Consider the following 425,650-nt stretch of genomic DNA (forward strand, 5'->3'; position numbering starts at 1 on the left):
ACAGGTTTGAAAATTTATTGTGAAAACAAAAAGAATAAAAAGAAAGCACATATATCCAGCATCTCAAGGTTGTAAAGGCTCTTAAAGTTCTAAGCAACTTCTTCAAAGTAATTGAGAATAGACTGGAGTGTGAATTGGAAAGTCTCAATGGCCTGCTTTACCCACAGAAACTGCTGATCTGCGTGACTGCATGTTATGTTGTAAAAGTCATCCACTAATACCACTGATAAAGGAAATGGATCATTAACTTAAAATTAAACGTGATTATAAAGGAAATTTGATAATCACGTAAGGCCTGATTGCCAAGCAAACAAAATGAACCGGAAAGATACACTTAGAGCATTTTTTCACACTTACAACATTTTTTCAGGAAATATACTTGCCCAATTATCCTTATTATTTCCATATGCCCAATTTGTAAGGGAAAAAATTCTCTTTTTTCCTGAATCCAAGCATTGAAAATCAATGTAAAACATCTCCGGATATTAAATACTTTCTTTATACTAACATGTGATGAGTACTATTGTATTCTGTATTAGAAAACTTGACCTTTTTTGGTACATGATGTCTATGTCATGGAAATGTTAGGTAAGTTTTCACACAGAAAACTGATTTAGAAATACATCAGAGGCATAGAGTGCACTGCAACTTCAGCATTATTTGTTGGCCAGGTTAATTACAAAGGGAGGGAGGTGAGACTATGGCTTACTGATGCAAATATGCCATTGTATTCAATGATACAGAATTTCTTTCAAATCAAAGACATGGAGAGCCCATCCTTTAGCCTAGCAGCTGGAGTAATAATGTGCTACAATTGATAGTTACACTGCCAGTTAATTGCAGAGATACGACTTGAACTGCTTCCCCAAGTCACCCAAATAAAATGCCCAGAGGATTAGTGTTTTATCTTCTAGGGATCAACAGATTTCATTCTCTCTGCAAAAAGGTAACTAATGACATCTGCATTCATTTTGAAAACAAATGTTTATCTCTTAGCAAAGGTAGGAGGTAGAATCTATTTTAAGATAACTTTAAGATGGGAGTCCAAGGGGACTTCCCTGGGGGCACAGTGGTTGAGAGTCCGCCTGCCGATGCAGGGGACACGGTTTCGAGACCTGGTCCGGGAAGATCCCACATGCCGCGGAGCAACTAAGCCCGTGCGCCACAACTACTGAGCCTGTGCTCTAGAGCCTGCGAGCCACAGCTACTGAGCTCACGTGCCACAACTACTGAAGCCCGTGCGCCTAGAGCCTGTGCTCCACAACAAGAGAAGCCACCGCAAGAAAAAGCCCGTGCACCACAACAAAGAGTAGCCCCCGCTCGCCACAACTAGAGAAAGCCCGCGCGCGGCAACGAAGACCCAACGCAACCAAAATAAATAAATAAATAAATTTATTAAAAACAAAAAAAAAAAAGATGGGAGTCCAATATTACCCATATGTGTCCCCGCTGAATGACTGTTATAAATCACAGGATTAAATAAATTATTTTGGACCAACTTTAACCAATCTAAATAGGTCCATTTAGATTATAAATTTCTCAAGGGCAGGGACCATATCTTACACTTCTTGGTGTCTCTCTCCCTAACAGTGTGCCCTACGGATTCAATAAATGCTATCAGTGATCATGCTTGCAACAGTGATGATGTTGATGATAACTTCTTGCAATGAAAATAAAGGAACATACTAAATCTATCAAGCCAGCAGAATTTTTGGACAATAATCAAGTTCTTTACAATTATTTGATATTGCCTGAGTAAGATTCTATTGTTTGAAGAGTTTAACAAAGGTTATAAAATTTAATTAACTCAGAGAGAGTGAAGAATACTTGAGAAGATTTTATTTTCCCTTCATAATTGCAATCGATATGATAAAATTGTCCTCAAGCAGTCATTCCTGTCACATTAGCATATATAGTTACTTTGAAGTCCCAGATGATGTATTCTCCCGTTGTTTCATCTTTCTTGACTGTTAAGGTTAATAGAAAAGGCCCACGTTCATTAGAATAAAATTGTACTAAAAATATAATCTGACCCAATTAGTAAAAGAAGCTCTTGTCTGGGATAAGTGGTAATTCCAGTTGTAGGCAGCAGAGGTAGTTGTTTTCACAGAAAACATGAGATACTCATATTTGAGTTTCTCTTCTAATCATAATTTCAAATGTTAAAATCTTATAAATTATTGATCTTAAGTATTATAATTCCTTCTCTCTCTCCTTTGCCCTTTCTTTAGAAAGTATGTTTTGCTCTAGGTCAACACTATCACTTGTTTTTTGTTTCTTGTTTTTTGTTTACTCCGTGTTTAACTCTAATTGGGTCCTCAATTACTCTGACAAGCATAAATATCCCAGGGTGGACACTATTATAATTATATCACTATTATAAAATGACTGTTTCCTGTTGCTCCTGTAAGAAGATTTTAAATTAAATTTAACAAATATTTATTAAATAATCATGATGTACAATGTACCGTGGCATGTGGCATGGGAAAAATAAAGATGAACACGTGTCTACTCTAGGACAAGAGGTTTAAAGCAAGAGTCTAGGGATAATGAACACAAGACATTCACCTCTGGAAACCATTTAATTCCAGATACTCTCATGTGACGACCTTAGGGCCTTTGTGTCCTGAGATGAGACTCTAGTGTCAACATTCAAAAGGACAAGACCAAATCCACATTGACCTATTTGGTCCCTTCTTTCTCCCTAACTAATGTTGCTGGTAGAGCAGTTAGCGCCATTTACTGCATGATTAGTGGGATGCTGGGTGAGTTATTTAACTACTCTCACCTTCAATATGTCCCAACAGTCAAATGAGGATAATCACACCAACTATAGTGGATTATAGTGGTGACCAAATGAGATGTGGAATGTGAAAGTATCTGTACAGTGCCTGGCACCTAGAGGTGCTCAATAAATATTAGTTCTTTTTCTTGTTCTGAGTGTCTCCCAGCAACACACCTACCCAACTGGAATATCTAGACATTCTGGACCACAAGGAAGTGTGGTGAAGATAAATGATAATACTAAGCTGATGCCAGTGATAATTCTAGCTGCTACTATTAAGAAGCTGACTTCAAAACTAATGTGCCGAAAAATTTTTTCTATTTAATTTGTGTCTGTTCCACCTGCTCCCCTTACTCCTCGACCCCAGCTGCCACTCTCAGGATCCCAACAGCTCAAGGCTCATTTCCCACTGAGTATCTTACTTTTATAAAGTTCACTTGTTAAAAAAAAGTTGAAGCTATAAACATAGCAAAGCACACCAATGTTGATGAAGGAATAATTTAGATGGTACCTTGAGAGCAAAAACGGGAATAATACTAATAGCAATTTAACATATTTCATTTTTTTAACATATTCATTTTTAACATATTTCATTTTTTTCCTGATATGTGGGAAATTGGGCAAAATTCCTAAGAGAGAACAAGTAAATTTGATCATTTTAAGTACAGTAAAAATCATTTTAAGTACAGTAATAAGAGACTCATAACATTTTGGAATATGTTTACCAAAAACAAAGAGTCAAGAGACGGTGATAATGCCCTATTATACTAGGTTGTATTTGTTTTTATCATACTCAGGACGAACTGTAGCATTTTTACTATACTCAGTAGATACGAGTGTGTGCTATCTACATATGTTTGAAACCCTAGTCAAATCAGTAAGAAAAGCCCATTGTTTTTACCCTCTTTAGACAGAGGGAACAAATAAATAATTCAACCCCAAACTGGTGTCTGTTACACTGATCATGCATTCACTTAAAAATAAAAATAGAAAAATCCCTGATATATACAACATGAAAGCTATATTGGGGCTGTATTAGGGAAAACCTTTGCTTTGTCTTGATTAAAGTAAAGGAATTGTACAAAAATTGAAGCCGCAAATGCTAACATAACATTTTGGAATATGTTTACCAAAAACATACTTTCCTGCAGTATTTTTATTCAGTGAATTTTTTGCCTAACAAGATAATATTTCACAGTGAAAATGTGTGACCTCATTTTATTTTTTCTACCAAATTCAAGGGAATACAACTAAACCTAATAATTACCAGAGTTCAGCAATACTAAAATAGCGAAACAGCTGCAGTGGTATTGATTCATTATTCATGAAAATGTAATTTTGATGATAATTTTTTTTTTTTTTTTTCTGTACGCAGGCCTCTCCCATTGCGGAGCACAGGCTCCGGACATGCGGCCATGGCTCACGGGCCCAGCCGCTCCACGGCATGTGGGATCCTCCCAGACCGGGGCACAAACCCATGTCCCCTGCATCAGCAGGCGGACTCTCAACCACTGCGCCACCAGGGAAGCCCTGATGATAATTTAACATTATTTAGTAAAGGGCTCAATTTCTTATCCAAAAATTATTATTTCCAATTAAAAAGTCTTACTCCAAATAATTTTATGTTTTTTATGTAGTAGCAAAAAATTACTTGCTGGATGCAAAAATGGAATAACTCTGAGCCCAGAAAGTCATAACATTTCAATATAATCTAATGAGTAGAGTGAATCAGTAATGCAGAATCATTGTCAACTGTTTCTGCTCCTCTCCCTGGCACCACAGTGAAGCACAGGGATTGGGATAGTGAGCATTTCAGGCAAAAGGCAAAGTAAGTTAAATTTTTATTGCTACATTTACTCCTTGGCTTTAAACAAACCAAAAGAGAAGTACCCTCAAAAAAGTAATTTACTAAATCGTGGTATCAATCAAATCATGAAAAATCAAATGGCAATATTTGGCTTTCCTTTTTGTGTTGCTAAGACATTACACAGGTCTGACTGACAAGCAATATTTTGCCCTCTTGACGAGGCTGAGGATAGGGGCAGAGAGGCTGAGGCTATCTTCTTATTTTGTATGTAAGATGCCTTTGCTGCATTTCCTCTTGCTTTAATTGCCCTCAGGATGATTCACTTTGGTTCCAAACTCCCAGTCCACAGGCTAATCAATTTGGTGAGGCTCCAGTAAACTTGCTAGGCAGCTTGGGCAAATGACCACCAAAAATTCTATGATTCTTTGGGGAAGTCATCAAAGAATCAAAAAGTTGGTCATCAGGGTAAAACACACACACACACACACACATACACACACACACACTGCAACAGTGGTTTTAAAATATAGCATAACCTTTTTTTTTCAATTGAAATCTTTTTTTAAAATTTATTTTATTGAAGTGTAGTTGATTTACAATGTTGTGTTAATTTCTACTGTGCAGCAAAATGATTCAGTTATACATACATATACATTCTTTTTCATATTCTTTTCCATTATGGTCTATCATAGGATATTGAATATAGTTCCCTGTGCTATACAGTAGCACCTTGTTGTTTGTCCATTCTGTAGATACCAGTTTGCATCTGCTAATCCCCAACTCCCAGCCCATCCTCCCCCACCTCCCCACCCCCTCCAGCTGAAATCTTGAAATTGAATTCTCTTCATAGAGCATCTAAAGAATCAGAGAAAATAATAAATCTAGATGCATTTTAAAAATCATTTAAAATGTATTAATTTTCTGCTATATAATAGTTACTGTGCTGGACCCTATGAATATAAACAATAGTACCAACAGATAAATATTTACTGAGTGTTCCAAACACTATTCTAAGTTCTTTGCATGCATCAATCATTTAATCTTTACAACAACTCATATAAGTATGAATAAGGCATGGTTCCTTCTCTTAGATTTGGGCAAGAAAGCCCCAAATTTCCCTCTGGTTGTACCACTCTCTGCAGGACAAGGGGATGTGCCCATCTAGACCTGTCACCTCCCTTCTTAACCACTTTAATTACCCAAGGTCTTGACAATGGCCAACTAAATGGCCCAAAGACTACTTCAAGGACTGTGTGACACTTTCCCTATTGTCCACCCTCCAGAGAGTGGACCATGCCACCCTATTGCACTGATAAGCCCTTTGATTGGCTTTGAGAATTCATCACTCTCTTCTCTTTGACATACTTTCTTCACACAGCTTTTGGCTCACCATTCACCCTGGTTTTTCACCTAACTCACTTACCTGTTTTGTCTCCTTTAGCTATTTCTTCCTCATACCCCCAACATCTGAAAGTACCCCAGGACCCAGTCTTCAGTCCTGTTTTGTCTTTACGGTCTATTACTAAATGATATCATTCTGTCTCATGGTTTTAAATAACATGTATGTATTGACAACTCTCCAATTTATATTTCTAGCTCTGACCTTTCCCCTGAAATCCACCCTTGTATATATAACTGCTTACTTGATATTTCCACTTAATTTTCCTTTCTTTTTTTTTAATTTTTGGCTGCACAGCGTGGCATGTGGGCTCCTAGTTCCCCGACCTGGGATCGAACCCACGCACCCTGCATTGGAAGGTGGAGTCTTAGTCACTGGACCTCCGGTGAAGTCCCTCCACTTAGTTTTCTAATAGGCATCATAAACTTATGTCTGAACGTGCACAAAACTAAACTTTTCTTTACCTACCACCTCCATCTACTTTCCCACAGCCTTCCCCATTTCAGCGAGTGGCAACTTTATTCTTTCAGTTGCTCAGGCCAAAAAACTTGGTCATTCTTATCTCCTCTCTTTCATTTCATATCCAATTCATTGGCAAATCCTGTAGGTTTTATGTATAAAATGTGTCAAGAATGTGATCACACCTCCTCCGTTTATAGCTATCACTCAAATACACTTCACTAACCACTTTCATCTGGGTTATTCATCTGGATCAGGGATCAGCAAACACTGTCTGTAAAAGGCCACAGATGAATATTTTAGGCTTTGCAGGCCATATTATGGTGCCTGTTGCAACTGTTCAACTCTGCTGTTGTAGGCTGAAAGCAGCTGCAAACAATACTTAAATGAATAGGTTGCCTGTGTTCCAATAAATTTTTTTTATAAAAACAGGCAGCGGGTGGGCCCGTTTGGCCCATAGACTGTAGTTTGCTGACTTCTGATTTGAATTACTGCATAGTTCACTAACTGGCCTCCCTGTTTCCACCCTTCCTAAAATCAAGATATAGATGAAGGTGATAGCCTTGGATAGAAAGAAGGAAGAAGGGAAAGATGAGTAAAAATATAGATGACTGTGAATGTGAACAGAAAAATATATTCTCAGCTGAGTAGAACAAGGTTCAGCTGCTGATCTTGAAGGGACTAGAGTTGGCTGAAATTATGATTACAGTGACCTCATCTCCTGCAATATTCCTCCCTACCCCATCCTACAAAGACATTCAATCTGTGCTCCAGGCTCTCACACTGAATTCTTCTTTTATGTAGGCTTTTGAGAAGGCTCTTTCCTCCCTCTGGAATGTCCTTCTCTCTACGCTTTGCCTGAGTTCTGTCTATTGCCTACTCATCTACCCAAAATCAGCTTAGATAGCACCGATTTCAAGAAGGTTTCTCTGACTATCTTCTTGCCTTGTTTGGATTCAGAAACTCTCCATAGCTCCTGGTACGGGGGGTTCTCGATCTCTGTTCATCCTGAAAGCCCTCGTGTGATTTGTAAGTCTACAGAAGGAACAAAGCCGTAAAACCTTCTCCTCTGGAAATGGATAGAGCTTTCCTGAGGGAGAGGCGAGTGGTGTTAGAATGAGAGGCTTAGTGAGGAGGTTGTGTAAAGCAGAGATCAGCGTAGCCAGTCAGGAGGAGAAAGAGTGAAACCTATTGGGAGAGCTCCATGTAAAGATCGAAGAAGTCCAAAAAGATTGTATTAGTCAGGGTCCCAACAGGATCTTTCCTGTCGTACTCTCAAATTAAGATAAAATAATTCAAGGAGGATTTATTCACAGAAGGAGGCTAGGGGTGAGGGGAACCATAAATACAGTGTGGGAAACCCGGGTCTAGCAGCAAAAGAATCTGTATTACCTCTTGGGACGAGAGGAGGGAGAGGTAACTGGAGCCTAGAAAAAGAGAAATGCGTGTGAACTCGAGACAAACAGTGACAACCAGTCAAGCCGATAGTTGGCCCAAGACAAATTCCTAGAGAGGGAGGCAGGGGTATAAATACTGTGATGGATCTCACTTTCCTCTATTCCTCCCTTCTCCTGCTGGGCTCCTCATTGGCCAAACCCACCAGGAAGCCAGAGGGCACATGACTCCAATGATACAGCCCATACAGATGACCTTCCTCAGGCAGAGAGGAGAGTGAGGGTGGAAAATGGCTCTAGAGGGACAAATGGAAGAGATCCCATACAAAGACCTATGCTAGAAAGGTCAAACTTATGCTGGGAAGACCTCACATTGTGACTGTCCCATATGTTAGCAGATTAGCAGAGGCAGCCCTTTCAGAGAAGAAGAAAAAGAGGACATAATTAAAAGTGGGCTTACAAATAAATAAATATCCTGAAGAAGGATAAATAATAGAATTGCTGTATGGTATCGAGACCTGAGTTGAGATTTGATGCTTTATTCTAAGTGAGGGAGAAACGCTTAGGGGTCCTGTTGCAGGTTGAGTTTTTTGGCAAGCACACTCCAAAATGGAGTTTCACGTGCAGACGTTTATTAGGAAGTGCCTTTTTGATCCATCCCCTATGGAAGGGAAGGGAAGGAAACATGATTAGGCAGAGGGAGAAGTCAGGCTACATTGCAGAACTAATGACAGACTCAGCCAACACCACCAAGGGTTTTGGAGCAAAAACAACCTGTAAAGTTGTCCTGCCAGATGAATGGATAAAGAAGATGTGGTGTATATATATATATACAGCCGTAAAAAAGAATAAAATAATGCCATTTGCAGAAACATGGGTGGACCTAGAGATTATCATACTAAGTCAGAGAATGACAGCATATGACATCACCTACGTGTGGAATCTAAAATATGATACAAATGGACTTATTTACAAAACAGAAACAGATGCACAGACATAGCAAACAAACTTATGGCTTCCAAAGGGGAAAGTGGGGGAGGGATAAATTAAGAGTTTGGGATTAGCAGATACAAACTACTATATATAAAATAGAAAAAAAACAAGGTCCTACTGTATAGCACAGGGAACTATATTCAATATCTTGTGATAATCTATAGTGGAAAATCTGAAAAAGACTATACATATATATATGTGTGTGTGTGTATATTTACATAACTGAATCACTTTGCTGTACACCTAACACAACATTGTAAATCAACTATACTTCAATAAAAAATTAAAAAAATTTTATTTTAACTGAGAAAAACAAAAGGTGTCCTGCATTGGGCTAAAATGGTAGTATGTCTACTCCCTCCTTCATCAGTCATTGGATGTAGGCTTCCCTGGGAAGGGTATGACCTTGGGCATGGTAGCTCACTGCAGCTGAGGCAATCCCTCAAAGGGCTGATTGCTCAAGGCTATTTGCTGATTGCACTGCCATCAGCTTGGGGCAACCAGTCGTTCCTTGAAGGGGAATCCACCTGGCCCATCTCAAGGTCTCCCTCAAATCTCTTAGCCTGGGACACAATTTATGTGTGGTAAGAGGCCCTATAGATATGAGCAGAAGTCTGTAACGAGTCTGTGTATGTAGACAAACAAGAGTTCCCTTAGAAGAACCACTTCAAAGTGAAGGGCTCAAAAGCAGAACTCAGGGAACAGTTAAAGGAACTAGATATGTTTAGTCTGCAGGAGATAAGTCATTGGGTGATGTAATAACTGTATATCTTCAAATATTTTAAAAGGCTTCCAGGTAGAGAAAGGATTAAGCTTTCTCTGCATGGCTACAGTAGAGAATCAGGACTAGTGAGTGGAAGAGATCTGATAGATACAGTTTTCTAGTCATCATAGCAGGACTGGCTTGTCTTGACCAAGAGTGAATACCCTGACACTTGAAGTATGGGGTCATGGGCTAGGGTTAGGGGGGCTGGGGAGACAGGGGGCAGTAATCATATGAGGATGATTTTAAGCATTGGAAGGACAGTTAGACCATATAATGTTTGAGTCTACTCTAGTTTGGGGAATCTAAGAGTAATTCTTACTTTAATAAAAATAACAACAATAGTCATCACAATCTCAGGAGAGGACATTAAATCTGGCTTATGATAAGTTAAATCCAATGAAAATACAAAAAATTTTGTCATTGCTTTAACATTCACTTTTTATTCTGCCCTCTTTCATTTTCAGAAATGAATTCATATGAAGCAAATCTATAAAGGAGAGTGGCAGAGGTGAAAATACCATGGAAAAGGCAAGTCGTTTGACTAGTAAACTCATTGAATTGAGACGAGTGTGAAAACTCATTTCAATCTGAATTTATCACACATCTCAGTTTCCCCTCTCTTTCAAACTTCCTAATAGAAAAAGTTGAATTCACATTACTGGCAACTCTGCTATTTGCCTTCAATCCCATCAAAAAAATAAATAAATTGGAAATCCCACCTTTTCCACATTTATTTTAACCTAGGATGTTGTGATCCCTCAAGATTTCTTTTATGGTTTCTCAAAAGACCAAGTCTTACAAATCTCACTCTTAAACCCATGGGGAGTATGTCTATTTCTACTTTATTTGGGCAGATGAATTGAGAGGGAATGGGGTTTGATTTAACACCTGTTAGATTCCATAGACACGTATCAGAGGTGTTGCAGAAAAATTAAATACTGCAATAAAATTCTATTTTATTTCATGTTTGAAGATAATGTTACCATTATATTACTTGTATATTAATGAAACTGAAAAAATGACTTTATAATCTCATCAGCTTTTATCAGTGATATATTTTTCTTTCTCCAATACAACATCTTGCAAACTCTGTAGGGGCTGAAAAAAATCTTTTTTTTTGGCTGCGTTGGGTCTTCGTTGCTATGCGTGGGCTTTCTCTAGTTGCAGCGAGTGGGGGCTACCCTTCCTTGTGGTGCACAAGCTTCTCATTGCGGTGGCTTCTCTTGTTGCGGAGCACGGTGTCTAGGCGTGCAGGCTTCAGTAGTTGTGGCTTGCGGGCTCAGTAGTTGCAGCGCACGGGCTTAGCTGCTCTGCTGCATGTGGGATCTTCCTGGACCATGGGCTCAAACCCATGTCCCCTGCATTGGCAGGAAGATTTTTAACCACTGCACTACCAGGGAAGCCCAAAAATCTTTTTTTTTAATCACTAAATCTCTAACAAATCACAGGTAAAATGACAATGATTCAGTGAACCCCTCTTTTGTGCCAGATGTTTTATAAACATTTTCAGTCATTAACTGCTTTTTATTTACAGATGAGAAATCTGATGCTTAGGGAGTTTTAGTTTTACTTTCCAAGGTCACATAACTAATAAGCTGTAGGGCCTGGATTCAAAGTCTGGCTTCTGTTACCCCATCCAGCACTCCTACCAACTATGTTACACTCCCTGCAAAGCTTGTGACAGGAGCTGTTTTTGCTTACCAAATATCCATTCTCTCCCTCTTTCTTGTTGTAACAGAACTCGGATCTTTAGCTAAGCACATTGCCCAGCTGAGGCTGTTTTCCAGCCTCCCCTGCAGGTAAGGATGAGCATATGACTAGAAAGTATACAAAACATATATTATGTAAATGGAGTGTTTTATGGAACTTCTCCCTTCCACCCCGCCCCCGCTTCATGACATGTAAATGTGACGTCTGGAGCTTTAGCAGCAATCTTGGCCCATCGGATCACCTTGAGGATGGATGCCAGGGCTGGAGGTTGAGGAGCATATCCTAATGTTCCCTCAGGACATCATGGAGATGCCATGCTAACTCTAGTCTGCCCATGCCTGGACTTCTTTTACATGAGCAAGAAATAAATTCCCATCGCCTCAAAGCCAGATGAATTTACTCCTAACTGCTAGACATAGTACATCACGCTCAGTATCTTTTTATGGAATTGAATTTGATTCTTCCTACCTGACACGCTTTTGAGGCTCTTCTCTAATCTTCTTCCTTTAAAATTTAGCTTCAATTTCAAGGTATCTCTAAAGCCTTCCCTAACCACCATTTTCTCTATGGTGAATTTCAAATAATTAGCTCCTTTTTTTTTTTTTTTTGCGGTACGCGGGCCTCTCACTGTTGTGGTCTCTCCCGTTGCGGAGCACAGGCTCCGGACGCGCAGGCTCCGCGGCCACGGCTCACGGGCCCAGCCGCTCCGCGGCATGTGGGATCTTCCCGGACCGGGGCACGAACCCACGGCTCCCGCATCGGCAGGCGGACTCTAAACCACTGCGCCACCAGGGAAGCCCGCTCCTTTTTAAAAGCTTTTAATTATGGAAAATTTCAAGCATATAGAAACGTAGGATAATATAATGAAGGAATTTTTTACAAAGGGTGTTTCCCTGCTAGTTCTAATAGTTGATTTAGCTTCACGAGCTGGGTTCCCACTCTCACTCTTCCTTGTGCCTCTTTACACAGCTTGGGGGGCAGATTAAGAGGAGGCCTCTTCTAGACATTTAAAAAGAGCCAATTGTAAAATACTTTGGAAATATGCTATTGTTTTATATATATATATATATATATATATACATATACCAGATAGTTTCTACTATCCAGTTTAATGGTACTAAAAAGTGTTAGATTAGGTAAGACATTATGAGAATTGGCCCTAGTAATCCAAACTGGGTGTGAACCAACCAAGTCTAAAGTATAAGAGTGATATGTTGGAAAATGCACACTTTGGTGAATAAATTGGCTTGATATCGTCAAGAGACCACAGGAATTAAAGTCAGAGGACTGTTTCAAGTCCTAATGTGGCCACGTCACTTTCCTGGGCCTTCATCTCCTCACCAATAAGATGAGAGAGTTGGATTTAGCCATGCTTTATTTCATGATTCTCATTTGAATTTCTGCAATGGGCATTGCCAAGCAGAGAAAATCTTCAGTGATTCCAACTCCACTGATTCAATATTTGTAGACTAGGGCAAGTCACTCGATCTCATTTGTAAGATGGAAACTTCAACCTAGTTGGTTTTACATTCTGTGGTTCTACCTAGTTTTATGTATATTGATGTTATTTTATGATTAAAGTCAAGAGAATGTAATTGGCATTGCCAAACGACAGTGTTGGGATCTTCTACATGAGACACTTAATACTGCTGTAGATAATGCTTTGTGAGGTGTTTTCTTCCCTTCTTGCTCTCAGAGCCTTTTCAAACTTCACCCACTGCCCTTGCATTAGTCTAAAACTAAATTAGCCATCAGGACTGAGTGACACGGGGAAAATTAGTAAAATGTTTCTTAGATGCCACTTACAGCACAGACGCTGAGTTTGATGCCGGGAAAACAATGATCAATATGGTTGACCCAGCCTTGTTTCCACGGGGCTAGGAGTTCTGAAGTTGACCCCAGGTTTCCCCTCAATGTCAGGCTAAAATCACATGTTTTTAACAGGATGACAAGCCTGTGGAATTCATGGAGAAAACTCAGACTATAATGTAACTAATACGAAGTATAGTAGGTACTACTTTAAAAAAAAATCTTTCTATGTAGTTTATTAGGTCAAAGGTTCTTAAGTTTTTGCATGCAATAAGCATGGATTTTTTTTGCAATAAGCTAGGATTGCAGAATCCTAGGCCCAAGATCTAGAGAGTCTGACTCAGTTGGTCTAAACGGTCTTTGTTCTTAGCAAGTACTCCCAGACATTCTAATGTTGATGCCTCATATTCCAAAACTTTATTAGAAACTGCTATTAAATCTTTCGTGCCACATTTTTTTTCTTATGGGCTTAGCCTTTGGTTAAATATTGCTGAACTGGATAATGCATAAACTATATAACTGTAAAATATTACCTAGTTGCTTCCTTAAAATAGTGCCCCATTAATGTAGGGTACTTCCAGATCGGTCACTTGGAGATTCCCCAAATGATGACTCTCATCACTGCATGTTCTACAAAAAATTTTTTTAAAGTTTATTTGAGTGGATAATACATTCTCCTGGTTTAAAACTCAAAACAATGTTAAAAGATATAGATTAGAAGTAATGCAGTCACTCCTTGCCCTTTGTCCCTTAATTCTCTCAGGTTTTTGTGCATCCTTTCAAGGTTCCTTTATGTTTGTCTTATACCAAAGCTAAGCTAGAGCACAAACTCTCTGCACCTTGCTTTTTTCAAGTTAACACATCTTAAAAATCTTCCCTTCATAGCGCATAGAGATTGTTCTCTTGTTTTTAAATCTGCACAGCATTCCACTGCGTGGGTGTGACCGGTTTATTTAACCAGTCCTCTATTGATGAATACATTGGTTGCTCTAACTGTTTTTGCTGTTACAAATAATGCTGCAAGAAGTAACATTTCTAGTACTTTTTATTTATTTTTTTTTTTTTTGCGGTACGCGGGCCTCTCACTGTTGTGGCCTCTCCCGTTGCGGAGCACAGGCTCCGGACGCGCAGGCACAGCGGCCACAGCTCACGGGCCCAGGCGCTCCGTGGCATGTGGGATCTTCCCGGACCGGGGCACGAACCCGCGTCCCCTGCATCTGCAGGCGGACTCTCAACCACTGCGCCACCAGGGAAGCCCAAGAAGTAACATTTAGTTAAACGTAGAGTTGACATATGATCTAGCAATGTCACTCCTAGGCATATACCCAATAGAATACATTCACACGAAAACTTTTTACACAAATGTTCATATCAACATTATTCATAATAGTCAAAAAGTGGAAACAACACAAATGTCATAACTGAAGAATGGATAAAGAAAATGTGGTATATCCATACAATGGGTTATTATTTAGCCATAAAAATAATACTACAACGTGGATGAATCTTGGAAACATTATGCTAAGTAAAAGAAGCCAGACATAAAAGGCCACATATTGTATGATTCCATTTCTATGAAATATACGGAGCTGGCAAATCCATAAAGACAGAAAATAAGTTAGTGGGGACTTCCCTGGTGGTGCAGTGGTTAAGAATCCGCCTGCCAATGCAGGGGACACGGGTTTGATCCCTGGTCCAGGAAAATCTCAACTGCCACAGAGCAGCTAAGCCCGTGCGCCACAACTACTGAGTCTGTGCTCTAGAGCCCGCATACCATGACTACTGAAGCCCGCTCGCCTAGAGCCTGTGCTTCACAACAAGAGAAGCCACCGCAATAAGAAGCCCGCACAACGCAAGGGAGAGTAGCCCCAGCTCACCGCAACTAGAGAAAGCCCGCGCGCAGCAACTGGTTACAGGTTGGGGGAATGGGAAGTGACTGCTAATGGGTACAGGGATATTTTAAGAGTGATGACAGTGTTCTGGAATTAGACAGTGGTGTTGATTGTATAAACTTGTGACTATACTAGAAATCACTGAATTATACGTTTTAAAATAGTGAATTTTAGGACATGTGAATTGTACTCCTTTTCTTTTGGCTGCGTTGGGTCTTCGTTGCTGTGCGCGGGCTTTCTCTAGTTGCGGCGAGCGGGGGCTACTCTTTGCTGTGGTGCGCAGCCTTCTCATTGCGGTGGCTTCTCTTGTTGGGGAGCACGAGCTCTAGGCGCACAGGCTTCAGTAGTTGCGGTGCACGGGCTCAGTAGTTGTGGCACACTGGCTTAGTTGCTCCGCGGCATGTGGGATCTTCACGGACCAGGACTCAAAACCATGTGCCCCGCATTGGCAGGCAGATTCTTAACCACTGTGCCACAGGAAAGTACCTGCATTTCAATTTAAAAAATAACTTTTGTACGTATCATTTCATATAAGTGTAGTTATTTTTGTAGGATAAAATCCAAGAAGTGGAATTGGTGGGTCAAAGGTCATATGCACTTTTAATTTGTGATTTTCATAGATTTTGCTGAATTTTTCTCCAGGTGTGTATATGCCAGTTTTTTCTCCCATCAACATGTACAGGAGGGCTTGTTTCCCCATAGCCTTGCCAATGGAATGTGTTGTCAAAGTTTTAGAGTTTTATCACTCTGATAGATTTTTGAAATGGTATCTTGGTGCAGTTTTAGTTTGCCGCTCTCCAATTATAAGTGAAGTTGAGCTGCTGTTGGAGGTGTTTTTTTTGCTATTTCCTACAAAACAAATTAAATTCATTGAAAATGCTTGCTTGTACTGCTGTGTTTTGCTACGTAGGAATCTGTAATTTCTATGGCAGGAAGGAGTGTGCTCTGTTTCCAACCCTCTCAATCAACCCCAATTTAAGTTCTACCCTACAGTTCAGTATACAATTATTCAAATTAATGATGACTCTCTGGCAACAAATTGAACCTCTACAGAAAATGGACCAACTGCCATAAAAGGAAAATAAAAGCTGAAATTTTAACGTTGGAATCTGTATTATTGAAAACCAAACAAAAGGTTGCAGCCTTGCCAAACTACTGATTACACAAAAATTTGAGTCCTGACATCTGATTTTTTCCAATGTTAAATAAATGAATTGTAGCTCTTCTAGCTAGAAAAATAGACATATAAACACTGTTCATTCTTTAAATACGTTTATTTGCATAGTTCCTTCCATCACTGAAGATTGTCTTCTGCTCTATAATAACTTGCATTACAAAATGTGCCCATTTTCTGGGTGGAAAAACAGCTTTTGATGAGAATTCCCATGTTGAGACCAATGGCAAGTCTGCTTGCCAATAAAGTATACCTATTTCAATTTTCAGTAGTAATACTTTAGAATCTATTACAATTTCAAAATGTATTTCAATGTAATCTCAAATATTATTCATTAAATTCATTTCTAAGCAGATATGTAATTTAAAAGTTGTGTTTCATACCCAATGTTCCTCTTGGTAGCATTTTTCCCTACCGAGATCTGACGTCCTAAGTCTCTGAGTCTTGGGAAGTTCGTTCAAGATTGAAGAGAATGAAAGCCAGAGCTGGAATAACAGTGAGAGCTGACATTTATGGAACACTTCTTGTGTGCCAAACTTAAAGTTCTAGGAACCTTAAGTATGTTAACTCATTTAAATTTCACAGCAGCCTAAGAGGTATGGATTTTAATTATTCCCCTTCTTACAGGTGGAGAAACCAAAGCACCTGGGGGTTAAGCACCTTGCTAAAGCTCACCCAGCTGGTGACTGTTACGAGTCCAACCTATTGGCTTGGCCAAAAAGTTCGTTCGGATACTTCGTGGTTGTAACAGAAAAACTTGAATGAACTTTTTGGCCAACCTAATAGAACGTCTGATTCTATTGCCCCTGCTCTAACCTCTATACTATTTTAAACCTCCGGGGCAACCTGGTCCAACATCCATTTTAGAAGCAAAACTGTCTGAGGCCCAGAGAGGTGAAATGCCTTGCCCTTGAACTCTAACCCCCTGTTCTTGGTACAATACACATAAGAGAGAGTGGGACAATAATTTCTCTGTCAAATCTTACATGGATTATAAATTAACTCAGTCTGGCTGAGTTCAGAAAAATGACAATATAATTAGTTTAGGAAGCCATATATCTAAGTTTGGCAAATTTAGTAAATAAAAATACAGACATGGGATTAAAATTGAATTTCAGATCATTAATGGACAACTTTTTTATATCCCATGCAATATTTGTGACATATTTATACTAAAAGATTATTCACTGTTTAGCTGAAATTCAAATTTAATGGGGCATCCTGTATTTTATCTAGCACCTTACACATATTAAAAGGTAAAGTGCTAATTGTGTGTTTTGAGGGGGGAGGTGGTATTACTTTCCAGGAGCTTTTACTTCTTACCTTATCAAATTCTATATCATTTGATTTATTTACAGTAACTGAGATTCTCAGAACCTTTCCCCAAACCCCCAGCAGACCTCAGCTTATGCCCAGGGCTAAACCAGTCTTAGCCAAGGGTAATAGGATGACTATGACTCGCTGGATTTACTCCAGATCAGGAAATACTTAAGAAAATATATTGGGGTTATGTTAATAATAATAAATATTATTAAAGCTAACAATTTTTATATACCAGACACTTTTGTAAGAGCTCTAGATAAGTTAATTTACTTAATTCTCAAAATGAACCTGGGAGGTAGGTATTATTATTACATCCAGTTTACAGGTGAGAAAACTTGAATAACAGTGAGATTAAGTAATTTTCCCCAAATAATTTATAATCTATTAGGTGCTGTACTGTCAAATATGGTAGCCATGAGCCACATGTGTTTATTTAAACTTAAAATTAATTAAAATTTAAAATTAATTAAAATTTAATAATTAAATAAATTAAATTATTTTAAATTAAATAAATTAAATTATTTTTAATAATTAAATAAATTAAATTATTTTAAATTAAATAATTATTTAATAATTCAATAATAATAATTATATTAAATTATATAAATAATAAATAATTATTTAATAATTATTAATTATTTTTATTTTATTATATTATTATAATATATATATATTATTTATTTTTTATATATATTATATATAATATATATAATATATAATATAATATATATAATATATATAATATATATAATATATATTATATATATATAATATATAATATAATATATATATAATTATATTATATATTATATATATATTATATATAATATATTATTATATTATATATTATATATATTATATATAATATATAATATAATAATATATATATTATTTATTATTATTATTTATTAAATATATATTATTTATTATATTATTATAATTATTAATTTAATAATTATTAATTAATAATAAATAATTATTTTAAATTAAATTATTTTAATAATTAAATAAATTAAATTATTTTAAATTAAATATTATTAAATAATTTAATAATTTAATAATAATTAAATTATTAAATTATTTTAAATTAAATATTTTAAATTAAATAAAATTTAATTTAAAATAAAACTTAAAATTAATTAAAATTTAAAAAATTCGGCTCCACAATTGCATTAGCCATATTACATTAGTGTATAAATGCCATACGTCTCGTGGCTGCCATATTCAATGGTTCGATCATGATGAAAGGGACCACCTTCATGGGCACGCACGGGGCCCCAAGCTTCCAAGAGCCCATGTTTGGTTTAATGCTTTGCTGTTGCTGTCTTGAAATTCTTAATAATTTTAAAACAAAGGGCCCAACATTTTCATTTTGCACTAGGACTGGCAAATTATGGAGCAAGTCCTCATGGCAGAAAATTGCACTGGATAACACTGCTGTGCATCAAAGTAAAGAAGACGGACTATAATTAGAAAGACCTTACTGAAGAAGGAAGATTTGAACCATTCTGTGTTGCCAATAGCTAGTTTCTGCAGCTTGGAGTAAAAACACTTTTTCCATCCTCCCCTCTCCCCAAAGGGCCAACCAGATGAAAATCCTCACACAGGATTTGTACGCACATGCAATATAGCTGCGTCCTGAGCCCCCCTTGGAATTTCCTCTTGAGCTGACCAGCTGTACCCATCCCACTCCACCCCATGTCTGTCCTGGATCTAACCCTAGAGAAAATTTCCCAAAAGTCACTCCTAAAAAGAAAATCTAAATTCAGGATCAATGAACAAGTCTTCAAGTGAAATAATTCTCATGCGAACACAAATATCATTTGAATCCAATTTTCCCATTGCCTGAATACTCCCAAATAAAGAGGCAAGGTGAGAAGCAGGGCCATACCTAGATTCATAGCTGCCCCATAAACTGCAACAACCTAAACATGCCGACTTATCTTGCCTACAACACCCAACCTTAAAAGTTCATCTTCCCGCACCAGAAAGTTTTCACATGATAAGAGAGGTGAAAATGTTCTATATTTCCCGCTATGCTAACATGCAAATGCTATAACTGTTTTTCCACTGAACAGCATACTGAAACTTACCCCATTACGGTGACAAGAGCTTTTAGAGAAGCATGGAGTAACAGAGAGAGCATAGCATCAAATAAAGATCCTTCTGAGGTTGTTTCTTTGAGGTTTTGCAGTTAGGGAACTATCATTTGTCAAAGAGAACATAGGGATTTCCAGATATAAATTATTGGTGAATTTATCTCAAAGGGTATTGAGAAATGAATAATGAAACCAGCAAAAGCCATGCCCCTGGGAGGAAAACTTCAGGAAAATAATTAACACGATTATAATGCAAACCAAGTAGTAATTGGCTCCTTTGGTTAAACTAATTAAGTGAGCAAAAAATACTTTTAGAAAATAAAACTTCAGATGTTTAATAGTAAACCATTTTTACTTAGATTAGCTCTGAGAACATGTAAGTGCAACTTAGAGGATAGTTCTCTGTATAAGGAAGAAGTAAAAGCAGCAATAAATGTAAAAAGCACATTGAAAGCTGCGCGCAATTCACAAATCCATGCTTTGCGTTAAGTATGCCAGAGGGTGCTCATGTCTAATGTCATATTTGAGTCTTCATTAGATTGTTATTCCTTTTGAGCTTCTGTGACTGACTATTACACAGCCTTTGGCTGGAGTTAGCCCAGAATATTTTCCCACCCAAATTGTTGAAACTTGTGCTGTTAATCATTACTCAACACAAAGATTAAAAGAAGTGCCTTATATTGGAATTATTTTGTACTTTCACAACTAAATTTTCCTGGATGGAGACCTTATATCCATCCATCTATCCATTCATTCATTTGCTCTTTCATCAAATACCTAGATGCCCATCTGTTCTTTGCCAGGTGCCAACCTAGGACCTAGGGTTACAAAAGCAAATAGGATAAGGTCCCTGTCTGTCTTCAAGTGGTTTACAGTCTGGTTGGAGACACATTTGTAAACAAATTGGTGTCATTAGTTATTATGGCTTCTGGGTTAGAAGTACCTCCGGATTTGGTGGGATATGAGGGAAGAGTGGAGAATGAGGGAATGGGCGAGCATGGGGTAGAAAGTCTATTGAGGAGGAAATGCTGGAGCTTTGGCCTTTTGTCCCCCTTTTTTCATTCTGTTCCCTCTTCCTATGATACCCTTCCTTCATTTCTTCATCCGGCTAACCTTTGCTCAAAACTTTAAAAAATAGTGTATACATTTTCTTAACCAGTTATACATGAATGTATTTCAGTTTATTAAAATGTTGAAATACAAAAGTATGTAAACAGTAGAAGTCTTTCTTCATCTTGTTCCCCATTATTCTTCTACTTAGAGGTAGCACTTCTTTTCTTTTCACATCTTTATTGGAGTATAATTGCTTTACAATGGTGTGTTAGTTTCTGCTTTATAACAAAGTGAATCAGTTATACATATGTTCCCGTATCTCTTCCCTCTTGTGTCTCCCTCCCTCCCACCCTCCCTATCCCACCCCTCCAGGCAGTCACAAAGCACCGAGCTGATCTCCCTGAGAGGTAGCACTTTTAACACATTGTATATATGTTTCCAGAACTTTTTCTGTACATGTACGTATATTCATATATTTGCATTTACTTATATACATGTATGAACATATATGCATATATAATTATATACAAATGATAAAAATAAATATTGCTTTTCAATTTGTTTTTCATTTAATAATTGTCATGGGTATTGTTTCATTACAGTGCTTCTATATCAAAGTCCAGAAGTTGGAATTATTATATTTATTTAGCCAATCCCCTATGGGTAGAAATTTAGAATTTCCTCCAAAATTTTCACTATTATATATAATGAAATGAGCACCCACAAACATTCTTCTGCACATGTGTGTTTCTGTAGACCATACACCTAACAGTGGAATAAATAGTTTAAAATCATGATAAATGTGGTCACATTGTCTTTCAAAACACATGTAGCAATATGTATACCCATCAACTTGGTAGAAGACTGCCTCTTTCCTCACACCTTTACCAGTTGAGAGCATTGTAAATCTTTTCTGAAGACTTTTTTTAGAGTAGTTTTAGCAAAACTGTGAGGAAAGTACAAAGATTTTCCCATATACACCCTACCCCCACACATGCGTAGCCTCCCGCATTACCAATATCCCCACTAGAGTGGTATCAATACATTTGCTACAATTAATAAACCTACACTGACACATCATCATCACCCAAAGTCCGTAGTTTACATTTGAGTTCACTCTTGGTGTTTTACATTCTATCGGTTTAGACAAATGCATAACATATATCTATCGTTTTAGTATTATATAGAGTACTTTCACTGCCCTAAACATCCTCTTTTCTCTGTCAAACCATCTTCCACCTGCCCCCAATCCCTGGCAACCACAGATCTTTCTACTGTCTCCAAAGTTTTTCCTTTTCCAGAATGTCAAACAGTTGACTTAGTTGGAATCATACAGTATGCAGCCTTTTCAAATTGGCTTCTTTCGCTTAGTGATATGCACTTAAGGTTCCTTCATGTCTTTTGATGGCTTGATAGCTCATTTCTTTTTAGTACTGAATAATTTTCTATTGTCTAGATGTACACAATTTATTTATTCATTCACCTACTGAAAAACGTCTTGATGACTTCCAAGTTTTGACAAGTATGAACAAAGCTGCTGTCAACATCTGTGTGCAGGGTTTTGTGTTGACGTAAGTTTTCAGCTCCTTTGGGTAAATGCCAAGAAGAGCGATTGCAGGATCATATAGTAAGTATATGTTTAATTTTGTAAGAAACTGCCCAACTGTCTTCCAAAGTGGCTGTACAATTTTGCATTCCCACCAACAGTAAATGAGAGTTCCTGTTGCTCCACAGTCTTGTCAGCATTTGGTGTTGTCAGTGTTCCAGATGTTGGTCATTCTAATAGATCTGTAGTGGTACTTTATTGTTGTTTTAATTTGCAATTCCCTAGTTACATATGATGTACATCATCTTTTTGTATGTTTATTTGCCATCTGTATATCTTCTTTGAGGGAGTGTCTGTTAAGATCTTTGGCTCAATTTTTAATGGGACTGTTTGTTTTCTTATTGTTGAGTTTTAAGTGCTCTTTGTGGTTTGAGTATGACTTGCATATATATAGATTTTTAGGCATTTATCCTGCTTGGTGTTGTCTGAGGTTCTCAGATCTGTGATTTGGTGTCTGATATTAATTTGGGGGAAATTCTCAAGTCTATTTTTTCTAATATTTCTTCTGTTTCTTTTCTTCTTCTGGTATTCCCATTATGTGTATGTTACATCTTTTGGCCCACAGTCCTTAGATATTCTGTTTTTTCAGTCTCTTTTCTATTTTCTTTTCAATTTTGGAGGTTTCTGTCAAGATATTCTCAAACTCAGAGATTCTTTCCTCAGCCATGTACAGTCTACTAATAAACTCATCAAAGGCAGCCTTCATTTCTGTTGCAGTGTTTTTCACCTCTAGCATTTCTGTTTGGTTCTTTCTTAGGATTTTCATCTCTCTGCTTACTTTGCTAATCTGTTCTTGCATGTTAAGGGCATGGGCCCTTAACATATTAATCATAGTTTTTCTAAATCCCTGGTCTAATAATCCCAACATCCCTGCCCCATGTCTGGCTTTGATGCTTGCTCTATGTCTTCAAATTGTGTTTTTTGCCTTTTGATATGCCTTGAATTTTTTTCTTGATAACAGGACATGATGTATATGGTATAAGGAACTTCTGTAAACAGGCTTTAGTAAATGTGGTAGTGAAGTGTGGGGAAGGGGAAGCGTCTGTAGTCCTAGGATTAGGTCTCAGTCTTTTATTGAGCGTATTATCTCTGGACTGTGAACTTCACAAGTGTTTCTCAGTTTTTTTCTCCCCTTTTAAATGGAACAAGTGGGCTGGAGTTGGCTATATCCCTTCTTCCAGGTCAATTAGGCTCTGATAATACCCCATCAGGTTAGGCTCTAGTTAATTTGTTTCTCCTGAGGGCAGCCCTTGTTAAGAACACAGTGCTCTGGCATTACAAATTGGTTCAGTTTCCCCTCCTTCTGCCAAAAGCATGAGGGATTTTCCTCTGATAGTCACTGTAAGAACCTGGTCGAGCTCTTGGAGGCAAAAGTATGGAGGCTCCCTAATGACTGGGTCATCCTGGAGTATTTAACTGTCAGACTTGTCCTCCTTGAGTCTCCAGCAAGTCATCAATTACCATTCAGGTTTTCCTACCTGGGCACTGGTTCCCTTGGCAATTTCTGCTTGTGAGTCTCTGCTCCAGCAAGCCACCACTCACCGTATTCTCCTGTCTCTCCAGTCTTGGGGGCAGTGGTTTTCTCTGTGTCCTCCTCTTTTACAGATCCAAGGAGAACTGTTCATTTTTCAGTCTGTTCAGTTTTTTACTTATTGTTAGGATGGAGTGGCAACTTCCAAGTTCCTTACATACAGAACTGGAAACCAGAAATAGAATGTTTAAAATCTTTTAATATTTTGATTGTCAGATAAGGGAAAACTTATTTTTTAAAGTTTTCACTTCCCTGACTTCTGGTGAGATTAAGCATATTTTATATATGTCTTTGAATCTAATCTTAAAAGATAAATCAGTGTTCAGCAGAGGGCAAACTGTGAGCAAAGGCATAGATCTATTAATTGCACAGTATCAGGGTGTTTTAGGGGGGCTGAAATTGCTTCACATGGGGATGAGAGTACGACTTCAAGAAAAATGAGGCTTAGAGAAGTAGACAGTTGTCAGATGACAGAGGCCTACAGTGCCAGTTGTTTGGACTTCAGCCTGTTCCACAATGGAGGGCTGTTGAAAGGCTGTAAACAGGGCTGCAAAAGGCCATAGCTTTCAGCTGTGAGAAGAGAGGAATGAAGTGAAAGCACAGAGATTGAAAAGAGGAGAGCAAACTTGAGAGAATTGCAGTGGTTCATGGAGAGAGAGCAGTGGTGCATAGTCTGGAGGTGGAGGAGAGGATGGGCAGACCAGTGGTACTGGGTCTGGAGAGGGGTGAGGAGGACAAGCCATGGTACCATCTGCCCATCATCTGTGAGGACGAGGAAGAAGGAGACCAGCATGAAAGTCAGTTTTGCATCAAGAGTATTGATGTGAGTGGTTTTCCAGGAACCTGCTCTAGCGAAAAAAAAAAAAAAAAAGGAAAAGTTGCAGGGTGGTTCCGTTTAAACCAGTGCAGTGAAATTTCAGTAAGGTTTTCTACAGAGATGAATATTTAAAAGAAAATCAGAAAAAAATGTACTTACTTAAGAGAGAAAGAAGATATTGGTTGAAAAGAGCCAGGAATAAATGAGTCTGAAAGGAAAAATAATGAAAACTAAGAAAAGAAAAATATTTTTTAAACAGATGGAGGAAAGAAAAAGTAAAAGGAGGGTCGATGAGGACATGAATGAAAAACTGACGGGTTTTAATTTTTACATACAGAACTTATTTTTTATATTTCCTTTTATATACATTAACATTATATTTCCTTTTATATACATTAACATTATGCTTTGAAAATAATATATTGAAAATAGAGAGCATTAATTCATGGAAGAGAGTAGATTCGGGACCACATGTTTGATACAAATCTCAAAGTGAGACTGCAAGCAACCTCCACCTCCCCCACGTCGTTGAGTTGTCTTGAGGACCAGAATTTCACCAGGCAACGCCCTCTTAACCTCCTGATGTTATTTAACCTAGAAAAGAAATCATTATCTCTACTTTATAGAATAGATTCCTGAGGCATGAAAAAGGTTACATGTTACTAGTTAGATATTTGATTCTGTTAGTTATTTACTATTAGTCATTTATTTGATTGCTGAGGTAATTTTCACAAGAGTTCTGAAATCCCCTGACATTCCAATTCTCTTTCTCCTACACTTAGTTTGCCCTCCTCAGAGTCTCTTTCTTAGACACAGCAATTATTGCTGCTATTTCTTTACATCTGTACATGCCAGTCTTTAGATGAATAATGATTTGTTTTGGAATCAGTGACACGTTTTAAATGTATGTCTGTAAAAATCATCTTTGCTTGAAGGGTTCTGTGTTAAAATATAATGCTTTGCTATTATCATCTTCATAAAACTGCCATGGAATAAGTAAACAAGTATTAACAGGGAAGGAATGTATAATGGCAATGTTGGGTATTCCTGTCATTTTAATTGTATAATTTAATTTTTGGAAATTTAGAAAATATAGAGAAACACTGCTATGGCCTGAATGTTAGTTTCCTCCTCCAAAATTCATATATAGAAATTCTGATCCTTGAGGTAAGGTGTTAGGAGGGGGGGCCTTTGGGTGATGCTTAGACCATGATAGTGGAGACTTCAAGAATAGGATTAGTGTCCTGTGCAACTAGAGATTATCATACTAAATGAAGTAAGTCAGAAAGAGAAAGACAAATACCATATGATAGCACTTATATGTGGAATCTAAAATACAACACAAATGAAGCTATCTGCAAAAAAGACGTACAGACATAAAGAACAGATTTGTGGTTGTCAAGGAGGAGGGGATTGGGGGAGGGATGGAGTGGGAGGTTGGGATTAGCAGATGTAAGCTATTATATATGGAATGGATAAACAACAAAGTCCTACTGTATAGCACAGAGAACTATATTCAGTATCCTATGCTAAACCATAATGGAAAAGAATATTAAAAGAAAGAATGTATATATATATATATATATATATATATATATATATATATATAACTGAACCACTTTGCTGTACAGCAGAATTTAACACAACATTGTAAATCAACTATACTTCAATTAAAAAAAAAAGAATAGGATTAGTGTTCTTATAAAAGAGGCACCAGAGAGATCCCTAGCCTCTTTCACCAAGTGAGGACACAGCCAGAAGCTGCTGGCTATGAATCAGAAAAAGCGTTCTTATCAGAAGGTGGCCATGCTGGTACCTTGATCTTGGACTTCTAGCCTCCAGAACTATAAGAAGTAAATGTCTGCTGTTTATAAGCTACCAAGTCTATGGTATTTTGTTATAGCAGCCCAAATGGACTAAGACAAGCCCAGAGAAAAAATAATCATCCTCCATATTCCCACCTTCCAGAGCTAAACACTATTATCATATTGGCATTTTTTCTCACATTTTAAAAGAAATATGAGTCTATTTTCATACTTATTATAGGAATTCACATAACAGAATTGCACAAAGTTAAAAGTTCAAAAATCACTCCAAAGTTACCACGCAGAAATAACCATTATTACTTTTAGAAGAATATTACTGTATACATCTTTCTAAACACATACACAAATAGAAACAATATTTTTGTAAACTTGGGATCACACTATTCATATTAAACATATTAAAGTTAATCTTACTTGAATTTAATGAAAGAAAAGAGAAGTTGAAGGAATTGTTGAACTTCAAATAGATATTTCTCTACCACAAGATATATTATTTTCTAAAGGATTCTAAATATTTTAAAATGTTAAAAGGCTAGAGTCACTGTGCTTAAAAAAACAACAACAACCCATTTCAATTGGATGGATCATCAAGGACCCTCTGCTTTAAATGATGAGAACATTAGTATCCTCAGATTCCTATCCTCCTCCAGTTCAAGACATTTACCTTCTGTCGTATAATCATAATTCTCACAATTTTGAGCAGGCACAGCAAATGTACTGAAAAATCCTCTGTGTACGCCTCTGCCATTCTCGAGCAGCTGCCCCTGAAAACCCTATCCCCCCACTGTCAGCTCCCAATCAAGACCTTCCACCGAGACCACGTGTCAGCTGCTGTAGATGTTCTTCCCCTCCCCAATCTCTCTAACAGGCCCAGAAGAAAGGTAAGTGGAAAAATGCCTAGAAAATGAACAGCTCCAGAATTTTAATTAGCTTGTGGGGAGAGGGAAAGAAACTGTGGACACTCATGCATTAATAAGTTTAATCCTCTCTGACTTAAAAAAATTTTTTTATTGATGTACAGTTGATTTACAATGCTGTGTTGGTTTCTGCTGTACAGCAAAGTGATTCAGTTATACATATGTACACAATTCTTTTTCATATTCTTTTCCATTATGGTTTATCACAGGATATTGAATATAGTTCCCTGTGCTATACAGTAGGACCTTGTTATTTATCCATCCAATATATAACAGTTTGCATCTGCTAATCCCAAACTCCCAATCCTTCCCTCCCCCAGCCCCTCTCCCGCTTGGCAACCACAAGTCTGTCTTCTACGTCCGTGAGTCTGTTTCTGTTTTGTAGATAGGTTCATTTGTGTCTCTATGACTTTTTATAACACTCGAATTCTCTGGAATGACAGATGTGAACAGTTGAACTAAGGTGATACAACTGGCTTATGAGAACTTCCTGAGGAAGTGAGAGTGGGAGGTCCAGGGAGAATAGGGTCAAAAGGCAAGGAGTGAGGGGAAGGGTACTCTGTCTCCGGTGTTAGCAAGCCTGGCAGAGGGGCCGCACCCTTATCTCAGAGGAGAGCCACCAGTCTCAGCTCCAGAAAGCTCAACACTTAGAGCTAAACATCTGGCTTGACAGCAGGGAACATTCAATTAACGGTAGTTCAGAGGAATTGCTGTGTTTGCAGCTGCTTCTTCTTGATAAAATAACTGTTGTTTCAAATAAGGAATTATTATGTAGAATCAGAATCGAATGAAAAGTGGTGTCTTATCACAGCTTGATTTAGTGGTATATAAATAGGTTTTGGAAAAGGAAGGTATAACATTAAAAAGTGAGATCATTATAAATGGTAGATAAGCACTTTTCATAAAAAGCAAAAGGGAACAATGCCAGAGAAATGTGACATGTGACTGAAGAGGCACAGATCACATGTCAAATCGATGACTACACACATTTTCTAACGCTTTTTCACAGAAAACACATGCCCTTAAGACTGGTATTTGGTAATCTGTTTTGCCCAAAATGAAAGCTCTGCTGTTACTGGAAGGCACAGGAAAGCTGGTAGGAACAGCTATGTGTATGATTTTAAAATATTTCGAAGGCCTTGTGTCAAGTGTCAAGCTGTAACTTGCCTGCAATTAAGTATTACTTGAAGAAAATTAATAAATGAATGATGCTTTTTTTTTTTTTGTCCGTTTCTACAAACAGCAATTGAGAGAATGCAGAATGACTTAGGTCCTAGGGTAAGAAGGGAGCCTGGGAGAAAGGAAGAGTAGTTAAGTGAAAGAAACAGAGGTTGGGAAAGAGATTTCAGAACATGCTGCATGCCCTGAGTTTCTTTTCCGATTATTCGTGGCCATGATAAGGTCCGTAAATGGGGTATACATTGAAAATTCATAGGTCCTATGTTAAAAGAGCAGAACAGGGAAGGACTTGATAAGTATGGGATAGCAAGAATCTCAGAACCTGGGGAGCCCAGTCGTAGAGTCTGGGTGAACTGTAAACTGTTTCCAGGTACTGATGTGGCTCTGCTGGCTGGGAGCACAGAACTCTCCTTAGGGTTCCTTTATCTGGGCATCGTTGGACCCAGAGAATTCCTCACCATGTGTCTTCACCTTGATGCATCCCAAAGAGGATCTGAAAGAAGTCACCAGAAGGTCTTGCTCACTTAATTGTATCTTTTGTTTATGCTTTTCACATTTCATTTTGATTTTTTTGCTTGTTTGTTTGCTTTTATTGAAGTATAGTTGCTGTACAATATTATATGTTACAGGTGTACAATATTGTGATTCACAATTTTTAAAGGTTATACTCCATTTGTAGTTATTATATAATAAAATATTGGCTATATTCCCCATGTTGTACAATCTAACCTTATAGCTTATTTTATACCTTACAGTTTGCACCTCTTAACCTCGTACCCCTACATTGCCTCTCCCTGCTCATTTTGTTTGTTTATTTATTTATTTGGTTGCATTGGGTCTTGGTTGCGGCAGGCAGCCTCCTTAGTTGCGGCTTGCCAGCTCCTTAGTTGCAGCTCTCCAGCTCCTTAGTTGTGGCATGTGAACTCTTAGTTGTGGCATGAATGTGGGATCTAGTTCCCTGACCAGGGATTGAACCTGGGCCCCCTGCATTGGGAATGCGGAGTCTTTTTTTTAATATATAAATTTATTTTATTTATTTATTTTTGCCTGCATTGGGTCTTCGTTGCTGCACGCAGGCTTTCTCAAGTTGCGGCAAGCAGGGTCTACTCACTGCGGTGCGCGTGCTTCTCATTGCGGTGGCTTCTCTTGTTGCGGAGCACGGGCTCTAGGCACACGGGCTTCAATAGTTGTAGCACGAGGGCTCTAGAGCGCAGGCTCAGTGGTTGTGGCACACAGGCTTACTTGCTCTGCAGCATGTGGGATCTTCCCAGACCAGGGCTCGAACCCATGTCCCCTGCATTGGCAGGCGGATTCCTAACCACTGCACCACCAGGGAGGTTCCTCATTTTGATTTTTGATAAAATTTGTGACAAAACAAGTCACAGTCCATCCATTTCCTTTTTGTCATTCTATTCCCAAACCCAACCTTCTCAGACTTGGCCCTGAGACACCTAAAACCCCTTTCATATTTTTAGCTTCTGATCAGTGTAGATTCAAAATAATATACACTCCTTATTTCATTCGTTAATAATCCTATTTTGCCTCATTCTTTCCATATTGTTTTGGGTTTCTTGAGATTGCTTTTTTCTCCTCAGTGCCAGTTAATGGAATCCCAGGTGTGGCCTTTAAAAACTGGAGGCACTTGTGACTGCTCCCTCTTTCTGCAGCTGAAGAGAAAAGCAGATAGTATTTTGCATCATAAAACCACCCTTGCAGAAGTTATTTCCATCAAAAGAATCTTCTCTTTCTTAAAGGTCCAGACAGTAAATATTTGAGGTTTCCAGGCCATGTGGTCATTATTGCTACTCCTCAATTCTGCTAATGAAAAGCAGCCAAATGAATGGGTGTGGCTATGTTCCAATAAAACTTTATCTACAAAAACAGGAAGTTGGACTGGGCAGTAGTTTTCTGACTCCTTTAGCTGCCAACTCCTGTTAAACATCTGGGCTCAAGATTGTTGCTATGGCCTGTGAAAGCAATCCTTAATCCTTAAAAGTTTATAAACTGGTTTTCTTATTAAGAATGTGTTGCCTAGTAATAAGTACTTAAATTGACATCCTTGGTTTCCAGAAGACATAAATACTTGTGAATTTTCTTTGTTGAACAGAGGATTTGGGGGCTTCTCTTTTTTCTCTCATGCACGAAGGTAAAACAAAATGACTGTATCACAACACAGGTTAGGTTCTCTAGAAGCAAATAGTGAGGCAGAGCTTTGGAAGCAAGTTGTTTTATTAGGAGCACTACTTGTGAAGAGCAGGGAAGTTACACAGGACTGGGCAGAGAGAGAAGCAGAACTACTATACTGGTCCAAAAACTTCATCCGCCCTGGTTTGGAACTCTGGGAGACTAGGACCCCAAATGGTGAAGACTTTATATCCCTACCTCACTCAGTCACCAGATGCACGCTGCCCCAAGAAGAGGGAGGCTTCTGGCAAAGCAGCTCTCTGGAAAAAGCTCGGAGCTAGAGGCTGCCTGCTGGCTATACTCCCCACTGCTAGGCATAAAGTCCTTTCTTGAAGGGGGGTCTGGACAGAGGCTCTTCATATCTGCCATAGTCAGACATTTTTATTTAAACAAAAAGTCTGAGGGTGTGCCTCATATAAGTTAAGACCAGTAACACAGCTGTAAGAGTAAGTACAGCTGTAGAACTATTTAGCATGTTAATTTCATCCTTATTATTCTGTTTCCATGTTTATATGTAGCAATATCTCTTAGGGGAGGGAAAAAAGACTATGGGACACCGATATCATGAAGAAGAAATAACTGGGCATCTTTTTTTTTCTCCTTTATTTCTGTACTTACCTTCCCTATCTAGTGATCTATCATCTTCTGTTCTGCCTTCTTCCATTCTACCGCTTACCTTCTGCTTTCTCCATCCTTCATTTATTGATACTAACTTAATTTCTATACAAGGCTGTAGAATAGCTTCATATATATGTAATACCTAGGGCTTGTGACGGAGGAAAATTTTACAACCTGCGTTCAATTTTATTTCCTTGATTTTGACCACTATGTATAATGCTGCTATGAACATTCAGGTACAAGTTTTTGCATGCATCTATGTTTTCAATAATCATGCTTATATACCTATGAGTGAGATTGCTGGCTTTTATAGTAACTCCATGTTTGGTCCTTTGAGAAACTGCAAAATTTTTTCTAAAGAGGCTGCACCATTTTACATTCCCACCAGCAATGTATGAAGTTTCCAATTTCTCCACATCCTCATCAATACTGATTATTGCTCATCTTTTTAATTATACATAGCCATCCTAGTGGGTCTGAAGTGGTATAACATTGTGGTTTTGATTTGCATTTCCCTAATGACTAATCATGAGCATCATTTCATGCCATTTTATTTTTCTTTTTTAAATTAATTAATTAATTAATTTTTGGCTGTGTTGGGTCTTCATTGCTGTGCACGAGCTTTCTTTAGTTGTGGAGAGCAGGGGCTACTCTTCGTTGCGGTGCATGGGCTTCTCATTGCGGTGGCTTCTCTTGTTGCGGAGCATGGGCGCTAGGTGCACAGGCTTCAGTAGTTGTGGCACACGGGCTCAGTAGTTGTGGCTCGTGGGCTCTAGAGTGCAGGCTCACTAGTTGTGGTGCGCGGGCTTAATTGCTCTGCGGCATGTGGGATCTTCCCGGACCAGGGATCGAACCCATGACTCGCATTGGCAGGCAGATTCTTAACCACTGTGCCACCAGGGAAGTCCCCATGCTTTTTTCTTACAGTCTCTCTTACTATATTGTTTTTTGAGTTACTTTCTTAGTGGTTGCCTAGGAAATTACAATCAGTATATTAACTTGCAACAATTAAGTTTAGATCAATAGCAACTTAATTTTAGTAGTATACAAAACTTTGCCTCAATATAGCTCCTTTGTGCTATTATTGTTATATACATATACATTACCTGTTTATGTATTATAAGCCTATGAACGTGATTTTATAATTATTGCTTTGTGCAACTGTCTTTTAAATCAGGAGACAAAAAAGCTATAAATAAAATAATTCATACAATCTTTTATATTCACCTAGGTAGTAAACTTTATTGGTGCTCTTTATTTTTTGGGTGAATTTGAATTACCATCCAATGTCCTTGCAGTTCAGCATGGACTCCCTGTAGTTTCTCTTGTAGGGCAAGTTTGCTAATGAGAAATCTGCTGTTCTGCATTTTTTTAATTGGCAATGTCTGAATTTCTCTTTATTTTTTAATTGCTCCTTGGATATGTAATTCTTGGTTGACAGTCTTTTTTCTTCAGCAGTTTGAATATATTATTCTACTACATTCTGGCCTCCATAGTTTCTGATGAGAAGTCAGCTGTAAATTTTACTGAGTACCCTTTGTACTTGTGAGTCACTTTTCTCTTGCTGCTTTCAGGAGTCTCTCGTCTTTGTCTTTTGACAGTTTGCCTATGATATATCTAGGTTTGGATCTCTTTGAATTTATCCTACTTGGAATCCATTGCACATTTTGGAGGTGTGGATTAATGTCTTTTATCAAATCTGGTTCATTTTTGGCTATTATTTTGTTCTCTCTGCCTCTTTCTTTCCTCTCCTTCTGAGATTTTCCTTATACATATGTTGGTATGCTTTATGAAGTCCTGAAGGTCTCTTAGGATTTGTTCATTTTTCTTTTTCTTTTCTTACAAAAGTGTAATCTACTTACAATGTTATATTAGTTTCAGGTGTACAACATAGTGATTCAATATTTTTACATATTATGAAATGATCACCGCAATAAGTCTAGTTACCATCTGTTACCATACAAAGTTATTACAATATTATTGACTATATTTGCTGTGCTGTATATTACATCCCTGTGATTTATTTTATCTGTTCATTTTTCTTCATTCTTTTTTCTTTCTATTCCTCAGACTAGATAATCTCAGTTGACTGATTCATTCTTATGCCAGCTCAAATCTGTGGCTGAACCCACTGAGCATAATTAATAAATAATTTTATTAAAAAATATGAATATATATGTACCATACATATAGTGAATACTCACTTTTTGTTACATTGCCATGCAATACTTACCAAAAAATATCATATTTTAGGCCAAAAGAAAATATTGCAAGGGGTATAATTTGTATTGGCTAAATCCTCAGATCACAAAATGCAGTAAATTCTAACCATTTTGAAATTTAGAAACACCCTCTTAAATAACTATTGGGTTCAAAAGATAAAATTAAAATGGAAATTACAGATCATTTGTATTTGTCTTTATCTAAATTATTTCACTAAATATAATACCTTCTCCATCCTTCCATATTGTTGCAAAAGGGAGAATTCCATTTTTTTTATGGCTGAGTAATATTACATCATATATATTCATATATATATATCACATCTTCTTTATTTATCCATTCATCTGTTGATGGACACATAGATTGCTTCCATATCTTAACTATTGTAAATAATGCAGCTATAAACATTGGGGCGAACGTATGTTTTTGAAGTTCTGTTTTCATTTTCTTCAGATATATACCCAGTAATGGAATTGCTGAATCATATGGTAGTTCTATTTTTAGCTTTTTGAGGCACCTCCACATGTTTTAAATAGTGACTGTGCCAATTAAAATTCCCACCAACAGTGTACTAGGGTTCCGCTTTCTCTACATACTTGCTAACATTTGTTATTTGTAGACTTTTTGATGATAGGTGTCACCTGTTCTGACAGGTGTGAGGTGATAGTTCATTATGGTTTTGATGTGCATTTCTCTGATGATTAGTGATGTTGAGTATCTTTTCATGTGCCTGTTGGCCATCTGTGTAGTATATTTTCTTTGGAAAAATGTCTATTCAGGTCTCCTGCCCATTTTTTACTTGGGTTGTTTGTTTTTCTGATATTGAGTTATATGAGCCATTTATATATTTTGTATATTAACCTTTTGTCAGTCATATCATTTGCAAATATCTTCTCCCATTCAGTAGATTGTATTTTTGTTTTGTCAATGGCTTCTTTTGCTGTGCAAAAACTTTTAATTAAGTCCCATTTGTTTATTTTTGCTTTTGTCTCTTTTGCCTTAGGAGAGAGATAAAAAATAATATTGCTACAATTTATGTCAAAGAGTGTTCTGCCTATGTTCTTATCTAAGAGTTTTATGGTTTCAGATCTTACCTTTAGGTCTTTAATGCATTTTGAGTTTATTTTTGTATATGGTGTGAGAAAATGTTTAATTTCATTTTTTTACATGTAGTTTTCAGTTTTCCCAGCACCCCTTATTGAAGAGATTGTCCTTTCTCCATTGTATATTCTTGTCTCCTTTCTTGCATAGATTAATTGACCATAATTATGTGAGTTTATTTCTGGGCTGTCTATTCTTTTCCATTGATCTATGTGTCTGTTTTTGGGCCAGTACCATGCCGTTTTGATTACTGTAGCTTTGTAGTATAGTCTGAAGTCAGGGAGTGTGATACCTCCACCTTTGTTCTTTTTTCTCAAGATTGCTTTGGCAATTCAGGGCCTTTTGTGGTTCCATACAAATTTTAGGATTATTTGTTCTAGTGCTGTGGAAAATATCATGGGTATTTTGATAGGGATTGCATTAAATCTGTAGATTGCTATGGGTAGTATGGACATTTAAACAATATTAATTCTTCCAGTGCATGTACATGGGATATCTAGGAAACTACAGATAATTTGGACATTAATGATAATGACGATAACATACTTAAAACACATCAGAGTGGTTCCTGTATTTAAAGGCCAATTTGTAGATATAAATGCTTTTATCATTTAAAAGTTTTTTAAGATAAATAACTAGACATTCATCTCAAGAATCCAGGAAAATAATTGTAAAATAAATGTAAAAAATAGAATTAATAAAAGATACAGACATGAATGAATTAGAAAGAAGAAAAACAATCTATAAACTCCCTTTTAAAAAGTCATATGTTATGTTTTTGTTCTTCAAGATAGTTCTTTATGAAGACTAGTAAAATAGACATATTTTGGTCAAAGTCACTGTTTTGTAGATAAACTAGGCCATATCTAGGACTTTACATAGGCTACACTACTATAATTGCTCTTCTAACATAATAATGCTTAATATTCAATAGTTTCTATTTCATAACATTTCTGTTTCATTCACACAAATATTGTTGGAATAAGCCATATAATATCAATATGCCTGTATTTTCAGTCATCTCTAGGGTGGAGGTATGTTTATAAGCATTTCTATAGCAGAATCAATTAAATATTAATAGTATACTGTTGGAAAAGAAGTACTAATTGAAATAGAAAAACATATACATGTTCTTCACTCTAACTGGGGTTTCTGGACTTTGGACTCTGTACCACTAACTGAGCTTCTGGACAACTAAACCACAAGAGAATTCAACCAGCCAAGACTCAGCCAGATTATAATCACACCCCAGTGTAAATGGTGCCTTGGGAAAATTGTTGAAACTGGAAAACCATTTGGGATAGTGGTGAGCAGTTTCTACATTCTTGAACTCTGGAATTTGTCCTTGAATCTGGAACCTCTCTCTTCCTTGTTCTGGTTGTGGCTGCTTTGGCGAACTTTTAAAATAGTTTTGCTGTAGACAAGTACCTGGCCATTGTTCTTATGGATACACTGAACCAAATGCAGATATTTCTGATTTAAATATTAATTTTTGTTTAGCAGTAAAAATTGCATTATATCTTTCTAGGATGAGGCCATTTCAGATGTAGGGGGAAAAAATCTTTCTACTAATTCAAAGAGAATTGTTTTTGATAGATGAGTACATTTTTATTCAGTTATTTCCTCACAGGAAATCATGGGACTAGGACCACACCGGAGGGGATGCATGGGTCTAATTTCCTCCTTTCTGCATACTGAAAGAAAGACTATGAAATGAAACTGCACTGGATTTTTTAATAATTTTTTTTTCATACAGCAGGTTCTTATTAGTTATCCATTTTATACATATTAGTGTATATATGTCAATCCCAATCTCCCAATTCATCATACCACCCCCCCTGCCACTTTCCCCGCTTGGTGTCCATACATTTGTTCTCTACATCTGTGTCTCTATTTCTGTCCCAAACGGCTCTGGATTACTGCAGCCTATCATGTACTGAATAATTAACGTCTCACATGAGGTACCATTTATAACTGAATGAGTCAGAGTTTGGGACGTGTACTTTGAACTACTGTACTTGTTTACTTTGTATAGGTTAAGGGGTCCAAAGGATCTGAGGTGAGGGTGGGGATATCTCTCCTGAAGAAAATGGTGGACCCATTGTTAGTTTCCTGGAGAAAGAATAAAAATAGTCGTGGATTAAGGAAGGGAGGACTTCATCCTCTCTCCTGGTTGGAGGCAGTGGGATGTAACTCTGGTTAAGGAGGACATGATAGAGATAAATGACTGTGGAAGATAAGATGGTGTTGGCTACTTGTTTCATGCTACAGGCTAAAAGGGAAATGGCTCAAGTGGATCCTCAGTGCAGAGCAATGGCTGATTGACTCTAGTACTAATATCTAAATTTCTATTTTACATGTTTTCTTTTGTATGTTCTAAGTCTCCTTTAATATTTTTCAGCCTTCACTAAAATTTCAAATGCTATGGTCCAGTGTTATTCATGTTGTGGGGCATTAGGAATAAGTCTGTGTTCACTGCTGAAACGGAGTGGTGGAGGAATGTGAGTTTTCCCCCATTCTGCCCTCTCCTCTGAAGTCAGCTTGGTGGTAGTCAGAAAACTGAATGGACCTCTTGACTGAGTAGAGAGTATTTGTCATACACCAGGCAATAGCTGAGTGCAAGTGGCCACTACATTACCAATGTGAGACATCTTCCCTGCTAATATTCCAAAAGGAGGAAGTTGGTCAGCGTTGGGAGATATTCTGATATTGTACACATGAGACTATCTAGCCAGTAGATATTTTAGTTACAGTACGTCCATCACATAGAAAAAGTCATTCATGCCAGTTAGGATATCTTGGCAATTAAGCTGTACCAGTTTGTGGTATTCAATAACTACCACAGAAAATTCAATGAAGAACTAAATTACTCATGGTTAATAATAAAATAATGAGTTTATTACCTTCTCAAAAATGTCTAATGTTGAGAAAGAATATGACAAGAACAGAAAATTGATTTTATACCAAAAGAAAACCAGATTTAAAGTGAATGCAGCCCATAGGATTTTTTCCCTATAATCTCTTTGACTAGAATAAAGGAACATGTTGACCAAGACATGTGGACAAATGTCTATATGTTACAGAAAGATGTTATTTGGCATCTCTTTGTTTGTGGGCCAAAGGTATAAATTCTTCCTGTTTCCTAGGAAAATTCTAGAACACTCAAGATTGTTAATAACCCAGTGTTTTCTGTGCTTTTTTTTTTTTCTTGTCAGGATTCCTATTATGCTGTTCTAAACACATGCTGAGGGGATTATTTGCTTACTACAATAGCACTGTGGGAAAGTTAGGTTGATTTACAAAGTATTATAGTTCTTCAAAAGCACAAACACTAAGAAAATCTAATTGGATATGGGCAGGAAAGAAATGGGCACATACTAAAATCTATATATTATTTTGTTTTCAGCATCAGTTTTGTCACAAAAATGTTGCACTTCAGTTACTCTGTGTATATATAAAATATATATATATAAAATATATATAAAATATATATAAAATATCTGCAAATTTTGACAATTACAGATTTTATTTTGATTGGTAGAATATTGTACTTGTTTGGACACAATTATGCATCACAGCAAAACATATGTGCGGAACTTATGTTGTACAGCTATTTTAATGAGCTAGAACAGGGGTTGGCAAACCCAAGGGCCAGTTCAGTCACATCCATTTGTTTACATATTATCTTCATGCCTGGAGTTATTCAAACTGCAAAGTTTGAAGGCACAGCCCCTAAGGACCGCTCTCACTTCTGATGCCAACTGAAAGTTCGAGAGGTTCCTAAAACCACCCTCAGGTTTGATAATTCATTAGAAGGCTTCATAGAACTCACTTAACGGCATGGTAAGTCCCTAAGCATTTTTGTACCTGTTGATCAAAAATTAATTAAAATTAAATTAAAATTTAAAATTAATTAATTTAAAATTTAAAATTTAAAATTAATTTAAATTTATTTAAATTTAAATTTAAAATTAAATTAAAATTTAAAATTAATTTAAAATTAAATTAAAATTAAAAATTTAAAATATAGTTAATGCCAGTATCAGTGTTTCGTTCTAAGACATTCACAGGCAAATGATACTGGTAACAAAAAGGATGATACATAGGGAGTCTCCTTGCTAAGGCTGGATTTAAACCTCTGAGCATTGTTTGTTTTGTTTTGCACCGAGTAGGGTGATTAAATTTTGGGAAAGAGCAGGTAGTAGGGACTTACCATGCTGTTAATAAATGTTTATCGAGGGCCTCCTTTCGGCAAAAGTTATTATACTCATGATTCTGGTTTATTACAGGAAATGACACATTGAAATCAGCCAAAGGAAGAGGCACATAGGCCACAGTTTGGGAGAGCTCCAAACACAAAGCTTTTGTTGTCCTCTCCCATGGAGTAATGACCCACTAACCTCCCAGCACTGATGTTTGTCAATATGCCGGGAGTATTACCAGGGAAGATCAGCTGAGCTTTTGTGTCCAGAGTTTTAATGGAGTTTTATTCCACAGGCATAATTGACTGATTTCTTGCTTATGTGGTTGAACTCAGACAACTGATACCATGTGACTCAAATCATGTGGTTCGTCTCTCTGGTATGGCCAGCTTGCATCCTAAACAAAGACAATCCTATTAGTTATGACATAGATCACCTTCCAGAAGCATTTTTGTACCTGTTGATCAAAAATTAATTAATTAAGGGCTTCCCTGGTGGCGCAGTGGTTGAGAGTCTGCCTGCCGATGCAGGGGACACGGGTTTGTGCCCCGGTCCAGGAAGATCCCACATGCCGTGGAGCGGTTGGGCCCGTGAGCCATGGCCGCTGAGCCTGCGCGTCCGGAGCCTGTGCTCCGCAGCGGGAGAGGCCACAACAGTGAGAGGTGCGCGTACCGCAAAAAAAAAAAAAAAAAAAAAAAAAATTAATTAATTAAAATTTTAAAATATAGTTAACGCCAGTATCAGTGTTTCGTTCTAAGACATTCACAGGCAAATGATACTGGTAACAAAAAGGATGATACATAGGGAGTCTCCTTGCTAAGGCTGGATTTAAACCTCTGAACATTGTTTTGTTTTGTTTTGCACCGTGTAGGGTGATTAAATTTTGGAAAAGCGCAGGTAGTAGGGACTTACCATGCCGTTAATAAATGTTTATCGAGGGCCTCCTTTCGGCAAGGTAACTGCCAGGCATACAATTCTCCAACTTTTACATATTTGTTCCAGACAATGCTGGAGAAAAAGGTGATTTTCTAACTAAGGCACAGAATTATTTGATTCAAAACTATTTATTCTAGATCTGTAAAGTCATTTGTTTTCAGATCTAAGCCCTGCGAAGATTTGGTGGTGTTTTTTTTTACACAATCATCTAAGTTAAAACTAAGCCATATTCTTTCTCCTGTGCAAGTTGTTAACATAATGGATGGTCATTGAATAAACAGAAGGCAAAGTAGGAAAAGAAAACAAATAGTCCATTGTCTCATCTATCTTCTAATTTTAGGTTTTAAAAATGAAGTTGTGGGCTTCCCTGGTGGCGCAGTGGTTGGGAGTCCACCTGCCGATGCAGGGAACGTGGGTTCGAGCCCCGGTTTGGGAGGATCCCACATGCCGCAGAGCGGCTGGGCCCGTGAGCCATGGCCGCTGGGCATGCGCGTCCGGAGCCTGTGTTCCACAGCGGGAGAGGCCACGGCAGTGAGAGGCCCGTGTACCACAAAAAAAAAAGAAAAAAAAATTGAAGTCATATCTCTACTCTTTATATTCAATATATATTATCTTTCCTCCATTCATCATTATACTTGTTTTTTCAAGTTATTACACATTTTTAAAAAACATCATTTTGATGGTTATATAATAATTCTTGCATGGATTTAGCATTGTTGATTTTACCATTTGACTTTAGTTTTCTATATTTTTCTCAAATAATGTTTTTATTTCTTTGTTTGGTGGGATAATGCACCAGAATGCCACTTCAAACATTTTTTTTCAAATCTATGCACACCATAGGGTAATCCAGAACCTTTCTTCTAATAGATATCAATTGCTTATATAATAAAACACATGTATTCACATATGAATTAAATTTAATAATCAAGTCAAATAAGCTTTCTTATTTATAATTTTCTTCACCTTGACAAATACTAAGAAATATTTAATGCTATGTCTCATTTGTATGTTTAATCAAATCAAGTTTTCAGAAGATTTCCACATAAAGAAGGAACAAAAATCAATGTTGTCTAGTAAGGAGTGATTGTCTTGGGCAGTGTGGATTGGCCTGAGATGGGCAGTCACCAGGTTAGAGGGTAAGAGGATGTTCTTCATGATTCTGCCACCCAGAAGGCAGGAAGTGGGGTTTTAATCTCAGCTCTGCCTCCTAGCTGGTGGCCTGGATGCCTCCACCCTTCCTCTTGATGTACTACTTTTCTCTGTAGGTCATTCCATCATGACCTCCCTCTTCTTCTGCTTAGAAGTACATGACGTTGCACGCCTGTTGCTCAGCCTAACCCTTTCTCTCCGTTCTCCCAATATTGGCAAGGTTCTTGGTTCTGAAGTGAGGTTATTTGTTTCCTCACGTGACACAGAGCTATCTGTTCTCAGTGTCTTGCTGTGCTTCTAGTGATAATAGTTCTTTATTTAGCTTCCTCTCTATTACAGCTTTTCTCTCCCTAGGAGTTTGGCATGAGTTTCCGAGGGCTGGGTGGGAAGGCAATCAAGTGCTGCTTCTCATGCTGCATCCAGATTTGTCCTCCTTCTCAGACCTCATCCCTGTCTACTTAACAAGCCTGGTTCTCTCATTCCCTCCTCTGGGGTAGAATTCTTTCCCCACCAAGTACATTGCCTGTCAGAGGATAAAGGAAGAGTTTCTGCTCCCCAGTGGTTTCAGGGCCTCAGGCCTAGAGGTTGGCTGTCAGCATCTCCCACTGTTCTTCCCATGATGCTCCTCGGTCCTCTTAAAGTTGTGCTCTGGTGAGCCTGTCTACAGGCTACCCTGACATGTTTAGACCTGTCTGAGTTCTCAACTTCTCAACTTGAGCTAATGTTCTGGGACCCTCATTCCACTATTTAGAAATTATTGGACTTGATTATTCTTTTGTTAACACTAATTTTAAAATCTCACATCACTAAATCTCCACTGAGTTTATTTTTCAAATTCATTTGTGTACCAAACTACAATTTAATCAGGAAACTGGTCTAATACCCTTGTGAAAATGTGATTAATTTTTTTGGAACCTTGACTGACAAAGTAGATGTTTTCTGCTTTTATTTTATGTTCACTCTTCTTCCCGTGCCTTTTATGGTGAAAAGTGGGTGACAAAGCAGGCAAAAGGAAGGGAAATAATTTTTTTAAATTTTTATATAGAAATTTCATTGTTCTTAAAAAATCTTTTTAGAAACTTTTCCTACAGCTTTTATGTACTATGATAAAATGTAGCCTTTTTGGCAAAGCTTCAGAAGGTATGGTAAAAACTACTATTAAAAAAGCAAGTAATAAAAAGAGGTTAGAAAAGCTGTTAGGTGAGTGCAAATCTCATGTGAAAGAAACTACTTTCTTAGCTCCATCCATCCATCCATCCATCCATGCAGTCATTTAGTTTTCACATTATGCCAGATGCTGTGCTGTGTATCAAGGATATGAAAATGATCAAGATATGGTGTGTGCCCCAGAGAGATATATAATCTAAAGGGGGACAGAGATGTGTCAAGAGGTATTATAGACATTGTTGATGCCCCAGGTCACATTCCTTTGGCCACCTCTAACTTGAGCTGTGGTAGACAGTGCCATGTATGTTGAAGTCTTCTTTTTTGTTTTTAATTAATTAATTAATTTTTGGCTTAGTCGGGTCTTAGTTGTGGCATGTGGGATGTTTCGTTGCAGCACACAGGTTTCTCTCTAGTTGTGGCGCATGGGTTCCAGAGAGCGTGGGCCCTGTAATTGCGGCACGTAGGCTCTCTAGTTATGGCACATGGGCTCAGTTGCCCTGCGGCATGTGGGATCTTAGTTCCCCAACCAGGGATCGAACCTGCGTCCCCTGCATTTGAAGGCAGATACTTAACCACTGGGCCACCAGCGATGTCCCCATGAAGGCTTCTCACTACTAGTGTCCACTGAGTTTCTCAGCTTTACTGCCTCAGGGACCTCCCTGAAGCTACTCTCTGCCTGTGTGTGTGTGTGTGTGTGTGTGTGTGTCTGTGTGTGTGTCTGTGTGTGTGTGTTGGGATTGAGTCCTAATTACCCACGGTTGTAAACTGCTTAATAATTCCTCCTTTATTGGTTTTCCCTTTTTATCTGTCTCATCCTTCCCTCTTCCTCACTCTGGCTTCCTGGGAACACCACCCAAATAGACTATGCGTACTCAAGCTCCTCGTCACTTTCACCCCAGATCCTGCTTTTGGTCAAACCCAATTCTTGTATTATTAATACAAGGTAATAATATCTGTAGATGATGAAGGTATAAACAGAGTTCTCTTGTTCTACAGAGGATGGAGCAACTAATTCTCTCGGTAGGAGTTGCCAGGAAAGACTATTTGCAGGTGCCAAAGAAAGGGAGAAATTCGAAATTGATAGTTGAAAGATAAAGCTCTCCAATTTCTTTAACTATAGCTCAATATGAGATATATACTTCTGGGATGATATAATAGAGGCTACTTTGCATATCTCCTGTTATTTGCGTGACTTACACATGCCTGAGACTTTCTAGGCTTTCTGGAGGAGTGAATGATAAGGTGGAGCTAATGCCCAGTTCTCAGACTAAGTAGCTTTTAGAACTAAGAAAAGGAACAGTTCTATGCTTTGACCTTAGAAAGCAACCCTGGACCAGGGAGGATGCTTCGAGGTAGGAGAATGTCAAGATATCCAGGCTTGGTCCAGGGATAATGGTGGTGGTCAGGGATGAAAGGACAGTTTGCTTGCAACACTGTGTGGTGGCTTTCTGTTGTCTTGTTACCAAGCTCCCAGGAGAATGTGTGTCAGGTTCCATGAGAGAAGGGCTGTAAAAATTTAAAGAGAAGGTCAAATGGAAAAGTTGTGATTCATCAAATCATTGTAAAAAACCCCTAAAATTATGAGAACCTCCCTGGGGAAGGCCCATCCCCCAGGAAAACCCAGTGCTTTGCCTGAGACCTCTGGAGAGTATGAGGTCTGAGCAGGTCCATACTGGTGTTGATGGGAGGAACATTGTATTCCCTCGGCTCTAGAGCCTCTAACCATGCCAAGAGGCAGGCAGAACCATCGAAGTTCCTGAGGCCACAAATGGCGGGAAGCCAACTGTGGCAGCTGCCCCACATGAACTGGGCAGATGAAGGCAGTTATGCAGTGGGGATTGGGTGAGAGCTCTGGTTCTCAGACTCAGAGACTATGAATATGGTTATCCACAACCCAGTCACCATTTCTCCCTGGTCATCTGGTAGCTGGACACTGGCCAAGCATGAGTTACCATGTCATATGCTTAATGAACCAACAAGACTATGCTACTTCTTTAAAAAAAACCAACATGGCCTTCTCCATTTGGGCAATATAATAAAGCCTAATGTAGAATGCAAGGACAAACAACACAAACCCCCAGCTTTAGGCCTCTATTTCTCAACATAATTCTTAAAATAATAAAAAAAAAGGGAAGTTGCAGAACAGTTGTATAATAAGGTCCAACATACATAAAAGACGTGTGTAAGAGTGTAAAGGCGTTGAAAGGGGACTGGAAGGGAGCTGCCTGTTTGTTGACAGTGGTTACCTGCAGGGAGGCACTGGGAGCTGGGCGTGGGAGGGAATGGTAAAGGGGACTTTATGTTCTGTTCTGGATTATCTGAATCCTTTACATATGATTTATGTAACCAAATAAAAAGCACACAGTTAAAAAAAATTACTTTCAGATTCACTCACTTCTCTGAATTTCCATTTTCTCATTTGTAAAATGGAAATAATAATACTTACCTCCCAAAGGTATGTTGCATATGAGAAAATGTCTGTTGAGCCTCCAGCATCTCAGTGCCTGACATATACCAGGCATTCAAGAAATTTTAGCTGTCTCTACCCTCTCTTCTCATGAGGTAAGGAAGAGAATAGCCATTTTAAATAAATCTGATTTCTTTCTTAAAATTCTCAACATTAAAGTAAAGGGAGAACCTGAAAGCAATCTTTCTTTCCTTAAAGGCCTAATCATCAGACTTGGGGTATTTCTTTCAGGAGATCAGAAAATGGGCCACACCACCGTGAACGTACCCGATCTCTTCTGATCTTGGAAGCTAAGCACGGTCGGGCCTGGTTAGTACTTGGATGGGAGAAAGTGGGTTAGATTGCTCTGATTATTTCCTCACTTATAAGAGTCCCCCTGAAAATTTATGCCTAATTTTGCAATGTAAGCATTATAAACTGTCCTTACTTTGAAGACTTTTATGAAATTGCATAGACATTAGGTCATATCAAGTATGGTTATATAATTGATGGTTCATGAAAAAAACAAAATCAGTTTTCTGAAAATGTACCTAGATAAAAATGAGTAGTCTTCTTTCTGTCTGTTCACACAAGAACAAATAGTATATCCAAAAAAGTCACAGAACTGTAATGCTTCTTTTACTATTTTACTACATTTATATGTTACTGTATATATTACTACATATTACTAATATTGCTATATTTATATATTTTACTATTACTATATAATTTACCACATATTATAGTATACATTATATACCGTACAATTTACTATATAATTTATATATTTCACTATAATACTGTTTTGCTTTTTTTTTTTGCGGTTCGCGGGCCTCTCACTGTTGTGGCCTCTCCCGTTGCGGAGCACAGGCTCTGGACGCACAGGCTCAGCGGCCATGGCTCATGGGCCCAGCCGCTCCGCGGCATGTGGGATCTTCCCGGACCGGGGCATGACCCGTGTGCCCTGCATCGGCAGGCGGACTCCCAACCACTGCGCCACCAGGGAAGCCCAGTGAAACTTTTGAGGTAAGAAATATAACTAACTTGACATTTTCTCAATACTCACCGGCTGTCAGTATAGAAAACATGGAATTCAGATTATAGCCCTTGCCCAAAGGATTCACAAATTAAATTTGTCAGACTGAGGGAGAAGCAGCATGATGGTGGGGTGAAGCATTCCCTAAGGAGAAAAAGGAACAGAGTTAGGGAGGGGTGGGTCACTGGCACAGATTAACAGAATGTTCTAGCTGTTTAAAGGACCCGAGATACCATTTAGCCATGTTCTGGGCCTTTTAGGAAGTTTCTTGGGAACAGAGCCTCCCTTACAGCTTGTTCACTGCTTTACCCCCAACACCTAAAACAATGTTCACCACTTTGTAGGTGCTCAGTAAATACTTGTTGACTGACTAGTACGGAAACTCAGGTCAGAGAGGTGAACTGATATGATCAAGGTCACTCAGCTGGTTTATGGTAGAGCTGGATCTAGCAAGTAGTTTTGACTCTTCATTCTTTGCTCTATCAAACTTAGGAGGCAGCTCCTAAAAAATGAACTACTCCAACGAATGAAGCCTCCTGTATGCTTTCTCTCTACCTTGCACATAGCATTTCTTCTTCCTATATGAAATATTACCAACCAAATATATCAATTTAATGTCTGAAATGTGAGTTGGGAGACTCGAGTTCTGTTCCTAGTTCCTCCGTTCACTTCCTTTGTAACTGAGGCAAATGACTTAACCTGTTCAAACTCAGTTTCTTTTTTGGCTGTGAGAGGGGCTAAAGGTTCTTTCAATTCTCCTATCCTGTGATTCTAAATTTCATGAAAGGTTCTAATAAGCTCACCTGTGGACTGTATGTCTGAATATCCTTATATCAGTGTCCTTGAAGTGTGGTCATTGCATCACCTCTATCAGAATCACCTGGGGTCCTTTAACTATGCTGATTTGGTAATTGTTAAAAAGAATAAATTAGACACGTGGTTGTTGATTTGGAGGGATTTCCATTAAGCTATGCTTCCTAACACTTTCCACCTTTATAGTAATGGTACACATAAAAAGTGATAATATTTATGTGGTGTACTGGGGTAAGAAACTTTAGACTGTCTCTGCCAATTCCCCTCTCACTGAGAAACTGTGCCACTGAGTGAGAAAAACAAGTTGCAAAAAAAGAAAAATGATCCTCTTTTTGCAAGACAATACCAAAATTCTGTATGACTATGTATAAGCATGTCTGCATGCATATGTATTATATGTTTGTATATGATTATGTGAGTTACGTTATGTGCTTGTAGATATACAGTATTATAAGAATATTGAAAGGAACATACTGGGTTGTTAACATATGGGAGAGGAAGGAGGACAAAAAATAAAAAAAAATTTTAAAAAGGTGAAAACACTAGTGTGTATGCTATGAACCCATTTATGCATTTATGTAAAGGAATATATTCATATATAAAGACATTTAAAATAGAATAAAAAATGCAGATCCATGGCCCCTACTGTAAAGCCAAATCTCAGGGACAGGAGATATGGAGAGGTGCATCATTAACAAATATTCCAAGTGGGGGCTTCCATGGTGGCACAGTGGTTGAGAATCTGCCTGCTAATGCAGAGGACACGGGTTCGAGCCCTGGTCTGGGAGGATCCCACATGCCACGGAGCAGCTAGGCCCGTGAGCCACAACTACTGAGCCTGCGCGTCTGGAGCCTGTGCTCCGCAACAAGAGAGGCTGCGATAGTAAGAGGCCTGCGCACCGCGATGAAGAGTGGCCCCCACTTGCCACAACTAGAGAAAGCCCTCGCACAGAAACGAAGACCCAACACAGCAAAAATAAATTAATTAATTCATAAACTCCTACCCACAACCTCTTCTTTAAAAAAAAATAAATTCCAAGTGATTCTGTAACAATGAAATCTGTAAATCTTTGCATTAAGTGCTAATATCATTAGCTGTAAACACAGCTTCCTTGGAAATTTCCATCCTGCAATGCAGGCTCAGCTGATCTTCATTGTCTTGGAACATAGTAGATGCATAATAAATAGCTGCTGATTATTTGAGTCATTTGGAGGACAGGTGGAGGGAGTGAGGGCCAAAGTGGTGGGAGAAGTCGATCAGCTGGGCAAGGTCAAGCTCAGGAGCCATGAGGTAAAACACAAAAGAACAATGGACTGGGCTCCCTTGGCATTTTCAAACATTCAACAGGATTTGTTAGGCACTATATACATGCACGGCACTTTTCTCTATCTCATTTCATTTAATTCTAAAATAACCCTTTACAAACTCAGAGAGGTGACGTGGGTAGCACAAGTAGTATCAGAATTGGGATTTGAACCCCACGCATATTTTGAGCACTCAGCTATAAACTAGACTCCTGACAGCTGCTGAGGATAGGAGGGCAAGCACAATAGACGGTTTGCTCTTTTTCATGTCCACAATCTTGCAGCTCGGCCACGATCATTCCAGTCTGTTGTCGATTATTAGTTGACAGTCCTAGTCGGCTGCCTAGAAGCAGCTTCTTTGTCATATATCCCAACCTGGATCCCGCCAAAGAGAGATTACAGCAGATGTGCTTTTTCGTCTATCGTCAATAGCTAGTGTTTTCACAGTGGGGAGAAACTATTTCCCAGATGATTTTGAATAGTGCAAGAAGACCAAGAAGACTAACTCTAGTTCCTTCCAATTCTTGGGCACCTATCAAGGGAAAATAATTCTGGCTTTTTATAGCTTTATCTGCTAAGTGTTTTGCTGTTAGAGCAAAAGGAAGGTGAGAGGTGGGGAAATAGATGCCCCCTCATTAAGTTCAAGGGTGGGGCAACGAATGGTACAAATAAATTCCACACACATACTCATTTTTTGGTAATCTCTGGTGTTGGGTAGTGGATAGGAAAAAATCAGAAGTGTATATTTTGCGCCTGAATGCTTGAAAGAAAACAAAAACGGCATCTTTTTGTCACCCACTAACATTAACTTAAGGGTCTTGATCTTTGGACCTGTGCCACCCCGCGATCATTTCTGGAGAAGTAGCCATTTTGCAGATTCTGGAGAACGGTACCAAGGGCCGGACCCTGGTACTGAATCTCTCTTTCCCAAACGTCTGCGGAGCCGGTCCGGATCGGTAGCACCACGGCTGGTCTCCGTGATTTAGCAACAACATAGAGTCGGAAAAAACCGGAAGACGGGAGGCAGGGATTTCCAGGTGGAATCAGGGGTGTGCGAAATTCATTAGTGAGGACAAGGCCCCACCGGGCATTATCTGTGGTTACAGGTGCGGAGCTTCTCTAGGTCTCCGCGCCTCTGAGCCCAGTTAAGCTGCCACTCCTTCCCCAGGTGTGCAGCCAGCGTCCCAAGCAGCCTTCCCAACCTGGGGAAGTGGTCTCAGTGTACGTCTTTCTTGCCAACAAAGTGCCACCTCTCCCGTAACTCATGCTTGGCCACACGGCGCCGATTTTAAATCGATAACACAACCAAGTCCAGCCGGACGCTCCGCTCATCCAAATGCGCTTAACACAGAACACCTCCGCGCTTCTTCCACTGTTCCCAGCTTCCTCCGCCCCTAGTTCCTCCTCGGTCGTACTTAAAGCCCGGAGTGCTGGAGTGCGGCTCGGAGGAACGGGATGGCGAACTAGGAGCGGCGCCGGCGTCCGGCAGCCCGTCGCACCGGGCATGCTCAGTGGCACGGCCGGCTGGGTGGCCTCGCGAGCTGCACCCGGATCTGCTCGGCGGCGGCGGCGGCTGCGGCGGCGACGTGAGCGCGCAGGGGGGCGGCGGCCTCGCCTCCTCTCTGTCTCTCTCTGCGCCTGGGTCGGGTGGGTGACGCCGAGCGCGAGATGTCGGATTTTGATAGTAACCCGTTTGCAGACCCGGATCTCAACAACCCTTTCAAGGTGAGCGTCGTCCCCAGCATCTCCCGCCACCGTGACGCGTCGTTGTTTGTTTAAACCGACAAGTTCCTTCGCGCCCGCCACTCGGCCCCCTTCAGCCCCTTAAGACAGGGGCTCGGGGCCGCCGCACCCCTCGGCGGGGTCGCGCTCCGGCCCACGCGTCACTCGTTTTGGGGTCGGAGTGGAACCTACCGAGCTCCCCATACGGCCGGCCCTCCCCGTGTCCCCGACTGGAGAGGGTCGTGCCCTGGCTCGGGAGTGAGGGTTCCCGGGGCTTCGGGGTTCCCGGCCCGCCTCTCGGGAGCGGGGAGAGTGAGAGCCTAGAGCAGGTGGAGTTGTCACCTGTCAGGTAAGTGTGGCTGGCCGGGCAGGGGCGGGGGCCGGGACGCGGCGGAGGGGGGCTCACCCTTGGGAGGGGTTGTCATGGGGACCCGAGGCGGCGCTGAGAGGAGCTGCGTGGGTGATGGCAGAGATGTGGAGGAGAGGTGAGGGCACCGAGTACGCTGCAATTAAAAATAAAAGGTTTTTGTTTTTAATTTTTAAACTTGCGTTGCGCCTAGGTGCCACCAGCGGCGCTGCCACCCCTCCTCCCCACCATTTGCCTGAGGTTGAGGGTACTGATAACAAAGCGTAAGTTAAATATAAATAAACACACCTGGAAACAATAGTGCACGTGGACGATCATCTTCCTTCCTAACCGCTCTTAGTAAGGTAAACGACGGGATATTTTCCAAGCTCCTTGTGCGTCAGCTGTTCTCTGGGCTGTATGAGGATACCATTTCCCACATGAGCTGCTTTCTTTCTTGGAGTATACCTTCTGGATCCCAGCTTCGAGAGGGCTTGGCATAGAAACCGGCAAAGGAAGACGACTAAGGTGTTCATTATCTGCGCCTAAGTTAATGCAACGTCTATATAAATACCTTAAAAAGTACCACTCCAGGTTTCTTAATGAGTGCTGTTGTTTAGCACGTGTAATTTGTTTCTGTTGCTCGAAGTTGGTTAATTTCTCCTGGTTAGGTACAATAGTAACTTTAATTTGTGGTCCTACAAGGGTCACTTCTGGCTTGTTGAATTTACATCTCTTCTTTTACTCCTGGTTTTGTCTCTTATTAAGAATTCTAGAAAAGGAAAAACATCCCTCTTCTGATCGTTTGCCTGTTAATTTCATGGAGGATTATCTTAAGTAAATAATTCTGATTATTATTGACAGCTTGACTCACTGTAGAAATGTAGAATAGACTCAGTCAGCTATTCCTTTGCCTCTAATAGCACTTAAGAAAATTCTCTACACCTGGCCTGAAACTTTTAGGTTTTAAAGATGATATGGTTATACTTTGAGTAGAATTTTTTCCCCCCAGAAGTTTAGTATTCCATCATCCCATGTTGTGGAAAATCGGATTATTCTTAAATCATAAACATTCTAAAGAGACGTCTCATCACTTGCCAAACGGGTATTATTTTAGAATATTTTGAGGTTATAACATTAAGAACCTGTTAGCTCTTCCTAATTCAAATAATTCATTGGTGCTGTTTATTCAGCATCTGACAGTTTGGCTGTTTTCTGTCATTCCATTTCCTGGCTTAATTTACGTAGCTAGTTCTCTTGTTAGGGCGAGACATTGTCGGCTTCTTAGCCCAGACTGCTTTTTTGTGACAAGTAATGTTGCCATGACACTTTCCTCTTCTGCTGTACAGAAGGTTGCTGTAATAATTCTAAACCCAAAAGTAGCTTTAAATATTCATTGTGGCATAAAATTATAAACTTTTTTGTTCTTTATAAGTGGGTGCATTCAGAGGACAGTGATTATTTAGGTTCATAAAATGCCTCAAAGGATGGATAATTTAGGCCTAAAGACTTGGTTGTACACGTTTCTGTTTATGATCTTTCCCTATTTTCAGTGACTGTCAGAGCATTGTGTATCTGACCTTTGATTTTTCTACTTAAATTCAGCTGCCCTTCCTCCTCTCAAAGTAAAGCTTTACATTTATAGCATATTCTTTCTTCTTTCTACTGTTGGTTTCCTTCTATGTAAATGTGATTCTTGAAATAGCATTTCTGGTCCTCTCTACTTACATATAAAAAGTTCTCAGGTGCATCTTTGTGTTACCTTATCGTCATCTTTCTTCTCAAATCTGTTCTTATTTTCAATATTTGAAATATTTCAGTATTCAAAAATAAAGTTTGTATTTTCAAAATATATATTTCACATTTGGCAACCATCCTAATTTCTACTTAATTAAAAACTATTCGATTTCCGTTGCTAACTTGCCCATTGTCTTACATCGAGGCGTAGGTAGTGCAGAATTGGCATTGGAATTTAGGTCACCTGATTCCTAGTCAGTTGCTGATGGCACTATATATTCTCTGTTTGCATTTCTTTCACCAAAATTCTTGTCTTGTGGTTGGAGCTTGGACTTGAGGCTCTCATGTAGTATTTAAAAGTTTTGGCTCAAGAGTTAAAACAAACAAACAAAAAACCCAAAACTGCATTTAATCTTGGCTTTGTCACTGACCAGCTGTGAAACCTTGGAAAGTTACTTAGCCTCTCTATACCTTTAGTTTACTATTATGTAGAATAGAATAATATCAATAGTACCTTCTCCATAGGATTGTTAATAGGATTAGGTGAACATACATTTAGTGTGTTATCAGTGCTCAATGCATGGTGCCTTTAATTAGATAATAATAGGTAGTATTAATAGGAATTCAAGGAACTGTATTTAATTATAGTTGATGATATTATTCTTAGCTTATTAATTTGGTGAAGTTCATGTTACCTTTGAATCTTCTAGAGTGCTAATAGTAGCTGTTTGGAGGGTCATAGTTGAGGAATCAAGGCTAAAAATAATTAAGTGGTTTGCCCTAGGTCACCCTACTAAGAGTAGACCCAGGTTGTCTGAATCCTAGTGCTTTGTCACTTCACATGCTTCCTCCCTAATAAAAGAACTCTATATTAAAATTGAGCAACTGTCCATTTTATTTTGGCCTCAAACATTAATTCTCTATTGAAATAATCTACTTAAATTGGAGTACAATTCAGTGTTCTTATTTATCTTTTTAGTTGCAGTAATATCAGTGGTATCTTTAGTTGCAGTAATATCAGTGGTATCCTAACAGTTTAGTTGAAGTTGAAAATTGAAAACTTTGTCTTAAAAAGAGACCCATGGGCTTCCCTGGTGGTACAGTGGTTACGAATCCACCTGCCAATGCAGGGGACACGGGTTCAAGCCCTGGTCTGGGAAGATCCCGCATGCCGCGGAGCAACTAAGCCTGTGCACCACAACTACTGAGACTGTGCCCTAGAGCCCGCAAGCCACAACTACTGAAGCCCGCAGGCCTAGAGTCCATGCTCTGCAACAAGAGAAGCCACCGCAATGAGTGGCCCCCGCTCGCTGCAACTAGAGAAAGCCCGCACGCAGCGACAAAGACCCAACGCAGCCAAAAAAAAAAAAAAAGAGACCCATAATTCAAGGATGTTACCCATTTTGTTTTCATTTACAATAAAGTGGATGCCACTCTTCCCTTAGCCATTTAAAATTTTAAGACTGGAGATTGGATAGCAACAGGAAAGGATTTTTTCTTTATCTTTCAGCATTAATCTGGAACATAGCAGTAGTAATTTATGGTCTGTGGTATTTTATGTTCATGTGAACTGCATGAGTTCCCACTGTCTTTTCCTCAGGTTGATATTTTTAAAAAGAGTCCATTGAGCTGCTGATTATATTTTATCAAATTAAGATGCATCATTATTTTATTTACCTCTGTTTCAGTTACCTATTGCTGTGTAACAAATACATGCAAAATCCGCAGATATGGAGGCCGACTGCATTACACCAGTTTATATAAAGGACTTGAGCATCTGAGGATTTTGGTATCCAAGGGGGCTCCTGGAACCAATACCTTGCTTATAGCAAGGGACGATTGACTGTAATCCCAAAATGTAGTGGCTTGAAACAAAAATTACTTGCTCAGTATTTTGTTATTTGAGCTACATTTAGCTGGACAGTTTGTTTTTAAATGTTATTGTCTAGAGTCACTCATGTGGCTTCAGTCATCCAGCAGCTTGACTAGAGTGGGATGGTTTAAGATGTCCTCGCTCAACTACCTGCCAGTTACCTGGGGCTGTCAGTGGGGGCAGCGATTGGTGCTCTTTCATGTGGTCTTTCCTAGGAATAGCCTGGGCTTTTTACGTGGTGGTAGTAGTGTTCCAAGAAGATGAGTGAAAGCCACAAGGCTTCTTGAGTCAGTTCGCTTCCACTACATTCTTTTAGTCGAAACAAGCCACAAAACCAGCCCAGCTTCAGAAAAGGAGTGGGAGGATTAGACTTCACATCTTGATGAAAGGAACTCTGTCCCTCTTGATATAGACCTAGGAACTGAAAAGATAAACCCAGTGTAAAATGGTGAGACAGGTACAGGATAACCTCAATAGAACTCCCATCAAATGGAGGAGTGGGAGGCATGTAGCAGTCGCTGGTACAAACAGCAGGTCTGAAATCCAGCCAGGCTCATTAGTCAGGGTCCCCTACTTTGGGGGCAATGAGAGTTCTTTGATTAGGGCCCAGTTCTACTACCTTGGAAGTCTTTTTCTAATCTTATTTTCTTCTGCTTTTGGCTCTACCCTCTGAGAAGTCCTTCTCTTCTGTAAATTACTCCAGTTTGTAACTGGAGTAGTATTTTCAGTCTGCTTCCTTCCCATTGAAAATTGGGAGCCCAGAAACCTCTTTTCAATTTGAAATATCTCTGTTTCTTTTAGTCCAGGCTGGTACAACTCTCTTAACAATTTGTTAATCTTATATAGATTCAAACTATCGCTTAAAACACATCTGTAATTCTCTTTGAGACGGTCTTCTTTATTTAGGGTATAGTGTCAGGGTGCTATGGATCGACGCTCTTTTTTTTTTTTTTTTTGCGGTACGCGGGCCTCTTACTGCTGTGGCCTCTCCCGTTGCGGAGCACAGGCTCCGGACGCGCAGGCTCAGCGGCCATGGCTCACGGGCCCAGCCGCTCCGCGGCATGTGGGATCTTCCCGGACCGGGGCACGAACCCGTGTCCCCTGCATCGGCAGGCAGACTCTCAACCACTGCGCCACCAGGGAAGCCCTGGATCAACGCTCTTAAGATATGTGAAAACCTTTTGTCTAGATTGAGTATCTCCTACGGCAGTGTAAGCTCCCAGGCAGGTACAATGGGAGGCTGCTAGTGTGGGTGGGGTACCTCTCACAAATGCTGAAAGACAAAACTAGTATTTGAGCATGTTTTATTTTGGTCCTTGGCTTTTACAATAATTGTAAAAGAAATGATGGTGAGTGTGAAAATTTTGAATGTAAACTGTTCTTTTGCTGATGTTGCCCCCCACCCCGTCCCCGCAACCAGAAAGGTTTTTTGGAGTGCAGTTAATATTTACTAGTGTCGAATGCAGATCCAGGAAACTTACTGGATATTTTCTTAATATGAATCACAGTGTTATGTAGTTCCTGAAAATATATATTGGATTAATGAAGTTAGTGACCAGTTCTTAAAAATGAATCTACAATATTCTGTTCTTGTCCATCCAGTGAATATTGTCTTCAGTTCCCAGTGCGTATTTGAAGACTGGTTTGAACAAGATAGGTTGTTCCCAAGAAGAAGACAGAATGACCATGGGTCTGGAATCAAGTCCTAGGAAAATTAAGTTTACTCAATGGGTTTAGTCTACAGAAGGCTAAAGCGAAGTTTGAGATATACAGATGCTTGAAGGGTTCTTAGTTGGTTGAATGAATAAATGTGTTCTTGCTTCAGGAAAAAAAGGCCAATTGGCAGAGTTTATATGAAAATAGATTTTGTCCTAACATAAAGATTTAAAAAAATCTATTAGAATAGCCTGATAATGCTCTTTTGGTATGGAGTTCCCCAGCACTTGAAGGAATTCAAACAGAATTTCAATGACCTATCACAGATGCTAAGGCAAGAGATTTGTGTCTCAAGTTCTTTTTCTACTTTAAAACTCTCTAATTGTTACATTTTTGTACCCTTATGGACCGTTTTGTGAATGCGTAAATTCTCTCATGTTTTAATCTACTGGATATTGGAATTGAGTCTGATCATCTCAAGAGAAGAGGGTTTATGTTCTAGGATGCTATGCTCTGAGCCCCAGCATCTACTGAGGGAGCAGCCTGAAGTGATTACTTACACATAGGTGATCATGTCCTTTACTGTGTGATACTTGCCATGCTGGTCTTAGCTGACTGATCTTATCAAGCAGAAGCCAATCTTTGAGCTGATCAGGAGCAGATAAGATCGCTTGGTCCAAAAACTTTGCCCCAACGAGAACAGTGATAGTTAACTGAGCTATCTTTCTCAGGAGCTATCTTTCTCTGTGAGAGCACAGAGAAAAAGTCAGGTAGTTGTAGCGGGAATAACCACGGAAAGACATGAGGAAAGAGCCAAATTATCTATCATGCAAATCATGAAGCACTAGAGTAGGAATCGTCTGACCAGGGCTTCTGGTCATTTTATAGAATTCCAGTCCCTTATTCGAGCTGCTCTTGCACTACAAGAGATATTGCCATGTTTTGAAGAATTCCAGCCTCTGTGAAACCTGGCATCCTTCTTTCTGTGTGCAGAGTCTGTTTCTTTCAACCAGAATTGCCTAAAGGTAAATGCAAAGCAATATCTTCTTGCCCAAATAGTGATAGAATCAAACCTGTAGGGACTTCCCTGGTGGCGCAGTGGTTAAGAATCTGCCTGCCAATGCTGGGGATATGGGTTCGATCTGTGGTCGGGGAAGATCCCACATGCCGTGAAGCAACTACGTCCATGCACCACAACTACTGAGCCTGCGCTCTAGAGCCCACGAGCCACAACTGCTGAAGCCCGCGCACCTAGAGCCCGTGCTCCACAACAAGAGAAGCCACCGCACTGAGAAGCCTGTGCAACAAAGAGAAAGCTGCGCGCAGCAATGAAGACCCAATGCAGTCAAAAAAAAAAAAGAATCAGACCTGTATTTAGGGACTTCCCTGGTTGTGCAGTGGTTAAGAATCCACCTGCCAATGCAGGGGACATGAGTTTGAGCCCTGGTCTGGGAAGATCCCACATACCACAGTGCAACTAAGTCTGGGCACCACAACTCCTGACCCTGTGCTCTAGAGCCTGCGAGCCACAACTACTGAGTCCATGTGCTACAACTACTGAAGTCTGCGTGCCTAGAGCCTGTGCTCCACATCAAAGACAAGCTGCCATGAGAAGCCTGTGCACCACAACGAAGAGTAGCCCTGCTCACAGCAACTAGAGAAGGCCTGCGTGCAGCAACGAAGACCCAACGCAGCCAAAAATAAATAAATTTATGAAAAAAGAAAAAGACCTGTATTTAGACCGAATGCAGATAAAAATGATAGAAGAGGTCTACGTGATATAATTAAAGTTGTACTTAGTTTTTGGTGGTAATGAAAGTGCAAACGCTATGGGATGTTTTTAAGTCACAAGAAGGAAATTTCCCAACTTTTAATAGGTATGGGCATAAAAGACGGTGTGGAGGTTGGTTGGATTTGACTTTGTACCAAGTGTCTTCCCTGTGCAAGAAATGCCACAAGAAATCCTTGTAAGTGTGTATGCAGATAGCAATCTCAATAATCTCCTCCCTGGCGTTTGGCATGGGGTGCTTATAAGAATTAGTAATGCCAGTTCATCAGTTGATGGACATTTGGGTTGTTTCCACCTTTTGACTATTATGAATAATGGTGCTATAAACATCTGTATACAAGTTTTTGTTTGAACACTTGTTTTCATTTCTGTTGGGTATATACCTAGGAGTAACATCTCTGGGTCTTCTGGTAACAATGTCGAATCATTTGAGGAACTGCCAGACAGTTTTCCAAAGTGGCTGCACCATTTTATATTCCCGCCAGCAGTGTATGAGGGTTCCGCATTCTCTACATCCTAGTCAACATTTGTTGTTACCTGTTAATAATTGTAGCCATCCTAGTGAGTGTGAAGTATCTAATTTTGGTTTTGATTTGCATTCCCCTGATGACTGTATGATGTCGAACATATTTTATGTGCTTATTGGCCATTTGTATGTCATCTTTGGAGAAATGTCTATTCAGATCCTTTGCCCATTTTAAAATTCGGTTATTTGTCTTTTTAGTATTGAGTTATAAATGATTTTTTAAAATATATTTTGGATATAAGTCCTTTATCCAGATATACGATTTACAAATATTTGCTCCCATTTTGTCGATTACTTTTTTACTTTCTTGTTGATGTCCTTTGAAGCACAAAAGTTCTAAATTCTGATTAAGGTCAAATTATCTATATTTAGTGGCTTTTGTTTTGATATTATATCCAAGAATCCTTTGCCAAACCTGAGGTAATGAACATTTATCCCTGTGTTTTCTTCCAAGAGCTTTATAGTTTTAGCTCTTAATTTTAGCTTTATGATTCATTTTGAGTTAATTTTTGTATAGGGTGTGAAGTAAGGTCGAACTTCATTCTTTTGAATGTGGATATCCAGTTGTTCCAACACCATTCGTTGAACAGACTGTTCTTTCTCCTTTGAATGGTCTTGGCACCCTCGTTGAAAAATCTCTATTCTTAATCTGTGTTCTTGCAAAAGAAATGAAATATTTTAGTTTAAAAAGCCCTTCATATTTCATGCAAAATGGCTCCCAAATACCTGCTGAAGTCCCTAGAGTATATATGTTAGCTCTCCCAGCTTCCCAAATTGCCAGAGCTAGTGTTGCAACTCCTTCTAATCTCTGCTTGTTTCAAAACTTAAAAAAAAAAAAGTGTAATAGTGGGTTTTATACTTGTTTTTAGAATGTAATTCCAAATACATCAATATTACCAACTTGATACTTTTCCTTTTCTTTAAAAGAGACACTTCTATTTATTTTACAGAGTACAGATGAATTAGTGAATTTTTTTTTGCATGTCAGCAGAACTGTTGGAACCTCTTAAAAGAATAAAGCAAATAAGTGTATATTATAAAGTGTAGTGCATTTTGAGTATTGGTGAGATCAGACTAGGAAGAAAGGATTTGTGATAGGTATGCATTATAATTCTAAATTGATTGTTAATAGAAGAAAAATCAGACATTTGAATGCAAGTGATTTAGTATATGTAGCTAGTAAAGATTTTTTCTTATCAAACACAACCAAAACAATGCACATCATAGAAAAAACAATATGTACACAACAAATACTGGATGTTTCCACTTTGTTCAAGAGAAATAATCAAAGGCAGAGTTGTATATATGCTACTGGCAGTCATTTTATCTGTGGGAACCCTCCAATGGTGGTTAGAATTCTCATATAGTGATGAGGAATATATGTGGAAGGTGGTAGGTGATAGGAAAAAAGCATCAAGAATATGGGCCAGTCACGGCAGGGGCTGGTGTACTAGTGTAATTTTACTACCATTTAGCAATTTTCCCGAAGCTGTTGATGCTTCTTGTGGTTGATTTAGCCAGTCTTGTGGTTTTATTTATGGCCTAGCATACCTAATTTTTGGCATCTCAAATAGTCATAAATTTTAGTGAATTGCTTACAAGTAAGTGGCATATTATAAAAATGTAAATTAATGTATTCCCTAAGCTTCAAAGAAGTGTTACATGCTTTTTCTACTTGATTAAAAAAAATTTTATGGAAATGTTTATATTTGAATCTCAGGGGGAACTTAACCACCATTTAGAGTTGAGTCCATAAGAAAATATTCCGTGAGCTATATATATTGCAGACAAACATTTCTGTGTTCTTAGCCTGGTGCTGGGGGCTTAGAGGAAGAAGTTAATGAAGTTTACAGAGGTGGCCCAGGGGAGTTGGTAAAAGGGTGGCTTTGGAACCAGGCAGCCTAGATTTGCTTGTTCGCCTCCTAGCTAGGTGACCTTAGGCAAATTGCTTAATTTTTCTGCCTTCAGTATTTATTTTTTTATTTTTTTACATTTCTTATAGTTCCAGAAGTTTAGCTTTTGGATTAAGACAAAGATGGGAAGCTCTTAATATAACAGATAAAGGAAATAAATTATGGTGCAAGATTATCTTTGGTTGCAACATGTGATTATTTATTCTTCTCGTTTATTTTATCCCTAAATTGCCTATGTTTCCTAAGGCAGACTCTAATTTTTATTAACTTTTAAACTTTTGGTATTAACAAATAGCAACAAAAACAAAACATAGAAATTACTGGTTGTCTTACAAAGTGTGGGGATTTTAGAAGCTATTATATATCACAACTTGAACTGAGGGTAATAATAATGAGAGCTCATTTTATTTTTATGACAAATCACCTTGTGATGTAAACTTTGTTTAAATGTTGGAAAGTTGTACACTTGGTTGTTTAATGTTGATGGTTTTTGAAAAGGATATCTAGTGTTCTTTTTATTATATTTGAGTCTAATATTTTTTAAAGTTGTGATTATGATTGCTTTTTGACATCATGGGAAGCTAGCAGGAGATGAATCCCTGGTGTCACAGTTGGAACTCTGAACATTTTCTCCCCATGGATATATTGTTGTAGATTTGGATTTGGTGGTATGATTTTAATTACTGGTCTGAAGAGCTTAACCACTAAGTTAACAAGAGTAGGTCATTTAGCCAGAAATCATTTCATAAGAAAATGTTTTGGGGCTTCCCTGGTGGCTCAGTGGTTAAGAATCTGCCGTCAGTGCAGGGGACACAGGTTCGGGCCTTGGTCCGGGAAGATCCCACATGCCGTGGAGCAACTAAGCCCGTGTGCCACAACTACTGAGCCTGTGCTCCGGAGCCCACAAGCCACAACTACTGAAGCCCACGCCTAGAGCTCATGCAACAAGAGAAGCCACTGCAGTGAGAAGCCTGCACACTGTGATGAAGAGTAGCCCCCGCTCTCTGCAACTAGAGAAAGCCCGTGCACAGCAATGAAGACACAACACAGCCAAAAATAAATAAATAAATAAATAGATAAATGTTCTGTAAAACATATGTTTAATCTGAGATGGAAAAACTACATTTAAAAGTTGACTGCCGCAGCTCATGCAGCTCAATATCAAAAAAAAAAACAAACAACTCAGTCCAAAAATGGGCAGAAGACTTAAATAGACATTTCTCCAAAATGTATTGTATTGCCAACAAACACATGAAAGGATGCTCAACATCACTAATCGTTAGAGAAATGCAAATGAAAACTACAATGAGGTTATCACCTCACACCAGTCAGAATGGCTATCATCAAAAAATCTACAAACAATAAATGCTGGAGAGGTTGTGGGGAAAAGGGAGCCGTATTGCACTGCTGGTGGGAATGTAAATTGATACAACCACTATGGAGAACAGTATGGAGGTTCCTTAAAAAACTACAAATAGAACTACCATATGACCCAGCAATCTCACTACTGGGCATATACCCTGAGAAAACCATAATTCAAAAAGAGTCACGTACTACAGTGTTCATTGCAGCTCTATTTACAGTAGCCAGGAGATGGAAGCAAGCTAAGTGTCCATCGACAGATGAATGGATAAAGAAGATGTGGCACATATATACAATGGAATATTACTCAGCTATAAAAAGAAATGAAATTGAGTTATTTGTAGTGAGGTGGATGGACCTGGAGTCTGTCATACAGAGTGAAGTAAGTCAGAAAGAGAAAAATACTGTATGCTAACGCATATATATGGAATGTAAAAAAAAAAAGGTTCTGAAGAACCTAGGGGCAGGACAGGAATAAAGATGCAGATGTAGAGAATGGACGGGGAAGGGGAAGGGTAAGCTGGGACGAAGTGAGAGAGTGGTATGGACATATATACACTACCAAATGTAAAGTAGCTAGCTAGTGGGAAGCCCCACATAGCACAGGGAGATCAGCTCGGTGGTGCTTTGTGTCCACCTAGAGGGGTGGGATAGGGAGGGTGGGAGGGAGACACAAGAGGGAGGAGATATGGGGACATACGTATATGTATAGCTGATTCACTTTGTTATACAGCAGAAACTAACACACCATTGTAAAGCAAATATACTCCAATAAAGATGTTAAAAAAAAAAGTTGACTGCCTATAATATGACCAAAATACTAAGACTTTTAAAAATTTTTTCACAGGTCTTTGCTTGCCACATTTAGCGGTAATTGTTTTGCTATTTCAGTATTTAATATGAATGACAGAAAACTCATTAATCTTGGTGGAGAACCACTATGTATGATAAACTTTTTGTTGCAGAAATCTCTTGAGAGTTTATTGGAAATAAGGGATGTCCTCCCATCCTTAGGATATTAGTTCAGTGGCTCATTCATTAGTGGTCATTTGAGCTTGGCAGTCAGTTGAACAGACATATGACCAATATTTTCCTGTTCTTTGTGATCAGCCTTTTTTTTTTTATGTCTGTGCATTAGTATTGGGGCGCCTAGCTCTTTTAGCTACCCAATTTCTCAAATTTCAGAAGAAATTTTCATGATTCCATATAACAGAATGCTAAACTAAAGTATCCAGTTTGTAAGTATTCAAACTCTGGTGTCATTGTAGTCCCCGTTTGCCAATCCCCCTACCCCATCCCTTTTTACTTTCCTAATGAGCATTTCTCTATTTAATGAGGGCAGTGAGCGATTTGGTACTTAGATTTTGAAGACATGGATTTATAGCTGGTTGGCAACATTTCTTCCAAGAAATGTTACATCTGATTATTTTTTTTGATTATCTTTTTAAAACACAACTTTGAGATATAATTCATATTACCATACAGTTCACCAATTTAACGGGTACAATTTAGTGATTTTTAGTATTTTCACAGTTGTGCAGTCATTACTACTATCAATTTTTGAACATTTTCATCACCCCAAAAAGAAACCCCATACCCTTTAGCAGCCATTCCACATTTCCCTCCCAACTTCTCCAGCACTAGGCAGCCACTAATATTCTTTCTGGACATTTCATACAAATGGAATCATACAGTATGTAGTCTTTATGACTGGTAGCTTTCATATAGCATCGTGTGTTTAAGGTTCATCCATATTATAGCATGTATCAGGACTTCATTTTATTGTCAAATTATAATTCCATTGCATGGGTATACTACATTTTATTTGTACATTTGTCAGTTAATATAAATTTGGGTTGTTTCTAACTTTTGGCTGTTAGGAATCATGCTGCTATGAATATTTGTACAAGTTTTTTACAAGTGGACGTATGGATGTATACCTAGGAGTGGAATTGCTAGGTCATTTGGTAATTGCCAAAGTATTTTCCAAAATGGCTGTACCATTTTACATTCTTACCAGGAGAGTGTAAGGATTCTAGTTTTTTGACATCCTTGCCAATACTATCTTTTTTATTATAGCTATTCTAGTAGTGTGAAGTGGTATCTCATCATGGTTTTGATTTGCATTTCCCTGATAGCTAGTGATGCTGAGTGTCTTTTCATGTGCTTAGTGGCCATTTGGACATTTTCTTTAGAGAAATGTCTATTCAGATCCTTTGCCCATTTAAAAATTGTTGTCTTTTTATTACTGAGGTAAAGTTTTTTTATATATATTCTAGATACAGGTTACTTATCAAATATATGTGAAAATTTTCTCCAATTTTGTAGGTTGTCTTTTTATTTTCTTGATGGTGTACTTTATAGCAGGAAAGTTTTAAATTTTGCTGAAGTCCAATTATCGGTTTTTTTCTTCTGTTGCTTGTGCTTTTGGTGTTATATCTAAGAAGACATTGTCTAACCCAAGGTCATGAAGATTTACTCCTGTGTTTTCTTCTAAGAGTTTTATAATTTTAGTGCATATATTTTGGGCTTTGATTCATTCTGAGTTAATTTTTGTATATGGTCAGAGATGTCAGTTCTCTAAAGTTACTTAACTTTTAAAACCTTTCTTAAGGATTTATTATAGATGTAGGACACTTTGCTACTATCTTAATGTTCAGTTCTTTACCCTGTTGGTTTAAGAAGTCATTTGTTCAGGTTTCTAGCCACTGCTCTATCTTTAGACATATTGTCTTTTTTTGTCTGGCTTTCATGTAATTCACGTAGCTCAAAAATGGTGCCACATAATAAATATGCAGTTTGGAATTGTAGGACCCCTTTACTTTAGTGATATCTCATGGCATTTGCTAATTCTTTTGCCAGTGGACTATTTTCTGTTATTTTGGTTAGATGGTTAATGTGGATCCAGTGGCATAATTTGAAAAACAGGCCAAGCATATTCTCAGTCTTTATCACCATTATATTTAAACTGTAGTATTTGCCGGTTTGATAAGGTCTTTATAGTTACTTAAAGTTTTTGTGTAATTGCTGTATTAGGGATTAAACAGTTTCAAATTCAGTTGTCTTTAAGAGGTTATTATCATTGAAAATGGAACAAGAGTACATTATTTATTTAGCCAAAAATTTATGGAGTACTGAAAGTGAATCAGACACTGTGATAGTCACTAGGAATACAGAGATGAAGAAGTCCCTGATGTTAAGGATCCACACTTGAGTTGGGAGACATAATGTGTGATTAAGTGCTTTGAAGGAGAAAGAATTGGTCGGTATTGTAGCCTCAGTTCCCCTGAATGCAGAGTCTGAGGCAGAAAGCTTAGGTGTTGTTATAGTTTGCCTCCCTCATCTTATAGATGGGAAAATTCAGACACAGAAGTTAATAGTTCCAAGTTTAGTCAGGAATTACAGATCTTGGATGAAAACTATTCCATGAATGGCTTTAATAAGGATAGAGGATTTCTTAAAGCAACTGCTCAGAGTGCTGTTGGCAATATAAAATAGAACATATATATACACAATATAATATAGAATAGAAAGCACCAGATCTCTTAATTTCGTTTTCACTGTGGGCTAAGAAACTAGAGTTTCTTGCTTTCTATATTATTTAAGTCCCTTCCATAGATCATTAATTATCTGGATGAAATTTTCACCGTATTATATTATGTTCAGAAATTATGTTTTGTTTCCAAAGAATTCTTCCTTGAGAATGTAGAGGGGCTAGATAGGGAAATAATTTTTTTTTGGCACTTAATGCTGGTGTTAACATGGACAAAAATTGCAATTTAAGGTGTGGTTTGTTAACTTTTAAGTTGCACTTATGAGGTAAATCTGCTTGGGTGTGTTTGCTTCAGTTGTTTCTAATTTACTAAGGAGAGATCTGGTCCATGAAAAATTAGTTTTGAGTCTCTCAGGTTTGAGTTAAGATTGTCATGACTTGCAGTGACAATGAATATTAATTTTTCAACATCGTGATTTATTGAATAATTCCTAGTGATTATTAAGCACTCTTTATAATGAGTTATAGAAGTTTTGCTAAATGTTGTTTTAGAGTCTTGCGGAGATTTTTAATGGCTTCTTGTAGTAGTTCCCCCTCCCCCCTTGAAATTCTCAGTGTGTTTTAAATTCATATGATTACAATAGCTTTGAGAAGTATAGAGTAGGAAAAAAATTTTACTCTCTGAAGGTAGTACCTCTCATAGTCCCTAGTTTGGGACTTTTCTCGTTTAATCAAGTTGCCTAGTCTAGTGTGTAATATTGATTGGATTAAGCAGAGCTATTGAGTATTTTGATTAAGTTTTGTGGAACAATGCAGTGTTTAATTCAGCCTTTTTCTTTTGAAGACATATTGTTTGAAACATAAATTTGTATTCTTTATCAGATTTTCTTCTAAAAACTTGGTCTTTGGAGTCAGATTTGAAATTGAATCTTGACCATGTCACTTGTTAACTATATGACTTTGGGCAAATTACTTAAATATCTCTGAGCTAGTATTCTCAGCAGTGAAAGAAAGGATATAGAATCTAAGTCATAGGGGTGATCTGAGGATTACATAAGATAATTAAAAAATCTAGTATTGTGCTAAACTAGATGAATTCTTTCTCTCTCCTTCAGTCTGTCTTGGCTTTAGCTGTCTTCAATTTCCCATAGGTTTCCTTGATAGAATTGTAAATATTCATTTTTTTTCTGAATTTTAAAAAATATTTAAATTATTGTCTTCTGGTATCGTGAAAAAGTGTGAGGAAAGTGAAAAAGTATGGTGAAAGTCTGCTACCGTGTTGTATAAGAACGTTGGCTTGGAAAACTTCTGATCAGGTCTCTTGTCATCTTTTGTATTTTGAAAAACTTCGAGGAAATTTAGCTTTAAGTCTGAGTTTTCCTTTTTGTAACATACTGAATTTGCCCAAATGGATGCAAGTGAAATTATTAGCCATTCTTGAATAAATTATAATGACTAGATCAGCACTGTAGAATGCAAATATTTGTGCCACATGTAATTTAAAATTTTGCAGTAGCCATATGGAAAAAAATCAGGTGAAATTAATTTTAATAATATAGTTAACCCTGTATATACAAAATATCTTTCAACACATAATCAACATAACAGTTATTGATATTTTACATTGTTTTGTGCTTTGAAGTCAAAAACATGGTATGTTTTATACTTCCAGCACATTTCAATTTGGACTAGATATATTTCAAGAGCTACATGTGGCTAGTGGCCACTACGTTATATAGCAAAGGTCTACGTGGGTAAAATATAATATTACAGCGGTAGTGGGCTTTAGCTGTGTTTGATAAAAATGTCAGTGGTTATCACTGGTTTAAAGCTTGTCTTCGTGCCTTAGCAGTCATTTATGTGGATGGTAAGAATTTACCCATCTTTGCAATCTCTATCCCAATAAATGATTTTACCAGTTATTCATCGTCCATTCCCAAAGATTCGTAAATTTTCATAGGCCCAAAATATGCTCTTCGATTATTGAGAGCATAAACCAAACTTAATATATGTTCTCTTCACATTCATCAAATCTGTAGGTGTGACATGAGATTGTATTTTGAGAAGCTCATCCTGGATCACTGTGAAGAATACGTTGGGGAAGGGGTCAGAAGATTGGGGGGAACAGTAAGAAGGCCATTGCAGTTTACATATGAGAAATACTGGCAACTAATGGGAGGGAGTGTGGGTTGGGAGTTGGAGAAGTGGAAAGAAAGAAGGGGGCTGATAGTAGCTTGAGAGTGATTGAAGGAATGCTTTTGGTTTTCTTTGCTTGTGTGCATTTTAAAGATGATTGAGACTTGAAATGTAGATGTGAGGCATCCTGTTGAGAGGAAGCAGATGAACATGTGAGAGAAAAGGGTAACTGATAGGGTGATTCTGAGAAAAGATGGGAAAGAGATGAAACTTGTATATAAAGAGAAGTTTGTTGTTGTTGTTGTTTTTAAAATAGGTTTTGTCAAGTTGGCTTAAACTTTAGAACTGTGGGGAATATCTATCACTACGAAAAATAAAGGATAAATTAGAGTTGTACTCTCCTCTCTCTCTTTTAAATTGGAAGGGAGAGAAGGTGAAATTAGAGTTAAATGAAGAAGTGATAGAGAACAGACTTGTGGTTGCAAAGGGGGAGGGGGTTGGGAGAGGGATGGAGTGGGAGGTTGGGATTAGCAGATGTAAGCTATTATATATGGAATGGATAAAAAACAAGGTCCTACTGTATAGCACAGAGAACTATATTCAGTATCCTATGCTAAATCATAATGGAAAAGAATATTAAAAAAAGAATATATATATGTGTAACTAGATCACTTTGTACAGAAATTGACACATTGTAAATCAACTATACTTGAGTAAAAAAAAGTGATTGAGCAGCAGTTTTGGATCAGTAAGTATGTTTGCGATCAGTGTGTATACTAGGCATCAGAAAATATTTATACTTATTAAAATCTTTCTCACCCAGAAGATTTTATTTAAATGTAGTTAATGGCAATAAAATGTTTTTCCATAAAGTTTTAATGGAATACAAAATGGCAAAGAACATTGGTTCCACCTGTTCTGGTTTTAAGGCATGGAGATGCACTCAGGTTACCTCAGGTGATGGAGGTCTGTTTGTTTTGGATTCTTGGGGAGGGAAGGAAGCCCAACACAGTGGATCTCTGCAGTTGTGATGAAACAGTTTCTGAGAGCTAACAAGGTGTTTACTCAATCCATAGCCCCTGCCCTTTACCTCCCTCCTGCCAAGCAGTGGAAACCACTTTCAGGTGAAATCAATATTTATAAAACATAAAAATTGAGCTTCACTGATTCAAGTGAAGGTTAGGGGGCTGATCTCTGCCAGCATTTTTCCCCTCTTCTGCCCCTCTGACACTTCCTCCTCCTTTTCCCTTCTTCCTGAGGCCCTTCTAAGGATCTATAGGAACATGTGAAAACTCCTCTAACACCAGTCATTCCTCATCAACTAGAAGAGCAGTAACTCCCTTGGCCCTCTTTTTGCTTTGGTGACTCACTGGCAACTCTAGTAAATGCCATTCCCCTCAGGTGCTGAACCTACTGCCGCTTTTCTGGTCACGTTCTTATGACTTAGCTTCTATTTGTCTTTTTTTATACCATGAACTAGTGTCATCTGCTGCTGCTGCTACTGATTATAGTACAATCTTTATGTCTCTTATTCACATAGGCTCTAATTGGATTGATTAGTTATTATCCAATATAGAGTCACTTCTGTTGGGGTCTGCTAGGCTCCCTCATGTCCAGTTCTAAAAATGGCTGCCGTTGGCACAGAGGCCCATTCTTCATCCTTTCACATGTAGCTAAGCTATTGGGGTCACATGACACAAGGCTAGGTGGAGAACTCTGCTTGCTTTCCTCAGAAGGTGGCTGTGGTTGTTTTTTGGCCTATTCATTACATAGGATGCTCTGTACATTCTTGATACCTCAATCAAAAATGGACAGCTTTTTCTGTTTGATCTTATTTTGTTGGTAATAATGATAACAGCCTTAGCTATCACACAAGTGTTTTCCATGTGCAGGAACTGTATTAAGCATTTTACATGTAGTAGCTCATGAGCTATGTGATGCATTTTACTGATGAAAAAACGGAGTCACGTTGAAATATGAAGTGCCTGTTCAATGTTTACAGCTTTTCATTAGTGGGATGGGGAGGGTTGAATACAGGCAGTCACCTTTCCAAACAATAAAAGACTTGTAGTCTATAGCATAACATTTCAGAGCTGCAACTGACCAGGGCAGTCATCTATCATATTTCTCCTATTTTACATATGAGACAATTGAGAGTTTAGGTGACTTGCTTAAGGTTGCAGAGGCTAGTCATTTCCAGCGAACCCAGAGTTTCTAATTCCTAGACCTAGTCCTCTTTTCTGCTTTAGAACGAGTACCTAAGACACAAAGTTTTGAATGTTAATTTTGAAACCCAAACCTATTAAGTGTTAGCAGATACAGTAAGTGGATACATAATGTACAGTTGTACACAGTCATCCATGTAGGCTTGGTTTTTAGCCTACTGTTTAGCTTGAGGGTGATATATATATATATATACAGAGAAGAGACTGGAGTTATTCACAAGAAATATTTATTGAGGAAACCATTATTATTATTATTTTTGGCTGAGCCAGGTGGCATGCAGGATCTTAGTTCCCTGCAGAAACTATTATTGAATGAATGTCCTCATGTCTAGCAGAAGGTGAAAGTACTTTCTTGCCAGGTTGGAATCTTCCTGTGGTTATATGTGGCAGTGATTGAGAAAGTCCCACATATAAAGCATGATGGAGGAAATCAATTGAAATACAGTGAAGGTGCACAACCCTGGAGGGTTTGGTAAAGAAACTTGGATTAAAGATAGAAAAGAGCTAATTATGCTAGATGTAAAATATTTGCTTATTCTCTTCTTTGAAAAAACATTTATTTCTTTAATGCATCTTGATTTTTAATGAAACATGACCATGGAGTTAAGTTGCTTACTAAAGGGTTAGCAGAATAGCCCCGGCTTGACTAAATGACATAACTTTATGGATAGTCAGGTCCAAAAAGGATATTTAAACTCTAAAGAATGTCTTGATTCTTGAAAGTTAGTAAAATACAGAAGTCTAGTACATTCCTCTAAGTCAATAAAATAAGACCAGGTCAGAATGCTTTCCTTGGTAGAAATGCAAATTCTCAGCCACCATCCTGCACATCAAGGTATGTTCAGAGTGGGCCTCAGCAGTCTGGGTTTTAACAAGCCCTCCAGGTGATTCCAGTGCTTGTGAAGTTTGAGAACCACTGTCATAGAAGCAACCAACTTAACAGTCACAACAATTTCATTTTGATTGTGTTGGAGAGGAAGTGAGATTTTCCTGCTAAAGTTTTAGAATCAATAAGCAGCGAGCTCAACCAGTGTCTTCTCTGGATAAAGTTATGATTGTGGTAAACTGTTTTTTGTATATCTGATGGAAAGAGTATATATAGGCATTAGAAGTCCTGGCTTCGTAGTTTATCTCAGATATATGCTACTTAACCTTGAGGAAGTTTCTTTTTTAAGGCCATAGCTTCTTTTTCTGAAAAATGGGACAATACCATCCACCAGGGAGGATCATAGAAAGGGTTGGAAATAATGTAAATAAGTGCTCAATACTTAATAGGCATTGAAAGATCATTCATTATTACTTAAATCATCAGCTTTGTTAGTTTTCTCCCAGTTTAGAGACTATAGCTCCCTCAACACTGTTTACATTTATTAAAAACTAATTTGAAATGTTAATTATGTGATAATTCAGAGATATCAGTTCTTTATCTTCCTAAATCATTCTTTTTTCTTTTTAGTGAGTGAGTTTTTTTTTTTTTTAATTAATTTATTTATTTTTGGCTGTGTTGGGTCTTCGTTTCTGTGCGAGGGCTTTCTCTCGTTGCGGCGAGCGGGGGCCACTCTTCATCGCGGTGCGCGGGCCTCTCACTGTCGCGGCCTCTCTTGTTGTGGAGCACAGGCTCCATACGCGCAGGCTCAGTAGTTGTGGCTCACGGGCCCAGTTGCTCCACGGCGTGTGGGATCTTCCCAGACGAGGGATCGAACCCGTGTCCCCTGTATTGGCAGGCAGATTCTCAACCACTGCGCCACCAGGGAAGCCCCCTAAATCATTCTTGGCTAGATCATTCTTGGCATATAGTCTACTGCTTGGTCACCTAATACTATGTTAGGGGAAATTCCAGACTGACTAGAATTGAACTCAGTTTACTTGAGACAGTGATTTTGGCAAACTGCCAGTTAACTTTCAGCCTGGATTAAACTTTTCTAGAATCTAAAAGGAAACAAGATCATTTAAATTATTGTAGTCACAAGTAGAAAATTGGAAGAATGATTTCATTTTAGGCCTCTTTAGAACTAAGTTGTACCTTATGTAGGATTAGAGAAAAAAAGAATTTAATGTGAATTTGAATTTTAGGACACTTGATAATTGGATATATGTATTTGTAGTATGAAAGTTGGAACTCATTGTACTTAAGTAGCATTGAGAGAATGACACTGATTGCATGAATGTTGGCTAAGCAGGATCCATCTTTCCGACCCTACATTTTGCCTCCCCCCTTTTTTCTTTTTGAATTAATTTTCTTCTGTAATTGTGGAAAACATTTTCATGGTTCCAAAGGAAAAACTGTAAAAGATGGTACATTCAGAGAAGTCTAGCTTCCAAGTTTATGCTGTCTGCTCACTGTTCTCTTCCTCTCCCTATAGGCAATCATTTTTGTTTGTTTTTGGTTTATTCTTTTTAAAAAATAAAGACACATTCATTTTTATCTTCCTTTGTGGATAAAAGGCAACATTATATTTACACTATTCTGCACTTTACTTTTTCACTATTCCATAGCATGTAGATCTTACACCACTTTACAACTGCATAATACTCAGCTGCATAGGACTTTGTCATATAGATGTATTGTAGTTTATTCTGCCATCTTCTATTGATAGACATTTAGTTTGCTTCCATCCTTTGCTATTACAAATAGTATTTTGCAGTATATCTTTGGAATAAATTCCTAGAAATGAGATTGCGGGTCATAGTTTAAAAGCAGATGTAGTTTTGCTAGCACTTGCCAACTTTCCCTCCATAGAGGTTGTAACAGTTTCTGTTCCTATCAGGAATGTGTGAGAATCCTTATTTCCTTACAGCTTTGTCAACAGAGTATGTCAGACTTTTGGATTTTTGCTAATCTGATACGTGAGAAATGATTACATCAGCATCCAATTGACTCTTGAACAACACAGGTTTGAACTTTGTGGGTCAAAGTTCAAACACAGGTTTGAACTTTGTGGATTTTTTTAATAGTAAATTTTATAGCACTACACAATCTGTGCTTGATTGAATCTATGAATGCGGAACCATGGATGTGGAGTATAGGGAGGGCCAACTATAACTTATACAAGGAGTTTTGACTGAGCCGAGGGTTGGTACCTCTAACCCCTGTGTTGTTGAGGGGTCAGCCGTAGTTTTAATTAGTGTTTCTCTTCTTATGAGTGAGAGTAAACATTAATTAAACATCTTTTCACTTAAACTTTTTGAATTAACTTCATATTTATGTTAATTTTTAAGGAAGTATTTCTTGGTTATTACTGCTGCTACTGTTGCAAATAATTATTCTGGATTCCCCCCCCCCCAGAGGTCGTAATAATAATCACTCAAGAAACAGTGTTACCTCTCATGTATGATTAAATAAAAAGGACCTATTTACATATTTCTTGTATTCAGAGATGTCACAGTCTAATTTGGGAAAAAAGACTTGCGTGAAGATCATCATGGTTCAGTGAAATAAATGCTGATGGAGATAAATACCAAGTTCTGTGGGAGCATTGAGATTGGGATGGAGTGACTTGGATATCAGGAAGGTATCAGGAAGATTATTGGTTAGCATATGAGGTAGTCTTTGGGTTGAGTCTTTAAGGAAGAGGAGGAGATTGCTAGGCTGAACCTGCCTGGAAGAGTATTACTGCCAGAGGAAGCAATGCCAAGGAAGAATATGGTGTCTGAGCATTCACAGGTTGCCTGGTTTTGTGGTGGGTTGTGGTGGGCTGGGCGTTGTGACGTGACTGCAGCTGGACCATCTGGATTTGCTAGGTCTCCACTTCTTGACCCTGAGCCCACTTCTAAATTTAAGCACAACAATGCCATCTTGATTAAAAATTTGATTAAAATATTCATGTTTCTATTTTCTTTATTTTCCCCCTGATGCATACATTCCCTCTTGATAATCTTCCTACTCATTTTTGAATAAACTGGGGAGGGTAACCCTGAGAGGAGGTAGAGTGATTTTTTTGCCCCCTTCCCATTTTATTGTTGAGCAGGCCTAAAGACTTTTTCATCTCTGCTGTACTTTTAATTTATACTTACCAATTGCTTATTGCCAAGTTTGAGGCTCTTTATATAGTAGCTTGTTGTTTTTTAATATTAACTAATTAATTTTTGGCCGTGTTGGGTCTTTGTTGCTGCACGTGGGCTTTCACTAGTGGGAACCGGTGTTACTCTTCGTTGCGGTGCGCAGCCTTCTCATTGTGGTGGCTTCTTTTGTTGTGGAGCACGGACTCTAGGCACGTGGGCTTCAGTAGTTGTGGCCTGCAGGCTCAGTATTTGTGGCGCACAGGCTTAGTTACTCTATGGCATGTGGGATCTTCCCGGACCAGGGCTCGAACCCATGTCCCCTGCATTGGCAGGCAGATTCTTAACCACTGCGCCACCAGGGAAGCCCAGTAGCTTGTTTTGTTTGGTTAAAGGAAAGGACTGGCAGGGTGTGAGGGTGGTTATAAGAGAGTTGATAAGGCTGGAAAGGTAGGCAGGGGCTAGTTGGAAACTTTGTATCTCATTTTGAGGAATGTATATTTTATAGTTGAGTCTCTAAAAATCTGAAATGGATAATGGGCAGAGGAGAGGGATTGGAGAAGGGGAGTGGCAAGATTAGCTTTACATTTTTGAAAGGTAACTTTGATGACTGTGTTGAGGAAGATGGAGTGGACAATGTACAGTGTAGACAAGGGAGCAATGGTCCCCAGACCAGCAGCATCACCTGGGAACTTGTTAGAAGTACAGATTCTCAGGTCCCACCCCGGACCTACTGAATCAGAAACTCTGGGAGTGGGGTGCAGCAATCTCTGTTTTATTTGATTCTGGTGAATGTGAAAGTTTGAGACTAGGGATATGAAGGCTGATGAGGCTGTATATTATGGTTTGCAAATGGCTTTCACATTAATTATGTAGTTGATTTTGTTGAGATGGTCATTATATTTGTGTCTTACTTTCACAGTCAAGAGAAATAGAATAACTAGGATTTTGTGATTTAGTTACTTATATGAAAGCCTAGTACTAAGATTTGAAAAGCTGGGATAATGTGGTAATATATTATACTTGGAAGAGGGAAACAGTCTAGGATCATGTGGAACAATAAATACAGTCATGGGGAAGTACTGTAGTAGAATAAAACAAATAAGAGGTGCTTAATCTTGAATGCTCTAGATGTTGCCTGTACATGACATTGATTTGTATCGTGGTACTTAAATCTGCAGTGGGGAAAACTGAAGATATTATTTTTTTAAAAAAGGGGAATGTGAACTCTTTGTGGAACCCAGAGGAAAGGATGGGTTTACTCAAGATTTGCTGAGATGCCCTGTGCAATCGGTTCCACACAGCTGTTATGAGGTGGTCTATTTTCATTCTTTAAATAATAGCTAGCAGCTGATTTGCATTTAACCCAGTTTTCATTTGTTTTTCTTTGAGAGTGTGAGGGCTGTGGGTTTAAATTTCAACTTTCTGGAAGTGGGACTGAGTAAATCTGATAATCTTCTTTATTTTCCTCTGTTAGCTTTGCTTGGTGACCAAAAGGACAGATAAAGCAAATGCTTTGTAAATATCATAATTGTATCTTAAAGGATAAGTAATCTTTTTTTTCTCCTTTGAATTTTATTCCAGGACCCATCAGTTACACAAGTGACAAGAAATGTCCCACCAGGACTTGATGAATACAATCCATTTTCGGATTCTAGAACAGTAAGACTATTCTTAATTGGACTACTTTAAAATATTAAAATGGAAATTAAGTAGGATTTATATTTCAATTATGGTTTCTTTTTAGTTGATTGGTTAAACTTATATAAAATAAGCTGTTAGTGTTTTATTTAGAATTTAGCAAGTTTATTAAAACAGGAAGGAATATTCCTAGTAATTGAAAATTACCATGATAGTTCTACAAATTAAATTGCTAATAACCCCTCTAATATGTTAAAATTACTACAGTTCTTTAAACAGGAGAGGTTTTTTGATATACATGTTAGTTTCATGGTAATACAGGGTGATGTTTTCTTACAAAGAGAGATGTTCGTCTGGAACTGTACCATGAATATTCGTATGATTGTCATTTGAATTAGGTGATTCTGAATAGGACTAGCTTTCTACTCTGGTAGACTAGAACCTGTGGAACCTGGCCTAGGAGCATATTCTTCTCAAAATGTAGTCTTGGTTTATAAAATGAAGGAGTATGGAAAAAACCCTTAAAGAACAGGGTTCTCTACCCTGAATGCATATTAGAAGGACCTGGAGAACTTTATTACTGTATCTGTTAGGGCTCTAATCTCTCATAGGGCACTTGCGTTTTTTGTTTTTGCTTTAGCACTTCTGATGATTTTATTGTGAGCCAGTTTTGAGGACTACTGAAGGTAGGTTCTGTTGAGAATTCTCCCTCAAAATTTCTCTGGCAAATAACGTCGTCTCCTGTATTTGAGTTTTTAGCTCAAATATCACACTCACGAGGCCCCTAATTTTAAACACTGTTGGCTCTTGAACTGTTAGTCATCCTCTTAAAGATATTAAAGTTCTTCAGTTACGTGCTTGGATTTACATGTCATTATAAGGATCCTTACTTGATCAGCTCTTCCTGATGCATGTTTTTCATAGTCTAGAAAATAATTCTAGAAGATCGTGTAGGCTTTTGCTTGGAAATTTCTTCAAAATGTATTAACTTTTTAGTTTTAAGAAGAGCTTTGTACAAAGTAAAAGCACTAAAATAAGAGTGAACTTTAAAATTTCACTTTATTTCAAAGCCCTCATTTATTTTAACAGCCTCTGTTTATGTGTAGCAGCTGCAACCCAGGCTGGGATCATCAAGTGTTCTTTTGAGCATGTCAGTTTCAGATTGAACCCTGTGAAATGGCCAATAAGTTGACCAGTTTTGACATGTAAAGATGGCAGTGTCGTATGGCTCAACCTTATAGTGAACTGTGAAAATGTATGAGATTGCAACTTGGTAGGAGTTGAAAGGGAGAAAAAGAAAAGCCCGGTATATTTTATTCCACTATGTGTAGTTTGATAATTTCTGAGGGGGTGGAGATGGGAACAAGACTGTTAAACTTGTTGGTAAGGAATAAAGGGAGGTTTTTATATAATTTTTTGGAAGATTTTACTAGCAAAAAATGTTTAACCTTTTTACAGTAGCAGCTTTAGATTATTCTTTTTAGAAGTAGTAATGTTCTTCAACAAGTTGTCTACTCTGTGCCATGTGCTTTACCTGTATTATCTTATCGAATTCTTACAACAGCGTTCAAAATGGATATTTTTTGTTTCCTTTTACTGATAAAGAATCTTAGACACAAGTCATCCAGCTAGTAAGTGGCAGAACTGGTTTATGTAACTCACCTTTTTTCTGTAAAGCTTTTGCCTTTTCCATTTTGTTAGTGCTGTCTTTAGAGACAGATGCCTAAGAAATAGAAGATAATGTGCCGGTCTATGGAAAATTTCTCACGTAATTGGGATTTTAAAAAATTACACGAATTAGATATATCCAGGAAGGATAAAACAAAAATGTAAATTATGGTTCTAAATGTTGAGACTTTACAGTCAAGGAAAGGTTTTCTGAAAGAGAGTAGGTAGGCAATAATGAAAAGCCAGCTACAACGAAACACTTCTCTTAGATTTGATGAGTAAGATAGTGTCAGAACCAGGAAAAATATTGTTACAAGAGCACTTAGGCATTTTCCACTGAACTTTTTACATGATGGAAAATACAGATGCAATAATTTAAAAATTCAAAATTCTTTTGTTTCATATATGTATGATTTTAGAAATTTGTCCCACCACTCCCCCCTCACCCCGGCTGGGTTTTGCAGCTGTGACTATTTTCTAAGAGCAGACGTACTTGGATAATTGATGTAAGTGATATGTCAGAACTCAGTCCAGATACTATTTTAGTTGATGGTTGTTATCCATATTTTTCTTAGAAAAGTATTTGTGAAAATGAAGCTTCTAGATTGTTGCGGAAGGGTGTGGTGAGCTACTTGAGGTCAAGTAGGAAGATCCTTCAGCAGAACGAGCATATAACCTTAAGATTTTAGAAAGTTCCTGTCTTTTTAAGTTTTTTATTAGGTTTCCTTTTATATTTAGTTTTCTGTTTGAATGGAAACTTTAAGGAAAGTAACAATTAAATATTTAAATAATTTTAATAATTTACATATTAATTCATTCTGTATTATAAATTCAGAGAAAGAAATCCTCATAAAACACCACGTAGTTTAGACAGTCTGTTGGCAGTATACTGGAAGGCTATTCAGTCGAAATGTGGTGGTCTGAATTGAGATGTGCTATAAAACGGAGGGTAGTCTTTGGTTATGAAATAATTTTTTTCTGTTTGAACTCAAAATGCATTTTACCACTGGAATTATGTTGAGCTTGGTGGGTAGCTTCCCTGGCCTGCCCTCTAAGGCTTAATGCATAAATTACTAGAAGAATTAGCTCATCCTTGAGAACTGTTATGTATTTAGGGGGAATGTTTTCCTTTTAAATTAGGCAACAGTTTAAAATGCCTACTGCAGCTTGATTCTCACTAGTTTCAGCCACTGGTGATGGCATTCACGGCTTCAGACAGGATGTCTTCTGGCGGGTGTTGAAGTACAAATCAGTTTTTTGCACTATGTGTGTGGGGGGTAGTGTGGTGCTGTTGATAAAATCCTTAGTGATGTTTCTCAGGGCCTAGTTTACTGTCATATTTTTTTTCTTCAGGAATAGGTTGCTTGGTTCCTTTTCTGTTCTGCTAGTTGTTGACATATATGATTTCTGTCATATAAAGCAGCAAGATCTGCAGAAGAACCAAGAGAAGAAAATTCCAAGTACTGGCATGCTCAAGTGGTCATTTCTGACCATAAAGGACATAGATAAATGATTTATGTAAGAAAGAACTGCCTCTGACTAAGTTAATTCAGGACATGGAATAGACTTAGAGTCATAAGACCTGGATTCTAATCTAGGCCTTGCCACTAATTAGTTGGTACCTTTAGACAAGCCAGCCATCTAACGTCTCTGGGCATCTTTTTTTTTTTTTTTTCTCTTCAATGTGTAACAGTGGAGGCAGAGAGGAAGATGTTGAGATAAATAATTTCTCATGTCAGCTTTTGTTTTGAAAATGGATAAAACTTTAACTCCAGGCACTGACTGGATAGTACATAGTAGCTTGCCTATTTTTAATACCACAAAAGCAATTTCTGTACTGTAATATCTGTCTTTCTTTTCCCTTGGCACGCATTTCTTTTTTTTCTTTCTCCTTTGCTTCTTGTCTTTCTTGGAGCTCATTATCTTTCCCTTCCGAAACCAGTCTTCTTTGTTTCTTGTCTTATTTTAATGATAACTATTGCCTTCTGTTCTTCTAGTGTCATTGGCTGGAAGTACCTGAGTCGTCTTTGGCTCAAACAGCTTCTTTCCCTACATCTAATCAGTAGCCACGTCCTGTCATTTATACCTCCAGGAGATATTACCTGTCTGTCCTTTTCATTCCTACTAAACTGTCCTAATTCAGGTACTCATGTGAGATAATACAATGACCTGTCTACTTACCTGTCTCCAGTTTCTCTTCTTCAAATCAGTTTTTTGCACTATGACTAGAATTATTTTTTTAAGGCAAAGTTCAGATTAGGTCTTTTCTCCTTAGGAACGTGTGCATTGATTATGCATTGTCTACATAGTAGTGTGCCATGTGGGGCCTCCATGATTTGATTTAAGACTATCTTTTTTTATTTTTAATTTTTTATAGACTATTTTTTAGAGCAGTTTGAGGTTTACAGAAAAATTGAGCAGAAAGTAGAGAGTCTCCATAGACTTCTTCCCCAGAGTATCTGTTTAATCTTATCCTCTAAGGTGCCATTTGCTCCAGCTAAAGTCATCTACTTTCTAACCCACAACCCCATTGAGACCACCTCCCTTAGGGCATTTATTGGTCATTGAATGGAGTAAAGAGACACTGTGTGTGGTCATAATGCCTGGCTTCCCTCCTTTAACGGGCCAAGATGAACCTCTCATACTAGGTATATTCATTTTCTATTGCTGTGTAACAAATTACTAAAAATTTAGCAGCTTGAAAAAGCACACATTTATTATTTTATCATTTCTGTAGGTCAGGGGTTTGGGCACAGCTTACCTGGGTCATTTGTTCAGGGTTTCACAAGGTTGTGATCAAGCTGTGATCTGGGCTGTATTCTCATCCAGAGGCTTGACTGGGGAAGAATCTGTTTCCAAGCTCATTCAGGTTGTTGCCAGAATTAATACCCTTGTGATTGTATGACTGGGGGCCCCAGCTTTTGGCCAGCTTTCCGCTGGAGGCCACCTTCAGGTCATCAATGCTGTCTACAGTCCCTAGAGGCTGCATGGTTTCTTGCCACACAGGCTTCAACATCATTATTTCAGAGAGTCTGCAGGGAGTCTCTCACACTTTGCTACTAAGATGGAGTCCCTATATTACATAATGTAATCAAGGGAATGATAGCCCATCACTGTTACCGAATTCTGTCGATTAGAAGCATGTCACAGGTCCTGCATACACTCAAGGAGAGGGTATTATATTAAGACGTGAACACCAGGAGGGTAGAATCATTGAGGTTCACCTTAGGGTTTGTATGCCATGCTGGGAATAAGATGGCACATTGGGGTTAGGACTGTATAACTTCAAATCTCTTCATGCCCGTTTAAAAGCATCAAAGTGGAGCCTGCAGAACACTTAGCCCTCCCTACCCTCAACACTTGACTGCCCTAAGTTTATCAGAACTAATCTCATTATGCCTTTGACTCCTGTTTATGTCATTCTCTACGAGAAGCCCCAGACTCCTCCTCATCTCCTGGATTTTAATCCTCATGATGCACTGCACGTTTCTTAGTCTGAACCCTTCTATTTCCTTAATTCCTGAAACTTGTGCTTTCTGGAAGTCAGAGTCCAACTTCATCAAAATCCCCTCTATCTTTATCTTTTTCTCTGAATGTTTTATCCTTTGCTCTGTGGAAACTGGCCTTTCTGTGAGGACACTGCTTCCCCTGTAACCTTCTCCAAAACTAGCTGCTTTTTCTCTCACAGTTCTCAGACAACTGGGCATAAAATTGGGGTAGGTATTGTCTTTGTTTCTAGCTGCTTCTAGATGGTTTTCCTCCTTCCTGTCTAAAAGAAATCCCATGTCATCATTTGAATCTCATGTCATCAGATTATAATTGGGTCCCAGGTCTCATTGTGGCTGTCACCTACTGATCTCTGAATTACTACACCCTATTTCTCTTTGTTTTCATTTCTTAATTTTAGTTCTTGGTTCACTATTACTCTTTCCAACACTATTCCTGTTTTCTAATTTTTAAAAACATCTTTTCCCTACTCTATTATCCCCATCCACCATTATGTATTTCTTTTTTTTGGCCGCACTGTACGGCTTGCTGGATCTCAGTTCCCTGACCAGGGATTGAAGCTGGGCCATGGCAGTGAAAGGCCGGAATCCTAACCACTAGCTCACCAGGGAACTCCTCCTGAATGTCATAATTTTTTTTTTTTTTTTTGGCCACACCACGCAGCATGCGGAATCCTAGTTCTCCGACCAGAGGTTGAACCCATGTCCCCTGCAGTGGAAGCATGGAGTTTTAACCACTGGACTGCCAAGGAAGTCCCCACTGTCCTATTTTGAATTCTTAGTGGTGATCTTTCCAACATCCTGCCTGTCAGTGCCTTAACCTCATCTCTTCCATTGATTTTTGCATTCCATGTTATCTCAAGTCACTCACTTCCGCTTCTTGTATCTTTTCGGTTACTCTTCTAGTTCCTCAATTTCAACACATCTTTCAGTTCCACCAGGACCTCTGGTTTGTTGATCCTACTACGTCGCTGCCCTTTATCTACATCTTACTCTCTTCTCTCAGCCTAAATTCCACATCCAGTTGTCATAATCACTCTCCATGTACTCTCAACTCCCTTGCCTTCCCCTCTCCCCCTTACTTTGACATAAGTCTTTTGGCTAGAAGCCAATCCCTGGTTAAAGACAACTCTGTATACTCTCTGCCCTTACCTTGCAGCTAAATATGGAGAAACACATGTAAACATACTGAATGGCCTCATTTTTAGTTCATAACCAGCTCTAAGTTGTACTGAATGTCCTAGTTATTTAATTGTCCACTCTCTTCTTCTCTCTCCTCACCTTTCTTTTTTCTCTCCTCATCTTTAAAATCTGTCCTCCTATCCTCATTCTCAGTTGATGACCTTACTTCTTATTTCACTGAGAGAATTGAAGCAACCAGTAGAGAACATCCACAGACTTCCACTGTCACGTCTACCTACCTACCAGCGTTTATACCCATGTGTTCTGTTTTCCTGCCTTTTACTTATAGATGAACTGTCTGTGCTTCTATCTAAAGCCATTCCCTCTATTTGTGCAGTAGATTCCATGTACTTTCACTTAAGAGCTTTGCTGAGTTGCTCCTCTCCAACATCACTAGTTTTATCACTTTCTACTGGATCATTCACATCATCATAAAAACATGTTTTCTTCTATGTTAGGAAAAAAAAATCACAAAAATTTATTATTCATTTAACAGCTTTATTAGATAATTAATATACCACACACCCATTTAAAGTGTACAATTAAATGTTTTTAGTGTAGTAATAGAGTTGTACAACCATTACCACATTCTAATTTTAGAATATTTTTGTATCTTCTACCCCTGAAAGAAACCCTGCATCCTTTATCAGTTACTTCACATTCCCCCCTCCCTCTCCAGCCATAGGCAAGTATATTTACTTTCTGTCTCTACAGATTTGCCTATTCTGGACATTTCATATAAATGGAATCGTAAAGTGTGTGGTCTTGTGCAACTGGTCCTTTTACTTAGCATAATGTTTTCAAGGTTCAACTATGTTGAGGCATATATCAGTACTTCATTCCTTTTTATGGCTTTTTATACCACATTTTATTTATGCATTCATCAGTTGATGGGCAGTTACACGGTTTCCAACTTTTGGCTGCTCTGAACCTTTGTGTACTAGTTTTTGTGTGGACATGTGTTTTCATTTCTCTTGGATATATACATAGGAGTGGAATGGTAGGGTCATATGGTAATAATATGTTTAACTTTTTGAGGAACTACCAGGCTGTTTAACAAAGTGGCTGCAGCAGTGTAGAAGGGTTCCAATATCTTCACATCCTTGCCAAATTTGTTATTGTCTGACTTTTTGCTTACAGCCGTCTTAGCGGATGTGCAGTGATCTGTCCTTGTTGGTTTTGGTTTGCATTTCCCTGATGGTTAATGATGTTGAACATTTTTTTTTTTCATGTGCTTATTGGCCATTCGTATGTTATCTTTGGAGAAGTGTCCAGATTCTTGGCTCATTTTAAAATTGGATTTTCTTTTTATATTGAATACGTGATATTAGATACAGGTCGCTTGTGAAATAAGTGATTTGCAGATACAGTTGACCCTTGGACAACGCAGGTTTGAACTATGGGAGTCCACATACATGTGAATTCCTTTCACTAAATACATAGTACAGTACTGCACAATCAGTGGTTAATTGAATCCCCGATGCAGAACCTCGGATATGTAGGGCTGGCTCTAAAGTTATACGTGGATTTCCAGCTGTGTGGAGGATCAGTGCCTTACCCTTGCATTGTTCAAGTATTTTCTCCGATTCTGTAGGGTGTCTTTTCACTTTCCTGATAGAGTTCTTTGACACACAGAAGTTTTAAATTTTGGTGTCACATTTGTCTGTTTTTTCTTTGGTTGCTTCTGTTTTTGGTGTCAGATGTAAGAAGCCATTGCCTAACTGAAGGTCATAAAGATTTACTCCGAAGTTTTCTTCTAAGAGTTGTATAGTTTCAGTGCTTACATTTAGGTTTATGATCCATTTTGAATTAATTTTCATGAATGGTATGAGATAGGTTTCCAGCTTCTTTCTTTTGCATGTATATATCCACTTGTTCTAGCACCATCTTTTGAAAAGACTCTTCTTCTGCGTTGGATTATTTTGGCACTCTTGATGAAAATCAATTGATGGTTAATGTAAGGGGGTATTTTGGGACTCTAAATTCCACTCTGTTGCTCTGTGTCTATCCCTATGCCAGTCTCACACTGTCCTGATGACTGTAACTTTGTAACAAAACTTTATGTTAACCTTGTTTCCCTTTCGAGTCTAATTCTCACATCTCTGTCATTGAAAAACTTTCTCTGCTCCCAGTTGCTGCAGAACTCCTCTGAAGAGCTTTCTACTTCTCTTTCCCCTCAGCCCTTTCTCCTAAAAGATATTTCAGTAAGTCTTTTGCTCCCAACACTCCACCAAAACACACTCTTCAAGGTAGCCAATGACTTCCACGTTGCTAAATCCAGTGGTAAAACTGCAGTCTTACTCCATCTGTCAGCACTGACAGTTGATCACTATCTCATTCTTAGAAAACTTTTTTCATGTGGCTTTCAGAGCACTTAAGTTTTTCCTTCTCCGTCTCCTTTGCTGATTTCTCTCCTTTCCCTGCCCCTTCAGCCCCAGTATTGGAGTGTGCCAGGAGTTAGGCTTTGCTTCTCTTCTCTATCCATGGCCACTCAAATGGTTATTTCATCCAGTCTTACAGCTTTAAATATCATCTACGTGCTGATGACTCCCAAATTTACATCTCCAGCACAGAACTCTGCTCTCAACACCACGCTCATGTATTCAGCTGCCTGCTAGATATGTCTACCTTGGATGTCTTAGAAACTGCAAATTCAGCTTGTCCAGTACTGAACTGAGCCCCCTCCTTAGAAACCTGCCCGTTTTCAATCTTTCTTATTTCTATCCTGTTAGTTGTTTAGGCCAAAACCTTGGTGGTATTTCATTATTTCCATTTCCTTACACATCACATTTCTGTCAGGGAATCCTGTTGGCTCTCCCTTACAGATACGTGCAGATCTGATGCCTTATCTCCATAGCCACCACTTGGCTTGAGCTGCCATCATCCCTTGCCTGGATTACTACAGTGGTGGTTTCTTACTACTCTCTCTCTTTCCACCTTTAATCTATTTTCAGCTCAGTAGCCAGAGTGATACCTTGAAAAAAAAAGTTGATCATTTCAGTCTCCTGCTTAGAACTCTTCACTAGCTTTTGATTTTTTTCCACAGTAAAACCAAGAGTCCTTAAAATAGCATATAATCTGGTCTCTAATATCTCTCACTCTTATCTCCTCACTCTTTCTTTGTGTATTCTTTCCCAGCGCCCTGGTCTTCCTTAGGCCAGGCATTCTCCTGACTTTGTATTGGCTATTCCTTCTGCCTTAAATGGTCTTCCCCCAGATAGCTGCAAAGCTGACTTCTTCACTTCCATAAAGTTTTTGCTGAAATATTTGCTTTCTTAACCACCTTTGTAAAATTATCCCTACTCAGCTTATACTCACGACCTGTTTACCATTTTGTTCCATAAAATTTACTGCCTTCTAAGATACTCTATAATGTATTTATTATATGTATTGTTTATCTTCCATTGCTAGATTGTAAGCTCCGTGAGAGTAGGGATGTTTGCCTGTTGTGTTCATTAATGTCTCCCAAGTGTCTGTAATTGTTTGTGGCACATTGCAGTTGATCAATGAATGTTTTTGAATGTATGAATAAATATGTCTGGCTGCATCTCTCTTCCTTCATGTGCCTTTCTCTATTTGCGAACGCCCATTCTTGTATAGCCCTTCTTTCCTCCTATTACTTACCTCCTCCCCCAGTTACTCTAATCTTTAAAAGCCTTGTTTTGAAATGGTCATCTATTCAGATAAAATTATTTCTACTTGTCCTGATTCTGACATTAGTATGTTTAATTTTCACCACCCTTAATAACAAGGGAATCTGTGTTAGGCAGAGCCAAAATCAGTTCTGTCTGCTCTGTCAGAGACTGATAAGGTCAGTGGAAGCTGCAAAAAGTTTAAGGTTTCTTTTGGCAGTCTCTCGATTAGGTGAAAGAATAGACAGTGGTTTATAGAAACTGTAAACTTTGTTACCTCAGAGGGGAGTTCTCAAATTTCAGGGTGTATAAGAATCACCCTGGAGAGCTTACTTAAAATGTGACCATCTTGAAAATGCAAACCCCTTCTCTTCAACCCCTGAGTTTTTGAATCAGTATGTCCACAGTGGGGCGTAGAGTTTGCATTTTCAGTAAGCACCAGGGCTTTCTGATGCAGGAGATCTAGGAACACGTTAATTGCTTTAGACCTGGGTATACTTAGAAACATTATGGGTTCACAGATGGAAGAGAAAGAGCCGGAAAAAGCAAGGAGAAATTTTCTTGAATAGGTGTTTCGAGTATGGAAGAAAACCAGGAAGGAGAACATATTTGTTGTATACACGAGAAAGACAACTTGTGGACCTCTCATTCCTCGAAGGGCTATTATATGCTCATTTATTTAATAATGAAACACCTTTGGAACTTCCAATGCAGAGAGCTCACTATATAACAGAATAGTCTCTCCGTAGTTGTATTTCTTTGATTGTTATGATGTTCTTAATTCTATTGAGTGAAAATATATCTTACTCTAATTTTTAATCTGTTGATCCTGGTTGAGTTCTCCAAAGCCACACAGATAGGCAAACGTAGTAATGTAATTTGTGTTAAAATATAAATAATTATAACCATGTAAAGTATAACTTTTACAGAGATTTAAGAAATGTAGTCTATTCCTAACTTGTGAAATTTCATCCGCCATGGGAGAAGGACGTACAGCCTTGCTCTGGCCAGAGCTCTGCCCCCGAGGTCACTCTCCTATTCTCCTGGCTTCTCTAAAGTTTTTTCTCTGTCTCCATCTTTGCACCTTCTGTACTTTTCTCAATACTTTAAGTTTTTCCCAGGGGCTTCCATAGCAGTGACAGACACAGTTTCAGGATTGTCAGGAGAAGAGCCTATCTTACTCTAGTACATCTAGGTGCACTAGAGTACTCTCTTTTTTCTACAGATAGGTTGACTTTCCTTCTGTGTCTGCAGTTTTGATGAGTGTAAAATGAAGATGATATACTCAGGAGTGTCCAGTGAGGCAGAAAGATACCACTTCTTACATCTCAAATATTTCTTCTGGTACTAAAGTAGAAGTTCCTTTAGTGAGGGTCTGTTGGTAGTAACTCTTTGAATATTTATAAATATTTATTATTTCACCTTAGTTCTCAAAAGCTAATTTCACTGGATTTAGAGGTCGGCATTGACAGTTTCTCTCATCAGTTTGGCACATTCTACCTGGGATCCCATTGTTGCTGTAGAGAAAATAGCTCTCAGTCTTACTGGCATTCCTTTGTATAGGTATTGTGTCTTTCTTTTTTTTTCCTTCTTTTTCTTCCAGTTTTATTGAGATATAATTGACATACGCCACTGTATAAATTTAAGGTGTGCAGTATAATTTGACTTACGGGAATTCCCTGGTGGTCCAGTGGTTAGGACACTGCACTTCCAATGTAGGGGGCACAGGTTCAATCCCTGGTCAGGGAACTCAGATCCGCGTGCGGTGTGGCCAAAAAAAAAAAAAAAAAAAAATTGACTTACATCATGCATTGATTAGCACATCAAGTTTAGTGAATATTCATCTCATATAGATACAAAATGAAAGAAATAGAAAAAACTTTTTCCTTGTGATGAGAACTCTTAGGATTTACTCTCAACAACTTTCATATATAGCATGACAGCAGTGTTAATTACATTCATCATGTTGTGCATAACAGCCCTAGTGCTTATTTATCTTACAACTGGGAGTTTGTACCTTTCGACTACTTTGATCCAATTCCCTGTCCCCCACCCCCTGCCTCTGGTAACCACAAACCTGATCTCTTTTTCTGTGTGTTTGTTTTTGAAGTATAATTGACCTACAACACTATTTTAGTTCCTGTTATGCAACATAGTGATTCAGTATTAAATGGTCACCACAGTAAGTCTAGTTACCATCTGTCACCACGTAAAGATATTACATAGTTATTGATTATATTCCCCACTCTGTACATTTCATACCCTGACTCATATATTTTGTAGCTGGAAGTTTGGACCTCTTTAATCTCCCTGACCTTTTTCTGTTGTCCCCCCTCCCCCCTCCCCTCTGGCAACTTGCTGTTCTCTGTATTCATGAGTCTGTTTCTATTTTATTATGTTTGTTCATTTGTTTTGTTCTTTAGATTCCACATATAAATGAACTCATACTGTATTCGTCTTCCTCTGTCTGACTCACTTCACTTAGCATGCCAGCCTCTAGGTCCATCCATGTCACAAATGGCTAGATTTCATTCTTTTTTTATGGCTGAGAAATATTTGATTCTATATATGTACTGCATCTTCTCTATCCATTCGTCTGCTGATGGTTCTGGGCCTTCTGGTGGTCTGGGCTGTGTCCCATGGCAGCTGGCCTACTGGTGGGCAGGGCCAGGTCCTGGCACTAATAAGCTAGAGAGAAGATTCCAGAATGGTGCTTGCCAGCACCAGTGTCCTCGTGACAGAAGGAACTCCCCAAAACGGCTGCCACCAGCATCTATTGATATGTCCCCAGAGTGAGACCCAGCTGGCTCCTCCCTCTCTGGGAGGCTCTTCAAGAAGTAAGGGGGTCGACCCAGGCTCCTTTCAATTACTGCTTTTGCCCTGGCTCTCAGAGCAGGTGACATTTCGTGTGAGCCCTTTGAGAGAGGGGTCTCTGTTTCCTACCGTGCTCTGCCTCTCCTGAAAGCAAGCCCTGTTGGCCTTCAAAGCCAGATGTTCTAGGGGGCTCATCCTCCCTGTGCAGGACTCCCAGGATGGGGAGCCTGAGGTGGGACTTGGACACCTCACTCCTTGCGGAGAACCTCTGCATTGTGATTTTCCTCCCGTTTGTGGGTTGCCTGCACAGGGGTGTGGGTCTTGACTATACTGCGACTCCGCCCCTGCTCCATGTCTTGCTGTGCCTCCTTCTTTATACCTCTAGCTGCAGAAGATCTTCTTTGCTGGTCTTCAGGTCGTTTCATCAATAGCTGCTCTGTAAATAGTTGTAATTTTGGTGAAGCTCGTAGGAGGAGGTGAGCTGAAGGTCTTCCTCCTCTCCCATCTTGGTCACACCCCCTTTCTCTTGACAGTTTTAAGATCTCTCATACTTAGGATTTGCTCTTTCACTATAGTGTGCCTAGGTGTTAACTTTTAAAACATCTGGTTTGGGTTTTGGAGTTTGGAGTCTGAGAATCAGTGTCCTCACGTTCCCTCTGAACACTGACTCTCCCTCATTCTCTCTGTTTGCTTCCTGTGGAGCTCTCAATTGTACCTTCTCACTCTATTCTCATTTCTCTTAAGGTCTCGTATTTTCCTTTTTTTCATCTTTCTGCTACATTCTGTGCAGTTTCTTTCTTTTTCTCCTTTTTTTTGTTTTTTACATCTTTATTGGATTATAACTGCCCCACAATGTCACGCTACTCTCTGCTGTACAACAGTGAATCAGCCACATGTATACATATATCCCCTCCTTCCTGAACCTCCCTCCCGCTCTCCCCATCCCACCTCTCTAGGGGCTCACAAAGCACTGAGCTGAGCTCCCTGTGCTATGCAGCAGCTTCCCACTAGCTATCTGTTTTACACATGGTAGCGTATATATGTCACTGCTACTCTCTCACTTCTTCCCAGCCTCCCCTCCCCGCCCCGTGTCCTCAGGTACGTTCTCTACAACCTGTGTGGTTTCTTTAGACACACTTCTGTTTCCCTAATTATCTCTTCATCTTTGTGTAGTCTGCTGTTTCACACTTGTCTATTAAATTTATAATTCTAATTATTATAGTTTTCATTTCTGTAAGTTCCATTTGTATCATTTTAAAAGATATTTGGTCAATTCTTATAGTCTCTTGTTGCCTAGTCATGCGTTTATTATCTTCTTTTATTTCTTTATTAAGCATATCTATTTTATATTTTGCATCTGATAATTCCAGTATCTCTGATCTTACTTTGTAGTTTGTATATCTGTGGATCCTTGCTCATGGTGGCTTGCTTCCTTCTGTGTTTAAGTCATGAGCCAATGTTACTTGGAACTTGAGCTGTGAAAATTCTTTGAAGCCTGGTTTTTTTTGTTTTTTAATTTTTATTTATTATTTTTGGCTGTGTTGGGTCTTTGTTGCTGTGCGGAGGCTTTCTCTAGTTGCGGCGAGCGGGGGCTACTCTTCGTTGCGGTGCGCGGGCTTCTCATTGTGGTGGCTTCTCGTTGCAGAACACGGGCTCTAGGTGCACGAGCTTTAGTAGTTATGGCACATGGGCTCAGTAGCTGTGGCTCGCAGGCTCTAGAGCACAGGCTCAGTAGTTGTGGTGCACGGGCTTAGCTGCTCCACAGCATGTGGGATCTTCCTGGACCAGGGCTTGAACCCGTGTCCCCTGCATTGGCAGGCGGATTCTTAACCCCTGCGCCACCAGGGAAGCCCTGAAGCCTGGTTTTGAAGTGTGTTCCTCTACTTTTGCCAGGTACTTGAGGTCACTACCAACCTGGGATATCTGGAAATGAAAATTTCAACTTGGAATATTTTATCTGTATTGGTAGTGTAAAACCTGGTCCCAAGTCTGCAAGGTGGTAGGTTTATGATTAGGAGTTCTCAGGGAAGATTTCTTTCTTTCTTTTTTTTTTTTTTTCTCCTTCCCTATCCAGAGTCAAGGGCAAGACAGGCAAGTATTCATACTATTTCTTTCTGTGAAGCTGCTTTTCTGCTTATCCACTGAGAATGTTGCTTTTTAGGAAGTCCTGGCTTTATGCGGTGATCACAGATTGATTTTACCTTATACGGGCTCCCAAGCTTTGTCTCCAGCTTATTGAATCCTGGTGATTTTGTTAGTGGTATGGCATCACGGCTCTTCTTCGGATTCGTGGTTTTTCCTACTTTCTGCCCTCTCAGGATTTCCTATCAGCTTAGTCATGTATTTACAATATTATTTAAATAAATTTGATTCAGCATTTTCAGGTACTGCGTATCAGGGGTGTCACTACAGATGTGTGGTCTGCTGTGTTGCCATAAATGGAAGTGTTTAGTGGATTGTTTTAATTTTCTTTTTGTTCATATGTGCAGAAGTGAAAAGTTGGAAAAGAATTTGGAGCCATCATTAGAATAGGTCTTTAATCATTATGACAAGAGCTATACTTGGCTTGAGGTGGCTAATCATGCGTGTTGTGGCTGATGAAAATACTGGGTTCCAGAGCTGGACAGAGATTTCGCTTGCACTGGCAAATTTGAAGAAATTGTCAGCTATCAGCTTAATATCAGTGGTATTAGAGATTTGTGCTTCTCCAGTAATTCTCATGATTGCTATACCACAAGCAACTATTACCTCGAATATATCAAATACTAGCTCTAAACTAGCCTTCATTCTTATCTGGTAATTCTTCATACTTAATACTTCATTTGTTACTTAAAGCAGTAAAGAATTTATAGTATGGTTTCAACTGGGTGAATTCTTGAGTCATTTCTGTGTGCTTTTCCTGAAGTGTGCTGCCCAACTAACTTTGCCAGGCGTTTTACTCGGTCATTGTTTTGTTGTTGCCACTTATTTAAATCAAGAGAGTGATACTTTCGGGCCATGATTTTCTAGTTGGAGAATAGTTAGGATTGATCAGCTTCAGTTTTTCTGCCTATTAATATGAAATATTGGAGTGGGAGAACAGGCAATTGGAATAGAGAATTTACAGTTCTTTCGGTGATAAAAATTATAGTGGAGATAAAAATACAAGAAAAAGCTTTACATCCCACTATTCAGCAACAATCACTGTTAACATATTGATACATTTTAAAATAAAAAATTGGGATTATACTGTATATACAATTTTGTTTAATAACATAATTTTTTTATGTATTTTATTTTTGGCTGCATGGGGTCTTGGTTGTGGCATGCTGGATCTTTTGTTGTGGTACGCAGCTTCTCTCTAGTTGTGGCACGCGGGCTCAGTAGTTGTACTCAGTAGTTGCAGCATGCGGGCTCTCTAGTTGTGGTGCACGGGCTCCGGAGTGCATGGGCTCTGTAGCTGTGGCATGTGGGCTCTCTAGGTGTGACTCGCATGCTCAGTAGCGGCACGCGGGCTTAGTTGCCCCACGGCATGTGGGATCTTAGTTCCCCGACCAGGGATCAAACCCACGTCCCCTGCATTGGAAGGCGGATTCTTAATCACTGGACCACCAGGGAAGTCCCATAACTTATAACTGATACAAGCTTTCCCCATTTCATATTCTTTCAAAACTTTTAAATAGCTGCATAATATATTCTCCTATGGGTGGATCATAATTTAATTTGTCTATATTTTATCTACCGTTGGACATTTGGGGGTATTTCTAACTTTTTTTTTGCTTTTACAAATAATGCTGTAGGGAGTACTTTGGCATACACACATTTGTGCAAACCTTGGATTATTTCTGTATATTTTTTAAGAGTAGCTATTTATGGGGCTTCCCTGGTGGCGCAGTGGTTAACAATCCGCCTGCCAATGTAGGGGACACGGGTTCAAGCCCTGGTCCGGGAAGATCCCACATGCTGCAGAGCAACTAAGCCCGTGTGCCACAACTACTGAGGCTGCGCTCTAGAGCCCGCGAGCCACAACTACTGAGCCCGTGTGCCACAACTACTGAAGCCCGCGTGTCTAGAGCCCGTGCTCCACAACAAGAGGAGCCAATGCAGTGAGAAGCCTGTGCACTGCAACGAAGAGTAGCCCCCGCTTGCTGCAACTAGAGAAAGCCCGCACGCAGCAATGCAGACCCAATGCAGCCAAAAAAATATATATATATATATTTATAAAAAAAGAAAAGAGTAGCTATTTATGGGTCATAGGGTATAAATACTTAAATGCCTCTTAAACATGATGTCAAATTGTGCTCCAGGATTATTATATGAACTAGTTTATATTCCCATTATCAGTGTGTGAGAAATGCCCATTTTACCACATCTTTCCCAAAATGTGGTAGTAGTCTTATGGTAATAATCATTTAAAAAATAAATTAGGTGAAAGTTGAATTTCTTTGATTACTGGTGAGGTTGACATTTTGAATATATTTTTTGTTTTTATAAATTTTTAAATTAATTTTATTTTTGGCTGCGTTGGGTCTTCGTTGCTGTGCATGGGCTTTCTTCTAGTTGCAGTGAGCGGGGGCTACTCTTCGTTGTGGTGCGCGGGCTTCTCATTGAGGTGGCTTCTCTTGTTGCGGAGCACGGGCTCTAGGCACACAGGCTTCAGTAGTTGTGGCATGCGGGCTCAGTAGTTGTGGTTCACAGGCTCTAGAGTGCTCAGTAGTTGTGGCACACGGGCTTAGTTGCTCCGCGGCATGTGGGATCTTCCTGGACCAGGGTTCAAACCCGTGTCCCCTGCATTGGCAGGCGGATTCTTAACCACTGCCCCACCAGGGAAGTCCAGTCATTTATATTCTATGTACTGTATTATTTCTAATATCTTTATAGTTTCCTTGTTTTTTTCTTTTTGCATTGAACTTTAATCCATTTGGAATTTATTCCAAATAAATTGTTAAGATATGGGATCTGATTTTTTTTTCTCCCAAACATTTAAATAATTGTCCCAGCACCATTTATTGATATCTTTTCTTTTCCCACTGATTTGAAAAACTGTCTTGATCATATGCTTTAATTTTTATATACATCATCATTGTGTATATACAGTGATGAGTGATATGAGTGATATGTCACTGTTTTTTTATATTTCTTGATTACTAGTGAGGTTGAACCATTAGTTCCTATGTTTATTGGCCATTCCTGTTTTCTCTTCTTTGTTTTGCCTGTTCAGATATTTTGCCCATTTTCCTATTAGTAGTTTGTATTTTTATGGATTTGTAACAGTTCTTCCTGTATTCTGAGTAGCAATACTTTTTGTTAAAGCTATTATAACCAATTTTTCCTAGTCTGTTATTTGACTTTTCACTTTGACAGATTCAACTATACTGAAATTTAATAACAATCTTAACTTTATGGTTTATGTGCTTTGCTAACCTTAATTTTACAAATACTTATTGATCATTTACTGTGTTCCAGGCACCGTTTTAGGTACTTGGGATACATCATAGATAGGATACACAAAGATTTCTATAGCTTATATTTGAGAAGCTCTTATGTACCCTGAGTTCACGAAAATATTCATGTATATTTTTTTCCTAAAAGTGCTTAAAGTTTGCTTTTTCACTTTTAAGTCATTCATCCACCTGGAATTTATTTTTGTATGTAATGTCAAGTAGGAAATCTAGTTTAATGGTTCCATCTGGTTAACCAGTTATCTCAGAACCATTTATTGACTAATACATTATTTCTCCACTGTTTTGTGGTGGACCTCTGTTGGGTATCAAGTTTTGGGGGGTTTGTTTCTGTTTCCCTACTGTTTATTGGTATATTTCTTATCTTTGGCATCTGTACCACACTGTTTATTACTATATTAAGTCTTGATATTATAGGTTTGCCTACCTTACTCTTCTTGAGAATTGTTTGACCTATTCTTAGCTCTTGGCATTTCCATATGAATTTTAGAATCAGCTGTACTCCATTTCTATCTTTGGTTGTGTCTGGCTTCCTTTTCAGGGCTGCTGTTTGCTGTGTCAGAATAAAATCAAGCTGCATTGGTGGTGTCTTCTGACTTTAATAGTTCTTCTGATCTTTGAACTTCCCTTTGCAGCTGCTTGCTTGTATGTTTTCTCTCTCTTTTTTTTTCTTTTCTTTTCCTTTCCCTTTCTTCTTGTCCTATTTTTCTTATGGCCATTTTAAAGAATGCTTAAAATTATTTTCTAACTGAAAAAAATAGTATAATGGGGAGAGAAGGGAATTAATAGAGAAGTGTATAAAGCAAAAGGTGCAAATCCCTTTGATAGTTTGCTAAGACATCCCAGAGATTTTTCTGGACATATACAAATGTGTGTTCATAAAAGAAAAAAATTTGGTCATATGCATGCTGTTCTGTAGTTGGCTTTATTTCATTTAGTATTTAAAAGGGCATCCTCCTGTAGAACTAACTAATTCCTTTTGATGACTGCATTGTATATATATATATAGTAATTTAACCAATTCCCCTTTGATGGATTTGTAGATATCTACCTACTTTTTGAACTTGCAGCTACTTTCACGTACTGTTGATCGTCACTGGCAAAGTGGAGGTTGTGCAGTTTATTTTCCATCTCCCTAATGTCTCCCCTCTTATTCTTTTCAAGGAGTATTAGTGGGGTTCTGCCAGGACCTCTCCTATTTACTTTTTAAGGGCACTGGCACATAGCTTTGTTAGGTGGGAAGAGTTGACAGCCTAGTTGACAGTTAACCTTGGTGTAAATTCTTCAGTTTGGTGCTATCTGTATTTTACTAAAAAAACATACTTGAAGGTTTTTTGTTTTCGTTTTGTTTTGTCTTGAATGCATAGTGTTCTGGAGGAGAGTGCTAACAGTGTCGTGTCAGAGGTAGCAGCCACATTGAAGAGTTAAGAAGTGAGTGAGCTTGAGAAAATGGAGATGAAGAGCTTCACTAGCTCTTTACTGCACACTGGATTATGAGAATTCAGGGGAGGAAGTGAGGCAGTTCTTGCCACTTTGGTTTTTATTAGTGTTACACTTTTTGAAAGAAGTTGAAGTTGGAAATCTATGTTATGTAATTTGTCCTTTTCTTAATCTTCCTAGCCTCCACCGGGCAATGTGAAAATGCCTAATGTACCCAGTACACAACCAGCAATAATGAAACCAACAGAGGAACATCCGGCTTATACACAGATTGCAAAGGTTAGTTCATGTTACATGTGTAAATGCATATTGGAAATTACAATATCAATAACATTTGCTTTCAGAGCAGAATAATTCTTTGTATAGTGCATTCCTTATTGTTTAATTTTTAACTCACTTTTGAGTCTGGTTTAGCTTGCTTCTCAATCCTGTAATACTCATACCTCTTTTTCAGCTTATAGCATTTGCTTTACTCCATTATTAGCAGTTATTGAATTCATTCATCATCTTGGTGTATAATTTATGTAGAGAAATTTTTATTGCTTTTCTCACGTTTTAATGCACAATTCCATTAAAGTAACAATGATATATCAATAGATATTATTGGAAGAGAGTTATGAAGGCTAAGCAAAGCACAGTGGTAGGAAGTAGGAGGTGGCAAAAATACCAAGAAAAAAGGAGATGAATAGGATGCCTGGTATTACGTAAAGTCAGATGGAGTTATAAACCAGAATTTCTTAACCATATCCTCCTTTCACTTCATTATCTTATAAAATATAAGATATTATATAATATTCCTGCATTGGGAACCTTATGTACCATTTAACCCAATTCATAAGAGCCAATTCAGTTGCCCTTTTCTCCATCTGTCTGTTTTCCTCAGCTGTTCTCTTTGTCTCAGTCCCTCACTCTCGTTTAGGCACAGAGTTCACCTTAATTTCATTTTCCCAATTACCTTACGATTTTTTTTAACATCTTTATTGGAGTATAATTGCTTTACAATGGTGTGTTAGTTTCTGCTGTATAACAAAGTGAATCAGCTATACATATACATATATCCCCATATCTCCTCCCTCTTGCGTCTCCCTCCCACCCTCCTTATCCCACCCCTCTAAGTGGTCACGAAGCACCGAGCTGATCTCCCTGTGCTATGCGGCTCCTTCCCACTAGCTATCTATTTTACATTTGGTAATGTATATATAAGTCCATGCAACTCTCACTTCATCTCAGCTTACCCTTACCCCTCCCTGTGTCCTCAAGTCCTACCTTAGAATTTTAACTGCTTTTACTGACAGAATTTTTTCTTGTCCTAATGGGCCCAACATTTCTACCGTGGGTTTTCATAACCAAAAGGCCAAAATGGGCGAAATATTTCCATAATATTTTCTGAAACTGTAATCTTTAGTGAATTCCTATATTGTGGAAAGAGCATTTGAATTAGGTTTCTAGCATAGTAGAGAAGTAGGAGTATAGTAGAAGCAGAAGTAGAAATGTTGCTGTATTTTATACTTCTGACAATGTATTCCCTTATTTTTTGTTTAGGAGCATGCCTTGGCCCAAGCTGAACTTCTTAAACGCCAGGAAGAACTAGAAAGAAAAGCAGCAGAATTAGATCGTCGAGAACGAGAAATGCAAAATCTCAGTCAACATGGTAATATCCAAAGAAATTTCAAATAAAAATAACTTTAAAATTCTTTAAAATTTTAAGCTTTTGCACTAGCTCTAGATCATTTGGTTTGTGGATATAAAGCTCTGCCCTGTTATTCTAGCAAGGAGGTCAGACATGGCAGATTTTCTACCTGATGCTCTGTGGCTCTCTGATCTTGGCTGATTTACATAGTGTTTTGATTAGAACAGTGTTAGCCTCTGAATGCAAATATGATGATTTCGGTTTATTGTAAGGTCAGGAGTCTTTGATTCTGCTCTTGGGCCTTTACCTCGGTCTGTTAAAGCTTTATGAGCACATGGTAGTGTGCCCTATGTTTGACTGCATTTAACTCTTAACTTCTGGTTTATTCAGACCAGTTTCAAATTAATCTGCCCCTGTCCTCACAAGTATATCCGTATATGTCAAACCAAGTTTAAAAAAAAAAAAAAAAAGCTTCTGTGGTGAGGTGACTCTAGGAAGCCTGGGGTATTCTGATGATGCCAAAGAAATAAGTAAGTGGTGAATTTTGATTATGTCCTATGAAATTCATTCAGGCTGTGACTACCAAAGGTCACTTCAAGGGAGTAGCTTAGGGAAAGCTAGCAAGTGTCTGGGTAAGAAGCGATGAGAGAACTAGACAAGTCATTGTGAGTATGTCTGGATAGTGATGGAGTGACAATGTTAGGACAGTGATAACATTCAGTGATACTGAACTATTTCTTCCTTAACCTAGAATGTGTAAGTCTAGGGCCTCAGGAGGACACATTTATCCTGGGCCATTTTCTTGCTTCCAACATCAGAGACAGCATCTGTGAAAGGAGAAACTAGAGGTTTAATTGAGATCAATATTTCTGAAATACATGTAACGAAAATCTGTCCTGTTCCCTTAGCTTTGACTAATACAAATTACTTCTATGAGAGATGTTTTAGTAAATGAAGTAGTTATGAAGTGTGGTAAATTAAGAGACTTGCCGTATGTTATACACTTAAGTACTTTTCATCTGTTAGCTCATTTCATCCTCAGTACAATTCTGTGAAGGGTGCTGAGTTCTTCTCACTTTACAGATGTAGAAACAAAGTCTTCAGCAGGTTGGATAAGTTGCCCAAGCCCTCCTAGCCAGTAAGTGTCTAGGAGCTTCTATTGATAGTTTCAGAGCCTTTGTTCTTTACTACTATTCTCTGCTTCTCGAGTAGTATGAGACTTGTATGAGAAATGAAAGAACAACATGTAGTTTGAAAAGAATGATAAAACAGTGGAGACATGTTGGGAAGAATCAGAAATAGAGGATGCTTTTTTCCCACTATGAAGAATTTCCTGGTCTATGAAAAAGTATGTAAAATCTAATCTTTGTAAGTGTGGGATATAATATCTAAAATGAGAAAATGGCCTTTAGGCGCTATTTTTACTCTCTGTTTTCAATGTTTTGACTTCTTTAATTTTAGTTTTTTATTTCCCCACACCACTTCCCAAGCCTTATTTTCAGTCTAGTTTCTTTAAATAGACACATTTTCTCTCCTTACACATGGAATTTGTTTTTCCCCTAGGTTTTTGAAGGTGCTATAATTCCTCAGCTTCTTTCTCATGACTGTTTTGTATTTTCACATAGTTTTATGCTTTTCTTACATGTGTCTTTTGGACATTATTTTTTTCAGACTTGGAGATTTCCAAATTTGATTCTTTGGTACTGGTTATCTTATGTTTCTTTATGGAGTTAACAGTAGAAAACTTCGAAAGATTCAGAAGCTGGTCTTCCCTCTCCACATGCGTTAGGAGTTATATTTAAAAATTGAAGACGTGGAGGAGGAAATCTGTAGGGACTTAAAAACTTCATGGCCTTCATGTGAGAGCCAGAGTCTTGGGACTTTGAAATAAATCTCTTTTTAGGGCAGAGTCACAGGATATGTCCCTGTGCTCTTTTTTCTTTTCTTGTTTCAACTTACATAAGTGGTATGACACTGGAAAATTATTTTACCATGTAATGAGTTCTAAATTGATATTTTGGGAAAAGTTTTAAAAATAAAAAGCTTGGTTTTCAGAGTTGTAGGAATGTAGAGATACAGTGTTATATTTTTGAAACACCTATTAAAAGAATAGATAATATTCTTCTTTATTATGAAACAAATAATTACATGCAAAAACAATAGCACATATTTGTCCTTATATAAATAACTTTGTTTTTTTATTTGCAGGCAGAAAAAACAATTGGCCACCTCTTCCTGACAATTTTCCTGTGGGACCTTGTTTCTATCAGGATTTTTCTGTAGACATTCCTGTGGAATTCCAAAAGACAGTAAAGATTATGTACTACTTATGGATGTGTGAGTATAGAACAAATTATATATTTATTTGAAAAAGTTTATATTTTATTCTCAAAATCTACATTTTTAAAACTCATATAAGGGTAGTATCATAAGTTGGTCTTTTCCTATAGATATTTTAATTTTGAGTGAATCATGTTGTATTTAGGTATGTCAAAATTGTATACTATGTGACAGTCTAAGTTCTTAGCTGAGGAAGACCTATATATTGAGAACTGGCATTCTTTTGAAGAAAGGACTTCCCTATCATACAGTAGAATTTTCAATGATCCTTTCTCCCTACAAAATGTTATCGAGGCAATATTTGCTTTGAAAAAATTACTCATATGATTTTTATGCAAATGAAGGCTATTAAAGCATTATGACTTTTTAAAAGGGGCATAAAATATTGAAATATTATAAACTATTTTTCTTAGAGCTTTGAGCACAATTTACTTTTCATTTTCAAGTGGTGAGGAATACTTTTATTATTGGAAGTGCCTAATTAATATAGGATGTTTCATTAAATAGAACGTTAGGACATACATTTTAGGCTGTGATGTTCACATTGCTTTGAATATAATTATGACACATGGAATATTCAAACTAAATGTCAACCTTTTACCAGTTTTTTGTATGTACACAGAATTCCCACTTATTCTGTTGCATTTTTATTCCAAACAGCAGTCTCAGCCCCATTTAACATCATTGTGTCAGTAGGAGAGGTAGCTGTCATGACTTCTCATCTGCACAGTTGCTGGGTTAATGGACACATTGTGGAGTAAACTCTCATTGGAGGAAATTTGTATGTTCTTACTGTATGATTAGGGAGCCTCCCTCCACCAAATATATGAGATCATTTTCCTCAAAATCTTTTAGGAGTATTCTTCACATTTGTGAAACTGCTTTGGAATATGAGAAATGATTCCTTATGGATAGTACATTTTTAACTCTTAGTTTCTTTTGAGTTATGTTGTTAATCTGATTTCTTTGGTTAATCCTGAGTGTCAGTAGTATTACATATTTTTATTTTTAAAGGTTTTGATTTCATATATGTCCATATTAAACAACTCTTATTTAATCAATAAATCATAAAATATATGTAGATTATAAAATAATTATTTTCTTAATGAGCAGAAATTGGCCTCACATTTTAAGTATAAGTTCTTTGACTTTAGTGAAAAAACACTTTAAATGGGGGAGATGGGTGTTGGAAGAAAATTCTATAAGGAATTTAGTAAATAGAGATTGAATGGGGAAGATGATTAATTTTAACTGAATGGTTAACTGCTTTACCAATGCTGATTGTTTCAAAATAGGTCTGTTTTGTCTTAGAAATATATAACTTTCTGAGGTTCTTAGAAATAATATAGTTGGCTATAGTTTTTCCTAGCCCTATTCAGTTTGCAGATCTGTTAACTATTCAAAGAGGGCTCAAGATTCCATCCAGTTAAGGTTCCAATTTGAAGAAGCATTACCTGGAACAAAGTAGGATCTAGTGCTAGTTCAGCACTATCTCTAAATTTCATAGAATATAGGTTGTTTTAATAAATTATTTTCAAGAAGTGTCATCTTGTTACTGATTTTGGAGTTGACTGATGCTTTCACATTGTACTAATAATTATAACAAGAGATAACATTTATGGAGGATTTATCAATACTTTGTGCCAGGCACAGAACTAATCACTTTATATACATTATGTTATTAACTCTTAACCATGTTATGAAGCAGCTACTATATTATCTAGTATTATAGATTGGGAAACTAAAGCTTAGAGAATTTGAGGTAACTTGTCCAAGATTACACAGCAAGTAAGGTTGGGGTTGGATAGCTTGACTCTAGATCCCAGCGTCTAGATTTCCATGTTATACCACCTACAAAGTACCAAAATAAAGAAGTAATTTACATTTTAAACCCAAATATGATGAAGTTATGGTTTCAAAGTTACCTTACTTGAAGCAAATAATTTTCACTCTAAAGGAACTGAAGCAATTAGAAATACCGCTATGAAATGAATCTCAACCTCTTTGAGTATACTCTTGAATTTAAAGAGAAAGAAAAATATCCAGCTACATTAAAGACCACTTAGTGAGGAAGATAATATATTGTCCTAAATTTGTTTATTTTAGGTATCTATATTGTAATGCAGAACTTAGCAAGAAGAGTAATAGTTGCAAATTTAGATTCTAGTGACAGTTGCGAATTTAGGTCCACTAATACCAGATTTGAGTGCTTAATAAAGCAAATTGAAATTTTATAAGAAGGAGGGTCATTCAACTTGGAAATCATGTAAATGAAATGGCCTAAAATTTTCTTTAGTGTTTTACCTACACTTGGAATCCACCAAGTGGATTGGAATTGGATTGAAATTAGCAACATAGAATCATGCATTTCACATTACCTTGCCTTTCTATGTGTTTTTTGATCTCTATGTAAGTGTACTGATTGTTTAGTAAGTAGGCCTAGATGCTTCCTCTTCATTGGGGTACAAACAAATGACCTATTATTGATCATGGTTGTTGGTTACTATGAAAACACATATAGAAAAAATTTTAATAGATTACACAAAATTTAATTGATATTTTTATCTATACTTGGAAGAATTTTTGTGAACTTTAAAATACTCATACCGATATAGTCTGTCTTTTTTTTCTTAAACAGATTAGGAGATAAACCTTGAAAAGTTATTTCTTTGGAGGTTGAAATTTGAGTTAGAATGTTCTGAACATTTAAAACTTTTTTAGGCAATTGGATGCCATTTAATATTACAGAATAATATCTCACAATCTCTTGAATTCTGTTTTTAAGCCCTTAACAGAACTACTTTTATTTCGAGGTGAAGGATTTTGAGTAAATTTATTAGTAAGCTAGCTTTCATGAGTTAGAAATCCTAATGGGAATAAGTAAGTCTTTCCTGTGTAGTAGAATGGGGTGGAATTTTAAAGCTGGAAGAGCCTCCTGCATTTCTCCTGCTGAAAAATTGAAATGCACAGAGGTTGATTAGCTCGATATTATATCACTATAACCCAGGTGTTTCCATTCCTCCTCTGGAGCTCTTTCTCCTTCTGTGGAGTTTGTGTGTTTATCTGGTTGTTAGATGAGAGCAAATTTAGAGGCATCCTAGAATGTGTTTATACCTTGTTTCATTAAGTATTAATTTTATTTGATTAATAATTTAAAGAGATTTTAAAGTTTTTTTTAATGTATGTTGATTTTTAAAATTTACATTCACTTGGTTTTCCCTTTGTTATTTTTAATTAAAGTAGTGGCTTGTATATTTTTATTGTATTGGTAGTTTACATTAAACAGTATTTTAACTTTTGAAATAATTTCTTTCTTGTAATAAATTCAGCCTGTGAATAAATTAAAAAAATTCTTTAAAAAGTTATTAATTATAATGGGTAAATGTTGTTCTTTAGGATCATGGTGTCCTTAGATGTTACTCAGATTTTTGGGTTTTGGTCTGTCAGGGAAAGTAATTACTAACAGTACAGGAAGAATTTGCCAAGATCTATTTGTGTTAACGAAAAGAAAGATCTGCCACAGCAGGTAAAGTGCATCATAGTAAACTTCTTTTTTTTTTTTTTAAATTAGTGTAATCCCCTACCAGAACATTGTTTTTAATCCCAGGACCTTAAAAAGTGGACAGCTTTATGAAGATGAGTTAGTAATCCTTATAGATTGACTGTATAGTCACTGGAAGTTTCTGCTGTGTTAGTATTTTTAGTCCAATGATTCGAATTAATTTTATTGCTTAAAAATGTTACAGTGAGATTGCGCAGGGCACGTTTCTATTTTCTCTTCTCTTGTGTAGTTCACACTGCGAGGAGCCTGCAGCCCCATTCTGTAAAAATTATAGTTCTGAGTGTAGGATCTTTTTCCTCTCAAGTCCCGGTTCTTTTCCTGGCAGCCACTATTTTTCTGCTTGGGCCTTGAGTCAAGAGACACATCACATGTCATCACATGTTTCCTTCCCAGGGGAGAACCCCTTAAGGTTGTGCATCTCTGGTTTAGCTGTGTAATTGCCCATTAGGAGAGGGCCAAAAGAATTTTTGCCAAACAGTGCATGTATTAGGACTCTTCTACCTGTGAATACTCTGTTTTCAAATCAGACATGTAAGAAATAGCAACAATGTTTTGAAAAATACTAAATGGAAACATGGGGTAGAATACACTTGCTCTTAGGAAGTATTTTTTCATTTATAATTTTTGTTGAATGAACACATAAATTGAATGTAAACATTTCTTTTCTATTTTGTTTTTTGATTCCACAGTCCATGCTGTAACACTGTTTCTAAATATCTTCGGATGCTTGGCTTGGTTTTGTGTTGATCCTCCAAGAGGGGTTGATTTTGGATTGAGTATCCTGTGGTTCTTGCTTTTTACTCCTTGTTCATTTGTCTGTTGGTACAGACCACTTTACGGAGCTTTCAGGTAAAATGTGTGTACTTTAAAATATGCTCTTTAAAACCTGTGAAGTAAATAATTTGTAGTACACCTTAAAGGGAAAAGTGACATTTTCATTTTTCATATTTTTTATTATTGTATAATATACCTTCAGAAAAGTCCGTATATAACATCTCTGTGTATTAAGTCCGTATATAACATGCTCTTGTATTCATTTGACTTTGTAACAAATAATATCCCATTCTTTTCTCCCACTTGAGAAAAAGATCAAACATGAAAATGAATGAGGGAAAAATGAGAACAATCTTAGGTCTTAATATTTGTAAAAGATTCTATTCCATATGATACATTTGACCTTAAAGAAAATTTTACTTTTTATTCTCCCCTTCAGAAAAAATCAGGAGTGGTGATTACAGCCTAATTTTTAAATGAACCTAGGTAGCCTAGGTAGGGTGAATATACATGTGATATTTAAAGTGAGTCACTTTTCACCTGGCAAGTTGGTAATTATTTTCTGTGGAAATTCATTTTTGGTTTTTCAAAATGCAGTAACGTTTTAAAACTGTTTAGACTATAAGATTAACTATACTACTTTGCATGGTATATTTTAATCAACGGTTAGGATTAACATTTCTTAAATGCGTGTTCTGTGGGGTATTACTAGGTGTTGTAGAAAAAAAAGTTCATTAGCTTAAGTTTGGGAACAGTGGGATAATAAAATTAAATAAGTTTCTTCATTTCAGAATTTCTTAGACTTCTTTAAGAGCCTCATGTGCTTTGTGATATGACCATGGAACCATTATTTGTGCGTGTGTGTTGAGTACCTTGTTGGACTCTTGCTTTAGGAAATAAACATTGGGAGATGATGATTTAGATGATAGCCCTAGATGAGTCCATGTATTCAATTGTTTATCAACTTATTTTTATTTGAGTAAACTCATTTATGAATAATAAACCTCTTTCAGCTCTCATGTATGAGGAGCAGCATTACTAGGAAATAGGCATGTATTGTGCAGATGATATATTAGGGAAATTAGAGGGCCACATTCAGTTGTTTAACTTTTTTTCACTATTTGAACAAAAAATTTCTTTGATTATTCAGAATGTGTATCACCACCCCCATCCCCCAAAGCCCTGCCAAATGAAATTAGAAACGCAGATAGGTAAACAGAAAACGAAAAAGAAGGAGAAGGGGGAAGATTAGGGAATTTGGAGAAAAAAGATGTCATTCAACAGAAAACTAAATTGGTTAGAAATGGAATGAAGGGAAGAAAATAGATGGGAGGAGGGAAAGGGAGGAAAATCTTTGGATCTAATGGAACATGAGAGGTTGGTTATCAAGGAATGGGGAGGGGCACCCCTATAGATGTAGGTTGGAGAAGAATAAAAGGGACCTATTTACTCCTTGCGTGAACAGGAGGAGAGTTACTGCTGCTCTTTTCCTTGTTATCTAAGTCTGGCTCACAAGTTTTTTAGTTTTTTGACATGTGGCCTCTGCTTGCCTACTTCCATCGTGTTACCAGTGTATCTGTAATGATGCTTGTGGGTGGGAATGGGGATGTCTTTGGGACTTTGAAAATGACCTGAAACTAGAGACTTTGAATTTTAAGCCTTCTGTGACAAATGTAGCCAGAACAAACTATAAAAAGCCAGTTTTCTGCCATTTATCACTTGAAGTCACTTGGTTCCTTTTATTCCCTTTCTTTGCCAGTGGAAATAAAAATGCTTTGTGGAACATTTTTACTTCTGGCATTATTAACCCCTGGGCTAAATCCTTAGCTGCATCTCAACCCTTTAGAGTATATGTATCACAAATATGTTAATTATCTGGGCTTTACTGTTTGGAGCAGAACTGAGAGGAATAGTTTTTTTAGGGGAAAGTTGAAAGTATTTTAAATCATTAATTAATATACCTTCTCAGTGTATAACTTTGGCATTTTCTTCACCCAGATTGCCAGTGGTTTCTGGGTCTGTTAAGTCTCTTCTGAAGTATCTGGTAAAGTTTTTTAAACATCTACTGATGACAGATTTCTCCCTTAAATATGGAAATCTTAAACCAGATACATTGGATATGATTATTTCTATTAAATACAGGGTTTTAAATAGACTTTACGTATTCACGTAAGTGCTTTATTTGAGATCAATTTTGACAGGGATTACTGCCTTCTGAGAAGGGGCAGAGTCACAGGATGTGCAAGTGTTTCATATTCTGTTTCAAGACTGATGATTAAGAAATGAAACACAAGCATCTGAACATATTACGTCAGTAGAAAATGGGTAACTAAAATCTTTTAGGCCAGATGCACATATTTCTTAAACCAAGTTGTTATTGAAAGCATTTAGTTTTTATTAATCAGACTCTGGAGTGAAGCTAAAGTGCTTTTTAAAAGTTTTTCAAGTTTTATTCTTCTCTGGCTAATGATGTATTTGCCTCTATTGCCATATTTAAATACCTACTGTGAACTTGATTTCTTCAGGTTTCCCTAGAAGTGAAGAAAAGAATGGTAAGCAATAAGAAAAACATGGCAGGGATTGATTTTAGAATAAACCAGTCATTGCAAACATACAAGTCAGAGGGACATTAGGTCTGAGAATGTGATCAGATTTTTTTTTAGTTGTCTGGTGAATTTTTCCCCCCCCTTGTAGATAGGTGGTAATTCCAAGTTTCTAGAGTAGCTGTTAGCTTTGTCGTGGGGTGCTGAAAATAACTAGAGGGCATATTAGGAAGTCTTTATTCTAGAATGATCAGTTCTTTGTATTTTGTCCCTTAGTCAGTTGAAGTTGCATTTGTAATTGCCATATATAGTTTATCTCCTTCTTTGCCTCCCTGTTGACTCATAATCTAAAAGTAAATCCTTTTTAAAGGTTAATAGTTAACTTTGTTATCAAGAATTTGTTGTAGTTTGCTTAATAACATGATGGCTGAGTAAACCTTTGTATATTAACTCTTAAGCTGGGAAGAAAAATATAATTGTTTTAACTGAATTATAAAATACCTTTAGATGGAGTTAAAGTATTTGCTAATAGCTTTAGAGCCTACTGAAAAAATTTAAAGCTACATTTAAGTGATTATAATCAATAATCTCATATACTAAATCATACTGATGATTACATTTAATGATTTTAAAATGTGATAAAGATTGATTCTCTTTAGGAATAATCATTTTAAAATTAGTTACCATGCATGAGAAGTTGGTTTTCCAGTGTCATCTGAGTTTCTGTTTCAGTATTTCATTTGCAAGTTTGTTATTGAGTTCACTTGATGCTCTTAGGGAGATGTTAAGATAAATAACTAATGATTGTAAGGCAGTTAGAAAATAAGTACTAAGGTTTAAATTAATCATTCACTGAATACATACAGTATATATTAGGCTGGAGATACAAAGAAGACATGGTACTTGCCCTGTAGAAATATATAATATATAAATGAGTTTAAAAGTAGGTATTACTGAAACTTTGGCTAGTAGAATTTATACATTAAAACAGAGTAGTATTCAAACACCCCCAAAATTTGAAATACAGAGTAATTTAATACTGGTATCATACCTGTGACATATCTCTAAATAGAAGATCAGTTATTTTCAAGTGAGTCTTCTTGGATTATCTTTTTGAGGATTTAAGTTTTTAATAAACATTCTTCTCTGGAATCAGGAAAAAAAAAACCCAAGACCTTGTTTTTACTGGAACCATTGAAATATCAGAATGTCCATGAAAAAGATGAGTTTTAAACTGTATAAAATACTGTTCTATATGAATATGACTTCTCTTAGTGTTACTGAACCAAACTTGGGTCCACTCACCTGTGTGCAGTAAAGCCAATCTACTGCCACTGGGTTGTGGTGAAGGAAAGTGCAGCATTTATTGTAAAGGTACCACACAAGGAGAACGGGTGGCTCATGCTCAAAAACCCCTGAACTCCCTGAAGTGTTTCAGCAAAACATTTTGAAAGGCAAGGTGAGGGAAGGGTGTCCCGGGGTATGTGATCAGCTCACACACAATTCTCTGACTGGTTGTTGGTGACGTAACAGGGGTTAACGTTATCAATCCTTAGGCACCAGTAGGTCTGGGGGCTACATGCTCATGCTTTTCAAGTAGTTAATTTCTTCTATTTGGTGGTAGTTTTAGCATCTATAAAACAACCCCAGAAGTGTGCATCAGATATTATTATCTAGGTACTTCAGAGAGGAGCTACAGTGGAGGATATGAGGGAATGAATGGTCTGTCCCTGGAAGGCCCCATAGGGTCCTGCTCAGTTACATTAGTTTTCAACCAAGAAGCTCCTTTTACTGATATATGCAAAGGACTTTGACCTCCCTGAATTAATCCCATTGCCTGAATCTGAAGGAGAATTTTATAGAGAAGTTACAAGTGCATGTGCTTTTCAAAATTAAGTTTATTAGGTATCAGAATTAAACTCAGAGTTGTCATTTTGTAATTTACATATTTTTTAAAAGACTAACTTTATTCTTAATTTTATGCTTCCACAAATCACCAGGCATTATGTAAATACTTTAAAATATTAGGTAATTATTAATGAAGCAGTGTTTTGTTGAAAAAGTATGATTATTGGAAACAGACTGAGAAAGGGTTAGAATTCTGGCTTCCCCACTTAAAAGCTGTGTGCTGTTATGAAAATGCAGTAAAACCTCTCAGTGCCTCAGGTTTTTGAGTGTAAATTGGGCATAACATTTGCAGAGTTGATAAGATTAGAGATAGTATGTACAAAATATTTGTCTTTAAAGATGGTCAACAAATGGTAGCTGGAATGTTTTATATTTTTATTTTTGTTAGGTTTTATCATTTACTTTTGATGATCCATAAAAGCATTACTTGTTATAAGTTATTTTTTGCTGCTTTTAGTTCCTTGTCCTTTGGTACCCCAGTCTAACATGGAGGAAATCATAATGTACACTAAAGTGTATGTAGGTTCTTTGTGTTGCTTGATAAAAATAAACTTTAAAAAATGTTGTGTGGAGCAGAAGCAAGAAGAACTACAATCCTGCAGCCTGTGGAACAAAAACCACATTCACAGAAAGATAGACAAGATGAAAAGGCAGAGGGCTATGTACCAGATGAAGGAACAAGATAAAACCCCAGACAAACAACTAAATGAAGCGGAGATAGGGAACCTTCCAGAAAAAGAATTCAGAATAATGATAGTGAAGATGATCCAGGACCTCGGAAAAAGAATGGAGGCAAAGATTGAGCAGATGCAAGAAATGTTCAACAAAGACCTAGAAGAATTAAGGAACAAACAAACAGAGATGAACAATAGAGTAACTGTAAATGAAAACTACACTAGAAGGAATCAAGAGCGGAATAATTGAGGCAGAAGAACGGATAAGTGACCTGGAAGACAGGATGGTGGAAGTCACTGCTGTGGAACAGAATAAAGAAAAAAGAATGAAAAGAAATGAAGACAGCCTAAGAGACCTCTGGGACAACATTAAACACCAACAACATTTGCATTATAGGGGTCCCAGAAGGAGAAAAGAGAGAGAAAGGACCTGAGAAAATATTTGAAGAGATTATAGTCGAAAACTTCCCTAACATGGGAAAGGAAATAGCCACCCAAGTCCAGGAAGCACAGAGAGTCCCATACAGGATAAACTCAAGGAGAAACACTCCAAGACACATAGAAATCAAATTGGCAAAAGTTAAAAACAAAGAAAAATTATTGAAAGCAGCAAGGGAAAAATGACAAATAACATACAAGGGAACTCTCATAAGGCTAAGAGCTGATTTCTCAGCAGAAGCTCTACAAGCCAGAAGAGAGTGGCGTGACATATTTAAAGTGATGAAAGGGAAGAACCTACACCAAGATCACTCTGCCCGGCAACAGTCTCATTCAGATTCGATGGAGAAATCAAAAGCTTTACAGACAAGCAAAAGCTAAGAGAATTCAGCACCACCAAACTAGCTCTACAACAAATGCTAAAGGAACTTCTCTAAGTGGGAAACACAAGAGAAGAAAAGGACCTCCAAAAACAAACGCAAAACAATTAAGAAAATGGTAACAGGAACATACATATCGATAACTACCTTAAACATGAATGGATTAAATGCTCCAACCAAAAGACACAGGCTTGCTGAATAGATACAAAACCAAGACCCATGTATATGCTGTCTACAGGAGACCCACTTCAGACCTAGGGACACATACAGACTGAAAGTGAGGGGATGGAAAAAGATATTCCATGCAAATGGAAATCAAAAGAAAGCTGGAGTAGCAATACTCATATCAAATAAAATAGACTTTAAAATAAAAAATGTTACAAGAGACAAGGAAGGACACTACATAATGATCAAGGGATCAATCCAAGAAGAAGATATAACAATTGTAAATATATATGCACCCAGCATAGGAGCACCTCAATACATAAGGCAACTGCCAACAGCTATAAAAGAGGAAATCGACAGTAACACAATAATAGTGGGGGACTTTAACACCTCACTTACACCAATGGACAGGTCATCCAAACATAAAATTAATAAGGAAACACAAGCTTTAAATGACACAATAGACCAGATAGATTTACTTGATATTTATAGGACATTCCATCCAAAAACAGCAGATTACACTTTCTTCTCAAGTGTGCACAGAACATTCTCCAGGATAGATCAAATCTTGGGTAACAAATCAAGCCTCAGTAAATTTAAGAAAACTGAAGTCATATCAAGCATCTTTTCTGACCACAATGCTATAATATTAGAAATCAATTACAGGGAAAAAACACGTAAAAAACACCAACATATGGAGGCTAAACAATATGTTACTAAATAACCAAGAGATCACTGAAGAAATCAAAGGGGAAATCAAAAAATACCTAGAGACAAATGACAGTGAAAACACGATGATCCAAAACCTATGGGATGCAGCAAAGGCAGTTCTAAGAGGGAAGTTTATAGCTATACAAGCCTACATCAAGAAACAAGAAAAATCTCAAACCATCTAACTTTACACCTAAAGGAACTAGAGAAAGAAGAACAAACAAAACCCAAAGTTAGCAGAAGGAAAGAGATCATAAAGATTAGAGCAGAAATAAATGAAATAGAAACAAAGAAAACAATAGCAAAGATCAATAAAACTAAAAGCTGGTTCTTTGAGAAGATAAACAAAATTGATAAACCATTAGCCAGACTCATCAAGAAAAAGAGGGAGAGGACTCAAATCAATAAAATTAGAAATGAAAAAGGAAAGTTACAACAGACACTGCAGAAATACAAGCATCCTAAGAGACTACTACAAGCAAATCTATGCCAATAAAATGGACAACCTGGAAGAAGTGGACAAATTCTTAGAAAGGTATAACCTTCCAAGACTGAACCAGGAAGAAAAAGAAAATATGAACAGACCAGTCACAAGTAATGAAATTGAAACTGTGATTAAAAATCTTCGAACAAACAAAAGTCCAGGACCAGATGGTTTCACAGGTGAATTCTTTCAAACGTTTAGAATAAAGAGCTGACACCCATCCTTCTGAAACTCTTCCAAAAAATTGCAGAGGAAGGAACACTCCCAAACTCATTCTATGAGACCACCATCACCTTTATACCAAAAGCAGACAAAGATACTACAAAAATAGAAAATTACCAATATCACTGATGAATATAGATGCAAAAATCCTCAACAAAATACTAGCAAACAGAATCCAACAACACATTAAAAGGATCATACACCGTGATGAAGTGGGATTTATCCCAGGGATGCAAGGATTCTTCAGTATACACAAATCAATCAATGTGATACACCATATTAACAAATTGAGGAAGAAAGACCATATGATCATCTCAATAGATACAGAAAAAGCTTTTGACAAAATTCAACACCAGTTTATGATAAAGAAACTCTCCTGAAAGTAGGCATAGAGGGAACCTACCTCAACATAATGAAGGCCATATACGACAAACCCACAGCAAACATTATTCTCAGTGGTGAAATACTAAAAGCATTTCCTCTAAGGTCAGGAACAAGACAAGGATGTCCACTCTCACCACTATTATTCAACATAGTTTTGGAAGTCCTAGCCATGGCAATCAGAGAAGAAAAACAAATAAAAGGAATACAAATTGGAAAAGAAGTAAAACTGTCACTGTTTGCAGATGACATGATACTATACATAGAGAATCCTAAAGATGCCACCAGCAAGCTACTAGAGCTAATCAATGAATTTGGTAAAGTTGCAGGATACAAAATTAATGCACAGAAATCTCTTGCATTCCTATACACTAATGATGAAAAATCTGAAAGAGAAATTATGGAAACACTCCCATTTACCATTGCAACAAAAAGAATAAAATACCTAGGAATAAACCTACCTAGGGAGACAAAAGAACTGTAGGCAGAAAACTATAAGACGCTGATGAAAGAAATTAAAGATGATGCTAACAGATGGAGAAATATACCATGTTCTTGGATTGGAAGAATCAATATTGTGCAAATGACTATACTACCCAAAGCAATCTACAGATTCAGCGCAATCCCTACCAAATTACCAAAGGCATTTTTTACGGAAGTAGAACAAAAAATCTTAAAATTTGTATGGAGACACAAAAGACCCCGAATAGCCAAAGCAGTCTTGAGGGAAAAAAACGGAGCTGGAGGGATCAGACTCCCTGACTTCAGACTATACTACAAAGCTACAGTAATCAAGATAATATGGTACTGGCACAAAAACAGAAACATAGATCAATGGAACAAGATAGAAAGCCCAGAGATAAAGCCACACACCTGTGGTCAACTAATCTATGACAAAGGAGGTAAGGATATACAATGGAGAAAAGACAGTCTCTTCAATAAGTGGTGCTGGGAAAACTGAGCAACTACGTGTAAAAGAATGAAATTAGAACACTCCCTAACATCATACACAAAAATAAACTCAAAATGGATTAGAGACCTAAATGTAAGACCGGACACTATAAAACTCTTAGAGGAAAACATAGGAAGAAAAACCCTTTGACATAAATCACAGCAAGATCTTTTTTGATCCACCTCCTAGAGTAATGGAAATAAAAACAAAAATAAACAAATGGGACCTAATGAAACTTCAAAGCTTTTGCACAGCAAAGGAGACCATAAACAAGACAAAAAGACAACCCTCAGAATGGGAGAAAATATTTGCAAATGAATCAACAGACAAAGGATTAATCTCCAAAATATATCAACAGCTCATGCAGCTCAATATGAAAAAAACAAACCAATCCAAAAATGGGCAGAAGAGCTAAATAGACATTTCTCCAAAGAAGACATAAAGATGGCCAAGAAGCACATGAAAAGCTGCTCAACATCACTAATTATTAGAGAAATGCAAATCAAAACTACAATGAGGTATCACCTCACACCAGTTAAAATGGGCATCATCAGAGAATCTATGAACAAAAAATGCTGGAGAGGGTGTGGAGAAAAGGGAACCCTCTTGCACTGTTGCTGGGAATGTAAATTGATACAGCTATTATGGAGAGCAGTATGGAGGTTCCATAAAAAACTAAAAATAGAATTACCATATGACCCAGCAATCCCACTACTGGTTTTCTCTATACCTAGAGAAAACCATAATTCAGAATGACACATGCACCCCAATGTTCACTGCAGCAGTATTTACAATAGCCGGGTCATGGAAGCAGCCTAAATGCCCATCAACAGATGAATGGATAAAGAAGGTGTGGTACATATATACAATGGAATATTACTCAGCCATGAAAAGGAACGAAATTGGGTCATTTGTTGAGACGTGGGTGGATCTAGAGAGTGTCATACAGAGTGAAGTAAGTCAGAAAGAGAAAAACAAATATCATATATTAATGCATATATGTGGAATGTATAAAAATGGTACAGATGATCTGGTTTGCAGGGCAGAAATTGAGATACAGATGTAGAGAACAAACGTATGGACACCAAAGGGGGAAAGTGGCGGGGGTGGTGGTGGTGGTGGTGTGATGAATTGGGTGATTGGGATTGACATGTATACACTGACATGTATACACTCTAAGAACCTGCTGTGTATTAAAAAAAAAGTTGACTGAAATGATATTTGTATTTCTGTACATGGTTATGTGCCTGTGATCAATGGGAAGAATATACAAAAATACAGCTAATAAAGAGAGTTGTAAAAAAAAAAAAAGTGTGATAATCTAGTCTTTTAAGTGGAGTTTTTGTGTATTTATGTTTGATGTAATTACATTAAAATTATATGTAATTTGGTTACATTTTTGTTTATCTTTAATGATGTACATGGATTTATATCTAATATTTATAGCTACTACTTACCATATAAAACATATCTGTTAAATACCTTTTTCTTTCTTTACCTTTTAGATTAATAAAGTATTATTCTATTTTTCATCTATTCTTTTATCATTGTCTCTTATTATAGGTCTACAGACAATGAATTCCCTCAAATTTTGTTTGAAAACATTTTCATTTCACCTTCATTTTTTAGCTTTACTGAGGTATAACTGAAAAAATTGTAATATATATAAGGTATACAACATGGTGCTTTGATATTCATACACATTGTGAGAGCCTTACCACAATTGAGTTAACACATCCATCACCTCACATACTTACCTTTTCTTTCCTTACAATGTACTCTTCTAGCAAATTTCAGTGATAGAATACAGTATTATCAACTATAGTCACTAGGTTCTACATTAGATTCTTAGACCTTATTCATCTTAAAAGTTTGTATCCTTTTACCAACTTCTCCCCATTTACTCCAGTCCCTGGTAATCACCATTGTACTCTGTGTTTCTATGAGTTCTACTTTGTTTTAAAAAAATTCTGCATATAAGTGATACCATGAACTATTTATCTTTCTCTGTCTGGCTTACTTCACTTAGTTTAGTAAGGTTCATTCATGTTGTTGGAAATGGCAGGATTTCCTTCTTTTTTAAGGCTGAATAATATTCCGTTTTATTTATATACATACTATATATGTATACACACACACACTACACTTCCTTTATCCATTCTTGCATCAGTGGACATTTAGGTTGTTTCCATACCTTGGCTGTTATGGACAATGCTGCAATGAAAATGGGATTACAAATATCTCTTCCAGATAACGATTTCATTTCCTTCAGATAAATACCCAGAAGTGGAATTGCTGGATCATATGGTAGTTCTATTTTTAACTTTTTGAAGAATCTCCATACCCTTTTCCACAGTGGCTGCACCAGTTTACATTTCCATGAAGTGCTCAGGCGTTCCCTTTTCTCGTCTTCCTCACCAACACTTCTTATTTCTTGTCTTTTTGATAGTAGCCATTCTAACAGACATGAGGTGATATCTCATTGTGGTTTTGATTTGCTTTTATGTGATGATTAGCGATGTTAAGCATCTTTTTGTGTATCTGTTGGCCATCTGTGTGTCTTCGTTTGAAAAATATCTATTCAGATTTTCTGCCCACTTTTTAATTGGATTGTTAGGGGGTTTTTTGGTATTGAGTTGTATGAGATTTTTAATATATTTTGGATATTAACCCCTTATTATTATATGATTTGCAAATATTTTCTCCCATTTGGTAGATTTCATTTTGTTGACGATTTCTTGTGCTGTACAGAACTTTTTTTTTTTAAGATTTTTTTTACAGGTCAGGTCTTTTATTTACTTATTTTTGGCTGCGTTGTTGCGCGTGGGCTCTCTAGTTGAGGTGAGCGGGGGCTACTCTTCGTTTGCAGTGTGTGAGCTTCTCATTGCGGTGGCTTCTCTTGTTGAGTAGCATGGGCTCTAGGTGCACGGGCTTCAGTAGTTGTGGCATGTGGGCTCAGTAGTTGTAGCTCGCAGGCTCTAGAGTGCAAGCTCAGTAGGTGTGGTGCACGGGCTTAGTTGCTCCATGGTATGTGGGATCTTCCTGGACCAGGGATCGAACCTGTGTTCCCTGTATTGGTAGGCAGATTCTTAACCACTGCCTCACCAGGGAAGTCCTGAGAAGCTTTTTTATTTGATGTAGTTCTACTTGTTGATTTTTGCTTCTGGTGTCAAGTCCAAAAAATCATTGCCAAGACTGACGTTGCGGAGCTTACCACCTATGTTTTCTTCTAGGAGTTTTATTGTTTCAGGTCTTATGGTCATGTTTTTAATCCATTTTGAGTTAATTTTTGTGTATGGTTTAAAATAGTGGTCCAGTTTCATTCTTTTGTATGTGGCTGTCCAGTTTTCCCAGCACCATTTATGGAAGAGACTGTCCTTTCCCCCATTTGATATTCTTGGCTCCTTTGTAGAATGTTAGTTAACCATATATGTGTGGGTTTATTTCTGGGCTCTCTGTTCTGTTCCATTGATCTATGTGTGTGTCTTTGTGCCGTTACCATACTGTTTTGATTACTATAGCTTTGAAATATAGTTTGAAGTCAGGGAGCATGATTCCTCCAGCTTTGTTCTCCTTTCTCAAAGTTGCTTTGGCTACTCAGGATCTATTTAAGTTTCATACAAGTTTTATAATTGTTTGTTCTATTTCTGTGGATCTGAAAAATGCTATTGATATTTTGTTAGGAATTGCATTGAGTCTGTAGATTGCCTTGGGTAGTATGGTCATTTTACAATACTAATTCTTCTAATCCGTGAGTGTGGAATATCTTTCCATTTATTTATGTCTTCAGTTTGTTTCATCAGTGTCTTATAGTTTTCACTGTGTAGGTCTTTTACCTCCTTGGCTAAATTTTTTCCTAGGCATTTTATTATTTTTTTTTTGGTGCAATTGTAAATGAGATTTTTTTCTTAATTTCTCTTTCTATTCATTTTTTGTGTATAGAAACACAACAGATATTTGTATATTGATTTTGTGCCCTCTAACTTTACTGAATTTGTTTATTGGTCCTAACAGTCTTTTGGTGGAGACTTTAGGATTTTCTATGTAAATATCATGTCATCTGTAAATAGTGACTATTTCACTTTTGCCTTTCTGATTTGGATTTTTTTTTTCCTTGCCTAATTGCTCTGGGTAGGACTTGCAATACTATGTAGAATAAAAGTGGTGAGAGAGGGCATCCCTGTCTTATTCATGATCTTAGAGGAAAAGCTTTTAGCTTCTCACCATTGAGTATGATGTTAGCTGTGGGCTTGTCATATATGACCTTTATTATGTTGAGGTATGTTCCCTGTATATCCTCTTTGTTAAGAGTTTTTATCATAAATCGATGTTGAATTTTTGCAAATGCTTTTTATGCATCTGTTGAGATCATATGATACTCATCCTTCATTTATTTTGTTAATGTGGTGTATCATATTGATTGATTTGTGGATGTGGAACCATCCCTGCATCCGTAGAATAAATCTCACTTAATTGTGTTTTATGATCCATTTCATGTGTTGTTGAATTTGGCTTGCTAACATTTTATTGAAGGTTTTTGCCTCTATGTTCATTAGGAACAATGGCTTGTAATTTTCTTTTTTTGTAGTGTACTTGTCTGGTTTTGGCATCAGGGTAATGCTGGCCTTGTAAAATGAGTTTAGAAGTGTTCCCTCTTCTGTGTTTTTTGAAAGAGTTTAAGAAAGATTGTTATTAATTCTTCTTTAAATGTTCGGTAGAATTCACCAATGAAGCCATGTGGTCTTGGACTTTTGTTTTTGGGAGGTTTTGGTTACCGATTCAATCTCCTTACTAGTAATCGATCTGTTTAGATTTTCTGTTTCCTCATGATTCAGACTTGGCAGGTTGTATGTTTCTAGGAATTTATCCCAGTATAAACTCATGTATTAAATTCTTAATTTCAGTAGTTTCTTTCACTTTTGCCATGTGTACTTGAACATTTTTTAAAGGTTTTATTCTCTTATGAAATTTTGTTAATGTCTTTGTGTGCATACTTCAGTATCTAGAATACTCTGTGAATTTGTTTTGTATTGTCCATATTTTACTCTTGGTATTTAATCATATGGTGCATCTCTTGGTATACTTAACAAGATTTGATTGAATCTGGATATGGTGAATAAAGAATTGTGGAGGATTCTGATGATGTTCAGTTGTTTCAGAGCAAGTTCACCTTTGCCATGCTTGTCAGCTAGAGTATAACTCAGGGGCTAAGCTGAGTTAAGGCTGAGTTGCAGTTTTGTTTAATTTCTGTCTATGTTTGGTTCTGCCCTAGTCATAGAGGTTAACCCTCTAGGTTTTTAATTGAGAACCTGATATGTTCACTTGGGCTCCTCCCTCAGCAAATCCTGGACTCACACAGTATAGTCCTGTGATCCCTAGAGGGGAGAAGGGAGGGAGGACAGCATCCTTTTAGAGGGTCCATGACATGAAAACTATTTCATAATAACATTAAGATGTTGTTCTCTTAAGTATACAGTGGAGTTTTCCAGAGGCTTACATGACTTGCAAAGAGTTTGAATGTAGAAACAGAAAAGAGAATGCAGCTATCTTCTATTAAACCAGACATTAAAGATGTTTGCAAAAATATAAACTAATGCTACTCTTTTTGCTGTTTTTTTTTCAGTTTTCATGAAAATGTTATTTTATTGTAAGCAATTTATTATCTAAAAAATTAGTTGAATGCTTTAAATATTTCTCAATTTTAGTTTCTCATTTTGTAAAGCAAGAGCTACAACCCACATAAGCAAATGTTCTTTGAGATGCTCAAAAATAAAGAGGTCCTGAGACCAAAAGTTTCAGAATTGCTGTTCTAATCCTTTTCCCATTAGGGGACACTGCAGAAAAGTCTCCTCTGCTTTCAGAGGCTCTGCTTATCTCTTTAGCTTCTGTATTTGGTACATGCCTTGAGAGAAAAGTTGGCTGCATGTTTGGGCCAGCTTTATGCTTCTCACTTCTCATTTCTCATCAGTATTTTGTTACAGTGCATCCTTAGTTTTGTGTCGCGAGTCCTGTGAATCTGCCAAATCTCAGTTGGTTTGTCTGTTCCCTGGAAGCAGCGCTCTCTGCAGGCAGAATCTGAATTTTCAACTTATTATCTTGCATTCAGGAAAAATGAATTGAGGCCGTAGAAAGTCAGCTTACATTTCTGCAGTTCTCTTCCACTCCAGAATCATGATCTCTCTATTCCTGGACGCTTCAGCAGATTTTTTTTTTCCCCCATTTTATCCTCCTGTTCTAGTTGCTCTTGGCAGGGATGTGTTTGACACCAGCTTTTCTGTCATATTAAGAACTGTAAAAATAAAATTAATTTATTTGGTGCTTAGCATTTCCATCTCTGCTTACATTGCTAATCTGTTCTTGCATACTGTCTAGTTTATCCATTAGAACCTGTAGCATATTAATCATAGTTGTACATTCCTGATCTGGTCATTCCAACATCCTAGTCATATTTGACTGTGGTTCTGACGCTTGCTCTATCTCTTCAAACTGTTTTTTGCATTTTAGTATGTCTTGTAATTTTTACTTGATGGCTGGACTTGATGTACTAGGTAAAAGGAACTGCTGTAAATAGACCTTTAGTAATGTGATGGTAAGGTGTGGGGGAGGGGAAGCATTCTGTAGGCCTGTGATTAGGTCTCAGTCTTTCAGTTAGCTTGAGCCTCTGGACTGTGAACTGCACCAGTGCTTCTCAGTCCTTCCTTCTCCTCACGAGGGACAGGCTGGCCTACAGTGGGCTGGAGTTCGGTATTTCTGTTTCCTCACGTAGGTTAGGCTGTAATAAAACCGCAGCAGGTTGGGCTCTGGTTAATTAGTTTCTCCTGAGGGCAGTCCTTGTTAAGAACAGAGTGCTCTAGAGTATTTGCAGATGGTTCCGCTTCCCCACCTCCTCCCGGAAGCATGAGGGGATTTTTTTCTCTAAAGAATTCACTCTGAGAACCAGATTGAGCTGTTGTTGGTAAAATTCACAAATGTGTGGGATTCCCCATATGACTAGGTCTCCCTGGAGTTTTTAACTCTTCAGAGTCCTCCACTCTGAGCCTCTTGTCAATTACGGTTCAGAATTCCTCCCCTGGCAATGGTTGCTGCAGAGGTTTCTGCTTATGGGTTTTTGCTCTAATAACTTTTGATTCTCTGTATTCATCTATCTGTCTCCCAGTTTGGGGGTTGCAGTTTGCCCTCTGGCTTCACTTCTCTTTCAGACCTAAGAAGAGTTGTTGACTTTTCAGTTTGTTCAGCTTTTTACTTGTAGTTAGGATGGTTTGCTACTTCTAAGCTTCTTCCAGGTATACTTTTTCTTTTTTAAGATTTATTATTTATTTATTTTATTTTTGGCTGCGTTGGGTCTCTTAGTTGCGGCATGCAGGATCTTTCATTGTGGTGCGCAGGCTCATCATTGCATTGCGCAGGCTTCTCTCTAGTTGTGGTGTGCGGGCTCCAGAGCGCATGGGCTCTGTAGTTTGTGGCATGCAGGCTCTCTAGCTGAGGCGTGCAAGCTCAGTAGTTGTGGCGCGCGGGCTTAGTTTTCCCGTGGCATTGTGGGATCTTAGTTCCCTGACCAGGGATCGAACCTGCATCCCCTGCATTATAAGGTGTATTCTTTACCACTGGACCACCAGGGAAGTCCCTCAGGTATACTTTTTAAAAGTAAGCTATCTCTGGGCAGTAGACAGTATATTTTTGGTCCTGTTTCTTTAGAACATACTTAGTATCTGTTGGGATATTGCACCTTTTATGTTGGAATATTTTGCTAATTGAAATTAAAAATAATTGAACTATTTTAACATCTTGAAAAGTGTTATAATAGTGCATGAACGAGAAAGTCAATCAAATTTTTTCTGTAAAAAGATACTTTATATTTGATTTTAAGTGTAAAAACATCCAAAGCTCAGGAATTGATATTAGTTCATTTTTATGTTGTTTAAATAGTCTTTCAAGTTAATGTACGTTAAAATACTGCCTTTTGTAATTAACTTGACTCTTTTTCATCCTGTTTGTATAACCAGAAAAAGAGAATTTTTCTTTTTTGATTCCAAAGTGAAGTCTCATATTAAATTTATCTTAAGGAAGGGTAATATTCTTTCTATACCTGCAAGAGGAACCTACTGCTTAGTTTCTTACATGTGTATGTAAATATATAGTGCTTTAGAGTCTACAAGTCTTGTTCAGTACTTTATATTGTTTAATGTTTAGAATCTTCCTAGTGGATCATTAGTTGCTGAGATTTTCACCTAGACCTTCAGACTGGAAATTTAGGGCTCCTGTTTTCCTTTCTACTTTATTATGTTTACATTATTATTTAATTTTCAGAGAATCTAGGTAACTCAGTGATCTCTGTTCAGTGGGGTAATTAATCTTAGAATACAGTTGAACCTTGAACAAATGGGTTTGAACTGCTTGGGTCCACTTATACGTGGATTTTATTCAATAAATACTACTACAGTACTACATGGTCCATAGTTGGTTGAATATGTGGATGTGGAACCTTGGATACAGAGGGCTGACTGTAAAGTTCTATACAGATTTTCGACTGGGGTGGGGGTGGGGTCCGTACCTAACCCGTTGTTCAAAGGTCGGCTATATTTACTGGCAATGTTTATTTCTTGAATGGTTCTTTAACCACAGTAGTTAAGAGCTTACTATTCATTACAAAGTTCTGTACCAGCTGGGTGTTGAGAGTGAGGAGAAGGAAAATGGTCTGTTAATTTTTATGTGGCTTATTTTATAGTAGTTTTTCTAGTGTGATGACAGGACCCTTGATAGTCTCCTTTCAGAGAGCTTAAGGTTCTCCCTTTTCTAACTGTATATCTGTGTAAAGCTGATTTTCTTAATTTTCAACCATAATAATATAGAATAGATTGAGGGTAGAAGCTGATATGAAAATCCATAGAGAATGTAGCAGTGCTGGGGATTTAAAAACTCTGAAACTGACACCTCCTTCGGTGTACACTTGAAAGAATGTGTATTCTGCTTTGGTTGGATGAAATGTTCTGTTAATATCAGTGTGGTCAAAATGGTTGATAGTGTTGTTCAGGTCTTCTGTATTCATACTGATTTTTGTCTGCTTGTTTTGTCAGTTCCTGAGAATTGACAAAATGTTGAAATTTCCAACTTTAATTATGGATTTTTCTCTTCTTTTAGTTTTATCTTCATGGACAGTCTTGTTAAGTAGACATATATTTATGATATGTTTTCTTTGTGCTTTGAATTCTTTATCATTATGTAGTTTCCCTCATTATCCCTGGTATAATAATCCTTTTTTGTCATCTATTTTATCTAATATTATGACAACTATTCCGGCTTTCTTTTAATTTATGTTTGCATATTATATCTTTTTCTGTTCTTTTACCTTTAACCTACTAATGTTTTTATATTTATAGTGACTTTTTTTGGTAGGCAGTCTTTATTTGGGTCTTGCTTTTGCATCCAAGTTGGCAGTCTATTTATATTAATTGTGTGTTTATGCCATTTACATTTATTGATCTGATTAGATTAGAATCTGTCTTTTTACAAACTATTTTCTATTAGTTCCAACTGTTGTTTCTTTTTTATTCCTTTTTGTCTTCTTCTGGATCAATTGAGTATTTGTAAATAATTTTATGTTCTCCTATGTCTTCATTATTTCTACCTCTTATCAAAATCTTTTTTAGTGATGCCTGAGTTTTTATAGTATACATTTTTAATTAGTCTTGGTCTATGTCCAAATTATAATATTCCTATTCATGTGTACTGTAAGGACCTCCCAAAAGATTACTCCCATTTTCTTCCCCAATTCTTTGTGCTATTTTTGTTAGGTATTTTATTTTTACATACACTAGAAATACACAATGCATTGCAATTACTTTTGCTTCAGACAGTTGTCTCTTATAAAAATTAAAAATAGAGAGAAATGAATTTTATAATGGACTTCATTAAGCCATTTCAGCACTTTTCATTTTCTTGTTTAGACCCATGTTTCTGTCTCATATCATCATTGTTTTGCCAAAAGAATTTTGTTAAATATTTCTTTTAGTACAAGTCTGCTGGTAACCAGTCCTTTAGTTTTTCATTTTTATTTATTTATTTTTTATTATTTTTTTTTGCCATACGCAGGACTCTCACTGTTGTGGCCACTCCCGTTGCGGAGCACAGGCTCCGGATGCGCAGGCTCAGTGGCCATGGCTCATGGGCCCAGCCGTTCTGCGGCATGTGGGATCTTCCCGGACCGGGGCACGAACCCGTGTCCCCTGCATCGGCAGGCGGACTCTAAACCACTGTGCCACCAGGGAAGCCCTAGTTTTTCATTTTTGAAAGATATTTTTACTGGGTATAAAATTCTGAGTTCAGTTTTTTTTTTTTTCTTTCCGTATTTTAAACACATCACTTTGATGTATTCTGGCTTGCAGAGCTTTTGATGAGAGATGTCTGTTATAATTCTTGTTCTGTTTTTAAAGTTTTTTTTCTCTTTCTGCCTTCAAGATTTTTTCCTTATTTCTGATTTTGGGCATTTTGATTATGATGTGCATGTTTGTGTGTTCATTTGTGTGTGTTTTGGTGTGTATCTTTAGTGTTCTCTAACTTTCTTGGATTTGTCATTTGGAGTATTTAGTTAATTTTGGAAAATTCTCAGTCATTATCTGTTCAGGTAATTCTTCTGCCACTTCTTTTTTTTTTCCTGGAATTCCTGTTATATGTGTGTCAGACTGCTTGATATTGTCCTTCAGCTCTTAGATGCTCTGTTCTTGTTTTGTCCATTCTTTTTTAATCCTTGCATTTCAGTTTGTATAGTTTCTATCTTCAAGTTCACCCTCAGCTGTATTGAGTGTATTGATGAGCTTGTCCAAGGTATTCTTCGTGTCTATTACCATGGTTTTCATTTCTACCATAGTCATTTGGTTATTTTCTATAGCTTACTTATATGCTGAGAGTCCTCTTCATTCATGATATCTACCTTTTTGACTGGAGTCTTGAACATATTAATCATAGTTATTTTAAATTTCTTATTTAAAATAAGAGTGCTAGATACCTCAAAACTCAAGCTGTATTATTGCTCAGTATTCTTTGTTGACAGAAGTGTCTTAGAGGCATATTTGTAGGAAAAAAATATATGTTCTTAAGTTTTCTCTTTGATAAGAGCCTTGTGTAATATGATGAAAACAGTTTAATTGTGACCTAGAGTCTAACCAATGTTGACTTCTATTTTGCTTTAAATTAATTAGTTTTGCTGTTCAAAGGTAATTTGAAAATGGTTGGCTATTGGCTGAGTTTAGCTGTTTAATGCTTTCTAAATTGAATGGCAATTCAACTTTGAGATTTTAGTTGTCACTCAAGAAAATCTTTGACTAATCAAGTAAAAGTTTTAGTAAATTTTGGTCCTTATTTTCTTATTAGCTGTAAAATACTATTCTATTGTATCCTTCCTGACTTTTTCTAAAAGGAAGTATTTTAAAGAACCTAAATTATTACAAATGAAAAAAATTATAATCTTCTCATATAAGAAAGACTGAGCATTTGGGATTAATTTAATGTAGATAGTGGTATTCTATTGATTGATGATTAGCTTTCTTGGACAAGATGGAATTAAAATAATATCCTAGAGATAGTTTTATCACATGGTTAAAAACATCAGGATACACAGACAGGTCTCAGCATTTCTGTTACTAGCTCTGTTTTTGGATCATTTAACCTCTCTAAATCTGTTTATTCATCAGTAAAATGGAGTCAATATTAGTGTCTACGTCATGGGGGTAATGTAAGCATTAAATGGGTAATGCATGTGTTTGCCATGGTTCCTGGCATGTAATGTTGAACAAATGTTAGCTGATATTGCAAAATAGGGAGTCAGTTAAGTATAGAAGATCCAAAGCTTGAACCCAGGTTGTGGACTAGGTTTAAAATTGTCCAAGTTTAAAATTTCATTACATACAAACTTTTTATTATGCCCCCTGCTTTTAGCAGAACACAGATGGAAAGAAGACAAAGTCTAGGGTCCCTTCCATCCCAGTTCTATGCATTTTAGTTTAGGCTAGTGAGTGTTCTTAATAGATTTTATATCACAGACTCCACTGTGAATCTGAAATTTGTGACTCCTCTTCCTAAAAAGATACAGACATGCAAAATATTATGCACAATTTGGGTGGGTTTGTGGTGCTGCCTTTTAAAGCCTACTTATGGAACCCTGTTCTTGGAGAAAGAATTGATTTTGGCACAAAAGCATTAGGGGGAGAATGAGGTTGGTTTAGATAGCCTTACATCTCAAAGTGACTAAGACAAGGAAAGCAGCTGTATTTCTTAGGTTCCTTTTTATTCTATTGCCTTTACATCATCTTCATCATCAGGAATTTCATGTATTACTTGATTCTGGTAGTAATGAAGTTACCAACCATGTCCCAGAAATTTTCAAGATTTTATCAGAAGCTAAATGTCACTTCTGTAAGCAGAATATTACTTCTGTGAGCAAAATTGTTTGCAGTGCAGTACTGTACTGGTGTAAGAGAGGTACCAACAAGTAACATTTATTGATTGTTTCCTATGTGCCTGTACATCCCCTGCTAAGCACTTTACATGTATTATTTCATCCATATAAAGGTAGATTCCACTGTTGTTCTTATTTTGCAAATAGAAAATCTCAGATTTAGGCCTAAATTTTCTTTGAAGTTACACAACTTTAACTGGAAGAGTCTGGATTCAAACTCAAATCTTTCTCTAAAGCTACATGCTGTTAACTACTATGCTGAGTTACCAAAGGTAAAATGTTTAGTACTTTAGTTAAGTTGTACCCATTTATTGTGGTTAAATGTAAAATTTCTGTTCTCCCTTTTAAAATAATGAAATACTTTGTCTTCCCTGATTCCTCAAACTGTAGTTGTGATTAATCTCTGTTATTGATATGTAATGTGAAGTAAAAGATTTATGTGATCTTAATACAGTTTTTCTGAGATTTTTAATAATAATTTAGGGAAGGACATTTTTATGAAAGGTGTACTATAACTTGTCAGTATGTCATTTGAAGACAATTAAACCAAAAACAACTGGCTTATTTGAGATTAAGTTTTCCAATAGGCTTTGATCTGGAAGAGCCAGGATGGCAAGCAATAGGAAGCTTTTATTATTTAGTTATCTATTTTGATGAAGAAATTGGTTACATAGTTGGATCTATTATGAATAAATATTCAAAATATCACAAGTACTTCACTGTAAACTGAGGCGGATTACAAGTTAAAACTACTTAGCTTAAATCAATTGATAGTGTTTTTCTAACTGTAGTTCTACTCTTTCTTCTTTGGGTTAAAATGGCTCTGTACAAGCTGGGTTGTTTCAACAGTCAGCTTCGTAACCTCTTTCTGTATACAAGACCCATCGCCTTTGCTTTGGGATGCCAATAGACATTGTCTACACCCGCAGTGATGTTTTTTCTTCTGGGCCTTTTCTGATTCTGGCTCTGGTACAGCCCTCCACTTGAGGGGTGGGGAGTGGTTATCTGGCCCTGTAAGAGCTTCGCAGCCTTACCTGGCTCTTAAAGCAACTCAAATGAACTTGAAATTCATGTGATGATTGTATTGTTTAAGTTTACACTTTACAGAGTTTTCTACTATTTAGTATACGGGAAGTTAGTTATACTTAATGTGCTTTCTAGCACTACGACTACCTCAGTTTTTTGCATATGTCTTTAATAAATTTTAGGCTTTCGGCAGGGAATTGCAACCCGGTATTGTAAAATCGTTTTCACAGGGGAGTCAGATTCACTTTTTTATATTGTTTTGATGTGAAGAACTATATTTTCGGTGACTGCTTGTATAAAGTAACCTTTTAAAAATTTGGATTTGATTTTACATTTGTAATAATTTGGACAGATTAGATAGAGGAAGATTTGTGCACTCTTGTAAGAGTCCAGATAGTTGAGTAAGTGCTGGCACATGGAGTTTAAATCTCAGAGAAAGTTGAAATATTTTTAAAATAATCATTTATATTAGCATGGTAAATGTACACAAAATGAATTTTACTGTCTCCCTGTCCAGAAACAGGAAAGTTGGTTGATAAAATGAGGCAAACACAGTCTATCGAGAAAGATATTTAGCCTCCTTCAATAGTAAAAGTAGAAAAAATGAGTTTTAAGGACTCCGAGGTTTCCATTTCATCAACTTAGTATGCTAGCTGTGCTTTTATAGGTACTAACTGTACCTATAAAAGAGGAAGGCGAACCAATTTTTACATTCCTCCATTTGTATTTGAGAGCAATGTTTTAGAGGTAGTTCCTTTTTAGTAGGACAGCTTAAGTTTTAAAACATATTCTGTACCTTGTAATAGATTTCTTAGAGGTTGTTATTAGGCAGTTTCAGCTTCTAGACTATATCTATGAGCTTGGAACTAAGTAGAAAGATCCCTCTTCGGTAACTGAAATAGCTGTTATGAAGCCTTTAGAATTAGTCTATTTATGAAGCCCTTATTCAGAGAATATATTACATATATAATTTTAACCATTCTGATATTCTGGTTTCTTGGTACATAGATAATAAAGCAAGATAATAATCAACAAGAAAAAAGAAAATATCTATGAGCCATGCTCACATAAACAAATGATAGATAAATGAAGTGGAAGGGACAAATCTTCTCTAATGAAGACTTCCAAAAATGTGTTTTGGGGTTGGAATAGTCACTGGGATGAACAGGAATGGAGTAAACTTAGGACATTTGAAAATCTTGCCAAACAAATCAAATTCAACAGTACGTTTAAAGATACTGTGTCATGATCAAGTGGGTGCAGCTTATTCTTGGAATTCAAGGTTGGTTTAATATTAGAAAATTAGTTATTGTAATTCACCATATTACAAACTAAAATAGAAAAACCATATGATCATCTTAATTGATGCAGAAAAAGCATCTGACAAAATCTAACAACAATCACTTTCATGATAAAAACACTCAATAAACTTGGAATAAAAGGTAACTTTCTCAACTTGATGAAGGGTATCTATGAAAAACTGTAACAGCTAACATCATACTTAATGAAAGACTGAAAGGGGTTTCTGCTTAAGATCAAGGACAAGATAAGGATGTTCATTCTCACCACTTACATTCAAATTGAAATGGAAGTTCTAGCCAGTATAAACAGGTTGGAAAACCAAGTAAGAGGCATCAAATTAGAAAGGAAAAAGTAAAACTGTCTTTATTCACAGATTACATAATCATCTATGCAGAAAATGTAAATGGAGAGATATACCTTGTTAATGGATTGGAAGACTCAACATTATGATGATGTGAATTCTCTCAAAATGGGTCTATAGATGCGATGCAATCCCAATAAAAATCCCTGCATGTTGTTTTATAGAAATGAACAAGGTGATTCTAAAATGTGTATAGAAATGTAATAGTCTAGAATAGCCAAAACAACTTCGGAAAAGGACAACAAAGTTGGAAGATTAACACTACAAATTTGAAGACTTATTAGAAAACCCAGGTAATCGTATTGACATAAACGTTGACATATAGAACAATGAGACAGAATAGAGTGTCCAGAAATAAATGCACCCATATATAGATTACTGATTTTTTAGAAAGGTACAAAGGTAATGCAGTATAGAAGGGACAGTCTTTTTAAGAAATTATGCTGGAATAATTGCGTATCTGTATGCAAAAAAGAACTTTAATCCATACCTCGTACTATATTTTAAACATTAAAAAAGGGACATAGACTTAAATGTAAAACCAAAAAAATATAAAACTTCTGGAGAAAGACAGGAAAAAAAACGGTGTCCTTGTCTTTGGCACAGATTTCTTAGATACAGCAATAAAATCAAGATCCATAAAAGAACAAATTGATAAGTTTTGTCTTTTTATGAACTCCAATTTTTCTTCTTTAAAAGACACTCTTGGGATTTCCCTGGTGGTGCAGTGGTTAAGAATCTGCCTGCCAATGAAGGGGACACGGGTTTGAGCCCTGGTCTGGGAAGATCCCACATGCTGCGGAGCAACTAAGCCCCACGCACCACAACTATTGAGCCTGCGCTCTAGAGCCTGCGTGCCACAACCACTGAAGCCCATGCGCCTAGAGTCCACGCTCCACAACGAGAGAAGCCACTGCAATGAGAAGCCCGTGCACTGCAACGAAGAGTAGCCCCCACTCTCTGCAACTAGAGAAAGCCTGCACGCAGCAATGAAGACCCAACACAGCCAAAAATAAAATCAATTCATTAAAAAAAAATGTTAAACGTATATCTGTGTGTTCTAGCCCTTCCACTTCTAGGTAGTTACCCAGGAGAAAAAGAAATATATGTTCATATGTAGACATATGCATGAATGTCCATGGCAGCTTTATTTATAGAAGTAAAAAACTAGAAACAATCTAACTGATCATCAACAGGTGAATGAATAAACAAACTGTGGTGGTACTATACAATGGAATACTACTCAGCAATGAAAAAGAATGGACTTTTGTTACATGCAGCAACATGAGTGAATCTGAAAATGTGCTGAATGAAAGAAGGCAGACAAGAAGAAAGTGTAGACTGTATGATCCCATTTAAATCTCTGAAATACGAAACTATAGTGACTGAAAGCAGTGGGTGGGGAGGGAGGGATTAACCAGGAACACAAGGAAAAATTTGGAATATGTTCACTATTTTGACTAGAGAAGGTTCATAGTTATATACTTATGTCAAACCTTACCGAATTGTATATTTTAAATACTTGCAGTTTATTGTATGTTAATTATAATTCAGTGACGCTATTTGATAAAAAATGAAAACGAAATAATTTTTCTTTTGCCAAGATGTTTTGTGGTGCAGTTGGAAATTGAAAGGACAAAGTGAGGCTGGAATAATAATAACAACATCGTCTAGTATTTGGATAAACGGTTCACATACATTATTATGTTATTATTTTAATTTCAAGTCTCAGGTAGTTGCCACTGGTTTTTAAAAATATTTTTTAATGTTTGAATGTCAGTCTACAAGTGAATGTAAAGGCATTGAGAACAATGACATTTTCCCCTTTCTTTTTCTCCCTACTCTCTTTCTTTTTAAAAACAGGAGTGACAGTTCATTCAGATTCTTTGTATTCTTTTTCGTCTATATTTGTCAGTTTGCTGTACATGTACTCCAGGCTGCAGGATTTCATAATTGGGGTAACTGGTAAGTCATTTACTTTAATTACTCTAGTTATAATCTGTTCATCTAGTATCTTAATATAATTTTTGGATTCCTAAAAATATTTGACATAGAAAAACCAGATTAGCAAAAGTATACAAATAATAAAAAATGCAATTTAAAAGTTTCCTAAGGAATAACCTTTGAAGGAATTTAAGAGAAGGCTACCTGTTATGTGTAAAGCGCTATTTTAGGTATGCACACATATATTTTCATACACACACAAATGCATGTGTGCCCACATACACACATGTCTTTGAAAAGTGGAGTCACTGCATGCACATATATGGATATATCTTTAAACAAATAGAATCGTTCTTAGTCTGGCAAAATGCTCACTCAGTGGGGGACCCTCAGAAACAGACTATTTGGACACAGGTTAGAAGGTCATAGATTTATATCTCTCTTCAGACACTCTGGAGCAAACACTTGCTTGAGTGAAGTGGTGCATAGAAGAGTACCTATGTATAAAATCATCCCTCCCTCTCTTCTTTCTCTTACAACCATTGCGTACAGTTGAATTTTTATAAGCTAAAAGCATGTGCGAGGCAACTTTGCTGCGCTACGTACATAAACTGAAACGATCATGTAACTAGAGTGTATTTGAAGACTTACATTTAGTATGCCACTACTGAATTAGAGTAGTCACTGAAAGTCAGACAACTGTTGATAGCTTTGCAGATCTAACGGGCATATATACATGCAGAGAATTTATTTGGGTATTTTAAATCAGTTCTAGGAAAGAGTAGCATTCATTATGATTTTAAAAAGTGTTTACTCTTTAGCATTTGAGAGAAAGGAAATGTTTTAAATGTTTAATTTAAAAAATACACTGCTTATGTTAACAGCATTTTTGTATTCTAATGAAACCTAAATAATTTCTTTTGCTTTTTTTTTTTTAAATAAATTTATTTATTTTTGGCTGCATTGGGTCTTCATTGCTGTGCACAGGCTTTCTCTAGTTGCGGTGAGCGGGGTCTGCTCTTCATTCCGGTGCATGGGCTTCTCATTGCGGTGGCTTCTCTTGTTCTGGAGCATGGGCTCTAGGCACGTGGGCTTCAGTAGTTGTAGCCTGTGGGCTCAGTAGTTGTGGCTTGCAGGCTCTAGAGCGCAGGCTCAGTATTTGTGGCGCACAGGCTTAGTTGCTCCACGGCATGTGGGATCTTCCCAGACCAGGGCTCTAACCCGTGTCCCCTGCATTGGCAGGTGAATTCTGAACCACTGCGCCACCAGGGAAGCCCTTCTTTTGCTTTTTAGAACAGACTTAGAAAAAAGTGTTAAAATTGAGCACAGCAGCCTGTGAGGTGACTAAATAGCACAGGAATCTGCTAGTGAGGGTGCATACAAGGTGACCTGTTGTAAGATAGACTTCAGGTACTTTAGCAGACTTTAAAAAATTAGACTCTTTATTTTGAGATAATTGTAGAGTCACAGACAGCTATAAGAAATAATTCAGGGAGATCCCAAGTATCCTTTATCCAGTTTTCCCCAGTGGTAACATACTGTAAAGCTATGGTATAATACCAAAATCAGGATCTTGACACTGATTCAGTGAAGACAGGACATTCCCATCACCAAAGGATCCTTTATGCTGCCCGTTATAGCCACACTCACTTCCCTCCTTAACCCCAGCAATCACTAATCTGCTTGTCATTTCAAGAATGTTATATAAATGGAATCATGCAGTTTGTACCCTTTAGCTTTTTTCACCAAGCATAATGCTCTGGAGGTTTATCCAGGTTGTTGTGTCTCAGTCGTTCCTCCCTTTTTATTCCTGAGCAGCATCCATGGTGTGGATGGACCACAGTTTGTTTAACCATCCACCAGTCCGAGGGACCTTGGATTGTTCCTGGTTTGGGGCTATTCTGCTGAAAACGTTCGTGAACAAGTTTTTATGTGAACATAAGTTTTCATTTCTCTGTGATAAATACCCAAGAGAAGAGTGTAATTGTTGGTTCATATGGAAGTTGCATGTTTAGTGTTGTAAAATTTCTATTTATTTATTTATTTTTAGATGATTTATTTATTTATTTTTGGCTGCATACCACAACTTGTGGGATCTTAGTTCCTTGACCAGGGATTGAACCCGGGCCCTTGGCAATGAGAGCCAAGGGAGTCCTAACCACTGGACCTGCTACGGAATTCCCTGTTCAGTGTTTTTAAAAAACTGACAGTATTTTCCAGAATGGCTGTAACATTTTACAGTCCCAACTACAACATATGGGTGATTCAGCCTCCACATCCTCACCAGCCTCTGGTGTTGTCACTACTTTTTTTTTTTAAGCTGTTCTGATAGGTGTGTAATGATATCTCACTGTGGTTTTAATATTTATTTCCTTAATGACTCATGATGTTTTATCTTTTCATGTGCTTATTTGTCATCTATATGTCCTCTTGGTGAAATGTCTCTTCATGTCTTTGCCCATTTTCTTTTTTTTTTTGGTTGCGCTGGTCTTCATTGCTGCGTGTGGGCTTTTCTCTGTTGCAGCGAGTGGGGGCTACTCTTCGTTGCAGTGTGCGGGCTTCTCATTGTAGTGGTGCTTTCTCTTGTTGTGGAGCACGGGCTCTAGGTGCGTGGGCTTCAGTAGTTGCAGCACGCAGGCTCAGTAGTTGCGACACGTGGGCCCCAGAGTGCATGGGCTTCAGTAGTTGTGGTGCGCGGGCTCTAGAGTGCGTGGGCTTCAGTAGTTGTGGCATGTAGGTTCAGTCGTTGTGGTTCAGGGCTTAGTTGCCCTGTGGCATGTGGACTCTTCCTGGACCAGGGATCGAACCCGTGTCCCTTGCATTGGCAGGTGGATTCTTAACCACTGACCACCAGTGAAGTCCTTTGCCCATTTTCTAATTGAAACTTTTTAATTTTAAGAATTTATTTTTACTGTTGAGCTTTGAAGTTTCTTTATATATTTTGGATACTAGCCCTTTGTTGAATATGTGGTTCTCAAATATTTTTTTACATAATTAAAATGAACTTTAAAAAATAATAATGAAATCATAGGCTTAAAAAATGTAAAATCTCATGGTACACATTTAAGGCTCTGGATTTTGGTGTTTAGGTTTGAATTCAGACTGTGCTGTTTTTATTAGCTGTGTGACCTTGGGCAAGTTACTGAATAATCTTGGTGACTCAGTTTCTTATCTGTAAAATAGGGATTAAAAATAGCATATATCGTAGTGGGTTGTTGTGAGAATTAAATGAGTTAATACATGTAAAGAACTTGGATGTTGCCTGGATTGTAAGTGCTGAAAATGTGTTAGTTATTATGCTGTTTTTAAAAATTGTGCATTAACTTATTTGCCTAATTTTAGTTTTCTTCTTTTAATTTCATAGTGGTTGGATTTCATCCCTTACTGGTCTCAACAAAAGTATTCCTGTTGGAATCATGATGATAATCATAGCAGCACTTTTCACAGCATCAGCAGTCATCTCACTAGTTATGTTTAAAAAGGTAAGTGAAATTTTATGTCTGTAAATTTTTTTAGTGAACCTGATAATTCAGTTCTCATTTTCCCATTTTGCTCTTTATTTAGTGTAACCTCAGGCCGTTTGGTTGTTGTTCTTATGCAAGTTTGCTCTCTGAGGATTACTTTTTACAATTAAAAGTTATGCATAGATAAATTTTAGAAAATTGCATCACATTTAATGTTTCCTGTAGATAGAGAATATTTTTAAATTCTGTTAACAGAGGGCTTCTTTTATCAATTGAAGAGTCAATCTCATTTTTAAAATTTGTATCTTTTTATATATTCTGATTTCTTTTTTTGAATATGAAACATAGGAGACCGATTAATAAATAGAAGTAAACCTCTTGTGTGGTATGTGCATTTTATTTGTATTTTATCTAAGAGTATAAAGTGAGCTGGTAACAGACTCAGGCTGGATTATGGACTGAATTTTGTTTTTAGTAACTGCCCAATTATCTTAGCTATACAGTTGGCAATCTATATCCACATGTTCCACATCCTCTAATTTGAGCAACTGTGGATTGAAAATATTAGGGAAAAAAAAATTCCAGGAAGTTCCAAAAAGCAAAACTTGAATTTGCCACACAATGGCAACTATTTACATAGTATTTACATTGTTTTTACAACCATTTATATAACGTTTACATTATATTAGGTTTTATAAGTAATCTATAGATGATTTCAAGTATACCTATGGGACAGATGTGGGGAGGATGTGCGTAGGTTACTTGCAAATACTACGCCACTTTGTATAAGGGACTTGAACACCCTCAGATTGTGGTACCCATGGGCGTGGGGATGAGGGTATCATGGAACCAGTACCCACAGATACTGAGGGATGACTGCGCCTCCTCCTGTCAAATTCCCATGGCTGTTTTCACTGCCTTAAAGAAAATCGTTCCATAGGGTAGGAGAAAGGTCAGGTTTTTTTATGTATAAAGTTTTATCGTGCCTTGGGTATGTATTTTTGATATTCTACACGTGTTCCAACATAATATAGAGACCCTGTGAATTACACCTATGTTTTAAAATAGTACTTTTTGGTGGGTCTCACATTAAGGAAAATAAGTCCTTAAAACATTTTTTCTTTGTTTTTTTTTTACTCTGTGGCAACTTGGGAATATGTACAAGGATTGCACAGAAATAACTGTACCTTATATTTAAGAAAACTGCATTCTTGAAATACTTTGCTTGTACATTTGTCTTTAATCCTTCTCAAAACTCTGAAACCTAGGCTATATTCTTTCTGTCCGTATTTTGCTACTCATTTTCCCTCTTAAAAGCTTTTACTTCTTTTTAGAAATACACATACATAACTATTGAAACTCCGCTTTCTAAAGTTACTAGATCCTATACCAGCCTTTTTTTTCCGTTTTCCTCCTCCTTGGACGCTGAAGCCTTCTATTCTACAGGTGGCCCCTCTTCCTCAGCCTTTATGGTTATGTTCTGATTCTCCTGCCTCTGAGGCTAGTCTTTCTTCTTCATTTCTTTGTTCAGCTCATAACTAAAGGTCTTCTTAAATGCAGTCAGGTCTCTGCTCTTTGTGCTTGCTCTACAGTATATTTTCCTTTGGGAATTTCAACCTCCCTCATTGTTTCAGTTTCTTCCTTACCTCCGTGAACTAGAATGTTGGAGTTGAAAGACAATGCTTTACACAAACATGTAGTTGCATCTTCAGGTGACTGTTTATATCTCCAGTTGATTGGTATCATCATCTCACAGTAATGCATAAACTCATTCTTTTCTCAGAACCAGCACTCCTTCCAGAAGTTCTGATTCATATTCAAGAAACATTTATTAACACCACATATTGTATGATTCCACTTATATGAAATGTCCAAAATAGGTAAATCTATAGAGACAGAAAGTAGATTCGTGGTTGCCTATAACCAGGGGTGGGGTGACTACAAATGGTTATAGAATTTCTTTTTTGGGGTGATGGTGAAAAAGGTCTATGAATATACTAAAAACCATTGAATTGTATACTTTACAAGGGTAAATTGTATAGTGTACAACATTTATCTCAATGAAGCTGTGTTTTAAAAAGGAAATTTATTAAGTAGCTATTATACATGAGTGGTTGTAAGTACTTTTTCATGTGATTCCATTTAAAACTTATGTCATTACTTTGTCAGTGCTTCCATTACTTTTTTTTTTTAACATCTTTATTGGGGTATAATTGCTTTACAATGGTGTGTTAGTTTCTGCTTTATAACAAAGTGAATCAGTTATACATATACATATGTTCCCATATGTCTTCCCTCTTGCGTCTCCCTCCCTCCCTATCCCACCCCTCCAGGCTGTCACAAAACACCGAGCCAATATCCCTGTGCCATGCGGCTGCTTCCCACTAGCTATCTACCTTACGTTTTTTAGTGTGTATACTCACTTTCCTAGACACTTTCTTAGTGTCTGTTCCATCTTTCTCTTCCTTTCCATTTCCAACCTCAGCTAACCCAGAGATTTTCTTACAGGTCGCTCATACCCCATTCCCACTTCCTTCAGTTCACTTTATGTATAGTTACTATTTTAATCTAAAAAAAAAATCCCAAATAAACCCAGCACTCTGAAGATTTTTGAAGTGGACTTCAGGTTGGGGAATGGGATTGTGGTGGTAGTGGTAGTAGGGCTGGTGGTGACCTTTCACAACTCCCGGATTCAGACTTTATACTCCATTCAAAGTTACTGCTTGGTTTCTTTAAATACATCACGTACATTGCTTTGTCTCAGTTTTTGTTCATGGTATGCTTCTTGACCTCTGGGTTGCTTTATCTTCTCTACCAGTTGAAGACTTACAAGTGCTCTTTCAAGACCTGGTTCCAGTCTCATATTCTTCATCTGTGAAATAAGGAATTTAGATGAGATGATTTTATGAAGTACAATAAATGGAGATAATATAAGCTAAAATATAGTTTGAGCCAGCTTTCATATTTGTAACGGCAAGGATTTCTTTTAATTTGATAGAAATTGAGATCCAATGAAGACACCTGATTTTTCTTTTTATTTTCTTTTCCCTACTTGCTCAAAACTTGCTGTTTTTTCTTCCAACTTCATTGAGATATAATTGACACACAGCACTATATAAGTTTAAGGTGTACAGCATAATGATTTGACTTACGTCATGAAATGATTTTTAATAAGTATAGCAAACATTCATCATCTCATAGATACAAAATAAAAATTTTAAAAATGTTTTTCCTTGTGATGAGAACTCTTAGGATTTACTCTCTTAACAATTTTCATATATAATGTACAGCACTGCTAATTATATTTATCATGTTGTGCATTACATCTCTATTACTTATTTATCTTGTAACTGGAAGTTTGTACCTTTTTAACTATCTTTATCCAATTCCCCTTCTCCCACCCGCCACCTCTCATAACTACAAATCTGATCTCTTCTTCTATGAGTTTGTTTGTTTTTGAAGTATAATTGACCTACAACACTGTGTTAGTTTCTGGTACACAACATAGTGATCTGATATTTCTGTATGTTTCAAAATGATCATCACAGCAAGTCTAGTTACCATCTGTCATCATATAATGGTATTCTGTTATTGACTATATTCCCCACACTGTACACTTTAAAAGAAAAAAGTCCTTTGGGGCTATGTAGCCATAGTTTATAACCGCTAGGAGTCAGGCTTTCCATAAGCAGTTAATGCCCTCTAAAAGTTATCTGTGCACACTGTTTTGGCTCTAGAATAGTTGCTTTTTATGAGGCTATTCTGCGTCTCCAGTACCAGCTAAATGGTGCTCTGTGGTATATATTTATTTCAATGGCAATGAATACAATTTTGAGAATTTTGTGGACATTCTGAAGTCCTGCATAATTTGGAGTTAGCTAATCATTGGTGTCTAAAGTGCCCAGTATGGGCACTATGGATTCTTTGTTTTCCCCATAGTGTCATCTTATAATCCAAATTTAAAATAATTGAAATGCAAGAATATCTGTCTCTTGTACCTATTCATAGATAAGGGAATAGTTTAATCCTTACCTTTCACAGATAGATTTTTAAAATTTTCTTTTAGATTATTCCCAAACAATATTTTTTTTCCAGGCCCATCTTTTTATAGTAAGCTATTAGAAAGAATTAAATAATAGTTTTGGGCTAAGGGAGAGGTATTATAAATGGGTCAAATAATAAATGAATGAGTCATAGGAGATTATATATCAGGGGAATACAAAATTTCCCCCATCCTTTAATTGATATAAGAGCTAGAATAACTTAGTATGCTAGAGATAAATAGATAATACATCATTTGTATTTCCTTTGGGACCTAGTTTTGAATGGTTATTTTTCTATGAAATTTAACAAATTGTTAACAGACTTTGTCCACATTCATAAAATAATTGTTAGTAGTGATTTTTTTGCACTTCAGAAGAATTTTTAAAAAAAGTTATTTCACTTTAAAAAACAAGTTTTTAAAGTACTTAAAAATCTTTGTCTATACCAAAATATCTGCTTTGCAAATAATCTTTTATTTTGTGTGAGAGTATAGAATTGGGGAATATGATCCACAATAATGAAAAGTCTCATTTATTAGTTAAATTGGTGTTTTACAGTAAATGCTTTGTGAAGCTATCCTACTGTATATAAAGTGATAGTCCTTAGATTAAAAGTGAATTTCACTTTCTTTGAAAGCATTGTAGTCGTTCACTACGCTCCCCTCCCCTTTTATTTCTGATTTATTTTGGATCTAGGATAGAATGCTGATAATTTTACTGTAATATCTTTCTGTACTATCGCAGACAGGCATGCTGCTTCTCTCTCTTCCTCTCTCTGAAGCATCCAACACTAAGGCCTTTTCTGATTAGGTATCAATGTCAGATGATTCACATTGCCTATTAAAATGCTAGTCCAGGGCTTCCCTGGTGGCGTAGTGGTTGAGAGTGTGCCTGCCGATGCAGGGGACGGGTTCGTGCCCCGGTCCGGGAAGATCCCACATGCCGCGGAGCGGCTGGGCCCGTGAGCCATGGCCGCTGAGCCTGCGCGTCTGGAGCCTGTGCTCCGCGACGGTAGAGGCCACAACAGTGAGAGGCCCGCGTACTGCAAGAAAAATAAAAATAAAATAAAATGCTAGTCCACATGCTGCTTATTTTCATCCAGGGGACACAGAGTAGGTACAGTAATACTTTTGAATCCCTAGAAAAATTGGCACTCTGAGCAGGTTGTTTATATCTGTCATCAGTTGGTATCCTTAGTATGTTCACTTTTTTTTTTGATTGCCCAAATCTTAATTTTGTTATCCTTTTCTATAAGTACTAGGCTAGTTACTTATTAGATCCCAAACCTCAGTTAATATAACTAAATTATTGTGAATTATCTTTACCTAGGCATTTTCAAATTCGGTGGATCTGCTAGTTTATGATGCTGTACATATGATATTTTCATCCAAATAATCTTTATATGCATATTTTAATGGCTTTATTACTGAGATGTAACTCACATATCATGCAGTTTACCCATTTAAGTTGTATAATTCAATGCTTTTTGGTATATTACATTATTAATTTTTAAAAATTGTGCCTCTACATAAAACATAAAATTTGCTATTTTAATAATTTTTAAGTGTACGATTTAGTAGCGTTAATTACATTCACAGTGTTGTGTAACCACTACCACTATTTCCATTTTTCATCACCCCAACAGGAATTCTGTGGTCATTAAGCAGTAACTCTTCAATTCCCCCTACCACCAGCCCTTCATTACCTCTAGTCTATTTTCTGGCTCAATGAATTTGCCTATTCTAGGTATTTCATATAATTGGAATCAAACAATATTTTCCTTTTGTGTCTGGCTCATTTCACTTAACATAAAGGTTTATCCATGTTGTAGCATGTGTCAGAATTTCATTCTTTTTATGACTGAATAATATTCCACTCTGTGTATATACTACATTGTGTTTATTAGTTTGTTGATGGACACTTGGATTGTTTCCACCTTTTTTCTACTGTGAATAGTAGTGCTACTATGAATATTGGTGTACAAGTATTGCTTTGTCTCTGCTTTCAGTTCTTATGTGTATGTACCTAGGAGTGGAATTGCTTGGTGGTCATATGGTAATTTTACGTTTAGCTTTTTGAGGAGTCATCAAACTGTTTTCTTCAGTGACTGTACTGTTTTACATTCCTGCAAGCAATGTGCAAGGGTTCCAGTTTTTCTACATTCTCGCCAACATTAATTTTCCATTTTCTGATTATAGCCATCCTAGTAGGTGTCAAACAGTATGTTCACTTTTAAAACAATTAACCTCTGAGGTAATTGCAAACTAATAAGCATTTTACTTTGTAACACAGGTATAGTCTGGTAGAGTAGTACTGAACTTATTTGGTAACTATTTTAAAATAATGAGGATGATTTGGGGCCATTTGTTTAATCCATAGGAGATATGGAAACAAATAATTGTTCAGTGACTTCTACCACAAGTTACTATGTGTTCTGGGGGTATAACTATGAGTGGAAATTGCCACTTCCCCTCAAGGAACTTAAAAAGCATGTAGGATATAAGACATGTGAATAAATCCTGCAAAAGAAGAGTCACAATATACATCCCTAAAAGTCTTGGAAGTGCTGACAAAAGGGAGCCACAGCTAGTTCAGGCAGAAGGAGGACAGCAATATTTAAGATAGACCTCAAAGGATGAGTGGAATTTCAATAGTGTGAATCTAGAGTAGTAGTTAAAGAGGTTACAGAAAGGGTATCTGACCCAGATCTATGGGCAGGAGGGTTCATAGAGAGTTTCTAAGAAATGTTTAATTGAAAAAATTAGGCTTAGAGGTCCAGAAGTTTTTTCAGAAATTCAAAATGAGAATGAAACAATTTTCAAAAACTCATTTTTTCCCAGCTTTAAAAAATGTTGATATCATTTTGGTATGACAGGGATCTTAAAAGCATGATTTTTTTTCCTTCCAGTTTTATTGAGATATAATTGACATACAGCACCATATAAGTTTAAGGTGTACAGCATAATGGTTTGACTTACATACATCATGAAATGATTATCACAATAAGTTTAGTGAACATCCATCATCTCATATAGATACGAAATGAAAGAAATACAAAAATATTTTTCCAGGTTTCCCTGGTGGCGCAGTGGTTGAGAGTCCGCCTGCCGATGCAGGGGACACGGGTTCGTGCCCCGGTCCAGGAAGATCCCACATGCCGTGGAGTGGCTGGGCCCGTGAGCCATGGCCGCTGAGCCTGTGCGTCCGGAGCCTGTGCTCCGCAACGGGAGAGGCCACAGCAGTGAGAGGCCCGCGTACCGCAAAACAAACAAACAAACAAACAAACACACAAAAAAATTTTTCCTTGTGATGAGAAGTCTTAGGATTTACTCTCTTAAGAACTTTTGTATATAACATACTGCAGTGTTACTTATATTCATCATGTTGTACATTGCATCCCTAGTACTTATTTGTCTTATAACTGGAAGTTTGTGCCTACTTTGATCCAGTTCCCCCTTCCTCCACCCTCTGTTTCTCATAACCACAAATCTGATCTCCTTGTCTATGAATTTGTTTCTTTTTGAAGTATAATTGATCTCTAACACTGTTAGTTCCTGTTATACAACATAGTGATTTGCTATTTCTGTACATTTCAAAATGATCACCACAATAAGTCTAGTTACCAACTGTCACCATACAAAGATATTACATAATTATTGACTATATTCCGCACACTGTACATGTCATACCTATGACTCATTTATTTTGCAGCTAAGAATTTCTAATCGTAATCTCCTCAGCTATTACTCTCCTCCCCCCCACCCCTTCCCCTCTAGCAACCACCTGTTTGTTCTTTGTGTCTATGATTTTGTTCCTGTTTAGCTATGTTTGTTCAATCGTTTTGTTTTTTAGATTCCACATGTGAGTGGAATCATACAGTATTTCACTTAGAGTAATACCCTTTAGGTCCATCCACGTTGTCACAAATGGCAAGATATTCTTTCTCTCTTTCTTTTCTTTTTTTTTTTTTTGCGGTACGCGGGCCTCTCACCGTTGTGGCCTCTCCCGTCGCGGAGCACAGGCTCCGGACACACAGGCCCAGTGGCCGTGGCCCACAGGCCCAGCCACTCCGTGGCACGTGGGATCCTCCCGGACCTGGGCACGAACCCATGTCCCCTGCATCGGCAGGCGGACTCTCAACCACTGCGCCATCAGGGAAGCCCAAGATATCATTCTTTTTTATAGCTGAGTAGAATTCCGTTGTGTGTGCATATGTGTGTGTGAGTGTGTGGCTGTGTGTATGCCACATCTTCTTTCTCCATCTATTGATGTGCACTTAGGTTGCTTCCATATCTTGGCTATTGTAAATAATACTGCAATGAATATATATCTTTTCATATTAGTGTTTTCATTTTCTTCAGATAAATACGTAGGAGTGGGTTTGCTGGCTCTTCTGGCAGTTCTCTTTTTAATTTTTTGAGGCATCTCCATACTGTCTTTGATAGTGGCTGCTTCAATTTATATTCCCACAAACAGTGCACAAGCGTTTCCTTTTCTCCACATCCTTGCCAACACTTGTAATTTGTTGTCTTTTTGATAATAGCCATTCTGATAGGTGTGAGGTGACATCTCATTGTGGTTTTGAATTACATTTCCCTGATGATGAGTAATGCTGAGCATGTATTCATGTGCTTTTTGCCCATTTGTTTTCTTTGGAAAATGTCTGTTTAGGTCTTCTGCCCATTTTTAAATGAGGTTGTTTGTTTTTTTGATGTTGAGTTGTATGGGTTCTTTATATATTTTGGATATTAACTCCTTGTCAGGTAATATTGTTTGGAATATCTTCTCCCATACAATAGGCTGCCTTTTTGTTTTGTTGATGGTTTCCTTCACTGTGCAAAAGCTTTTTAGTTTGATGTAGTCCCATTTGTTCATTTTTGCTTTTGTTTCCCCTGCCTGAGGAGACATATCCAAAAAATATTGCTAAGACTGATGTCAAAGAGTGTACTGCCTATGTTTTCTTTCAGGAGTTTTGTGGTTTCCAGTCTTACATTTAGGTATTCATTTTGCATTTATTTTTGTTTATGGTGTTAGAGAATATTCTAATGTCATTCTTTTACTAGTAGGCGTCCAGTTTTCCCAGCATCACTTATTGAAGAGACTGTCTTTTCTCCATTCTATATTCTTGTCTCCTTTGTCATAGATTAATTGACCATAAGTACACAGGTTTATTTCTGGACTCTGTTCTGTTGATCTATGTGTCTGTTTTGGTGTTAGTACCATAGTGTTTTGATTACTGTAGCTTTGTATTATAGTCTGAAGTTGGGGACTGTGATTCTTCCAGTTCTGTTCTTCTTTCTCAAAATTGTTTTGGCTATTTGGGATCTTTAGTGTTTTCATACAAATTTTTAAATTTCTAGTTCTGTGAAAAATGCTATTGGTATTTTGATAGGGATTGGATTGAATATTAAGATTGCCTTGGGTAGTATGGTCATTTTAGCAATATTAATTGTTCCAATACATGAACACAGTATATGTTTCTATCTGTTTGTGTCGTCTTCAGTTTCTTTCATCAGCGTCTTATAGTTTTCCAAGTACAGACGTTTTACCTCCTTAGGTAGGTTTATTCCTACATATTTTATTCTTTTTGATGTAGTTGTAAATGGGACTGTTTCCTTAATTTCTCTTTCTGATAGTTCATTGTAAGTGTATAGAAATGCAATAGATTTTTGTATATTAATTTTGTATCCTGCAACTTCACTGAATTCATTGATGAGTTCTAGTAGTTTTTTGGTGGCATCTTTATGATTTTCTGTGCATAGCATCATGTCATCTGCAAACAGTGACAGTTTTACTTGTTTCTAATTTGGATTCCTTTTATTTCTTTTTCTTGTCTGATTGCTATGTGTATTGCTTCCAGTACTATGTTGACTAAAAGTAGAGAGGCTGGGCATCTTTGTCTTGTTCCTGTTCTTAGAAGAAATGCTTTCAGCTTTTCAACACTGAGTGTGATGTTAACTGTGGGCTTGTGATTTGTGGCCTTTGTTACTTTGAGGTATGTTCCCTATGTACCCACTTTGTAGAGTTTTTATTATAAATGGATGTTGAATTTTATCAAAAGCTTTTCCTGCATCTATTGAGATGATCATATTATTTTTATTCTAAAATTTGTTAATGTGGTCACGTTGATTCATTTGCAGATATTGAACCATACTTACACCCCTGGGATAACTCCTCCGTTATGATTGTGTATGATTCTTTTAATGTATTGTTGGATTTGGTTTGCTAATATTTCATTGAGGTTTTTTGCATCTATGTTCATCAGTAATATTGGCCTGTAATTTTCTTTTTTTGTGATATCTTTGTCTGGTTTTGGTATCAGGGTGATGCTGGCCTCATAGAATGGGTTCAGAAACATTTTTTCTCTGCAGTTTTTTGGAATAGCTGAGAGGGATTGGTGTTAACTCTTCTTTAAATGTTGGTAGAATTCACCTGTGCAGCCATCTGGTCCTGGACTTTTGTTTGCTGTGAGATTTTTTTAAATTACTGATTTAATTTAATTCTTGGTAGTTGGTCTGTTCCTAATTTCTATTTCTTCCTGATTTAGTCTTTGGAGATTGTACATATCTAGGAACTTATTTGTTTCTTCTGGGTTGTCCATTTTATTGGCATATAATTGTTCATAGTAATCTATTATGATCCATTATATATCTGTGGTGTCAGTTATCAGTTCTTTTTCATTTCTGATTTTACTGATTTGGACGCTCTCTCTTTTTTTCTTGATGAGTCTGGCTAATGGCTTATCAATTTTGTTTACCTTTTCAAAGAACCAACTCTTAGTTTCATTGAACTTTTCTAATTTTTAGTCTCTATTTCATTTATATCTACTCTGTTGTTTATGATTTCTGTTAACTTTGGGTCTTGTTTGTTCTTTTTCCAGTTACTTTAGTTGTAAGGTTAGGTTGTTTATTTGAGATTTTTCATTTCCTGAGGTTGACTTGTATCACTATAAACTTCACTCTTAGAAACTGCTTTTGCTGCTTCCCATGGATTTTGGATCATTGTGTTTTTGTTTTCCTTTTTCTCCAAGTATTTTTAAAATTTCCTCTTTGATTTCTTCAGTGGCCCATTGTTTGTTTAGTAAGCATATTGTTTAGTCTCCATGTGTTTGTGTTTCTTACATTTTTTTTCTTGTAGTTGATGTCTAGTCTTACAGCATTGTGGTCAGAAAAGATGCTTGATATGATTCCAGTTCTCTTAGGTTTACTGTGACTTGTTTTGTGGCCTGCCATGTGATCTATCATGGAGAATGTTCCTAGTGCACTTGGAAAGAACATGATTCTGCTACTTTTGGATGAAATGCTCTCTATTTATCTATTAACTTTGTTTGGTCTGTTGTGTCATTTAAGGCCAATGTTACCTTATTGATTTTCTGTCTGAATAATCTGTCCATTGATGTAAGTAGGGTGTTAAAGTTTGCTAGTATTATTGAGTTTCTGTCAGTTTCTCCTTTTATGTGTGTTAGTATAGTAATTCCCCTACATACAAACGAGTTCCATTCCAAGAGCGTGTTTGTAAGTCCAGTTTGTTCGTAAGCGCAACAAAGTTAGCTTAGGTACCCAACTGACACAATCAGCTATATAGTACTGTACTGTAATAGGTTTATAATACTTTTCACACAAATAATACATAAAAAAGCAAATGCAAAAAATAAAGAAAACTTTTTTTTTTTTTTTTTTTTTTGCGGTACGCGGGCCTCTCACTGTTGTGGCCTCTCCCGTTGTGGAGCACAGACTCCGAACGTGCAGGCTCAGTGGGCATGGCTCACGGGCCTAGCTGCTCCGCGGCATGTGGGATCTTCCCGGACCGGGGCACGAACCTGTGTCCCCTGCATCGGCAGGTGGACTGTCAACCACTGCACCACCAGGAAAGCCCAAGAAAACATTTTTAATCTTACAGTACAGTACCTTGGAAAGTACAGCAGTACAGTACAATAGCTGGCATACAGAGGTTGGCATTAAGTGAACAGGCAAGAAGAGTTACTGACTAGAGGAGGGAGAAGGGGTGGGAGATGGTAGAGCTAAAGGATCGTCAGCAATAGGAAATGGAGGGTAAGCTGCAGTTTCACTCACGCCTGACATTGATGGAACGAATCTTTGAAAGTTCACAACTTGAAGGTTCGTATGTAGGGGACTTACTGTATGTAGTCTGTATATTTAGGTGCTCCTATGTTGGGTGCATATATATTTACAACTGTTATACCTTTTTCTGGATTGATCCCTTGATCATTATTTAATGGCCTTCTTTGTCTCTTGTTACTGTTTGTCTTAACGTCTATTTGTCTGGTATAGGTATTGCTACTCCAGCTTTCTTTTCTGTTTGCATGGAATACCTTTTTCCATCCCCTCACTTTCAGTCCGTGTGTGTTACTTCAGGTCTAAAGTGAGTCTCTTGTAGAGTGCATATATATGAATATTGTTTCTGTATTCATTTAGCCACTCTGTGTCTTTTAATTGGAGCATTTAGTCCATTTATATTTAAAGTAATGACTGTTAGGTTATGTATTTATTGGCATTTTGTTAATTGTTTTTTGGGTTATTTTTTGTAGTTCTTTTTTCTTTCTTTTTCTCTCTCCCTTGTGATTTGATGACTATCTTTAGTGTTATGTTTGGATTCCTTTCTTTTGTGTGTGTATCAATTATAGACTTCTGGTTTGTTGTTACCATAAGGTTTATATATAGCAGTCTGTGTGTGTGTGTGTGTGTGTGTGTGTGTGTGTATGATTATTTTAAGTTGCTGATCTCTTAAGTTTGAACACATTTTTAACAACCCTGCATTTTTACTCCACCCTGCCACATTTACAGTTTTTGACATCATATTTTACATCTTATTTTGAGTATCCCTTAGCTACTTATTGTGGATATAGATAATTTTTCTACCTTTTATTATTATTATTTTTAAAATATTTATTTATTTGGTTGCACCAGGTCTTAGTTGCGGCAGGCAGGCTCCCTAGTTGCAGCTTGCGGGCTGCCTAGTTGCGGCTCACTGGCTCCTTTTAGTTGTGGCATGTGGGCTCCTTAGTTCAGTAGGCAGGCTCCCCAGTTGCAGCTTGCCAGCTCCTTAGTTGTGGCTCACTGGCTCCTTAGTTGTGGCATGCATGTGGGATCTAGTTCCTCAACTAGGGATTGAACCCAGGCCCCCTGCCTTGGGAGCACAGAGTCCCAACTACTGCACCACCAGGGAAGTCCAAATTTTTCTACTTCTGTCTTTTAAGCTTTCTACTAGCTTTATAAGTGGTTAATTTACTACCTTTACTGTTTGTTTGCCTTTGCCAATGAGATTTTTCCTTTTGTAATTTTCATATTTCTAATAGTAGCCTTTTCTGCTTTGAGAAGTCTCTTTAACATTTCTTATAAATCTGGTTTTGTGGTGCTGAACTCTTAGCTTTTGCATGTCTGTAAAACTTTTGATCTTTCCTTCAAACTGGAAGGAAAGCTTTGCTGAGTAGTCTTCTTGGTTGTAGGTTTTTTTTCCATTCATCACTTTAAATATATTGTGCCACTCCCTCTGGCCTGCAGAGTTTCTCCTGAAAAGTCAGGTAATAGCCTTGTGGGAGTTTCCTTGTATGTAACTTGTTTCTTTTCCCTTGCTGCTTTTAATATTCTCTCTTTAACTTTTGCTATTTTAATTACAGTGTGTCTTAATGTGGTCCTCTTTGGGTTGATCCTGTTTGGAGCTTTCTGTACTTCCTTGACCTGGATGTCTATTTCCTTTCCCAGGTTAGGGAAGTTTTCAGCTATTATGTCTTCAAATATGTTCTCTGTCCCTTTTTCTCTCTTCTGAGACCTCTATAAAGTGAGTGTTAGTACACTTGATGTTGTTTTGGAGGTCTCTTAAACTGTCCTTATTTTTAAAAATTCTTTTTTCTGTTCAGCTTGAGTGATTCCACTGCTCTCTCTTCCTATTCTCTGATTTGTTCCTCTGTATCATCTAGCCTACTGTTGATTCCTTCTAGTGTGGTTTTAATTTCAGTTATTGTATTCTTCAACTCTGTTTGATTCTTCTTTGTATTTTCTAACTCTTCATTAATCTTCTATGTTCATCCATTTCTTCTCCTGAGTTCTTTAAGCATCCTTATGATCGTTACCTTAAATTCTTTATTGTGTCGATTGCCTACTTCCACTTCACTTAGTTCTTCCTTTGGGGTTTTATCTTGTTCCTTTGTTTGGAACATATTCCTCTGTCACCTCATTTTGGTTAATTCACTGTTTTCATTTTTCTGTATTTGGTAGGCTTGTTATATTTCCTGATCTTGGAGAAGTGGCCTTATGTAGGAAATGTCCTGTGTGTCCCAGCAGTGCACTTCCCTCTGGTCACCAGAGCTATATGCTCTGGGATTGCCCCATAGGTAGGTTGCATGGGCCCTTTCGTTCTGGTATGCTGACTACTGTGGGCAATCTGGTAGGCATGGCTAGCCCCCGGTCTGGTTGGTTGCTATGCCCTGCCTTGTGTAGAGGCTGCCGGCCACTGATGGGCCAGGCCGTGTCACGAGGTGGCTGGTTACAGTGCCCCAGGGGGTCCCAGGGCTAGTTCTGGCCCACTGCTGGGTGGAGCTGGGTCTTAAGTTGGCTGGTTTGTATGCTAGGTGTCCCAGATCCCATGTTGGCCTGCTGGTGGGTGGGGCCAGTTCCTGACATAACTGTCTGCCATGTCCATGGTGTCTTGAAGCTGGTGTTGGCTTTCTTTTGGGTGTGATTGGGGCCCAAGGGGTCCCAGGGCTGGTGACTGCCCACTGGTGCATGAGGCTGAGTCATGGGGCTGGTGCTGGCCCACTGGTGAATATAGGCAGGTCCTACAGTCTCTGGTTGCAGAACCAGGGCATCCTGAAGCTAGGGTCAGCCTGTTTGTGGATGGGGATGGGACATAGGGGGCTCCTAGGGCTAGTGCTGGCTCACTGGTGGGTGGACCCAGGTTCTGGGGTCTCTGGCTGCATGGCCCTGGAGATCTGGGGATTGATATTGGCCAGTGGTTTGTGGGGCTGGGTCTTGGGTTAGCTGGGGGCTCTGGGGATCCTGAGGCTGCTGGTCTGCTGGTGGGTCAGGCCGTGTCCACCTGTTAGTAGCTTTGCCTGAGGTGTCCCAGTTCTGGTGCTGACAGGTTGGTGGGTGGGACCAGGCCCGGCCCTGGTAAGAAGGAGGATTCCCAAATGGCACTTTCTATCACCAGTGCCCTTGTGCTGGCCTGAGCTCCCCAGATTGGCTGCCACCAGCATCTGTGTCCCCAAGGTGAGTTCCAGCTGCCTCCTGGGTCTGCAGGAGGCTGTTCAAGCGGGTCTGACCCAGGCTCCTTTCAAATGACTGCTTCTGCCCTGTGTCTCAGGGCAGGCGGCATTTCATGCATGCCCTTTCAAAGCGAAGTCTCTGTTTCCTACAGCCCTCTGGCGCTCCTGGAAGCAAGCCTTGCTGGTCTTCAAAGCCAGACAGTTCTGGGGGCTCACCTTCCCAGTGGAGGAGCCCATGTGGGGCTTGAACACCTCACTTCTCAGGGAGAATCTCTGTGATTCTAATTATCCTTCCGTTTGTGGATCGCCCACCCCAGGAGTTTAGGCCTTGACAGTCCCGCATCTCTGCCCCTACTACCTGTCTTATTGTGCTTCCTTCTGTATAACTTTAGTTTTAGTAGATCTTTTCTGCTAGTCTTCAGGTCTTTCTCATCAATAGTTGCTCTGTAAATAGCTGTAAGTTTGGGTGCCTGTGGGAGGAGGTGAGCTCAGGGTCTTCCTACTCTGCCATCCAAAACCATAATTTCTTGATATGATGTTCTGGAAGCATTAATGGAAACAATACATTTGGATTATTTTGTTTAAATAAAGTACCATGGTTTTTAATTTCCATAATATTTTGTGTGTCATTCAACCACATTGTACACTAAGGTATTTTTGAAGATACATTAAGGAAGCAGGATTCTTTTCTGGAGTTGTGTCTTGGCTGTGACACTTTTGCAGATATTTTAAAGTTAATTTTAATTTTTATTAGTCTAACACATTTACATAATTCTCATTTGATCCTCAGGAAAACTCTGAGAGACAAACAGGACAAGAAATATTCTTGTTGTATGAGAAGTAAACTTGAGGTTTTGAGTGGTGTCCAGCCCTGCAGAAAGTAGTGGAATCACTAGGTACCAAATCTAGTGTCCTTTCTGTGGTACTCCTAGGACTAAATATGTAGGTTAGTGCAATTCTCATAAGTAGAAGAGATAGCAAGTGTTTAGTTTTTGCTTTTTAATTACACTGTTTTACCTTAAAACTATCTCCCTGATTTCTTAAGGAGTGTGTTATCAATAGATATCAGTAGATATCACTGAAACATAACAGGGAAATGGTAAGCTTTTTGAGATGTTGATCCTTGTAAGTAGCCCGTCATCTTGCTGGGACACTGAAATGAAGAATCACCCCTTTCACGTGGATATCGTGGATCTAACGCAGTATTTGAGCATTGTGCACTGAATACATATGCAGTCTTTTCCCTCTAGGTGGCTCTCTGGGTTTATATAGATATAGACTATTGAGAAATGTATTATTCCTACCTTTATTTTACCTCTCTGCTCTGTGGGGCTATGAATTACATTTTAAGTAATTAAACCATGAAGTTCATGAATACATAACATCAGCCACTCAATTTAATACAAATTTGAAAGAAGGAATAAATTAGAACAGATGTTTGTTAATTGCATGCCCATAAATTGGGGTGGGGGGAAGGGGGAGAGACAGACAAGTTAACCTGTAATTACTTTGCACTGTGGCTAGGTCTGGTAAGTAAAGAAGGTTTATTAGATTTCTATAATACACTTAATTTGTAGGATCTAATCATATGTACTTATTGTGAGATAAATTTCTTAAACATAGGTGTAGTAATTTATCTGTATCTTTAATTTTTTATTTTAAAAACTTGGTTTGGAAAGGGAATAAAAATATACTTATGGTAGTGCTGTGGTACTAAAAGAATTTTAAAGTTCACCAGTATATGTACTTGTCAATGCTCTCTTTTTCTCCCTGACCCTTTTTTTCTCTCTCTTTTTTTTAATTTGCACTTTATTTATTTTTTATTTTTGGCTGTGTTGGGTCTTCATTGCTGTGTGTGGGCTTTCTCTAGTTGTGGTAAGCGGGGACTATTAGTTGCAGTGCTTGGGCATCTCATTGTGGTGTCTTCTCTTTGTTGTGGAGCACAGGCTCTAGGCGCATGGGCTTTAGTAGTTGTGGCACACGGGCTCAGTAGTTGTGGTTCGCAGGCTCTAGAGCGCAGCAGGCGCAGTAGTTGCGGCGCATGGGCTTAGCTGCTCCATGGCATGTGGAATCTTCCTGGACCAGGGCTTGAACCCATGTCCCCTGCATTGGCAGGCAGATTCTTAACCACTGCGCCACCAGGGAAGTCCCTCTCCCTGACCCTTTTTAGAAAAAAAAAAAAATTATTTGGTTGCACTGGGTCTTAGTTGCGGCACGCAAGATCTTTAGTTGTGGCATGTGGGATCTTTTAGTTGCAGCATGCAGGATCTTTTAGTTGCAGCATGTGGGATCTTTAGTTGTGGCATGCGGGATCTAATTCCCTGACCAGGGATTGAACCCCGGACCCCTGAATTGGGAGCGTGGAGTCTTAACCATTGGACCACCAGGGAAGTCCCTCTCCCTGACCCTTTAATACTTTGATCCATAGTAATATGGCATTTGCTTTCGCTACTGTGTATCAGAAGAACTTGGGACTTTGACCCCTTATTTTCCCCGACAGCTCTTCATTCCTTAACTGCTTTCTTCCCTTGGCATCTGTGAAAAGGTCCCTGGTTTTACTCATTCCTCTCTTAATCATTTCTTGTTGTTATGGGTACCTCTTAAATATTGGTGTCTAAACAGGCTTCGGTACTTGATTTTCTTCTCTTTCTACTTTATGTGTTATCTCTCCGTGGACAGTTTCGTTACGTCAGAGTTGTAGCTACCGTTATGTGCCATTGGTTTCCAAGTCCATGTCTCTCGCCCATTCCTCTCTACCTCCAAACCAAATTTTCACCTGTCTGCTGGGGCAGGCTTAGACTAGGTATTCAATAAACATTTGTGCAACGGATGAATGTTTAGAACTTAGTGTCTACTCTCCCCCCAAACCAACGTATCCTCTGTATTCTGTCTTTGTGAAACAACTTCCCAGTATCTAAACTTGACTTGAAAGTACCTGACTCCTACTTTTCCTCACTCCACACTTAACTCCACAATTAACCAGTTCCTATGTATTTAGGTTTGGGAAAAGGGCTGACTTGGGTGTACTGCCCCCATCCTCCAAACCTGCTTTGATGACATTCTAGTCAGGCTTCTAATTTAGACCTATCACAATGCAGTGTAATTACAAGTTCACTTTTCTGTCTCATCTTTCCTCCTCATCTTTCCTCCTCATCTTTCATACCCCCAAGTTTGTAGGTATGTAATAAATAAATATCAATATTTGTCCTAGTGTGCCTTGTTATTTCCTTTCTCAAATTTGTATTAGATGGAGTGGCTGATGTTATGGATTGATGTGCTTCATAGTTTATGCATCTTCGAGAGAGATGCTAACAGAAGGAGTATTTTTGAACCCTGCTCGTAAAAATCTAAGATTTGCGTGATGAATCAGTATGGACAGATAGCGCTCAGAAGTGTTTCTTCTTAAATCCTTTAGGACTTGACCATACACAAAAACTTAAATAGTATTCAGAGTGAATTATCTTTAAGGACACCCATATTGCTCGCTACATTAAATGATAAAACGATACCATTTGATACAATAGGGGCAGGGGTGTATATGTAGCCAACGTAGAAATAGGTAAGGTATTATTTTTTTGGAATTGTCTAGGGTAGTAAATTAATGTATTTAAGTCAGAATGTCTCCTGTTGTGTTTAAACCATTCTTTTGTAAGGCTGTAATGTCTTAATTAGGTACAGTGGAAAACATAGCTTTTTGCATTTGGTTAAGAAGTCGCTTTTTATATTATTTTTGGTTTGGCATAGGCATAATTCTCTCTTCTGCATTGGAGATAAAAGGGAAAAATCTATTTTAAGAAAATATTTACATACAAGGTTGTGTGCCACTGTGGCGGCTGATGTTCTTGACCTTAGGAATCCTGCCTAGAATCTAGTCTTTTTATCTCTGAGTCATATTGGGATTAATTGAAGAGCTATTGATAATGAACGCATAGATTACCACTCATCTTCTCCCACTTTTCTGTGCCTCCGTAGGTACATGGACTGTATCGCACAACAGGTGCTAGTTTTGAGAAGGCCCAACAAGAGTTTGCAACAGGTGTGATGTCCAACAAAACTGTCCAGACTGCAGCTGCAAATGCAGCTTCAACCGCAGCAACTAGTGCAGCTCAGAATGCTTTCAAGGGTAACCAAATTTAGAGTCTTCAAACAATACATTGTTACCTTCTGACTATACTTTTTTCTCCAGTTACTGTATTCTATAAATATTTTTTTTGTTCAAAACACAGTACACACAGCACGTATATTTCCTAATCACTTGTGCATGGGCTAAAACCAGAAAAACTTCCTTGTCTTATTATTTACCTGATAGTTTCTTAATATTTCAGTGCCCCTTGCAAAAAAAAAAAAAAATTACATGTGAAATAAATATTCTCCATATTTTTTGGGGGATGAACGTTCAGCGAATTATTTCAGTGGTGACACGCTGAAATTAACATGGCACTTATGATTAAAAATGCACTTAGTACTTGCTGCAGTCATTCTTTCAGGAGTCAAACATAAGGATTACACATTGGAGCAGTAAAGCAATGCTTCATTCCTTTTCCTTATTTATATTGAAAGAAATAGGACATCAGAGACTTAGGGATTTTTAAATCGGCTTGCTTTTTAGCAGTTTCAGTCACCAGTGAAGAGCCTGTGTACACTTCATGGTAGATAATGTAAATTTTATCTTTTTATTTTCTTAGAGTAGTTGATATTTTGATAACCAAGCTCTGCTCTTGCATGGTCACCATGTTTCTTAAAAGAATTAGTATTTTGGGTTATGCACTGCTTATGGTTGCAGGTTTGGGGAGTTGTTTATAGAATCATAGAAATGATTTTCTGTAATACTTTCTTCTACATAAAAATTCACTGGGGTGCAATACGAGGATATAATATAATATGCAGTGCATTATCCAAAAGAAAAGGTAGATAAGTGATGGAATAGAATGTAGTGATGATAATACCTTTTTGTTTTTAATTTTCAGTATTCATATCATAGTAAAATATTACTGTATGGAAACTTTGGTATATTCTTGTGGCTACTCTTTTTAATTGAACTGAGATTGTGTCTGGCAGCTCTTTTCTGGGGTATGTGTGTGTCATTTTTAACAGAGGTATTAAAATCTAGGCTAACTCCATGTCCAAAAAGAACATAACAGTATTTGAGAAGTTTTTCTTTTAGCCTCTCATGTCTAGTTGGCATTAAAAGTAAAAAGACCCTGGCACTTCACATATACTTGAATCCCTAACGCACCTCAGTCTTTGAATTTTTGAGACAGACTGAATACATTAAAATTTGTAGCAACAGAAAAAATAAAACATTTAACTTGCATCAAGCAAGAAAATACAGATACAGTTGAATGCATTAATTATGGATAGAATCATGTTAAAATTATTACTATGCAGCACAGAACTTCATTCTTATAGTATACTTGGGTTGAAACTTTGAGTCATTTTTAATAACTGATTAAATGACTTAAAGACATTTGTAAAGTCACGATACTGTTGTTTTGGAAGTCATTAGCTAACCTAAAAGATTGCAGAATAATAAGTATTCAACTTGATTGTGAAAAGTAAGGGTACTCTATTAGATTATATTATTTGAGACTAAAAAATTGGCTGGGTGTAAATGGTTAAATCACTTTTATTCTTCCCCCCAAATCTGGAGTTAAAATGAGTTTCATGCTGGGGGTGGGATGGTGAGTTCTCACTATTTATGAAAGAAGCTTTGTGTGATACTAGATACAACACGGATCCATCCAGATGGTGTTTACATTTGATTTACTTGGGACTTTGTTGAAGTAATATACTTGGAAGATATTTCTTTTATTCTGATGAAAGTAGGATTCAGAGTATGAATTTAAAGCTGTTTTTATGAATATTTCTGATCAGTGATAATCTCTACTTACTTTCTCAACCAAATAAGCCAGTTCAAGATCTTTAGAGTCTATAATCTTACTGAAAATCTGTCTCATCAGTATGCTTTGTTGAGTGTGGATTTTACAAACATTCAAAACATTAACCACAAAATACAGCAAAAGTAGGTATGTCTGTCATTAATTCATCTCTCAAGTTCCTTTTGTTTTTCTTTAAACTGCAAAATGAAAACTTTATCATAGAGACTTTTGAAAAATACTGAGATACTTTCCTTCAAGAATTAGGAATGTTTCTCTCTATTCTGTAGAAATCCTCTATTGCTAAATAGCAAAGAATAATTACAACCAACTGAACCTTTTTTTGTTTCGATGGGGGAAATGTTGTTTTAAATTCCAGTTATTTGGGTTAATACAAACTGATAAGAGAAAAATGTTTTTTTAAAAACATAAACGTGCATTAAAATGATGGCGCTGCTTAACAGTTTAATAAGGTAGAGGGGTTTTTAATTCTTATAATCTCTATTCTCTTAACAATAATTATTAGTAAATAGTCACATTTGCACTCAGTAGAAGATTGGCACTTGTTAGTGTTTTATATTTAATATTAGCATTACCCAGTATCGCAATCATGAAATGGTCTTCACATTGTAAGGATCCATGTCACTTTTCAGTTGGAAATATTAAGTTTTGGCTATTTTATTTCAAACTAAAGTTTGAACACTGGAAAATCATTGCTCAGTGGTTTTTAATTTGGGACTTGGATTATTTATCTAGGGATGTTTGTATATTTTGTCAACGAGTAATATTGCGCTGCCATTACGGTGACTGTCATGGTTCTGTATAAATGCCCTCCATCTGTCCCTCTAATGTTGCATGTTTTCAGTGGTTTGGAAGTTTTGTATATTTATTGTATTAACACAGAATGTCATAAAATAAAATGCTGTTTACTGGATGTTTGTATAGTTTTAAATACTGTATTAGCACTTCAGAGGCAGAAATTATGCTGAGGGCCTAAGGTATATAGAAATAACCACATTTAATTTTTAAAAAGTAATTTGTGTATAATTCTATCACGTGCTACTAAACAAAATAAGTAATATAAAAGACTTAGTTAAAAACTCAGCAACATAAAATGACAATTTTTCTGTTGCTTTCACCTTTGTAGGTAGTAGAACATGAGGTTCACTCATTAAATATTTTGACCACTTTAAGGTCAAAATACACAGACTGTCTAGCAGTTAGTGAGATTCAAAATAGAAAACCTGTTTTGTGGCCCAGATTTTTTCCTTGTAGGTTAACATGGATGCCTCTGTACTTGTATTGTATTGATTTGATTGAACTTGTGTTCTGTTTTCTAGCCTCACTACCTGTTGTTGTTTTATGTTCTGATGAAAGTACAAATTTGTGTATTGTTGGATTTTTCACTTGGCTATCTAAAGAGGATATAAAAATATAGTCTAAACTAATGTTCATGGTGAATCTTATTTGAGAAATACATGTTAAATTAAAATAGGAACAGCATTTTCAGTTTTCTGGGTGTTACCTAAAAGTGAGTTTGGATTTTCATTGGATACAGTCCTTCTATAAATCATGCTGAGATAATGTATGGTTTGCATTTTAGAGGGGGTTTATGTTTAATTAAGTTTCTTAGTTTCTGTAAATCATTTGTAGTACTATAATGCTTATACAGTTATTACTTTATCTTTTTCTGAAAACACTGACATTAGCATCTAATTTTATATCTTTATTGGTAAAAATCTACGTTTAGACTGTTTATATACAGAATTTGTTACATTTTTTGGTGCAACTTTCCCTTATTAGAATGACAGTGGCCATCACACACCATTTCACTGTATCTCCTACCATTTTATCCTTAAGGTAAATGTTTAGTGGAATTTGTTGATTCCATGTGGTTAAGAACTTTAGAGGGGAAATGAAAGCGGTTAATGTAAAAATAATTGAGGATGGTTAAAATGTACACTTCGATAGATTTTCAAGTACCATAGTATAAATTTATTTAGAGTAGAATAATATGTTTTAAAACACTAGAGTTGTTTTTAATACTTGTTTATTAAACTAAAAGATTGTATCTCAATGGTTAAATATTATGGAAAGTGAAGTATTTCTACTAGAATTTTAGGGTACATTATACAAAACAGCATGCTTTCTGTAAGGATGGGTGTTTTTAAACCTTATTTTAAGGTTTTATCACAGTCTACAGAAAGATAGGAAGGAATCTGTAGAAAATTTCTAAGCCAGCCAGGCATTGCCACTAATCTATCCTAGATATACAGATATCTTTAATTTGAAGATTCCAGGAAAATAGGGAAAGGCTCCCCTCTAGTGTTCTTACCCTTCCTGTAGGTTTCATATTTACAATTTAACTTTGTGGTTTTGGTAAGACAAAGCCTTCAACTTGGAGAATTTTCATTGGCACTGTTCATGTTTTCAAATGGCAAGGGACATGGGAGCCGGTATATAACAATGCAGCAAGTGTTAAATTTTAAGTTTATCCAAATCTTGATTTATTTTTCATCTTATAACTTTCTGGGCTTGGCATGGCTGATGGTGTAGTTAAAGTCCTTCTGCCACTAAAACCCATTTTATCTTTTCTCTACTGGGGACAGAAAGTCGTTAATCCTCTTGTGCCTAGTAGTGTTTCATATACTTGTATAAGATTACTCTGAATATTATCCTGTCTACATTTAAACAGTTGAATCTGTAGAATCATAGCCTGTAAATTTTATTTTTTAACTCTTGTTTTTAGCACTTAGCTGTAATCCTAGAGTTCCTCCAGAACTCTTTAAAAATTTTGTGGGCCAGTGATTCTCAAGATAAATCATGGTTGTGTGTAGTTGTTACTATTGGCAATTTATAGTATTCTTCAGGTGCTTGGGGGTGAGGAAAAGAGATGCCCCGAATACCTTTTTTATCTGGCAGTGACAGTGGTTCCTACAATATTATAGTCTCCTATACAGAAACTGAGCCCACTGGGCATACATATCCCTCCGAGTAATTTTTTTTTCCAGTAGGAAAAATATATATCTGTTGTAGAAATATTGAAGAGTATGGAAAATGATAAATCAGAAAATAAAGACAGTATGTAATTTTATCATCTAGAGATACCACTGCTAATGTTTATTGTATTTTTTCCATTTTTTTCTGTACATACATTTTATACAGTTAAGGGATATAAACAATGTGAACTTTTATCCTGTTTTTCCCTCACTTAGCATTATATCATAGTGACCTGATAGTTTAACTTTTAAAATTAACTTATTTAGTTTATAAAATTACATTTCACATAAATTATAAAAAATATCTACAGCAAAAGGAGGTAAAGTTGCTTATAATTTTACACCCATAAATAACTACTGTTAAGATTTGGTTCATATATTTCTATTAATTTCCTAGGAAGACAATTTTTTTCTAATATTAAGAAATAAGATTTCCTTCTACATCCTTGTAATAGATCCTCTGGGGATGGCTTATCCAGCTCTCACAAGCCCCATTTCTTTGGGCCCCTGAAGACCACGTTGGTACTGGATGTCACCTAGCTACAATGGAGTCACGCGTGGCTCATTAAATTTTTACTCTGAATGTAGATTTGTCTGGAATTACACTGTTCCAGAATTGGGACATGTGGATAGCCATATTCTGCCAAGACTTCAGAAGAGTTACTAGAAAGCTGATCTGTAATGAAAGTGAAGAATGAAGCAGACATGCAAAAACAAGTAGGATGAAGGACATAGAAAAGATCTTAACAGCTTTCTATTTCCTGTATGAGGCCTGACACTTCACCCATATTTCATTATTTGGATATTACATTCTCCAGGTAAAATTCTTACTCTTTTCTCTTTGAGCTATCTTGAGTTGGTTTCCTATTACTTTTTACTAGAGAATTTTAACTAACACAATGGTTTGTAATCTTTTTTTCAATGATGATATAAATATGTGGAATTTTTCACATTGATGAATTATTTCTGTAACATTAGTAGCTGTACAGCTACCTTTATATACATGTATCATATACTATTTTTCAAAGTCCTGTTATTCCTTTAGGTTCTGAATTTCAGTTTTTTATTATAAATAATATAATTAAATTAATATAATTAATAATTAATATAATATAATCAAGGGATATATTGTTGCTAAATTTGGGGCCCAAGCTTGTGTTCTTTCCTTGGACAAGTTGTTGGGTCAAAGCGTAAGTGTATATTTTAAGATCGTTAATGTGCATTGCCAGATGGCTCTCCAGAAAATTGTACCAATTTGTGCCTCCATTTGCAGGAGCAGGACCTCTTTATTTACACTCTACCAGGATTGGATGCTCCTTTTCTAAAAAGGCTTTGCCATCAACAAGTTTGACAAATAATCAGGAGGTTTTCTGAGCACTCTGGTTTCCCAGAGATGATGGGATCACCTGACACTACATTTTTATTTTTTAGTTTGGCTAAATAGGAGCGACCATGTATCTTGTATCCACAGAGAAATCTTCCACTTCCTGAAAGCACTAAGCTAAAGATGATTAGTACAGGATGGAAAAAATTGGTGCCCTCAGGTAGCCAATCCATTGAGCCTCTCTAGGAAAAAACTAGACTGTGTTTTTTTTGTTTTTTGTTTTGGCTGTGCTGGGTCATTGTTGTGGCACATGGGCTTCTCTAGTTGTGGCATGTGAGCTCTCTAGTTGTGGCACGCAGGCTCAGTAGTTGCAGTGTGCGAGCTTAGTTGCCCCACAGCATGTGGGATCTTAGTTCCCTGACCAGGGATCGAACCCACATCCCCTGCATTTGAAGGCAGTTTCTTAACAACTGGACTGCCAGAGAAGTCCCAAAACTAGATTGGTTTTAACAACAGGTTATGTTATTTTTCACAATTTTTAGAACAACTCTTTAATTTTTAAGATCAACTCCAAGTGGTATCAGTCTGGACAGAAGATTCTTTTAATTTTCTTCTAATAATAACATACTTATTGGGGACTTACTGTATATCAGAGGCTATACTAAATGCTTCACATACATCACTTACCTAATCCTCACGCCAAACCTATGGTGGTATTTCTATTCTTGGCCCCATTTTTATAGAGGAATCGGAAATTATCCCAGTCACTTAGTGAGTGGTGGTGCTGGGCTAGGGAGAGGCAGCTGGACCAGTGTCCCATGACTCTTGCCAAGCATGGGGTTGCTTCTGCCACGTGGTGCCACCTTGCTCCAATTCTCTATTTCTTTTTCATCCTTCCACATTTCCAGTAATTCATATCCATCCTTTAGGGACAGTGGACCCTAGAAAAATATACAGTAATCAAGAAAAAAATTACGACGTTTATTTTTGAAAACTCCAGACCAAGGCCTAGCTCCACACGTGTGGGTAAGTACCTACTGCCTGCTCTTCACAGCAGTGCTAACTTACTAAATGGTCTTTGGCATTTGTGTGTGTGTTTGGAGAAACTTTAGTTGAAAACAAATCCTTATTTAATTATTAGATTGGCTATGAAGAAAATAGGCCTCTTATGTAATCATAATAGCTGCTTATCCTGGATGAGAGATTATTAATTTATTTTATAATTTATTTTTTTATTTAAGTATAGTTGATTTACAATGTGTTTATTTCTGCTGTGCAGCAGTGACTCAGTTATACACACATACACATTTTTTTTTTTGCGGTACGCGGGCCTCTCACTGTCGTGGCCTCTCCCGTTGCGGAGCACAGGCTCCGGACACGTAGGCTCAGCGGCCATGGCTCACGGGCCCAGCCGCTCCGCGGCATGTGGGATCTTCCCGGACTGGGGCACGAACCCATGTCCCCTGCATCGGCAGGCGGACTCTCAACCACTGCACCACCAGGGAAGCCCTCCATTCTTTTTTATCTTCTTTTCCATTATGGTTTATCCCAGGATATTAAATATAGTTCCCTGTGCTGTACAGTAGGACCTCGTTGTTAAGAGATTATTTATAATAAGAAAACAAAACTGTCATTTTTTTTACCACTGTCATATACTTGATGAATTTTTAGTTTCTGTTTTCAGGATTGAGCAAATTGGTACGTATGTTGTCATCTTGAAAAGTATGAAAAATTACCAGGTTTTTCTCTGAAAGGGAGCAGTGTTTTCATCTTACGGTGCGGTCTTTTTGGAGTTGAACTTGGAGGTTATTCTAAGAGTTTACTATGCAGAGATGCTGGTGTCCCCTGCGGGTTTGTGTTAATATTGCCTTCTCACCCGGTACATTCTTGGTAGAAAGAAACTACAGCTGTTTGAGAATGTAGACTTTGGTGTCAAACCTGTATTTGAGCTTTGGCTTACTAGCTTTTTAATGTGGGGCAGATTACTTCACCTCAGTTAAGTTGCTTGGGTGATAGTTAATGTATCTGTAAAATGAGGATAATACTCATTTCTACTCATAGGGTTTTGATGAATAAATGAATTAAAAGAAGTGCTTAGCCCAGTACCTGCCCATGAAAAGTGCATAATGGTTAAAAATTCTTATTTTCTGTCCATGTGTATTGAAGACTCCCAGATCTGTATCTCCAAGCTGGTCTTCTCTCCATGGTGTATTTCTAGCTGCACACAGGACTTCGCCGCTGGCAGCCTGAGCTGAAGCTTAACACCTTCACTGTCTCTGTCCCCGATGGATTCCTGACGTAGGTGATGGCACCACTTTCTGCTTAGTGCCCAAACCACATGCCTGGGAGTCTCCCTAGACTCTTTCCCCTCCTCCCCCCACTGCTTCCAGTCAGTCCCCAAGCTGCCCCTTCTTTCTCCCTAACTCACTTCATCTCATTGTCTTCACTATCTCCTGCCTTAATTCAGGCTTCCTTCTCTTGAGAATAAATTTTAGTGGTTTCTCCCAAACACAGGCACTTGGTGGACTGCTTGCATAGGTATTAGGTTTTTCAGGATATTTGGCTATAAAAAGCCATAAGAGCTACTAAGAGCTACAAGTTATTTGATTGATTTTTCTTTTCCGTGTGGTTTTACTACTTCCTCTTATTCATTTATGCTTTTATTTACATCCTGTGTATCTAAGCAAAATGAGCTGTTCATGTCTTAAAGAGTTATCTTGCAGAGCTCTCCAGGGTGAGGAGGAAGCTGTAAGGAAGAAGATAGCAGGGGCAGCAGTGGATGGCCCCAGCCAAGTGACTAAGCAACCAGATGGGGCCCTGAAATCAAGACAGTTATTGGTTCTTGCTGCTTTGGAGAGTAGGCTGAAAGTTTGCTTTGATGCTCTTATCCTTTAGTGCTTGAGAGTCTAAAAAGGTACTGAATTATTGGAAGCTACCGAAATAACCCATTTAAAGGAAATGCCCAGAATAGTCAAGACTCTTACTATGTTAGGCAAAGACTTTAATGTGAGCTAGGAGTACGTTGAATGCAGTTTGTTCCAGGAAGATCAGTCATGGAAAGTTGATCCGGTAGCAAAATTGCTAATGATGAAACGGGAAGCACAGGTGAAGGTTACCCAGCCTGTGCCGCAATTTAAAGCCAGGGTCCTTTCTCCTGTGGATTAACTTTTGAGGAAGATGTAACAAGAGCTGAAAAAGCAACTGAAAATGTCCAATTTTGCTTGGATTATTTAGATCGTAATATGGAAGAATTTTGCTTTTATTGATTTGGGTAATTTTGTCAGTTTTAATTTTGATTCCTATTAGAAATCAGGCATGCGTCAGGTGTGTTTAGAAGCCAAAGCTACAAGTAGTTTCAGCTGTCACAGGCCCTAGATCAGGAAAATAGCCATTTTTGTATATTCTATCACTAAGTGCTTCACGCGATACAGAGTAAGAGTTTATGAAAAGGGTTGTTAGTGTCTTCTTTGAGTTTCTAAATTAGAACTCTGCTTCTAGATGAGGTTTTTTATGGGCAGGATTACGTTCAGGAAATGTGGATGTGAACTGCTCCATGACTGGCTTTTAACTTTGGTATTTTTGTTGGAAGGGGTGAACGTGTCCTTCTGTTGACTTTTCCCTTGTTATACACATTTCTTTACATTTATAAAGCTTTTTAAATACTTTGAAGCATTTCCATATTTCTTTACTTTAAAATTAAGATATCTGTATAGTATTTGAGAGGGTTTTATTCCTCCCTATTTATAATTACATCAGTGCTTCTCCAAGAAAGAAACATATACTTATCTTGAAGTTAAAGCTAACCTAAGGCAGGTGTATATATGTTACTAGTGAATGGCATAGTTAAAATACCTGAATATCTTCTTTCCTGTCATCACTATTACATATAAGTTAGTCTTTCAAATTTGATTGGTAGATATCTTCTTGATGAAATGATACACATCATATTGAAACCAATATACTGAGACTTGAATCAGAATGAGTTTGCAAAATCTGGTTTAATTCATATCTGGGGAGGGTAGGGGAGCATGTTGTGAAAATACATACGCACAGGAACCTAATCAATGCTAGACAAATAATGTATTAGTTTACAATATAATAGGATAAGCAGAAATTCAAAGGCTCACATGGAGTCCGTCAGCGGTAATACAATTTTATATTTGGCTCAAGTGGCTGTTGCATATCAAGTGGTGCTGAGTTCCTCCAAAGCACCTCATGACCCCCCAGTCTTGGAAGGAGTTTCACCACAGTCTCAGAAGAAATCCCAGTCGTGCTTTTATTTCTTTTGGCCCTTGGGAGTCACTGCTGCCCAAATACAAACGCAGGCCAGGGATTTCCAGTGGCCACATGTTATTGCACAGAGAGGTCTGTTCTAAGCAGACCCTTATGGCTAAGACGGTGTGAGATTAGCCCTTAAATAGTGGTCTAGCATTAACGTGGTCTATCAAAGCATGTTAAGAAATAGCTCCTTAGTGATTATGTACCAGCTACTAGTTATCACACAAACAGAAAAGGCAACGTGGCAGCTTCACATTTCACATGAAAGACTAGCATTAACTGGGCCTGTCTTGCTGGCTTAACTTTCACATAAATCTAGTGATTATTTTAATTTAGACCCAGGAAAAAAATGATTTCATACCAGTCTTTTCTTCACATAGGTTTGTGTAGCATTAAAATTGTTATGGGTTAATGACTAGGCCATGAAGGCAAAATGTTTAACTCTCCTTTGCCAAAACAGAAACAATCTCTGTTCTGACTCCTGTCCAGTTTCCAAAAAAACAAAACATACATACACCTTTGTTATTGCACATCTTTCACACAGACTTGTGTATGTATAATATACATATATATTTTTTAAATATGCTACACATAAAAAAGACAATGGCACTTTACAGAATACATGTTTAACAAAGATCATTACACCACAGATGTTTGATAACTATACAAAAACCCTTACACAATTAATGTAACATTGTTGAATCAGCACACAGGTTTAAAAAATCCACAGACTCCAAAGCACACATCTCTGCCTTCTTGGAGTTCATTGAGAAGCCCAGCCCCATCACAAAACTTGAAGCACAAACGCAGGCAAAAAATAAATAAGACTTGCTGGTAGCAGTAATGGTCCAGGTATAATAGATTTTTAGACTGAGGCGCTTGATAGAAATTTAATAGAAAAATAGCTGCGGGTCAACGATTGTCTAATTATTTTTAATCTATTATTTCCTTCTAACACATTCCTCCTATGCAGTGGTTTTTAAACAGCCATGCAGTTTTTGTCTAGACTAGCCTGATTTTGATATTCCATTTATCCCAACTGAAGCCTGGCTAAATGGACTAAAGGTTTAGAAGGCCCACATTACCTTTCTCCTCTTTCTCTGCTAGAGAAATTTCATCTCTGCTCTGCTTAACAAATCAGTGTTTAAGCGGCTTTTAGTGGTTTGCGGTTTTGTGTGTGTGCATGTGCTGGTTTTTTTTTGGTCTTCTGTAGCATTCAGACTGATGAAGTAAACACTGTCAGGTGACTTTCTTCTGGCCAAGAGAGGTCACGTTTTCGCTCATGACTTCTGTTATCAGAGTGACCTAGGAATAGCCCGCCCTCCACCGCCCCTCAGTGAAGGCGCAGTCAGGCAGCAAAGATGATGGACGTGCTTAGAGAATCCTCTAAGCTTATGACTTGTCTGCGAGGAGAGTGAGAGTGTAAAATTAGAGTTGTAACATGGGTTCTCTATCTTGTATAGAAGAAGAAGTACAGTGAATCTTGTGATGATAAATTTAAGGAAAAAAATTGGGTTTTAAATCATTTGCCTGATGGAGGGAGTTGCTTTTTTTTAAATGAAAATTATTGCCAAGGGTTAAAAAGCAATGACTGTGATGGCATCAGAACTTGGTTAGAGCATACAGATGCACAGTAAGGGACAGGAGTCCTGTCCAGTGGCTGCCATAACCTATCATTTCATTTCTGTGTGGCGTCAGACACAGTTATTGTTTGTGTCCTGAGCCCTTATGACAGGCTGCTATGAGGACACATAAGGATACCCCTTGAAGGATACCCCTTGAAGGATACCCCTTGAAGTCACAGATGTACATCTTGCTTTTACTCTGAACTTTGGTCTAAGAATGGTGAGCTCATGAAGACCTGGTTGCATGCCCCCGCCTTCCTGCCCTTTAGCTCATTATCTGTGAGATAAAACGGTTTCTGGTACAGGCCGAAGGCTAGAATGGAATTAAACTGGAATGGAACTACTACAGCAATTACTTGTTCTGCAGCAAGGCATGGTTTTAGACTCACACAGCTTTAAGATGATTTTCTCAGGGCAGGGTTGTCAAATCTGAATCGGGGCTCTCTACCTGGTGGTGCTTAGCACACAGTACCTTGCCCGAACAAGGTTCATAGTTATTTGTTAAATTTTCAAAACAAAGCAAGCCCTCAAGTAAGCAGATTCATAAGCCTAAAGAGACCTGTCCTTTTAGTCCTTCCAGAAATTTGGCAGGTCCACTCCATTTGCTTAAATTGCAAAGAAGTGTTTCTATCGCATTCTGCAATTCTGAAGCTCAGGAGAATACCAGACTAGGTTCTTTCTGGTCACTTTGATCGGTTCCAAAGTAAGTCTGAAGTGATGGCTAATATCATTTTCCTGAATCAATTATGTTGGTGATTTATAGAAACTAGATTAAAAGCCCCTGAATCCTTTTTAATAGTGGTGTTTCATTCATTCTGTAAACAGGTATAGGCAGGTGCTACGAGCTTGGTCTAGCTCTCATTCATTTTGCATTAACTTTCTATCTACTCTGTGCTTTCCTGAGAATGAAGCCTTTGATGTAACTCACCAGTTAGAGCAATTTAATGTTATTTCAGTCTGCTTTCAGGACCAACACCAGTAACTAGAAAAACTTAACTCCCATCTCTAGCTCCTTTTTCTGCACAGAATGCCATCCTGCTGCTGCTGGGGGGTAGGAATACAGCTGAATACAGCATGGTTACCACACAGTGGGAAAAGGTCTCGCTGCAAGTGCTGAGATTCTGGCAAGCTCTCCCAGTCACCAGATGAATGAGCCATAGCTGGCTCGGAGACCTCTGTCCCTGGAATCAGGAAACAGAGCGAGGTTTCCTTTGGCAGTCAAAGCGCAGTCCTAGCCCTAGAAGAACACCATGTGATCTCCAGTGGAAGAGGAGACTGGGCCAGTACTGGTGCTAGCCTGGCTGCTGGGGAGTGGAATGAATTTGTCTCCACTAGCAGGATTTTGTACTTTTATTCTCATGATTGGACAGGTTCTTATTCTTCCTTTACTCAAATTTCTAAACTCTTGGAGTGACAGCTCAATTGATCCACCTGACTCTGGAATTCAGCCTAGAATAAGTCCCACCACAGAATTCCACACTGTCCCTGCTGACCCCTTGGGTCAGCTAAGCAACCGACAGTGTCTTGCTCGGCCCTTTAGCACACATCCTCTCCCCGGTGGGTGTGCAGTCTTCATTGCAGTCTCCACCTGAGAGAGTTTGAAAGAACTAGGAGGAAACAAAAGCACCAACCAACCCCCAAACCTCACTCTGAGGCAGAGATGCTCACAGGCATGCAACCTGTGCAGAAACGTCTCTCAACAGCCCGCAAATCTGGCCAATGGTCTCTTCTGTTACCAGAGAAACTGCTGCTTTAATGGTTTAGGTCATCATCCTTCCTTGAGCCTTGGGGGGAGATGGAGTCTGACAGAACTTAACTGCGTGTCAGGGTTTATGTACTGTTTTCACGTTCCATCTCTTACAGTTTGCACCGTGGCCCTCCTGTGCAGTCACTCTGTGCAGCTGGGTGTTGCCTGTCGTTGGTCCTGGCGAGGCTCAGGGCTGTGGAACGTGGCTTTGGTAGGTAAAGGCTAGTTCTTCACTCGATTCAAACGACAGAACCGGAAGTGAAGTGTTTCACAAGGTTACACGAGCAAGAAAACGGCATTGATGTCTCTTTCAAACTAAAGGAGGCAGATAAGGTTTTTCCCCTCTTCGATTTCTTCTTGGACTTTGTCACTGGAGGTGGCAATTTCTGCTTGTGCGGAGAAGACGGCACAGATGAAAGTGAGGACCGTGCCCCCGATGGCGGTATAGAAGGCCCAGCCCAACGAGCAGTCTCCGGGTTTGTAGGCCGATGCGTAGTGTCCGCAGTAGCCTATGGCCTTCTGGCAGCCCCAGCCAGCAGGGTAGAGTATCAAACCCAGGATAAGGAAGAGGCCTGCAGGGCAGAAGAAAAACAGGTGAAAGCCCCACGGCTCTCCAATGGCAAGTGAGTAACTGCGCCAGTCTGTGGAATGGCTACTCGATCTGCCTGCTCTGGGCAACAGCATCCGTTCTGCAATAGCAAGTGTTGGGGACCATTTCTAGGCAGCTAATCTGGCCTGATCAAGACAATCAATCACTTTAATGAAAATATTTTTAGCTGCTTTTGTACATGTTGGAATGTGAACCCACTAATAATTCCTCTTCTAGAAAAGCAGGTAACCTTGTTACTACTTCTTCCCACAGGGCTCTTACTGCAGGGAGCAGTTAGTTCCCTTTTGGTCTGAGGCAGAGGTCGGCAGACTAAGGTCAAGTGGGGTCTTGTTTTTGTAAATGGAGCACAGCTATGCCTATTCGTTTATGGACTGCCCGTGGCTGCTTCTGTGCGGGGACAGCACAGGGAGAGTTGCTACAGACCCTATGGCCTGCAAAGTCTGAAATATCTACTCTCTGGCCTTTGGCAGGAGAAGTTTGCCCACCCCGGTGTGAGGGAATTCACGGAGAACCGTGGTTAAATGCGACAGACCACATCTTAAGCTGGGTGTCATGCTTTAAAGATAAACCCACGAGGCGTCTGTTTGCTGGCATCCACCAGCAACCAACCGCATACCTAGAGACCTTCTATGTTTTTGCAAACTCCGTAAGAACCTTTGGTCCGAGTGCTTTCAAGTAAGCTCAGCTCTGAGGAGACACTAAGAAGCTCTGTTTCCACTGTGCTGACGCCACCACAGCACTGCCATGCTAAAGGCCCATTTTTCTCTCCCTCCAGCTGCTCACTGTGAAATTGAGAGGCCTTTTTCCTGCCAGCCCTGGGGGTTAGGAGCTACTCCAGGGCAGGATTAGGCAAGGCAAGTGAGGCACAGACAGTCGTTCTCAGGTGCCCGCTCTGTGCCCGCGGCAGCCCGGGAGGGAGCGCCTCCCCGACGCACGGGAGACGCTGCCTACGAGGGCGTCCGCATCCCGGGACCACGAAGGGAACTGAGCGGCCTCAGGTCTTACCGACAAAACTTTCTTGGTAGAAAGGGTGCTGCGGGAAGAAGATGGCTTTATTCGACGTAGCAGGAAGAAAGAGTTTTCTTTGAAGAATGTCACCTACATCATCAAGATCGCTAATGCACAGTCAAAAAGACCTGTTTTTTAGATACACTGGACTAGCAGTTCTGTCCTCTTAATTTAAGCTTACTCTAAATTCTCTTTTCCTACCTTTACTGAAATCCTCTGGGGTTACCACACCAAAGCTTCCTAGGCATTTACAGCAACTTCCTGACAAAAAGAACACGACTGCATTTGTGCTAGTATTCGGTTTGAGGAAGGTTGTGTTTCAGACCACAGATCACAGCTGTCATGGAGAGCATCTTCTCCCCGATCATGGCACTAGAGTGGGTTTTGGGGTCTGATTGTCCCTACTTCCCAAATTCATCCCCTTGTTCTCCTCTGAAGGCCTCACGGGGCTTTCTAGCAGGGGTGGAACAGAGGGAATCCATTTACACGCTCACGGTCTGAAGAAGAGCGATTCACAAAAGTTTTTCTAACTGTGCAGCCCTTATTTCTCCGTAGGTCGGGGCGCTGGGAGCCAGGTGGCGGTGGTCCGTAGCTAGGGAAATGCGATCCAGTGTTGGGAGGCGTAAGTGAAGGGAGCAGCGGCCCAGACACCTGGAGAGATGCTGTTAGAAATGACCGGGCGCATGGAGCAAATCCTGCCGAGGATCAGGCCGCCTGTGGAGAATGTGCTGGCGCGCTGGCATAGGCACAGTCCCGGACCAGCTGTCCTGGTCTGGATGTCTGGCTAGAAGTCACATAGCAGAAAGGCCCCTGTAGTCCCTGTGTGAGGCTAGGACACAAACCAGCAAGATGGTGGACCACAGCAACAACTCAGCAGGTGGTCGGTCACTTAGTAGTTAAGGTCTCTAGGTTTGGAGTAAGATAGAGGTCTGAATCCAAGCTCTGCCATCTACGAGCTGGGTGACCTTAGAGAAGTCTTTGAACCGAAGTATGATTACTCACCTGTAAAATGAGCTCATCCTTAACTCATAAGGTGGGTGTGAGTGTTACACAGTCTGTAAAGAGTACTTGCTGTGTCCCTAACAACAACTTGGAACACAGACTAGCGCTAGGTAACAGGTTAAAGCCCTTGGCAGGCCCCTTCCATGCAGAAGCAGAAGCAGTGTAAAGTTTACCAGTTATGAATAGACAGGCCGGCCTATTGGGGGGGTGGGGGGGGGTGGATATTTTGAAAGGTGTCATAACTGGGGGAGAGGAGGCTACAATGAGTACCCTTGAAAGAATAAACTATTCTCCATCTGAACAAATGTAACTCAGCTGGGGAGATCTACGATGACTGAGCTAATTCTTTTGTATTTCTAAGCCTGTGATAAATCCCGATTAATTCCCACCTTGTTCCCTAGGAAAGCTCACCCAAGGCACATGGAACCATGGGAGCTTCCTCCCTCAGGTCCTAAGTTACTGCGCTGGAAACCAGAGGCACCATCGCTGGGACCTGTGTAAGGATTCAGAGGCACTTCGAGCACGCAGCCTGTAGGCAAGGCAGTATTAACGGCTCTCCCTTTTAAAAGGCCAGAGTGTTTATATTTGAATATTAATTGCACACATCGTTTGTATTATGTGGCTTAAACAAGTCCAACTAGTAAAATTTAATGCATTTTAATATGCATTATAACCCTTGAATTGTAAGGGTTTCTCTTTATGGCAAAATACTTTTCTTAACCACCCTTCTCTAGAGTGGCTGTTAGCAATTTACATTCCCACCATCATCACAGCAGGGTTCCCTTTTCTCCACGCCCTTTCCTGCACTGGATAGGGGCTAGGGACAGAAGACCGAAAGCACAGAGTCTGCTGTCACGTAGCAGCTCTGCCACCCTGTGCTGGGCTCTGGCTTGTAGGATGCACAAAATAATGTGGCTGTCTCAGATCCTTCTGGGAAGCCAGCAGTTTTAAAATAACTATTATTTTAGTATCATCAGACCCCTTTTTTCAGAACACTCAGGAACGTTCACCCCTGTACTTCTCCTTAGCTGTCCTCTTTGCTGGTAGCTCAGATAAGGTTCCTGAGGTGCTTCAGGCCTTCTTAAAATCTTGTGGCTGCTACTGGCCAATCGATCTGTGAATAAGGACAGCAGGGAGACATCATAAAAGGGCGCCATGCTTAAGAGTCTGTCAAAATCCTCAGCTTGACTATAAGCCCACAGGGCAGTCCCCCGGAAGGGTGACAGAAAGTGGCTCTGTTAGGCTGCGAGCCCCGGTGCATGTGATGTGCGCCCAAACGACAGGCTCCCAACCTGGGCAGCCTGGCTGGTGGGCCTCTCCTCCCAGCACTCACCAGAGCTGCCCCTAGCTTGGTTAATGCCGTGAAAACACAAGACAGTCGGAGAGAGAAAACAGCCGGCCTTCAGGTGAGCAAGGACAGAACAAGCATTTGTCATCTTTCTAGGTATTTAAAAAAGGCTCTTCTACCAGAGGAGTTCCAGAAATGTTCACGATTCAGGTGGCCACACGCGGCCCTCACCTCACCTCGCCTCCCGGGCCGGCGCAGCTTCCGAGCGGCCTGGGCGCCGGCTCCTGGGCCCTAACGAGCATTCCTTAGTCACAGCCGTCATCTCAACAGGTTCTTTCTGCTTCCAAGTAAGATTATCGAGAAGGCCAGAAAGGTTTCCCAGCTCTCAGAGTAAAATCCAGTTTTCCCTCCCTGGCCCTCGAGGTCCTCCGTGCCCCAGCTCCCCGCGCCTGCCTCTCTTGCCCTTTGCCCTCTGCTCCGGCCACACACCAGCCGTGCTCGGGCCTCTGCTCTTGTTACGCTCCTCTCACCTGCACTGCCCTTCTTGCAGACAGCTTTCCAGCCACCTTCAAGTGCCACCTCCTTGGTCTTCTGGTCCCATCTATTTACAATTCCAAACACCTACCTCTCCCTTAACCTGCTATCCCCCCCTTCCTTGCTTTATTATTTCTCCTTAGCATTTATTACTGACAAACAGAATAGATTACTTTGAGTCATACGAAACTGTCAATATTTGTCCATTTTTTACCTACAAAAATGGTCATTTCATGTGGTTCAACCTGATACTTCACTTAGTTATTCTGATTGTTAATCCACCTCCATTCTAAACTTCAAGCTCCACGAGGGCGGTGCTCAGAACAGTGCCTGGCACAGAGCAGACTCTTAATAAAACTTTATCAATGTCAGTGCAATTTGCTTTGCAATACAGTTTTTCTAAACCATAGTGCCCCTGGGGAGAAAGAGTAAAATAACTTTGGCAGATGCCAATCAACAAGAATGAAGTTATCCCAGCAGGAAGGGAGATGCACACTCTTGGTTGGCTGGCTTCTCCTGTCACACTGCCTGGTCCAGGCCTGTGAATCCCAGGGGCTAGAAGCAAACATCCGCCCCAGATTCCAAATAGGCTTGATGACACCTGCTACCGAGACAGAACTGAAGTCCACGACTTCTTAGATGGGCACATCAGACAGCAGGCAAGAGAACACAGTAAGACATATACCAAGTCTGCTGCAAATGTGGCGTGGCTTTTCTAGTCATCAATTTGGAGTGCACCAGGGACTGTCAGCTGAGGTGTGCTCTGGATTGAGTTTCGCATAAGAGCCACACCAGACAATGGTCTGCTCTCCCCCGCAGCTCCTGAAGTGAGGCCAGTCTATCTCTGGGGCCTTTCCATCTCCTTGCCTTAATGCATCACCGTTTGGGCTGTGTGTGAATGTGTGTTGGGAGGGTGGCAGAGAAAATAAGGGACTAGGCCAGTGGGCATGTCATTTCCTTCTGACTGGCATCTCTTCCTGGTGCCTGGCTGAGCTGCGACAGGCCCAGCTGGGAGGAGGAGGAAAGGCAGGCAGGATGATACTGGCCAACTACCCAAGAAAACAGCCACCACTACAAGAAACCACAGGCAGCTCAGAGGGCCGGTAACTTCTGCAGTGGCTCGACTTGATGATACCCAAGAAGGTACCATTTTTTCCCAACCTTAAGAGATATCCTCTCCCTTGTATCCTGCCTTTTCTCTTGCTAACAGCCTCGCAGTTCATGGTACCAAGAGAACTAGAAGATGCCAGCATATGCTCACCATGGGGTCACTTGGGGGATGACTCAACCTTATCTGGGGAAGAAATTAATTAATTAAGAAAGAAATTAATGAACGGGAACAGATGGTTAGTCACTTGGACTATTCCACAGATGCCACACCAGGCTGGAGACAGAGCCCTGACAATTTACCAGGGCTCACCATAGGGTGCTGGCTCTCTCATGGGCACCAGCTATCACACTGCAACACCCATCATGTCCCTCTGCCATTTTAGTAATATTTTCCCCTACCTGGAAGGAGCTTTCAGACTCAACCCTGGATTCCCAGCAGTTCTATCCTGCTACACAGGAATTTTTAGAGTCTATGGGTGACCTAAACACGTGGTTTGTGTTTAATTCAAATAATTAGACTCCATGAGCTCTGAAAGGGAGAGGGCAGGAGCTGTGTTTCATGGCTGAGTTTCTGGTGCCTTGAAAAAGAAGGTGCTAAAAAATAAAATGAATGAAACACCCTGGGAAAAGTAATGTCAGAGTCTTCCTGATCAACAGTCAGCACTGACTGTGATTAGACCGGCCACAAAATTATATATCTTAGGTAATTTTCTTGCTACTGCCTTGAAGTGAAACAGTATGGTATCAAATATAAGTTTTAATCAAATCCCTTAGGTGGGGGAAACAACCTCCATAATCTTGCCAAGACTCCAGTTTTGGAAAGACTACGAGTTGCTGAATACAATAAATAATATGTTACTTGTCTGAAGGTGACCACCTCCAGCTCTAAGCGTCCGGGACGCTAGGAACGGGGAAGCCAAGTCTGAACCACTACTCTTCAGCCTGTGAAGGAAGAGTGCGGAAGGCTCCGTGGCTACTTCACAGGCTCTCCCTGGCTGTGTCGGCCCCGACGCCCTCCCTGCCAGTCTGTCACCCAATCACCCCACACTTTTGCTACCTGCTGGCCAAGGGGCCGGACTCCAGGTTTCTTGCCTTTTGTGTGTCACCCACTGTCTGTACAGAAGGAGGCCCTTTTTCCTGGCCTGACAAGTGAGAACTAGAGGCTGGCCCCTGTTGTACAGAAGAACAAGTGAGTCTTTGGACATCATACTCCCACCTCCCCTTCAGACAGGCTTCCAGACTAAATAGTAAAGACTGACTAGACCTCAGTTTCCAAAGGAAATTTTCTAAGGACGGGAAGAAAAGATGGCCGTCTGTTACTGCTACCAGCAGCCTGTGGAGAAGCCCCCAGTGAGGGACGCACCCTCAGCCTCCACTAGGTCATAACAAGCTCATTCTGAAGCTCTGAAATACCCTAACATCTCTGGAGAGCGAGTGCACAGCAGACAGCGGACAGCAGGCTTAGCATCATTTGATACATTTGGGCTCCAACTAGGTCTAGCTGAGGACCTGAACAAGAGGTCTCACTCATGCTGACCCCCTGGGCACTCATCCACCTGGAAATACCCTCCCCCCATCCCAGCCCAAATGTCACCTCTGTGTGACATTTGTCACCACTTCCTGCCAGAATGTTATTCTCTGTGTGTTCCCACTGCCCTGTGCACATCCCTCTTCAGCTCTTTATCATGTTATTTTTGTATATTCAGCTCAATTTACTGAGTTACCTACTAAGTGGCAGGCATTATTCTCGGCCCTGAGGATAGAGCAAGGCCCCAGCAGAACTCTGAACCCCTTGAGGGCAGAAAAGCTTTATCCTTCTTGATTTACATCACAATTTTATCTTTAGCATTTACCATAGGGTATGTCACACAGTTAACCTTGGGTAACAGGTCAAGAGTTCAACTTATTTCTGGCTTTGAAACAGCCACTGACTCATCTAGGAACCCAGCAGGAAACCATCTAACTATCAGACATCCATTTCCCATTCAACATAGCTCTGGGGGGAAAAAAAAAATTCACCTGGTGGTGTTTATCCCTGTCAGGTCTACCCTGTGACTCAGACTGAGCTCCAGTCTCTGAGGTGCTCAGCTCAGCTGTGCCGGGAGGCTGCCCCTGTCACCGCACCCCCTGCCCCTCAACCTCTGGCCCAGGCGGCCATCCCTCTAACAAGAAGCAAGACAGATCAGATGGGAGAGTGACTGGCTTCCTGCATCCCACCCCTATTCTGGGACACAGCTCAGAGAGCGTTCCAGCCTTACTGGGGGTGACAGCTTCACTCAGCAAGTTCAGAAAGTACTGACAATACTGTGGTAAAGGAAAACTAAGGAGACAGGGCAGTGCCTCTTGCAGGATCATCTGCCAGTGTCCTGCCTCCACACGGGAAGCCATGTTGGTTGTCCCTTCGCGGTATCCCTGGCTGGTCTTCCTCACCTTTCCAATCTCTGAACACGGGAGGGCCCAGGGCCCAATCCTTTGTCCTCTTCTCCACATTCTCTTGATTGATCACACTCGGTCCCACAGTTTTAAATACTGCCTCTAGGCTGGCATCTCCTGAATTCTGATCTCCACCTTTAACTCCAGATTTGCATATCCAACTGCCTACTTGACCTCCACTTGGATATCTAACAAGGTACTTGAAAACTATGTCCAAACCTAACTCTTGATTCCTACTCCCCACTTCAGAACCTGGCCTTTGCCCTGTGGACCTCATTTCAGCAAATGGGAGTCCAATTCTTAGACCTGCTCAGGTGAAAACCCTTAGAATCCTTCCTGACTCCTCTCTTAGGGCCCACATCCCTCTGCGGCAAAGCCTACTGGCCTTCATTCCAGCTGCTCCCTTGGCCGGAAGAGCTCTTCCTCCTGACTGTCCATAGGGCTAACTCCTGTATCTCCTTAAAGTCTTTGGCTGAATCGCTCCTCACCGAATCCTACCCTGACGACCCTATTTAACATTGCAGCTTCCCTCCTTATCACCCCAGCATACCCAACCTCTCTCACCCTGGCTACTCCTTTTGTTTTTTCCTTCCATAGCACCCATCACTTTTTAACATACTGTATACTTATTTGGTTTATTGTGTCTCCACCAGCTTGAATGTAAACCCCACGAGGATAGAGAACTTTGTGCAGTTTTTTCTTTATGTATCCCAATTGCCTAGAACAACGTCTGACGTGTAATAAGTGTTCAGTAAATATTTGTTGGATGAATGAAAAGATAGAGTGCTATGATGTGGATGGTTACATTTTAAAATGAAGCCATTTTAAGTGCTTGCCAAGTTTTTTAAATGGTTGGAGGAAAAGCTACATTCGGTAACGGTGAATCCCAGGGGTCGGCAGTTTTGGCCAACAGCACACCAGCCACACTTACTAATGAAACACACAAAGGGACCAAACCATGGGACTGGCCTTCTACCTGACTGCAAGCACTGAATATCTCCTTTCTGGCTACAGAAAATAGATCTTTGTTGGGAGATGACGCAGAAAAAAGCAGTAAGTCAACTAAATGTAATAAGTTTTCAGTAATCTAGAGATCATCTTAGCCTCAAAACTCTGAAGTTGTTTCCAACTATGCTTGGCAGCGGTAACGACATCTATAAAGACATGCTGTGGCTGACTGTGGGAACTGCCCTGGACACCAGCTGGGAAGGGAGGCGCAGTGCAGGGCTAAACCCGGAGAAGTTCAGGAAAATGGCAGGTGGCAGAAGGGTACACCCGGGGGAATGAGGAGCGAGGTGGACCATGGCAGTAGGCAGAAGTGGTAAGGGCGGTGTCTAGAAGCAGCATGAGCCTGGAGAATGGAGAGACTGACAGAAAGTGTCGGCACTGAAGGCAGGAATGTAGAACTGCTGACGGCCCAGGAAAATACCCACTCCCATCAGCAGCCCTGAGGACAGTGTCATAGATCAACCGCAGGTGCAGCGATGGGGGGGTGGTCAGGGGAGGGAGAGGAGGTGATTCCCTGCTTCCAAGAGGAATATGTTTAGTTATTTAACTCTAAGTCTGGGACCATCATGTGGTACAACAACTGATGTACAGAGTGATACACAACCACCCTAGGCCTGCTAGTTAACATTTATCTGTATGTTTACCTCTCTTTTCTGTCTAAATTTGAATTTTTTCCCAAGTCATCTTCCATGCTGACAGCTGGAAGTCATTTTGGCAGTCCCTAATAGCTATTTGAAAGTCGTCAACTGTTGTTAGGTAGGGACCTTTTCTCTCTCACAATTCCCTAAGGCAAACTGTCAGGTATTATTAAGACTGTGCTTTGAGGAAGGCACCATGTCAGACCAACGAATTTGCCATCCAGCTCTTCTCTTTCCAAAGATCACAGTATGAACCTGTGTACTCCTCCTGTGCAGGGACTTTGCAGACAGCCTGTAGTGGTCATTCTCACTCACCAAGGCAAAGCTGAACTAGGTCCTCTACACTCTGTTTTAAGAAGAGAGGCAACTCAGAATTTCCCAGGTAAAAAGTTTAAATAAAAAATTACAAGTAAATGGTTAGCCAACTATCTGGAAAATTATCCAGAACAGTGATAGTAAAAAACTAGGAATCTTGCTGTGACATACTATGCATTTGTCCCATAATAGGACAGCACTGGCTCCAAGGTCTCTTAGATGCCTCAAAGTATGTACATTTGGCTCAGATGAACTCCCGCTGGATTATAACCTGGACAGCAGTAAGGAGTGTGTTCTGTTCCTTGGCTTCTCCCTCCATCTCCATCCCAAATCCAACACAGTCCTCTACACATACTGCGTTGTTGACCAACTTCACATGTCATTTCTGATTCCCATTTCCTTTCTAGTCTTCTCATTTTTGGAAGAACCTTTTGGAAAGATCTTCTGTGGTAAAAATGGTAGATGCCAAGCAAAGATGACATGGAGTTTAAGCTATAAACACCCTCCCCCAATTTTACACATTCACAACTAATACTTTAAAGCTGGAAGTTTACACAGGTGATCAGAACCTCTTAATGATCATAATGATAATTGTTATAATAACAACGGCAGCAGTTAAGTGCTAAGCACTTTAAATATAACTCAGATGAGAGTTGTCTCCGTGAGAGCATCTTGTGAGGTTGGGACTATGAATATCATCATTTGGCACATGAGGAAACTGAGGCACAGAGGGATTAAGGTTACACAGCTAATCAGTGGTGGAGCTGGGACTCAAATCCAGGCTGCTGCGTTACTGCACACCAAAGACTAGCTTCCAAAACAAAAGCATCTGTGCAGCTGAAGAGGGGAGACTGCTATATCCTCAAAAGCTGGCTCGCTTATACCTACGAGACGTTAGAGACCAGATGACGATGAACAGCTCTCAAGTGGAAAAAACCACAGGAATGCTGTAAGGGGATGACGGGGAGAGGAAGGCTGCACAAAAATAAAGGCTCACCTATTCTCAGGCAGGTTGATTTGCTAACCCTGCAGCAAGACAACAACAAGATAAAGGATTTCCATCCACCCCTTCTCTTGCATTACAATCTGAGTGTCATCAGCCTCCTTTACTACAATATAGATGTCACCTTGGAATGGCTGCCACTGGCCAAAAAAACTTCTAGAAAGAACACCTATGAACAGCTCAAACCAACATAATATTCGCTATGATGTCCTCTCCTGAAGAATCTGTGTGAGCAGAAAACTGGAAATAAAGCACAAAACCCATCAGACCAGGGGGAGAAAATGTAAGCCGTATCATGTTTACATTTTAGTCTTTGAGATTCTGTGCACTTGGGAACCATCTGAAACTGCACATCTACCTAGAATACTAATGCCGTCCACAAACTGGTCCACAAAAAAACCATATCCTATGAACTTTCCAGGAGAGACATCTGTAGCTGATTAGACAAAATCGAGTACCGAGAGCATTCTCAGCCGCCAAATTACATCCCTCCTCCAGCAGCTGGGGCCATGGTTTAACCATCCCGCTTCCTCCAAGTAGCCTTTCTTTTCTTTTTCTTTTTCTTTTTTTTTTTTTTTTTTTTGCGGTACGCGGGCCTCTCACAGTTGTGGCCTCTCCCGTTGCGGAGCACAGGCTCCGGACGCGCAGGCTCAGCGGCCATGGCTCACGGGCCCAGCCGCTCCACGGCATATGGGATCTTCCCGGACCGGGGCAGGAACCCGTGTCTCCTGCATCGGCAGGCGTACTCTCAACCACTGCGCCACCAGGGAAGCCCCAAGTAGCCTTTCTTGATTCACAGAACAGAGCTGAGGATCTTTGCCTTGACCTCCTCCTAACCCTGAACCCTTGCACCATTCACCGTTACCTGTACGCAGGCAGTAGGTTTTAGTTAATCCTGTGCTAACAAGAGATCTGCTTGTCTCAATGTCTACATTCAGGGAATGCTGCTCTCAATCTGAGGCATCAGGCTCTCATGAAATCTTGCTTATGACAACTACAGACACCAGGATGGGGCCCCTCCCAGGTCTCTTCTACCCAAGAAGAGTTCTGGTCCTTGCCTCCCAAGCCCCAAAGCTAAATTAACAACGCTGTTCCAGCCTGCTTGACTTCTCCAGATGCCAAGACACTACCCTCAGTACCAAAATGCCAGTTAGCCATTCAGAGTCAGGGGTATTCGAACAGTATTTACAAATAAGAGTAATATAACAAAGTATTAGTTATACCATGAATCAAGGAGTTCTGCCCAAGAACTGCCACCTTTGGTTAATCTCTACTTTTGAAATCACTTTGCCCACTAAGGCTTTTCAAATTTTTATTGAAGATTTATTCTATAAAGCCCAGACAGGATTTGGTTTTACTGACTGCCAGTTCTGGAAAGATTCTTATTGGTTCTTTGCATGATGACTCATTTATTTATGCTCTGTCTAGGAGGGCAGAGTACATGCTAGGATTGGGACTTAGCAGCATGTACTACATCCTTTACTCTTTCCAAATGCCTAGAAACTCACAGTTTCTAGCACGGATTAGTGAGCACAGAACAGACTATGTTTCTGTCAGTGAACAACATTTACTGAGTGCCTAGTGTGTATGTAGCAGGCCCCAATCTGAACATTAGAGAGCTGTGAAAAAGGCAACAGTCCACACCGTTGCTCATATTCTAGAACAGTGGTTCCCAAGCTTCTGGACTTCAGACACTAGCAAAATCTCCAGAAAAATTACTGGGAGGTCAATAGTTTTGCTAATATAAGGACACTAAAAATAACTGTTACCTCCTCTATCATTTCATAAAAAAGGGTATTTTAACACAAAAAGGGTAAAGGATGTCATCTAAGAATAAAGGACAGTTCTTTAAATTGAACACATTTAGCACTATGAAATCTTACAACATTGTCCATATTTTTCTCCTTTTCGCTGAGGACTGGTGGCAACTAAAAATTGGCGCTTGCCATCTGCCTCTACAAGGACTAAGTCACTAGCCACTGCAGCCGCTGACCTTCAACACCCCCTGAAAGGAGTTCAGGGTAGAGATCAGGAATGAGGCACTCTGTGCTCTGGGAAAAACTGGCAGGACAGGCCTTCAGATAGATATTTGCAGGAGAAGATTTTATGAGCCCAAATTCTTGCATCTTCTCTTATCTAGAAAAGTACTAAAATCATTAACAGAGACATTTTCTCCTCGTGACTAGCAGTAACCTTCACCAGACTAGCAGCAACCTTCTGCAAAAAATGTGTGCCTGACTGCACGTTCCCCCTTCACCAAAACCACATATACACTGACCTTCCCCCCGCCACCTCTTCGAGCAGTTCCTCAGAGCTCTCTGAGACGCTGTCTCCTGGGCTATAGTCCTCATTTTGCCCCCAATAAAACTTAACTTACAGCTCTCACGTTGTGCTTTTTTTTTCAGTTGACAAACCTTAGCAGAGTGCACGCCCTTGTTCAAAGGCAGTGAGAGGCCGCTGGTGTGTGTGTGTGTTAGGATGGGGACATCTTTCTAAGAAGCCTGTTTGTTTACTGTATAAATGAAAAGGTAAAGAGTTTTCACTGCACCTCATTTTAAAGTTTCAAGGGTTTATGGACAAGCTAGACTGGGCCCAACTGGCATTTAAAAACTCTGCTTTGAAGGCCAGATCAGAAATGGGAGGTCACTGGTAATGAAAAGGGTTTTCAGCTGATAACCAGTGTCTTTGCAGAGCGGATTATATCTACATGTCATTTTAGTACATGATCAATAACATTAGAGGTTTTTAACCAACAAGATTTTCTGAGGGGAAGGAGAAGAAAAGTGAAGGATCGGTGTCAGTATTTTTTTACTTAAAGCTTGTATTAATGCTTATACCGTCTCCCTGGAGGAGTCTAGTAGGGTACTTGTTTTCTACTAAAAACACTTCCATGGAATTATAATTGGCAAGAAAAATACTCTTCCAGGGTGGTGGGTGGAGAACGGATGACAAAGCAATAAAGAGAATTCTTTGGAAGACAATCAGAGCATAGTTGTCATAAAAAGACCTTACAGCCAAGCCCCCCAGAGGAAGTTTCTGTTACAATTACTCAAAATTAATGACCATCAATTAAGAATTGTCAGATGCCCCTAGAATACGTGGAGAAACAATCCACAAGAAAGATGCAGTTTCTCCCACACTGAAGCCTCCCTAAACCTTTCTCAGCAATGATTCATGTTTATATGCAAATTACTTCACTGGCAGTTTCTAAAACTTTAACTCTTACCTGTTAAGATGCATCCCCACAAACTAATTTAGATTATTCCTTCCCATGAGTTAGTGATAAAATTTTACTTTGCATTCCAAGTGAGAAGGTGTTTCCTAAACTGTTTCTATGCAACTGGAAGAACTCTATAAACTATTTCTTGATAAATTATTCATCCAACATGTAGGATTAGAAAGAGCTCCTGTTTAACCAAAATACACTTATAATTCAAAGTAAGCTGCCCCCCCCAAAAAAAATCAAATGCAGTGCATAGCAGAATAAAAGACAGTTAAAAAATTTAGTTACTGAGCTCTGAAATTTTCAGGAAAGTAAATTTCTTGCCTGCTAAAGTTTTGGGGTCCAGATAACGTTAAATAATTCCTGCAACAAAGCGAGTGCCATCTTTTCAACACTAGGGCCCTGAAGCTGTCCTTCAACTCTGAACACATAGCCACTGAGTATTTTGGTTTGAAGTTTTTAACATTGGCTTCATTTTCTCAATATGTGTATTTTAGGTTTCATCTGTACTGGGGGCTATCTTTTAATAAAAGAGATTGAGGGCCAATTAATAAAGCTACTGGGAAGCCTCTATACAACAACTGAACTCATAACTATGCCTAACTGTGCCTGGGCACATGAGTGCACAGATTACTTCTGAAGTGACGTCAGAGCTTAGAAGAACACCACTGTTGCATTAAGTTCTTAAAACAGAGTGCCTGAACCACTTGTATAAATATTCAGAGCCATACTTAACGTGATGACTTGTTACTGGAATTGGAACATCATCATCCAGGGCTCTGAGATTATCTGTCTACAATTAAGTGGTTACCATAGCAAAGTCCTTTATTTGCATATCAACTGCATATTCTATCTGAATTTTAAGAGAGTTTGCAATTTTCCTCGAGATTTTCCAACTGATTCTTTAAAAAGATATCCCAGTCCCTAGATTTACTCAAATTAATGCGTGCTTGGTCCGCTTGCTCTTAGGCAGTAGTTTTGTTTTTCCTCTAATGATACAGTTGAATTCTTTTGCTCCCTTTATATATGATGATACTTTGTTTTGTTTTTGCTTTTCTAGGGTACAGCTTCTAAAGCAATGACTCTCTAATATGGTTTTGGAGCAGAAACTCAAGAAATTGTAGACCTGAGTCTATAGGTCTTTGTATTTATCGGGCATCCAATAAAAGCTCCTTGGATTGAAATTTAATTCTGGCCTGGCTTATAACATTTTGGCATTCTTTAGTTTTCCACAAGGCTGATGAATGAGTAAATGCGTCATCATCAGGGGTACTCTTAAATTGACTGAGACATAGAACGGTTACATCTGACTTCTGGTGGAGGCGTCATCTGTCTGGAGAGCCAGAAATCCAGAGCCTCCTCTGGACAGCCAGAAGCTTCCGGTGCCTCATTCTAAGGAGAAGTAGGGGATGCTCCGTCTACTTCCCTCATGTCTTTTCTTTGAAGGTATTTTGAAGTCGGGCAACCAAGGTCACACTCCCTTCTCAGAGAAAGCAAGGTGAATTTTTCAGGTGTAAAATGGGGCCAGGTCTCTGAAAGAGTCAGGAATCTCTTCCCCTCTCCCCACGTTTCCCAACTCCTGTTCTTACTTCTCTCCTCTCCAGTGACCAACGTGGTCACCGGGAGTGAACAGGTAGGGCATGGGATAAGTCAAAACGGATGCTGTGACCAGGCTGAGTCGTGGTTATCTTTCACCCTCTGAAAAACAGCAATGAGAATGCCAAGACCCAGACAGCAGTCATGGTGTATCTCACATGCCCACCCCGACTTCCCCACGCGTGCCGGACTACGACAAAGCAATTCTACACGCAGCAGAGACAAAACCCTCCCCTTGTCTTCTCTCTAAGATCCTTCTTTTATTCCTTTCCCTTTCTTTTCTTCATATTGTTCTCCTTCACCCTCAATCATTGCTCACTTCCAAGAAAACTGAGTCTGCACAGCAGGCCCTGAGCCCCCGCTGCAGAGAGCGATGCCAGTGAGCATGGATGGCGATCTATCCAATCAGACTGGTGGGGCAGCTCGCTGAGGCCATCCTGCAGGGCTGAACGCGGTGTAGACAGACAGAGGGCTACAGGGACTAGACAGCGTGAGAGCCAACCAGACACGAAGCAGCACAGAGCCGGCGAGGCAGGACTGGAGGACAGTAGGCAGCCAGGCCAGAAGCTCACACGCTATTCCAAGCCTCGTGGCAACCCCAGGGGAACAGCCTGGGCCAGCAGCAGTGGGCCAACTCCTGAGCTCACTGCCGTGGCCCCGTCCCAGACCTGAGTCACTGGGGATTCCGCGGACTTCTAAGAGGGCCCTACGTGCATTTCCAAACCCAAACTGCTTGATGCTGTCATGGAAAACCTGGATCTTTGCATTCTATGCTTTCACTGTGGACCACATCCAGGTCACAGCCTAAGGAAGGCAGCTGGTGAAAACGACCCTGCTGGCCGATTCCCCAGCTTTTGTAATGAATCCCAGAGGGCTATGAACTGATGTGTGTTTCTGGCTCTACCAAGTCCCAGACGAGTCCTCACCCAGTGAAGACCGATCAGCCTGTGATTTATTCTGCAAGGGGAGCCTGAGAAGCCACCTGCAATCAGGACTCAACCGCTAGAAGCTGCCTCCAGAAAGGAAAGGATGGAGAATGTACAGGTCAGGGGAAGAGGAGTGAGAGGAAGAAGCTCTTTGTTTTCCTGTCAACTCAGCTTTTAAAAAAATGCCTGAGGACACCCAGAGGCCCATAGGAGCCACAGGGCTGCTCTGTGCTCTTCAGTCCCAACAAAGGCAGGCTATTAAGGGGCCAGGAATGGCACTTCACAATGTAGTTAACATTTGGTTTCGACAGAACAAGGTCAGTTCTAAAGACTCTACTCCTGAGAATGCAGCAATTGGAGGGAACACAAAAGAATGTACTAACACCTGCCAAGAAAGCACAAATGCTTTAATAATCATCATATAGCTACTACCACTTACTATCTACTATGTGTGCTTAAAAGCCTTTCTCATATATTATCTAATTTAATCCTCGAAACAACCCTGAGGTATGTACTACTATTATACCCGTTTTCCAAGTAAGAAAACTGAGGCTTAGAGATGACGCAGACTGGTGAACATTTCACAGACACTTTAAGGTGAGGTCGGGGCTGATCCAGGGCCAGATGAGGTTTGAGCTCTAACTGCTGCTGAGAGCGCCTACTGAACAGCCAGGGCATTTGTACATGAGCATTTCCGAAGTGTCAGCTGGGTGCCCACCAGTAGGTAAGGCCTTGAAGGCGAATCCTGCTATCTGAATTAGCTTAATGGTCAATAGTTGTATTTTCATTTTTTTTTTAAGTAAGCCAAATTTTGAGATTTCCACTGAGGTAGCAGATTCTTTTACACCCGACTTCTAAAATCAAAATACTAAGATTCTGATGGTTTTTGTTATACTATGGACAGTGACAGCTATGCGAGCCTGCGGCCTTTAAGATTAGGCATAGTAAAGGCATACTAGATAGCCTGTAATTTGTCACCCAGTTACATTTTACAAAAATGTCATTTCTGCCAATGCCAAGTTGTAAGAAGAAACACAGTCTGAGTATCTTTCTGAAGGATCCTTTCATTGCTTTGGCAACAGTCTCCTTTCTCACCATTTGTTTCAATGTCAAACGGATCCAGAGTTGAGAGCAGGGTTGTGGGGAGAGCAGAGACTGATGCTCACAGCTGCAGCAAGTCCTTGGCTGGGGCTGGCCAGATGCTCTTAGAGACCGGCCAAGAGGACAGAAAGCAAGCCAGCTGCTTCAGACACCCAGGGGGCAACTCTCTTAAGCCATAGATTCAAGAGCCACGGCTGCCACTGATGCTGGCTTGAACTGCCTGGTGGAGACCTCTACTATTGGAGAGAGAGCCCTCAAAGATGTGCCCCTCACCCCCTCCCCAACGTGAGGGAGCCAGCTGACCAGCGTTCAGTCCATCCTTCCAATGATTTCTTCTCAGGGGTGCTGCTGGGCTGGGAGGTGAAGAGAATCCACTTTCTTGTGTTTCAGTTCTTAGCCTTAGATCAGTGGCCCCCTAGAGAGGCAGAATCTGACTGTACAGGAATCTCTGCCTCTGGCCAACTTTTAGCAATTTCAGACGTTTTGAGATGCCATATGTATGCATGGGGAACATAAGTGAAAGGGGATGGGGAGAAAAATTTCTTTTTGAAAAATCAAGACTTTGGGGAGACAGATGACCAACAGCCCAGCATCTTGGGTGTGCTACTGCTCCCTTCTCCCCAGCCCTTCTTCCTAGAGGCCTGAGGCAGAGAGAAAGAGAAAAGTCAAGAATAACTCACTGGAGTGTATGAATAATACCTAAAATATGTACTCATCTTTGTGCCAAAATGAACACTCTAGCCATTTATGTGAAATAGCAAACAAGAGCACCAGAAGACTTGTTGGGCTAATCCACATTCTTAGAGACTAAATTCACTGGAGTAACACCTTATTAAAAACTGCATGTAAACAGTCTTTGAGACTGAAAGACATCTATAATTTTCTGCAAATTGATTGCAAAAGACCGATTGTGCTGGTATGGCCCAAGATGTCCCACCCTACTGTAAATGGCCTTTCCTTTGCTGGAAAGCACTAAGTTTCTCAAGATGAAAAGCATTCCTAGGGATGACAAACCAGGAGTCTCATCTGCATACCAGCATATTGACAAAACTCATAATAAAGGCATGAAGTCATCGAAGATAAGCAAATAAAACATAGGGCAAACTGAGCAGAAATACGCCTCTCTGGTGAACCAGGACTCTCAACAGGATTAATTATTTGTGTAAACTGGCTTCCCTTCATCTACATGTTTATTTTGACTTTTCAAAAGCTTTAGTAACACTTTGGTAACACTCCTCAGCAAGCTGTGAGATGCACATGCCCCCGAGGCACTGTGTGCCTGGGGGGATAAAGGAGAGGCATTTCTGACAAGAAAAAGATGAACCAGGATGGAAACCCACCTTGATGAACATTTCTCAGAAGTGAAAACCCAAGCTTAGGGGATGAACTGCAGATTGGAGAAGTGAATCAAAAGGGGGACAATGAGCTTCACAGAATCAAAAATCTAAGACAGGATCATATTTTCCAATCTCCCTGTCTTTCAGAAGAGGAATGCCAAGATCCACAGTATTGGTGCATTTATCGCAAGTGAAACTGCAAGTTAGTAGCAAAGCTGAAAATCAGAATCCTGGTCTCCCAAATTCCGTGAGTGCCTGTGAGTGCCTGGGTGTCTCATGGTACGGTTGATCCCGGCAGATAAAGAGATGAGGGGTCCTGAGATCTGTCACGAGTATATCCCCCATTGAAACAGAGCATGACTGTGAAGCAGGTCCTCTGTCATTTCTCTGGGCCCATTACCCTCTCCCCCACATACACACATGGGGCCCCCTAAGGTCTGAGAAACAGAAAACATCATCTTATCAGCTGTTTGGGAAAAAAACTGCTGTTTGACCTGTTTGGAAGCCAGCCCTGCTGAGCTCAAGAGTTTGCTATAAGGCAGGCAAGAGCTAATGCATTCGCAGTCTGCTTCTTTACAGGCCTGGATGCCAGGCTCAGTGCTTATCTCCATTGTCAGCAGCCCCGTGAACGCAGCTACAGGATGTGCCCTTCAGTGAGGGTTGTAAGTGGATTGCTATTTCTCCTGTTAGAGTTCAGATTAATAAATACCTTGGTTGTGGTTGTTTAAAAAGTGAATTTTGGGGCTTCCCTGGTGGCGCAGTGGTTGAGAGTCCGCCTGCTGATGCAGGGGACACGGGTTCGTGCCCCGGTCTGGGAAGATCCCACATGCCGCGGAGCGGCTGGGCCCGTGAGCCATGGCCGCTGGGCCTGCGCGTCCAGAGCCTGTGCCCGCAGCGGGAGAGGCCACAGCGGTGGGAGGCCCGCGTACCACCAAAAAAAAAAAAAAAAAAAGTGAATTTTTTCCCTAAGAAGTCTATTCCTCTGCTTCCTGAGGATGTCTTCAAACTCTGGTGTGTGTGTGTGTGTGTGTGTGTGTGTGTGCGCGCGCACGCGTGTGTGTGTTTCTGCTGCTCAGAACAAGTCCCTTGAGCGTGGACAGACTGATACCCTCTTGGTTCCAGATCTGCTTTTCAGCTCCACATAGAACAGCCTATGAAAATGCGGGCGGCCATGGAAGTTTCCTTGGAGCTCACGGCCTCCCCTCTGGGATCCCTGTAAAGTGCTCATACTTTTCTTTCCACTGATTTCTAACAAGCTCATTAGTGAGAAACTCCCAGAAAGTGGAAGAGTTAGTTTGTAATTTCTGATCTGAGCGCACAGAACATTCTGACAACTGTCTCCAGGAGACAAACAATTTAAACCAGAACATTATTAAACACAGAGCAGCTGATACTAATTCCCTTCCAGCCAGCTTCTTCGCCTGTGAAAGCTGAAATCATTCTGGGGGCCGGGGATGGGGCCGAGAGTGGGTGGCAGCCCCACGCTCACGCTCATCCCAGCACACAGGGCCCGCGGCAGGGGGGCCTCACACACCGCAGTTCTTCCCTGGACGCACGACGCGGAAAGCACGCTGGTAATTTCATGGGAAAAGCAAAAAGTAGGAGTAGTTACTCAAACAAAACCCAGCAACTTAGAACCCGATGAAATAAGCAAGGAAGAGGAGCAGGTGAGAGCAGAGAACAGACACTTCCTTCACTTCAGGGGAGTGACACAGGGAAAGGGAGCGATGAGGGCAGCGCGCACCTGCTGCCTGGAACCGGACAGAAGACCGTCCTCCTCAAGTGTGGCAGCAAATGAATGAGCAGTGAGGGTGCTGCACACACGCACGAGCACACACATGGCTCTCAGGCCCCCTCGCCTTCGCGCACGCCTACCTGCAATTCCTTGCAGCAGCCCGCAGACGTTGAAAATACTTTTCTTCATGATGCTCTGCACACACATGGTGAAGACGGACACCAGGGCCACCATGCAGAGAATGAAGATGCCCACGGCTAAGAAAATAGCGGTGGCCTGCCAGAAGCCGCTGGCGATCTCTCCGAAGGTCTCGGCGTAGGGCCCGCACAGCGTCTCCCGCTGGAAGTGCTGCACGCCGGGGTTCCGGATGCAGCGGGCGTAGATGCCCAGCGTGGGGTGGTGGGGCTCCAGGGAGCCTCCGCCCTGCTCGCTGGGCTCGGCGCTGCCGCGGGGCTTGGCTTTTCCAATCAGCCAGTCTGCGCTCATGAAGGCAATGAGCTCGGCAAACGCCACCACAATACTCAGGAGGGTCCAGAGCATCGAGCGACAGGTGACAATGACATGACACATATTGATGTTCGAGACGTCAGGAGTCGCGAGGCCACGGGGTGAACTGGACAGGCGAGCCCGGCGGGCGGTGGGGAAGGCGCGGGAAGGAGGCTCAGGCGCTCCGGGCCGGCAGTGGCCGCTGCTCGGGGGCTCCCTCGTCCCGGCGGCGTCGTGGGGCAGCGCTCTCCGGGGCTGTCATGCTGCCATGTCTCAGCTCCGCGCGGCCGCAAGCCTCACCTACGCGGGGAGAGAGGGGAGGAGAGCGGTTAGCGGCGCCGGCCCCGCCCCCGACGCCTGCCCGCCCGGCCGCCCGCACTCCGGCCGGTGCTCAGACCCCAGTGCGCGCCCGCGGCACAGCTGCCCCACGCCCTGCTCAGCCCTGCCCGGCGGCGCCCCTCGTGCCCACAGAACCTTGCCCCAGCGAATCCTGCGCCCCTGCCAACACGCCGCCGTCCTCGGCGATGTCGGTCTCCCTCACTGCGCTCTCAGAGGCGTCTGTGGTTACCCTTATCTCTCGGCAGCACGACAGAGGGGCCCATGCCAGTCCCTGCACCCACCCGGGGGCACGCTGCGCATGGGGTTCCTGCCCCAGCTGCATGCTCTTGGGACGTGGCTCCTGCTCTATTATATCTTATTAGAAAAAGTCCAAGAGCACAGGGATCCAGACAGATCAAGATGTGTCTGCCAGTGAACTGTATCAACGGACTGCCTGCGTTTTTTTTTAAAGTTTACAGGACTCTCTGCCTGCTGTTTTGGTGTTAGATGAGCTAAGTTAGAAAAACTTGCCTCAAAACCTTTTGCTTAACAGTAGAGAGTAGTAACACCCAACTTTATTTCCTGGGAATCAAATTACTAGCAGAGACAAAGGAGGGAGTATTTGCTTCAGAGGTAAATGAGAATTTAAAAAGGAAAACAACGCCATGACAAATAATAAAACTTTGCCACCCAAACTTATTTTTCATCCATTTCTCACCAGGTGATTTTTAGACAAAATGAACTACACAAGTTAAAATGCAAAGAAGAAAAATAAAGCTCCAAGAACTGATGACTTACTCACTTGGGGAAATTATTCAAAACAGAGGCAAGAATGACCATTGACTAAGTATCATTACCACTGAGGGGACTTGTTGATAACAGAGACTTGCCTGTGAAGAATGCGTCCCTTGAACTGTCCCAATTCATCACATGTGCCTCTCTGCCTGAGCTTCGATTCACCCCAGGTCTGAAACTCAACATGCGCATTGTTTCTCATCTCACAAGGACTCGTGCTGTTCCCAAGGACAAACGGCTTCATTACCAGAGGGCTCTCTCTAACAGCTTAAACCCCCTTCAGGGAGGCCTGAACCCTGAAATGGGCCGCAGGGCTCCTCACAGCCCCATTTACTGCCCGCCTCCCCCCGCCCCCAGCCCACCAAGGTCAGGAAGAATCGCACAGCTCACGTCTGACATCTGGGCACATGGCTCTGTTCTGAATGATCTTATTAACTGAGGTCATGTCAACTCCCCAAGAACTACAAAGAGCCTCATGGCATGTGGGCAATGGTTGGGCGGGGAGTTACAGAAGAGGGAGGGAAGTGGGGAAAGAAGGGAGGGAGTGGGTGTCAAAGCTTCTCCACCATGCTGGCTAACATCCTAGTTAGAGGTGATTACTTACCTTATAAAACAGTGTATTTAACAATCCTCACATCACTGCACTTATACAAGATGCTAATTTGCAAAATTAGCTAGCGCAAAGCTAGGAACAGAGGAGCTTCACTGTCACGGTTGTGTGTCTGTGTGTGTGTGTGTGCGTGTGTGTGTGTGGCACTGGGGAGGGGAGAGGTGGTGTGCATGCCGCAGGCAAGGGTTTTGGTGTTCATCGAGTCTGGGCTCCAAATCTAGCTCCACCACAGACTGGCCATATTGACATCTAACTCGTCAGAACCTTAGCTTTCAGCTTCCTCATGGACACATGAAGAAAGAAAGGGTACCCTGCCTCCCAAGACTGTTGTGAGAAATAAGCAACATGCTGTGAAAGTGCCTCGCACAGTGCCTGGCATAGGAGGTGCTTAGTAACTATCAACTCCATTGCCTCAGAAGCTTCTCCCCTAACATGGATGACCCTGGTCAGACAACTGTTTAACCGACGGAAGTGCACCGTGGATAACAGAAACTTGGCCGTTAAAAGATCACGCAGAGGCTATTTAGAGATGGATGAGGTCACTCATGTCTAAAGCTTCCCTGGTGGGCTTTGAGGGTGAGGTCCTGGTCTTACTTCCTGTTTCCCTGCTGCCTAACACAGCTGACAAGCTCAGCTGGGGAAAATAAATTAGCATTAGGCCAGAAGTATAACCTACTCCCACTCACTCATTCTCACCTCCCCCACCCCCCAATATTTCCAAAGAGAAATGCCTTTTGAGTAAAACGTTACCAATACAAAAGAGCTTTGGAGGAGACCGTGTATAATGAAAGTGATCATTCTGAATGAGAACAAGGAAACAAGCTAGGATGACTCCCGGGAGGACGCCCCACCCCATGCAAGCTGGGCCCACCCACCAGGCTTACAAACACTTTCAATCTACAGGTGGAGAGTCTGTTTGTTAGGAGAGAATGAGGCTCTACAAGATCTTCCCATCTGATGAGAAAGCCAGTTTACTGATGGGCCCAGCTGCTCTTAATCCCTGCGGCCCCTCTACTGTTTAATGGCAATTTTTCCATATGAATAGAAAACCTCTACATAGCTGTCCTCTTGCAGAACCTCAGACTCTGCCACAAGCTCTCAGGTGACTTGGATCTTAATGAATATGCGAAGCGTATACTGTTCTGGTCAGCAAGCTCACCTCAGAGTCAGGGATGCCATTAGGTTGCAACTTCTAAAGAGAAAGGATGTGGAACTTCAGGAGAAGGGAAGAGGGCACATTCAGGCTTATTAGCAAAATGGTTCATGCCAAATTCGAGGCAGGATTATTTAGGGACGCCTGTGCTTAAATTCAGAAAGTAGAGTCCCCTGTCCATCTGTACTAAAACAATTCCCCCCCTCCACTATACCAGATTCTCACATCCACACCAGAGCGGCTGGAAGGACGCCTTCACTTTTCTGTTTGCAACAGGGAGATAAGATGTTTTGGACTTGCCAGCAAATCGGCTAATTACTACTACTACAGGAACAGCCACGATATGCAAGGCTGACTGACAAAAACTGGCTTTCCTCAGGATCCAAGAAAAGCCCTCGGGTCGGTGGGACAGGGGAAAATCCGGAGGTGCAGCTAGGGGCTTCTACAGTGCTCTGTACTCTGGTAAAATGCCCCAGTTTGGTCATATCAGATGTGCAGGGAAAGTCACGTACTGAGATAACATCCACATCATGGGAAGACAGATCCCTGTCACAGATTTTGTTAACCCAGGGATTCAGCACAGAGCTCCTTAGCACCACCCTGCTGTTCACTGTGATTCCCACTCCTCCAAAGATCCTGTAGTAAGACCAGGCCCTTGTTGACATTCCAGGTAAACATCTTCTCTCCGTGGACCACTAAACACATATCCCCTCCAGGACACCTGGCTTCACTACCACATCCCTGATGGATAATGTGGACAGCCCTCTGACTTTCAGAAAAAGATGCTATGATTGTCACGAAGGTCCACAGAGGAAAGCCTCTTAGCAAGAAATAAGGAAAAAAACCAAAACAAACGAGACTCCTGCAGAAACCTAGGGTAATATACCACAGTCAGAATACAAAGCCAGGAGGAGTGACCAACGGTTGGTCCATGGGAGTCGTCATACATAGCTCTCCAAAGAGCCCTAATATTTAAAAGAAGGGTGAGGTGTGAGCAGAGCTGACACCTCTGAAAGGGGTCTGAAAGGGGTCCTTTCCTTGGCAGCTTCGTGCTGTCAGTGCAAAGGGAAGGGAGTGCACGTGAGGCAGAACCGCCCAGCATCAGTTGACTAGGAGATTACAGTACCGAAGCCTGGGAACAAAGGTCACAGCTTCTCCAAAGGTGGGGCAGACCGAGCGCACTTCAATCACAGCTGCGTCAAACGCCCACACTCTCCACCATCACAGCAACAGCAACAGCAACAAAGCCCGAGAAGGAGACCCTGCAAACCACATTTTGAAGACCACCACCACCTTACTCACCTTGGTTCTGTTTTTCAACTTCATTAAGAAAATCTGCAAGCATAGATATCAGGTGAAGAGAACGGACAATGAACACCACATACGGAACACTGGTTAACGTGTTGCCGTTATCTGTTCTGCAGATCCACAGCACACACACTCACACTCACACTCATATGCAGACATCTTTTCTCTGAACCATCGGAAAATGAGTCACAGATGCCTTGACACTTCACCCCTAAATACTTTTGCATACACCTCCTAAAAATGAGGACATTCTCCTTCGTGACCACAGTAAAATGAACACACCCAAGAAAACTGACAATAATTCCCTTATATCCCAAAGCTGGGTCCACACTCAAACTTCCCTACCCTGCCTCCATTTTTATAGCTGTTTCTTTAAAACCATGACTCAGCCGAGGCTCATGCATTGCATCTCGTTATGTCTTTAGTCTCTTTTAGTCAAAAATAGTCCTTCCGTCCCTAACCTACCCGTGCTGCCTGCATTTTTTCCTCTGACATTGCCTTTTTTGAAGATACCAGGCTAGCTGTCTTACAGGATACCCCACAATTTGTCTAGTTCCTCATGTTGCCATTGAAACTTGTTCTCTATCCTATACTGTAGAGAAACTGGAGGTTAAATTTAAAGGCTAGTTTAGATGCAGCTTAAATATGTTTGGTGAGAATCCTTTGTAGGTGGTGCTGTGTAATTCCTACTGCATCACACTTGGGAGGAGTATGATTGAGGCTACACCTCAGAATCAGTAACTTTACACATACATACATATGCATAAGTGTATGTGTGTGTATATAGAAAGAGACAAAAACAGACAGAACAGTCTGTCTGGTCCTCTCTGGCCCTAAAAAAAAAATCCAAATGTTGGTGAGGCAGTGAGCAGGAAGTCTGCTCTGGGCAGGGCCTGGGGGGTGGGGTGGGGGGCGGGGGGCACTTGGTGGTGGTCGTTCTGATGTCACAGTGAAGACGCCCTGTCTTGAGAGAGGCCATCCTGGAAGCTAAAGAAATCCTTCACCAAAGGGATTTTACTTTACATAGTCTTTGTGATTCAGTAAGTACTAAAAAAATAGGAACTCTTGTGATTAATAATAAATTTACTCCACTGACCCATGTGGCCCAAACAAGCGATACGCTTCGGAGCAGACTGCACTTTGCTCCCACACCACGGGTAGTTTCTTGGCCCATATCCGTGTTCATTATTACCACCTCCCTCAGATGCACAAGTCCCACGAAGGCTCACCACCATGGCCTCCAGCCCAGCGTCTCCGGAAGGATAGGAGGATTAGGAAGGTAGAATTCGTGTGCTTTTGCCTTCCAGAAGCTGGAAAGACCCCCTAGAGTGCTACTTCTAAGAGTGCGGTCCCTGGACGCCCCCAGCTCCTAGAGGGGGATGTGGGCCACCTGTTTCCAACAGCCTAAGTTCCTGGTTCCCACACACTGAACCAAACCTTCTGGAGGTGCTGCCAGAAACTGCGCTTTTAACAAGCCCCCAGGAGCTGCTTTACACACTGGACTCTGAGAGTCCGTCCGCTGGGAGGAGGTCTCACACGGGTGCGGTCCGCTTGCACAGAGCCGTTCCCTGGGGCTGGGGCAAGGAGGGGGCGTGGGCAGCGGACGCTGAGGCCGAAGAGAAGGCCGACAGGCGACGGGTGGCCCAGCGCATCAGGACACAGCCAGACCAGCTGTCCCCGGCACAGCTCGCAGAGCCACGCAAGTCACAGGCACGGGCGACTCTGCAGGGAGACCAGCCGCCCCCTTACGCCTCCGCTCACGTGTTATCCGGGAATCCTCGGAGGATGGCGTGCGGGGCCCCCAGTCCATCGGGGCCTCCTCTTCGGAGCACAAGCGGTGTTAGAACTGAAGAGACAGCGCTGGCGTGAGCAGCTCAGCACCTTCCACGATCTTTGTAAAAAAATCAGCTACCGGGCTTCCCTGGTGGCGCAGTGGTTGAGAGTCCGCCTGCCAATGCAGGGGACACGGGTTCATGCCCCGGTCCGGGAAGATCCCACATGCCGCGGAGCGGCTGGGCCCGTGAGCCATGGCCGCTGGGACTGCGCGTCCGGAGCCTGTGCTCCGCAATGGGAGAGGCCACAACAGTGAGAGGCCCGCGTACCGCAAAAAAAAAAAAAAAAATCAGCCACCAAAGGAAGTTCTGCAAACTCTCATTTGTCCTGGTCCCTCCCTGAACTACACTGACTATGGAAATGCAGACACCTTGACTCCGTTTAAAAGGAGGGTCCAAGTACACTAATAGTTACACTGTTCTTCAGGCTACAGCCTCAATGTGCTCAACACCTCCTGCTCATTGCCAGTATCTTTTCCTCACGGATAAACCCCTCCGCCCCATCCCACCTCTGACTCTACGGGCAAACCCTCAAGCTGTGCTTCTCAACCGGGGGCGACTGCGTCCCTCCCGCCTTGCAGGGGACACCTGGCAATGTCTGGAGACATTTTCGGTCGTCACAGCTTGGAGTGGGGAGGGGTGCTACTTGTATGTAGCGAGCAGAGGCCAAGGGTGCTGCTAACACTGGCCCTCCCTCAGCAGAGCAAGTCGGGCTGTGGAGGGTGACAGCCCCGCTCTGGGGCCTTCCTGCAGTCTTCACATTTGTAGGTGCAACTTAAAACGGAGCTCGAAAATCCCCCCACTTTAGAAAGGTCTGCTCTAATGAGCAAGTCATGTTCTATCATCTGGATGGACATGCATAGTATTCACTAAATTAAGTACACTTGCAGCCGTTTTTCTGCAAAATTCTTCTAAGGTCCAAGCTAATCTGTATGCCCAAGATGTCAGGCTGACAGGACGTGGAATCCAACTTGCCAGAGTTGACAGAACCTCGACCCTGCTTCTCCCGGGGTCCTGGCAGTTTTTCTGGACCACAAATGAAAATCAGCTCTTGCTTTCAGTCATCTCTACGCTACGAATGGCAAAACGGGGCTTCTCGAAACTGCAAGTTTGGCCACATGGCCTTTATTTCTCCCGAATTCTCCTTCTCCAGAGTTGAGCTGGCCACTCAGTACGTGCTCAGGTGGCCTTGGCCACTGCAAATGTCAGGGAATCTCAAGGAACTTACCAAGTAGCCCTAAGTAATTTCAGGCATTCCAGTTATTACCTGACCCCAGCTTGGCTCCCCTCTGCAAGATGCTTCTCTCTCCCACTGAACCCAGAGGTGGTTTCAGCTGCTTGGTGGCCCCTCCAGAGAAGTGAAGGTTCCACTCTCCAGAACACCTCAGCAAGCCTCTTTTTCCTGGGTCTGATCACTCGCTGAGGAGCCGCTCATTGTCAAGTTTGTTTGTTAATTCACCAGTCCTGGCCGGTCACATGTGTCTTCCTCGATGCCCACTGCAACTCCTCTGTATCCAATCAATTTGCTTTCTGAGCACACATTTCTAGAGGGATCATTTTTATATTCTGTCCTGAGGCATCAGCAACCAGGAACAACAAGTCCACCTGTCTGGTCCTATTTTCTAAATGATCCATTCTTTAAGATTTCTCAAGCCCACTTACACATTATTGATTTATTTATTTGGCTGTGTCAGGTTTTATTTGCGTCATGTGGGATCTTCATTGTGACATGTGGGATCCTTTGCTGCGGCACGCGGGCTTCTCTAGTCACGGCTTGTGGGCTTCTCTCTAGTTGTGGTGCGTGGGCTCCAGAGCGCGCGGGCTCAGTAGTTTCGGGGCGTGGACGTAGTTGCCCCGCAGCAAGTGGAATCTTATTTCCCCAACCAGGGATCGAACCTGCATCCCTTGCATTGGAAGGTGGATTCTTAACCACTGGGACCACCAGGGAAGTCCCCCACTTACACATTTTATAACTTCTTTTCTTTCTACAAATGTCATCATCTAAAAATCTGCACGAGGCAAGTCTTCCTTTACGTGTCTTTCTCTTTCTGTCCAACAGGAGAGACTGAAGAACCAACTTCCATGGTGGGCACAAAGGTGTGACTCAGCACAGATACTGCTAGCCAGGGCCCACATGCCTATGCCCTGTACGCACTGCGTGGGGTGTCAAAGGTTTCGGGTTTGCTGAGGCGGAATTACAACTTGAGCTTCAAGAGATGCCTTTTAATGTTACTGTTTTACATAATTTTAAACAGAAGGTATTTTTCATACTCATAATGAATTCTGGCAAAATATAAGGTGTTACGTGAGCCTCACTAGTATTTTCAGGATCAATAAGAAAGCAGAGAGTTTTAATGGACAAAAGTAACACAGGGTGGAAAACGAAAAACTTATAGACCTTACACATAAAAATCAAGATACCTCCTGCTTCATGAACTCCCTGGTGTCATAGAGGGGGACTGCAAATGCCCTCTGTTTAAGTGACCCAACTCTGAGAATAAATAACCCTTAGGGGATGGACTCCTGTCTCATCTAACAGCTGGGCAGCCTGCCCCAGCACTGGGGAGCACGGATGTTCATTCTTACAGCAACTGCAGGCTTTCTTGTCCCTTCTGCACAGAGGCAGAAAGAATTGTTGCTTGTTCGCAAGATACAAGGCCATCAGCCAGGTTCCCCTCCAGCAGCTTAAGAAGGCCCAAACACGATAATGGAGAGGATTATGCCACCTGTTCCTTCTGAGCCTCTCACACAAACCCATAAAACACCAAGTAAGCTCAAGAATCAACTAGAACAAGAGTCCCTTCCTGACTGGAAGCTTCTGGGAAAGCTCTTGTGAAAGACTGTATTATACTTTCAAATATTCTGTCTCTTCTTCGAGGAAGATGATATTGTTCCACCCCATGGACATCAGACCTGACCACGGGACTTGCTCAGCCAATCCCATGTGGGCAGAAGTGACACAGGCCACTTCTGGGCAGAAGAGCTTAGGAGCTGGTGCTTTGCTGTCCAGCTCTCTTCCCACTCCCATGAAATCAGAAAAATCCCAGACAGAGATCTCTCCATCCGCCTGGGTCCCTGGCAACACGAAGCAGAGGCATAGCTGGCCCTTGACGGATGTGCAGTGTGGTTGAAAAAACCAAACCTCTGTTGCTGCCGATGCTGAGATTTTAGGGTCATGGCACGACCCAACCTCCTCTGAGGGCTGAGCTCCTGGCAGAGCCAGTGCCTGTGCATCCTGTCTTTGGCGTCAGGATACATTCAACTCCACCATCCCCTACGACAGACACGGCGAAGAACTGTTTGAAATTTAACAACAATAAAATTCATCTAGTGAGACACAGGAAAGCTTGGCAACTATCTCAGAAATATTCACTGTACAACTCACTGAGGTAAACTGCTTCGATAAAAAGTTTACTTTCTGGGGCTTCCCTGGTGGCACAGTGGTTGAGAGTCCGCCTGCCGATGTAGGGGACACGGGTTCGTGCCCCGGTCCGGGAGGATCCCACATGCCGCAGAGCGGCTGGGCCCGTGAGCCATGGCCGCTGAGCCTGCGCATCCGGAGCCTGTGCTCCGCAGCGGGAGAGGCCACAGCAGTGAGAGGCCCACGTACCCCACACCCACACACACACACACACACACACACACACACACACACAAAAGTTTACTTTCTTAATTTTAAGGTTAATGAATGGAAGTGCTAAGAAAGAAAAAAAGTCCCAATTGAGTAAATGAGGACGTCAGCAGTGACTCTGAGAGCGACAGCTGGAAGACTAGCTTCCCACATCAGGCGCTTCTCCGAGCCTCTTTCCAAAGGGTCCTGACTCACTCGGAGCTGCCCCGGCTTTCCTTCTCTTCCTTCCATCCTGGGGTGGCTCCAGCTACCTGTGCAGCTGCCAGCTACGATGGCAACTAGGAAGTGTGCTTCCAACGAACACAAGAAGAGAGCCCTCAGCTCTGCCTGGAGGGAGGCTCAGCCGGACCAGCAGCGCAGCAGACACGTCCAGGACCGGCTGGTACCAGGTGTCAGACCAGGCCGCAGGTGCGGGGCTGCCCAGGGGCCTGTCTCCAATGGGCATCAGGCCAGGTCTTTCCAAGGAATGGAGCCCACAGGGCTGGAGCGAGGGTATCCACAAACCAAGGGGGCAAGAGACCACGGAGGAGGGCAGTGGGGATGACTGAAGCCCTGGGCCTCTGGCTGCAAACAAGAAGTAACGACAGCCCAGGATGCAGGGCAGTAAACGCGGAGAGAGTGAAAAGCTGAGCCCATGGGGCATGAGGTGGAAGAAGCAAGTCACAGGCAGACAAATGGCTGTGACCACACTTTTAACTGGTTTCTGGTCATCTCCACCATGAGAATCCAAATATTCCCTCCAGGAATACAGTCATTTCAGAGATGAAGGAGAAGAACATAGCATTAGGGTGAAAACTGGTGGCTTCCGTGAAGAAAATGTTCATCAGCACGTGAGAACACCTGTCACTTTAAAAATACAATTGTTTTAAGTTAGGTATTGCCTCCTTTTGAACCAAGTCTGTATATATAGACACAGGCACAGGCACAGACACACACACACACACACGCATATGTGGTATCATCTTATAAACTCAAAAGTTAGTAGTAGACAAAAATGTTAATCTGGAAATAGTCACAAGTAGTTAAAGAATGGCAAAAACGTTTTTCTTTCCTTGTATCTCCACTGGCCCTGAAAACCTGACCCAATTAGTGCTACTGACAGAAGAAACGGAGTGGTTAATGTTCAAGTTGGGCCTTAGTGCCAAGGTTCCAAGCGGCCGTTAAGGAGGTGACGCGTGTGAGCATGAGCGCAGTGGAAACCTCATCCCAGCGTGGCCCAGGGGACAGGCCAGCTGCATGACTCACAGAGAGGGGCGCCAGCCCAAACCCCAAGCCAGGAACTGCCTGGAGGGCACAGGGCAGCAGCAGCTCACAGCAGCAGCCACCTTCACCCAGAATCCCATCAAAACAAACGCCACAAGGCGTGCACTGCCATCGGATGTACCTGCAAAGCTCTCAGCAGGGTGACGCATTTCTAATAACCTACTACAGGATATCATCAATGAAACGGGGCTAATGATGTAAGATAACCCTCATCCTTAAAAACCAAGACCTAATTCGGGATTTACCCAGGCACCAAGACAACGCTAGCCATTGCTCACTTTAAAAAAAAAACATAACACCTTCTATATTCTCACTGAGGTCGTTTCTGTTTCTAACCACATTGCTAAGCAGTAGGGGTATTTTAGAAAGTTTTTGAATGATTTAAAGGGCCAAAGTTTATTGTAGGCTGGTTCATATTTCTAAAAGCATCACTGAAAATGTCCAAACTCGCTGTTTTTATTATTTTACTCACACCGACGCTGGTCTTTCACAACCAAAGTTACAACTTGCAGACTTAACATCTGAACTGCCCTATCTTGTGTCCACAGTACACACTTCCTGAAAGCCAGTGAGCTCAGAGAAGGAACTGGACACAGCCTAAGGCTTTATGTATTGAACACACAAGCAATAAAGAACAAAATGCCCATGTGGATATTCACAAACATGGCTCTTCATTCATGCAGCAAAAATGTCCCCTCGTTAGTGCCTTACTTCTCTCAAATATTTAAGACCCATGAAATACTGTGTGCTGAGAATGCACACACACATACAGACACACACTCACACACATTTGTAATGTTAGATGTTTTTAACATCTAAAAAGTCAGCAGGACAGATTTGTATGCTGCATCCGTGCCCAGTTCATTAAACACTATCCGTCTCAGTGATCTCACAGCCAGATATCAAGCCACCAGCGTTTTGCAACTTTCCCTAATGAGAATGCCAAATGCAAAACCACAGACAGGTTTAAACTTCCTTCATTTATTAACTAGAGGAATTCCCCAGGCATTTAGGATTCAAACTGGGCTTTGAAAACAGGTGAGCTCAAGTGTAGTTCCCAAAGGGATGCACACCCTTCGAGGAAAAGCAAGTTCAACACGGAGCTGCCAGCAGCTTCGGGACCATCCTTAAGGGCAGGCAAGGCCTCGGCCTGCATTACTGAACTGGCCTAAGGACTCAGGAATGTGCCAGGTGGGAGGAGGCGGCCCAGTGAGCTTTTCTCACTGCAGCTCAGATGAAGTCAGTGCAGACTCAAAGTTCAAGCCGGTCACAGAAAACCCCATTGTGGAAGTTTGAACTCTAGTCCTTGTTCATAGGATCCAAGACTCTTTCTGGGAACAGGGACTTATTGTTACAGCTTCTGACAACAGCGCAGCCTCGTAAACAGAGATGAACTCAGAAGAAGAGAGTACAGATCAGAAGACCAGGCCACTTAAAAATAAACACAAAAGTGCTGGAAAGGCTGGGAATACAAACAGCTTTAGGTTCACTTTCCTGAGACATCCCAACCGCCTGTTCCCCACCTCCTCACCTGTAAGGGCTGCTAAGCGAGGTGGGCCAAGAGGGACCTGTCCCAGTTTACGCACGTGTCCAGTGCCCTGGACTCCAGGTGCCGCCGTGGGCACCTCCCTTTGAACCCGCGTGGCTCAGAAACAGAAAGGTGCTTGGCAAGGGAGCCCCAGGCAATCAGGGGAGGGGAAAAATAAGACTGTGTTTTGGTTAGGTAAGAAAAAGGAGCACGTTGGCGTGCTGACACATATTTCTCTGAGGTGGTTGCAGCTAACAGACTTCATTACAGCAAATATTTCCCACGGCTCTGATGACCACGGGCCTCGGGAGAAGACACCCACACGTGGCAGAGAGAGGCCCTTTCTCCACATCCCACGTGCCAACCCCCCAGGAGCGGGGTGGCTGGTCATTCTGGGTGCCGGCAGAGAACGCGGGCAGGACAGTGTTTGGGGGAAGGCCTCTCTGGCTCACGCACAGGATGAAGGTGTGCTCAACGGTCACCCTCTCAAGGTTGCTACCAAACCCACTGCCCCACCCTTCCAGCCAATGAGCACATCCAGAAAGGCAGCCTCGGGGGTGATTCAGTCTGGAACCAGACTTTCTGGATTTGAATCCTGGTTCTACCACTTCCTAGGCGGTCACCTTGAGCCCAATGTGGCTCTGTACCTCAGTTCCTGTGTCTGTAAAATGGGGATACGAATAGAACCTACCACACAGGCGTGTTGTGAAGATCAACTAAGTTAGAGTAAGTAACAAACTTAGAACAGTGCTTGCTGGATGGTAAGTACTCCAGGCAGGTGGAGTACTCTTTCTCGAGCAGGATCCAGCCTCCCCAGCCCCAAATCCCACAGCAACAAGGCCACTTCCGAGGTCACACCACGGCATTCCTTTCTCCATTCAGATCTTCCTGTTGTAGGGCCCACCTGGCATGTGAGGAATTAGCCTCACCATCAAATATCAAATATCAATTTTCTCCATGTAAAGAGTTCTACAGCACAAAGGATACAAATGGATACAAAAAGGATACAGAAGACCTATTTCAACGCTATCACCCTGGCTGTACCTTTAGCTCTGTGTCTTTGAACAATGACGTGGAGGTGTTCAAAGTATCTACCCCAAAGGGTGTTACAAGGATTAAAAATCCGTGCATGTAAAGCAAGGTATCATCTGAAGTGCTCAACAGGTAGCAGGAATCACCACTATGATCATATTTGGTCAACATTTATTTTTATGCTCTTGGTGGGCTGTCTCCACACAGCCACAAAAAATCACCTTCTACTATCCTTCTATAGCCTGAAGCTTGTCAAATAGCAAAGTCATAGGGGGGAACAAAAACACTGGACAGGAAGCAGGGCAACACGGGCTCTGGTCTAGGCTGCTGGCTAATGGTGTGTGACCACATGCGGCATCCTTAGCTGCTCTGGCTTCAGGGTCTCAGGTAGAAAGTGTGTGGGGGGGGTGTTGGAGCTGCAGATCACCACTGTCACTTCTACCTCCCCAAGTCAGTCATTTCAAGAACATGATCACCCTTATCATCTTCTCCCAGACCAGGGGTTCCCCCTAGAGCAGGTGGCTTTCTAAGTCCTATGGCTCCAGTTGCAGGGGAGCAAGACACGCTTCTGAGAAGTGCCAAGTGCAGAGGCAGAAGAGAAGGTCCATCTGAGCACAGGGAGCTGGCCAAGGGTCCCGGCCAGAGGGCGTGGGCTACACTGACTCCCCCTTATCATCCCCTTTCTCCTCTGGGGAGGGAGAACCCACCTGTAACCATTCATTTCCAGGTGCAGAGTGTCTCTCTCATTCTTGGAACCACAGCAGAGCAGTCCCCGCTCCAGCCTTCGGGCTAACAACTAAAAACGAGGTCCTCTCTATCCTTAGCTTCACATATGGAGCCAGTAATTAAAGAACCCTTACTTGGCTCTGAAAAATCCGTGGTTATAAAGAAGGTCCCTCCTTTCTTAGATACTTTAGCTTCTGTTCTAGACAAGTACAATGCTTGCTTATAAGGAATTTCATAGCCATACGCCAAAGGACATGATAGAATACAAAGTTTTGATCACTGTTTAAAGTATTTATATTTTGGCTTCCTGTTTATTGCAAGAAGGGTGCCAACTGATTAACAAAGGCATCTGAGTACCAGTTCTCCAGCTGGAGATGCCAACAACATGAGAGACTCCTTTTTTATTTTTTTTGCGGTACGCGGGCCTCTCACGGCTGTGGCCTCTCCCGTTGCGGAGCACAGGCTCCGGACGCGCAGGCTCAGTGGCCATGGCTCACGGGCCCAGCCACTCCGTGGCATGTGGGATCTTCCCGGACCGGGTCACGAACCTGTGTCCCCTGCATCGGCAGGCGGACTCTCAACCACTGCGCCACCAGGGAAGCCCGAGAGACTCCTTTTTAAGTGTTTTGGTTGCAGGCAGGAATCAAGTCATATCCCTTTTATTTCAAAACATAAACTGTATGAAACTGTCCAGTAAAATTAATGTTTGCTGCTACTTATTCTCTGTTCCTTGGTGAATTATTAAAGTCAAGCAGTGCAATTCTCTCATTAGTTATAAATGGCCCCAGAAGGCTGATTTACATCCATCGAGGGGCACTTATTTCTGATAAGTATTCTTATTAATGATATAATGTCTTGTTTTGTTAAGATCATTTGAAATGATTCAAATGATGTTTAAAAATCCAACACTCCAACCCAACAGCCTGGTGATGAAGCTGCTGAGCTGACATAAATTTAAAGCAATTTTCAATTTTACTCGGTACTATCAGTGAGATCATGGATGGATAGAATTTTTTAAACTTTTTTTTTTTTTTTAAATTTTGGTCTCAGTGGTGTCAAAGGCAATATTTTACCAAGGCTCGGTAAAACTGATCTGATTACAATGATAATCACAGATAGCAAAGGCCTGGGCGGGAGAGGTTCTGGTAAGACAAATTATTTGGCGGTCAACCACATAGATCCTAAATTGCAGACATGGGCTGCGAGAAGAAAGCTACGTCAACAAGAACACCACTCACAAACACGCCCAGTTTCACTTCTCCTAACTTCCTGATCTTTGTTCCAAACTGCCTTTTAGCGGAGGTGGCCATTCACAAAAGCAAGGGCTGAACTGTATTCAGCCTCTGTGATACGAGCAAGAAGAAAAGCGCAGCCCTTCTAAGGCCACTCTGTGTAGGTGACTAACGAGCTGATGACTGAGGTGTGCACACACAGACGCACCGACGCACCTCCCACCCCCGCCAAGAAGCCAAGGGCCCAGAGGCTTCAAAGAACAGAAGCAACGGACTGCTGCGGTTCAGGGTGACTGCACCAATTCTGCAAAAATAGCCCTTATTTTTTCCCAGGACCCAGAATATTTGATTTCTGGATTTTTCCTCTGTCCTTATCTCGTTAAGTCCCACCCTTCTTTGAAAATAATGCTCATAAAACATCTGCTGAAACTAAAGCGCTTATAAAGGAGTCACATATCGTGGGCTTCCCAAACTGGAGAATTTCTATTAATGTGTATTGTTGACCTTTGTTTATCACGGTGATTAGCAACTGCTAACTTTTATTGAATTAGGCACTGAAGCTCTAAAGAGGTAAGACAAGGTAGGTGCCCTTGCCCAAGATGTGACAGTCCAAGGTGTGTAGGGGACACACTGGGTAATGGTGGGGGGAGGGAGAGGGAGGACACAAAGATACTCCTACTTGCCTCATGGAAACGTCATTAAAGTTGGAATCAGGAAACAGAGACTTAAGATGGACCAAGGCCAAGTGGAGCGTGACTAGCCACTGAGAAGTGTGCTGTGGTGGGCAGGGCAGTACTAGATCAGGGAGAACACTGAGGAAAACACAATGAGGTGTTATTAGGAGTATAATAATTGGGAAGTAAATCTATTGTTAGTTCAAACAGGAGAGTCGCAGCTGGGGTGGGGAAAGGCTGGAATTTTTCTGTTTCTGTTGGATAACCCTGGATGGTGGCATAAAAACACTTCTTAAACGAAATCTAAACGGCTGGATCATGCTGACATTGCTTATGCTCTGAGCAAAACAGAAGTGGCTGATAATCCTCACGGTTTTTTGGTGTAAGTAGAAATGATGGCTGAAAGGGTGAACGACAGTTAAGCCAGGCGTATCTGCTGCTATTTAGTATGACGAATTTTAAACAGAAGAATGAAAATTAACCTTATTTTCTAACAGTCCCTTTACCCAAATTCACTATTTTTTTTTTTTTTTAATTTATGGCTGAGTTGGGTCTTCGTTGCTGCGCACGGGCATTCTCTAGTTGCGGTGAGCAGGGGCTACTCTTCGTTGCGGTGCACGGGCTTCTCATTGCAGTGGCTTCTCTTGTTGTGGAAAGCGGGCTCTAGAGCACAGGCTCAGTAGTTGTGGCTCCCGGGCTCTAGAGCACAGGCTCAGTAGTTGGGCTCCCGGGCTCTAGAGCGCAGGCTCAGTAGTTGTGGTGTGCGGGCTTAGTTGTGTGCGGGCTTAGTTGCTCAGCTGCATGTGGGATCTTCCCGGACCAGGGATTGAACCCATGTCCCCCTGCACTGGCAGGCGGATTCTTAACCACTGTGCCACCAGGGAAGTCCCCAAATTCACTTTTTAACTTACAGGATTATTTGTGAACTTTTTATAATGATTTCAAGGAACTAGGATGACCTTTAAGTGAGTCTGGCTTTCTGATCCAAATTCGATCAAGAAAGAAACTCCCAGGACACACGGAGTTCGACAGCTTTAAGAGATAAACACGCTCCTGACGTGAAGCCCAGACGGTTTTAGGAGGCTGGTGTGCTTTGCCCTCTTCTGCCTCTGTTTCAGAGCGTGATACCTTCTGGTCCTTAAAAAAACACTGCTCGTGAAACTCTTTATCATTCATAGAAGTAGTTTGTACTGGATAGAGTAAATATGTATTAACTCGGCTCAGGAAAAAAATAAATGACCACTCTAGGGGAAGAGTCTGTGAGTATAAAGTGTGATCCCCAAAAGGAATTTGCAACCCTTTTTTCAAGCTGTCCCTTCCCACTAAATTCTCTCTCAGTTCCTGACCACGTGGGACCTTTTCAGGAGAGGAAGGAAGGGGGCTCCGATGGATGTGGTTAAGAAAACTAAAAGTTTTTCATTTTATGTAAGACATTCGATGGCTATGGGTACCCTAATTTCCTCATCAGAAACAAAGCAAAGGTGAAGCAGGCTGGCTGGTAGTATTCATTCCTCAGAAACCATATGATCTCATTTCTGAGAGTGAAAGATCACATTCACATACAGTGACTTCTGAAGTCTGTTCACGTGCCTGGTTTGGAACCAGTGCTGTGACACCAAAATGATGACTCCCCATCCTCAGAGGGGTCACAGGCCAGCGGGGCGACAGCGAAGTCAGCGGGTGGGCCCAGCACAGAGCAGTTGGTGCTACGGAAGCAGTCAAGAGGGGCGCACTGTTCTGCCTGGAGGCAGAGGAGGCCATGGGGACAAGTGCTGAGCACATGGCCTGTCAGGGTCAAGGTCATCCCTCGAGGCTGGCAGGGGCAGGGTGGGGGGCGGGGAGCAGAAACATGGCAGGAGGAGAGTGCAGGAGCCATCCTGGGAGGGACTGGATAGGTCATGTTTGGGATTTCTGAACTCCGTTTTATACATTATGATGAGGGGCCCCTATAGTAGTTGCAGCATAAAAGTGACAAAATCCGACTTGCATTTTAGAAAACTCATCTCTAGGATACCTGTGATGGAAGAAATATTCACATACTGAGGTACGGGGAAGTCATTCTGGCTTATACATCATTTAACTCGAATTTTATGCTAACTAAAACAGCCTGCTGGTGGGCTATCAAACATACATTGTACATCTGCTTGAATTATTAAAGAAAAGGGCATGTTGACCAGAAGTAAAGAACGTCCATGTTAAAAATAAAGATTAAATGCCTCTCCTCCTGGGATGCCAATGCTGGTATTCCTTCCATGATAAGACTCCCTTCCCAGACGCCAAGGCCATACTGACTCGCTGTGTACACACGGATCTGGGTTTTTTTGGCTTTTCTTTTAAAATCTTGAAGGAATGTATCTCTGACTTGTTTGATGCTCTCTGTTCTGACAAGAGAAAAAAAGACTGTGCTGAAAACCATGCTTCTCCAGGGCAGTTCCTCAGGGTTACCCGAGAGGCTGTGGGGCTGTCCTCCTCAGTATAGCTCAGATAAAGCTCCTTCCCATTCCTGTTACAGACTGTTTGTCGATTATCTCCATGGACACTTTCGAGGGTTAAGCAAGTAACGGATGGAATAAACCTGTCCCGAGCGAGTGTCTGCGTGTACCCCTTGCACACGTGCACGCAGAGCTGCACCGGAGCTGCGCACAGGCTCAGTGGGAGCTGGGGACCACCAGGTTTGTTCAATGGGGGCAGCGGCCCCCTCCATGCAGCGGATTGCTGCCAGCGATGTAGAAAGGGGCACATCTGTAGCGCCAGGAAGGCCAGTTAGGAGGCTCTGGCAGGGATCCAAGCAAGGAAGAGTAAGGGCCAGAACTACTCCACTGGAGGGGGCAGGTTCGAGAAATGTTTAGGAGGGGCAGTAAGACTCAGAGATTAACTGGACCTGGAGGCTACTGGGAAGAGGAGTCAAGGAGGATTCCCAGATTTCTGTACAGCTACTTGAATGTTTCCACTCCCTGGAGTAGGAATATGGGAGGAGGGACATGTTGGGCGACATCACGAGTCTAGTCTGGGTGGAGAAGAAGCTGAGGTCTGTGCGGACGTACACGAGGCACTGGGAGCTCTGGGGTCTTCCGGCGTAAGGGCTGCAAGGGGCATGGATGAGATCTCCCAAGTGACTCTGTGAAGAAGACAGGAGGAACAGGACGTCCCCTGGGCATAGGAGAAAACTGCCAAAGGGATGGAGGAGCAGGCCAACGGGGAAGACAGAGGGGACCACGTGTCCTGGAGGGCAAGGCGGAGGGAGATGGGCGCCGGTCCCCAAGGTCCGCAGAGACCAGGGCCTACAGGGCTGTTCACGACCCAGGAAACACAGAATCCTAAAAAGAGGTAACGAGACGGCTCAGCAGGAGCCGGTCAGTCTCACTGTGGCCCGAGATACACTTCAAAGTGCTGTGCACTGCATTTTAGCTAGATCCTCAATTTCCCGGCCCCAAGCATTTAATTAAATGCAAAAAAAGTCCCAAGGAGTACCTTATCTGAGGAGTCATTACAATAAACAGGCAGTTAGCACAAGGTCAAGATGAGGACGAATGTGAACAATACAGCGCTTCGAGACTGCTGGGGGCGTGAGGAGGGGTGCTGGGGAAGGAAACGGGCCGGACAATGCACAGATGTGGAGGTTTTTGCTGCCAGGAGTATCAGACAAACAGGAAGACCCTAAACTTCTCCAACTGGGAACGCTCAGTTTTGCCTGCTGAGCAGAGGGGCTGAGCACATGGCTGGAACACAGAAACAGAAGGTTGTGATTAAGGCTGCAAGGACTGCTCCACCTGGAACCTGCAGGCAGCCTAGGCCCCGCAGACCCTGCTCCCCAAGCCTGAGCCCTCCCCAGCTGGTCTATGGGGCTTTGCGCACATGGCCTGTGGGACCACAGGAGCCTCACGCATGCATGAGACCCAAACGAGGCCAGGACACCAAATTTCAGAATTTTAAAACTTTTTGCTGACATCCAGCAGAGGATTTATGTGTACGAAGCCTCTAAGTGGGAACCAAAGAAAAAACTCTGATGTAATTATCCAAATGGCGTGCTCTGCTCCGATAACCCAATCACAACGGAGGTATAGGAATTGTTAGCCACCTTTTTACATTTCAAAAGTTAGGAAGTTCACAAAACATAAACAGTTATATATATTTTCTCCCTATTGAGAAATTTAAAAATATTTTTTAAAACTATGCAAACGAGGAATATTTCTTTTTTTTTCTTTTCTAGTTCTCCAATTGCTATTGCCAAAAAACTGAGCTTTTCTATCTCCCGAGGAATATTTCTTGAAATAACTAAAGTTTCAGAACATCACCTGGTTGGTATCCCTGAACCGTTAAACGCAAATGGTCTGCTCTATCGATAACAGGGTTTCTCAGCACTAGCATTTGTGACATCTGGGGCTGGATAATCCTTTGTCCTGTAGCTGGAGGATGTTTAGCAACATCCCTAGCCTCTTCCCACTACATGCCAGTAGCATTCTCCTAGTTGTGACAATAAAAAATGTCTTCAGATGTTGCCATATGTCCCTGAAAGACAATTCTGCCCTAGAAGGTACCCACTTGTGGTTAAGACACAGGACGTAGACTGAGATGAGATTCAAGTCCTGGCAAATGGCATATACTAGCAGAATAAAGCTGGGCAAGTAACTAACTTCCCTGTGCCTCAATTTCCCCAGCTGCAAAATAGGGATAATACTATCTACTTCATGAGACTGATGTGAAGATTAAATGGGAAAATTAATGTCAAATACTTGGTGCAGAGCCTGACACACAGTAAGCTTTTAGTAAATGGCAGTAATGATACTGTTAAAAAAGAGAGTTGTACTCCCATGACCTTGGAAGACAGAATTGAGCAGGTCATTTGTTTGTCCATCCGGTAAGAACAAGCTGCCCACATAGCTCACGTCTAAACAGTCTCTACAAGGGCACTTACGGCTAGAATGTTAAAAACACAACTACTATGGTACTAACCTTGAGAAAATCAAGTTGCTTTAATCCCTGTGGGGATGAAAGGGGGGTAGGCATAAACGGAAAAGAAAAGAAAAAAAAAAAAGCTACAGACCAAAGAGAAACAGCCTGGCACAAAGAGAAAAAGGTAAAAATTGACACCTTTAAAAAAACGACTTTGGGGGCTTCCCTGGTGGCGCAGTGGTTGAGAGTCCGCCTGCCGATGCAGGGGACGCGGGTTCGTGCCCCGGTCCGGGAAGATCCCACATGCCGCGGAGCGGCTGGGCCCGTGCGCCATGGCCACTGAGCCTGCGCGTCCGGAGCCTGTGCTCCGCAACGGGAGAGGCCACAACAGTGAGAGGTCCGTGTACCGCAAAAAAAAAAAACAACAAAAAACGACTTGGGCCACAAATCAAATAAACATGCTGAATCTGGGGTCAGGGTCCCATGATAAGAGCTGGTGAGCATCTATATAGTGACAGCTGGTCACTGGAAGGAGAAGAGGACAGTCCTAAGTTGAAGCAGCAAGGAAGAAAAGTAATGCAACCAAATGCTGAAGAAGCGGGGAGAGGCGAGTACTGGAGATTCCCTCTGTGGCCAGGAGCTCTCTTACAGCTCGTTCCTTGGAAACACAGCCGAGCCTTCTGAGGAGGGTGGCAGAGCCCCCAGGGCTGCCCCGAGTCCACTGCCTTTGAAGGGAGTGATTAGGAACCTCTGACCAGGACATCTCCCCCCAGCTGTTCCCTGGCCCCTCGGTGGGACAGGTGGGATTTCACTGCTCAGTTGGCCACCGCGCCTCTCAGCCCCGGCCCAGGGCCCCCCTGCACCTCCCCTCCACAGCCGGGGAACGGAGGGCTGCCTCTCCCACCCAGCCCATGTCATCTGTGCTTCCCACGCGTCCTGGGTTTGGAAGGAACAATCAGAACGCAAACACTGTGAGTCAATCAGCATCCAAACCGGCTTGGGTTTGGAAACAGTCGGTGACTTTATCCGGTAGCTGAAGTCTGAAATAAGCTGTTTCAAACAGTCATCTGACTCACGGAGAATGCAACGCTAAATTGGATCTAACTCCTAATTAGCCATTCCAAAATACAACCAAGTCTTTGTGAGACAAAGCCTGAACATATTTAGTGAAACACCCTCTTCACTGTCTTTTTCTGACCCATGATTTACTTATAACTCGAGAACATGCAATTGTCTACTATTATGTCATTCAAATGCACCATATTTTTCTTTGCTCATTAAAGTAAAATAAATAACCCAGAATAGTAGTAGGCTTGTGCCCAGCGTTCAAGGCTGCACACAGTAACATGGGACCCTGCGCCAGTACATCTATAATCTTCTGAGCCCAACTCTTGTCCACCCAAAAACCCCGTACAGGCGAGTGACTTTTTACCCCGATACGCTATTATGTTGCTGTTGGTTGAATGCACGCTGAGAACCAAATGAGCAAAACAAGACAAGCCTCCATTCTTTCCTGAAGGAAGGCCACACAGCGGCCTGCATTTGACCCCAACGTCAAATCAAAGACATCACAGGGCATTTACATTCCAGGGAAATTTTTACACGATAAAAACTCCCACAGCACAGCTTAGAAAGTAAAATATTTGACATAAATGAAGCACCCAACAGGTAGTAGGGGTTAGACACTGGAAAAACAGGCAACAAATAAAGAGCTGACTTAAAATACCCTAAATCATTTTGAGAAGTTCCAGAAAGTTGAATCTAAACTCACTTTGTCAGAATTAATTTGGGAAACATTTAGTCCTGCTTGAGGGAGAACTGGGCTTCCCCCAGCCAACATTTGGTCTAGTCACCATTTCCAGAGCTCGTTCCTGTCAGTGAGTAAATAAGTGCTCCTCTCCCCCAGGGGCCGGGAGGAGGAACGCAGGGCCAAACACCTTGGAGACAGAAAAACAAACGGAGTCAGTTACTATGTTTTTAACTCAGTTCTGTCTGGAAATCAGGATGCAAGACGCTGAAGATCCAGCTTCAGGGAAGCTCTTAATGCTGAGGAGATTTTTCAAAAGTACGAATGAGAAGTCCCGGATTGCTCAGCCGTGATGAAGGCTGGTAAGTGGCACCGTGACTTTCCGATGGCCTCCCAGGAGGCACTGTCCACCCCCAGTGCTGGGGACAATTTTTAATTCAAAAGGATCAAAATTTGGATCAGCTTCCGATCTCATGATTTTACCTGACCCTTTTTGTGTTTGCCGATTTGATACACAAAGTTCCCTGCCTAAAAATTGGTAAAGATGGCCAGCTTCTCTGTACTTCTAGGGGAGCCAAGGAATGAAGGATTTTAGATTTTACTTCACTCACAAGGAAAGGAAGAAAGAAAGATGGTGACATTTTTGGATTTCATTATTACAACAGGTTTTTTGTTGTACCGCTGCCTGCGGTACGCGGGCCTCTCACTGCTGTGGCCTCTCCCGTTGCGGAGCACAGGCTCCGGACGCGCAGGCTCAGCGGCCATGGCTCACGGGCCCAGCCGCTCCGCGGCATGTGGGATCCTCCCGGACCGGGGCACGAACCCACGTCCCCTGCATCGGCAGGTGGACTCTCAACCACTGCGCCACCAGGGAAGCCCTACAACAGTTTTTAATCTCATCAAAAGAGAAGCTGACCGATGTCATTCAACTGGAAAAATCAGCTATACCCTTCCACCTACCCCCCAGATTTATTCATCCAGATCCATGATGTTTATTGAACTGCCTGGATGAGAATGTGAGGTGTCACCAACATTTCTGGTCTCAAGTCCTGAAGAGAGTGAGCAGGGATGGGAGCTGCAACACCCAATATTCATCAATCTCTACTTTCTATTTCTCTTGTTTCTCAGTTCTGATAACCCTCCTTCTTTATTTTCCGAATCTGACAGCTGCCAGGACCTTTCACTGATTACAGTCGATCTCTGGAAGTACCACCATCTGTCGAAAACCCTGACATGTTTAAGCCAATGCATTTCACGTGGGCATTTAGCCACAGAACTGTAGCTGCTGTGGGCTTCTGAGTTAAAAGACGCCATATAAAACTGGGACCATGGTCCTAACTCAACTCTGTTTGCATGCTCCCTACTTTATGCTCTCACTGTCCTTTACTGTATTCTTCTCAACTCATTGCCATGTTTGTGCATTTGATGCAGAATGTGTTCAGGCAGCAGTAACTCACAGCCGTGGTACCGTTTTCAGGCTTTATAAAGCAGCAGGTACTGGGCTAATCGTGCACCATGCATGCATTGCTGCTCAACTTCCTCCCTCTCAGCTTTTAGGTGGGTGCTAGGATCTTGCATCATGGATGGGGAAACCGAGGCATGGGCCATTTAATCGAATCAATAAATACAGAGCATTCTGTCTAACATCCAAGATACAGTATCCACATTTGAAAGAGCTAATAAATACTAACAACCAAGATACTTCTATTTTAATCAGTCTAATGCTAACAAATTTTGAAAAATTGTGTTTTAGAAATTAATTCTTCAACTGGACACAACCAAATGTTAACTGGCAGTCTCCTGTCAAAGGCAAGCCCCTTCGTACCTTAAAATTAAAAGTTCACCCGTGCCAACACCTGGAATCCTATAGCAGGTGTCTTCCTAAGAACTGAAAAGTACTTTTACTGATGACCTCATTTCACTGTCACAGCATTCCTGTGAAAGGTTGAAAAGAACTGACAAAGTATAGTACTTTCCCTGAAGCATGAAGCCACAGAGTGCCTCTGAAAAGTGTTTTGCAGTCTACAGGCAACAGGGCCTGGTGTAGGATGGAGCCAGGCCATGCAGCAAGGCTGGCGTGGGTGGGGCTGGGTGATAATATGCTCACAGCTTTAAAAACAGAAAGCATTACGTGAGGACACAGATGAAAGGATTTGTGAAACAAATCACTGAATTTTCGCAACACTATAGAGTCTCAAGAAGGGAAATCATCTGACAGACTGAATCATGAATTTCTGCAATGCAAGAATTTATAAAAGCATAAGGGTATGAATCATAGCCACAAAAGTTTTTTTAACATCCTTGTAAAAATCACCCTTGTGAATGCAGCAACACTTCCAAAAGCACTTGTCTTTTTGTTTTAGGTACTGACTCAGTTAACAATTTGTAAAAATAATTTTAAAAATCTACCTGAAGATTTAAAATTTCTGGAAACTAGAAGAAGAAAGGGGGAAAGAAAGAAACTAGTTCCGACCCCAGCACGGTAGATGGTTTGCATGCCATTTTATCTACACCAGAAGTATTACCAAAAAGGGAGATTATCATCTTACTCTTTCTCATGATACCAAGTTAAGCCATAAGATCCACTAGACACTTTATTTTTAGTATAAATATTCAAAGGCACTCCAATTCATAACTAAACACCGTCAGTAGAACTTTTCTAAAAACTACAAATGATTGTCATGAAATTTAAAATGAACTTCTCTGAAATGCTAGATGATTGTTTAAAATTATTTTAAAAATTCTAAACTATCTAACAATCAAATTACGTTGACACTTGAACAACACAGGGGATTTTCCTCTGCATAATCGGAAAATCCAAGTATAGCTTATAGTCAAACCTCCACATCCGTGGTTCCCCTGTATCCAGGGTTCCACATCGCGGATTCAACCTACTGCTGATCATATAGTACTGTAGCATTTACTACTGGAAAAATATCCTTGTACAAGTAGAACAGCACAGTTCAAACCTGTGTTGCTCAAGGGTCAACTGTACGTTGTAGGATTTAAAAACAGCAAATTAACTATTTCTGGTTTCACACACACGTGGCCTTAGTCTACTACTTTTCCAGTACTCCTTGTAGAGGCCATACTAAGGCCCACACGAAACCAAGCTGAATCAGAAACATTCATACTGAGAGGTGTGTCCACACATGGAGTGGGGAGCTGAAGAGTTTCACCCTGAAGATGATCTCTTCATTAATTTCTCTCCCAGTGAGGGCCCATCCTTTAGTGAGATCATTTGCCCCGAGTTCTACAGCAGCTGATAAGCCGTCCTTTCAAGGTTCCTCCCAGAAGTTCCATGCTCCACGGTTGCTGATTTTGTACCTATTCGGTCAGACTTCTGCCACGTGGACCCTAACGTGGCCACCAGACTCTGATCACACACACTCATCCTTGGTCACCAAAAGCACCTACACCCATCTGAGAATTCTATCTGCAGATACAAAAGTGCTACTGCAAGTTTACTACGAAAGCCTGGGGTTGTTTCTGAGCAGTTCTCAGGCTGTAGGAATATGGCCCCCCCGCCAACCACAAGGTTACTCATTCACCATCAGCAGCGTGTAAGCAATGGGATAGCTCCTTGGCAGAGACGACTGCTGTTCCTACCCGGTATCATTCTCTTCTTCTTGACTAGGAAAACCTATGGCTGGGACTGGGGTGAGGATAGTAAAGCACTTGCCCTGAGCACAAAATGTAAGGGAACGCCCAAAATTGATTAATCATGATAAATACTTTAATAAGCAATGATGTAAAAAATTTTAATTCATTTAAAAATCCAGTATAAAAAAGTCACAATTTTAAATAAAGACTGGATCAACGTTACCAATTTTTTCTTTTGCTTCAGGCTCTAATATGGCGCTGTAACACTGCATTAAAACATCATTTATCTTGATTACTGAGTTTTTTGGTGCTCCCTTACATTTTGCACCAAAGAAGAATGCTTTATTTGCCTTACCTCATTCCTGGCTCTGAAAGAAACCCTATCATATGGGGGATGGGGAGTGGGGAGATGGCAATGTGCCCAGCTAAAAAAAACCCACATTTCCCAGCCTCCCTTGCAGATGGAGTGGCCAATGAGCTTTAAGTGGACGAAATGGGGAGGGATTTCTGCAAAAGCTATTAAAAAGGACCTGGCTCTCTCACCCAAAATTTTTAAAAAACCAACCAACCAACCAACCAACCAAACAAAAAAAACCCTCTAAAACAAAGGAAAAACTTTGTGAGGCGATGAATATGTTAATTCACTCAATGGTGAGAATCCGTTCACAATGTAAAATGTATATGAAATAATCACATTGTAACCTTATATATATTATTACAACTTTATTTGTTAATTATACTTCAATAAAGCTGAAAAACAAAAACCTGAAAAAAAAAACAAAAGGACCTGACTCAGCTTTGACACTGGCTCCTCTATGTTTGGGGAATGTGACCATAAGGCTCCAATGCAGACTTAAGGAATGAACAGTCCTGCGCTAGTGATGGAGCAGAAGGACAGAAGGAGCCTGGGTCCCTGACAACATCATGAAGTTAACAACTGATCGGCCTACCTCAGGATTGTTTATTACATGAAAACAACAAAACTCTAGTTTAAAGTGCTGTAAGTGCGTCTCAGTTAACTGACAAGTGCAGTTCTTAACTAATGAACAGTTGACCCTTGAACAGCACAGGGGTGAATCTGCGTGTAACGTATAGCGAGCCCTTTGTTTTTATTTTTTTTTAGTATCTTTATTGGAGTATAATTGCTTTACAACAGTGTGTTAGTTTCTGCTGTATAAGAAAGTGAATCAGCCATACATATACATATATCTCCATATCCCCTCCCTCTTGCGTCTCCCTCCCACCCTCCCTATCCCACCCCTCTAGTTAGACAGCCCTTGGTATCCACGGTTCCTCCACATCTGTGCATTCAACCTACCAGGGACTTTGCGGTACTGTAGTATTTACTACTGGAAAGTATCTGTGTATGAGTGGACCCATGCAGTTCAAACCCACGTTGTTCAAGGGTCATCTGCACTAGGAGTACTTAAAAAACAAAACAAAACAAAACCTGAAACACCGTGACAAAGCCATTTAGGTGGGGTTGTTTTGAGAGGTACTGTCACCATCTCAGATACTTCTCTTTCCATCTTATTAACCAAAACACCAGTGTTTCCACCCAGATGATTCTAGTGTCAGTTTACTATTATGAGGTCCAATTCACAGGCTCTCCAAGTAATTACAGAGGCAAAAATCAGGAAAAGACATGCATGGATTAGTAGCATTTCCCAGGATGGTGAGCAGGCTGACAGCACACTTGCCTGCTGCGTGCTGACAAGCAGACGTGCTGAGTCAAGCCAAGGGTGCCAATGAGCCCTGCTTCGGTGTATACCTGGTGCTATGCAGACCGGGCAGCACGTGACTGATTTCAGAGGCTCATCTCCTGTTTTCTCCTTCACTGAGTCCACTTACATCCTTACAAACGGGGTCCAGTAGGCTGAAATTCTCTGCTTCCTCAGACGTTAGGGATTCACCACTCAATTGCAGGAAAAATTAACTCAGGCCTAACTCAGTGCAGTTCATCTTCTCGAAAACCGAGGTTTGAGAAAGACATCTTTCACATTCCCAGCATAGCTCCCCCTACAAAAGAGTCACACTCCTATATGAAGATACACTGGGGAGCACTGACCATTAAACCTTAACTATTGGATATTTTTAAACAAATGAAGCTATGTTCCATTAGGTACAACAGTAATTCAAACCATATGAACAAAGTGTTGCTCCGTGACATTCCTTAGAAGACATGTGACAAATATATGAGAGAATCAATCAGAATGAACAATACAAGTACCAGTTTGTAAATGGTCTGTTAACACTGTGAGAGCTGGGGCTGGGAGGCGCGGACACCCTGGGAAAGGTAAGTAAAAGCAGAACTCTTCAATCTTCTCGAACAAAGGAAATAAGGGGGAAAAGTCCTCTCCCGCTGGAAAGATGTCAGTGCTTAAACTGAAGGCTCGTATTCCAAGGTCAGAGCCCCCTTTTCAGCAGAAGAAAAGAAAAGAAAGCGTCATTTACATTTCTGCCTGCTTGTATCGGTTGTTAAGTAATAAGCCATGTGCCAAAACCCTAATCTGCAGGATCAGCTCTGAAAAGAGGAAGAGAACTCTGCCAAGCATTTATCAACACCTTAAATTGTTTCTTTTCATTCCCAGAACTAGGGCCGTTTTATTAAACTTTTTAAGCCCAAGGTCCACCATTCCCTTCCAAACCTGCAGTCACTGCCTCAGATTTTAAGCCATTACTCTAAGAAAGAAAGGGACAAAAAAAAAAAAAAAAAAAAAAAAAGCCAGAGTGGCTCTTAAAACAAGGAAAGAGTGGAGGCCCCTGAGCCTGCCCAGCCCTGTGGGGATGCAGACACCACCGCTGCCCCTGTAAGCCTCTGCAGGGCTGCTCCTCACCCAGCCTTTCTAGGCAGCTCGAGACAGCAGCACCCCAGATGGCATCCCCGCAGGGAGAAGCTGGGCAGCTGCAGCCAAACCTCCACCTGACGCTGGATGCTGGTGGAGGGCCAGGAGGACACGGACGCTCGTCACTCTGCCCCGGAAGGTCCTAGCGGGGGGCTCTCTGGGAACCAGAGCCCTGGCACCATATTACCCTGCACTCCCTCCTGGAGGGGACGCAGCGGGGGCTCTCAGGGCCCAGAGAATGAGGGAACAGGCAAGGGCAGTGTCCTGGGCCTGGACCCAGCAGTGTGCTCAGGGCCACAGGGAGGATGGGCATCATGCTGGAGCACTGGCCTGGGACTCCAGGAAGCCGCTCCTTTCTCAGCACTGTCTCCAGCCAGCTACGTGTCCCTGGGCGGGTCCTCTGCTGTTCCAGGGCCTCCGTGGCAGGCCCATAAATGAGGCAGGTAGAAAGGGAGCTGTGGAGGACTCTCACAGCTGCAGCGCCCGTGACTCAGTGATTCCCTGTCCCTACGCCTCACCCATCCCTGGCGCTGACTCAAGCATGTCGTGACCGCTGGGTTTTCTTTTCCCAACACCCTTTGGATTCAAAGAAAAACAGGAACACGAAGGCAGAACTCCAGATGTGGGGTCCGTTTTCCCTACTTCCCATGTTACTAAAGCGGCTGCTGACCCTTGGGGCCCAAGCTTTGGCCCCCAGGGCCTCCTCTGCCCAAACAGGCTCCTGCCGTCCCCGCTCCGCTCCGGCAAAACTCACCTCTCCTGCCAACCCGTGACGGGGGAGGCAGAGGCTGGGACGAGGCCCGGGGATTTCACATAGAGAAACACTGCCAAAATCACCCAGCCACCTCAACTTAAGCTTTTCAAATCTTAGAATATTATTTTTCACCCTGTACTGTAAAGTCCATGGCAAAAACTTAAAAGCTATCATAGCATTTTGTTTCAAGTTGAACAAGTGTGCTGGAATGTGGGGAGAAAAACCATCAACTTCTTAGGAGTGAAAGGGAAAGAAGAAAAAAAAAATTTTTTTCTAGTGTCCCAGGACTGCTCCCCATTACATTTTAGTTCTTTGTATCCCACAAAGGGAAATGAGGCTTCATCTGAGTCCTGGGTCATACCACAGGGTCAGACATAAAGGAATGGGGTTCCAGAGAAGGTGGTTTCTTGCCAAGGAGTTGCAGAGGCGGTTCTGACCTGGAGCACGACACTCAGCGCCCACGTGCACAGGGCCGGGTGTCCCACTCAACTCTCACCCCGAGCACATCACTGTCGGGGGGACAGAGATAAAGACGATCCTCAGAGAGCCCCCTCTGGACCCCTCTGGTGCAGAGACCCCCTTCACGTCTCAGCCCCTCTCCTGCTAACCTCATGTTCCCCAGAGCAGGGAGGGGACCATCCACAGCGGCCAGCGGGAGCTGGGCAGGGATGGAGAAGCAGCAGGACCTAGAGTCTCCACCAGAGCTGCCCAGAGTCATGGGAGCACGATGAGACCAGGAGCGGAAATCCAGGCAGAGGGCCCCTCCCTGTCAGCCGGCTGCTGGCCCCCCAGCTCCGCCTGCTGATGCCCAGCCCCACGCCCTCTGCTGAGGCTGTCCGGGCCCAGAGCACTCATGCAGGAAGCAGGGAGGCCTAGCCCTTGCTCCCTTGCCAAGCCTGGCTGGGGGTGTCTGTGGATAACCACAGACACATCGTGACTGCTGCCCACTGGACTCCGTCACTCCAGGACACCGTCCCCAGGGGCAGGCAGGCTGTGGGCTCCTCCACAGACCTGACCGCACCATTTCCCCACCACAATGGGCTCTGGATCCTGACACAAACTGATAACCATCTCTGGAATAAAATCAAAATCACAAGCTGGAGCCTCGCGGTCTCAGAGTTTTAATAATCAGACTGACTGTTGATACCCTTGGAAGGGACTTAGGCATCCTCCCATGAGAGAACTGGGAGTCGATCAAAAGACCCGTGAAAAGGGAGCTCGCTGGGCTTCCTTCTATGGTCACCCAGTCACGGCTTCCACGGTCAGACTTTGCTACAGTTTCTGAGGAGGCCACGCCAAGAACAGACCCATGACGTAGCCTGAAAACAGGCGCAGGGAGAAAATGGGATCACGTGAAGAGTGGGCGCACAGGGGCTGTGGGGAAGGATGCCATTATCCAGGTCCACCTTGGCCATGGCCCTGCAAACAGCGGGTGCCTCTACTGTCCAGACACAAGCGACCAGCCTGTCATGCTCGTTCTCTGAGAGACTGGATAAGGACCCTGGCCTCTCAAGGAATGGTTCTATCCCCTGCACAGGGCAAGCTACCTACATTCTCGTCAAAGTTTTTAAATTATCAAAATGACTTTCACCTCCCAGCTCTAGTGTCTGAGCTATTCTTTTGCTCTTAAAATGTTGCTAAAATCTGCCCCATTATTTTAGAAGAGCCTCAGTTATACATCAACTAGCACAGGCTGCATTTTCCTGAATTAATTGTTTTATTGACAGTACAGTCTGCCCAATCATATACATTTTTACCAGCAAAATTATAATACACAACACTCATAATTTTGTTGTTATATTAAAAGTGTCACCACCACCACCAGGCAAGGAAAACATCTCAGTATGATGAGAAACAGCTGTTAAAGCACTGCTTTTTTTTTTTTTTTTTTTAGCTTAGGCCAAATACAAGATGATAAAAAAAATGGAATGGGGTTAACTCCCCTGCCGGTGTGCCATCACCCTTCCTCAGAGTCCTGAAGATCACGGTGGACTCGAACCCTTTGCCCCTCAAAGTGTGCTCCCTGGACCAGCATCATCAGCATCCCCTGGGAGCTCATTAGAACTGCAGAATCTCAGACCTCCTTCCCCTCCCACCCTCCCACTCCCCCGTCCACCCCCTACTTGTACATATACTTTGGTCTCAGATCTGAGATCAGCCCCCACTCCCTGGAGGCCACTGAAGCTTTCTCCAAGGGGCCCTGTTGCCGTGGCAACCCCATGCTGGCCGGCATTCCACCCACCTGGTTGCACCCTGGCCCTGCTGGCCTCCTCTGCTGATCTGTCTGGGATGGTTAGCAAGGCGTTTTGCCCCCCAAAAATGTTTATTCATGAGGAAAAAGATCTTTTTTTAGGCGTCAACTGCCAGTCCATCCTGGCTCACTCAGTCCCTCTCTTCCCATTTGCCCAATTAGAAAGATCATCTTGTTTCCTGGCATGCAATTCCAAGGGCACTGAACACAGGCAGGGGACCAGAAGAGGGCTCCAAGAACAGCTCTAAGTGAATGGAAACAAGATGATTTCTGCTCAAAGCAATTTCCTCGGCACCCACCCTTTCCTCCCACCATGGACCCCATGCTGAAGGGAGGCCAAGGCCACGTGGAAGTAACAGAACACCAACATATGCAAGACATTTTTTTAACCCTCAAAGTACAGCAGAAAGAACAGAGAGCCAATCACTTAACTCTCCTTTTATCCCACCCAAGTTGAAAGTTTGAGAGTCTTATCCCAATTTCCCAGATGATAGAGAGATGAGTCCAAGTTCTTCTTGTGTGGAGAAGCGTGCATAGATAAGGGAGAATGTAAAATTCAAAAGCTTCTGACCTAGCTGCGTTCTCAAATTCTGACTTTTTAGGGGAACCCTGGAAATGACCATAAGTGCTCAATTTACCTTATCACCTTGCCGTACTACAGGGATGGCAAATAGGTCAGGCCATCCCCCTTTTCTTTGCTCACAGCAGACGGCATTAATTTATCACAGTGCTTTTCCCCACTAAGCCTAGATACTGCATCACCTTATCCCCTTGCTGTACTACACCTTGGTGTACTACAGGGATGGCAGATAGGTCAGGCCATTCCCCTTTTCTCTGCTCATGGTAGACGGCACTAATTCATCACAGTGCTTTTCCCCACTAAGCCTAGATACTGCCTTAGAATCTTTTCAACAGACCCCCACCCCAGAACTCCTGAGCCAGGACGCACATTTGAACAGGACCCCAGGTGATTCACATGCACACTGAAGTTTGAGAAACACTAGTGCAAGCTGGACCTGATGTGAGATGCACTTGACACTCCTGGTCTACTATCTTGGAGTTTCCAACCTCTACATCCCCACTTCTATTCCAACTCTTTCAGAGGTTTCAAAAACTGGAGGCTTATATATACAACAGTTGATCCATTAAACTTTTTAAAAATTAGTAGCAAACATTCAAAGATTGGAAGACAATGTAAAAATCCAAATTTCTGGCTTTTCTTTCAGGTGAAAAAAATCAGTACACTGGCAATACTGGACTTACATTTCCACATGACAATAGATGACTGGAGTTGAGTAGTGGCTGTTCTCTTTAGACAGGTCAGATTCTCCAATTTTCCCCAGTCTCCACTACTCCATATTGCCTTACAGTACACCAGCCTGTTTTACTCTTTGAGCTGCCTACCTGAATGTTTCCAAAATCGACAAGAACCATCGCCCATGACACCCACCTTCACATTCAACTCTTTGTACTAATTCTGAAGGTAAGCAACTGCACCTGTATCGGCACTTTCCCCTTCTCCATACGATCCCTGTGTTGCAGAGAGGGGCACGTGCTGTGTGAGCGGCCTCTTCATACCGTTCCTGTCCTGTTTGAGATCCACAGGTTGCTGGGGTCTGCAACCACACACCACGTATCCTTTGTATTGTCTAGTGCCCAGCACCGAGCCCACATCAGGAAACACAATCCTGTTTGCAACCTAGTTCAAATGCTAGCTCTGCCCCTCAGTAGCAGCGTGATGACCCTAGGCAAGCCACTAACTCTCCCTGAGCCCGTTTCCTCATCTGTGAACTGAGAGGAAGCACTTAACTCAGTACTCCACTGAGTTATTGTAGGAAATAAACAAAAGATTGCTTGCCAGGTGTTTAGCCCAGTGCCCCGCATACCTATGCGCTCAATGAAAGTGGCTATTCCTATCATTATACACAGTTGGTGCTCAACAAAGATTTGTTAACTGATTAACTGACCCATCACCTTGGACCATCCCCCTCCCCAGAGAAACGGTCAGCTCTCACACCCTCTGCACTGACACCTAGGGGAGGGAATGAGGTGTTGTAGCCTCTGGGGGTTGGTCTCCAGACAGGCTACCCACATCAGCAGTAGAGGATGTGGGCCTGTGGGATGGAGCCCTAAAACCACACAGCCACGCCTGGCATTCTTCCCTCACCCCTACTCACAACTTCTACACAAACCCGCCAAACATTGTGCTTTTTGAAGAGTTATTAGCATTTCCATATGCCTGCCTTGAAGTTAATAAGGTATATTTTAAAATTCCATTTCAACCCACACAGAGCTCTCCCTTTGCTGATCTCATACTATGCTTGGTGAGGACCAACCACACAGCTCAGCGTTTAAGGCTCTCTCCACGTTTCATATAGAAAAACCCTTCAGTGGCCTCTCAAGGTGATTAGCACACTGCGTGGCAAACAGAAGGTGTTTTTAAAAGTACACACACACCTACACATTGGTCCATATACAACAATTTCCTTGTTTCAGGAGAAACAGACCTTTCTTGGCATTCATTTTGCACCAGCAAAGTGCTAAGCACACAACAAACACGATACGTGCCATGCCCATCCGTAACCATCCCCTTGTGTTCTAAAAGACAAGCTTCATGTTGACTAAACTAGGAAATGGAACTCGTCCAGTTTGCTTTGGTAATGTTCGACCCATACACTGTAAAATAAATGAAAAGGGACTGAATTGGGTCACTGTCTTGTTTGTTTCCTTAAAAAGGGACTGGTGATGATCTCTGAGCTGCAACACTTCGTCTGCCAACACTGCGAAATTGTTGGAAGAAACATGTATCTTTCCAAAAGCAACGCAAGCTTCCATGCAAGCTCCTCTTTTCGGTTCTAAAATATAGTCACTGATTTCAACAGGCCACAGACCTTGGCCTCAGCCATCCTTTTCAGGAACTACAGCGGCCACCCATTCACAGCCTGCAGAATGCAGGGGGGCGTGGTGGTCACCAGCGGGAGCGGGCTGGGAAGAGAACCACCCTGGCCGTTTTTAGTCTCCTAGAGATGGGGAGGAAACAGAGGTGTCTGGGACCACGCCATGGCCCTTCCTCAAACATCCGCTGCTGCTGCCGTTCCATGACCGGCCCTGACTTGTAAGTGGCACATTAAAGCAGCTCCAAAATTCACTGTTTTAATGGCAGCCCTTGACAGCGGCTCCTCCGTGGGGCAAACAATGGTCTTTTTGAAGCGGCTCTCTAGGGCCGATTTGGAATGGTCTGCTTGTCTGAACAAACCACACAGCCCGGCAAGGCAGCCGCTACCTTGCTATGGGGACAGGGAGGACATCCCACATTCGTGGCCTTTAGCAACAAGGAAAACCCAAGGTCTGTGACTTCCCTGTGTCTCTGGTGAGGGAACCACGCTGACCTCTAGCACTGCCAGAGGGAACCACGGAAGCCTTTTTGAGCAGAGCCTGAGGTGTCCAGGAGGGAAAATGGCCTGAATACTAGCATTAAGAACAAAGGAGGGCTTCCCTGGTGGCGCAGGGGTTGAGAGTCTGCCTGCCGATGCAGGGGACACGGGTTCGTGCCCCGGTCCGGGAAGATCCCACATGCCACGGAGCGGCTGGGCCCGTGAGCCATGGCTGCTGAGCCTGTGCGTCTGGTGCCTGTGCTCCACAACGGAAGAGGCCACAACAGTGAGAGGCCCACGTACCGCAAAAAAAAAAAAAAAAAAGAACAAAGGAACAGAAAATCCCTTACCTCCCACTGAGAGGAAGTGTGTCCCTTGATTAACTGCTTGAGGTGTCACCAGGGAGTTGCAGCCTCACCTCCCCAACCATCCGTCACCCCCATTTCACCCCGGACCTGGGTGGTGCCGGCCCTCAGGACAGACACTAAATCAGCCGCTTTGAAAGAAGTCGTGTAACGGGAACTCGCAGTTGGCCAGCAGTGAAGGTGGAGGAGGTGAAACATTTGGGGAACTAGAGGGAGGGGGAGAGAGTGGGGAGAGCACCTTCCAAGTATTTACTGATAACAAACTACGAACACTCTGACCAGAGGCCCAAGGCCTTGTGGCACTTCCTTGGAAGTTTCTCACTCCTCCTGAAGGACCCCTGAGTGCAGGCGTGAGACACAGAAGCCGCCGGAGGAGGTTCCAGAGCTCCCACTTCAAAGGCAACCACTGCTCGTAGAAGCCATTTCACCTTCCACCGTGTGCAGAACACACTCGGTGCTGCGCTCACGGCCGAGCCAGTCACAAAGTCCCCAGGAAAGGAGGTGGGGTCCCCTCCATAAACTCTGCAATGTCACCAGCCTAGCACTTGATAAATCAGTTCCTGAAACAGATCCTGGCCTTCTGGTGACTGGGGATCCGGTAACACTCAAAAGGGGGGAAAAACGTAAAAAACCCATAAAATAATACTGTGCTGCAAAACCCACAGAAAAGAGAACTTACAGTTTAGACGTGCGCCACAGGAAAATGGTAATAATTAAAGCAACTGCCGAGTACCTGCAAACTTACAGAAGTGAGAGCCGCCGCTGGCTTGCGCCCACCTAGCCGACAGAGGACGGGAAGCCAGAACCACTGGTTCTGAGCTTAACCGAGCTGAAGTTAAACTTGAAAAAGAAAAATAGCACCCCATTTAAAAAATGTATTTCTGTAGAAGAAATGGCACTAGAATGCTTTGAGTTTGAATTATGACAAGGGTGCACTTTAAGAGGCAAGCCATTTGTAATTCTAGAATCAATCCTTGAGTTACAGAAATTTAATAGCTGTGACCTTGGATGTTAAAAAAAACCCAACCCATTGTAGTTAAGCTTTTGTCCAACTACCTCCGTATCCTTCAGAAATAAATCCTCCAGCATTGTGTGATGGCTCTGATTTGCCATCAGGGAAAGAAAAGTTAACAATCAACAGGCCCTCGTGTTACCCCAGAGCACGCTTCCTCCAGCAGCGTCCCTAGAGAGGCTCGGGTTTCTGAATGGGGGACGTGGCTATGGCCCCGGTGGCAGGACAATCAAACACACCCACTTTTACAGAGCTGCCAAACCCACTGGCCCTTGTCCCTCTGCGGAATCTACCAGCAAAGGCCACTTGTGAATTGCTTCCTGGGATTTCCAGGAATCGCCCCACGGGGTGGGGGTGCTCCCCCCCGTGCCCACCTGGGCGCTGTTATCTCGTCACCCCTTCATCTCCTCGCATCCCCCTCCCACCTGTCCTTCAAGGTCTATAGCTCGAATGCCATCTCTTCCAGGAAGCCTTTCCCTTTAGACGGTCTCCCCACCGGGTGGCCCAGGTTTTACTGGAGCCTCTCTGACGGCACAGCGCTTTCTAGAGCAGGGTGGGTTTAAGAACACGATTTTTCTCCCTTACTGGACAGTCCACACGTTAGTTCTGAATCCTCATCTGACTCAGCGTCACATCCCCACAAGGCCGCACACGCAGTCCCTGCTCAGCGCCCCCCTAGAGCGCCGGCCCGCCTGCAGGGAGGGCGGGTGAGCCCGCAGGCCTCCACGGGCCAGGCGCTGGGACCCCGTCCTCCCGGCCTCCCACCCAGGCGCTCTGAGCTTCCCACCTTTCTCACTGCCCCTCTGGGAGGACAGAGAGTGGCAGGATGGCCCCGCCCTCAGCCCTATCCCTAGAGACAACTCCAGCCCCCAGGCCTGGCCTCCTAGGTGCAGGGGCATAGGGTCAGGCGCTGCTGCAGCTCTTTCTCCAGCCCCACCCTGGCCGCCCCCCCCCACCCCCGTGCAGGTCCCAGAAGCACAGGCAGCACAGGGAGGCCGTGCAGGGGCTGAAAAAAGAGCCCTTCTTCACCCAGTCAGGTCACCTTCAGGTCCACACAGATGGAGGAGTAAGGAGACGGGGAGAGCTGCACAGTGACAATGAGGACAAAATATCAATAGGACGAGGCAAGGCCTAGGGGCACTGTGGTCTGGGAGCTGATGGCAGAGAAGGTGACTGTGGAGACAGTAGAGGGGACCACCTTGGAGGCAGACCCGGGTGGGGGTGGGGCGGGGGCAGCAGCACTCCCTTCCCTGGTGGTCCTGAGGGGCTGACAGCACCGCCCACTGACCTGGGAGCAAGCTGGGGGCCCGAGGGCGGCTTAGGAAAATCACTGACCACCCACCAGTGCCAGGGTAGCAATGAGGAGACACCTGCCAACGCAGCATCTCCAGGTTCTCAGCTCTGCCCGGCTCCCCGGGGGCTCCCTTAACTCCAAGTCCCCAGGCTGCGAGAGCTCCGCTGCCAGGCGGCTGCAGACCGTGACCTCCAGGAGGGTAGGGACCCCGTCCGTCTCCCTGCTCACTATTATATCCTCACACGGCGTCTGGCGCACACAGCTGGCGTCTCGTAACTACCTGTCGGACGACTCCTCAGCGGGCAAAACAGAGCTTGGGTCAGGTTTGGAATCATCGGAAGTAGCACATTTTGAACACAACGGGCAAAGAGCAAATCAGCGGCTCCATTCCATGATTTATACACAGGGGACAGAGGGGGCGAATAAAATCTTTAAATCAAAACCGATAGACACTTTCTTGTAATTAAGTCAGGAAAACCTCAGTTGTGATTTTTGTCAACAGGATGAATACATATTAGAGCAGTTCCCCCTTATCCATGGTTTCGCTTTCTGTGGTGTGCTACCCAGAGCCAACCATGGTCTGAAAATATTAAATGAAAAATTCCAGAAATAAACAGTTCACAAGCCTTAAATTGCGTGCCATTCTGAGTAGTGTGACGAAATCTCCCAAAGTCCCCCTCCGTCCCTCCCGGGACATGAATCACCACCTACCTTGTCCAGCCTGTCCCACCCGTTAGTCACTTAGTAGCCCTGCTGCAATTGTCAGATTGACTGTCGCTATATCACAGGGCTTGTGCTCAAGTCGCCCTTATTTGACTGAAGAGTGGCCCCAAAGTCAAGAAGTGAGGCCGGCAATTTGGATCTGCCAAAAAAAGCCGTAAAAGGCTTCTTCTTTAGGTGAAAAGGTAAACGTTCTCAACTTAATAAGGAAAGAAAAAAAATCATATGCTGCGGCCGCTAATATTCAGTAAGAATGAATCTTCTATGTACGAAATTGTGAAGAAAAAAGAAATTCGTTCTGGTTTTGCTGTTGCACCTCCAACTGCAAAAGTGACAGACACTGCGTGACAAGTGGTTAAGATGGAAAAGGCATTAAATCTGTACAGTAAGATATTTTGACAGAGAGAAACCACATTCACATAACTTTTATTACAGTATATTATTATGTGTTCTATTTATTATTAATTATTGTTGTTAATCTCTGGCCATGCCTAATTTGTAAATTAAACTTTATCACGGGTGTGTGTGGACAGGAAAAAACAGGATATACAGGGTTTGGTGCCCCCCCCCCTCAAGTTTTCAGGCATCCACCGGAGCTCCTGGAACGTGTTCCCCATGCATGGGGTTGTGGAGGCAGGGGTGGGCGGCTATTGTATTTGTCTGAATCTTCAAGTCACCGATCTGTGCAGATGCAGTGAGGAACCACAGCTCTGCTGACTACAGCAGTTTTAAAACAGTTCGCTCCGGCGAGGTCAGGCCACCTTGGCGGGGATGTCAGGCCAAGGGCAGAAACGCGCGCCAGTAAGTCCTGGGTCCCTTTCTTGTGCACGCGCACGCACACACACACACACCAGAACACAAAAAGGGCAAACTGAAGCGACTGTTTCGGCCGGCATTAATCTGCATCTCAGTCTGCTTTTTAGTAACTCGGTCAGACTCTAAGCTTTTCTTTCTTGTCTTCTCTTTTCTAAAAGAAAACATTCCCTAACCAAAATATGGAATTCATCTGCATGTAATCCCAAGTGGAGCACAGACTCATTTCCTCTTGATCTGTTTCACTTACTCCCACTCTCATTTCTCATGGACAATGACTGGAAACACTCCCCGGTAGGAATTCCAACCGCCCTCTTCGAGACAGATGTTTAGGAAACCACTGACAAGCTGCCCGTCACCACGAGGCACTCTCACAACCATTCAGGTCCAAACTACCCAGCTCTACCACGACCTGCAAGACCTTAGGTAACTGTTAGATCAGGTCAGACAGATACCTGTTATTTAGCAACTTTTTCTCCACATCCCCTTCAACCAACACTTTCTTTCCCCACCAGGAGGCCACATCCAAGGCCCTATCTCAGCAAAGTCATCCTCACCTGCTACAGCATCAAGGGTGGGATTTCTCAGGCGTCTCTGTAAAGATCCAGTATGGTCAAATCTTTCGATGAAAACATTACTTTCAGGAAGTGACTGAGGCACTTGGGAAAGAAAAATGAACTTGTATAAGCCACTAGGGGCCTGTTCATAAATTTCTGCTAGGCAAATGGGGCCCTTGTGACTTGAGAGAGTTATTGCTCAATACTTCCTAGGCACCCACACAAGTTCATGTTTCTCCCGGGGGGCCTCGCTGGCTCCATGAGAGAAACGCACTACGGGCTTCAGTCTTGTTTAAAATTGGTGTGTTGCACGGAGGCAGATGGTTCAAGCCGCCTGGATGTGCTATGCAATCGCTACTCAAACAGTTCCAGCTTTTCCAAACGCACCTACAAACACAAAACTAAATGCCTGTTAAGTTCACTCTTCAGGGAACTACTCTGCTCCAGCAGAGTCAACTGACTGGAGAGAAGTTTCAGCAGAACCTAACGCTCTCACTGGAACCATGTGGTTATTGGCAGAAACAAGGAATCGTCCACACACGCTTGGAAGGGCACGAAGTAAGGGAACAGCAGATCCTCACCAAGACTACCCTTACCCAGCCTTTGTGAAGGCCGTGTGTGGCACAGAGGATGGACTGGAGAAGCTGAGGTACCATCTGAGAAAAACACCCAACATTTAAGAACTTAAAACCTGTGCAAAGGTTATTCCATCTGCCTTAGCAACGCGACCTGATGCTGTGGCTTCAACAGTCCTAATTTCTCCTGTACCAGTAAAACTGTGGGGTGACTGTGAGCCATTAAAGCCGGGCACAGACACATACTTCCAGAGCTGCACGTGCCTGCTTAGTGTTAGTACCCCCCGTGAGGTTAGACCGTTAGCTCCTTTTCTCTACATTCTTCTTACAACCAATGAGGATCATTTACACACAACACTACATTTCAGCTTTACAGGGACCTGTCTTGGAGCGGGTTGATCATAAAGTTGTAACTATGACAAGAAAGACATTTTTCAAACTAGGTATCCTTAGGTACTCCACTTACCAAAACCATTAGGGAGGAAAACACGCACGTGTATAAAAATTAAAAAGGGACTAACAGAGAGAGGCAATGTAGCAGAACATTTACAGACATAAACTCTAACCAAAGGGACCTAACCCCAGCTCCACTACTTTATCAGCTGTGTGACCTTGGGCAAGTTATTCGATCTCTGAGCCTCAGTTTCCCCATGTGTGAAATGGGGATAATAGTAGAACCTACATTTACTACCACGGACATGTATCCGAGGCACAGCTCTCAGCAAATGGCAAGCTCTCAGTAATGGGAGCTTTTATCACGTGACTCTTATAAGCTCTGCTCCATGGCTCACTGGGGCTTATTTAAGAACGACATTCTCTGGCAGAGTCACCTGCACAGATGACCAGAACTGGCCTCCTGTTCCCCTTGCCACTTAGGTCACAGTCTACATGTTCTGTTTATATTGACTAAGAGTTTCCTGATGACATAGCAGTTACCCAGAAACATCTAATTGTTTAGTTCTTTGCTTTTTGCTGCTTCCAAATGTCTGCGGATTGATCTATGTGGATCCCAGAAATGTAATCGTTACTTGCTCGGCTAAAGAGGCTTCTCTCTGTGTTTGTTTTTACTAGAAGTCAGTCCTCTGAACCTGCGGTTTGCAAACTTTCTTCTGAGCGTAGAACACTATTTATCAAACGGGATCTGACAAGCAACCCCAGTTCTGTATATGAAACAGATCAAAGCAGAGCTGTGCTGATTAAAAAGTAAGAGGCTGACAAGGGCCACCTTGCTCCTGTCACAACCATTACATCCAGTGAGCCCCTACAATGCCCCCAGGAACTGTCACACTCTGCAACGTGCTCAGAAAAACCCTGATCTAAACCGCTCTTGCAGCTTGGTCCTCGTGGCCCACAAACACCACATGCCCTGACCGTGAAGTCACACTGCAGAGCTCTGGCTTCTCGTGTCCCAGTTTCATCAGTGACAGCAAAGTCAGAGACCCACAAAACCACGATCCCTTGCTTACCAACTGTCCCTAACATGGCTGTGGTCTGTGCAGACACACAGGCTTATTTTCTTTGTTTTACTGACTTACCCTGAGATACATCAACCCCCAAAAGAAATGCCCTAGGACCACGGTGTTCACACGGCCGTGCCAGTCGCTGTGTATGGTGTAGGATATCGCTGTTACTGGTTTCTGGAGGAGCCGAGTTCCATTTAGAGTTTTTTGCACCCATTGGGCTATGACATATAAACCAGGCTCGATCTAATCTAACAAAACTCCAAAGAATTTTCAGTGACAGTGACATGGCCATGAGATGGAGTATAAACTCTTCACAGAGCTTGTGAACTACCAGCACAGGGTTCACATATGGGAAATGTAACAGGGATAAAAAATGAGAGAGATTCGGGGTAGGGGGTCAGAAGACTGAAGCAGCTGGAGAAAGTCGTCATTTCGGAAAGCTTGGAGACTGGGAAGCAGGCCCCTCCTCCTTTGCTTCACTGCTGCTCAGCGGAAGTGTGATGGAGATTTAGCTGTGGGAAGGCAAGAGGGAGAGGGAGACTTGTCCAGGGTGGTCCAAGGGAGACCAGCCAGGAGTGACGGGGCTGCAGCCAACCAACAAAAGGTCCCAGCCAATCGTGAGGAAAGTATTTCCTTCACAGAAAAAGCCACCCCGTGTCCCAAGGGAACAGCTGGAAGACTCCCAGCCTGAGTCATTCGGAAACAGATTTTACAAAGCGCTCCAGAGTTTCCCAGGGGAACCATCTGGCCATGACGGAGGAAGAGGCTTCATGACCAACTGGGTCTTCTCCAGCTCCAGCTCCCATGATTCTTGCATCCTCTGCCTCTTCCCAACTCACTGCGGCCAGCACGGCTGTGGCCTGACTGTCACGACCCTCTAGCCCGAGCATTTTAAGGCCCGGACGTAGCGACTGACGTGGCTCTGAGGCCTCCCAGCTGCAGTGCACGAGCCTGCAGCCCTGAGGTCCCCGTCCACAGCTCCTCCTGGTCTTGGAGCACTGAGAGGACAGTGGGTGTGATGTCCCAGGACCCAGTGCTGCCAGGCCCGGGCCCTCCACAGTCAGGCCTTGGCAATGGGCAGCACCCAGGCCTCGTCCACTTCCACATCTCACCAGGGCCTGCTGAAAACGGGCCCCTTCGACATCTGCTAATCAGATTTGCTCCACGGAGCCAGGAAAAATTAAACTAGCTCTCTGCCAGGAATGCTGGCGAGATCATGAGACCTCACATCCCCATAGCTGGTCGGCAGGTGGAACAGATGTCTGCTGGAATCTAATATTCAAGCTGGAAGGATGAGCCCTAAGTGACACTGGTCACCTGCAGGGATAGCTGTCAGCCAGCCCTCGGGAAAATGTCAGGTGAACTCCTCCTTCAGTTCCTCTAACCTTCCGGAGGCAGTGTTAGAGGACCGCCCTGGACCACTCCGTCTGTGATTAGATGCCATTTTCCGGTGCTGCGAATCACATGCCAGACATTTTAGGTTCCTGTTAACTATTCATGTGACTCGGGTTTCTGGAAAATCCCTGTCCAGAAATTTAGTTTTAAGCTAGAAAAGCTTCATAGAAAGTATCTGATTAGATAAACAACCATATTTTTTCAGTCTTGTTTCAAAGTTTTTGTCGGGTGCTACCGCTTATGTTAGTGTATCCATTGACTATGGCTGTGTAACAGAGCCTCAAAATTTAGTGGCTTAAAACAACAGTGACTTATGACTCCTCACAATTCCGTGTGTTGCTTGGGCTCACTCACGCACTGCTCTCAGTCAGGTCAGCTGTGCTAAAGGCCCTCGAAGGCTTCATTCACACATCTGGCAGTTAACACTGCCTGTTGATGGGGGCATCTAGGCTCTCCTCCACCGGCCTCTCATCCTCCTATAGGCTAGACCAGCTTCCTCACATGCAGGTCTCCGGGCAAAGCCCCAAGAGGGCAAAAGTGAAACTGCCGGACTTTAGAGAACTGGACTCTGGAACTCACAGGATACCTGGGCTGTATCGATCACTCCAAGCAAGTCAGAAGGCCAGCCCAGATTCAAGGGGTAGGGAAACAGGCTCCAGTCCTGGATGGGAAGACTTTAAATCTACTTTAAATCTACCACATGTCAGCATCTCCCCCACTGTGTCAGAGTGACATGAGTTCTGGGAGACGGCTTGCAGGTGCTTTTAGATCAAAGGGATCCCAGGACAAATGCCGTATCCTATGTGCCACCCCTGAAAAGCCACTGTACTCACTAGCATGTAAAGTCTCTGAGAAGCACCACAATGAAAATAAATCCTGTTTAACTTCGTTTCATGATGAACAAATATGTTTACAGAAGCCAAGGAACTTTTAACACCATTTTGGAAAGTGTGGTCATGAATCCTGGATTTGGAGAACAATTCTAGCTTAGCATACTTTTGTCTTTTGGAACATCCCAGAAATGTCATATGTGTCCAAAGTACTCTCTAATGTGTGAGACTGGCACATACTCCCAGAAGTCCTGCGTTGAGGTCATAAAACTAAAGATCACCACGGTTATCTCTCAGGTAATTAGACGTGGAGAAACTTCTACTCAAAATCATCTTGATTAGCCCTAAAAATTTTTCCTCAAAGTTGATACACAAAGGGTTGGAGTCTTCATCTTCAGATATAATATTTTTGAGCATTGACAAAAGCCCTGATTCTTACAGAATGGATGTTAGGGTTCACTCAAACCTTCACAAGCCTAAAATTCAGTGAAAATAGCATAACCGATATTCTTCCACAAGGGGCTGACGAACCACTCAAGAACTACTTTAATACTTATCTATTGGCCACGGATCTGTACCCTCCCATACAATTTTCTGTTCATGCAGAAAGAAAAGAGCTCATCCATCCTCAAAACCAGGTTCTCCACTGGAAGCTTTTGATGGCTATGATACGGAAACAATAAATCTAACACTCTGGTCATTAGACTATGATGGTCTCAATAGTGGGTGAAGATTCACGTGGGCAAGGCCAGGTCAAATCAAGATTTAGGGCTGTTAGGGTAACAGCACTTATCAGACTGGAAACGACAAGAGCAATCTCCCCAAATTCAAGGACCAGACCCTCATTCCAGTCCCTGCACTTGGAGAAGAGCACCAGTGCACAGCAAAGGCACACTGCAAACTGGATGCTAAATACAAAACTGAACATAGATCCCATTTACTTTTGTTTTTTCCCTCGTGCTGGGGAGAGTGACTGACAAGGGGTAGAGAGAAGGATTCATGCGTCTGGCTGCTGGATCTGTTTCTTAGACTTGATTATTCTTACATTCACTCACTAAAGGACAGTGACTCATCCAAAGATACAGAGCAGCCAGGGGCCAATTTACTAAATCAGACTCAAGACGTCCTCACATTTCTGTCTTTGGCATCAACTACTTTTTTTTTTTTTTTTTTTTTTTTGCGATACGTGGGCCTCTCACTGTTGTGGCCTCTCCCGTTGCGGAGCACAGGCTCTGGACGCGCAGGCCCAGCGGCCATGGCTCACGGGGCCCAGCCGCTCCGTGGCACATGGGATCTTCCCGGACCGAGGCACGAACCTGTGTCCCCTGCATCGGCAGGCGGACTCTCAACCACTGCGCCACCAGGGAAGCCCGGCATCACCTACTTTTAAGTCTTCATCTTATGTTATGAAATCATTAGGGAAGCATCTCCTGGAAGCCTGAATGCAGTTTCAAAGGATGGAATGAAAGTGAATCTACAGAGGAATGGGGAATTCCATGGGGAAAAACACTCCATAAATGATAAAAGAGGAAGTAACTAATTCTATATACTGTTAAACATAGCTAGATATTTAGAACACAGAACACTTGGGGCTTGCTGGACTGATAGGAAACACATGGCAAAGAGAGGATAAATAATATACTTTATGCATAATATTCACCACCTGTATGAAGCATGTCACCTTCCCCTTTAACAAGACATCCACAGGCTTTACAGGGGTCACTAACCAGCCACTTAGCGCAAAATGTAGGTTTCACTGCCAAAAGGCTGCATTGATGGGACTCCGAACCTCACACAAGTTCTATAAGCGCCATTCATCATCCCGCACCTAAGCTGTTTGTTTCTACGACAGCAGGATGTTTGATGGGAACGTGGACGTGAGCCAATAGAAATGGTGTGGCTGTAAGTGGTTAATACCTGTTGACAATGGTGCAGGGGAGATGGCACAGGCAGGGGCGAGGCTCTCAGGACTCTCACAGGCTGACTTCTGCCTGCCGGCACAATCTCACTCACACCAACCACTCCCCGCTGCCTGACCACTCTCTGCACTTTCAGGCCCCTTGCCTTTGCTCTCACTGGTCTCCGCCTGGACTGCCATTTTCCTCCTTTATCCCTGAGTGAAACCCAGTCATCTTTAAGGCCCAAGTCAAACGTCACAGCTCTGGGATGCCTCCCCAAACAGCAGATTTAATTGCTCCTTCCTCTGTCTCCAATATAATCAGTTTATCACAGTGGCAGCTACTTCTCTGCTTGTCTCATGGCTGCACTGGGGACTCCTTTAGGGCAGGAACACTCTCCTGTTGTTCCGCCATCATGAAACAGGTCTAAGTAATTAGATAGCTGAGAGCATCAAGATCTTATCCCCTTGTCCCCGAGATGATACCAACAGAACAGACAACAGGATATTAGGATATATTTTCCATGTTAAGATGTATCATCAAGACTGTTGCATAACAGAAAGAATAGACACACACGTAGCAGAGGATTCTTTTTAAGGTCCACTAGCAGCACTGGATTCCACCTTTTTTTCCTTCCCCAGGAATTTCCCCAAGTAATGAAGGTGGCCCTGTTCACACTTGGCTGGCCACAGATTTCCGCCAGATTTTTGTTTTCTTCCAGATCTGAGTGCATGGAAAAAATATCGTAATTTCCTTGTGGGCCTAGCTATAATTCTGTAGGCTGATTAGCACTGAAGAAACTGCGACCCTACAAGGAGCTGGGACGATCCAGCTGTTCCATCTGTTACTGTAATGGCTTATCAGCCTTTGTGACTGAGGCAGGATGTGTCCTTTTAGGAACAACGTCTAGACACCTCTCGGAGATTCCCTCTACATCTTCCCTTCCCCGTTTCAGGATCAATGGCCAATTCTCAGTATCTATTAAATGCACTCCGACATCTATCAGGCACTGATACGACTGAAGTACATTCTACTGACAGTCTCTGCATGTGCTTTGTTTCTGACCGCCTGAGGTGTCTCTCTCTCAAGTGACTTCGTCTGTCAATGTTAAGAATGTTAAAGCAGTGCACTCAGCAGGCACTGCTGGTGCCCCAGTCGTACTGCCCTCAGCCCCCTCTCCTGAACACGTGTACAGCAAGCACCCAGGACCTCCACCTGAGGGCTCTCTTTTTGGCCCCAGCAAGGAACAGACCTTAAGCGCTGGTCTGAGGAGCACCCATCAATGACGAATGTGAGTTGGAGGAGACATATCCCAGCTTGCTGGCCCCTCAGATGGGATGATTCTGAAGAATGTTTCCTAGAATTCACCAGGGATTGAGCTACCTGCTCCAGGGCATCCCTTTACTGGCTTTCTTCTCCTCCCTAATGCACATGCCTATTCCCCTAACAGTGCTTTCCAGGATAACCTCCCAGGGAGCCTACTTGTGCTTGAATCTTGGTCACAGGATCTGTACTGGGGGAACCCCATCTAAGAAAGGTACAACGATGAAGCAACTTGATACCGATAAGGGAAGGCAGAACCCTGGGACATCCCATATTCAGGTGTAGTCAGTATTCATAGTAAACAAAATATGTCATGGTATATTCGTGCTGAAGAACCTTTTCATGTCTTGGTCATAAGGAGCCTGAGAGCCTCAAGAAGCGAATGGAGCTGTCTTAAATCTCTGAGAATTAGTGCATTATATGTATTCTAAAGATTGGATTTCAGTGGCTGTTTCCAGCTTCCATGGTATTAAATTTCCTTTTATTCTTCCCAGCACCATATTTCCAATAAGCCCCGAAAAAAAATGTAACCCTGGGGAAGGATATTTTGCTATCTTAATAAAGTCTTTCAATCCTTAGGAAACAATTCACCATATTTTCATTCTCCAAAATGTTAATTTTACTCCATTAAAGAATCTTATGAAAATAATTGTATTTCTTGCCTGATTCCATGGGAGGTGAAGTTGAAAAACTAGCTAATAAAGGATAATTCCAACATTACAGAAAAACAACACATACGGAATATGGAAAGAATTAAGACCCAAAGGAAAAATGTCAAGTCCTCAAATCAAAAACACTTTAAATAGAGAGTAATGCCCAGGGCCTCTCACTTGACTAATATGTGTTAGAGGTTATTCAAGGTGCACTTTGCTTTAAGCCAAGCAAGTAGGTTAAGAATTCAGGTTTCTATAAAAGATAAATTAATGGATGAGGATTTACTTCACACATAGAATTAATACATATTCCATTACAATACCATGCTCTGAAAAACATCAATTTTCCTTTAGAGAAACCTGAGTTACTTATTTTTCAAGACTGTCTCTAATTGGGAAAGTGATAATCATTCATTCAGGGAGTAAAGCCTGAACTAGGGCAGGAGGAAGAGGGATGCGGATGAAGGATGTGAAGGAGGTAGAAACGACAGAGCTTCATATAACCCATGGAATGTTGCCAATGAGGGAAAAGCAGAGTCTCAAGATGCTACTCAGGTGTCGAGTAGCATGGAGGATGAAGGAGAGGTCTTTTTACCAGGAGATAGAATCCAGGCCACAGGGCCAGTCAGGGGAAGGGAACAGGTTCATTTGAGGGCACACTGCATTAGATGTGCCAGTGGGACACCAGAGGGAAACCCCCAACAGGCAGAAGGCTACATGGGTCTGCAGACTGGAGAAGAGGTTTGGTCTGGGGAGGTCTGGCCTGTGGGCAGCAACTGAAGGCATGGAGTACGGTAGAGAACTTGGAGAATGCAAGGAGATGCAGGAGAGATGGGGTCAAGGACTGCCTGGAAACTATCTTAAGGGGTAGGCAAGAAAAGTAATCCAAGCAGCCTGAGAAGAAACATGAGCAGAAAAGAAGCAGGTAAGGGGCTTCCCTGGTGGTGCAGTGGTTGAGAGTCCACCTGCCGATGCAGGGGATACGGGTTCGTGCCCCGGTCCGGGAAGATCCCACATGCCGCAGAGCGGCTGGGCCCGTGAGCCATGGCTGCTGAGCCTGCGCTCCGCAACGGGAGAGGCCACAACAGTGAGAGGCCCACATACCACAAAAAAAAAAAAAAAAAAAAGAAGCAGGTAAGAATCACTTCAAGGGGGTCAATGAACACTTCATTATGAGCCAACACGCTGTGTTTTTATTATTCCTCTGTCAACAGGCATTATACCACGTCTGCCTGGACAGGGCAGGATGTAGGGTGATGACGGGGTACCCACAAGGTCTGGGTGAGGGAGGACAGGTGCTCACTGGGTAGACTTGACTTTCCAGATGCTGACTGTCACAACCAACAAGCCACATCACAACCTCCGGGTGTGTTCTCTTTGACACTTCCACGCCTGATTTCCCCTCAAATACAGGCCAATTTGGCACGCAATTAACTATCAGTGAGAAGACACCATGCTCAAAGTTATGCATTCCAACACATCCTTCTAGGAAAATGGAAAATCATCAATGTCACCATTATCATAAATGACAATTTGACCAGAAAAGGACATAAACAATCACAAAAGAGAGAAAACAAATGACTCTTCTATTTATGAAAAATATTCAACTTCATTAGTAATAAAAACAGTAAAATTTAAAATGAGGTGCCATTCTCACATCCCGAACTGGCAAAGATGAAAGACCTGATCATCTTCAGGGCACGACAACACAAGTGCTCTCATACTGCCAATGACAGCCCAACGTTCCTGGATAGACTTTTAAAACTGAATCAATATCTATAAAAGCATATTCAAAGTTTATATTTAATGGTTTTTAAAAAAATCAGAAAACAAATGTCAAAAATAAAATGTTAAAATGATTTAAATATATACCATAAGACAATATTCAACCACTGAAATTTTTTTTAAACAAGAAACTTTTTATGATACGGGGAAATGCTTATAATATTTTATTTATTTATTTATTTATTTTTTGCAGTACGCGGGCCTCTCACTGTTGTGGCCTCTCCCATTGCGGAGCACAGGCTCTGGACGTGCAGGCTCAGCGGCCATGGCTCACGGGCCCAGCCGCTCCGCGGCATGTGGGATCCTCCCAGACCAGGGCACGAACCCGTGTCCCCTGCATCGGCAGGCGGACTCTCAACCACTGCGCCACCAGGGAAACCCAATGCTTATAATATTAAACAAAAAAGTAACTGAACATAAAGTCACATACAGAATAAGTGCTCAATTATGTGAAGAAAGGAATGTACAAAAAGAAAACCTTGTCATGAGATCGGCAGTGGTGACCCCTAAAGGAACTGATTATTTTTTCCCTTCCTGCTTATACTTTTTTGTACGAACATGGATTATTTTGATAATCGGGAGAAAAACACATACAAACATCTTCTGGCAATTCTAGTCCAGCCACAAGAGTAAGTACATAAGGACTACTGCTTGGCTTCAAGAGTATACAGTGCTCAAGGGCACAAGAAGGACTGAGGTGTGACCTTTGAGCAGGTAAAAAAAAAAACAAAAAAAAAAAACCATCTTTAAGATGTGCAGATGACATAAATATACAAGCATAAAACATAGACTAAATAAAAATGTAATTCCTGAGTTTTTGCCCAAGTGACTTTCTCTGTAACTACCCTCGTACCAAAATGTCTGAGTTTCTAGAAGGGCAGACTTAAATATACTTGATGTGAGGTATAAATGGCCAATAAACTGGTTACTCTGACCTTGAACAATGAGTCCATGACAGCAGTTGACCACCACCCTAGTCTGAATGTGCCTTTCCAATCCATAGTCATTCCATGAACAGTAGGAGAAAAATAGATTGAACTTTAATTGAATCAGGAATGCAGTTTGAGAAAGAAGGAAGAAGAGAGAAATGAGGCAGTGAGGCAATAAGAGAGAACCCAGCTCCTACAGACCAGTCACAGGAGATTTCTAAAGTGGATTTGCAGTCATATTTGTCTGCATTAGCTGTGAGTTAATGACAGGAAGTGTCCATTTCCTAACACAACTTGGCTGTGTATATAGAATAATTTGGATCAAAGTCAGGTACATTTCCAAGTCCATCTGAGCTTGCCAATTAGCTTTAAGAGTTTTTCACAGGCTGTTCTAGGCTGGTAACATAAGGCACAGAGATTGGGGGCCAGTCCCACCTTTACAGGTTGCCTGGCACCCCAACCCTATAATACCTGGTAAATGGCTGCCCCGTGGCTCAGGGGATGCTGGTGTCTGGAAGGAGAGGACCGCTGTATGACTAGTGGTCTCCCCACAGGGTGAGAGCACAAGAGGGAAAAGATTACGAACACTTTATTTTAGTTATTGAATTAATCCAAAAGGAAGTGTAGATTAAATCAATATTTAATTCAGAAGCAGTCAGTTTCTGTTACAAAGCCATGATGACATTTCAAAGAGTAGAGAGGGTGTTTATGGGGGCAGGATCTTGGAACTTCAGAGCTATATTACGGCCTTCTTTGGTTGTAAGCATGGATTGCTGTGGTTTGACATGGCAGATGATTAAAAAAAAAAAAGAATACCAAATAAAAATGTATGCAGCTACTATTTACCTATATTAACAAGCTTCATGTAAAAGCATAAATATATTTTACGGTGATAATGAGGGAGACACCTCTACACTATCCCAGTGTCTATTCATTCACCTGAGGTCAGTTCACCCCCTTCCTTTCAAGGAACAATTTAAAGAGTGGACCATTAAAGTAGAAAAGCTTTCTACATGAGGATTATGGCACTTCTCCATGTATATGGGACGGACAAGAGAGGTACCAGCTGGAACCAAATCAACTTGCTGGAGGGTTTGCAAATAGCGTTTTTCATAGACTTAGGCATCTGATCACAACAAAACTGTGTCTACTGATGTGAGATCCCGAAGGTCCTTGTGGACCAACTGCATCAGATGGAGAACCAGAATTCCCTGTGGAATTATCCGTCAAAGAACCAGAATTCATAGGAAGATGGCTACATCAGCATTGAGAAGAGTTCCTTTCCAGGTAGGGGATCATGGATTCTTCTTTGTAACCCCAGGCTTCACCTCCTCTCCCCAAAGCAGATGAACTTCTACTTCTCAAAAGAACTGAGGCCACCACGTGGGAATTCTCTTAACATCTACTCCTTGTACTTTAATCTTACCCTATTGCAACCCTCCCTCCCTCTGCCACAGAGCTGCCCCAGCCCCTGCCCAGAGCAACCTCACAGGCACCTTTCCCCCTTCCCCCGGGACTGCACTTCATCAGTTAGCTGCAGCCCTGCCCATCCTCTCCTCCCCAGGCCTCGTCGTTTCTTGCCACTGACACCTTCCTACCTGGGCTCCTGGCCTCTGGTCAATCTGTCACTCGTGGTGCCTTCTTAATGTTCAACTTCAACTCTCTGCTTAAAAGAACCTTCTTTGCTTCCCAAATTATAAATGGGTTATATTCAGATGGTTACTAGATTTATCATGGTGATCAATTCATAATGTATTTAAAAGTCAATTCCCTATGTTGTTTACTTGAAACTAACATGATACTGTATGTCAACTTTTTTTCAGTTAAAAAAAAAGTAAAAGTTAAAAAAAACAAAGTGGGTGAATCTAATAATTTGATTCTCACCATTGGTATCTGAGAGTTCATGCTGTTCCACATTCTTGTCAGGATTTGCCATTATCAGACTTAAAAACCTTTTGCTTATCAAGTGGAGGTGAGGGTGTATCTTGTGGGGGGTTTGTAATCACATTACTCAAGAGGTTGAGCAACTTTTCATTTTACTGGTTCCTTGCGGTTCCTCTTTATGAAGTGCTTGTTCAAGTATTTCGCCACCCTTCTCCACTCCTGGATTTTTGCTTCAGTTGGTTGCCTATCCTCTGTATCGATTCACAGGCATTCTTTACATATTCTCCTTCGTGAATTTATAAGTGTTTTAAATATTTTATCTTTTCACTCTCTATATAGCCTTTTGATAAAGTTCATAATTTTAATGTAGCCAAAGTTATCAATTGTTTCCTATATGACATGCTCTTTGTTTCTTAAGAAATTATTTCCGACCTCATGTTAATAAAGATATTTTTAAATATCAAAAAAATAAACAAACAGGTCATACTCCCAAAAGTCCTTTATAAATTGGAAGTTATACTTAAGCCCACATTCACGCCTCCATTTGCCCAACATTTACTGAGCACGTAACACGTGTCAGGCACTGTGTTGGGCAGCCTATAATGTACCTGAAGTAGAGTTCTCTTCAGAGAATGTTACAGAACCAGCTCTATAGTCTAAGCATCATTTATCCTCCATCCATTCAGCTGATATTCACTCAGCACCTACCATGCATCAGACACTGTATTGGGCACGGAGGGTATAATAAAAGACTCAGACCAGCCCTCAGGAGGTTTACAGTCTACCAAGGGAAGCCACTTTTCATAGAAAGGGAATGCCCCTGCTGGGAAGAATGCTCAGGACTCTCCTTCAGACAGGCACAGTGTCTACAGCCAGACTTCTGACCAGAAAAAAGACAACCTATCAACATGCAAGTAACAGAAACAGAAAAAGAACTGCACTCAGTTTAAGTCTTTAATGCATTTAATTACTTTGATTGGCTTTTGCTAAATCTTGTAAACCACTGCCTACTTATATTTTATTTTATCATTTTCTATCCAGAGAATGTACATTTCATCCAATTTACCCTCAGTAAAAGGAGAAGGCTATAATATCCTCTCTTACTAAGTGCTTCTCCTCTACTATTAACTGCTTTCAAGCTGCTGGTGGAAATGAATTCTATACTCTAATACTGTAATTTAAAAACAGTGAATTTCAGATTCTTCATGAAATTTGATAATGGTTTCTATCTAATATATAAATATCAAATCCTGTTTAATTCCTAGATAAAGTTTACAGTACTGGAAAGTAAACTCTCTCATTCACTTGCTCAGTATGGAAAAGTATGAGGACGGCAAGGTATTCGCCATGTTTCTTACAGAAAGGGGTGCGGGTGTCACAGATAAAGTACTTACAATGGAAGAATTTTGACAAGGAAAGTGACTGGTGTTTGTTGGCACCAATTACACAGGAACACAATCAGAGAAGTTAGGAAACCTCACTACCATCACTTTGTGACACAGCCAGGACTCAAACCCAGACCAAAATGATTCTGAACCTAACACTCTTCCCCCCACCACTTAAAATACACTTAAGTGTCACCCAGGGCATAAATGTGAAACAGAATACCGATGACTTTCATTGTATTATCTTCTCACGTTTCATACACACACCAGTTACAACTAAACATCAAGCCAGCAATTATTCCCTTAGGAATGTATCTCTGTATTTCTGGTACTACAGTAAGAAGGGAGTGCTACTTGCTATAGGTGATTAAAAGTCATTTTCTCCTGGATGACAGTTCCTAAACCGATCTCCTGGGCATGGCAAAATGTGACCCAGGGAACAAGGTATCTGCATCAAATTTCAGAGCCAACAATCATCAAGGAAGCAGAATATTTAGCTGAAAAACAGTGTGTGGGTTCATATCCTGGTGGATGGTGGTGAGTGCCTCCCTTCGTACATTTCGTAAGAAGGCTGAGGGGAAAGACTACAGCCAAGACGTCTAAATGGAGCCTCAGGCTGTACCACGTGAGGTTCAGGTAACACATCTGCTACGTGCTTTTTCTTTCCAATTTTAAGCATTTAAAAAAATTCCTCTAAACTTGTTAATTGGTAAACTGAAACAGAAAACTTAAAAGAAGAAAAAAACCACTTTCATAATCTGCAGTCTATTGGAAAAACTTGTACTTCACTTAATAAATTAGAAATTATCCGATTCTTTCAAGGATCGTCTAGAGCAGCACCGTCCAATAGAATTTTGTGAGCCATGTACATTATTTTAAAATTTTAGGAGCAACATTAAAAAAGCAAAAAGAAATTAATTGTAATAATGTATTTAACGCAAAATATCCAAAATATCATTTCCACACAGAATCAATATAAAAAGTATTAAAATATTGACATAATTTTTTCTCACAGGAACACTTCAAAATCTGTTGTGTATTTTGCACTTACAGCACATCTCAACTCAGGCTCTAAATTTTCATCAGAAATACTTGATCTGATTTAAACTTTAAAAAATTTACAGTTGAAAAGTAGATGCCCAAGTTGTCCCACACATATGTAAAAGTTTTCCAATAACTGAATTAACTATTAGTTCTAAATTTTAAATGAACTAAAATTAAATAAAATTAAAAATTCAGTGCCTCTGTCATACTAGCCATATTTCAAATACTCAATGGCCATATGTGGCCACCATATTGGACAATGCAGGTCTAGAGCTTTCACTTTGCAAATCTCGTCAATTCTGGTAGGAATTCTTCCAGATGGGGAAAGATCTGTTTACTCATGAAGAAAATCCAGGAAGACTAACTCCCAATGCTCTGCCCTTCTGAATGAGTGAGTCCCACATGGCAGCATATGATCACTCTTAAGTTTATTCAGGACAAAGATGACCTTCCCTGGTCTAAACTATCATAACATGATAGAAAAGGCAGCACAGTAAGCCGAGGTTCAAACTGGAGAGATTTTAAAACCACAGATATTCTTTTGAGTCAGATTCTCTGTCTCCCTTCTAAAAGTATTCTGGCAAATTTACTGGCATATTTCTTGAGATTCACCAGGTACTAGTTCCATATGCCCCACTCTACACACAGTACATCATTTAATCTCACAGCAATCCTGTGAGACAGGGTGAGAGCCAGAGAGGGTGTTAATAATTTGTTCAAGGTCATACACCTAATTATAAGGTGCAGAGCTAGGATTCAAGCCCAGAAAGTCAGATTAAAAAGAAAAAAAAGGGCTTCCCTGGTGGCGCAGTGGTTGAGAGTCCCCCTGCCGATGCAAGGGACACGGGTTCGTGCCCCGGTCCGGGAGGATCTCACGTGCTGCGGAGCGGCTGGGCCCGTGAGCCATGGCTGCTGAGCCTGCGCGTCCGGAGCCTGTGCTCCGCAGCGGGAGAGGCCACAGCGGTGAGAGGCCCGCGTACCACAAAAAAAAAAAAAAAAAGAAGAAGAAAGAAAAAAAAGCCTGCCATAGAAGCCCTCTGATTCTAACCACACACCCTAAGTTCCTACTTTTCAAAGGCTCCTCACAATTCTCACGGAGTAGGTGGGGCAGGACAGAGCAGGAATCGCCTTGTACTTTACCAGGGAGACACAGGAGCTACCCAGCAGAGCAGTCACTCCACCTCGTGTCCAATGCCTTTTCTAAGATGCCTGGGGTCAAGAGCCAGGCAGGGCGTACCTGTCGTCTACTATGTACCACGCATGCTGCCATCATGCCTGTTCACTCTTCCAAACCACTCTGGAAGGAAGTAGTATCCACATATAAAGAGATGAGAGTTCCATCAGGTAAGGAAGGCTGCCTTTAGTCACACAGCCAGCTTGCACCACAGCTGGAATTCCAACCCAGGTCTGCGTCCGGCCAGGGCCTCCTGATGATAAGACTCTCCCCAAACTGCAGTGACTCTCTCTGCTCAAGAGAAACCTTCTACCAAGTTGATATAACATGAGCGACCATGTACAGCAGAAGGTAGGATCAGATTTCTTCATAATTTAGATGCTGTTAATCAGAGTGGCTCTTCTTATGTCTTCTGATTTGGTAAAGTTTTATTGTATTTACCTGGGATGAATTCACAATTCAAAAAACAAAAACCAAAAGCGATACAGAGCAGGTTGGTTTTATCTGGTTAAATCTTCAGAGACAGGGGTTTCAAGGGCAAACACGACTTAGCTGCTGAAGGCACTGGCAGATGGAATTGGCTTTTCCCCAGAGCTGGATTAAACAGGCCAGCCTGGAACTGATCCAGGGTGACAACTCACAAAGGGGGACTAAATCATCATTGGAATACACTGGAAACATGGAGCCCCTTAACTCGGGGGTGCACTCGACTCATTACATAACAGGCAAAATGGCAATCAGACCTGTTTTCACTCAAGCAGACAGTGCCTCTGAGTGGAAAGAAACAGCCCTCACCAGCACAAGCCTGTCTCGGTTGAGAATATTCCCCTCCTAGAACTGTATGAGCAAAAGCAGGCCTCACCAGCAGCCCCAATTATCACCTGGCTGGCAGGTCTCTGGAATTCTGGATCTGAACAGCGCACGGCAGATTGTTATTATTAGCCAAATTTTAAACAGGTTTATGAACACCTGGCTCAGAAAATCAAAAGTAATAAATCCTTTATTTTCAATGTTCAGGGAAAGGTATGTATTTTTTATTAATAGTCTTTATTAACAGACAATCGGTTTCTCCCACCCCCACTATATAAACATGGAGCAGATATTTAAAGATGATCAGTTGGATAAAGTGCCAACAGGATACCCACCTGTCTTGGGTCAGCCTCGGCTTTCCCATGAGCAGGAACTTTGCTCAAATAATTTCATAACTCGTAAGTGCTTACAGTTCCCATTTAAAAAAACAAGCCAAGCTTCCTCACCTAACCCAACCAGCAGTTGTTAGGACAATTTAAAAACATTTGAAAAATCAATAGTTCAATTCACGACATAAGAGCAATTTTTCCTTCCCCAGAATCCGTAAACAAGATCACCTTTCCACAAAGGAGGTGGTATCTGTGAAAATACTCTTCAAATCCCCTGCACGTGGCAGACCCTCCTGGACGGGGTGTCGGTCAGTCCCAAGTACACACCATGCACTGGTTCCCTTGGCCTGAGCCCCACCCTCAAGTTCGTGACAAGAGCAAGGCCCCTACGGGACCAGGTTGGACAGGCCTCTCCCTCTTGAGAAGCAGAGCTGGATCAAAGGCTTTGGGGACAGTTACTTAACTTTCCACTTTGATTTCCTTGAATGCACACTGTAGGAGGTTACTCAGCCCCTATTTCTGTTACTAATATTCCCCAAAGTGACCTTTATAAATTCAAATCTATAGAGTTAATCATAAATCACCTATTAGTCAACTGTTTTCCATTTTTATTTAGGCAATTCCTCTACCCGTGCTGTCATCAGAAACTAAAATTGGGCCATCTCTACTTCCCCTTTCAGAGAGAAATGATAACAAAGGGTGAATGATCCCCAGAGAAGCTCAAAAGGAAAGACAACTTAAAGCCAGCTGTACCCATTATAAAGAGGTCTTAAACTTGTTTGTAAATGGTGACAGAACAAACCATGTCAGAACTGAAGGTATGGAATTTACAGCATTAAACTTAGTATCATTAGTGAAACTTTACAGGGTCCTTTACAACATTTGTGTACGTTCATCAAAGTGGTATTTCTAGCCAAAAACAAAAACAAAAAAACTAGTGTTTATCATTCAGGGCCCCAAAGTTTGGAACACTGCATCTCTTTCAAGAAGTAAGTTGCCACCCACCTCGAAAGGGTTTCCAGAGAATCACTGGTAGTAAGGGTATCTGATTTCATTGACTCACCTATTATATCTGCAGGAATGCTGGGAAGTCTCAATGAACAACTTCAGAAAAATGCCACCTGGAGAAACAAATTGAACAAAACATTACTTTTTTTTTTTTCTTTTAAACACACAAGGAAGGCTTACCATACAATTTTATGTCTCATTAAAATATGTGGTGTTTCGGGCTTCCCTGGTGGCGCAGTGGTTGAGAGTCCGCCTGCCGATGCCAGGGACGCGGGTTCGTGCCCCGGTCAGGGAGGATCCCACATGCCGCGGAGCGGCTGGGCCCATGAGCCATGGCCGCTCAGGCTGCGCGTCCGGAGCCTGTGTTCCATAGCGGGAGAGGCTGCAACAGTGAGAGGCCCGTGTACCGCAAGAAAAAAAAAAAAAAGAAAGAAAAATATGTGGTGTTTCAAATATTGGCCCCCAGGTTGCATGTAAGTTCAGCTTGCATTAAAATGTAGCCACCCCTTCCCGGGAACACTGATGTACTAACCCAAAGTCCAAACCACTGATGAACCAGAAAAAAATAAGAGAGAGCAGGGAGGAAGGTGCAGCCCGTGAACACGCACCTTACGACATGCTTTCCTTTCCCCTCACAAGGGGATCAACTTGAAAACACAACCTGTGACCTTGAGGGCACTTTATGAACAAACATAAAAAGCTCAAATAATCCAAAAATGAATTATGGAATGAAATATAAAATTGTGAATGAGGAATCCATCCTGGCAGCACTTTATATCCTTTTTCAGTTATTCTGTTAACTTTTTTTAAAGCTAAATTCATAAGGATGTCAAAAATTGGAGAAATGGGGAAATGGTCATTAAAACCCTCACATAGTAAACAGAGGAATCGAGAAGAAGAATTTCTTTAGTTTAGTTTAGTTTCTAGTGTCTAGTTAGTTTATTCCAAAATCAAGTATTCCTTTTGGTGTTCTCAAAGTCTTTAGATAACCTTTTAAAATTATAAGGCTATTTAATACGGTCACAAAATAGACCAAAATGTCTTTCAGCACTACTTTGAAATATTAAACATAAATGGAACAAATTTCTTATATAAAATATCACAGTTGCCATTTGTTGGGAATTTATTGTGCACCTAGGACTGTGTGGCATCAGATTATAACCTTTCCAGACAGAGACTATGTCCATTAACATATGAGGAAGCAGATTTTTTTTTTTTTTTTTTTTTTTTTTGCGGTATTCGGGCCTCTCACTGTTGTGGTCTCTCCCGTTGTGGAGCACAGGCTCCGGACGCGCAGGCTCAGTAGCCATGGCTCACGGGCCCAGCCACTCCGTGGCATGTGGGATCTTCCTAGACCGGGGCACGAACCCGTGTCCCCTGCATCGGCAGGCGGACTCTCAACCACTGCGCCACCAGGGAAGCCCAGGAAGCAGATTTTTAAAGAAGCAGAGAAACTTCCCCAGTATCACACAGATCCAGGGTTTCCAAATCATGCTCTTTTCACTCTGCCATGTGGCCCCTTGAAAGCACTCCTTTCACTCTATGTAGTCTATTCATCACCTCCCCAAATAGAAATCTGACATTCCTTAAAGTAAAAGTCTGGAAAGGAAACTGACTAGCAGATAAAATTAAATTGTGCTTTCTGCATGTTTAAAAACGTTGAGCCTAATCATGCCATTTAGGATTGTAACATAATACAGTACGTGAGTAAACTTACATCCAGATAACTAGGTTAACATGTGCAGCATCAGTATAAATCCAGACTGGACCTGAGGTTTAAAAGCCAATACTGGACTCAAAGGCTCCTCTATCTAAAGAAATCATTTTAGTTCAGTTACAAACTCGAAGATACTGGACAATGCTCATTGGGTTTCAGTTAAGAAAAAATACATACATAAAAGAATTCTGAACTCCTAAGGTCCTTTGTTATATAATAGCTTGGGGGAGTTATGATTTTTTTTTAAAGGTTCTTTGTAAGTTAATTACTAGTTAAATTCCAAGAATTTCCCACAGTTTAATTTTACCCTTTCAGGAAACATCATGGGAAGTCATGATCAGTATTTTTATCTGGAAACAGCTTCTGTGAAATAAGCCACTAGGATTATTATGAATTGGTCTGTTATAAATGAAGTTCTTGATCAATGTTTCATTACCTCTAAAAGCTAAATGGGTCACAAAAATACTTGAATTAGCACACCTCCAAATCAAAGATAACATTTAAAAAAAATCTCTTTTGTTACATACAAGGCAAGCAAAAGTTCTGGACAGTTAAGGCAGATATCGAGACCCTAACAACAGAGAAGGCAGGGTTGAATCCTGACTCCCCCCTAAAGTTCTTCAAACTCATACTGCCAAAAAAAAGCACCTCCTAGAATACATAAATTTGGTCTAAGGTCCAAAGAAGTATGTTATCTGGGAGTAAGTTTTCAGTATCATGATAAAGCTTTTCTGACAGCCAAGTCCCGTCTTGTGAAACCACCAAAGTGATCAGAAAGATGAACCATGCCAATTCTGTTATTGGATATGGTTGGTAAATAGGGTGTTACAGTTTTTAATTTTTTAATGCTATTTCAAAAAAATCCAGTAGACTAAAAATATGTCAAATCTCACAGTCCTCAAAAGTTCATAAAAAATAGTTAATGTATTAGGCATTAACTGTCAGGCACTGTTCTATGTACTTCATGGAAATTAACTCATTTATTTCTCACAAAAACCCTGAAGTAAGTACTAAATATACCCATTTATTTTATTATTTTGTAATTAATTTTTATTGGAGTACAGTTGCTTTACAGTGTTGTTAAAGATTTTTTTTTTTTTGATGTGGACCATTTTTAAAGTCTTTATTGTATTTGTTACAATACTGTTTCTGTTCTATGTTTTGGTTTTTTGGCTGACAGGCATGTGGGATCTTAGATCTTGGCTCCCAGACCAGGTATCAAACCCACACCCCCTGCGCTGGAAGTGCAGCACTCACAAAGGCATTATCATGCTGCCATATCACCATTTTCCCATTTCTCTATGTGAAAATATGTTTTTCATTTACAGGTTGTTAAACACATGGCAGCTTATAAAAATTAGAAATATCTGTGTTTCTTGGGCTTCCCTGGTGGCGCAGTGGTTGAGGGTCCGCCTGCCGATGCAGGGGACACGGGTTCGTGCCCCGGTCCGGGAAGATCCCACATGCTGCAGAGCGGCTATGCCCGTAAGCCATGGATGCTGAGCCTGCGCGTCCGGAGCCTGTGCTCCGCAACGGGAGAGGCCACAACAGTGAGAGGCCCGCGTACCACAAAAAAAAAAAAAAGAAATATCCGTGTTTCTTATTTATCATCTTTTGTCTTCATTTTTGTAGATTTTTTAAAATTCATTTTTATTGGAGTATAGTCCACTTACAATGTTGTGTTAGTTTCTGCTGTACAGCAAAGTGAATCAGTTATACATATACATATCCACTTTTTTTTAGATTCCTTTCCCACATAGGTCATTACGGAGTATTGACTTCCCTGTGCTATACAGTAGATTCTTTTCTTTTTTTTTTTAAAGATTTTTTTGATGTGGACCATTTTTTAAGTTTTTATTGAATTTGTTACAATATTGCTTCTGTTTTATGTTTTGTTTTTCTGGCAGGGAGGCACGTGGGATCTTAGCTCCCCGACCAGGGATCAAACCCGCACCACCTACTTGGAAGGTGAAGTCTTAAACCACTGGAAGTCCCCAGTAGATTCCTATTAGTTATCTATTTTATATATAATAGTGTGTATATGTCAATCACAAACTCCCAGTTTATCCCTCCCTCCCTTCCCCTCTTGGTAAAACAAACCATAAGTTTGTTTTCTACATCTTTGACTCTATTTCTATTTTGTAAATATGTTCATTTGTACATTAGTAGTCTGCTGAGCCCAATAAACACAGGTACTATTTCTTCTAGCAAGGATTCTTAAAAAAATTCAAACCACCACATTTTTGCATATTAAGGAGTTAAAAAGTTTTTGCTTCCCATTCATCCCCATTTGGTTCCCTGCCCTTTGGTTCCACTTCCGGAGATCAGGAGGAGAAACAATAGCTGCCTTTAGTGCCGGAGCACAGCACCCACGTGACAGGCCCCAGCTCTTATTTATTGAATTGAATTGCCAAAAACAGGAAGCTGAGTTTAAGACCCCTTTCTCAGTTATAAATTTCTATAACTTGACATGCACTGATTTGAACTGTTTCTTGTTACTCTGTAAAACTAGAACCAAGAAGTGTAAGTTATCTTGAAGTTAGGAGGCTAGATTTCAGCTTAACTGAAGAAAGAATGTCATCATAAACAGCTGTCCCACAGAGGTCCAGGCTGCCTCTGGGTGGGTGAAGAGGCAGCTGCTTGTGATCACAGAGGCCCGTAGAAGGGGAAAGTCTCAATAACCGTCCTGTAACAGAAAGAGGCATTTCATGAACCCTGCGGTAGTTCACAAAGCCCATATTTGGTAAGGATGGGGGGGGTCCCATGGCAGAGCACTGTGTAAGTTACACGACACTTTGAAATTCATTTTCTCATTTGATCAACACTAGGAGTGGAAGGTAGCTGGAGTAGGGGTGGGAACAGACATCATTTATTATTCCCATTTTACAGACTAGGAATTTGAACAACTTAAAATGAATCACACAGTAAATGCTATAATCTGGGCTCCAACCCAGGACTTCTGACTCCCAAGTCCAGGGTATTTCCAACTAGGCAATATTGCAACAACCAAGACCATACTTATTCATCAAGGACAGGGGCAATGATGGGTCCCAAAGATGTGAAGCATGGAAGCGAATACCAAAGGAGATGAGCTGAAAGCAAAATATGGTAAGAGCCCTACTACTGTCACAAACCACCCCTTCTACCTCACTAAGAAGTACTCTATATATTTTGGTAGAGACACTTCTCTCACTTACATGTGTCCACTAAAGGAATAATTGTCCAAATCCTACTTTACTGCTATGTTGATACAATAAATGCTTGAGGCAGTTGGTTCACATTTTAAGGGGAGTTAGTGGCAGCATAATATACACAAAGAGCAGTGTCCCGGGACTTCCCTGGTGGCGCAGTGGTTAAGAATCTGCCTGCCAATGCTGGGGACATGGGTTCGATCCCTGGTCCGGGAAGATCCCACATGCCATGGAGCAACTAAGCCCATGTGCCACAACTACTGAAGCCTGCACCCCTAGAGCCTGTGCTCCGCAAGAAGAGAGAAGTCACTGCAATGAGAAGCCTGTGCACCGCAATGAAGGGTAGCCCCCACTCACCACAACTAGAGAAAGCCTGCATGTAGCAAAGAAGACCCAATGCAGCCAAAAAAAGAAAGAAAGAAAAAAGAGCAGTGTCTCATTTCTGCATGTAAAGTATAAATTGTCACTCAAAGCCTATGCTGGGAGTTAAAAAAAAAAAAAAAAGTCAATGGAATGCACTGACTATTCTAACAATAGGTCCGGGATAACCTTGGGTCTGACAACAGGAGTTTAACAGAAATGGGTCAGCCACTGAAGGACTGCTGAACCTTACAAGATTTTCCAGGAAAGACGTAAGAGCGTCAAATTTCACGAACCTGTCTACCAAGTAGAGGGTGGCAGATTGCCAAAGGCTGGACTGTGATAACTCAAGTGAAATCCTGGGAACTTGAACCTCTACAATGCCTGCCCTGCCACTCAGCCACACAGGGAATGACTGAAGTTCAAGTTTCCAAAGACCTCATAGACTACAAGCCGAATGTTCATCACAGAGACTTCCTTTCACTCGTAAGGAAGGAGAAATGACTCAATTCAAAACTCCCCACATCAACATGAATCTGTTAAAGGGGAAGTTTTTAAGTATCTGCGTACCACAGAATAGCCTACTTGGATCTTATCTCCTGCATTTGGACAGTGCAAGGCACAGGGCAGATGTTTCATGAATGTTTATCATGTAAACGAATGCGTGATCGCATTAGGAAAATTTGCCACAGATAGAAAAGGCACAATATGGGAAAGAGAGAAATACTGGGTTGATAGGAATGAGAAAACCATCAAGCCAAGATGACAGCAGGAATTCCAGAATGAGGAGAAAACACCAGAGGTGAAGGGTGACTCAGCAGGCATGGAAAGAGCACGGGGTGGTGGTTATGCTGTCCTCGCAGGAGAGTCCTCAAGTCGGTGCATAATGTCTTCTGTCCTGGAGTATCCTTAGAATACAGGTGATGGAGGAGGCTAATGGAGCGAGTGTGCACAATTAAAGAGCTCCTTAGGGACTTCCTGGTGGCGCAGTGGTTAAGAATCCGCCTGTCAGTGCAGGGAACCTGGGTTAGAGCCCTGGTCCGGGGAAGATCCCACATGCCACGGAGCAACTAAGCCCATGCACCACAACTACTGAGACTGCGCTCTCGACCCCGTGAGCCACAAGTACTGAGCCTACTTGCCACAACTACTGAGCCCGTGCACCACAACTACTGAGCCTGCATGCCTAGAGCCTGTGCTCTGCAACAAGAGAAGCCACCGCAGTGAGAAGCCCACGCACTGCCACGAAGAGTAGCCCCCCTCACTGCAACTAGAGAGAAAGCCCACGTGCTACTACGAAGACCCAATGCAGCCAAAAATTTTTTTTTAAATAAGCAAACAAACAAATAAATAAATAAAAAATAAAGAACTCTTTAAGTAATTCTGAGAAACCTTCCTCCGGATGACAACTACTCTTTTTTTTTTGCGGTACGCAGGCCTCTCACTGTTGTGGCCTCTACCGTTGCGGAGCACAGGCTCCGGACGCGCAGGCCCAGCGGCCATGGCTCACGGGCCCAGCCACTCCGCGGCATGTGGGATCTTCCCAGACCGGGGCACGAACCCGTGTCTCCTGCATCGGCAGGCGGACTCTCAACTGCTGCGCCACCAGGGAAGCCCGACAACTACTCTTAATATTCTTGCTTGCTTTTTAAACTTGAGTATAGATATGTGATCATTTTGCAAGAGAGAAACAGTTGTGAATGTCATCAGGCACTGGCAATGGGTAAACCTCATCCAATACTCCCAACAACCACTTGTTCAAGAACAGGTCATTTGAGATTTGACAGATCCAGGTTGTCACAGGAGGGCAGGTGAGCACAGCACAGCCGGGGCACATGCCAGGCAAACAGGCGGCCCCGTGAGGAACTTGGACTGTAAGTGCTGACAAGCCCTTTCTGTTTGACATTTCTTAGCAGTCTGCATTCCAAATCTGGGAATAAACTTTAAGTAATAACAGACCAGTGTTTCTGAAAAACAGATGCCAAGATTAAAACTCGAAATAAAGAACGTCTACTCATTAAAAAGATTTCCAAACCAATTACCAAAGGGTAATTCAGACTCACACAGGCCAAGGCATATATACAGCAACTAGAGACCCTGCTCCCGGGCTGGCCGTCAATGATAAACCCCTTGAAGTCCAGGGATCAGCCTGTCTGACCTATGGAATGCTTCCTGAAGACCCTCACATGGCATCGCCTTCACAGAGGTGAAGCTCATTGAGGGGCAGGGCTGTTACACCATCAGGACAGGCCAACTCACCATTGTGGAAATGCCTTTCCTTTAAAGGATTTGCAATTTCCTGAAAACACAGGCAAGAAATCAGAGAAAGGGAGAGTCGGCCTCTAAGCAAGGTAGCTCTAGTGGTAAAATGGATAGCTTGCTTTAGGAAGCCCAGCTTCCCCAGTTTAAATATTTACCCTTTTCGTTATCTTACATATACATAAAAGCATTTATCTGTCCATTATTTTATCTACTCCCAGTCAAAAAATATCTGCCGGGGAGACCAAAACGAACAAGGCATTCCTTGCTACTTTCCAGGAAAGTACTCCCTCTCGTGTGTTGTTAGCAATTCTCTGCCGGGATGCCCCTGCGCTGCGCCCCCAAGACCCCTACCGCGGGAAGGGCTGCGGCCTTTGCTTACACCACAACGCCTGTGGGTCACTGCTGGTATGTGTACCTTAAGCTTCAGTCTTCATAATCAAAGGCTTTGAGCTTTGCTAAACCTTTGACATGAGTGAGCAGGTAACAGGATTTTGGTGGCACAGAGACAATGAAGAGGATCTTCACTTACACCAGAGAGAGCCCAGAAGGCCAGTGTCACCGGGGCACGCGTGAGGACACCCTCCGAATGAAGGCCGGAGGAATAAAATCACTTCAAACGCTCCTCACTTTCAGGAAAAAAAAAATTTCAAGAAATGTGTAAAAATCTGCATCACCACAAAACCAAGGGTACGTGAACCTTTAATAAAATATTCTTAGCTGGCACTAAATCTCACATAGTAATGTACAGTATAATTTATCAATAAAAATAAATCCTAATACTCCTCGGCGGTGGAGTCCTGTAATGAGGCCTGTACTACAACCACCACCCCACAAGGAAAAGGGGAGCACAGCTGCTGCACTCTAAGGAAGGAGAGAAGGAGGTGGGTACTGAAATTTCCTGACATCTCCTGGGACAGCTCTGCTTAACTAAGCAGAGGAATGTGCACACCACAAAGGAATACAATGACTTAGTATTAAAGAATAAAAATTATTATACATGGGGCTTCCCTGGTGACGCAGTGGTTAAGAATCCGCCTGCCAATGCAGGGGGCATGGGTTCGATCCCTGGTCCGGGAAGATCCCACGTGCCGCGGAGCAACTAAGCCCGTGAGCCACAACTACGGAGCCTGCGCTCTAAAGCCCATGAGCCACAACTACTGAGCCTGCGCTCTAAAGCCCATGAGCCACAACTACTGAGCCTGAATGCCACAACTACTGAAGCCTGTGCACCTAGAGCCTATGCTCTGCAACAAGAGAAGCCACTGCAATGAGAAGCCCACACACCGCAACGAAGAGTAGCCCCCGCTCGCCGCAACTAGAGAAAGCCCATGTGCAGCAACGAAGACCCGACACAGCCAAAAATAAATAATTTTTTTTTAAAAAAGCTATTATACACGACAGAAATCTTATTGCAGAATCACTGCATTTATAAAGCCTTCCACGTAAAACTTAAAGTGGGAGGTGGAGGAAACCTGTTCTGATAAATTAGAGAAAATGAAGGCAAACACACTAAAACCAAAATAATGCCAAAGCTGCACGTGGAAGATGCCAGAGCTTTTCTGCACAGTCCCCGCTGCTCATTCGTCCCATTCCCAATGAGCACCCAGACCAAGGGTGACCTCAGAGCCCACACCCCTCATTTAGGAGAGCCACAGCCTGTCCTTCCTGCCCACCCCCGCACCAAGACAGCCTCACCCTGGGTCAGAAGCAAAGGCCGAGCCCCGTCCTCTCTCCCTCAAGCTTTCAGGCATCACAACCAGGTCCCTTCCCCGTGGCACCACACAGTGGAGTTCTTTCTCAAAACTCCAGCCAAGATGGCAGAGACTTCTGCAACAGCTCTCAGAACAGGAACCTTGCCGAAGTGGTCTTTAAAATCAGAAAAGGACGCAGGATAAGGGGGATGTGGGGGAAGGAACGCTCTCAAGGGGGCACCTGGGAAGGGGAGAAAAGGGGAAAACCCAAGATTCTTTCTCCCATTTTTTTTCTTCCCCAAGGACAGCATTCAAGGTCAGATTAATGAATGCATCCTCTTAGAACACACCTGACCTTAGCTCACCTGTCCTGGGTTTGTTGACCACTCCCCATGACAAGTCATGGGGCTATGCGCCTCTCTTTCGTGGCCCGCTTTGACCCCAAATCTGATGCTGTGTCCTCCAAATCTGCCCGTTTGCCCCTATATCTTCCCCAATTCCATACGTGGAACTCTGTTCAAGACCAACTCAAGTGTCATCTTCCGCGAAGCCTTCTCTAAACTCGCTCTTGCCTTTGACCTCTTCCCAGCCCTCTCTTCTCTGAGCCCATGCAGACTTCTGAGCACGGCTCTGTCACTCCCAGCACACTGCGTAAGAATTATTTGCTTGGTTGACTCCCAGGTCCAAGTACATCCATCCATCTGCTAGCTAACATTTACGAACTGTGGCTCCGGCAACATTACAAAATGGCCATGACTAAGTCCCTGACTAGGAACAGAGACCTTCTCCAGATCACAGATATTCATACGGCTTATCCTCTCACTTCATTCAAGTCCCTGTACGAATGTCACCTCCTTCCCTCACCGCCCGAGCTGAAGAGCACAGCATACATCCTCAGTCTCCAGCACTGTCTGCCATTCTCACCCAGCTTTATTTCTCCAAGCTCTCACCACTGCCTGACAGCCATCCATACAAATGGATGAATGGGCAGTTATAGACATATCTAGATATATAGGTACAGATACAGATTTTTTTCAGAGTCACTTGTTTGTCCACTCGAGTGTAAGCTCCATTAAGGCAAGGCCTTGAGTGTGCTTGAGTCTGTGCTGTGTGGACCCCTAATATCTGGACTAGCACCTGAGACAGACTGAGTTCTTAGTATCAGTTGATGAATACATGTATGGGTAGATGATAACATCTTGGCCAAGAAACCCAGGGGGAAAAGGAGATCAGGTGAGGGTAGCCTCTATTTGCTCACTGAGGCATTTTTTTTTTTAACAGATCTTTATTGGAGTATATTTGCTTCACAATACCTTGTTAGTTTCTGTTGCACAACAAAGCGAATCAGCCGTATGCATACACATGTCCCCATATCCCCTCCCTCGAGCCTCCCTCCCATCCTCCCTATCCCACCCCTCTAGGTCATCGCAAAGCACCGAGCTCATCTCCCTGTGCTATGCTGCTGCTTCCCACCAGCCGTTTTACATTTGGTAGTGTATATATGTCGACACTAGTCTCACTTCGCCCCAGCTTTGCCCTCCCACCCCATGTCATCAAGTCCATTCTCTTTGTCTACCTCTTTCTCCCTGCCCTGCAACTAGGTTCATCAGTACCATTTTTTTTTATTCCATATATATGTTAGCATATGGTATTTGTTTTTCTCTTTCTGACTTACTTCACTCTGTATCAGACTCTAGGTCCATCTACCTCACTACAAATAACTCAATTTCGTTTCTCTTTATGGCCGAGTAATATTCCATTGTATATATGTGCCACATCTTCTTTACCCATTCATCGGTCAATGGACATTTAGGTTGGTTCCATGTCCTGGCTATTGTAAATAGTGCTGCAATGAACACTGTGGTGCATGTCTCTTTTCAATTATGGTTTTCTCAGGGTATATGCCCAGTAGTGGGATTGCTGGGTTATATGGTAGTTCTATTTTTAATGTTTTAAGGACGTTCCATACTGTTTTCCATAGTGGGTGTATCAATTTACATTCCCACAAACAGTGTAAGAGGGTCCCCTTTTACCACACCCTTTCCAGCATTTACTGTTTCTAGATTTTTTGATAATGGCTATTCTGACTGGCGTGAGGTGATACCTCACTGTAGTTTTGATTTGCATTTCTCTAATAATTAGTGATGTTGAGCATCTTTTCATGTGCCTCTTGGCCATCTGTATGTCTTCCTTGGTGAAATGTCTATTTAGGTATCCTGCCCATTTTTCAACTGGACTGTCTGTTTTTTATTATATTGAGCTCCATGAGCTGTCTGTATATTTTGGAGATTAATCCTTTGTCTGTTGTTTCATTTGCAAATATTTTCTCCCATTCTAAGGGTTGTCTTTCCATCTTGTTCATGGTTTCTTTTGTTGTGCAAAACTTTTAAGTTTAATTAAGTCCCATTTGTTCATTTTTGTTTTTATTTATGTTACTCTAGGATGTGGGTCAAAAAAGATCTTGCTGTGGTTTATGTCAAAGAGTGTTTTTCCTATGTTTTCCTCTAAGAATTTTACAGTGTCTGGTCTTACATTTACATCTTTAATCCACCGGAGTTTATTTTTGTGTATGGTCTTAGGTAGTGTTCTAATTTAATTCTTCTATATGTAGCTGTCCAGTTTTCCCAGCACCACTTACTGAAGAGGCTGTCATTGCTCCATTGTATGTTCTTGCCTCCTCTGTCATAAATTAGGTGCCCAGATGTGCACAGGCTTTTCTCTGGGCATTCTATCCTTTACCATTGATCTATAGTTTTGTTTTTGTGCCAGTACCATACTGTCTTGATTACTGTAGCTTTGTGGTATAGTTTGAAGTTGGGGAGCTTGATTCCTCCAACTCAGTTTTTCTTTCTCAAGATTGCTTTGGGCTGGGAGCTTCAAGATGGCGGAAGAGTAAGATGCAGAGATCACCTTCCTCTCCACAAATACATCAGAAATACATCTACATGCGGAACAGCTCCTACAGAACACCTACTGAATGCTGGCAGAAGACCTCAGACCTCCCAAAAGGCAAGAAGCTCCCCATGTACCTGGTTAGGGCAAAAGAAAAAAGAAAAAACAGAGACAAAAGAATAGGGAAGGGACCTGCACCAGTGGGAGGGAGCTGTGAAGGAGGAAAGGCTTCCAAACACTAGGAAGCCCCTTCGCAGGGGGAGACTGCAGGTGGCGGTGGGGGGGGTGGGGAGCTTCGGAGCCACAGAGGAGAGTGCAGCAACAGGGGTGCGGAGGGCAAAGTAGAGAGATTCCAACACAGAGGATCAGTACTGACCAGCACCCACCAGCCAGAGAGGCTTGTCTGGTAACCTGCCAGGATGGGCGGGGGTTGGGAGCTGAGGCTCGGACTTCGGTCGGATCCAAGGGAGAGGACTGGGGTTGGCTGCGTGAACACAGCCTGAAGGGGGCTAGTGCACCACAGCAAGCCGGGAGGGAGTCCAGGAAAAGGTCTGGAGCTGCCGAAGACCCAAGAGACTTTTACTTGCCTCTTTGTTTCCTGGTGCACGAGGAGAGGAGATTAATAGCGCCCCTTAAAGGAGCTCCAGAGACGGGCGCGAGCCGCGGCTATAAGCGCAGACCCCAGAGACGGGCAGGAGACGCTAAGGCTGCTGCTGCGGCCACTAAGAAGCCTGTGTGCAAGCACAGGTCACTATCCACACCTCCCCTCCCGGGAACCTGTGCAACCAGCCACTGCCAGGGTCCTGTGATCCAGGGACAACTTCCCCGGGAAAACACATGGCACACCTCAGGATGGTGCAACGTCACGCAGGCCTCTGCCACCGCAGGCTCGCCCCGCATACGTACCCCTCCCTCCCCCAGGCCTGAGTGAGCCAGAGCCCCTGAATCAGCGGCTCCTTTAACCCCGTCCTGTCTGAATGAAGAACAGACACCCTGAGGTGACCTACACGCAGAGGCGGGTCCAAATCCAAAGCTGAACCCCGGGAGTTGTGCGAACAAAGAAGAGAAAGGGAAATCTCTCCCAGCAGCCTCAGGAGCAGCGGATTAAATCTCCACAATCAACTTGATGTACCTGCATCTGTGGAATACCTGAATAGACAATGAATCATCCCAAATTGAGGAGGTGGACTTTGGGAGCAAAGATATATATTTTTCCCCTTTTTCTCTTTTTGTGAGTGTGTATGTGTATGCTTCTGGGTGTGATTTTGCCTGTACAGCTTTGTTTTTACCATTTGTCTTAGGGTTCTGTCTGTCCGTTTTTGTTTTTTTATTTTTTAATTTTTATTTTATTTTATTTTTTAAATAATTATTTTTTAATGTTTTATTTTAATAACTTTATTTTATTTTACTTTATTTTACCTTCTTTCTTTCTTTCTTTCTTTTTTCCCTTTTATTCTGAGCCGTGGGGATGAAAGGCTCTTGGTGCTCCAGCCAGGCGTCAGGGCTGTGCCTCTGAGGTGGGGGAGCCAAGTTCAGGACACTGGTCCACAAGAGACCTCCCAGCTCCACGTAATATCAAATGGCGAAAAACTCCCAGAAGTCTCCATCTCAAGGCCAACACCCAGCTTCACTCAACGACCAGCAAGCTACAGTGCTGGCCACCCTATGCCAAACAACTAGCAAGACAGGAACACAACCCCATCCATTAGCAGAGAGGCTGCCTAAAATCATAATAAGGCCACAGACACCCCAAACACACCACCAGATGTGGACCTACCCACCAGAAAGACAAGATCCAGCCTCATCCACCAGAACACAGGCACTAGTCCCCTCCACCAGGAAGCCTACACAACCCACTGAACCAACCTTAGCCACTGGGGACAGACACCAAAAACAATGGGAACTACAAACCTGCAGCCTGCGAAACGGAGACCCCAAACACACTAAGTTAAGCAAAATGAGAAGACAGAAAAACACACAGCAGATGAAGGAGCAAGGAGAAAACCCACCAGACCTAAGAAATGAAGAGGAAATAGGCAGTCTACCTGAAAAAGAATTCAGAAAAATGATGGTAGATACGATCCAAAATCTTGGACATAGAATACAGAAAATACAAGAAACGTTTAAAAAGGACCTAGAAGAACTAAAGAGCAAACAAACAGTGATGAACAACACAATAAATGAAATTAAAAATTCTCTAGAAGGGATCAATAGCAGAATAACTGAGGCAGAAGAACGGATAAGTGACCTGGAAGATAAAATAGTGGGAATAGGCCTTCCCTGGTGGTGAAGCGGTTGAGAATCTGCCTGCCAATGCAGGGGACACGGGATTGAGCCCTGGTCAGGGAAGATCCCACATGCTGTGGAGCAACTAGGCCCGTGTGCCACAACTACTGACCCTGCGCATCTGGAGCCTGTGCTCCGCAACAAGAGAGGCCGCGACAATGAGAGCCCTGCGCACCGCGATGAGGAGTGGCCCCTGGGAAAATGGGAATAGGAACATACATACCGATAATTACCTTAAATGTAAATGGATTAAATGCTCCAACCAAAAGACATAGATTGGCTGTATGGATACAAAAACAAGACCTGTACATATGCTGTCTACAAGAGACCCACTTCAGACCTAGAGACACATAGAGACCGAAAATGAGGGGATGGAAAAAGATATTCCATGCAAATGGAAACCAAAAGAAAGCTGGAGTAGCAATTCTAATATCAGACAAAATGGACTTTAAAATAAAGACTATTACAAGAGACAAAGGACACTATGTAATGATCAAGGGATCAATCCAAGAAGAAGATATATAACAACTGTAAATATTTATGCACCCAACATAGGAGCACCTCAATACATAAGGCAAATACTAACAGCCATAAAAGGGGAAATCGACAGTAACACATTCATAGTAGGGGACTTTAACACCCCACTTTCACAAGGGACAGATCATCCAAAATGAAAATAAATAAAGAAACACAAGCTTTAAATGACACATTAAACAAGATGGACTTAATTGGTATTTATAGGACATTCCTTCCAAAAACAACAGAATACACATTCTTGTCAAGTGCTCATGGAACATTCTCCAGAATAGATCATATCTTGGGTCACAAATCAAGCCTCGGTAAATTAAAGAAAACTGAAATTGTATCAAGTATCTTTTCTGACCACAACGCTATGAGACTAGATAACAATTACAGGAAAATATCTGTAAAAAATACAAACACATGGATGCTAAACAATACACTACTTAATAACCAAGAGATCACTGAAGAAATCAAAGAGGAAATCAAAAAATACCTAGAAACAAATGAGAATGAAAACACGATGACCCAAAACCTATGGGATGCAGCAAAAGCAGTTCTAAGAGGAAAGTCTATAGCAATACAATCCTACCTTAAGAAACAAGAAACATCTCAAATTAAAAAAACTAAACTTCAGCTTCCCTGGTGGCGCAGTGATTGAGAGTCCAACTGCTGATGCAGGGGACATGGGTTCGTGCCCCGGTCCAGGAAGGTCCCACATGCCATGGAGCGGCTGGGCCCATGAGCCATGGCTGCTGAGCCTGCGCATCCAGAGCCTGTGCTCCACAACAGGAGAGGCCGCAATACAGAGAGGCCTACGTACCACACTAAAAAAAAAAAAAAAAACCTAACCTTACACCTGAAGCAATTAGAGAAAGAAGAACAACAACAAAAAAAAAAAACCAAAGTTAGCAGAAGGAAAGAAATCATAAAGATCAGTGCAGAAATAAATGAAAAAGAAATGAAGGAAATGATAGCAAAGATCAATAAAACTAAAAGCTGGTACTTTGAGAAGATAAATAAAATTGATAAACCATTAGCCAGACTCAACAAGAAAAAAAGGGAGAAGACTCAAATCAATAGAGTTAGAAATGAAAAAGGAGAAGTAACAACTGACACTGCAGAAATACAAAGGATCATGAGAGATTACTACAAGCAAATCCATGCCAATAAAATGGACAACCTGGAAGAAATGGACAAATTCTTAGAAAGGTATAACCTGCCAGGACTGAATCAGGAAGAAACAGAAAATATGACAGACGAATCACAAGCACTGAAATTGAAACTGTGATTAAAAATCTTCCAACAAACAAAAGCCCAGGACCAGATGGCTTCACAGGCGAATTCCTTCAAACATTTAGAGAAGAGCTAACACCTATCCTTAAACTCTTCCAAAATATAGCAGAGGGAGGATCACTCCCAAACTCACTCTATAAGGCTACCATCACCCTGATACCAAAACCAGACAAAGTTGTCACAAAAAAAGAAAACTACAGGCCAATATTACTAATGAACATAGATGCAAAAATCCTCAACAAAATACTAGCAAACAGAATCCAACAGCACATTAAAAGGATCATACACCATGATCAAGTGGGGTTTATCCCAGGAATGCAAGAATTCTTCAATATATACAAATCAATCAATGTGATACAGCATATTAACAAATTGAAGGAGAAAAACCATATGATCATCTCAGTAGATGCAGAGAAATCTTTTGACAAAATTAAACACCCATTTATGATAAAACCCTCCAGAAAGTAGGCATAGAGGGAACTTTCCTCAACATAACAAAGGCCATATATGACAAACCCACAGCCAACATCATGCTCAATGGTGAAAAACTGAAACCATTTCCACTAAGATCAGGAACAAGACAAGGTTGCCCACTCTCACCACTATTATTCAACATAGTTTTGGAAGTTTTAGCCACAGCAATCAGAGAAGAAAAAGAAATAAAAGGAATCCAAATTGGAAAAGAAGAAGTAAAGCTGTCACTATTTCAGATGACATGATACTATACATAGAGAATCCTGAAGATGCTACCAGAAAACTACTAGAGCTAATCAATGAATTTGGTAAAGTAGCAGGATACAAAATTAATGCACAGAAATCTCTTGCATTCCTATACACTAATGATCAAAAACCTGAAAGTGAAATTAAGAAAACACTCCTATTTACCACTGCAACAAAAAGAATAAAATATCTAGGAATAAACCTACCTAAGGAGAGAAAAGACCTGTATGCACAAAATTATAAGACATTGATGAAAGAAATTAAAGATGATACAAACAGATGGAGAGATATACCATGTTCTTCGATTGGAAGAATCAACACTGTGAAAGTGACTCTACTACCCAAGGCAATCTACAGATGCAGTGCAATCCATATCAAACTACTACTACCCAAGACAATCTACAGATGCAGTGCAATCCGTATCGAACTACAACTGGCATTTTTCACAAAACTACAACAAAAAATTTCACAATTTGTATGGAAACACAAAAGATCCCGAATAGCCCAAGCAATCCTGAGAAAGAAAAACAGAGCTGGAGGAATCAGGCTCCCTGACTTCAGACTATATTACAAAGCTACAGTAATCAAGACAGTATGGTACTGGCACAAAAACAGAAAGATAGATTAATGGAACAGGATAGAAAGCCCAGAGATAAACCCATGCACATATGGTCACCTTATCTTTGATAAAGGAGGCAAGAATATACAGTGGAGAAAAGACAGCCTCTTCAATAAGTGGTGCTTGGAAAACTGGACAGGTACATGTAAAAGTATGAAATTAGAACACTCCCTAATACCATACACAAAAATAAACTCAAAAATGGATTAAAGAACTAAATGTAAGGCCAGACACTATCAAACTCTTAGAGGAAAACATAAGCAGAACACTCTATGACATAAATCACAGCAGCATCCTTTTTGACCCACCTCCTAGAGAAATGGAAATAAAAACAAAAATAAACAAATGGGAACTAATGAAACTTAAAAGCTTTTGCACAGCAAAGGAAACATAAACATAACATAAACATAAACAAGACCAAAAGACAACCCTCAGAATGGGAGAAAATATTTGCAAATGAAACAACTGACAAAGGATTAATCTCCAAAATTTAGAAACAGCTCATGCAGCTCAATAGCAAAAAACAAACAACCCAATCCAAACATGGGCAGAAAACCTAAATAGACATTTCTCCAAAGAAGATATACAGGTTGCCAACAAACACATGAAAGAATGCTCAACATCATTAATCATTAGAGAAATGCAAATCAAAACTACAATGAGATATCATCTCACACTGGTCAGAATGGCCATCATCAAAAAATCTACAAACAATAAATGCTGGAGATGGTGTGGAGAAAAGGGAACCCTCTTGCATTGTTGGTGGGAATGTAAATTGATACAGTCACTATGGAGAACAGTATGGACGTTCCTTAAAAAACTAAGAATAGAACTACCATACGACCCAGCAATCCCACTACTGGGCATATACCCTGAGAAAACCATAATTCAAAAAGAGTCATGTACCAAAATGTCCATTGCAGCACTATTTACAATAGCCAGGACATGGAAGCAACCTAAGTGTCCACTGACAGATGAATGAAGAAGATGTGGCACATACATACAATGGAATGTTAGTCAACCATAAAAAGAAACGAAATTGAGTTATTTGTAGTGAGGTGGATGGACCTAGAGTCTCTCATACAGAGTGAAGTAAGTTAGAAAGAGAAAAACAAATACCATATGCTAACACATATTATGGAATCTAAGGGAAAAAAAAAGGTCATGAAGAACGTAGGGGCAAGACTGGACACAGACCAACTAGAGAATGGACCTGAGGATATGGGGAGGGGGAAGGGTAAGCTGTGACAAAGTGAGAGAGTGGCATGGACATATATACACTACCAAACGTAAAACAGATAGCTAGTGGGAAGCAGCCACATAGCACAGGGAGATCAGCTCGGTGCTCTGTGACCACCTAGAGGGGTTGGATAGGGAGGTGGGAGTGAGGGAGATGCAAGAGTGAAGAGATATGGGAACAGATGTATATGTATAACTGATTCACTTTGTTATAAAGCAGAAACTAACACACCATTGTAAAGCAATTATACTCCAATAAAGATGTTAAAAATTAATTAATTAATTAAAAAAGATTGCTTTGGCTATTTGGGGTCTTTTGTGTTTCCATATGAATTTTAAGATTTTTTGTTCTAATTCTGTGAAGAATGCCATTTGAAAGGGATTTGATAGGGACTGCACTGAATCTGTAGATTGCTTTGGGTAGTATAGTGATTTTCATAATATTGATTCTTCCAATCCAAGAACATGGTATATTTCTCCATCTGTTTATGTCATCTTTGATTGCTTTCATCAGTGTTTTATAGTTTTCTGAGTACAAGTCTTTCGACTCCTTAGGTAGGTTTATTCCTAGGCATTGTATTCTTTTTGTTGCAATGGTAAATGGCAGTGTTACCTTAATTTCTCTTTCTGATTTTTCGTTGTTGGTGTACAGGAATGCCAGAGATTTCTGTGCATTAATTTTGTATCCTGCAAATTCATTCATTAGTTCTAGTAGTTTTCTGTTGGCACCTTTAGGATTTTCTATGTATAGTATCATGTCATCGGCAAACAGTGACAGTTTTAATTCTTGTTTGAAGTACAGTTGGCCCTCTGTATTGGCAGGTTTTAGTCCAAGACTGACTGAACCTGCATACGCAAAACCCATGGATAGGGACTTCCCTGGTGGTCTAGTAGGTTAAGACTCCATGCTGCCAATGCAGGGGGCCTGGGTTCGATCCCTGGTCGGGGAACTAGATCCCACAAGCATACCACAGCTAAGAGTTCACATCCCATGAGTAAGAAGTCCGCATGCCACAACTAAGACCCAGCGCAGCCAATACATAAATATTAAAAAGAAAAAAAAACCCATGGCTATGAGGGCCAACTGTAACTGGTTGGGCAACGAGGTAGGGGGGATTCCTGTAAGCAAAAGGCAGGAACTAAAGCAAGGAGTTTAGAGCAGACAACAGAATTTGGGAAATTATCAGGAGATGGTTGAAGCCATAGTTAAGGGTGAGATTACCGTGGAGTAAGGGAAGAGCTGGCTATTGTATAGTAAAAAAAAAATTAATCTACCTCATATGGATACATACTAAAGGAGTGACTGCATGTGAAATAGCTGATCTGTCTCGTCGAGGCTTAGCCAAATTATAGACAGCAGGTGCTCGAAAAATGCTTACTGAATATATGAACACCTATTAAGACTAAGACCAACCATCCTCAGTGCCACCTTACCCGCACAACATGGATTCGAGAATTGTATATTTACACGAGGCTGTTTTTCTCGTGTAGGATTCTGAGTTAGTCCAGTCTGATCAAAGATTAAGAGGTACTCCAGCGTTATCTACAGTGCGGAATAACGCTGCATTATGTGTTATTATCCAGTGCCGGAAAGAAAGCAGTCAGGAACACAATTACTCAGAATGGGGTATAAAAGGAAAAAGTTAATTCCTACAAGGTCAGTGAACATGAGCGTCCACCATGGCGCAAGCACTGTAGTTACAGGTTTGAACGTAAATCCACAAGGAGAAAAACTTCCTGGCACAGACTAAAAGCAGTGACAATGTGGCATTTGAGCTAAATTCAAATGTAAAGGTCCAATCTCAGGACAGAAAAAAAATCACTGGGTGGCTTAAGTGGTTTGCTTTTAAGTTTGTGATGAACTGTAGCTTAACTAAAAATACCCACCCAGAATCAGCAATGGGAAACACACGTCACCGTGAGTGCCCCATTCAGAAGAGTTAGTCAAGGAAGCGAAGGAAGGCCCAACCTCAACACGCGCAGGGGTCGAAGCAACTGAGTGAGGCGCCTGCTCTAAGTGTGCTGCAGAGGGTCCTCGAGCGCAGGGCCCCAGGGGTGCCGCTGGTGGGGTGCAGGAGGAAGCGAGCAGAGTGCTTCCCCAGATACAACTTCGGGGTCTCTGCGTTTATCTTTTTCTTCTGCGTTAAAATTCCAGTTAAAATCTTGCTTGACGAAAGCACTCGACAGTGAAAACACACACTTCGGAAGCCACTGACCAGGAGCAAATTAATTCTGGGGATAAAAATCAACAGACGTTTTAAAATTCTAATTTTTATACCCATTTTCACAATTGGCTCAAGACTATGATGATTGGTGCAGAGATCAAGAGGCACTTAGGCCTTTGTTTTGTTTTTTTGCAGTATGCGGGCCTCTCACTGTTGTGGCCTCTCCCGTTGCCGAGCACAGGCTCTGGACGCGCAGGCTCAGCGGCCATGGCTCATGGGCCTAGCCGCTCCGCGGCATGCGGGATCCTCCCGGACTGGGCACGAACCCGCGTCCCCTGCATCGGCAGGTGGACTCTCAACCACTGCGGCACCAGGGAAGCCCGGCACTTAAGTTTTATACTTCTGTAATGTTTATAATGAAAACGAATACTTTTCTTATCAAAGAAGTGTTAGAGATAACTAACGGTTAGTTCAGATGACTTGTCTTTCCTTATCTTTCATAGAAGACAGATTACAGCTAAATCTAATTGCTTCCCTGGGCAAAAATGAAATCTACTGAGGGCTCATACATGACTGCATGTATGCTAAGAAACAAGAAAAAATGTTCTGTGTGTAATTAGTAGTAAAAATCTATTCATACAGAACCATCCTCTGGGGGAGCTGTGTGCCCTGGAATCATATTTTTCCAAACAACTTTCATAAGATTCCTGTACGCTATTCTTTTACAGAGGAAAACCAAGTGTTCCAAATTTTAATTACAAAATGGTATTTCAATGAAGAAATGAGAACAGATACAGAGAACAATGGACTTTCAGGAGTTAAAATAGAAGCAGATTTCTCTAATGCCAACCCTTCTCCCAATTCCCAGAAAAGAGGAGGGTACTGTCACAGCAAGAACTATGGAGCATTATTTCAGTAATCTCTAGTCTAACTTAGCCTTGGAAGTTTTGCCTTCAGGCTAGTGAGACCCACGAGCAGCAGGCACCGACACCCTAGCTCACAGGGAGTATTTAAGAGATTTTTCTCATAGCTGTTAAAGATGTAGGCAGCGTGCCCTCCATTCACCAAGATGAGACGGCAAGCCCTCCATAACCAGGACCTGCCTGCAAGGTCCCAGGAGGAAAAGCTGAGTTCGGATATCCTTCCAGGCTCTCTCACCCTCCCTGTGACCCATGGCACACATGTGAGAAGCAGCTGGTCAGGGTTAAAAGTACAGTCTGGCTCCAGAGCCCTGCCCAGCTAACTGGCCCCCAGAGCTACTGAACCCTGACCTGGGCTTCACCATACCCCATTTTCTAACCAAATGTGTTAACTGGCTGCAGATTCTTGAACTATGTGCCTCAAATGCATTTTCCAACACACACACACACACACACACACACACACACACACACACACAGTGATAGGACAGAATTTTCTCTAGTGAGAGAATATTATTTTATTTGTTAATATCAATAGCTAAGCACTTAGCAGCAAATTCAACTACAATCATAGTTGTATTTACCAATCAATTGATTTACCAATCAATGGTAAACAGCAACCTGCAACTGGTTTCAATTCCTCTCTCCGCAACACTCTTCTGTGTTAGAGGATGCCTCACTGAAATCTCCAGATAGCATTTTCCTCAGAGACAACTCTGCTGATCCATCAGTGTTGGTTCCTGAGCTTTCATTTACATGAACCATTCCCACTAGAACAGGACGATTCTTCCTTCAGCCAGGCCTCCTGCTCTCGCTGTGTGTATTCCTCAGTCACCGAACATTTCAGCGTCTCAAAGCTCTCTGTGTATAGCTCAGAACTGCTGACTGTTAGGGCAGGAAGAACCTCAGAGATGATCTGATACAAAGCCATCATATTTTCAAACAGGGAACTCAGTCCAGAGAAGTGAAGTGACAAAAAAGTCTGGGTGGCGAAACTGGGGACAGCAAACTGGGCACTCCCTCCTAATCCTGTGTTCATGCCAGGGGACTAGACACCAGGTTCCTCAGGGCCCTGGGTGACTCAGCTGTGTCTCAGGAACCGTGAGGCAGGAGGAGGCCGAGGGGCAACCCCCAGAACAGCTGCAGTTTATCTGATTCATGTATTAAACACAAGATTTCATTTGAAAGAAAGGGTTTCACTGTAAATAAACAAACATCTTGAAAACCACCACATGGCAGGACCAACTTCAAATAAATGGAAAGTTAAAAGAGAGAAAGAACTAAAAACACAGGGTCTTACTTTAATGAATGTGTCCTTTTTTAAATGGAACAAGGACAGAAAACAGCACTAAAACCAAATGTTATAGCTTAACAGTTCTCTCCTTTATTTTTGCCTGTCTAGGAAAATAAAACGAACAAACAAAAGAGACAAAGAGAAGAACAAAGGGAAGGTAGTATATTTTAGTTTCTAGGTCCCTGGGAATGTCTTAAATCCATATGACATTGACTGGGCAATTTCAAGAAACAGAGTCACATAGGACATTGACCTAACTAAAATTCTTAAGATAAATCTATCTTCACTGAAAAGAATGGAAGAAAGGTTTTCATAAATTACTGGTACACGCACACACAAAAGCCCTCCAATTTTACCTTTTGTTTTTCCTGTCTGCCGAGCACCTTTAATAGCTTATAACGTCTCCCATTTCTAAAAAACCAATTCTTTCTTACAGATGCTCAAAAGCCAATGAACAGTGTGTCTTTAAGGTCAGTAGGTGGGAGGGAAGCTGGGTTGTCACTATGTGGTACGCTAGAGCTGGATGCAGTCTGCAGAAGTAGACGGCCAGCCCCGGGGACACTGGGAATTCAACAAGTCACTAAGAACTATGCTCGCTGCGGTTTGGCATGCCACAAAAACTTTTCTTGACTTTTTCATTTTTGTCATTCTAGACTCCTACTGGAGCCAGATGATTTAAAAATCTTGTTTCAGACAATCTTCTTAACTTTTTTAAGTTAATAGCTTCCAATGACACTGAACCAACCAACCTCTTCGCGTTTTATAGACCATTTAAAGCCAGCAAGTTTGATCATTTAGTGAAGCAATAGTTCTTTCCAGGAAGTGCCCTCAAGCTAAGCACTGCTCTTTGGGGAGTTTGTTAATATGTTCAGTCAAGTCAGCTCTGTTGAAGCCAAGTGAGCTCCCAGTGCCACCCTCTGAAAAGATCAAATGTCATCTTCTAAAAGGACTTCTTCCTTCCTCCCTCCCACTCACTCCCAAATTTCCACAAGCAACATTAGCATACAACACAAATGAGAGACACAGTCATTTCAGGGCATGGGGAAGTCAAACATTTTTAAGAAGTCAAAAGACAATGGAACAAAGTACTGATTTTCCTTATGTTCTAAGGATATATGAATATTAACATGAGTTGTTTTCTAAACTTGGGAACTCTGCAAGATGCCATCTTGGTTAGCCTCCAAACAGACTTACCTAAGTGACCTAATTTTCACGTTCTACTTTTGAAGATCTCCAGAACAGAAACTCCACAATCTCCACTGGTAACCTGAACTGTGGTTTAATTTCCTTCAGAGTCAAAGGTGACTGTTTATTTCAACTTTTTAAAAAAAGTTAAACAAGAGCTTAACTCTTGTTAAAAGATGTCATTTGAACCCTGAAACCAGTAACTGGAACAACACAAAGTGAATAACCAAGAACTATGCTATAGGTTAAACCACAGACATCAGAAATACGGCTGGCTTACAAGGATGGTCACGCTGTTCTCTCCGCCCAGATGACCCTATATGCACCATGGGTGTCTGCACTCATGACTCAAATTCACAAGTTTAGGAAATGACTCTACAGCTTCTGGAAAGAAAGAAACTCATGTGCATTGAAGAGGTCTCTGGTAGTCACTGGTGAAAATCATTCCCAGGTCTTCCACACTTTCCAAATGAGTAGAAATTTTGGGTTTTGGTGTCCTTTACCTTTTCTGTTTTTCTAAGAGTCCCCTAAGCAATATCATGCTCAGGTTTCCTAAATCTTTTTTCAGGTGAACTTTCCACTGAGCTACCCCTTGAAACAAGTTTTCTGGAGATTTTGCCCTTGACCTCCTGGAATTTTTCAATGAAACTCAAAAGAGATGTTTACCTGACCTCCTAATGAAAGCTCTATTTTTTAATTCCTTGAACTTTTCTGTCTTTTCTTGTTGTGCCCCCTGGGAAAGAAAGACAAGTACAGTTGTTGGCTTGATCTCAACTGGCAAACACCAAGATAATCCAGTTCTAATAAGTTTCTCAGGCACTTGGATAGCATCGCAAAGATATTAAGTATGTTCTCTTCTCTGGCATGGTTGTTTGCACTTCACCTTTTCAGAGGATCAATGTAAAGATAAGAAATGCCAGCACATTACCTTTGTGACAAAAAAAAAAAAAGATGTCAATCACAGAAAGAATAAAAGGAATATTACTGGGTTTTTCAAAAGCAGTGAGAGAGCAGGAAAAAACTATGACCTAAGGGGCAGAGAGAAGGAATGAGACCACTTTTTGCCAACTGGTGTCCATATGAAGCTGAGTTCAGGCTCTCTCTAGCAGGCGGCATTTGGAGAGGTTTGGAATTGAGCACCTACAACCAGATGTAGTTGATAATTTCCTTTTCTTGCAAGAAAGAAGGTTTCTGGTGTGGAGCTTTGGGCAGTTCCATTTCAAATGGAAACCTGTTTGGGAATGGCTTGGGTCATATATATTTCAGGGCCTTCTCAGTCCACCTGGGGACAGGTACTTTCCTCTGCTAAGAGATCAAGGGATGAGATGAATGCTTCACTTTACTGCCAATTTCCTCTAGGAATTCTCTTCCAGGAATCATTCAGTATAAGGCTTCCTACACCATTCCACTCCACTCATCTCACACACTAGGTTCCCAGTAGCATGCTTGCTCTTAGCTACATGTCCTCTAGCAAGGACAAAACTACTACGTGATCCATCAACAACGTACGTGAGCACTGTGAGGGCTCAGAGACTCCAAGTCCAGCTCTCTGCTGCCTAGAAGCTACAGTTCAGTGGCAGGGAGGCTGCTTATTCATAAATAGCTGTGTTTTGAGCAGATCCTTCTGAGAAGGTACACTCAGTATCACACTAGGTATAACACTCAAACCTCAGTACAAAAGTTTATTTCCTCCACCTTTCTGAATCTGAGTCTGCAAAAAAAAAAAAAGGAAAGAAAAAGATGAAAATTGCCGTCAAACAAAGCAAAAAAGCCCCTCACACAGCCTATGAAAGGCCCCAAGTTGAGTGATTCTGGCCTGGCCATTTTCCTGCAGCATGGGTCAAAGCAGAGCAACTACTGAAGCCGTGGTTGGAATATTCTCAGATTTCAGGACTGAGCCAAGTAGAAAGATGCATCTGTCGAAATGCCCACCATACTGCGTAATTTATACTGGTTGACTGAGTGGACTGATGGAGCTGTAGGACTCTTGAAAAACTGTTCCTGGAATCTCATTTACCACTTTTCATTTATATTCCAGCTTATCCTATCTAATCAAGGACTTTAACAGGGATCTTTAGGTGAAGGAAAAGACCAAGCAAGTCCCTGGAGCTTCCTCAACTGTAATAATCAGAAGGAAGATGTTTGAGGAAGAGGCTGGTAGAGAAATTCATTCAGTTAACAATAACAGGAAATGAGTAGGCAAATAAATAACTCAATAAATGTTTTCAACCCTTTTGTTCATCTTTATCCAGCTCAACTCAGACTGCCTACTTCTTTATCCCTGGGCCACTTTGCATAAACAGGAGCCCTACAATTAAAAATAAGGGAACGGGGCTTCCCTGGTGGCGCAGCGGTTGAGAGTCCGCCTGCCGATGCAGGGGACACAGGTTCGTGCCCCGGTCCGGGAAGATCCCACATGCCGCGGAGCGGCTGGGCCTGTGAGCCATGGCCGCTGAGCCTGCGCGTCCGGAGCCTGTGCTCCGCAATGGGAGAGGCCACAACAGTGAGAGGCCCGTGTACCGCAAGAAAAAAAATAAATAAATAAAAAAAAATAAGGGAACGAATTTTGTCCCCATTCCACTCAAATTTTCAGTGATTCAGTCTAGTACCAATGGCTCAGTTTTTCTTTCCTTCTTTTCTTTTCTTTTTTTTTTTTTTAAAGGAGTGACGGTTTTATAAATGGTTTTTATTCTAGATGATAAATAAGGGATCTTCAGTCTTATTTCATGTTGAAACAATCCAACCTAAATGATTCTAGCTCTCGGCAGGTAGCTGATGAGAAGGACTTTGTAAATGGAGATGGCATTCTAAGCTCAAGGAGATTTCAGTTGGGAAGGGGAGGAACTGGCCAGTTGAGGATTTTCACAAAATTTAGATTAACACTGAAAAAGTAGGAACAGAGCCTCCTATGTTCTTTCAATTTCCCATAAGTAAATGAGGAAGAAAAGACAAGCGGGATAAAAAAAAACTTCTTAAGAAAGGTAAGAAGAAGAACAGTAGCATTTGCTGGGAAGTACCTCTCGTTGACAATGAAAATGAGGGAAGCAGTGTGACCTCAGATTTTAGGTCCTCCTGTGGGCCTGTCTCTACCTGTTTCTAGGAAATGAGATAAGATGATACATGTTCACTCCTGCTTAAGTGATGCAGAGGGACATAAAGCATTTGGTTCTGCTCGGGGCAAAAATGTTCCATAAACCTTTAAAGGATGAATTAAAAGATTAGCTCTGGACAGAGACTATGAATACCACTGGCCTTAAGAAGGTGTCCCCGTCAGCAAGAACCAGAGGCCCAGCTGTCTCCACTGTTTGATGAGGTATAAGAATCTTGAAAGTTTGAACTCGGGTATGTGGAATGGATAGGAAACAGATGATGAGAGAGGTTCAAAAGCTGTTATCTGGGCTTCCCTGGTGGCGCAGTGGTTGAGAGTCCGCCTGCCGAGGCAGGGGAAACGAGTTCATGCCCCGGTCCAGGAAGATCCCACATGCTGCGGAGCGGCTGGGCCTGTGAGCCATGGCCGCTGAGCCTGCGCGTCCGGAGCCTGTGCTCCGGAACGGGAGAGGCTGCAACAGTGAGAGGCTCGCGTACCGCAAAAAAAAAAAAAAAAAAAAAGTTGTTATCCCTGGAAACCAGCCCCCAGGAAGCTACTGTGGGTGTGTGTAGCATGGGAGGGTCAGGAGTGGATGTTCAGCAAAGAAACATCCCAGCCATGCATCCAGGGAGACAGAACCTCCCACAACTAAAACCTCAAGAGCACTGAGCACCTTAACAGTAGCAACAATCCCCCTCCTCCTCACCATGTATGGACTGAGCCCTTGCCCTCCACGGATCACTCACAACAATTACATGAGACAAGCTATTAACTCCATTTTACAGATGGGGCCTAAGGTCAGACCCTTCTCATACGACCTCCCAGTGGTCTAGAAGGCCATGCAATGCCGGAACTTAAAGTGGAAGGGATGGCAAGGCCATTTTCACACAATGCTTGCGCCTCTCTAAAGGACCTAAGAAGGAGGAACGGCATCAACTCTGGGGTTCAAATTCTTGGCTTTAATTACCGGCTTCACCATTTTCGGTGTGGGGACATAATGACCACGGGTGGTCAAAAACTGCCCATTTTGGGCTTCCCTGGTGGCGCAGTGGTTGAGGGTCCGCCTGCTGATGCAAGGGACACGGGTTCGTGCCCCGGTCCGGGAAGATCCCATGTGCCGCGGAGCGGCCGGGCCTGTGAGCCATGGCCGCTGAGCCTGCGCATCCGGAGCCTGTGTTCCGCAACGGGAGAGGCCACAACGGTGAGAGGCCCGCGAACGGCAAAAAAACAAACAAAAAAATAACTGTCCGTTTTGGTCTTCTTTCCCTGGGGCAAGTTACTCAAACCTCTGAGTGATTCTCCCCTCCTAACACGAGCTCATCATCATGCTACCTCAGCGGGCAGCTGTGAGGATTAAATGAGATGGTTTCCTCACCATGAAGCAGTAGGCAAGTACTGGTGGTTGTTATTCCACGTTACCCCACTGGAGTTTCACGTTGCCTCATTTGCAGAAGAGTGCTACCCCATCTGGTTTTGCAGACGCAGTGCGTGTATTTCAGGCACAGCAGCGTCTGAGTGCAGCAACGGGCAGCGACTGAAGCCCCGCGCACGGAGCCATCGCAGGGCTGCTGTGCCCCCGCTCCGCAGCCTCCGCTCCTCCCTCCACCATTCGTCTCAGTCACCACAACATGGTGACACACGCTGGCAGCCGAGTGTGCGAAGAGGACTCCCACGTGGCATGTGTTAAGTGTCCCAAGAGTGATCCCACACAATCCCTACATGCTCTCCAGCTCTCTTCCTCACAGAGCAGGCACACACATCCAATGAAGCAACAGCAGAAATGTCCAGATTTTATAGGGGGAAGACAAGTTGATCCTTAAATTCTGTTCCACCACCCACTGTAGGTTCTCTGCTTATTAACATAGTATAAGCTGTGTTTTCTAGCAATTATTATTTGAAAAGCTCTAGAAAAGGGCATTTCAATATAACAAGAACTAGAATATTCTTTTTATATATACTAAGGCTTGAAACGTTCTTTTTAATTGTTTTTGTTGCCTAATGAACACTTACTAGATTTTTTTTTTTTTTTTTTTTGTGGTACGCAGGCCTCTCACCGCCATGGCCTCTCCCGCTGCGGAGCACAGGCCCCAGACGCGCAGGCTCCGCGGCACGAACCTGCGTCCACTGCCTCGGCAGGCGGACTCTCAACCACTGCGCCACCAGGGAAGCCCACTTACCAGATTTTTTAACGCAGTAAGCTTACCTCTTTATTGGAGATGGGAGAAACTTAGTAGCTATTGCTTCAAAAGGAACAACTGTTAGATTATTATAATTACACCTATCCTTTCGATCTTAACCTTCATTATTAGTAATAAAATAAAGGTATTTCTTACGGTCATTAACGTCCTTGCCATTTGAACTGTGAAAAAACAGACATTATACAAGGCAAGCCTGAATACTTTGAACTTTGCTAACAATGTGAAAATGTCTGTTGCACAGCCAATTAAAGTTGGCCATAGAGACTCACACTTTCCACAATCTATCTGCTGGCATGGTTGGTGCCTGTTGGCAAAGAAGCCAGTTACAGTCTTCTTACTAAATAGGACAAAGGATGACAAATGTTAGGCACTGTGAGCTAGCTGTTGTGGAAGAATTTCACCACTTGTAAGGGTCTGTGAGCCAAGAACAATTGATACTACAGGAAAAGACCACCAGAAAATGCTGACACCTCCAGTCTCAGCATCCCACACCTCCTGGACACAAGGACTCAGGCCTTAATCCTATATACTCCATGTCCACATGTAAGTCATTATGAGTAACTGTGCTTGAAATTTAATTCCACATCTGCTCTTCTGCAGCCTTTGGAAATCTTATGAATTTCTCTGACAACTGTTTGCAAAGGCCGTAATCACAGTCATCTGTAACTGGATCTCCAGCTACAGGGCAAAACACCACATAATTCCAAGAGGCTTTTGACCCAACCATATTTGGTTTCTTGTCTCTCTTGCTTTCATTAAAACTGCGCTGAGCCTTCAACTTGCAGACAGCCTGATTAGCATCGGAAGAAGGTGGCCCAGGTCCTCCGTATCACCCTCACCACACAGGCCCCGGCAAATCCTTACCATCTCCCTTCCGATTGTAGTAGGAGGCGATTTGGGCTATAACAGCAAGTGAGGGGCCCTGTGCCAGTGATGTTCCTCCCTGCTGGCTTCAGAATCCCAGGAGGCGGCCTGAGGAGGCACCCTGGCTCCAAGGGGACCAGAAGACAGAGGCACTGGTACTTCCCCACCTCTTTCACTTGGGCTGCTCAGAAGCCGTGTGGCTCTGGGGCTGATATGCCCTTTCTAATTACAGTTGGCCACGGCAATGTGACAGTGATATGGGACACCTGAACAATGCAATTAACCTCCATGAGTCTGTTCTGTATTTTAAAAATTTAACAGCATTCACTTATTAAAGGACTCTTGTACTGATCTATCTTCATTCCATAAACACAAGAATCAAGCAAGAAAATTCTTGCACCAATTCAGCCACATACGGATTCAGTAACCCCGGGCAAATCACCTCCCATCTGGGGGCCTCAGTTTTCTAATCCCACTTCTAGCCATCCCCCTTTTTTTTTTCTTATGAAGAACAAACATAACAAGGTACACAGAAGCGCTCCTCAAAGGATGAAGCACTGTTATTACTGTCAGCCTCATTATCCTCTTTGGAAGCTCCATTCTGACCGTTAAGTGCTCTGGAGCCGGACGGACAGGGTTCACTAACGTCACGTAACTGTTCTAACCTTACTTTTTTTCATCTGTAAAGTGGGGATGAGATAACAGCACCTAACTCTGAATTACTGACAGAATTAGATGAGGAAATGTAAAGAAAGCACTTAGAACAGTGCCAGGAACAATAAACGGTGCCTAATATTAGTCACTCTCGTTATCCTGTCGTTAGCCTTGTTTTCTTTTCTTGAGTTCATCAGGCACCTTTCAAAATAAAATACCTTTTTCGAGGCATTCAACTTTGGTGTGCTAAGGGAAAAGGGGGGACTAATAATGATCGTTACATAGTCTACCTCATTTAATGGTGCCAACCAACACGTGCTATTTCATTATCCCCTTTCATGTAAAGTCCAGAAAGGTCAAGTGGCTACTAGGTGGCAGCCAGGACACAAAGTCAGGCCTGAATGGCCCAGACTATGTTTTCCACTGCATTGTTTCCATTTAGATATGAAGCGGAAGTATAATAAAGGTTTCCCTAAAAAATTATAAAGTCACCTAATTTACACAGGCAGTGTGGTTCAAAGGTTATTGTAAAACAACAGCTTTAATATTTGGACGTAAGCTGTCAAGGCTCAGCTCAGCTGGCACCTACCTTGACTTCCCTCCCCATGGCTCCTTAACCGCAGTGAGTGGTGAGAGAGGCTCCTGTGGCACACCCCGCCCCAGCCCATATGGATCCCAGGGCAGCACCTGTGGCGTCGCAGCACACCTGTGAGCGCCTGTCTGTCTCCTTCTCCTCCAAAAGACCATGAGTTGCTTCACCTCATGTATCCAAGGCCCCACCCGACACCCAGCCCACAGCAGGGCACAATGCTGTCAGCGGAATGCATGCATGAATCCTGGCCCTTCCTGTAGTCCCTGCTACACCAAAGACTGGTTTATTTGACAATCATGAGAGGTTAAGGGGGTCCAGAATTAAACCTGGCCCCTACAGGGTGTCACTGCGGAATACGACCTGTGTAGTATGCAAGATCACACCTCACAAAGAGCATTTCAGAATTCTATGTAATTACAAAGACATCTAACCAAAACATATTTATATCATTATCAAACTTGACTTGTCATGTCTGCTATGAAATGTTCTTGCATCATGATACAAATGCACACACTACACACAGATGGCTGTGCTATGCCACTTTTTTCTTCGTGGGGGCGGGGGCAGGGGGGCTGAGGTAGTCCAGGAAGACCCCGTCAGCAATAAAACATTGGGCAATACTTTTAAGGGTATGTTGTAATGAAAGGTTACCTTTGGATCATTATATTTCCTTTTAACAAGTACCTGGCAAGAGAGTAGATACAAACTTAGATAAAGGCATTAACTGATTATATAAGTAAAACAAAATCCAAGTTCTTTTTTTTTTTTTTTTTTTTTTTTTGCGGTACGCGGGCCTCTCACTGTTGTGGCCTCTCCCGTCGCGGAGCACAGGCTCCGGATGCGCAGGCTCAGCGGCCATGGCTCACGGGCCCAGCCGCTCCGCGGCATGTGGGATCTTCCCAGACTGGGGCACAAACCCGTGTCCCCTGCATCGGCAGGCGGACTCTCAACCACTGCACCACCAGAGAAGCCCCCAAGTTCTTTATAATGTACTTAGAGCCTCAATTTACCTTGCCTCTTGATCTTTTATTTTTACAAACTCATTTTTCCCTTCTCACTTTATACATTTTTACAACTAATGAATACTGCAAGCAAAGTCTCTAGCAAAGAAAGTTTGGAGAGTGTTATTTAATTTTTTTTTTCCCCGTTTTCAATTGCATCTTCCTCCTGAAAGGTTGAGAATCACAGAGACATACAACTGCCTCTTGACATTTAAGTGAAAACTCCCAGGACAATTGTTTTTGAAATATCTATGATGTTTACTCTTGGATTTAATAAAGATTCTATTTTTCTCACAAAGAATATTTTACACGAAATAAGTTTATACTTCATTAGACACTCAAGCAAAACCAAGAAATAGTTATATCCATGCGAGAACACTGAGTCTTACCAAAATTATGTAGAATGTAAGGTCGTAATACCCCCAGAAAAATCTTATACAAATGGAGAATGCAGATTCCGCCTTATGCAACCACAGGCTGATAGCTAAGGAGGTTTCCTCGTCTCTTAAGCCTTTGATCTATTTTAGGATCTTTGATCCTTTATACCTGGGGGTTTGTGACATTCTAGTAAAAATTAACCAAGTATTTCTTGGTGCTAACCTAGTGACACATTTAATGCACTAGTCTGTGGTGGAAGGGGGAAATCTCATTGACTGTTTTTCATAAAACCACCTCGTATACAGTCCCTGTCCATATAAAAAAGACTCCACAGAAGTCAGACATCATTCTTGGCGTGTATGTCTAAGTTCACAGAAGGGAATTCAGATGAGGACATAACCCCTAAATGACCACTCTGTCTGTTCCCATGACCAAGCAACAGACAAAATGCAAGGAACAAGGGGAAGCAGTTGACCTACAAGGGCCCGAACATTTTTCCATCTGCAGCTTTTGAAACAGTTTACAGTTTCTTTATCTTTATTAGGACATTTTCCTCATCAAATTAATGAGTTACTAAACAAAAGGCTTACTAAAATGTTTACAGTTGGGAATAAACTATCTGTTAAGGCTCTAGCAGAAAAGACAAGTCATAATTTGCCATTGCTTTTCAATGAAATCATCTGGGAAAAGCAAGTCTGAAGAGTTGGGACAGGAACCTAGGATGGCAATGTGCAATTCAAAGTAAATCCTGAGACCAACAGAAAGAAAATGCCTGCGATCCTTTTGGCCCTGTAATCCTTCACATCATCACCTCTACCCTCCCACCTTAATGCAGCTCTTTCATTCCGACAACTATCAAACATAGATGTTCTTGTGGAATAATTAGCATTGTTAAAACCAAGTCCTTTGGAAGGTAAGTGAGGGAGGCAGAAGTCGGTGGTAGTCAGGGGTAGTTGTCTTGTGACGGCTTAAAGAAACATAAGGGAAGCTGGTTAGCGGAGGCAACAAAAACAAAAACTAGGCATGACTTAGAACATGGATAGAAAAAAAATAATGGGCACTGCATACATTCATCAAATTTTCTTATGGTTCTATCTGGGCACACACAACTGGCATGAACACGCAGTTGACGGAGCTGAGACTGATTCCCATCTGAATTCAGGACTGACGGCCAGCGGGGAGGGCTGGGAAGGATGAGCCAAACACTACACCTGGAAAGTTTTTCTGCAAAGAAATGGTCCCTTTCAAATCATTTCCATTTGGTGATCTTTTCAATGGTCAAGAACATGTATTAATGAATTAGCATACAGTACAATATTCTTTCTAACAAGCAATACAGACCTACAGTTAGAGGTCAAAGGGAAGATATAGGTGTGGCAGTATAATTCCAGCCAGCGAACTCTGGAAGAGACCAGAAGAAGCCAGAGATGGCAAGGCACTTGGTCCCAGCTCAGGAAGGACAGGGCATACCTCCAGCAAAGGAGTGGGAGGATGAATGCCTCAGACGGTAGACGGAAGCCTCTGCAAACAGGAGCCCGTCATGTGGAGGGGATTCCTGGCTCTAAAAGATACACTGGTAGTTCTACAAAGTAAGAGCTAACCTGGGTTTATCTCCCGGGTGGTTTATAGTTCTCCAGGTAAACTGCATAAATTCTCTGCTCTGTGAGGGGAGTGAAGTTCTTTTTCCCTTTTTCTCTACCAAAGTTTCACAATTAGGTGCCAAACTGACCCTTTTGGAACGTTGTTTGCTTTCTTCCCTTCTAATTTCATTCTCATTAAGTTCTGCTCGATCACTCCTCAACTAGTGAAAAGTCCAGGTACATAGAAACACACACTTGGCTGAATCACTCCTGACAATCAGGCGGTTGTTCTTTCTGAATTTCAAAAAAGATTCAAAGCTGTACAAATAGAGGCTCCTTTACACAACCCGTCAGAACAGAATCTACTCCTGTGTCCCTAACATCCCATCAGAACAAGAACCAATGGGCAGTACGCCCATGTTCACAGCAACATTGTTCACAATAGCCAAAGGGTGGAAGCAACCCCACAGTCCATCAAAAGATAGATGAATAAACAGAACGTGGCTCATACACACAATGGAATACTGTTCAGCCTTAAAAAGGAAGGAAATTCTGACATATGCTGCAACATGGATGAACCATGAAGACATCATGCTAAGTGAAATAGGCCCGTCACAAAAGGACACCGTATGATTCCTCTTCTACAAGGTCCCTAGAGTAGTCCAATTCATCTAGACAGAAAGCAGAAGGATGGCTGCCCTGGGCTGGGGGAAGAGGGAGTGGGGAGCTACTGTTTAATGGGTAAAGAGCATCAGCTTCACAAGATGAAAGAAAGAGTTCTGGAGATGGATGGTGGTGAAGATGGCACAAAAAAACATGAATGGATGTGATGCCACGGAACTGTGCCCTTAGACATGTTAAGATGGTTAATTTTATGTCATGAGCATTTTACCACAATTAAAAACAAAACAAAAAGCAACAGACTGTTTCCGCAACTGGTTTTGACAATTTGTGCACAACCTCCATCACTGAAGGTTTCTGGCTGGGAGGGGCATTCCACAGCAGTGCCAGGTGCCCACCGGCTTCTGACATTTATGTGGGGTGAAAGGAGATGCCCAAGGAGCTGGGCCATCACTCCCTGCATGGAGTCCTTTCCCAGGAGCAGTTTCTACAGCAGGAATGCCTGACTCACTTCTCTTCCTCGTGGGAATCAGAAGAGAAATGTTTCACTGCCCTGAAGGGGGATGGGTAATAAGACCTACAGGTTCCCTGAATAAGGAAGGGGGAAGAGCTAAAGTCAAGAGCCCAAGGCCCTAGGATACCTGGGGACACGAGTATACCTTGTAGTTTCATGGTTGAGGAAGATGGGGCCTGGGAACTTAAAGGCACGAGCGTCTTCCCCAGGTGCCTCTCCCTTCACGCCCAAGGTCCCATAATAATATCATTTTTGTGATTACACGCTTTGGAAAAAAACCTGCTCGACTCGAGATTGGTTCAAGATGGCGGAGTAGAAGGAAGTGCTCTCACTCCCTCTTGCGAGAACACCGGAATCACAACTAACTGCTGAACAATCATCGAAAGGAAGACACTGGAACTCACTAAAAAAGATAACCCACATCCGAAGACAAAGGAGAAGCCACAATGAGACAGTAGGAGGGATGCAATCACAATAGAATCAAATCCCATAACTGCTGGGTGGGTGACTCACAGACTGGAGAACACTTATACCACAGAAGTCCACCCACTGGAGTGAAGGTCCTGAGCCCCACGTAGGGCTTCCGAACGTGGGGGTCCGGACACAGGAATGAATCAAACTTTGAAGGCTAGTGGGATTTGACTGCAGGACTTCAACAGGACTGGGGGAAACAGAGACTCCACTCTTGGAGGGCACACACAAAGTAGTGTGCGCATCGGGACCCAGGGGAAGGAGCAGTGACCCCACAGGAGACTGAACCAGACCCACCTGCTAGTGTTGGAGGGTCTCCAGCAGAGGCAGGGGGTGTCTCTTTCTCACCGTGAGGATAAGGACACTGGCAGCAAAAGTTCTGGGAAGTATTTCTTGGCGTGAGCCCTCCCAGAGTCCCCCATTAGCCCCACCAAAGAGCCGGGTAGGCTCCAGTGTTGGGTCGCCTCAGGCCAAACAACCAACAGGGAGGGGACCCAGCCCTACCCATCAGCAGACAAACAGATTAAAGTTTTACTGAGCTCTGCCCACCAGAGCAACAGTCAGCTCTACCCACCACCAATCCCTCCCATCAGGAAACTTCAACAAGCCTCTGAGATAGCCTCATCCACCAGAGGGCAGATAGCAGAAGCAAGAAGAACTACAATCCTGCAGCCTGTGGAACAAAAATCACATTCACAGAAAGATAAACAAGATGAAAAGGCAGAGGGCTATGTACCAGATGAAGTAACAACATAAAACCCCAGAAAAACAACTAAGTGAAGCGGAGATAGGCAACCTTCCAGAAAAAGAATTCAGAATAACGATAGTGAAGTTGATCCAGGACGTCAGAAAAAGAATGGAGGCAAAGATCGAGCAGATGCAAGAAATGTTCAACAAAGATCCAGAAGAATTAAAGAACAAACAAACAGAGATGAACAATACAATAACTGAAATGAAATACACTAGAAGGAATCAATAGCAGAATAACTGAGGCAGAAGAACAGATAAGTGACCTGGAAGACAGAATGGTGGAATTCACTGCTAAGGAACAGAATAAAGAAAAAAGAATAAAAAGAAATGAAGACAGCCAAAGAGACCTCTGGGACAACATTAAACGCAATAACATTCACATTAGAGGGGTCCCAGAAGGAGAAGAGAGAGAAAGGACTCGAGAAAAAATTTGAAGAGATTATAGCCGAAAACTTCCCTAACATGGGAAAGGAAATAGCCACCCAACTCCAGGAAGCGCAGAGAGTCCCATACAGGATAAACCCAAGGAGAAACATGCCGAGACACATAGTAATCAAACTGGCAAAAATTAAAGAAAAAGAAAAATTATTGAAAGCAGCAAGGGAAAACAACAAATAACATACAAGGGAACTCCCATAAGGTTAACAGCTGATTTCTCAGCAGAAACTCTACAAGCCAGAAGGGAGTGGCATGATATACTTAAAGTGATGAAACGGAAGGCCTACAACCAAGATTACTCTACCTGACAAGGATCTCATTCAGATTCCATGGAGAAATTAAAACGTTTACAGACAAGCAAAAGCTAAGAGAATTCAGCACCACCAAACCAGCTCTACAACAAATGCTAAAGGAACTTCTCTAAGTGGGAAACACAAGAGAAAAAAAGGACCTACAAAAACAAACCCATAACAATTAAGAAAATGGTAATAGGAACATACATTTGATAATTACCTTAAATGTGAATGGATTAAATGCTCCAACCAAAAGACACAGGCTTGCTGAATGGATACAAAAACAAGACCCATATATATGCTGTCTACAAGAGACCCACTTCAGACCTAGGGACACGTACAGACTGAAAGTGAGGGGATGGAAAAAGATATCCCATGGCAATGGAAATGAAAAGAAAGCTGGAGTAGCAATACTCATATCAGATAAAATAGACTTTAAAATAAAGAATGTTACAAGAGACAAGGAAGGACACTACATAACGATCAAGGGATCAATCCAAGAAGAAGATATAACAATTATAAATATATATGCACCCAACATAGGAGCACCTCAATACATAAGGCAACTGCTAACAGCTATAAAATAGGAAACCAAAAGTAACACCATAATAGTGGGGGACTCACTTACACCAATAGGCAGATCATCCAAAAAGAAAATTAATAAGGAAACACAAGCTTTAAATGACACAATAGATCAGATAGATTTTATAGGACATTCCACCCAAAAACAGCAGATTACACTTTCTTCTCAAGTGCACACAGAACATTCTCCAGGATAGATCACATCTTGGGTCTCAAATCAAGCCTCAGGAAATTTTAAAAAACTGAAATCATATCAAACATCTTTTCTGACCACAACGCTATGAGATTAGAAATCAATTACAGGGAAAAAAAAAATCAAAAACACAAACAAATGGAGGCTAAACCATACGTTACTAAATAACCAAGAGATCACTGAAGAAAGCAAAGAGGAAATCAAAAAACACCTAGAGACAAATGACAATGAAAACATGACGATCCAAGCCTTATGGGATGCAGCAAAGTCAGTTCTAAGAGGGAAGTTTATAGCTATACAAGCCTACCACAGGAAACAAGAAAAATCTCTAATAAACAATCTAACCTTACACCTACAGGAACTAGAGAAAGACGAACAAACAAACCCATAGTTAGCAGAAGGAAAGAAATCATAAAGATCAGAGCAGAAATAAATGAAATAGAAACAAAGAAAACAATAGCAAAGATCAATAAAACTAAAAGCTGGTTCTCTGAGAAGATAAACAAAATTGATAAACCATTAGCCAGTCTCATCAAGAAAAAGAGGGAGAGGACTCAAATCAATAAAATTAGAAATGAAAAAGGAGAAGTTACAATGGACACCGCAGAAATACAAAGAATCCTAAGAGACTACTTCAAGCAACTCTATACCAATAAAATGGACAACGTGGAAGAAATGGACAAATTCTTAGAAAGGGATAACCTTCCAAGACTGAACCAGTGAGAAATAGAAAATACGAACAGACCAATCACAAGTAATGAAATTGAAACTGTGATTAAAAATCTTCCAACAAACAAAAGTCCAGGACCAGATGGCTTCACAGGTGAATTCTATCAAACATTTAGAGAAGAGCTAACACCCATCCTTCTGAAACTCTTCCAAAAAATTGCAGAGGCAGGAACACTCCCAAACTCATTCTATGAGGCCACCATCACCCTGATAGCAAAACCAAAGATACTACAAAAAAAGAAAATTACAGAGCTTCCCTGGTGACAAAGTGGTTGAGAGTCCGCCTGCCGATGAAGGGTACACAGGTTTGTGCCCTGGTCCAGGAAGATCCCACATGCCGTGGAGCGGCTAGGCCCATGAGCCATGGCCACTGAGCCTGCGTGTCCAGAGCCTGTGCTCCACAACGGGAGATGCCACAACAGTGAGAGGCCCGCGTACCGCAAAAAAAAAAAAAGAAAATTACAGACCAATATCCCTGATGAATATAGATGCACAAGCCTCAACAAAATACTAGCAAACAGAAACCAACAACACATTAAAAGGATCATAAACCATGAACAGGTGAGATTTATCCCAGGGATGCAAGGATTCTTTAATATACACAAACCAATCAATGTGATACACCATATTAACAAATTGGAGAAGAAAAACCATATGATCATCTCAATAGATGCAAAAAAAGCTTTTGACAAAATTCAACACCCATTTATAATAAAAACTCTCCAGAAAGTGGGCATAGAGGGAACCTACCTCAACATAATAAAGGCCATATATGACAAACCCACAGCCAACATCGTTCTCAATGGTGAAAAACTGAAACCATTTCTGCTAAGATCAAGAACAGGGCAAGGTTGTCCACTCTTACCACTATTATTCAACATAGTTTTGGAAGTCCTAGCCACAGCAATCAGAGAAGAAAAAGAAATAAAAGGAATACAAATTGGAAAAGAAGAAGTAAAACTGTCCCTGTTTGCAGATGACATGATACTATACATAGAGAATCCTAAAGATGCCAGCAGAAAACTACTAGAGCTAACAAATGAATTTGGTAGAGTTACAGGATACAAAATTAATGCACAGAAATCTCTTGCATTCCTATACACTAATGATGAAAAATCTGAAAGAAAAATTAAGGAGACACTCCTATTTACCACTGTAACAAAAAGAATAAAATACCTAGGAATAAAGCTGCCAAGGGAGACAAAAGACCTGTATGCAGAAAACTATAAGACACTGTTGAAAGAAATTAAAGATGATACCAACAGATGAAGAGATATACCATGTTCTTAGATTGGAAGAATCAATATTGTGAAAATGACTATACTACCCAAAGCAATCTACAGATTCAACACAATCCCTATCAAATTATGAATGGCATTTTTTACAGAACTAGAACAAAAAAATCTTAAAATTTGTATGGAGACACAAAAGACCCTGAAGAGCCAAAGCAGTCTTGAGGGAAAAAAAGAGTGGGAGGAATCAGACTCCCTGTCTTCAGACTATACTACAAAGCTATAGTAATCAAGACAATATGGTACTGGCACAAAAACAGAAATATAGATCAATGGAAGAAGATAGAAAGCCCAGAGATAAAGCCACGCACCTATGGTCAACTAATCTATGACAAAGGAGGCAAGGATATACAATGGAGAAAAGACAGTCTCTTCAATAAGTGGTGCTGGGAAAACTGGACAGCTACACGTTAAAGAATGAAATTAGAACACTCCCTAACACTGTACACAAAAATAAACTCAAAATGGATTAGAGATCTAAATGTAAGACCGGACTCTATGAAACTCTTAGAGGAAAACTTAGGAAGAACACTCTTTGACATAAATCACAGCAAAATCTTTTTTGATCCACCTCCTAGAGTAATGGAAATAAAAACAAAAATAAACAAATGGGACCTAATGAAAGGTAAAAGCTTTTGCACAGCAAAGGAAACCATAAACAAGACAAAAAGACAACCCTCAAAAAGGGAGAAAATATTTGCAAACGAATCAACGGACATAGGATTAATCTCTAAAATATATAAACAGCTCATGAAGCTCAATATTAGAAAACCAAACAACCCAATGCAAAAATGGGCAGAAGACCTAAGTAGACATTTCTCCAAACATACAGATGGCCAAGAGACACATGAAAAGCTGCTAAACATCACTAATCATTAGAGAAATGCAAATCAAAGCTACAATGAGGTATCACCTCATACCAGTTAGAATGGACATCATCAGAAAATCTACAAACAATAAATGCTGGAGAGGGTGTGGGGAAAAGGGAACCCTCTTGCACTGTTGGTGTGAATGTAAATTGATACAGCCACCATGGAGAACAGTATGGACGTTTCTTAAAAAACTAAAAATAGAATTACCACATGACCCAGCAATCCCACTACTGGGCATATACCCAGAGAAAGCCATAATTTAAAAAGACACATGCACCCCAATGTTCACTGCAGCACTATTTACAATAGCCGGGTCATGGAAGCAACCTAAATGCCCATCGACAGACGAATGGATAAAGAAGATGTGGTACATATATACAATAGAATATTACTCAGCCATAAAAAGGAACGAAATTGGGTCATTTGTAGAGACTATCATACAGAGTGAAGTAAGTCAGAAAGAGAAAAACAAATATCGTATATTAACACATATATGTGGAACCTAGAAAAAAATGGTACAGATGAACCGGTTTGCGGGGCAGAAGTTGAGACACAGATGTAGAGAACAAACTAAGGGGGGAAAGCAGCAGGGGGTGGTGGTGGTGGTGTGATGAATTTGGAGATTGGGATTGACATGTATACACTGATGTGCATAAAATGGATGACTAATAAGAACCTGATGTATAAAAAAAATAAATAAAATTAAATTAAAAAATTAAACAAGAAAACAAAACTGGGGCTTCCCTGGTGGCGCAGTGGTTGAGAGTCCGCCTGCTGACGCAGGGGACACGGGTTCGTGCCCCGGTCTGGGAAGATGCCACGTGCCGCGGAGCGGCTGGGCCCCTGAGCCATGGCTGCTGAGCCTGCGCGTCTGGAGCCTGTGCTCTGCAACGGGAGAGGACACAACAGTGAGAGGCCCGCGTACCCCAAAAACAAAAAACAAACAAAAAAAACTGCTCTATAAGGTCCTCACAGACTCATTCCTTGCCTCCGGGAGGTTATAATTTATAATACATCATTATGTCCACACTAGGTGAAACATATGGACAACAGGCTGGGATACTCAATCAGTGTTTGATGGGCCATGGTGTACTTATAGTACATGTGGTAGAGGTTGAGGACACACACCTTTTGGGGAGAACAGGGAACTGGACCAGAGACTGGACAGACCAAGGATGGGAGGAAGAACCTGGGAGCAACACACATGGTCTAGAGGGTAAAGACTGGACTGGGACCTGAGGGGGCCGCCCTCACCAACTGACAGTTCAGGACCCTCCCTGCTCTGAAGCATTCCCACGAGCTAACCCAGGGCTTCCTGCTTGATAAGGCAAGAAAGAGAGAGATGGAGAGGACTTCTCATTCTAGTCAGACCTCAAGATAATATACATGAGTAGCAAACACTCTCATACTGCTTATTATGAGCTGTTCTTCTAACACTTTAAGATATTAACTTATTTGAGCCTCACAACCGCAGGCCCTGTCTTATCCACTGATGCAGAAAGGAAGACATAAAAAGGCTAAGGAACTTGCCCAAGGTTTGAAAGCTGATAAGTGTGGAATTCAGGCATTGCCCTTGCTTTTAACCATTATGCTATCCTGCTCTTCTGCAAGAAGGCAAGTTGAGAGGCTGAAGGACGGTCAGCACTAGGTGGCATGGTAGGTCTGCCTCCTCGTTTTTAGGGGACAGGCAATAGAGCTTTTGGTTGAGACACATCCTCTCATCACACCAGTGTGGGTGAGAGGTCAACTCTTCCAGCTCTTACCTGCTAGCTGTGTGGCCCTGTGCATGTTAATTAACCTCTCTGAGAATTAGCTATTTCCTGTATCTGTAAATTATGCTGTCTAGTGTATCCGTGAGGATTAAATGGGGCTCCTGGCACATACCCAATAGACAGACTCTATTATTCAACCAGCTGAAAGCTCTCAAAACAAGCATCTGACACAGAGTCACCATCTAATAAATTAATCAAAATACTGTAACAAAGTAATAATGGCTATAAGTCTACAATGGCATGTAACAGTGAGTTCATAGCCGCAGGGCTACAAATCTTCAGCAGTTCCTATACCACACTGTTTGGGGAGGGATTCGATAATTTTTCCTAAGTGTTCCCCTGGGATAGTTAAGAACCAAGACATAAGAAAAAAGAGACAAATTTACAAGTTAGCAGAATGTTTCACTTAAAAACGTAATGCAAGAGTTGAAGATAATTTTTAAAACAACATCTTACAATAGTCTTAGTTTGATTCTAGAAAGCTAAACATTCCACAATTACTAAATCACCTATAGAAATGGACAGCCTCCAATGACCAAAGAAAGAACATAATTGCATATAACATCCCAAAGTGCAGAGAGAAACCATCTGACAAGGTTAACCTTTTAATGGGTGTGAGCACTGTGTTTGTTGCTCTCCCTCAGGATGGAGCCTGGTGACCGGTGCCTGGCTGGCCTATCCTCAGGGTGAACAGCTCTCTCTCAGTGACCAGACAGCAAACTTTGTACCCAGTATGTTCTGAACTCACAATCAATAATGCAACCACATGGGCTTCCCTGGTGGCGCAGTGGTTGAGAGTCCGCCTGCCAATGCAGGGGACGCGGGTTCGTGCCCCGGTCCGGGAAGATCCCACATGCCGCGGAGCGGCTGGGCCCGTGAGCCATGGCCGCTGAGCCTGCACGTCCGGAGCCTGTGCTCCGCAACGGGAGAGGCCACAGCAGTGAGAGGACCGCGTACCGAAAAAAAAAAAAAAAAAAAAGAATGCAACCACAGCCAGCAATGCCACTGACACACACGCTGATGGACAGTTGCCAGGACCACTTCAAACAAGGATTTAAAGTAAAACAACAAGTTAGATGAGCCCTGTGCTGACATCCCACCCCCAGTCAGGAGTCAGGGATTCTCCTTCCTGGAGACAGACCATATTTCTACAACAGGCTTTTCTATTTTCCTTACAGATTACTTCAACTAAGAGCACAAACCAAACATCTGAAATAATGAGTCACCTACTGGCTTGAATCCGAAGCACCAGGTCAAATGCAGTTTAAGCCACATCAGTGCTTAAAGGCAACTCTAGTGCAGTGAGTGGACGGATTTCTGCCGCCTGGAATCTGCACACTCTTTCTATCATGATGGATGATGTCTCAGTGATGAGAGACATGACGAACAGTCCTGGCTGTTCAGGATGGCATCAGGAGAATCTACGGCATTCCTCCTCTTGGAAATTGCCCATCTTTAGAGGAGATTCCAGACAAGGAAAAACCAGAAAAGAAACCCAATATCAAATAGCATTTTTCTCCTTATAAGCACCTCTGGGAAAAAGTAGTCTGAGGGAAAGGGGGGTTTACATTACCAATAATGGTATTAAGTGATATCACTCTTATCTGTGGATTTAAGTTAAATTTATTCTTGATTATATTCGATAATAAAGGTGAAACATTCCTTCATCAGTTAAAAAAAAAAAAGTGGCATTCTCAATTCTCCAGCTATTCTGAAGAAATAGGTCACAAGAGATAATAAATTACAAGCAACTTCATATGACATCCAAATTATACATTTCTTTTCCTCCACTATCATTATAATGTCTACCTTTAAAGGCAAACAAATATTATTTGAAATTGAACTGAAAAGATGCACAGCTACAAGATTAGTTCTCAAGAGAGAAGGCTGGACTTCCAGGACACACACGCCTGCTTAAGATAACCTAGCTCGGCATCATCTCGCGGGAGGTAAGAAGCTCTTGGAGGATGAGCTCTCAGAGAGACTCTACTTCTGCTGAGTAAATGAATGAAGCATGCAGGCACAAATGAGTGATAGAATATTTGAATGAAGTAGCCCTGGAATTCCAAAGTTCCGAGAGTATTTTTCATGAGTTTCACCAGTGCCCAATTTTCCTTCAACATAAGTTGGTCTTACCTCTTCTAAAATATACCAGAAATGTGATAAAGAGAAGCAACAGTAAGAATCACTGATCTTCCTTGGGCAATCCTCGTGAGTCTTATCTAATCACTCCAATTCTGCCTAGGGGTGAAGGTGTCACCCCGCTGCGTGAAAATATCCACTACAGCCATGTCCCACCTGTCCAAAAGTCAGGCCCCCAGAGCCCAACCATTCAGACCCCAGCTACGAATCCAGACGGAGAAAGAGGCTCTGAGCAGGCAAATGCTCGGCTGGTCAGCAAACCACATTTGGATGCTGGCAGAATGTAATTTATAAATAAGCATCCAGAAAAGACAAATTCCTCCTTTTATGATGATGTTGATAGTTTCTTCTGTTCAAGTTTTTGCCTTCTTCCCATTAAAACACAAACATTGACTCTAAGCTGTCCATGTTCCACAGTCTGTAAATTCATACGAAATGAAAATTCAGACATTTAAAAGGAAACAATTTGTAAGTACTGACTAAATAAAACACAAAGTAATATTTAACATACTACACATGATAATTGTGTGAGCAAAGCGTATTTCCAAGCCCGGTTATCAGCCTCTGGTCCATACCAGAATTACCTGTGGGACTTGGAAAACTCACAGATGATCCTGTAGCACCGCCAGAAATGAGGTGGGTCTGGTGGGGAGTAGAAACAGCCCTGAGCGTGGAGCCAGGAGATGCACTTTCCAAGCGGGGCTTTTCACTCCCTGTGTGACCTTGAGTACATCACATCTCTTCCCTGTGTTTCCTCAAGTCTAAAATGGGAGTACTGTATCAAATCATAATCTAAGTCTCTTCTAGCCTAACATATAAATTTTTTCAATTTTCTCCCAAACCCAGAGTTTTTCCCCCTTTAGGAAACTTACATCTCTTAGTGTGGGACAGAAGCAAGGAAAGATAGAGAAACGTACCAAGTGTATCTCAGGGGATATGGACTACTGATTCAACAAGATGAAAGGATATGTGTGGGAGAGTGAGGAACTGGCAGGGTAGACAGGGAAGACTGTGGACAGGAGGCTTGGAAAGTCACAAAACTCTCAGACCCCATCCTTCCTCCCGCTCCCCCAGCTCCCCCTTTTAAGGGACGGAACAAAAGAAGTTGTGAAGGAGAGAGAAGTGAAGTAAGAGACAATAAATAAGTCCAGTACATTCAATTAACATTTGTCAAATGTACATTATGCTATATTATAGGCATAAGAAGGTGTTTAAGTGAAAAGAAACATGGTTCCTGAACTTAAGAGATCTGTGATGGAATTCAGTGGTTCTCAAACCTCACATGCATCAGTACTGCCAGGCAAGCTTGTTAAAAATGCAGATACCTGGGTTCCAACCACTCATCCCAAACATACAGAATAAGAATTTCTAGGAGGCATATAAAATAAACAACAAGGACCTACTGTATAACACAGGGAACTATACTCATAACCTATAATGGAACAGAATCTGAAAAAGAATATATATATATATATATATATATGCGTATGTATAACTGAATCACTTTGCTGTGCACTTGAAATTAACACAACATTGTAAATGACCTATATACCCCAATATTAATTTTTCTAAAAAAGGAAAAAACAATAATTTCTAAGAGGCCAAGTCTAGAAATGTTTTTGTTGCTCACCAAAAATTGACAACAACAAACTAAATAACAATGGGAGGCAACTTCCGGATAATGCAGTTAAATACACAGGCCCTTTCAGGCAACTCCGACTTACTTACAGAGAACAAATACAGGTTAACACCAGGTTTCCCACAGTATGTGCCAAGGTGCCCTGGTGAGCCACAGTGAATGCACAGGAGGATGGAAGGGTATTTCAATTTTTCAAAGAAAACAGAGTGAAGTGTTGGACACTGTAAAAATGACTAGTTCAAGTTAATGCGCAGATTGTACTTTTGATGACATCCTATCTTTGTGAAATTGAGTTTTTTACAATTGTTATGATACCAAGCCAAGTATATCTGAAAATCAATGTGGAGCAAAAAATAAGGGTGGGAGTGTCCAATCTAATTCCAAGGTTTTAGTGACACATCCCCCTAGCAAATAATGGTGGGTATTTAAGAATGAAATAAATTTTAAAATTTTGTAAAGAGAAAAACATATATTTTTTTTCAATTTATAGGTATTACTTTTTCAAATGGCAACTAAGTTGTTAGGACATTAATACTTAATAGGTTGTTTGTACTTATCTATCAATACTTAATAAAACTGTAGGATATTTCTTTTGAAAACATTATCAAGACACTTAGGGCACCAATACAGGGACAATTTAGGAACTTCTGAGTCAAGGCAACCTCACAATGCGATTCTTTTCATAGCACAATTTAATTCACTTGATCAAAACAGATCTGTCTAATGTTGCATTCTGGTAGAGAAAGCATTCTAGTGGAGTTCCAGAATAGTACTTTCCTAAGTATTCTCAAGTGAGAACAATGGATAATCATGAATGTCTATCCAGCAATTAACCAATAACCTCATGAATTATTTCATGTTATATTTCAAGTAATATTCCAAGGTTAAAAAAATAAAGGGGGCTTCCCTGGTGGCGCAGTGGTTGAGAGTCCGCCTGCTGATGCAGGGGACACGGGTTTGTGCCCCAGTCCGGGAAGATCCCACATGCCGCGGAGCGGCTAGGCCCGTGAGGCATGGCCGCTGAGCCTGCGCGTCCGGAGCCTGTGCTCCGCAATGGGAGACGCCGCAACAGTGAGGCCCGTGTACCGCAAAAAAAAAAAAAAAAATTAAAAAAATAAAGGATATTGTTTTCATGGTTAGCATTATTACATTTATGCAAAGCCCTCAGATATGAGAAAGTCTTATTTCACAAAATTTGAACATATAGTCATTTCAGCAACAGGCGTGTTAGTTAATCCAGGTCCAGTTATCCCTAGTTTTTCAAGCAACAAGTCACAGGAAATGCTGAGCTCTAACTGTTGGTGTGCTTAACTGTCAGCCCAGCATCCTGATCTCCAGCCCGTTTTTGACACAGCCGTGCTCTTTGTTTTGTTACGTCATTCCTCTGTCCTTCCAAGGGTTATAGATATAGTTTTATTTTCTCAACTAATGTGAAATGTATTTTATGTGTGACTTCCATGATTCCTAGAGATAAAAACTTCCCAAGATTAAATGGCCAAGGATAAACCCTCCTCCTAGCAGGTAGAACTTTGTTAAGAAGAGGCCATATGTCTATACACAGGCTCTGTGTATAGACAGCCCAACAGTTAAATGAATAAGAAACATCAAGGTTTATTGCCTAGCCTTGGGATCTTGTCTGCTTGTGACTTGGTGTAGAAAATGAGACGTCTTTCTGCATGTGTAACGACCTCAGCCATTCTGAATGCTTCTTAGCCCTTAAATCTGGGATTTTTCAAACTGTCCCCCAAATCACTGGCAGTTTCTGGAGTTCTCTTCAGAAAATGCCTTAAAGATAGAATTTTTGAAGTGACTGTTCAGAAGTCAAATCTCTGACTAAAAGAAAATTTTAAGTGGCCAAGCAAATCTTAATTGTGACTTTCAGCAATTCATCTCTCACTTAGATTAATAACGAGCAGGCAATATACTTTTCAGAAAGAGATGCTTCTTAGGGAAACAGAGATCAAATAAAGGGAGCTTTTTCATGTATGAAAATTATTTTGAAAGACTGAAATTGAAAGCATTGCACTTACTAAATTCCCAAATAGTTTTGAAAATTTCAATGTGAGGTTTTTCACTTAAAAGTGAGCCTTTCAAATAAAATTACAGATATATTCTTGTCAAGTAAGCAAACTAGATACCAATTCTAACAAAAGCCCTGTTACTTCATGGTGTTCTCCCAATATACGGCCACATCAAAGTTCAGAGTAAGAGCTCATCAGTAAGTCCTTCAGTTTGGGGTAAGGGGTTATGAAAAAAGGAGTTAAAACTATAACCCAAGTCAAAGGATAGTTTCTCTACTGTGACTTTGAAAAATCAAATCATAAAGCTTTCATAGAGAGAAATGACTAATGAAGGCAAGCAGACAATACCCCTGCCCCTTCAGAGAGACACTACCAACAAAATACTATAAAGTTGGTAACTAAAGTTAAATGTTCAGAGAAAATACTTTCCACAATGAACATAAACAGTAGACAACCAGGACAACATTCTACTTTGGCCTGTGTCTGAACTTAAATTAGCTGTTTAAAAAAGCAAAAGAATTAACTGAAACTCCCCAAACACTAAAAAGTAAAAGGGAATCACATCTAAATCTGCCCGACACTTGACCAGCAGGTCTGCCATTTGCCAGACCCCCCAGGCCAGGAGGGCACTCACGTCTGAAAGATCAAGTAACAGCAGGCAGGGAAGCCTCAGAGGAAAGACTGTGAAAATACAATTAAGTAGAACGACGTCTACCATTTGGTCTGGTGATGAAAGGAGAGGTGAGGTGTCAGTGAGGATGATAAATATTTGGACCCTTGACTTCTTTGTGACAGTAAGGTAACAGAACAAATGCCTTTTCTTGAAGGGGTGATGTGGTTTGGCCTGAGATTTATGAGGCTGAGATGAGTCTACCATGGTCACAAAACTACCCCTGAGAATGTAGGTCCCAGAGCAGACAGTCCCAAGAGTGCAGAGTTATGGATCATTCACTGAATTCCTCTGCCCAGGACAAGTGCCCACGAACAATGCAAATTATTCTCAGGTTTGTATAGGAATTAAGACTCACAGTGAAGGGCTCTGGTGAGGGAGGCAGAACCCCAACAGAAAGATGTTAGTTCTTTAAGAACCAACAGATAAGGACTAAATCTAATTAGAGTATCAACATCTCTATGTAGCAAACTTATACCACTGATGAATTCAACAGCATTAGAAGGGGAAAAAAACCAAAACAGTACAAAACCTTCCAACCCCTCACAAGCATTCCTCAGGGTTAGGGCCAACACAGGATGAGACCCCCCCACCCCCCATGTTGGCTGCCTTCTCCTCAGGCCACCTGCTAACTCGCTGGAGAAAGAAGAGAAGCCAGAGGACTGAGGAGGGACGGGGGCTTCTTCTCCAGCCTTTTAGTCTCCTCACCCTAAAGTCATTTTCCTCAGATCCTCAGTCCCTCCAGCAGTGGAAACACGGGTGTAGAGAGTCACCACATTCCTACTTAAACACTGCTGAACAAGTGTAAATGTTGTGCTGTGGCTGGACCCTCAATACCAAAGAGTAAATGGGTGGGGAAGTTTAACTCTTTAAAACCAAAAAATTGAAAAGTGCTTTTAAAAAATATAGTTATGTGGAAAACACACACATTAGTTTATAGTCTAACCCCCCAAGATACTAACGAAATATGGTACCATACTTAAAAGACATTCCACTGAAGTTTCCAGAAAAGGAAGTCATATCTGATACAAACTCTGGAGAAAGACAAGTCATGGATCCAAAAGTACACATATGGTTAAAGGGGACGATGGAGGCACTGAAGAAGGGAAATGGAAGAGAAAAAAAAAAATTAAGGTCCAAATGACATTAACACTTCTAGGACTTGATAAAATTAGGTGGTTTTAAGGTAGAAAGATTCCTTCCAATGTCACAGGAAAGTGAAAGGCGCAACATTTTCTTATAAAACCCGAATAAGTTAAAATTCTTACCTGCCTGCTTCTCTAAAGGCATTTTATTCAAGCCAAGGAAATACAGGATTGAAAGGAACACATCTTTCTCAAATTCTCCATTTTTTCACCAAACAAAAAAAGGATGGTGTAAGTTTGCTACACAGAGATGCCGATACTCTTGCTAGATTTAGTTCTGTGCAGGAGGCTAAGCCACAGAGGCCCTTCACCACCAACGTATAACCTGAGAATGAGCTGCACGGTGAGGACTTAGCCCAGGCAGAAGCGCACTGACCTGGGGTTCAGTGAACACACCCGAGAGCCCAAGGACTTGGGGACCAACCTGCCAACGTTGCATGAACTCCACGTCAGAGGTCTGTTGCCACAGGCCCCAAGTGAGAGCAAATCACGGCAGCTGCACGCACTGAGCACTGATCATGAGCCAGACCTCTGTCAGTGAGTCACTTTACAGCACATCCTCTCATTTAAACCTCACCACCACCCACGATGTGGCAGGTGTTGACATATGCATTTTATGAAATGGAAACTGAGGCCACGGAGGTGAAGCCACGCCTGGCTAACCCCATAGGCTCTGCTCTGAACCGCTACCTCCAAACGCCTAATTCACCTGTTAGCTCACGGCAGGCAGAGCCTCAGTTTAGAGATCCGACAACTATCGTTATCGGATAGTTGAACCAATAAAAAGGTTCCACACCTCAGAGACAATTTCTTTTCCTGCCAGCCGTATTTCTCTTTCTCATTACATCTCCGAGGGCGCTTGAAGCAAATGGGAACTACCAAAATGGAGCTAGAGCTACACGAGTCCACACCCTTTACCAGGAGGCACTTCTCTTGGAGAAATACAGCCCCAAGAACGAACTCCAATAGGAAAAGCAATCTGCTTAAAGATGTATGCAACAGAGGCTTCCCTGGTGGCGCAGTGGCTGCGAGTCTGCCTGCTGATGCAGGGGACGCGGGTTCGTGCCCCGGTCCAGGAAGATCCCACATGCCGTGGAGCGGCTGGGCCCGTGAGCCATGGCCGCTGAGCCTGCGCGTCCGGAGCCTGTGCTCCGCAACGGTAGAGGCCACAACAGTGACAGGACCACGTACCACAAAAAAAAAAAAAAAGAAAAAAAATGATGTTTGCAGCAGGATTATTTATGCCAGCCTCAAACCGAAAAGAGTTCCAATGCCCTAATATGGGGCTAGTTGAGCACACTATGACACACAAAACAATGAAATCCAGTTGATCCCTGAACAACTCGGGTTTGAATTGCACGGGTCCAGTGACATGTAGATATTTTTCAACAGTAAATACAACAATTCTTCATTATCCCTGGTTGGTTGAATCGGCAGATATGGAGGAACCACGGACATAGAGGGTTGACTATAAATTATATGCGGATTTCCAACTGCGAGGAGGGCTGGTGCCCCTAGCTCCCACATTGTTCAAGGGTCAATTTCTTAAACAGGCTATTCAAAGTGAGCTGTGGAGGGGAGCTTCGGAGCCGCGGAGGAGAGCACAGCAACAGGGATGCAGAGGGCAAAGCGGAGAGATTTCCGCACAGAGGCACTCACCAGCCCGAGAGGCTTGTCTGCTCACACGCTGGGGCGGGCGGGGCTGGGAGCTGAGGCTCGGGCTTCCATCGGAGCACAGGGAGAGGACTGGGGTTGGCAGCGTGAACACACCCTGAAGGGGCTAGTGCGCCACGGCTAGCCGGAGGGAGTCCGGGAAAAAGTCTGGACCTGCCGAAGAGGCAAAAGACTTTTTCTTCCCTCTTTGTTTCCTGGTGCACGAGGAGAGGGGATTAAGAGCGCTGCTTAAAGGAGCTCCAGGCACACGGGCGCGAGCCGTGGCTAACAGCGCGGACCCCAGAGACGGGCATGAGATGCTAAGGCTGCTGCTGCCGCCACCAAGAAGACTGTGTGCGAGCATAGGTCACTCTCCACACCTCCCTTCCGGGGAGCCTGTGCAGCCCGCCACTGCCAGGGTCCCGGGATCCAGGGACAACTTCCCCGGGAGAACGCACAGCGCGCCTCAGGCTGGTGCAACATCACGCCGGCCTCTGCCGCCGTAGGCTCGCCTCGCATCCGTACCCCTCCCTGCCCCCGGCCTGAGTGAGCCAGAGCCCCCAAATCAGCGGCTCCTTTAACCCCGTCCCGTCTGAGCGAAGAACAGACGCCCTCCAGCGACCTTCACGCAGAGGCGGGGCCAAATCCAAAGTTGAGCCCCTGTGAGCAGTGAGAACACAGAAGACAAAGGAAAATCTCTCCCAGCAGCCTCAGGAGCAGCGGATAAAATCTCCACAATCAACTTGATGTACCCTGCATCTGTGGAATACCTGAATAGACAACGAACCATCCCAAATTCAGGAGGTGGACTTTGAGAGCAAAATTTTTATTTTTTCCCATTTTCCTCTTTTTGTGAGTGTGTATGTGTATGCTTCTGGGTGAGATTTTGTCTGTATAGATTTGCTTTCACCATTTATCCTAGGGTTCTATCCGTCCTTTTTTTTTCTTTCTTTTTACTTAAAAGAATTTTTTTTCTTAATAATTATTTTTTCATTTTAATAACCTTATTTTACCTTACTTTATTTTATCCTCTTTCTTTCTTTCTTTCTTTCTACTTTTTGTCCCTTTTATTCTGAACCTCTGAAAGGTTCTTGGTGCTCCAGCCAGGAGTCAGTGCTGTGCCTCTGAGGTGGGAGAGCCAACTTCAGGACACTGGTCCACAAGAGACCTCCCAGCTCCACGTGATATCAAACGGCGAATATCTCCCAGATATCTCCATCTCAACACCAACACCCAGCTTCACTCAACGACCAGCAAGCTACAGTGCTGGATACCCTATGCCAAACAACTAGCAAGACAGAAACACAACACAACCCATTAGCAGAGAGGCTGCCTAAAATCGTAAGTCCACAGGCACCCCAAAACACATCACCAGACGTGGACCTACCCACCAGAAATACAAGATCCAGCCTCACCCACCAGAACACAGGCACTAGTCCCCTCCACCAGGAAGCCTACACAACCCACTGTCAAACTTTAGCCACTGGGGACAGACACCAAAAACAGCAGGAACTACGAACCTGCGGCCTGCAAAAAGGAGACCCCAAACACAGTAAGATAAGCAAAATGAGAAGACAGAAAAACACATAACAGATGAAGGAGCAAGATAAAAACCCACCAGACCTAACAAATGAAGAGGAAATAGGCAGTCTACCTGAAAAAGAATTCAGAATGATAGTAAAGATGATCCAAAATCTTGGAAACAGAATAGACAAAATGCAAGAAACATTTAACAAGGACCTAGAAGAACTAAAGATGAAACAAGCAATGATGAACAACACAATAAATGAAATTAAAAATACTCTAGAAGAGACCAATAGCAGAATAACTGAGGCAGAAGAACGGATAAGTGACCTGGAAGATAAAGTAGTGGAAATAACTACTGCAGAGCAGAATAAAGAAAAAAGAATGAAAAGAACTGAGGACAGCCTCAGAGACCTCTGGGACAACATTAAATGCACCAACATTCGAATTATAGGGGTTCCAGAAGAAGAAGAGCAGAAGAAAGGGACTGAGAAAATATTTGAAGAGATTATAGTTGAAAACTTCCCTAATATGGGAAAGGAAATAGTTAATCAAGTTCAGGAAACACAGAGAGTCCCATACAGGATAAATCCAAGGAGAAACATGCCAAGACACATATTAATCAAACTGTCAAAAATTAAATACAAAGAAAACATATCAAAAGCAGCAAGGGAAAAACAACAAATAACACACAAGGGAATCCCCATAAGGTTAACAGCTGATCTTTCAGCAGAAACTCTGCAAGCCAGAAGGGACTGACAGGACATATTTAAAGTGATGAAGGAGAAAAACCTACAAACAAGATTACTCTACCCAGCAAGGATCTCATTCAGATTCGATGGAGAAATTAAAACCTTTACAGACAAGCAAAAGCTGAGAGAGTTCAGCACCGCCAACCCAGCTTTACAACAAATGCTAAAGGATCTTTTCTAGGCAAGAAACACAAGAGAAGGAAAAGATGTACAATAACAAACCCAAAACAATTAAGAAAATGGGAATAGGAACATACATATCGATAATTACCTTAAATGTAAATGGATTAAATGCTCCCACCAAAAAACACAGACTGGCTGAATGGATACAAAAACAAGACCCATATATATGCTGTCTACAAGAGACTCACTTCAGACCTAGAGACACATACAGACTGAAAGTGAGGGGATGGAAGAAGATATTCCATGCAAATGGAAACCGAAAGAAGGCTGGAGTAGCAATTCTCATATCAGACAAAACAGACTTTAAAATAAAGACTATTAGAAGAGACAAAGAAGGATACTACATAATGATCAAGGGATCGATCCAAGAATAAGATATAACAATTGTAAATATTTATGCACCCAACATAGGAGCACCTCAATACATAAGGCAAATACTAACAGCCATAAAAGGGGAAATCGACAGTAACACAATCATAGTAGGGGACTTTTAACATCCCACTTTCACCAATGGACAGATCATCCAAAATGAAAATAAATAAATAAACACAAGCTTTAAATGATACATTAAACAAGATGGACTTAATTGGTATTTATAGGACATTCCATCCAAAAACAACAGAATACACATTTTTCTCAAGTGCTCATGGAATATTCTCCGGGAAAAATCATATCTTGGGTCACAAATCAAGCCTTGGTAAATTTAAGAAAATTCAAATTGTATCAAGTATCTTTTCCGACCACAACGCTATGAGACTAGATATCAATTACAGGAAAAGATCTGTAAAAAATACAAACACATGGATGCTAAACAATACACTACTTAATAACGGAGTGATCACTGATGAAATCAGAGAGGAAATCAAAAAATACCTAGAAACAAATGGCAATGGAGACACAACGACCCAAAACCTATGGGATGCAGCAAAAGCAGTTCTAAGAGGGAAGTCTATAGCAATACAATCCTACCTTAAGAAACAGGAAACATATCGAATAAACAACCTAACCTTGCACCTAAAGCAATTAGAGAAAGAAGAACAAAAAAAACCCAAAGTTAGCAGAAGGAAAGAAATCATAAAGATCAGTGTAGAAATAAATGAAAAAGAAATGAAGGAAACGATAGCAAAGATCAATAAAACTAAAATCTGGTTCTCTGAGAAGATAAAGAAAATTGATAAACGATTAGCCAGACTCATCGAAAAAAAGGGAGAAGACTCAAATCAATAGAATTAGAAATAAAAAAGGAGAAGTAACAACTGACACTGCAGAAATACAAAAGGTCATGAGAGATTACTACAAGCAACTCTATGCCAATAAAATGGACAACCTGGAAGAAATGGACAAATTCTTAGAAAGGCACAACCTGCCAGGACTGAATCAGGAAGAAATAGAAAATATGAACAGACCAATCACAAGCACTGAAATTGAAACTGTGATTAAAAATCTTCCAACAAACAAAAGCCCAGGACCAGATGGCTTCACAGGCGAATTCCTTCAAACATTTAGAGAAGAGCTAACACCTATCCTTCTCAAACTCTTCCAAAATACAGCAGAGGCAGGAACACTCCCAAACTCATTCTATGTGGCCACCATCACCCTGATACCAAAACCAGACAAGGATGTCACAAAGAAAGAAAACTACAGGCCAGTAGCACTGATGAACACAGATGCAAAACTTCTCAACAAAATACTAGCAAACAGAATCCCACAGCACATTAAAAGGATCATACACCATGATCAAGTGGGGTTCATTCCAGGAATGCAAGGATTCTTCAATATATGCAAATCAATCAATGTGATACACCATATTAACAAACTGAAGGAGAAAAACCATATGATCATCTCAATAGATGCAGAGAAAGCTTCCGACAAAATTTAACACCATTTATGATAAAAACCCTGCAGAAAGTAGGCACAGAGGGAACTTTCCTCAACATAATAAAGGCCATATATGACAAACCCACAGCCAACATTGTCCTCAATGGTGTAAAACTGAAAGCATTTCTACTAAGATCAGGAACAAGATAAGGTTGCCCACTCTCACCATTCTTATTCAACATAGCTTTGGAAGTTTTAGCCACAGCAATCAGAGAAGAAAAGGAAGTAAAAGGAATCCAAATCGGAAAAGAAGTAAAGCTGTCACTGTTTGCAGATGACATGATACTACACACAGAGAATCCTAAAGATGCTACCAGAAAACTACTAGAGCTAATCAATGAATTTGGTAAAGTAGCAGGATACAAAATTAGTGCACAGAAATCTCTGGCATTCCTATATACTAATGATGAAAAATCTGAATGTGAAATCAAGAAAACACTTCCATTTACCATTGCAACAAAAAGAATAAAATATCTAGGAATAAACCTACCTAAGGAGACAAAAGACCTGTATGCAGAAAATTATAAGACACTGATGAAAGAAATTAAAGATGATACAAATAGATGGAGAGATATACCATGTTCTTGGATTGGAAGAATCAGCATTGTGAAAATGACTCTGCTACCCAAAGCAATCTACAGATCCAATGCAATCCCTATCAAACTACCACTGGCATTTTTCACAGAACTAGAACAAAAAATTTCACAATTTGTATGGAAACACAAAAGACCCCGAATAGCCAAAGCAATCTTGAGAACGAAAAAAGGAGCTGGAGGAATCAGGCTCCCTGACTTCAGACTATACTACAAAGCTACAGTAATCAAGACAGTATGGTACTGGCACAAAACCAGAAATATAGATCAATGGAACAGGATAGAAAGCCCAGAGATAAACCCACACACATATGGTCACCTTATCTTTGATAAAGGAGGCAGGAATGTACAGTGGAGAAAGGACAGCCTCTTCAATAAGTGGTGCTGGGAAAACTGGACAGGTACATGTAAAAGTATGAGATTAGATCACTCCCTAACACCATACACAAAAATAAGCTCAAAATGGATTAAAGACCTAAATGTAAGGGCAGACACTATCAAACTCTTAAAGGAAAACATAGGCAGAACACTCTATGACATAAATCACAGCAACATCCTTTTTGACCTACCTCCTAGAGAAATGGAAATAAAAATAAACAAATGGGACCTAATGAAACTTCAAAGCTTTTGCACAGCAAAGGAAACCGTAAACAAGACCAAAAGACAACCCTCAGAATGGGAAAAAATATTTGCAAATGAAGCAACTGACAAAGGATTAATCTCCAAAATTTACAAGCAGCTCATGCAGCTCAATAACAAAAAAACAAACAACCCAATCCAAAAATGGGCAGAAGACCTAAATAGACATTCCTCCAAAGAAGATATACAGACTGCCAACAAACACATGAAAGAATGCTCAACATCATTAATCATTAGAGAGATGCAAATCAAAACTACAATGAGATATCACCTCACACCAGTCAGAATGGCCATCATCAAAAAATCTAGAAACAATAAATGCTGGAGAGGGTGTGGAGAAAAGGGAACACTGTTGCACTGCTGGTGGGAATATGCATTGGTACAGCCACTATGGAGAACAGTATGGAGGTTCCTTAAAAAACTACAAATAGAACTACCATATGACCCAGCAATCCCACTACTGGGCATATACCCTGAGAAAACCATAATTCAAAAAGAGTCATGTACCAAAATGTTCATTGCAGCTCTATTTACGATAGCCCGAAGATGGAGACAACCTAAGTGCCCATCATCGGATGAGTGGATAAAGAAGATGTGGCACATATATACAATGGAATATTACTCAGCCATAAAAAGAACCGAAATTGAGCTATTTGTAATGAGGTGGATAGACCTAGAGTCTGTCATACAGAGTGAAGTCAGAAAGAGAAAGACAAATACCATATGCTAACACATATATATGGAATTTAAGAAAAAAAAATGTCATGAAGAACCTAGGGGTAAGACAGGAATAAAGACACAGACCTACTGGAGAACGTACTTGAGGATATGGGGAGGGGGAAGGGTGAGCTGTGACAAAGTGAGAGAAAGGCATGGACATATATACAGTACCAAATGTAAGGTAGATAGCTAGTGGGAAGCAGCCACATAGCACAGGGATATCAGCTTGGTGCTTTGTAACCGCCTGGAGGGGTGAGATAGGGAGGGTGGGAGGGAGGGAGACGCAAGAGGGAAGAGATATGGGAACATATGTATATGTATAACTAATTCACTTTGTTGTAAAGCAGAAACTAACACACCATTGTAAAGCAATTGTACCCCAATAAAGATGTTTAAAAAAAAAAAGATGTGGCACATATATATACAATGGAATATTACTCAGCCATAAAAAGAAACAAAATTGAGCTATTTGTAATGAGGTGGATGGACCTAGAGTCTGTCATACAGAGTGAAGTAAGTCAGAAAGAGAATGACAAATACCGTATGCTAACACATATATATGGAATTTAAGAAAAAAAATGTCATGAAGAACCTAGGGGTAAGACAAGAATAAAGACACAGACCTACTAGAGAATGGACTTGTGGATATGGGGAGGGGGAAGGGTAAGCTGTGACAAATTGAGAGAGTGACATGAACATATATACACTACCAAAGGTAAAATAGATAGCTAGTGGGAAGCAGCCGCATAGCACAGGGAGATCAGCTCTGTGGTTTTTGACCACCTAGAGGGGCGGGACAGGGAGGGTGGGAGGGAGGGAGATGCAAGAGGGAAGAGATATGGGAACATATGTATATGTATAACTGATTCACTTTGTTATAAAGCAGAAACTAACACACCATTGTAAAGCATTTATACTCCAATAAAGATGTAAAAAAACAAACAAAGTGAGCTAAATGTGGTTCATGCATCTATATGGAATGTAAATTACAATAACAGTAAATATTTTAAATACAAAAGTACTTGCTCACCACTTAAAACCATAAAACAGTCTCACATGGATACAATCTCAGAACCAAAAGCAGAGACAGAGACATGAGAATTCAATCTGCTATAGTTTGTTGACTGGTGATTGTAAAGCTGCTGAACAAGCACAACATTGTAAAAAGTCAAAACAAAGACAGGTAATACATTGCTATGTGATCAGAGAACCTTGTATTCACGCCAACATCACATGCACACTCTGACCATTAAAATTAATTTCTTAATTTGTGTTATTAAAATACCTGTCTGCTCTGTGGCTTCTTGAAGCCTGGCTTTACAATAAAGCCAGCAGGATCCCTGGGGAGAGTAATGAGCAATGAGGTTCTACATCAGTGCTGCTTGGGACACATTTCCTTTAATCCTTTTTGTTTATTCAATTCCCTGCATTTATGAACTCTCTAAATCCCTTCTACTTAAACCATAGCACTAAACCATGAGGATTAAAGATGTGGTGCATTTTCTTAAGAATGTACTTAACTTTATGTCTGATCAATGTGTTTACAGTTTCATACATTAGTAATTTGCTGAATGAACCTGTACAAAATAATGCGCCTGAAAACTCATCTCTTAAAATGTGTTTTATCAGAAATTGTGATGGGAGGTTTCCATTACCTCCAGGGTAAGAAAAGGTTTTCCAGCCCCACTGTAGTAGACTTTGCCTGTATTAATGGGCTTCTGAAGCCAGGTGACAGAAGCCATGGTTTGCCTAGGGTTTAAATTATGTTTTAAACATTATTAGAAAGAGGAGTTTAATGAAAAGTGTTTCAATTAACTGTTGATTAGCTGACAAAATGAGACATTCTACAGGACATCCAGGCAATCAATGCAACTTCAAAAGCTGGTGGTCATTAGAAGCAAGACATGCACTGAGGCATCCCTTGGCCTCCAAACAGGATGACATCTACCTAGGAAATAGATGGCACCAACCTGGGCATCAGCCATTCCAGGAACCTGTTCCATGGGCCACTTCTCTATGTCATTAGCTGCCAATCATTCCTTCCACTATCCTTCAAAATACTCACCAGGATTTTTAGTATTTTTTATGTCACCATTACCACCACCATGATCACGATACCACCTAAACTGGATAGAATTCAGACAGGTCACCTTATGACACAACCGGCTTCTATGATAGGCAAAATCACAGAAAAGGCAGCCTTTATGCTTCTTTTTTAAAGTATCAATTTTAATTAAATCAATCTTAAGACTTTCTCCTTTGACCTGTCATAAATTTAGCTCAGGAATCAAGACACAACAACCTGAGGATGAGTTATCTTTAGATTAATCAGCTCTATATTTTAGAGTTCCCCAGAATTTAATATAATCCAAGATTAATCATTTCTGTGTAGTACTGTCAGTGGACAATATTAATTACCTTACATTTACAATCTGGTTTGATGCCCTTCCAAAGTTTTCACATTTGCTTTTTAACCCTCACAATCCCCACATAAAGTGAAATTTCCTTAGTCACCCATATTCAAGAACACATTTTACAAAATTAACATCTCCAGTATGAGCTCTGATGAAAGAGGAATAAAATTAAACAGGTATCATCAGCAAAAACTCCGTCCTAAAATGCAGAACTCCATTCAACTCAGCTGGTGTTTACCAAGTGCCCACTATGCCCTAGGCAATGAGCTCCCGAGTCAGGCCTCTTTAGGGGAAAAATAATTGACAAAATCAAAAATTTAACAACCTTAAGTATGTCTCTAAACACTAAAACAAAACAAAACAAAACAAGAAAACTAGTCCATGAAATCCAGAAGTTCAGGCACCATTAATTTGAAAGATTTTCTTGTACCTTCACTTTCCCTTGCCTAAGTGACCATCTGGTTTCAGATGAGCATCTCCAGAAGCAGCATTAACTTTTTTCTGCCACTAGGGACTAGGCTGTGAATTATTGCAGAGGGCTATTTAATGTACAACAGAAATTTATTAAACAGCAATGAAGCAGTAATTACCAAATGGTTCCCCAGTGGCTCAAAGAGTCAGTAATTAATTACCACTTACTGCACTAAGACTGTGAGTTATTAAATAGCACTAAAGCAACAGTTCGTTAGTACCTCAGTGTCCTAAAAGAGTCGTTTTCATACAACTCAACCTGAGAAGGCTTAGACACTGAGGGAATCCAGCTGTTTGCTAGAAAACAACATGAACTGTCACAGAATAGTCAGCTCTAGCCTGGAACCCTGGCATTCAGCTAGACGGATGAGCAAGCAGTTTATTCAACATCCCCAATGAAAGCCCCCCGCTTCTGGTTTGCCCTGCAGCCTGAGTACTGGGTGTGAAAAGACAGTAGCCTCATTGGGTCTATCACAGACCCCTCTCTTCTACGAATCCACACCCAAAGTTGTCGTGCATCTCCTTCCATAGGTTTATATTTTGCCACTCTGACGTGAACAAAGGACATTTAAAAATAAGCTATGATCTAATTACAAATAAAATTTGCCACATCTGCTCCACCAACCTTCTCCAAGATGTCTTTTTTGTGCATCTTTTCTGTGTTCCTCCCCTCCTCTTGTTTCCCACCTCTCATTCCCATGTTATTCTAGACTAGCCTCTTCAATAGCTATCCCTGCCCTCCAGTTAGCGACCCCAGTCTTTTAAGTCAAAATTCAACATGAAAAGTCTGTCTCCTCTGGAAGGCTTTACCTAATGAGGAGAGAAGACATTGAAAAATTTCTCCCAAACTACTTTAAAACTCATCCCTTCAAATTCCAAATAAGGTTCCAAACAAACAGTTGGTATTGTTTTTTTCCCTTAAGCTAAAGGTGCCTACACGTTGGTATTGCAATAATCTCAACAGCCAAAGTCTGCGTTTTGTGGACCTGTGTAAGGCCCAGACAAAGGGAGCACATAATGAACTTCAAATGTTAAATCACTCCAGGCAGTAAAAGAACACACACCAAAAAAGCTTTTTAAGAAGATACATGATATCCCTCCCTATCATTACATGAACTCAAGAAAGTGTAAAAGAAAGATAAGCAATTAACCAATGAACTGGTAAAAAGTTTCAGGTGACACCAGGGGATGGACAAATGAGATCAAGGAGATAAAGTTCAAAGAGGTGGAACAACAGGTCATGAATCACATGGATCTGGGAAAACTCTCACAGATTGAAAGGAAAGGAGAAAGCATTCTAGAAGAAACCAGAGATGGTCATGAAAGCAGTGCTTCCTCGGTAGAAATGCTAGAATACTCACCTGAAGATTATACCTCCAAATAAGAACTCCAGAGTTATTTTTTAAAATCCCTATCAAATTGCAAAATAGTATTTGCTACTTTTACTGTCAAAAAGCCCTCTTTGGCAAAGTTTTAGGAGGAATATGAAAATATGGAGCATGACAGACTCTTCAAAATAAAGACTGAAAAAGGGCACTGTTTTAATTACATAACTTCCAATGTGGTGACTACTTAATATGAAAGCCAAAAAAAGATACAACTGCATATCAGAATAATGTGAGGGAAAATGTACACTGGATATTCATTTTTGGTTTTTAACCACTGAAGCTACAAAATTAATCATTAAATCTCTTCTTATGTAGTTATCCCAAATATATTTGCCAAGAAAAAAAGTAGCTAAAAAGTTTGGAAAATGTAATCATTTAAAATACATTAAAGGGACCTCCCTGGTGATCCACTGGTTAAGAAGCTGCCTTCCAATGCAGGGGACACAGGCTCAATCCCTGGTTGGGGAACTAAGATCCCACATGCTGTGGGGCAACTAAGCCCACGTGCCTCAATTACTGAGCCTGTGTGCTCTAGAGCTGTGCGCCACAACTAGAGAGCCCACATGCCACAACTACTGAGCCCACGTGCCACAACTAAACAGAAACCCACATTCTACAGTGAAGAGCCTGCACGTCTCAACAAAAGATCCCACATGCTACAACGAAGATCCTGCGTACTGCAACTAAGACCCAACGCAGCCACATAAATAAATACATACATACATAAATATTTAAAAAAATAAAATACATTAAAGTACAACATTAAAGAAAGTCACCAAGGGCTTTCCTTCATTATGGGATAATAAAAAATGGTTCAATTTTTCTGATGGTAGTTGGTCAACCTGCATGAAAATCCAAAATACTCTGACTCAGCAGTTTTAATCCATTTACCCTGTGAGATCATTAGAGAAGTATAGTACAAGGACATTTAATGGAGTATTATTCATAACAGGGAAAATATTCCATCTATAAGAGTTGGATTAAATAAACCACAGCATTCATAAAATGGAACATTCTTCAGATATTAAAAAGGAGGTGTCTAAATTTATTGACCTGGAAAGACTACCACAATTTATTGTGAAGCAAAGAATAAAACAATGCCTTGTAATATGATTTCATGTATCTACGGTTGTGTGTATATATGTATGACAATCATCAAAAATATGGGCAATAATTATCTTTAGAAGATTAGTACTTGGCATGGCTTGCCCTCTACCTGTACTTATCTGTATTGTTTGAACTTTCTACATTAAGCATTTTTTTGAAACAACAGAAGAGAAACCAGAAAATTAAGCTTCTTCCATTTGGGGGGAGAAAAAGTCACTAATACATTTTTTTTTTAAAAAAAAGGAATTTTTTCTAGAGACAGTAAGAGTCACCCTTTATTCATAGGGTGAAAATTCACTGCCATACATCAGAAGCTGCTGAGTAGAAACAGCCTGCCTGGCTAACAGCTCCCAGCACTCCTGGAGTCGTCTAGCCAGACTGGCCTGGACAGAGCTGCGCAGAGCTGCCTCCCGTTCGCCCCACCTGAGCCCACTGGACCAGCCTCCTGGGCAGCACATGCACACTTTCCTGCTCCGTGACTCCACAAGGGGCAGGTGGAACCGCAGGTCCTAGTTCAGGGAATGCCAGGCGGGCCCTCTGTACTCGGCATGTGCTCTGTCCGGGTAGGGAATGGTGCTAAAATGAAACTTTACCCAGAGGTGATGAAAGAAGAAAGAGGAGAGAAGGCAGCCCACGGCCACCGGAAAAGACTTGGTCTAAGCACACCCACCAAATACAGTTGACCCTTGAACAACACGGGTTTGAACGGCACACGTCTACTTATACACAGGCTTTTTTTCAATAAATGTACTGGCAACTTTTTTGGAGATTTGTGACAATTTTAAAAACTTACAGACGAATGGCATAGCCTAGAAGTATCAAAAAAAATTAAGAAGAAGTCGGGTAGGTCACGGATGTATAGAAGTAGATACTAGTCTATACTTACATGGGCATTAAGGTGAGTAATATTTAATATAAAAATAATAATGTGTTCATTTTCTTATGGTTTTATAACTTTGCTTTCCAAGAATTACATTACCGAAGAATATGCCTCTCTCTCTTGTAATTGGAGAAACTGTGTATCAGCCTATCATCACAGATAAGTGGGTTTTTTAAAAAGTAACATTGTTTCCAATACTGTACTATTAACGACCGTATGCCATAAAAACTGTATAACGGTTCACTCATTAGTGTATAGGCTAGGCTACTGTGAAGCAATCACATTGATTATTACACTAGGCCACCATAAAGCAATTACGTTGCTTCTTCATTATCAATGCATGAATCGTTACACCTGTAAATAAATATGAATTTCTCTTTCACACTCTTTTCATTTCTGATGTCTAGTGTTAACAATATATATAACATCTACAGTGTTTTGTATCATATAAGACAATACTGATGTAGGTACTGACAGATGATTCATCTTGTAAACAGATGATGTGAACTTACAGTATTGATAAATACAGTACGGTACTGTAAATGTATTTTCCTTATGATTTTCTTAACGTTTTTTTTCCTCCAGCTTAGAGTAAGAATATAGAATATAATACATGTAACATACAAGATATGTATTAATAGACTGCTTATGTTATCAGTAAGGCTTCTGGTCAACAGTAGGTTATCAGTAGTTAAGTTTGGGTAAGTCAAGTTATACATAGATTTTCAACTGCAAGCGGGGGTTGGCACCCCTCACCCCTGCATTGTTCAAGGGTAAACTGTGCTGGCAAGATTCCACTCAAGGAGCAAAGGATCTAAACAATTACCAGTTAATAGGTCCCTAATGGAGGCTGACTATGGGTCTAGAACTGTGGTACACACTACAGGTGGGTGGGGAGAAGCCCCCCTTTCAAATATTCCAAAAATTCAGGGCATCAGCAAATAAGAAAGACATTAAGCAAAAAGGCTACATAGTCCAGGGAAAAGTACGCCATCAGTAGTCTCTCCGATGCAGACCAACCTCAAAGTCCAATCTCTCCAACAATTAAAGCAGCAAAGAAGAGTTTCTCTAGCAGTTACTGTTCTTCCCTCCCCTTCCCCTCCCCACCCCCTTCCCTCTCATTCTTTCCTCTCTCCCTCTCCCTCTCTCTCCTGTGCATTCTTGAATAATTCTTCATCTGTTTTAAACATGTGATTTTTTGCCATATGCAGGGATTATACCAATATGCTGACGTCTACCACGTGGCAAAAAGAAGATATGATTAGACCCTAAATAAAGAAAGGAGCGTTGCCTGGGCATTAATAGGATGTATAAGTGTTTCTTCCCAAGAAGCAGAGTTCAGTGGTACAGCTCCAGATTCAGTTTTCATTGCTTAGTTATTGCAAAAAAAAAAAAAAAAAAAAAAAGTTTATGAATTGCTACAAGCCATCAAACAAACGGATAGGGGTATAAATTCTTCCAAGGCACTAGTTTTTAAAATCAAACAAGACATAATGTCAGTGTTTATCAAGCAAGGGAAGACAGTCCCTGCCTTGCCAGCAGAAAGCTGACAGCAGATTGGGCCAGGGAACAGGCAGCTCTAAACTGTGTGGCCTGGCTCCAAGGACAGTACAGAGCAGGGTGAGGTCAACGCAGGTCGAGGTATAGAACAAAGACTTGCAAAGTGGAACTCAGCCTGGGCCTTGACCTCTGTTCCTTGTCCGTCCCTACACCCTGCTGGGATAAGAATCACCATCTGACCCTGGCCCAGGAGGCTCCTGAGCTCTTTTCTCAATAACTGACACACCAGAGCCTGGGGAGTAGTGCTGAGCCCCAAGCCTCAGGAAGGCACAACAGAGACTTGGGACAAGAGCATCTCAGGGCAAACGGCCACATGTGAAGGTCCTGAATAGGGCAGGAGCTTGGCGGCTGAGTACCAGGAAAGAGGTCTCAGGACTCAAGCAGGATAAGCTGGGGCTGGCGAAGCCGACAGAACCAAATCACACCAGTCCTCACGCACCATGCCAAGGAATTTGGATTTTATCCTATGTACTCTAATCTACATTTTTAACAATCCCGACCGCTGCTGTGTGTATAATGGGTCATGTGGGAGCTCAAACCTTAAGTCTTATTGAAAATCTATAGCTAAAACTCAGAATGTACTGAGGCCACAAAGGGGAGTCTTTTTCTAATTCCATTTTCCCCACATGTCGTACAGACAAGCCCTTAGACTACACACACACACACACACACACACACAAAATAGGTGCTTCACTCTTTAAAAACCCACAGTACATTGTATGCTAGTCCCTTTTAGGGATTGTATTTCTCTCTGAAAGAACAAAACAACAATTTTTATGTTTGGGTGTTTTCCCTGAGAGGAAAGGCAAAACAGAAGAGAACAGTAGGAAGAGAACATTCTTTGATAGTAAAGGGCTCCTCTTTCACTAGACATTTTGTTACAAACTAACGCAAAGTTGGCTGTTCATTGACAATAGAGCATTTTCAACTATCTACTTACTATTCAAACCTTGATACTCTGAAAACATTTCCTCTCAGAGATTTTTTTTAAACAGTTGAATATAGTTATGGAAAAATAAAAATCACTCCAAGTCTTTTGCATAGGTGGCTCTATAGAAATTAAAAATAGGAAAATAGCCACTGAAGTAAATGGTTAGTAGGAGAGTATGATCTGCATCTTTTAGGACTGGAATGCCACTGTATGATCCAAAACTCTGAAAGTACGACCACTATTTATCCAGAGCCTTCTGTTAAGCAGTTAAAGTGCTTTACAAGTATCATCCTCATAATAACCCCATAAAGAGAGGAGAGTTCGCTATAAAAGTTCATTGGGTGTGAAAACTTGGCTCAGTTATTCAACAGCTTGATCCAGAAGCAATTATTAAAATTAATTTTTAACAGCAACAAAAATAATTTGGCTGAAAGAGTAAACTAATAAGCAGTCAACTACCTACCCACGGCACATCTCCCCTACACAAAGGCTGCCGTTCCCAATACCCAGAATTATTGCTATGAAACCAGCTCCTGTAATGATGGCTCAGAGGCCTGGTGCCAGGGGCTGAATCAAAAGCACTGGACTCCATTTTATAGCAGTACTTGGTCCTCTGTTTACACTGCCCTTAAGGCCAGCACCAAATGGGCTGAGGAGGTAGCGATTTCCTAATGAATTAAGGCTGAGCAAAGAGCCATCCTTCATGATGCACGTGGGATGGTCCACTAATTGCTCCAGGACAGACGGACACATCCCAGCCTCTCCTCCCCAGTGAGCTCCAACACATGCACACCTGGCAACCCTCAGGTCCTCCTGGCAGATAAGGCACCAGAAAGATGGGGTGGCTCAGTGGGGCAGGCAGTTGTGCATCAAAGTTGATGCATTTGCTGGTGCAAAGAATGCCAGTTCTCACTGGCTCTTTTCCAGGTTCTGCAGAGCAGAGGTCACAGGAACAAGGCCAAGTCCATGGAACCGACAACTTAGAGGTCATGCCTCCTTTGCCAGTCCTCTTCCTCCCTTGTGGGCTATTTCTCTCTTTAGCCATGGGTAAGTTTCCTGGATGAGAAATGAACTTAAGGTAAAGGCTGTTGATTCCGTAAGACAGTGAGAAGCCTGGAAGATACACTTGGTTTTCCTGGGTCTTAATTCCAGGATTGTCCCATGTACCCTATAGGAGTGACTGAAAGTGATGAGGCAATGAGACCTTCCCAGCCTTTTCACAGCATGGTGTGGTGAGAAAAGAATTCATATCCCTGCTTTTCACCTACTGAATGTGTTATTTACACAAGTTACTTATACTCACTGAGCCTCTATTGCCTCATCTGTAAGATGGATCTAATACTCTACAAGGAGGTTGTGAAGACTGGCATAAAACAGATGCTAATTATTACTGTCTTCTGTTTACATAAAGTCAACCTTCTCCTATCATGAGTGATTTCCATCTCTCTGTGCTTATTATTCTCAGTTTCAAATTTTTAAATTCATTTCAAAATGGACTATCCATGTCTATTTCATACTAAGAGAAAGGCCAAGTAGTGACTTAAAACAGGCTTTGGATCAAACAGAGATGTGGTCCAAAGTCCAGTTCTCCTACTTATTGGCTGCACATTAAAGGATTACCAGGAAAATAACTGGAAGGAGTCAACAGTTGTCTTTGTAAGAGAGCCCTGGTCAGTATCCTCCCTGGGGCCTAGTACACCCCAAGCAAATGCCACTTAATAACAACACTTCTGGGACTTCCCTGGTGGTCCCGTGGGTAAGACTCCACACTCCCAATGCAGGGGGCCTGGGTTTGATCTTGCGTGCATGCCGCAACTAAGAAGCCTGCATGCTGCAACTAAAAGATCCCACGTGCCCCAACTAAAGATCCCGCATGCCGCAACGAAGACCCAGAGCGGGTTAAATAAATAAATTTAAAAAAAAATAATAATAATAACAGCACTTTCTTTCCTAGGTCGCCAGAGAGTACTCTACAATAACTGAAGGACAGAACTTCGAAACAATGCTTGCTGACTGATGACCTGGGCGGCAATGCTATGTTAGAAACATTAGTGGATGACGGGGTTTAGCTCTAAGTTTTAAAAGCCTTCATGGGTAAAATATACCTGGACAGTCCTGGTCCTGAATCTGGTCTGGTCTCCCTCAATGCCATTGGGCAGACTGGCCTGTTTTGCATGGGCACCATTTCTAGCTGGGCCCCTAGGAAGCAGGGCCCAACAGATAAACGCTACTAGAACAACTCTACCCACCTTCCGTGGCTAGGGGGGATCACCTCCACTGGGTCTCAGGAGGGTGCGGAAGGTCAAGAAAGCTCGTTATTACCCATACTCTGAACATCTGAGGCTCTGGGTAAAGCCCACTCATTTTAAGGAGAAAGAATCTACTTTTTAGCGCCACCTCCAGAATTAGAAATGCAGTCCTAAATCAGACTATTACAACTTCTTTCAGGGTATCTAGCATACAAACATTGTTTCTATTGCAAGACTCTACCCAATTTCATTAAAAGTCTTTAAGAAATACTCTTAGGGACTTCCCTGGTGGTACAGTGGTTAAGAATCCGCCTGCCAATGCAGGGGACACAGGTTCACACCCTGGTCTGGAAAGATCCCACATGCCGTGGAGCAACTAAGCCCGTGCGCCACAACTACTGAGCCTGCGCTCTAGAGCCCACAAGCCACAACTACTGAAGCCCGTGTGCCTAGAGCCCATGCTCTGCAACAAGGGAAGCCACCACAATGAGAAGCCTGCGCACGGCAACGAAGAGTAGCCCCGCTAGCCGCAACTAGAGAAAGCACACGTGCAGCAATGAAGACCCAACGCAGCCAAAGATAGATTAATTAATTATTTTTTAAAAAAGAAACTCTCAACCACTGTGCCACCAGGGGAAGCCCTAGAATGATATTTTATTAGAAAGAAGTAACTTTTGAATACTTAAAATATGCCAAGTATCATTCTAACCCATCCGATTATCACAAAAACCTATGAAGTATTATTATTATTTTATTTATGTATTTATTTTTGGCTGTGTTGGGTCTTCGTTTTTGTGCAAGGGCTTTCTCTAGTTGTGGCGAGCGGGGACCACTCTTCATCGCGGTGCGCGGGCCTCCCACTGTCGCGGCCTCTCTTGTTGCAGAGCACAAGCTCCAGACACGCAGGCTCAGTAGTTGTGGCTCACGGGCGTAGCTGCTCCGCGGCATGTGGGATCTTCCCAGACCAGGGCTCGAACCCGTGTCCCCTGCATTGGCAGGCAGATTCCCAACCACTGCGCCACCAGAGAAGCCCCCTATGAAGTATTATTAACTCCTATTTACAGATGAGGGTACTGAAGCAAAGAGACTTTAAGTAGTGTCCCAAAGACCACCCAGCTGGGAAACGTTAGAGCTGGTTTCAAACCCAGGCAGTTTGGCTCCAAAGCCTGGCCTTTTAACCACTCAACTCGACTAGCTTGTTTTATCTTAGCTAGTCACAGTTTATAAATCAAGGTCAAGATTCTTTCTCTACCATAAATTGTGGAAGAGCCTTTGACTGCCATCTACAATGCAGGCAGTATTAATTAACATTTCAGGAGGGATTCCTATGTAGACATTTAGGATCCCTGGTCCCTATTTCCTAAAAGCCTTTGGGAAATCCTAAAAAGCCTTTGGGGATCCTAAAATCCCCCTTCCAGATCCAAACACCCCTGGAATGTGGAGCGGCAGGGGAGGGGCAGGGGAAGAGAGTGGGTTTGCCTCAGTTAGAACCATTACAGTAAACAGAAAAGCAAATCAAAAGGACATCAAGAAAACTGAAACAAAAAATACCTGTTAGAAAGCAAAGGCAGATGAAGAAAGAAAGGAGAGACAAGAGGAAGACACATACCATATTTCCTCCCTTCCCCTGCCTCAACGCTGCATTGTTAGTTTGGCAATTAGACTAAAAACAATCCAAATGTTTGAGAAGTCATCAGGACTCAGCAGCTGACAGAAAACTGTTTTCTAAAAACAAATCCATATAGGGACTTCCCTGGTGGCACAGTGGTTAAGAATCCGCCTGCCAATGCAGGGGACACGGGTACGATCCCTGGTCCGGGAAGATCCCACATGCCGCAGAGCAACTAAGCCCGTGTGCCATAAATACTGAGCCTGCGCTCTAGAGCCCGTGAGCCACAACTACTGAGCCCATGTGCTGCACCTACTGAAGCCCGGGCGCCTAGAGCCCAGGCTCCGCAGCAAGAGAAGCCACAGCAATAAGAAGCCCGTAGCACCGCAACGAAGTGTAGCCCCTGCTCACCGCAACTACAGAAAGCCCGCGCACAGCAACGAAGACCCAACACAGCCAAAACTCAATCAATCAATCAATAATATTAAAAAAATAAAAATAAATAAAAACAAATCCATATCTGGTAGGCATTCTTAATCTGTTCTTTCATAAACTCTAAGCCCAAGATTTCAAATTAACTTAGGACCTGCCAGACGATCTCCCATCTACAGATGAGAAGCCCTTCCCTTTGTTCAGACTAACACAAAAGAACTCAGATTGTCCAAAAATAAAAAATCCAATTTGGAGCCAAAACCTGGCACTACAATTAATAAGAACCTCTATTCTGACACAAAGGGAACCGCTCAATGGGCTCCAAAAACACAAATAACCAAGATGGTCATAATGATAGATATGCAAGAAACACAACCACACTCCTTCCTCAGCCTGCCCTCTCTTCTCTGCCGTCTAATGAGGCAACACGCCAGCAGGACCACCCAAAGGTAACTCCCCTAGATGACGACACAGAGGGAGCTCACCTTTGCAAGGCTGGTGCCAGGATGTGGGATCTGAAGGGGCCAGTGGTACTCATGCTCTCAGGACCAACAGTCACACTGTGTCCTCCAGCCCCTCACCCATTTCTCCTCTCTCCTGTTCTCCTCCTTCATTCTTCCCTCCATTCCTCTCTTCCCCACTCTCCCATTCGCTTAGCAAATGCAAACATCCTTTCTCAGGTTTTCTTTGTAGCCATTCTGACTATGGATTGCTTCTGAGGACACTTAACACAAAAATCACAAAGCCAGAAAGGGATTTGGGCAAGAATTCCAAGGTAGTCATATCCAAATTTCAGAACACCATGCCAACAGATGCTCAGCCCCCCTAATCCCTGGACTGTGAAATGACATATCCCGGAGAGAAAAGGAAAGCATGCTACAAGGAATTCAGAATGTGGGTAGCCTTCCAGCTCACCCTAAGGCAGCCTGAGGTGCACCAGCAGTCCTCCCCGGCTCTGCAGAAGGTAACTACCACCCTCCTTGTCAGATGACAGCCAACAGTCCCTGAGACTAGTAAGATGCTCATCACTGACATCGGCATCCACAGTGACATCCTGGACGCCCACACCCCTAACAACCTGGACTTGTTTATATGTGGGCAGCTCACCCCACCCACCCGCCCTAAGTTAGGAGAAATGATCCCTGCATGTGCATTGTTAATCCTGACTCTCCTGAAGCAAACCCTGGCTTCTGGGAGAACTCATTATGCACACTTAAAATCTCAAGCATCACAAGTCTCTTCTTACGATGGTCATTGTGTTATTGCCAGGCTTCTTAGGAGTGCCAGTAACTTCACATTTACAAGGACACTATCAGTTCTCTTGTAAGAAAAAGGTAAGTACAAATAATTGTATGTTTTCCCTCCCTAATTGGGTCAGCCTAAGGGATAGTCATTCTGGCTGCTCACAAGCACACAGACACACAGCCATACTCCCAAAGATTCCATTTTTACAACCTATACTTTAATTCTGATCACCTCCAGGAGACACACCGTTTAGAGCGCCTGCAACCCCAGTACTGGCTTTAGGGCAAATTGATCTAATCTTGTAAGAATAACTGAAAAGCTCTTTCAAACTGTGCGCTTCAGGGAGGTTCCAAAGAGTTGCCTTGGGCAAAGAGAGCATTAATGTGGGATAAGGCACCAGAGGAAGGCAAGGGCTCTGACCCTTATCTCCAGATTAAACCACAGCAACTTCACTTTTATTTGCTGAGTCGTTGTTATTAAGCAGTATTTGTTAAAATATTTTTAATGCCCGAGAGGCATCACAGTCGGCAGTGAGGCATGGCATGTGCAGTCATGATTACCCTTCAAAATTTCTTTAGAAGACCAAGAAACCACCTCTCAAGAAGCTTCTAGAATAAGCTTTATAGCACACTAGACAAAGTGGCTGGTTCATTTTATTAGGGGTCATCTAAAACAACAACTGTGATAGCGTCTCACATTTTGTGGGCCAGGAATCTGGGCAAGGAGCAGCTGAGTGGTGCTTCTATTCCATGCAGCAATGGCAGGGGTCGTTAGGTAGTAGATGGACAGGCTCGTCTGGAGGGTCCAAGATGGCTTCCTTCACATGTCAGTGGGGTTGGCCGGAAGGTTGGGTTTACCTGAGACCATCCCCTGGAGCACCTGCCACAATGACCGTAGGGCAGACCTCTTAAATGACGGCTCAGGACTTGAAGAGCAGTGTTCCCACCATGAAGGCAAAAGTGCATGGCCTTTTATGACCCAGCCTTGGAAGTCACATGTTGACACTTTTTGTCACACTCTACTGGTGAGAGGAGTGACAAGCCCACCCAGATTCAAGGAAAGAAAGCTTGTTTTTAAAATCCAGAACCTCCCCAGCCATACTGTATGAAAAATAATTCAAAGATTTCTGACAAAGGTACTTTGCACCGAGCCTTGAACGTAATCCATTCAGAATTGCCTGTTTCGGGACGCTGAGCCTGAGAAAAAGGAAGCAGTGACTGCTTTTCAGAAAACTGGTCAAAAACAGCAGGGAAACAGCCCAGTGGTATTATCCAGACTCAATAGACAGACTTGGGGTTTAGAAATTGGCAATGAGCCCCAACTATTACCAAGAAATTCTGAACTGACAAGGCAAGGATTTGTATAAAAGCACCAATCGCTTTTCTTTTTTTTACATTTATTTTTATTACAGTTGCTTTACAACGTTGTGTTAGTTTCTACTGTACAGCAAAATGAATCAGCTATACGTATACATATATCCCCTCTGTTTTGGATTTCCTTCCCATTTAGGTCACCATAGAGCACTGCGTAGTGTTCCCTGTGCTATACTGTAGGTTCTCATTAGTTATCTATTTTATACATAGTACCAATAGTGTATATAAATCAATCCCAATGTCCCAATTCCTCCCCCCCTCCCCCCTTCCCCCTTGGACCAGTCCCTTTTCTTCATAAGGTTTTGGCCTTCAGAAACTTCTAGGAGAGATTTCACTGAGGCCGCCCTCCCTTGAGGCATAATCCCCAATGCTTTAAACTCATTTTCTCTGAGTTATCCTTTGCAATTTACACTTGTTAGGCCTCAGTTTTTATTTTCTTTTAACTCAATCATACCCAGTAAGGCAAGATGATGTATGAGAGGACCTGGAACCCAGGTCACCTGAGGTAACAACAGAGTGAAAAGAACCTAACACTCTCACTCTAAGGCAGTGGTTCTCAGCCAAGATGATCTTGCTTCTCCCCGTTTCCTGCCCCCAGCCCACAGGGGAGAAGGGGCGGTGTCCAGAGAAGTTCGGATCTTTACAACTGGGGGGGGGCGAGTTCTGCTGGCGTCCAGTCGGCAGAGACAAGAGATGCTGCTTAACATCCTACAATACACAGGATGGCCTCCACAGCGAAGAATGATTCAGCACAAAAATGCCCATGGCGGCAAGGTTGAGAAATCCTGCTCTAAAGCACACACTCTAATTGAGCACTGTTAGCAGTTCCCCATCATTTTCATTGTTCTTTCTCTCTCCTCTGTTTTTGCACCATGTATGTACAGTTGAACTTCTATGAGTCAAATGCACAGATGCCATGGCTCCACTGGAATATGTCAGCTTTAAAAAAGAGTTCTGGGGCTTCCCTGGTGGCGCACTGGTTGGGAGTCTGCCTGCCGATGCAGGGGACATGGGTTCGTGCCCTGGTCCGGGAGGATCCCACATGCCGCGGAGCGGCTGGGCCTGTGAACCGTGGCCGCTGAGCCTGCGCATCCGGAGCCTGTGGTCCGCAGCGGGAGAGGCCACAACGGTGAGAGGCCCGTGTAATGCAAAAAAAAATAATAATAAATAAAAAATAAAAAAAGAGTTTTCCTCAGAGTCTGAAAATCATAATTCTCATCATGAAATCATTCGTTAACTTAATTTTTAAGAGTCCCTTTTAATTGAGATGACCCAGTCACATCAGTAATACTACAGACAGGCAAACCAAAAACGAACAAATCAGAACTGAGGGGCTCCCGTATGCTGTGGTCTTTTGTTTCTTAAAATAATGAGCTGAAATGTTTATGCATGGGTGCGAGCAAACCCTGAGTTACAGATTAACAGCCGCTCTTTCAGGACAGCCTCTCCCATCTGTCATCTCCCAGCAGGAGAACAATGGCAACAATGACACAGACATGGCCTAATCCGACCAAACACAGCCGGTCCTCCGCCACCTGCCACCTGTCCGTAAGACAATACAGATGACTGCCTGAACAGCCCAGGGACTGACTTTCTTCCCTACAGTAACATTCACACATGCTCTGCTCGGTTCATGGCACTCATCCTTTGGTTTATACTTACGAATCAAAAGCTGTCAACTTACCAGGCAGAAAACACTTTTCATAAATTCTGAGGTTCACCTTTGGGGAACTTCTGACAGTCGTTTTTATTGGGTCTCTTCCACCACAAATTTGTAAAGCTATTTCCTACTTCTAACATTAATTGCTATTTTCCTCTTAAAGTAAGATTTCAATGACACCCATCATGGCACAAAAAAACCCGCAATTCCCTCAGTGAAATAAATTACATGGCTGGGTTGGCACAAACTGCAGTGTGGGCCGGGCCCGTTAACGGCACGTGATGTGTTGCCATTCTCCCAGGACAAACAGAAACACTTTTTATACAATTTTGGGGTTTTGAACCCCCCTTTCCAACAAAGATTTTTGCCCCAGGAGGGAGAACCTTAGCGATCCCACACATCACCGTGGAGCGTGGCCCTCACTCCTGAGAAACACATACCCGCTAACAAATCTGACCGCAGGACTAACTTTTAAATGACGACTATTAATTTTACCTCATGTCAAAATACACACTCCTTTGATCCTTAAGGCAAAGGAAGCCCTGGGAAAGGCCAGATTACAGAAGCTGCCGGCTGAAGAAAGGGCAAGCAAGGCAAGGAGTGCCAGGAAGCTCACGGGGAGCTTCAATATGGAAAGGGCGGCACCAGCATTGAACACACCACATGCCTGAAAACGTCAGCTACAAAAACCGCTTTGAGCACCTTGGCTTGAGGGGCCAACAATTCGGGAGAAACTTTCAGAGTTCTTGGATTACTTAAAGCTAACTTGCTCCTATTTTTTTTCTTACATCTTTATTGGAGTGTAATTGCTTTACAATGGTGTGTTAGTTTCTGCTTTATAACAAAGTGAATCAGTTATACATATACGTAAGTTCCCATATCTCTTCCATCTTGCATCTCCCTCCCTCCCACCCTCCCTATCCCACCCCACTTACTGTGCTCCAGATATGCCTTACAGAGGTTGCCTCTATTATTATAACAATTCTCTCCACTTCACAGATAAAGAAACCAAGGCCTAGAGAGATTGGTAACTTGCCTAGGGCCATGGATCCTAGGAGTGGGGAGTGGGGACTGGAACCTAGGCCTGCCTGACTCAAGGCTGGTTCTGCCCCATCCCAGATCCTGCCCAAACACAGAGCCCACTCCCCCCTGTGACAACATGGGGCTGAGAAGGGCTGTCTCCCAAACACTCTCTCCTCCAAAGAGCCTGATATATAGCTCTCTAGTGTTTGTTAACTGGTAAAATATATACTTAAACAGGCTGCATACTCACCAAACAACATCTAATCCTGTGTGTTTAATCATTAACAAGTTTAGGCTATAGAAAATGCCTACTCTTCAGATTCAAGGTGAGCTGGGCTGCTTGTTAGGTACAACTGGCACCCAGAAAGGACCCAGAGACACAAACCAAGACATCCTTGGGACCTGGTCTGACTGGAGGAAGAACTTGGTCCTCTCATGAAGACCCTACGGTTGAGTCCTTAAAAACAGAGGGTGATGAAACTGGGGTGATGATCTGGGATTTAATACAGGTTCTGTGGAAAGAGCACGGCAAGGGAGGAAATCACCTACAGAAAATACAGAAGGTATAAATGGAAGAAAAACAGATGGGCGCATGAAAGACTTCTCTGATTTGTGTTACAAAAACAGGAGCAAGGGCTTCCCTGGTGGTGCAGTGGTTAAGAATCCGCCTGCTAATGCAGGGGACACAGGTTCGAGCCGTGGTCTGGGAGGATCCCACATGCCGCGGAGCAACTAAGCCCATGTGCCACAACTACTGAGTCTGTGCTCCAGAGCCCACGAGCTACAACTACGGAGCGCACACACCACAACCACTACACGCCTATAGCCCATGCTCCGCAACGAGAAGCCACTGCAGATGAGAAGCCTGTGCACCGTAACAAAGGGTAGCCCCTGCTCACTGCAACTAGAGAAAGCCGGTACGCGGCAACGAAGACCCAACACAGCCAAAAATAAATAAAATTAATTAATTAAAAAAAAAAACAGGAGCAAGATGCTTGCAAAATAACTACAAACTTTGATTCTTACTCTCCTACTCCCTATAAAACTGTACCTACATGATTTATACCTTATTTGGGGAGTGACTAATGAATGTACATATACTATGATTTCACTTTACAATAAGAAAATCATGAATGTGAATCAATCTTCTAACTTATTAAACTTTTATAGCAAGTTGGAACCCTATGAATAGAGAATTCCATCACATTTCAGCATTTAATTTTGTAAACACGAACACTACTATATAAACCTCCATGAGCCTTTTTTTTTTTTTTTTTGCCATTGTGGTTACGAATCCCCATAGATTGCTTAAAAAGAAAAAAAAAGAGAAAGAGAACTACTGAATTGAAACGATTATCACATGTAATAAAATGAGTAAATAAATAAACAAAAAGTATGCCTTCACCAACAAGCAGTATCAAAACACTTTTCCACTAGAAGGTTGGCTTTCTAAATCACCCTTAATAAAAGCCCAGGGCTTATAGCTGGGAAGTCAGGCACTCCCACCTCAATCTTCTTTGTACTTTCAAGAAATCTAAAGAGAATAATCAAGTTTGCCCCACGTGTAAATGAATTCAAGAAACCAGATGCTCCAAACACACTGTTTTTATCAACATATATATATATTCTTAAAAATTGAATTTGTTTCTAATTTGCATGGTTTTTCATATAAAATGTTTTGGGTTCGAGTATAATATTTACTGTTCACTTCCAAAGCACTATGCTAGCACTGAACAGCATAGGATCACAAAGAACCCGTGCCAAGGAACAGCCCCCATGAGAAGTTCAAACACCAGCCCATGCCGGCACTATCACAAAATCACTTCCCCAGGCCTGACTTTCACCAAAAAACAAAGTAATGATTAATGCCACTGTGCAAGATTAAGTTTGTTCTTTTTATTCAAGATCTAATAACTTATCCACCAGTCATCATTCTTCTTGCTGCTGTGGAGACCCGGTCAGGCCCACCTCTGGCCTGCAGAACGCCTGCCAGCTTTAGATCAATAGCCCTGTGATCTATAACACAGAGCAGAAGCCGATAACCCAGTGGGACCTTCCTGCAGGCATCCATCAGGGTTAGACCCACCAGGAGACTGGATGTCTGCTGCCTATTTCCTGAAGAGAAGCAAGGAGATGGCATGCAAAGCCAGCATCAGCAGAGGTCTGGTGAACCTGTGAAGGGACTGTGGGCTAGAACAGGTTTCCAGAAGGAACTGTGCTCTCTCCCTCGGAGGCAGCACAGAAAGTCCACCTGAAAGTGGTCAGATGCCAAGGGTTCCAGAGGAAGGACACTCACCCCCGGACATCAAGGCCACGTGGTGAAGCCTAGAGGTCAATTTCAAAAGATGCAAAATGCTCAGCCAGGCTAGGAGGCTGGGCCAGAGTGGGTGGATGAAACCAACCGAGCAGTAAACAATGACATCTCTTCAGTGATTGTGAATTCAAACAGAGTATCTTGACCTTCCGAATTCTCTTTGGCAACTTTTCATCTTGAATTAATATCCTATAACTACTCTAAAGTTTAAAACTCGCTTGCAATGGTAAATCTTTTTGTGAGTTAACTGGGAGGTTAAATGAGGGAGATAAATGAACCGCAATGCTTTGAGTTACCAGCCTGAAAGCAGCTGCGTGCTTGCCACCACTGTGGGTCTCCAGGCACATGACACCGCACGACTTGGTTTATTTACTTGGCTGGGGCCACTGACAGAAGGGCTGCAACTTCCAGAATGAGGCTGGGAGTGGTGGAGAGCCTGATTTACCGGTCAGTGCCATCTATCAGTGTGGAGGACTGAGTCCTCCTCTGGCTACAGTGCTCAAACGTATCTGGGCCTTCCGCTCATACCCACAGCACCACGTACACACGCACACACACGTCCACCAACAGACTGCAAGTCTGATAAGTTCCAAGTAGCATGTCCCTCTTTAAAGGAAACACTGAACCACAAAAGGAAGGTGGGCTCTGGCTGTCGGGTACTGTTCTTGGGTAGAGGGGCAACTTCAAGCCCAACCTCCACAGTTGTCCTGATTCCTCCGGACTGATTGGGACCACCACCTCCGCAAGGCACAGGCTCCGCCCAACTCCACAGGGCACCCCTCACCCAGGCTACCACGTGGCACCCTGCCTCCCAGCCACCCCCAAGCCTGAGAAAGCCTGTCTTGCCATCAACTGCACCACCAACTGTAAGACGTAATCTTGCTACGTCTCAATTTTCTAACCTACCTGTAATCTCAAGAAAGCCTCAACTATGTACAAGCTACTTGACACCACTTCTTACCGACTTTTCAGCCTATAAAAGTATGTCAAAGAGCACTAGACTGGGAGTCCGAAGTCACAGCTTCATGTATATCATTCACCCGCCTAACAAGTGCACATGAAGCACCTATTATAAAACATGCCAGGGACCAAATGTGTGAAGCTGTCCAAACAAGACAGAGCTGGGGCAGAGCCTGGGCCAAGTCATTCAGCGTCTTGGACTGAAATTAAAAGGCTTGGACAAGAAACTCTTTCAAGTCCCTCCCAGCTCTCCTATTCTCCACTCTTGGCTTTGGTGCCAAGAGGGGACTGAAGCATTCTGGAATGTTCTGCTTCCCTGAACAGATGTTATTTTTACTCCATATTCATATAGCTCAGGTTGCAGACGTGTGACTTCTCTGCACTCTGCCGAACATAAACGACTCATTTTCATCCCAGAGTTTAGGAGACTACGTGTAGCCCTAACACAGAAGGCCCACAGGCAGGCACAGCTCAGGCTCCCGGCACAGGGACCCTCACGGCCTTTTTCCTTCTACATAGAGGCAGTCTGGTTCCTTGAGATCAAAACTACAGAAAAACAGGAGCAGGGCTGCCAAGGTCTCCTCACATGTTGCCTGGGTTTATTTCTTCTTCATCAGCTCACATCATTTCTGACACTGCACTTCAACTGCCTGGACACAGCCAGAAAGAAAGGCTTTTAAGAGTCACTGAAGTCCAGCCAACTTCTGATTAGCCACAGTAACGAAGAAAAAGAACAGTACATGGCCAAAATAAGAAGGCCTCTGAGGACTGTAAGGGCAAAGATGTTTGTACCGGATATGGAGAAGCACCAGCGAAACAAGTGAAAATCTTCCTCCAACCCCCGAAATTCCCCTCAGACAACATTTCAGGAAAACACTGGCTGGAGTTCCCAAGAGCACCACACCCACCCAAAAGGGAGGCATCTATGGTCTCCATTATCAACTTGTACGGGGAAATATCGGCTCCTGAACCAATGCGGGGATAGAATTTTATAAGAACTATACAAACTGAAGCTATGATTAAATGTACTTACTAGTGGTTAAGGTTTTCATTAGCACATCTTAATAGAAGTTTTCTTGTTATTCAGAGCTAAGTTCACAAATATTAAACGGAAATGTCTACATCAGAGAGGGAGAAGCTGGAGACTGGAAAGCAAGCAGATATGACATAGTAAGAGTGTAAACGAAGATGGACACGGAAAAGGCTGGGCCCTGGAAATAAACCACCCAGAAGCAGTGAGGCAGACAGCTGATGCCTTGGCCTTTGTGATCATAGACACAGGCTCTCCAGACGTTACTCAACACTTTACCTAGGACTGTTTCATACATACAAAGAGCCCTTCCCATCCTGCCCTCTCTCCAACCTCCCCCAACTCCCACCTCCCTTGCCCTGCCCACCTGGACCACTCTGCTCACTCTCAGAAAGAAACCAGGCTGCCTTGGGGAATGGTGCCAGCTGGTGGCTGGTATAGAGAACTATCTATTGATCATCAAGCTTTCCTCTCCCCTCTCTTGGAGGACTCTCTACCATTCATCCCCTATTCCTCTTTCCGCGGTTTCTTCTCATTACCATCACAAAGGGCTGAATTTGAAAGTCGGAAGTCCAGGGATAGAATCCCAGATCCCCCACTTCCCTACCCAGAAAGGGCAAGTCACCTCTCTCTGCCTCGCTCCCTTCTCTGTAAACATGGACAGCAATACCTGCCTACCCAGCAGGGTCTTTAGGAAGCAGCAGAAGTGCAAGTACACCGTGAACAGAACAGGGCTCATCAAACAGGAAGGCACAGCCTCACCGTTCTGCTCTCTCCCCGGCACCTGAACACTGCTCGGCTCGCTCGCGGGAATTCCGGGGCCATCATGCTCTGAAGCAGTGACCTCGACAACAGATGACTGGCAAGCCTTCCTCAGAGGTAAAGACACCGTCCCAGCTCTGAAAGAGCTCTCTTGTCCGGCGGATGTCTGTATCTTCAGTGTGAATGCCATGTTCCTGAGTAACAGGCCAAGTGGTCCATCAAGACCTGTATCAGCTGGTTTGAAGTCGCTAACTCATTTGCAGCAGGAGAAACTCTTTTCCTGACCACAGCGCCCTAAATGATCACTGGGCCTCCCAAGCCCTCCCCAGTGCTATTGAAATCGGGGCTCTAGGTTTACTAGGAGGCAACTGGCCAGCCCCTGTGAGGCTCTGCTCCATCCCCAAATGCCATCGCCCTGTGATACAGATCTTAAAGGGGCTAATGAAATTATCTCCTCTGCCTTTTATTCCTCCGTAACAACCACAAAATTTGATAAGAATGACCCCCTGCTCCTCTAATTTAAGGCCTATTTTATTACCTTCAACCCTAATTCTCTCTCTTTTAAATGGATATGAGACCCTGAAGACCCCACAGGCCAACGGGATTAGTAATTGATGGCTTCCTCCTGGCCGGCTCTCCAGAGGGCGCTTCTGCTTCCCCCCTCGGGTGGGGTCACAATCAGTTCAATCTTCATGCTTCAGAGACATCCCCTTTGAACAGGATCAAATGTCCCCCCACCCCTGCCTGGTGCTCCGCTCAAAGGAGCAGCAGCTGCTTCCCACTCAGAGCAGTAATGTCAACTCAGCCAGAAAGGCAGAGGCAAGAGGAGGAGGTCGGCGTGGTTAATTGTCCACCAGGCTCAAACGCAGGCCCACTCAAACCAGCACCTGGGAGGGCTGATCGCCCCCGTAAAATGCAAGGTGCACTTTGAACCCAGGAACAAGGAGGATGAGAACTATCTTCCCCGGCCTGCTGGGACTGGATGGAGCTTCAGCTGTTTGTTTTCTTTTTCAGATTGTAGCCATAAAGGGTAGAAGCACTTCTCTGCAGCAACCCCAGGCAGGCACATAAAACACAGGCGAGGTGAGCAGCAGGGCTTGCCCACCAGGAAATAAAGGAGAGGAGAGATAAGCATCCGTGGCATCAGTCTAAAGGGAGCCAGCGAAGGCTGCCTCTAGCTTTGAAGAAGGAACCTGAGAGAAGAGAATTCCGAAAGCCTCAGAAACCGCTCCTTCTAAGAAATGCTCTCTAGAGAAAAGGAAGCATTTAAAACGCAGGGAATTTACTCTTTCTCCTTAAGAGATGGAAGAGAAAATTTTTTCACTCTTTTGCCTATTTGAAAAAGTTACTTTTATTATCTAGTTATCTGAAGGGCTCCTTCCAACTCAGATCCATAATAATTGTAAAAAGACTCTTAAGAAACAGAAAATAGTCATTTTGTAACTGAAAGAGGACATGAGAGTGATCAAAACAACACCTACAGGGGGCTTCCCTGGTGGTGCAGTGGTTAAGAACCCGCCTGCCAAGGCAGGGGACACGGGTTCGAGTCCTGGTCTGGGAAGATCCCACATGCTGCAGAGCAACTAAGCCCATGCGCCACAACTACTGAGCCTCAGCTCTAGAGCCCGCAAGCTACGACTACTGAAGCCCACGTGCCACAACTACTGAAGCTTGCGTGCCTAGAGCCTGTGCTCTGCAACAAGAGAAGCCACCGCAATGAGAAGCCCGCCCACCGCAACGAAGAGTAGCCCCCGCTCTCTGCACCTAGAGAAAGCCCGCGCACAGCAACGAAGACGCAAAGCAGCAAAAATAAATACACAAAAAAAAAAAAAAAAACCCAACACCTACAGTCCTTTTGTAAAGCAAAAGCCTAAGATACTCCATTTAAAACCAACGTTCCCTGGAAACAAGTACTTCTAAGTTTTTCTTTCACATCAATATCAAAACTCCCATAGTAGATAAGACAAACCAGCCATCAAATCACAGCTGACAAGTGACGTGATCAAAGTAGAAAGTGGTTCCCAAATTATGTGTCAACTGTGTTCTGGAAGCAGAAAAAAGCAAACTCTTCCCCAGAGATGTCAATACCTGGGTGCAGCTTTACAATGAAACTTGGAAACCGATTTTGGAGATTTTGTTTCTTCTTTAAGAGAAAGATAAGATAAAGGCTCACCTGAAGCTGAAGATAAAGGCTTCACCCGGAAAAACCATACACCTAAGGGGGGACGTGCCACTTTGCGTGTGTATCTGTCAGCAGCTGCAATCTGAGTTCCCACTCATTTCAGCAATAAAGGAACTGGCTGGTCAGAGACCAGCGTGCTAACGACACTGGAGTCCGGGACCAGCAGACCAGTTGCTGTGTCTGCTAGCTGCCTTTGCTCTGATTGCTCCCAAATGTCTGCCCTGGATACAAGGGGGCCCATGCTGGACAGTGTCTTTGGATGAAGGCCAAGGCTCCAAAATGGCTATATCAAACGCACACACACAGACACACACATGCTCGCGCACCCTGATACACAATTTCACTGCTGCTGGGGCACTAGCAGTTCTTAGTACACCTGTTCTTTAGAAACAGTAAACATTCAATTGAATGAAAGAAGAACACCACATTAGAAATCCAAAACAAAGTTCAGAAGCTCTAAGGAAATTCAGGAACTACATCACTTCTTGGACTTTCTAATTAGGATGACGTGGGGTTGTCAAGATTCAATGAGAGAGCTCTGTGAAGTGTGCCCAAACGCACACTGATGTGTGAGATGCCCTGAGTGGAGGGGGACCAGCTCAGTAATTTGATGACTTAACCTGCCTCATTTTTTTTTTTTCTAACCAGATTAGAATTGTTATCATAAAACAGGAGACACTCTGAGAATCAGAGATCTTCTAGAAGCTCAGTGAGTGGCCAATTATTATCAGTCGGGAAGTACTCCCCATGTGTTTGGCGGCATGAAGACCAGACATACTCACCACCTTGCACTCAGCTTCTGCAGGCATGGTACAACAGAAGACAGTTGGTAATATCTCAAATTCCAGAACCTACTAAAAAGCTAAAACTCACTCATATATTAACATCTGGGCTTTTAAACTGTAATTTTCTTCGTTTATTTTTCAAGTATGATAGACAAAATGGAGTCCATGGAGACTAGAAATCCCTGGCCAAAGCTGAAACCCTCCCTCTACCCAAGCCCTACGAAACTTTAAGATGAACAGGGTCAGGGGAGAGTCAAATTTCCTCTACTGCTTTGCCTTTCACTAACTTCTCCTTCAGGCAGCTCTCTGGCTGGGCCTCAGCACCAAGCAGAAGAACCATGGAGACGTGACCGCTTCTTTTATGTGAGACTAGTTGGCTGGTACTTCTACTAAGTTGTGGAAAGCACACCCAGAAACCAGAAAACAACTTCTTTCTCTTTGCTTTCGTGCTGCACACACCCAAACAAAGCAAATGGAAAGGCTGAACAATGGGTATTGTTCATGTAGAGGCAGGATAAGAAGGCAGGAACGGGGGCTTCCCTGGTGGCTCAGTGGTGAAGAATCCGCCTGCCAATGCAGGGGATACGGGTTTGATCCCTGGTCCGGGAAGATCCCACATGCCGCGGAGCAACTAAGCTCGTGCGCCACAACTACTGAGCCTGCGCGCCTAGAGCCCGTGCTCCGCGACAAGGGAAGCCACAGCAGTGAGAAGGCTGTGCACCGAAACGAAGACCCAACGCAGCCAAAAATAAATAAATTTTTTTTAAAAAGGCAGGAACAAACACTCAAGACCGCATTCTCCTGTGTGAATGTGGTCTTTAATCAGATTGAAGTCCCTCCCACCCCACCTCCACCCTGGCTTCTGGGAACTGCCAATTCCTAAAAGGACCCAGGCCCCATTCTGGCTACAGATTCAGGTGAACCATTGCCCTGGGGGTTGCTACTCCCAACCCACAGGATGAAGCAAAATGGCATCAAGCCAATCAGTGTATCTCTGAAAGATGCCAGCATACTAAGACTACAGGAGAAATGGAAATGCATGATTTAAAAGCTTTTATTAAAATTATTTAAAACTAAACTGTGTTTTAGGAATATTTTTATTTCCTCTGGGTTATAAATTGGTCAAGTCAATTGTTTGCTCCCTTACTGCCATACATTTGGTTTTACACGTTCAATCCTGGGGCTGCCCAAGACTCCCAGGGGCTGGCAGACAGATGTCTCTCCCGGGACAGCCAAGGGGGCTGGTGGCTCAGGGTCCCAGGCTGTCAGTTAGCACCTTACTGACAATGACACAAAAACTCCTGATTTCTCATCCTTTTCAACAGTGGTAAGAATCTAAACTCCCGCCGGCTTCACATATTATGGCGCATTCTCAATTACCCGTGGTAATGTGAGCAAACAGCCATGTCATTAACCCAAAAAGGCACTCTACACATCAGCTCATTGGCTTAGGAATACATTATCATTTCTTTGTAGCTGTGCCTCAGTTTAGTTTACTAGGGCTTTTTTTTTTTTTTTCTTCTCCTCGGATGAACATTCACTCATTTACTGAAAGTCTGTTCCATGCCAGAAACCATGCGAGATTGGAGATGGTAGCAAAAAGAACTCACACACTAGGGGAAAAGACGTGTACAAACAAGTAAAGCTCACCACGGGCACGTGCAGTGTGCTGTGTCAGCAGAGGGGCAGCGATTCGTTCCGCTGGAAAGCTGGGAAAAGGCTATGCTCCCAACACCCTCTCTTTCAGACAGTTTGTAAATAACAAGTGAAATGCTGGCTGAGTCTTAAATGAGGAAAAGGAATTCTAAAGCACCAACTCAAATGGAGAGGTGAAGGTGCCCAGCAAAAAGGAAAGAGCGTTGGGCACTGAGACGGGCAGCAACATCCAGGAGAAAGCCAGGCCGGTCAATAAACACCTTCACCCGATAACTCAATGGGGCAGGTAACCACTTTACACCTTTCTTTTTTTTTATTTTTTTTATTTTTTTGGCTGTGCCAGGTCTTAGTTGCGGCACGTGGGATCTTTTTTTTTTTTTAGTTGCAGCATGCAGGATCTTTTCGTTGCAGCATACGGACTTCTTTAGTTGCAGCATGCTGACTTTTTAGTTGCAGCACGATGTGGGATCTAATTACCCTGACCAGGGATCCAACCCGGGCCCCCTGCATTGGGAGCGCAGAGACTTACCCACTGGACCACCAGGGAAGTCCCTTTACACCTTTCTTAGAGGAGCTGCCACCCTATATTTAAGGATTTTCTTTTTAATGCACGAGAACTTGGGGTGGTTATCAGAGTGCATCGCATGGCTGGAGTTTTCCCACAACCAGCCTGAACATGAGCAGATCCAGGAAGCAACCCCTTACCTGTACGAGGAGGAGCTCCTTGAGATGCAAAAACCACAGGCCAGCTGTGAACTCAAGAGTCTGCTTCCCAGTTTACCTGAAAAACAACAGGAAAGGGCCATTTCTGTTAACTTGGAATAGCCAGTCTTTTAACAGCCCCAGTAGAGACCTGCAGACCTTGCCTAAGGCTCCTTGGTCTCAAAGCAGAAAACCTGGCCAGCATCACTTGGCCAAGGGGTTGGATCAGAGAAGTGGGTGAGAATCCCGGTGTTTAACTCGGAGGGTAATGGTAAGCCAGGCACTTAATCTACCTGTGTCTTGGTTTCCTCCCCACCATAGCTATCTCACAGAATGATCAAGAAGGCCTTCGATATGCCGGGCACCATGCCAAGCCTGGAGTCATGTGAATGACCATGTCATGGGTTCCCCGCCCTCTGGGAGCCGACAGTCCACAAAGACAGAGAAGTAAATGGGTGGTAATCATGACCTTGACGCAACTGAGAGAAGCTGAAGTGAGGAGAATACAAGGTGACATGGAGCCTTTGCAGAGGCACCAGCTGACCCCAGAGAGGTCAAAGGGAGCTCCCCAGAGCAGGTGATGGCTAAGCTGAGGTCTGATAAGCAAGAGGTGGCCAGACTACGAGCATACCAGGCAGAGGAAATAGCAAAACGGGTGCCCAGAAAGCAAGAACATAGTAAGCTGACAAGAAAAAGGAGTATTTCAGAGGCCGAGAGGGAGACTGGCAGTCGTTTTAGGAGAGTTTGGACTTTCTCTTAAGGCCGATGGCAAGCCCATGAAGGGTCTCCTGTAGGAGAGTGGCGTGGTCCAGAAAGTTTTCTGCAACATCAGAGAGAAGGGATTGCAAGGGGGCAAGGAATGCCCCTCTCAGCTATCCCAAATGCCACATCCCTGGTCTTCTGTGGGAACGACCAGGAGAGAAGGCCCCAGGATAAGAAGACAGGGCTAGGGCTCCCTCCAGTGAACCACAGCTTCTCAACTACAGGTTCCTCCGGCATTAAGCGATTCCACCCAGGCAGACACGCCATCAGGAGCAGAGTCTGCCTGTGCCAACACACCCTCCTCCAGAAGGTGGAGAAGTGCCTGGTGTCACGGTGCTTCTCAGCTTGTGCTCCCCAGACCACAGGCATCAGTACCACCTGGGAACGTGTTGGAGATGCAAATTCTCGGCCCACCCCAGACCTAGTGACTCAGAAACTCCGGGAGCGGGGTCCAGCCAGTGTGTTTTAACTAGCCTCCAGGTGATTCTGATGCTCCCTAAAGGCAGCAAGCACTAAGTGGGGGCAGTGCCAGCACGGGGGTGGCAGTGAGCAGAGCACGGGGTACAGAGATAGCCCGGCCTGATACCCCAACAGCACCTCCGTGCTCAAGGCCTCACACTCTACAGGGACTGTGATGTCCATTTATGCTTAAAAGGAAATACACAAAGCTTTTTTGGGGGTGGGTTTTTTTTTTTTGGTTTTTTGGGTTTTTGGGCCGCACCGCGAGGCATGCGGGATCTTAGCTCCCCAACCAGGGATCGAACCCGTGCCCGCTGCAGTGGAAGTGTGGAATCTTAACCACTGGACCACCAGGGAAGTCCACACAATGCTGTTTTTATCGATACTTAGAAATGATGCTAGCCCTGTGGACCATGGGGAAGAGTACACGGGCCCACCTCTGGAGTGGGGATGTAGTACTTCGGGAGAATTTCATTTCCCTAAGAAATGCCCCATCCTTTTCTGTGGCCCTCCTTTATTTCAGAATAGACAAAGGAAACTCCAGCTTCAGGAACAGGGACAATGTTTCTCCTCCCCCTCAGATACAGAATCTGACCACTCCAGAAAAGAAACAATGAAGCCATCCAGAAAGCTCCCGTGGTTTCATTGAAGGGTAAAGTTTCTTTCTGGAGTGGGTCAGTTTGTAAAAGTTCCCAGAGTTGTGGTCCCTGGGATGTACTTGTGTGTAACTTCTCTGTTCGTCAAGCAGTGGCAAAAAGACTCTCCCCACCATCTCCACGCTATTCTGAAAACACCCTAGACCACTCAGACAAGCTTCAGCTGGACACCAGAATGGCCAAGTTCAGAGTTTCTTTCAGCCAGCTAAGAGCTGAGAAATTCTTTAAAATGTAAATATTTTTTTCAGCTATGAGAGACCCTAAAGCACTTTCTAGGTGGCATGAGGTCTCAGAAGAGTCAAGCCCTCCTCAAAACTGACCGGGAGGGCTTCCCTGGTGGCGCAGTGGTTGGGAGTCCGCCTGCCGATGCAGGGGATGCAGGTTCGTTCCCCGGTCCGGGAAGATCCCACATGCTGCGGAGCGGCTGGGCCCGTGAGCCATGGCCGCTGAGCCTGCGTGTCCGGAGCCTGTGCTCCGCAACGGGAGAGGCCACAACGGTGAGAGGCCCACATACCACAAAAAAAAAAAAAAAAAAAAACTGACTGGGAAAAGGCCCTTAGTGGAGAAGGAAAGGTTTCTGCTGCTGGCCAAGTTCTCCTGATAAGCAGGTAAAGAAACTGGATCATTTCCTGAGCTTCTCTCTCAAAATTAAATAGACTAAAAAAAAAAAGAGCAACATAATCCCAAGCACAATTACGGTGTTTAACCTTAACTTTCATATCTAGATCACCTGGCTTTTCATTACAACTGGTCAGGTATATGTGAAATGGCCACACTAGATAGAAAGAAGTATGCCATATGCATCATCAAAGATATTAAATCCCCTATTACACAGCGTGCGCGTGCAAACACACACACACACACACACACACACACTAAGTGAATGAGAATTAGTTCTGCCTAGTGCCCCCCACCACCAGGTATCCTGGGCTCCTCCGGACATCTGAGCTATCCTCGGTGGCCCTGCCCCAGCCCTGACCTCACAGTGCCCACACTTCACCCATCAAAGTCCACTCTCTTCATACCCTGATCTTTGCTGGCATTTTATGAAATTCTTCCTGTTAAGTCCTAAGTAGCTAATGTAGTCCCTGTTCTACGGATGCTTACATGTTGAATAACAGGTTTAAAGAGAACCATTTCACCCAAATTCCTCTAATGGTAAAATTTTAGGCACAACAATAAGTGAATTCCAGCTTTTCGCTACAGAGCCCCTTCCATACTCCTCCAATCCCATCACACTGACCACTTCCCACTTCATTTGTTTCGTAAGTGTCAGCTTATAAAAACACCTCCACCTCCTAGGATGGAGGTGAGATGGATCCTGCATTTGTAAAAATGGAGGTAAATGTTGAAACAATGACGTGCAAGTCCATCTCCTCCATCTGTCAATTCACCTGTGTCAGAACCACACAGCCTCTGGAGGATGAGGATCCCTTCTCCAACCATTTCTGGTCGGCGCTTACTTAGGAAGGGGACACGCTAATATTATCTCCAGTGTCTGAACCCAAGCAGGGGAGAGAGTGGGAGAAGTCGGCCTCAAGACATACCTTTCTCTGCAGAGGCCCAAAGCGTAGAGCCCAGTATCTCCAAGAATGCCCCAAAGCACTTAATAATCAGTGTCTGTAAAACCTTCCTAAATATAACGGCTTCAGAACTGGCTTCAGAACTGGCTCTTACACTTTTATCTTGGATGGGACTCTGATTTGGTCCCATCCAAGATAAAAAAAGAGCCTTTCTGTAAGAATGAAAACATGAGTCAAGATAAAAATTGAAGTGGGTCCAATGGGACAAAAGCCAGCCCTTCACAACCAAGTATCTAAGAGGCCAAGAAAAGAACAGGTAAGGGTGCCCCTCAGACATGGCTGATAACACAGGCTCAGATGGACAGGTTTCTAAATTGATGTTTCTCGAAAATGGTGTTTCTAGAACATGCCCAATTATAAAAACCATCCAGACACTTTGTTTAAAAAATTCAGACTCCCAGGACCCACACCAAACCTATGAAGTCAAAACTCCAGGGCAGGGTCTGAGAACACACAGGTCTAACCAGCACCCAGCAGAGGGTCAGGCAAGTTTCAGAAACAACGTTCCAAAGGAAACAATATGTAACTTTTTAAAACGTTGCAGTCACATAACTTCAAAGTGATAGGGTATGTGTGAAAAGGCAGGCTTAACTGGAGGAAGTCAGAGTCTTCTTTAAGTAGTTAAAATTATGGAATATAATCATCAGGTAATGAGGAAGTCAATTTGATTAAAATGTAGCAAAAACAAAACCTCTCCCTTTAGCTTAACCATATTCCACCTGGAAGACCTCCCATGACCTCCCTCCCTGCCCTAAGGATGGAAGGGAATCCCGGAGCACAGCTGCTCCTTGGGGCTGTTATAGGCCGGAATGGCAGTGACAGGGTTGAGAGCCCTCAGGGTTATCCCAGTAAAGACAGCCCCAAGGAGCAGGCAGCAAGCTCTAAACCAGACCCTGCAGGTGCCCTCCTGGTGTCAGCCTTTACACGTCTGAGTCTCCGGCTGACTCATCCGTAGCCTCAGTCATGTCCCAGTCTATGTGAGGCCTTGCTCCACAGGACCAGCGGCACCAGCCTCACAGGGAGCCTATCAGCGATGCAGAAGCCCAGGCCTGCTTCATCAGAATCTGCCATTTCACAAGATTCCAGATCATTCTTGTGCACCTTCCAGCATGAGAAGCCCTGCTTTAAGGCACGGGGAGCGCCACCACGGGGAGACTCTCAGCCCACCCGTACAGCCACCAGCTCACCAGCTCACCCACTGCGACCCCACAGTCTAAGAGGCCTTCTTCCCTCACAGTCCTTACACGAGCCTTCTCAGACTTGCTTTGTCCTGGAGCCAAATCACCATCAGCGGGGGCCCAGTGACAGCTGACAATCCAAAGCCCCACCTTAGGGAGTTGAAAGGAGGCGGGAAGTACTGACCGTCTCTCACATTCTCCTCCGGCTCCTCTACCTATCAGGCTCCCTGAGCAGGCAGGAACGTGGACCCCACGAGCACAAATCAGTAGAGAAGATCCAAAGTCAAACAATACTACAGAACGCTGGCTCGCTCTCCGCCAGCACCATGTTAATGAGGTCGAGGTCACGAGTATGATTAGCTTCCTCGGGTATCGGGTATCGTGGCACAGACTCCAACCCTCTGCCCTCTAGCTGCCTGCAAAGGCTGACACGCCCCTGGTTACTAATAGGAGAATGACTGGAGAGGCTGAACAGAGCAGCGGCAGAAAAGGACTCAAAGAACGTGGATGACTGGTGAGCAGAATGGATTGAAGAACAGTACTCAGCCCAGAGGGGTGGCTGACATGACAGATGACTGGTGAGAATTCAAAATCATCCCGATGGGCTGAACAACACACACCTGGATGAGAAAGCTGAAATCTGACAGGAAGAAGTGGGAAGTTCTACGGCCAAGATTTTAAAAATCAAATACACATATGTAAGCTAGAGGAAATCTAACCTGACGACAGTTCTTGTTTTAAAATGTTTAAAACTTTTTTAAAACATGTAAGTTTTGTTGACTAATGTAGTTGCTAAGAAAGCTAACATACTTAGGGTCCATGAGTCTAGTTTCCAGACCAAGGGCAACAGTGGTCCCTGTGTAGCACAGCTGACCAGACTATCCTCAACAGTCCCCCAGCCACCTGTCCACACAGGTGTATACACAACCTGTCCCATCTCTTCATCACTACCACCACTTGTGTTCTAATTATTCAGTATGGCCTCTGCACCCGGCTACCGTTCTTTTTGGCTTTGGATTATAGTTTAAACATTCCCCACATCAGCTTAGCTCCCTTTAATGCTGCCTTTTCTTTACTAATCAAGAAAAGAACAACAGACCCAAGCACAAATTGGAAAAAACACATTTAAAAAAAAAAAAAAGACAAGACAACCTAAGCAACCCATTTACCAGAAGGATTCAGACCCAAAAGACCTATAGTCACCTGTGTAAGCTGGCACCCTAGGCTGCATATTACAGCATGGATCTGTGCAGAAAGGTAATCAGGTTGGTAAATTATGAGCTTCCAGCACAGAAAAGCCCTGAAATGGCTACAATAAGAATGAGCAAATGACAGAGTAAATATCTGTTTAGACATACTTCCCTATGTGCAGAATCACCTAGGAATGGACAGTTAGCCATTAAAAAAAAAAAAGATTTTTAGATTGTTTTTCAAGTTGTGAGCCTTTTTTTCCTTACGTGTATATTTCATATACAAAGGGTATACAAAGGGTAGCCATTTACAAACACAAAAACACCAATTACTGGTGAAGTCTGTAGTTGCGAGACTGGCCAGTCTATTATTTTTAATTTCAGAAAACTTGATCCCTATGGGTGAGAGAAAAGTTATAAATTTTTAAGAGGTTAATTTGTCCTGAGTAATAAGTGTGTCATGCACCACTTATCTAAAGATTAAATGTGGCTACTGTCTATGCAGTTACAGGCATCTTTAAACAACTGGCTAACTGCCTCAAAACTGGAAAACAACATGTGAAATTCAGCCCAACTGCAGCCTGCCCCAGGAGAAAGGAAGCTTGAACTCCAGGTGCCCTTGACAACACAGCTCAGTGTGGAAAGAGAGAAATTGCTGAACAATAGAATCAGTAGAGGAAAGAGAGTCCCTCTAATTTTCCGGGAATGTGGGGAGGTTGATGCTAAAGGGATATTTAAGATCTCAATGCTGGTTTGAGTTCTACTGAACACTGAAACAACTGAAAACAAGAAAAAAAAAAAAAACTTACATGTGAGTATAGTATATTTATATATATATTTATAGATATTTAATTAGGTACATATCAATCTGACAGATGTTTACACATTTAGATATAGAAGTGAAACACCTCTCAGATCACACTTAACAGTGTTTATGAAAACATATAAAGCGTACCGACAGGAAGGAGCGGGTCCTTCCCTATTGTTGGGAGGAAGCTGCCCCATTCTGGCTCTGGGTCACAGGACCCAGGCCTGGTTACATTCCTCCACAACTACATTTACAACAAATAGGAATTTCAAGTCTTTTTAAAGACAGAGACCTGCTTTGCCATGGACGTAGCACAGATGTAAGGAGGTGTATGGTGCTGTGGCCAAAACTGCTGATACAGTTTTGCACAAAAAAAGAATGGAAGAAAACACCAACAACTGTTTTGTTCTGGTTTTTTAAGTAACATCTACTTTAAAAAAATCTGAAAAGCAGAAAAGTAAAGAAAGCAGTCACCTGTAACCCCACGAGTCTAAAATAACCAGTCAGAATTTTAGCCTACATCCTTGCAGTCTGTCTAGGCTACCAGTTTTCCTTTCAATGGCAGATCAGTTAGGCCGGCAAGAGCAAGGCGAGACATTATTGCTGGTTACACAGACTAACGATGATTAATAATTCCCACTGGCCGTACCCTAAATCCACAACAGTAAGAGGAGTAAGGCTGTACACAAATCAAATAGCATGTCTGCCCTTTAACAGGCATTCACTGGGGCCTACTTTGCACACGTTTTTTATTCCACAAATGAATGAAATGCAAATTAACAGCCCCTTGAGGGCCATATGGTAACTTCAAAAAAGAAGGCAGATAAGCCTTGTCCCTGGTGGAAACGAAAACACTAGTTCTCCAAGTACAAGTTCTCAAGGTGCCTACAGACTGGGTTCCTAGGAAAAGCCCTCCTCCTGGCTTGCAGATGGCCACAGTCTCACCATGGTGAAGAGAGCATGCTCCAGACTCTCTCCCTCTTCTTAGAAGGACACTAATCCCATCATGGGGGCTCCACCCTCATGACCTCATCTAAACCTAATTACCTCCCAAAGGTGCCCCCTCCAAGTGCCATCACAATGGGGATTAGGGTTTCTATTTAGGAATTCGGGGAAGAACACAGTCTGTCCAGAATACGTAGATGTGTCGGGGGTGGAGGAGGATCAATTTTATCAGTTGTACATCCTAGCTATTAAAAATGTTCAGGGCTTCCCTGGTGGCACAGTGGTTGAGAGTCCGCCTGCCAATGCAGGGGACATGGGAAGATCCCACGTGCCGCGGAGCGGCTGGGCCCGTGAGCCATGGCCACTGAGCCTGTGTGTCCGGAGCCTGTGCTCCGCAACCGGAGAGGCCACAACAGTGAGAGGCCCGCGTACCGAAAAAAAAAAAAAAAAATGTTCAGAGCCATTCTATGTACATTCCTCTAAATTATCTCAGTTCAAAACAATAAACAGGTCTCACAAGTCGGCAAAATAACACCAGTAAGAGTCTGATCACTGAAGGCCAGGGTCAGGGGCTTGATTACCCCATTAGTCCCGTTGAAAGGATGAAAGAGAAAAATTCAGTTACAAGGACACAGATTACTCTCACCATGAGCACTATTCAGTAAACCTCAAGAGACCAGCCAACCACTTGCTGCTACTGTAAAAATAACTCCATCTTTCACCTCCAGCTCCAGACCTCTCTTCCTGCCTGTGGATCCAATGCTCTGCTGGGCATCTCTCCCTGGGCGCCTCACAACTCAGCTGTGGATTCAACTGAACTCGTTACTCCTCACCATCTCCCCAAACTGCGGTTCCCATAGCTGTTTAACTCAGTGAAAGGCGCCATGACCCACTCCAGTCACCCTGGACTCCCTCTTACTAAGAGCCCACCCATGGGACATGACCGAGGAAGTGCGGTCAGCCTCTCCAGGTCTCTCCTGCTCTCCCTCACCAAGTCCCACCGGGATTCCTGTACTAACCTCCCGGCTCACCTGCTATCCCCAGCCCTGGCCTCCTTGTCACCGAGCCCACCTAGAGTTCCTTCTAAAGCACAATATGATCAGGTCAATCACCTGCTGCAAGTTCCCCATCTTCCACACAGGTTTCGAGATGAAGTTCAGACTCCCCAGCTCAGCACCCAACACCCAGCACCCTCAGGGACTTCCCTACGCCACGCTGCCTCTAGTCCAAACAGCTACTCTCAGTGCCTTGTTGACCTTATACCATTTCGAGCCTTCTAGGCTCCAAACATAATGCATTCTTACTGTACCAGGTATTACTGTAACCTTAAAAGTAATGGGAAAAAAAAACCTTGAGGGAATAAGTCTCCACTCTGCCCTTTACTCTCGGGCCCGCCTCCTACAGCAAAGGGTCCAGTATTTTAAGTACTAGACCAGACTCTTCCCTGGGCACAATCTGGGTTTTATAAGCTGATGATCAGATCTGACCTCTGATTCCTTCTTTGCCTTTCTAAGGCTGTGAAGTCTCACTTCGGAGAAAAACCCGTTTGTTCTCCTGGCACTTTGACTGGTGATTCTACTCAACTCGCTTTATAATAAAGCACAGAAAGAAACAGGCTCCCCCTTCTCCCTTCTCCCTGTGGAGGACCCATAGGACCAGCAGGCCCTGGCCACCACCCCCAGCCAGATCACTTCCCTCCAAGCTGGCTAGCTTGTGGAAGAGAAGCACGCCCAGCACGCTGCTTTCCCAGCACAGGCACTTCTAAACAGAAAAGAGAGCTTCTTGGGTGTATGGAGCTCCTTCGCACACAGTTTGCTTCTCCAACTAGAATGACTGCTCTGTGAGTGGAGAGGTCTACTCTTGGTTCTTGCTATGCTCCCAGAGGCCAGAACAGAGCCTGGCCTGTGGAAGAGGCTCCATGGGTATTTGCTGAATGACTGGATAAAAGAATGGATGAATGAGCAAACAGGCATTCCTCCCAGATTAGAAAAGAAATATACAGCATAGTTCCCCAGCTCCAAAAACTACTGTTTTGCTAAGAATGCCTTTTGTTCATTCTGCAGCTAGGTACAACCTTAGGAAAAACTGGGCAATGTTCCATTAACCCCAAGACATACTATAAAGGTGCTTTTTGGAATAAATTCTAGAGATCAGGTATTTGCTTACTATTTGTATTTTTCTAAGAGCAGTAAACACTGAGAAAACCCTGCTTTAGAATTCCCAAGAGAGACACCACGTCCACCACTCAAGTTTTCTTTTTTTTCTTAAATAAAATGTCGATATTGACTTTGGTGGGACCTGGAACCTGAGAAGGTGCCTTTGCAAGGGGGCAGTGAGGCTTGGAATTACAGGCCACACCTGTGCTCAGGTCCTCAGACCCACACGGAGCCTGCACTACACATTCCCCACAGCTGGAGTCCCAGAAAAGGCTGACTAGAGGGGCCAAAAAGATGCAGCCTACAAGTTCTAGAAAGATCAAATATTTCTGAGTGTGGGCTGCTGGGGGCACAGGGACAGCCTCAACTAAGGGTCGACCATCGGCCGACCTAAAATCAGCAGTCGCTCAAAGTCAGCTCCCCTTGCAGCCCGGCTCTCTGAATGGCACTGCTCTCTCCCGGGCATTTGAAATACTTGACAACCATCAGCAACATTTTCTGAGCACTTACCCAGCGTGAGGGACCACCCTAAGTTCTATGCAAAAGTACGTAATCATAGTTAACCTTCCAGGTGATTCTTTGACTTGAACTTTATTGCCATCATTTTACAGACACAGAAACAAAGGCTGAGAGAAATTAAGTAACTTGTCCCAGGTTTAGGTAGTAAGTGACACCTCTGGAAACTCAACAGTCCCATTTTGGGTCTCCTACATTTTGGTCTCCTATTTTGTCAATTCTCTGCAATAAAGAAGTTGAGAAGTTGTATGTGTTGTCCATTAAAAATGGATACTTTTCTATATATTTTCTATCTTCTCCTACTATGGACTTTTCCTCCCTGCCTTGCCCAAACACTACATGCAGTAAAATCTCTTTAATTCGTCAGTCCACACATCTGAGCCCACCCACATGCATAAAGAGCATATATTACTTTTTCCAGAAGGCACCGTTTTTCTCTAATCCACAAAGATTCATTTTCCTTCCTATAGACAAATTACTGGTTCATGTCTCACGACTCAAATTATATTATATTCAAGAATGTTCATTTGCAGTGTAATTATTCTTCTTAATTGGACTGCTCTGAAGACAAATGATTTCCCCTCCCTAACCCCATCAACTCCTGCACCACACAATGTCTTTTTTCCTGGCATAAAATGTTTGCTGCACCCTTTGCAAACACACAACAACAATCCACACTATCTGCTCCCCGTGTGACCACTTAGGAAAAATATTATCATGACGTTGGGTTTTAACTCCTCCAATATTATTTCATCAGAATCAGATCTCTGACAAAGATTAATAACAAGTCTATCACAGTATGACAGTAAAAAGAAATGAGAATCTTGGGTTTTCTTTTCCCTATCTGTGAAAACATTTAATCTCCCCACCAGCATGTGTTCCCTATCTCTTACATTTGAAAAGGAGAAGTCGTTTTTTAAAGAGGACCAGTAGAAAAGAGGAATATCCGGGAAAGAGCAACGCCAGAGAAATTCGCATCCATCATCGCTTAAACCTGGCGCGGGTGGAGCTCTCTCAGGCGAATGGGTGAAGCAAAAGCAACGTGCGGAGGAGAAACGTCCCTCGGAACTCGGTTACTCAGGTTTAACTCTCCGCACCAGGCTCTAACAGCTCCCCCTCTTCCTCCCGCCCACACCTCTCCCCGCTCGGGCTCCAGCACACACACGTCTACAGAGGCCGCTTTGCGATTTCAGACAGAAGCTCTCCTTTTACTTGTGGGTCGCTGATGGCAACCTACAGGAACGCACACACAGTAGAAAACGCGCTAAATACAGGAAATGGCCCAGGTGGGAGTGAGGGTGGGGGTGGGATGGGGGGTGAGACTTTACTCCCACTGAGGAAACAGCTCAAGGATTCTCATAAAACTCACGACCCTCCTGAAACGGGAGAAAAGGTGAACAGGATTGAAGAAAATGCTTTCGCCCTTCAGAGTTCAAAGGACACCAGACCGCTGAATGAAAGAGGAAAAAGGACACACACACAACTCTGTGCCTAAAAAACGTCCGGAAACACAGAGTTCCCCCCCCCCGTCCTTCACCCCATCCCTTGGGTTCAACCCACTCAGGCCAGATGTGGTCTTCCCCACTCCACGCCCACCTCCTCCTCCTCCAGCCCGCACCCCCAATCCCTGCGCTGCCCACAAAAATGCAGCCCAGATCTGAGAAGCCACTGACGTCTGTGGCCGGCGTGACCCACACGCCACAGACCAGGCCCCGCGGGGGCGACCGCGGGGCGGCCCCCGGGCGCGGTACCAGGCGCGCTGAGCCCCGCGCCAAGCTGCGCCCGGGACCCGAGCGTCGGTCGCAGTCCGCCGGCGGTGGCGAGAGAGCTGGGCTCGCGCCGGCTTCCCGGCAAATCGTCTTTCCAGGCACAACTTTTTTCCACTTCTGCTGCGGGCGACCACGGCGACCAGAACCGAAGCGGCGCTCCCTCCCGTTCCCAGCGTCCAGCACCCGTCCCGCCAGCACCTCCCCGGCCCGGTCCTCCCTCCCCTCGGGCTCCTCGGGCGCCGGGAAGAAATTCCCGCGCCGGCCGCCGCGCACGCAACCCGGACTCCGCTGGTCGCCGACGGCTCCGCGAGCCCCGCGCCGGGTGCCCTACCTGGCGGAGGCTGCGGGCTTTCCCTCCGCAGAGCTCACGGGCCCGGCGACCTCAACTCAGCCGGTCCCGGCTCGGCGATCCCGGCTCCGAGCCCGCAGCCTTCCCCAAGCCGGGGCTTACCGTTACGCCTCCTCGCAGCCACCTCTGTCTGTCTCTCTCTCGGTCTCTCTTTCTCTGGCCCGGCCGGCCACTCGGGGAAGGAGGAGGAGGGAGGGGAGGGGAGAGGAGAGGAGGCGGCGAGAGGAGGGGGCGATTGAGGGAGGGGAGAGGGTCCCCGGGCAGGGGAGGAGGAGGAGGAGGAAGAAGAGGAGGCGAGGAGAGAGCGCCGACCTCGGCCGCTGCCGGGGCTAGCACGCAGGAAGGGGAAAGAGGGGCGGGGGCAGAGAAAGAAAGAGGCCGCCGAGCCTCCCTGCCCAGGACCCGGCCCCGCGCCGCTGCCCAGTCACCATCGCCGCCGCGTCCCGCTCTCGGGCGGCGTCGGGGGGAGGGGTCGGGGCCCGGGGCTCTCCCGGCGCGGCGCGCGGGGCGGGGCGGGCGGCCTGGGACGCGGCGGGGGCGGGCGGACTAGGCCCGGCCTCCGGGGGGAGTGTCCTGCGGGGCCCGGGAGGGTGTGGGCGAAAGGGGATCCCCGAGAGGAGGGGCGGAGGCCCGGGGGCCTGGGAGCCGGTCTCTGCGCCCGCCGGGCGGCGGCAGCGTCTCCCGGAGTCCCGCCAGAGTCCCCCGCGCCGCGCGGGGGAACCTCCGAGCACAGTTCCGGGAAATCGTCTTCGGAGCCCGGAGAGCGCGCACCGCCCGGCCGGGGAGGCGGGAAACGGCGAAGTCGGAGTCGGGGGTGAGAGCCCGGACTCTTTCGGCGGAGAGCGTGCTCGGCAGCGCCCGGAGCGGTTCCCCAGGCGGGGCCCGAGCGGGAAGAATGTCCGCCCGCTGGTCCTGGAGAATCCAAAGCGGGAGGGTGGGCTGGGGGTGTCTGGACCCCCATCCTCGCCTTCCTCGCCCGGAGTCGAGGCTCCGGACGTAAATTTCCTCGCCCTGAGAGTCTCTAAGAAAGGAAACTCAGTGCGAACAGCCGCGAAGAATATACGTAAATTGATTGCTTGGGATCCTGAAACATCTTCCCCTGAACTTAAAATATGGTTTCGGGGTGAATTTCTAAGGCACTTTAGCTAATAGTCTGGAAAGGCATCTTTGCCCAGAGAGGGGACTCACTAACTGGCCCCCACCGCCCCCGGGGGGCGGGGAGCAAAGAACCCAGAGTTAAATGGCCACGGATTAAGGTGACAAGATTACTTGTGATTTCAACGTTGGGACGCAGCATTTAGCCAAGCAAACCCTTCTTGTCTTTTCTTCCTGGCAAACTTGCTCCTGTCCCCAGCTTCTCAGCCTCTCGACTGGGTCACCTGTAGCCACTAGTCGCGTGAACTCAGACCCTAGCGGTCAGTTCGGGGCCTCTCTCCTCCACTGCCAATAGCCGCTCCCATTGATTCTTTAAGGTCCTTCCAATTGACCCGTCCTTTCCAAGCCCACTGCCACCTTCCTGATTCTCACTGATTCGGGACTTCATAGCTTCAGTGACCTCCTCCCTGGTTCCCTGCTTTGTCCCTCGTTGTACTGGCATCCATCTGCACACACCTAGCCTGCACGCTAATGGTTCTAGAACACCGCTTTGACAGGCTACTTCCTGTTCTAGAAGCTCTAGGAGGCACTTTGCCACAGAAAATTATGAATTACTTAAAAACTTTTCCATTCAAAGCCATCCACCTACCCACTCCTTGGAGCCTGGCACTCTCACCAGCGTGGGGGGATCCTCCCCTCCCCCCGAAGGTTCCATACTGTATGAAACATGGGAGGTGGTGATGCTCTTGCCAGAACTGGAATGCTGTCTTTCATCTTCTCCCACAGCCAAATCCCACTTATCTTCGTTGAAAATGAAGTTTGTAGTACAACATTTCTTCTATAAAAGGATGTGTGTGATCTTCCCACTTTTGAAATCATGCACTAGAAATAACAAAGCTTATGGGGGAAATAGGATAAGAAACAAACAACTCACAAGTTATGTAACACTGCAACCAGGGCACCAGCAAAAACAGTAACCATTCCAAAAAGCATGCTAGCAGAGTTTAAGAGCCACGTTCAATTCCTAATAAATATTACAGTAAATATAAATATAGGACTTTACCTTTATAAAAAGATGGAAGGAACTGATGAAGAGATTGGAAGGAGAGTTGTTTGAGGCTGCTGAGTTAGGAAGATAAGCACAAAATGTACAAGTAAGAGGTGAATTCACCCCTCCCAAGTTAGAGCTCATGGTCAAACCAATCCAAGAGAAAGAACATAGGGTGAATGAACATCGGGCATAGTACTGTGTGTCCTCCCCAACTGGCATTCTGCTGTGTTTTGTTTGCAGCTGCTGTTTCTTGATGGTGCAGAATATTAAGGTGCTGGCAACAATTACATATGAACCAACATAACCACTGCATTTTACTAATATCCTTTCCCTACATATCAGTCATGAATGAGTTAATTTCTGTCACACATGCTTTCATTACACAAACATGCTGGTAACAGAGTAGACTGTACTGTACTGAATTCCATGCTTAGAAAATAGATTCTACTTCGTTCCACACATCTGTTGAGCACTTACTATATGCCAGGGACTGTTTCAGGCACTGGGAATGCATCGGTGAATAAAGAGAAACACAAAAATGTCTGCCCTCTTGGACGGTGGGAACTTGAACATGGCATCACAGGATGATCCATATTATTGAGTTGTATTATGTTTCATATCTATGTAACTTGATGCCTCATCTACATTTTAGTCTCTTGGAGGGCTAGAGTCAAGCCTCATATCTGTGTATCTTTTGCAATGTCTGACACAGAAAATACCTACCGGAATATGTAAAAAAGGGAGTTTACACCCATTTTATACCTTGTGTTACTGAATTCACAGAAGAACCACCTGGGAAATCAAGAAAGTTTTTTTCAGGACCACGTTTGTTGCTATTTGGACTAAAATCAAAGCAAGTATCCCCAGATAGGGTCATTTGGATCCGAAGTGTAGATAAATTATGCTTAACGGGAAGCAAGAAAGTAGGCATGGGCAGGGGAGGGAGGACAGAAGGAGAGAGAGGCTAAACGGTGTAGTTCAAGAAGAGAGTGCCTGCTAAGTTCTCTGGAAAGGCAGGGCTGGAGAAAGAACAATAGCGGGAACTTCGGGTTATTGTGAACGCTGCCTCTATCATGGGCTTCAGCCAAATGTTCAAGAAATATTTACTGGGAGATAAGTGAGGAGGAAATTATAAGAAATTAAAGGGTACCTACAATGTTTGGTCAGATGACAAGGAGACCTTGGGAGAAAATAATTATGAGCCAGTGGGTCATAAGGTAAAATGACAGTGGTGCCTGGCTAAAATGTTGTGATTCTGAACTTACCTGCCTGTGCAGATCACTCATTTCTCTGAACATTATACCCCACCTAGTGTAACTGGCATCAACAAAGCTAGATATTTTTCACGTGTGAACACTTTTTATCCTATTCTGAGTATGAATCTGGAATGTAAATAAACTATGCATTTATGACAGATACATTGGATATATTTTTATGATTGTCAGCATACTGAATATTGATTAACTTTATTTTATTTTTTTAACATCTTTATTGAAGTATAATTGCTTTACAATGGTGTGTTAGTTTCTGCCGTATAACAAAGTGAACCAGCTATACATATACATATATCCCCATATCTCCTCCCTCTTGCGACTCCCTCCCACCCTCCCTATCCCACCCCTCTAGGTGGTCACAAAGCACTGAGCTGATCCCCTTGTGCTATGTGGCTGCTTCCCGCTAGCTATCTAGTTTACATTTGGTAGTGTATATATGTCCATGCCACTCTCTCACTTCTTCCCAGCTCACCCTTCCCCCTCCCCGTGTCCTCAAGTCCATTCTCTACATCTGCATCTTTATTCCTCTCCTGCCCCTAGGTTCATCAGAACCTTTGTTTTTAGATTCCATATATATGTGTTAGGATACGATATGTGTTTTTCTCTTTCTGACTTACTTCACTCTGTATGACAGACTCTAGGTCCATCCACCTCACTACAAATAACTCTATTTCGTTGATTAGCTTTAAATTTGTCTCTTCATCTTCATAAAAATCTACCACTCAGAACCAGCCCCCCCACCCCCATTCTGAGAGCTTGCTGTTTCCTAAAACTGTGATCATAGGATTTCAGTGCTAGACACAAACTTGAAAATCCATGTCTTTTGAAGATCACATAAAAAATGAAACAATTTAAGCTGAGAATCTCTTCAAGGAAACTAGCAAAATTATAGTTTACCAACTTGGGGTCCTCTGAAAAATCACTCTCTTAAAAATTTTCATTCTGTCTTTTTATTCCATGGATCGAATTATACAAAGAAGCCATCTGAAATTCTAAGAATCCATTTTCCTTGACAAGTACATGTTGATAAAAGGCAATTTTGAAGGGCTCTACTGATTTAAAAGGGCTCTGTCAATTAAAATTAGTGCTCTCTGATCTATGTGAGACAGAAGCCACCCTTTGGGCCATAGCAATGACCTGGCCAAAGTCTCCAATGGACTTAGTAACGTCATATCTCAATTTCTGCTTCCAACTGACAGTTAAGTCAAGGGTGAAAATTAAGCCTGTAAATACAAAAGAAATTTCCCCCCATTACCAAGGTGCTGTTGAATCTATTGAATGAGGATAGCAAAATGTCTCCAACTGAGAAAAAATATTACAAGTGCAGATGAGCATGTAGGATTTTCCAATAATCCCATAAAGGGACGGCAGTAGGACCAAGTCAGCCATGGGCTCCTGATGAAATCTCAATGAACTGTAGAAAAGACTTCCTTTTCCCTCACGGATCTATGAAGGACACTGTCCACACTCAAGCTAAGGAGAAACATGGCCCTGAAAATACACCACGGCTAAGTCACGAGAGAAATAAGAGCACTGAACTTTGGGCATTTGCTCTCTTCTGGAAGAAATTGAGGGTTGTCAACCACTTTTACCTTCCAGCCACAGTATCTACCTCCAGGCCTTCCCTTCTTCTATCAACGAAGCAATAGTCTTAATTTGCCACTGACTTCTCCTAAAGGAATCGTCCAATTTCCTGCCTCTAGTTCCAGAACTAGACTTCATGTGACTCTGGCAAAGCTAAACCCAAGGAGGTGCTTCATTTATTTCCTCCTATTATGTCATCACGGCCATAAACAAATGTATCTGGCCCTCATCCAGGTGAGCTTACCGTGAAATGAGGTGGAAATTTCCATATGAGAGAATGTTTTATGGCAATATTATTTTATAAGTTGCATGCAAATTCTGCAACATTCTTAGCTGCTCCATAATATGTAACTGGCAGACTCAATTCACTGAACTTTTATTCACTCTGAATCTTCACCTGCAGACATTTTCCTGGATTACAAACCTTTCTCTGGAAGAGGTACAAAATACAAAGAAGCTTGGGGGATTGTCTGTCTTACAGTATTCATGACACACATAAAACCACCACGAGAAAGCATGCCGTAGCCCTTTATAAGAACAATGCTGTGCATCTGGTCCCTGACTTGTGCTTTATGTTTTCGATTATGAATTATGTGTTGCTCTCAAAACCTCTAATAGGTAAGGTTTTACTATTACCCTCACTAGTACCTACAATGAAATTTGGAAAATATTCAGCCTGTTTTAATAGCAACGCCAGGAATTTGAGGAAATTCCTGCTGTTTTCTTGCATTGTGAAGAGGATACTTGTGCCTAATATAACCCAGACTGAAAAAAACCTAATCTCCAATCTGAAAACCTGGCCTATAAGAAACTTTTTTTTCTTTTTTCTTTCTCTTACAATTCTCTTTCTGGAAACAAGGAGCATAAACATGTATATCTATAAAACTAGCAACTGTCGGGCACCCTATTTTCACACAGTGCTAGAGTTAGAATATATATTATTTTCTATGGATAATAAAAATATTTAGAATTATGGATTATAACATGTACTCTACCTACTTCCAAATGGCCCTGGAGTAACTTGTTATTAAAAACAACAGAAGGAGGTAAGAGATCCTCTTGCCGGGGTCCTGGATTAACATAGTTGAACATTAAATTTAGCTCTGGGCTTCCAAGAGTCAAGACAAGAACGACATACAATGAATAATATAGTTCTCATGGTCTGGCAAAAACATCATAGCTGTTCTTAAGTTAGGCAAACTTTTTCCTGGCACTAACTTCTAAGAGGAATTGAGTCATGGGAATCTTTACATAAGTGACATTGAACAATCTAAACATCTAGGTGCAGCATCTTCACTGAAAGAAAGCAACAGATTCTTGCCCTGCAGAGCAGAGAGGGTAAAAAGTTAACAAGAGATGACAGAATTGTCTAGACTGTGTTTCTGTCGTGGCTGAATCTGCACTATCTAAACTTAACTTCTACCCAGACTCTGGGACCCAGAAGATACTCTCTGTGCTCTCACTTAAGAAAAGAAAAAGAATGGAGCTTGTATCAACTGAATTATGCAAAAAAAATAATGCCATTTCTTCATTGACTTCACAAATCTTTCTCAATTCTAAATCTTCTATTATTTCACATAGAACTCATTTGACAACTATGACCTGTATTCATTTCAGAACAACCTTGGGAAGGTTTTCAATGAAAACAAGAACTAAGGACAAGGCTAATCCACCCACATAGCTGAGATTAGTTCTAGCTTTTCTTCCAACAGGATGGCATTGTGCTATGCTAATTATACAAAAGAACGTTCAACACTTTTGAGGTCATATAAATGAGAATAGCATATGCTGTGAAGTTAAAATTAACCACAAAGCTAGTTTTTATAGCTGAAGAGTGATTTCTTGAAATATCCTGTGAAATTTTGCTGTTAGACAACTGTCTCAAAATAGTTACAAGTACTCCTTTAATTTCCTAGAGTGTCATGAGAAAAATGTTTGATATTAATGAATTCAAGTCCCTCCATTGCCTTCACATGCAGCTTGTGTTCACTGGATGTGTGGTAAGAAAAGCTCCTTGTTATGAAAAGACCATGGGTTTGAAGTCCTAGGGACTGTGTACAAATCCCACTTCTTTCACCAGTTACTAAATTATTTTAAGCAAGATACTTAACCTCTCCAAACTTCAGTTTCCTTGTCTTAAAATGGGGATAATTCTACCTATTGCCTGGGGTTATTACAACTATTACATGATTGTTATCACAACATATGTGAAGGTTCACAACATATGTGAACATATAATGCCTAACATATAATAGTGCTCAGTAGATGTTTATTTCCTTCCCTGACATCCATATTCTTGCAAAAAGAATCTTCTCCCAGTTCAAGGAGACCACTCTTCCCAACTTGCCAATACACAGCTTTCCTAGTCTTCTTTTTAAAAATGATAGGAGGGCTTCCCTGGTGGCGCAGTGGTTGAGAGTCTGCCTGCCGATGCGGGGGACACGGGTTCGAGCCCTGACCTGGGAGGATCCCACGTGCTGCGGAGCGAATAGGCCCGTGAGCCACAACTACTGAGCCTGTGCGTCTGTAGCTTGTGCTCCGCAACGAGAGGCTGCGACAGTGAGAGGCCCGCGCACCGCGATGAAGAGTGGCCCCCGCTCGCTGCAACTAGAGAAAGCCCACGCACAGAAACGATGACCCAACACAGCCAAAAATAAATAAATAAATAAATAAAATTTAAAAAAATAAAATAAATAAATAAAAATAAAAATGATATGAAAATCAAAACACTGTAGTGTTATCATGATGACAGACATATAGCTCAATGCAGTAAAATTGAAAGTCCAGAAATAAACTCTCACATTTATGGTCATCTGATTTTCAACAAAGTGCCAAGACGCTTTAATGGTGAAAGAATAGTCTTTTCAACAAATGGTGCTGGGACAACTGGATATCCAACATACAAAACAAGGAATATGAATCCCTACCTCACACCATACCAAAAAAATTTGCTCAAAATGGATCATACAACTAAATGTGAGAGCTAAAACGATAAAACTCCTAGAAGAACACATAGGAGTAAATCTTAATGACCTTAGGTTAGGCAATAACTTCTTAGACATGACACTAAAATCACAAGTAACAAAAGAGAAAAATACATAAATTTGTACTTCATAAAAACTAAAAACTTTTGTATGACTTGAGGACACCATCAAGAAAGTGGAAAAAAAAATAAAATGGGTTAAAATATTTGCAAAACATGTTCCCGACAAAGGATGTGTATCCAGAATATATAAAGAATGCTTACAGGTCAATAATAATAACAAAATAAAAAATGGGCAAAGAATCTAAATAGATATTTCTTCCAAAGAATACATACAGATGACCAATAAGCACTGGGAAAGATGCTCAACATCATTAGCTATCAAGAAAATGCCAGTGAAAACCACACTACACATACAAAGGTAACTAAAATAAAGAAGACTGATAATAACAAGTATTGGTGAGGAAACAGAGAAATTGAAACTTTCAAACATCGCTGGTGAGACTGTAATGGTGTAGCTATGTTGAGAAACAGTTTGATAGTTTCTCAAAAGGCAAAACATAGAATTACCATATGACCCAGAAATTTCCCTCTTGTTATATACCCAAGAGAAATAAAAACATGTCTACATAAAAACATGTACAAAAATGTTCAAGCAGTATTATTCATAATAGCCAGAAGGTGGAAATCCAGATAGCCATCAACTGGTGAATGGACAAAGAGAAAGTGGTATATATACACACAGTATGCTCTCATTTTGTTCAGCCATAAAAGTGAATGAAGTAGTGATACATGCTGTCACATGGATGAACTTTGAAAACATTATGCTAAGTGAAAGAAACCAGTGATTGAAGATTGCATGTTGTACAATTCCATTTATATGAAATGCCTAAAATATGTAAATTTATAGAAATAGAAAATAGATTAGTGGTTGCCTAGGCTGGGGTGGAGTTTGGGGGTAGCGGTGAGGAGCAACTGCTAATTGGTACAGATTTCTTTTGGGGGGGTCGACAAAAATGTTCTAAAATTACGTTGTGTGGTGGATGCACACCTCTGTGAGTAGACTAAAAACTACTGAACTATACACTTGAAGTGGGTGAATTTTATGGTACATGAAATACATCTCAATTTAAAAAAAGAAAAATGATAGGAGAAAATGGTTGTGCTATCAGATACAACCAGGAATAATTTTGGTCAACATTTGCTAAACACTTACTGTGTGTAGGGAGGATACAAAGATGACTAAGCATGGACTCCATCCTCAAAAAGCATAAAATCTAGTGAATGGATGTAGTTCAATGAAGATCAATGCATATTTTGATTGCCAGTGGGGCCAGGATTCAATAAATAGCTGTAATACATAGCGTTCCTCTAATACACAATGCTGAGCACTGTGTTAAGCTTAGGGATACAGAGTTTGCATGTCCCAGTTCTCTAAAGACACTCAGCCTTTTTGGGGTGAGAGGAAGGATCTAGGTAAAAGTGCTGTGCTACAGATACGAGCAGGTGCCGTGGGAGCTCAGCAGCAGTGAAAACAGGTGAGGAGAGGGGAGGATATTAGAGGAGGTTCTCTGGGGGTTGTGACCTTGTTTTCATGACTGAGTAAGAGTTCGCAAGGTGAAAGGTAGAAGGCAGTCCACTCAAGCAAAGGATACTGCCTGCACAAAGGCCCCGAAGCACCAGAGAATGCATGGCTGAGGGCATTCAGAGAGGAAAAGCGAGGGATGAGAAGAAGTTGACTGGGGAAGGAGGGTGGATGTCAGTGGGACCACTAACATCCTAAGAGTCACGTTAAGTAGTTCAATCCGAGGTCCATGGGAAGCCGTTGGAGGTTTTAAATCTCAGGAACCATCAGATCTTGTTTTAGACAGATTGCTCTGACTGCCATGTGAAGAGATGGATTGGACGAGAGCTATACCGGGAATGGAGAGACCTACCTTCCAGGGGAGGGGATGAGGACTTACACTGGCGATGGCAGTGGGCTTGCAGCACCAACTGGGTGGTCGGTGAAGGAAAAGAAGTCAAGAATGGCCTCCAGGTTTCCAGGCTGGGGGGATGCATAGCAGGTTGCATCAGCCACAGAGGCAGCAAACATGGGACAAGTGACCAGATTCCGGGAGAGGCGTGGTGAATGTGACATACCCCACCTATGAATGGGAGGGCCACAGATATGTGACACTGGAGCTTCCCTCCTAGAAACTTTAAAGACCAATGTCAAATCCTTCCCTTTGCCAAAAGATGGTGGAGCTGGGCTCAGCTATACCTTCCTTGGTACTCAAGCCAGGAACAGGCCTTCAGGTGCTAGAAGATACCAGCTTCTGTCTCGATAACTTGAACCACACCAACATTACATAGTGCTGATAAATCTTGGCATATTGCATGCTTTCCAGCCAAATGAAAAATGTCAGCTAACAGGCTGTGGGAAAGACTTTCCCAGGCAATTTTATGATCCAGGGTTTGAGAGAGGCTGGGAAATTCTTTTTAGAAGTTTATCCTGGTTGGGTTAAATTATATATCATTGTCATTTATTAAGGGGACATGTGAAACCTCCTAGTGGTCTAAATCAGTATTCCTGATGGGTGTCCACCTCATTACCTAGTTCAACAACTTAATAACAAGTAAAAAGAAAATTTCCCTTCTTCTGAGTTGTTCTTTTGCAATTATACAAAATACTACTTTAGAAAACTTCATATCTTTGTGAACCAGAGAAGGCCCTCAAATCCTAAGGAAATTATTGATCCTCAAGTCAAAATAAAGTTTCAATGCAAGGCTTAATGCATTTAGTGATTGCTGATGGGATCAAAATTAACATGAAAAAATAATCGATAAACATATCCTAAAAATAAAGTTACATCGGACACCATCTCTGTGTCTTCTAATGTGGGATTCTCCCTGTCAGTGAAATGTTTTCTTAGAAACCTGAACTTTCTTTGGCCTGATAGAAAGTAGCCACTTCAGCAACAGAAAGACAATATGATATGTCTGTTCAGAACTAAACCATTATTTAAAGTGCATTTTAACCTCGGAGACCTCAAAAGAGAAAGCAACTGCCATGTTTACTGATAATACAAAAGGAATTCAGGAGAAACATTTCAAACTTAGAAAACAAATTGTTAAATCTTTCTTATTCTTTGTCTGAAACTGGCTGTGGTCCAGAAGCATAGCTTCTCGTTCTCTCAGCCCAGAACACCTCTTAAAGTGTCCAAGCTCATGACATTGTAAGTAAAGGAAATCTGCCAATGCTTGAAGGTAACAATGCCAGCAACCTGCTAACATTTTAATGTAAGAGATTGTTTGTGCCTTTACTGTGTTCTTCAAGGAGCTGACTTATGAAATTACCTTGAGAAAATGTATTAATGTCTCTCATTTCTCAATATTGCAAAATAAAGCCATTTAATAATGCTTGCTTATATGCATACATTGAACTTTAATGAACTCAAAGTTTTATTACATTTTTTAACCCCCAAATCTCACAAAGTTTTATGGAAAGTATTAGCAATAGTTTATAGCATTTTACAAAGTACAAACTGTAGCTGTGATGGTTCAGTTATTATCTTGAGCCATTTCAGGTAGTGGCAGAATGGGAGGACCAAACATTGGTTTCTTGTCTCACAATTTATTGTCTAAATCATGATCCAGTCAGGATCATGATTTAATTATAGACCATTTTTTGAATAAAGTAACCTAACCAAACATTCTATATGGCAGTGGGATTGTGAGGAAATGCTTTTAAAAGATTCATTTCTAGGTTTCACTTTATTTACATATTGAGAGAACTTATGTTAGACTATATCCCCCATTGAGACAAACTCATGATGATATGATTTGCTGAGTGGGAAGTTCCAGAAGACACCAAGTGTCTACTGACCCAAGTCTCACTCTTCAATGTCTCATGACCAATTTTCAGTAACCTCTCAAAGTATTTATTAGAAGGGTAAGTTGGACCCTTACCTCACACCATATAAAACAATGAATTCAAAATGGATAAGAGGGCTTCCCTGGTGGTGCAGTGGTTGAGAGTCCGCCTGCCAATGCGGGGGACACGGGTTCGTGCCCCGGTCCGGGAGGGTTCCACATGCCGCGGAGCAGCTGGGCCTGTGAGCCATGGCCGCTGGGCCTGTGCATCTGGAGCCTGTGCTCCGCGGCGGGAGAGGCCACAGTAGTAAGAGGCCCGCGTACAGCAAAAAAAAAAAAGGATAAGAACCTAAATATAAGAGCTAAAACTATAAAATTCTAAGAAGAAAACATGGGAGTAAATCTTCCAGAGCTTGGATTTGGCAATGGACTCTTAGATATGGCAGTCAAAAGAAAAAAAAGAAAAAGAAATAAGTTACATTTCATCGAAAATTAAAACTTCTGTACATAAGGATCTAGTATCCAGAACATGTAAAGAGTTCTTATAACTCAATAACAAAAAAACAATCTAATTAAAAATGGGTGAAAGATCTGAATAGATATTTCTCCAAAGAAGATATACAAATGGCCAATAAGCACACAAAAAGATGCTCAAGATCATTAGTCATTAGGAAAATGTAAATCAAAACCATAATGAGACAGCACTTCATACCTACTAGGATGACTACAATAAAAAACAAAGGGAAAATACAAGTGTTGGTGATGATATAGAGAAATGGGAACCATCAGGCATCACTGGTGGGAATGTAAAATGATGTACCTGCTTAGGAAAACAGCCTGGAAGTTTCTCAAAAAGTTGAACATGGGGTTAAAACATGACCCAAGAATTCCCCTCCTATATTAAAAGCCATCGGTTTATCTTGAGAAAGTATAAAATAGAAAGGTGAGACTGAAAGGTGGTAAGGCTTTTTTCTTTGTGCATATATAATACTGATTTAATTTCAATACAAATAATATGTTCAAGGTTATTTGTTAATGATTAGCAAATTAAAAAAAAGTTACTCAGCATTAAGGAACATTTTTATGTTGAGTGACAGGGAGAGATGTAATTTTAGTTTACAAACATTAAAATTCCTTCCATATGCCAGAAATTTGGCTGGGACAGGATGAAGAAAGGAGATGGTAGAAAGTGTACAACTGAAACGTCTGCCTACTTCAAAAGTTTGCCCAGCCAGGCTGGGTTAAGTCTGCTTACCCAGGATCAGGCGGTAGTGGGGAGGTGACTTCACGGCCCCTCCAGCCTGCACCAGTGGGCAGGCTTCTCAGGGCAAGGCCAAGATGCCTGTGTCATTGAGCCACCGGCACAGCAGGTGCTCAAAAATCCTTGTTGAACTATACTGAATTAGAATAACATAGACCAGTGGAAAGATTTTTCTTTCTCGTTGCTTGACTTAAAAAATTAACAAATCTTTTTTGAAAAAACTGTAAGTTCATTTATTTCATCATTTTTATGTATCTCTTTACATCATTGAGATCATACTCAGATATACTTCAACCGTGTAGGTAGCTTTGTCACTTTCTTTTTTCACTTAACACCATGACCTATACGTTTCCTCATGTAAGTAAAAATTCTATCCACTCCAATCCTCATGGATTTCCTGCATCTGTTAAGACCCTATACGTTTCAATAATCATTTTTAAAAACACCTCAATTTTCTATCACACCATGCGTCCTGCATTGCTGATACATGGTACCTTCTGCCACCAGCCTGAGAAGGCCCAGGCAGTACAAACAGGGTAAGGAAGACCCAGGCCTGCCTGCAGTGAGGTGCCTGGACTACTTGTCTACGTTCAAACCCAGCCATACTATGTAATACTGTGATCTCAGACAAGTCATTTAATCTCTTTGTACTTCAGTTTCCTCATAAGTAAAAGGAGGAAAATGATAATAATAGCTTCTACCTTGTAGGTTTGTTGTGAGGGCATACATGTCAAGGACTTACAACAATGCTTGGCAGGTAATAAATACTCAATACTTTTTAGCTATTATTATTATTCATCAGAAACAGACAGCCCTGGGCTGGAAGTCCCCACTTTTTACTTGTTCCCAAATGTCAGTGGGCACCTTGTTTAACCTCTCAGTGTTTCCGTTTTCTACCCTCTAAAATTGGTCTTATAACACCCATCTCACGGGGTTGCTGTGAGGATGGACATTTAAATGAACTCAAAGCAGAGCAGCTACAGGACTTGCTCTCAGCCGACACACAGGAGGTGGTGGTCTCAGGCTCCTTTTATAAGACGCTGCCCCTATAACACCACAGAGCAAGTGTTCAGGGAACTGAGGGGGGAAGTTTGGAGATAGAGGATTTTAAGGGCAGGAAGTGGGCACAGTTGCCAGTATTTGGGTGGCTTCCTTCTTGACGACAAAGTGGAGAGGCCTCAGGGGTCCTCACTACCCTGAGAGCCACCCATGGAGGTGAGAGGGACCCCCTGGGCCAGGAGACTGTCTGAGTTTCCTTAATTTGTTTCTCATCAAATGTTAGGGCTGGAGGACTTTTCCAGCTGTGGTAGGGTGGGAATGTTTCAATGAATGTATTATCGGAAAGATCTAGTTTCTCTGTTTAAAAAATATCTACCACTTGTGGAATCACAGAAATGGAAGGGTTTGTGATGAAACAGGCACCCCAGGCCATTCCCAAACAGAAGATTTCTTTGTAGAGTTTTCTTTGGGTGACTTTTCAAAGGCTCCTTTCTGGCTGGCCTGCCCCGGGCAAGTCCACAGAGTGTGGGACAGCAGTTGGAGAAGAGGTGGTTCTCAGCAGACAGGGCCTTGGGCGGTGGTCCCTCTCTTTGCCCCTTTTACTGCAGCACAGCACGTAGGCTCGGCCATTTTTAAAGTGCCTAACTACTCTGGGAATTAGGAAAGGGAATAAAAGGAATCAATTAATATGTAAGTCTGGTGCTCAAGTATCTCATGAATGATGAAAACATGACTCCAGAAGTTTATCTGTCTCTCTGAGGAGGGCCCGCTTCTTCCACCCCCCCAAATCCTGATTCCTCCTCCAACTCCATCTTGGAACAGCTCCTTTTCTGTATTTTGCCTTACTTTCGACTCCCTATCCAAGTCTGGGATCTCTTCTTTAATATCCTTAAACCCACTCTGGAGACTCAACTTGTTGTCAGAGCTGCTCCAGGTCTTTGATCAAAACCTGCCAACCCACACCTTTAGCAGGAGTTAACATAAATCTTTAAGTTAGAGGGTCCAGAGATAAGAAAGGAAGCTACAGTCAAAAAACCAGATGGAACCAGCTGGGACCAAGATGATGATAAATCGGACCTCCAACAAACCCTGAATCTCATTATAAGCTGATTTTTGCTACATTAGCATATTAAACAACGCACCTACCAAAGGCCAGGGCTGGACATTAAGGAATCAAAAAAAGATAAAAAGGGGGTGACACCCCACTCCCTCGGAAAAAGCACTGCCCCTTCCCCAACAGACTAATGCATGTGTCTCCCCATCATCAGCCTCACTCTCCCTCCGTCTTTACTCTTTAAAGACACCTCTCACCAAGTGGGTGAGAAGTTGATCTGTGAACTTAGTTCCCACTTCTTCGTCCTTTGGCCAGTGAATAAAGCTTGTTGCTGCGTCCATCTCAGCTTCACTATCGTTATTGGCTGCTCAAACCCCGACAGAAAACAAACCCTCCCCTGCTAAGGCAGAGAGCCTCAGCTGGGCTAGAGCCCGAGCAGGGTCCATAGGACTTAATTCAGTAACAAAGTTACCTGCCTGGACCGGAGGGCAGCTTCTCTCCAATTGAAAGCTGCCTCCCCAAGCCTCTAAAACGCAGTGCATTTAGAACTTCGCATGGACTTTCACTCCGCCTCGCCCCACTTCTGAGGATCCCACGCTGGGCTCATCTGGCCTGAACTGAGCTCCTGCCCTCTTGCAGCTTGCCTTCGCTTGTGGACATAAGGTGTTAGAGAATTCCCTGTTGCTCCCACATCCTGCCTTGGTTTTCTTCCATCACATGCTCCATATCTATTTTTGGTTACACCTGCCCCTCCAGCCCGTGGCAAACAACTGGGAACTACTTACAAAGGTCACTGTGGCATGGCGCTGTGCTAGTGTTACTAAGCAAGGGCTCATGTGCCTGCAGCACAGGAGGCCAAACTCTGACAGTGAGTGTTTGCAGCAAAGAGTTTATCTGCAGGGAGCCAAGCAAGAAGAACTGGCAGTTCATGCTCAGAAGAACTGAACTCCCTGATGGCTTTCAGGCAAGGGTTTTTACATACAGTGTTAGGGGAGAGGGTTGAAGGATGCCTTACCAGCTTGTGGACCTTCTTCTGATTGGTTGGTAGTGAAGTAATATTACTGAATCCAAGCTCTTGCCACCGGACAGGCCAGTAAATCGGGAAATGAGGTGTTGGGGCAAGGAATTGAAACTTGATTTGGAAAGCCAGCAGACCAAGAAGATGGTGGACTAATGTCCCAAAGAACCATCTTACCAGAGTTAGAATTCAAGCTTCTTTTATACTAAAAGGAGGGTGGGTGGGTGTGGCTGGTTGCTGCAGACTTCTTGGTACAGGAATCCTTTGTTTTTGCAGCTGTCCACATAGCTCTTCACAATGTTCCTGTAAACCTCCAGCAAGACAAATGTTATTCTCTGTTCTGCAACTTTTTATCTTTATATGAATGGAAAAGTATTATACCTTTAAAGGTCAGAGCCTTGAGAATGGGGTATCATGTATATTTCAGGTTGTTGGCAACATTCTTTTACAAAGGTGCAGAGCCAGCTTGACTACAGTGCAGAGGAGACAGCACAGGGGTTAGAGCTAAAGGAGTAGATCCAATATGATGTCAGGTTTGTTCTTCCCTGTTACAGGAACAGGGGGATGTTTTGGAAATGTCAACCTTCTGGCTCCAACCGCTCTGGGGTCTACGTGCTTGTGGTCAGCATGTAGTCACTATCCTCCACGTGGGTGGGGATCTTAGTTTCTACAGAACAACTCAAAGATTGTTATCTATATCCTTACAGGAGGAGCTAGGAGTCCTGTGACTCTGTTGCTCTAATCATTAACTGCTTGAGTCTGCTCTTTGGAACTGGGGGAAAGCCTAGGAGACTAAAGCCTTTTTTTTCCTACAAACAAGAAATGAGGGACACAGCGGGGCTTTTGTACCTAGGAAGGCCCTGAAGAGTCCTGCTTGGTTTCAATCCACCCCTTTTCTTTGATACCCCTCAATCCTGAGGGGAACGGGGTGGGACACGAAAGGGTATAAAGTTTTGGATAGAGAGATTAAACCTAAACTCAGTAAGAGAGTTTGGTTGTCGGGGACTCAGTTTCACTAATGGCCCAAGAATAGAAGATTATAAGACCTGGTTTCATGGTCCACGAGCTTCTGAGCTAACTCAGGGTCATATAAGGCTATAAGTGTTAGGTGCCATTGAATGTACTCATACTGGCAAGCAGGAAGGACTTTCTTCCCTGGCATGGTCAGGGATGTCTTCCCAGAAGAGGTGGGATTTGAACTGAACATTAATGGATTAGGCAGGCTAGTGGTTCTCAATGCATTTTAAAGAAATATATGTGCTGGGCTCTACCCCCAAAGTGGGGATCTACTTGCTAAATTCTTCTTTTTTTTTAAGTTGCACAGGTGATTGAGTGAGGTCATCAGTGTTGAGAATTGTTGGGTTTTGCCAGGCAGAGAGAAGAAGGATGGCATTTCAGATGGAGGAAACAGCTGTAACCAAAGAGGAAAGGCAGGAAAGCACAGAGCTTTTATTTTGGGGAGGACAGGTAAGAAATAATTTAGACGAATTTTGCTGTGTATATTAGTGCTTGAAAGGCAGCTCAGAAGTTTAGATTCTACACTTTATGTGATGGGAGGCAATTGATGGTTTTTGAGGAGGGGAGAAGTTCTAAGTGATATAAAACTGTTTCTACAGTGGGCACTTGCTCTGCCTAGAATTGTCAGAATTAGACTTGGAAGAGGTATACCACTTTTCTGTGTCCACAAGTGTCAGTCCTAGTCTCTTTTGCAAACTGCAGGTGAAGCTACAACTAAATGTCATGTTGAATCTTGCCCCAGAATGATTGGTAGTGATGATACCCATTGTTTTGTTCCCACATTCTCCAAAAGACAATCATAAAATTGAGCCTAATGTTACGTTTCCCAAAATTTCAACTGTCTGATCATGTCTAGAGAGAGGTAGTGAATTTTCACAGGTAAAGGTGTTGGAAGACAAAGAAAGAAGGGACCAATGTAAGAGATACAGCAAAGGAAGAAATGTAGGACTTATTGCCCAATTGGATTGGGAAGCAGGCAGCCAGGATAGTACGTAAGAAATTCTTAAGGAAAATAGGGAGTCTGATTTGCAGAGCAGCTGCCTTCGAAAACCCAAAGGGTCTCATAAGGTAGAAGCACTAGGCTTGTTGCATGTATTGGTAAGCTTCCTCAAAAGGTAATGGGATGGCAATGTACAAACAGATCATGGAAACCAAGAAATAACATTGTAGGATTCTAATGTAGGATTCTATATGTTTTGATTGCTTAAACATATAGAGTCAGCCATTACCTTCAGCAAAAGGCCATTAGTAACACAGGACTGGAACAACAGCCCTGCTTATAATAATGACACCTTTTGTTTATATAAGTTCATGCGTTAAACTTCATTTGGATGCTACATAAAACCTAGCATGATTTGGGGCTGTAGTAGTTCTGATGAAAAATATATTACTTAGGGCTTCTTACCTCCTTTAACCTAGTGGCCCAAATGAGCAAATGCGTTATCTAAAAGAAAATGCATGTTATACTTCCAGAATATAATCTTTTCCCCCTTGAAAATTAAAAATCTCTTTCTAAAGTGCTGTCCACTCTTATTCAGGTTATATCCTAGTTCTCTATTCTCTCTGGAGTCAAGGAAACCCCCAAGGGACCAGTTAGATGCTTGACTATATGCATGAGCTCTGCAGGAACTCCTGACAAATAAGACCTTCAAGAGATAAATGGTACAATAGACAAATAGAAAAGGGCAGCTTAATAGCTACTCTACTAAAATATATAGAGTTCCCCTTAGGAGGATGCTGAGTAGGAGGTCTTTACCACTGTTGAGAATAAGAAAAAATAGTCTTAAATTCAACAGTGATGTCCAGAATGACCCTCAGGAGGATGTAATAAAATATTTTCTAACTAAGTCTCTGAATAATGCAATCTTCTTCTATGAGGTTGGTGTAAAACTGGGCCTCTAGGGGTTGCACCTTAGCCCTCTTGTTACTTCTCTTTATGATACATGTGCTAGACTATGAGCACCATGAGAGCAGGTGCACTGTTGTCACCTTTTCTATGATTGTCATCACCACATCCCCAGGATCAAGCACAGTGCCTGGCTCAGGGTAGGCACTCACAGAGCAATGGATTCAAGAAAAAAAAATAGATTTGATTACCTACTGCCTGAGAGTATTACATAGCTTACTTTTCATTTATGACAGTGAAGAAGTAGCCCAAAAGAAAACCCCCAGCACCACCAATCTCCCCACATAATATGCAGTTTGGCAAGTAGAGGAGAACCTTGGATCACAGTGGAGAGCTATAAGGAGGCAATCAGTGGAAGTGCTATAGACTTGGAAAAGGACCACAGATGGTTCAGGCAGATCCTGGGTTCAGCCAGCACAAGATTAGAGCAATAAACTGAGTATATTTATCACTTAAATGAACAACAAATGGGAATCGGAGATAAGCTGACATTCAAACTCAAACTTTGTACTGACAGAATGAACACTTTGCAAATGGCCTCAGGGTTACAGTTCTTTTAAACTTTTCACATGATTATTCTAATACGTGGTGGGCCTGAAATACCATGAGAGTGTGAGGTTTATGCAAAAAAAGCAAGCAAGGCGGATAAACAGGAAGGGGGACTGCCTGCTTTCTTCCTGACTGCATGTTTCAGAAGTCCAGCTACTTTTTAAAATGAATAAAGATCTAAAAAGCAAAAAGTAGGTTGGTAGAAAGAAAAGCAAAAGTGAAAAAACAATACAATACGTGGAAAAAGAAGAAAAAAGATTAAGGACTAGCAAAGGAAAAGAGAGCATGAGTATGAATAAAGACTCTAGGACCTTATAAGTATAAGAGGAGGACCTTTGAAGCTCTATCTGCAAAAATAGTAAAAATATAACCACAGAGCAAAAGTGTTTTGGGAAGTCTTGAAATTTAAAGGTATACCATATACACGTCTTATAAGTACAGCTTGGTGTTTTATGTTTACATTGCGACAGCAATCCAGATTTCCTGTGAATCCCTCTTTCTCTCAAGGAGAAATACTATCTCCAAGTTCAGTTATGAATATGACTTAGAATGCTATGCCAGGTCATAGCCAATTCTGACACCCTTACCCCCATCAAAATCCTTCTTGCCACCAACTTCAGAGGGTGGCCAAACTACATGGCACAGATGACAAGCTTGGATAATAACATTTCCTGTTACCTCCTCACCACTTCCTCCATCTCCTCAGTTTTAATCTTGGACATGAGTCCTTTTTACCTCCATTTTCCACCTTTCATATGACATTTACTTTTGCCTTAGGCAATTCATTTTTTCTTAACCTGAATAAATATAATAAGACACCAGCATCATCAGTCCCTAAAGAACTTAAACCAGCCTAGAAATTCCACCCAGAATATCCAAAAAAATTTCTATCAGTTTACTGCTGCATGCTCTAGCATTTACCATAAATAAACACTATTTATTTTTCTATTTACTTATTTTTTTTCCTGTCTTGTTTAAATACAGGTGTGTTGCTTTCTAATCCTCTTCATTTCCATTACATCTCAGCTACCTTTTAAATGACAGATCCTTTCTTTTTTTTTGTTCTTGTTTTTGTTTTGCGGTACGCGGGCCTCTCACTGTTGTGGCCTCTCCCGTTGCGGAGCACAGGCTCTGGACGCGCAGGCCCAGCGGCCATGGCTCAGGGGCCCAGCCGCTCCGCGGCATGCGGGATCTTCCCGGACCGGGGCACGAACCCGCGTCCCCCGCATCGGCAGGCGGACTCTCAACCACTGCGCCACCAGGGAAGCCCGACAGATCCTTTCTTAGAGTTGACCTCGGCATGGTGACAGTGGAAACGGTAACAGACAGGGCCTGGTAAAATGGCAGGTCAGGGTCAAGGCCTGGCTCTCTTTGCTTTGATGTGCGTGGGTGCTTCAAGCCTAGCACAACATGGCCTCCCCGTTCATGTTTCCAAGGTAGACTCTTCCTCAGTGTCTCTCTTCAAACTCTTAATAATCCAAATGGCATAGCCCTGTCATGACTTTACTTCTCTGAGGTGAGAAGGTTTGAACTCTCTGTGGCTCTCCAGCCCTGTCCGAACAGCTGAGAACAGGGCTGGGAGGGGGCGCAGGTTCTCTAATGAGCAGATGTGAGTGGGGAGGAAGCAACTGGCATCTCCTCTACAATTTGCTACAGTCTCCTGCTCGACTATGGTCCATGTGAGTAATGAGCAGATTCTGGTCTCTTTTTGCTCTTAGCGTTAACAATTAACGCCATTATCCACCGAAGCATTTATCAGACAGATTCTGTGAAAATTAGTATCTGATTTTCCTACCTCTGGTTATTCATTCTACAAAAAGATGAGCTCTGGGAACATCTATGGGATTCATCCTTTCAGGTTTACACAGAGCAAAGGATCTTGGTATAAAGACAGAGCAAAGTCCAATATATAATGACTTGTACATGGAATCACTTAGAATGGGCCCCAGGAAAATATCCAAAATGGTGAGGTTTGTGTGTCCCTCTTTGGGACTTCTCTCCCACCTCCTCTCAAGTTATTATAATGACCTCCATTTGCACAGGTCCTTATAGTTGACCAACATTTCAACATGGATTATCTCACCTCATGCTCACAGACACCCTGAGAAGGGGAACATTACCACCATCAACCCCATTTTACAACGGAAGAAACTGGGGCTCATTCAACTATTATAGAGTGAAGACCATGTGTCAGGTCCAGTGAAGATACAACGATGAACATACACAGTTCCTACCTTCAGAAAGGCCAGTAGAGAACATTAACCACAAACAGGAAGTGACGACACAGCCCTAGACTATGAGAGCTCAAAGAAGGGCCAATGACCAGAAAGAGGTTTCTGCAAGAGCTGATACCTGATTTTTATAGGACCCGGTTGGTAAGGTAACAAGAGCTACAGAAAGAACACTCTAGGCCCCCAACTCATTCTTATTTGACCTCTTAAAGAGGAGATCTATCAACTCAAATGAATTTCCAATGGTGAGATTTCAGAACTTATAACCAAGCCAAAAGAGTTAATTGGAACAGGCAATGTGTGGGGAAGTTTGGGCTCAGAGTCTCACCCTGCAGTCACCAAATTGGATGTGCCCCCTTTCGGGGGATCCCGGACCGGCCTCCAGGACAATCTTCTGAGCAGGCCTGTCTGAAAACTGTAGCTTCCTCTCCAGAGGCAGAGCACAGAGTAAACTCTCCCTGACTCTTCTCCTCAGTGGGAAAATATACGTGTAGATCACACATGCTATGTGCCTTTCTGGAGGGGACAACCAGGAAAATGACGCCACAGCTTTTCAACCACAAAGATGTAGTCTAATATACTCAAGCATCTGTTGTTTGTGGTCAGAGGTTCTATCCAGAACAACGTTTACTGCCTCTTCTATCTCCCTGAAAAAGAGGTAGAGTCTGAGTACCCCAGAGGTTCCGCGAAACAGGGGTGCAGAGACAGCTAATTTCCAAAGGCAGCAAACAAGTCTCCAGAATTTTGCCCCAAGAGACTAATCCAACATCTCCAAGGACAGTCATAACCACCATGGCACAACTTTGACTTTTCTCTCAGTTGGACACAATAGAAATTTTAAATTATTTTGAGGAAAGATAAAACATCACTTTCAGCCATGCAATCCCCCCTTTTAAAACCATCTGGGATAGCAAAATGGGTGAGATAAGTGTAAAATAATTTTAAAAGACCCCATTCCTAGAAATAGTACAAAAGTGCTTCCCCATGTGGCCTGCGTGGTGGCTAGAGGTCTGCAGGCTGTCCTGGATCCAGGCCTAGGTAATGACTCAGACGAGGAGAAGAAGACACGTTGTTGAAGAATATTCCGGGGCTGGATTGGGGAATGGCACAGATTCGATGATGATATAAATTCTGCTCTGTGCACATATTGTTTTGCAAAATCCAGGCATGAGATCATTCGGCCTGAACGTTTTCCCTGAGGGTTTCTCACAGACAAACACAGTTATCTGAATTGAGTTAGACCAGGGGAAAGGCATTTTGGAAATGATCTGATTGTGCACGTGGACATTTAAACATTTCTCATTCAGGGCAAAAACGGAAGGTTTTACAGAGGGCCCATGAAAGAGGAGCCCACAGACCTCTACTCATTTATTTTTCTACTATTTTATGGGGAAGAACTAAAAACCCTCTCTCCACATCATGGGCAAGAAGCAGTTGCTATTGCTTCAGGCAGCATTTATTTGATTCGATGTGTGTATATTTTTGTTTGTTTTGTTTTGGTCTTTTGTTTTAGACTATTCAGAAGAATAAGAGCCTCTAACATTGCTCAGAGTTTTTGTTTTTGTGGGTTTTTTGATTTATTTCTTTCTAATTTTTGGCTGCATTGGGTCTTTGTTGTTGTGTACAGGCTTTTCTCTGGTTGCAGCGAGCAGGGGCTACTCTTCGTTGTGGTGCACGGGCTTCTCATTGCGGTGGCTTCTCTTGTTGTGGAGCACGGGCTCTAGGCGCATGGGCTTCAGTAGTTGTGGCACACAGGCTCAGTAGCTGTGGCTCGCGGGCTGTAGAGCACAGGCTCGGTAGTTGTGGAGCACGGGCTCTAGGCGCGCAGGCTCAGTAGTTGTGGAGCACGGGCTTAGTTGCTCCGCGGCATGTGGGATCTTCCCAGGCCAGGGCTCGAACCCGTGTCCCCTTCATTGGCAGGTGGATTCTTAACCACTGTGCCACCAGGGAAGCCCCAGATTGCTCATAGTTTTAAGTGGAATTTTCTATCACAAGTGAGAAGTCATGAATAGTGTTAGTTTTAGATCAGCTACACTGCCTCTTTCCAGAAGAGAATGGTTTGACTGATCACATCACACCATTTCAGTGCTTCTGACCACTTACATCAGAATTAACCTGAGGGGGAGGCCCAGTTAAATTGAAGATTCCTGGACTCCTCTCTAGAGAGCTTCATTTATTAGGTCTGGGGTTGAGCCAAGGAATCTACAGATGTTTCTGATGCCCACCACACTTGTGATCCACAGAACTTTTTTTTTCCTTTAAAAATGTTTATTTTGGGACTTCCCTGGTGGCACAGTGGTTAAGAATCTGCCTGCCAATGCAAGGGACACAGGTTCACACCCTGGTCTGGAAAGATCCCACATGCCGTGGAGCAATTAAGCCCATGTACCACAACTACTAATCCCACGTGCCACAACTACTGAAGCCCACGTGCCTAGAGCTGGTGCTCCACGACAAGAGAAGCCACTGCAATGAGAAGCCCGCACACTGCAACAAAGAGTAGCTCTCTCTCGCAACAACTAGAGAAAGCCCTGATGCAGCAATGAAGACCCAACACAGTCAAAAATAAATAAATAAATTTATTTTAAAAATCTTATTTTATTTTATTATTTTTTTATTCAAGTATAGTTGATTTACAACATTGTTTTAATTATTGCTGTACAGCAAAGTGATTCAGTTATACATATAGATACTTTCTTTTTAAAAAAATATTCTTTTCCATTATGGTTTATCATAGGATATTGAACACAGTTCTCTGTGCTATACAGTAGCACAGAACTTTTGATTGCCAAAGATAGTGGGGGGTTTTCTCTCTCTTTCTCCCACATCCTTTGCTTGATTCATTAAGAAAATATATTTTGTAATGTGACAGCTTTCATAAACTAAAATGTTAGCACTCATCAGAAAGGTAGGAGATATTGTGGCCTATTAACTGTGTGAAATAATGAAGGGCAAGAAAGAACCTAAATTCTAGTTGGTTATTAATCCTTGAGTGGAAGGAAGAGAAGGGAGTAGGTATCCTAAAGGCAGACCTGCCGGACACAGTGGGGAGGAGACCATGTCCATCCAGGGGGAGGCCTGTGAAGGAGGCCGGGTAGGCAGGTTTTATCTTTTTTTTCATCTGCAAGATGCCCAGAGTCAGCTTCTGCAATAAAGAGACTTGCTTATGAGGCCAGATTCAGACAGACTCAGAAACTGAGTGTTCTTAATTAGGGAGGAAGATACAAGCAAACTTTATAAAATTTTCAGAGTATGGATAGGAAAAGAATATGTACCCCAAAATTCAGAACACTAGAAATGGGGAATATTCATTGAAGTGTGAAAAATATTTTATGTTGATATAAAAGCAATACTGAAAAACACAACTGCTAGTAAACTTAAGGTACTTCTTATCCCAAGAGATATTCCGGGTTGGAACTAGAAATAAATTTAGGAAATATTAAGAAATTTAGATTACAGACCTATTCAGGTTATTAAGGAAAGTTGTGATATTTGAGATGTATGTCTTAATTTTGAGGTTGATTTCCTTGGAGAACAACTGAGGTATTCCTGCAGTTCTCCTTGAGGTCACAGGTCAAAATATATTTCTAGAGTTTTCATGTCCTGAGTTTTTTGGGCTATACTTCTGTTATTTGGCAACAGCCAAAAAATAGCAGGACCTGAATTTCAATTCTATTTCTCCTGTTTACTAGCTTTGAAATGTTGCATAAGTTATTGTACCTTTCTGGGTCTTGGTTTCCTCATCTGTAATATATATATATATATATATATATATATACACACACACACACATATACATATATACACATATACATATATGTTTATATTTATTATTTATTTAGTATATATAATATTTAGTCATGTTCACAAACATGATATTTCATTTTCATGATAATTTTAAGTATTCTTGAGGTAGGTAGGTGCTCAGTGAATGCTTCTGAATGGTGACATTTTGGGCTGAGTTCTGAGTAAACCACATGTTCTATATGTCTGGCCACACATAATAATTTCAGTCCACATAATAAATATCAGAATGTCCACACTAAAAATATATAGGAGAAAAAAAATGGATGAATACATTTGTCCATTAGCATATTAAAAATACAACTTCATTCTTTTATTTCTGAGTTTTAAAAATAATGTATGATAAATGCTCTAACTTTGGTTAAAAAAAGCAACTTATTAAATAAGAAATGCTAAGTATCTGCATTTGAGAGTCCACATCACCTAGGTAAGGCTGGGGGCAGCTGTGTCAAAGCTTCCCTCCTCTCTCTCCTCTTCCTATTGGGGAAATAAGGTGGAATTAGACTTCCTCCACAGGACAGGTAGGACCAAACCCTGATGATCTGGATCCTGGGGGAAAAACATGACTTAGATGCCTAGGCTGACTGCTGGCAGTGCTCCTAAATTATGGAAGGCACAATTAATTCTTTTCCATTCTGAATACACATTACTTCTCTGTTCCCAAATGCAACTTTGTACTTTATATTCTGTTCTTCATATGGTTGCGATGGAGAGTTACATAATTTATATTTCTATTAAAACTTTCCTGACTGTAGAAGATGCCATTGTGTAAACAGCGTTTTTCATGCAATTAATAGGGCCTCAAAAAAGATTTCAAGTCACATGTCCAAACTCATGTGTCATCTAACTAAGCAACTGAAAGCAGATGTTTGGATGCATACACAAACAATTCTCCTGTAGCCACTAAAATACCATGTTGAATTCAGCGTGCGAGCCTACTGTAGGTTTGAAAGGTACCAGGTGTATGATGTTCTTTTTTACATTGGAGGTACATTAGTGCTGGCTTAGGACCTATGTGGTAGTTTGATCTTCTTGGTACGAATTTCTCACAAGCCTTACTTTAATAGCATTTTGTTGCATTTTTCCCCAACTAACAGCTTATTTTTTCCAATGTAACATTGGAAAAAGGAAATTTTAAAGGACACCATTTTCTGATTATTTCTAACTAAATCATCTCTTATGAAAGCTATCTTCTAAAACTTTCACTGGTGGCAGATTTTTCTATAACACTTAACACTTTCTAATGAAAGTGTTTTTCCTTTGACTGCCACATCAAACCCGTGAGAGAGAAAGGGCAAGAATTATTACCCGTGCTTTAGAGATTAGGAAACTAAAGTCAGAAAATTTAGAGGGGATGTAGAAAGACTTGCTGGCTTTTCATTCCAGATAACCACAAATACCTTCTTTCAGTGACAAAACATCCTTTCCAGCTTCCTATGGTTTTCTTGAGTTCTAAGTTATTACCAAAAAGAAACTCCAAAGAAGTCAAGTTCATAGTCCTTGTTCTCACATAGTTAAACCCTATTGCAACAAATACCATTTCAAAGAAGGTAATGAGAGCAATAAGAGTAATTTATATTGACCACTCATTATGTACCAGGTTCTATACTAAGTACATTATGTGCTTTATCTCATTCAATCCTCACAACATGCCTAAGCAGAGAGGAACTATTACTATTTCCATTTTACAGATGAGGGAAATAGGCTTGGAGAGATCCAATGACTTTTCCCGAGTTACAGAGGTAATATTGTTGAATCCAGTGATGGACCCAGCTCAGTCTGACTCCAGGTCCAGTGCTCTTAAGCAGTATTTTATACAAAGCTAATTCTCTGTCCCTGCTGATGTAACAGGGAAGAGCAAAATCTAACCCCATGTTGGATCTGTTTCTTTGCTTTTCGTTGCCTTTGTTATTATAATCATACAGAATGGCCTCCCTCAGGGAACCCTGACCCTCTGCCTGAATGTTAAACTAATATGCCTTTGTTCAGCTCACAGGGAGATAATCTGACCCTGCCCACCTGTGAATGGCTGCAAGAAAGGAGAAATGAACACATCCCCTCCCGATGCTGGCCAAGCCAGGCAAAACTAATGGCCCTTTTACTCTACCTCCTCACCTCCTCCCCTTCTCTGCTCCATAAAAGAAACTGGTATCCAGACCCCGATAAGATGGTTTTTTGGGGAACCTAGTCTGCCATCTTCATGGTCTATGGCTTTCCGAATAAAGCTGCTATTCCTTGCCTCAACACCTCGTCTCCTGATTTATTGGCCTGTTGTGCAACAAGCAGGGTGAGCTTGGACTCGGTAACACTGATGACACCAAAGAAAGGTGTTTGTAGATCTGCCTGCAATGAGTTGTTGTACATGTCTACATCATGTCTTTGTCAAAAAAATTCAGTACTACATTGCAGTTGCAAATCAAAATGGTACAGCCATTGAAAAATAGTTGGTCAATTTCTTATAAGGGTAAACATACACTTAACATATGATGCAGCAATCCCACTCCTGGGTATTTACCCAAGAGACATTAAGACACATGTCTGGACCAAGACCTGAGTAGGAATACTCATAGCAACATTATTCATACTAGCCCCAAACTGGAAACAACCTAAATGTCTATTAACTGGTGAATGGATAAACTGTGGTACATCCATACAGTGGAATACTAGTCAGCAACAGAAAGGAAGACTTACTGATAGATGTAGCAGTATTAGAGAAATCTTAAAAAAAATTTTTTTAATTATTTTATATATTTTTAAATATTTTTTACTTAAAAAAATCTTTTATAGATAAATCTTGAAAGCATTGTGCTAAGTAAAAGAAGACAGACACAGAAAACTACATTCCATGTGATTCTATTTACATGGAATTCTAAAAATCAAACTATATCAACAGAAAATAAATAAGTGGTTGCCAGGAGCCAGATATGGCAGAGGGAATTGGCTAAAGAGGAGTTCAAGGGAACTTTTGAGGTAACGGAAATATTTTGCATCTTGATTCTTATAGTGGTTACATGAGTTTATATTATACATTCATCAAAACTCATCCAATTTCTACTTTAAAAGCGTAGGTTTTATTGTGTGTAAATTATACCTCAGTCTGATGTAAAAACAAATCTAGTATTAAAAACAGGCCTCAGGGGGCTTCCCTGGTGGTGCAGTGGTTGAGATTCCACCTGCCGATGCAGGGGACACGGGTTCATGCCCCAGTCCGGGAAGATCCCACATGCCGCGGAGCGGCTGGGCCTGTGAGCCATGGCTGCTGAGCCTGCGCGTCCAGAGCCTGTGCTCCACAACGGGAGAGGCCACAACAGTGAGAGGCCTGCGTACCACAAAAAAACAAAACAAAACAACAACAACAACAAAAACAGGTCTCAGTCTCTACTCCTGCTGCTTTCCAAAAGTATCTGTTATGGGTTGTTGTCACAGCAAGGTTATTACAGCTGTTTTGTACCTTTCAATTCCTCTTGCCCCTTCAGAAGAATACTACGGCTCTCCATTTCTTCTCTTCTCAACTATTCTATTCACCCCCCTCAGGGAAGAGCCATGCTGTAGTTCAAGTCTAAGGCCGTCTGCTGCAGAATTCACTTTTGCTCGAGAGGGATCAGCCTGTTGTTCTATTCAGGCCTTCAACTGATTGGATGAGGCCCACCTGCATTACCAAGGGCACTTGGCTTTACTCAAAGTCCACAGATTTAAATGTTAATCTCATCCCAAAACACCCACATAGAAACATCCAGAATAACACTGGACCACATATCTGGGCATGGTGGCCCAGCCAATTTGACACATAAAATTAACCCTCATAATCTTCATTCAACTCTTTTTCTTCTCCACATTTTAAAAACAAGGAATGGAATTTCAGGCAATGAACTCCTCAAAACAGTGTTTTCCAAACTTGGTGATGATGAGAATCCCTTGGAAAGGCTTATTAAAAATGCAGATCCTGGGCTTCCCTGGTGGTGTTGTAGTTGAGAGTCCACCTGCCAATGCAGGGGACACGGGTTCATGCCCCGGTCCGGGAAGATCCCACATGCCGCAGAGCGGCTGGGCCCCTGAGCCATGGCCACTTGAGCCTGCATGTCCGGAGCCTGTGCTCCACAGTGGGAGAGGCCACAGCAGTGAGAGGCCCACGTACTGCAAAAAAAAAAAAAAATGCAGATCCCTCCCCTGCAGATTCTGATTCAGGAGGTCTGGGGTGATGTGCAGAACTCTGTAGTTTAAATAAGATCCCAGGGGCTCATGATCAGGCAAATTTGGGCAACAGCACCATAAAACAAACCTACCTGTAACCAAGGAACCGGCTATCTGGTGGGACTTATATGGGCAGTGGTTCAACGTCAATTTATAATTTGAAGTTAGTTTAGGGAACACAACAAAGTCTATGTAAGAACCCTTTTATTAAGCAATTAATATTGCCCCGGACTCATCTGGGTCTCTTCCCAAAGGAATTCCATTATGATTGGTGCAACTTCAGAGGCTGATGTATTAGATGCTCCCAGTTTATATTGGTCCATCTTGGCCCTTTGCAACCATCAGTTTGGGGCAGAGTCATAGCTATCTTCTGGGCAGCAGCTTCCAACCACACACTGAAGAGATCCAGGGTACGCCCTCTTATGAGGTTGGACCAGTGGTCCTGCAGCGTCACAAGTAGGAAAAGAACTCAGAAACTAGAGGGAGAAATACATTTAATATCTTTAAAACAGATGTTGATCTTCCTTTCTTCTCTTCCTCTTTTTTTTTTAAAGAAAGCTTTAGCCTGGAGTGGAAAGGACGTCAGATAAATATCTTGAAATAGCTGAAGAGTGTTAATGTGGAAGAGAGGTGAGGTTTTTCCCTCTGTGCTCCCAAGGGACAGAAATAGCCCTGGTGGATGAAAGCTATCCAAAGGGGGTATTATGGGCTTGACAAAAGGAAAAACCAATAGAAAAAATGAGGAGTTATAGCCAGAGAGACCATTGTTCTGCTGGCCCTGCCACTCACTAGCTGTGGGATCTTGGCCAAACTCTCTCTGAGTTTTCTGAAATGCAAAATGGGAATGATAACACTTCCAGGGCTGTGGTGAGGATTAAATGAGATATTTGTAAAGCTCGTGGCAGAGAGCTAGGCTCATCATTGGTGCTCAGTAAGGGGTAGATAATAAAAATCAGAACAGTTAGAGTTGTGAAGGGGGAAGAGGTCGCCTAAAGGAGGAGTAAATTTTCATCACCAGATGAGTTCAAGCACGGTCTCCACCCTCCTTTTACAGGTTGATGAGGATGATGGGGAGTGGGGGGCTCTAAGCCTTGTATGAGTGGTTGAATTGGACAACTTTTCATGTCCTTTTCACCATGAGCAATTTTATGTTTATCTTAGAAGAGGTAGAGAACATAGTTTATGCTTGCAAAAAGGTTATTCTTTTCCTTTTGTGGAAACATTTACTCTCTCTAGGCAGCCAACGCTTAGCCTTTGAGTTTACTAATCTGAGGACTTATGATGTGAATTTCTACGGGAAGTTATGATATTACACAACGTTCACTCCTATTCCACCCTTAATACCAAAGCTTGGAATATGAATCACAAAACAAAGTCATGGCATAGTACATTCCAAAAGAGCTGGGAAAATAACTGAACCAAAGTCTTGCCTGACAAGCACACTGCATGAACACTGTGTAACATCCAGGACAATCAAGGAAACAGCATTATCAGAGAGTCATGGGACTCTGGAACTGCTGTTTTCCCTGTGTCATAGGATGCCCAAATGTTTGCAAGAATTGGAATAAAGTTAAGGAGAAATTACTATGGTCTTCCTGTAAACCCACTGGAAATTCATGTCAGGGATTTTCAATTAAACATGGTATATTAAATATATACATTTATATCTCTTCTGTCTGAAAAAGCGCTAGTAAAGATATTTAACAAATATGTATATATATATTCCAAATTACAGAAGACAACAGCCACTTAAAGGTATACAAATTTTGGAAGAGGTAGACATAGGAGAAGTGACTGATACAGCAGAGCGGAGAAAGCTGAATGTAAGAATGTGCTTGCAGAGAGAGGCACAGTGAGGAGCAAGACAGTTCACACTACAGAACCCTGGAAAGTCTCAAGAACTGGAGTGTTAGGCATTATGGAAGATGTCAGTTAAGTATGGAAATGAAAACAGGGGACTAGTTGAAAGTTGTATAAAGAGAATTCATAGCCCCGTGTCTTTCCTCTCCCCCACCCAGCAGGCAACCACCTCCTAACCGCACCCCCTAGTTTAGAAACTAGATATTTATTCTCTGGAACATGTAAACATAACAAGCTCCCTATTCTGGGATACCAGCACACCTTAGATCTTAGGAGAGGATGGGAGGGATATGCCCTATTGAAAACAGAGGCTGAATAAAAATCTGTGTACTAAATGGAGCGTCCCTCAGTCTCTCTTCCTCCTGGCTTTCAAAACAGTGGCAGCCAGGATTGCAGCACACAGATAGGAGACTAGAGTTTTCTTCTTTGAGAGAAACTTAAAGATTCCACAGAAAAGTTCTACAGATTCTGAACTTTTAGGACCCCCAATTAAAAGGCCAGCTTGCCACTTGGTCTCTGTAGAGCAGAGCCTACCATTTAACAAGCCTACCTGTATACCTTTCAATGCGCTCTACAGTATCTTGCTCTTAAATTTGATCAGACAACTAAAGATCATCAGATACTTGAAGAAAACCTTCAACCTGAAAGACAGAGAACAGAATATACAAGAAAAGGGAAAAAAAAAAAAAAAAGGAACCTGGAGGAAATTGAGATAATACAGAGAGCAGAATTTAAAAAAAAAAGAACAACAAAACTCTAACATCCTCAAACAAATGGGAGAAGATGTTGTGTCTGTGAAACAGGAACAGGATGTTATAATGGAATTATCAGAGAATTTTAAAAAGACTCTTGAAAATGAAAGCCATGACAGCGAAATGAAAAATTCAATGGACAGATTGGAAGATAAAATCTTTTTTTAGACAGTTTATGTAAAAAGACAAAAGATACGTATAGGAGAGAAAAGATCACAAAAGAGGATCAATCCAGAAAGTTCTACCTCTGACTAACAGATGCTCGAGGAAGAGAGAACAGAAAAAATTAAGTGAAGAAAATTATTAAATAGGTAATTAAAAAAAATTTCTCAATGTATAATGTCATTATTCTCCAGATTCAACATGCCCATTATGTGCCCAAACTAATGAATAAAAAAGTTTACCAAGTCACATCATTTTAAATTACAGTGGGAATTACACTGGGAATAAAGATCCGAAAAGTTTCCAGAGAGAGAAAATAGTAGGGAAAAAAGTGAGAATACGAGGGGTGGGAAACACAATGGCATCAGATTTATGAACAGCAACATCAGAATCCCAAAGACGATAGAGCAGTTATCTTCTTACAATTACTTCAAAATTATAAGTCAAAGGGATGCGGAATTCTATACCCAACCAAACTATCAAGCATGAGGGTAGAATAATGACATTTATAGATATTCTAGGTTTCAAAAATTTACATTCTAAGTGCTTTAAGGAACTACTGAGAGTGTGCTCCAACAAAATGAGGCAGGAAAGTAAGAAAGAGGAAGATACGGGATTCAGAAAATGTGATCTGTGCAGACCTAGAAATGTGCTGCTCAGACCCCCTTCAGAAAATGACTTGTTGCCCAACTGAAAGAAGTGTGGTTAGCTGACAGCCTCCAGATGGTAGTTCCTTTGGGTTATGCTTCAGTTTTGAGCCAAGGTTACATTCTTCTTGGGGTGGCCCTTGGTCAACAATTGAACAAGGGGGTAACAAAAGGACCGAGCCATTTCCACTATCATGGGGCCTCCCAAGGGGACACTGTTTGCACTGGCACTCCTTATAGGGCTGGTAGAGTCGGGTCTGCAACACAATCTGATAGCTCTCCTGTCCAGTCCTGCTCTTCTCTTTCCTTGCTTTGGTATTTCTCCTCAATAAATCTCTTGCTCTCTTAACTCTATCTTAGTGTCTCCTCAAAGGATTCAACTTGGTCCAGGACCAAGGAGAGGAGTAAAGAGGAGCCCTAGACTGATGGTTGTTCAGAAGGCCTGGTGAGTAACCAGCTCACATAAGGGTGGAAAGCCTTCAGGCTCCCAGAAGGTAGGTAACCTCCAGATTAAAAAACAAACAAACAAAAATCTGATCAGAAAACCTGTCTTTACCATGAGGAAAATTGTTTTAAGAGGAATTTGTCTACAATATTGTGGGAGAGTCTAGAAAGATTCAGAGACAAGTATATACAAGCCTAAGAAAAAGGAAAGGCAAATAACTGCAGGTAAGACAAAAATCATAAAACAGAAGAAATATAATTACCTTACACTACTTAGCTTGGCTGGGAACATAATATAAAAACTAAATGTCAATTACATTTTTAAAAGTTTTGATATTTTATTGGGGGAGGGGAAGGAGGGATGGTAGTGAAAGAAAGTTCAATCCCCACTCTACCATTGGTTAGAAAGTCAACAGATAATGTGGGTTTGTCTAAAAACTGATATGTCTGAAATAGCAATGTAAGTATGGCAAATATCTGGAGAAACCACTGAAAAAGGTCAAATTGTTACCTCTGGGAAATGGGACTGGAGTAGAAGGTGGAGGAGTGCTGTTTTCCTTCACAAGTCTTGTGACACAATTTGACTTTAACTTTGTGCATGTAGACAAAAAATGAATTTACAAAAGGAAAACGTAGAGGCAGGAAGTGGAAACCTCATCAACAGGCATTGGTCTCAGCAGGAATCTGCAGAAATGGTTGAGGAAAGAATGGTGAGAGGAATATCATAGCCTGAAATTGCCCTGGTCCCAGGCATCATCCTCTGGGATGTGTGAGGGCTGCAAGTTCCCCTCCCCTAAGAGCCTGTAACTCTGTATGTTATAAGCTGAGAGCCCCTGATCAGAAAGTCCTCCATTAACTACCTCCTGGTTTATCAAAGTTAAAATTTCCTGGCCTATTCAGGGATGTTATTGATCCTGGCTGGAATTCGCTTATTGGAAGAGAAGAGAAAAAAAAATTATTATTGACCCGCTGGCTAGGGAAAATGGGAATGTGATAATAAAAGAAGAGGAAATATATACAACTCAGTGGGCTGCTTTTGTCAGAAAATACTTTTAACCTGCTTCCCAGTGGTCAGTGTCTGTGACAAAGGGTAGCAAGGCAGGCTGGGACAGAGATTTAAGAACAGGTTGCAGAAGGAAACTTCCAGCAAGTCAGGATAAGGAAGAAACCTTGTGTTTGTTCGCCATACTGATAAACAGATTGTCCTAGGGAGATCTGGGGGATGCTCACTCAAGATAAGGTGTGATTAAGGGAGCCAGAGAGAGGTTACATAAACACATCGGAGAGACAGGGAGAAACGCGTGAAAGGCATCTTAAATGATGACTCTCAGAAGAAATAGATTACACAGGGAGGCGGGGGTGCTCAGTGATGATGCTGAACAACTGTGGGTGCTCTGATTTGGCACTTACCCTGATTTGAAGGGTGACTTGGGGAAAATCAAAGGAAATATTAGCACAGAAGTTAGGGGGTTTTTTGTTTTTGTTTTGCGGTATGCGTGCCTCTCACTGTTGTGGCCTCTCCCGTTGCAGAGCACAGGCTCCGGACGCACAGGCTCAGCGGCCATGGCTCACAGGCCCAGCCACTCCGCGGCATGTGGGATCTTCCCGGACCGGGACACAAACCCGTGTCCCCTGCATCGGCAGGCAGACTCTCAACCACTGCACCACCAGTGAAGCCCCTGAAGTTAGGTTTTGAGCTGAGTTTGCAGGGGAAGGTATAAAATTAATGACAGCCTTTCGCTTTTTTCTTTTGAACAATTTAAATTTCTTTTACCTTTAATTAGTTTTGTGAATTTAATTACAGGTTCACAGGAAGTTACAAAGGTAGAATAAGAGAGGTTCCATGTCTCTGTCACCCAGTTTCTCTCAATGGCTGCATCTTAGGTAACTAGAGTAAACAGCAGAACCATGAAAATTGCATTGATAGAATGCATATATACAGTTGTATTCCATTATATCATATACATAGATTCATGAAACCATCCCAATGATCAAGATACTGAATATCTCACCTCTACAAAGATCTCCCTCTTGCTACCCACCACTCGTCTTCCTCCTGTCCTGTTATAGTCTCGCTCACTACCCCTCTTCTCCCCACCATCCCTAACCCCTTGTAACCACTATATGTTCTCTATAATTTTGTCATTTTGAGAATATAAATAGATTCATACAATATGTGACATTTTATGATTGGCTTTTTTCACTCAGCATAATACGTCTGAGGTTCATCTAGGTTTTTGTGTGTATCAGTAATTAAACAGACTACTATGCTGAACCAGTAACCTATTGAATGACATTTTGGTTGTTACCACTTTTTAGCTATTGCCAATAAAGTTGCTATGATCATTGTGTCCAGGATTTACGTGGACACAAGTTTTCATTTCTCTGGGATAAATTCCCAGGACCGCCATTCCTGGGTTGTATAATAAGAGAATGTTTAGTTTTGTAAGAAACTGCCGTACCATCTTCCAGAGTGGCTCTACCATTTTACATTCCCACCAGTAACAGAGGAAAGATCCAGTATCTTCACATCCTTGCCAGCCATTGGTATAGGATTCTTTCTTTTTCTTTTTTTTTTTTTGCGGTACACGGGCCTCTCACTGTTGTGGTCTCTCCCATTGCGGAGCACAGACTCCGGACGCGCAAGCTCAGCGGCCATGGCTCATGGGCTCAGCCGCTCCGCAGCATGTGGGATCCTCCTGGACCGGGGCACGAACCCATGTCCCCTGCATCGGCAGGCGGACTCCCAACCACTGTGCCACCAGGGAAGCCCTAGGTTTCTTTCTTTTTTGAAGGATCAGAAACTTCCTACTACCTTCCATTTTTTTCTCTTCAAATAAAAAATTTCAATATTCTATACGTGTGTGTGTGTGTGTGTGTGTGTGTGTACATATATATATGTTCAAAACATAATAATAGGACAAACATCTGTAAACACACTACCCAATTTAAAAACTAGAGCATTACCAAACCCAATTTCACCCCTCTGCCTCACCCACCAAGAGAGTAATCACACTCCTGACAGTATAAACCAGTTCTCTGGGGAAAAACTCTCACTTACAGAGCTCATCCATTTCTGCAATGTAAATACTCCCACATGACTGATTTCAAGCTACCAAGCTGAAGTAACTGAGTGTGGAGCTGGGAAGAGATGTGCAGAACCAGTTCTTACAAGACTGTACAATCCTGTCCCAGCACCACTTATCCTGAATTTAGTATTTATCGTTCTAGGAGAAAAAAGAAATGTATATGTATGTGTGTGTGTGTGTGTGTGTGTGTGTGTATACATATATATGTATATATATATATACACATGTATACATATACGTATATATACATATATATATGTATACACACACACACACACACACAGAGTAGTGGTAGGCTGAATAACGGACCCCCAAGATATCCTAATCCCTGGAACATGTGATTGTTATCTTATTCGGCAAAGACTTTCCAGATGTGACTAAGTTAAGAATCTTGAGATGGGGAGACTAGATTATCCAGGTGAGCCCTGAGTACAATCACAGGTGTCCATATAAAATGAAGGCAGAGAGAGCTTTAGCTGTAGAAGAGGAGAAAACAGCGTGACCTTGGAGGCAGACATTGGGGTGATGTGGCCAAGGAATGCTGGCAGCCGCAAGAAGCTGGGGGAAGCAAGGGACCGTCTCTTCCCTAGGGCCACCAGAGGAAACACAGCCCTGCTGACACCTTGACTTTAGACCAGTGAGAATGATTTCAGACTTCTGGCCTCCAGAACTGGGAGAGAATGATAACCTGTCATCACAAGCCATCAAGTTTGTGGTAATTTGTTATAGCAGCCACAGGAAATGAATACACATATATAGTGTTTTACACATAGGTACTAGTAAAATGTCTATTTGTGTAGTTCATCTTAGCTAGATTTCCTCTTCATAAAATTGCTATATTATTATATATGTAGATTCTGGGAATTACATTTTTTTTACTCAACATTGTTTCTATGACCTACCTATTTTATTGCAGAGCTGTAATTCATTTATTTTCGCTGCTGGGTAATATTCTATTATGTACGGCACCATGCTCAGTAGGATTCTGTTAGGTATCCTTTATCAGATTAAAGATGACTGCTTTCTTTCCCTGAACTGGGTTCATATCCAAGTTGTCACGTTGCCTATGTCCTTTTATGTCAAATATTGGGTGAGGTAAAAATTGTGGAAGATAACAAGTTGGAACGAATGTTGTGAGATTATGAGATTCCAGCTACTCCACCAAGAGTAAACGTGAGGGAGTCGTTTCATCAATAGGGAGGAAGAGCTGGGTAATGAAAATTGAGGTGTGGCGTAGGCAGGATCTCTCCCTGGCCACCCACAGATGTGCTCAACCAGGGGAGAAAGGATGTCTGTTCTGCTCCCTGCCCCACTTCACCCTCACCCCACTCACTGCCGTGATTAGTAAAGAGTCAGGGCTCGTCTGGTCGAGGAAGAGACAGGTGTGGCTAGAAAGCTGACCCAAGACACAGTGACTCACCAATGTGAGAATGCCCCATTAGATGAAAATCAAGAGTAAGATGACCTCCAAAAGATTTCTGACTTCTAGTTGGACACAGGACCCCTGCTTCCCTGAATATCCAGGAAGAGCCAACACATGAAAATCTGAATGAACCAAGAATGATTCAGCCTGTGATGATATGGGTGAGTGTTCATGAGACATTTCTCCATGTTACCTTCGAAGGTTTGTCTTGGACACAGTCTTGCTTGACTGGGAGGTGAATCAGTTCACAAACCTGCGAGTCATCAGCCCAACTCTCTCTATGCAGCCACCCATTTCTCCACCCATCACCTTATGTGTGAGCTCTTTCCTCAGTTGCCATTAAACTTACTGTTTTCATGAGAACCATAGAATTTATTGATGATTTCGGTGGGGGGGGGGGCATATTTTGCACCACAGCCCTAGCAACCGAAAAATCCATTTTTTCAAATTAATGTCCTCACAGGTTTTCACCCAGGAGTTGCTGAATCAAAGGGCGGGTGCGCTTCTTGTTTTGAAATACTCCCTTTAGCTTGGAGCATCACCATACTTCAGCCCATGAATCCCTAAGAACTTTCTATGGAGGGCTAGCTCCTTACCTCTCCAGAGGCAGAGCCAGTGACAGGGAGGGGATGCTTGGTCAGCCTGGCAGGATCCACATGTACCAGCAGCAAGTACCTTAGCTCCTGGGCAAAGGCTTCATTGTGGTCATTCTCACGGCACCATCTCTGGGGCTGGGGAGCCGGCTGAGCTCATCCCTCACCATCATCCTTGCTATATAATTAGAGGCGGCTTTCTTTCTTTTTTAAAAAAGTTATTTATTTTTGGCTCTGCTGGGTCTTCGTTGCTGCAAATGGGCTTTCTCTCGTTGCGGCGAGTGGGGGCTACTCTTCCTTGCGGCGGGCATGCTTCTCATTGCGGTGGCTTCTCTTGTTGCAGAGCACGGGCTCTAGGTGCACAGGCTTCAGTAATTATGGCACGAGGGCTCAGTAGTTGTGGATTTCAGGCTCTAGAGAGCAGGCTCAGTAGTTGTGGCATACAGGCTCTTTTGCTCCGCGGCATGTGGGATCTTCACGGACCAGGGATTGAACCCGTGTTCCCTGCCTTAGCAGGTGGATTCTTAACCACTGCTCCACCAGGGAAGTCCCTAGAGGAAACTTTCAACTGTTTAGCATCTAGTCATCCAGCCTGAGGATGACTTAAATTTTTTCCTTCACTCTTTTCTACTGCTTGCCCTTTGGCCATTAATTTCTCATGTGCTGTATGCAAGAGACTGGGTAAAAATCTGGGGGATGATTTGTGAGGAAGAAAGGTGAAAAAATAAGGTAGCCTTACTATTCACATTATCCCCAGTGCTTACCATTTAGGGACCATCTAGAAGAGTCTGTATGATACAATCTCCTATTTATGAGTTGTTCAGCAGCCTTTTTCTCCAGAGCATGGTGAGGTATTCCATCTAGCCAGAGCACATTAAGACTATATTCTCCAACTTCTCCTTCCAAAATCCTCTCTCCATTACAGCGTATCCTAGTTTTTAGAGTTGAAATTGAAGACACATTTGCCATCAGTGGTTCAGCAGGACATTCAACAGGTCATTCTTGGTTCTCTAGGCAGATGATAACTCTGAAGGTCTTTGCCAGAAACCATCAGCAGTCTTTATTTCCATAATCATACACTGAGGCAATAAACTCACTTGCAAGGCAACTTCTAATGCCTTTAGTAGCAACACTAAGATTGGCTATGTCACCAAAAGCTCCCAACGTTTCTAGATCTGTTCAAAATCAATGGCTCTCTTTGCAAAGCACAAAGGCAAACACCAAACCATCCAAAATCAATAGAGAAGAGTGATAGACAAGGAAATAGAACTGGGTAGCACAAAGGATAAAGAAATAACAAAGCCAAAGGTTACGGAGTGATTGCTTTCTAATTTGTCTTTATAAAAAGGAAAAAGAATCAAATGAAAAACTGGCAAGTCACAGAGTGAAAATGTCAGAAACATTTTATATTCTAAGGCTTTGCCACACACTGTCTTGCACAATGTTAGAGGAAGTGAGGTTGAAATCGAGACTATTTTTGCAAGTCTGAGCCAGCCAGGAAGCCAGGGGAAAATGCTTTTAAATTTGGGAAAATTACAGGCCTGCTATTTGACATTAGTTGGAGAAAAACATCAAACCTCAGAACTTATTCTGAGAACTTCAGCAAGGGAAGTACTTCAAGCGCTGTGTTTGATCCAGGGAGGGTGAATCCCTCCAGGACGCGGAAGCACTATTGGTGAAGGCCTTTAGGGAAGCCCCTGTCAGAGGCGGATGAGTAAAGGGGGCTCACATTTCTGCTAAGCAGTCCTCTAAATGTGCACGAGAACAAGAAATAGAGACCCTGACTCCGGACTGGGCCTGGGAAGAATATATGAGCTGGCTGGAGCCCTGAGGTATGGGCCCAGCATCACAGTTAAGAATAAACAAGCTCACTGTTTTGAAAAATAAAAGTGGTAAAGACACAAGCTTTATCTGACAATAAAACATGTTATCAAAATATAATAAGTAAAACTGTGAGGTACTGACACATGAATTGTCATAAAGTTCAATGAAACAGCCTTGAAAGTCCATAAATGGACCCGAATACAAACAGAAATTTAGTATAGATGGACTCAGTTGGCACTTCAAATCAGGAAAGAAAAATGGCTCACTTTAAAAATAATATTGGGACAACTGGGTAGTCAGCCAAAGACAAAATAAATTCTAGATAAGTGAAAGGCTTAAAAGAACGATACAATTACTAGAGGAACCTAAGTATGACACAAGACTTTGAAACCATAAAAGACAAGATTGACAGACTTGACTACATGAGAAGAAACAATTTCTGCATGGCAACTCCTCTGCATAAGCAAAGTTTAAAAAGTTAAAAAAAAAAAAAAGACAAACTAGGGGGAAAAATTTAAATGACAAGGAAAGGGTAAAATCCTCTAATATATAAAATCTCCTACAAATCATTAAGAAAATGACTGACAACTCAGGCTCACTCTTATTTGTAATATGAGAAAGGCAAATTAAAACTATTATAAAATACTATTTTCACTTATTAGATTGGCAAAGGTAAAGAATTCGATAAGGGCTCTGGAAAAACAGGCACTCTCTTGGTGGTGTTAGTGTAAATTTGTTCAAGTTTCTGAAAGTCAGTTTGGAAAACACCTATTCAAATTATAAGTACACAAACGCTTAGATCCAGAAATTTCACTCTTAGGGGCTTAATACACACATATGCTTGCACATGTATGAAATAAAGTACGTGCAAGGATGTTCTTTATAACATTATTCATAATAGGAAAAAAAATGAAAACCTTAATGTCCATCAATGTGGGGCAGGTGAAATAAATTTTATTATACTCAGTCAATGGAAAACAATGTAGGCATTAAAAGAATAGGCAGCTCCCTATATACTAACATGGAATAGACTCTAAGATTTTTAAACAAAGAAAAATCAAGTTGCAAAGTAGTATGTGTGTATGTATAGACTATATACACATATACACTTACAATTCCATCATTTATTTTTATTTTTATTTATTTATTTATTTTTGCAGTACGCGGGCCTCTCACAGTTGTGGCCTCTCCCGTTGCGGAGCACAGGCTCCGGACGCGCAGGCTCAGTGGCCATGGGTCACGGGCCCAGCCGCTCCGCGGCATGTGGGATCTTCCCGGACCGGGGCACGAACCCGTGTCCCCTGCATCGGCAGGTGGACTCTCAACCGCTGCGCCACCAGGGAAGTCCCATCGTTTATTTTTAGAAGGGCACATAAGAGACTGGTAACAGTGGGATGGGCTGGGATGGACACTTACACTTCACTGTGTACCATTTTGTACCTTTGACATTTGTATCATGAACCTGAATTACCTATTCAAAGATATTTGAAGTAATTTTAAAATCAAACTGACTGTTTTGAATGATATAAGACTTGAATGCCATGACCATGCATAGGAAAAGTAAATGTCAAGATAGCTAACTCTTTTCAAAATTAATTTAGACATTTGAGAATATACAACCAAAATATCATTTTTTTTCTATTCAGAACATGACTACGATTTTGTTAGTTGAAGTAGAAGAATAAACAAGTGAAATAAATTTTCTTTTTTTTTAAAAAGAGACAGTATGTTACAGTAGTTAAAAGAATAGTCTTTGGAATCCTACAGGCCTGGGTTTGAATCCTGGCTCTGCTGCTTACTAGCCTGTGATCCTGAGTAAGTGCCCAATTTCTCTGAATCTCTCACTCCTTATCTGTTAAAGGGAAATAATAATAAAACCTACTTCATATGAGTATTGGGAGGATTAAGTGATACAATCCAAGTGAAGATCTTAGCCCTATATCTGGATCATGGTAAGTATTCAGAAAACATGACTTTCCTTCGTCCTCCTCCTTCCTCTTTATTATTATTAAGAGCAATAAAGAATCACTAGTGTTACCAGCTACTGAAACATTGTAACGTCACAACAATTAAATCAGTGAGACTTTGGCACAAGAGGAAAGAAAACATATAACAGTAGAGTTGGGTAACTTAGCAAGAGATCCCAGAATTTTTAAGAGTTCAATGAAAACCATAAGAGGTTCCATAAATTAGTGGGGCAGGAAAGTATTAGTCAAGATATTAGTCAAGATATATATTAGTCAAGATATATATTAGTCAAGATAGGTAGGATCTTGGGTAACCATGTGGATATAAATCAATTCAGTTTCTCACCTCATACAATTTATAAAATAAGTTTCAGATTAATTAAAGTGTTACATTTTTTTAAACTTTTATTTTGAAAAAAATTATAGACTCATAGGTAGTTGCAAAAACATAGAGTCCTGAGTGCCCTTCCCCCAGCATCTCCCAGTGATAACATCTTCCATAGCTGCTGTACAAAACCAGGAAACTGACAACGAAAAGTTACTTTTAAACCAGAGTACACACTATACTTAGTTTCTACCATTTTTTTAAAACCTGCATTTGTGTGTGTATGTGTGCATGTGTGTGTGAGTGTGCGGGTCTATGCAATTTTATCCCATGAGCAGAATTGTGTAAGCACCACCACAAACAAGGCACAGAATTGTTCTACCACCACAGAACAACTCCTTCATGCTACCTCTTTATGTCCTTACACATCCCCAACCATTCCGCTCCCCTGGGTTCCTCAGCACTCTTTACTCCCCACCTACCGCCATTCCTGTCCTGACAATCACTAATCTGTTCTCCATCTTTCAGTTTTGTCGTTTCAAAAATGTTATATATAATTGGGGTCACATGGGTAACCTCCTGAGATTGTCCTTTTCCACTAAGAATAATGCCCTTGAGGTCCATCTAGTTGCAGCCATTAATAGCTTATTCCTTTTTATGGCTGAGTAGTATTTATTCTGTTGTATGGATGTATCTCAGTTTGTTCACCTATTCATCAATTGAATGACTTTGGGCTGTTTTCAATAGTTTGCTGTTGTGAATAAAGCTGCTGTGAACATCTGCATATAAGTTTTTGTGTAAACATAAATTTTTATTTCTCTGGACTAAAGCCCAAGGACACAATTGCTGGGTTGTATGGTAACGTTCAGTTATATAAGCAACTAACAACCTGTTTTCCAGAGAGACTGTACCATTTTACATTCCCACCAGAAATGTATGAGAGACCCGGTTTCTCCACACCCTCTCCAGCATTTGGTGTTATTACATTTTTTATGTTAGTGGTTTTATAGGTCTAGAGGAGTTAAATGTATTTAAAATATCAAATCTTTGGAGAAAAAACTAGAAGAAAATATGGTTGAAATTTTTTGACTTCAGGTGAGGGATGACTTTCTAAAGTCAACAGGCTTGAATAGATAAAAGCTTAAAATTTCTAATGCCCTGAAATATCACTAACAACAACAACAACAAATACAAATAACAAATTAGACGAAAGTGACCATGAAAAGTCAACCCTGTGTTACCCAGACCCTTAAGCCATGCTCCCTGAAACCTACCCTGTTCCAGGGCCCTGGGTCCAGCTTGTCTTAGAGAGATTTCAATAGGTGGAAATGTTTTTTTTTTTTTTTTTTTTTTTTTTTTTTTTTTTTTTGAGGTACGCAGGCCTCTCACTGTCGTGGCCTCTCCCGTTGCAGAGCACAGGCTCCGGACGCGCAGGCCCAGCGGCCATGGCTCATGGGCCCAGCCGCTCCGCGGCATGTGGGATCTTCCCGGACCGGGGCACGAACCCGTGTGTCCCCTGCATTGGCAGGCGGACGCTCAACCACTGCACCACCAGGGAAGCCCGGTGGAAATGTTTTAAAAATTCTTGATACACACTGCAAAAGGCTTTCTAGAAATGTTCTATCAATATACTAGTAATGTATAAGAGTGACTACGAAAATGGTTGAAGATATTTTTAAAAAACCAAGCCTGGATCTTAATAAATAAATGAACAAAGGACAGAAAGAAAAAAATCTCAAACAGAATAGCAATTTAAAAACATGAGAAAAAGATTGCAACTTCATTAAAGATATTCAAAGTTACCCAGACAGGATATTCTAAGCAAAATATTAAAGACATAAATAGTGTAGCACTCAATCATTAATAGGAGTGGGGTGAGGCAAACATTGTTATACATTGTATTCTTTCATTGGCTTTCCCTCCTTCCCAGTTTTATTCCACTGGTTCCTCACTCCTACTCGTTGGGGTCACTCCCAAGAAAACCAGCAGACACGAGCTTTTGTCTCAGACTCTGCTTTTAAGAGAGCCAAGGCTAAGAGAGTTGGTAGCAGTGGTCCTAAAAAGCAGGCTCTCCAGATGGGATTTTGGAGTGTGGCGGGGATAACCCCCGGCATGCAGTAGCATCATGGTCACTAAGACTCACCTGTACACGTACAGGTAAAAGATGAAACACTGCGTTATATGGCAGCTATAACACTTGAATGGAATGGCTGTAAGGGAAATTAAAAGATTTGGGGAGCTGGCCCGATTTTAACTTTCTGGAAGCCTTGAAAAACCAATGATTCAGTTTAGCCAACTATCAACTGAAGGTATGATATGAAAGCCAGAAGGCCTCCAGCAGGTGCAGGATAGAATGTGCTCAAAAATGGCCCCAGAATAGTTATAAAAATGGCAGAGCTGCAGAGGAAATTAAATCACAGCTTCAACAAATCTCTTATGTCAAAGTCAGGGTTAAAAAAAAAGGGTAAGACCTGAGATTTGGTTTGGGGAAATTTGGATTGATGGGCCTGAGAAGCACTCACTTGAGAAGCACGCTCCTCTGAAGCCCTCCCCCTGCAGAGGAGAGCAAACACGTCCGTGATGTCTTTGTGCCTCAAGATTACCCTGCCTCCTTTTATTGTCTCCAGATAATAAAAAAAGAGTAGGTCCCAACATAGTCTGAGCAGAGAAACACAGCTCCTTCTCCAGGAGTAAAAATCTTACACACCAAAGACATTGCAGGACCCGGTTATTATGGACCAGTAGGAACCAAGGATCATATGAGGGGTGGTCTTAATGAATCAGCTGGGGCAGGGGTGGGTAGGTGGAATTGGTGGCAAGAGCAGAACACAAGGCTGGAGGGGAGAATAGTTTGATATAGGAGCCCTCTCCCATGCTTGAACATCAGGGAAATGATATCTAGGACTGATCCTAATATACTGCTGGGATAGCTCCTGCAAGTTTGGACCAAACAATGGCCACAGGAAATGAAGTGGAAATGTTTGAATTGCCTTAGCACTGTGTTGATGAAGAGGTCATAAAGTTCAGATATGTGGGAATGTTAGAATAGATTTATTATGCAAGACCATAGGAGCCACCAATGGACTATATACCTCAGGATGGCCAAGGGAAAGTTCCCTTCACTAAGGCAATAATGGGTACGGGTGAGGGAGGCACTGACATCCTAGAGAAGTTTGGTGGTGGTTGTTCTTGGTAGGGACCAGGGTTGATAGTAGGCGATGCTGTCACAGAAATGGGCTCCCTAGTATCAGTGGAAATGACAGAATTCTGAAATGACAGACTGGATGGTGGCAGTTAACCATCAGAGCAAAGGAGACAGAATTGTCATAATGGGCGGGAAGGACAGGGCAGCAATCAGGGTGCTCTGGCCAACAGGGAGGGCTCTACAGTAGTGGTTGTAGATCATGGTGTTTCTAGGAGCAAGATACATGGACATGACTGGGAGGATGCTACTTGACTTGTCAAGAATCATGAAGGGTCTGAGTTTTTGCCCTAATTACAAACTAACCAAGTAGCCTGCCATAGTTTCATGGATGCTGGTAGAGGACTCCTGAGTCAGAGACAAAAAATTTCATTGTTCATGGCACAGCAAGCAGCATGAGCTTCACACCTGCATTGGTGCCTCTTGACACCCCCTCCCTCCCAGATCCCACGGGGGCAAGGCTGAGGGACACAGGTGAATGTGCACAGACAGTGGCTTGTATCACAACTGAGACCCTGGGCTTGGGGAACTTGAATATTTTATAGTGGGCAGTAAGCAGGTCTGGTGGCTTTTGCTCTAGAGGAAAACATCTGCTCTCTGACCCTGCTCCACAGGGAGCCACCCTATCTTCCAAGTCTATTTGCTGTAGAAACATACTTGGAAATACAGCTAGGAACAAACGGTAGTTAGTGCCTCTATTCACAAGACATGAAGAGACGAGAGCGATCCGTGGAGAATTGTCTCCCAACACTTGTTTAACAAACCAAAACAAACAAGAACCAACTTTGTGGTAAATATTTCTTGTTATTAACACTCTAACAAAGCGATCTTTCTCTAGATCATTCATGGGGACAAAGATTTGACTTTGTGGCTTGTAACTCATCACTATGTTGGGATTGCTATTGTGGGAGTTTATCTTCTGGGGTTAGGAGTGAGCCTAACCCCAGTTGAGACCAGGATGGGGGTGATATTTGCAACCCTTCTTGTATCCAGCACCCTTGGCCATGTTACTCTATGGCCCCTCTCCCTAAAGAGACAATGAGATTCCCTACTCCTTGAATCTGGGCTTGGCCATGTGACTGAGTTTGCTAGTAGGATGTTAGCAACACCTCATAAACAGAAAATAGAGTGGCTTACATGATTCCTCTCCCTCTCTTGTGTTCTTCCACCATGCCGTGAGAACATGCCCGGGCTAGCCTGCTGAACTCAGTCACCTTGGTCACCCAGCCAACAGCCAGCCCTCTCTTAGATGTGTGAGGCACCCCAGCAGACAGCCTGGCTGACCACCCCAGACACCCAAGCAAAACACTGGTTACCTTTATATGTCATGGAGATTTCGTGGTCATTTATTACACAGGATTATTGAGGTAAGAAATAAGCAGTATTGTGAGGCCAGCACATAAGGATGAAAATGGCTTTTAAAAGGAGGAAGATGGGCTTCCCTGGTGGCGCAGTGGTTGGGAGTCCGCCTGCTGATGCATGGTATGTGGGTTCGTGACCTGGTCCGGGAGGATCCCGTGTGCCGCAGAGCGGCTGGGCCCGTGAGCCATGGCCGCTGAGCCTGCGCGTCCGGAGCCTGTGCTCCGCAACGGGAGAGGCCGCAGCGGTGAGGGGCCCGCATACCGCAAAAAAAAAAAAAAAAAAAAAAAAAAGGAGGAAGACATGATAACCTCAAGGAGTCTTTTGCTCTTCTCTACAATTGCACAGTTGGAACCTGGTTAGAAGGAATACTGGCGGTGGGCCTTAACAATACCAACACATGCTAACCCTGTATGTCTAATCTAGAAGGACTATATTGGAACAGAGCTGTATCTCACCTGCTACCTGGAATATGACTGCACCGACAGGAAGGGACTGAACGGTATGGAGCCCGGATAACAGGGAACCAGGAAACAAGATGATGCCAGCTTTATTCAGGACCATGCTAGCAAGAACCCGGCCAGAGGGTGGGCATTCTAGGAGCACATGCTTCTCCAGGCCTGGGTAAGACCCCCTCAGGGGGCTGGTCCTGAATCCATGGCTTTCTTCCCTCCTACATGATGAAAAATGCACACTCTTTCCTTGGCTTTGCTGCTCTGGCCATGTGGGTGAGTGCCTCATCTGGTTCTTCCTGACCCAGAAACTTGACACCATAGGGGCAAGCCTGCTGGGTTTGTCCTGGCTCCTCTCCAGGACTCCCTGCTGAGATTCTGCTTCATCAAGCAGCTTCCAATGATTAATTTAGCCTCAAGCGCCCCACTCCCCAGTCCGGGAAGAGATCCCCTGCTTGGAGACAGGAGTTTTCTGGCATTGTAACAATTATTCCATAGGGACAGCTTTATAGAGAGGGAGCATTTGATGCAGAGTAGGGCTTAGAAACTCAGCAGAGGACAGAAGACTTGGAGCTCCTGCAGACCTGCTCAGATCTGTGACAAGTGTCACACTATAGCAGAAACAGATTATGACCCCTCTAGACCCTGGTGGACACTGAAGGGATTTGAGGAAGTCTGGATTTTCTATAAACACTGTTTGTATGAACAGGAGCTAAATACAACAGTCTGTCTGGTTCCACAATTATGCGAACTCAGTCCTTGGTTTTTATCCACTCAGCCCGGGGACTCTGACGAAGGTAACTTTTCCTCTTCTAGAGCCAAGACACTTTCAGACTCAAAGGCAGCCCTGCTGGGACCCTGACATTGGTGCAGCCCTCTCTACTGGCGGCACCAAATCTGTCCCCAGCTCTGGCTGGGTGCTTCCTCACGGCCCCTAGCAGAGACATGGCAGCTAAGCAGACACTTGCTTATAAGTCCCAGTCGTGGTTCCTCTTGGATCCTACTTGAAGCTCTTTGACAAAGCTCAGGAGCTGCCCACATTGTCAAGAGTTCAACGGGGCCCTGCCCTGTGCATAAACAGGAAGTCTTAAGGTTCCAGGAGGCACCTTCTTCAAGCAATAATGGCTCTTAACAAGCTTTGTAGTAAAAGACATTGAACCAGAAAAGTAAACTTTCACAGAGGGGAGACTGCATTGATGGAGTTGACCAGTCATTAGTACTAATTCTCTAACTTTAAGGATTTGCACAAATGACCTGGACAGGAAAAATGAAAGCAGGTCTTCCAAAGAGGTGCAGAGCAACGCAGTTCAGAAAGTGTAGCCCACATGTAGGAAACGCCAAGTAGACTATTAAAGGGAACAGAAGAGAAAAGAAAGAATCTCACTAAAACTCTTGAAGGAAATGAAAATATAAAAGGAAAATTGAACAAAAGAAAAGAAAAGCAAACAAAACAAAACAAATCTATCTTGTCTGGGGGAGAATGAGCTTCATGAAGACCTGGAAGGCTAAATGGGTCCTGGGAGTAGGGGATCTTCCAGTGTCAACAAACAACAAACAGCTGCAGGAAGAAAAGGTAAACAGGATGCTGGAGCGAATAGGAAGATGATATGATAGCAAGGGCTGTTACTCCTATAGAAGGTTTAGATTAAAATCTCATTTAGGTTCACTGCTTTCTTATCTTGAAAAAAACTGACATTTCCAGCCTTTCTCCCATATAGAGAATTCATCAAATGCCCCTTTAAAAAAGGCACATCTGTCACATTTGAAAATGAACCACAAAAAAGAAACCTGTAGAGAAACAAATACCTTTATGATTTTGAAATATGGGGTTGCATTCTCTCCAATGCTCGATTTTCAATTTGATAATAAATTGGAAACTTCAGGAAGAATATTCATTCCTTTAGGCCACAATAATAACAGTGGTTACTTATTTTTTCATGCATTTTGGAAAGAAAGGGCTAATTCTAAAAATAATAATAATAACAACATAGGAGTTACATGGCATATGCTAAGCACTATTCTCTCTGCTTTATGTATATTAACTCTTTTAATCCTAACACCAATTGTATGAGGTAGCTACTATTATTATTTCTTCTTTATAGATGTGGAAAACCAAAGCACAGGGAGATTAAGTGACTTGCTCAAGGTCACACTAGTAAGTAATAAAGCTGGGATTTGAACTCAGAATGGTTTCAGAGTCCAGGTTTTGGACACTAAATTGTGCTTCTAGCAAGAAGACCTCCCAAACACACAAAAGAACGTTGAGAATTGACTAACAGTTGAGGATTGACTTTAAGTGAATGTTTGGGTGAACTACTAGATCACTAGCTCAGATGCAACATGGGGTTCATTTCAAGTTAATTTTAGAGGATCCCAAATATGTTTTCCTAAAGCTAAAAAAGTGAATTTTTCCAAGTTTGTTTTCCCTAAACTCACCTTCCTTCTGAGGTGAGAGGCATCCCTCATGTATACTATACTTCCTTCTAGGAACAAGAGTCACTTCAATGTGTCCCATTTAAATTAGTTACCTCTGTAGCAACTGTGAAGATGTCATCATTATATAAGGCTAAATAGGGAATTCCCTGGCAGTCCAACTGTTAGGACTTGGCACTTCCATTGCAGGGGGCACAGGTTCGATCCCTGGTCGGGGAACTAAGATTCCACACACTGCGAGGCATGGTCAAAAACCCAAAAGTATTTGTTTAAAAAAAAAAAAAAAGACTAAATAAGAGTTGGAGAAGAAAAAAAAAAAAAACTGGTCCATAAAACCTCAAGTATTGGGCAATAATTTTAGCCTTTTCATTCTTCCCCGCTCCACTTCGATTTTGAAATACTTATTCAGTTACACTAAAGAGCATTTTCCAGACCAAAGACCATCAATGAACTGTCAATGAGTCAAGTATACTCCTAACCTCGCTTTGTCGAACTTCTCAATGCCTCTGGTTTCCAAGGAGATCCCATCCCATCCCAGGGCCCATCTGGAAACATGTGTCTCAAGTGAGCCAGCCTTAAAATTGGTATACTGTGACCATTTTCACCCTGTAACCTTAAACCCAGCAAAGAAATAGAAAATAGCATGTTTGTGTGATTACCATCACGTTAGAAAGAAACAGAATCTGATGACCACCCAACAATCAGAGTTAAGAAAAATGGAGTTCATAGTACTGAAGCATTAGGATGCTTACTAGAAATCTTATCCCATGCATTCAATATCACTTGGTCGCAAAATATAATTTAGAGTTACTCTTTCCTTAAATCCTGTGACTACAACCCAAGTTCTCTGGATGGTCATTTTCACACGTGTGATTTTTTTTTTTTTTTTTTTTTTTGCGGTACGGGGTCCTCTCACTGTTGTGGCCTCTCCCGTTGCGGAGCACAGGCTCCGGACGCACAGGCTCAGCGGCCATGGCTCACGGGCCCAGCCGCTCCGCGGCATGTGGGATCTTCCCGGACCGGGGCACAAACCCATGTGCCCTGCATTGGCAGGCGAACCCTCAACGACTGCGCCACCAGGGAAGCCCCACGTGTGAATGTTTTTGACCACTTTTGTAAATCTCTTAAAAATCTGAAAATCAATTTTAGTTGAACGTGATTATGTGTTAAGAAGCAGTGCTTAACTGCTCTAGAAATTTTGCCCTAATGTCTTGGTCTCCAGCCTTCTCAGAGAGATCCTTTGCAATCTTCTAGGAGAAATAGATGTTTACTGGTGGTCACGTTTAGTTTTTCAAAGTGTACAGATGCTAATGAAGATTTGCTGGCAGCTTGTTGAAAGAAAGTCATTAAGGTCTATTAAAGTGTCTTTATGGACCTGGTGCCAGGTGCTTTCTATCATACACTTGGAGAGAGAGAGGGCTAATACCAACAAGTAACATGGGAACAATTGTACAATGCATGCTTGTCGATCTCAACAGCATTTTATGAAGGCTGTTTATTATGTAAACTAAAGGGCCTTTGTTCTACAGTGAAAAGGAGGAGATAAGTCAATCACTATGGAAAATTAGTTTCTACATGATTTTTTAAATAAAATTTTATTCTATTAGTATGTTTTATGTATTTATTGTAGAAAATATGAAAAATATTTTAAAGTATAAAGAAAACATTAAAAACACCCCACCTCTCAGAAAATAAAAAAATTACCCTTTTTTCTACCTCCTTTTCTATGCATATACACACCCATGTATTTCATTTTTTTTTTTAAATAAATTTATTTATTTATTTTTGGCTGCGTTCGGTCTTCGTTGCTGTGCGCAGGCTTTCTCTAGTTGCGGCGAGCAGGGGCTACTCTTCCTTGCAGTGTGCGGGCTTCTCATTGCAATGGCTTCTCTTGTGGAACACAGGCTCTAGGTGCACGGGCTTCAATAGTTGTGGCACGTGGGATCAGTAGTTGTGGCTTGCAGGCTCTAGAGCACAAGCTCAGCAGTTGTGGTGCACAGGCTCAGTTGCTCCGCGGCATGTGGGATATTCCCGGACCAGGGCTCGAACCCATGTCGCCTGCATTGGCAGGCAGATTCTTAACCACTGTGCCACCAGGGAAGTCCCACACCTGTGTATTTTAAAACTCTGTTTTGGGACCCAGAGTTCTGCTCAGGTTTGTCCCTTTCTCCCAGTGATCAAGGCTTAGCGGTGGGTCAAGCTGTTACCTTAGTCTTACTCCTCTCCTTGGGTGAATTCATTCCTAATAGGATCTTCACATTCTCATTCAGACTTCTGGTGGAGACACTCCAGCAGTTTCCAGAAAAGCCCAGGCATTTCTGCACTTTAGCGTGGACTTAGTTGGGGCCATCCTCCCACACCCTTGTCCCTACATTTCATGTGAAGAATAATAGAAACATGGCAGCGGCTTTCAAATGGTGGAAGGGTGATCACAGGGAGAAACAGCATGGTGGTTCTGTAAAGTTCTAGGGGACAAAGCTGGGACTGATGGGAAGGGTAGTCTTACATGAGAAGAGAGAGGTCTCCGCCGTTGGCCATATTCACTTGTTGGGATGGATGTGGGATGGAGGGCAGAGGCAGAGACAGTCGATGACAATGTCCTTGCCGTAAGGTTCTCAGACTATATTTCTCTCTGGAGTTGACCTTACATCTATTATGGTATGATTTGTGGGTTCTTGAACCTTCTTCCTCCACATCAACATCTTGATCACAGCTGTAGTCACAAGACCCAGAACAGTGTCTGGCACATAGTAAGTGCTCAGTAAATGTTTGTTGGAATGAGTGAATGAATGAATAAGTGAATGAACCTGGCTGCTGTGACTGCTCCTTTGCCCTCCACTTCTGAAGACTATGGACAAGCAAACATGTTGGAATTTGAAAGGGCTTTGGTGGGAAAGATGGAGAACTATTGGCCTCTTAGCTCACAGAATTACCTATTTTCTATTGTTTCCGGGGAGGACCCTCGGTCTTGGCTTTCACATGGTGGTATATAGAATGGACTGGGAAACAGCCAATTTGGACTTTTTCATCTACCAAACAACACAAACCCAAACATTGGATTTGATGGATGGAATCCCCAAGTGGTTGATTTCACTCAGTCCTTTAAACAATGGAATAAAACCACTGGCCTCCTGCAGGCTTTCTCTTGGTGGGGTGTGAGGGAGGAGTGGTGGGCTGGAATGGAGAGATAACAAGCAGTAAAGGATGAAAAAGGGAGAGGATTACTTGAAACTAGCAAACAACACTTTTCAGGGATCAGATGCCACATACAACCCTAACTTAAAATATAGAGTCCTAAAATTAAGTATTACTATATTTTTGTGGCTTAAGGGCACAATATATGTTTAAACTTTGCTACCAAATGACATTTTAGGAGTTTATAATATTAACATTTTCTGGCCTGCTTAAATGAGTACAAACAGCAATTCCATAAGCAGAGACCAATGTACCTATAGTAGATTTAAAGCCACAGTTTTAGAAGATTACATACCTGAGTTAATTCTGTGCCCGAGAACTGGAGGTAAAACCTGCCAGCTAGGAGTCAATGTCTTTTTTTTTTTTTTTTTTTTTGCTGTCTCATAGGCAAGTGGGCTGTGCCTGGGAATCTCACCAGAGCTGAGGTCAGCTAAGGTTTTAGTTTGGAAGAGCTGTAAAAGATGGTGGTGTTTCTCAGAAAAGTGGCCTCAGAGGCAAACCAGGTAACTGGAAATACCTTGCTCCACCCGACACAAGAATGACAAACATCAACTATGGCTCCTGCTTCGTTCACACCAGTGTAGTTTACAGAAATTAAACATTAGTGGACACATTCTCAGGGTTTTCAGGGGGCACATTCTATCTTGAGGTATTTCATCTGTAGAACCTGCTTAGGTGGGACACTGTTGGCCATTTACTTCAGATAGATAAAAACTTTTTGTGCTACTTGAAAGAGAAAATATGCTGAGTTCGTTTCAGGAACTGACAGTTACCGAAATGTGTACTTTGGCCTCAGACCAATTTGACAAGTGAGTTCAACCAAACATACTCACAACCCACCAACTAGTTATATAGAGATAACACTTTCTAGACTAAATATCAGTTCCCAGTGTTTGCTGACTAGGAAAATAATAAGGTTATACCCATCAGCAAAATATCCAGGAGCCAGAGAGAACGTTAACAGTGCAACAATTTTGAACCTGGTTAGGAAATAGCCCAAAGCTAGTCTGGCAGGAGGAATAGAAATTGCCTGGCTTTAGCCCCAGGGGCTCTCAGGGCCTTATCTGCTGTCAACCAGGAGGGAGCCTGAGGCTTCAGTACTCTTCCGGACTCTGCCCCTGGCTTTCAGAACTAAGCCAACACCAGTCCAGCACACACATCTCTCTCCACAGTAACTGGACCCATCCCAACCAGACAGGGCCCACCAGCCATATTTTTCCCCCTCCTGAGTTTTCCAAGTTCAGGGACCAAAAAGAAATGCAAAATTTTTTTCACTGAGATTTTTCTGAGGCTGCTCAGCTCAGCTGCCCCCTTCGATTCAGTGAGTGCTGCAGAAGATTACCTCTCTGTGCTAACAAGGCTGCGATACACTAGCCCTCACCCCAACTCTCTGCCCTTACCTGAACTAAACCCTTCTCTTCATGCCCCCAAAGAAAGCTCACTACATAGATTCCTGAGAAGTCATTCCTTTACTGAAGATTTGCCAGGGTGTGGGGTGGGAGTGGGGCCCAGGGGTATAGAGGCAGGGTGTTTACACCACCCACACAGAATTGCACTTAGAAAAGTCCCCTAGATGTGTCTTTCCTCCCAGATCTCTCACCTTCCCTGTGAGCTCCCTCAGCATCAGCAAACTAACCTTCCCCCTCACCCTAAACTCCCCATTCCAACGCCCTTACCCCTTGGCTCATGCAAAGGCAAGAGCATCCTGCAGAGGCAAGATGACCTTGGGGTCCAAAAACAAGAGCTCCCTCAGCTACCAGGAGGCTTCCTGCTAGAGGAATTTTAAATACCTGATCATGTTTGTTTTACTTTTTTTTCCGCATCACCTATACCAACTCATCTGGGCAGCCTGAGCAGCACCTCCCTCGAGGTCCCCCTGCCAAGCCCATGTCTTCGATGGTGGTAGCTTCTCTTTGTGCTACACAGTTTCTGGAATGAGCTCAAGTCCACAAATAGATACCCACTGACCCAAGTTACCACAGCCCCTCACTTCTGATTCAAAGCTTTTGGTGACTCCCATGTGGGGCCAGCCTCATGGGCATGCAACCCATGTGGTGGCACAGGGTCCCTTGTTTAGAAGGGCCGTGCCCTCAATATCAAAAAGCCAAGCAACCCAATCCAAAAATGGGCGGAAGATCTAAACAGACATCTCTCCAAAGAAGACGTACAGATGGCCAAGAGGCACATGAAAAGCTCCTCAACATCACTAATTATTAGAGAAATGCAAATCAAAACTACAACAAGCTATCACCTCACACCAGTTAGAATGGGCATCATCAAAAAATCTACAAACAACAAACGCTGGAGAGGGTGTGGAGAAAAGGGAACCCTCCTGCACTGTTGGTGGGAATGTAAATTGATACAGCCACTATGGAGAACAGTATGGAGTGTCCTTAAAAAACTAAAAATAGAACTACCACATGACCCAGCAATCCCACTACTGGGCATATACCCAGAGAAAACCATAATTCAAAAAGAGTCATGTACCACAATGTTCATTGCAGCTCTATTTACAATAGCCAGGACATGGAAGCAACCTAAGTGTCCATCGCCAGATGAATGGATAAAGAAGATGTGGTACATATATACAATGGAATATTACTCAGCCACAAAAAGGAACGAAATTGGGTCATTTGTACAGACGTAGATGGACCTAGAGACTGTCATACAGAATGAAGTAAGTCAGAAAGAGAAAAACAAATATCGTATATTAACGCATATATGTGGAATCTAGAAAAATGGTGCAGATGAACCGGTTTGCAAGGCAGAAATGGAGATATGGATGTACAGAACAAACGTATGGACACCAAGGCGGGGAAAGCAGGGGTGGGGTAGGGTGGGATGAACTGGGAGATTGGGATTGACCTATATACACTAATATGTATAAAATAGATTAATAAGAACCTGCTGTATAGCACAGGGAACTCTACTTCGCTGTACAGTAGAAACTAACACAACATTGTAAAACAACTATACCCCATTAAAAAAAAACAAAAAAAGGGCCCTGCCATGGTTCAGTGCTTGGCTGTCACCATGAAGACATGCTTAATGAGTCTGAACAATGGGCCCATATTTTCAATATGTTCTGGGCCCTGAAAATTATGTAGCCACTTCCGGCCACACAACCCTCACAGAAGATCTCCCTTCCTTCAAAGCAGTTTCTCCACAGCACCCCACGATCCTTAACCTCCAGGTCAATCTGCCTTGCCCACCCGGGCCTCCACTCATTGCAGGGCGCTGGGCCTGGAAAGGGCCTTTGTGCAGCTGGAGGTGGTGGGGTCCTTCCTTTGCTCTGATGAAGCCACAGAATCCAGGGTCCTGGGGAAGCGGTGACGGGGAGAAGGCAGGGAGGACTAAGGTGGGGAGAAGACCCTCTACAAAATTATCCACCCCACAACATGCCCATTCCAGAGATTCCACCAGGAGAGAGAATTCCTTTGTGATAGGGTCCTTTCCAACTGTTTTAAAAATAAAACTATTCCTGAGAAGGTCAACACCCCACGTTATTGGTTTCCACCATGCTGTGAACAAGCTCGCAAGCTGTTGTAAGCTGATCGTGGGTGGATGTCTGGGCACAGGAGAATATTTGAAGAGGACGTGAGGATACTCCTGAATCTGGGGGAGAGTGAATCGCAGAGAAGAAGTCTGAGTGAGGCCTGCAGAGTGGGTGCTGGGGCTTGGGATCCCGAATAGGGGGGACCTGAGGGGAGCGAGGAAGCTGGGTAGAGGTATTTCTTCTACTTCACGATTTTCCTGAACTCTGAGAATGAAAGCTTTTCTGCTCAGCCTCTCTTGATGGGTACAGAGGTCTATATTAGTTTCCTGCGTCTATCTTTTTTTTTTTTTTTTTTTTTTTGCCAATAACAAATTACCACAAGCTGGGTGGCTTAAAATACCAGAAACGTATTCTCCCACAGTTCTGCAGACTAGGAGTCTGAAATCAAGGTGTCAGCAGGGTTGGTTCTTTCTGGGGACTCTGAGGGAGAATCCAGTCCATGCCTGTCTCCTAGCTTTTGCCCACTGCCTGGACGTCTTTAGTGTTCTTTAGTTTGTAAACACATCATTCCCGTCTCTGCCTCCGTCTTCACACCAACTGCTCCTCTGTGTGTCTCTGTGTTAAGTCTTTCTCTCCTTTTCCTTACCAGGACACCACTTGTTGGATTGAGGGCCCACTCTAGATGCAGGATGATGTCCTCTTAAGAAACTTAACTTAAAATACATCTGCAATGACCCTATTTCCAATATTCAATGATACTGAGTTAGATACTTCAAAACTGCTAGGAGACTAGATCTTAAATGTTCTCACCACAAAAAAGCAATGATAATTATGTGATGTGATAGAGGTGTTAGCTGAAGCTATGGTGGGAATCATACTGCAATATATAAAAGTATCAAATCAACATGTTTTATACCTTAAACTTACACAGTTATATGTCAATTATATCTCAATTTAAAAACTAACTTAAAAAAAAGATCTTATTTTCAAACAAGGTCTCATTCACAGGTACAGAGGTTAGGACTTGGACATATCTTTTTGGAGCCAAAATATGTTTCGATATACAATACAGTTTTCAGTTTCTGTTTGCTTTTTATTCATGCTTTATTTGAACTTTCGAGCTTTGGTTTTTTCCCATGATAGAAATCCTGAAATTCTGAGACACATTATTAAATAATAATAGCAAAACCTCTGCAAATCCAAGGCATTTTACAAGTATGTAACGCAAGAGACTCTGAAGGATATCACAGTATCCCAGGAGAACAAGGAAGGAACAATAGCAAATGCCTTTGATCCCTTCAGTAGGAAAGTTGCAATAAGAGCCAAGTTCTATGATTTTAATATTGTTGTACATTACTCAGAACACAGAAATGTGAGTGTTTACAACCCTGAAACTGAAATGGGAAAGTAACAAAAAAGGACTTCTAAGAGATTTTCATTAGATTCATTGGTTTGTTGAAAAATATGGAACAGCCTAACACAATATTTGTGAATAAAACCTCTAAAGACTGAATTCCATCCAGTACCCCCTTACCATGCTTTCAGGAACAATTTGCTTTCTTGGCAAACTAGACTTAAACAGTAATACAAACAATCAGAAATTTTGCATGATTCCTAATCATTAAGAAAGATTCAATTACCCTGAGAGAGTTGGCACACTAAAATTCTTAAGAGAGGAAAATGATCTTATAAAAAGTTAGGGTTTTTTTTTTTCCTCATTAATCTTTACCGCTCTGGGTCATTTCTATTTAAGTATCATCATGGCTTAGATCAAGGCCACAGAATATTCTGCAGATTCGAGATTGAAATTTGTCCTTGTAAGTGTCAGCTTTCTTTCTAGGACATCAAGTTACCTCCCATTTCCTTCTTTTATGTGCAGAAAATCCCAAATATCTCAGCCTAATCACAGTTCATGGCCAGTAATATCACCATGCGATTAACTTAAGGAATTGTTTTCATGGAAAAATAAACTAGAAAGAATAGCCTAGATAATTAGGAAAATGATAAATAAGGGGAAGTAGTCCTACCAGGTGTTAAAATACATTATGTGGCTACAATACTCAAAACAGTTTGGGACCATCACATAAAGACCCACAGGAACAAGCGGGACAGAAGGAAAAGACATGCAGAGCCCATGAATGTAACATGACACAGGCAACATTTCAAGTCCACTGGATAGCCATTGGGAAACAGGACATTTGAATCCACACTTCACACCTTAAAATAAATACTAACTGCATCAAAGGTAAAAATGTAAAAACTAGGGCTTCCCTGGTGGCGCAGTGGTTGAGAGTCTGCCTGCCGATGCAGGGGACACGGGTTCGTGCCCCACTCTGGGAAGATCCCACATGCGGTGGAGCAGCTGGGCCCGTGAGCCGTGGCCGCTGAGCCTGCGCGTCCGGAGCCTGTGCTCCGCAACGGGAGAGGCCACAACAGTGAGAGGCCCGCGTACCACACACACACACACACACACACACAAAAAGTAAAAACTAAACCAAGCCAAACACACACACAGAATAGAAGAAAACATGGGAACACTCACAATTTCAGAGTGAGAAAAGCCTTTCCAAATATGACAAAAAACCCAGAAGGCTAGAAGAAAAGAGAAATTTAACTACACACACACAAAATTTTTTTCATGGAAAAGCCACTAATGTAAGTTGGTCCAGCCACTATGGAAAGGAGTTTGGAGGTTCTTCAAAAAACTAAAAATAAAGTTGCCATATGATCCAGCAATCCCACTCCTGAGCATATATATGGACAAAACTATAATTCAAAAAGATACATGCACCACTATGTTCATAGCAGCACTACTCACAATAGCCAAGACATGGAAACAACCTAAATGTCCATCGACAGATGAATGGATAAATAAGATGTTGTACATATATACAATGGAATACTACTCAGCCATATAAAAGGATGAAATCATGACATTTGCAGCAACATGGATGGACATAGAGATTATCATACTAAATGAAGTAAGTCAGAAAGAGAAAGACAAATATAATAATGATATCATTTATGTGTGGAATCTAAAATATGACACAAATGAACTTACCTACAAAAGAGAAACAGACTCACAGACATGGAGAACAGACTTGTGGTGGTCAAGGGGGAGAGGGCATGGGGGAGGGATGGATTGGGAGTTTGGGCATTAGCAGATGCAAACTATTATATATAGAATGGATGAACAACAAAGTCCTACTCTGTAGCACAGGGAACTAATTTCAATATCCTGTCATAAACCATAATGGAAAAGAAAAACAAATGTATATATATGTATAACTGAATCACTGTGCTGTATAGTAAAATTAACACAACATTGTAAATCAACTATACTTCAATTTAAAAAAAAAGAAAAGGGGCTTCCCTGGTGGCGCAGCGGTTGAGAGTCCACCTGCTGATGCAGGGGACACGGGTTCGTGCCCCGGTCCGGGAGGATCCCACATGCCGCGGAGCGGCTGGGCCCGTGAGCCATGGCCGCTGAGCCTGCGCGTCCGGAGCCTGTGCTCCGCAACGGGAGAGGCCACAGCAGTGAGAGGCCTGCGTACCGCAAAAATAAATAAATAAATAAATAAATAAATAAATAAAAAGAAAAGAAAGAAAAACCACCATAAGCAAAGTCAAAAGGTGAACAATAAACTGGAAAAAATGTTTGTAACTCACATCATAGACAAAAGAACAATTAGCTTCCTCCCCTCCTCCCACATTGGCTTAACCAATAGAAAAATGGGCATAAACCAATAGAAAATCAATAGTAAAATGAACAAAGCTGCTAAAGACAGCCAAAGAGGAAGTAAACACTCAAAAGATATTCATCTCACTCACAATAAGAGAAATGCAAATTTAAAAGCACAATTCAATTATATTCAGAAAGAAGTTCATTTTAAAAAACAAATAGAAAGCCATGTTTCAGATTGGAAAGGTACAAAACTTGAGCACATATCCATTAGGCTCTTTATACAATGTGACTGACACTGTTCTTATCAAGACGGAGTTCCCTCCTCTGGGTTCCCTCCCCTTGCCTCTGGGCTTGTAACTCTTCTGAAGAATGGAGTGTGGAAGAGATGCTATGTGACATATAAGCAGGATTGGAAATAGGATGAGGCAAGAGAGGGGCCAGGGCACAAAATGTCAGAAAGCACTCATCTTCAAGGGTGTGCAAGTGTAGGGTCCGCCTTCAAAAAAAATGCCCTCTTAAACCCTGTGGTCCAGAGACCTCTCTTGTCTCTTGCTTCCAAAGGAAGTCTGGCGACCTTGATGTTACCAGGTTGGAGAAACTATACAGAGAGACCATGAAAGGACAGAGACACCTGAGTGGTCCCCACAATTCCATCATCTTGGAGACTCAGTTCTTACCAGTCCTGCACCAGACACTTGACTGAAAAAGTCTTTGAAATGACCCCAGCCACCAGCTGAATGCATCTCCTGAGAGATGCCAAACCAGAATGACCCAGCCAAGTGAATCATCATCTGGACCCACAGAAACTATGAAAGATAAGAAATGATCACTGATGTTTGAAGCTATGAAGTTTTGGGATGATTTGTTATAGGAGTAGTTACAGAATTTATAGATAACTATAGTTTGCATCTGCTAATGCCCTATTTAAGATAGGTACTCTCATATCTTGCTGGTGGTAGATTAAATTGGTATATCCTCCTTGGAGATGAACAATTTACTAACATCTAATTAAAATCAATACATAGAGGCCCTTGGCCCAGACATTCCACTTTTAGAAGTTTCCCAATGAATATATTCACACATATGCACAGTGATATACGTACAATATATTTATCACAATATTGTTTAAATAGAAACAATTGGAAACAACCTAAAAGGACACCAATATGGGCCTGTTTAAGCAAATTATAATATTCAATGGAACGCAGTTCAGTTCAACAAAGAATGAGGGTATTCTTTGTATGATGATATTAAAAAAAAACTGCAATGTAATTTCTAAGCAAAACAATAACAGAAAAGTAATGTACAAGGCAGTATGTATAGTACAGTAGCAGTTGTGAAAGAGGAGGAAGAAAAGAATATCTCTGATCGTAACTGCATGAATATGCACAGATCATCTCCACAAATTACACAAGGCACATTTACACCCATTGCTTGGAGCAAAGAATGGATGCCTAACAGATAGGATGTGGGGGGTATGGAGGTTTACTGTATGTGTTTCAATGCCTCTTAATTTTATACCACGTGACTGTATTACCTAATCAGAGATAAATAAGCAAAATGAACTTGAAATTTTTCTCTTTTAGTTATTTTGCTTTAACTTAACACTGTCTGGACTTTTAGATATTAGAGCTGGATCTTCAAACTGAGGTTCATGTAGCCCTGAGGATCAGGAAGATTTTCTTCCAGGGTGTATATTCATGGGTTAGGAGGCTGGAATCGGTTTCTAGATGTAGAATGAATACAAGTGCTCGGGCCTAAAATTCATTTGTCTGGGAAATTACCTTGCCGGGCTGGTTCTACTTTCTCACTTCTTTTCTCCCAGTCCTCTTCTTTTTTTTTTTTTTTCTCTTTTTTTTTTTTTTTTTTGCTGTACGCGGATCCCTCCCTGTTGTGGGCTCTCCCGTTGCGGAGCACAGGCTCTGGACGCGCAGGCTCAGCGGCCATGGCTCACGGGCCCAGCCGCTCCGCGGCATGTGGGATCTTCCCAGACCGGGGCACGAAGCTGCGTCCCCTGTATCGGCAGGCGGACTCTCAACCACTGCACCACCAGGGAAGCCCAGTCCTCCTTTTCTTACTTGACAAAAGTTAGTCTCACCTGTCCTGCATTTTATTCTGGGTGTTGCCCAGTGAGGGAAGACCTCTGGGAGGCCAAACAAAAGAACAATTCAAAATATTGGCATTGGTTTTGAGAAAGTGAACAACTTTAAAGATTGTGAAATAAATCCTTTTGCAAGTCTAATTTCTTGCAAAAGGTAGTTTCCAAGTTTTTGCTTTCAAAGTAATTGAAAGAGGACCTATTGAATTATCAGCTGATAGAACATTAAAAATTATTTTTAATAATGGATCACAGGGCCATTTTTTACATATAACTCAGGACTTCAAAGAAAAATTGAAGTGATGTTGCTGTAAGAAAAATCCTTCCATTGCCATCTGCTCGTATACAAATAACGTTCCTCAGCATTGACATTTGTAAAAACAAAAAAAGGGGAATAACTTTGATGTGATAAATTATACTCAACCATAAATAACTGAACTTGCTTGAAAACTATGGCAACTCCCACCTTCCCTGGTGGTGCAGTGGTTAAGAATCCGCCTGCCAATGCAGGAGACACAGGTTCGAGCCCTGGTCTGGGAAGATCCCACATGCTGCGGAGCAACTAAGCCTATGTGCCACAACTACTGAGCCTGCGCTCTAGAGCCTGTGAGCCACAACTACTGAGCCTGCGTGCCACAGCTACCAAAGCCTGTGTGCCTAGAGCCTGTGCTCCGCAACAACAAAAGCCACTGCAATGAGAAGCCCGTGCACCGCAATGAAGAGTAGCCCCCTCTCGCCACAACTAGAGAAAGCCTGAGCACAGAAACGAAGACCCAATGCAGCCAAAAATAAATAAATAAATTTAGTTTAAAAAACCCCCCAAAACTAAGGCAGCTCTATCTATCTTACCAAGAGAGAGATACATTTCCAATAAAATTTTACGTTTAATGATTACAGTTGGTCAGATCAATTGTAGTGATAACTCCATCTAAAGTTTTTTTCTTTTCTTTTTTTTTTACCTTTGAGCTTTACAGTCGCAGGAAATTTTAAAAATTTCAATGTGTTCACGCACTTTTGTTGTATTAAAGAATGTGAGAGTGATTTTTTAAAAAACGCTTTCAAGCATACAGATAAATTATATCAAGGGTAAAATTCTTTGGGGGAAGTAGAATAAAATGACTTCAAACTGAAAAGGGAACAATGCAAAATTTCCATGTATTTAAGAATAATTTTTTGATATATTTTCAAAATGATGATGGTGGGTATAAAATGGCTGTGGTATTTGGATACATTTTAAAGAATGATGTAATGAGGGTTTTAAAATGTTCGTATTTATCATGTGTTGGAAATTATATCTTAAAGAAACATTTTAAATAATGTAAAATTGCCCAAGGGAGAAAGTTCTTCAAATTCTTTGAGCAATATACAAATATTTTGAACTATTGCCTTAGAGACTATCTGGTTTAGTTCTCTTTACTTTGCAGATTAAAAACTTGCTCATCAAAGTGGTCACCAAGTGACAAATGGTCTCCTACCTCCTTGTCCAGGCAGCCAGATCTAATCCTGGCAACCTGCCTGGTCAGGATGAGTCCTCTATGGTCCTTGGCAGGAACACCTGAGTGGTAAGGAGTAAAGGAAATCAGCCCAGATGCCAATACTGTGCACCCCACCAACCCCTCGGGAATGGAGATAAAATTCAAGCAACAAAGTGCTGTCTTCCCACATCCTCATGGGGTGTATATAACATTTTGATGCCCTCTTAAGACCATCCTCCATTATCTTTTGAGTCTTTTCACCTCTAATTTCTGTGAGTCTCTTTTTTCTTTTCTTTTTTTTTTTTTTTTTTTTGTGTGGTACACGGGCCTCTCACTGTTGTGGCCTCTCCCGTTGCGGAGCAACAGGCTCCGGACGCGCAGGCTCAGCGGCCATGGCTCACGGGCCCAGCCGCTCCGCGGCATGTGGGATCTTCCCGGACTGGGGCACGAACCCGTGTCCCCTGCATCGGCAGGCGGACTCTCAACCACTGCGCCACCAGGGAAGACCTCTGTGAATTTCTTGCTTTCAGTTTGCTTATCAGACACCTCTTTTGAGAACCAGTCTCATCCCCACTATGATGCCAGCAAATCTGGTTGAGGACCAGTGAGTGGGGGAATGGGGATGCAGGAGAGACAATGGTTGGCACCTTCTAAACTTGGCCTTATAGCTCTGCTTTTTCTCTTTCCTCACCCTAGATTTGCCTTCAGGCTTCGCTCAAATTCATTCAGTTACAGGTTAAGGTTACCGTGTATTTTATTTTCCAAACTAGTACACATTTGAAAGAGCGATCAATATATTGATAATTATGCCAGAAAAACAGGTAGAATCCATGATCATCCTGGGATATATATTGTCACCTTAGCTATTGGTATTCTAGTGAGGAAGGAAGGAGAAAACTGCTGAAAATGTTGGATTAGGTGTGGGGAGTGTTAGAGCAGTAGATTAATTGGGGTGATCTGGCGTGGAATTGGGTAATAAGACTCAAATGAGGGGGAAAATGTATGGACAATCAATGTTGTGTTGATTTTGTCTAACATTCTGGGGAAAGCCAACACTACCTATGGGCAGAATCAGCAGCTATGCACTCCATGTAATTTGGGGAGTCCAGAAAAATCCAGAATTCTCTCCCTCTCTCTGTCTTACTGATGACTTCTGCAGTACCTGATATTCCCCAAATCAAAGTTATTGCTTAGGCCTTCTAGAAACTAGTGCATTTTATCTGAGTGGTATAATTTGGCAGGAATATCATAAATGAATCCTTCTTTACCTTACGGAGAACCATGAGAACATGGGTCACAGGATAGGTAAGCTTTTTTGTTTCGTTTTGTTTTTGTCTTGTACCCATCTAAGCTTTTGTCTATTACCTTTTTCATGGATTAAAACAAAAATTCCATATCAAGAATATATAAAGAAAAAAGTAGAATAAAGAAATCTTACAAATCAATAATAAAAGCTAAACAACCCAATGTAAAAAACAACTAAGCAAATATTTGAACAGAAACTTTACAAAAGGAGACATAAAAATGGTCTATGAAAATATGCTCAAATCACTACTCATCAGGGAAGGACAGGTATGTTTTGAAGTGGTGACTAGAGGTGATATAGTATATATAAACATAGAACAGAAAGCACTGAACCAAGATTGGTAGGAGGCGGAGGCCACAGCCTTTGGGGTGGGTGTTGGGCGTGCCACATACACACAGGCCACTCCATTTAACCCTTCCTACAGCCCTGTAGGTGGCCACAGGCTTTTCTCCTTTACCCAGGATGTAACACCCAGATGGCTTGTCACTGCTCTGAAATTTCTTTGAAAGGATCATTCCAGGTGATAGATTGTGCCAGAAATCAAAAGAATAACACTGTGTATTCATGCAGTTCTCCGTGTTGACAAGTGCTTTCAGATGAGTTGGTCAGTCCAGACTTGCTAAGACCTTCATGAACGGTATTGGCCAGGTATCATTATGATCCCATTACTATGAGCACAGCTGAGACCAAAACTCCAGGGGGCCTGACTTTGGGTTTAGTGATTCGGTGCTTTTCCCATAGAACACAGACCTCTAGGCAGTTTATGACAGATCAATCCTGATAAATTTCCTTGGCCTTATGGGGAGGATATTGGATCACTCCATACTGAGAAAATATTCACTCACCATTAGAGTCACATATAACCTTCACAAAGGTCTCTAAATTCCTAAAATCCTGACTCCTGCCCACCTTTCTCATCTTTTTTTTTCCCTCTTCTCTCTATATGCTAATGGAGGCAGCCTCCTTTCTGGGCCTTGTCTATACCTTTCTGACTGTTCCCTCTGCCTGGACCTCTTTCTCCCCAGATCTTTGTATGGCTGGCTCAATCTCATGCCTCCGGCCAAGGATAATTTCCTTAGACTCTCCCCTAACCCCTTACCTAAAGTGGCCTCACATCTTCCTGCTTATTTTTTGATGACACAGCACAATCTGCAATTCTCTAGCTTATGTGCTAAGTACTATTATCATATTTTCTCTATTAGAACATAAGTCCCAGTAGGCAAGGACCAAGTCTGACTTTTTACTGCTCTATTCCCAGTGCTGGTACATGGGAAGTACTCAATAAATGTTTTTTATGAATAAAAGGAATAGGCAACTTTGATTGGGATTGCTTGATCTTGGTGTGTGGCCAGCTAGCATTTCCAGCATGGATGGTTATGCTCTAATTCCAACAATAGTTCATTCAGGAAGTTACAGTCAGTCAGTCACTCACTCACCTAACTAGAGGTACCCACTATGATGGAAGGGAACCACCATCTACTTGAAAGGATCTTCTAATCTACATACCTCAGTAAAGAGAGTATCAAGATTGCACTGGGCAAATTTTTAAGTCCAAATCTTCCAATCTACATATAAACTGCTTGATTTTTTAAAAAGCAAATCCCAAATGCTCTAATCCAGTTATAATGGTGCAGTTATGGGGAAGCATAGTGTATAAGATTATTTAATTGGAAAATATATCAAGCAAAAACCATTCTTCAATCTGCTTTGACAAGATACTGAGCTCAGGAATTGTTCAACCTCAATTCCAGAGGCTCCAGCACATGTTAATTTCAATGATTTCCTTGGACTCTGGTCATCTCAGACCTTAGATACCGTTGCCTGTTTTAAATTTTTAAGATTCCACTTTTACTGCTGTCTTATGACCATGATGCTAGTTCCTTTAAAGTGAGGATTCCCTGGGATTCTGGCACAAGATAGCCACCAGTGAGAAAGGAGCTAAATACTCTTTGGGAAGGAGGAGAAATCTTAGAAATATAGAATTTTAAAAAATTTGAAGTCTGAGTTTTTCAACAGCCAAAACATTTTCAGACTTTCCCTAAAAGAATAGAGGCCAAACCAAATTTATGAAATTCTACATTTATATATTTTTACCCTGTGAGAATATATCTAAAATAAGTTTAAAAATTCGAGTTGAAGACTGAAAATGGGAAGAGAGAGACATCTTATATCAGTTTACTTCATACCATAAGAAAAAAATTGGAAATCCCCAAATTGTGACTGTAATTTTGGCAGTTTTCTTCCTAGATTCTAATATAAGAAAAAGTATTTTTATGCTCTAATATTGGTATAGAAATGGAATACATCACTCTGGAACTCAGATATACGTTTTTAACCTCAGTGATGTAATGATGTGGTGTCATTACGTAGATTCCATACTCACTTTTAAAAAATTGCTGAGATTCTGGTAATGATAGACTGGCTAACTTAAACCAGTACATCCAATGAGGAAAATCAGAAGAGGGGGACAAAATATTTTAAATGCCTGCTTAAAAGCATCCGAGAGGAATCAAGATAGCAAAGAATTCCCAGGCTAGAGGAGAGAGGCTGAGGAATGACCCAGCATGTGGAGATGGTTCTCCCTGGGGACTTTTGCCACTCTGAAGGAGCTGGCTGAAAGGCTGAAGGTCACTTTTTTGTTTTTTTCAGTACACGGGCCTCTCACTGTTGTGGCCTCTCCCGTTGCGGAGCACAGGCTCCGGACGCACAGGCTCAGCAGCCATGGCTCACGGGCCCAGCCACTCCGCGGCATGTGGGATCTTCCCGGATCGGGGCACGAACCTACGTCCCCTGCATCAGCGGGCGGACTCTCAACCACTGTGCCACCAGGGAAGCCCTGAAGGTCACTTTTGACAGTCATATTGGACTAGTGCTCACCAAGGGGACCTCTGGTGAATTCTAGATTGAGACCCCAAAAAGATTACTCTAGGAATAAGGGTGAACTGGAGTTAGAAATGCCTTACAAGGATTGGAGCTCAACTTCAAAAGAGCTCATCTCTGAGCTTGGATTGAGGTAACACAAATTGGTGGTATTCTTCTCTGGAGGAAAATGTCACCCTAGACCTAAAGTTGATCCTACAGGCAATGCTGCAAATACAACGTCAGGCACACAATAAAGAATAACGAAGTAGATGATGAGACAACATGAAACAAACTAGCAAACAAAATCAGAAACAACAAACTACAGAAACAGACCCACAGGAGCTTCAGGTATGGTAATTAGTATCAGGAAAAGTCTCATATTAACTGTTTAGTATGTTCAGAGAGACAAACGGAAAGACTGGGAATTTTTGACGAGAACTGGAAACTATAGGAAAGAACCAAGCGGAAATCTTAGAACTGAAAAAGATAACAACTGAAATTAAGAACTCAGTAGATGGATTGAACAAAGACTTTAAGACAGATGAAGACAGAATTGGTGAAATGGCAGATAGGTCAGAGCAAATAATTCAGAATGAACTGTGAAGAGATAAACTAATGGACAACATACAGGCAATGATAAAACAAAAAGATACAGTAAGAAGATACCACAAATTTGAGAGAGAATGAGGCAAAAGTACTAGTTGAAGAAATAATGTGAATTTTTCAAAGTTGATAACAGATAATACGCCATATATTCAACAAATCTCACCAATCTCAAACAGATTTTTTAAAAAGAAAGAGAAAACCACATCTAGTTACATTATAGTAAAACTTGTAAAACTAAAAACAAAGAGAGAAATCTTAAACTGATCCTGATTATGATACAGACAACACTCAAGGAGGAACAATGAGACAGACAAGTGAGTTTAACAGAAGCGATGTAAAATTATGTAAAACAAAAGACAATGGAACTTTAAGGTGCTGCCATTTGTGACAACATGGGTGAAGCTTGAGGGCATTTTACTTGAAATAATTCAGATAGAAAAAGACAAATATTGTATGATCTCACTTATATGTGGAATCTAAAAAACAAAAATAAAACCCCAAGCCCATAGAAAAAGAGATCAAATTTGTGGTTGGGTGGGAGGAGGGAGGAATTGGAGGAAGGTAGTGAAAAGGTATAAACTTTCAGTTATAAGATACATAAGAACTAGGGATGTAATGACAACATAACTACAGTTAACACTGCTGTATCGTATACAGGAAAGTTGTTAAGAGACAAAATCCTAAGAGTTCTCGTCACAGGGAGAAATTTTTTTCTTTCCTTTTATTGTATCTGTATGAGATGATGGATGTTAACTAAACCTATTGTAATCATTTCACAAAATATGTAAAACAAAGCACCATGCTGTACACCTGAAACTTACACAGTGCTGTATGTCAATTATTTCTCAATGAAACTGGGAAAAAATTCAAAATAAGAAGAAAGGAGAGGAAAAAAAAAAGAAAGTAGACCAAATAAGAATAACAGTAAGTTACTTAATAAGTTTACAAACCCCAATGTCGCAGTAATTGCATATAATGCAATGTGACAATTAATGGTAAAATATCTTTGAACTGGGCTTCCCTGGTGGCGCAGTGGTTGAGAGTCCGCCTGCCGATGCAGGGGACGTGGGTTCGGGCCCCGGTCCAGGAGGATCCCACATGCCGCGGAGCGGCTGGGCCCGTGAGCCATGGCCGCTGAGCCTGCACGTCCGGAGCCTGTGCTCCGCAACGGGAGAGGCCACAGCAGTGAGAGGACCACGTACCGCAAAAAAACAAACAAACAACAACAAAAAAATATCTTTGAACTCATATTTTAAAAAACTATGCTTACGGGCTTCCCTGGTGGCGCAGTGGTTGAGAGTCCGCCTGCCGATGCAGGGAACACGGGTTCGTGCCCCGGTCCGGGAAGATCCCACATGCCGCGGAGCAGCTGGGCCCGTGAGCCATGGCCGCTGAGCCTGCGCGTCCGGAGCCTGTGCTCCGCAACGGGAGAGGCCACAACAGTGAGAGGCCCACGTACCGCAAAAAAAAAAAAACAAAAAACTATGCTTATAAGAATTATCTATATCTATATAAATACAGAAATGTTGAAAGTAAAAAGATGGATTAAGGAATATATGTAAATACCAATGAAAAGGAAGTGGATATAACTTTATTAATATCAGATACAATAAACTATATCTGTAAAGAGGGACACAATAGTGATAAAATGTACATTTTGTTAGGAAGATATGACAATTGTAAATTTGTATTCACCTAAAAAATATGGCTTAAATATAAAACAAAAATTGACAGAACTAAGTAGGAATAGTTAAAAATATTATTTTACTGGGAGTTTTAAAAACATACTTTGTAACTGTTGAACAAGCAGACAAAAATCAGTAAGAACACAGAACCTTCAGCAACATGACTAAGAGATAATCTAATAGACAACATGGAGTATTCAACAGCTGCAGGGTATATATTCTTTTAAGGCATATATGGAGAAGTTGATCATATACTTGCCATAAAGCAAATCTCAAATTTTTAAGGATTGAAGTCATATAGCATATGCTCTCTGACCATATTGCAGTTGAAAAGAAATCAGTAACAAAAATATACTAGAAAACATCCATATATATGGAAATTTAGAAACGTTCCCCTAAATAATCCCTGTGTCCAAGAAGAAATCACAATGAAAATTAGAAAATATTTGGGACTACATGAAATGAATGAAAATGTTATATATTAAAGTATGGGGAAATTTCTTGATTTTAAACTGTTGGACATTGTCTATTGACTTTCTATTATGGAAGAGCTAAATTTAACTCTTTAAAATTTTCTTATGCTCCCCTACCCCACCCCCAATATATCCTTTCTCTCTTTCCCCATCTTCCCAAATAGTTATAGCATATTTTGTTTAAATTAATATTCACTACTTATATTATTTTGGCTATGTAAATATTTTTCACAAAATATGAATGGGATAGATGTTGCCTTCAAAGCAGATTAGTCTTTACCTGTTATTTACCCAACTGACTTTCTCATACCTTTGCCATCTCCAAACCTCACCCCAACCGCCAACGTCACCTACCAGCTGAGTAGTTACAAATCTCCACAATCCAGACTGCCAGGGTAAAATCTTCCCTGAGTTAATGGCAACTAAAGATGGAAAGAGATATGTTTGCATATTGCAAGATGGTAAGAGCAAAGCTAAGGAATGCACAAATGAAACAGTGTTAAAGAATAAAAATGAAATGAAGTCAGTGCTCTCAAAGCGGATGGGAATACCTGTTTCCTTTTGGCTAAATGTGAGAATGCAAAGAGAGAAGAGACTGGGAGTTGACCATTCTTAATGATTTTGTGACAGGAGAAAGTAAAAGTTCAAAACTGTCTTCCTATTTTCCTTCCTTTCAAAAGAAGAAAGAAAGAAAGGAAGGAAAAAAGGAAAGAAAGAAAGAGAAAGAGAGAGAGAGGGAGGGAGGGAGGGGGAGAGGGAGGGAGGAAGAAAGGAAGGAAGGAAGAAAGGAAGGTGGGGGAGAAGGAGGGAGGGAGAGAGGAAGAAGGGAAAAGGGAAAGAAAGTGTAAAGGAAAAGGGAAGGGAAGGGAAGGGAAAGGAAAGGAGGGGAAAGGAAGGAAGAAGAAGAGGCAGTTACCAGGATACAAATACATCACTTAAGGAATGTTCCCCAGGATACAAGTATGTGCTTATGAATGTGAGTAGGTGGCATTCTTTTTGCTGTGACAACCTAGGAGACATCCTCTTTATGCACTAAGTGCAGGAGGTGGTGTATAAAGAAAAGAAAAGAGCAGGTGGGGAGCCAGAAAGCAACTGTCTTCATTAAAAACACTGAAGCAGGATAAACACGTTTTGGGAGTCCTGAGATCCTGGCTCGAAGCCAAAATGCATTTTCCAACAGGAGCAATGGGAATCTGTAGCTTTATGAGGAATGGTCCCACATGGGGTATACTCATATCAGGATGGGAGAAGGGAACAGCAGACATCATCTATAAAAACCCAGAGTTAGGGTTTTATTTTTCTCCTGTTGAAATGTATAGATTTCTATGGATGAGCTGAAAACTTAACAACGGCTCATTTTTTTCATTAGTTAAACAGATATTTACAGAACACTTACTGAGGGTCTAGCAATGAGCTAAAGCCAGAGAGTTTTCTCAAAATGAACTTAGAGTCTATTAGGGGACACAGATATAAAAAGGCAACCAAACAGTGTAATAAGGTGAAATTGGGTGGATTCAGGTGCTACCAGGGCCCCAGGAGAAGTGGTCCTCAGTGCAGCCTGGGTGGATGGATGGGATGCTTTTGGAGTAACGGTCATCTGTGGTGACGTCTACAACATAAGCATCTTTGGCCTCGTAACTATGGGAAAATGTTATAAGTCCAAACTTCAGACTTACTAACTAAAGACCTAGCCAGGATATAAATTTCACATTGCTTGTATACTATTTCTTCTTAATACAGAGAAAAACGTCAACCATCCTCATTGTTACTAAGACTTCTGATTTTTACCAGCTGTCTTAAGGCTGAAACTATTTCTGTTGCTTTGCCTTCCACATTACCACCTAAAAAGATCCCAATGCACTCATCTGCTTTGCTCCACTTCTTTCTGACCCATTATGCAGTGTTACCTCAACATATTACTTGGGAATTCAAGGAGAGTTCATGGTGGGGAAGACTGGGAGATGCTTTTTAGAACTTGCTTTCGGAAAACGCCAACCAAATGTAAGCCAAGCCCAGCTTTTGATCAAATTTTTTTTTGTGGGGGGGGTACGCGGGCCTCTCACTGTTGTGGCCTCTCCCGTTGCAGAGCACAGGCTCTGGATGTGCAGGCTCAGCGGCCATGGCTCACGGGCCCAGCCGCTCCGCGGCATGTGGGATCTTCCCAGACCGGGGCACGAACCCGTGTCCCCTGCATCGGCAGGCGGACTCTCAACCACTGCGCCACCAGGGAAGCCCTTGAACAAATTTTACTGATCACACTGATACAAACCATTTTCTGTTCCTGATCTGTTCCCCAGGATCTTTCCTGCAATTAATCGCCAGCTGAATGGGTTCTGGGGCTCCAGGTCAAAGTGAAAATGCTCTGCGGCTTGCAAGCATCTCAACAGCTTGTGCAGGGACATTACAGAGCACTTTTATTAGCTCTGACTCACCCTGGGCGGTCTCTACAGCCTGAAGTCAGGCTGCCTGTTACCACTGTTTCCTCCAGTTGTTATGGACACCACCCGAAGGGGCTTCGGATGCTTCTAGTATAGGCTTCCTCTGTCTTTCGGTCCTTCCCATGGAAATCCACGGTGGGGTCCATCTGGCTCTTAGTGTTCAGACAACATGGCATTCTCGTGGTCTCCTACCCCAGGTTGGCACCAGTTCCCTTCGGTGATAGGGAAGGTGACACTGCAGTGACCTAAACACCGTGGCTGCCTCTAGAAGCGGCCTCTTGGACTTGGGACTTGAACCTTGTCAGGAACAAGGCAATTAACTGAGTTCCCTGTAGGTTGGCTGGACAAGTGAAGTGAAACAGAAAACTGAGGGAATTTTCTGAGACAGTCAGCCTAGAAATAAATAAAGATAAGCAACCTGGCTTCAATCTTCTGGATCTTTCAGTGAAAGAATTTTACCCCAAATGATCAGGAGAATGGCCTCCACTTCACACTGCGTGTGTGGACACCGCCTCGGGCAGTCCATCCTACCACTCCACCTCCCCTACCCATCCCCAACCAGACACCTCTACCCTGCAGGCACTTTTATAAGAGTGATTGACCAAAGAAGCGCTTCCTGGTTCCCCCATATTCCTTTATAGTCTATGTAGGGGAGAAATCATTCCTACTTCTTTTTCTTTTCTAAGCCATGCCTGTACTTGGTCACAGCTGGAAACTATAACAAGCAGGGTGGAAGACGCAGATCCTACTCACAGCTGATGGGTGAAACTGCACATGAATTACTCATGGAGATGCTCTAGGTTGTTAAGGAACCAGGTGACGTTTGTGGATGAGCTAAGTGCAAGTGGGCTGTCCTCAGCGAGGTCCAATTCCTCCCGGATCTGGGCGGTCCAGAGAGTGGGGTCGGGGCAGGGAAAGAGCGGTGGAGAATTTTGTTTCCTTGGCAGACCATCTGCTGAGTTCATGAACAAGCCCTGTTCTGGCCTTCCTGCCATCCTGGCCTTGTGGGTGGTCTCTCACACATCCAGCTACACAGCACAGCCCACCCCCTGCTTATGGCCTCTGCCAGAGTACTAATTAGGAACCCTGTATCCTTGGAAGACTAAACAGCTAGGACTTTATAATTAAAGACTTCATTAGTTTCCTAGTACAAATTTCCATGGCTAATGGAACTGAGGCCTGCTTTATTTATGGCATCAGAAGGGTACCATCAATCTTAGCCATCCTCTTACAGCCAGGGGCCCACCACACCCCGTCTCCCCCAGGAGTCTGTCAGCAGAAGAGGCGGTAGTCAGTGTCAGAGTTAACCAGAGAGATCGCCAGAGTCTACATACTGGTTTGCATGAATTCATAATTCGGCCAGAACTGGCTGGCAAATGTAACGAGTCTAACACCCATTTATCATTAATTGTCTTCTCTTCTGAGCTCATCCCATCAGTAAAAGGGGCATTCCAGCAGACGATGCTGGACTTTCTCCATGGCTTGTCTTTCAAGATTGTCACTAGGGAATATTTTTGAAGCTCTTCGGGCCAGAGGACTGGAGGCCCTTAGAGAAAAGGGGTGAGTGATGTGCTGAGAGCTGCCAAGGGAACCTGGCAGAATATGATAATGAGATCAGAAACATTTTTCCTAGAAAGAGTCATTCTGTAGCCTAATTTGAGGAAAAGCTTGCTTTCTTAATTCCTATTGCATGAGAGAATGACAATACTGCAACAGCTAATATCTGAGAACTACCCTGTGTTAGGGAATATTCTAAGCACCTTAAATGCACTATCTCTTTTACACCTCGTGCAGTGTCTCTCCACTGAAATCTGTTCTTCCCTCATCGCTGGCAAGAGTTGTAGCCGGAACATGGCTGTTCAGCCTGGGACTACATTTCCTAGCTTCCCTTGAGCCAAGTGTGGTCACATGTCTACACCTTCACCGGTGGATCCTAAGCAAGAGCGTGCCACACTCAACTGGAGCTGTCTCCTCCACGCTCTTTCCCCCTTTCCTGCCGGCTAAGTTGGTGTAAAACGTAGTGGTCTTAAAACCCATGAGTTCCTATCAGACCTGGTGCCTAAGCCACCCACCCACCCAAGCACCTGTCCTGGATGGTTTCATAGAAGAGAAATAAACCACTTATTCCTTAGCTCACCACATTGTAAGGATCTTTGTTAGAAAGCTTATATTAGAAAGCCTAGTATACTTTGCAATGACCCTCCAAGGCTTTTTTCTTTTTTTTAATTAACTCCATTTTACTGATAATACAACAGCTCAAAGAAGTTGGTTTGTCTAAAGTCTTACTGTTGATAATTAGCAACATTGGGATTCAAATCCAGGTTTTCTGACTATCTCTAATGAAAGAGGTCAGTACAGTGGTTCCTTTGGGTAGAGTGGATTGGTTGGGAGGGTCACGAGGGAGACCCCCCACCTCCCCTTTTTTTGTAGGAGAAAGGTGCTTGGATTAGTAATTAACATTCAGACAATGTTTTATCACCATACAAAGCAATTTCACACTATCAGCTCATTTAAGCCTCGCAAATACCTTGTACAGATGAAGAGACCAAGGTTTGGACAAGTTATATATCTTGAACACAGTTAATAAGAATCGGCTCTACACTTCCAACACAGGTCTTCACTCTAAATCCTGAACCCAATCCATTATATGCATGCTGAAGCAACTCTCTCAGGTGTAAATTACAAAACCCAACTCCTACCAGCCTAAGTAAAAAACACACACCTCTCCCCACCGTACACACCCCTCTATATGTCCGTTTATATGAGTGGGGTGGGCTGGGGGGTGGTAGGGAGTAGAACTGGCCAAAGTAGCATGACTGTCATCAGATTTCTTGTTCTCTTACTCTGTCGGTAGTCTTCCTCAACGTGGCTGGAGGCAAATGGGGCCAAAAACAGTTCGAACTTACATCTTCCAAGCTTAGCAACCCCATAGGAAAAATTGAGTTCTTGCCTACTGTTTTAATATAATGTATAAGGAAAATCCGTGATTGGCCCAGCTTGGTGTATGTTGCCTTTTCCATGGACCAATCCCTGAAGCCAGGGGGATGGGGCAATACACTGTGACTCGCAGTCCCACGAGAACCACATGGAATGGGTAGCAGGACAGGAACAACCGTATGTAGGAAGTGGAGGAAGGTGGATACTGATGTCAGAATTGGGAAGGGATGTTGGACAAACAAAAACAGATCTGTTATACATGCCTGCATTATAGAAAGGATTCAGCAGAAAACTGGCAGCAGTATCCCTTAGTTTGGAAAACACCGTGTGTGTATATATATAATTATATATGTATAACTGTCTCCTGGTCTTACTATAGACATCCTCTTGCACAGCGTGGTCTAAAAAGTTGCACTCCGTAATGTGCCTATCCATTCCAAACCCTCTCTAGAACTTCTTAGCACTTCCCTTTTAATTACAGTCCCCAGCATATGTGCACATAGTCCTGTCCCAGGGAGACTGAAATTCCTGATTTAAGGCAAGACAGAGTAAAGTAACTGCACACAGGTGTGGGGATAGGTAGGGAAGGATTGCATGTTCCCTTAGTTTTGTCTCCAGGGTTTGTTTCTCATTACTCTCTGATGAGCAAAATTCATTTTCACCACAGTCCCTCAGCGTGATGGGAAGACTTTCACAAAAAGTCAGACCTGCCCTTCTGTCTGCTCCTCAGGTGTGCAGAGGTTTTTGACTGCTCTCTTGCTTACCCTATGGGACCAACCTTGGGGACACAGACACGAACGTCACAGAGTACTGAGCCAAGAAAGCAAACAGAGCTGCCTGGGGGGGACTGTCACCTCTCTCCTCTGGCATGTGACCTTTCTAGCAACTTGTGAGCCATTTCTAAGACTCCAGACATGTCTGTTCCATGCTTTGTGTTAAGTAGCGGCTTTGAAACTTTTAAAGAAAATTAAACCCGTGGTAAAACATACATTTTACATTGAAGTAGTACACACACACACACACACAATATAACCAAAAATATTTCTTGAAAAATGACTAATATTTACCCCTACCATCGTATTGCACTCTGATATAATTCTATTCAATTTTATTTCATTTTTTAAAAAATTGCTGAGTATATTGATGTCATGACAGGTCACAACCTACAGTTTGGAGAGTATATAGTCCAACCATTCCATGCACTGCCCAAGTGCGTCATCAGCTAAAACCATGAACACCTTCTCATCAAATGCTTCCAGAGCCCTTTGTTTCAGGACTCTGGCCCCAGGAGAACATGAACCGTGCTAGATTAAGTAGGCGGGTTCTTGGTCTCAGACATCATCTTCCTACTCTTTCATGACGTGACTGATGGAAGGGAGGGGAAGGGACACTTTCTCAGCTGCATAAATTCCTTCCCCAATATGTCAGCACAGGTGGTCACCCAGCCTCTGCTCCCCAGCTCCAGTAGCTCACTGCCTGCTGCTTTAGCTGAGTTATTGAAGAGATCTTTGACATTTCTAATAAAAATGACCTTGCTGCCATGTGCATTCCTCCATCTGGTCCTGCCCTTTGAAGCCAGGTGAGTTCAATCTCTTTTCCACACTGTATTTTAAACCTTTAGAAGACAACACCCATTATTGTCCTGAATTCCCCCATCACAAACTCCTTCTATCTCTAAGGGACAGGGTTCCCAGGTCCCTTGCCATCATCCTGTCTGCTGTTTTTGGACACCCACTTATTTGCCAACATTCTTCTGAAAGTGTGGCTTCCAGAACAAGGAATTGAGTACTTGGTGAATATAGATGTATGTGTGTGTGTGTGTGTGTGTGTGTGTGTGTGTGTAAAATCCTATTTTAAGAAATCAGGTGATGTGTCAGAGCCCTTGATTCCAAGATTGTAAACCGTTGTCCTACCTGCATGACATTGGGCCAGCCCTTCTCCTTTTTGATTTCTTCATTGTTTAAAAAAAAAAAGGGCTTCCCTGGTGGCGCAGTGGTTGACAGTCTGCCTGCCGATGCAGGGGACACGGGTTCGTGCCCCGGTCCGGGAAGATCCCACACGCCGCGGGGCGACTGGGCCCGTGAGCCATGGCCACTGAGCCTGTGCGTCCGGAGCCTGTGCTCCACAACGGGAGAGACCACAGCAGTGAGAGGCCCGCGTACCGCAAAAAAAAAAAAAAAAAAAAAAAAAAAAAAAGGCTGTATTGTTTAATGGGTACAGAGTTTCAGTTTGGGATGATGAACAAATTCTGTAAATGAGTAATGGTGATGGTTGCACAACATTTTGAATGTACTTAATGTGACCGAATTGTGCACTTAAAAATGGTCAAAATGATAACTTTTATGTCATGTATATTTTACCATGATTAAAAATATGAGAGAGGGTTAGATAAGATGATCTCTAAGATTCCTTTGAACATTTCTAAAGCTTTTACCATCTGACCCCACAATAGTTCGACTTAAAGGCCTGAAGGACCAGGCTCAGATCTGAGCCTTCCATGGAAAGTGGTGGCAAGATGCTGACAGAGATTCTCAGTCCAGAATGAGGGAGGCTGGTGTTCAGCACCCCCGTGCACAACCCCTCACATGCATTGTCCTGGAACTGAGTGGTCTAGTGAAGCCTAAACACATCCCCGAGAAATCAGAACAGTGATTCCGGCTAGAACCCCTGGGCTCAGAGTCCCTGGAGGGCATGAAATACAAGCAAATGCTCCTCTGACAGCCTGACCTCTGCGTTATCTTGAGGGCCAACTCAGAGAAGACCCAGAGGCCCAGCCCTGAGAAATTCCTTCCCTGCTCCCTGTCTTTGGTTTTTAAAATCCTTTCTTCTGCTATCTATTCTAGGGCGGTGGTGGGTTTAGAGAGCTGTTGGCATGCGGGTGGGAAAGCTATCCAGTTGGGCTTTAATTCCTTTTCACTAGTTGTGAGAAGCAGCCTCCTCTCTTCCATTTAAAAGGTGGAAGGAAGGGGAAAACAACAGAAACCCCAAACAAGCTGAATCTGAGGCCTGGACAGCCTCACGTGGGCCGGCAAAGGGCAATCGTGCTGTTGTGTGACCCGAGCCCCCTTGCCTTGGTGCTCTTGACCGGGTCAGCACCCTCAGGCTGCCTCCCTGGGGCTGCACTGGGATTTCCAGACCTTCCAAGAAGTAGCACCCAGGTCTGATGGCCAAGCCAAGCCCCTCCCCTCCACTCCTCCACCCACCCCCCACCCCCGACCCCCGTGACAATGTGAAAGGCTCTGCACCTCAGTCAGGAGATATTCAGGGTCTTTGAAGTGAAAAAGGAGGACCTAGAGTATTTGGTTTTTCACTGATTTTCTTCTTCTTTTTACAAACTCTGGGAGAACGCCCAGGCAGCTGAAAACTACATCAAGGGCCTGATTTAGGGAGTGTTGTCATATTCCATCTATTCAACAAATAGCTGGAAGCAACTCCACAGGGACACTAAGAGGCAAGATGAGATGATGTTCATTCAGTGTGGATCTGGTACCCTTCTTGTGATGCAGAGCTGAGGAGACCCCAGCACTCACCAAGGTCGACAAAGAGCCCAAGGAAGGAGTTAAGACTGAGAACGAAGATGACGTTAACTTGAAGGTGGCTGGTTCTGTGGTGCAGTTTAAGATTAAGAGGCATTTTTATACCACCTAATGGAAGCCTGTTGTAAACAACAGGGTTTGTCAGTGAGGCAGACCAGATTCTGATTTCATGGGCAGCCAATCAATGAAACAGACACACCTGCACAAGTGGAAATGGAGGATGAAGATACAATTAATGTGTTCTAGCCCTGTCTGCCAAAAAGGAATCTGGTACCTTACTCCAGAACTCTGTTTCTACAAACCACGAGTACGTTCACAATTAGAAAACCACAATCTGGGGTTTCCCTGGTGGCGCTGTGGTTAAGAATCCGCCTGCCAATGCAGGGGACACGGGTTTGAGCCCTGGTCTGGGGAGATCCCACATGCCGCGGAGCAATTAAGCCTGTGCGCCACAACTACTGAGCCTGTGCTCTAGAGCCCACGAGCCACAACTATTGAGCCTGTGTGCGGTAGCTAGAAGCCACTGCAATGAGAAGGCTGTGCACCGCAAGGAAAAGTAGCCCCCGCTCACTGCAACTAGAGAAAGCCCGCGCAGAGCAACGAAGACCCAATGCAGACAAAAATAAATAAATAAAATAAATAAAATTTAAAAAAGAAAACCACAATCTGTTTCCACCACATCCTGACTACAAAACAGTTTTCTCTATTCTTTTATTTTCCTGTTCCTGTTCCT

The 425,650-nt window shown here is 41.8% G+C and overlaps 2 protein-coding genes, 1 long non-coding RNA gene and 1 other non-coding gene across 17 annotated transcripts; 2 read left to right on the forward strand and 2 right to left on the reverse strand.

Moving 5' to 3' along the window:
- Positions 1 to 37,541: 37,541 nt before the first annotated feature.
- On the reverse strand, positions 37,542 to 49,947 carry LOC109549104 (uncharacterized). Of its 3 annotated transcripts, XR_012330738.1 has the most exons (4): positions 49,851 to 49,947; positions 45,635 to 45,748; positions 43,437 to 43,628; positions 37,542 to 39,264 (listed from the first exon to the last, which is right to left on the reverse strand). It is a non-coding gene; the product is annotated as an uncharacterized lncRNA (long non-coding RNA). The 3 variants fall into 3 exon arrangements; XR_002175308.3 differs by lacking the exon at positions 43,437 to 43,628; XR_002175307.3 differs by lacking the exons at positions 43,437 to 43,628; positions 49,851 to 49,947 and adding an exon at positions 46,408 to 49,202.
- On the forward strand, positions 49,262 to 194,138 carry SCAMP1 (secretory carrier membrane protein 1). 5 transcript variants are annotated; one of them, XM_073802237.1, is made up of 11 exons: positions 49,262 to 49,447; positions 74,084 to 74,161; positions 94,004 to 94,102; positions 95,366 to 95,474; positions 97,662 to 97,790; positions 102,045 to 102,204; positions 127,991 to 128,092; positions 131,436 to 131,553; positions 157,931 to 158,027; positions 159,168 to 159,299; positions 179,884 to 184,514. In XM_073802237.1, exons 1-10 carry the CDS (start codon positions 49,391 to 49,393, stop codon positions 159,254 to 159,256), a joined length of 1,038 nt encoding a protein of 345 aa, XP_073658338.1. In that variant the 5' UTR covers positions 49,262 to 49,390; the 3' UTR covers positions 159,257 to 159,299; positions 179,884 to 184,514. The 5 variants fall into 5 exon arrangements, with proteins under 5 accessions (XP_073658338.1, XP_073658339.1, XP_033708850.1 ...); XM_073802238.1 differs by lacking the exons at positions 159,168 to 159,299; positions 179,884 to 184,514 and adding an exon at positions 194,080 to 194,138 and having other exon boundaries at positions 49,263 to 49,447; XM_033852959.2 differs by lacking the exon at positions 159,168 to 159,299 and having other exon boundaries at positions 49,264 to 49,447.
- Positions 85,805 to 85,877, forward strand: TRNAG-UCC (transfer RNA glycine (anticodon UCC)). The gene has a single exon. It is a non-coding gene; the product is annotated as a tRNA-Gly (tRNA).
- LHFPL2 (LHFPL tetraspan subfamily member 2) lies at positions 160,981 to 345,412 on the reverse strand. 8 transcript variants are annotated; one of them, XM_019929786.3, is made up of 5 exons: positions 344,824 to 345,279; positions 332,354 to 332,429; positions 244,876 to 244,933; positions 185,659 to 186,304; positions 160,981 to 165,223 (listed from the first exon to the last, which is right to left on the reverse strand). In XM_019929786.3, the coding sequence occupies exons 4-5, from the start codon at positions 186,086 to 186,088 to the stop codon at positions 164,967 to 164,969; spliced, it is 687 nt and encodes a 228-aa protein (XP_019785345.1). In that variant the 5' UTR covers positions 186,089 to 186,304; positions 244,876 to 244,933; positions 332,354 to 332,429; positions 344,824 to 345,279; the 3' UTR covers positions 160,981 to 164,966. The 8 variants fall into 8 exon arrangements, with proteins under 8 accessions (XP_019785345.1, XP_033708851.1, XP_073658342.1 ...); XM_033852960.2 differs by lacking the exon at positions 344,824 to 345,279 and adding an exon at positions 344,704 to 344,801; XM_019929789.3 differs by lacking the exon at positions 160,981 to 165,223 and adding an exon at positions 168,231 to 168,385 and having other exon boundaries at positions 344,824 to 345,412.
- Between the last annotated feature and the right edge of the window lie 80,238 nt (positions 345,413 to 425,650).

Source organism: Tursiops truncatus, chromosome 3 (genome assembly GCF_011762595.2).
Source record: "Tursiops truncatus isolate mTurTru1 chromosome 3, mTurTru1.mat.Y, whole genome shotgun sequence".
In the NCBI taxonomy this organism is placed as follows: domain Eukaryota; kingdom Metazoa; phylum Chordata; class Mammalia; order Artiodactyla; family Delphinidae; genus Tursiops; species Tursiops truncatus.

Excerpts from the sequence above, each read along its gene's own strand:
- SCAMP1 (XM_073802237.1), top strand. The coding sequence starts at position 49,391 with ATGTCGGATTTTGATAGTAACCCGTTTGCAGACCCGGATCTCAACAAC. Across the intron at positions 95,475-97,661 it reads GCAAAATCTCAGTCAACATG|GCAGAAAAAACAATTGGCCA; the intron begins GTAATATCCAAA and ends TTTTATTTGCAG. Across the intron at positions 128,093-131,435 it reads TTTCATAATTGGGGTAACTG|TGGTTGGATTTCATCCCTTA; the intron begins GTAAGTCATTTA and ends TTAATTTCATAG.
- LHFPL2 (XM_073802241.1), bottom strand. The coding sequence starts at position 186,088 with ATGTGTCATGTCATTGTCACCTGTCGCTCGATGCTCTGGACCCTCCTG. Across the intron at positions 165,224-185,658 it reads GCTGCTGCAAGGAATTGCAG|GCCTCTTCCTTATCCTGGGT; the intron begins GTAGGCGTGCGC and ends TCTGCCCTGCAG.